A 561,802-nucleotide genomic window follows, 5' to 3' on the forward strand; every position below is an offset into this window, starting at 1 on the left:
ATTTTCCTGCTTTTCATTTCTCTGAAAGATTTATGATTGTGGAAAAAAAAAAAAAAAAAAAAAGGAAAAAAGGTCTATTTACAAGAGTAGCTGCAAAGTTAACCATTAATTTTCTGCTCAAATGCATGGACACAGTGCAAAATGATCCTTAAATGACAGAGCAGAAGTTAGGTTAAATCTGAAATTCCTATGCTTTTTGCTTTTGTAGGTTACCAATCCATGTATTGAGGTAATATCTGGATAGATCCTTGTCAGGAACTAGGCCTGGCCTGGCTGGATTTCAATAAGTTTGCAAAAACCGTTGGCCTGAAATTTGAGGCTAAGTAGGATCTTCTACCTGACTCATAAGCATTCCACATCAATATCTCTGATAAATGTCTCAAGCATTTGAACACAGAAATAATACCAAGGGTACTTCCCTCACAGCTGAATCAAACTGTGACAGCAGATCCTGAAAGTGGTTATTTTTGTAATATTTTATCTGGTGATTGTCCTTTTTAAAAATGTCTACTAGTGAAAGGAAGAAGAGCAAAGTCCTTTCATGCTGAACAGGTTTCAGGGCAGTTGGGTGTTCATTTCCCTGAAGCTATGTAGTGTTTCTGCATCAGGGTGGGACTGAGGCTTGTGTCAGGCAAATTCCATGATGATGTTATTTTTAAAATCATGTCTGCTGTTAGTTTACCCTGGCTGACAGAATTACCCCCTTTCCCATCTCTGCATTCTTACACAGTCTGGCCAGCAATAGCTGAAATTTGATAACACACACAGGTATAAATTTAGTCAACTGTTGGATTTTGGCAGTTTCTTGGCCACAACCTGTGGAGTCCACAGGCCTGAAATGAGAGTGATGGAGCAGCTTGCCATTCCTAGAGCTCTTATTTTAGAGTCTCTAAAATCAAGTGCACCTTTTTACCTTGTTGCTTCACACTTGGTTCAGGTTTGAGAGAGATCTTGACAACTCTGAGAGCCATGAAACATTTTAAAGTGATTAATAAGACTGCACACTTAGGGCAAAGGATGACTCCTGCAGGACTCTGCCTACATTTCATGTTAGCATCAGATAACAATTCATCCAAGTAAAGTAGATAACTAGCAGATTTTTCCTACGCGTCCATAACAAAGTCTAAACAGCAGGAATAACAACAAAGTGCTTAAACACACAATATCTTCAGAACAAAACAGATTAAAAGAAACATTCTCTTAAAGAAAACAAACCTATGAATATTATATATTTGGAGGCCTATGCTTAGGTCTCCAAACCACAATTTTACCTGTCTAAACACACGCAACATTAAACTGTCTTTTCATTTTCCCACGATCTGCTCAGCTGCCTGGGTGACACGTGCCCTTCCCACCTGCTGTCATCCTGGAGAGCCTGTCCCCTGCACATCTCAGTGCCATGACACAGGGGACTGTGCTTCTCCAGGCCCCTCCCAGGGCTCTGGGTATCAGGCCATGCCAGCCACGTCCCCCAGTGGCCCCTGTGCCATCACCCTGTGGCCCTGGGGCTGACTCTGTGCCAGCGCGTGTCCGGCGGGTCCCGGCACAGGAGGGGATCCTGCTCCTCACAGATGGTCCGTGCCTGCTGTGTGCAGCCAGGGGACGTGTACCACTAAAAGGCAGCATGTTTGGCTGCAGGCTGGCAGGCTGGCACACCCTGATCAGGCTGGGTAGGGCCACACATCCGTGTGCTGTTTCCGAGCATCGCTACAGTGGTCCTCAGAACCAGGCTGGGCTCGCTGCTGTGCCCTGTGCAGCTGTGCTGCCTCTTTCCATTTTATGTCCTCAAAATCTTTACTGAGAAAACACCACTGTTGCTTTCTGTGCCACCTGTGTTGTTTATAATTTTTTTTCTCTTCTAATGCATTTGTTTGCTGTAATTTTGGATGCATTTTCTCCCCTGCATGTCTGTTTTTCACCAGCAGCACACTAAGAAGACAGTCCTAGGCGCTTGATAATACTGGTGGCAAAGTTGTCCTTGTTTCCCTAGAGCACAAAGCTGCCTGTGATCACAGTGGAAAAGACTATATTGTCAGAAATCCATCGTTGCTTTTGTGCCCCATATAGCATTTCTCTTTCTTCCCTGTGGGAATAGCAGCCACAATCAACAGTTACTTGGCCACAAACCTGTGCAGCCCATGGGCCTGAAATGAGACTAATAGAGCAGCTTGGAATTCCTAGAGCTCCTATTTTAGACTCTCTCCAAACTCAAGTGGACTTTCTTACTTTGTTACTTCACACTCAGTTTTGAAAGAGATTTTGGCAAGAGATCCTGCATTCCCTTTACTGTGTGTTTGGAAGTGAAAGCACTTACTGTGATAGCAGCACTGCCTTACCCTAACAGGCCAAGAGACAGGGAACTCTGAGCTAGTCAAACTGCCGAGGTTGAAACAGATTTATGAAAAAAATCTATATTTATTTATTTGTATATACATTTTCCATTCTCATTTTTCCCCCATTTGGTAACCTGATATTCATGCAAGTCTATTCCTTTGTTGAATTTTTGCTTCACTTCCTGTCAAATTATTTCATTTTATTTAACTTCACCTGTCAAAATACATGAGCTAATTCTCTCTGTGATGACCTGCCACTGCTTCTTAGTCTCCAGTGACAGGATGCAGCAACTGCATGCCTGCAAAGCCTGTGCCATGGAAATCACCTGGGCATCTTTACAGATACACAAGCAGAGAAGACAAACCCAGCCTGAAATGCCTTGAACCAGCTTAGCTCTGCTCCCAGGTGCTGCCAAACCAAAAACCTTCTCTGCCCACAAACATGGTCCTTTCACACCTTTCACCTCTGGGCTGCCAAATGTTTAATGTGCAAAGTCTAACACAATGGACACCACCATCTCTCTGAGTTTATCCCTCACCTAAATCATCCTCTGGGGGCACTCATGGAGGGGTTTTTTGGGGGGTAAAACAACATTCTGGCATAATGCAATATGTTCTGAAATAATTTCTTATTCTATGAACTGACAGCGTATTGCCTAACAGCAGCTGCAAAGGAAGGCACTCTCTGTAGTGCCATGGTATTTATTTTTATAATTTTTACAGTTTTGATGCTGGCAGTTGTAATTTATCTGACTTCCCAGTCAACGTGCAGAGCTACCATGGCCTCATGCCACCTTGCAGCACAGAAAGCCCTTGCCTGGCCAGTCCAGTGGCTGTCCAGCAAGTCATTACTTGCACTGGAAGTGGTGAAACACAAAGCCAGAGCATCTTGAGTAAACAGATCCCTCTTTCATCTCCTCTACAGAAGTGGGTGAGTGAGAATTGGTGTTACACAAGGCTGCGTTGATGCTGTTCAAAGTGATGAGTTTTACCCTTAATGTTATACTGAGGGAGCCCATGTGGTGGCCAGTGATTGATTACCTTCACAAAGCTCATTTTCACTCAGCAGTGGTGAGTTTCAGAAGGGTGATAATAACAGATATCATTGCCTAAGTTCTCTCTCACAGGTTTTCCACTGTCCCATGGAAATCAAAAGGTGATTAATTCCTTTAACAGCTTTTGTGGAAGCTCAGGAAAAGTTGACATAAAGTGGAATATACTGCATATTTACCTGTGGGAGCCAAAGCCCATAATGGATCTTTAATAATGAAAACTGAGGATACTACATCAGCAAAGAACTGGAAGAATGTCTGTAAAGAAATAGGAACAAGGCTCTCAGCAGGGATTCAGGACATCCACAGGAGCAGGAATGAACAGGAAGTCTGTGTCTACCTGTGAGCTTGTGTGCCTGAAGAAACAGAATCTGAGCTAGAGGCTTTGCAAGGATGCTTGTCTGACCTTGGAGAGGCAGGTTACACAACCTGAATAAGAAAAAATAGATGGATGATGTTACCTGTTAAAATAGGGAAGTTCTCCTCTTTGGGAGTTTTAGCTGAGGTTCTTCCAAGCATCAACCTTCCCCAAAAAAGGACAAAACAAACAGATTGGCAGGCATCCCAAAGGGGTGAAGGAAACACCTGCTGGGGGCAGTTTGTCAGGAGTGCACCAAAGCCCTGTGGTGGCCTGGGCAGGTGCGTGCCCGTCTGAGGGTGTCACATTAGCACCTTGCTCCTTCTCACAGGCTGTGCCACCCACAGAGGCAGCAGGGCTGGGCGAGGGCATGTTATCCCTCATCCTCTCCCTCTTCCCCACGAGCAGCAGCAGCTGTTCCACCCCCTGCCCCTGGCTTGCCTCGCGGGGTGCGCGGTGTCAGTAGGAAATGGAAGTAATGAGCCTCAATTAAGCAGCTCCCCATACAGTCATGGATGAGCTTGTCCCAGCAAGAGTACCCAGGCCCAGGGGCTCTGCAGGGTGGTTTTGTGATGTGCAGCTGGTTCAAAGCCATTTGTGGAAGGCTGAATATTCCTCCTCCCTGGGGGACACACTTGCCCTTTTGAGTGCCACACACACAGGGTGTAGCCAGGTGCGGGGGGGCACAAAACACAGGATGTGAATGCCGTCCTTTTTATATAGGTCTGGTTTTATACATGCCTGTTTACCAAGGAGTAAGGATAGACAAAGGGAGAAACAGTCTCCACCTTCATAAAAATTCCAAAGGCTTTGGCTGACATAACAATGGTTTGCTCCTGAAACAGGATTTGGGCACCATTTTAGCTTTGCTGTCCTTACTGTTTATGTAGGACAACACTTACCTTCACTTACAGAGCCAGCACAACATTTTGTGTCTTTTCTTCTTCCCAAGTGAGTCTTCAGTGTGGGATTTACACGGTGGCCAGAATTTATGCAGCCTTTTTCCAGTGGGATATTTCTGCAGTAATACACAGATCTGAAAAGAGAAACCATTTCTTCCCATTAAGAGTACTTAAGGAGTAAAAAGGAAGAAAAAAAGTGTTGTTACATTCTGTATCATTACACTTGGTATGTTGTTTTGGGGGTTTTCTCCCACCAGGCATTTTTTTCTCCAGCAGTTTTCATATGAACTGTGCTCCTAAACTTCCAGCCATGATGGAAAGGGGACATCAGCCTCTGCTGTCTCTGAGGTTAGGCCACAAAAGCTTATTTCCTTCAGGGAAGCAATGCTGCTTTCAGTGGATTCCACACTTTTTGCAACACGTGAGTCACCAAGTTGACTTTTGCTAAAAGAGCATACAGAGTCTGCAGAGCTGTACATAGACAAACTTGTACTCAGTGATTAGAGGAGCAAGAGTGTTCACTGCAGAACAACATTCAGCTGGACAACTGCATGATAAAATGACCTGGGAGGGGAATTTTGGAGTGGGTTTGGGGAGGAGGTGAACCCTTTGCATGGTGGCATTCAGAGGGGATGGGAAGTTTAATTAATTCAAGGGTTCCAGGTATTTTAGGAAGGGTTTGTACTGACTGACAGGAGGACAGTGTTTGCATAATTGCCCAAGCACGCAGCCTTTGAATAATAATAATATTGCTGTTCTCTGAGATACACTTTGTTTTCAGAAGTGACCTAATATCAGCAGAAGCAAAAGACTCAATTTCACAGTTACTTCCAAACAAAAATAATTATGGGAATGCATGCAGAAATTAAATTTGTGCAATTTGTGCTAAGAAGCTAAACATCCCCTAAAGCTGCACAATTTCAACCATTTCAGATTGGTTATCCTCTCTGTATCACTATTTAGACCTGAGATCTCTTCTTCTTCTGCTCTAATCCCATTCTTTTGCTGTCTTCCATCATGCTAGAGATATTCTAGATCTTAGACAATGTGTATATTCAATAAATGTAATTAAAATGCAACTACAACTATCTTTTTCATTTTCCTTATCACAAAAAAAAATTACACATTGAACGCTAACTAACTTTATGGATGTGTTTCTCATTTTGAATCTTGTGCAGTATCCACTGAAGAAAAATAGGATAATTTCCCATGAATACAGCAAACACTGGTACAAATAATACAGCAACATTTAAAAAAAGCCCATTTAAAAATTGCAGGAATGTGAGAATCTCTCTGACTGAAGATGTGCAACCCCCAAATCACTGAGGAACCCACTCATCAGCTTTCAACCTAACACCACCCAAAGAAAGAGAAGCTTCTTTTCTCTGTTCTGGCTTTATTTTGAGCTGCCTGGAAAACAGTAATTACAACTTATCTTTTCATACATTTGTTCCTTCCAAAAAGAGCAAACCAGCAAATGGCCAGGCAAGCCATTGTTAAGCCATTTCTGGAGGATCACCTTCAGAGGCTCCTGAGATTTATTTGTTCATCTTATCTGGAAATAGTTCATCAGCAAAGTATTTCTGAAGGAGCAACAGAGCATCTTTTCCTGGTGCTGTAAGTGGGACAGCAAACCTGGGTACCAGAGCTCTGTGTCTGTCCCTCTTTCCTTTGTGAGTAGTAATGGCACCACAGGTCCTGGCAGGCTTGGAGAGTGCCACCATACTGTCCCTCAGCCGGTGGGGAAGGATCTGACAGTGACTTACAGCCAGAGGGAGTGGGAGAGACAGCCTTGACCTGGAGTGCTGAGCAGCCAGGGAAGGTGAGGGCTGTGATCTGTGTCTCTGCTCAGACCTTCCTGGCTCCGTTCAGTTCCCACTGACGCTTCCTGGGCTTCCAATGCTGTGACCAAGGGTGGGATGTGCACCTCCTCCACTCCTGTTCTATCCCTACAGAGAGCTGCAGATGATGCTGCCCTGTGCCTCAAGGCTGAGGGCCAGCCTGGTGATGCCTTTTATGCCACCCACACCATCAAGGAGGAAAATGGTGCAGCAGGTCTGACCAAGGGTTTAGTGTGAGGTACTCTGTCAGTCATCTACTCAGCTTGGTTCCATTCCAAATCAGCTGGTAGGAAATGAAGGACAAAAAGAAAGTACTTGGCAATGAATCCTAGTATTTTTTCCTTCTCCTCTGCGTTCCTCACCCACCTTCATTTTGTAGCCTTGATGAAAAGAGCTGAAGAGAAAAAGAAACAGTTTGAGTCTAAAGCCATTTTTGATAATGTAAAGGCACAACCATTTATGCTTCCAAGAATTCAAATCTGCAATTTCAAAATGGAATTAGGCCAATCACTTTTTTATCTGGTTAAATTAATTGTTAGGCAATCGTAAATAAGGATGACACGGGACCCCTTAATGGGAAGACACTGACCTTTCCTCCATGGTTTATTACTATCCTCTGGTCCAAACTGAAGTGAGCTTATGTTTTCAGCTTAGTTTGTCTCTTGCCATAAGAAGCAGTTTTGCTTTAGAAAAAGGCTCAGAAGTGGTATGAGGATCTCACTCACTTATTTCTCCTAGGAAATACATTCTCTTTTGGTCTCCTCAGAGGGATGTGTCTTTGTAGGCAGGTTCAGCACTGCCAGGGGAGGGGAAAACCAATAATTTCCAGCTTCATGATCATGGTTTCGAGAATCATCTTGGCTGGGCACTAGCATTAGTCTCTGTATATGTGTCTGAGGGAGGATAGGTTCTCAAAATAAGTAAAAGGCAAATTCAAAGAAGAGAGTAATCTCTTCTTTATCCTCAGAGCGTAGGACAAGAAACAGGCTTACCTGCAGCTAGAGGTGTTAAGAGACAGCAAAGTTCTGTTTGAATCTTCTCAGAATCCCTGAGAATTTTCTCAGAATCCCTGAGAAAAACTGCCTGATGAAGTGTGGAGTGCCTGTTGGCAGAGGGGCTTGACAAGGCTCTGTTCCTGGGGAGATGCAGATATTGTTAAGGCCGGAATAAATAACTTCTTGGTAGACATTCCACCCCTGTGAATGACAAAACTGTTTTATTCACACGAGGGTTTTTTTGTTTCTGAGATCTTCTAGCACCGAAAGCAGTGACAGAGTATCTCGGTTCTCCCTGCCACGTGTCACATGAGAGTACACCAAAGGCAGGAAGGAGAACAGACAGGGAAAACCTCAGAGCATGAAACATGGAAAATAAGGATGTGCTGGTGGCATGTGAGCCATCCTTCAGGCCCCAGGTGAAGTCCTGGTCCTTGGCAGGCAGATCCTGGGTGTGTGTGTCTGTCTGACACAGGAACAGCTGGTAGCACAACCAGCCCGCAGGTCATCCAGACAATCCAGGGCTCTCATAAACTTTATGAACTGTTATTCAGCAACACCCAACAATTAAAAACCAATATGTTGCAGGTAACATGGGGAACAGCTGACAAAGACCAGGAGTAAAGACACCAGCTAAAAACATGAACACAACAGGCTGAGAGAGGCTGGAATTCTGGAATAAGAAAGGCTCCACATGAACCTGCCAGAGTTGCATTTGTACGCCGAGAACTTTTCATTTTAGTGCCCTTTTAGAGAAGCTGAAAATATCCACTAACTCTGAGAACAAACATATCATTTTAAAGCAGAATAGGCCTGTAAGACTTTTTAACACTTGTTCGTTGATTATATTAATACCAGAATATATTAAAGAAGTGCAATATAAATTTGATTTTAATTGTTTTGTACACACGCCAGTGAAAAGGAACTGATTGGATACAGTTCACAGGCAGTATGTTAATACGTTATTTTCATATGATGATAGCTTTGCATAATCTTTCTTTTTCCAAGATTTAGAAGAACCTGTTGTTAACCAAAGCACAGGAGAGAGGAAGAATACAATTTACATAAAATCGGCTACCCTACACATTAATTAGTAATGTGGCTGAGCGGAAGGTGTGTTCACTTAGTAGAAAGTACACTTTATAATTTATACACCAGCTGTTTCAGTGCTTTCTAGTCCATTTTCCTCCCTGCCTGCCTCTAATGAAATCGTGTTACTGGAGAATTGACTGGGGTGAATTGAGATTTTAATCCCATTGACGCTTCTCTATGGAAAGGCACACTGGTGGGAACTTTTAATGGAAGGTCTGTAATCAGAAGACACTTGTATTCAGTCCCCCACTATAATGACTCTCATCAAATGTTAAAGCCCAGGCAGTGTGCAGAAGGCTAGAATTTCAAGGTTTTTGACCAACCCCATTTGAAGCATTCCTCTGGGAGTGTGTGATTACTCAAGTTTAGCAGTTTATTGCCTCATCTTTCAATATCCAGTGAAGCACAAAATTCTCATCTAGGTTGCTCTTTTTACTTAAAGAACAGGCCAAAATAGACTGCAGAGCTACTAGCACTGTCATTGAGGTTAATTCTTGCTTCTCATTTAACAGGAGATCAATGAAAAAGCTTTAAAATATTAGAGCACAAATGCTGCTTCTAAAATTTCTTAGCAGCCTTTGTGAAAAATCTGGTTCGCACCACACTTTCCCAAAACATGTTTGCATTTATTTATTACCAATTGCTTTTTTAAGGCTAAGAGTAACATTAATTGAGAGGTGGTGCTGTTCTGCAAAGAAGGATGTAAACATGTATTAAAATCCAGCAGAGCGAACAGTCTTCCTATTCCCCAAACTTTGCAGTCAGGAAAAGTACAGTCATTAAAAGAGAGGTGGTCAAAAAGCAAACTGAACTGGGAGTTAATGGGACTCATTATGCTGGCTGCATGTTAGTAATGTCTCCTTCTCTACCAGAAAAACAAGCAGAAATAGACACAGAAAAGCAAAACGCACTTAAACAAATGCCTGTTAAAATCCCTGTGAGGAGAATGCATTTGCTCCGAACAGACACAAACACATCAATTAATACAGTGGAAGCCACTTTCTACAAATACATGTTAAGAAATAAACTGGAAAAATGAAGGAACTTCTGACAAAAGATGTCAGATGCTGTTGAAAGGAATAAATCTATTTAAAAGACAACATATTTTTCAAATGCAGCAAGTCAAAATAGAAGGAATAATAGGAAGAATGCCTCTGAACCATTAATGTTAAATAATAAAAAAAAAAAACTTTCCCTTCCTTCTTCTTTTCCTCCTCCCCAAAAAAGGAATCAAGATGAGAGTTTCTTTAATAAGCATTTCTCTGCCAACTTAATGAATACATTTGAATGACTTTCCCTATTCCCTGTTCCTTTCTTATTGAATTGGTCAGACAAAGGTCTAATTTGGGAGGTTTTTTACTTAAAGGAGCTCTTTCTTTCTGATACTTCTTTCGGGCCAGCATGGGTTCAGGATTTTCCACTCCTTATGCAATTCACTCCCTCTGGTCCCTTTCTTATTTTAGTTATTTCAAAAAATGTTAGGATCCATTTGTTATTAGAGGTTCCTTTTTTATGGCCTCCAATCTGAATAGGTGCCTACATTCTCACATTTCCTGCAGAAGGCATGGCAGTTATTGTACATGTGCTATAATTCATACAGGAAGGATCACAATGTAGCTTTTCACCAGAATATGTTTGTGTGCATTTTTTCAAGGCTTGTTTAATGCTTATGTAATTTCAAAGTTTAAATTAATCTATATGTCTATAGATTTTTAGTGAGTACACTATGCAAATGGCTTTCAGGAGGTCTTTCTTTAGACTTTTAGACTCCCTACTCAAATTTGATGGATTAAAGCTTTCCAAGTGTCCAAATTTGAAGGGAACATCCAAACGTCAGATTCTTTTAGAGTTTCTGTAGCAAGTAATGAATGCCTTTTGTTATATCAGCCCAAATTTTTCTGGGCTCTCTCCTACTTCCTTTTACCAGCCTCCTGTCCACTTCTTTGAGAGTTTTCTCACTCTCCATCCTGGCAAGCCAGCCTGTGTTCCCAAGCAGCTTTCTGCTGGGGTCCCTCAGGGGTACCAATCTGTAAATCAGTGATCTGCACACTCCACAAGCATTCATTAATTGAGCTCCTCAGCACCTATATTAGGCATGGAATATTACATCAGCCTGGCAGAGAGAGAGCTGAAACAGAGACAAGCAACTGAGTCACCCAAGGGCACTCAGAAAATTTGCTTGAGGGCCAGAAATCTCATCCAGGCTCTCATTTCTTAAACGCAGATAGCACTGAATAAGTTTCCTCAGTGGTCCTAATCCGCCAAAAAAGGGCAAGATACAAATCCAGACATTCTGATGTTGTGCCTGACCACAAAATACCAGCACCTTACTATGTGGGCTATCTTTTCTAGCTCTGCAGAAGAAAACAGCTTAGCAACTAATAAGTAAGGCCATTAAAAGCGGATTAAGATTGAGGAAATGTGAGAGATTCTTTCTGTAAGGGGCAAGGAGGCTCCTGAGCACAGACTAGCACTCCACACTCACCTTTCTTATTGAAGCTGACCTAGTTATTAACTCTCCATTTTGAAAAGGACACACCAAAGAAAATGTGGAGACTGTTGTGAGATAAGAGCTGGTCAGAGGGGAAAGGAAAAGATGTATCAGCACAATAAAATAATTGGCCAGGCAGTAGCATTGCTGGAAAGGACTGAAAGGAGCCCTGGATCATGAATGGATCAATGAATCAGCAATACTGTTACCAAAACTAAAGAGTGAGAAGTTTGCAAGCTGTAAATAGAGTTGTCATGTAAGAAAGGAAGGGGAAAAGGAAAATATGTCCCAATTAAAAAAAAAAAAAAACAAAACCAAACCAACAAAAAACCACCCCAGGGATAGAAAGCATGTCCAATCTTTCAGGCTTCCCCAGCACTATCTCTGTAGGATGTTTATAGCATCTCTCTGCCCTTAGGTAGATGTTGGTTAGGGGCAATCTGGACCACCAGACTAGAACTACAGAAAGAGTGAAGAACTCTGTTTTCTGATTAGAATTCAATCATAGGCATCTATACATTCCACTCTTTCTGTAGTGCCTTCTAAATGTGTTTGTCACAGATTAATCTGGGCATGTACTTATTCTAAAAGATAAAAAGCTATAGATACAAATATTTTGTTTTGAAAATAAAAAACCCTCAATTTTTGTTTCAACCAGTTTACATTTGTTCACTTTGCTTGCTTCTGATGCTTTCTTTATGAACACGTGGAGTGTGGCAAATTTTCCCTGGAGTAAAGACAGCAAAACTCCAAATGTGGTGGAGACAGAAGATATAAAGAAGTACTCACATGATGGAAATGTGTCTGTCTTCAGTTGGTTCTTCTGACTGTTACTAAGGCATGACTGCCCATGTGCTACTTGAGCTGCAAAGTAGAGCAAAGAGAGTTATAGGAATAACAAGACCTGCTGCTTCTAACAAGAATATTGCTGTTTATAGCAGGGAAAGCCCTCTAAAATACATTTGCACAGCACTTAGCACAATGAGCCCTGGTCTTCAGTGATACAACAGTAATAACTGTCAATATCACTGTTTATGGACATTTTCTCTTTTCAACAGCATAAGGGTGCTTTTCTAATCCACAAAGGCTATAAACTTGAACTATTGCACCATTTCTAAGGGCAGAAGTGAGACCAGAGATCAGGCAGATGAAGCGTGTCTTTTGTGATTTATCTGCTCGCTGCCACCACCACCTTCTTTCTGCAGTGAAGCCATAAGGAGGGGATCATCAGTGCTTAACTCAAATGTAAATAAGTATAACATCTTCTGGAGGCCCAAGCAGTAATCCTATTCAGACAGACATAAAAATTGGTATGAGTGGGGAGTACAAGCCATCTACATTTCCTGTATAAGGCAGCTGTAGGGCAATTTAACAGGAAAAGTACAGCTTTTGTTCTGTAAAAAATCAAACTAAGATAAACTAAGAAGGAAACACAGACATCTAGGGTAGGAGACAATCCCACAAATCCCAGGGGACAGTGCAGCCAGCCGGATGTGGCACAGGTCTTCCCCTCCCTAGACTAGAGCTACACAGTCCATGGCATTAATGAATTTTTTGGCTTCTGTTAATCTCTAGTAGTTTAATGAACCATATGTTTTTTTCCCCAGGACAGGCTGCCTTCCTAGCATGGTCCTAAGGAAAGGATGAAAAAAATTGGAAAAAAATCTAAATCTAGTGGTGCAGTTCAGAGAAAAGGTAAGTCGACAGTCACAGAAGAAAGAAATGTCATTGAAATTTTGTTATGTTGAATCACTTAAATGAGATCATAAGCTACTATAATATATTGATTGTTTTTTGCATTTCCTGGGAGGATGCCATTTGAAGGAGACAAGGTGCTTTCTATTTGCTTTTAGGCATTATTTAACACCAAGTTTTACTCTCCCATGTAAAAATTGAGTTGTGTGCCAGTAACTTGATGAGCATACTTTTGCTATATCCACAGGGATACAAAATGGTCACACAGCTCAGAGCTCCATAATGTACAGTAAGTTTTCTAATAAATTTCTATGACCTATGAAAAACACTTTTGTATGTGAATATCTTCAATAGATTGATCTAGTTTCCCTTAATATTTTATGACCATGTATGTTTAACAGGGAAGGTGCTTATACTGACAGTATACCCTATATATATTTTATACCCTTTGATATATTTGAATTTGGAATATACACAGTAAATATTCCAGATGCAACTCCATGGTTTCTTCCAGGAAACAGCAATAGCAGTGGCAGTTACAAAAGTGAATGAAGCAAGGAATAGGTTATTTGTTCCCTGCACAGAACAGAAGATACAGCAGAGGAAGAAGCATTTTTTTTCTTTGAACTTTCAATAATGAAGATGCCCATGCAAGTCAAACACATAGCATAGAAAGTTTCAACTGCTCGGGCTATAGCTGGCTTTTCCCCAGGAGTTTTAGTACCAAAAACATCCCTTTTCTGCAAAATTGTTAGTCCAGACTTTCATGATTTGGTTTGCTTTCAGCAAAAGATGTCCTTTCACCTGAGCAACACAGCCAAAAGAGGATGAAGTGCACGTGGTGTTATTTTCCACATGAATCACTGACATGGTGACTTAATTTTAAAAGGGGATGGAAAAGCAACACTATGAAATCTAGCAAGATGGGCAAAGGAATAGAAATTTGCAAAGACCTAATGAATAACCCTTCTGCAGGTAGTGACTAGTGCAGGAAATATCTGATGGCTGATGTTTTGGACCAAATGACCTGCAATCATGAATTCACAATATTAAATGCACTGGACATTTTTACAGCGCCCAGCTGGTAGATAACTTCCAGATAAGGTGTATTTGTCCCACCATCAGTAGACTGACCACTTTGAGAACTTGAGCTAAACTGTAAGCAGATCAATGTGATCTAATAGGAACAGAAAAAAATAAAAATAAGCATCATCAGTTAGCCAAAAGGTAACATGTAACCTATTGAAGGAGGGTAATGTAGAATAGGCCTAATCATCCCCCACTGCTTTTGATATACCTGTCCCCAGCTGATCTGGAGGATGATCTGATTGCCAGAAGAGCCTTTTGGGTTTTGTCCCTGCAGCCTGGTCTGTGAGACTGCCAAAGTGAGACCAGACCCGCTGCAGGATGGCTGTGGCAGTTCTGATAGGAAATCTGTGCCCGTGTCTGTAAATGCTCTCTGTGCCTCTCCCATGGGCCCAGCTGCTGTGCCTGGGGAGTCACCTGGAGCTCACAGACCAGAAGCAAACCAGCATCACACTTCCACTGGAAGCTGTTCTGTGTGCCCAGACATTTTCCTTAGGAAGCTGTTCTTTGTGCCCAGACATTTTCCTTAGGAAGCTGTTCTTTGTGCCCAGACATTTTCCTTGGGAAGCTGTTCTTTGCGCCCAGACATTTTCCTTGGGAAGCTGTTCTTTGTGCCCAGACATTTTCCTTAGTAAGCTATTCTGTGTGCCCAGACATTTTCCTTGGGAAGCTGTTTGTGTGCCCATTTTCCTTGGGAAGCTGTTCTTTGCACCCAGAGAGCTTCCACTGACCTCAGCCCTCTTGCAGCCTGTCCCAGCAGGCTCTGGCTAATGGAACCAGCTCCTGGAAGTGAGGGACTGGGTGCAGAGTGCTCTGGCAGGAGAAGTGCCAGGTGCCAGGGCAGGAGTGGCTCCCAGCAGGCACCCCAGAGGCCCTGGGCTTGTTCAGCCACTCACGAGTGCGCGGTTACCGACAGGGCCGCGACCGCGGCGCAGGAGCCGAGCTACTGTTACGTGTTTACACTGGATGGAAAGTGGATCCACGAAGCAGCACATATGTTCCTCTGATAGTCGTTAAACAGGGATTTGACTGCAGATCTTCTGGGAGAAATCTAGCAGGAAAGAGCTGAGTATCTGCCTCAGTCTTGGCATGCAATAGTGCAGCTCCATTACCATTAGGGAATTCGCATATGTCTGGAATTAGGCACACTGGCAATCAAGCTACTTCTTTACAAACAACTAAGAAAAGGGAACAAACTGTTTGTTATCAAATTGATTCAGGCATCTGGGACACAGTGGGTGAATACTATTGATTATTTTCATTCAGGTTTTAAAGTGAATTTACTTTGGCCGACTGCTCTCCTTTCATATTTACTTGCCAAGAGCAGTCGGGTGATCAAGTTTTACTTACACAGATGTGACCTTGACCAAGTCCTTTTACCCTTTGTGCTTCCATTTCCTCCTTTTCTCTTACCTGTCTCAGTTTTAAACTCAAATAGATTGCATCTATCAAGGTCTACACCTTAATTGATTAAGCACATTGGGCCCTGTCTTCTCTGGGATCACTCCACACAACTCTAATACAAATCAGAATAACATTAAATTGCTCAAAATGCATTTCCAAGTCTCATATATGAATGATGTTAGTGGAAAAGGATTTTGAAATTCAGAGGTGACATTTGAGCCAGACACACTTGCCTTCTCACTCATCCAAACACATAACCCACCTGCCCAGTGGGGGTGAGTCCATGTTGCTCAGTGTGGGATACTTGCATCAAATTACTTCCCAGTGGGATTGAAAAAATAGGACAAAAAGCGTTCACAAAATATTTACAAACCTAAAGCCAGCAGAGAACCACACTCTGATCTCCTCAGAAAAATTTCAAGAGCAGGAAAAAACCTAACTACTTTTATCTGATATATTACATGTTCAGTTGCACCTCAGTGCTTTTTGAAACTGCTTAAGCAGGTATTTTATAAACAGGAGTAAAAACTATAATAAAAAGTTTTTTTCTTCATTCCTTTGTGATTAGACATGTATGTGGCCTCTAGGTCTCTTGGTTACAATGAGCTGAGTGTGTATGACTTTTGCCTCCTTTCTTCTTTGGCTCCGTATTTTTCCACACATTTGTAGGAATTAAATAGCTTGGAGACCTCTCCCTCAGCCAGCTTTGCTGAGGCTCTATGAGAGGTTCAAGAATGAGTAGAGAATAACCCACAGAGAACATACCTGTAGAATCCATATTTCCAAGGAGCTCTGGCTGTGGCCTTGCAGAAGCTGTTCTGGAACTGTGCCAGCCCCAGTGCCAGGCACAGTTCTGCTCCTATAGCTGTAGGATGTCAAGCACAGCTATCATTTCTTACAGCGAAGCTGCTATCAGCAGCATCCCTCTTCACCACAGGACAAGTGAGAGGGAGCAGAGATGCAGAGAAGAACAGTAGCTTATGCCTCTTATGGAACAACACCCAAAATGTGCTTTTGGGTAGCACAAAGGGTAAAAGCCCTTCTGCAAAGCAGCTGCTCTGCAGAGAAGTCTCTGAGCACCCATTCCTTGGCACTTACCACTTCCATGGACAGCCAGTTCAGCTTCCTAGACTGCAAATCCCAGGGTCAGAGAGAATACAAAGTCCTGAAGGGTGGCTGACGCAGTATTATTTAAACTTTTGACAAACAAGAGCCAGATTCTCAGCTACTGTAAACTGAGAACTCACTCACTGAACTCACTCAAGGCAGGTAAACTTAAACCAGCTGAGGATGGTTTAACCAATACAACTTCTGAGTGCATTTACTCAATAGTGAAAAAGAGGGAGAAATGTGCTTGGTTCTTGGGGCATATCTGGTTTGTTTTCCTGGGTTTTGTGTTAGCTTTTTCTTGGAGTTTTTCTTTTAGGAAAGAGGAGTGAAGTGAGAGGAATTGTGTTTGGCCTGCTTGGGAGTTGCAGAGCTGAAGCTGGGAAGCAATGCAAAAGAGCACTTTAATAAGTAGGGAGTGCCAAATGAAATGCTGGTTTTTCTACTGTGGATGAAGAAAGCTAAATACAATATTCACGTTACCTCAGTTTCTTCCATTGCTCCAGACAAAACCATTGCCAAGACAAAATAACCCCCTCTGTTATTGCATAAACTCTTCATGTGCAGTTATTTGTACTAGCCAAACAGAAAGAAATTAATCCCATTTTGAGTGCTGAATATGTGGCCAGAGATTTCATTATATTGTTACCATTTGGGACAAATATGCAGGAAGAAAAGAACTACTCTGCCAGGATTTCAAACTGAAATGTACATTTGAAATTTAGCTTGTGACTTTCCAGTGCCATTGTGAGGTTTTTTTTCCTGATGTTTCACCCTGGAGGCATCATGTTGTGAGTTCAGCAGGCAAGATGCTGCCATGACTTATACCCCATCAGATCAAAGGCATTGCATGGAGTGCCAGGGATGGATATGATTCCTTGGACTAATTCTATTATTATAACTCCACTGACTTCAGGGCGTTACACCAATGATGAATTTGGCTCATCACACGGCAAATGAAGCTTAGCATCTTTTGTTCCAAATCTTTCTTTCTATGCACCTCCTCTGCTACCACCTGCTATTACTCTTTGGGTATGTTTACACCACATATTGCAAACAGCCATGAGCAAGCTCTGCCCACGCTCCAATCTGACAGAAGCCATGTGATTGCACTGGCACCAAGCCTGAGCTAATAATCCCTCATGAGAAGGATTTTTTTCAGTGAATAGCACAAGCACGATGAGTGTACATCTATCCATACAGTATCAACATGCCCAAAGACTAATCTATGCTGGAAATCTCTTTACAGGTCTGGAATCTTCTCTTTCCCTCTTTCTTTTTCCCATGCCCTATAAAGAGATCTTGCACTCATAATCCCCACAGTCAGAAAAATGCTCCTGAGTGCTAGAGAGAATTGCTGCCTTCACTTGTTGGTGCAGGGCCCTTCCAGGACAGCTCAGTCCTAGATACTAAGCTTTCTTCTCTACCAGTTTAAACAGGTTTTTCACCCAAAGAGCTGACAAAAATCATACCACATCTGCCTCCATTTCTTTCTACTGCTGCACTACTTTCCTTTGCCTTCTGCGCCAACATCACTAAGGCTTGTTGATGGTGCCCTTCCTGCACATGGTTCATCCTCCTCTTTGCAGCAATACCTATTGAATTTCCTGGGTTATTTGGAAACTTCATCTTTTGTTTTCCAAGACCTGGGAGAGCATTCCTTGGGATCTCACTGCTCCACCATATCCCTGCCTTGCACTGTGGTGAGGATAACCCTGTAAACACCATGACTGGGCCTCCACAGCTGGAAGGGAACAGCCAGACCCAAGGCGTCGTGGTGTCTGTGAGGAAGTATCACATAATTTTCATCTCTTGAAACTCATTTCCTCTGATGTAGGGAGCAGCTGGATGCTACATATTTAAAAAAAAATTAAATCTGCCTAGATTTTTCACTTTACTTTTGTTATCAGTTTAAATGAACGACCACAGACCAAGAAATTTCAAGTCATTATCCCACTCCTTGATGGTTTCCTACACAACATTCAGTCACACTCTCCTGACTCAGACACTTTGGATTGCTTTGCAGGTACACAGAAACAGAATGACAGAACTCTCATGGCTTCACCACCTTATAAACTCAGGCTCTGCATGTACATTCCCATTTCTCTGCATTGCTCAGTAATATGAAATTCTTTCCTTTTTCCCAAGTACAGGGTGGAACCAGGAAACAGTTCCAGGCCAAGAGGCACTTATTTTTAAATCAATGATTTGCATTAGTTTTTGCACTAATGGAAGCCAAAAGAGAAGCCACCACTGGTTTTCCATAAGCTTTACATTCACTGATAGCTCTACAAAAATTCGGCCGGTAAAGAAAAGATCCCAAATGAAACAGAACCAGAAAAAGAATGTGGCTCAAGAAAGAAGAGCCAAGTGTCTAGAAGCACATCAAGAAGATAGAAATAAGATAAATATTTTTCTTTCCTCAAATCCAGCAATGAAAATATTCTGAAAATTAAGATATTTTTGGCATATTCATGGCCACATTTACTGTCCTTTCCACATCTTTGTCAATATGAAAATGTTTTAAGTCCAGAGGATGCAGTATCACTCCATCTTTTTTTCAAATCTGAGACTGCTAATAAAAGACCTCATAAAAGTTATGTGGAGTTTGTACTGGCAAAGGATTAGAGAGATACCTTTCCAGAGCTTAGCAGTAGCTCATGAATTGTCCATCGATGCAGGCAAAGGGAGCCAGAGAATCCAAATATCACTCTACACTCTACAACCTGCATTTTTTCCCATGGGCTGCTGTTTCCAGTGAACAGCTCCACTTCTCAGTGATGAAGAAAAATGATTTAAAAGCCACTTGATCTGTGTTGTCTCCATTCAAAAAGAATCTAACCTGATTTATTGTTCCTCAAATGGCTGAAACACTACTTTGCTTAATGTCATTAAAAACCTGATATCGGCACCCAGCCCTAATAAAAGCATCGGGAACATGGTGGTAACCTACCCAGAAAAGCAAAATGAAGCTGTCATTTTTCAATATAATTAAACCTGGTTTCAAAAATCCAAAGGTCTGTAATATGAATTACACTAATTACTTCTTGTGGTTTAAACATTGATTCCAATGTTAAATTTAATGGACTTAATGGATGTTGCTTTTCCCATCAGACTGGTGGCCGATGTTTGTCTTGTTTCTTGACCACTTATAGATTTCTGCTGACCCTTTAAACATATTACAATCGGCAGCCTGCTCATTCTTCTTGCATGAGAGTGCTGCTATTACTTTCCATGGATAATCCCAGCTTCCATGTAACCTGTCTCTCAGAGTTATTTTTGGCAGCCAAAAGCATACATACCCCAGGAAACAGAAAAAGAGATCATTGGACTAAATTTTCAGAAATGTGCAAGCAATTAATTTTGCCTGGGCAGTATGTGAAATCCAAACAAACATTAGGAAATAGCAAAACGTGCAGAAATTCACAGAGCTGAAGTGCTGCTCTTTGCTGCACACCAGTCCCTTCCCTGCATTTCTCCATTGCTGACCAGAGTCAAAACAGAGAAGCAGGGATGCTGAACATAGTCCTGAACTCCAACTGGTGTTGGAATCAGAAGCTGCTGGAATCTATGGAAAAAAAACTTTGGAACCTGGTTCCCTCTTGAACTTTCTGCTTACCCGGAAAACACCAAAAGGAGTGCTCGGGTTGAACAAATAAGAAATACATTACAAATAATAAACTCTGGGCTTTCTGTTGACTTAATGACAGAACCCCCACAGATTTCAAGGGGAGTCAGATGAGATACATTTCATGTGTGATCAATGGCAGAAAAGGACCAGCTCTGGTTTTGGGCTCACACCCAAGAGACATTACCCTGAGAGAGTAATGTTTGATGCTTTGATTCTCTTCAGGGGTTGGAATTAATCAATGTTATGTCCAGGCAAGATGATGTGGCTTGTTCTACTGTTGAGAACACAAACAAAGTCTGAGTTCTCAGATCACAGAGTGTGCCTTCATATGAATGTTTAAGGTTCCACTTGGAAGAGAAGGACTAATCCTGAAGATCCAGGTGAAAATAATGAAGAATACTGAATTCTTCATATGCTGGGAAACAAAGCCATTTTCAAATAAGTCCATAAAGAAAGAACTTAGGAGAGGATTTTCAAAGTACCTAGTGTTGAAAATCTTGTTTTCCTAATACATTACAGCTGCTGAAGTCATCCTAGGCTAAGGTTGAAACAACAGCAGAATGCCTGTTTTCCCACCAAACTGTTTTTACATCTGTTTTCCACAGACAAGGGAACATTGATACCCAAAAGGAATCAGTACTTTGAGATATTTGCACCATTTCTTTTTCTGTAGCAGGAACTCTAGATGCTACATGAGAGGTAGTTGGTAACAATGGAAGAGAAGTATACAAATATCTATAAATTCAGTCTATCAGGACACCTACAGCTGCAGTAAAGTCAAGTAGAAGAATTTGCTACAACCAAAGAACTGCCATTTGTGTCTCAGGACAACAAAATTACTACACACTTATCTATGGCAGTCTTGTTACAGTGGTGATGCCAGGGGGAATCATCGTTCAGGAAAATGATCTTCCTCTTTCTCTCTGTTTGTGGTACATTTCTGAGCAAAGTTGTGCTGCTGTATTTGTCACTGGCTGTGCCTGAAACTGTAAACTGACTTTTAAAAGAATAACATTAGCACTGAGGAATCCTGCCAGGACCCAAAAGACTATTTCTCTCCATGGCCTAAAACATCTGTGCATAAGTAAAATTATATATAATCCATATGTGGATTGAAAGATTTGACAGAGTCAAAACACACAGCTCTAGGAAAGCCTTGTGATGTTAAGGGCCAAGCAATCAGCATGTATAAACTTGCATGGTTTCATGACACCAGCGATGCTCTGCTGATTCACATCAGCTCAGGAGCCTCAGCTCATAAGTATGTTTTTCTTCCTGCATGGGAATTCACTCAGCCCAGAATTAAAGAGTATAACATAATCCTTAAAGAAAAGGGAGAGGATTTTTGGAGAGGTAATTTAATTCTTTCAATTTAGGAATTCAAGTCAAATTACAACACACTGAGGATTTCGTATGCAAATCCTGCTCAATAGGGAAAACTTTTCTAGATGTTCAGAAAGGCCTTTGGACTGAGCTGCCAGCACTGGCCTCCTGGCCAGGGTCTAATGAGAGGAGACAGAGCATGACCTATTATGTCTCAGAGTTTGACTGGATGGAGACTTTTGGCAGGTGTGTACTGGCATGTGAAGCCCCTATGTAAACTCTGCAATTTTATGATTGCATAAAACCTTTTTATAGCCAGAAGGTATTTGAGTTCATAACACGTGCCTTTGCAGACTAGATAGTAATGGAACTCTTGATTATTCTACCTCAATATCAAGATGCAAAGATGACAGGTTAACAAATCCTTGTCCTTTCTGAGGTAACTCTGTAAGAAAATAATTAAGCAATGGAAATAGCTGGAGAAAACGGTTCTCTAGTCATCATTACTGGTCACAGCCCAAAGACAAACATACCTAGCCATCAAAATTCCATTCTGTTTTGACCCTGGATGATGAAGACATGTTGGTCTCATTACTCACTGAACTTTCCTTCTTTCTAGCAAATATTGGCTCCTGCCACCACGTTGCTTTTCAGAGCTGCTCAGATAATTTTCTAAGTACATAATGCAGTTCCATGGGTTTAACCTTCCTTCTCCCCACCTCAGAGCTACATGTTTTAACTAGCCCATGGACTTGCCTGGAGTCTTTTCTCTGGGAAGACAGCAGCTCCTCATTCCTGCCAGGTCTCCTGCCCAGGGGAGCAGTGCAGGTGCTCATGACCACCTCTTCATGGCTGCATCCAATTTCCACATTGCTTCCTCCCATGCAAACTGCAGACAGGTGCCCTGGAAAAGGGATGCTTGAGCATTCACTTAAGCCCACCCCTGAGGTAAAATACATCACAATGGAATAATGCTTTGAGAGGACAGAAACTTGATGTGATCCCAGCTAATGAGTAGAGTGCAGGCAGCTGAGGCTGGCCCAGGAATTGCTGTGGCAGCCCTGCCCTTACCCCTGGAACTACTTGGAGTCAGAGCCCTGCCACTTTCTCACTTTTGCCTTACTCAAACAAAGTAACTAATTCCATGTTTTCTCATCTCCTCGGGCATGAGGGAGGACAGATTCTTTAAAATAATGATTCTAATTCACAGTACTTAAAAATAGGCTCTTAACTCTATATGCTGGCATCTAAATAAAAGCAGCCTGACTTTGAGAGGTGCTAAGCATTTGCACCTCCTAGCAATGTGTACATGAGCTGTTTTAAAGATCTCCAAAGATACATATTTTCTTCCCTGCCAATACCATTTCTCTCGCCTTCAATATAATTTTATAGGCCATCCATTTTGACATTACATCAAATTAACACTAAAAACACACCTACCACTTTGGATAGAGCTTTTGAGAACTCACTCTTCCCAGCACACAAGGCAGGGTGCCTACTTTGTGTTACAGACAAGTTCACATTTAACTTTGAACATTTGCACGAGTCACGGAGAATTCATTTTGACTTCTGTGTTGTCCTGAACAATGACATTTTCCTGAATCAGGGACAAAGAAAGTCATTGGAAAAGCAGTGACAGCCGAATAGATCATGTTTATGCAGTTTAGCAGGGGCATCTGTTTCTCTAAGTGAAACCCCAAAAGAAAAATAATAACCAAGAAAAAAATTTATTCAGTAAGATTTGAAAAAAAAAAAAAAAAACTAACCAAAACCAGAAAAATTTCTCCTGGCTCCTCCAGACAAATTAGCCTAAGGAGTCAGGAATGCTAAAGAAAAGGGAGAGTGCATTGCTGTGAACTTGTCTGAGCTTTTATATCTCTTCCATTAGGTAATTTTCAAGTAGTGTTGATTTAGCAGTTTCAATTTCATTCAGAAGAGGCTAAACAATGTTAGATGTTCAAGTCTTCCTTTCAGGTTTGCCTTACAATTCACTATTGCTCTTTCTACTCTTAAGCCTGTGCTCCGATATAGAACCAGTTATATATTCCTTATTAAAAATGTACAATGTTTCAGAAAATTGAAATAGTTTTCAAAATTGTCCCCCATTGGTAATTCTGCATTTGATTGTCAAAAATGTTAATCTTTTCTCAGGCCTGAAATTATGAGCCAGCTTTATTGGTCAAAGGCCATAATAATTTGAGCTCTTATTTTATAAACTCATTTCTGCCGAGTGATATCCTGATAGGAGCAAGAATAATAAATCACAAACATGTCCCCCAAGATTGCATTGTAAATGTCAAACTAGACAGGAAATTGTAATTAAAGAAAGGAAATTGCTACAAAGAAGCACTTGATTTTAAAATGAGCTAAGCGCAGAATTTTCTAAGCATTTAATTATAGACCAATTTCAACTGACTGCTTTGCTTTTGCAGTCATATTTCTTATTATAACTCTTCTACATAATAACCAAATCTCCGTGCTTATGCTGGTCAGGAGCATTACCACATAACACTGCATAAGCACAGGGATTACCAACTTTACAGGAACCATTAGCACGTTCTAGTGTGATGGACAGCACTATCAGGTTTTTAAATCAGTGACAATCTGATTTTAGCTCCACAACCAAGTGGATATCTTTTCATAACAGCAACTGCACCTTTTGGCACCTCGCTCTTAAACAAGCAGCAGGACCAGTTCTGAAACACCTGGACTGACAAACGCCTGGATGAGTGAATAATGTGGTCAGGGACAGACTCTGCCACCACAAAAAAGGCTGCTGTGGTTCCTGTCAATCCAGACAGGGCCTTCCAGTGCCATCAAGAAAAGGTGCTGTTCACTTCCTCTCCGACGCATATAAGCCAGAAAAGAAAGGATTTAGGGAAGAAAACAATATGTTCTAGCAACACCAGTCTAGCAAACCACTTAAATATATGGGTTGTTGTGCACTGAGCAACTCGGGGCAGCTTTTTTGAGCCCTAAATTCTGCTATTGACCCTTTCTTTTTTACTGATCTTCTGTTTCAAGAGAGTTAACAGGCCTTAAAGCCCCTTCTTTCCATCTTCTCAGCCAGACCCAGGAGCTAATCCTCATCTTCCCAACCATCTTTTTCTGTTTCTTGTCAATACCACAGTGGTGTAAGTGGTAAGACTGAAGTGCACAGTTCTCTTTTTCTTTAGCATAGCCTAAAACTTTATTGGAAGTAGAATATACTATATACCAGCACACTGTATCTTTTTTGATTTGAAAAGACAGATATGCAGAAAAACTTTTCTACAAGACTGAAGCTGGAAAAAATCCTGTTACATTGAATCCTCATTAGGACCTAGCAAAATTCACTGAAAACTTGACACTGCATATTTCCAACTAGTAAGGAATAAATCAAGATGCAGATGGGATCATTTGCACCCATAAGCTGACTGCAATGGAAATATTATGCTGCTGCAGGAGCAAGATGGAATTGGATAAAGCCTAGTCAACTGGCAAATACTTACCAACCACAGAATTTACTTGTTGCCTTGTGAATCAATATAATGACCTAGAATTTAACTACTCAAACATTTAGGAGAGCAAGGTTAATAGAAGCATTCTGATCTTTTACTTTCCTAGGGAATAAAACCCATTAGACTGGATGAAAACAGGGTCACAACAGAAACAGCATTTTCTTCCAAGTGTGGGTATGTAATTGTGGTGTAATGGAGCCATTATTTGGCACATGGTCTAAAGACCCCTCAAGAAGGTTACATTCTTAAGGATAAAATGCAAAGGAACACATTCTGTGTGTCTGATAAAATTAATGTCCTGCTGTCCAGCACAGCTTACTTTCAGATTTCATCAGCAACCAGAAGTCAGTTGGAATGAGAGAAAGAAACTGCTCTTCTCAAAGGGAAAATTATGCTAGTTTGGCTGGAAAGAGGTGCAAAGAAATTGAGCCCATCAAAAAGATGTGTCTTGGCAAGAGAACTTACAAAATAAAAAAAAAAATCAGTGTGAAAAAAGCAGTGAATGTTTTGAGGTTGCTTTTGTTGGGAAGAACTATTGAATTCAAACTAAATAAAGATGTTGTGGGTCAAGTAGCGTGCATCATCTGTGGGACAGGATTGTATGAAAAGGAGAAAATGAAGCATCAGTGAATAGACAGGTGCTAAAAATAGGGTAAAAATAAGAGAAACCAATAAATGAAGAGTAATTCATTGTGGGAATCTGTGTGGATGAGGATACAGATGGAGAAGACCAAAAGGTTCCATAAGGAAACAGAATCTTTGAAGAAAAGATTCCATGGAGAGAGAGAAAACCCAAAAGGAAGAATGAAAGAGTGGGTGTAAAGAAACAAGAAGAGAAGAGAGGTGCTGTCCTTTGGTAAGGTGTGCAGCAAAAAGGCCAGATTTGCCATGGTGCCAGCCAGCAGGGCACATGGAGGGGTCAGCAGGAGTGACAGGCTGTGCCTGACAAACGCACCCTTTGCTGGGGTCAGAACATTGCTCACCTGCTGACTCTGAATGTTGGCACAACACACCGAACAACAGAGAGTGGATACAGATGCCACAAAACTTATTTTTGGGTCGGGGTGAATAAATATGTGTCTGTTTCCATTGTGCATGATGTGAAGTGACAGTGACTTGCAGAGGAGCTGAGGGAAAGGAGGATGGAGATGATGCTGTGATTGAATAAACAGCACAGAACATAATCATGTCTAATAAAACATGCTCTTACCAGAGCACCTGGAGAATTCTCCTGCTTTACACAGAGTTTTCCTCATTATTTCCTGTTTCTGTTTTCCTTCATGGTTATGGCTTTTCCACAGCAGTGGCATTACTAACGCTATACTTAAATCCTCTCAAGTTAGTCTGAAACCCAAAAGAGAGTGGCAATTTCTGCAAAACCATAAATGGAGTGCCTTAGAATTACTGAATTACTTTGTAGAGCATTTTATTACCAGCAGAGAAAGGCTGCCCTGGCCAAGCTGTAGCCTGTGTTCAACAGGGCTCAGCCATATTATGGGATTTGAGCAGCATTAGGGTCTGGGTGTTGATGAGATTAGGGCCAACAGTTGGATGTTGCTTCAGATAAGGCTTCCTTAACTAAACCCAGCATTTTTGTCACTTTATCTAATTGCTATTACTTTTTTTCTTATGCATTTCTCATTTCCCCTCTACTTGCATTCATTTTTTTATATCTTCCTGTAGTAAATTCGACCTAAGTCTTCTTTTATACTTTTTTTTTTTTTTCCAGGATGTGATTACATGTGCTTAATTCAGGCAATACTGTGAACACAACAATTTCATTGCTTACTAGCAGTGACAGCAGGGCTTAAAACAGGCACCAGCAGTGCTGGGGATGGCAAGCAGAGGAATTTGGCTGGTACTGGGGGAGTGATGGCACAGTGACCAAAAAGGGGCTTTTCCAAAGGCAGGAGTTGCCGCTTGCCCACCCTCACCTCTTGTAATCCAGCCCCCCTATGCAGCCCTGCCACCTGATAAGCATCTTGTCTCTTTGGAAAGCAATATTTTCTGATTACTGGCAAGCTCCTAGTGGCACGGACAAATTTATTTTGGGGAAAAAGAAATACAGTCTGGCATCCCACTCTTGAAAGGCTACTCACCTCACGCAAGGTTTCCATAACAGTAAGGTCAGGAAAGCAACACATCTCTTTGACAGGAAGATAGCACAATAGATTTTCTGGCTCTATTACACCGTCCCCATGCAATCTGGACACGGCACTTCACGACTCGTTTGCCTCAGTTTCTCATTTATAAAAATGAAGACAGAAATCCTTCTCGCCTGTTTGGGCTCTGAGCTCCTGGGTACAGGCACGGGTTCAAAATGAGGTTTTACAGCACACAGCCCAGCAGGAGCTATGTCTTACTAAAGGCCTTCTTCCATTTTAATACAAACTGGAAACTTGTGTTACTGGAACGCTATTTACATTTGTCACAGCGCTCATTAAGTTGTTAGAAGTATCAGGCGAGACTATTAGTTACAAAATTTGCAACCAGCACCCTAATAGCAATATATATCAGAAGGGGGAGATGTTTGAAATGTCTCTCAAGCACTTCAGAAGGAACTCTCTTTCTGCTGCCCACGTGGAGCACTCTCACTCCCCCCCACTGCGAGTGTGCTGGCATGTGCTGGGATCACCACACAAACACATATTTATGTTTCAGCTTAAAAAAATGGCTTTTCTTTATAACCTGCAGTCTTAGGCACTTGCCATCAGGAAAGCATGCTTGCAGGGGAAGGATCCCAAATTACCTGGCAGGTATGGCTAACACAGTCCAGGGAATTATTGGTAGCAGCAGACTGCTGTGAATGTGCAGAACCAAGGCAGAGGCACAGTGACATATAAAATGTACACACACACACAAAATGAGGGCATTCAAAAAGCCAGAGCAACAGCAAAGCTTCTTCCAGTGCACAGGGAAGGGAATTGCTTTGTTTATTGCCATCTCTGCCCCTGTGAATCACAGCCCATAGCTTTGGAGCAGATGAAAGGCCACGGCTTTAATTCCTCAGCAAAGTCCCAGATCAGAACAGTCAAAATTTCAGACAAAGCAAAATTTCCAACAAATGAAAATATCTAACTATATCAAAGTAACTTCTTAGGATATAGTCCCAGTGCTTCCTTTCAACCAAACACTGTATATCCCATGAAAGTACCTCAGCCTTATAAAAATGAAACATAATGATCATTTTACAAACATTATGATCAAATCAGCTTGTTGCCACAATTTTTTGAGGCTGCTAAATCTCTATTTTCCATCATGAAGGCTGTAGTGCTCTGTCACTTGTCAAATCGTGTCACAAAAATATTTTAAAACCCATTTTGCCTTTCCTGCACTCCTTTTCTTTCTTAATCAGTAACAGAAAGAATCAAATTGGTGAGCAAGCTCTGGCTTTGTGTAATAGTTCCAGTATGTCCCTACCAGTGGTAAAAAAAAAAAAAAAAATAGGGTAAAGTTTTGTGTTAAAGCATCAGTTCAAACCATAGAGAGATAAGACCTGGGATAGACACTTGGGATAGACAGATCCATAGATTTTGTAGACTAAGTGCTGAAATCACACGGAAGGAAGCGCTGTCTTATGAGAAGCTTGTGGGATTTAGATATGAGGAGGAAATTCTTTACAGTGAGGGTGGTGAGGCACTGGCTCAGATTGCATTGAGAAGCTGTGGATGCCCCATCCCTGGCAGTGTCCAAGGCCAGGTGGGATGGGGCTCTGGGCAGCCTGGGACAGTGGAAGATGTCCTGCCCATGGCAGGGGGTTGGGATGAAATGATGTTTCAGGTCCTTTCAAACCCAAACCATGCTGCAATTCCATAATTTATCCAGGATCCCCTGGGAAGCAAGTGCATAACCAGCAGACTCATCAATGCCCTCATCAATGCCAACCTAAGTTACTGAATAGCCCTTGTTGTTTCCCTTCCATCACTCTTTTCCAGGACATGGCTTTATTCTTGAGTCAAGGTCTCCAGATCCACAGGTTGGAAAGTTCACATCACTGTGGTCAGGGGAACAGGGACATAATTATCATCTGGGCCATCACTGAGGTGGGGAAATGTGTCACATGTGTCCCTTTTCTTAGGGAGGTATAGTTGTTTCTGCTGTCCTATTTTGAACATGTCAAGAAATCCAGAGGACCCCAAACCTGTAAGGGAAATCACAGTCAGGGTACAGAGAAGCTAGCTAAAGTCTTGAGGGTTCTTTTTCACAAAGCTACTGAGCTCAACTAGACATGAAAAAAAAATCTTGGAGATGATGCTGCCTACATATGCCATAAACAGATGTAGAGTTGGATTTTGTCCACATAGCATGAACATTTAAAACTCAGTAGAGGCAGGATATGCAAACAAAGAGAGAAGCTTTGTGTATTCACTCATACATTGACTTATAAAACTCAAGCTGATGGGTCATAAAAATATTTGAAGATGTTTACATGAAAATTTCACTTTGCTTGCAGCAGTTTCAGCAGCATGTTCTCCCAATAGACTGCATTATTAAGACAACCTTTTTTCACAATGAGCTGCAAAATGACAGTGCCCAATTCTAGAAGATCTAGGCTGGTTACACAGTGTGAGAAGGCTTCATAATCCCTGCTCACTGCTTCTTTCCATGTAGAGTAAAGAAAAATTTGCATAGTCTCTAGCCATAGTAGCAAGTAGGATGGACAAGCCAGTGTTTCCCATCTATGTGTCCTCATCCTGTCCACAGCCAAACAACACAAGAAGAGTCCTTGGTCCTGGCACAGGCCTTCTCAGGAGTCCCTGCAAAGGCACTTCATTTTCCCAGAAAGGACAGAAGCTGTGCAGCTAAGCAGGAATCAAAATGACCATTTGGAGAAAAATCCCAATTCCCCATTTTCAGTTCATTCCGAACATGAATGAAGAATCAGAAATGTGACTCTTCCCTAGGACAGACATTTTAGAAAACTCCCCTTTGGAGAGCCCTATGGGGAGTGTGTCACACCCCATGTACCCCCGAGCTTGTGGGGATCATGGCAGAGTGTGGGTGGCAGCTCAGCCCTCCTGGGGCCATGGGCAGCTTGGGATGCATGCAACTCCACAACCCCAGCAGAGGGAAGGCAGCCTGGGGAGCTCAGCAAGCCTCCAGGCAGCCTTTCAGTGACCCCAGGAGTTTGCCAGGGGCTGCTCAGCCTGTAATACCTCAGCAAAGCGGGGTGGGCATGTTTGCAGACCAGGGATTGTCCCCCAGAGCCAGCCTTTCCTAAAAGAACCCCTCTGCCAGAGCCCTCCTCTGAGAGCCAGGCCCCCAAGGGCCCCACTGAAATCACCATTTTCACATCCTGCACCATGTTCTGAGCTTCTCCCCCTGCTGGGAAGGGGAGCTTTCCTCAGGGGCTCAGTGAGGGCACAGGAGCTGTCCTGTCCTTGTGCCACACCGAATGGCCCATGTTTCACCCGGGTTTCTTCCAGGTTTGCAAACCTTCCCCAAAATGCAGATTCCTCATCTACACAGAAAAATCTAAAATGAAACCTCCAGGATGGCAGCAGCATCCACATCTCTAGATACAATCCTGACTATTCCTGCAATTAATGGACTGGGAAAAATTACAGGTAAAATAAAAACGACTGTGTGAAAAAGACCTTGAAAGACATGAAACAGACAATGAGTTTTTTCTACTTTTTATTTCTCTTTCCCTCCCTTCCCTCACTACAGCTTTATGCATAATTGTTTGGTCAGTTTGTTCTTCCCTGAAACTTTTACTGAAATGGATTAGGTAAACCATGCTCTGAAACAGATTGAAAATGGAAAATATGTAAATATATAGCATATAACTTATAAAACTGTATATATATGTGTGTGGGTGGGTGCTGGAATAAAAAAGCGACTGTTACTTGCTGGTAGAACAACATATCAACAACTGTTGGAGCTGACTTGAAGGTTAAATATTAGGAAGGAATCCAATTTCTCTTGTCTATTCAGCTCAGCGGTGTGTTAGATTGCGGTTGGAGTGTGCTTATGGAGTGTGGGATATGAAGTAGGCTAATCAATCCCTGCTGCTTCATTCTCAGGTTCTTCTTATATCAGGTCCCTGCCCTCAGGCAGCCTTCAGCTTTCCAAAAGCCAATTCCATACAAATAAAAATTGCGACCTGCAGCTAGAGGGTGAAGCTGAGTTTCCCCCTTGTGATTAATCTCTTCTTGGGTGGCTTTCAGGGAAAAAAAAAAAAAAAAGGAAAAAAAGAAAAAAAAAGGAAAGGAGAAAAAAAAAAAAAAAAAGAAAGAGAAAAACCATGCATGCTGCAGCCCTGTGAAAGAGTTTTCCTATTGAATGAGCCCAGTGCTCTGGAGCCAGCTTATCAAATGAAAGAATTCATTTTTTTTAACAGTGCCTCGTGTTGACATTGAGAAAATGAGCTATCAAACACTATGATTAAACTTCAGCTGCCATAATTGTCGTCCGAACAACTGCATGGTGGAACTGAAAAGCATTTTTTTTTAACCAGCTCTATATGGTTCACCAGTAATACTCAGTTTAAAAGGTTGTTGCTGCTAGCAAGAGAAACAAGGCTTGAAATTAACTTTTTCCAATCCATAGACAAAATTAAACATAGGTATTTGAGTCACACAAACAACAGGTAAATCAGATGTGCTTTAAATTTCATTTTTAGCCATTTTATCTGCTGAGGGGTAGCTCCAGGGTATTAAAATATCTGAGCATTTTCTTGTTTCACTGCATCTGACTGGATAGGTCCTGCCTTTTTTTTTGAGAAATGCAGACAGACAGACAGAAAGAAGAGAAGGAAGGGTGCCTTAAATACACAATTTGGTGCAAGAGGGGGTAGATGGAAGGAAATCTAAGGTTTGTGGAATGTTTGCCCTCAAGATTCAATATGAGCAGGGGACAATCTAAGCCACAACTGCCCCACGGTGTGCAATTATTGCTCTGCCTCCTTTTGGGCCTGGATTTCAGGGCATTCCTTAGCTTGAGGCTTATGGGAATACTGAGTATTTCATAATGTATTATATATATATATATATATATATATATAATACTATTATATATACTATTATATATATAGTATTTCATAGAATACTACTATATAGTATTCTACACTAATTCTCAGCAATGTTTTTACATACACCCTCAAGAGACTGGCTCCTCAAGGAGGCTGCAGACGCCCTTCAGGGAGGGCTGTTAAAGGCAGGTCACCTCAGGAAGGTGACATTGCCGGTGACAATCGGAAATCCTTTACGAAATGAGCTGTTGCGCAATTAAAATATCTACTTAAATTTGTTTAAAAAAAAAAAATCAAACACTACAGTACAGTGAAGGAAATACAGTATATGAAGGAAATAACGATGAGGAGTATGAGGATATAAATGAAATTTCCTTGCCCATTTTCTGAGGAGGCTTGGCTCCCGACAGGAGGGTGCGCGGGATGGGGAGCGGGCAGTGAGCCGGGATGCGGCTGAGGATGCTGAGGATGCTGCCGGCGGCGGGCAGGAGGAGTTCGCATGCCCACAGCCCTGTAAGCAGCCTTGCCACCGCTAGATGTCCGCCCCGGCCCCGCGGGGACCAGCCTGCCTTCGGCATCACCATCGCCATCCTCATCCTCCTCCCAGCGCATTAACATCGCATCATCCTGGGAACAGAGAGGTTTTGGCTTCCCCCCCGCTTCCACCCCACTCTACCTACTCAAGCAGGTGTTTCTGCACAGCCAATTATACAACCTGATCTGCTTCCTGAACATATGGGGATAACATTTTGAAATAACAATAACATTTTCGTCATTTTTAGTCTCACACGCTCTGAGCTTTGCTTTATCCCTTTCCAGAGGTAAAACTGGTAACTTGTTGAGGATACTGAGGGGTTGTGGCTCCTGCTTGCAGACTGATTTCAGGATGTGAACAGAGCAGCTGGAGGAGCACTGAGGTGCAAGAGGACTTAGACATGGGTGTGAGTTGGGAGCTGAGCTGGAGAGATAGGAGGAACAGCTTCCAGAAAAACAAACAACAGACTGGATGCACCAGACTGGATGTTGTTGATGAAAAATAACACAAATCTGCAAAGCTAGGTAATGGAAACTGCTAATAATTAATAATAATGATAATAATAGAATTTTCAGGTGTAAACTTAAGAAAACTAAAGTCACTCAGATCTGCTACTTCCATAACACTTTCAGCAGCTCTTTTATCAGCCTAGTTCTGGATTGTTCCCACCTGCTGGACTGCACACACAAAGTTATTATTGTAGGGTTGCTTATGCATGCTGAGCTGCATTCCCATGTTTGCTATTTACAGGGTCACTCAGACATGCTGTCTGGATCATGACTATTTTCAAGCACCCTGGGCCACTGGAAAGGACTCATTTATCCAAAAGCAACAGCAAAGATATTTGTGTCAGAAACAAAGATATGAAAAAGGCACTTGAAGCCAAATTCTGGGCCAAGCTGCAGAAGCACTGGGCAACACATTATTCACTCATCATGAGCTTTGCAATATGAGTTATAAAAAAAAGTTATAATCAATTAAGAAAACAGAGTCTGACACTGCAATACTCTGAGCTTAAGGAAACCAAATAAAAGATCACAGCTTGCTCAAAAAGCTTATTTTGAAATCTCCGTGTAAATAAGAGGTAAAAACACACATCCTTTCAGCTAGGTTTTGGGTGAACTGTCAGATCTATTTGCTGCTGTGCAGAAAGCTAAATTACCTTTTAAGATGAGTCTTTCATGAAAGGCCTGCAATTCTCTCTTATCCCTCATTTCCTACATTTGAAATTTTTGATTTAAAGAATCCAGTCTGTTGTTCCTGTAATAAACTTAACAATTGCAAAGAGATGAACCTAATATGGTCACTTTTAGTTGAGGACACAATTTTTATCTTACTCTCAAGGCAATGTTATTGAGCACCACTGCAAGTGAATTCCAGGCAGTATTGGAGATGGGGTAAGCATAATGCACCTGCAGGTTGTTTTGGCTTTAGGTTGCTCTTTGACCAGAAAGAAAATGTGAAGTTTGGATTAGCTGGTGAAGAGAAAGGCAACCCTTGGCCCCTCTGCACTTGGGGGCTGTTCCTGAGGACATCAGCCTGCCAGGCTTTTCTCCAGGTGACAGAGGAGCTGGGCTTAGGCTCGCATGCACTGTGCTAAAACAGCAATAAAGTGTGACAAACTGACAAAAGCAGGTCAATTCACAGCTCAGGCTGACACCACTTTTGCAGCCCATATTGGTCGATTACCAATCAAATTTCAGGTACAGGGTTGAGAATGGAAGAAAAAGGCAGCGCTGAACACGCCAAGATACGGCAGTCGTGGCTCCCTTGTGGACCCGGGCAGCTCCACCTCTCCTCTCTGGTTTTGGCAGCCTCACCACGGCAGGTATGTGTGTGACAGCTGCTGGGAGAAAGCCCTGGAGACCCCCACAAACCAGGCCCCTTACAGACCCCCCCGTCCAGAGGAGATCCAGGCACCGGTCGTGAGTTTGAGAATGCCAGGACCAGGTTCCTGAGACAACAGGGCTGTGGAGGGCCCGGTGCTCACCGCTTCCCCAGGCACTGGCTGGAATCAGGGCTGTTAAAATATTCCCATGAATGTCAGTGCCTGAGGATATCTCACATGTGGGGCTGCTTTTCCTTGCCATCCTTTCCAGCAATCCCAAAGGAAAGCAACCACTCATGCCACATAGCATCTCTGCTTTTAAGCTGGCACATTCACCCACTGATAGTTCTTTCTTCACTGTGTTCAAACTTCAGTTAAATTAATACTTTACAGTAAAAAACAGAGCTAATCATCTCATTGCTGCACGAGAATAGCTGTGACTGACAACCTTTCTGAAAACACAAGCCCATGACTCAGTGCACACAACACAATTTGTGAAGGGTAGAATGAAAAGTGCCTGGAACACAACGTCAAAGTAGGAGAGGAAAAAATAATACACAGGATAAGATTATGGGAGGCAAAAACCCCTCTTAGCCCCCAGATATCATCTATTCTCCCACTACAGGTTGTTCAACGGAAAGAAAGATTCTACATCCTCCCATTCAGATTTAACTGCATTTCAATGTATTTTTACTTTTAATGCAAATATTTTTGCCTCACATTTGCTGTGTTGCCTACAGAGAAATTACTTGTATTCATAAAGTATCTTTTCTCCTTTTTCATTACTGTCATGGCCCTCAGAGCTCCTCTTTCTCAAAAGCGGGCCTTGGCATTCAGGAGCAGCCCTGAGCCCAGTCTGAGTATTGCAGGGTTAACATCACATAAATCCTTTCACAAATGTATTTTCTGAAACATGCCACACAATATGGCTGCTGCTATAAAGTAATAACAAATAAATACAAGGAGTCTTTTGCCTTTTTAAGGGAAAAATATAACAAAAGTTAAACAAGTCCCCTCAATTAAACAATGAATAAAACCCATAGCAGCTTCTTTCACCCAAGCCCAAAGCAACATTCAGAAAAGTAGCTTGCTTAATTCAAGGGACAAGATTTACTTTTCCTTCCTTCCTTCCCTGACTCATGCAACCAACTCGTCATCAAACCTCTTCCTTTCTGAATTTGTTTGGGGATGGTTGTGGGAAGTAAACCTTTATATTGCTTAACCTGATTTCTGTACCAAGTATCTGCACTGGGAGGAACAGTTGTGAAAAAACAGAGTTAACCTGTTTCCCACCAAGCTTTCAGTGGTGCTTATGCTGATGTTTCCGCCAAAATATCAAGCAAAACTCATCTCAGCTCACAATGAAAAGAGATAATTAGCACTTATATTTTCTTCTATTACTTTCAGAAAAGTTGAAGCACATGGAGTCACCATCCCTATAAGAGAGTCCAAGGTCTGGGAGAGGGAGCCTGGGAGATACCTCAATGGAAAGTTCTCAAAAAGGCAATTCAGGCTGCTTGCTGCCACCAGAGACCTCTGGAGCTCCAGAAGGTGGGCACAGAGTGAAAAGCCAACAGGTGAATCCTTCCAGAGAAAGCAGAGATATGGATGGAGAAATGGAGAGCCAGACATACAATTTGTTCAATGATATTTACTCTCCAAGTTCCAGGAATGAATTGTGATTACAAATAGCCCTTTCAATGCTACTTGGCACGTACAAATGTAAGGTGAGTCTGTTTTTATCTCATAGCTGAACAGATAGCCTAACCAGAAAAAAGTACTAAAGACAAGTGCTCTGAGACTGTATGTTATTGCATCTAGACTGGGTTTTATAGAATTCCACCTGGTTACATGAGCTGTGTGTAGATGTGCCTGTCCAAGGGGTTTTCCATGGTCAAGAGCTTATTAGGTTTTCATTATAATTGCAGCCGGTAGCATTGCCAACTACTGATGCTGCCTGTCATTTTCCAGCAATTCCAGTTGCTTTAAATTTTGCCAAATATTATTATTATGAGCAAATTATTGCCAAATTTTTCCAGTTCAGGCTGTAATTGTTATCCTGGATATGTGGCACTGTGGTGAAACTGTCACCAAACCCAGGTGTCCCTTCCAAGGATGAAATCAAAGGTAAATACACTGTTTGGCCTTTGTTCAATACAGGTTCACACTTCTCCCACTCAGTTTTATTTCTGTTTGGTTTCTACCACCCAAGTGCAGCGTTACACTCTTTCCACTACAGAAATTTTGCAATTTAGCAGAAGGGGAAGAGGAGGGGATGTCCCACTGCTGAGACGTGGGCCTTGCTGCCCACTGAAGGGGATTAGCTATTGATCTGCTCCTTATCAATTCTCCCCACACTGGAAGGAGTCTGCCCCTTATCTTTCCAGCCGGACTGGATTCCCTCTCATTTGATCACTGGAGGGAAACCTAGGCATGGCCAAGGGGTGGGACAAGAACATCTGGTCCTGGTTAGCTGGGGACTGTGCAGTACGGCACATCCCAACAGGAGCAGGGTGTCAGGGCCCTTAGCAAGCTGCTCGTCACCCAGATTCACTAAGCTGTGATAATTCACACAAATTACAACCTGGTAAAAAAGATCCTCCTGATTGGTTGTGCTATTAGGTAGGAGCAATCCCTTAGTTTTGCAAAAATGTTCTGCAGTTCTTACGTGTTCAACTTCATTTTCAAGGGGAGAGGATAAAAATAGACAGTCTGCTAAAACAGATTTTATAATGAACTATTATTCTATAAAGTAATTGCGGAGATTATTAGAGACAGTGATTACTTTGCAATTCTATCTAGAGAAATTATTATCAAGGCCTGTCAGCCTGCTTGATGGGGCTGCATTTATCCCCTTTTATGGGAACCATCCACTATAATGGCTCTTTCAAGTCCAGAGGAAGGTAGGCAGACGGTGTGACTTGTTAGCCACAAAACTCTGCCCACCTTTCTAATTTGGTGCAAATTGACATAGCTCCAGTGATGCAAAGTTTCAGGAACATTCAAAACAGTGCCAGCTCCTGTCCCTTCATCCCAGTGGGGCTGTGCTTACATCCACTGAAGATGTGGAGATTTACTTTAAAACATGCATGAAACATAATTTCCTGGAAATAGTTCCCTTTCACTTTGGGAACTTGAAAAAAAAAAAAAAAGTATCCAAAACACTCAAAAGGGAAAAGAAAATAGAAGGGGTGAAGAAAAATTACTTAGTTCAGTGATATTAGACATAGTGATAAAAGGAAACTTCAAAAATGCTACAGTGGAATTTATAAATAGATAAATCAAAGACAAATAGAGTGACTAAGGTACAGTTAACACAGTAATCTGAAATTTCCTGGAGACTTAATGAGTATGGAGCCACTAACACCGCGCCAAGCACAGGGGACTTAATCAGAATCAGAACTGACACAGAGCTCAAAATCATTTGAATTATCTCTTTCACTTACATTAGCTAGGAAAACAGTAAACAGTCAATGGCAAATCAGAAGTACAGTCAGGCAACATCAATGGGGAGCAGCCAAGGCTGGGTCATACAGTACACTGAGAAGAGAGCTTGACCTTTGGAATTGAAATATAGGCATTTTAAGCTCCAGTGGAATGTATCAAAATGGCCTTTTTCAACTTAAATGCATAAAAGGTCAAGGGGAGGTCACATTTGGCTTTGGGTTCATCAGCACAGAGCATATCCCAGCTCCTTCTTTATTCATTCTCATTTTTAAAAAAGGGTTTTTAAACCTCTCTGGCATGGCATAAATATTCATTCTCCAGGGCCAGATTTTCAGTTGGTGTAAAGCAGGATAACCACATTGAAATAACGAACCTCTGCCAATTTATACCCTCTCAGAATCTGGCCATCCTGTTCACATTCTTTTAAGATATAGAAATGGCAATTTTGAAACTTTTCCTGGAGCAAATGCTTCCAACAATAATGATGCATGTTGAAATTTGAGACTTTGACATTTAAATTGTCTGGGGTTTTCTTTGAAAGGCATGGCAGGAGGCATCCTCCAGAAGAGCCAAGGAGAGAGTAAATACCACAACAATCTACTTTGCTGCTTCTCTATGTGTTCACCCTTCAGTAGCAGATTTATGTCTTTTTCAATATTCCCACAATTCTCCTCAGATGGGAAAGAACTTTTCTGTTCCCTTATAAATTGCTTTGAAGACAAAAAAAAACAGCCAAAAGGGCCTCTCACAAGTGGCACTGAGCACAACCAGTAGATGCAGCAGGACTGCATCCAAAGCAGGGCACCATTCTCATTCTGCTACCAAACCAATTAATTACCCACAAACTGGATGAATGTGGGGAGATCATCCAAAGTCAAATGAGTGGCCATCTTAAAGAAACAAGCATCCACAGTTATCTAAGTATCAGTCTCCTTTCTAAAGGAGGCATTTCACATCCTACTTACTCTCTTAGTGCACTAAGATAATTTCTAATATATTGGTAAAGAAAACTTGCCTCTCATTTTTAGGATAGAGGATCCATTTGAAGAAACAAAATAATATCAAACTTCTGCAGCCCTGAATAATTATTTTGATTTTAAAATGGATAATAAATAGGAGTTTCTCTTTCTTTATTTGCTGAAGAGTTCAGATGACACTATTCAAAAATTTTCAGAGGCTCTTGGGAAAAACATGGCCCACCCCAGGTGGCATTGACTTTCATGTGGAATTTCTTAGTCTTTATCCAATTTCACTTCTGCCCCTCAGCGTGCAGGAAAATCAACTCAAAACAGTCAATATTGCTCCATATTGAGAGTCAATTCCAAGGGAGAGAATCTCATTTTATATTTTGTCTGTAATATGCTTATCCTTAAATGAACATTTTAGACACAGATTCCAAATTATGCATTCATTGGAAAGATTAACTCTGATTAACAAATTCATGCTAAACAACTGTGTTTAATTGGATTTTTGTAAGTAGCTAAATGTGAATGCTTCTCAGTTCTTCCATGTGGCAAACAAAACAAAAACTAATTTTAAAATATTTAATGAGGAGCAATCTCTGTGTTGCTGACCTATCTTCACTGGTGATGAACTCTTCCACCCTGCATTCCCCTGCATGCAAAGTTCTCCTAATCTAGTCCTAATAATGGTTAAAGTTATCTGTCTAATCAAACTAATTAGCACTGGTGAACAGAGACGTAATCATAATAGAAAGCAAATGCCAGTTTTACAAAATGAAAACGCCATATGTGCAGTAATTAGCGAACCACACGCACTTTTTATAAATCATATTTATTAGTTCGTAAACAAATCAAATCCTAAATGAAATGAACGTTACCATTACCAAACACCACTGAATAAACAGAGACAATGAGTGGCCCTGCTGGGTGTGTGTACAAGGGGTAGGAGAAGGGCACCTCCCTCCTCTCAAAGTTCCCTAGGAGGTGTTTATGGATTTTTACAGAGGTCTGTGTCCTCTTCTTTAAGTCACAGCATGGAAGTATGAGCTGACCTAGGGAAGCTGCTTTTTGGTCATATGGGCTGTTCTTGACTGGAGACCAGATGGTCATAAATTAGGATATTCAGGCTACATCCATGGTGAAAAATGTAGTACTAATAAGTACTCTAATAATGTTCTACAGCGGACCAGGTTTCACCAGAAATTTAATGTGGATTTTGTCACCTTGCATAAATGATGATCTAGTATAAACTATATTTAATGGCAACACCCAGCCAGCAGAGGCATGCTTTCAGCTGCCTTCAGACCCAACATACAAAGGGCTCTTTTACTCCTCATACACAGAGCTGGAGAGGCACACAGCCAGACACACAGCGCTCGGCCTGAACAGTCTGACTCAATACCCACAGGAAGCCTTACTTAAAATTAAGAAGGTTTGTAATAAATACCATGTATCATTGTGTATCCAATCACAATTATCACAATAAATACCACTATCATTGTGTATCCAATCACAATTATCACAGCTTTCCTCTCCCACAGGGAATACTGGCAGCAGAAAAAATTATTAACAGAGATATTTTTGGAGGTACTAAAACTACTTAATTCATCTAACTGTTAGAATAGTCTAATGGTTGAGACCTCTTCTCTGCATTAAGTGCTCTTCAGTTTGACAGATCCTGGATATTTCCAAATTTTGGGAAGAAATCAGCTTTGCTTTCTACAATAGGGCTGAAAACACTGCAGAACCCCATCTTTTTGGTTCTTGAGCCATTTTGCTCTTGACAAAATGAAGCCTTTGACTCCCACAACTTTTGCACACCTGATCAGATCATGAATGTTCCTGTGCCTGCAGATACCCCGATTTGAGTCTGAGCTTAGCTGCATCCTCCTTTCCAAGGTGATCCTATAATATGGTGAAGCAAGGTTTAAGAATGGGCTGTGCACATTCTGCTCGGAGGTCATGGCTCAATTTGTTCTCAAATCCTCACCTTTTGAGTGAGAACACAGCAGGAATTTGGAAAGCAGAAGTACAAACCAACTTTTCTGTCACTTGCAAGCCTTACTATTCCCTTTGGTGCTCCTTCTGAAAACATTAATTAGAGTGGGTATTTAATGTGACTCTCCTGTAGTTTGTACACGAAGAGCTCAAACTAATCTCAGCCCGCCCCAGCAATTCCAATGTACTCCGTTACAAAGCCTGAAACATTAACAGTGAATTAATTATAATTGTGCAGTGGCGCCTCGCCACTTTGCTTTCTGTCTAGTTTATCTTTATTTTAGACTAAAGGAAACAACAATGAAAGAGCAAACACGCAATAAAATCTGTGCAGGAGATAGAAGGCAGAGTATCCCTGTCTTGGTTCCCCTCTTGGCCATACCCCCCATCTGGGCAGGAATCATGCTTTTTACATTTAAAAGTACAATGCAGAGACAGCAGACCCAAAGCTGCAAGCATGCTGTGCATTTAAATTTGATCCCTTCTTTTGTTTGTTTATTTTCCTGTACTTCTTTGGATTGGACAGGAAGTTTAAGCATTTCAATAAAGAAACAAATGCCATTTTCATTGTATATTTGGCCTGGCCAAGAATAAGAGGTAATACCAATATTGTGAAAAAGCCTGAGCAGGAAGGGATTTTGCACATAGCAGCTGAAATGAATCCATGCAATCATCTGAACAGTTCTGGATTTTTCAAAACACAGTCTCACCAACCACACATGGTCCAAAATAGTCACTCAAGATTCTACAAAAAAACCCCATGAAACTGTCTTTAAAATTATTGTGTTTTGAAATAATAGCAACACAACAGCTTCCTCCCTTTAGCCTCTGTCTTCTGAGCTCCTTGGGCACTTTTATTTATTCACACTTTCAAGCAAATTCTTTAATGAAATCTCTTGTTTCCAAGACCTGGAGTTCTAAAACCTCTCCATTACAGCCCTGGGATAAAAATCACAAAAGGTTGACAAGTGTAAGGTGCATGGACATCTCCCAGCTTGACCCCAATGGTTGGCAGAAGAGCTGTATGGTATATAGTCTGAAGGCCCTCACATATCTTAGCAAGTCGGGGAATTTTACACTTTGATACCAGCAGGACCTGAGGATAATCCTTGCTCTATGGGAAGAGCACACTTTAAAAACACCACCATTTTTCTCCCTTAGATAGGGTGAGTTGAGTGTGTTTGTCATGGAGCAGAGGAGTAACAGAAGGGGAAGGGAGGAAATACCTATGACATGGCAGTGAAAATGAGGTGTGGGGAGCCTCTGTAAAGAAAGCAGAAACAAAATCATTCACGCAAACACCCGCGGGCTCCAGCCTGCCAAGCCTGCACAGTACTCAGATGCTACCAGCCCTCTATTACACTGCTTCAGGAGAGCAACCTTGGCCTCATCCCTGTGCAGAAGGCCTAAACTAAACCCTCTTTAGTTTAGTTGGACTCTCACTGGAAGTGCAATATCATAAAATATGACAGCACATCCAGCCAGTACTCTGCTGGTTCAGCAGGACCAATCCTGTTCCTGGTGAAGGCACATGGGGATTTTTTGGTGAGTAAAGGGAGATACCTGACTCTGCAGCAGCCTGATGAGCTACCACGAGAGGCGCTGAAAAGACTCTTGTAAATTTTAATAGACGTTAACTCTTGGATTAACTAAATGAGGTTCATGGCTGCCTCACTTTAATGCTGGTAGATATCAGTGATCTGACCCCAGCGTTGTAAACAGCAAGACGGAGCTTTAATTTGCTTATTCTTTGAAGACTGGCCTTTTAGCAGTCTAATAAAGCAGAAGACTAATCTACACGGGATAAACTACAGTACATTTTAAGTAATTATACTTAAACAGTCCTTACTGTAGGAGGACAAAGACCAAAAAGATTAGTTCATGCTAAATATTTCTCTTAAGTGATGTTGTTTTCCCCTCCTAATTTGGTTTTCTTACAACAAACTTCGCCTTCACAATTATTCCCTTGATTACTGTAAGAGTGCCAACATAATTTAGTATTTAGTATTTGGGGCTGGTACACAGAGCCTGGCAAAAACCTGACTCAAGCAAGTTTTGCTGCAGATTGGAGATTCAGCTTACTGCACAGAAAGCAGTTTTCTATATGAAAACTATTAAACTATATGAAGAGTAATTAAAAGCATCAATTAAGGATGTGAAATACAAATAATTTTATATTAGCCAGAAAACTTATTCTGACATACTAAAATGGGTGCTTAAAAGAAACTGCAGTGTGGGCTTCCACTTATTCAGAGCTCTAAGATACTGCCAAGTTGTGTCTAAATGTATCATTTGATGCAGCATTTATAGGAAAATAATTTATTCCTACAATTTAAATTAGTGTAATACACTGTCACTATGTTCATTTGTATGGAGATACCCACAAGTGCCACTGCTATGCTGGCAGTTATTTTTAATTCTGCAAACAGCCTTGTCTTTCTATGCATGGAAAGACACAACCTGACATTTTCTATTCTCCAGCCTTCCCATGCCAGAGAAAAGGGCAACAGTGCTGTGAGTTACCCCCATGCTTTGTCACATTTTCCTGAAATAATTAATTTTTGCTATGAAACAGTAACGACAACTACATTTAACAGCTCTGTGGCAGAATTTTCTTGGTTTATATATTGTTGTTTAGCTTTTTCCTATGAAGAGTCACTGTGGAAGGTTGGATTCCTTCCTTTCAGCAGAGCTACACACCAAGAACACCAGAGCCACATTGCACTGATCTTTGGCAGAATGCAGCAAAGCAGTTACCTATCATCTGGCATGCAAGCATTTAAGAAGGTTATAAATGAGATTTTTATGGAAAACAAGAGTTAGAACAAATTTTGGTTAAACCAACCTTGCTATTAATCCCTGCTATTCTTTAAAATCTGGTTTTGCATGTCAAGATGTTACCTACTCATATTGCTGGCACCTACACAATCCTAGGGAGAAGGATGCACAAAAGAAAATTCTGGATCACTTCATTCCAAAACAAGAGTAACCTCTCTTAGCAAGTGTGTACAGCACTGGGAGACAAAGAGCTGCTGTTGGAAAGAGCAGGACACCAGTTGTGTTCTGGCACTCCCCCTTTGCTAAGGTTCTACTGTACAAAATAAGCTGTCTTTAGCTTGCTTTGAAAACAAAAATCCTCACTAAAAAAAAGAATTCATGAAAACAAAGAATTCTTTATGGCAATGAAGCAGAACACTTTTTTTTTTTTTTATGACACCCTCTATCTGTACCAAAAGACAAAACAGCAGCAGCCTGATGCATGCACCAAAAGAGGAAGGTTACAATACAAAAACAATGAGTCCATTGAAGGATTGGTCCTGCAACATATAGCATCACATCCATGGAATGGTTTAAGGATTTGTGATCAATCCATGCAGAAAAGCTTTCCATAAAGTTCTTAACAGTTGGTGTGTCTCAAGGTAAGCTTTTTGGGGTCTTGTGAACTGAGAAATTACTCAAGGAGGAAATATATATGAATTATTCCCTCATCTTCATGAGGAAGAACAAACGCTGGGGACTGCATACCTCACCTATGGGTGTTTAATAACAGAGAAGAAAGGAAAAAGAAGTAGTAACATCCCCGCTTTTTACATAAATGCACAACTTTTCAAGTGCAAGGTTACACACAGGCCTGGGGTCCAAACTGCAGTTCCAGATGAGTTACAGCAAACAGGTGATGACAAGCCAGTTGGAGAGTTGCAATTCAAATATGCTGGAACCTGCTTCTTCACAGCTCACTTTCCCCTCACCTGCAGCTACTGGTGGGCACCAACTTATTCCTCATTTTTACTACATGAACACACTGCTTTGACCAGCCTTTTCCTCACGTGCTGAGTTTCACCCTTTACAAAACCAGCTGTAGCTGTGTACCACGATGTTGTTGTAAGAAAATGGAGCTATAAAAAGGATAAAATCCTAATTGTGAACCCAATCTATCTTTACTCAAATCAGCAGCAGGCAAAGTCCTTATGTACTTTCACTGCAAATCACAATTCATTGTATTAAAATGTATTTTAGAAACACACATGCTGGATCACCTGAAGAACAGCTCATTTGTATTTTTAAGCAGGATTTGATGGCACATCTCTCATCCAAGAAAACTAATATGTTAACCCAATCTGCCACCTAATCCCCAAGAGTCTCATTTTGATTGTACAAAAATAATTTAGGGAACCTAACAGTTTAAAACTGTCTTTTCTGTGCCTAAGTGCTTCATTTTAATAGATATTAGCTGTTAAAGATACTCATTTTAACAATGACATTTACAGCCTTAACCAGTCTATCATTGAGCACAGTGCATCACTTAGCAGGATAGCACTGTTTAAAAAATAATCTACTTGCTTTAATGTATATTGGAGTGTATTAGTTGATGTTGAATTAGGTCATTTTAACCCTTCAGCATTTTTCAGCTGCATGAATGCATTTCAGAGCCTTTTAGTTCAAAATTGCACTAAAAGATATTTCCCCTCAATCAAATTATTCACTTACGTCTCCCCTTCCATTTAAATTCCTTTCCATTAATTCCTTTCAATTAATTAAGCCTCGCAACATCACTGCAAAGTGTTTAAGAGCTACCATTGCCCAGTTTGAAGTTGCAGGCCATATCCATTTGAGATGGATGGAATAACTCCCACTGCTTTGAAGCAGGCCAAAGAGCTGGGCTTTTTCATATCACAGAGAGGACTCCCATCAATTTTTCAGGGCCTGGGTCAAGACACAGAGGACTGAACTGAAGCCACATACTGCCACATGACATCATAAACCTCCTGAGAGATCACAGATGAACAGATTCCTGCCTGTCTGTAACCACAGCCCTGCCCTGCTTTTGAAACAAAATCATGGGACAGCAGATGATGAAGAAAATGTCAACAGGCTGTATAAACATGCAGTGGAAATCTAAGAAGCTGATTCCTCCTTTGTTGCTAAAGGCAGAAGAACTGCCATGTTAGATCAAACAGCAAATCCAATTAACACAGTATCCTCTGTCTCATGGTGGCCAGCTCTTAGGAAATGATACCAGAATTATGTTATGCCATCCCAGTTACTTAAAACCAAAACCAAAACTTCAAACACCTTTCTGAGCCAGGTCTTAAATCCAGGTTAAGTATTTTTAAACCAACCTGCAGCCTGTTCAGGCCTATCTGCTCAAAATGGAGGGTTAGGATATGACATGAGGGAATGGGGCCCTGAGTGAGACAGTCTTGGCCCTACACAGAAGGAAGCACTGACAGGATGTCATCTCCTGACCCTATAGCAACTATAGGGATGGTCACTGTGTCTCTGGGAGCAACTGATGGAAGGTATGGCGCTCCTGTGCAAGGCTGTGCCTCTCCACTCCCCACTGAATTCTTGCCGGCTGCCAGAAGGAGCTGCTGCCATCTCCATGGGACACTCTTGGAAGCCTGCAGAGGCTGGTCCTGCACAAAAGCCCAAAGCCACCCCCACACTGCCATGGAGCTGCATCTCACAGGGTACCTGCAGGCCCTGCCGGGCAGCCATTTGGCATTCCTGTGTCCCTATGGGTGTGTGTGGAACAAGGGAGCAGCAGGATGCAGGGCTGCACATCCGCTGCCAGCTCCCGCTCATCCCTTTGAGACTAGTGAGGAAAACTACAGAACACCCCTGAAACATGGCCCTGTCTCTAATTTGTGCTGTGGAATAAATATTTTCTCCTCTGTTTTCTCTCTCTTTGCTTAATAATTCGGAAAATTCTCCTTGCTTTCCCAGCTGCTGCTGAGCAATAACTAGCTATTTTTAGAGAACTAATCACTGCAACTCCACAATATTTCTTCTGAGTAGTAAAAACTCATTTGCCCTTGCTTTATCTAAGGCAGTTTGCTGTGTGGATATTGTCAGGGCTCCCATTTTCCAAGGAGAATTTGACTATATTGCCACTGAATTTCTCTGCCATTTGAGTTTTCCAATAATGAGAGTGTCCCAGACATTAGGTAAGGGAATATTCTTCCACAGCTTCTGGGGGCTATTTTGTATTAGACTGTCTTTCTATACAGTCATATTCTATAGGTTTTAATGGCTGTGATGTTCAGATTTGACTGCATTGCTTGGGGCTTGGGATAAAGAAGGTCTCTGGGTGAGGGACATTCTCTGCACATCTAAAGTTTGACAAAGGTGCCCAAAAATTTTTAATATCTAAACAACCTTATGAGGAACACAACATAAACAGTTGTTTATATACAGGTGTCCACAAACTATTAGATGACTAGTTAAAACCAGACTTCTATTGTTCTGTCTAGCACATTGCATTTCTTCAAGGTGAGGATATCACACCTTTGCAGAAGAGCAACAGATCACGGAGTTATTATTCCTTACTAACTAGAGGTTAATAAAACAATTTTTCAGATACAGAATTAAAAAGAGATTAAAAAGAGACCTTCTTATGCTGAAAATGATGTTACACTATGTACAAAATTCAGGTTTTTCACATGGGTACAACAACATGGGAAAAGATGTTTTATCAGGCCCAGTTCAGGAAAGAATGTCCTATTTTAAGAGCACATGCTTCCTTTTATCATTTGGTAAATCATCTCTTCTTTCCTGAATAGCAACAGATTTAAGTGTCCGATGTAGTCTCCTGACTTAGAAGTTCTAATGCTAATTAAATTAAATTTATTTGGTCTAGAGCTACCTGAAACAAGATACTGATGCATCTGCATACAGCAAAGGACAGCGTGAGCATCTGCAGAATAAAATGCTAGCCAGTTGAAGGGATACAATTAAGACAAAAAGAACTTGGGGATACTTTTTCCTTCAGTGTGCCATGCAAAACTAAACAGGAAATGAGTTTAGATTTCCACCAGAAAACTGAGTATAGCACCAGCTAACACATCCACTAGTATTCACAGGGTATTAACAAGCTTAGAGCTCTCTGCAAGATGGGGCTGGATAAAAGAGGTAGGTGTCCTCCTAGGGAATGCTGAAGAGTTGCTCATAGGAGCTACATTTCTCTTTGTGAAGAGGAATAAATCACTTGAATGGGTCATGTAGGACAGCAGCAAAGGTGTGGACAAAAGAATATGCCAGCAACTGGAAAATTAAAACACTCTGTGCAGTGTAGTGTCATCAAGTTCTGTGCATGTTTCTTTGTGAAAACGTCATGTATGAAGTTCTGATTAAGAGATACAAAATTTACTGAGTAAATAAAATTGGGTGTGAATTATAAGAAGTTTGTACTACCAAAAAAAGCGTGTGCTAAAGAAGTGTCTGGGACATCACTCCAGGTGCATTAAACCATTGACAAATTGCCAGCTTTTGGGTTAATAACTTTGCATAGGCTTGTTTTAGACACAGGGTGTGGTGCTGGGCTGTTGTCCTAAGGGGCTGATATCAGACACTACATTCTGAAAGTCCCTGTACTTGATCAGGGCAATGTGTTAAACACAAAACATCCAAGACCAACATTCAGAGGGTTTCTGAAGTATTTGCATTCAGGCCATGCAGTTTCTACCCATGTGTGAGGGGGAATGTCCAGAGTGCACAGCTGACAAATGACACGCTCTTGACAGCCTGGAACATGTCACAGAACAGAAGACTTCAGGTTAGCATGACACTGTGCAACTTCGACTTTTGTTTCCCATTTGGGTTTTTTGCAAGAAAAAGAAAACCAAAAGGGCTGACAACTGACCACAAGGGGTGCCCATCTATCTCTCATAATGGGGCAGCATGGGGACAGGCCATTTATTTCATCCATCTAGTCAGCAAGCTTGAAACCTCAACCTCACTGACAGTGATTTGGGGTCAGTCACTCTGCCGTGTTTCTTCTCATCCCTGGCCTACTTAGGTAACAAGATATTAACACAAAAATTCTCCAAACTGATTATTTCTTTGAGGAACAGCATGAACAAAAGCAATCTGTGTGATTCCCTCCCAGAAATCACTAATGACTTAGTGACCCCCTTTCATGGGGGTTTCTTGCACACGAAGCAAGAGCCACTTGAGTCACTCAGCTACATGAATGTACTTCACTCTTGCTTGGATCATTTTCTACCAAAACCACACCAAAGCTCTTTCTTTTTGCATTACCTAACAGTGGGACCAGCACTGCCTTGCACCACAGTCCTTCATCTGAGAAACTTTTTGGTTCTGGGACCTTGTAACAAACTTCCCATGAGCAGAAGCCAGGTCTATGTGAAGCGGCAGCTCAGAGTTCCAAATTCCTCAACATTAGCACACACAGCCCTGTTGATTTGTGTCCCTCCAGTTATGACTCCAAGGTTGCTAATGTGGTCATTCCTGTAGAACTCACACCTGATTAGCCAAGAGAACAGATGTGCTGCTCCTAAAATTTGCCTTCCCCATTTCCACCTGTGAGAATAATGCCATCAGCTCGCCCATTACTCGTGGAGATTTGAGCTTGAACTCCAGACCCAAATCTTTTTACAAGAGCTACGTTTCACCAATCAGAAATGCACTCTGCAAGAATGCAGCTAAACTGGAGCTGGAGAAAGCATCTGTCTCTGATGCAGGCCATTGTGATGCTTTATGTCAGTTTGCATCAGTCAAGCTTGCAGTTTAACTCTGTTTCAGGGGGTTTTTTACAGGCATCAAAAGGTTTGTCATTTTTCTGTGATTTAGGTAAAGGTAGGTTAGGTAATACAATTCTGTGGGCTGGCAAGCACTGAAGCAAACCTCAGCTTTTAGCTTTCTGTTCCCAGATGCCTACATTTCCAGTGGGTAGTCTGTCATATGTCTAAAGAAAATGAATGCTAATGAAATAGAAAGTGTTGAAAAGCCGCTATAATGGTAGAAAGTTTCTCAGCTAATAGAACAGGTTCTGATAGAGGCAATGGATAAAGGCTTCCCAGAGCTCTGAAAAATAATTATTTAAACATTTATATGAGCAAAGAGAAGAGAACTGAGGGAGGAAAGGGTGCATCCATTTGCAAGTCTGCTGTGGAAGGGATCTCCTTGAGGCTACCGAATGCACACCCTCACTGCCCTGTGAGTTCCAGGGCAATTCCTCTATTCCCCAGCTCAGAAACCAGCCTGCTGCTGAGACACAGTTCTGTATTACATGAGGGACAGAGTCATGGATTTTGAACTATGTCTCTTCAATGGAAATCCTTCTTTCCCCCCAGCTGGAAGGAAAAGGTATTATATCTGCTTCAGTCCAGAACTGTCATCACATAGGAACTGACCCCAGACTTTTCAGAAAATTCATAGATTCCATCAGCTTTTTTTCTTAAAATGTCACATTCTTCCACTCTTAAACATTTCACTAAATGCAGGAGCCACAGGAGGCAATAAGTTGGCCTTGGCAAAGCCAAGACAGGATTAAAGCCCTAGAGCCCATTCAAATCAACAAAACTGTTTCCATTACACTAAGGGATGACAACGGGGAGAGAAAATCGCAGGTATTTTGCCAAAGCTTTTCCTAATGTTTTTTTATTTTTAATTGAAAACTTGAAAATCTGACTCATTTTCATAACTGACATACACATGAGCATATGGTTAACAGAGAGTCAACTTTCCAATCAACCCTGCAGGTCTCCAGAGGTCTGTCACCTTCAGCCAGTAGTTTTTGGAGGATGATGTTTCATTGGTGGATCAAATCCAGACTTGAGCATGAATCCAGCTGGCACACACAAGGCCCTCAAGCTGACAAGCTGTTCCTTGGAGCGTTAGCAATTCTTTCCTCGCCTGCCCTAGCTTTAAAGCCAGCCACTGGCAGTGGGATGGACTGGTTCACCATGGCATCCCACAACGATGCCATGACACCCACGTTTCTGAACAGGAGTGCATGGAGTTCCAGGGGATTCTGCACCAAATCTCAGCCTGAGCAGTTATTGATAAGCATTTTCTCGAGTGAGTCAGGCCCCCTTATCCTCTGGGAGCAGGGAGGTCAGATGTGCTGCCCTATCCTCCCCCATCTCGCCTGGAAGTCTGGCTGAATCCCTCTCCCTTCCTCTGCAAATGCCAGCTCTGACTCTTTTCCCAGCTCCTTGACTAGTTTCATTCTGAAATGCCACTGTGATCTGGTGCCAGAGTTCACATGCAGATACTGCCCCAGGCTGCTGATAGCTGTAAACCTCCCTCCCTCCCCAAGTGCTCCTTTATGACTAGGCAGATCTTATCACACAAACACAGAATATTCTAAGTTGGAAAGGACTCACAGGGATCATGGAGTCCAGCTCCTGGCCCTGCACAGGACACCCCAGGAGTCACACCCTGTGCCTGAGAGCATTGTCCAAACACTCCTGAGCTCTGTCAGGCTGGTGCTGTGAGCCCTGCCCTGGGGAGTGTTCAGTGCCCAACCACTCTCTGGGTGCAAAACCTTTATTATGTTCAGGAGATAGACTGGTCTTACTTCATTGCTTGTGAAGCTCCACACTACTCACTACCTTCAGTGAAGAATAAAATAGACTGAAGAAAAGAAAAATCTATTTTTCCCACATATTTGGTTTACAAACCACAGAAGTCCTTGCTTTTAAGTACGACAATATATAAATTGCTATATAAGGAAACAGGCAGCCATGGCCTGTCCTCAAGGTGCCACACTCTGTGTGCATCAATCACAAAGAAGAGCTTATTCTAACAGAAAGTGACCCCTTGAATGCTTGCAGGGTTTTTTTACCTTAAAATGATGGCACTTCCTTCACTCTCATAACTAAAATGCTGGACTAGAACTGAGATTCAGTTGCTGGTGATAATTGTCCAGTGCCAACTGCCTTCTAGGTCAGCATCTGCCTTCACACTCAGAAAGCAATTCACACAAACACTGGCTTGCTCACTGGTAGTGAAAAAGCATTTCATGAACTTTGAAAGTAAAGACAAGAGCTTCAGGGTTTCAGTCTGGCTTCAAAATTTATGATGTTTTCTGTGCATCACAGTGCAAGGGTGTGTAAGCCAGTCTTAATGGAAAAGCTTTGGTGGCATTCTAGTTAGCTTTGATTTAAAGCTTAATTTAGGCCCTGAAAAGGGTTAGTGCATCTTTACAGCCATCTTGTAATTCTCCAAGAGTCCTGCCATGAAGTTAGCCAAGCCCACATTTCAACACGGCAGGGTCACTTTCAGATCAAAGAGGCACTCAGACAACTACCAAAACCCACTGGGAAAAGTCTTACACCTTGTCCAAAAGCCCACCAAAAAAGGAGGTAGGTCATTCACAATACTGTTCAAGTGCATTCAAAGGAGATGTAATGAAATAACACGTCGTATATACATAAATATATATAGTCAGTCATGATGTTAAATGAAAAGCAAAATTCTAGGTTGGAAGTGGATCTAACTAAATATTTAAAACTCAATATTAGAGCTGAGAGAATAATTGGCAGCAAATAATTCACCCATGAATTCAGCTTCTTTTTCGGCTTGTGGAGTGTCTGCATACAGATTGCCATTTCCTCAGATTTGATCATTACTTTAAATGAGTCTCAGTTTTACAGTGTAATTCTTTCTCTGTGTAGGTCGATGCAGAGGAGTCTCCAGTGCTTTCCTGACACTTTGCATCTGAAGCCTGCTCTGCAGATGTATTGCTCTGACCCACAGCTTGATGTGCGTGTCCTGTTTGAAAATCTGAGCGTGCCTCTGCAGCACTTCATTTCTACAGGCAGCCGTGGGGGTGAAAGCTGACCACTAAAGTACCAGGAAAAAGCAAATAATAAGCAGAAAGTATGGCAGAAAGGTGCTCACTTTTAAATATTAGCAGATCCTCAGCACTGGCAGAAGGGGCTGAAGAGGGCTTTTACCTCTCCTTAGCGAAAGCACCTCCAACAACATCTCTCAGTTCAAAGTAGAAGATACAGTTTTCTGGAGTCAACACCAAACCCCAAGTATTCCTGCAGCTGGGATGCAAGAAGCCCATGCACCAGTGCAGGCTGGGGCCAAAGGGATAGAAATGAATACACTTTTCAGAGCAATTAGCTGAAGGCGTGGTGGGCAGCCTGCAGAGAGGAGTGAGCAGCGTCCCTTGCAGCCAGCACACCTGGGGGCCCACAGGGCTGCACAGAGCAGCCAGCTCTGGCCTGTGTCTGCAGGGATGGAGCCAGCAGCACCAGGGAGGTGATGGTTCCCCTCTCAGCCAGCACTGCCAAGGCTCTACCTGGGGCCTGCTGTCCAGGTCTACACCAAAAATAAACACCCTGACTTACTCGAGCAAGCAAAGCAGAGGCCACCAGGGTGACTGGAGAGCTGGGAAAAGGTGAGGAGCAACTGAAGCAATGGGGTTTGCTCAATTCAAAGAAGAGAAAGTGAAACAGATGTTATTTCTCTACAGCAGCAACCTAATGAGATGGTACCAAAAAATGGAGTCAGACTCTCCTTGGAACTGCACAGCAATGCCACAAAGGGCTATGGACATGAGCTACAGCTTGGGAAACCTGAACTGGATGCTCAGAAAAGCTTTGTCACTGTCAAGGTGGAAGCCACAGGAGCAGGTGGTGCAGAGGCACTGTGGAGTGCCTGTCCTTGGAGGCAGTGAAAACCCCACTGGACGCAGCCCCGAAGAACCTGCCCTGACCAGACATGCTCCATGTGAGAGGAGAGACTGTTCCACCTCTGGAGAACTCTTCCCACCTGTGTGCTTCTGTGATTCCCTGACACTCCAATAAATATTTTTCCAGTCCTTGGAGCAAGTCCAAAGTATTTTTACACCCCTGCTCTGTATTTCCTTGAGGACGTAAAGATTTTCTGTAGCGATTTCTGCCTATGAAGAGATCTGGAATATTAAAATCCACCCCTACAGAGACAGATTAGTAGTAAAATGAAGGCAACAAAACCAAAGGTGCAGAATTCCTTAATGGTGGGGCTCTCTGTGAGCATATCTCATCTCAGCACGACTGACTCATGGTCACCCTGATTTACACCAGCAGAGAGCTCCACGTTGAATCTCAAGGCTGCATAAATGAATGTGTTTCACAGTTAACATAACCTCATAGGTAGTGCTGCTGATTTAAAGACATCTAAAGAGTGCTGTCTTTCTCACTGTTGTACCATGGTAGGAACCTGTGTGCACCTCCTGTGCTCTCTGACTTGCGGTGTTACTGTGGCTGATGCAGAATTATTAGATACTGAAATAAAGCTCTGCTTTTAATGACTAAAAGTCATGCAAGAGGATGCTGGATTTGAAAGCCAGCAGAGAAGCCCTAGGCTGTTTGAGAATTCAGATTCAAATTATTTAGTTATCTCTAGTCCTCTTAGATATCTATAAATATCTGCACTCCACGGGGTGCTCATGCAATTTCTGATGGTTTACCAGACTGAAGCCACCTCCTCAACTGTAGGTTAGAGTTGTAACTCCTTGATATTGATGAAAAGGCAAGGGACTTAGTTATGAAGGTCATTTTTCAACTGAACAGTTAACTGGAGGGCACCACAGAATGAGTTTAGCTCTCTTTTGTCTCACAAATTTTGCAATCAAATAATATAAACTTGAACAAAGCCATTAAGGGGGCCTCTTTTTCCAAATGCTACGGGAAAAAAATTAACTAACTTCATAAGGTAAAAAATTAGAACATTTTCATTAACAGAAAATGTTCTTTTTAATTAGGATTTTGCAAGCTAAGTCTCCTAATGAATGAAGGAATGGAACTTCAAAAATGATTTGAATTGCTTATTTTTTTTTTCCTTCTCACTGAGAAGAACAAATGTAACTTTTTGCAAAAGATATTCAGTTTCTAATTGGAGACTATTTAATTAACTATTTAATGGCTGGGGTTTTCATCAGCCTATAGAAACACATTGCCATGAGATGACTGCTCTCCTAAATAATGCTCAAGAGCTCTGGGTGCTTTAAGAGCACAGTGAAAACCATACTGAGACACATGTGGTGGGCAGAGCTACAGACAAATTACTCCCACAGAAAATGGGTCCAAAACATCTCCAGGAGATATTTTTCCCTTTTTAAGGAAGCAGTTACAGGGCACAGAGGCTAATGAACACATTTACTGGGGAGACCCGTGTAAACATGGACGCTGCTGGCATGGCTGGATCCAGACTCTGGGAGGTGCCAGGAGAGGACAGAGAGCTTTTACAGGGATGAGAGGGAAGGCAGCAGCCATGGAACCAACACACACTGGCTGTGCCTCAGCACAGAGCCCTGCCTGGTGTCACACAGCCTGCAGCAACATGACAGACCACGGGCAAACACAAAGCAAATTAGCCCAGTTGAGCACTCCACATCTGGACACAGCTGGCAGGACCTGGCCAGAGCAGGGGAGGTGTGGAGGGCACCACCAGAGTTGGTGGCACCTCTCCAAACACACAGCACAGACTGGAGCCAGGCTGGGCAGACCAAGCCACCCTGCAGACACCAGAGGTGTCACCACCCACCAAGGTGAGGGCAGCACCTCCCCAGCGCTTCCAGCCCCAAAGACCTCAAGGAAGTCTCTCTGTCCATGACACATCCCTACCCAGCAGGCTGATTTCCAGGGAAACACGAGGCAGCACACAGTGATGGGCAAACTCCCCTGAAACACCAAGAGAAAGGCACAAACTAGGAGTCTTCAGCAAAAGGAAAGGTGTCTAAATCTGGCAGACTTGCTAGATCATGGTGCAATAGGGATGAGGTGCTGCTTTTGACCTACTGGCCTGGCTCCCTTGCTGGAGCAGCCTCAGAAACCTTTTACATGGGCTTATAGAACCACATTACTGCCTGCTGTGCCAGAAGAGGCCATAAAATCAGTTCCAGACAGCATCATTAATCAGAGAAGTGCACTTGATCCACAGAGATAGGAAGCTTGAGCAGATGGACTAAGACAGAACATTGTGATAGAAAAGACAGGTCAAAGCAAAGTTGTGGGAAAGGGCCTGAACATTTGCAGAATTACTAGAATCTGGGTTTTTTTCCAAAAGAGAACATTAGCAAGCAGTAAAAGAACAATGTGCAATCAATTATAAATGTAATACATGGGTAGCTGCTTGCTACTGCTCACTGCTCATGGACTTCAGCCTGACTACACTCTGGTGTTTGTAACACTGTGTTTTTTTCTATTCACTAAAATCTCAACAGTACCCCTCTAGCTCAAGATATGGAGAAACCTGGGGTTTTGAGACTAGGATGATACTTCTATTAATGCCCATCAAAACACAAATGAGGTCTGTTAATTCTTTTTTGTTCTTAGGTGAGAAATGACCAGGTCTGTTTGCACTAAGTGTGGAAACACACTTGTGTTCAGCAAAGAGGTGTGAGTGTTGAGAAGGCAGTGACCCTTCCTAAATGAATCATCCTGGGCTCAACATACAAGAGGGAGGGGAAAAAAAAACCCAAAAGTATTTTAATAAACAGAATACTGGAAACCAAAGGTAGAGTGAAGGCAAAGGTTAAGATAAAACAGAGGTTTTGGTCAGATGTCCTAATCTATTTACACAGCAGGAGACTTTCAACAAACTGCATTGCAAGATTAAAAAAGAATTAGCAGATTCTGAAAACCCACACTGACATTCAGGAACAGAGAGCAAACACCACACACACCATTTGTACCAAGTACCCAACACTAAAAACAAAATCTAAATGTTATAATTCAGCCAGAAAGGACCTAAACTGATCATCTGGTCCCTCTATCCCTCTATAGCACAGTAAGGTATGAAGGTGTGGGATGGGAAGGCCCATACAGGGTCTGTCTAAAACAGAAAACACAGATGTCTTAAGATTGTGTAAAAATTACTGAATAAGCCCAATGCAACAGATATTAAAGAACATCAGAATATGCTTTAACAGATTGGAAAGAGTTCAGGATATATAGCACATACTAGTTTTCAGGTATTATACATGCACACATAAAAGAGCTCATTAGACAATTAGGAAATATGTTAAATTTGGAAGATAAAGTCAGATCACAGTGAGTGTTTGCAGATATAATCTATTTAACTTAAGAGTTCAATCACTTAAATAAGTGACTGCAGATTCAGATCTGGAAGACAGTAATGCTGAGTGCAGTCCCAGAAAGAACAAGCACTCTAGTTTCATGCAGACTAAGATTGGGCAAATACTAATGCTAGAATTAAATTTAGAAAAAATTATCTGCAGGTACTTTTCAGCAGGTTTTTTTGGATACCCACTGTTTTACACGATCAGCTTCAGACCAGAAATACATGAGACACTATTTTGTGTGAGGCACTGTGGATGTGATCATGTTTATCCCAGATAAGACTTTTTTGTTCCTATTTGTCTCATGCCATCCTTGGGCCAGGAAGAGATACTCAAGACAGACTTGGGAGAGGTTTTGCCCCATTCTTTCTGCAACACAAAGATGTGTATTTATGAACAGCTGACCTGAAGTGGGGAGAATCTGCCCCACACACAGAACTTGGCAGCTCTGGGGTGCTGGAAAGGCAAGATGTAGGAAAAAAAGCTCCAGTCTTATACCATAGGTGCTCCTGGGTGTCAGGGGGTATTTATCTTTTTTTTTTCTTTCATTCTGTCTTTTGTTTACTTTTGTGCATGTGCTGAAGGCTGGGTGCTTTTCAAAAAATACAAACCCCTCTCCCCAGAGAGCACACAACCCATAGCACAGCGCAGCACAGTGCTGGCTGCAGAAACCTTTTTGTATTCCTTGTGCACTGGGCAGGGATTTTTTCATTTCATGCATCATCCATAACTTGCCGCAGCAATTCCAAAAATCTCTACCACGCTCACATGAATACGAATAATTTAAATTCACATTTTTGCTTTTGGAAATTTATCATCACAGAAGTCGGGCTCATAAAGCAACTGTATTTCTGAAATTTCTCACAGAATAATCAAGTGATGGCACTGCCCAACTAAACAGCCCCAACTCTTTGGCTCATACAGGCACTTTAAGCTATGACTCCCTCTCACAAGGTCAGCTAGTGACAGAAATCTGTCACCAGCATTAGTGTTCACTCTGCTAGTTTTTTCTTTTATCCTTCTTTATTTAGACTAATTTAATAAGCAATTAAAATAAAGAAGAGTACAGGTAGGTGTCTTTTCTCTGCCAATGGCCAATAGCAAATGTCTTGGACACGAAATGTTGCTGTGAACACCTACTGAAGAGTTGGCCTTGAGTGGATGTTACTCCTTAGCCCCCATTAGAATCCTCTGGGCTTTGGCCAAAGGACAAAACCTTGCATTTCTTAAGCATAATTGTGAATACAGGTGTTTAATCCTCCCTGATGTCAGAGAAATTATTGGCTTTCAGAAAAAGCAAAGCAAATTATAACTCTGTCATAAGCAACGAGTCCAACAGTTTCTCAATTTTAAATTAATTGGCCTTTGAGAACCAAACATTTCCTACCATGGGACCATATCAAGGCCCCACACCTGTCCCTGACCCTACAGCTGCCTTACAGCACAGGGGTTGTGCAAGGAGGTCTTGGGTTTGCACGATAAAATATTGTTTGTGACTAGGATGACTCCCTTTCTCATCACCTGTATCTGTATTACACTCAGCTGAATGCTTCCACACCCAACACTGCTTACAGGAGAAAAAAGGGAGAAGCCAGAAGAGAGGAGAAGGGAAGAAATGCATTGCGGTGCTTTTTCAGTTGAGCCCACCCCTGGCAGAGGGCCAGCTTGGGATTCCAGAAGCTGTGCACACAAGCTCCACAAAAGATGCTAAAGAAGTCTGTCCAAACAGTTAAAGCAATCTGATAATTACACACAGACTGTTTAGGACAACCAGCCTAAAGTTTTCATTCAAGCAACAAAGTCTTCATTAGAAACATAAGATATGAACTTCTAAGATTTTCAGGAAGACAGGTAACACTACTAGGACCTACCCAACTGAAAACTTAAATCAAGTTTGAACCCTTTTATTTCTTTCTTCGGTTCTAGAATGAAAAAAACTGATGTTTTTCCTGATACCAGCCTGCTGATGGAGGTGGTGGGGCATCCTTGGGTACAATTCCAGCTGCCACGTGGTGTGCCCTAAAGAGCTTTGTCACAAAGCACACTGCAGCTCCTGCCAGCCAGGTACCAAGGCTGCCTGCTGCCTCAAGGAGTTTTATCTAAAAATAGAAGCTGCTTAAGAAAAATGACCACCTCTTTAGAAGAATAGTCAGTTTCTCTCTGAATCAATTTAAGCCCAGGCACATCAATGAGATAGAGTTTGACCTAAAGAGCTCCACAGAAATCAAGACCTAAGGTAAAGGTGTGCCAGTAATATGGAAGAAGATAAGGAGGCTGTGGGCCTGATCCAAAGGCCACTAGGTCAGTGACAAGCTTTAATGTTGATGTAAATGGGCTTTGGAGCAGGCCACGCTTGAGAACAGAGCACTCCTTATTATAAAAATCAGCAGCCATTAGATATGGACTGAAGTTACAGGAAATTCTTTGCAGACAAAACTTCCCTCCATTTTTCCCATCACCTCAGCCAAGCATTGGACCATTTGGCTCCATAGATGAGGAGACACCAGGTTGCCACCTTATCCCAGGGTCAGAAGCACGTGGGTACCGTTTGCCCAAGCTGTTTCCGCAGCTAGAACGTGGTTGGACAGTGATCCATCTGTGCTTGCTGCATCTTTATGTGCTCCATCAGCACAGCTGGGCACCCAGGCAGCAGCACTGCCCACCCAAATTGCTGCACACATCCAATTTGCATGAACCACTGCAGGAATCCTTCCCCACTCATAGGGAGCGGTCATGGCTCAAATAACAAGACAGAGATAAGCAGTGGCAGAAAACCCTAAACCATCAGGCACCCCACCCCACAGCTGCTGCTTGCCAGTGGTTATAAAGTCATTTTTGACTCAGGTATAATCCTCACTAAGCAGGGAGAGAATGCAAATGTTTGGCAATAGGCAAAAACACACCCGTGGTTCTCACCCTCTCTGGCCCGTGCTGAATATTCCTCACCGAAGCTGTTAAACTGATAAGGTTATTCACTGACAAGATATGAAAGAGCAAATGCTCTGTAATTGAATACCATATGCCTTGCCACAAATAAAAATAACACAGTTCTCTCAGAGATAAAATAAAGAGTGTAGTAAGAGGGCATTGTTAAACTGTGCTAAAAAAATGAGGAGAGAGGGAATATGCAACTCACCCTGCTGGCTGCAGTATAATTGGCTCGTTAGGGGAAAGTGCACACATGGACACATGCAAGGAACAGGAGATCACAAAACACTGAGACCCACAGACCAGCGTGGACTTGGGCACAGCTCCCTGGCAGTGCTGCTGAAATGAGGGGGTTGATGATGGGACAGAAAGTACCTGAGAGACTTGGAAGTGAGAGCACATAAACATCTGGCTCCTCCTGACTTCCCTGTACCATCCAAGGGACCCTGTTCCCCTGTGCCCCTGGCAGGAGCCGTGTTGAGCTGCAAGGAATCTGCACTCAGGAGCTGCCAGCTTGCCTTCAAGCATTAGACAGGCATTATATTGATTACTGCCTGGTATTTGCAGGTCTACAAAACGTCCAAGGAGACACAGGAAAGTTTAGAGAGTTTTAATTTGCTGTACCAAAGCTTTTCTGATGGTCCCAGAAGATTACACATTTATGAACAAGGGCAGCAACTATAAAAGCTTATTGTTTGCACTCAGCCAAACTTCATGGATTTTTTAAGTATGACAAAAGAGAAAATGAGTAACACAGATTTTCAATAACTTGAACACCAATCTCTGCTGTCCAAAGGGAATTGCTCCAGTGTTCTTTCCTCGTCTACCTTGGCCTGGCTTTAAGGGTTTATCCTTGTAAACGACATCAGTAGTTACAGTTAACAGGCCCAGATGAAGCTGTGGGGCTGAGATCCCTCTTGCCCTGATGTGCCAGATGCTCCAGGGAGAAGACTAAAGATAGCAAGAGGAACTTTGTCAAGGTAGGCTCCGTGCAGAAGATGGGAGCAAGCAGTGTGCACAGCCCTTCCCTTCACTTCAATGACACATCAGAGGTACCAGGAGTATTCTCTCATCAGAGGGCAATGGCACAAAGTGAGATTAAGGCAGAAACCCATTTTGCTTTTATGTGCTCAGCTAAAGAACAAGGTCAAAGACATAAGGTATTAAAACTTTTAATTAAGTGACAGTGGAATTATTTGCTTGCTCCTGGATTACATTGATGCAATACAGCCTGAAAGCTGCTGTTTGACATTTCCCTTGATTTCCACTCCTCTTTGATGGGGTTACACAGTAAATTGTTTTCAGGTACTGACTTGCCATAGCTATTGAGAGGCATGATGCTCCTAAAATCTTCCCCACTTTCTGTTTAACTGAAATGGCACAAAGGCACCAAAGCCATAAAAAAAGAAAGTATTACTGTGATGTAAACTAATGTGGGTATAGAAAAGAAAAAGTTGCACACTGGGGTGGAGGGATAAGGCAAGTACAGATATCTTCTTTGGAAACAATGGATTGTGAAGGATCCTGAACAATCCCTATTCAATGGACAAGAAGTAGAACCTTTTTTGGCAATACTGGTACAGGCACAAGTACATCAGACGGCTCTGAATGTCTGGATTGGTCCACAGCATGCAGCCCTAGGAGCATCCAGCATTCAAATGTATGTGGTGGAGCAGAAGCAGACTCCACAGTGAGGAAACAGAGCATAAAATGCATGGCCATGGTAAGAATCAAACTAAGATGTGATTTAAAAATATAAATTAGGAGTAGTGCTTTGCTTTCTGAGCTCTCTACTTTATTTTTGTTTGTTTTTATGCTCCTGTAAGTAAAATCAACAACTTCTTTTTCCCCAATAAACTGAAATTTTGCAGACCATTAATCCATAATATGGACAAAAGGCTTCGGGTAAATGTGAAACAAAATGAAAAATGGTCAGTGTGGTTCTTCCAGGAAAAACTGATACTTCACATGAGCATAAAGATTTTCCAACAAGCAGCAGCACACACATTTCAGTGCAGGCCCACGGTGAGTAGAGGGTAATGGCTCTGAATATCATTTATGCACACTTAACTACCATTTAGTTACTGTTTATGCAGCATTTTGAAAATGTAAAGGGCTATAAAGATGCCAAATGTTATTATTATTATTAATCCAAGTGATAAATATGACTTCAAATTCTCTACTTTATCCTTGTCCTTCATGTCAAAGGGGTGTTTGCACGTATAATCAGCACAGCAATTCAGCAAGACACTCACAGTGTTTGTGTTGCTCAGAGTTCATGAGCTTCACACAGAAGGGAAAAAAGGCCCAACTGGTTTCTCCCAAAGTTTACTGAGTGTTACACCCCAGCCCCCCAAATTAAGATGGAAGATTATGTTAAAATCCTGCTTTTAAAAATACTGGCTCAGAGCTCTGCTGTAGCATCTAAAAGTCTATTTGGAAAGGGAAAGAGGTCAATATGTTTAAATAAAATGCATTTTCCTTTCAATTAATGTAAAAGAGGGCACAGGAAAGGACTTAAAGCCTTATATGTGGGCATCTGCTGTCTGCCATGGTACCACTGCACCTCCCAGTGTGGATCGCTGCTGGCTGCCCAGATTTGGAGCATCCAAGCCCCCTGATCTGTGCCTCCTTTCATCTTCACTTTGGCCCTCAGAGCAGGCCACCAGCCACCACAGAGCCCGATGTCACAGGAACAATTATCCCCTCAGTGGATTTCCCCTTTCCCTAAACCACTTCTCTATTCTTTGCACCTGCAGCACCATGACAAAAAGTCAGACAGGAGCCACTCCAAAGGCCACGGAGTTTCCAAGACCCAGGTCCACCAGGAGTGCTTGCCTCCACAGTGGATTGCTCTTATTGTACTAGACCTCAGCAGGGAAAATAATCCAGGAGCCAGGGCCTTTGGTCTCTCCCTTTATCCTCAGAAATGAACCTACTGGTGCTCTCAGAGAAGTGGCTGTTATTTCAAGGAGGTGATCAGTTTGTGAGGAAGCGATAAGGGAATTTTTTTGTTCCATATCTTTTCCCCAGGTTTGGAATGGCTTTGTGATTGCAACAGCTTCACCACTGAAGCTAAACATGAAGTTACTTTTCTGAGTGAATCATCTACCATTGCCCTTATTGAAAAACCAAAAGGACAAGACAGATTTCTAAAAGAATGTCTTTAAAATATCTTCATTCACTTCAACAAACTGGATTTTCCTGAGTTCAGCTCTCATTCTGGTGCTCTGTTATAGTGGTTGGATGCTGAACTCTTGGATGCTTGGCCCAGACTTTGTGACTGGGGACACAGGCAGAGAACATGTGGCTCAATACACCCTTTGAAGGCTTTCTCCAAGACTTTAAAAAAAAAATCTTAGTTTAAAAAAAGGAAAATGAGGGAAAAAAATCCCACAGAGACAGCCTGATCTTCTACTTTCTCACACTGGTATAAATCAAGAATAACCCCATGGACTTTGTAGGACTTGCACAAGTATAAAACTGCTAGAAATGAAAGGTTCACATTTCCTAACTGCAGCAGTTGGCTGGGTTTTCTTTAAATAGCTTCATTAATAAATACTTTGAAAAAGAGAAAAAAAAAAAGAGCTCTTCCTCCCCCAATACTAATTGCTAGTGCTCTGATTTAATCTTCAGCATTTATTGTGCTTCACCAAATCCCTAATAATCACCCCAGAAGACTCCTTAACATTGTTGTATAATGGGAAACAAGGGCAGGGTATTACTTTTTCATGTACAAAGATGTTTCATCAGGAGGCCAGATTTCTTCTATGCAGCTAAAGTACATAGAGCCTGACACTTTTAATTTCTTCCGTAATTGTGTCACAAGAGGGGTTTGTGTCACTGTGCCTCTTTGCTGAATTCCAAGAGGCTCAATGCTATTCCCATGGTCATTGCCTCCTGCCTCTACTTTAAAATAATGAAGATTTGGGCTGAAATAAATTTGAAGATATCAAATAAGGACCCCTTGAGTTCCAGGGAAAGAAAATAAAGCAGCTTTTATTAAACTTGTTATGAGACCTTTCATGACCACTATTCTCGCTGTTCTCTTTGCTCAAAGCCTTTAGAGAATGGTCTCACTTTAGCCTAAACTCAGCTCTTTCTCAGCTCTCTAAGCCTCTGTAAAATTGAAGGACATTCACTCCAACACATGCCTTTAATAACTCAGTATGATTTAAACTTTCAATCTGCATTCCTGATTTCTGTAATAATTGAAAGGAATGCATTAGCAGCAGAAAAAAACCCCACTTTTGCTTCATAAACTTTACCTTCATTGCCTCAGATTTTCAGTAGTTCTCAATATGTAAGTTTAATGGCGTGACCCTAACAAGAAACGATCAGCAAATGAAACGAACCAGTGTGTAGCTGCTCCACACGGCTACAAGTGTCAGCTGTGGCCTGCTTGCCATTAATTTTATTGTAACTCATTTCTTCAGGTTGAGTACAGCACGATTTAATGTTCCCATTCTCCCACTCCTGTTCTGCATGACAAATTGTTTTAATAAACATAAACCGGGTAATAATAAAGTAATAATAAGCCTAGCACTCACCTTATATCACTGCAGTTAAATTCTCCCACAAGCCAGCGCTGGTTACAGTGACAATTACAGTCGGGCCAATCCGCAGCCAGGCAAGCACAATGGACAGATTTAATATCGTTTGTAAATATGATTAGTGTGCTGTCATGTTATTGCAGCCTGGTATTTACATTTCTCTCTGGGGTTATTCACTACACCAAATCAACATTAAATAGTGCTCCCTTCTCTTTCCCTTAAATCAAATATACCTTTCTTTGTGCTCCACTCAGAAGTTAATGAAGAAAATGGCATTGATTGTTAATATTCAGGGATCAATCAGTGCTTTACATGCCTCTTTTTTTTTTTTTTAAACAGATATACGTCTGTCTATATAGCCCTAGAAGATTTCTTTCGAAATTCATAATCTCCCTGCTTCCTCCTCCCCCTCCATACACACCCTTTAACATCAACGCTCGTCTGCTGACTCTCTTATGAAAAATGTTCAAATAATGAATGGCTGTTGTTTACAGAAGTAATTTCATGCTACATTTCCATTATTGCCTGGATTTGTTTAGCTTCTCAAGCTTCCCCATTTCCCTGCAATGAACTTTTAAGGAAATATAACCAGCTTTCATTGTTTATGCCATTATGTTTATAATAGAAGCCGCTCTCATTTGTGACATATTGCAACACTTCGTAACTGTGTGCAAATAAGCATCCTTAAACTTGTTAAGGTCAATTAATCATTGTACAAAAGCTTTTTTAGCCAGGACTTCCACCAGCATAAATCCAGCCGTGTAGCAGGGTAATGAAAGGGCTCTAGCGTGGACTCGGGTCCTACATGGCACAATTGTGTGCTTCAGATGTTAATAAAACTGCCTGCAGACGACACAGGTCTTTTTCTCCAAAGTTATTTGGCTCCTGCGGTCAGGCAGCACAGGTTGAATGCCTGCAGCCCAAATCAAGAACAGACAAAAATTTATAATGACTTCAACCACCAATTCCCACCAACCTAAAAAAAAAAAAAGCTAAAGCCACTTTTTCCACGGAGAAAGCAAGGAATTGAGCCCTAGGACACCCTGCTGAGTTTGGCCCCGTGGCATTTCCCTGGACAGGATTTGACACATGAAACACACGGCAGCCAGCTCCTGATCTCAGACATCACAGAGGGCACCATCAAAGGAGAGCGCGCTGCTGTGGGCAGCGCCGAGCCCAGGCTGCTCGGGCACGTGGATCCTGTGCCAGTGAGGAGCCTCAGCCTCCTCCCACTGCTGGGCTAACTGCAAGGGGTCCCTGGGGGCCAGCACTGCCTGAAAACCGCCTGGCACAAACACTGAGCATGGAAAGGGCTCTTCCTAATTAGCAGCCACCTCCTCCATGCAGCAATGGCGCACACAGGCTTGCTCTTGCCCTTCGTGCGGTTAAGAAAGGGGAAATATTCATGTGGTTTGTATTTATGCTTCCATTTTCAACAGAGGTTCTCATCTCCTGCACTTTTGACTGAATTAAGACCTATGTCTGAAATTTAAGACATGCCTTAATCAGGCTCAATAGGTTTTCTGCATGCCCCAGGCTTACTGATGTCATGGTGCCTGGGTGCATGTAAAATAAGCCTGGTCTGTGTCACTGGGCTTGGATTGATGTGTAAAAACAATGAGAATAAACCCTCACAACCTCATTTAAACTGCAGTGGTAAAATTCAGTGAAATATTTAATACTAATGGAGAATTTTAAAAAATAGGATACCAGTTTATGAGGGTGGCCATGTGCAGGCACATCCTTTATGCATGCACTAGCATTTAACTCACACTTACTTTTCCATGCAAATTGAAGCATGAAGAGATGCCCCACATTAGAAACCTACCCCAAGGAAGTCCAAAATGCATGACAAAGACCAATACTCTGGTATCTGTAATAATTACAAAGCTGACTCACGCTTTGTTGTTTACTGCCAGCTTACTTTCCCATGCTACATGTTTAAGTTAGGAGAAGGGAAAAGAAAAAATTAAAGAAGCATTACCAGTCAGTCAGAGAGCATAGCTATTTTGTGGGGGATGTAGATAACCTAGAGACCAAAGCAGGACTTTTTAAACACCTATCTGTGGTTGCTGCTTTATTGAAAATGATAGATTTAAGAATATGGCTCCTATGGTCACCCAGAGGGCATGGATCCCACTTACTGTGACTCGCTGATATTCTTTATTTAGAAGAGTCAAATGTCACAGCAAAATATTTCTGCTAAAATGTGTATTTACTGCATTTTCCTTTCAAAGCTCTGCAAGGTGACAGCTGGAGAGGGGTGTCTGTGCATGTGTGGAAAAAAAAAAAAAGAGGGGGAAGAACTGGGGTGTTACTAAGCACAAGATCACAGTACTCGAAACATCCTACTGAGATCAGAAGAATTGTGAAGCATACCGAGGTGGTACTCCAGCTATTCATTAACTGCCTCTATCAGCTGGCCCGAAGATTAGAGCTTAATGCAATGGTGAAGTAAGTGTCCATATCACAGTAGCCATGGAGGAATAGCAAGATGTAATGAAACTGAATAGCTAGCCATTGAAAGTTGAAAAATATATTGATTTTTCAGTGCTTGATCACCCAGGAGGCTTTATCAGGTATGAATACTTGGGAACCATCTGCTAACTCTGTAATGGTATTTTAGGATTTGTGACAGACTCCAGCAAAAATAAAACTGCGTGTTAGAAAATAACACATAGTGAAGCCAGCTTCTCTGCAATACATTCCACTGCTCCACACACATCTGCTTTTCTCATTCCTGCCTTTTAATTGTTCTCGAATTAGCAATAGCTAATGTGTGAGTACAAATTAAAATTGGTACACGGATTGAATCTCTCCCCACCTTTCACACCAAAGACAGCTCAGACATTTATAGCTGCATTTATCTCTACATCAGCTTGCATTACACTCGTGGTAAAGATTCCTCTCCTCCCCAAAGGAAGTCAGCAGGACCCCGGTTATTGTATTTAGCTATTGAACCTCCTTGTCAACATTTCTTAGCATTCATTTGTGTAAGTCAAAGAACAAAACCGAACAGGAACAGGCTTGGAGGCACAATATCTACATATTGTCTGATGTAAATAACACTCCTAGACATGATTGGCATTCTCCAAACAACAATCATTGTTATTGAAATGTGCCTCTATTCCCCTTGTTTTAATACTGAGAATGATTATGAAATCTCTTTGGGTACGATAAATCAGCTGAAAGATGTAATAACATGTTTCAGCTGTTGGAATGGATGTTTGATTACAGCTCTGAGGGTTTTTTCCTCATCTTGTTGCTAGTTTAATTCTTAAACCATTCTCTGATTTAACAAAAAATATATTCTGTATATCAACCGCAAATGCACATTCTTGTTTACAGTGTGGGTAACTGAGCAGGAATTGAGTTGCATTTTAACAACACAGGGAAAGTATTTTTCTATTACGGTTTTGGTTCAAATAGTAAGCTAAGCTGTGGTTTGAAATGGTTTTAGTAAACACTTAACACCTAAATAAAAACAGAAAAGATAAAAGGGGGCGAGGAGGACAGAAAGAAAAGGAGGCTTTGGTCAGGCCATATTTGATTTCCATGCACAGAGAGAAAAAATTCCACCTCTCCTCTGCTGCCTCCCTCCACGATTCTGCAAGCATCTCTTTGAGTAAGTGGGAGCAGAATTAATTTGCCCCAAAATGGTGAAGTGTAAGTGGAGGAAAATTGTTTCCCCCTGATTTTACACTGTAGTGGCAAGACACAAAAGATGAAGGAAGTGAGACCGCACCACACAGCGGCAGCGAGAGCGAGGCAGCTGGACAGAGGCTTTTGAAGGATCTGAGAATCTGTGTGCAGCAAAGGCACCGCAGCTTCTCCAGCTCACTCTCCCAGAAAAGATTCTGGCAAATAATGCCTTTCCCTTGAGTTTATTTTGTGGAGGAGAAAAGGTGAAGAAAAAACCCAAAAAGCTATGGGAAACAAAAAGATTAGTGCGTGGGTGGTGGTTTCCCTTTCCAATCAGCTTTCCTCCCCGTCCTGTGGGGCTGCCCCTTTGCTGAAGAGCACACTGTGGAGCCTGCGAGGACATACCTTGATGTTCCCCCAAAGTTTGCAGAGCCAAAGAGACAACTACATTCAAGACTGGTGGTGGGAAAATGCAGACACATTTGGGGCTTCCCGAGGTCTTTAGAACTGCTCAGTGATGTCTTGCCAACATTTCAACAAGAGGCTCCTAAGAGAATTCCCCCCTTGGCCTGTGATAAACTCAGTGCCCCAATCGTGCCTTTGCCTGCCAAGAGGAGGACAAGGGACAAGAAAACCATTCAAGCATTTTCCTATTTAAATGAAAATGCTTTCTCATCATGGTAATCAAGAAAAGAGGCGATCCTACTGTGAGAGAAACCCTACACCACCCATTTGGGTGGAACTGCACATGCTCAATCCCCCTGCAGGACAGAGAATCACATTTGTAAGGAGAAATCATGGTCTGGATAGCAAGACATCCACCCAGGATGGAGTAAGCAAAGTCTCAGGCATTTCTCCCTGAACCTAGAAAACAGGGATAGCTGTTAAGGGCAACTCTAAGGTGACATTCACATGAGCAGAGGGTGGGCCACAATCAGACACAGGCTGGCAGCTTAGGTCCCACCCACAGGGAGGTTTCCTATTCCCTTTGCCTCCTTGGTTTATTGTGCAGCCTGCCCCTACTCTCAGAACAGGCAGGCTTTTAAATTAGGACACACAACTCACTCTTCCCTAAAGACACCAGCACAATGAAGAAAATATTTCTAATGTTCAATGGAGTTACAGAATACCTTTAAAAAGTTACTCATCGCTTAATTCACTCCCCTCTTTCTGACCTTGACTCAAGGGGAAAACTGCCAACTGCACAAAATCCTGCCAACTCCAAGGAGCTTAATTGTGCAGATTACAGTCTGTTTGTAACACAGATTATTGAAACACACTTGGACCCTTCACATCCCCATGTTTGATTCAGTAATAGGTTCTGCATTAGATAAAGGAGATTTGTTTTGATCCTCTCCTCGCAGATGCAGAGCGCCCTACACCTTTTGTATTCCAGACTCCATCATCCATGACCTCTTTGCATAAGTGAAGGAGCCACAATAGGCTGCTCCATACTGTAACTCCCAGATCCCCATTTTTGGGGGTGCAAGAAAGGCAGGCAGAGATTTTGTTCATGGCTTATATGGTAAAAAAAAAAAAAAATGCACATCTTATTCTATAATGAGCACATTTCTCTGAGAGATTCTGGCACTGTGTGGCACAAAGGCTAACCATGGCCATATTTGAGAGCTGAGCACACAGTATTTTTAAAATAGAAAAAAAGTGTAAATTGCCTTTTGAATTTTAGAGAATGAGGTGAAACACAGAGTCAGAGTGGAAAACTTACCCTCAAAATATATGAAGTGAAATAATTTCCTTAGGTTCAATTTTTTTTCTCTCTTTCCCAGGCTAAAAATTTAATGAGAAAGTAATCTCTTCACCTCCCAAAAAAAATCTGAAAGAAGTTAAAACATTTTATTTGCCACCTTCTACAAAAGCACAGAAATCACCCTGAATTTCCAGCTATCACATGGTAATTACAAATCAATCCTCCCTGCCTCAGAACCAAGGCCTGCTCCACAGCCAGCCATCATCAATGCAGGGTCTGGGTGGGAAAATTCAGGCTTTTACTTTGCATCTTCATTCTTCAGTTTCCTGTCCTTCAGCTCTTGGACTTGATGACCTTAAAGGTCTTTTCCAATTTTAAAGTTTCTATGATTCCCAATATTATTATAATTAACAAATGAGTTTTTCTTCAATCACTATCCAATAGGTGTTTTGTGAGGCTACTGCTTACACTCCACTGCCCTTAAAACAGGAGAGGGGTGAGTGGAGACACCAGAGCTGTGGCCATTAATGCCAGCCAAGTGTTCAGGATTGAGGGGAGTCACTCCAAGCACAACTTGCACACAGACTCTGCTGCGGCTCCTCTCCTCATTTACTGCCTTACAAAGAAGGTAGGAGGTGGAAACAGCTTTCCCTGGCATTAATGTGCTTTTAGTTGCCTGATAAAAGTATTTTCCTCCTGTAATCTCTGCACAGCACCAGACTAAATGTGCAGAGCACACTTTTAATTTGAGCACACACTCGTAGCTGTGTGCCAATTCCTTGCTTCTGTACTGTTGATGAGCAGTTGTATGTGGAACAAATTGAAAAAGCCACACACTAATTTCCTAAATGTACCTTTTTTTTTCTCCAGTGGTAAGGAAATGATGAGTTTTAGATGAGAAAGAACATCTATCTGCAGCTCAATGAACTGAAAATGCAGAAAGTAAACTCCTGCAGCCTTCAGAAGTACTCGAGAGTGACACAAAAGTACTAACCTCTTCAAATTTTGTGATGAAATTAAATGGAGTCAGCAAGTTGAGAGGATGACAAGGACAGAGGAAGACCAAAACACACCTGAGCTACTGTGATAAATGAAAATAACAACTTCTTGTTTTAACAAAATAGTGCTGTGATACATCCCATAAGCTGGCAGAGTACTTTTATTATACTTCAGCAAAAATTGTGCATAACTGGCATCTCCCTACTTGTCCAGATCTTGGTAGCAATGCTGCCTCTCATATTCAGCACAGCTGTGCTTCTCTTAGTGAAAAATCAAGGGGGCAGCAGAAGCAATTATTTCTCTTGCTGCATTGTACCTTTCTGCCATGAGACACCAACTCACACTGGGCATGCATTTAAGAAAATTAACTTCTGCAAATTTTATTTTCAGCCACAAAGAATGCTCCAGTCATCTGAAAGCCCATGAAACTCTGTTTAATAGGACCAAGATTGCCAACATTTCTAAATTAGCTCCAGTGGAAGAAGCTCAGAGCTGTGCAGATGGGTGGAGGAACTCCTAAGGTTATCTCACTTCTGGAGCTCTATAAAACAACTTGATGATGTTGGTTTAATGCTCAAGTTTTACTGCATACCTGTAAATGTAGATTTGGGGTAATAAAGTGTGTTTGCTGAATGCTCACAGTACCTGGGTAATTTTACAGCTGTGGAGCTGTGCATCCACATACCCTCAGTTAAACACAGATGTGGTTTTCCAGAGGAATTCTCACCTTAGTTCACTGCTTTTAAATTTCAGCAGAACCTCATCTTTGCTCCTTTAGTTCAGCAGGTTCCCCTAGAACACACTGCTTTGCCCATCAGGCTGTTAATAGCTTCCTTACAGAATTTTCTTGCTTTTAGCCACCCCTGCTGATGTACAGAACATTTAAGGGAGGTCTGTGCCCAGTGGTGCAGGACCTGGGGTTTTGGTTTCTCCTCACTCCTGCCTGATAAGTTACTTCTAAAAGCAGATGCAATTCTTCAGCTGTTTTACTGGGTAGGTAACTGCTGTCCTAGGGTTCCTTCACCCCTGTAACATGAAAAAAGGGGCTTCTGTGAATATAAATTAAGAGGTGAGGATGGGTAAGTTGCATGAAAGCAATGGGGTAATACTGTCCTTCCAAAACGATCCATTCAAGCTTCTCTGCTGAGCTGTCTCTGGACATCAGCAGTGTGCAGACAAAGCTGGTGCCTGTTCTCTCTCAGTGCTGTGTTGAGCCCACTGACAAACCAGCTGAGTCTAACCTCTACAAAATGTTATGTACCACCCCAATCAGAACCTGAAAGAGAAAAGAATGCCCTGGTAAAGGCTGAAGGACCCATCATCCCTACACTGCCATGGGAACCCTCTCTGGAGAGGCAATCAATCTGATTTGAAAGCACTGTGTGTCAAAAGAGCACCAGCTAGAGACCAGAACTATTAGGAAATTATTTATTTGTGATATTTGTGAACAGTGGAGCCTCATCAAGGTCCTGGAGCTCCAAACTTTGCTAAGCACATACTCCTACAAACTCACACTGCTGCAATGTGATTACCAGCACAATGAGCCACCATGGGGGGTGGAAAACATAATAATCATTACACTATGAAATCAGAATCAAGGATTGTAAGATAAAGTGCCTGGAATTCAAAATCATCATCTGCAATAGAATATTTTCCCCAAGTTTTCTTGCAAGGTATCCTAATTTGGTAGGACACTTCAAAAAGCATATTGCAAAGTGGAAGGAGTGAGTGTTAATCCCTGCCGATAGCAGAATAGTAATTTTCACTGTGTAGGTGATGTGCCAGCAGCAGAAAGGGCTCTCAGAGACAGACTTTCAAGTTGCCTTCATATTTCACATGTAAATAAACTTTTTCTTCAAATGTTCAATACTGATTATTTTGTGAAAATTCTGGCTTAATTGCCAGGTCATGAGAGCAGTCCAGATTTCCTCCTTTTCAAATGAGAATTTTAAGGATTCTGACATAAGAAAAAACTATTTCCTCTATGAAACTAAATGGTCATACAACTCTCAGTCTGATAAAACCAGAAGACTATAAAATGTTGGAAAATATATAAAAGCATTTGTTTCCTTTTCAGTTATTCCTATGATATCATTGGGTCCCAATTCTACAAGAGATTCTGCATTCTTATCCTTATTTATAAGGTGGTGTTTGCCTTGCTGCAATGTAAAGTGTAAAATACCACAAATTAGAATGGTAACATTCTAAAATAAAAATAATGATATAAATAATGAGAAATCAAACAGAAACAGTTTTTTCTCCTTCTGAATTTTTTTTGAGGTTCTATATTTTTCCAGTCCCAAATCTGCATTAAAACCACTTTAAAATCTTTAAAGTGTCCATAACTAAAAATTAGAAGGCTACTCAATTTGATCATTTTGATCAAATATATTGTTTCAGCAACTTTGAAACATTGCACTCCAACTTGACCACAATTTTACACATTTTCTAATCTGTTTTTGAACCTTAAATCAAAAGATTTTGTACCAAATTATATAAATATATATCTGATACTTTCAAGAGCTTGAAACCATTTAAGTAGAATAATTTCTCAAAAATTAATCTATTAATCTCTCTAAAAATTAATCTCCCCAAAAATCCCACTAGATTGGACAAACCACAGGAGCTGGGAAAGCTATAACAGATCACAGAGAGCAATTAAGAGCCAGGTTAGATTTCCTGAAGCAGTTTCTAAATAAACCTCCATGTGTTCAGTCTGGGCCCCTCCCTACAAGACAGACATTGAGGGGCTGGAGAGAGTCCAAAAAGGAGCAATGAGGCTGGGGAGGCTCTGGAGCACAGGTCCTGTGAGGAGCACCTGAGCAAGCTGGGAGTGTTTAGCCTGGAGAAAAGGAGGCTCAAAGAGAAACCAACCCATCCCAGCAATGATCACTTTTAAACTCTGTTTACAGCTGGCATAGCATCAAAACATTAATAATTTCTCAAGATCATACGATTTGGAAGTTATGCTATATTCCAAAACTTAATGCCTTCCCTCTTCTGATTATTGACATCCTATCATCACAGTCTTTGTATTTTATGCTAACAGAAAGAGACTGCTACTGAATAAAACAAGCAGACAGTACTCTTCATAAATACAAACTAAATAACAAGCTTCTTGCCGTACTGGTCACCTATGTGAAATTTACTATGCCTCAAAAGTTTTGCAGAATGTGAAAAAAGTTATTTGAAAATGAGCTCCCTAAAGTAAACAGCCTATGCAAAACTTGGAGCAGAGTATAAAAGAAATATGTATGTACAATTGTATATTCTGTGTGATTAGGTTTTCTTCTGACCAATGAGAGATATTCAGAAAAAAAAAAAAATCACAAAAATTATTCAGTGTTATTTTCTACCACTTTTGACCACTTTTAGTTACATGCAATTCAGAAACAGAAACAAATTTATGTTGACCCCTTTACTCTTGCACTGGTGTTTCTAACCTTCTTTATCTATGTTAAAATTACATCCAGGATTTTTTTTTCATAAAATGTGTTTCCTATTTGAATTGGAAAAGCCCATTTCCCCCAAGTATTTATGCTATTTAATCTGTGAACAAAGATTTAAATGTCTGAAAGTCTTCAAGAAAATCTATTAATTCACATTTAAAGGTTAGATTTTAAATGTTTCAGTATCTACCTCTTCTTTTGCATTTCTGTTGGAATTTCTGGATGTCTCTTGTAAGCCTGTTCAAACTGCTTGCCTACTACATTTTAAGAAACTGGCTTTCTGATTAATAAAGTGCTGTTTCACCAGTCTTGCCCATTCAACCAATGTTCTCCTTACTTATACCCATCATTTCCTGTACTTACAACTCAAATAGTTTTGCCCTACAGTTTGAGTCTCAGAATCCTCTGACAAAGATGGTTGCTGCTTCCAATTGTGTCTAAATAAAATGGACTTAATTTGGATAGAAAAAAACCCCAAATTTTATAATTAGAATCTATCTCAGGATGAGTGATGTGTGTTCTAGAAGCACTGGAAGATGGGGTTTGCTATGTGCATCCCCAGCACCTCTCTCTCTTATCCTGGCTTTGTAGTGAGGCACCACAGAAGTTGTTTCAGCTCATTTGGGAGAAGCCAGAGCTGTAGCACTGGATTTGATCTTCCTTGGATGGCCCAGACCAGCATCAATTCCCTTCCTGATCCTTGCTACACCTCACTCAATAAGGGTAAGGCCTTATGAAGGTCTTGTTTCTAAAGGTGACAGTGCCTAACCTAACAACAGAGAGAAAACCCAGAGATAATGCAAGTCACTGTGCTCACTGCAGAGGCCACAGAGGGAAAAGGGAGCAACACCCTCACCTGCCACGTCTACAGGTGCCCAAGGTACTGCTCATTTTGATCAGCCAATCCACACACAACTGAGAAAGCTGGAGTATCATTGCTCTAATTATTCTGCTCCCTTTCTTTGCCTTTTCCTGCCTCCCTCACCCCTGGGCTCCTGAAAGAAAGGCTCCCAGGAGCTCCCATTCAAGTGGACTGAAAACAGTGTCAGTGGGGGCTGACTTCTGCAGCACGGGTTGCTGTCACCAGTGACCTATTCATCAGCACCAGCACCAGCCTGGCTTTGTCTTCTGCCCCCTAAACAAACTGATGGCAGACTCAGTTCTGCTGCAGAAATATTGTGAATTAAACAAAGCACAAAGGGAGCAGGCAGCAGGGTTGAAACATTTGGTGGAAATAGGGGAGCTGGTCAATAAAAGGGGATGGAGACTGGATCAAAAGGGGATGACTTACAATGGGACATGGGCTAAAAAGGGGTGTGCACCATCCTGCAGGTCAAAAATGACAAAACATTGTGGTCCCGAGGCTGTCACCTTCTGCACAGTAGGGAGGGATCCAGGAGCAAGGAGAAATGCAGAGCTAGCAGCTCAATATATAGGAAATGTACAAAGGAAAAAAACCCATAAAGGGTCAAATTCTAGGGTGCTTGAAACAAGCTGAGACCACTGATCTCTATGAACAAAGCAGAATAAATGCTTAGAGGAGGTACTGGAAAGAAAGAGAAACAAAGGATGATAAGGGAGAGAGATTTTGGCTTAGGGGCTCATCTCAAACTTGGGACAGCTGGCTCCATTTCAAGACTCTGCCATGTGTTTGCTGTGGGACCCGAAGTGAAGCATTTAATCTCTGCAATTCAGTCCCCGTCAGTGAAGAAATACTTACGGAAAGGATATGACATGCATTTTATCTGTAGGGTACCCTGGGTTCAGCCATATTCATGTAAAAGTAAAATAGTTTGTTGAAATTGAAAGATATAAAAAAATTCCGTATTTTTGAATTTTTCTATTTTGGAGGCATTTAAATGGATCACATTTACTCTTAAATAAGTTTTCAAAGCATTGAACTTCCATTCACACCTTTCTATCATTTGCTACCTTTGAGGTTCTGAATACAAATATCTGACTGGTGTCCAGTGAATACAGATATCTGAATGCTAGCCAGAGATTTTCCTCTTCATTCTTTTTCTGGTTTTCCTACTTTGCCTTCTGCTCTTGTGTCAGGTTCCAAAATGCCTTCTCTTCTGGAGAAGGTTAGAGGAGATGAGAAAGATTAAAATTGTAATGCCTGTGGCTTTCAAAAAAATAAGTTAAAACATTAATGATATTTGAGAAAAGTAATTTCCTCAGTTTAAAGGGGCTTGGCACATTTTCAGTGAAAAGGAAGATTTTTTTTTCTTCCATTCTTCCTTTATATAATTTCACATAATTTAAATATATTTTCCTCCTTAATGTTTCACAGAATAAAGGAACTCCAGAAGAGCAAAATAGCTAGAGAAAACAGAATTTCTTTGGATATTGAAAGACCCATGTGGGTTTCAGCTATGCTTTTTATCCCCTTGGAAATCTGAAATAAAGCCCTGGTGCCATACACACATCATGAGAAAATGCATCTGTTTAAACACTGGTCTATGTGACCAACCTTGATAATCATAACAGAGAGTTCTGGATCCTGTAAATTCTTATGGAATTCCTATTCCAATGGATTTCTACATCCGTTGTTGGGGTTACTGCAGCCAGAGGGAACGCATCTTGGCTGCCTTGAAGTAGTAAAATACTTCACTTGGTAAAAATCAAGAGAGGTGGGTTCTTAAGGCGTGTACTACCTAATAGGTGTCCTGGATAATATGGAAAATCTGCCTGTGTCCTTAACATCTGTGCATGGATGGCACAAAATTCCCTGCCCCATGGATGAGCTGATATTTGTCAGACAGAGCTGCCCAAGGGTGCCTAGAAAATGCCTGAGCTGCCCAATCATCAGCTGCTCCTCACTATGGTAGCTCCACAAAAACCAATTCCCAGATCTATCCTCGGAGTTTAAACACTGGCCACCTGGCTGACAATCTCACAAGTAATGAAATAATTCAAACAGGTCAAGTTACCAACTCAGAAACAGTGAGGTTTTTTTTTGCTTCAAGCAAAAAAGAGGAAAATTTCCAGTCTTCGTTCAGAATTGGCCATCATTATTAAATGCACACATGGATGGGCTTTTTGGCCGTGATATAAATGACTTAAAGCTGTGATTCAATTAGGTCTATAAAGTGCTTCTATGATGTTCCTCTCCCTTCTTTTTTCTTTTTTTTTTTTAAACTATCTCTGCTCCACTGTTCTTTGTACAGATAAGCCCTTGAAAATCACCCTTCTTAAGGTGTAAACTTGGCGACTGTACATTATAGTAAAACATTTGATTTGTTATAGGCTAGAAAAATAGAGAAGTTGAAACCTCTTCATGGTGTATTAAAGGTCACACAATTATAATAAAATCTTGCTCCAGCAGCTCCAGTCACAGACAAAATCAGTCTCAAATTTCCAGCGAACAATGAAGTCCCCACAGAGTTTCAGCTTCCCCAGGAAATCAGGGTATCTCAGGCTGTGTTGATTTTAAGAGTGTCCTGAATGCCCATCATAAAAAAATGTGTTACTCAACACAGTCACAGCTCTTTCAGGGTCCCCTGATTGAAAAAAACCTTTTTCTTTGGGCAATGGCACTTTTTTGGTTCCAGGAACCCAAAGAGCAGCAAGCTCTACTCTGTTCGGGTAAGACACCACGAGCTTGAATGTAATTTCCTAGCATGCCACACATCAAAATAAAATAATGGTAATACAGAGCACAGAACGACACCCTCACAATACAAGCTAATCTTCCTGCTTCCCATCAAGCGAAACATATTGACAACTGACAATAGGCAATTAATAGATTAATGAGTATAGCTCTTATCTGTCTACATTATGAGTTTATCTGGTTGTAACAGGATGAACAGAACACGGGCCTGCGCTCGCAGGAGTGCTGTCCCAGTAGGAATGAGATCATTGCAGCAAGATATGAATGCAGTATTTTGATTACCAGGTATCACTCAATGGAACAGAACCCCCACACTCACACTTTATTCTATACATTTTAAAATTATTCAAGGGCAAAGAACAGAATATAATTTGCTAGAGAGAGAATTAGAGGGAAAGGTTTTACGGAAGCAGGAGAGATTAGGTTTTGATCCGGGGTTAAGACCACTGCCTCTGGCACACACAGAATCCATCAAGATAAGTGGTGGAATGTAAAAAAAAAACCCTTTTCACCTAAAACTGAGACTAAACTCAGTGATGTCTGCAAAGCTGAATAATAACATAAACTTTTAAATTCCTTTTATAACCCAAATAAAATAATAAAGCAGAAACTAGTTTTTTGATGGTTCTAACCTGAAAAAAAGGGGCTGTTTCTGGTAGTGGTAAGTTCACTCACACCATGGATAAATTGATAAATTTGGTCTGCAGAAGCACAGAGGTGCTCTGGAAGATGCTGTGCTTCACGAGAAACCTGCAGAAAAGCAGACTTTCCTGCTTTTACCAAAGGACCTGGGTAGGAAAGCAAACAAGGTATGAATCTGGGGGAGCCAGAGAACCATTACCTCAGTTGCATTGACATTTTCTCCCTGGAACTTGGCAGTTATGTATCTCCCCAGCTTTGTGCTTACTTGTTCCCATTTCCACCACAGAAGGAAGCCAGATTTACTTCTCTCATGCCCAGAGCCAAGTTCTGCCTGCCCTTCCTCGCATGTGTGATCTAAGTTTTCTCGAGGGGTCCGTTTGTACAGATAAAGTGAATTTGCCCTTGATAACACTGTGAAATTTCAAAGCAAATATTGTGATGGTTTTTGTGGGTTGGCAAACACAATCTGCAATTTGCTGTGTGGAAATTGCTGTCCTGCTCCAGAATTATGCAGCTTTCATAATGACTGACGGCATGAGGCAAACACAGCAGGACTGTTGCACGTTGATCATTCTCTACAATTTTGCTCACAGGCTGTTTATTTGGTTTCTTTCAGAGCCCAGGGCAGCCAAAAGAAAAACACCAGTGGAGTGAACTTTGGATCAAGCTTGGTGTTATTCCATTGCAAGACACCAGACAATAAGAAACGAGAGGTTTATTCTGATTTGAACAGGGTCTCTGTTTGGAAACAAAGCTGCAGTCCCAATGATGACAGTCCCCTGGGCACGTGGCTGAGCAGGTTCAAGGTACTGCTGTCCCAGCTACTCACCATCAGCCCTTGCAGAGCAGCCCCTGGCTTTGCCTCCCCACATCAGGCACAGCATCAGAGGTCCCTGCCTGGCTGCTGGCCAGTGATTCTAGCAGCAGAGCAGGGGAAGAGCTGCAGGCAGGGCCATTCAAACCACAAAAGCAAAAATCACCACAAGGCATGTCAAACCTTCTTTACATGTAGACCTCTGCTGTTTTAAACTACTGTCATGGGAAGGGGTTCAAAAGCTACTTCTGCATGTGTCTGTTTGGATGACAAAAAGGAGCTATATGAGCCCAGAGAAATATGGAATTGTTATATACTGCATTGAAGAGGGAATTCAGTTTGTATCTCATTTTTAAGAGCTAATATTCTTTTATCTGATCAAATGGTAAACAGCATTGCTAAATCAAGTTTTGATGGCATATGTATTTGCAAACAAAACTTTATATTCAACCTTTTCTAAGATGATCCCACAAATCTGTGTTGATATCCTCTGTGGTCACATTTTTTAAGAGCTTGAAAAATAGAACAGCCTCCCATGCACTGCTTTAAACCATGTACACGCACTTCTACATTTCCTAATTGAATGGGACCTTCTAGGCATGCAGTGAAAAGCAGCTCTGGAAAATCAGCGTAGAGAGGGACAGAATGTTTTCCAAATGCTGATTTAATTCTGTACTTGGGTATTCTATTCCACAGGAAAACAAACTAAAACTCCCCCACTGAGAACTGCAATGTGTCATTCAAACGCATCCCTCATGCTTCAGGGATGACATTTTCATGGATGCCTCCCAGAGCACCCTGCTGAAGCTCCTGGGCCCTCTGAAAGGAAATGTACACACAGGATGGCACAAAAGCTGTGAGATACCACCCCTCTCTTAAACACATTCCTTCCACAGGCACTGCCTCCCATCCTTTGGGCTGGATGCCTCAGGACCAATCTGGTATCTCAGCCTTGTCACCTTGCTTTGTCATTCCTCTTCCAGGGTTTGAGGAGCCCTGGAATGCTGGAAGGCACAAAACCACCTGAACTATCCCCTGGCAAAACCAAGCCACGGGTGTCTGACACAGCTTGCTACATTTTCTCCTCATCTTAGGGGATGAGAAGTCCCAGGTGTTTACCCCCAGCATTTCTGGAAAAACTCTTCAGTTTTATGGATCAATCTGGGAGCTATATTTTGTGGTTTCTGGGGAGAACTGCTGACAGAAATATTAAGAAACATCCCCATCCTGCGTTACTGAGAGATGCTTTGAGATTGGAGGGTAGGAAACCAGTTTGAGCAGAGTGGTTGTGACTCACTCGTTCTTTGATGCTGTGAAATGATGCTAAAGAGGTCACTGAGGAACTTTGCTGCCTAGGGAGAAAAAACTGGCACAGAGAAGAGCAGCCTTTGGTCACATACAGTCACTTCAGTTCTAGAGGCAGGTGATGCCTACTTGCAAGATTTTCCATACAGAGAACTAAAAACATAAATAAATAAATTCTCCTCAGCCTGTGTTTGAATGTGTGGACCAAAACTTCTTCAATAGGGAGCAAGGGAAAGAAAACAATGGTCAAGAGCCAACACTGCTGACTGCTAATAGACAACAGCTTCTCTTGACATAAAATGGTGCTGCTCCTCCAAGGTCAGGGGAAACAGCAATGTTTTATCTTAGCTAAAGGATACCAGGACACAACTGTTTCTCACTTTTATATTGTAATTAATACTTTAACATACTTAAACGTTTTCCGGTAAGGAGTTAATGAAGCCATGCTCAGATCTTTGGACACATTTACAGCCCATTATTTAAGATATAGGAAAAAGTAAGGTCCTTTAAGAAATTAAGCAACCAGAGCCATTAACCAAAACAAAGAGATCACAGGACATGTTAAGCAGCAATTGAACCAAAGGCTACCTTCCAAGCTGGCATTGCAAGGCTGAAACAGGCAGGACAGACACACTTAGAGTGGGGGGAAAACAAACCCAAAAATTACAGACAGGTGTGGACAAGAATGTTGGCTCAGGGATGCTTAAGTTCTGATTGCAAATACATTAACCATAGAATCTTTCCTATGCTCAGGAAAGGCAATTTTTTCTCTCCAAATAAAGAGGATTACACTGTGGGTAGAACCAAATTTGGTATTAATTCCTTCCTTTCACTACTGATCCCTGCTGCTTTCCCCAGTCTGGAAAACCCACTGGTGATTTGGCTCAAAAGGACAGCACAACACAAAAGAAGCAGAAGCCATTTCAAGACAGCACATTCTCCTCTCTCCCCATCAAAGCACAACTCTGTTCTCCCAACCCCTTTGGCCCTCTGTCTGTAAAACAGAAATAACTTGGCAGAAGAGAATGAGAGTCACAGATCATGAGCCCACTCAGTGAACTCTGGGAGAAGGAGCTCCCCTTCTGCCCTTCAGCATTTTCATGCCTCCAGTATCTCCCTTGTGGTAAAAGCTACCTACATGGAGAATATCTAGTTTAGTTCTATGCACAGAAGCTACTTCCACTAAAAATATTTGTGGAAAACCACCAGTTTCAGATGTGTGGCTGAGAAACCTCAAATAAAACAGAGGAGGTTTATAAAGCTCTTTACAAATATCAGACTTTGTGACATAACATCAGCTATGAATGTAAAACAACATAGGGATGTGTTTTCCTGCAACAACAAAAATTTAAAGATCAAATACCTTTTCCTTCAGATTCCCTATGCTGATTTCTGAGAATCTAATGAAACACAAAATATGTTTGCAAAGTAGAACGTTTGCATATGCTTCATTAATTAGTTTGGCAAGGCCTCCACCACCAAAGGTGCATGTATTTTTACACAGGCTTCAGCAATCTGCCTTGGAGCTTTCAATATTCATGTTTCTACACTATTTGTGCTCTCTATAATTTCATTATATCTATCTATATATATTTATTTTTTAAACAGATCTTGAAATTTGTCATTCTGCTAAGATTTCTAAAAATATCCTTTCAGAAAAACTTCAATTGAACTTGACAGGAATAGGAGAGGTGGTGCACACTTTTCCTTTTCTTGGAGCTCCTCAGTCCTACAGCAATGCTGTCCACGTAATCTTGGCATCATACTTCAAACTAAGCTCATGATGAGCCGAATTTTCAGTAGAACTGACTGTGAATTTTCTGATGGAACAACTTCTCATTGGAATACAACAGCTTGTTCAAGCAGAATGTTTTGGGCTTTGACAACCTCCCAGCTCAACACAGACGAGGATGTCTTATAAAACTGCTCCTGGGGCTTCTAAATCAACATTCTTTGGCAAGGGGGTGATGGACTTCCTAAGTTTACTGTGACACCTGAGGAGCTGCTTTCTCCCACTTAGAACAGAAACAGGAATAAGAAACAGTTGTTTTTCTGAAGTCAGTGAATTTCCTTTCCATCTCCAATTCCATTCTCTACATCTCACTCCTCACCGAAACATCGCAACAAAGGTCTTCTGGCAACACAGAAATGTTAGATACCACCTTCTCTGGCCTGGTTACTGACAGTGGTAAGGGGGCTACAAGGAGGAGATGGGAAGCACTGAGAAATGTGATGCAGCAGCAGGCTCTAGAGCCTTCACACTGATTTACCTGGCTGCTGAGGCACTGGATGGCTTGAGAGCTTTTTCCATCTAGGTCCAGCCCAGCTTTCACTTTGCTTTTTATTGCAGGAAAAAACTATCCAATGCCTGTCACTTGTGGCAATACTTAGTTCACAAAAATGCTGTAGAACATCCAAAAGTAATAGATGCAAAAACCCACATAAATTACTGTAATGCATTAAACTCCCAAAACAAAGGGCACATCTTCATACAGAAACTGTCCTGTTTCTCCACAGATAATGACACAACATGCTGAAAAATCTTCCTACACCTTAGAAAAATAAGAAGGAATGGAGAATATAAAGGAAGGGAAATGCAAAACATAAGAGGGTTGGGGAACTGCCTCCCTTATTTTTTTTTTTTACACAGTTATTTTCACCTTCTCACAAACAAAAGTGTACATTCATGTACCTGTGTGGCCCTTCAGCCCCTAGAAATCATCGAAAATTCATTGTTTCTGAATTTAGGAGCAACTTGCTCAAGGGTTATGTGCTCCCTCTAAGAGCTCCACAGCCATTCAGAGGCAGGGGCTGGACCACAAGCTAGAGCATAACAGGGTCTACACCTCATAAAATGCACTGCACCTCCTGAAAACCTGGCAGCCCTTGGCCTCAATCCTGCCTGCTGTGCACTGTGTGCAGCCATTAAATAGAGCCCCCAGCATTTTACTGAGCTTGGACAGTCACACTGGACAGGATAACAGGATCAATGTGGGAGATGAGGGTAAAGACCAAACACTCTGGAGATGTCCTGGCGAAGATGAGTAAACAACAGCCCTCCACAGAGAAGGGGGATAGAAAACTTAAATCACACTGAAATTTACCAAAGCTTAAAGCTGCTTGCAATAATGGCCAGGGGTGAACGATTCATTTCTAACCAGGCCAAATTGAGGAAAAGAACCTTAATGCACGCACCAATTTTGTTTCTCAAAGTCAAGAATTGCCTAATCAATAGCAGTGCTAAAAGGAGATGGGCACTCTCAGGGGTACCATTACAAAGAATTGCGCTGGATTTTAGCCACCTGGCTCCCAATTGCTTTAATAGCCATCACATGGCTAAAACCCAGGCTGAAGCTTTAAAAGTTTACCCCTTGGTCTTCCTGAGCATCCACTGCTGTCAGGTGGCAAATGCAGAGCACCAGGAGGGACTGCAGGGTTTACTCCTGCATTGACCAGGGCTAGAGCATGGCCAAGAATTTGCACTGCTGCTGCTGTTTCAAGTGTCACTTACTCGATGAGGAAAGGCAAAGCAGGAGAGGGCAAAAGGGGTGAGTGAAAGTGAAAGGAAGTGTACTTAACCCTTCCAGTGTTGATGTGTTGATAGCAGCCTGCACCAGGTGCTCGCATCACTGGCCTAATCCAATCTGCCCCCCTCTTCCATTAGCTAAAAATAAACTGGTACTTTTAAGGTAATGCTCTGACTGCTCCCCCACTCCAAACTGTGCTCCAAATCTTAATGGAAAACCTTCAAGGAGTTGAAGGTTTTAAATCAAATAAAGAAGCAGACACAAGGAGAAAAATCCAATCAGAGCAGAAAGGTTTGGATTAGCCAGGAACTGTTTTTCTCCAATTGTCACCAGCACTGAACTTCACAGGAGCAGTAGCTGGAAAGACAGAAGGAGGCAGACAAAAGATAAGAGGAAGGAGGGGTTTCTCTCATGCTCCTATTAGACATAATTTTACAGAAGGAAAGGTGGTGTCATGTCAACAACATCAGGGCTTGGCTTGGTTCCTGGGCCTGCTCATGGTCACCTATGGGATGGTGAGCATCCTAACTCCTTCCTCAGACATCTCCAGAGCCTTCCAGGGAAGGGGAGGGAAATTGTCATTGGCAGCAGCCCCCTCTCAAGAGGTCACCTTACGGTGGGGCTCTCATAAAACATAGAAATAACCAGCAAGATCCACCATCTTTTGAAAGTAAGTGGGGTAATACTCAGTGAATCACAGCTTGAGGTGGAAGGGACCTTAAAGTTCACTGGACCAGGTTACTCAGAGTCCTGTGCAACCATGGTCACCTCCAGGGATGGGGCATCCACAACTTCTCTGGGCAAATTGTTCCAGTGCTACACTGCTTCCATAGTAAAGAATTTCTTCCTAATGCCTCACCTAGACCTACTCTCCTCCAGTTTGAAGCCATTCCCCCCCTTGTCCTATCACTCCCTGCCACTGGGAAAAATCCCTGCTCACCCTTCTTGTAAGCACCTATTTAAGTACTGGAAGGACGCTATAAGCTCTCCCCAAATATTGTCATGAAGAACAATAAATCAAAATGTTTCCACGTTGAAGTTGATGGGCAAAGGGAATAGAGAAAATAAGTAAATGAAGGAATATAAAAACAAAACAAATTAACTGAAAATACCCTCAAAAACTGAGTTTGTAACTTAGAATGAGTAAAAAAAAGATTAAAAAATAGGATTTTTGTACTATCAACACTCCTGCTACCCATTTAGATGACTGAACATCTAAAGTTTAGAAGGCTAATGGTTAGATACTGGTTAGGAGAGAAGAAGGGGAATGACAAAAGATTTCCCAAAATACTAGACAATTGTTATGGGCACCCAAAAACTAGGAATTTTATACATACATACATACATACATACATACATATATATATACACATACATACATACACATATATATGAGTTTGAATATATTTCATAGTATGGTGCCTTTTCATTGACACCTATATAAATTATATGTACTTTAGAATAATTATTAAAAAAAAAAAAACCAAACCAAACATAATGTCCTGAGCCAAAGCAAAACTGGAAGAAATCAAGAGCACTGAGATTTCTATGGAAATAAAGGACAGAAATCTGATAGGGTGCTATTACTTGCAGGTCTGATCCAGAACCCATTAATTTGATAAGCTTTGATAAGAATCCAACTCCAAGAGCAGGGTGACGAGCCCAAGAGCATTGGTCAGTGCTACTGTTATGCTGGCTTTTGCAATATCTCTCTTCATAGATGTTAGAGCCAAACCACATAAGTTTCCCTTGGCTGAGCTGGTTTGACACTTTGGAAATCCTAGTGCACAGGAAATGTTTCAATCCTCACCATTTGAGGGGTAAGAGCAGCATAGAGCTCAGCTACTGGCTAAATGTGGCTCAAGAAAGGTAGTAGAACTGGCAGGAAAAGAAGGAACAATGGGTTTCAACAATCAAATGAAAAGATAAACAAAAAAGAAAAAAAGGTATAGCAAGGAAGGGAGGATGTGAAAGACTATGGGAAACTGGGGAGGGTGGGAACTAAATTAATCAAAACCAAGAAAGAATTGGGGAAATGAGAAATTGGGAGACATGAGAAACACGGGAGAGCACTCGAACTCGCAAAGTAAAAACAAGCAAGAGGTGTATTGGAGGCAACAGAAGAAATAGTGAGGCAATGAGAGAGAGAAAGAAAAGGAAGGGGAAAAGGTGTGAAAAGCTGAAAATGGCAAGATGTAGGAGAGAAAATGGGAGAGAGGAAAAGGGAGGGAAAGAGAAGGAATTGTACAGGCAAAGGACCAGAAAGAGGAGAACAATCCTAGGGAGCCTGCTGTGGTGGGTCGCAGAGGAGTTCACAAGCCCATGCACTCCAACTATTTCTTTTTGATTCTGTGTCATTGTCAGGCTTCAGACTGCAGCTGCAAATTGTTTGTCTGGCAGTTCTGGTAGGTTTGATTCAATAACTCCTGTAAGAGGGCAGGCAGGATATCAATGCTGCTTTATTGCCTTTTTCTCTGCCTACAATAGCAATCCTCCAGTTATACAGAATTATAAAGTGCCATCACTGGGGGTTGTATCTCAGCATAGTCACATCTCATCTTCCTGGGCTATAATAAGCTGGGAAAGGTAGAAGTCTGAAACTACATGAGCTTTGTGAAAGGATTAACATTGAGACCTAAAGATTGGCACTGAGCAAACAGAACCTCACCTCCCAAGGACCACAAGGGGAGCTGGGGACCTGCTGCTTTATCAGCTCCATCAAAATTCACTTGGTAACCTGGGTCAAGCCTCACTCCAGCCACTAGTGGACAAAGCATTGACACTGCAGAAAGTTGAAACCACAGCTGGGGAACAAATTAAATAACATGTGTGGTCCTGGCAGTTGGGTAACTTTTCATGCCTCTCTCCACATCCTTCAGATACGAGCTCTTTGAAAACAACCACGCAGCGACATTTGACATCAAATTGGACTTACTGATGTGGACCATTTTTCCTCCTGGAAGTTCATTCCTTCAGGCTGTGGGGGGTGTAACTCTGCAATCTGACACAGAGAAAATTCTCCAGCCTTGAGTTTTCATGACCTGTCAATAAAAAGAGGCTTTCAGTTACACAATGTCATCACATAGTACCTTTTACAAACACTAAATTCAGTTAAAAATGTCACAGCAAAACAGGAAAACCTTCACACAGAAAACTGCCTGTGAGGCATTTTATTTGTGTGTCTTATAAAAAAAAATCAGAAAAATTCCTGACACATTGTTCTGGCTAAAGTCACACAAATCAGAACACAACTTCTCATTCAGGCTTGGTCATTACAAATATTGGGAGTACTTGAAAAGAAAGAGACCAATTTAATCTGCTTAAACTTTGCCTCTCATATACACACATACAGAAATCCCTGTTTCGTGGTAAAAATAGTAGATGGATGTCTTTAAAACTGGGTCTAGAAATCATTGTGATTTTACATTGCAGTTTATTCCATATATTTCCATCCTTTTGAGTCACACTGTTCAGCCTCCTACTTATTCTTAATAGATTAATTTGCAGTTCCTCCCTCGACATTTCAGCCTTTCATGGTGGAGAGCAATTCCTCTCATTTCACTCATCAAGGCTCCATATAATAATGAAAGTTCCCATAGGTCACTTCTGCCATGCCTTATTTCCTTAACCCCTTTAGCCTTCCACCCTGATAAGCGTTCTTAAACCTACAGCTGTCTGCGTTAAGGCAAAAATAAAATTTCTCCTGCAAGTGATTCTGTACCACACCAGTTTTATAGAAAATGTGACTATAACCATGTGATTTCAATTCTCCAACTCCTTTACACTGTCATAATATCCTATTTGTTTTTTCTAAGCAGTTATACACACAAAACTGCTGAGATTCTTCTCTAACAACCCCCGGTCTCTTTTTTCCTTGGTACACTGGGTAATAAGAATTCTGCTGTGGTTCACTAGCTCTAGACCTACTGTTATAGCCACTAAAAGATCCAAATCATCCTCATCTGGGTGAGAATTGCTTCTTGCTTGTTTGCTTAATCTTTGCATTATGCAGAATAATCAATGACTGCTATTTCAGTTGTTATAATACTACAGACTAGAACTGATAGGCAAGATTCTGAGCTGCTATACTGTGGCATGTCCCTAATATCACTTCACTGGTCCAGCTTCACACACTAAATAGATGTTTCTAAAAACCTGGAGGGCAAACCACCAGTTTGAATTTTCTAGTTGCTCCTTATGACCACTGTCTGTTTTCCAAGTTGTGGCCCTACTCGGTGATTTACATGGATGTAGGGGAAAGACATGACACAGCCTTTGCAGGCTAACAAGCAGGCTCTGGGTGCAAGTGAGGAAGTAGCTGGAAGTGTCCAAAGGTAGCCCTGTCCTCCCAAGAAATCTACATTAAACCAACAAACCATGGCGTTATTTAAAGAAGGATTTTACACTGCATCATATTCCAAGTTGTCTCTTCTGCTGTGCAATCTGTCCTTTCCACGGGAGACAAAATATTTCTGACCAGCAACGTGGTGCTAAATAAAACAGCTGCCATTCCCACACACAGATTTGTGCATCTTTATGGGGAGGATACAACAGTCAGCTCAAAGCAATTCAGTGCTGATTGGGTTGGGGATAATTTTCTGGCAACTAAGGATGGGATTGAGACCACAAGATCATTTCAAATAACTGCGGAGGAGTCACAGGATAGGAACACCTTCCAGTCTCTAGAGACCTGGAATTGATTCGAACTGGTCTACCACTTAAGTGGAGAAAAGCTATTATCCCATCACTAATCTCTTGAGCCATTCAGTCCCACTTGAAGCAATTTTTTCTTCAATAAGCTATTTTGCATATGTCACTTAGTCCCCAGTCTATGGGAGAAGCTTATCACATGATTTGTTTAAAAAGATGAATACCTCTCCCCTTGGCATTTCTGTTTATTCTGGGGTTTGTTGCTAACATGACAGAACTATTAAACATGTTCCTCCTCTTCTCTCCTTATGGAGCCCTGCTTTTCTTCCTACCATTCCCAAAATAAGACAACTTCTTGTTAGTTTTTGGAAGAAGACCCAGCCTAGAAGCATTTGTTCTGATTTTTCTTCCACACAAATGTAAATTTACTGCCCTCAACCATCATAGCAGCCAGCAGTACAATGCTGATACCTACTCCATACTCAAGGAGGGTAAAATCCAGGATTTGTAGTGCAAAACCAGAGGATTGTTAAAGATACATTTTGCAGAAGCAATCTTAATTTTTTTGGTGCATTCATGGGAAAAAGGTGGATGCAGTGCCCACAACTAAGCAAAGATGCTGTAATTATTAAGAATGTTTTAAAAATTATTCCTTTGGTGCCTGAAACCAGGGAGGCCATATCTGCAGTTTTGCAGTAGGGCCACACTGGCCCAGCAGGGAAATTCTTTGTGATGAGAAATCAAACACACATTCACATCCAAACCTCTCCGCTTCTCCCACTGTTTTCCCTCTATTTTGTGCACTCAGAGGAGCCTGTTTTGTCAACTCCACGCTTTCCCTTCGTTAAGCATTTCCTCTGTAGTTTCTCCCAGCACCAAATTTGCTCAGCCCTCCTCCATCACTCCCAGAATTAGAACTGGTGCCTTTGAAGAACCTGGGCTTCCTTCATTTCCAGGCAGTTCCTTTCAGCTCCTGCTCACCCCACAGGTTACACTGCTGGAGCAGCACTGCTTTGATACTGCTCCTCTGGCAGCAATTAGAATCAAATCAGCACCAGGCTGTTTATAAAAAGGGATGTTGCTGTAATGACACTATCAATTCTTCCAAACATTGTAGCTATTTATCAAGTGATTATAGTGGAGTAACTTACTCCAGGTTTACTAGCCTATTTTCCATTGGAACTTAAAAGGTTTTACTGCCTCAAGTATGCCACTTGGACTGCTAATAATTTCAATTTTATTACATTATCATATTTTTTAGATTTATTTCTAGGTTTTGCATAAGATTCAAATTGTTACCCAGTTTATAAAATAATGTGAATTTATCTTGGTCAAAAATCACATTAGGATAATTACCTTGCCCTTTTGGCAGATAATTTTGTTTGTAGTATATTGAAAATGCTTATTTTTTGTCTTCCTAGCCCCTCATTCTTGTAGAATAGGCTATTTTTTTCCTGAAATAGGCAACTCCATCTCCCTCTCACTGTCAGGAGCTGTCAGGTCTCCTCCCATTTTCCCCTCTCCATTGGGGAGAAACCAAACAAAAGGTGCCTGGTCCTGTCTCCCACCTCCCCAAGGCAGCAGGATGCAGACTCCACTGTATCTGCCAAATTAAAGACTATTTAGTCAGACACTGAATACTTGCTAAAACTCCCAAATGATCAGAAAGATGCTACTTGTCCAGTATCAGAAGAAAGTTGAAGCAACTAAGGATGGATTAAGCAAATCACACCTGACACTCTGGCCTGGGTCTCTGACCCTGGAATGTCTGAAAAGCCACCTATGATCTCCCTCGTCAGCACATTGATTCATTGAAATTAGATTTTTTTCAATTTAGAGGACATTTTAATATTTAAAAAGCACAAATTCACAATTAGATGAAACATCTACAAATTTTGCGTTAGGTTTGGGATTTTGGTTTGGGTTTCTTTTTTTCTGAGGGGCGGGGTTGGGGATTTTTGTGAAGAATATTCAAAATACCACTTATTTAGGAGAAAAAAAAATCAACTTCAGGAAATACTAAATGCAAATTTATTTAGAATGCATGGGGTTTCCTTTGCACCTATACAGCATTACTATAAAATAAGAATTTATACTGACATGTTTTAAGTTGATGTAATAATTAGTAAAATAAAATAGCTCCTTCTACTTTATTAAGGACATATGCTCCCTAGTACTGATGGAAACAGCTCCTTTACAAAATCAAATAAGTGGCATTCTGATGTAGAACTAGGATAGCAATATCCTGAGTGCTGAATAAGTTAAAGGAGGGTTTTTCAATCTTCTAATATGCTTAACTATGATATTCTAATTCTAAATTTCAGTGATTCTATCAAGCACTCATGACAGAAGTACCAAAAAACAGATACTGGGTAATATTTAAAAGGTTTTGAGGCATGATGTTGAAATATGAGCAAAATATATTATGAAGCCTAGGAGCTTCGCAAAAGCAATTCTCTGCTTGTGTTTTTCCCTAGTTCTTGTTTAAGAGCCCAGGAAGCTACAGAGTGTACCCCATCTTTTTTTGCTTTAATGGAGGCAGAGGAAAAGGAGCAATCCAAAACTGGACAACACCTAATTCCCAAAACAGATTAAACAAATTTTGCTTAAAACATTTTGTCTGCAATTGGTATTTGGTCTAGTTTGGTATTAAAGTGAAGATTGGTTTACACATTTGTGTCATTTCTGATGACAGTACTAAGGAATGTGCACAGCCAGAAAATCATGCATTTCTGGGGAGAAAGGTCCATTTCTGGATCTACCTTTGTCCTTCACTGCTGCTCAGAAGCCAGGCAACATTGCATCCCATTGTGCCACTGCCCATGGCCAGGGAGCCAGCGTGGGGACAAGCACAAGCACCAGGGAAGCAGCTCAGGCTCCCTGCCCTGGGAACTGCTTCAGTTCTGTGCATTTCAGTGGAGCCACAGGGAAATTGCACCAACAGTTGGTACAAACCACAATCCAGACTGGTTGGCAAAAAAAGTTTGAGTGCTTTGCATACTCTGTATTTCTGAACATTTTTCCTCTTGTAATGACACAGTGAAGAAGCTGATGATCATAAATACGGAGTGTATCACCCTGTCCTTATTGCTTTTGCAACATAATACATGCATCTCAAATAAATTAAACATGTGACATATAAATTCAGTTCATGCTTTTTGGGGGTTATCAAAATCCTGAGAAACCAAAACTCTGAAAATCACTTGTCAAAACGTTCTGGGATGAAGTAGTTAAGCTGTCATCAACAGCTTAAACACTGTTTATTTGAATATGTAAAGCAACTTTTTGAAAAAAACAAAAGTACAGTCTGTTGATCAGAGTTCTTTCTCCACATGCCTTAATTCTGTTCCCCTGATCTCCTGGGGAAAAAAAATAACTTCAAATGAAGTGCAAGGGCATAGAGACCCTCAGTGAAGAAAGCACTCTGCTCCACTGACACAACTGATGTGACAAAGTATGGCAATGGTATTACCATGGCACTACAGGATTATTACTCTGCAGTGCCCATTATTTGAAATGGAATTGCTCAGTGCTTACCACAAAACAGCAAGCAGCATTTTGCAGTAACACAATAAATAACCCATGTCATCTCTGTATCTACACCTTTTGCAGGAGCAGATACAGAGCCAATCTAAAAACAAATCTAAAAGTGCTATAATAATGCTGGAATGACATGCCTCTTAAGCTGTTTACAGCTGACAGACTAAGTGAAATGGTTTGACAAGGAAGAACACAGTATGTGTTGACAGACCTGCTTAGCTCGTATTTGAAAGGCAAAATTAAAGTCATACTTTTACAAGGTGCAGGGTTCTGCTCACCTGAAGGACATTCTCTTAAGCAAGGCATGGTATTAAACCTCTGCCATCCTCCTCCTCCTGTCTCCCATTTTTATGTGCAGGCCACTAAGTGGCACACCTTACTGTCCTTACCAAACCAGTCCTGACTGCCTATCTCAGTAATTGCTTGTGAAAACGTATCATTTAGAAAAGTATGGAGAAAGCAACAGTGAGAACAGCCATAAATGCTCACCCTCCGTAATTTAGGGGAGCACAGCAACATATGGGCAGCATTTGGCTTTTCTTACAGCAGGCAGCACTGTCAGGAAAGAGCAAACAAAGGCTGAGTACAAATCCCCTCTGTCTGCAGAGACACCTTTCACTTGATTACAGGATATGAGAGAAAAACATAAAGACACAGTGAATCCTAAAAGAAAGGAAATAAGAGCTAAGAAGGTCAGAGGAAGGGGCTGGAGACAGGCACTGGGAGAAGCAGAACTGTTTGGCAGGACTTACACAGCTGTAAGGCAGAGAGAAGGCTCAAAGGACAAATGATGGCCAAAAAATGGGCTCTCACTTCCTACCTGGTCTTTGCTAAACCCATTGGCTGACAGTAACCAGAAGCTGTCAACAGCTCTTGAAGTGGTCAGTGAGAATAATTTGGTGGACTCAGGCCAGCTACTATTGAGGAGGCTTCTTCCCTGCAGAAGTCACTTGGCCCCTCACTGTCAGAGGCCATGGGAAGTCATGAGCATTTTCCTTCCCTCCCACTGAGGCTCTGCTGGCATAGGACAGGTGACCCCGAGGAGGGAAGAGCCAACACCTGCTCTTCCTTTCCTGTGGATATGCCCAGAGCCCAGCTGCTGCAATGCCAGCTGGGCCAGCTCTTTTAATGAGCCCTGTAATTGGTGAAAATGAGCCCAAAGTGGCCAAATGAAATCCTCTCGCTGCAGGGAACCATCAGGAGAGCTTTAGGAAAGTTGTGTGTTTGGAGGCATAGATGCCATTGCCTTTCCACTGGGCTGCCTCTAGCAGCTGAGCCAAGCAGCAGCAAGGAGCTGGCAGCACCTGCCCTACAGGTGAGTGCAGAACTGTACCCAGCTGCAGCCTCAGCCCTGACTTTGTCTGAGGTGCTTCCAACCAGTCTCCAGTTTGGAGCCCACTGGCAGGTCACAAACAGGGACTGCACAAAACTTGTGGTTGAAGCTGCAGTTCAGGAATTGGAATGGTGTAGAGTGGAAGTGGTTTTTCAAACTGATGGAAGTTTTGCCTACATATTTCTTCCCCCACATGAAGGTCATCAAATGTTCGTGTGCCAAATGTTAGAATTGATGCCATCCTAATGAACTCTGAAAACATTTTCCTGTCAAAGCAAATAGAACAAGTTGACATCACTGATCCCAGCATCGACCAAAGAGGAAAAACAAACAAACCATCAGTTAAAAAACCAGAGGAGTTTTTGTGCTTAAAGTTCAAGGATGTGAGTCCAGCAGTGCAATGACAAAGGGGAGCACAGTGCAGATGACAAAAGGGTTACACTCTCTGCAAAAGAAGTTGGTCCTGAGACAAAAAAATTGCCTCAGCATCAAGGTCAGGAATATCTGGGCTCCCCCTGCTCCTGGTGTGTGGCGCATGAGATCCCTTGTGTCTGAGCTGTGTTGGGTTATTACCTGTAACCTGTGCCACAGGCTAGGACCTGAGTGGGGATGAAACCTAGACCTAAGTCCTGTCAGAAGCTGCAGAGTGATTATTCTTAAAAGAAAGCCAGCAGCTTTCAACTCACCTACCAAGAAACTTTTTCTCTCCTACCTAAGCTACTTGAATTTGCAGCCTTCTTTTCCTCCATCTCCCAGGGGATCTCCCAAACCATCTAACCAAGCACAAACCATGGAATGGCAACCCTGCTACAACAGCATGCAAGTACAAAGGAAGCATATCTCACAGCTACATTGCTAAATTGGGGGTTGGGAAATCCAGAGACATTTCTTCCTTCTAACGCAGGATTCCTCCATGTCCCTTGGCAAGCTCGTGAAGTCATTGCACTTGGGAAATAACCAAACCTTCTCCTTTGCCTCCCCTGCTTGTTCGGAAATTTGGGACAGAGCTCATCTTGCTGGGCACCATTTCTAGCAGAGAAATGTCAGACCACAGCCTCTGTAGGTAGCTTGGTGTGGTCAGTATACAACCAATTAAAGCTAATTTTAACCTTCCCACAGCATAGACTTTCTGCAGAGTGCACAGTGGGCATGCAAGCCTGGTGAAAGCAGAAAGGTGCCAAGAACTGATGAAGTCCCAATATTAATGTTTCTCTTCAGCTTCTCTGGCCATTTTGTGAAGGGGATTTTTCACAGAAATTGCTATAGGATACAGGCTCTGTTGAAAAGTACAGCATCAAATTTGGGAATAATGACAGAGGAACCAGACCAGGATTGAAAGGATGATACATATTTTGTTGTCCCTACATCAGATACATTTCTATTTTATGTACTGTTTTAATTTCCAGCTCTCCCATGCTCACCCTGTGCCGTCACCCATGTTTTTTTTGAACTGAAAGGTATTATCTCAGCTCCCATTTCTCCAAAAGTCACTTCTCATCTCAGTCACTCTCCAGCCCTGCAGTTTTCCTTCTCCTTGTCAAGCCTGACCACTTAAATTTCTATCAGCTCAGACAACATTTGCCCACACCCTTTCTGTTCCTATCTCATTTCTTCCCCTTCCAGTTTTTGTGATGCCATCATACATCTATGCCAGCACACAGAGCATGCAGCAGCAGACATATAGATGGTGACTGCCTTCAGAAAAGGGGAAAGGTTGAAGTGAATAACATCCTGTGTATGAATGATTTCCTTGCTTGCTGTACTACAGTGAGCTGTGCTTTCATATACTGTGATGGATGTGAGTTATGGGTCACTCCTTCACTTGTGAAAATAAATGTCCAACACTTGCCAGTTGTTATACTGTATATTACAAAATTCTATCATTTAAGATTTATGCATTTATCAGACCAATCACACAAACAATGTAGGTACAGCACAACAGCTCTACTACCAGGGTTTGTTTCCCATTGAGACAGACAGACACGCAATCACCCTTAGCCATAAAGTGATGCTGCATTATCCAGAGGGGGACATTTTATGGACAAAGAGTTGATCATATTCAGAATTTGCCTTGGGTGCAGTAGACTTAGCATGTGTTAAGTAATGCTTAAGTGATTCACTGAAGTGGCCTAATAGCACAAAACACTCCTGGCTCTATTTGCTTATAGATACATTTCAAGGCACTGATTGAAGTCTGTAGTGCCCTAAATGGTCTGGGACCCAGTTATTTAAGAGATACCATCTCTCCTTATAAATTTTATGTGGTAATTGAGAACTACCAGTTGGTTTCTTTTCCTGGGTGGACAGTGGGATGTCTTAAATGGGAGATACACGAGCCTGGAACCTGTCCTCATCAGCCTTCAGACACAACAGTGCTCCAGAGGCTTGTTTCAAGGAGAAATATGAAGCTGGTCTCTTCAGTGTGACAAACATCAGTTCATCTCTTGAGTGATCTTTCACATCATATGTGTCAGAAAGAGAGCCTGGCTGGGACTGGCCTTGTGTTCAGAAAAGCTATTCTAGAAACCTTTTCCTCCTGTAAGCACAGAACCAGTTTAAAAGTGGAAAATTTGCACTCTTGCATGCACCACATGTGCCACGGGGTCTGAGCTGTCCTTGCATCCAGGTAACGTCAGCAGAGAGACTGGAAACCCTTGCTGAACCCACCTCCTGAAGGCTCCCTTAAAACCCTCACAGTGCCATGGCACACCTTAGCTAATGACAGCGTGTCCTGGCCACCTGTATTTCATTTACAGCCACGTAAAAGTTCCATTTCAGGTTCACTGTCACTGGCAGGAGCTGCTGAAGCACTGGATGCCCTTATCTGCTTTCTTCAGGGAAAGTGATACATAAAATACATAAGATAGCAGGGTTTTAAGATTAAATGCTACAAACACAGATTAAATTACATGCTCTTCATTCCTTTAAGGAACGCTTTTTTCATGGCATTCTATTCCAAGTTTCCAAAATTATTTCTACTTTAGAAACATTTAAAACACAGCACAGAGGGAATGCATTAGTGGACAGAACTGGCCATTCCCAGCCATTCCTGAACCTCAGCTGAGCCCACCCAGGGCAGGGCTCTCCAGGGGAGAACCAGAGGGGTCCCCAGCAGTGGGGAAAGGTGATCCTGGCCCAACCTCTTCTCCAAACCAAAATACTGACTCCTAGGATAATCAAGAATGAAAGCACTGCCTGCATCCCTGTTTCCATGATGCCAGCAGACACTGTCTGGTCATCTTCTTGAGAGGAAGCTTGATTCAGGAAGGTTGCCCTGATGAGAAGGAACCAAGAAAGACAAATTTCCACCCACAAACCTGGCAGCCTCAGTGGGTTGTTTTTCTGTTTGCTTTAGTTCACTGGCTTAAAAGGGCCAGCAACCCTCATCCTGTTAGTGAAGTAGCTTTGAGCAAAATGTATAATTAACCTTTGGAACTCACTGTAGCAGGATATCATTGAGGAAGCATGTGAGAAAGATTTTAGTTTTTTTTAAAAATGAGTGAATATAGGCAATTCTAAGGACAAAAATATCAGTGTTTTTACTACAGAGAATTCACTGGTTACAGCCACCAAACACTGTACTTCTGGGAATTAAGAATAAACAAAACCAGGGACTAATAATAAATTCTTCACTCACTAAATGGTAGGTGAATAAAATGGGCAAAACCAGTAAGAGGAATCCAGACTGCTCAGACTATTCAGAAAATGCCACTCACAGAGGCAGGATACTTGATCTCTCCATCATGTCAAATTTTGTCTCCAGATCTTTCCTTCACAGTTGCTCACTTTCTAGCTCCCATGTGATGGACTTTCACAACCTCAGAACAATTAACCAAATGTACATAAACTCAGGCTGGCCACAAAGATCTAACAGGCAAGTTGAAAGCAATATACATCCAGAGAAGATTTTAAAGGATCAGGAACCAACTGAAAACATTTTGTTTTACTGTGCAAGACACTCACAAAGCTTCTGCTAAGAAGGACCCAACTGCCAAACCTGCCTGTGAATGTCATCCTTTGAGTGACTTCTGTCACACTTAGAAAAACTGTAAAATCCCTGGGTTAGAGGGACAGGGCAGCAGGCAAGAGACATGAGGTACTTGGAATGCACTGACATTTGGAGCACTTTGAAGCAGTGAGACTCACAACTCTCCCTCAGCACAGGGAAGGTCTGAAATGTGCAGCGCATGCTGAACCGTTCTAGCAACTAGAGTGTATGGAAAGGATCTGTGCAGACAGGATGCCAAAAATTCCCCCATTTTGTTACCATTAGAATAAGAATAATCAAGAAAACCCAACTTTATCACTACTAAGTGAACTTATCAGAGAGGTAGAAATCATACATTGTTAGAAAATTACTGTCATGTAACTGACTACCGGGCATTCACAGGGCTGTGTCCTCATCCTGGATCCCTTCACATTTATCAATCCATTCCAGCTTTGAACAGGTAAGCCTTCAGATTTGATCCAAAGGATGTTCACAAGCTAAAAAATAAAATAAATTGTAGTTTTGACTTTAACTCTTCTCAATTCAAAGCCAAAATGTCATCGTGTGTAGCGGTGTGGAAAAAACCCAAACCCTAACAAAAGCCCCTACAGCCCCTTGAAACAGAGAAAGGGAAACTATGCTGTGAGTTCTGACATTAATAAAAAACCACAAATGGAGTGATTCTAGAGAATTTATTGAATAAAATTTATTTAGGGTCCTTTTGTTTTGTTTGAACGATTGCACACCACTTAATTTTTATGAGCTTGATTATGCCTTTAAGGCACATTCCAGCAGAGGGCTGAGGTGAAAAAGCCTCTCCAGGGAGGATGCAGCAGAAGGAAAAGCCTCTGGGATGTGCAGGAGTTCAGCTAATCCTTTCTAGGCATGTGTTCAGCATTACCTACTTGCAGCTTTTGCACTTCCCAGTGGAAAAGCAAATCTGTGGGCCAGTGGCTCGGAAGCTTCTGCCTCCTTCAGCCCACTGTGCTCAGGTATGAGAGGGAGCTGATCTAAATCCCCTGTCAAACCTAACATCTGCTGGCATTTTTGTGAACAAGGTATTCTGCTTAGGGACCCAGTCCCATCACCAAACCCTGGAAGTTCTCAGGAAGAATGGAGATGATGTACCTTCTGTATTGCATGGCAGTCAATGCTGGCAAGTCCATAAAAACTCCACATTTCGCACTCTAGAGAATGTATTAGGATTTAAAACATTGAAAATATTTAACTCAGACTTAAGAATGAACTGGTCCTCTCAGCTGCCCAAGAGACCAAGTTATAACTAACACTGTGGGTCTGAAGCTCTTTGACCCCAAGGCTACTGTACCTCAATCTCTTGATAAGCAGGCCCTGCTCCTTCCACTTCACTTTCCAAGACAACTGCTCACTTCCTCAGCACCACAAGCTTTTAGCAACTGGAAAGAAAATCCACTAGAAACGGCATAAAACATTGTTCACAGTGTTTGAGATCCTTGAAACAACTTCAAGGCAAATTCCACCAGGTGCTAAAACAATTCCAGCTCCTCAAATGCAGCTTCCTTCCCTTTAGTGCTCTTGCATATTGAAATGTACATGTGTGTTTCCAGCAATTCAAGTCCTTGCTTTAATCCATGAATGCAAAGTCATTTCCTTCAGACTCACTTTGAGAAAGAATTTTGTAGTCTTAAAATGCAGTGTGCACCACCTGGTCTTCCCAGGGTCTGCCATTATAGTCCCTGCAGCAAACAACCAGGCCTGTGCAGCCCTATCATGGCAGCCCTTCTGGGGAGAGGGGCTGGTCCTGCTTCCTGAGAGGGGCACAAACCACAGCCACTTTCTGGAGTGGCTCAGGTGTCAGCTCAGCTCCCTTCAGCTGCTGAAGACTGCCTGACTCTCCAGTCACGGCACAGTTCCCTGAGGTGACCATGCAGAGCCTGTGGTGTGAGGCCAGCAGAGGGACAGACCTGCTGCTTGTGCTCCTGGGCTGCTCCAGATGAGCTGCCCACATCCTCCCCTGCCTCTTGCCTGTGTCTGTTGGGCATCCAGTCCATGTTTTCCTTCCTTTTGCCCCCATCTTCCCTCTACTTTGGGTCCCAGCCACTGTATTACCGGGAGTATTTGGAAAGGTAAAAAAGTCAGCCTGGGCCGATCAGTGGGGAAATTCCAGCTGAATTTAGAAACAAATTCAGAATGCATGAGAAATGCCCACATTTACTGTTAATCCCTCCAAACCCTTTGCTGTCCTGCCCATGGGGATGGGCAGCCCCGTGTCCCAGCGCTCTGGTGGGATCCTGTCCCTGTGGTCCCCAGAGAGCCACGTGCATCTCACAGCGCTGCCACCCAGCAGGCTCCTCCAAGGTGAGGGATAAAGGAGCAGCAGGACCGACACTGTGGCTAATGTGGCACGAGGTTCCCTCGGCACAACGTGCCCCAGCTAATGAACGCGCTGCCCCAAGTGCAAACAAGCCAGGGAAGGTTCTGTTTTCAAAGCAAATGGATTGCACTTCAATGGAGATTTTTTTTTTCCCCCCTAAAAAGTTTTAATATACACACTAAATTAAGCTTGAGAAAAGGGGACATTTCATCTTTAATCTATTTACTTCTGAATATTTAACATACAATTCTGGCACCAATCACCAGATTTAACTGGAAAATTACTCACTAATCTGTTTGCTTATTTGGAATAATTGGGTAGGCTGCCAGGGAAGAGGATTTCCTACCCTGTTTAATATCTCAGTTAGTAGTCCAATTTCAGCTTGGCGGCATAATTACTCTGACAGAGCTGTAGCCACAGGGCCTGTGAGTGGGGCTGCTTTTTAAACCGTAAATTATGGAGGATTAGCATTTATGAATTTTAAATCAGGGCTGTGGTAGGAGACACTAAAGCTGCTTAGAGCTTGCAAACCACTGCATTCAATCACCAGTCATTAACACATTCCTTCCCAGGACTTTCTGCAATCACATTTAATAAAAAGGTATTTTCTAATTTGCTTTGAAATATTATGGCTCTGTGTCTCCAGTGCAGCACCAGGAATAAGGAGATGCACTTTCCAGGCAAAAAACCACCACAATTTAATTTGACCCTGGTTTACTCCCACATAAGATGTTGAAGGGGCTATCTCCTCTGCTCAAGCCCTGCCATTTCTTCTACCAGATGGATCACACGTGGTTTGATCCTCAGTAAAACAATAAAAAAAAATAAAAACTGCTGAAAATCAGAGCAGCAATGTGGCTGATTGGCAGAGATCTGAACTCTGCCGTCCCCATAGCTCAGGAGCTTTGGCTTGTGAGCTCTCACTGTTGTGTTTGCCTGTCAGGCTCACGATGAATCATTATGGGGTAAATCCTTCCTTTGATGTAGGCATGTAACTTCTTTTAAGGCCAATGAGAGTTATGTACATGCACTGAGGGCAGAATATTTCATGCCCTGAAGAAGTCTTAGGGAAAAAACCTGCCAAAAATCACACCGCTTTGAACTTCGAAGTTGCTCCACTTGGGAGTCTAAAGAGCTCTGAAGCCCTAAGACATGCATCCAAATGCAAATGCTGAGCCCTTCTTACTCCTAAACATGTTCTTCTCTCCCTCTGTGAGCCTGCAGTTTGAGTCAGTCCTTCACATGACCCTTTCCAAGGCCAAAGGCGAGCACAGGAAACCTGTGATTTTTACACAGAGAGTTTTCATACATTAAATTATATCTCTATATGTTACTTAAAAATAATAGATATGGAGAACCTCCCACCACAAAACAGGAGATGTAAGTGAAAGTTATATGCAACAAATTAAGAAAAGGGGGAAAAGGTCACAAATTGAACAGAGCAAAACTTGATTCAGCACCTGTCACTAAAACCTGATGAAACCACAGTTTAAAAGGGAGCCTAAGTGAACTCCTCCTACAGTATCCCCCTGCAATTAGCCCAGAAACTCAGAGGAGCTCTGTGCTCTCAAAGGCACCTCTGGGAAGGGGCTGGATTCCCTGGATTCTCAGCCATGGGGATTTGCACACCCTCCTGAGAGTCACTCAGCGCTGACCTCTGACACGAGCAGGATCCCAGCTGATGATGCATTACGCTGCAATCAACAGTGCTATTCACTGAAGCAACCAGATGATTTAAGATTCCCAAACCTCATTGAAAGTCGCTGGAAATTAGGCACTTTGAAAAGTCGACACTTTTGAAAATGCCTTTTAATCTCCTAAATTACTCACGCTTTTGAAAACTTTACTCATGCTAAGTACTTTGGGGGCCCCAGTCAGTGAAAGCTAAACTGAAAGACGCTAAGGAAGGGCCATTTACACAGAGCCCTGCTCAGACCTTATCTCTCCTCTATCCTCCTGGCAACAATAGACAGAAGGAAAACGGAGCTCTTGGCAACACCAGCCCAGTGCCAAGAATTAGTCTGACCGAGTGGCAGGTCCCCAGACCCTACTGAGTCCACTCAGACAGATGGATTTTTTTCCCTCCTGCACCCTGAGTAAACTTTTTCTAGCTGACCTCCTTCCTCTGAAGGCTGAGTGGTACCACTGCTTCTCCCCAAACTGCAAGAAAGGTGCAGCCTTTGCTGCCACAGGAAGAACAATTTGGCCACTCCTTGAATGGTGAAAACCGTCCCTGTCTCAGGAACCATCTCCTTGCATTGCTCCTCCTTCTAACCTCTCTTTGCCTCCACACCTGGAAAGCATTTCCTAGTTCTGCTTTGTGACTGCACCACAGCATCCTCACAGGTTATTTTGTGTGCTCTCTGTGTGTACACATACAACAGGGGGCAAATGTTCTGAGAGCAGGGGAGAAGCAGCAGCATCTGTTCAGCATTCTGAGTCTGACAGGGGCTTCTAAGAAGTTTTTGCCCCTTTGAGGAGCAGTTAAAGGGCAAGGAATGAGCACTCACAGGTGACCAGGATGAAGTTCTCCCCAGATTATATATATGAGACTTATTAAGTGCTGCTTGTCCAGATCATGAATTGAGGTTTCAGGAGGTGGCAAGGCCTTGATGTGGAGTTGTGTCAGGACTCACCTGGTCTCTAACAAGCCAGAGCAGTGCCAAGCCACTGAGGGCTATTCTTTGCCTGAGCCCAGAATTCAGTGACCCACCCACACCTCTAAAACACCTCTTCAGACACACTCATCTGCCACACTGTGGGAGGGGACAGAGGCACATAGCAAGGAACTGGGGAAAAAAGCCATTTCAGTCGCTGTGCATTGTCTGGAAAAGCACCAAACAGCAGGACACTCCCCAAAGGACTGTTTGAGAGGGTTTTGGGAGCATTGCTGTGATCTCTGCAGAGACAACATGAGGGCTACTACTGAGGCCAGATTCAAAACCCTGGCAATCAAAGTCTGAAAGGAAAAAACCCAAACGATCCAGACTCAACTCCTACTCAGCACCTCTAAGAAGCCTCAATCCCTCAGCATTTGGGCAAAGAGCTAAGGCACTTTCTTATTCCCCTCTGTACTATGCAATTGCCTCAGAATGTTGGCTGCAGCCAGAAGTTACATTTTAGTCCCTATAAATCAAAGGACGTGGAATATCCTCTGCATTTAATGTCTACATTTCTTATCCCACAAGTACCTGAAAGTACCTCGAAACTTTCAAAAGGAGAAAAACTTCTCCCAAGGCAAGGGACGGGGGGGGGAAGTTGCACCACATATACATATATAAATATGCACACACATACACAAGTGACTGATAAAACTTTGACTTGGAAATCTCTCTTCAGTAGGCTTAATATGCTTCCTCTGCCTGAGAAATGTATAAAGCAATCCTGGCTGCCTCCTTCTCAAAGCCACCTGAACAATCTCCTTTCATTGGCCATGGGGCTTTACAAGCAGCTCCTCTGTAGAACCAGGTGGCTCAGCATATGGCCTCACTTCTCTGCCACTGCAGATAGAAGCATTTTAGACCTTTCATAACTTTATGTCTAAAAGGCTGGTTGCTGGCAAACAGAGCCAGACCCATTTCCTCTGACACAGGAGGGGATCCACTCTTGTTCTTGGTTCCTTCCAATACTCTAAGAGGACTAGATCCTCCTCACCTAGATCAGGAAAATGGTCAGTGAGATGCTGTGGGCAAGAAAGCCCCTAAAATAGTTAAGAGCTGCATTTTCTCTTACCTGGTCATACTGAGTATGGCATCAGTAGCAAAACTGCAAAAATCGTCCAGCACGCATTGGTTATTGTGAAGTGAAATATGGACAGTAAATAATTTTGTGATTGCCACTAGAAATTCAACGTTCTTTTTCCTGAAAGAAAAATAAAAGGGTGCTGCAGGGAGACTGGTAGTATGAGGTACATGGAGTACAATACTCCACAGGCCCAAAACCTGTGTAATTTCTCAGTTTTGCAAATTGTAGCCTTTTGGCACTAGCAAGAAGGGAGATGAGTTCTCATGCTGCTGCTCTAAGGGAGGAAGAGTCATTTTAGCTCATGTCACCTATCCAGAGCAGCAGCCTTGGTGGCCATGGAAGGAAGATGCTTTTCCAATATCCTTCTGCAGGATTCCAGACACAGAATCATTCAGAGCACTTTATTGCCAGCAACTCTACAGACCACAGTGCACTGGCCCCTCAAGTCCTGCTTCATGATGCTGTAAAACCAAGTGTTTCCCATCGGTTTTTATCACACTCTTGGTCTCATGGCACATGGTAAAATTGCTGTCTCAAAATGATGCAGCATGCTCAATACTTCGCCGTAACCTTTCAGTTCACATGTGAATTTCCTTACTTCTGTGAAGCCATGAACCTGATGAAAGCCTGCTGAGACTCTTTTCATTATTGTTAAGGGGATAGCTAACAAGGCAAAGCACATAAGCCATCTCTCATGTATAGCTTGATATACCTGTATACTGTAGGAGAGCATAATCCCATAAAGCCCGGGTTTCAAAATAATTCTCTCATTGGAGAACACACGGGACTCATCACTGAAAAATATACTGGTCAAGATTGTAGCTCTGCAGAAATTCTGTGAGACAGGAGATCAATGAGCATGCCACCTAATCACACCCTGGGCAGCAAAACCCTCAGCACTGTCCTACAAGCATTGGAGTCACAGAGAAACTTTGCAATGATTTGGCTGTGCCTGTAGCATGACAGAAAAGGAAGGACAAAGTTGGTGTGAATCCTGGGAGGACAACCAAGCAAGGTTAGAAGGAGACAATCCAGGTACCACTGCACAGGGTCGCATCTCAGATGCGCCTTATTGAAATGTTAAAACTCTTCAGGACACCTTTGGATTGCTGTAAGTGGTGGAATGCCTCCCTCTGCTTCCTGGTGTAACCTGGGGAGAAGGGGCATCAGCTCAGAGGCTCTCACACAGAGAGATGCTGCAGTAAAAATCTTTGAGCTACGCTTTCTATAAAGGGCTTAGTGCATATATTTAGGACATTGGGCTCTGCAAGAAATTCACAGGTTTTTACCATGCTCAGATGGAAAAAACACTTCAGCTGCAAAAACAATATCTCCCTCATGTACCTCCTTGTCTGCAACAGACAATTTCTCCCACAGGCAAGCTGAGAGAACTATAAGGTCTTTTTTCCCTTGCCAAGGCCTGCCAGATGGTACCAACCCAGACACTCCTAGACTCTGGAAATACACTACTGAAGGAATGCTCCTATGGGAAGGGAAGTGCAGAGTATGTAAATACGGTGCTCTTGGGGGGGGTCCCACCCCAGCATCACTCCTTGAGCATCAGAAGAAGGCAGGACACTCTTTCTGCTCTTCCTAAATACTCTGCTGCTAGTAAGAGCATCTGCATTGTAAAACTCAAAAAATCCTCCCTTAGTCTTCCAACCTTCAAAACACAAAGTTTTAAGACTAAAACTTCTAGATTGCAGATTAAAACTGGTGTATCACACCAAAAAGATCCTGAGTCAGATCCACAACTGGCATGACTGACTTCAGTGCAGTAGACTGATTTCTACTGCCTGAGGATCTGCTCTTCCACAGTTAGTGACATCTCAATTTCCTTTTTAATAAGCAACAGGCCCTGTTATAATGGGATATATGGAAGGAGAGATGTAAAAGCTTATAATGTGAAAATTGATTATCATGTACTTCAGACTATTTCCTGCTGTGCCCTTTGTTTTGGTATGCGTGTTTCATTTCATTACCCTGAGCTCTTCACCGTCTCTGAACTACACTATGAAATACATTAATTATCTCATTATCTTTGGGGCAAAACCTTCAGTCCTTCTTAAAAACCATATTCACTCAAAACCTTCTTTGGGTTCATTAGGGATTCTGAGTGTGATGAGAGAGACCAGGACTGCAGATACATCACAGCACACACCAGATAAGAATTTGGTTCTGTTTGGCTTTTCCGTCACTTAAAATTAAAAAAAAAAAAAAAACCAAAACCACAGCTCAGTGTAGGTTTGCCTTTTGTTTAAAAGGTTCAAAATAAAATTGCTCTCTAGTTCCCAGCTTATATGGCAGTGTGAACCCGTAAGAACTTTTCAAGACTTAGTAATAAACTTCTAAAATAGAGGAGAAGAGAAGGGAAATGACAGGTAACTTTACTAATAGCCCTACCAGAAGGTGCCACAGAATTATGGCAATGTCAGCATCCTGAATTAGCCTCTATATCAGATAAAAATAATATAATATTTTTATTTTCATAAATAAATCTTAATTAAGAAAATGTCTTCTCCAAGCATAAAGTAGAGGACTGTAGAAAAAAAATCTCCACAAAAACCTGTGTCACACACTCTCACACTTTGAATTTAGGATCGGGTTGGGGTCATTTTGTAAAGAAAATAATGTTCCAGGCCCATCACAATTTGTGAAAGTCAGGTTAGAGTAAAAGCAAAATTCCCCATCGCCCTCTCAAGATTTCTGGCCCTGTTCTGCTGTGAATACGCTAGAATGGGTGATGGATGGGAGGCTGCCCCTTTCTAGAGTCCTTGCTGTGCTTTGTGATAACTCATTATATTTCTTTCTTTACAAATAGCCCCATTAACGCTCCAGAATTGAAGAGAATCATAAAGCTTGAAACATCCCACTCCCATTCCAGTGGAGCTAGAGGTATTGTTTCATGAATTACAGAGCTGCCAAAACCTGATTTATCCAAGCGAAGCCTTCAAAGCCGAGTCACAGATATTTATTTATTTATTTGGGATTGTAAAAGAAAATACTTTTTACTGAGATAAGGATGATATAACCTAGCTACAGCTTTATTTAAATTGAATTATGTCTCTTTTATATTTCCTCAACAATATGGTTGATGGAAATATTTTAGTCCTTGTTTTTTTGGGGCTGAACTAAAAACCTTATTAAACCATTTATAGAAAATTTACAAAACATAAGAGAGTCAAGCTTTTTCAAAGTCTCTGTGGCCTCAAACCTTATATATTCTGAGATTAGATGTCACTCTTAGCCAGATGATTCTAAACAAGACTACTATAATCCTCTCTGTTATGGAGATATTTATTTTTGTCTGAAAAACTTCAAAGCAGGCCGTGACAGATAATCAAAATCAAAATTTGCATTCCAATGAGAATTTCTTTTTAATAAAGAATAATAATTCTCACAGTTCCTCTGTGAAGGAGAACTGAGCTCACTTACTTCACGTTTGGGGGGTTTGGGGCCTGGGGTTTTTAAAGTTTTTTTTATATCTCCTATTCGTTATTATTCAGTAAAGTTTTTGCAACTTTTGGGAAGAAATGCTGAACCAAGTCAAGAAATACAGCCACGAAACCCAAGCATTGCATTTTTCTTCAGAATATTTCCTCAGAATGAACTAGCCAGGGATCATCATCAAGACAGTCCTACAACTGCCTTCCTGGGTGAATACTCTGCAAGGTTTTCCACAGGGAACTGAAGCCAGCTTCCACTGGAAGCTGAGAATGCCTGGGCAAGGAATGAACCTGCTTTTCCTTGTGCACACGCTTTCTTTAATATGTTTTTATGCTTCCTTTTCCCATTGGTGGTGGCAATGGGGAGCTCTGTGTGAGGAGCAGGACCTCAGCATGGCAAACCCTGCATTGCACCAAAATATCTGATTCAAATTTAAAGGCATTTGGAGCATCTCCTCAGGGCTATCCTTACAGACTGGATAGCCAGGGCTGGCAGCTCACCTGGGGGTGCTGCAACAGTGATATTGTCCTACCTACCCCATTCCCTCTGGTAAACTTTTGGGAAGGAGAGACATTTGGCAGCAAATGCAGTGCAATCCCTGAGAGCTGAGGCCACTGCTGGCTGGCTCTTTACAGGGGCTGTGCACTGTTAAGGGAAGGTGCTTTTCCATTTCCAAGTAAAGCACCAGCCTGGCATGAACCTTGCTGTAGCACAAATCTCTTTGTCCTCTCAAAGTACTGCTGTTTCCTTCCTTTTAATATTATTAACATAAAATGAAATACCCAGAGCCAACAATGCATTTAAATCTGTTCATAGAACTATACTGGAGCTTCCAGATTCCCAGCTTCTACCAATAATACTAAAATGGTGGTACCACTTCTGTTTCTGGTTCAAACCTCCTCTAATGCCTCTCTTCAGGAGTCCTTCTCCTCCCAGGCCCACATTCAGACAAAATGTCTCACAGGTAGGACTGCTGAGATTTTGTCTACCTGCAAATAGCTCGCAGAAACACACAATTTGCAGACCCCAAATCATCACTTTCTTCAGTTACTTATTTACAGCACAAGTTAGCTCCTCTTTACAAAGAGTTTGCTGTGTGGAAATCAAGGCCAGCTGCAGCAGGAAGGGTGAAAGGCAGCACAGTGAGCAAGGGTGGTCCAGCAAACCTACAACACTTCAGCCAAGAGCTCCGGAAGGGGCTGCACAGAAATAGAGAATTCAATAGAAATAACCTCAGGCTCCCACTCACTGTCACTGGGGCTTTGTGTCAGAGGAATCCACTTCATCCCCTGGGAAATGAAAGGCAGAGCAGGACAAGGTGCCAAGAAACTAGGTTCTGTCTGGTGGGACTTTCTGAAGAAGCAGAACAGCTATTTACATTTGTTTGGTGTTAGCCAAAGAGGCAACGACATCTGAGAGCAGTATCTCGCCAGCCCAAAGTGGGCCTGCAGCACCTCACCGAGATACAGCATTTTCTGACAGGGGCCTGGAGAGCAGTCTCTGCTCCCAACACCTCTCCCCATCAAAGGCTTGTGCAGTCCCCCGGATGCAAAGCTGATTTTGTACCGCCTTTGTTATGTAAATGAGACACCAAAAAACTTCCAGGATCCTCTAAGGCAAAAGGGCTGCCTGTAAACTATAAATCTCACTTCTGTGTGTTGGGCTGGTCAGCTGCTCCATCCAATCCCTTTCCAATTTGCTGGGAATTATTTTTAAATTTCCTTTTCAGGCAATGCATCCTGGCCCACATAGGTTTTCATTCACTGTTGCACAATTGCTTTGTTCTCACCTGTATTTCTTTATTAATTGCTTTAATAGTGGCCAGCACTGTGTTGAAACACATATGAAGGAAACCTCAAAAAAAAAAAAAAAAGTGACTGCACATTACATGGACTGCTTTGATATTCTGCTCTCACCCTGTGTAAGAACAGTTCTTGAAAATGAAGGACAGTGGTGAGAGTCTCTCTCAGTTAAATGCTAGCTTTGCTCGTTTAACTATGCGATGGGCACACTTGGCTGTATTCACTAAAATCTTGTTTGATACCAATTAAGCCTTAAAAAAATCCATTAATGGTCTGAATGTCTCTCAAACTCACTTTTCAATTTACTTTGAAAAGACTCAAAGTTGGATAAAACTGAAAAAATCTGCCAAAGATTCAGTGAAAAGGGGCTGATTTGGAAAAAATGGTAGTTTTAGTAATGATAAACCTCTGCATACCTTTAAACTACTGTTCTAAATCTGTTTCTATCCTCTTTACATCTTTAACTTTATCCTATCTAATGCACTAAGCGCAATTTTCTTCTTGGAACTATCTCTTATAATTGAAACTTTCTTCAAGGGCTACTGAGGAAGAATAGTCAAGACTCCAAAACGTGAATTTTTTCCTTGGATACACCATCTCCATTTCAGATCTTCCATCTGGGACCTATTCTGTGTCAGCCTTCATTTTGAGGGGAATGCATGGCCAAGATATTTGGAACAGCAGAAAAAGAATGAATATTTCCTCTTCCACCTTGCAACCACACTACCACATAGATCATCGAGCTTTTATTCCATGCCTTGCTGAGACATCATTTTTGAGGCCGTTTACCCCTTTGGTAGGAAGGCTTGCTTTCACTTTTGTCTTTTTATGACAAAAAAAAAAAGAGAGATTGCAATACCGAGACCCAACGCCTGCAGCCTGCCTTGGTTTATTTTAAGTTTTTTGGGTTTTGTTTCTGAAACTCCCACTGGCCCTAATTCCTGCTGAATAAGAGCATGCTTACATCTCACTTGCACAGTACACCACAAGATTGGCTCGAAAAAAACAACAAATAGGCTAAAGCAGGGAGTATTTTTGCTGAGGGCTGACAGAGCACACCCTTGGGACAGCAGGACCCTGGTGGCCAAGGTGACAGACGTCGAGCAGAACAACAACCACTTTTGGGGAGCTGCCCTGACAAAGCTTCAAGTGGCACCAGGATACCTATTATGGCTGCTCCTCTATTTCTAAGCAAAATTATATCAAACACACAGAAAAGACAGCCAATAATGAGAAACTTGCAGCTGTTCTCGAAGAAAGACTTTTTTTTATTGTACCCCAATCCAAAATACTTTAAACCAGTTTTATCAATAGCGATAAATCAGTACGGTGATATGATGTCTCTTTAATCTTTTCTAAAACAAAATTTTTTGAACTTTTGAGCATGGCCTTCCCAAATGGGTTAGGTCTTCTAAGACAGCATCAAACCTTCTTTTCCTTGCTTCCCATGTCAGCCCGAATCCCAATAGTTATGAAGCATAAAAAAAGTTCAAAGTAAAATATAAATTACCATCCCCTTCAAACACAAGTAGAAGTCTTATTAAGTCTCTAGTGCTTGAATCACGTCCCATGTCTGTTCTTTAGACCTTTCTTCCTTTGTGAGGCATAAATGGACACATCTTATTGATTTTCTTTCAACCTGGATCACCTCGATTGCTGTGAATATGGCAGACAAATCCAACTCATTCTCCCGCAGGGAACGAGGAAGAATGCAGACGAGAAGCTGGGGAAAGTCTTCTCACAGTGGGATACCAGGAGTCATTACGCAAAAAAACCAAGTCTAACTGCTTGTAATTCGAAGACCTTTTTCTTTTCAGCTCCTTCAAAAAAAAAATTTCTTTTTTTTTTCTTTTTTTTTAATGCTGAGAGCTCTTTCTTAAATTTTTTATGAATATCATTTTGGCTACCGTATCAATTTCTGAGGGTGTTTTTGTTTAAAAAGAGGAGTATCAAATAGGCCAGCAGTGGCTGCAAACCCTGATAAATACGTGTAGTTAATGATGAGTGACTGTAAACAGACACTGGTCAGAAAGAGAAAGTCAGAATCAGAGAAAGCATTGTTTGAAGCTTGACAAAAAAGCTAGTTAAAACTTTTTCCTTCTAACTTGGCTCCACTTTGTATTTTTTTTATCATTTATAGACTTACTTTTCTAAGGACAATTGTATGAAATGAAAGGAAGTGTAAAAGTAGAAAGATTTCTGTGCCTTACACCAAACCACTTACTGTACATGAAAAAGGGATTTACTGAATCAATTTAGTTGTGTAGGGTTTTTTAAATCAAGTGAATGATTTCAGTGAAGTGGAAAAAGGTGGCAAGAATGTGCAGCAACCCAAGCTTTGCTCCTAAAAGCAACAAAAAAGACACAATTGAAATGCAGTGGGACCTCTGTGGATGAATTAGACAGACTGCGTACAGACACATTGCAGTGACAATCTGCTTCTGAAAGGGATATATTAAGTGCTAACTGCACTGAGGACGTAAATTGAAGACACGATATCCAAGGACTAATTTCAAAGCACTTCTCCTTGTTAAATGAATTTCTGAAAGAGCAGGGTTTAAAAGACTTTGTTTTGTGTTAAAGGATTTGAGCTACACCTATCAGCAGAGCGCACCAGCAAACCAATGCTAGCATAATAAATCCACCACCATCTGATTACCATCCCCTCCTAATACCATCACAGCTGTAATGAGTCCAATTTCTGCAGTGGCTCTCAACACCCCATACAAAGCTCTCTGCCCCAGCCTTCAGCCTCCATCACATAGAATTCATGCCACTTTGATAGTGTCAGTGGAAAGTTCTAGGTCATTAGTTTAACCACATAAAATTTTAGAAAAGATTATCAGCAGCAGGCTGTCAATGTTTTTTAATTACACCTTCAGACATCAGTAACTATATTTTCAGTAATTTAAAATGAGTTTTGAACAACGTAAAATGGAAGATGCAGAAGAAATTGAAACTTTCTTGACAGACAGATTTTATATTGGCCTCAAATGACATAATTTCAGAAAGTAACTCTGATACCCATATGGATAGAGCTTGGAGGAGATCTCAGAATAATACTTCCCACAAATATCCACCCAAGCACGTGATGCTGCTGGTCAGAGCTCTCGCAGCAGGCTACTACTAAGCCCTGCATCACCTGTGTGCTCCCCCTTTCTGTGAAGGCTCAATGTAGTCACTGCTCAGAAGGTCCAAAGGAGCACTGAGGGCAGACAAAACACCCCAAACAGCACAAGCAAATATTTCTATGACAGGCACCACACTACTCATAGCACAGCGCTATGAGTAGGAGATAGGTATGAAAAACAGGAAAGGTGTAGTTAGGCAGGAGGCCACGTCTTTTGGATTCACAAAAATACCAAAAGAAACCTCAAGAACCAAAATTATGATTCCCTAAGAGCCAAATGACCAGAGTCTGAGGTCAAAATATTATTTTTAGCAGGAAGTTGGCATCCTTTCTAATAGCCCAATAGACAGTGCACTGCTCAGACATGTATATAGGCATAGTCAGGCTTTCTCTCACCTCAGACTTCTTGTATAACCTTGAACACATCCTTTATCTCCTCAGTACATCATTTCCTCTAAGTACACATGAATATTGTAGGGCGTTATTCAAATATCGCAGTAGTGGGAATTATACAATAATCTAATAGAGTAATTTCAAGATTGGCTCTTCAGAAGAATTTAGGCATATTCCCCCTGTTTTAATTTTTAATAGAGACAGTAAAAGCAATGCATACAACTTGTAAGATCCAGCTATAGCACCTGGTAAAAGAATCCAGATGTTCTCACTTCCAACAGCATCATTAAGCATGAGGCTGATGTGAAATATTTATAATGAAGGTGAATCATAGCCCACAGAGGAGGAATCTAGGGCTGTATCTTCTACTAGCATCAAGCACAAAAATGCAAATACACTGAACAAATACTGCATTAACTTTCAAATCACACATTCTATGTCTTACAAAGTAAGACACAATTTAGTCCTGATGCAGGTGACAGATGGTAGCAGGAGACCACTAGTTTGGAACTAAGTGTAAAAAATCAGATTTTGAAGGAAACACACCCAAAAGCCCTGGATGTAGAAGCTTATGACTGTGAGTGACTCCCTAGGCCAGGGAGTGTCCTTTTCCCTCTCACAACAATGGATATGATGAAAACCCTTTCTCAAATTTACCAGCTTCATCTTAAAATTGCTTCAGTTATTTGTGGCAGTCAATCTCACTAAAGCTGTTCTGAGGATTAAAAGTCATCTTATTTACAGGCCATATTATTTCATACCCATTCATTCCTGTGCCAGCACTGACCTCTAACTTAAACTGCTCTCATCAGCTCCCAGCTTTTGTCCTACAACAAAACAAGACAAGGCACATGGTCCCCTTTTAAAGATTAAGCTCTCCCTGCATTACTTCCAAACCCAATTAGTCCTTAAACATAGGAAGACAACTGTTTCATTGCTCCATGTCTTACAAGATTATTCAATACTTCCTTAATCTCTACTGGCAAGACTTCTCCTTATGCAACAAAGAGCCATTTCAACCACTTCCACTGCCCTATCATGTTGACAGTTCTTAACCATTGACATATCTGTCTCTCATTCCCAGCCCATGAGCTGACAGCAGAAGTATTATGAGCATAATGATAAAAAATCTTAGTGCAGGTAGCACAGCAAGGCAGGGAACATTCAGGTGCTGACTGCCTCCCAATGCTGCATTTGGCTAACTTATTTCACTTCCTAAACCATTCAACATGCTGAAATAAAATCACACATTATCCAAGTCTTTCACCTTCTCTTGAAGAGCAGTAATCCACAGTTTCTGCTGCCCCAGTGAAGCATAACACTCTCAGAAGCATCTTTGTGAGAAAGAAGTTAACACTGTACATGATTCATAAGCCTTCCATAAATTAGAAATAAGAGACCAATGTCTTCACTCGTCATAGGTAGATCAAAGAAGTACATATGTCCAAGAGTAGAAGTCCATATAAAAGACTGAGTTATTTATCATGGTTTCATCATCCATATTTAAAAGACAACACTAGTTTAAGAGATAGACCAATGACTTCTACAAACATATATCATAAACCATATGACAGGGAAGAAAATCCATAAAGCCACCCAAATACCCACCAGCACATTCATGAGAAGGAAACAAAAGTAGGTCACTTATAAGCTCTGAAAGATGTTTAAGACAGTCTTCATCCTAAAAAAAAATTGTAGGAACTGGGACTAGACTGCAGCATCAGGTCAAAGTTTGATATCCTCAATTTTACAAAGTCTCTACAACCAAGCACGATGGTAATCATGGAATCACAGTATCACTAAGGCTGGAAAAGACCTCTTAGACCATCAAGTCCAACCATTAGCCTAGCTCTGACAGGTCTACCACTAAACCATGCCCCTAAGCTCCACATCTACCTGGTTTTTTTCAAGACTTTCAGGGATGTATCACCTCCCTGGGTACCTGCTCCAACGCTTGAAGAAATTTCTTTTTAGTGAAGAAATTTCTTCTAATATCCAATCTAAGCCTTCCCTGGCACAACATGAGGCTCTTTCCTCTTGTTCTACTACTTGCTGTAAGGAGGAAAAGACCAAACCTACCTGTCTACAATCTCCTTTCAGGAAGTTGTAGAGAGTAATAATAAGGTCTCCCCTGACCCTCCTTTGCTCAAAACTAAATAACCCCAGGTACTTCAGCTGCTCCTTATAAAAATTATGCTTCAGATCCTTCAATTACTCTATTCATGGTAAATACATATTCAGCTGCTTTGTTAAATGAACTGTAAGTCTGAATAGAAGAGCAACTTCAGTTTTCTTTTTTAATGTTAACCATAATTTAAGAGCTTAAAATGGACGCTGGACTGAAAATCTAGAAACTGTTAAAATCATGATATCAGATATACTTGTTTGATTTCTTTAAACAATCCACATTTTAAAAATTTGTGCTCTTGGTCAGGTGCGAAGTAGAAGTGTTGTTTAGCATGGAGGCTGGTATTGAAGAAACCAAGGAGGCCAAGAAGATTGGATAGGCAGAGGTTCAGAATCCAGCTTTTTTTTGTCATAACAGAGATGCACTGTAAGCAAAAATACAGCTCTCCTCCTCTCTGGCATCACTTTTGATATCTCTTTTTGGACCTTTTCACAGCTATCTTCGCAGTGACTGTTCATTTAGTTTTATTGGTATGTCTGCTTCTTCTGCTCCCAAGTCTGAGTTTTTATCTCTGCTAATATTGTTTATTTTTCCTCTCATGCCTCACCTGAACCATGATCATTGAAACTGATGTAAAGACAACAGTCAGTTTCAGTTAGTACTGAATTACACTCCAGAAACTTGACCTTTGATAGGAAAGAGAATAACAGAACAGGATGGAAGCTGCCTCTAGAGACACTCTAGTCTGCTCCTGCTTTGCTCACAGCAGAATCAACCAGAGCACATTACTCAGGACTGGTTCCAGCTGGGGTTTGAGCATCTCCAAGGATGGAAACTCAGCAACCTATCTGGGCAACCTGTGCCAGAATTTGACCATCCTCACTGTAAGAGGTTCTCTTTTGATGTGAAAATGGATTTTATTGGATTTCTATTCATGCACAATTGTTTTTTGTCCTATGATTTGGCACCATGAGAAGGGTGTGTCTCTGTCACCTTTACATCCTCTCATCAGGTATTTATACACATTGGGAAGATCCTCTTGAGCCTTCTCTTCTTTAGTTTAGGCAATCCCAGCTCTCCCTCACATCAGATGCTCTGATCACTTAATCATCCATTTGGCCCTTCGATGTGCAAACTGCTGCATCTGTTGACTACTAATCACTGTCTGTACTTGAAGTTAATTTATTATAAAATAATTTGAGGTATAATCAAACCTAACATAATATCAGTGCCTTATACAAATGGATCTAAAACTGAAGGAGCAGCAACTGAAATTTGTCTCCATTCATTTCTTCATAAAGCTATCCTAGACTGGCTCAGCCTATGCTAATTCAGAAACTGAAGAATTTTATAAGTTGTCAGCTGGCCCAGTCATTAAAAACTAACAATTATCACCACACACATCTTCAGGATTTCAAGCACCTGCCTTGTCTCCAGAAACAAACTGCTTATCTGCTTGGCACAACAGCGGTCCTGAAGAGCTGATACCCACTGAAGTGGAGAAGTAAGTGGTGCATCAGACTGTACTCCAGCTCCTTTCTCCCTGGCACTGATAAAAGTTCTGCTGGGCATTATTACTTCCCACACCCCTCTGTGATACCCCATAGATTGAAGGGCAGGGAAGATCACAGTCAATAATAGCAATATACCATGGCCCAGCCCTCAACCCCACAAACATCCATTTAGGACTCTGCTGCCACTCCTCAGGCCCTGCTTAGTGCATCCCACTGACACGAAACACCAGTCAGTACTTTCTGCTTCCAGCAGGGAACTTGTGCTCACTTCAGAGCAGTACTGTCAGAATCCACCTAAGCTTACTTGGAGAACCTGGATAAACTTATTAATGTAAGAACAGCTCAAGCAGGACTTTTCCAACATGAAGAGAGATATGGTGTCTTGCTTATGTACTCTTGCAAACCCCAGACTAATCACTAAGCCTGTGAAGTAGATACTTATGTAGAAAATGGAGAAGAAAGGCAGGTTTTGGTTATTAGCTGAGTAACCATGAACTAAGCACTGCATTCTGTAAAGTTGCTCATGAGAGGGAGAGCAAATAAGAGCTGGCTGGAAAATATTGATAAAAAAATTGTCTGAATTTTCTGATTTGTCACCACAGTACTATTTCACAAAATGGCATCATTTCAACAAACTTCTTGCTACCATGTTTTTTCCCAGCTGGAAACCAGGTCTTTGGGATGCAGAGCACTGCAGGGATGCAGGAAAACCTTGCAGGTGGATAAAAAAACCTTGATATGGATGCTTTTAAGGGGTGCCATTGCTACTCATGCCTGTCAGGAAAGTGTTTTGTTCCAAAAGCATCAGCCTTCCATATTTCAAAAAGTAATCAAAGCATGGTTTATGCCAATCCTTCTGCTTAGTTTTGGGGGAGCTCTGTTTGGTTTGCTTTCTACTGAATCAGCATAAAAAATTATTTCTGGAAAATAAAACAACTCTTGCAGAAGTAAGGGTATACTTAGGGTGCAGCTGCTTGGCAAGCGCAGTTGAAGTAACCAATGCATCATTCCAAAACAGAATATGGATGATTGGGATTCTGTACACATTAAAGGAGGTGAAGCAGGTATAGCTACCCTTTTTGTCTCTACGTTTCTGGGTTTCTAAAAAATTTGTGGAAGCTCTAACATTCTTACTCTTGATTTTGAGATAATTTTACTTATTGTTTTACTTCTCTTCCATGTCTGCTCTTCAGATCCTCCTCAAACAAAGAACTGCTCTTTGAAAATCTACTTTTTATCCTATTGCCCATTCTCAAAACTGCTCTCTACTGCTTGGATAAGAGCAACCACTAATTACTGACCCCTTGTACAAAGCAAGGTATGATATTTTATCACAATGTCCAGTAAAGACCAGGTTGTTTTGCACCTACAGAACACCACAACCAATTTAGGCATGGACATCATGGGTAGTTAAAGGGAGAAAAAGGTGTATAATGTGGCTTTTCAGGCATGGAATCCGCCTCCTTTGAAGTCTGCTGCCTCTTTCCTTTGGCCTCCTGCTATCCCAAATTTTCCTGATTCCATGATGCAGCCCAGATATTTTATCTGCAAGTGCTCTTTCTAAAGAATTACATTACCAAAATACTGTATAAAAAGGTCCACCACTCTTCACCACTACTTCAGCGAAGTTAGCCAGCTCCCCACCTCAGCAGGAGCTGAATGGTATCCTTCAAATTTTTACAGGTGTTTATATGCATCCTCCTGCCCACAGATGGTGTTACAGTGAAGAGGGCAGTACCAATTGACTTCTGTTCCATTTTGGCTGAAAACCCCTGGCTGGAGTTTACTCTTGTGTCTGGATGGTTGTTGGATCTTAACTCTCCAGGAAGAGCAGATTGTGTTACTGACCTCAACATTAATTAGGTGTTCTGTGCACTGATAGAGTAGGAAAGGCAGCTTCTTACGTTTCACTAGATGGTGAAGGCAACCAGAATATAAAGGACAGAGTACCCAGCTAATTTCAGTCCTAATTTCTATTTAGTGTATGTCTTTCCCTACCTATAGCAAAACAGAAATACATTTTTAGTACAGTAAGAGCAATCATAATTACAATTATAAGTGTAATTACAACAGCATAAAATTTTTAAAATTAATTTTGTAGCAGTTTTTTTACGAGTTGCAAAATGAGATAAAATTTCCCCCATATGCTTTGTTATTTCCCCAGTTCTAAAAAAAATCTTTTTTAATTACATTGATTAGCTAATCAATACTCATTATATTCCTATTAGGAATAAAAGTCTTATATCCACAGGAGAAAACAAGTCAGAGTGACTTAGATCCTACTAGATAAAGAAACATCAATGCTCTTTGTGCTTGAGTCAAAGTGAGAGGTCCTGCTGCCAGCCTCATGCTCAGACTGCAAGGCCAGGCATGACTGTATCTCTGTGGAACATTTTATATCAGGAAACATCATTTTTCTTTATCCTTCTACATATCTCTTATTGACCAATTCCATCTTGGGTTTCTAGAACTTCATCTAATTGCTACATTTAATTACTTTTCTTTTATCCACTTAACTTCATATTATTTCTTCCTTGTAAATTAGGAATAGAAATCCCTAGATGCACACACACACACACATGCACAGAATAGAATCTGTAAAGTTTTAAACTGCAAAACATGTTCCAAACCTAAACCATAGGTTAAAAATAATTTTTAAAATAAGCTATCTTACAATGAGTGATAAAAATGTTTTCTACAGAATCTGAAAGAATGGACTGTATAAATTATTTGTGTGAAAACAGCGGCATTTCCAAATGTAAGGCTTAGAGCCCTGTGAAAGAATTCTAAAATTAAACAAAGGAAACCATTTTTTAAAAGAGATAGGGCTCAGTGGGATTTATTAATGCACATCTTTCAGAGATATTCTTACTTATACAATGCAAGCAGTAGGTTAGCATGGACTTCCAAATTATATTTAATTGGACAATTATTCAAAGTGAAAAACCCAACACAGTAAACTAAGGAGGTCTTTAATAAACACCTTGTCTGTTCAAGAAAAAACAGGGAAGTCATTTACTGACCCAAGAGGCACAATTTTGTCTTTGGTAAATTTATTTTAAAGTAATTGCCAACTTCAGGAGTAACAATTTTTTAAAGAGGAACACGGTGCTCTCAGGCAGAATAATAAATTGATCTGTGCCCTGTATGACGGCCTAATCACATTAGAAAGATGTACATGTGGTTGTCTGAGGCAAATAGAGGATGTACATCACCTGGTCTGTGAACCCACTAAGACTCCTTCAATGACATATTGCTCTCCCTCTCTCCAGATCAGGACTGAATCAGAGGGAAAAGACAAATGGTCATTTACACAGGGGCTTTACAGCGCTGCCTTTCGGTTCCCACCTTCCTGTCCAACAGAAGTGTTCCCCCATAGAAGTCCTCTGCAGTCTCCAGAAGATTTCCAATAACCTGCCTTCTGCCAACCAGTATTCCAACACCAGGAATGGGGTACGTGTTAATGGCATCACCTCTGAAGAGCCACAGCGTCCTCTTGAAACCCAAATGCTCTGAAACCCACTGTGACTAATAGCAAATTAAAAGCACAAGTCAATATTTAAAACCTAATGTTCCTTTGGCTCAGCTGGAGCCCAGCTCTGCTAGAACTAGAGCCCTGTCCTCCGTCTGGCAGGATACATTTTTCAGATCCAATTGTCTTTGATGCCTGGACTTAAAGGCTGAGCCATGTGCAGGTCAAGGGCAGACCACACCTCTGCAGGCACAGGCTGCACTCCTTCAGCGCTGCCAGGGAAATAGTCCTGATGAAACAGCTCCAAGAATCATCCCTGAAACTCCTCTGTGAAAGTAACACTTCCTTGCATGCGTTATTTCGCCAGGAAATTTCCACCTCCAAAGTCTTTTCTCTTTGTCAAGGTCATTCTGGGTGTTGGGACAGCATTGCTAAATAGTGTTCCTCCGTGAATTCCCCCCAGTTTCTGACTAAAAGGCTGGGACTCCTGCAGTGCAGATCCTGATAAAAGATTTATTTGTGGGGAGTGGAAGATGGTGCCTTTAGAGAAGTTAATAAGTTGTTTCCATTTTAGATGCTTTCATTACAAACACTGATAAATCTTAAGGCTAAGAGAGGATGTAAGAGTAATGAGTCGAAGGGCTTCGCAGCTCTTTGGTGATTATCTCTCTCTTTTAGTGCATTACCATGGGACATCTGGCTTCCAAATTTGTGCCTCTCCTTCACAGATCTGAGGACCAGCCTACCAATTATACATTCACATAGGTTGTAATAAATCAACAGCAGCCAAACTCTGACAAGGTGATGGCTGTTGACAGATAAAAACGATACATGTTGTCGTGCTGTTCTCCAAAAACAAACACATGCTTTTATCAGATTTTTTTTCTGTTAATCAAAAAATTGCCTCTTTCAACACAGAGTCACCTAATTTCACAGAGGACTTGCACTACACAAGGTTCCCCTGTCTAAACCTGAGCTGCATGTAAAGCCAGGTTTTCAAACAGGCCCTGAATTCACCTCCCGCTGCAGTCAAGGAAAAAAAACTGCTGCTCTGATCCTGGGTCAGTCCAGACCCAAAGATCATTAACCTTTTACTCTGAGAAACAGAGTTCTGTGCAGAATAAAGGACTGAGACAAAAAAAAAAAAAAAATCCAAGGATATATAAGTCTTGGATTTATTCATAAGCCAAGTAGAGTCTGGATAGTGAATTTTCTTCAATAAAGGAGAGATATATCAAGGTTATATCCAGCAAGTGCATCTGTGTGGTGGGTACTCCCTGGCCCCCATCCTCTGGGTCTCCAGGGAATTGCCTGGAAGCGACAGACTTTTCTTGCCTGACTCCAACATTCTGAAAGTGTCTAATTTAACCAAATTTCCTGAAGAGCACCAAAAATAATTCTCCTTGAAAGCAATACTTATACAGGCAATATGAATGCTGTTTTCCAAGTGTCTTGTGCTCTGCAGTGACACCAGGAGACCTCAAGTAGGTTCCTTGCACAAACACCCCAAATTCAGTGGGAAGAATTCCAGTTGTAAGACTAATCACCCTCTTACCCAATCCAGAACATTGTTGTACTCTCTAGACCTGAAAATGCTATCAGGTGATTGCAAAAATGTGACTTAAGTGGTGAACATTTTACAACAGGCCTTTTTGAATGCTCATAAGCTACATGAACTAGCAAAGACTTGATCACCCAAAAAAATGTGGGAAGCAAAGGGCTGTAATAATCCTTTTGGAACTCCTGTTAGCAATTCTCATTTGGGGAATAAGGCTTTATCCCAAAGCTTCTTAGCACATGGTGGCAATTTATCCACTGTTTTATCCTCCCTTAAAGAGACCAGGACTATTTTCACACCAAATGATGTGGAATCTCCAGAAAAGTCAAAGACAGAGGCATCAAATTCTGCAAAATTCCCCGTTACTAGACGAGAAGAATGCAACATAATCTAGCTAACTAAAAGTATTTTAATTCCTTCAGAATTTCTTGCACATCATGGAAAACAGCATCTCTCAGATGTCTCCACAGAGCTTTGAATCAAATATAGTCTTTTCTAGTGAAGTGACTGGACAGAAAGGTAGCATGTTACCCTGCAGCTCAGTTTTATTCCTTGGCAATGTTATCTGCGAGAAAGAACTCATCAGACATATGTTTTGAACCCTTTCTTATTGATTTCATCTCTTTCTTTTACCTTTTTACCTTCCTTTTCCATTCCATTCCCACTATTTAGGGCTCTGCTTTGACCCTAGAACTGGCAAGTCCCACAGCAATAAAACAGAGATATGCAAACTTACAGGTTAGGCATCTGTTCCCTTTCTGTTAAGGGAATATGATTCCCCTGACATACACACTTCTTATTCTCATTTGTAAGGTTGAAGAACCATTAATTGGGGAAAACACTGACAGAAATTTAGTCTGCTTTATGATAAATAGCATTCACCTTTATTTGACCAATTTACAGAATCAGGCTCTGAAACTTCAAAATATGTCCTTTGTCTGAGCTCTTGTCTTCTCCCATTTAAAGTTCAGTGCTATGTAAATCACAGCTGCTGTAGGATGTGTAGCTGTTATGTAAGCCAGTGTGTTCAGCTTCTTAATATTCAGTCTTACTTTTTAAAAAAATCATACAACCTAATCCAGGTATGAGTTGTGTTTACAAATGACTCTGTAAGTGAATATTCTTGTAATTAATGTGATCCCAGGAGCTTATTTATTGCAGAATTTTAGCTCTGGAAACACATGCAGCAGTACGAATAATATTAGAATAACAATCTTAGATTCTCAAACATGTCTGAGGAAATTATTCATCCAACTCACATTGTAATTCTGCAAGAATTAGGCAACTAATTCCCTCAGGTTTTATCAAATTTTGAAAAATGTAAGCTGAAAAACAAATAGCAGCTGAATTCAGCTAGGTGGGGTACAAGAGGTCCCTGTGGGGAGCTGCACCATCACTAAGTGCTCAGGCTGCCTTCACTGACTCTAGGACACAAATTAGTACTCCTGATGTAAGAAGTAGAGTAGAATATGAGACAAAACCAAATGGCTCATTCAGCAACTGCTGGTAAATTGGGGAACCTCAGAAGGGAGAAAAACTCTTGAAAACTCTTAAACTGGTGTTAGAATTCAAGATCATTATTCAATCCACTAAAAAAAAAACCCACCAGAAAATAAAAAGTGCTGAAATATGAATGCCTTAAATTAAGGTAAAATTGTTTATGGTACTAGAATGCAGAAATGAACGGCTTCTCTTGGGATGCTCAGTTGAGCTTCCAGTAGCAGAAGTAAATTCATATGAAACTTTGCAACTTTCAAAATCGGCTCATTGTTTGCCACTACCGTCTTACCAGGGAAAATCTTTGGGCAAGATATTCAAGAAACATGCTCATCTAATGGTTTTTTATCATTTGGGTCCACATTTACTTACAGCCACCTCTATTACTAATTATTTTTCTGCCTCCTTTATTTTAGTCATTAAAATCTGTATGGGTTTTATTTTCCTAAGCTAAGTAAATCAGATTATGTTATTTCCTCCAAGAAAACTTTTTCATTCTCCTGAGACAAAAAATCAGGTTCCTCATTGCATCTCTACATTTTGTTTTTAAACAAATGTCCAGAATTATACCTGGGACTCCTAAAATTACCCTTACACTTTCTTACCATCAGTCGATCAATTTAGTTTCTGCATGGCAATTTCACCAGGGTATGTCCTCTGAAATCTCTATGGGTTTCTTTTTTCTTTGGCAGTGACACTTAATGAGTCTAATAGGAAAAAAAAAATACATTTGTCCTTGTGTGCTTCATATAAATTAACACCAATTTCCAGTTCTCCAGTCCTAAAGATGGTCCAGCCCATTCTGTATGATATTTTTGTATGAAATCTATTTCCTGCAGCACAACTGAAGATGCATAGGCACATCCACAGGATCCACCTCACCCTCATGGCAAACCTGCTAATGACCAGCCATGGACTGTTCCCCTGGCTCTACTCAGGGACACATGACACTAAAATCCCATGAACACACATGGACATTACAAAGACTAAGAGTGGGACATGAACTCTACCATCCTGCCTTCCTACAGGGGGAAGCATAATTCCCAGTGGCCACTACTTTTCTTGTGCTCCTGGTGAGTTATTGGTGCCCCATAATCTTGTCCTAGAGCCCTCTCTGTAAAATGCTTTCAGTGCACTCTGGATGTCAGGCCCTAGGTAATTATGTACCAGTCACTGATTTACTGGCAATTAACTAACATCAGGAGAAAAAATGATACTAAACTAAGCATTCTGTGTCCTAGCCAGAGGAATACAGTGAATGCTCTGGTGACATTACTCTCTCACTGCAAAGGAAAAAAGTTAAGGTATCCATGGCAAGTACTGTGAGCTCTTTGCCGTTATCTCTGAACACAGTATTGTTTCTCTAAGGTAAGGTAAAAAAAATCTACAAAACCCCACTTCTACTAAAAAAAAATCCTTCAAAAACTCTTATGAAATATATAACCCATTCAGCAATATTTCTAGCCCATGGGTTAAAAGAAAGATCACCTCAAGGATCATGACAGCTATAAAAGGTAAATGTCAAGAATCCAAGGGTAGGGTAAAGCTTTTGCAACTACCTAAGGTATCTGTAGTTTCACCTAGAGGGTAATTGAAGCACTCCAGCCATGTATGTGTGATGCCTGGCAGAGCTGCAGCACCAAGAGAGTGCTCTTGTTTGGAGCCACCTCAGATATCCCTACACAGGAGATGTTCCCAGCACAGAAATCCCTCAGGAGGACAGCTCCTGTAAATGCCTTCTAGTCAGGATCACACATGTGGGCCTGGCCCTGTGCCCAAGGAAACTCTGCTAGTTGATTCCAAGTGAGTAAACAGGTTTAGAAAAAACCTGCAGGACCTCAGATGTTGAGCTCGCTTGGTAAAATAAGTGAATGATATAAACAGTGGTTACATTCTGAGGCAGATGAGAAGATGATGTTTAAAAAATGAACAGAAGACACAGTGGAAAGGGATCTGAGAGGAGATAAAACAAGTTCATTACACCAGTTACAAGGAAAAAGTGAGTATTACCAAAGCTGGTAAGGGAAGGAAGAAGGAAAAAGTGAGAATCTCAAGGATTATGGACTGAAGAAGTGGAAGAAATGAGGTGAGAAAGCTAAACACTGGAAATGGAAGGAGCTGAAAAAACCCTCAAAGACTATAGACCTAGATTTTCAACATGTGCTCAGGTGTCCAGAGAGTTTCACAAGACTGAGGAGATTGTACTACAGTTTTAGGACAGTGATGAATTGCTTGAGCTGGAATATAATAGTTCATGGGAATTCTAAAGAAAATAAAGCAACACAACAAGCTTGGGGACCCAAAGAGAAAAAAGGAGAGGAAGGAAAATACAGATGAGTGGGTCATGAGGCCATTATATTTGGCCTTTCCAAGAACCTGATCAACTCCTCGCTCTGTCACAGATCCTCAGCCTGACCTTCTTTGGTAATTTACTTATTCTTACCTCTGCATCACATCCATTTTCCATCTGCCTCTCTTTCTTTTCTTCTAAGGGCAAAAGCTTGTCCAAGGAAGACTCTGCCTCTAATTATGCGTGTGTACAACTCCCAAAACAATGGGGTGCTCATCTCAGAAACAAGCAATGAAGTCACTTGCCAAACCAAAGAAATATTGTGGTAAGAAACCTTTCCTTAGGGACAGAAGCTATTTAGGTGGCCTGTTATATACAAGTGAGTCAGGGGCATAATGATGGCGGCCAAAAGGAAGCAGCAACATGTTCTCTGTCAAGTATAACCTGTTAAAAAGTCATGCACAAGAGGGGAGAGCCAATGAGATGAGTCATGCCTGGCCTTGCCCACCTTGTTATCAAAGGCTGTGCTGCACTCAGTGTGAGGGGTGGAGGGAACCCTTCCACCTACAGCCAAATGGAAGAGCTCTGCCTCCTGCTGCGGGCTCCGAGGGCTCCTCTGTAGGTGTCACTCCAGCTGCTGATGGCCATAGATAATAACAAGTTAGGGTACAGACTAACCAGGAAATGATACCACCTGCTACCCAACATAAATTACCAACTCCTCTGGGTATAATTACTCTTGTCAACGTGTCACGTGGCTATTATAGTCACTCTTATGCAGCAATGCAGAGCGGCGGCAGATTCTGCAAGAAGAATGGGTTTTGTGCATTTCTATGCATTCACTGGGAAAAAAAACCCAAACAAACAAACCAAACCAACAAAAAACAACAAAAAATCCCACCCAATTAATTTGTTCCTGAGATGGAAAAGAAATGGGAAAAATCCTGTAACACACACAGCAGAATTAGTCCCTCTGCTGCACAACTGGTGATAGAGGGAAAACAGAGAGAAATGAAGGGCAGCCTCCAGCAGGTTTCTTTGCCAGCTGCCTCAAAGCATGGGCCTCTTCTCATTTTCACAGACAACAGGCTCCCAAGCTGCAATTCCCAAGAGACAAAATGTGCACATTATTACTTGACACTGCACCATTATATGAAAAGTCAGTAGACTTTTGCTCAGTCTGCAGGTGAAGTGACTTTCACAGCAGTTTTAGACACCTGTTTGTGAAACAAGCAGCTGTATCAGAAAGAGCTGAAGCATGAAAGTTCAGTGTTATTGCTGAAAGAGCTCAGGTGCCTCTGAACTACCCCACATTGCCTCTAGACTAACGCTACACTTCTTGAGCAAGACTGCATGCTATGCTGTCAGCAATTCAGTCACTGCCATTCTATTGTGAGTGCTTTAAAACACTGTCTGACCCTTGAGGTGCTCAGAGAGACTCAAACAGTGAAGAAACTGAGCCAGCCTTTTTATATGCTTCTGCTGAACGGGCTGTGGCTCAGCAACTGGCCACTGGTGACAGTGCCCTTCTGGGCACACTGACCATGAAACAATCAGATTTTCTCCAAGCCCTAAGACTCTGTGTGAGGCTAACCACTGTTTGCTTTGCTGAGAGAAGTCTTTCTCTTGAGCAGAGACTGCACCAGAACTGTTAGGCCATTTACCCACCAGGCTTGACTGCACAATAAGGGAAGCCCATGATCTTATTCAAATTCATATATGTACAATTGAGATAATTCGCCTTAAGTTTAAATTCACACTCTTTCTGTGTAGAGCAACACACAAGGCACAGAAACCACATCAGAACCAGAAAAAGGCTATTTACTGAATGATATGAAAAGTACAATATGCCTGCACCTGCCAAGGGTCTCTCTTGATGATTGCTTATGATTATAAAGGTAAATTATTTGCTTGTGTAAAATAATAATTAGAAAAAGTAAAGGTCATTCATCCAGCTATAAACCTGGCTGCAAAAAATCATCAGCATACAGAATTAGCAGGCATATTCATTGCTTTATAAACAGCAGGCCAGGATAACATTATATAGTTTGCAATCTGTATTTGTTCTATGTGAATCATAGCTTTGCATAATTTTATCACATTCCTGCCAGGCAAAAGCAAACATTAAAAGAAATATTAGAAGCCAAGCAGTTAAATATCCTAGAAGAAGAAAAAAAACCTCACAACTTCCTCCACAATGTAATGACCAATGAGTGTTATTTTCTCAGCTTTATTTGGCAGTTTGTGCGTAATTTTTTTTGCCATATCACTTTAAAATAATTTCTAGTATGCAATTGGCTTATTTTGATTGGTGTAATATTGTTACATTGTCCTAAAGCACTGCTACAACTGCTTGGACTTTCTATATGTGACATGATTGATTAGGTGAAGATAAGTAAGAAAATATTACTTCAAGAATCCTGACCTTCAGTGAATCATCTGAGATGAAGAGAATTTAAATACTGCATGACTTGCAGTCAGCACCAGAAAATGTTACAGAAAAAAAAAAAGAAGAAAAAAAAACACTTAATGAAAATTTCAGCTATGACTAAGAACATTTTCCATTAAGATTCCTCTTCTCCTTTTTCACTGCTGGAAACACTCCCCATCCCTAAACTCTCCAGAGACAGCAAACAGAAAGTCACACAAGATTCCACCAGGCCTGCAGAGATCTTTTCCACCTTTACATCCCTCCTGCAATTCATGTCAGCTCTTTCCTGACACTTCAGGACTCACAGCTATCAAAGGGGACATTTCCTCCTGTCCTAGTCTGGTAGTAAGTGTTCAGTGTGGGCACAGCAAGCACTGCCCCAGCCTTTGGCATCTGCCCTGATCCCAGGGACAATGCACAGAGCAGTGGCAGAGCAGGAGTGACCCTCTGGGGTGCTCTGTCCCTCTCCCTGCCTGTCCCCTGCCAGCTGCAGCCCACAGAGCCCAGCCCCAGGGGTGCCTCAGCCACTGGTCACTTGGACCACTCCATAGTCAAAGGAAGCCCCTACAAGGCCCCACCACAGCTGGGGTCTTCCCAGTCACACACTCTGCAGGGCTCATCTCCACCACCCCATCACCCAAAGCACAGCATGAGGGAGGAAATTAGAGATGCACTCATGTGGGGTTTACTCAGCTCCGCAGGTTTCTTTTGCCACTAGTTGTCTCCCACATACTGAAAAATCCCAAACTCCACCTCAAGCCTCTATAATATCCATGAGAGAAAAACTGGGCATGAAGAGGGGAGCAAGGAGCTTAGACTCATTTCTCACACCCACTCCTTTGCTCTAAATATACAGGAATTTAAGCCTGTCCCCAGTAAAAACATACTCATCCTAGGAAATGGCTCATCAACTCTCCCCCAGTTTAATTCCTGTTATATTTTCATTTTAAAAGAAAAAAGTAAGAGTCAAAAAAAGAACTATATAGAGCTAAACATTTGGCAAAAGTAGTTTGCTACTGTAAAGAATTTCCCTCTGAACTATTTATCTTAAAGCAAGTCAGAGCAGGCATCAAAGGCAGCCGTGGCATCAGCAGAGTGCACACTGTGCACACTGTCACTTACTGTGACTGAAAGGACAGCATGTTTTCAAACAACTGCACTTGTGTGAAGTGTCATCACATCTGACTGCTTAATCCCGATTAAAAAGGGGGAAAAAAACCAAAACAGAAAGAAAAAAGGGCTGGTCCGTTCAGAGGTGAGGCTGCACCGATGACATTGTCCAGGAGTAATTTTATAGGGAGTGGATAATCACAGCAGCCACAAGTGACTGGATTAGAGGCAGGGTGCATCTCAGACTCATCACCATACTGAATGTTCTGTGAGCAGAGCAGTGCAAGGCAAGGATGAAAACCAAGGAGAGACGGTTCAGAAGTTCCATCCAGCAACATGCGCTGGGAAAATTTGTACTTTGCAGCCTTCCCTTTCCCATGGGATGCTACAAAAATGCAAGATTCAGCACTGTCAGAGGAACCCGAATCAAAGAGGAGATGGACTTCCATGAAGCAGCTTTAAAAATTTCTCCTGTCCTTCAGAAGAACCCTAATAAATTTCAGTAATAAAAGCAAACTCCAAAGAAAAAAAACAGTAAAAGCAAACTCCAAAGAAAAAACTATGAAATCATGTGAAGTGTTGCTTAGGAAATTCAGAGCAATGCAGGAAAAAAGCTAGAATATGTACAGCAAGGAATAATTCCAGGTTGTCAGAGGGATGAATTAAAATATTAGATGACCTATTTTTCTGTTTATGATTTAAATCTAAGGCAGCAACTACTTTTACTAATTAGGACCCAAAGTACTGATCACTGCACAAAGTCACTTAAAAGTAACATCAGACTCTCAGTAGCACCACAAAAACAGCGTTCTGCCTATGTGTGATAAGCAGGCATTTAAATTTGCTCATTTACAGAAGTTCATCTGTTTGGGACCTAACCGGGAAGCGCTCGGCATCTTGATAATTCCTCACGTTAAGGAGAGTGTGACTCCAGCAGACTTTGTTCTATTCCACTGTGTGTTATCTCCCTGCCCATTCCCAGGGCTATGCTATGAGAGATTGCAAGGTGACAGAATATGTTCATACAGCCTCTAAGTGCTACTTTGCAGGATGCATTGTAGTCTGTTACCCCGAGGCACTAAAGTGTTTAATGATGTTGCTGTATGTCATTAGTTAGTATTCTCTAAGTGGATCTTATAGGAAAGCATTCTAAATTATAAATCGGGAAGTTAACTAAATATTAGCGAACAGAAAACGTTAAGAGATAGAGGTTGATTTTATGGTGGGTGGGTGGGTACAGTTTCAAAATCTGCCAGAACCCCTCGTGCCAGCAATCAAGCCTATAATGCCTAAAATGATCCAGCCCTGCCCAATATAAAGCAACAAAAGAGAATAAAGCAACTGGGAGAATATCTTGTTTGCTGGTGTTTGCCTTCTGCTTTTACCTGTAGAAGTATTGAAATGGGCAAAAGAAAGCTCAGCTATGTTTTTTTAACTCATTTTCTTTCCAGGACTTGATGTAAATGAGATGTCACGCATCGTAACTATTTGGTTAACCAGCATTTTTTATTAAATATCTATTAATTTGTATCAATGCCATGTTTTCTAATGATCACTGTAATTTCCTTGCTTCCAGCTATTTGTCAGAGACTTCTCTGCATGCATGTGTGTTACAGAGTGAGAGAGGGAGACATGGGAGAAACAGAGAGGAGGAAGAAGGCTGCAAAGTGGGGGTCACTGAATAAAAGTGGAAATGGAGCTGCAGAATTACAGGCATAGCTCACAGTGACACCTAGAGTCAATCCTAATACTTCCCCATTGTAAATCCTTGCTCTCAGGCTCTGTGTTCTTCCCCGTTCTCTAAAAACTTTGTTTACAGTCGCAACTGATGTTTCCGTGCTCCAGCTCTACCTCTGGCTTAATTAAAAAACAAAAAATCAAACACACAGAACCAAAGACATCCCACTTCAGCAAAAATGTCACAGCTGTTTTCAATAAAGCTAGAAAAATCTGGAGAGGTCGCCAGCACAAATTACTTTTTTAGAACAAAATGGAACATTTTTAAGATTGGGAGAAAAAATGTGGGAACTCAGCATAGAGATAACCCTGCAGCAGTTAGACATTTGCTAATTTCCTCATTAAAGAGCCTGTTAATTTAGCCATATGTGAAGTTTTTTACAAGTGCCATGTGCCTGTGGTAACCAGGAGTCCTTGAGAGTCAGGTTGGCAGCATCTGTATGAGCTGGGACACCCATGGGGCTGAGCTCTGAACAGCACACAAAGGGTGCAACGCCCCTCTCTGTGCCCAGAGGATACTCAGGGTCCTCAACCTCTGCCCTTCTTACTGCTGGTTCCTGTCTAGGTATGTTATAAATAGCTAAAAATTGGGTTGTGGAGAGCATCTTGGTTCGTGCTATTCACCCCTCTTTGAAGGTCAGATTGCAAACTAACCACTCCTTGAATGCATTTGTGTGCAGATGGCCATGATGCCAAGTTCTTGGATGGCAGCAAGCCTGGAAATACAGCTGTTAGGAATTATAGAATCATAAAAAGGTTTGCATTGGAAGGGACCTTAAAAGATAATCCAATTCCAGCTCCCTTGTCCTGGAAAGGAACACCTCCCATTAAATGAGGTTGCTCAAAGCCCCATCCAACCTGGCCTTGAGAAGGGATGGGGCATCCACAATTTCTCTGGGCAACTCTCCCAGTGCCTCACCACCCTCACAACAAAAAAGTTTCTTCCATAGATCTAACCTAAATTTCCATTCTTTCACTTTGAAACCATTATTCCTGGTCCTATCACTACAATTCCTGATGAAGGGTATTCTTGGTTCTGTCTTATAAAAAATGAAACATTGATTTCCAACTTAATAAAAAAAAAGAGTACAACCAAATATAAACATGAATGGCAGCAAGTAATTTTATCAACTCTTCTGACCACTAAGCCATTATTCAGGATTTAGTGACTAAAAAAGGCTGTGTCTTTTGTCCCTTTGACTTTGAATGTCTGATTAAGTGAAAGAAATTCATATAATTAAGACATCCAGAAGATCATATTCAGCTTTTTGTGATTTATTGCAGAATTTTAAAAGTTAACTTTGTTTTAGTGTGACTTTTATATATTAAAATTCAGGACCATCTGCACAGACTTTATCCATGCATATTTCAAACTCTGGAAGAGCTCGAGTTTGAATTAGTGCTGATGTGTGGACATTGCTCATCATTAACACACTGTACGTGTGCCCAAAAGAAAGGTCAGGGGATCTGAAATATAGAAAAACTCCCAACTGACACCTGCTAGAGAATAACGATATTGGGCCATGCCAGGTTTACAAACCTGTTTGTGAAATGGGCAGCCAGTGGGAAATGGGGGTTTACATAAGAGCACAACTTTGTACAGTGCAATTTCCATCCCACAGCTGGTTAGATTTTTGAAAGCTATGCCAAATACCACAGTTATAACTTGAAAACGACCAAATGTGTTGGGTACAAACATGAACAAGAAACGAGTAAAGAACTATCCAGCAGCTATTATTGTGTAACACCTCAGGTTTTGCATGGATAATCTGAACGAGGAGCAAAGGAGAAGAGACTATAAACCTGAGTAGAAAATCAGAATATTTTTAATTAATGTGTTTTTTTCTGTAAATAAGGAATATTTAAAATTTATTCCTGCGGCACATATTCATAAATGTACATTACTGCTTTTAGCATGAACAATGATTAACAGTACTAAGTATTCTATTTTCTACCATAACACTCATTTTCTGATTATCTAGCTGTATCTCCTTTGAGATTTTCCCAAAAGAAAAGCAAAAGGGTCCTATCTAAACACAAATGCTTTTAAAAGCAGGCATTTCCACATTACCAGTGTCACAAATACCAGCCCAAATCAGTCCCCTGGTGAAAGCAGAGTCTTTAAAAGTCCTTGCACCTTACCTTCCCAGTCAAGTTGAAAGGTATTGAACTATCAATCTCTGGTCAGATAAAGAGTGACAATGTTCTTATTACTTGCACATGACACTGAGGTCCCCAAACACTGCTATCTGTTGTGACACAGCCCCAGATATTGAGTTTGGCTCAAGGAAAAAAAAAAAAAAAAAAAAAAAAAAGAAAAATGTAAAAATGAATGGAGTTTTTGGGTGCCCATACAAATTTAATCTGTATGGCCATTATACACATCTCCAACAGCAACAGGGCACCTCCCTCTCTGTGAGCTGCACACCCTGTTTGCTGGCACAAATATTTCATGAGCTGAAATGAAGACAGGCCAATGCAGTCACACAGTACCGCCTCGTTAGATGTCACCACTGGCAAACATTCCTGCTGCATTCCCTCTCAGCTGGCAGGACCAGCAAAGGCTGCAGGACACTGGGGCAGAGCCCACTGTTCCTTCAAACCTCAGCAAGGACTGGTGATTTCCTTCTGCTCACTTTAGACCAGGCTGCCCAAGGGAGCAGGAAAGAAAGGAAAACACAGAGGAAAGAGCTTGGAGCCCTGTCCTCAGTTACACCAACTTCATTCCACCCAGGGATCCACAAATAGGATATACCCAAAAGATGCCTTTTTTTTTTTTTTTTTTTTTAAGATGTGACTTAAAGTGAACTTTCCAAAGCAATAAACTAGCAAAAAACCTTAATTTTCCATTCAGATTCATACCAACTCTGTTTTTGGTCTTCTATCAAACAGTTCCTGGCTTCTGTCTCCGAGCATTTCCATCAATAATCTCCACATAAACAAAAAAATCAGAGGAAGTACCCAGGGACTGCTGCCCACAGACATGGGGTGTTACAAGGAACATCACCAATCCTCAAGGACTGGCCATGAAAAAGATAATGTTGAGGGTCATGTAGATCCTACCACAGGAGTTTGAAATATTTTTATGCTTATTGTGGCAAAGTCTTACACACTGATGCCATTCACAGGAGCTGGATGAGGATCTGAGTACTTGGATCGATGTTACAGACTATGTAAAGGTAGAAATTAGTACATTATTTTCACTTATAAAATAGCAATACTGGGCCCACAAATAGGGCTATAAAACTGTCTCTCTTCCATATAAACTTCATGGTCACAGGCTCTGAACATTTGGGGTTAACATTTCCAGCCTGGGAAGTTCATTGAAACATCTTTCCCATTTTTGTGCAACAGCGAAATGTCAGGAAAGGTGGAGCATCAAACACTGCCCCCAGTCTCTGACCCTGTTATAAGGTCAAGTTCAACTGGACACCCTTTGATTTTTGACCAATTAAATTGTAAACCTGCAGGAATTCAGAATGCGTGCAACTGCCAGACACGGGATCTAGGGAGAGCATGCTGCTCAGGTGAATGCTCTGACCACAGGTTTACTTCTTTCCCTTTGAAGTAGGCTGTCATCCATTTGGATGGAAAATGAAGTGTGAAATATAGAGGCTTTACAACGTGTAATGACTGCGACAATTTAGTTAAAGCTGATTTTCAGAAGCCAAGAGCTGAGTTTCCAATTAAATTCCCTATCAGTGGGCACCATGACAGAGTGTATGTTTAGGAAATTATTTATTCCAACATGATATAATTAATTGTAATAATAAATGTTCTTTAAGTTCTGTGTGGCATTACAGGCACTGAACAAATAACAGCTGGAAGACAAACCCTATAGAAGCCTGTTATTCACACACATTGTTCTGGCTGTTCACTTAGCAGGTTCCTGAAGAGAGAAGACCAAATAGACTTGATCTAATGCTTTGAATTTTCTGAATTTTGGTAAAAAAAAAATTTTTTTTGTTCTTTGACTAGTTTAGAAAATAACAGAATTATCTTTTTTCTAAGTCTGTTTCCTCCCAAAATAAAACTATATTATTGCAATGCCTGACCAGTTCTGCTCCTTGGTTGCAGTGTTAGCTTTTTTACATCCTTGCTAAAGCTCTGTGCCCTTGCTAAAGAAACAATGAATTGTGTGCATATGTCTCTACACAGACACATTAATACTGCCCTCTGCTTCCTGCCCAGAGAGACTGAGAACTTACAAGAATTGACATGAAAAGGAAAATGTCTTTAGCTCCACTTATCGAGTATTGCACCTTTGAAGCTGAAAAGCAGGGCTGCAAAGATCCAATTCTGCATGAGATAGCCAGCAGGTAATTGCTCATGTGAGTTTCAAAGTGAAACCAGGATTTCTGTAGCAATTGTCATGACTGGTGGCACCAGAACAACGTGCCCCTGCTCTCCTCATCAGCCATGAGAAGCTGGGGAAGGACTGGAATCCTTCAGCACAAACACCAGCCCTTGTAGCTTTGTTAGACTGAGTGACGGCTGACTCACCAATCTGCTGCAGATCAGCATGGGAGGGTAAATGCCAGTTGCATGAGAGTTTCTCCAGCTCAGCTACAGCATACGTGTTCATCCAAAATTCCAGCTTATCTTGAGAATGATGAAATATAACCTGAAGCTTTTTGGCCACAAACCCTCCATTTGGGTTGAGGTGGAGAACCCTCTTGCAGCAAGGGGAACAGTGACAGCATGCCTGAGTGCCACACTGCTTTGCATTTCCCAAAGGATCCCACAGGACTCTGCTCCTGGGAGAGAATTGTAAAAAATGTTTCTATTACAGGCAGACAGAAAACTTTTCCTTTCTGACGCAGAGCACTCAATTCAGCTGGAATTGCCGAGTACAAGTCACCCGTGTCAGGATATTACAAGGACACCCAAGCTCAGCCTCTAAAAAGCAGTTATATAAATATCGAAATTCCGCATGGTGGAGAAGCTTCTTTCTCTCTCACCACCCATCTAAAAGATTAATCAGATCAATCATGGCACATTTCTTTACAGAATTCTATGACTTAAGTGCTACAGACATTAGCAACATTTCAATCTCCTGTCTCTGATCCTGAAAACATCATCTGTTAGGTTTTTGGCAACGCTATAGGAAAATTGAGCTGCTTAAAAAAACCAGGGAACATTTCAGGAGATACCAGTGTCAATCTTTCACTTGCTCTCTCTACCTCTCTGCAGAAATTTACATAGAGTGAAAAATATGAAAAACTGGCATGGTTGGTGGCACTTTATAAAACCTCATTCAATGCTAAAAAGCAAGCAGGGAAAGAAGGCTACTGAGCATGATACTGATAAACTTATCTCCTTCTTTCAGTAAAGATACATGAAGAAGCTACATGTTAAACTGCTGCTGTACTACCATGGAATATGCATATGGAAATGAAGGGGAGAAGAAAAGCCACAATTTTATTAAAAAGTGCAAAGACAGTGGCCTCATCCTACTTTGAGCCCTAGTGGTTCTGGAAAAAAGCCTCTTTAAATTCAGATTATTTCTCATTTGCATTTGCCATTACTGGGATTTTTCCTATAAGGTCCAATTAAGAAAAATATTTCTTTTCTACAAGGCAAATTTATCAAAAATTCAAATAAACTCTTTGATGCATTTTCTGCATAAACTAATCATGAATAAACATAACTCTCTTGCTCTAAGAACAGATGCCATCCTGTAACTCCCTGCCCCCGACGGCTCTGCTCTCCAATCATAAAGGAGAAGGAAATTGTTTGGCCAAGTTTACAGAATGAACCATAAATCATAAGCATCTTTGCCAAAGCAAACTCATGTTTCTTTTATGAAACAATTTCTCCTAAAAGAATTTATATTCATTTTTATATATGCATTTTTTATAAAATACATAAGGAAAGTAGAACATACTGTTCTGTTTCTCCTTTAGAAATGCTTAGTATTTTTCAGTTCTGGTTGAGAAAGCAAACATTTGCATTTTCACGTGGCTTTCTGAAGCTAGTTGCATGGACCTAGCTGCAGTACTTTGATGGATACAGGGAATATTAACATTGCTTTGGAACATTTGAGTCACCATTATTCACAGAAGTCCAATTTGTAACCAGAAAACCTTTGGGGACTTTTGTTGAAGTCAGATGCTGGAAACATGAAGGAAAACTTGCACATCTTCATAATCAGGGAAAATTTAAAAGCTGAATCCTTTCTTGGGATTTAAAAAAAAAAAACAAAAAAAAATCCCAACTCTACAAAGAGCATAAAGGGAGCCTAGCCATTCCTGTAATACACATGCAGCAATGAATGTGACAGGCTGGTGCATCTCCCTCTCTTCCCAGACAGCATTCCAGCTTCCAGAGAAAAACCTGACCAATCCAAGAGGATCATCAGGAGCCAGAGGTACCCAAAGAATGGTGCAAGGAGCATGGCAGAGCCCAGAGGAAGGTGAGCTTGGAGGGGACACTGCAGCTGACAGAGGCCCTGTCTGCACTGCTCCCCCTCATCTCCCACTCACCTTCTCTGAGCAGCAGCCCCAGGAAACTCTGCTCTGCCCTCAGGCTTTGAGTGGAGGGGAAAGAAGGCTTATGTGAAGAGGCAGCACATCATCCCTGCTGCATGTGACAGTCAGTCACTTCAGTGCAGCTTTCCAGCCTTCCACACGAGCTCAAGTGCTCTGGCTACATTACTCACATCTAGAACATGCCATTCAGACTGTCTCAGCTTGTAGAAGGCTGAGTGCCTAGTTATATCCATGGCTCTTGAGTGTGATCATCCCTCAAGGGCCCACTAGAGCACTCTTCCAGGCTACATTGAAAGGTTCAGGCCTGTCACAATGCTTTATTTCCTTGAGGGATGCCTTTGTGGCACAACGCCTCTGCTTTTACTCTGAAAGGACTTCTTGTCATCCCTGTCTGATCTGATCTGTGGCTCTGGTTACTGGGATGGACACTGAGATGTACTAAGCGGGACAAGACCCTGCTCCTTCATGTCCACCACTCTTACGTCGAAAGACCAGGCCTTTTGTAGCAGAATCATAGAATTTCCTGAATTGGAAGGGCCACACAAGGATTGTCAAAGCCCAGCTCCTGGCCCTGCACAGGACACCCCAAGAATCCCATCTGAGTGCACCCTCCAAACACTCTTGATCTCCATCAGGCTGGGGCTGTGACCACTGCCCTGGGGAGCTCTTCCAGTGCGCAACCATTCCCTGGGTGAAAAACATTTTCCTGACAAAACCCAAAACCTCCCATGACACAACTTCAGGCCATTCCCAGAGGACAGATCAATGCCTGCTCCTCACCTTTCCTTCACAAAGAAGCTGTAGATAGCAATAAGATCTCCCCTCTACTTCCTCCCTTTAGCAGAGTCAGAGCTGATCTCAAATTTCCACTCCCCACTTTCTGTCCCACACAATTTTGAAGGTTAAGGCTTTTTCCCAAGCACAAGAAGTTCAAAATTCATCCTCACATCATCTCTTTTCTGAGACTTGCTTCGTTTCCCCCGTCTGCACCTTATCTTTGTTTCCCTCTAATGGGATCCTTTGTTTTCCTACCTCATCACGCTTGTCAATTTTCCTTCCTTTTCTGTTTCTTTCGTTTTTATGTAACCAACACAGCCCAACCCAAAACAGGAGCTCCAGTGTGCTGAGTGCTTTGCCAACACTTCGAAAAGTCCTGTCTGTTGTGAAGTGTACTTGGCTTTTTCCTTGGTTATCCTTACCCTTTATACCCTATGCAGCAACACATCGTTACAGCTATCTGCCATTTCCCATCCATTGGGGTAAAACCTCTACAGCAAGAACACTTTTCAGTTTCAGCAGGTATTAAAACCAAGTGCCTTGTCATAGGCAGTGTCCTTTCTGCAAAAAAACTAAAATTCACAACAATGACAACACAAGACCCTAATGCCAGAGCCCCGAGGTTTCTCTATTTTGCCTTGCCCTTGTCTAGCATACCCCAAATAAAAGTCACTGTTTATTACATTGTTATGCTTAATTGATGTCTTCAGAAGAGACAATGACCACTGGAAATGACAGCTTTTGGCTGGAAAAAGTCCTATTATTTTCTGATAACACAGCATATAATATGAGTCATTCAAAGGATGAACATTTTCTTCCATCCAGAGTTTTCATCTGCTTGCTTGTCGCACCAAGCATATGCATTACCCGATTAAATAACTCATGGCCCCATAAATCGTTAACCATGTGTACAGTACATAATTCAGCCATGTGCAAACTGTGTTACAATGCACTATTTCAAAGCTTTTCTCAAGTTAAAAAAAAAAAAAACAAAAAAACAAAAAAAAAAAACCAGCAAAAACCCATCCAACAAACCCACAAACAACAAAAAAAACCTGCAAAGCTTTGTTCACCAAACACTGTGCTGGTGACCTTTCTCTCTAGTTTCCCTTGCATGTTTGTTCAGTTAACTGCTCAAAACATTTGAATGCTACATTCAACCCCTGCAAAGTCAAACCGACGCATGACAATCCATCAAAATCAGCCAGATAACAGAAAGCACATTCCAATTCCAGAATTATTGTTGTCTGATTCTAAATGACAGGGTATGAAACAAAAAGAGCACAGAGCCTGATTTGCCACAGCAAAACTAAGCCCAAAGAATGATAAGGAAAAAAATCCTTTCAATGAGATCCTACAGAAATGATATAAAATTGAAGAGGACTGGAATGCATGCAACAAGACAATTGCATTGTCACACATACAAACTTTGATCAAATAAAAAGGTTGCTAAATGTGCGTATAACTGAAGACTCACTAAAACAGACATTATGAAACTATTTTCTGACATTTAAAGCAAAAGATGTGTTCATGCCATTAGGTCTAGATGTAAACTCTTTCCCCAGGGTCCATCTCAAACCTAAGGATTAAATATGGAGTGATGAAATGTTTCAATTACCTTCATTCAAAACACTTATTAATAATTAAAATTTATAACTCAGAAGAAACAAAAATAACATTACAAGATAGCTTGCTTTATGTTAAAAGCTTTGTTACCATTCTTAACCAGCAGAGGAATTTGTAAAAGAAAAAACCTAAAACCGGTACTGGAGAATTAAAAAGCAGGAATCCCCCTCCAAATCCTTTAATATTGGTGAAATAGAAGTATTGCCATTTAGGAATATCTTTGTCACTGCATTTTGCTAACTCAGGTAGGTAGACACAATGAAAACACAGGCATGTTTGTCTCTCCCTTCCTTCCCCCAGCAAGGAGCAGATTGGCACTTTGCTGGGCCATCCTGTGGAGGGGTCAGTGCCAGCGCAGCCAAGTCTCACCAGGCCCCCCTGCAGCTTTTCTCTGCCTGAGTCACAAGGCTCCCAGCCTCATCCATGTCTCCTGGTGACAGTGCAGAATGAGAACCCCCTCACTGACCCAGGAAAAGATGTTCCCAGAGCCGCCAGCTTGTGTCAATGGAAAGGTTTAAAACCTTGGCAGAGAATTTGAGCCATATTCTGTCTTTAACAAGGCGTGAGTCAGTGGTGAGTAATGCAGAAAGAAATGTCCCAGCTGCTGGTTTCTGAACACCTGGGATCCTTTAAATTAATCCCCTACCCTGGACATAACGCTTTCTTCCTCAGAAAAATCCAGGATAGCACAGCCTGTGGGCAAACGTGATCAAGAATTTAACTGAGCAGGACTGGGCACAATATCTTTGACAAGCACAGAGTAAAAGAAGGGGTTTATCACAGTGTGACCCTTGGAGTGCCTGGACTCAGTAGGGATGGGATCAACTTTGAGATGGGGTGTTTTTGGGGAGTCAGATAAAGCAATTCTCTTGTGAGGCAAGGACTCACCAAAACAAAAGTTGAAAAAGCAGCAGGACAGGGGAGAAAATGTTCTTATAAAAAAGAACCAAACACGGTGAGAAATGGTGATTTCAGCAGCCAAGTCTTGATGGGTGAATGTTTCAAGATTAAAGACATTGAAAGGTACTTGATTCTGAACAATCTTGCCACAATCCTCATGAGGACTTGACACATACACAAATATTCTGGAGTTTAAGTTATATTGAAAATAGTACAACACAAGGACCTGTTCTCTGACTTTTTATGATTTAAGCTGGAAAAGGAGTTGCAGGAGATGCACTATTTTCCAAACCATTTCCCTGTAACTTCAGGATAAAAACAATTGGTTCCATCTAGCCTCAGTGATCAAAACACTAACTTAGCTGCTCACTTGTCACTTCAGACATGTCAACTCCCTGCCACCTGGACACATTCCTTCCTACTTGGCTTTTCCATTACCCCTACAACAAAGTTCAAGCAGCACTTCTTCAGCATAATGGAAATTTTAAACACTTCTCCTGTTTGTCTGACCTCTGCCTTACAGAAAATACCTGCGGCGTTTTCTCTCTGCCAACACTAGCAGTATTGAAGTCTCTCTATTTGTCTCATCTTCTCCTCACTCTCTTCAAGATCTTGTCCTGCCACAAGAGCTGCAAGGAATTGTCCATTTGTTGCTGGATAGACACACTGGGGAATGTGGAATGGTAAAACGCCTATCTAGCCAGAGATATGCAAGAGCCAACAATATGCAAAAGGAACTTGCATTGGCTTCAGCAGCAAGGTGAAAGCACTGAGTAAGTGTACCAGCAGCAGAACCCAGCCTTTGTGAAATACAAACAAATAATAATATAATTAACAAAATCCCTCAGAATTTGGAAGGGCTGCTCCATAAGGGCCTGTTTTAATGGTTAGACCCCAATGTACTCAGCATTGTAGCAAATTTCCTGCAGGCAGTGCTCTCTTGCCTGCTGAGCTAGACATCCTCTCCCTGCTGAAAAGGGCTAAAGCAGCACTCCTCCTGGCAATGGAATCAGCTAATGCCCAAAGCAGGGCTGGCACCCTCAGAGCTTTTGTCCAGTATTGAAATGCTAGTGTGTTTCTACCCATAGGAAAATCTGTTCTGTGCAGAAACTTTAACACATTTTGACTACAGAAGTCAGCATCTAAATCCAGAGCGTATTCTGTAAAGGGAAATAAAGGGGAATTGACATGAAATGCCCAATTCTCACATTTGTTCCTGAGGCTAAACAATAAATTTTGTTTTCAAAAATACCTACTCTCTCCTTTACATCAGAGTTATAGCACTTATCTAAAGTAATAAAGGCAAATACACCACAATAAAAAGTCTGCAAACTGCTCCTCCACAGATCTTATTCCACTGCCCATTTTTCAGGCTTTATACTTTTCTAAAATTATAGAAACTAAACGCTCTATTTTTAAACTAAATTATAAACCAGCCAAGCACCATCCTATATATACACACATAGATTTAAATCGTCGAGGGAAATTATCGCAGCACCTGGGCACGTTTTACAGAATGCACCTCTGATGGAAACCACCACAGAAACTGCTCCCTGCCCCTCCCAGCTATTGAAGCAGCTATAGAAGGATCCTGAAAAGGGTAGCCAGGATACCGATTGCCAAGCAAAATTCCTGTCAGTGGAAGCCTGGAACAAAGAGGTGCATTTAACGCTGCTTCCTCAACTTTGCCAGCTTGAGGCTCAGACAGACTGCTGGCAGGAGCGGGATGCGGAGCCAGGAGCCTGGCGCTGAGAATGACCTGCCCCCTGGTTCCCACGAGCTCCTCCCTTGGGACAGATGCAGGGGACATGAAAACCCAGGCACTGATGGGGAATCGGAGCGCGGGGCCAGCAACAGCCGGGCTCCTCGCACCGAGCAACAAACTGGGCGGAAAACCCTACAGGATGTAAAGAACGACACCACAAATTGGGCTCCACACAATGCAGTCAGCTCCTGCGGAACCACTTCCAGGACATGTGCACTTTAGTAAAGGAGGATGACTTTTTATAGAAATTATAGAAATTTGTTACCCTGCCCTGTGGAGCTCTAAGAGACACACAGCGCTGGTTTACATATTTTAGGACGATTTCAAAACCTTACACAGAAGCTATCACTGTTTTTCTCAACTCTCGGTGACTTTGCCAGGGAAATTGTGTTTCATTTTATGCAGGCAATACAATAAAAGAAAATGCTGTTGGAAAACAAATGTTGCCTATTCTCAGAAAGGATAAGGTAGAGCTGATCCTTAAAGTGGGTGGCCCACAGGTTGGAACTCTGGTGGCTCAAACCTGCTGGAACTCTGGTGGCTCAAACCTGATATTTTATATTTGCAGCTTTAGCTTACGAGTGTCAAACTTTCAACATGAATTAAAAACGAGAAAACACATGCTTTCCATATCTTCTTATCAAGTTAGTACCCTGTCTCAATGCACTTCCAGCTCTGAATCTGCACATCCAGCTCCCCGTGGATAACTTTCTGTCACCAGCTACATTGAAATACAGAAAAATCCAGTTTCATTCTGATCTCTCAGCAATATTTGAATTCCTGAAATTTCAGCCACAGATTGATATAAAATCATTGCAAGGCAAAAAGAAAACCCCAGACTGAAAAAAGCAATGCTTGATCCACAGAAGTCACATATCCTGTAGCAGATGGACACTGTGAGGCAGAGTACACTGTACACACCTTGTGTGAGCTATTTCATATTTACATACACTTAAAAATTAAAGGGATGATGCAATTCTAAATGACACTGAATGTGTGTGGTTCAAATATTACTCATACTGGTATTCCAGAACTTAGAGCCAGTGAAACTTCCACTGCCATTAAAACACCAAAAATTCTGGTGGTCATTGTCCAATGATGAATGTTTTAAAAGATCCATAAAGAAAAAATGATGGTATATTTTTAATTTTTTAATAAACATGCAAATTGTTTAGCTATAACACTGTTCTAATTTCTGAATAAAATTTCAAAATGTCAATGTTATACCTTGAGAGTTCAATACTAATGATTATACTGTGTGAAATTCTGATAACATATTTAGCAGTTTGGTTTTTTTCCTTTTAAACAAAAAAGAGCCTGAATGGGGACAGAAAAAAAAAAATCACTATAGTATTCTGAAACTTCTTGAAATAGAAATGTCTTTTCTGCAAACCTAACCAGAACTGACAAGTAATACAACAGATTTATACAGGAGGATATTCCTACCTGGCACTTTGACTCTACTTAGAGAGGAACAAAAATTAGAGTAAAATCTTCTAATCCACTGGACGACATGAGTAATATGTGCTGCAACTAAAATTTTACTAGGGGGTAAATAGTGATGCTGTAGCTTGTCTGTGCTCATCCTAACAGAGGAGGATGCCACATCATGGGTGTGAAGTGTCTGTGGCTGCAGATGGAACATTTTCTGTCCTGATGGGGCTGCAACAACACCACCAAACCTCCAGCCCCTGATGTGACTTTATTGCCATGGCTGTGACACTGCCACGGTGTCACACTCAGTGTCCTGCCTTGCTTTGGCATTTGTGGACACATGAACAGTGCCAAGGCAGAGTATAACTCATCCTAGTAAATTCTAGAGGCTTGGCAACCCTGCAAAACTATTACACCCCTTTCATTCTGTAAATATTTTACAAAGCACTTTCAAGGGTGTTGTAGGAAATTATTATGGCTAAATGGGCTGGGGTTTGTAATCCAGATTTTAGCAGGTATTTAAATGTGCAAAAATGCTTGTAAATGTGGCTGTCTTTTAAAATACAAAATAAACTCAAAAACCTGCAAACTGTGGATAGTAAAACACATTTACCCTCCTGTTTAGGGTGTGTTCTCCCAGAATGAAAGTTATCACAGTCACAGATTATGGGATTAGTATTACAAAAGGAGGTTAGATCACCTGAAAATTATGATATGTATTAAAACACCATATTTAAAAAAAATAACATTTAATTTAGCTCAGTTCTAGCATATGGAGGGGAGGGATGAAGTGGATCAAAACTTTAAGCAGTTAATAATAAAAGAGTCTTCATATTTCTGCATAACTATGTCATCTCTAGATGTTAAAATTTATTCTCGTGGTTTCTTCTGCAGGATTTTCAAGTTCCATAAGGTTTTCCATTTTTTACTGGCAAAATTCCATGAAACTAGAGGTCAAAAGTGACTTTACTGAATATAAACATTTGTGAGCTTAATCTTCAGGAAGCAATTATTCACTTTCACAAAATGGAAGACAGACTTCTTAGAAAAGAAACAAGTTTTGCCAATGAAAAAATTCCAACTGGCATAGCAGAAAACATGACAAGACATAAGCTAAACTAGCTGGTTTGTGTGTCTAGATAAACAAAAAGTGCACAAATTTCTCTTGTAGGAATTGTGATTCACAATCATGATGTAGCACAAGAAACATCCTGGTAATCGTCAATTTGAGAAGCTTCAGGACATTGCATATAAACATTCTGAGGTCACATTTATAGTTAATGCAAACTTGCACACACGTAAAACCACAATACATCTAACTCTATGCATACATAAAACATGAAATAAAATAAATCATGCCAATGTACAAAGCCTGAAATCTGTTCCTTGAACTTCATGCATATTCCATATAATACAGATTACATCCAATTTTTAAAGAAATTGTATTGTACTTTAGACCTTAGAAAGCAATGCAGAGAAAGCATTGGCAAGCTTAGATCTCCTTCAGCCTGCTGGACTCCTCCCAAGGCAGGTCTGAAGGACGCCCTCATCATGAAATGCCAAATCTGAGCTGGCTGCCATCAGCCCAGCTCTCAGCCCTTTGCTGAGAGCTTCATCCCAGACAGCCCCTAACAAAACCCTGTCATGCTCTCTTTCAATACTGAAATAATATGCTACTTCTTAAAAATTCCTTCATGCCTGCTATAAATGAGATTCTACAAAAAAAAAAAAAAAAAAAAAAAAAACCCACTACAACACCTCTCATTTCACAAGAATTAACTGTGAGAACTATTCTGCCATAATTTTGTAGTGAAATCCCAGTTCAAACCCCTCCATTCAGAAGTAGGGAGCTGTGAAAACACCGCCTCACTATACACAGAGCCTCTGCTTGGAGCTGTACATGGCAATCAGGTGTTTGGAAAGCAGTGTCCAGGGCAGCAGCAGGAGTCAGTCTCCTGGCAGAATCGGGAAGTTAAGGAATATGCAGAACCTGTCAAATACAGCACATGCATCTCTAGAAGCACATAGAAAATTTCTTATTTACTGCAATGAGGGACAATATTTCTGGGGCATTCGGCAGCTGTGTTTGTGGAGACCCACTGCCAATTCTTTGCTGCCTTTTTCTGAAAATGTCTGCTTGTTAAAACCCAAAATGAAGTGGCAGAAGCACCAGCACAGCAGGCTGGTGATGAGAGCATTCCACCTGCAGGTGTGTATCCCAGAGGAAAGGACCCTGCTTCAAACAATCCAGAGGGAGGGATTTGGGAAACCTCCCTTACAGGAGAGGCTTCCTCCCCCAAGGTAAACTCCCAGGCTGGCAGGTTTTTGGCTGCACAAGCACAGTTATCTTTGCTGTCCAGACAACAAGCAAACATTGTGAGAGTCTGGTTGTGCCACAACACAGGAAGGAAAAGGAGCTCAGTCTCTGAAAACTGCAGGCTTGGAAAAGGCTTCCCCCAGAAGCCATACAACTAAATGAAAAACTGCAGCTCCCTATACAGAAGGGAAAGGCAAGCTTGCCTCACCCTTTCGTTTGATATTATTATCCCACATCAAAGAAAATATTTTGGCATAACCAGTTTACATATTTACAATTCTGAAATAAAACATCTGCTCAGCACACTATTCAAACTCTATTGGGGACAAATTCTGCTTTCACAGATACCCACACAACTGTGGAGAACTTAGTGATTAGAAATGTTAGAAAAATTGGACACACTTCCCAGGATTATTTTTCTGAGCTGTTCTGTTTTCTTACTCCCTCAGATGCTTTCCTCTCTATCCCCTCCCCTTAAACTGTGTCCCAATTTAAAAATCCATTTCCTGCATTTATCAAGACATTTTTTCCTTTTGATGAAAGGTATCACCTGGCTTTGCTCAGAGATTTATTGGTCTGTATGAAAGCCTGGTCATTCACCTTTCTTTGCAGGCTTGTCTGGGTTTTGGGTGCAGTAGGCAGAAGTTTGTTGGAATTGCAATAAGTGAATCTTATCGCTGCACTCACAGTTCTGTGCCTATGACTGTATAATGGCACTTTTCCTTACCTGGGATAACAACTCTAACTAAATGTGTTTCATTTTTTATCAAACTCGGGCTTTTTTAATAAGAGATATAAAACTTTGATATTCCTATTACATCCCACAAGGGAAAAGAAACACCATTTGCTATAATCAGGGGAAATGTTTTATTGCCTAAGACATGCATTTATCTCCCTCACAAACAGAAGTCATAAAAAGAACATACAACTGGTTAAATGTTACTTGATGTACCTTAGGTCCCAACTGGTTTGCTTTAGGTCCTGCAGTGTCTTGTGGAATTAAATCCAGGCATGAACACAGGTTAATGCTTTTTCTTTCCTTTTAGCAGAACTCTGTCAGTCTGGCCCACACCCCAAGAGCTTTCACTTCAGACTAACCTGCAAGCAGCACTGTGGGTCTCTCCTTTACTTCTCCTTCCCAACGCTCCACCGATTCACCGCTGACTAATTAATTATAAACCTCTGTTCTTAAAGCTCTTATATAAATCTCTGTCCTTGTTGCCATCCTGCAGATCTATTCAGTGATCACACTCTTACTTAAATCACCTAAGAAAGACTGGTCTGTCTCTTTTATCTGAAAAGCTGTTAAGGAGGCCCAAATTCTAAAGCTTTTTGTAATGAACTGTTCTTTCTTGAAGACAGTTTACCATCAAGCATCCTTGCAGGTCTCATGAAGGGCTACACTGCACAAACTGAGATGACAGTTGTCAGAAGGGAAAGCCAGTCCTTTCCTGAATAGAAAGAAGAATAGTTGTCTTTTCACTTCTGTCCTTTCTCCATTGTACTTTCAAGGCACAACTGGAGCTCCTACAGCAACAGGTATTTTTCTTTGCTAAGATTCATTGTTGGAAGCTCACTGGTATTCTGAGTTCCTAATTCTAAACCCACTTCTCCCTTTTATAAACCTGCACGTTATTTGTATCTAAAGGACATTCTTTGTAAAGGCAGCAGTTTTCAGAAACTTGATTCCACTTTCTTCCAGGGCTTTCTATCTTCCTCTCCTCCTCCTCCTCCCTGCCACAATGGTCTCTTAAAGAAATGTCTTATGTGCACTGCTATTCAAAAATAAAATCAGGCATTTGATCTTTTCTGCCCAGACTTCCTTCTCATTCTCCATTTTCCTGGATTCTGTCACATGTTGCACTGTTAGCTTAACAGCCACTGTTTAACAGCATATATTGAAAATACCAGAACAAATAAACGCATCCAACGCTGTTTCATTTTTATGTTTGACATAGAATAATAAGCAATTGGAGAAAGAGAATAATTTCAAGTTTTTCTAGTCTAACTTTCTTGGAATTTCGTATTGAAAAATATGGATGGCAATCTGAATGACAAAATCTGCTAAAAAGCTCTGAATCTAAAATAAAAAAGGGCTCTTATAGAGCAGCCATTTTGTATCAGTCAGAAACTGTAGGGTTCCCAGTGTCAGATTTTAATTTTGTACCCTGTGCCACAGACTTTTTTAGATATTTAATCCTAGGTATTTATGCTTCTCCCTTTGAAGGTAAGGGTTCATGTCTTAGCTAACATCAGGCTGTCCAGAGTTTTCCATGCTCAGCCCTAGGACTCAAACTTTACTACAGCTCACCCCTAATATCCAGCCTTGAACAAGATCAGCCCTAGCTCATCCAGGGCTGTTCCAGTCAGTGTCATAGATGGAAACACAAAATAATCTTCATCTTGGTCACAAAATTCAAGGGAGCAAGTTTGCATTGTTTAGAATGTATGGTGTAATAAATCAATGTTTTCTTAGCTGATCGAAAAAAGAGACATGTATATCAATATTTTTTAAAAGACCTCCCAAAGATAGGGTGCTTTTATTTTTGGGATTGGGAGAATTGTTTTGAAGGAGAATTTTGCTGAAATTTTTGGGTGTCTCAGCTTCTGCTTAGATGCAGATAAGTGTTCTGGATTTCCAATTGCAAATCCATTCCATAGATTTATGAGCTCTCTAATGCACTTTCATCTTTACTGTATCCTTAGGCCTATGACATTTTGGATGAGTGGGAATGCCAATTCCACAAAAATTCGGACAAAAAATAACAGTTGACATTTTCAGTCATATGTGATCAGGTTTAACTATGACTTAAGGTTGAAATTCAGCAAATCATCACACTTCATTACTTTCTCCATTTTTTGATGTGAGGCTATTTATGGTGTGGTAGAATGTGTTTTTTGGGTATTTTTTTTTTTTTAATTATAGATCTGCATTTTAAGTTTAACTGAAAAATATCAAGATGAATCTTTGGGTAGCTGGACCTAAGGGCATCCAACATCAGCTCCATCATAGCTACAAAAAGCTTGAGCACAGCTTTTGGATCACATTTCTACTTCTCCAGTTCCAGAGAGAAGTCATGACAGAGACCATAATGTGGTAAAGAGACAGGTTAGCCAGTATAAAGAGACTGTTTGGAAAAAGAAATCATTTTTTTCTCTTCATTTTTAAGTGTTACTCATTTTTCTCCGACTGCAGGACATTGGCCTGCAGGGAGCTGCTGAGCAATGGCCTCTAAAAAGCACTTCTTGCCAGCCACCCTTTAGATTTGTAAAATCTGATCTCTATTCGTCTGTTACCATTTCATCAAGGTTTCTGTTATGGGGCAACAGTACAGACAGCATTTAAGTCACCTGCTAGAGTTGTGACACTTCAGCAGCATTTAACATGTCATTTGAACAACACTAAAATGTACTTGCACAAGCATACCAAAAGTTTAAGGCAAATGGAAAAGTTACCAAGTTATTTTCTACCTCTGCCTTTGAAAATTTTGTTTCTGGGAATGACACTTATTAAAAAATAGCTACAGCTTCTATCCCCTGCCCTCCCAATTAGAAGCATGAGCAAGATTCCACGCTCTGCAGCATGCTGTCTGTGCTTCCTGTGCACCAGATCCATTAGATGTTTGCTGGGGGAAGTGAAATTAGAAATGTTTTATTATGATTTCCAAATCACTGTGTAACAAATGCTCCAATAATCCTTATGGCGCAAAAAAAAAAAAAAAAAAAAAAAAAAGAAAAGACTTTTTTGCCCAACAAGCAACTGGCAGCTTTCTAATGCAGCTCCATTAGAGCTCTTTCCCAAGTGAGAGAGGCACTTTTTAACTAGCTCCTCAGGGCATTGTTAGATATCATTGCTTACAGCCACGGCACCATAGCAGCGCTTCCCACCTCCTCCTGATCACTCAGACACAAGAGGTGACTTCAAGCACCAGAAAAGTCTCAAGCAGCCAAGAGAGCAGCTGTAAGGATGTCTCTGTGTGTGCAAGAGCAGCCCAGAATGAAACCACAGCCTTCTGGAGAAAGACAGCACTTGGGGTGGTGGATGGGAATAAAGAACAGCTTCTGTGGGTGTCTTTTCATAGGTTGGTAAATTGCAGGTGTTTGGGGAGCCATTTTAAAGGTAATAGCTTCTCATTTTATGCTTTAAGCATTCAGTAGTTTACTAAATGAGTAAACTTGAAGTAAATCTCAAAGTCACCTTCTCTATAGGAGTTGATCCATTTAATCTAAACATGAAAAATTAGGAATTAGAGAGGCAACAGAATGCATATTTTTGAAGCAGAGATTACTAAAAATACTTGATTATGTATTTATTTAAGAAGATAACTGTCATGAATTTTACAGCTCTTACAAATCAGAATTTGCAGAGATCAGATTCAGAAGGTATTAATTTACCTTCAACAGTCAAAGGCACACAAACAGTTCTTGTGAATAAATCCTTGATAACTATCAAAAACTGCATCCAAAGTTCAGATGCTTATTTGCAACAAATCATCTCAAGACTGTCAGATGTTATTGCCCAGCTGTACTGGGAGCCTGTTAACAAAGCAAACATGAAATCTCAGCCAGTATCAGACTGTCTGCAGGACAGATGGGGGACATACAGCTTCCCAGACCCAGGTAAAACATGAAATGAATTAACCAAAACCATTCCAAAGCCACCAGTGCATAATTTCAGAAATGGAGTGAGGGGGTAGGTGTCCCTATTCCTCTTGAACAGTGCCTGGAGTTTCCTGTCCTGTGTGTCCCCTCCTGCTGGGGAAGGGACCAGCTGAGAAACTCTGGGCGTCCTCTCAGCAAGAGCTACTTGAGTCCTAAGTGTGAATGCCACTTTCTGCCACAGTGACACAAGGGGTTAATGCTGTTCATCCTGGTTCTGTCTGATGCATTTGGGTTTTTTTGGGTTTGTGACTTTAATTCCTCAAAGTCACCAAAAGTGATCTAAGGCAAAATTAAAAAGATTAATATGAACTCTTCCTCAACACTCATAAGAATACAGGACAAGAGAAGATATTGCAGATATCAACCAGAGCTAGAGGAGCACGTGGTAGCAGAAAAGTAAAATATCAGGCACTTCTGGAGAACAAGACTGATAAGGGTACAATGTGATTGAGTTCTCCACAATGGAGATAGATGACCATTTACTTTCTTCATTTATCTGCTCACATCTGCACTTTACATTTCAAGAAGCTGAAACTCTTGCATCATTCCATTTATCTAAGGGACTAAAGGCAGCACACAATCCACATGGAAAAAAAAATAAACATGGCCCTGGGATATACGTTGAGCAGTTTTTCAGTAAATCTTATTTATTTCCTCCGAGTCCTCAATATCTAAAGCTTTTATGTATTCATTATCAGCAACATGTCGAGTAATGTGATAACTTGACAAGGTTCTATTGAAGCAGCTTAGTGGGACATACAGTACTTATGCTGCCTGATAAGAAAACATTCAGAAAGGTCATATCCTCTGTTGTATTCCCTATCTCTCTGGGCAGCAGCAGTTTGAGTTTTTCTGAAAACTAAAGTTTGGAAATATTCCTGGTAAAAGTGAGTGAAAAACGATCTGGCTGCATTTGCACAATGACTATCAGCTGTTATTAATATTCATGTTACTTTCCAAAACTGGATATTAAAATAAAAAACCTCATCAAAAATTAAACCTGTTGACTGGGTGTGATTGTGACACGAGTAGCCCATAACAAAAGCAGAGCTGTTAGACATATCAGGGCCATATCCCACTGACTGGGACAGCAGCACAGATCCCATCCCACCTTGCCTGCTCCCCCACATCTCCTGCTAAGCAGTGTAGGAAGCCAAAGCAGATTGACAACACGACAGAGCAGAACATGCACCATGGCTGTGCCTGACTTGCACTTGTACAAGTAGCAAGGAGTAACTCTTATCTGGAAAGCCTTGTGATGCTGGAGACCTGCAGAGCTGGTTCTGTGCCACTGATGGGCAGGACAAGGACAGGAACGAGGAAGGAGTGTGGTCAGGTTTTCCCAAGATCCAGAACACATCCACTGCCTGAGCAGACAGTGCCTGGGGCCACATCAGGACACAGCAGATGAGCAGAAGTGCTCAAGCCCCTGATATGCCTCACAACTAGAGGTTCACAAAAGGATATTGTGGAGCTGTATTTGCCAGACATTCTCCTGAGCTGCAGTTTCTTTGACTCCAAGGCAAGCTTGGCCAAACAAAGAAATTCCTGCTATTCAGGTAAAAAAACCACACAATGACAGCCCAGTGACCTCTGTTATAACAACACCATCGGTTACAAATCACAGCTACTACTCTATTTTGGACAACACTGTCTATATGAGATGCTGCCTGGTATTATTTGGGATATGGAGACACACCCAGATGTGTAACACATATGTGTTTTGCCACAAAATCTTTATGTGCAGGCACACTACAAATATTACAAGTAATTTTGAAAGGCATTTTCTCTAAGCAGTAATTTATAGTGGTTAAAAGTCTTCTTTATTTTTCAACATGTCTTACGGGTTATTTCATACTCAGGTTATTTTTGCCAATACTTTCCTCTGTCACTGATTTCACTTGCTGCATATAGGCCAATTTCAAGCAGGTTTTACTTACAGAAAAATACAGACATCATTATTGGACTTCATTAGATACAAAGTTACTGAATTTTAGTAAAAACATTGTCTGGTTGTAAACCTGGATCACAGCTGGATGTCACAAGCAAAAGAGTGAAATGTGTAATGAGGCAGAAGGGAAAAAAACCAATACTATTAGACAAATTAAAGAATCATCATTTACATAAATACCTGCTCATACTTAAATCCTGTGAAAGATAATAATTCTAAATCCTGGTAAATACTGCAGCTCAGTTTGTCAAGGGTCAAACACACTTGTTTTTTTCCCCTTCACTCAGAATGCTGTTGGGATCAGAATCAGCAGATTACAGAGCTGCTGTCAGCTGTTCTGCCTGAGGGAGGGCTTTCCTCCCGATGAGATGAGGGGCTGCACTTGAAAACAAGAGGCAAGTGGACAGATGAACACCTGTAACAATCATTTCTCTAATTCTGACTGAAAGTCAGCCTCACCATCAGCTCTTGGTGCACTTTTTTAAGTCTCACTTGATGACAGAAGCCTAATTCTTCTTCCTATTGACAGCCCCTGTGAGCCAAACCAAAGTTAATTCCAGGATGCAATCAGCAAATAGCAGCAGATCCAAGATGGAGAGTGAAACACTGCCCTTTATTTGTGATGTCAAGCCCTTTATGGCCTCAGCTATGAGCCAGTTAATCAGAGGTATCATCTGGGGTAACCCAGCAGATTCTGCTTGCAATCAGAGCTGCTCTCAAGCCAAGGTGCAGCTCCACACGAGCTGTAGCTGAAGACAGAGTGCCTCTGTGCACAGCAGGGCTGGGGGGAGCAGGCAGCAGAATTGTCCCATGTTTTATTGGCAAATAATGATTTTATCAGATCAGAGGACAAATTTTAGCTCAAGGTGAAGCTGACATCATGCTACTTTTGAAGATGAAAGGAAATTAATCTGATTTTGACTTTGTGCCTGGACCTCTTTACAGCATCTCACCAGGATGCCTGGGACTCTAAGAATATGGAGATTCTCACTGGCCATAAATCTTGTGCTAGGGCTCACCATTGGTATTCAGACTTAAACTCTCTGGCTTTTCAATAACTTCATCTGTGGTCCTGTTGTGAGAGTTATCTACTGCCTTTTTTTTTAAGAGGTTAGTAACAATTAAGAGCCTCATAACAAGGGTCTTACAAGAATAGACACAGTTCTTATTCAATTAATAATCTCTGTATGTTCTAATGTCCACACTGGGAAAAAAAAAAAGACAAACTTTTCCATTGATAGCATAATTTTATCATTTGCTGAATCTTTACATGCAATACAAATAGAGCTTTTTCCTAACAAAAAAAGGAGGGGTCAGAGGCCAATGTCCAAATTTATAGTAGAAAAATATTAATTTGGGATCAAAACTGCTAATAAACCATATCAAAGACAGTTTTAATCACATGAGGACTTCTAATTAAATTAAATTTTCACAGGGAGTGTCTTTGACCCGTTTGTTCAAATTTAAGACCAGTGACTGAAATCTCACTGTGGGGACTCCAGGGTTGGAAAGCTTTGGGGTTCCCCTCTGACCACCTCTGATTCTAATTGGATTCCTCATGCAAAAACATCAGAGGAGGATCTCCAGGTACTTGTCCTGAACCCTACCCAGCTTGCATACACTTTGAGATTTAACAGTAGGGCACTGAAAGCCAGACTGGAGAGGAGATTCTGTGAAGGGAAGGTAAATGACTGTAACCTTAAATGTGCTACACATAGTAACTTCTTAGAGCAGAAGTGTGTACTTGGCTCCATTTCCCAAAAGGTTGTCAGAAAACCCAGTATTTCCTTATCCTATAAGTTTGCCCTCACCCCATGCCTCACAATGTTTTTAACATACAGCAAGCTTCAGCTATGTAGAAGAATCTTTTTGAATTTGTACAGGTCAGAAAAATATATTCATGTAAATGGATTTAATTTGGCTTCAAGAAATTTACAGTGTAAATACCGGCAAGATCCTTGAGGTTTTTATTGTTTTAAACAACTAAATCTAAATTTGACAGTCTCAAATTTAACAGGTCTTAAGCAGAGTCCTCAGCAGGTATAAACCAGCCTTGCTTCACCAATCTCAGCAAATGCTCCAAAACTTGGCTTCAGGGACAGAAACCCTAAAGCACAGCATCAGCTTAGGAGTTACAGCTCCTTCTCTGGAGAGTGACTGTCATAATATGTTTGTACAGCAGCCAGCATGCCCAGGCTGTGACCTTGGCTGGGATCCCTACCTCATTAGAAATAAAAATTATCTTAGGAGACGCTGGAAATAACATTATTCTGCTTCAGGTTAGGCATAATTTAACCTCCCAGAAATGAGTTCAGATATGCAATTCTTGAACAGAGGAGCAGGGAGAAGCCAGGCACAAGAGTCAGGCGTGCACTGCAAAAACTGCTGAAGGTAAAACCTGAGCCCTGAGCTCCAGCAGGAGAATCAAAAAAGAGAGGAGAATTTCTACACACAGAACTTGAGTTGTAAAGCAAAGCTCACTCAGCCATTCTCAGTGATAAGCTCAGACAGATGGGGTGCAAGCAGGGGGCCCTTGAATGTGCATTCCTGTGTGTATCTGAGGTTTTGTAGGGTGTACCTCAAGGAATACAAAACATAAAGTTTTCTGAGCATGTGAATTAAGAACCTCAGGGAGCAGAAGAAATATTGATTAGACACAGTATGCTGCTCAGTGCAGAAAAGTACAGGAGATAATCACCAAGGGTGATTTCAAACCTTTCCAACCTGAAACACCAGGGTAGGACCTGCAGCACCTATTGGCAACGCTTGCCAGGCTCAGACAATTATCTCATTCATTTCAAAATAGCTTTACAATGTATGTGACAAGAGTAGAAAGGGTTCACCTTCATCTAGACCAAGTGCAAGACAGGTCCTGCAAGATACTTTTTGATAGAATCACTTTATAAAAACACTAGAAGATCTACAAGATTTTCCCTTTATTTTGAAATGATCAAGGATTGTCTGGCTTCTAGTAAGGAGGAAAGCTATCTTTTATTTTTTTTTCTAAAGCAAGAACTAAATTCCAAACAAAAGTCTTAAATAGAATTTTAAAGAATTAGTCCTGCTCAAATTTTTGTAATATTATTAATTGATTTGTTCTTTCCCTCCAGAAACTCTGATGAGAAGATTTCTGATGACTAACCTCAAGTTTGACAGATTTTTAATAGCATGTGACTGTCAGGCTATTTCACATTTTTGTATTCCAATGCAGTTTTCCTGGATAGGAAAAGAAGAATGAGAGTGTCATGGAAACCTGAAGAAAGAGAGTAGAGGTTGATGACAGCCTGAACAGAGGAAATAAAGCAAATAATCTATTTTTATCTTTAAACTATTTTTCAACAGTATCAATCCAATATTTTCTAGGGCTTTTTCATTTTTGCATCATTCAGGAATAAGTAGACACAAAAACTAGTTGGTAGTTGTATATATAGAAAAATTCAATTTAAAATGGTTCAAAAGAAGTCACAAGTATGTGAAAACAGAAGCTTGGCAGAGTAGCCTAGAAAGCCTCAACAACTGTGATCATTTACCAGAAAAGCTGAAATAACAGACTTACTTCCATGCAGTCCATATAAACCCCACAAAAATCTGGATCTCTTTGAAAAAATAATCATCATAAATGTGAAAGTTTAACAAAAATGTTCCTTCTTGTCTCGGTAGTTACTGTAGAAGTCAGTGTAAAACTAAGGTTTCTAAATTAATTTTAAGAGCTTCAGGGAAAGAAAACATGAGGACAAGACAGCAACACAGCCACATGGCTCCCTGAGACCCACACCAATAGGAAATCAGAGTCCATTTTCAGGCAGAATCCTATAAGGATTTCTAACAATTACTAAGCAATCACTGAGTGCCAACCCACTCTTAATATTTGAATTAGATATGCCAAAAAGTGAGAGAGAATTCCAGGCCTCCATATCTCCTCACTTATGAATCAATAGAGCCTTCATGAATCCAACCCTGTGAGATGGCAAGGATCTGAGCATTCAACATTATTACTGTACTGTAGTTCATTTAATGCTGCAACTATAGTTCATTTAATGCTGTGCTGGCTTCTCTTGCATTTTCCTCATATAAAAGTTAAGTATCCACTACAAAAATGAATCATCTAAACTCCAGGTAAAAGCTATCACAGTATGAAAGTAGAGATCATGCTGTGAAAATGATATCAAATGTTATATAAAAAGAGCTATCCTATTGAAAGTGTTTGTGGTTTGTAGTTTACCTCCTGTTAGCAGCTCTCTCTGTATTGATTTCAAAAACCTGTTCAGAAAGCTAAATTCAGAATTTTTATAAAAGTATTTGAAGAGTGCAGCCTGTTAACATCTTTTCATAAGCAAGGAAGCAATATATATTAAGCACATGTACACTGAATTAAATTATAAGAACATTAGGGTTGCAAAGCAAAGCAAGTCAGAAGTTTCAGGTGCCATAATTAAGATCTGCAGTACCTTAATTCAGCCCCCACCCTACACGTGTCCATGATGACACTGTCTGACTGCACGGCCCTTCCCCAGATGGTCTCAAACCATCCATACCAAACCCACACTCTGAATTTGTCCTCATCAGTAAAAGAGACTCTCTGTATGTCCCATCTTCAATCAGAGATCAGGAGAAAAAGAGAGAAATAAGGCAAGGAACTAAAGTAATGAATGACCACTGGGTGAGTCTCTGCAGTTGTGCCCTAGCAGATTACAGCTGGTCTCCAGCACAGAAGGAAAGCTCACCTTCCCACAGCATTCACAGTTTGTGTTATCTTCCTTTTGTGTGTCCTGAGAAACAGATCCATGTCAGAGCAGACTCTGTGCCCATCAGCTGCATTCTGCAGTCAGGACCAGCCTGGTTTGGAGAGCCAAGAGAGCATCAGCCCTGCCCCACCACTCTCAGCCCCCCTGCATCCCCTTTTGCACAGGTGGGAGCAGACAGCCTTACCAGACATCTGGGAGCAAGCGCATTTGGAAAATAAATGTTATTGTTTTCAAAACAGACAGCAATGGAAGGCCCACAAGGAAATCAAATCAGTGATTCTGTGTTGGTCTTGGGCAGCCTGCAGTAAGGCAGGCCTGGGACTACCCGTGCAACAGAGATAATAAAACAACTTAAAGCTGCACTCATTCAGCAATCACCTTCTACTTAGTGCACAGAACAATGCAGGGGTCCATGGGAAAAGCAGTGTGTGACCATGTAATTAGAGACAGTATCAAAATGTATCCACACAAGGGGGCCCAATTAAGGCTTCATGGACAGCATTATTCTTTTTCCTTTTCCTTTTTTTATAGTGCTTGGGTTTTTTGCAGCATTCATGGTTTTGTACCCTTTTATCTATAATTTCATAGGTTGCTTAAAAAATACAGAAAGGGAGAGAAAAGAAAGCCTAAAAAAATCTATTGTATGGAATGGCAGTGATGCTGAAAAATACAGGGCTGGCACTTCATGGTCCACAGCAGAGGCTTTGGCCATGTGAGTGGAAGGAGCAATGGTAGAGTCTGCAGGTAGAGCAGAATGAAGGAGGGCTGGGCTGGGATGCATGCAGCTTTCCCAGGAATTCTGCAGCACAGGGCACCATGCATCTCAGGTCTGTCTTTGGTCGCCTTCTGCTGCTTCCCACTGCAAAGACTTTTCTCCCATGTTCTTCTCCCCACTCCCAGTCCCTGCCTCGTGCCAATATTTTTGCAAATACAGCCCCTAAATTCTTCCAGTCTGAGTTTCCCATTCTAAACTTCTGCTTGGTGCTGTATTCTGGCTTGTTCAGATTCACCCTAGGAGCACATATTACCCTTCTTATGCCTATTTCTTAGTCCCAGCCTCCCCCTACCCACTGGTTTCCAATCCTACCAATTTTCTTTTTGCCTCCTATCCCAACCTAAATCCATACTCCTCCAATTTTTCTGCCATCACTTATGCCAGTGGCAGCATCCCTACTTCCACATGAGTCCTTTCTTGCTCTCCCTTAAGGTCCCACCCTGGCCAAGTCCTTTCACAGCACCTCAGCTCAGGAGGTCTTCCTCCACTGAGCAGCTGTAGAAAGAGAACCTCAAAAGCCCAGGAGCATCTCCTCACTTTCAGCCTTGATGGTCTGCACTGTACTTGGAACCAGGAGCTGAATTCCCCACCCTCAGGATGCACTGCTCTGGGTCAACATATTCTTTAACTTCCAGTACTTGATACCACAACAACCTAAAATTTTAGGAAAAGTGATCCCTGACAAGATTTTGCTCAATGTCTGCTGTATCGTGCTTGGTGTGTGCTGTACAGACAGTAATTTCAGGGAATTCAGATACCAAATCTCTACTGATCAAGTGAAGGAACAGATTTTTCAGTGTTTTTCCTATTGGATTTTCACTGGAATGGCAAAAGATAATGATCCAACAAAACTTTTAGTTTGAGGCTGAAAAAGAGTGTGATGGAGCTGATCAAACGTATAAGAACAGGCAAAATTTACTTTGCCTTTTTTTTTCTGAAAAGAACAGGAATTTTTTTTCATTTCAAACAGACAGAAGTGGGCTGAGGCAGGCATCCAAAATAGAAAATTTCAGCACAGACAGTGCTGAAATAAGTGACTCTAAGTAATGTTTTAAAATAGGTCACTTGTGACATTAACTGTTATGCTATTAGCTTCTTTTATGGTACGTATAAAGTGGGAGAGAAGAGCTTGTACATGCATTTATAGACTTACAGAAGAAAAATATGTAGCACCCAAGGAAGAACTTATATTTGGCATGATTTAGTCCTGGTCTGAGATCCCATATGGTTCATCACATCACTCCAACAGGCTGCTCAATGCTCAGTATATCAACTTCGAGGAAGCTGAAGTACCACCTTTGGCTTGCATTGTGAAAAACATTATTTGACTTCTAAGCAGTAAAGGCCACTGGATGTGGATACTTGAAATAAATATGCATGAACTGTAACTAGTGAACTAAAAAGCAGGTTCCTTATCTAGATACAATGTGGTCTTTACCAAATAAGAAGGGGGAAATTTTTGTATATACCAAATGCATGCCCCAGAAACAGGCACCTCTTTGCTCCCAAGGTCAACCTACAAGGGCTGGATGCGTCTTTTCCCAGTGTATCAATCCTTTCTGCTTCTCCCCTACCCAGCAAGGTCCCATCATAGCTATGCAGGGAAGCTGTCTCCTGTGAGCCCTCTGCTCCTTTGAGGCTCTGTGATCCAGACAGCAGCTCCATGGTTACACAATTGGACCTGGGAATCACTACTCCTCCTTACCTCACTGCTTCAGCAGGCCACAAGAGAGACAATTTTTGCTTAATTACAAAGGAGAAAGTTATTAATTTTCACTGCAGTAACTTACAGAGCTGACATAATGCCCAAATACTGCATTATTACATAGCCAGTGTTCTGAATGTTACCTGGATTAGACAGAGTCATATGCAGAAATGTCTAGAGCACTGGCAGGGTACACACACAAATGCCAAATGCACGCCTACAACACTTACTCCATTCTCCAAAATAACCACTTTATAAAGACAGCTATTAGGAGTTTGCCTTGCTTGGAGACAACAGACATCACACCCTTGAAAGGCCAGTATTTATTTATGTTCACAGCTATGCACTGAAAATCACTTCTCTGCTCCTTCCACACCAAAATATCTCCACTACTTCAGCTATTTTTGCTTGTAACTTTTGGGCAGTACTTCAAGCTTTTGCAGGACAGCTGGTATCTCACCTTCCTGAAGCCAGATTTCTCTGCCCCCTGAAGAATTTTTCCTCCAAAGTATTCGTCAAGCACGTCTAATATCTCCTGGAAATCACATACTCTAGTAAATAGAGTACACGGGGAGATAAATTCATCCCCAAAGGCCAGAAATCAAATGAATGAGGATTGAGAGGGCAGAAAGCCTGCAGAGGAATCAGTCACTGATTCCAAGCAGGAGTGTCGTCCATGAAGGTGGAAGGCAGCGTGCTGAGCTGCTGTGATTCAGTGCTCCCTACGACCCACGAGTTTCCAAAGGAAATCACAGCTACACGAGAACTCGGTAGAGAAACATTCACAGACATAAGGTTTGCTACAAGGATAACTCAGCTGAGAATTAGCAGGTGTTGTTTCCCACTCTGCAATTAGTGCACTCGTTAGTCTCTGACATTCCTGCAGCAATCCTGTGTGCCTGAAGGATCCAGCAGGATGGAAGGAAGGAGGATGAGCACCACAGCACCAGGTAATGGTGCTGAGGGAAACCCTGTGTTATCCCAGGAGCCACTAAGTGGAGCTACTAAGTAAGCATGGTAAAGGAAACTTTTGGTTTGATTCTTAAAGCACATTTAATGCTATCAGAAAGGCTGTTGAAATTCCCACCAAAAAAAAAAAAAAAAAGGAAAACAGGAAGTATCAAAGTAATAGCTCTGGTTGTCCAATTCTACATTGGAATACCCTCAGTGTCTTGATCTACTTAATAAATGGTTGACTGATTTTTCTCTTACAAGGAGTCATTTTATTCCACTTGTTTCCCAATTCTATGTCCAGTAATTGAGTTGTGTTGTGCCTCACAATGTCTCTACAAGTGCATGGCCAGGACTATCCCTGTCACAAGACCCTGACTACAGCTGAACCTCTGGAGGAGAAGTCTCTGGAAAGCAGTGTGGATTGTTGGCTGGAATGTCAGGAGATGAAGTGTTAACTCAAACTGGGGAGTCACTGCTTAGCCACGAATTTCCTGAAAATGTCACAATGCTTTCTGATCAGAAGTAGGAACTGCTACATCCAGGGGATAGACTGTGTTTTTCCCTGGCTGTCACTGTGAAGTAATTGAATGGCGCTTCCAAGGAATCCCTTTTGTTCACCTAATTCATTTTGTTTCAAGATGATAAAAGGAGAGCTAGTGTCAATATACTACACACAGTGATATCACATAGACTTCTCTCTGTCACTCCTAATGCCAAAAACACTGTCATCCAGGCCCAGAGTCAAAGAGAGAGCTCTACCCATGGCTAAACATCAGTCCTGGTAATGCCAGGGTAAAACAAATTAATCCAGGTGCTGTGAGAGTGAGCTCTCACAGTTTCTCTAGCAGCAGCATGGAGGTGCTTCACCTTGCTCCCCACACAGCCAGGGAACTGCAATTACTGTGTACATGGCACATTGAACAGGGATTTTTTTGCCATGTCCTCTACAGGAGGTTACATTTTAGAGCTATCTTGAAAACGCCACTTTTGCAGAAAATGTTATCTATCCAGTGCCAATTCTCAGATTCAGCATGCCTCAGTAATCTATGGTCAAAGGTAGTGGTTCCACACTATTATGTTTGATGCTTTTGTCTGAACATCAAAGAGCTAGGAAACTTGGAGTTGTTGCCTCCATGCTCACAGCCATCACTGACATCATCCAAGTCACCGCTCTCTTAGCAAAACCACGAAGTCTGTGTGTAGAGCATTCTTAATGCTGCCCTCACCACCAGAGCAGACCCTATCTCTTGCACAGAACACAGCAAAATCCCCATAGGAAGCCACTGTATTGGTGCAATTGTAAATACAGGACATTGTATTCACAGAGAAGTAGGTTTTAAAGGAATTGCATTTATCTAATGTAGGGGATGCAGTGCATGGAGTGAGGCTGGAATTTGTGCATGGTGAGGACACTTAGAAACACCTCATTCAGATACATTGAAAGAAGCAGTCACACATGGGCCTAGTCCAAAGCACAAGGAAATCAGCAAGGGCTCAAAATTCATTGCACAGTTAAGACAACATCAGGGATAGTTGTCATGACCTCCTCAGGAATGAGCTGAAAAGATATCTCCTATCACAGTCAGTAGAAAGATGAGCCTGACTCAGCATTAAGGTAGCCTGATCAAATTAATTAGACAATTCCATCAGAAACTCAAATGGAATTTTTTGAGATTTCCATATGTACTAGCCCATGACAAAGGACTCAAGTCAGTTAGCCGAAGAACATCTACAGTGCATGTCAAAAGACAGAAATGCAGAATACATGACCTCTCCTTATTCCCATTTAGGGTGGGAACATGAAGGGAGTTCATTAAATACTTTGCTGAACATATTTCCAAAGTTTGGCAATGGACTTTACTGCACAAAATATGGACTTTAATGCACAAAAATACTTTCCTGCAATTATGCAGTGCTCCAATAATACCATAATATTTATAAAAGCCCTAACTAGAACCACTCAGTAGTTCCGTGAAACTATTGTTTCTTCAAAGGTATTGCAGCACAAACTTCCACTGATTAATTGCACAGATCAAGACTTTTGACTTTTAAGATCTTTCCCAAGCACTGCCCTGCAGTACCACCATCAGTTCCACGAGACATTAGCAATCTGGTTCCTGAAAGATGGTGAAGTTAAAAGCTTCTTTCATCAAGATCAGTTAAAATTAAGCCATGTGGTTCCCAAGCATTAAAAATAAATAAATAAAAAAGATATTTCTCAATAGAGCTTTGTAATCTTTTCAAATACTAGAAGGTCACTTGTGTTTTCAAGGCCGTTTAGCAAGGTCAGGTTGTAATGAGCTGCAACTACTTTATTTGTGATTTGTGGCTCTGAGGGATTAATTGTCCCCACTCTGTCTCATCCAGAATCTGAGGCCGAATTGTCAAAATGATCCATGGCTTTCGTCCCCAGGCCCATGGTTTCATTATTAAGGTGCGTTCTAATCGATAGTAGCATTTTTAACATTTTGCCCCTTACGTTTTATCAATCCTTATTATCTAATGACCAATACTGAACTGGCACAAGGTTTTTCAGAAAAACACTTGACAGATTACAACAGGCAGTCACATGCATTTGTAATTAGACTTCATTACCATTATAAGTGCTGGATGGGAGCAGAATAGAAAGGCAGGAGGAATGCACCCAGTTCACAGAGCTTGTCCCATTTCTTAGAGCCCAACAAGAGTCTGTCTTAATTTATTAATAAATAAAAAATAACCTCAACAACAAAGAACAAAATTTTGGGATCTTTTTCAGGTTAATGTGTTCAATTTATTCCACGCCACTGGCCTAAGTGGCATCAGAAGCTTGGAGAACTGGTCAGCCATCTAGAAAATTATGAAGTTCTCTTTTGACAGACAAAATACCCACTGCAAAACAAAGCAAGTCTGTTATATTTCACATTCTCAAATTTGATTATTTGAATTACTTTGATTCTTTGTCACAGTTTAATCTGTTCTCACACTGATGAAGCAAATAAGAATGTTAATTTTCATCTCCTCTGCTGGAAACCAGAACTATGACAGATAACACTGCAACTCCTTACCCAAAATCATGGCTGGTTTAGAAAGAAAGCTGAGGGGACAGATTCTCAGATGGCGTAAGCTGGCCTAGTTCCACTGAAGTCAATGGAAATACACTCATTTACGTGTCCTGAACATCTGGCCCAATAGCGATCATTAACAGAATATTGCCCAAGAGCAACATTTTCCAAGCTACAGAAAAGCTGAAATAGTTATTTTAAATTCCATAGCATTCATTCTCCCTCCTTTTCTATTAGAGAGTCCTGGGCTGACTAATGAAATGGCATGCTCTGGCCTCCTGGCTTTCTTATTCAAGGAATATGGCCTCCTTCCCAACCTGACCTTGTCAGAGCAAGCAGCTTCCATCTCTGGACAGAATGTAAAACTGCAGGCTACACACAAACACATACAAGAGTTCCATTAGGAACAAAATGGGGCACTTGGCATTTCGCTGACAAACACAGAGCATGCAGTGATTTAGAACTTCAGCTAAATATGGTATCACTTAAGGAAAAAAAATTTAAAAATTAATTTTCCAAACACAGCCTGAATGACATACTAGTTTGTAAAATCTGAAAATCTAAAAATTATTGCTGACTTCAGTAAGCCTGGAATATTATTTCTAAAGTCATCAGATTTGGGATTTTTGTGAGATTCTGGTCTGTTTGCTTTCTGATCCATATGCTTTCTAGCCCTTATGATAGTTTTGGAGTAGACTATTCTATTTTCTTTCTCCAAAGAACTTTTAGAGGTTGTTGGAAAGAAAAACTCCTAAGCAAACTGTCCACACACACAGAAAATAGACAAATGGCTGTCATGACTCCTTGACTTCACAAACTAGAAATATTCTTAACCACTTGTGTAACCTAAGGAAGTTTTTCTGCTTTGCAGAAAAGGCCATAGGGCCATTTCAGTGCTAAGATTATCTAAACCACACCACCTCAGCTGGGTGCTGAAGTACCAAGGCCTGTCCAAGGACACTGAAAGTTTTACAGCTCACACTGTGCTTATGGATGAGGGAATTGATCCTTCCTTATTACAAAGGATAGCAAAGGCGGTAAAGAACAGTACCCAGCCCTAGATTATATTTGTCAGTTAGACAGCAGTTAGAGGTCATTAAATGTCTAAAACTTCTATTTTGAAAGGATTTACTGCTCTTCCCAGCCAACACCTGGTTTCTGTTCTGTATTGACACTGTTTGCCCATTTCCATTTCTCTAATTATATTCCTATTATATTCCAGCTATTGAGTCCTTTCTTTTGGATCATGGCAATTTACAGCAAAATTTTGCAGTCCCTGCAGCAGCAAACTTAATCAGAAATTACACAATGGCATTCAAGAAAAATGTTTCAATAAATCGACATTGTATCCAAAATTTTTCCCATAAAATGAAAGACGAGTCCAATGAGATGGGGAGGATGATATAAAGAAAGTAAATCCAAGACAAGTCAAGTTTCAAGTACAACAAAACATGTTTGGTAAGTTTATAATACTAGAAACCCTTCACACTGCATTCCCTTAAAAAGCACACAAGGGATGGTTGTCCAGAAAACCTCAATCCATTAGAGCTGGCAAAGTGAATTTTGGAGACCACTTTGATTAAAGATAATCAAGTGTACTGACAAAAATATCTGTATTTCACAGAGGTTATTTGCTAAGCATGGAGATAATGATATATCTCAGTTAGTACCTATGCAGTAAGGTGGTATTTATTAGTTTCTGTACAGCATCTCAGCCTCCCAGGTTTGGACCCATGTGGATGTGTTAGACCTTGAATTTCCAAGACTTCCATGCTGCTACCAAAGCAGGGCAAGTGAGAACAAGCATTTTTTTCTCCTGAAGCAAAACACTTATGCAAGAAAATGATGAGACTTAGAAAGAAGGCTACTATCATTTGAATACTGCCTTGACTAGAACAACCAAAACAAACAGGTACATGTTCCCCCATTTCACTTCTTGTTTCTTCAACAAAATTTCCAGTGTTTGCTTGAGCCGCTGCCCATTACTCACAATGTTTGAACTCAAAGAGGAAAGGGTAATTAGGCCAGCAGCTATGCCATTTCACATTTTTTCACAGTAACCTTGTCAAGTCTGCAATTTCCATTTCTACACCCAGAATAATTTTACTTGTAAATAAGAAGGTATATCATTTGCCATAAGTGATAGAGATCAATCCACTTGAGCATTTCCTCATGGGAAATGTATAGGGGGAAAAAAATAACATTCAGTCACTGGATCAACATAGAAGTTTTCCAATTTTTCTATTACCAGAACATTGGGATAACACCCCAAAAAATGTGGGACTTTCTGGTAAATGCAGCAGTGATGAGTATTTTCTCAAAATGATGAATATTCTAACTCCTGGAGGATGCACAGCAAAGAAATACCTGCCTGGTGATACAGATTTTTAATGGACTAATCATGCCATCAGTCCTGTGAGGGCAAAACTTAACGTGCCCTTGCATTAACTGAGCTTCTGAAAGAGTTACTCAAACCATCCTTTCAACAACCTGAGAAACTTCACTGGATGTCAGGCCCTGAAACACCTCTTAAACCCCATGCAAATAGTTATTATTTTCAAAGTATAACAGCACTGCAATTATTCTGAAATTGAACTCGGGAAGATATTCTGTAAAACTAAAAATATAGACTATTTTGAGTGATTATGGCAGTCCTGGGAGAAGGGCATCAAGACTGCCACTGTGATGAAAATCAGCGTAGCTAAGATGCTCCACTACCTGTTTCCATATAAATATTTTTCAAGTAAATAAGTCACACTCCAAGTGAACCAAGTCAAAAACAGGTCTATAAAATTACTTTCCAGCCACCCCAATATAGGAAAGACAATCCCTGATTTTTAGTGAAGGTAAAATTATTTTCTTTACTTTGGAAAGAATTATTCCACTCCCTAAATTTCACTTGCATTCAAAGCAATGCTCCTATTTCAACAGTTTTACCTGCCTCCAGATTGAAAATGGTGGCAATTAGAGAAGTACAGGTGAATTTGTCCTTTCCCAGCATTAATGTACTCAGTTCCACTCTGTTTTCTTCATCCTTCTGAGGAAGGATTTCCCCAATTAATTAGGAAGGCCTTGCATGATAAGGAACAGATTTATTTCAGCTCATTTGCCATGTGGCCAAAAGGTGCCTTATAGCAGCAGTGTTATCACACACCTGTATTAAAGTCAAGCTTTTATCCATTCTCTTTTGCACAGAAGAGAATGAATCCTATTCTAGTTCTCTTTGTGGCTCCACTCATTTTCATTGAAGAGAGATTACAGGACTGAGGAACAGTCTTCAAAGATTTTTGAATGGGTAATTGAAAAGGGCTAAATGAAAATAAAATGTAGGTGAAGCAGCCCCTAAGTTGTACACACAAGATTGATTAGCAACACGCACACAGCTGCCAGCACGTGCTCAGAACTACCCCATCTCTGAGCTGTCTGAAGAGCAATACAGAGTATTATACAACATGCCTGGCTAAAATTAAATTTACAAAGGTTCACTGATGCCTGTTTAGAGATCCTACCACTATTAATGAAGGTGGTGCAGAATTTCAGTTCAAAGTATGCAGCCTGCTTTCTATGCACTGTTTCCTCTTGTTTTCCTGGTAAATTACAAACAGCCAAACTCATATAGAACCTTTAACATGGTAGGTTATATTGGGAAATACTTAAATAAGAAAGGGCTTTGTTTGCAGACATATGAGAAAGAAAAGATGTAAGAAGTTGTAAAAATTTAAGCTTCCTTCCTCTATCTCTCAGATTTTTATTTTAGTCACTTGGTACATTCAAGATTTGGAACAATCTATGTCCTATTTTTAGTATTTGTCAAGACATGAAAAAAACCAATAAAAACAAATAACAGCAGGTTACAAGTGTGTTGAACTATTGGACCACTTTATCCCATCTATGAGTGTCAGAACATTCAGAGCACTCTGTGACTGAAAACATCAGCTCAGGTACAAATTCACTGAACCAGCATGACCTCAAGAACAAAGTTCTAATTATTATGTGTTTGGCAGGTTCTCTGAACAACAGAAAATAAAAGTCATAAATACTATTGGGACTTTTTCCATCTTCCCACTTCTGGGGATTTCTGGAAGAAGCAAAAAAGCCCTTGTGCTCCTGTTATGTTCAAACTGGTTTGTATTTACAGGAGTTCAGCATGAAAAGTATCCTGTGACCTAAAAGGCTGAACATATTCTATCACAGTATTGCTCAGGGCAATTCCCTTTTAAGCAAGGGTCTTCTGAGCAATCTTGCTTTCCTAATTCATAAACTACACAAAACCACAAATTCTCTCTAAATATTTTAATATTATATCCTTCCTATTAACATTTCCTCTATTAACTCTGTTAATAGCAAATGTTGTATAAAACAACAGCACTATTCATTCCATCTCCTTCTCAATTTTTTAAAAATTATTTTAAGCAGGCAAGGATTATGATTACAAATCTATCTGGATCTTCAGTCTCACAGACATCCTCCAAACCCAGAAATCTTGCCAGCCCTTAAAAAAATGTCTACCCAGTTCCTCCATACTTGCTGGATTTACAGGGCAGCCACTATCTAACTACACTCTGCAACACTACAAATGGGGAAGGTAAATGGGACAAAAAATAATAGACAGCCATTGGCTTTTGAGAAAATCCCAGCAGCTTTTACTACCCAACAGAATAAAATATGCCTTCATTTTTAGGATTCCACAGGGGAAAAAAGATTAACAAACAGAAACCCCAGATTTCCCTTTCTTTTTACACAATTAAAATAAAACTACCTACTCCCAATGAAGCTAAGAAGTAAACAGGCCTCAAAAATCATCATTGTGATCATTCAGGGTTTTGAGGACCCTCAGAATTTCTCAGCCAGACCTTCTTCAATGCCCCCCAGAAGCAGAGCCACTGGAGCAGCCCAGGAAGGTGTTTTTCACACTAGCACAGCTGGCAGAGCCTGTCCTTGCTACCACAGGGTGAGCTTCATCCAGCCTAGCTTCAGACACTGAAAGGTTACACACTGAATTCTGAGTGTGCCACTGTAGGCATTCCTACAGTCAGTGGAGAGAAACAGGCATCTCCAGGGGGCAAGTTGCCTGACCTGCCTATTTTAGGCTGAGATGAATCACTCTCTGAAGGTGCCCATTTTTCCTCAACTGACTGTAAAGTGAATCTAGGGTGACTTCCCCAGCCTTTGATATCTACATTTCTGGTATCTTTGTGAAGACATCTGAATTTCACCCACAATTTCCAGACCTCAAAACCAGCATCACTGACAAATTAGCAGTGTTATGTATCTATTTCTTGAAATGAAAACTTTCACTCCAAACTCCTGTATTATATTTCAGTTGACTTTCATAATCCTGGCCCTTATAGAAACAACACCTCTGTTTTAATCAGTCAGTTTCCAGACGGTAAGTTCACACAATAAACACAATTAAAAGGCAAAAATGAGTTTGACTTTGCTGAAGTAGTAACTCTTGGGTTCCTTATGTCCTACTCAGAGCTGACTTACACCAAGGAGCTGTTCTGAATCCATCAGTAAAGCACTTTCAGCCCAAACACCTTTGTTGTTATAAACCAAAACTCTTTCACCAGTAACCACATTTTTCTGCTGAAGTTTGATATGAAATGTCAGCTTTTAGTTTTAAGACTTCATAACAACAAATAAAGCCATGGAAAATATTGAAAGAGAGAAAACCTGCTCCATCTATCTCCAGTTCATAATGGAACTCTTCCCATCTATGCATTTTTCCCATGGGATAAGGTCCTACAATTCAGGAAGGTCCTTTCAATTATTATTTTTGAGCAGATGATCCATCACAGCAATAATCACCATTGGCACTGTAGTCAAAGATATACTCCATACCTAAGGGCTAAAAGAACCCTCAGATAAAATCCAATCCATGATCCATCAGCATTTAATTTAGATGACAATCCTGTATGCTTTTCTTTTAGTGACAAATTCTTACCATGTCTTTCTCCACTGATGTACTCCCACATCCTTCTCACCAGACCTGAATGAGCAACATCATTTCTGCTACAGAAAAAACCAAAATTGTCCTATAAGTACTATATTACCATCTTGGTTTTGTATGTTTTTGGTATATTTTTCTTGTTTTTTGAAAAAACTGTAGCTAATAAACTGTTGAAATTATAGTTAAAATTATACATGAGAAAAACAAAAGGAAAAGTAAGATGAAATAGCCTTTTTACTACTAATGAAAACTCCCTTCTAATCTTGTTTATTCTTAATATATCACAAATATTATCACTGGATAAAAGAAAATAAGTTTTGGCAAACAACCAAATAAAACTATCCAAAAAATTAATCGGTTTCACTCAACTCTGTCCAGTGATTTCAGTGTCCCTAATCCACAAGATCACTCTGCCCCGTGTTGCTGCAGTGCAATCTGTTTGCTCCAGTGTGCCTGCAGCAGTCACTCAGGTTATCAGGGATCTGATTACTGATCTTCCTGCAGCTGCCCTGTGGCAGATTCTCCTCTCCTGCTCATGCAAAAGCAGAATCCCAGAGTGGCCAGACTGGGAGTAGTGCTGGCTCCAGATGCTCAACCCACACAGGAATTGTCATCTTCCAATTCCTACCCACTTCCCGAATTTTAGCAATTTTAAACCCTGTTGCTCTTAACTACCTGCAATCAGATGCTACACTCAGCAGTTCTTTTAGGGAAGCATTTTGCAACTTTTTTGCATGATTCACAACAGTTTCACAAATAAATAAAGCACAGGTTTAACTAAAGCCTGATCTCAAAAGGGAATAGCAGAGCGTCTCTCTCAACAACAAATACACTGAATATTCTATAGAAAGACCTAAACCATAAATCACTAAATTTATTTCCCATGCAAATGTTTTATTGAGCTGGCTGCAGAGGGGAATCACTGCCACTTGGAGGCCAGTCAGGATAAAAATAAACTCTTCATTTACCTGGGCAGCAAAACCATCACCTGTTACACAGAAGGCAGCACTGCCCCTCCCTGTGGGCCAGGCACAGCAGCAATTCATGCAGTGGTACCTGCACTAACTCTGAGCAGCAGGCTCCAGCCAGGCTCAAAAGAAATTAGGTGTTGTATTGTCTGTTTCGTGGATCCTGTCAAATCTGTGCTTCTTTAACAGACCTATGGGCCACATTGAACATATACAAAACTTCAAATGACCAAGCCTGAAAGGGCTCCTGGTCACAGCTGAAGAACCCACAAATGAAGTCTTAAAATGGCATGACACCTCATAGCTCTTGGAATGGCACTTAAACACAAAGTTTGACTCCTCACTGTATCTTAAAGAGCCATCCTGATCTGGGGGGTCCAAATCTGGAAGAAACACCAGGAATACAGGCAGAAGCTGACAGATTTTCCCAAGTGAGGAAAATGGACTAAGTCTGCCCGGGGTCAACACAAGCAGACAACAGTGACAAGGTTGGACCTGTACAGTCCACAACAATCTAGGTAAGAAAGGAAGTGTACACTCATTAATATTACCTAATTAAATCACCAAAGAAATTATTTGGATTGCATTATATGCAGAAAAAAAAAAAAAAAAAGACTTTCTAGAGGATGGGGAGAAGGTGCAAGAATTGCTTTTCAAATGCAGTAAAAATAGCAATAATTCTGCTATTATGCCAAGACCTTTCACTGCAGGACAAGTTTTTATTACCAAGATATAGACTCCCAAGAAAATAGATTTATAGGGGGCACGATGACACTAATCAGAAATCCTTATGAGTGTCCACAGAGCACAACCCACAGGCATTGAATGAGCTCATAAAATCAATCACAGGCCTTTGGAAATGTTTACCTACACACTACTGATTTTGTTAAAGTCGGTCAAATTTTAGGACCAGGTACCTAGATTTTAATATATCTCTTTAAGGCTCTTTGTTTTGGGTTATCGAGAAGAGAAAACATGAGGCAATATCTATCTAGGTATACATGTCCTATAAATCACACCACTTGGAACTCTGTCTCTCATAGTAAAATAAAACACCATGATATAAAACTAATAGTGACTCAGAGAAAATACATTTTCCGATAGGTGTTGGGAGGTAGTGGCAGAAATGAGCCAATGGTCTCTGTTAAATTTGTAAAAGAAAAAGGTCAAAAACAATTTGTCTCCTGTCTCCACCTTCTTTCTCAGTCTAAATTGCTTCCAAAGTTCACAATACCTTAACAAAAATAAAATTTGGCCCCACTGAGACCAATAACGAAGTTTCCACTGAGCTTTCTGGAGACAGAATTTCACTTTTGGGTAGCAGCATATCATCTTAAATCATGGCTTGGTCCCCCTTGCTCAAGTCTGAGATCAAGCACACTTATAAAGTGATGACTGCAGGATTCCTGGAACCAACATGTTCCATGCTAAGATTTTCCTCTGTGTGCTCAGGAAAACAAGGTGTCTGGTTCAGACAGTTGGTAATCTAAAACCAAGATCTGCTAAAATTTATGATCAAACTGCCCTATTAAAGAAAAAGGCACCTCTCTTAGGAACAAATATTCCCCTTGGTGGGTAAAAGCTAATCCCAGATGAAGAAAAAAAGACAAGCTATATTGCTCTGCTGTCAGGAGTTCAAAGAAACCCTGCAGTATAAAATATTTGTAATGTGTGTCGCTGAATCATTTTCAGCCCTGAAATGTTATTAAAGTAAGAATTTCACTTAATATGAATATATGCAAAATGCAACATTTTTTCATGCAAAATGTATTTACTTATATTCCTTAGGAGAATGACAAGATATTATTCTGGACTATCAATCCTAGAATTCTGCTCCACAGAGAATATGAAAAACTTAACAGCAGAGAAACAAACCCCCATACACTTCATACATCACCACTGTTAATTATACAATGTTATAAAATAAGGTTAAAAAAATATTCTGTCCCTAAATCTTTCAATTTGCTTTCTTAAGCATTAAGTATTTTGCCCTATTTTGTAGCGTGCACAACTAGAAATAATTTTGCAAGATTTTCATGTATGTTCAATAAAAATGCAAATATATAAATCCCTATCTCTGAACAATAACTCAGGTTGATGTGTATTAAATAATATTTCTAATAGATTGCAAAACAGGAAATATATGAAGCACATCCTTTAAAAACAGTTTCAAAAAATTACTACATTCTGCAGCTTTGAAGGGCAGTAGATGAGAGGCTGCCAGTTTTTGCTGTATATATGTAATTCTAACACCTGGCCAAAAGCTAGTTGAGATAACTGCTTCCCTTGTTCTTAATGAGCAAACCCAGCAACTTCAGGACCTGGCCAAAGACACATCAGTGACTATCAGCAGATGAAAAAAAGCACCACAGCCTTTTACAAAGTTCTGCTGTGAACCAGCTTCAATGACTTTCCAGGCAGCCTACCTGTTTTGTTTGCAGCTTTAATACACTGGTGGCTACTTATGCAAAAAAGGCAAAAACTAATTAAATTTGTTTATGTATGTTATCGTGTGGAGCACTCATTTCCAGACATCAAGCTATGAATCATTAAATAACTGCTAAATTGGTCTCCTGGGATGGATCATGGCTCAGAGTTGGGCAGGCCCCCATCCCACCAAAGCCAGGTGTGCTCTGCAGTGAGCAGGCATTAAAACTGTTTAAAGGCCATGATTTGGGTACCCAGCCAGGTCTCACACTGTGAGGTGAGTGGTAGGAAATCATGAAAACAGTGACAGCTCTCCTGTCAGACTTACTCCTCTGTTTGATTAATGAGGGCATTTGAAAGACAATTAGCCAGAGCAGGTTTGGCTGCAACTAGCTTATCAATCAGGCACCCTCTATTAAAAGCACTACTGCCTTCTTTGTTTTTGGTTGCAGGAGAATTGTATCAATGATGCACAAACAACAAGGGACCTTTACATGTCATGCAAAAAGAAGAGCACAATGTAGCAAATCGCAACTGAAATAGTTAAAAATAAAAAATGCTTTGCAAGCCACAAGCCACTGGTTGTTGGGAAATCATCACTGCAACTTCCACAGAGATTTTTGGCAGGATTTTGTTTCTGCATGGTGAATTCAAGGCTGCACAGGTACTTCCAAGCTTCTCAAGGACAGGTTTATGCTAAGTTTTCAACAACAGCAAAAATGAAACCAAACTGCAACTGATGCCATATGTAACAAAAAAAAAAAAAATCCTTCATTAGAAAACCTGCTATGAACCTACTCTGAGTTTCAACACATTTCAACTAAGAACTGTTTCAACTTTTTTTAAAAAAGAACTTGTTGCAATAATTCATCAGTTTGATTTATTTATCAGTAATGCAATCTCTTTGCTTTCCAACCACCAACACAGGTAGCATTTAATACTGTACTTTGCTTAGGCAGCTGCTCACCCAGGAACATGTTTCATTCTTTGGCTTAAATGAGAGCTTTGCTTCAAGTGGAGTAGTCCTTGAATTCAGTGATCAAAAATACGCAATGGACAATTTAAACCATGTCTGAACCTTTCCTGGAGATTTGCATTTCCATCAGAACAGTTTTTATCAAACTAAGGAAAAGATGATTTTTGCCTGTGAATGAGTAAAAACCAAATTACTGACTAATGTATTTATATTGCTCTTGATGTGAATAAATCCAAGACTGAAAGGGTAGGATTGAGACTGAAGTGCAATGCACCACTTTTCCTTTCAGTTTACAGTTAATTTTCCCTGGCAATAGCAGATCAGAGGTATTTTTAATGCATGACTAGTGTAGTACTAAGTGGGTATATATGCAGTGCAAGGAAGTTGGTTTTTTTAATTTTTTTTTTTAACCTTGCTAGAATCTATTTCAGAAGTAAGCTCACAAAATACTGCATTGTGTGTGTTTGAATACGGGGATAATAAAGCAAGCAACAAATTAATCTTTGATTAGATTAGTTAGAGTACAAAGACAGAGGGAGATTCAGCCTAACGCAAAAAACCCTCTCTGAAGCTTCCCTGTGTTGGCAGAATGTGACAGTCCAGCATTCATGGACAGAGAACTATAATTGTTTTTAAAAATTTGGAAGAGTTCCCACTGAGAACACACAGCTTGTTACCGGGTTAATCTGCAAAATCACTTTTGTTAGAGTGTTCAGCCACCTCAGTAAGCCCCAGCAGTGGCACCCACAAAGGGAGCACTGTTGTAAACTTGCCACTAGCAGTTTATACCCCCTGGCCCTGATCCAGGAGCCACTACAGAAAGCCAAAGGCTCTTTCAATGGATTTTAAATTGGTCCCTGCACTCCTCTAAGTTACAAAGGTGGTAATGAAGTATTGGGAGATGCAATAGAAAAATAAAATAAAGAGGATCTAAGTAGGTGGTGGATAACCAGTGATTCCCCATATTCTTACTGAGAAACTGTGAACAGTTTCTCATTTTTCCGTGGTTGTAATTGTAAACAAAAAGGGGACAAAGCCCTAAGTGCTGTGGCATGGGCCGCATTTGTCTGTGGGCCAAATTCTTCCCAGCCTCACCATGGGAGCAGCCCTCATTCACGCTGCTCATTAAAGGGCCTCAGCTCTGAGCAAACCCCTGCCCCACACCTGGGCAAGAGCCTTGCCATGGCTGTGGGGCACTGGAGAAGCACAGCAGGCCATGCCTGGGCTTCCTCAGCTCACCAGGTGCAGGCAGAGCTGCTCTGTTCTACTTTAATGGATTCAAATGGATTCAGGGTCCATTGGCTCTTTGCAAGGGTGTGGTAAATGCTGTGGCTGGGCTTCAACAAGAACGTGGCAGTGCTTCAGCAAGGGCTGGGTATAACCTGCCTGGCTGGCTTGTGGTCCTTTCAGGGGAGGGGAGGTCAAATGGACAGAAACAGGCCCACTATTTTTCACACAGATTAAAACAGACTGCCAGCTTCTTCCAAATAACAAAAGGTTAAAAGGACCCTGCACAAATGACAGAGACTTGGGGTCCTGTCATCACCTCTAGGAGAACAATTGTCTCTTCCTCCTCTTATTCCTCAGAGTCAGAAAGCATTCAGACACTTTGCTTTCTCAGCAGTTTGAGGAAAAAATGGCATAAACAAGAATAAATATCCTGCAACTCATCCCAGGTATTCAAAATTTGAGGTCAATAGAAAAAAAATTAAAAATATACATTTTGGTACTGCACAAAAGATAGATTCCTCTGTTTCTCATCAGTAACTCACAGCCATTTGCTGCAAAGAAGAGCTAGAAATGCCTTTTGCAGAAAGCAAGCAGAAATATTTATCAAGAAGCGATGACTGGTTGGACTGGTGCATGAACACAGATGTGCTATCTACTTTTATATGATGCCCAAGGAGGAATTTTGCAATGCCTGCTGCTTCAAAGGCTGAAACCTAAGGAAGACTTTGAAGGAAACACCAACACTTCCCATAGAGAAACTTGTCTTTCCCCTTATCTTCCAAAGGCACCAGATCACTTTCCAAACACTACTGCAGACATTCTTTTTCTCTTAGGAGCCTCTACATGTTTCCCTATTTGGCTTTTTTTTTTCTGAAAGCATGCTTAAGGAGACTTAAGCTTCAAATCCAGAGACATTGAAGCTTTTGGAGAAGAGCATCACATTTTGAAGTGTGCTCTGCTGCCTGGGTCAAAGAACCTGAGCAATCAGAAGCAGCAATGGAAATTTGCCCCTCCAAATGTCCAGAACAGGCTGCAAGTTCCACATGAATATATAGGCATTTCCCGAGGGAAAAAGTGAAGGCTTCTAGTAACCATGATTAAAGACATTTATTCTTTCACTGTCTATTTCTTTGAAACTATGGCTAAGGCCTAGTAGCTTAATTGACTTTCATAAAGTCAATCCTGATGACAAGGTGCATAAAAATGACCTTGTATCCTTCTTCCTTGTGAGAAGTTGGAGAAATGCTATCTATCTGGGACAGATGGTTCTCACCTGGGCTAGAATGACAGAATATGCATCTTTGTTGACATTCCATTAACTACAATTTAGAAATTCTTCCTTAGCCTTACGCATTTTTAAATGCAAGTAAAGTTTACATTGCTAATTGGTTCACTAAGTAACACATCATTGTTATTAAAAGGAGAAATGAAAACTTGCTGACCTAATATCCTCAGCTATGATTATTCTTGTCAATTATTTTATATTTGGAAAGGCAAACAAATGTTGTATATAACAGCTAAACACTGTATTTGGCATAACTTCAAATTAGCTGTCTCACCATGCTTATAGCATGCAAATTAAATGTCCTGAATAAGCATTAATCATCATAATAGGCTAATTATTGTCAGTTAGCTATTCAATAACTGAGCTACTACCCCTTGCAAAGAATTTGGAAAAAATGTTAATAAGATTCTGGTTACCTAAAAGCAAGAAAAACATTAAAATTTTTGTCAGTAAACAATTTTTGAGACAAACATGTAGCTTATTTTAACCAGTTTGAGCACTATTCTGGTCTTTCCACATATTTAGGCTTACTGTCTTCCAGTAAGTTATACTTAGTCCAAAAATACTTCTGTATGAGGATGTCTTTGTATCTATGTCATTTAAAATGACTTGCTGAGTTTTAAAACATTAATTAATATGTTAATAAACAGTTAATCTTTGTCTTCTCCAGCCACATGCATGGCTACCACAATACTTCCAGACAGCAAGGAACTTAAATGTTTTACACAGGACTAAATGTTTTAGAAGTGATAAAGAATACATGACTGTAGAACTGCTACTTGGAGACTGTGTTAGGGCCTTGGAGTATATATTTAATAAAGGAGTGATACATTCTTGAATGTAAATGGATATCCAGTGCTTAAATGGAACTGAAGCACCTTTACAAATACACAAATGCCAACATATTCAAAATTAAGTCTTAAACATTTAAAAATAGTTTTCAAACAAGCTTGCAGTCAGGTTTCATTAAGACTGGCTGATATTTCTGCAGAGCATTTGTGAGGAGGACATTTGCCTGAGCGGATTCCTTTATATCCCCCTGCACAAGGTGTTTGTCTCATTTGCTCCAAAACTCTCCCCAAGGGGCTCGCGGCTGGAATGTCCTCACACTGCCATCAACGTGCTCACCCTCAGATTGCCCCCAGGACTGGGGAGAGGCATTGGCCCTACTCTGCAGATGGGCATGACTTCAAATCATGAAATCAGAGCATGATTCCTATGATGTCCCAGAGAAAATATGTTGTCATCTTATTGCAGGGGTTCCATACTGTTGTCTCCTTATCACAAAAGTTCCATACCTTCTTGGTGTTTCTCACGAACATCTCCTCAGAGCACTGGCTCTTTCCCCTTCACAAAGCAGCCACTGACTCCATTTCCCCTTTCACCCAGCCAACCCACTCTATTATAGCATCTTCTTCTCACTGGTTACAGTTGTGGCCTGTTAAAGTCAGGCCTGTTCCTAATCCTTGCTAATTGGCCCAGCTGCAACTCCTTAGGGGTAAGATTACTTTCTACACTATCTTTATTTTCTTATATTCTATCCCCCTACAGAAATGCATTTCAAGAGCAAGGATCACAACTTTCTCTCCCACCACCACCACAAGTGGTGTCAAAACAACCTCCAAGTCACACAGAAAAGCTGCATGGAACCACTAACAGCTCCAGGAGTACAAGTCTTCCTTTTAGTGGCTTGACCACGGACCATCTCAGGTGAAAAAGTTCTGTACTCTGGGGCTTTTATCTGAGAAATTGCTTGTGTGCCTGTTCTTCTGCTTCATAACATACTGCCTATAACATTGAGCTGAAGAAGCATGAACAACAATGACAGGGACAAGCTGCCTCCCTTGATAACACAAAGGGTCTGTAAGAGAACAGTTAGCAGAGTATTGATTGGGAAAGAGTTACTCAGTTGCTGGAGATAAAAGTCACTTTCCGGCCCACTACTGCCACATCCAGGAATCCCACTGGCTTTTCTAAGCACACTTCCCTAAGAGCTCCAGTTCATCACTCTCGCCACTGTGACCTCAAAGTCTTTTAAGTCAGTGACTGTTTCACAGGATGCAGTTGTCATTCCTGTTGATATTTGTCTCCTCTGTACAGTCTTACACCTGAGTGTGTGAAAATACATTTTATTCCAAGAAGGTAGAGTCTATGTGACGCAAAGTGATAAAATCCTGAGGATGCCCTCCCTCATAATTTTCTGCTAATCTTAGTCCAAAAATGTTCTTGGCCAGGGTATTGTGGCTTGGTGTCCATCAGTGAAGATGACACCAAACATTGGCAGAATCAGTCCTAGCAGGATGCCATTGGAAACATCCCACAGAGTAAGCACTCTTCACTGAAAATTCCTCTTTGGCACCAGTCAGGGAGGCCACTCTCAGTTTGTTTGCTGGATACTGCTGTGACAGTGCTACTGCACCTCTTAATTCCAATGTGGCACCAGGAGTTTTTTGAAGCCTAAATACCCTCTTGTCTAGACAGTACATTCATTAGACTTACAACCACATGAAGAACCTGAAAGTTGGTTTTACAAGGTGTTCTCATCATAAAACTGTGTGACAGCCATGAACTTCACTTCCATTCTGTAATTCTTCATCGAATTCACGATCAACATTTCCATTCTTTTATCTGCAATCAATAGCAAGCTGACTAATTTATAGAAGTCTAAACCATTCTGCTGGCAGTTCTGTACACTAGCACAATTTTATGACTTAGGTTTTAAAATATGCAAAAAAATCACCTTTTAATAAAAAAATTAAGAAGTTGAACAGAAATCATCTCAGCAAAGTCTTTCAGGACTCTTGCACTGAGGTCACCTAAGCCTGCTTGAACTAAACCCAAAATGATTATTTTTTAAAGACCTCCTTTAGCTAAGCAACTAATGAATTTTAAAGTTGTACATTACACTTATATAGTATTGGACACATCACCATGTTTCTGTCCAAATGCAAGTATAGGGTTTATTTAATCATATCTGGGAGGTTTTTTCTGCACTAAGAAGAATTTGGAAGTTTCCATCTAGTAAATGATCTATACAATTCTTTGTGTTCATGGACATTTGGGGACTATTTTTTTTACCCTAAACATGGTGCAAAAGCCATAGTACTTGATTCTGTCAGCAGGAATCATCATTTCTTCTCTTTTGAATTTTTATATGCCATTACTTCTAGTCTGAAAGGACTTTACAGAGATGTCAACTGACATGTGAGTGTACAGAGAGCATAAAAGCCACTTATTACAAGTGTGGCTTCTATTTCCCTCTGACACAGTAGAGAACATTTGGGTTTTTAAATCTTGAATACTCTTAAAATATCTCTCAATTTTTATTCCCATTTTTCTGTCTGCATTTTTCAATTTCCACTGAATCTCCATGCAGCTTCACTGTTTCATCAGACTGAGAAATTCTGACAGGGAAGTCTAAGACACATCTATTTGGTCCCTTTGATGTCAAGGCAAAATGTCAACTTGCAGCTCTGCTGTGGCCCACCTGAGCAGCCCATACTTTGGTGATAACCACGAGATTTGGGACATTTCTGAGATATCCCATTTCTTTTGTGGCCTCCGTTACATTCCTAACTTCAGCCAGGGTGAGTGTGGAGAGGAGCAGCATTTGAACATCAAGTCTCATTGAACTGTGGCTGCTGAATTACCTAATTACTCAGAATGATAAGATCAATGAGATATTTTGCCTTAAAAATTTAACCCTTTCTTGTCTTGCAACTTGCTGCTAACAGGAAGAGATTGCCTAGTTCTAATGGACTAAAGGGGAAAGATTTGCTGCTGAAAATAATAAAATTTGTGTTTTTCAAGAAAAGGAAATTATTCTCTTTTGAACAAGTTAATGTCAAAAGAATTTAAGCCAAACACAGTGGAGGGCTAACCTTTCTCTTTCATTCACATACACGCAATTTTTGATAAAAAGTATTTTTAGTTCATTTTAGATCAAAAGTCAGTCGTTGCTGAATGTGTGTGCTAAAATACATATTGCAAAAGCCCTGTAGGAAATGAGCAGTTTTACAGTACTATTGCTGCCAAAATGAATGTGAAATTGAATGCAGTCTGAAGTTTCATAGACTTTCTGTAGTGAAAAGAAATAGGACCAAGATGATTGTGGAATATTTTTTCATATTTCATAAAGAAGTTGTCCTTTTGTCCTGTGTAGCTCTGTGTACTCATAAAATCCACTTGATTTTATGAAAGCAACAATTGAAAATATTAAGTACTTTTACTTAAAACCAGGGCTTTCCTATTGCAAATAAAATTGTTGAACAACATCAGATAGATAACAACAGTTAAAAGGATTCCAAGTCCATGCTGCTCACACAGTTCTGCATGATACTCATCACACAGATTAAAGCTCAAATCACCACATTAATCAAACCATCTATTTTGATGGGGGTCTTTTCGAAAAACTATTCTAAAAAAATCCATTCTAAATGCACAGAACTGGTTTGTTAAGGGCCAAGACTTATTTTGCAACAGCTGTTAAAGAATTACAATAAGGGCATAATCTTCTTGCAGTTCCAGCAGAACTTGGCATCAGTAGAAGGAATAACATGGTCAGAAAAGTATGAAAAAAAGCATCAACCATATACAGAATAATTTTCATCATCTTGAACACCAGAAATCTCAATAATTGTTACCCCACTTATTAAACTGGTTAGCTAGAATCATGCAAGCCCTGACTGCATTACTGAAATGTCAGTTCAAGGAGAGAATTATAGGCAGTACTTAGAATAGGACTACAACAACCAGCCATTTAATAAGAACTTCCCTATTTTTAAAAAAAAACCCTCCACCTCCATCTATTATGCAATGCACACCAGAAGAATTGCTACATACTTGGGCAGACAAAGTACTTTGATAAGATGGACACATCCACTGATCGACAATTTGTCGACTATTATATGTGTTCAAGTAGTGAAATAGACTCCAGCTGTACTTAGCACCTCCTGGGTGATATAAAATAGTAAGTATTCATTATGACCTTTAGTCAGCTGCTTAATGGTAATACTAATGGAACTGCAATAAAATTTAGCTGACATACTGCTTAAGAATATTCTTAGGCTATTTTGTGGCATTAAGTTGGCATATGTAACTACATTTAAACTCTAGATTAAATAACAAATTTCCAATTATTAATAAATCTTACAGTTGAAGGACTATTGGTAGGTCTTGATGTGATAAAATACCTGTTCACAAAGAATATTTTCTAGCTAAATTCTAGCATTTAAATGCTAGCAAAAATTTGCAGACATTGAAACTTAAAATGAATATCATGGTTTCTGTAAACAGCAGCCCAGGAAAAAGCTTGATTTACAGCCACAGTATGATACAAACAAGAACGTGAACACACCAACCATCCAAACAGAGGCAGGGTGGTCAGGCTGCTGTGTTCACTCTTAACCAGATTACCCTCCAGAAGAACCAAAACCTTTGAAAGGAAGAGATTTCTGCTTCGCAATTGCCCATGGCTGAGCTGCAATTCTGCAGAGACTTTATTATCCACAGACCTCACGGTCCTGTCCTGATCCATTCTTCTTTCCACTGGGATTCTACCAGATGACTGAGGGTCTTTACAAAATGTCTCGTTTATACTTCACAGACTGACAGAAAAACTCTCTAGAACTTTGCTAAGACTGCAAAAAAGTATTGTAGGCCTGGGTATCAATTGCTACCTTTCCTTGTCAGTATGATCTTTAAAAATGTTGGATTTTTTCATTATTTGTGCCCATCTCTTGCTCTCTCTCTTCAAATATGTTCTTCATGTGCCTTGGAAATTTATGTTACATATTCTTGGGCCTGGATCACCTCCAACTTTGTCTCCCTGCTTAGCCAAACAGTTAAATAAAATAAAATATCACAGAAAAAAATTTCTAAAGATGTTTAGTTCTCTGACCCAGCTCCTGGGTAGTGTATAAAAGAGCTTTCCTTCTGTTATATCAAACTTCAGAGATGAAGTATTCCAAGATAGGTATTTCTGTCAAATGACAAGAATGAACTGATCTGGTACAGACTCAGTACCCACCTAAAGACCAGACTAAGAGATTTTTTTTTTCACAGGCTGAGGACAGCTTTCTGCAGAGAAACCGAAAAATTTATTGAAATTTTAGTTTCCACGTAAACATAGATATGCAAGCAATGAAAACAACTTACTTTTAGAAGGTTGAGTGGAAAAATAAATTTTCTTCCAACTTCCTATTTGACCTTAGGTTTTTATGTGTATTAATTTGACACAAAACCCTATTAATTCTTTCAACATTTTCATACAGGCCCTTCTTCCAACATTTTATCTGCATAATAGTATGATAAGGACAAAAGTTCCTTTCAGAATAATGTTCAGTGTCCGTTATCCTTCTAGCAGCATCCTCTATTCTCCCTTTCAACATCCCACAGCCTGCATCCAGCCCTGTATTAAATCTAAATGAATATGAGAAGAGATGATGTTACTTTTCTTCATTCTTAAAATAAATGATACAAATTTCTCTTTTTCTCATCCAAAAAAACCACAAACAAACAAACAAACAAACAAACAAACCCTTTAAGAAACATTTGAAGAGACCTGTATAATCTAATCTGTATGCTACTTACAATTGTACACTCCTGCATTCCTGATCATTCAGCAGAATACCTGCCTTCTGTGGTTCTGGTTTCCCTTCTACATCAACTTGTGCCAATGAAATGTAATTTTCAAAGGGCTTATATTTACATAACTCCTGATGAAGGCACTGGTACAGGTTTTATGCTTTAAATTTCTAATCATACTGTCTGTTCATGTACAAGACAAATGTAATTGGGGGCACGAATCCATGTTATTTGCACATATTCAAATGCTAAAGCAGACCTTATCAGAGATGATTTAAAGAAAAGGGGAGTCACAGAAATATTGATTTTAGGTCTGCAGAGAACAATGATGAAAGACAATCTTTTTGCTACAGCTTTCTCTACGAAGCCATGACAAGCAAATATGTACATTTAATGAAAAGAATCAAATATTTTACATTAAACTTTTTGAAGTGCCAAAAACAGGCCCAACTTTGTTCCTTCACAAGTCTTACTACTGATTTCAACAGGAGGAAAACAAGAATTTTAAAATTCCATCTTGCATGTCTCCACTTTGACCACAAAAACCACATTAGAACCTACTGGTTATTGAAGCAATACCACAACTACTGGCATGTGTAGGTGGATATTACTTATCCTTGGAGACGGATGGATGTTGTAAAACTAGGCAAATTCCAAGAGAATTCAGGTGACAGATTAGAGACAACTGCAATCCCAATTTTTCTCTCCCTGGGACAAAAGACACCAAAGCAGTCCCATAAAAGTAACCCACTTTCTAATGGAGAATCAGGCTCTCATACAAACAAGTTTGCTCTTTGTGAGCACAAAGCATGCTGCACATGCTACTACAGGCAGAAACAGCTGAGAAATAACAACCTTATCCCATTCACTACTAGAACATAATCTATTTTGTGCCATGTGACAGACACAGACAGCGCCAGCACCAACACTGATTCCACAGCTGTCATAGGGAGTGATGACGGTGGTTCCAAAATCCCAGACTAAAAAATAACGATTACAGTTATCCTGTAGTTCTCAGAATCTGTGCTGTAGCACAAAAATACACAACCAAGCCACAGAAGTTGATCCCAGCAGTAAGAAACTCAATCAGCTTTACGGGAAATGACTGCATATACCTATCCAAAAAAGTCTTTGTGGAGTCTTTTGTGTTCCATTAAGTCTTTTGTGCTTCTATTAATGACACACAGGTCCATCTTACTCAGGTTACACACAGTGGGACTGTGCTAGGAAGAGTCACGCAAAAATTCAGTGATGCTGGAAAAAGCTTCACCTCCCATTAATGTCCCACAGCCTGAATCTCATGATCAGCACAATACATGAGTTTACTGCACTGTTCTTTAGCAATCTGCTGCAGATGACTGCCATTCTTCATTGCTTCCCCAAACAACAAATTTCAGAATGCAAATTGTTTTTACAGGCGATTGGTTAGCCAGAACACCTCAGAGAGACCAGAGCACAAGGCTGGCTGTAGCTTTGCTCTTCCCTGCATTCTTCCCAGCAGAAGCCAGCTTGGCCTTGCCTTCCTCAGAGGTGAGCAAAGCTGGAAGCAAACCATGAGCATCTCTGCCTGTGCTAAGCACCTGCAATAACACAGATGCATGCCAGAGGAAACAAGGCTACATACAGGGTCTCTATCAAACACAAGAGTGCCTACTGTCTCTGCTAAGAGCAAACTACTCAGATCACACACTTCCCACCGCAGCCTCTTTTGAGAAACACCCACGTACAGTATTGCTTTGAATTGTTTTCTCCTTTTCCAGATCAGCAGCTAGAAACTCACCCATTTTCCATGCTTTCAAAGTTTTCTTTTTCTGCAAAGAGAAGGCATTACCACCTATTCTTTAAACTAATTAACTATCCCTTTTAGCTATAATTTCTCTTCATATAAAAACATTTGTAAAAGGTCTGTTTTTCCCCATGCCCCCTTTTCTCTCGTCTGGCTCTTCATTATGACCATGCCTAATTGTGATGAGCTGTCCACCATTTACTCCACAGGATTGTATAGAGCTTTGTAATGTGCCTGTCACTGATGCATTTACAATTGGAAGCAGTTAACTCTTTAGTCCTGCCTCCTTGTTCTAAACAATGGGCTGCATGACGAACTAGCACTTAGCCCCAATTAAAGATTTTTAAAAGTCTCCATTTTAAGCCTGAGTACTCCAAATTGAGCATTTGTCAAAGGCCCAGCCACAGCTTCAAATGGAGAGAGGGAAATCCTACTGAGGAGAAGAATAGGACTATCCCATCGGTTAGGGTGAAAGTTCTTCTCAATCAGCATCTTAACCGTGTAATCAGTATGGGATCTATTAGGTCTGCCTTATCCATACAAACCTGCTGATCTCCCCCCAGTGCTGCCATCCAACAATGGCTTTGCTGATATTCCTAATTTCAACTTTTTTTTTCCTGAGAGGAGTCTAACTCTTAACTGCTGAAAGACAGGGGAAAGGCTTATTTTATTTTCTTTAGGTAAGGATATGAATATGAAAGCACCTCTTCTGCCTATATTAAGAATTCCAATATTTTTGCACCATAAAAGTTTCTCAGAGCTTCTCTTGACATAAACCTATCAAAATACATTATCAGTAGAAATCTCTCTCTCTTCTATTTCCCTTTCTAGATAAGAAACCACACTCAAGAGCCATTTGCAGTTTCTGCAGTTCCAAGATTATTTTCCTCAAGTACCAACTCTGAAGTCAAGCTCCTTCACATTCCCATTACAGGGTAAAATCCCCCCAAAGGACATGAGGGTGGTTCTAAAGACTTTTGTATTCAACTACTTGAATATTTTTTTTTTTATTATTTTCATACAAACTGCATACATCTTAAGAGTTGACACCTGTGGACAGATATGAATTAATGGTTAGGCCTCTTGATCAGCTTTGCACTGGACAGTGATGGTAACATGATGAATGATTCTTTTTCCAATAGAAAACAGAACATAACAGTTGACAAATGTGCATAGACAGCTATCTTTCTGTGCAAAAATGTTCACATTTTGGGATCTTGATACTGACAATCTGTCCAAAATGGGCCTACTTAAAACTTTGGTGCGGTGCTGATAAAACTTCTTTGTTGTCTTTTTGTCTTACACATTTTCTTTGTGCTCAGGATCTCTGTCCAAGTTGAAATAGCATAGTTTCAGAACACACAAAATGGGCTATTAATGTCTACAATCAAAAACCACAGAAGAAAAAGACACAGTTTACTCTTACAAAAAAAAAGAGATTGCAATGAAGTCTGTCATGTGAAAGAACTGCTGAAAAACTGGAGCTTTATTTTTCATCTGAATAATAACAGCTAAGCTGATGCAGCAGGGCCACACACTTTTTTCACAAATTATATTTCCTTAAAAAAAAAAGCAACATAACTGAGAAACCTTGCTTGATAAAATTTTTAAGAGTAAAATATTAAAATAACATCAATAACAGTATTTATAAATAAAAGTAGATTAAATATATTTTTATGCAAAAAAATTACTTTCAGCTATGTTCTTGGACTCTGGGCCTTAAAAAGTTTTGGTTTAGGCTTGGGGTTTTTGGTTTAAATCAGTGCAAACTGGTGATATTACTGTTGTTGTGCTGCATATCCAAGGCCAGATGTGCAAGTGCGTAAGGCAACAGCCAGAAAAACAGAGCAGCACATGAAATGAGCATCAAACTGCACTATTTCCAGTCCCCCAAAGGATCCAGGGAGAGAATTGCAGCACAGTGTACCTGAAGCTTAAGTGCTTTTCAAAATTACAAAAGGATTGTTTTAAAAGAAGTTACTATATGGGACTTTTCTCTCCCCATCTCCTGTTCACATTTTCTCTCCCATCTATTTGTTTATTCTGCTCTTACTGCTGTCAGAAATATTAGGATCTAAGGTGACAGAATTACTCCTGCATGTCAGCTTAACCTGCTCTCCTGGGAAGTAAAAGAAAACCAAAAAGCAAGAATGAAAAGCAAAAGCTCTTCTGTCAGTAGTACATTTTGTTAGTCTAGCTGCTCTCACAAATGGCTGAGAGACCACAGTGGGCAGAATGACTTCCTAATGGAACGGCTCAGCTCCATGATCACTGCACTCAGACCTCTGCTTATTCATTGGGGAAAGTCCACACAAACTGAAAGCCTGTCCATAGCCGCAGATTATACTGGTTTTCCTTCAGCAGTGCCTTTCTTCTGCAGTGGATAAAACATGCAGCAAACTCAATAGCAAACACAAGCAGAATATTTGTTCAAGCTTCAAAACTGATAGTGAAGTTTTAAATCAGACCAATTCTCTGTGCAGATATATCTTTTTTTTCCTTTCTTCAATTTATTTCTGCAACTCTGAACACCAGTCCATCACTTATTCACTGAGAACACTTAGCCCTCAATTATCACAGCTTACATTTTCACCTGTCTCTTTACCCATGTTCAACTGACATATTCAAGCTCATCTCCCCAGCAGCACTGAGCAGTGTCTTAGATAACTTGTTCTTAGATACTCAAGTTTCCATTAGCATTTAACATTTGAGTAATCCTTGTATGTATGTTTTGCACTAAATCTACTGGAAAGCAACCCTTTGCTTAGAACAGAGTTTTCTTAAAATGTATATAAACACATTTTTAAAGTTATCAAGCTTTCCCCTTGTCAGAGAGTAGCCCCAGACAAGTAAGCATCCCTTCATAAAAAATGAATAATACTCAATATGTATCTTCACAGAAGATTTCTAATCTACACAGGTGTACCAGAAGGTGGTTCCCCCTACCCTGACTGCAAAACTGTCCAAGACTAGAGACAGCAAATATCTCCTTTCCTCTCTGCCCTATCACCCCAAATATCGTACAGGAAAATCAGCTTCTCATCCAGCACACAGGCAGGATGTGCCCCTTGTGCTCAATTAAACAAAGCTTGCTAAGGTTTCTCAGCAGCAATAACAAGAGTAGCACATCAGCTGTTTTCCACTTTCCTAGGGCAAGAGAACTGTGTATTTTCTATATGTTATTCTTAACTTGTAGGAGAGCACAATTTCTAATTTGGATCCCTCAAACTTCTGCATCTTCCTTTTTCTGTCTCTTTTTCTTATACCACCTAGGAGAAAGGGATCCTGGAAATTGTTTAAGCCTGAACTGTGTGCTGGGAGAAACCATACAATCCAGCCATGTTATTTATGCACTTACAAAACAAGCAAAAAACCCCAACCCCATAATTTTCAGCCAGTGAAATGAATTTTCTTCTAGCCTACAAGAAAGCAACACATTTCCAGTTGTTAGGTTTGGGAGAAAGTCTGGTGCACTGAATAAAAAAAGGGGATTTTGTTTTGAAAATAGGCATTGTTCATTATTTGTGTAAAAGTATCCACCTCTAGAGCTACCCCAGCGTTTTAAGGTGTAGGACACAGTGCAAGACTCCCTGAGAAAGCAGAAAAGAAGAGCATAGGAAATCTTCTGCATCAAATCCAACTCACAATAAAGTTTATTATTAATACCCTCAGTTTCCAATACGCTCCAATCACAGCTGTGACAGCCCAAGAAGATTGAACTTTTCCCCACAATTCTCACTAATATGGCCTGCTACTTGGTCTTATTGTTATTAGAATAATTTGCTCCCAAGTTCTGAAATGAACTCTGTGCCCAAGTAATTAAAGCTCTTAAAGTTTCTAGTCCTTTGTTTAAAGAATTCGTCCTTGTGCTCTCTATGCCCCATCAGCTACCTAATTAGCAGAGCCTTTGCGTGATTAAAAATTCTCACAGAGATTCTGCTGGATATTTGCCTCTCTTAATGAGTGTTTGTGGACAGCTGGGAGCGGGAGCTGGTTCCCTCCTCCCAGGACCTCCAATGAATTCTGCAGACCTCTGTCAGGGCCCAGGAGTGAAAGCTGTCATTTTAGTAATGTGGATGAAAATTGGTCAAAAGCACTGTGGTCCTTGAGGAATGAAAGGCCTTGAAATATAAATGAAGATGAATATTCATATTTGGTTCAATAAGTGCCAACTATTAATATACATGTCTGTCAGTAAGAAAAGTCAGAACTTATTCAATTGTGCCTGGCATAATTTGGCTCCTAATTCACAATTACCTTCCTATTCTTTGCATTGCTCTTCAGTTAATTTTTTAAGTTAAAAACTTGCTAAAAAACTGAAAGCATTTCTATTACCATAAAAATGGCAACATCTATCCTTCTGCTAATTTATTGCCTATTAAAAATCACCTGTGGCTTTTACATACTGGATTCTAACTATCTTGCTCTGACTTTCCACATCTTATTCTCTTTGTCAACATCAGATTTTAAATCAGCCCCCTTATATTCCTCTGAAAGTATACTCCCTTTCTTTATGGAAATTCTCATACAATTCCCTACCCTCTTGACCCTGCACTTGATTTCCAAACAAATTCTAATTTCATATCTGCTATGATTTTCTAAGGGTATTTCAATTTTTAAGGACTGAAATATTGCAGGGGGCAGTTTTGTGGGGGTTTAAGGCTTCCTTTTTTTTCTGGGGAGAGGGTAATGGAGGGAATGAGAAAAGGGGGTAGGGTTGTCTGGTTATGTTTGTTTGTTTTTCAAGAACTGCATATTCAATTTTGAGAAGGAAACCTAAAGACATTGAACAGATTCTGCCCTGTTCTTTTATTAGCAAGTCACTAATAATTTCTGAAACAGAAGGCTGGGATTCCAGAAGAATCCTAGAAGTATTCAAACTAGACAATCCTGCTTCACATGAGAGTGATCTCTTATTCAGTGACATTTGAGAAATTAGAGCTGAGTTTCCTAATCAATATATTCCCATTTATCACTTTGTTTCAAGCACCTGTGCACTGGGGCCAATATGCATACTGGACACTGAGTTCTTAGGAGAATAAAATGCATTGGAGAAACAAGTGCAAAGTGGGATTAATACTTGGTGTACAAAGGTAAGGTGATCAGAGAAAACAAACATTGAACAGAGAACTAGTTAGATCATATGCAAAAGAACTGAAAGTATTTTGAATTTCTGGTTCCAGTATCCAGGGGAAGAAGCAGTCAGCAAAATATTTGTTTGTTCCCTTTAACCACAATATTACAGACCATGTTGAGAACAAAAACCAGAGATATGACTACTGCAAAACCTGCTGCATCTCCAAAAGGCTACCCAGTGATTTAATTCAGCTTTACAGGACACCTAACAGGACCATATCCTGCAGAAATATGCCTTGCTACATGACAGAGGAGCATTTATTGTTTCAAGTTCCACTTGGCCAGGTGCCTGCTGACTGATAATGTCAGCTTGTCCCAGTCAGACACAGGCAGGGATCCGAGAGGCTGCAGCTGAGTGGGACAGTGTGATGGAGAGGAGGAGAAGCACTGGGGCCACAGGGGAATGAGCCCAGAACCCAAGAGAAAAGAGGTCCTGGGTATTTTGGCACAAATGACCAGATTCTCCTCTCATTTATACTGGTCCCAGCCCATTAGCCTCAAGGTGGTACATCTGTGAAGCCTGTGGGTTCAACAGCTTTCTGGTCAAAGCTTTTAGGTTAAACCACTTTTTATTTTTAGCTATTTCTAGCCACATGTCATCAGGCACCTTTTTTAATGTGTGTCAGTAGGATATTGTTCTTCACTCTTCACAGTAGATGTAGATTTATTTAAGTAGAGGGTGGTGATCAGCTGCTTTCATTGTCAGCTTGAAAAATGGAAGTAGCAAGTTAGGACAGGTGTGGGTGCACATTAGTGAGGCAATTAGGTTTGCAAATATTAATTTATCACTTGTATTAAGGTCATGGATTATAGATCTATATCCATGATACACCTATTATCTCAGAGGTTCCAGTTCAAAGGATCCAAAACAAATGCAGGGGGAAGGGGTATCATCCTTTTTGAAAAACTGTTTTGGTTTGCATGTTTTCAGCCCACCTTCCAAAAGCTAACTTCTCTTGGACTGAAATTAAAAAGCCATAACTCCACCTTTAAAGCACATTAAACCAAGCAGAAGAGACATGACTCAAAAATGCAACCAGAGTGGACTGAAATACTGCAAGCATTTTAGGCTTATGATTAAAAATTACCACAATTCCACAAAGTCTATTTTTATTAGTGCTTGCTGGTTCATACTTGCACAGTGGTCATAAGTCATGAAATCCCTTACAACAATGTGTCATTTTACAGAACTCCTTAGAGTTTATTTGGCTCCTGGGGATTTAATATCCCTGCAGTCTCTGTTAGGGGAAAAAGCCATTTGCATCACAACTATTATTGGTCAATTTTTCCCCTACAAAAGTAATAAACATTTAAAAAAACCCCATCAACAACAACAACAAAACCCCAAAACAACAAAAAAATCACCAAACCACAAGTCCATTTAGAAACTACCGAATAAAAACATTTCCAAATATTTTCCCCACCTCATTTTCTGTGACTTCATGTAGACCATTACCAGAAAGTTCCTTGAATGTAGAAATTGTCATACCAGAGCAGACCAAAGGTCAGCTAATTCTGTCTAATTTGTAGAGATTAGCAGCACACAGGTGCTTTAGAAGGCTATTTAATACAGTCATGTGGGCAACTACCACACAATACAGCCCTTATTTTCACAACTCATTGTGCATCCATTGTCCACATAAAGGAATCAGCCCATATTGTTTTGATTTTTAAAACAAAGCATTTGTGATAAAGCAGAAGTCAGTAGAGGAGGGAAAGAAGAAGTAAGGGAGAAAATATTTTACTTTAATGTTTGTGCAATGCTCAGCTGCAGTGGTAGAACTGGCACCACTCTACACAGTAATAAACTCTAGATTTAAAAAACTGAATATAAGAACCTCCCTGGTTGGAAACCTCTCACAAGGGTCAGATTCCCTCTGCTCTCCATAATGGAGACACTGGCTGCAATAGCACCCCACTCCATGCTCAGCTCACACACAGGAAAGGAAAGCACAGAAAGGCTGCAGGAGTCTGCACCAAAGTGCAAAATTTACAGACCCATTCACTTTCATTGGAGCTCTACATGCACTTGGATGTGGATTAATATCACTACAGGATTTTAACAAAGCTGCTTGTGTTTAAACTCTATGTGAACTAATTAACATATATTCTTTATATTTAGAATCTGATCTGTTTGTTTACCTGGCTTTTAAAATTAGCTTTTTTTTTTTTTTTCTTACAGAGGCATGGTGAAAAAAAAAAAAAAAAAAAAAGACAAGTGAACAAAAAAAAAAAGGAGTGATTTTTTTTTTTCTTAAAGATTTTCTCAAAACTGTTCTGAGCAGAGAAGTGTGAGGTTCAGAAATTGTGTCATCAACCACACGTGCCACAATAGATGAAAGTCCTGTCTCAAATCAGTATGGATATCTTGGGGGAATCATTATAGGAAATCTGCACAGAAGTCATCTCTTAAGGAGGGATTTGAATTGAGACAGAGAGATCGTTTGACATACAAAGCATTGGGGGAACTTGGGAGCCTGTGAGGATGAGAGCAAGGGAAGGATAAACAGCAGGTAGACTTCTTTCACATAATAAAACCATCACACGTAGCAAAGAGACTATCTGGGACTAGATACTGTCACAAAAATGCACTGAAATTGGCCATAACTGCAAAGTCAATAAAATGCCCTTAATCTTTCAATAAACAATTTATTTTTAAAAGTTATTTTGGAGGTATTGAAGCTCCTGGGGTGGGGAAGTAAATGCATTTTAAATGTGCTGTATGGTATGCAGTATCACAGGTTTAAGTTTCATTTTATCAGATATATGGTTTTGTCATTTGAACTCTGGATTAGAAGCCAAAATTCCTCCTCTCTAACACTGACTGCTTTTCTGGCTTTCAACAAATCATTTAAGGTCAGACTCAAATAGCTCTCCTCATGAAGGAGGGCAGGTACTATGCAGTACAAGACAGGAAAGCAGAATTTGCCCTTCAAATCAGTCAGCTTCTGTGAAACTGGTACAAAATATTCACCTGTTTTCTTGCAAGGTGGTTTGACAAAATGAATTATTGTGGTTAACATTTGGAAAGAATGAATACTAACTGGTAGAGCTGGACAAAGGTTTTGTCTTCAAAAAAATAAACGGTTACTTCTCTAATTTTTCCTGTTGTTTTTTCAATTTTATCCATATAGAAAAAACATACTGACAAATGTGAGAGGGTAAAAATAATGGCAAAACTGTAAGTATTTATAGGTGAAAAAGCCCACTAGACACTTATGGCATTTAAATTCAGTTTTTCAGTAGGCATTTGCTTTCAAAACTCTTGCACAATATTCTGGGCGCCAAATAGTTGTAATGACTGGAAATCATCCAGAGAAGACAGCAATGCACGTTCCCATTTGCTAGCTTGATCCCATCTCTGTCACTTAAATGTCTCAGTAACTGCTGGGAGGGTGTGGGGAGGTCATTCCAGCAATTGACTCTTTCATCAATTATTGCTTACCCATTTAAAAGCTGCTAGGACACTTGCACATCTTTTCATTACACAGCAGGCCTAAAACAAATCTCACTGCACAAGCTGAAGGTAGCAGGTAGAAACCTGTGCTCAAGATTCAAGATCAGTCTCTTGCTTTGGAAGTGACTTCAGCCTAATTTAGTACAGACTACACAACCCTTTAGGAGAATTTTACTCCTTCTCATTGCATTCTCTACTAACTCCTTTCACAGGCCTAGCACAGGACCATGTAAGGTGTATGCCAATTCAAAAGACATCCCAGCAAGAGGCCTTAAGACAAGTAAAGATACATTTTCAGGATTACCTTTTCCAGGAGAGACATGAAAGAATCTAGATTTGTATTCATTTACCACATATTCAGTAGCCACCCCTACTGCTAAAATATGTTCTGCAACTATTTGATTGAAAGCTGTGAAGTTGCATAAGTCCTGAGGAGGTACTAAAATCCACCAATCTATTAAGGAAGTCTCTTCCCCGGGTGAAAAGAAATCACCACTGCACAAAAAAAAAAAAAAATTGAAAAAAACCCAAAACACCAACAAAAAAAATGAAACTAAAAACAGATTTACATATTAAGAGATCAAAATAGCAGATGCAGTATTGCTATCCCAAACCAAGACTCCTGCTACTGGAGCACCTCTCCTATGAGGAAAGGCTGAGAGAACTGGGTTTGTCCAGCCTGGAAAACAAAAGGTTTGAAGGTGACCTAACTGTGGCCTTCCAGTACCTGAAGGGAGCTTACTAGAAAGGTGGAGAGGGAAGTTTTACAGAACATGTAGTGACAGGACAAGGGGAATGGCTTCAGAATGACAGAGCAGGTTTGGATTAGATATACAGAAGAAATTCTTTACTGTGGGGGTGGTGAGGCATTGAAAAAAAGTTGCCTTGAGAATTTGTGTATGTCACATACCTGGCAGTGTTCAAGGCCAGGTTGGATGGAGCTCTGAGCAGCCTGGTCCAGTGAAAGCTGTGCCTGCCCATGGCAGTGGGGTTGGAATGAGAGGTTCCCTAAGGTCCCTTCCAGCCCAAAGCATTCTATGATTCCATGATATTTACTCTGAAGCAGCTGGGAGAAGTGTCTGGAAAAAAGCCTGCATGGCACCAGTGGAACATATTAGAGAGCTTATCCTTCATTGCACTTTGAAACAGAATGCTTGGCAGCTTCCAAGAGAGCCAAGAGCAAACCTGCCATCTATGTCCTGAAATTACAAATTCATTCCATTTATGCAATGATTGAAAATAAAGGCTGAATCATAAATGTGCTTAGAAAGTATTCCTCCAGCAGCATAGCTCAATCACCTTTGGAAATATATCCACAGTTTGTGGACTTGTCTGTGTAAACTGTCTGAAAAGTACCTGCAGGGACCTTAGATGACTTCATAACTTGCAGAAACAAATATGGTACTGAAGGAATATAGTCAAAGGTAACATTGGAAACCCTACAGAAGATTAATGCTCCAACCCTCATTGGCATTACCAGGGAGCTCTTCAAGTACCTCTTTCTGCCTTGTAACACAGTTTCTGCCCTTCACCATGCAAAAAGGAAACAAGTGATGACCTTATTACTAGGAATTCTTCCAGAGCAGCTCTGCTACTGTCCCAAACCATGCAAAGAAGAGATTATGCTTCTTATCGGACCCCTTCACATGCTCCACTTGATGATCTCCGAAGCATTTCTCTCTGAAAGTGACAATAATTTATTGTGGTGGGGTAATAGACATTATTTTAGAGTTTAATAGATATCTTCAAAGTTGCCATCTGACTGACAGACTAGAAAAGCTGTGTGGAAGACCCTGTTTCCCCCCTCATACCTCCATGGAAACTGAGATACTTCTGTAGCCTGTGTCAGTCTGGAATCCTGTATGTAAACACACTCATGTATGCACCAAAAGCATTTCCCAGCACAACCCGGGTTTTCTCAGCAGATCTCCAGAAACCTTAGAGAAAGAGTAGGATCCACCTTTATGCTTGACCTATGCTATTTCTGCATCTCCATCCCTCAGTTTTTTATTTCCTTAGTAACTTTTTGATATGCAGTTAGGAGATTGGAATACATGGCACCATTTTTCTCTATTCCTTGGGTAGCCAGGGCAACATCTCATTGCTTCATTTTTCAATTAACTTGTCTCTGAACAATCTCAATACTTTGCCCTATTTCTTTGGTTGCAGTGGTAGAGAAAGAAACTCTTTATCACCTAGGCCACAATATTTACTCACAGAATTCACAGAATCACAAAGTTGGAAGAGATTTTCAAGATCAAGTCCAAGCCACCCCTAACGCCTCAACTAAACCATGGCACAGAGTGCCACATCCAGTCTTCTTTTAAACACATCCAGGGGTGGTGACTCCACCGCCTCCCTGGGCAAAACATTCCAATACGTTATCACCCTTTCTGTAAAAAACTTTTTCCTAATATCCAACCTACATTTCCATTGGTGCAGCTTGAGATTGGGTCCTCTGGTTCTTCCAGTTGCTGCCTAGAGAAAGAGACCAACCCCCACCTGACCACAACCACCCTTCAGGGAGTTGTAGAGAGTGATAAGGTCACTCCTTTTCTCCAGGCTGAACATCCCCAGCTCCCTCAGTTGTTCCTCACAGGGTTTGTGTTCCAAGCCCCTAACCAGCCCTGTTGCCCTCCTCTGGATGTGCTCAATTTAAGTACAGAACAGCCTACTTAAATCTTACAAAAAAAGATGATGCACGAACCCTCCTTCATTCCTGCAGCCCTGGAATGGAGTTCAAACTCCACAAGCTGTTTTCTTCCACTCTTCTCCGTGGAATGCCAAGATGAGGCAGTCTGAATGTGCCTTTAAAACTCTGCAGTAACCTTATCCTCAGCTGCAGGTCAGTGCACTACTGTGCTCCCAAGATATAGGAATGGTTCCCTGTCAGAAACCAATCCTGGGTATCCCAAAAAATTCTAGAAGTTTGCCTTGAACCCAAGATTTGCAGCTTGACCAAACACTTTGGTGAGGATGAGGAGATGAAGTAAAGAGGAACAGCTACAAAAAGCATATAAAATTATCAGATTCATGTCTTTTACATGCCAAAAGCTCCTATCCTTCCAGCTTCCATAAACAGGCAGGCAGCTCCCCAGAAGTACTTTTCCAGTATCAGCCACAAAAATGATTTGTGTTTAAATGTATCAGACCTATTTCATTGCATCTTTCTATAAATATTTTTACAATTGAAATCAGATTAAACATCCTGTCCTCCTTAGAAACATGCTGTGAAACAAGAAATGTAAATGGTTAGAAGAAAACTGGCTCCTGGTATTTTTTTCTTTTTTTTTTAAGAACAAGGTCACATCTCAGCAACTGAAAAGTAGCAGAGCTCCTTTCATCAAGTTTTTAACTAGAAAAATAGTATGCCCATTTCTTTGTAATACACCTCTGGGCTTTTTTATTATGACTTCATTTCCCCTTGTAATATTGGAACGTCTCTATAATTGTAAAAGTGTAATAGAATCTAATAGAATTTCATTTGGAACTCTGAATGGTCTATGCCATCTCTGCTCATTTTGAGTAAAATAATGATTTTTAATGTCCACACATGGCTTCCCATGACCTTATTCAATCTTTGGGTTGATCAGGAAATATATTGATTCAATTACATACTGATGACAAATGAACTAAAAGAAAGAGGAAAAAAAGGTCAGCATATATTTGAAAATGTAAATCTTAGCAATGTCTTTTGGGTTTGCCCAAAAAAAAAAAAAAAAAGTCATTTCAAAATGCCATTTGTGGCTAATAGTGTGGAGTTCCAGTTCCTATCTATGAGAAGCAAAAAAATCATTAAAGTGTAAGAAACAGACTCCCCCCTTCTTTCATTGTTCAAAATCCTCTTTCCTTTAGAGGGTTGCATGGAATGACCTCCTTTGGCTAAAAGATCCTTTCCCCCCTCATTTTATGGAAAGAAGGCTTTGGTTCATAAATACACATATCTTCTCCTGACACACTAATTTTTCTTTTCTTCCCTCTCCCTTCTCCCTCCTTTTCATTTTATTTTCTTCATAAAACAACTACCAGTACAAACATTCCATCACCACCACTTCCCTCCCCCGGTTCTTTCATTATGATCACACCTTTATCCTCTGATCTTCAATCTCAGCCATGTAAAATGCCAGTTGGGATTGTGGGCATCAGTGGAGTTGTTCCCTGTTTAGTAAGCTCTAAGTGTCCATTTGTACTGTTGCAGTACTTGACAGCACCTTACAGCAAAAGCCTTCTTAATCTAGGCTGAAATTCCATCTCTGCTCTGTGAAGCTAGGCACTGAGCCTTAAAACCAAAACATTTAATTGCTAAGAAGAAGATATGAACAGAAATAAAGAGCAGCCCATAACTAAACCAGTCACTGTGCATTAGATTATCTGGCAATGTGGATTTCACAGGGCACCAACCATCCCTGGCTTTTAGTTAACAATTCAGCTAGTTTCACTGCCTTCTTGGGATTTTTCTTTTTAGGATGAACTGTGGGACTGGAAAAGCATCCAGCTGATAGCTACCCAGTCCAAAATCTGGATATTCACCATGGCAAGCCTTATCAGATCCATTTTTCCCCAAAAAGGCCTGAAAAGGGGGACACAAACAGATCCCAGAGCCAAGTCTGCGAGTCCCCTCCACATCTGACAATAATTTGCAGGGACTTGAGTTTTTGCTATGAAAATATAGCAACAGCAATTGGACCATCACTTATCTTTCTGCCTTTGCCCAAAGATTTTTTGGGGAGGACTTATGGAACTTTCAAACTATCCTAAGACTGGCACAAGGCTATGCCACTTCCATCCCTTGTGAGCCCTTTGGATCAGACCCAAGCCTTTAATGAAGGAATGGCAAATTTGGGAATTGACCTGTCACCTCAGCCATGGAGGCTTTAGCCACACACACTTTCTGCAGACAGATCTTGGTTTTTAAATATTCATATTTTAAATATGACTATATCATCAGGACACACAGGAACACCTTCAGACACAAAGGCAGATAGCTGAGTATCCCAAAACCAGGATTTGGGCACTCCACTAAGATCACAACATCAGAAACAAGGTTTTGTCCAAAGCAGCACATTTTGTAAATGCAAATTTTGTAGAAAACTGCATGTTCTGGAGAAGTCCCATCAGGGATTGATTTTGCAAAACAAACAACATACATGGGGAAAGCATCTAGACATACACGTAGCAAAATTAATTCAAATGTGTAATGACACAATTTCTCAGTAATTTTTTTCATATTTAGTAAAAGATAAAAAGAGGTACCACATAATTTCAAATAAATTTCACTTTAGGAATTTAAACCACAAACATTATTTTTTCTCAAAACAGCTTTTGTTTGCATACTCAAAGGGAGAAAGGCTAAAACAAAAAAAATTGCTTGTTTCCCAATCTTTGCTCATTTAGGGCAAAATTATAATGGGAAACATTTAGATGGGTAGGTTGTTTTGCTGTTACTATTCAGTGGAAAATACAGTTCATTCACAATAATCTCTTGAAAACACAGGCATGCAATAACACCTCCAATCTGCAGCATTTTTTTGATTGAATGAAACATTGTTGGAGGATTAGTTTGTCTGCAGTGGAGTGCTGCTTTATGTTACTAGTCTTTGGAGTGCTGACTCTGGAGTATTAAAGTCCCTACAGGCTTTTAGGACAAAATTGTCAATCATCTGGGAAATGAACATAAATTATACATCTTATTTTCAGCGAGCAACAAGGATGGCTCAGTAAAAGAAAAATAATTTAAAAGTGCCTGTTTTTCAGTGTTACACAGTGACACAATGGATAGTTCCATGTAAGACCTGAAGAAATACAGTTAAGGATCTTATCCCACATCTCTAAGTTGACTGAAATTCAGAATAAGTCCATCTTTCTGAGCTAGGTGTGGCAAAAGAATGGTGAAATTCCTGCTGCTACTCCGGGAAATTATGAGAAGGAAAAGCAACATGACTATACATGCTTTTCTTTTAGTCTACCACTTCTTCTGGTTTCCAAGACAGTTTCAACGCTGCTACTAACCTAAGCATAATAATCTGCAAAAAATGTAAACATTCAAATCATGACAAAGAAAAGTCAGATTTCAACATTTTGTACATAACTGCAGTATTCAACTTGAGGGAGCAAATATCCACTTACACTGAAGGATAATGCAGATTCCTAGTAGAATAACCAGACTTCTTCACAAGTCAGCCACCAGAAAGAATTGCGCCCTGTCCTACTTTTCAGCAAACATTTAATGGCAAAGTGTGGTAGTGAGATCTCATATTACCACAACCTCATTAATTTCACAATACATACTGCAGAACATTTGCTAGCATACTCTGAAGTATTATTCTACATTATTTAAGCTAAACTACACTTGTCAAACAAATTACTAAATTACATTTTGTGATGCAGAACCCTAGATTTTTCACTCTGGTACTGTTTCTCAGTCTCCTAATTGCCCAAACCAAAAATTAGCCTGGACTTTTATTAGTATTTACCACACTCAGAGCAGTACAGCCTGGAGATGATACCTGGTTGCTTTGCATATCTACAAGGTTGAGGTGAACACTGAACCAAACCATGGGTTTTTCAGCCTAACTAACGCCCAGTCAGACACAAGGAGAAGATCAGCTCCTTGTCCTACTGTACCAATACATCTGATGAAAATAATAATATTTACAGGAGATGTCTTGGTTTCATTAGTGAACCTCCAGAGCTGCACCTCACCAGCTCTTTAAGGTCTTGCTGTTGTGGCACTAAAGGTAAGACTGTGCTGTCCTTTCTTGGCAAGGTGGCGAGGCTTTCAGTGAAAGCAGCCCCTTTGTGTTGAGAAAAGCTTGCTCCACAACACTTTGCTGTTGGGGTGCTAAAATACAACCACAGGAGACAGGCAAGACAGCTGAGCTGCCAGGATCATAATTTCCAAAAGATCACCACAACTAAAGCATTCACCACAGCCACATCCTTAACCTGCTGTTTTAAATCATAACAAAAATATTTACATTAAGCTTCACTGGTCTCAAATTATCTTTAATAACTTAATCATTCAGTTGAGGCACAGAGTAACCCACACCTACACTACAGATATATCTTCTAATGAAGGGGGAATGAAAGAACTTGTTTGCTATGTCACTCGGGGTACAGATTGAAAATGTTTTAAATTAACATCATTTAGAAGAATTGAGGCCATAGGTTATTAAATATCAGCTTTGTGCCAGCAAAATTAAATACACTAATTTATTTTATATCACTTTGAAGTATTATATGGCATTTTATTCCTGATAACCTTTCAGTGCCTAACCCCATTTAATTTACATACATAGTTAGCAGCTCATTAACAGCTCATTAGAAACACCAGGAAAAACATGCAACAATAACAAATCCAGTGCAGCAGAGGGGACCAAAATTCTATTTGGGAAATTATACAGAAATTTCTGCTTCCAAATGACAAATCTGTGGTATTTTGCCAACACTAGGCCTGCAGGGCTCACAGTTATTACATGAAAATAGTAAAAATAACTCAATTTCTATAGCTGACTCGTCTTGTATTTATTTAGACAATACTAGAGGGCAATGTGCTGAGAGGATCACATGGCACTAGGCAGGGAAGATGCAATATAATGTAAATACTGCCACAGGTAAGTGCTGCATTAAACACTGTGACCTAGTAGTGCATTTAGGATGATACAGTGTTTTCTGAAATTATGGTTTTTTGAATTTCTTTTTTTTTTTTTTTAATTTTCCAATCAAAGCAAATATGCATAATCTGAATCCACAGACATGCCAAAGATGGGTGTGCCAGGCCAGGTCCCAGCCGCACAGCCCAGCGAGCTGTCTCCATCAGGGAAGGGGAGCACAGCCTGGGGAGAGCATGGACATCTTTCCTTGGGTGCTCCTTGTGGCAAACACCGAGCCAGAAATTTTCCAAGAGGGATTTCTGCGCATGCAGACCATCATGCTGCAGAGTGACCAAATGGACCTGTCTTTCATGTCTCCTTCTAATCCTTGGCTCAGAATCTCTGTTTACACGGGGAGAATCAGGATGCTGACGGCTCTCATAAAGCACTGTTGGATCCATGGAGGGAAACTTGTGAAATATTGGCATCAACTCCTCATAGGACTTTGGAGGGATCATAGAAATGAGTACTGCCAGGGAACACAGTGCACACTGGAACCAGAGTACGGCAGCACAGCACAAATCTCACCAATAAATCTCAGATACAATATCAAACCTGTGACACCCAAAGAGTTGATTTAAGGGAAATTGGAGGTAAATGGGTCACAGAGCCCCAAGTTTCCACATTAGAAAATAATACGCACATATTTCCAACTAGGAACTTAATTTCCAAATGCCAGACTCTGCCAGGTTCTCCAAGTTCTCAGCAATTCATCTGCTAATGTACTGGTGAGGATGGAATATACTTTAAATATGAGGGTGGCCCTCTCAAATTCTTTCTGCTGCTTTTCCAGCTTTCCTGAAAGATATTTCAGCTGTCTCTTGGCCCTTTTTCATTCTCAGCATAATTCTTCAACTCTCTTTTCCATATAATCTTCCTTTCCATTACATTAAAGTTTTTACCATTCCATAAACACTGAAGCTTTTACCATTCCATAAAGTTTTGCTCGTGCCTCACAGCCCTCTTCCCTCTTCCTCCCACTGCTCCCAAATCTTGGATAAGAATACAGGTTTTACTCATCCATTGAGTTTTTCCTGAATCCTTCCTTCCTTCATGACTTTCGACAGTCATTTCCTCATATCTAAATTGTCTATCTATTGATAAGGTGCTTGAACAGAAGCTCACTCATATAGCCTCCCCAGGATCATTCCTCCATTTTCCACTTGGTGGTATTCAAAGTTTAAGACAATTTCCTGCTATCACTGCCTTCTCTGGTGAGCAGCCAACCACAGTGACCCCTTCACATTTTGGCAAATAAATACATCTCTTCTTTCTTTCCCCTCCTTCCTGATATCTCTATTCTCTAGGATATTTTCCAGTTAATTCAACCGTTTTCTGAAAATGAAACCCAGTTCATTCAGAAAATGAACACATCTCTACTCTACAGTAAGTTCATGGTGCCAGGATGTTAAGCTAACCAAACTGAGGTACCACCATCACATGCAAGTAAATGTGTGTACGTACATGTTTATATCTGTAGCCTATGGCCAAATCCCATCCTCCTGTGCTCCAGCCAATTTGCCATCTCCCTCCGAGATACCTCCTAGGGGACTTCCTTCTTTTAGTAACCCACCATGTAGCTATTAGAAGCTTAATAAAGCTATAAGACTCGGACACTTCTAAGTTGAGACATCAGTATATTACTTTGCCTTCCCTTCCTGCGCCACTTCCCACACAACCAACGCCACTCCAACCACGCTCTAAGGGCATTGCTCCGAGGGGAAGCTTTCCATCCAAGACCCAACTTCCCCACGGGGGCCCGCGCCCAGTTCGCTGCTTCCTCCAAGGGCAGTCCCGCATCCCCGGAGCGCTGCTGCCACCTGGTGCCGCGCTGCCACCGCACGGCCCCGGAGCCGCTGGGAATCGCCCGCTCGCCCTCGGGTGCAGCTCCGCAGCTCTTTGGGTGCAGCTCCGGCAGCCCGAGGGGCTGGGAGCCCTCCCCGCGCATGCCGAGGGAGCGGGATCCATCCCTGCCCGCACATCCCCAGGGAGCGGGGTCCATCCCTGCCCGCGCATCCCGAGGGAGCGGGGTCCATCCCTGCCCGCGCATGCCGAGGGAGCGGGGTCCATCCCTGCCCGCGCATGCCGAGGGAGCGGGGTCCATCCCTGCCCGCGCATGCCGAGGGAGCGGGGTCCATCCCTGCCCGCACATCCCCAGGGAGCGGGGTCCATCCCTGCCCGCACATCCCCAGGGAGCGGGGTCCATCCCTGCCCGCGCATCCCGAGGGAGCGGGGTCCATCCCTGCCCGCGCATCCCGAGGGAGCGGGGTCCATCCCTGCCCGCGCATCCCGAGGGAGCGGGGTCCATCCCTGCCCGCGCATCCCGAGGGAGCGGGGTCCATCCCTGCCCTGCTCGCAGCCGCACCGCGGCCGTGCCCTCTCTTGCCGCACGCTCCCTGCAGTAATTCAAGCTCCGAGCCGCAGCCGCAAAATGATGGTGAAAATAAGAGCCACGAAATCTTGCTGGAGCTACTCGCCAAATGGGGTAGTGTGGGCTTAAAAGTACCGGGAGGAAGTTCCAAAGGAAAATGTAGTTAAGAACCCCCGCGTTTGGTAGGTTTAGCACTTTATGAACCATGGGTGGTTCTTTCAGAGTATCAGGTAGGTATCCCTGGCCAGTAAAATCACATTTATTAAAAACAGCTGTTCGTTCATTCACTGATGACTTCTAATTTTCAATAAGTATAAAAGTCTACACATGCATTTAAAACTATTGTAGCTCCAAATTTAAATCTGCAAGGAAACTTCTCCAGAGAATGGGAGGGTTTAATATTAGGTCACTTATTTTTAAGCAATAGATAACAGATTAAAGTAGATGATAACCACCTCTCTGTGGATTCTCCCACTACATTAGCAATTAAGGATATATTTCTTACAAATTTGTGTAATTAAGTAGCATCTTAAACAAGCTGCAAATGCTGAAAACTAAAGTTGTAATAGAAATTATGCTTTGTTATTTAACCAGTTGCTATGTTACTGCTCAGTGTTTACCACTCTAAATCCTCCTCTTCTACATGTCAAGATCCTTCTCATCCTAAAAACCTAATAGCATCTAAGTGTAACTGCTTTTTAATCAGCTCCCAGTGGATCATACAGACGGCCTTTATGACATCTGTACCCCTGTTTTGCTCTAGTCTGTCAAATGATCAACTTTTAGGAATCTAACAGTTGTAAGTTTTCTACTTCAACGTTATGTTGACAGCATTTCTTCACTACAGCAGATAAAAAAAGAGAGGTTCTCATAGACAACATACAAAAGAAGAATTAAAACTGAATACATCTATGCTGTATCAGAGGAAGACAACTAGTGGTGATTGAAAGGAAGAAACTGAGTAACTGAACTTCAAGCACATCCTGTAATATAATAAAGTAAATTGATTGCTATGATGGCCTTGCAATTTCCTCACAGTGGAAATCCTGAGAGTGGAAGGCTCCAAGATCCCTCTGTGTGTCACACTGCACTGTGGTGTGCTCACACACAGCATTTTGTGCATGTCCATGAGCAAACACACAATACAAATGTAACTCTTGGAATGAAGTTTTCCCCAGGACTTTTCTTAGCTAACCTCATTTGTGCACTTAAATACACTTGACATTCTTGAAAGCCCCTACATATCACAAGTTCAGCCAAGAATACAGAGGCTTTGATCCATTTATTCCATCAACCTATATTTTCCTTCCATTTCAGCAACTGCTTTGAGTGTTTAAATCAGCTGTTTAAACGAAACACCCTTTCAGCTGGTGAGAAGGACACTTCAGACACCCTGAAACATGACATCAGGGAGAAGCCTAAGCCACAGCTCTTGGATCAGAATGGCCCCACACTATTACTGTGGAGCTTTTCTAGAATTGCACTGACTTAAATCACACCTGAACTCAAAAGAGACTGGAAAAAAAGCAACTGACAGTGAGTTAGATCTCCAAAATTACAACATACCCATGAGAGTCAGAATGTGATGTTCTCCAAGAGAGTTTGGGATCATTTCTATAGCCTGTCACTTTATAGTACAATGAAAGGGGGGGGGGGAATGCAACCATGATTTTGGACATAATAGAGAGGGGAACCATTTAAATTGGGCTGGGCACAGATTCACTCTCACTGTGTGCCCATCAGAAGTGACACTGGGTGATTGCATTCCCATTACAAAATATACACAGCGACCATTGCTCACAGGTATGGAGTAAAGTGCAGCTAAAACCATGCCATGCCACAGGAGAAAAGTACAGCACAGAGGTGGCTGGGATAAGACATCAAAATTCCTGAGGAATCGAGAGATTTAGCACAACAGAGATAAGAAAGGACTAAAATAATCATCCAGGCATATAAGATCATCATAATTTTAATCTTCTGTACAAAAGCACTTGAAAAAAAATGAAGCATGCAGATGTCAGTGCTTGGAAAATAAGAGCCTCCCTTTAAAAACTATTGATCTGAAGTGCACACAGAAATGAGATATACAGTGGGGATCAGATACGCTCTGAATTTGGTCCTCGCTCCCTGTTGCATATTTGTTGAGAGATTTCTTTTTATTACTTTTTAATTCATTCTTGCAAGTGTAATCTCAGTCAAGTCAAATCACTTCATTAATTAAAAGGGATTGAAAAGGTCCTTAGCTCCCGGATCCCACAAAGGCCCAGCAGCTCAGGCCCGTTTACAGGAGGTCGTATTTCATTTGCTGCCTGTGTCAGAGCAGAGCCCTGGGGCCCCAGAGAGAAGCCAATCAATGCCTGCTGGCTAAAGCCCCTCGCACCAATCCATTTAGGCAACTTGGATGCTTCCTGTCGAAAAAAGAAATGGTCTCTTGGTATCTCTGATAGAAATTAGCCATGAATTAAGAGAAGCACAGTTGTTTTGGAAGAAAGCCAGGAGCAGAATTAATAGGCCATCTGAGCCTCTTGAGTGTTGAATCCCATTTGTTAGCAATTCTTTATGAAAAGCTTCCCCTCCCCTACACTACTTCTGACCAAACTCCGTACGCTGTCTCCTGAAACTAGTTAAATTTTAACCAGCTGGGAAAATATCAAAGAACACTGTCTTTTGTCAAACTCAATTTTAGAAACTTGCTTCAAATTTGTACTACAATTACCCATTTACCCTCTCTTTTCCTTGAAAATACACTTTTCCTTATGACTCATCATCTCTCCGTGCTTAGATGTAGCGGGAACACTGACACAGATGGAGTTGCACTAGTCACGAGTTTGGCTCAATATAATTTCAGTAATTTTGGCAGAATCTTGTAAAGGCTTTCTCTGTACATTTAATTGCTATTATACTATGTGAATGGAATAATCCATCTTGTTGCCAGTCGTCCTAGCCTGAAAAACTTTGCATATAAGTTTAGTAGCAATAAAATGAAAGAGCTTTTTAGAAGTCTCATTTTAAAATGTTCTAGCCTCCCATTTTTACAATAGACAATTCAGTTCAAGTCTGGTTTTCTGAAGTTAGTTCAATCTTCTCCAATTTCTGGTCTCTAGGCATAAGAATTGCAGGGCAAGGGGTGGTAGGCTCATTGTTTGTTCTCTTTCAAGAACCTGAGTTCAGATTCTGGACTAATTACTAAAACCTGTAGGTTTTACAGGAACCTGAGGGTCTCTTTTTCTCAGAAGAGCTTGTGAGGACATCTCAAAAGCTGATTACTGACAGCTAGTCCTATCAGCTGGCTGCTCAGTCCTTAAGTGAAGCTGTGCGACCTGGAAGCAGGGAATGATGTGCCAGTGGAACCCTCAGGCTCAGTATTCAATCACACAGGAAAACAAACCAAGCAAACACCAACCCAAATCTAACAGCTCATCCCTGTTCTCTTCAGCCACCTGGTTTCTTTCAGAGTTTTGCTCTACTTACCCTTTTACAGACTGTAATATTTACTGGGATCTGCCTTTTTCATTCGACTCATCCCATCCCCAGAACAATAAGACATTAATCCAGGTTGATGCTTTGTGTGCTCAGGCTATGCAAATCAATAATTTGATAATAATATTTATAAGCATATAATTGGGTCTGTGATTAGTTTTAGAATCATCAACTAGCTCTGAGGATCTCACTTGGTGATAGCAAATAGTTAGAGCAGTAAATAGGTTTTTAATAGTTTTTTCAGAGCATGTTGATTTTGGTTACAGGGAAGGTTAAACCTGACCTTTATTGGCTTCTCTCCTGCAGAGAAGTAGGCAGTTTTACAGGTATTTCTCTCTTTCAGACACATCCACCCCATGAACTTGCAGGACAGAGGACGTAATTTGTGTAATTTAATTTTTAATTGTGACTGGGAAGAATTTTCCGGTTTCTCTAAACAGAGCCAGCCAAGTGATTACTTGGCTACTTCCTGACTTCTCATTTGTTCTTATTATTTTCAAAGGCCTTTTTTTAATTGATTATGTTTTGGAGAAGAAATAGCAGAATTTTAACAAATGTCCCTGCCAGTCTTAAATCTAATTGCAGTATCATTTCATCATTTAGTAAGTCTTGGCAAAAATACTCCACGCATTAGAGCACACAGAAGAATCTTGTAAACAACTAGCCTGCCAGGCATCAGCTCTAATTCTTTTTCGCTTGATTCACATTGTCTAATTTCATTATCAGTCAGAAGATATCCATTGCTAAACCAGTCCACTATATTAATGTTCTTTTTCTCTGAAGCAGATCTTAGTATTTTACCATCTCTGATCTGGTCACATATTTGTTATAAAAAGAAAAATGCACAATAGTTTACTAAACACTTAAGGAGAAAATAAATTATATATTGCCTGTTGGCATTGTTTTTTAAGCTATTTAAAGCTATTTAACTGCCACTGTAAAACAAGGTAATGGGCACAATCACTTGGAAACTTTGAATAAACTTCTACATTTCAAAGCACCTTTTGCTACTGGACACTGACCACCATGAAGCCAACTGTCCCACACACCTTTAGCTAATGGAGCAGAGTAACAGCTTCATTACATGACCAAATATTTATAAAGTCCTAAATTTTGCCATAACTGCCCGAACTCATTTTGTACCACCTAAGGTGCAAACAAACCTAAGCCTTCTTAAAATCTCTACTTCAGGCCAGTGAAACCTCTTCAAAGATGCAGTGACTACTCTTGCTCTGAGGAGGGAGGACGAGGTCTGAGATCATTTTAAACATGAGGCTGACACAGGACAGGTAACAAATGTGTAGGAGTGGGAGGGGAATCCTGTGCAGCAGCAGGAATCCCACCAAGGGCTGGAGCAGCTCAGCCAAATTCCCATTCTCACCTTCACTCATCAGAACGGAGGAAAGGAAAAATGCACTCAGTCCAGCTGCACTTTTGGAAGACAAGTGCAAAGAGGAGATCTTAGAGATAAATGGAGACAGAGGTTCACTGTAGAAGTGATTTAATGAGAATTATTTCCCAGAGCCCAACTGAAGACAAATAAAAGAATCTACATCATACAGTCAACCGTGAAGGTTTCATGACTGCTATTGCAATTTAAGGCCACAGAACAAGAGTAGAAGGAAGGATTTCCCTGGTTAAAATCTATGAGGGAGCTAGAAGAGAGATCAGCTTTTAGGTCTCCCAAATGCTGCTTCTCCTGCATGTTTGTCTCCATTGCAATGCCTGCTACTTCCTCATTCAGCTTTGCAGCTCAGTGAAATAAATGTTCACAGACTACAAACATGTGCAATTTCTCTGAAACACCTTGTTCTTCCAACTGCCTTGATTTGCTTCTGTCAGCTCCATGCCTGGACACAGGAAACCCTCTATTTTGTCTCTTAAATGTCCACTCACAATCCCAGGTTCTGCCCCATAAGCACCATGTCCCAGCCTGACACCCCTCTAGAGGCTGCAAAATACTCCATATTTGGACAATTTGTCAGGTTTCTCTCACTTGATGGTCTCAAGCTAATTCTTTTCAAAGGTCTATTTTTGAGTTTGCCGCTCTTCCCCTCCTTTTTGCCTCCTCCCAAGAGAATTCAAGGGGATTCATTGATTTAGAAAAGTGTTAAATGCCATTAATATGGCTATTATTTCTAGAGTGACTCTGATGACAACACAGATAAGTGTTGCAGGAATAAATAGGAGGCAATTGTTTTAGAGACATCAAAAGTACCAAAATGGCTTAGAAGCCCCACTTCCAGCCCCGCCTTCAGAATATTTACTACATGCTTCCAACATTAACGATAAAGCAGAAGGCATGCCAGAAAAAAAAGTCACTTGTCAGTGGTCAAAAGCGTTACAGAAAGTAAAGACACAACCCAGCAGAAACTCCAGCCTGCCTTCATGTGGCCATAATCCTGTGGAAGGGAAGTTTCACACAACACATACACAGCAAGTTACTGAGGCACAGTATTTAAAGTATTTTGATTTTAAGCCACCTTTATTTTTGAGCCAAATACAAAGCAAGTCGGAAAACGAATAAGAGGCTAAGCTGGTAAATGGACTGAAGAATATTCCTGAAGCCTATAGAGACTCCCTAGATTTTAGTTTTGTGTCTGTTACAGGTACAAAGGGTAGATATATTTCATTTCATCTTTTTCAGAAGTAGAATTCAGGTAGATACAGAGCAGTCTCCACTTCCTTAGCCGTATCAAAGGCATCCCCAGAAAAGGTTTTTTAGCTTTTTGTACTTTCCCTTTCAACAAAGCTGAAACATTAGAGCCTTCAGTTGGATCCCATCTTTCTGACAATTTATGCTGTGCTGAGGACAAAGCAGAAGAGCCCCTTGAGCAACTGAATTTTTGCATACATGCTTTAGAACCTGTAAATCTTGCTTTCAGTCAGATCCTTCTTAAACCATAAGTGCAGACAAAACTTTAGAACTTGTATTACCATCACTCAAGGACACAGTGTGATAGCAAACATCATAGCTGTAGCTGTGAAGGACCTTTACAACACAGGAAAGCCAGAAAATGAATTTATTCTTCCTGCAAGAAGCAGCACAACACTTCCACTGTCTGCAGACAAGCAGTTCTGGAAATTGGAGGTCAAACAATGTTCCCAAACATTTGTATCCTGCCTACATGACATTTATGTCATGCACCAAACAAGTTTCTCCTAGTGGTCATAAAGGCTCTTCATTATGGGATTAGGAGTGCATGGCAGACTGGTCTTGGGCTGTGGCAGGGCACCAGCAATGCTTGTTTTCATCAAATATCTAACTTAATATTTTGAGACCACTGTGCCTCTAACTTCTTAATTCAAAATTTATTGGTAGAACATGAAGTGTGAGAGAACAAGTGTGTAGAGAAAGCTGTAACTACATTAAAAAACAAAAAAAAACCTCACAGGGATGGCTTCCTTTGGAAAAAGGGAATGGCAGTGTGGCTGCCACCCATGTCCTGCTGCTCAGTGACTTTCTGAACCTCCCAGCTTTACATCTTCAAAAGGTGTGACACACACACACACACCTTGGCATCTTTCTGAGGATTGGAGTTTAACACCTTGGCTTCAGCAGAATTTCTGTCAGCCCCAGCAAACCAGGGAGAGCCTTGTCAGCTGCAAAGGAGAGGGGAGCTCTTTGGAGGAAGAGCTGCCTGCTCTTCTAAATGACTCAGTGAAAGCAATTATCACAAGAAGGCCAACCCAAGCAGGAGTCTTCTCAAATTTCCTTTGAACATCTCTCTCAAGCAGCTACACTTCATGTTGTCCAGTGCTAAAAGACCCCACCAAATTATACAAACAGAATTACTTTTTGTTTGACTGCCATTTAAGGAGAAGGTCTTGTACCATGTGACACTTGCAGCCACTTCAAGGTGTTTTATACGCCCAGATAAACAGATTTTTATGCACATATGAAGTGTGAACCCTTCATTGATACGGGAGCGTGGTCCAGTCCAAGGTGAAAACTCACAATTTTGGGGGGCATTTTCACCACTGGAGTCAGACTGAGGTCCCAATTCAGCAAGACATTTGGAAAGTCCAGAAACTCCATTCTGTCACTGTTCAGCAAATACTTAAACTAGTTCTTTCCAGAGTGCCCAAACTGCAAATGTGTCCTGTTCAGGTGCCAAAAATGCTAGCTTCCCCACATTATCACCTAAGATGCTGTTCAGGTTCACTGGGAAACCAAAATAGTTGCAATGAACAGCTAAAAAGCAATTTTTCTTCTCATTAGCTTCCTTTCCCCCCCTTTCTCCTTATGTTTCTTTGTTTCTTTCTCCTTCATGCTGTAGCAAACTTTGGCAGTGCTGCAGAATGCTGATGAGACACATGCTTACTGTGTGAAATCCCAACAGCTATTTTTGGCCAATACCTGGCATGAACTGCCTCCTCTCTGAGGACTAAAGGAGTTTGCTTATCAGGCTCTCTTGAAAAGTGTAATGCTTCCTTATGACTTGCCAAAAGGGCTTGCAAGTTTTACAAAACCAACATCACACTATTGACAAACTCCAGCAGCCCTTTGAGCTTTGCAAACATAGGGTGACTTTTCTTTTGAGAGCACAAAAACCATAACAAAGCACATTTTTATTCCCTCCCTAAAAACAAGACCTACACTGTATATGTAAAATTTTTGCTCATTTACTCTGTCACCATTTTCTTCTCTGTTGGTCAAGTGTAGCCTTATCACAAAAGACAGTGATACAGCCTTCCCAATGTAGTATTTTCCAAGATCTCTCAGTGCTGACTTGTCACAGTTCTCAGTCTGCATTGAGGAATGCCTGTCACTGATGGCCTCCTGTCCCCTGTGAAAAGATATCCATCAACATCCAAACTGAAGATCTGACATGCATTTCTTAGAATCATACAGGGTGGAAAAAACCCTTAAGATCATGAAGCTCATCCATAAAAGCATGACAATCTCTTCTGGCAAAGAACTAATTCCATGACATTTCAGGCCTCCTTATGTCTGAAGGTTTACAAACCATCATTTCAAACGCGCTCCTGCTCCTTCTGAGCACAAAGGCTCAAAGATTTTTCTTTTTAATTCCATCATTCATGCAAATAGATGATTCAGGAAGTGTTTGACTTAAGCAGTGACTGCATTTTTATGCTTCCCAATCCCCAACTCATGTTCATAAGAGGAAAGAAATGGAACCACTGGCAAATAAGAAGTGTTAAAGGTATTGTTTGCCACAAAGTTGAAGGCTGGAGTGTGGAAACACTGGCAGCTCCTATCTAACCTTTTGTAGTCCCTAAACCACCCAGTCTAAATAAAACTTCAGAAAGAAAAAAGAAATTGAGGAACAATTCAAAGGTGGTTTCTAGAGACGGAGAAAGAAGTCAGATTCCATTCACTCATCTAAAAAAGGCTTGTATCTGTTTCCTCCTGGCCTTGAAAAGCTTCTTGATATCCCATTCACTTCTTTGACATCTGAACCAAGTCCCCCAGAACACACCCACCACGGGAAGAGGTTTCACTGCTGCAAGCTCAGATCAGGATGGATCAAAACAGTTTCTCTGTTTTGCTTTGTTAACATGATAAAACACAGTGTTTTAACAGAGGGAACAGTCAGCAGGAGGATGTGCTTCATCCTCCAGCCACCTGACTACATGAAGTTTAGTCAGCAGCTGTATCAGAGCCATTTTAATTAAGTAGGTCACTAAAGGATCTTCCTTTTACCTTGAAAAAGATGTGGTCAGGACTTTACCTGAGCTGTAAGGTTTGAATTTCATTAGGACTTTAAAGTGGGTTGTATTTTTTTTTCCATCCAAATACAACTAGCACCCGTTTTTCAGCACATCAATACAGTTATTTGCATAAAGTATTGATTAGAAGTCATTACAGTTACAAAACGTTAATTACACCAATTAATTCCCAATCTGTTTGTACCTTAAGCTGTTTTGCACTCAGCACAGAAGGTTAAAGCAAGAGTGAATCACTCTTAGCTTTTCTCTGGGGACAACTTTTTATACATGCTGTAATTACCATTTTTTCTGTAGGAACAGCCTCTTTCTCCTGATTGATTCATAATTCTCCATACTATTTCAAAATCTTAGTTACTCATCATGAAATAGGTTCCTTGCAGTCATCATCACTAGTCTGTGGGTTTGTAAATAACAGCAGGAAAATGTTCTGAGGTGCCCCATCTACCAGACAAAGGACATGATTTCTGTGGGACTGGTACAAACTCAGAATGCTGAGCAGCTCTGAAAATGTTCAGAGATCTTGACAATGCTCAGATCTTAGAGTTATTGATCTGATTCCATTCCCCACCTCTCCTTCTATAGAAAATTTTATGTAATCAATTTGTGGAGACACCTTGCTTCCTGCAACATCATTTGTCCTGCTCCCAAGGATGGATGTATCAAGTTCACTCTGAATACTTCAACCCAGTCCCATCACATCATTTTTGAGGGTGTAACAAAGCCTCTTACTGTCCAAGAAAGACAAAGCAACTGCCATCTCTGTATTTTCACCTGCTCCTTCTCATCTCCATCTAACAAACCAAGCAATTTGGTTTCCCCCTTAACCTATTAAAAACCTCTAAAAACAAAACAAACAAAAAAACCCAAAACAACAAAGGCAAAAGAAATCCATTTCTCTACTGACTGGCACACCTACTTCACTTAAACTGCCTTTGGCTTGAGACCTTTGAAAGGAAATACAGTCTAGGTTGTTTGCATATAACTCAGCCATTGCTCTCAGTTTGACCATATTGATGAGGATAAGTGGGAAGTTAATTCTGCATTTTCTTTGCTCCATTAGGTACAACAATGTTTGCATTAATGTAATAATGTCAGATCCACAAAGTATGTGCAATGGAGGAAATTATATATATATATAGACAAACCTATTCAAAGCCTAAAAAATAATTACTTTGCACTATACAACCATATCCAGGAGCAGCCTGCAAAGAATGTGCATTCACCAGAGACAGATTTTAAGTTACAATAGTACTTCTTATGACATGAAAGTTGGTGCCATGTGAGCACAGACAATGAGTCCACTTTCCCATCCCTTTGCTTAAGCTGCCAGTAAAGAATTATTACATTTTTACAAAAGATTTCTTGGATCGAAACACCTGGCGTGCAGTATGTAAAGCAGTGTGATAAAGCTCTGTTTTAACTGAGGATATTGTCTCCAATTAAAACAATGAGCTGACTGCTGAATCATTCAGTCCTGCAGTGCACAGTTTCAAACAGAGATTATGTCCAGGCGTTCAAAAACTTGGCCACTACCAGAACAGAAAATCATTTCAGTGTAATATGATAGCCACCTCTAAGTTCTGTTATTAAATGCACCCAGAGCTCAACTCATGGAGGGTAACATTGCTGTATTAAGATTGCAGAACTCAGAATAAAAAACTTTAGAGTTTTGCTGAGCAATCTATTTCTCCACCAAAAACGAAGTTATTTTTCATCTCTGTGCAGCATATCCACCATTTTAGCAAGACTCATTGCTGATCCCTCAAGCCTTTTTCACATTTAGCCCAGACATTCAGTGCCTGTACAGGTAATTCTCCTCTTTTAGCCAGCATAAGAAACTGCAAAGTTCAGGAAAAATCACTGAAGATTTCCAAGACACACAGATAATTTACCTAAACTCAGATCGAGCACCTCTGATTTCCCACTTATTGGTCAATTAGAGAAAATGCCAACATTAGAGATTTCTGGAGCTTCATATAACCTTCTGAGATAATCAGAACATTGCAAAATTAACTCTACTGAGGAATTGTTTAGAATCTGTGCTTGTGTAACCCAAAGAAATCATAGGTCAAATACCTTACAAAGTTATGTAATAACAGAAAACATGAAAAAGTTCATGCAACAAAGATAGATTTAGAATACAGACAAGTCATCAGTAGAAAACCATCCTGTCTATATGGCTGATACAACAGGAAAAAACAGTTTCTATGGGTTTCAAGTTCAAAGAGCTTTTTGGGGTTGTTTTTAAACCCAGAAAGAGATTAACAATGTCTTTGGTATAAAATCACTGGGTCCTGTCCTAAGCTTTGGAAAGCTGGCTCCACACTGAGCTAACCAGCATTTCCAAGTAAAATAATCTACTGTAAGCTGTGCATGGTAAAGGCCAGTTAAAAACAGGGCAGGCAAACTGCATAATGCTGGAACTCAGAACTTCCCAACTATTGTAGCTTTTGTAGTAGACCACAGAATTTTAATAGCTAGAAAAGTAGAAGTATGGTTTTCGGTTTTGTTAGTTCGGGGTTTTTCTAAGGTAAAAATCTCTTTGGAGACCACTGTATTAATAATTACAGATATAGAGCAATTTGATATTAAAAGATGTGTTAAAAAACACCATACCCACCTTTCCCTCCCTCCTTTTGGAAGGGATTTTGTGGTTCACAGAAACCATCTGGCTACAAGTAATTGAGTGCATAATCCTTTACACTTGCATCCATGCCCTTCCAGCACCATCTCTTTAGAGATGAAAGTCTGGGGATCTGGCTCCAGGCCCAGTCAAAAGGGAAAAAGCAAGTGAACAGAGCTGACAAGCACACAGCCTAAGCCTGAGGCTGCATTAACCACTCTGTATCTTCTTTTTTATGCTCTCAAAGACCAATGGCAACAGCTGATGAGAATCTCAGAGCCACAGCTCCAATGGCACTAGGAAGAACAGTGAGAACTCAGGCTTAAAAGGCCTCTCTGGCCTCCCACACATCCCCAGGGGCAGAAAGGTTTGGGCAGGAATCAAACCCGTTCACTGAAGAGTTTTGTCGTGTTTCACTCCCTTGATTCCGTGGGAAGAGATTATCTGCATGAGGAGCACCCAAAACACCAGACTGTAAATATCTTCTCATCACTGGGAATCATCACCATCCATCAGAGGATTATCAGAGACTGGTTTATGAATGAGTCAGGCTGCAGACCTAATATCATTTATGAGTTAGGGCAGACATGGATATTTCATACAGGTCAGACAAAAAGAGCATACGATTTTCTGTCATGATCATTTATGAGGTCCTGACCTTAATGCAACCTCTCTTCACAGTGCCTATGACTTGTTTTCTTTGGTAATTCCTGTGAATTAGCTTTTTTGCTTAGCTGTCTAAAGTAATTTTATCACATCTAAAAGCCTTTACACGAAGCAACAGAACAGCTTTGCTTCTTACCTTTAAAAATATCTCCTTTTTTCCTGCGTATTGATACAATTTCATAGTCAGGACAATTTTACATAAACTATTTTCCACTCCACTGAATGTTATGTCGCTCTACATGAATATATTTCTTGGTTGATGCTAAGGCAAAATATTGCTGTAAGTGCTGTATTTTCATAAATGCTATTCTTTGACTTTTTAATAGACTCATTCCATGCATGCTATCAATACCAAGTCTTACTGATGGATCTGTATTAAGCTGCCAGCATAATTTCCTCTGTTGTCCCCAGAGCCTCCACATACAAGTCAAAGGGAAAAAAGATCACTGGCTCTTCTGTATTTCAAGGCAACAAAATGATGAAGACAGAGAGGAGAAGGATTTGAAAAACTCCAGTCAGTAACACAGAAAGGGAACTTGAGACTTAAAAGTGCTAAGTGGAAAACTGGGACTTTTATTTTACACTCCATTAAAAAAAAAAAGAAAATAAAAACAGCTACTGAAGTAAAAACAATACAGAATGGCCAAATCCAGAGCCACCTGTAGATATGGGTAAGTTAAAAATAAATTAAAGCCAGATCCAGCTGTAAATTTCCAATGGCATATAATATATGAGAAAACCCTATGACTGTAATGCTAATAATGCAGGAGATGAAAGACAGCATGGTTTTACCAAACTTAGGCTATTTTTAAGTGTCATTTGGCTCACATTGGGCGACACATTTTGTTCTATTCTGCATTAGTTTAAATTTTGAGTAATTGACTCCAGGGTTATATTTCTCTAAAGGAAACTAAAGATCAGTGCTGCCTAGGCTTGTGTCTGGAAAAGGCCCAAGAATGCTAGCAATAGTACTCTTGTTTTATTCTAGCTTTTCAGCATGTTGGGAGCAATTAAACAAAATGCTATAAATCCAGATGCATTCACATCTACCTAAACCAAATTTTTCATTGGCTTTTTAGAATTTATGATTACAAATATGTTCTCTTTGACTTCGTTCATTTTGTAACTGCCTAGTTATATACTTATGAGCACACCCTCTATGCCTTATCAGTCCCCTTGGCCTTTTTGGAGGTTCTGAAACATCATACAAAGATCTCCCTGTTTCTGAAAAGGCATCCATTAATACAGAGGCTGAACTCCTGAGATGCAAGTTTTGTCACTTTCTGAAAATAACAAACCCATAAAACTGTATTTTCAAGTTTTGCTATATTTTTTTCTGAGCCACTGCCAAATATGAAACAGCAAATAACACACACTGCCTTTAATCATGTAGCTTAGATTATATAATAAAATAACACAAACTGAAAGTAATTTCATAGACAGTTCTGTCCAGCTTTCTATTTACTCATTAAAATTGTCCCATTTTAAAAGCAGCCCCACAGTGCTGTAAATGCAACCTCATATCAGGAATAAAGACCTTGGAAAATGAGTCTGGCCATTTCCTGCTCTATTTTCTTTGAAAGATTATCCCTTCCAGCATAACTCAGGACAAGAAGGGTGTAAGGTAATTCTGCAACAAGACTTCGTATCCAGAGACAACAAAGGCAGTAGACTTGCATTCTTTATTGGAGTTACTATTAAAGTCAAATCTCACAAAAGGCAGGAGCTAAGTATCAAGGAGCTCAGATCTCCAACTGCTTTTAGTGCAGGCTACTCAGTGTTTTACACAGTCCAGCTGAGCACATGGCCCTCTGTGGGGCTGGGACACTGTCACACACAGGCAGGAAATGAGATGAAGTTGCCACAAAGCAGTCCAAATGCATTTGATCACGCAAATCCATGAACCTGCAGTCTTCTGCAGTTTATTTTTGCAGTCCATCACTGCAGAAAACACCTGATCTTTTGAGAAAGTCTTTAGGCTCTCTCTTTAAGGACTTAATGCAGGAGGTACAGGAGACAAGTTCCAGTAACAACAGCAGTATGAGACATTCCATAGGAGCCAATAAGAATCTTACTAAAGCCTCTCATTCATATGAAGTTTGGGACACAATTTATCATCCTAATTTTGCATTTTGAAGCAAAGGCTCCCCCCTCAAAATCCAAGGAAGGGAAATACATTGACAAGAAGCATCTGCTTCAGTCTTGGAAGACAAACCAGGAAATGCTTGGGGCTGCACACAGCTAAAATCAATTTGCATAACATTACCTACAATGTTGCATTAATTATTCCTTAAACAACCTCTGCTTCCTTCACTTGTAGCAGAAATGGCAGCTCAGGGGTGTTTGCTGGTGGGATGTTGTTTGAAAGTTCCCTGGTGGTGTTTTGAGGCACTGCTAGGCCACCAAATTGGCCTGAAATGGAGCAGAAGGGGAGTCATTTACAGTAACTATGCATGTTAATTAGGCAGTCACTGGCACACAGGCAATGTATCATCACCTTGGCTTCATGCACAGAAAACTTTCAGCTTTTAAAGCTTAAGGTCTCCATCACCATACTATTTAGAGCTGAAATCTTTACCCCTCCAAAACCTTTACCCCCCAAAACTCTTTCCCCTACTCCTCCTGGAGCTGCAGAGAATCTGAAGAGGCTTCTTCCCAGTGAGCACACTTATGTCACCATTAAAGCAATTTATCTGGGAACAGTGTGTAGATGTGCAGACTGTAGGGCACAAGTCGTGACTAGACCTTCAGTGTCATTGTCATATCCAGCCAAGTATGGATCCTCAACAATGCTGCTGCCAAGAATCTGGTCCTAAAATGCTTGAAAGCAGCAAACAGCAAGATGGAATCAAAGTTTTATTTCCCTTAGTTTGGCATTAAGGTAATTAGTATTGGAATACAGGCTTTAGTTTTAATATCCACAATAGTCCAGAAGTCCTATTAATAAATTTGAAAGGAGAAGAGCCTCAAGAACAAGGAAAATTTGGAAGATACTACATGATCCCTGATGTACAGCTGAATCTGCATCTGAACAAGAGGTTAAGATGTAAACTGTGATTGCAGTCTGCACATAAATGAGTAACAGATTTGGATAAGAAAAGCCTTCAAGGCCGAAAGAGAAGTCCCAGTGTCAGGACACCAAAATTAAACAAAAGTATACAAATACTAGAAATAACCTTATTTGAGAAAATATTTGTTAATAATATTGCTAATGGTAAGCATCTGTGAGGGGTTTTTTTCACCATTTTAAGCATTTCTTCTAATAGTTTACCTGCACAGTAGGATTCTAGATTAGTTCCAAACCAAGTCTTACATACAAACCTCTTTGAATCTTTCTCTTTCCCTACTCATGTAATGCCTGCCTGCATCCATTTGCCTTAGGTTCTGCAGCCATACAGCACACTCCGATGTTTTCAAGGCTTTTTTTTTCCTTCTCTAGACAGGACTGCTGAAAAAAATGCTGTAGCACATGTTTCCAGCCTTGGTTTATCACTCCAAAACATTTTCATCCTGATTGTTTTTAACACATTTAACACATCTATATACAGGTAAACACATTTACTTTGAATTCTATTTTGCATTGAGTAGTCTCCTCACTGACACTCTTTCCTCTTTCTCCCTCACTTCACTATTTTATAGTTCTTCAACAATCAAGTTCTTAAGCAAAGCTGAGATTTTTTTTTCAAGTAATTGTTGGCATGTATTTTAATTTACTACTATAGAAAAATATAAAACAGAAATGGAATCTTACTGCAGAATAAGATACAGCTTGATTTTCAAATATTGGCTTTCATTTTTTTGCACATGCTAGCACAAGTCTATCACATACAGATGGCTAAATATATGACTGTACCTCAGTATTATGGTGGCGTATTAGAGGCTAGGCTGAAATTGTACTCCTAAAGGTCTAAACCAAGGCTCAAAGAATCCATGATATTTTATAATTACTGCATTTATTTCAGCATGAAAAACAATATGTAATAGTATCAGAATTCATGCTTCCCAAGCCTTACAAGGTGAGTACTCAATCAGAGAAAGTCAGGAGATTATATATATAGATATATGCCTGAATGTTTTCTCCTTCACACACAGCACACACACAACTTCAGAGATGCAAACTTCATTTGTCTTTTCATCCAGTTTGCTTCCTGGTAATTTTATTTGCTCCCTCTTAATTTTTGCACTGGAAGAGAGAGAGAGATGGGAAAGACTCATAAAGGAGATCTTTATAATCCAATCGTTGTTATTAGGTTCTGTCACTCTCTCCCCTTTTAATTATTAACAAAAGGAACAGGGTCAAACTATGCATCTTGTAAATGAGTAAGCACAAAATATCTCCAAGCCTTTCCTAGGCATGAGAAACTGCTGCATGAAAAGACAACCTATGGGGGGCAAAAGGTTGCTCCTAGGGTCCAGGTTTGGTTCTTGGCATTTTTAAAATCAAAAAATACATCTTAAATATTATGGATACATTCAAATAACTCCCCTTGTCACATCTGCCCTAAGCAGTATTACCTACAGTATTTGTCTGCTTTGTGAGGATGTCTGCAATGTAAGTAATTGTACAGCAAGCTGGAAACATGACCTCCATCAATCTACAGTACATGCAAATGCTTAATTTAATTTTTCCATCAACTTCCAAATGAATGAGGTTCATTGTATTGAAAAATAAAAACAGTTTGGCCTTTGACTTTGCTGGAGATTACTCTTTCCACATTAATGTCTTCAACAATGGAGTTTCAGGCTTTGCAGGAATTAGATGAAAAATGTTCAGATGACACCCGTTTGATCTCTACACTTTTCCACTCACGCTTTAGGCCAACGGTGCAGAGATGCATTTAAAGTAAGCACACATTCCAACATCAGCACAGCATACCTCAAGGAGACGCGAAGGCATTGGTGGCAAAAACTTATTGACATGCATTGTCAAACAAAAAGAGACTGTACACAAAGATCAGAACCTTGCTCGCGGTGTGCACAGCCTACAAAATACATCGGGAGCCTCGTCTCCTGTGCTAACAAGTTTTTCATATTTAGTGTTCCTGAGAAGAACCATTTAATTAAGCACAGAGATTGAGAGAGGCTGCTCACTGCAATCTGAATTTCATTCTGTTTTGCATCCGTTGTCAATGAACATAAATTGCAGAGCTATTAAAGATAGAACTCAGTCAAAGTTTCACACTGCTTAAGTAAAGCAAAAGGGAATTTAGCTACACACATATTGGCATTGCAATCAGCCAGGATGTACGACTGCAGTGTACAGTCATATGTGCCAGGCTTAATCAAACTAATTTAATCAACACAAGGGAAGACACAGTAGAGCAGGCTGAATGCAGGCTGAGGGTGAGCAGTGAGCCCGCAGAGCTCATCCTTACCTCCCCAATGGTGCTTGTCAGAGATGGCTGCAACACCTCATCCCTAGGGAGGTTCTGTGCCCTACACAGAGTGGGGAGGGGGCAGGCAGCAGCAGAGGCTAATTGATATCAGCTGGCAAGATGTGTTTGCTGGCCAGGTTGGGAAGCCCATGTCCCACACTCACCTGCTAACATATGCCTTCCATCAGAGCAAACAGGAGGTGATGCAAGAATCAGGGGCTTGGCTCAGGGCTAGAGCTTCTCACACTGGGAATTTCCACCCAGCCAGGTGACAGATTTCATTCCTTTGTGTTCATCAGCTTGTGCAAAGCATGTCATTACATCCAATTTTTATTCCATGCAACAAAATGCACCACATTTACTCAACACGGGAGAAAAAAGCCCTCATGTTAAAGGGCTGATAAATTGAATGGATGCATCTCTGACAGTGCCAGCATCTGGAGGCATTACTATTTTAATATCTACTTTCATATGAAGTGTTTTATTTTAAAAATATAATTCTTTCTCACCTCCATAAAAAAGCAACATAGTGTAGCAAAGCACTTTTACAGCCTCACTCTTAATCATGCATTTCAGAATAGTAAATGACATTCAGGAATGAGTCTGGCCCCAGTGGTGGTCAGCAGCAGATGGGATGGTAACAGATCCTACCCACAATGTCACATCAGGAAGTGGGAAAGTGAATACATGTGAAAAGCTAAAAGGTAATGGCAATGGTGGAAGACTCTGAATGCTATGTGGTGAAAGGAACATTATGGGCCACAAATCTCTGGAAGTTTTTGTTCCAAATTTAAACACAAAGTTTCTTTAAGAATTTAGAGAGCATAACAAATCTTTCCTCTCATGGGAAGTGAACCAAATTCAAACACAAGGAAAGAATGTTATGTCAGCTTTCCCAAATGAACACATCTTGCTTGGCCTTAGGTATTTGGCAGGCAAAACTTCAGGTATAATCAATTTATGCAGCTCTGGCCTTTACTCATTACCAGACTATTATTCTCCTTCCTTGCCCACAATATCTTTGTTTTAATGTCAGAATTCCCTACAGAAAGCACCAAACTGAGGACAATGCCTATGGGCCACATTTTTCTAACCTTTCCAGGACACATTAGGCAGCTGCCCAGCAAGTTTTGACCACAGAGAACAAATATAAAAGGCACTCCACACAAAGCCTTTCCATCAAAATTATTTCTTTAAGGGCATAAGCAGAGCTAGGAATTGCCTCAGATTGCATCAAGAAACAGAGGCATTTCCCAATATTTTTAAGGAACAACAACAAAAATAATTGAGAACATTCATTTCCTTTCTTTTTAACGAACCATTGTTTTATTTCCCTGCCTAGCTCCAAGTAAAACCATCCTATTCCATATATTCTCCAATTAAGCATAATGCTGCATACCTTCACCCAACTTTGCGACTCAGACTTTCCTCCACTGTTTCTCACTGTCCTCAGTAAAATTTAACTTTCTGATGGGGAGTTCAAACCTACCCAGCACCAAGGCAGGATAACATGGTTTTCACATGTAACATGTTTCTACTGGGAAATGTATTATCTGAAACTCAAACAGCACCAGGACAAAAAGCAAAACTCACTTCAAGTCAATTTAATCAATTTAAGCCCCTCAAAGCAAAAGCTTTAAAATCCTTTTAACAATCCCTCTCTGCCTTTGTGGTCTGTAGTTGTTCTAGACTCTATAAAGATGCTCAAGTGAGCCCTCCTGAACTTGCTGGCTGCTTTGTTCTAATCATGCTTAGCTGGCTTGTCTCACAGTGTTGCTCTCACTGCTTCCACCAAGAACTTTTCAGATCTGTTACCAACATTATAGGTTAATAACTCATATCAGGGTGGCCAGCAAGAAACCAAAGAGGCGTTGCAATATGAAGGTGATTGATCTCTAATTTTCACTACACTGCTCCACTGGCAGTGACTCAACACTAAATACATGATAGCAACAAGGGGGGTGGAGATTAGTTACAGCTTCTTTACCAAAAATATTATTCCCTCTCTACTTCATGTAACCTTTTATTCCATTAAGATATCACCATTCCTTAATAAGGATTACTTCATATTGTCTCAATAAACTTATTTTCAAGTTACAGCTGAATTGATGGGTGTAGAGTGATAAAAAACGAATTCATCATTCCGGCTCTTTTCTCTCTTCTGGGAATCAAAAATATTTAAAACATATTTTTGTTCCCAAGACAGATAAAACCTGCAAATTCCTCTCTTTTTATTCAAAGAATCTCTGAAACAACTTCTGAGTACATTTTGTTTTCTGCACTGAAAGTAATTGGTGTTCTCACGTTAGACAGTTTTGAAATAATGTAGTTCATTAAAAAAAAAAACAGCAGAAAGGGCTGAAACAATGTTTCCCACCATTTTGCCAAAAATAGCAACCATTTTATTTGTCACTGCAAAATTCTTCAGTTAGAAATGTAAAACAGAAATTACAGAGCCCTGAATCAAATGAAACAAGTTCTAAATAGTCTTTTTCTAATATTTAATAAGACTGGATTTGTAATATCATTTTACCAAATGCAATTCATTTCTTAATAAGGCAAACTGAAGCCTCCTACCATAAAAGCACCCAGTTAATGTCAGCCCTATTTGCTTTTATTTAGTGTCTTTTATCTGTACTTTTGCTTTGGCTAGGTAAACTCCAAAGGCTTCATATTGGTGTTTTTTCCTCATTTTTTCACTCCCACTAAAGTAAAAGATGACAGGTAATAATATAATGTGTGGTAGAAGGAGAAACGCTGACAGACATCGTGTTACTTTGCTTCAATTAGGCTCTAATTACTTCTTCTCTTCAATTAGAAAATCACATGAACCAATTATGCCAGATAATATGTGCTTATCCTATTCAAACTGCACAATGAGTAAGGTCTATTCACATTGATTATCTTCAATTTATGCTTTTAGCCTTTTTTTCTCTTCTGTCTGCATGGCCCATTACAGTTTTAAAGTGGAAGCTCTTAAGCAGTTCTCAGTATTATGATATCATTCATTACAATTGTTATGTTTTGATGGAAGAAAAATTTTGATGCCTTGAATGCAGAGAGGAAAATCTCTTTGGATTGAATGTATTCCAATTTTGCTAGTTTGGATAACAATATTCCCATGGTCTTTTAAATAAATATGATACAATGTGGTCTACTGTTAATGGACAGAGCTGAGGGAAGCTTTTGGTTCTCTGGGAACAAAGATTTCAAAACCAAACACAGGGTATTGAACACAAGAATTTCAGCACAGAGGTATCAGCCCTCATTTGTGAATGATCTGAGAGTGGAAAGCAAACAGGAAAAGCAAAGGGACAACCTTAAAAACCTAGAAGCTGAGAAGACACAACAATATTTTCCTGCTAAATTAATGGAGGAGAAACATTATGTGAATCCTTGCCAGTTATAGAACAGTTCAACAGATCTGGATGAGCAGAAAATGCTGGGAAACAACAGTGAATACTCGAGGGAACTGGCATTATTTCACTTCTCCTTTTACAAAGATTTAAGGGATCCTGCTCATACAGGGCTTAATCTATCCTTGTGCTCAGCTGGGGAATGAAATACTTTTAATGCTCAAAGGACTAAACACAGAACAGAAATTTTGCTGCCCAGCCCTCTCCACAGATGGGCAAACACCAGGTTAAGCTTCAGCTGATTCCACATCACACCTATCTCAATCAGCGGGACTCTCCTGCTTAGAACACACAAACTCCACTCACACCAGTTTGCTTGAATAGAATTGATATGCAAAAGTTCTGATCATAGAATCATTTAGGTTGGAAAATACCTCTGAGATTAGCAAGTCTAATCAATACCCCCATTACAAGTCTATAAAAATTGTAATTGGATATAAACTTAAACTATTATTTGGTACAATTGCACTGATTCATGCTTTTCCTGACTATTTTAATGAAACCACAAAGAATGATCTGTGTATATGACAAATATGAACATATAAGTTACAAAACTGCACTCTTTTTTACATATATTCCATAAAAAGAAAGCTGCTCAGGAATAGTAAAATCCTACTGCAGTGAAATAAAAACAAGGCAGAAACAGAAGAGTTAAAGGCAAGTTATTTTGTATAATGTCATGAACATGAAATGTGTATTTATCAAAATGTAATTACCAAGAACTCTCTATATTACATGATGTAATGAGTGTCATAATGGAAGTTCAAACATCACAGGGAAAATTGTTACCTGTGACAGGCAGAATCATTTTTCACTGAATTGTAACTAAAAGATGTAAAAATTGAAATATTTGTGAGAGTGCACTATTCTAAGATTTTACTACAGAATTATATACATTTTTGGTAAGACAAGCCCGTATAAACAACAACAACAAAAAAGATTTGGCTAGCAATATTCTCAGCAATCAAAATGCTCTGGAAAGCTCAGCTTTGAAATCTCCCCTCCCTCTATCCCACATGTTTTTGAAGTCCAGATCTAGGTCCTAACTAAAGGCAAGGTCTCACAATAACCTCCTCTGTCCAGCAGCAGAAGGGAAAGCAGCCAAGTAAGATAGTTTTCACAGAAAATTTTTGGCACAGTGGCAGAAAATAAAAAAAGGTTAATATCAGATGCCAAGAGGCTTCCAGTCCGTCTGCCAGATCAAAGACTGGAGCAGGTTTAAATGAAGACCAAAGCTTTTTGAAAGCTGATGGAAGCAGAAGTATTTCAGATCAGAATCTTCTTTCCATCACCCAGAATTCAGTAACATTCACAGAGTTTCACTAAAGTTCAAGAACACTTGTCTAGCATTTTGGAGCTATAAAAGTGACAAAGAAACAGAAGTTAAATCTTTTAAGATGCTTTTTGCACTCAAGGCAAAAAAAAAAAAATGGAACAGATTTGTTTCAAAGATGAGACTCATTTCTCAATGGCTCACACCTCTTCTTTTGATAGACATCCAATGTGCCAGCTTGACTGGAGTGACTACAAAACCTTTGGAACCTTTTGCACAAACTAACACTGAATCAATTTCATTGCCCCATCTCCTTTTAATGATTAGTTGATGGAATTATCCTTAAAAGTGTCAGCTGGACAGGCCAAATTGGTTTTTGTCTGGGTTTAAACACACTGTCTGGGAGAAACATAAGGTTATTACTTGTTTTGAATATGAAGGTTGCTAGGTTGCATGAAACTGGTAAAGTTTTTTTTCACCCAATACAAAGAAAACCACCTAAAAGAAACGCCTTACACTTTCTGTCATTATTCTGGCTTCTCTCCAGAAGTAGAAATAGCAGTACCAACAGTTTTGTGAGTAGGTTGCTTAATTGCCAAGGAGAAGAAATCCTCTCAAATCCAAAGGGCTGCATTAGTGGGGAGGTCACACAAAAAGGGCTTCTATTGAATTCACACATGCTCATGCCTTAACAGAACCAAAATTTCTGTTTATGTCTCTTCAGCAGTATTACAGGCTCTCCAATGGGTAAGAAAGAGGAGGGATAAAATTAGATCCTGCCCATACTTACAATTGTTTTGTGGCAGGTTTGCTACAGCAATAAAAATGAGGCCAGAGACATGAGGCAGCAATTCAGCAAGGAAAAAGTCACCATGCACACGCACACAAAAAAAAGGGAAAGAAAATACAGGGTTTAAAATGAATGTATGCAAATTCATGGTCTCTTGGGTATTTGTAACAGTTTCAAGTGAAATGCAGTTTATGAGCATGAAGCATTCTTATGGTTGGTTTAAACTACTGTAAATTGCACTGCATTTTCCCCTTATAAATTCCACTTAAAAACAATTATGACCCATAAGTAAATGCTTTTACTTGAAATATTACTCATTATGGAAGGCACTATACCTTTATCATTTGCCTCAAAGTTCCAGGAATAGATTGCAAGAAAGGCGGAACTGAAATGTTTTTCCCATGAAGGGAATTCAAGTATGTCAGGTCCCTTCCCAGATATTAAATGTATGGCATCAGAAAAACTTACATACAAATGGAAACAAACACACAGAAGTCAAAAGGGATCCAAGCAGCATAGCAGGGAAGCAGATCCAAAAGGAGCAGAAGACAAGACCCATAAGTTTATAGCCTATAGTACTTCCTAGTTTTAGGTACGAAAAAGTTTTGAAAGACTTGGGCTTTAAATTTCAAACTTAAATGAAAACTTAGTTATGCTAAGAAGTCAGCTTTGAAGTGGAGTACTTGAAACTAGTTTTAGCACTAAAAGGAAAATAGGTTGATGCAATTCACTGGAGAAAAATAGGATTTTTCTCTGTAGACAAATTTTGCAGTGATCAATCACTCTAATAAAGTATCAGATCTGGTACAGAGGACTTATGTTTAACAATTATAATTATGGAACCATATCAGTGATGAATACTCTGTGTTGTGAATACAATAGTATTGTATTTTTAGACCGCTGTATAATTTCCGCGCACACTTTGATGATTTTGCTGGCTACTCACCTATTTTATAAATCAGCAGGAGACCTGACAAGATTAGAAAAAACGGTTTCCTTCTCCCTAGATTTATATATGCTCAGCTATATTCATTGTTGTGCTGTTCTGAACAACTTACTCATTGATTTATGGTATGTGCTCTGTAAAATCTTTTTAATGTTTCTATGTGCCCTGCATGTATCTCTCACTTAAAAAAAAAGTAAAAATTCGAGAACATTTTCAAAACTTAAACTCAGCACCACAAAAAAAAGTAATATAAATTGCCTCTTTTTTGATAAATTTATACACGTACGCTTATTTCTTATTCTTCATTGTTAGGGAAGTAAAGGAAACATCAAGGGCTTACATGATGTGTCAACAGGAAAACAAGCAAAACAAAAAATTAAAAGAAAAAGAAGAGGCTCACGCCTTCATCAGCACAAAAATTTTCAGTGTCTCCATTCTTCAGGTTTCCCCTCAATCTTTTTCACTGAAAACATCAGATGTTGTCCATAACCTCTGCTCTCATAGGGAGAAATTACCAAAAATTAGGTAGGCCCAACTTTTCAAAAAGGATGAGGGTATTAAGCCAAATTGAATATATATCCATATGTTCTACAACTTTTGGATCTCTGGCCTTCCTTTCTGGAAAGGTCAAGGGCTTCCCCCCTCTTCTAGCCCCTTTGTTTGAGAAGGGGACACTGGAAATGATCCAGTATAATCCTCCCTCCCTCTCTCCCAGGATTAGGTCAGATTTTTCCCTCTGTCTCACTGTACTGCCCTTTATCTTGCAGTTGTTTTCCTTTCTTACCCCTGAAAGGCATCTGGAAGTTGAGTACTGAGAAGAAGAAATGCACTGCTAGTAAATTGGAAAGGAAATAACACTCATGTTCTTTCATGATTGTACTCACTCTAATGGCTTACAGCAGGTGCCACTGCCATACACCACTCATTCCCACTTCCATCCAAAGCACTATGAGTGCTTTTGAAAAAAAAATACACTTAATTCATTAAATAACTTTCTATATTTCTGGGCATTTAGCCTAACCAGCCTTTAGTGCTATTGCAATACAAGTAATAAATAATAATTCCCTCTCCGCTGACTAAAATAATAATTGTTCCCATTTCATAGCTAAAAAAAAATATTTCCCAGATTCCCCAGAAAGTCTCCTTGAGCCTGTCAAGTGCCACAGCCACAAGATCTCCCTTTACTTCTTTTTAAGGCATCAGGTGACTTCCCCAATTCCATTAGAAATAGGGCATGCTGCAGAATGGAGCCTCAGGAAACAGAACTAGGCAGATTTCCAGAAGATTCTGTTCCTAGGTGCTCTTTGACTGGACCAGCAATTGCAGGGAATGCTTCTATGATTGCACATCTGATACTTGGAGCAGAAGGTCAGAATCTCCCTTGTAGGTCAGAATCTCCTCCATCTTTGGGAATTTAAAAGATGTGGAAGTAGGAGCACTGGGGGACACCCATAATACTCAAGTTATTATGTTGAAATAATAGTTTGGGGACCAAATTTGACCTTCTCCACTGCAGAGGCAGTGACCTTCACCAGAAGGCTGATGACCTTCACCAGCAGAGGCAGGTTTGGAGCAACCCAACCCTTTTCCCTGTAAAAATGTACTCTAATTCAATGGAGATTCAGAGTATCTTGGATATCAGAGCAGCTGGGAGCCAGCATGAGGGTGCCAGTAAACCACAGCCAGAGCACTGCGCTGAGGCAGCTGTTAGTATGGAAGAGGGTTACAATACCCTTAAATAACACCTTTAAAAGGCACTTAGCATGCAGAAATTCAAAGTCATGCTGGAAAAAATTGAAATGCATCAGATTTAGCACATAATGAAGTGCATTTTGAGTTCACCTCATCAGTGCAAAAAAAGAGCCCAGCAATAGTGCCAGAGTGACATATCCCTCAGAGACAGAACAGAACATGCTGGGAACATCTTGTCTCAGCTATACATCCCAGCCACAGCTTTGGCCACATCCCCAGCACTTTGCACAGGCTCTGTACTTCTCTATTCTGCATTCACCATCCCTCACCTGTTTCAGCCTGGTGCTTGAGATGCAAGCAGCAACACTGTCTCTTTGAAATGGCTCTGCCAGGCTCATGATGGCAGAAAGCAACTGCACCCTTCCAACCTGCTCCCAGCCACCTGTGCCTGCTGTGCTGTGTCCCAAAGCAGTGCTGTTCCCAGCAGGATCCCCAAACAAAGCAAGCAGAGCATGGTCCAACACAACCCTGGTCTGCATGCCCACCTCTCTCATGAACCAGAGCTGAGGAATACAAAACTGCAAACAGTATTTTGAGAAAATGCCTAATGGAAGTTACCCAGGGAGGTGGCTCTGACTTTATAACAAAGAGGCATGTACCAATTTGAGTTTGAGTCCAATTCCCAGAATGGCATTATCCGTGTAGTGTTAATTCTTTATTATTCAAAAGATTGCTAACTGTTCATATCTGCACAAATGTGTTCATGCTTCATTCATTCCAAGTCAATAATAATGGATTCTTACTATTGATTATACATGAGCCTTTTTGTCCCATCATAATGAAATTTTAATGTTGATGGTCCCAAAACTATTATTTCAACCTAATAACAGTGAGGCTTGACAATTACCTCGCTCTGTGAATTGCAGATAGAACTAATAAGGTCATTCTTAATAACTTTTTGTTTACCTGACATTTGGTAATTTTATAGTTATTATGTATTATTTTAAAGTCAGAGGAGTGTTTTGCAAAGAAATGTTGTCTCCCCATGGAACAAAATACAATTCTGCCAGGAGAAAGCCTTTCCCTTGCCTGCTCCCTGACCTACAGTGTGGCACTTGCTGCCATTTACCTTGGGCCCAAGATAGAGAAGTAGTTCCATGTTCAAAAAGCAGTAAAGCAGTTCAAAAACATGATAGTAAAAGAGAAAAAGAAAAGGCAAGAAAGCTTAACATTTTAGAAAAATCAGTAAGGAAAAAGTTAATCTAAGAAATGGCAAGGATAGGCCATCTAGTGACAAAGTATCAGCCAGACTTAGTGAGCTGGAGGGCCTTTCAATCACAGCACTGGTGCAGGACTGTCCTCAGGAGATTTCTCCCATTTCCTGGGATAACCCAGCACCCCTTATCACAGGCATACCATAGCCAGGGAGCAGAGATTTGTGGTCCCAAACAGATCTCTTCTCCTCCTGGCACAGCTCAGTGCCCAGCCTGGCCCCTCACCCCATCCCTGCCCTGCTAGCAGGCAGCCCCACTGTCATCACACCCTGCTCCTACAGCAGCACAAGGGCCTCAAAACCAAATCCCTGCCCCCTCAGAGCACACCTTTCCCTCCCAAACCAGGCTGTTTCCAGCACCTGTCACCTTTTGAGTGGCTGCAGAAGTGCTGTCACCCACATGGTGTGCCCAAGGTGCCCTCCCCAGGGCACCAACAGCTCATGTGTCTCCACAGAGCCTTCCAGAGCAGGGCAGACCCCTCAGACAGTCCAGGAAGCAGCTGCCAGGCCCTCAAAACAGGGTTTTCCAACCAAAATGTAAAAATATTGGCCCTGGGGGTACATTGGTGATGGAATGGGGGAGTAACTAGCAGAAAGGAGACCACTCAAAGGTTTCAGCAGCAACTCCATCCTGGGCAAATGACCTCCAGCCTGTGGGGGAAAGAGTGGGGAGAGAAACAGCAGCTGCAGGAGGGCTCCAGTCCAGCCAGGCACAGAAAAAGCAAACAAGGGAGAGGGATTTTCTCCAGTAACATCCCTTCAATGGGAGTTGAAGGGATGTTACTGGAGAAAATCCTTGTGTAAGCATTCTCAATTTTAGTAGTTTAACTATGTGTTCAAGCACAGTAACAACCTAAGCTGAGGTACCCTCCCAGGACTGGGTTTCCACACACCACACCCCCTCTGGTCAGAGACATCCACAACTTGGAATTTTTCTACCAAAAAATCCCCAACATTCATAGGTGCAGACCTGCCTGTGAAGCAAGGACAAAGTCCTTAAAGATACTTCAGTTTACAAAGATTATATAAAATGGAACAGCCTTTCCTACTTGTTTTGGTCCCTCTGCTGATGGCAGGTTGGCTAAATGAAGGAATAGGGCGATAAAATCATTTGGGGAATGGTGAAGAATTCTGGTGAGAAAGCTGGCAGACATAATTCCCCAATTCCCTGCATTTTCCAAGGAAATGGCCACACCTGCTTGAAGGAAGCAGCTGTCCCTGCCCTCTTCACCATGGCAGTGGCACAATTGCCTGGCCTTACCCTGGTGCCCAAGATCAACAGAGGAGAAGGAGCTCTAACACTTTGAATAAATACAATTTCCACAGCAGGAGAAAGAAGGAAAGAATAAGCAATGGTAATCATCAAAAAGATATATCAAGGCTAAGACCACTTTTTGTTGTCCAGTCTCTTGCATGCCATTTCTTCATTAACTAGCTTTTTTAGTACTATGAAGATCCAAATACAACAGGGATGCAAATGCTGAGAATAGCTATTGGTAGTCATTACATTCTGCTTCTAGTTACTACATTCCCCAGGCATACTGAAATAGTCAGTTTGGTTTAAAGTAACATTCAAGTCCAAGGCAGACAATTTTACATGGTTAAAGAATGAATTTCAGAAGGGAAAAAATCAAGTATTCAGTCTGTCCTTGGGCTTACTGGGCAGTTGCATCCTCTTCCACTGCTTCAACATGTGGCACTGGTTATTAAAATGACAAGGCACGGTTCACTTTTCCCCAGACTCTGTTTTCTTCATTGCTTTATTTTCCAGTACCTCTTTCACACTTCTTTCATTGACATGTTGGAAACCCAGGCAGTAACCACTGTGCACCCACCATTACATTCTGAAATTCCTACCAAAGAATTCTTAGGTTCCTCAGATAAAAATTTGCAGGAAATACTTAGAGCTGAGAATAAACATCCACCCAGATTAATATGTCTAGTGTAAATCTAATTTGTCTGTTAATTAAAATGTTCCTGACTTCAAAAACACTTATTTTCCACTCCCTGAAGAACAAAACAAATGTGTTTATCTTTCTGCAACAGAAACTTAAAGGCTTTTTCAGAAGAACAACCCTGATTCTATGATCAGCCTTGATTTTGCAGGAAGCCTCAGTTCTGCTACAGCAGTTGCAAGGTACCTTCCCAGGACAGAAATCTACAGGTGTCTTGCAAATAAAGGATTGAAAAGGAAGCAGTTTACATTTCAAGCCTCCCCTTTATTTTCTAATTTAGAGAAAGCTGCCCAAAGCTCCTATTTCCAGGTTTTGAAGAGCCTTTTTGCTGTTGCTGTCTACAAATGTTCCCAAGTTCTAGCATTGCTAAGACTATCAACAAGAATTTAAGGACACCCTACTGTTCAAAATGACCCAGACTTGTCTCAAAACTGAGGTGAGGGTTCTTAAAGACAAGAGACATAGTGTAATTTTCTGATGTTGATGCTGCAGATCAGTACAAGGAAGGAGAAATAAGTTTCCTACATATGGAAATTAGTGTTGAATTTCTGATTTCCCCACCTCTCCAACTCATTTCTTCTCATGCTTATGAATAACACAGGTTTTGCCATTGCTGTTCTTTCAGTGCCCAGGGCAAGAAGAGAAAGGAAGCAGGAGTCTCCCATAAATGAACTCAAGAGTCCCTGGTTTCCAAAGCGAACAATGCAAACTTTATCTCTAAAAAAACAAAAAACTGAAAACAAACAACAAAAACCCAAACAAAAGCAAAAAAAACAAAAACAAACAAAAAAAAAAAACCAAAGAAACCCAAGCTAACACAAACAAAGGCAAAAAGGAAAAAAAAGCAATAGAAAAAAAAAAGGTAAATAGAAAAAACAAAGCAAGCCCTCATACTACACAGCTAAAACATTCAGTTTGTTAAGAAGCAGCAAATCAGTGTTTGACATACAGGAAATACTTCATTGTTCATGAAAAAAAAAGTTTATTTCACATTTCTCAAAAACATAAATAAAATTTTAAGAAGACAGATTGTTGAACAGTACTCTCACTACAATCTGTAACACACACAAATTGTAGATAGGCCTTTATATATGTGCCACATCCCAGACAAAAGAATTACAAAAGTCCCTCAAGTCATGGATTCATGTCCAGATATCTCAATCCTTTCTTCCTAAATGTTTCTGGAAGGTCTGTGCTGAAAGATTTTTTTTTCTTGTTTAAAAGCTGTTTACAATAAATTTCAGATCTTCCAGGAGCATCATTTCATGCAGATACTGAGACTCCATTTATGATACATGAGAGATCAATATTAAATAAAAGTCAAATCAGAGCTGGCTAATTATTACCATTGGCAGAACAGATGGAAAGGAAGAGGAAGCACCACCATTCAACCAATACCAATGCCATGCAAAAGCAATAATCACTTCCAACAGCAACCATTAAACATGCAGTGGACAAGATATGCACACATAGCACAGTGCTTGTAGAAACAGAGTCCACCACATCAAATCTGCTCCCACTGTAATGACAGTAAAGTGCCTCAGACACTGTCTAATCAATAGCTCTGCTCTCCTACAAGCACACTCTCTGCTACTCTCTTCTAAGCAGACTTCTTAGAAATAAATAGATGCTTAATGCATTGCATTAAGGGTAAATACAACCACCTTAATAAACACACTTATTCCCTCTTTAAAGGCAAAATGTAATAAGGAAAAAAAAGGGCACTCATCAAACTCAGAACAAGTTCCCTTCACAGCATTTACATTGGGGGAAGTCTGCTGCTGCTCTTATTAGAGACTCCCTAATTAAAGGCTCACACATTCCTATGTCAAATTAACAAGGTACATTTTGGTTCCCTTAAAAGCTGTCCAAAGTTTCAACTATGTGAAAAACTCTCACTTTACTGATTACATGGGCTTTGCAAAAATTAGAAAATTGTCTTAGGCTTGGGTAAAAGCCCAATCTGCCAGAGAGATGTGCACCACCTCTGCCTGCCCTGTGTCTGCTCATGCTCCATCCTCTCCTCACTTTGCAACCTCTGCTCTAACAACCTTCAGACACTGGGAAAATGTCATTGGAATACCCATAGCTCCTTTAAGGACACAAGATTCATGCCACCTCCTGCATTTTTAGGGAATAGACATGCTCGTATGCAACAATGTAAAGAAAAAATATTGGGGATTAACACTAAGAAATTCTGATAGCCGTGGTGCTAAGAGAAACCAGAGCTCAAATTTCAGCTGCCTTCTGCAGCACAGTTCTTGAGGAGCCCAGGTTTTGGCCTCACAGCAAGATTGTCCATTAATTTACTTTACAGTTGGCCCATAACACTATATTTTAGTCATTTATATAGCACTTTGAGCAAAATATCGGGAAAGGATAATAGAAGGACAGAGCAATAAAATGAAGTATAACAATTAGCAATGTCAAAAATGGTGAGCCAGGACTGGTGGCCCTGAGGGACAACAAAATATTAAACTGACATGAAAAGCCATCAAACCTATGGATGAAATACTGTTAGGAAGCTGGGATAAGAGTCATTAAAACAAAAAAAAAATTAAGGCACAAAGAGTAACAAATTAAGGAAAAGAGAAAGATCCAAGTGATTGGGTTAAAAATAAGATAAGCAATTTGCAAGTAGCTGTTAAAGAAATTTGAAAAAAATGAAAGAATAAAATAAAAGATCCCAGGGTGAAGAATAAGAAAATCTGTTACAGTTGTTTAGAAACAAAATCAGAAATTGTCATTAAGATACAAAGATTTTGTTTTAGAAGAACGTCTTCGGGCTCAGACAACACATTGGATGTTCAGCTTCAAGGCCTGCCACAGACCTGCATGACCATGGTCACACCACACTCTTGAAATGCTAATGCTTCCATTCCAATTGACATTTAGATCACAAGACAGTTCTGGATACTACCACAGCAGCAGCTGTTGCACAAGCCTCATTTTAGGTGGGACAGTTTTGGAGCAAATACCTAGAAACTCCCTAAAAAGTGAGAGGGATTTGAAATGTGCGAAGGAAGAGGGAACACTAAATAAATAGATTAAAGATGGTTGAGGAAACGTGTGGTAGAATTACAATGGAAATAACACTGATTTCAGATAAAAAAATCAGGCACTGACCTTCCAAAAGCGAGCAACAGACCTATGTGAACTAATAAAGAGAGTTGCTGTATGGCATTCCCTCCAAGTGAAATTCTACCAGACTTTTGTATCCTTGGAAGCTACTTTCAGATGAGACAAAGTTTTAAACTTGACTGTGGTGTTTTATTTATGGAGACATACTCTTAACAAGAGCTGACATGTTACAAAGATGCACCATCTCATCCCTTGACTCCTACCTGAGCATCAGCTCCACCAGCCTGCCAAGCTTAAAGAATCCTCCTTCCCTTCTCACAGGGCTATCCCTCAGTTCAGCAACAAGCAGGTTTGCCATTTTAATACATTTTATGAACTTTAGCAAGCACATTCTTTAAATCTGGACAAATCCACCTCCACTCAGCACACCAACTACCATAGCCCCTGCTTGCTGTTAAAGCTTTGCTAGCTATTAAGGAAGATACTAAGAAAAAGAAATCACTAAGATGGCTCAGGAAGAACAGGTATCAAGCTGCCTGTATTACTTCCAAACTGGCTGACAGTGTTATTTGCCAGCACAAATTATCTCTAAGTAGTTCTGCACATCTGCAATTTTTAGTACCCACTTCTCCCCCCGCCCCTTCATCCTTATTCCCATTAGGAATAGCCCAGATTCTTTAATTGACAAGAGACTGCCCACAGTTTGACATTTTTATGTTAAACTAACAGTCACATTACTTTTTCATTTTTAAAAGGTACTATTCTTGATCAGCGCCAACACACATATTATTGAGTGCCTTTCAAGGATGGCATTTAAATATTGCTAATGGAATTTCTTTGTAATCAGTCCCAGAGAGTTTAACTCTATCACAAAGCAAAGCCTTCCTAGCATCTGCCATCGACTCAAATAACAGAAGATTCATAGCTAACTCTCACTTCAGTTTTTTGTAAACATGATAAAACAAGAAAGTGACTTTTCAAAGGAAAGCTTGTGAGTGGTGCTCTGGTAAATCTCATCTGGATACGAGCAGTGTTTGAGGAACCTCTGAAGCCTTTCCTGACCATGGTAATTAAAATAACAATTATGCAAAGAACTCAAACCCATTTAGAATTCTCATCTGTTGTCAGACTCTTTCCTTTGTTGACAGTGACAACTCTATTATTAACCTTGCAACAAATTCACACTGCAGCACTAACAAAAGTGGGTTTGAGGCTTATATTCTTTTCCTCTCACTTTTCAAAAATAATCTTCTTATTACCCTCTCTTGAAGACAGCATTTTGTTGAAATAAATTCTGGACAAGGACAGGTTGGTGGGTTTATTGTAGAAAAGAGCCAACCCTCTTCTCTTAATCTGCTTTAACCCAAGAAGAGATGAATAGTGTTTTAACACTTCAAGAATCTGTTGGCCTAGTTTGCAAAAAGTAGGAAACCACTGGCTTCATTTGGGGTAACATTACTCCAGGGGTCACAGAGCAGTGTGACAAGGTTGGCTGTAGCCTCCTAAAAGAAGGAATTCAACGTTTCCCAGCTTAATTCCTTCATACATTTCTTAGCCTACCACCCTCAATGAATACATGACGAATTGGACCCTCTCTCCATCTGTGCAACAGAGAGAAGATCTGCTGCCAGTGCAAAATGCAAGTTTTAAATCCAGGGAAAATTTATACATTAATTTTTTTCTTTCCCCCCAATAATTTTTACGTGAAAGCCAAACTGCCTTATAAAGAAATCTCCATGCTGTGATTATGAGACCTATCTTCTCATAGCTGAAGTGTGAACTCACCCTCCACAGAGCATATCCTGACAAGGCAGATGAGCTCAGTCCATGGCCCACATCAACTACACTAGGAAAAGGAGAGAAAACTGTAGAAATCTTCTTACAATGTCTTACAAGCTGTGCTGGCCTGACAACATCCAGCCCTCAGCAAAAGGTGGCTCATCCAACCCAAGCATGGAGTTTGATTTTGGTGGGTTTTTTTCCATCTATACTGAGGTCTAATCCTCTTTTTCTTACTAACATTATGGACTCAGTAGTGTGATATGGCAGGGGGGTCTACAGGCCAAAATATCCCTTAAGAGTCCATTGCCTCTTGCTTTCATCAAAAATGGTAATCAGAGAAGGATTTAGTTCAAAAAGGACCTTAGAAAATCATCTGGTGCAAATCCTCCCACTTCCCAAATTTGATGTTCATTCAATAATCAGTACAAAAGTAAATAAGTATGTATGATTTTCTCTACCTGCCTCATGATCCCTTAAGAAAATTAAGACTTATTTTTTACTTTCATGTGATTAAAATATCTATCCCCTACACTTTTTTTAATGCCTCTAAGTACTTTTAGTTTTTGAATTATCTGACAGAGTGGGAACTGGTCACTAGGAATAATCCCTTCCTAAGCACACCTATGACAGCCCTGATGAGCCAGACTGCCTCTGTGATGCTTTTACAGCTGTCACTTTTCTCCTCATCACTGCAGCTACATCTCACTGCTCTCAATATTGTTGCCTTTTTTCTACAGGATCTTGCAGGTTTTGCTTCTCCCAGATAACATGAGCCACTGGCAGCACTGCCTATCATGTCCTTGTGGGTGACAGCAGCACTTATCAAGGCACAGTCCCAGAGAGCCAGACAGGTCAGACTCCACGGGCAGGGGAGGCAGGAGAGCAGGAGGTGCAGAACACTGGATCGCACAAAGGCTCTTTTACCTCTGCAGCACCTGCACCTCAAAGGCACTGCAGTCCTGTTCTCGTCTATCAGTGACTCAGCCCACCGACCATGTCTTCTAAACATTTCACAAGAACCAACTTAAGTCACTCTCTTCCTTTAGCCAGTGGCTTCTGATGTTCCACAGCCCAGATGCAAAAAATTTCAGGAGCATCAATAAACCAAGCCATTTTAAGCAAACCATATCAATCATCCCAAACCCATTCTCCAGGTGAACAAGGCTCTTCTCCCTGGGATTACTCCATGCTGGACATCTCAAACATCCACACTTCTTAAGGCTTAAAGGATATTCTGTCCTTAACCAAGTTTCTTCTGCAATAATATTACCCATTTTGTTTCATTTTTATTCTATGTCCCTTCATTTTATTGTGCGTCCCTCTGCAGAAGTGGGTTTAAAGTAGAGTAAGAGTTATGAAAAACTAAAAGAAAGAAAGAGCACTTAAGTAATTGAATATCAAACAGCATCAGTCTGGATATATCAGTTTATCCAAAAACATTGTAGGAGAAGCAGAAATCATGCAATCAATTCTGTGAGAAAGTGGCAGAGGAATTCAGACACACATCAAGTTAATAATGGGTGAAAACTGCACAGTAAGTTAAAAAAAATTAAATTGTTTTTCACCATAAATTACTATTTTCAAATTCCTAAACTTTTCATAGTGACCCGAGCTAAATGACTTTGATTACTCAGAGTCTCTGACTCTTATAATTTCTCTATTTCAATTTCTCTATCAGGTTATTGCTCAGATAAAAATAAATTTCTTTCGTGGATTTTCAAACATCTGGATATTTTTGGTCAGCTTTAAACACCACCATATTCAGGCCTACAGGTCACCCATGGGATAAAAAGGAATTATCAAACAAAATCCCATCTCAGATGTACTCAGATGTACACAAACACAACCCTTGTTAAATACAGGCAATCTCAGTTGAAGAATGGCAAAAAAATTTTGCCAGTAGCCTGAAGACCGAACCTGACTGAAAGCCCACAGAATTTTCTGTCACCACACAAGTATTAAGGACCTATAGCTAAGCTGCTCCCTGGCTAAGACTGTCACATTAGTTCCAGAAATACTGCCAATATTGTGTAATTCCCACAGGAAAACGAATGGAAAGCTATTCAAAAAGAGAATCCTTCCTGCAGATGGGAAGGTATTTCTTCAATCTTTAGGGTTAATTGCATCTCAGCTGTGACCTGGAGCACCCTTATTATTTAGTGTATGGCCTCCCAGGAGCACAGAAACCATGCTAAGTTAGGGTGCATTTATACTGTGGGAAATGACTGCTAGATGCTAGAGCTGAAACTATTGTCCTCTTATTTGTGACATAAAGAGCACCTGGAAACAAGTTTCTCTCTTTTTCAAGCACAAAACGCTTCCTCAGTGACTCAGTCCTGCTCTTTTCCTTCCTACACAATTTTCTCTGAGTTATGTGGTATTTCAACCACTTAAAATCAGAAGTTTTACTGTATCTGACAATATCTTAAAAGAATATCTCTCCTGGAGCCAGGGGCCACATCCAGCTCTCAGTTACATCCAGAGATCACAGTGGTTGCATCAAGTAACTCCAGGGGCACTTGCACAGCTGAGGGCAGAATTTATACTTGGAGGGACCAAGCTCACCCAGTATAATGGGCCACTCATGCTTTAATTATTACTAATAAATCTTGATTGATTTTTTTACTGATATTAACAGCTGGGGAAGACACATCATGAACAGAAAATGGGAAAAATAATGGAAATTGAATGGTAGCCTTTAGCCAGGCACAGAGATACCTGTGCTGAGATGCTTCGGAGACCAGGAAAGCTTGTGGTCAAAGACAAGCAGTGTCTTCCAACAAAGCAATATATAAATTGCAGCAGCCACCACTGAAAGGCATGGGGTCTCCTGCAGGTCCTGGGGAGTCAGCAGGTTCCTGCTGTGCCAAGCCCCACGTTGGAATGGCCCTTCCCTGCTGTGCCAACCGCACACAGGGCCTGTAACGATGAGCCCACACACTCCACAAGGATTTCTACTTTACACATAACACCATCTAAACAGCAGATTGGGAGGGAAACTCTGGTCTGGGTTCTAACTCCAGCCACCCTCTAGAAAGGCAATTTAGGTGAGAACAAAAAGACACGATACTATAAACCTTGCTGGTTGCCAGCTCAGTGAACCACAGCAAATCTATGTCATAGTAATTATACTTACACTGTAAATCTGGGCAATAGCTCTTCAGGAGGTATAAATTGGCATTAGCTCATTACAATCAAGGAAGCCTTATTGATTTATGTGAGGTAAGGCTCTTGCATGAATTTTCTATCAGTTACCAAACTAAGCCTATCTCCAAACCTGAATCGACCCATAAACAGTGCACTTCTGGAATGTCTATAATTCCTCTTCACTGTGTAATTTTTATTGCTAAGAGCTGAAAGTTTGGCCAATGACATTCATTTTCTGATGACTAAAATCCATGCAAGGTACAGATGACCATAAGTTCAGGTGTCTTCACAACACCAGTCTGAACTGTAACAACAAATTACATTATTTCAGGCAAGGCTGTATCAACATTTCTGATTTAAATGTTGATTTTTCAGGAGTCTGAAATACATCCATAAGTTTCCTTGATGCTGGAGCTCTAACCCAAAGCTGGCATTTTCCTTAGTTGTTTTGAGAAAGCAATAGCTTTCACATGCTTCCACCCAAGTAGGCAGTAACCCATCAGAAACCCTTCTTTGCTCCTCTACAAATTAGGAACAGTTATTCCATAGTCCAAATCTGAGCTATTAAGCTCCTGGGAGATGCCAGTGGCATCTGAACATTAAGTCCTCTTAGTCAAAATTTCACCAGGCTGATGTCATGAGCCAGAGGTAGCTTTCCAATACTTTCAGTAGCATGTTAGGTACGAAACTTGCCTGGGTAGCTCTTTTACTGCACACACAGAACTTTTGCATATACCAACAGATTATTTTCTCTCCTAAAAATACATCTTGAAATATTCACTTTAAATATGTACACCACCAGACTGTGTACATGTACCCAGGGCAGAAGACATCTTTCTACTTTAGTGTACCCTGCTAATCACATACCATCTGGTAATATATTATGTATTCAAAGATACACATAATATATCAAAACACATACTGTAGGCATATTATGGTGTGAGGAAAGAGGGAATCTATCAGATGTAGTCACACAAGTGTAAATAACTTCTCATCCAAGAGAGCAGAACAGCTTTAAAGTACAATGACATTTTGAAAGATCTGCATTCTATCTAAAAACGAGAAATTTTTAAATGAGCCTGAGCACTCAGTGGTGCATTAATTAAAGACTTCATCTGATATCCATAAAAGTAATTGGAAAGACCTGCTGACTTTACCCATCTCTGAATTGGGCCCAGTAGCGCATTAATTGAGGGCAAGTTTACAACTGCAGCAAACTGAAATTAGTTCTCAGGACAGTAAATCGTGGTTTCATGCATTAAATAGTGATGTGCAGTTAACTTTACTTCTAGAAAGACCTCAGTTAAAAAACTTGCATTTCAAAGCTACTCAGTGTTTGATGTTTTAACGCTCAGAAACAGAAAAGCTTTGTTATATTGGTAGACTTCCACTACACCAATGAGCAGCCAGTAGTCTTTTGACAGACAAATGTATGTGCTAAATTATTTCTGTCCACAGCTAAAAAATGAAAAGTAGTATCTGTTGCTTTATTTCTTTTAAAAACATCTATGATTTTTTTTTAAATCTGTGGGGTTTAAACTCTGTTCTGCAGTGCCTTAACTCCAATTCACCTTTGATTCTCACGTGAGGGCTGGACAGACCCACTCAAACACTTCACCACCACTGCACCTTCTGCTGATGCCGCCAGAACTTCATTAATATGCAAAGGACAGAAATAAATTCAAAGGACAGAATAAATTCAGCTGTGTAGGATTTTGTTTTCAGCTACATTTTCATTGCCAGTTGATCATCTCTTATTCAAAGAGAAGAATGTTTGATGCTTATATGTAAATACAGTATAACAACTTATCCAAGTCACACAGAGCTCCAGTAGCACAAAGCAGAAACCAAGCAATTTAAAGGTTTAAGAGAAATAGAGCAACTGATATTGGGATGAGCAACTCCAAGGGCACCTGCAGAAGAAGAGGGAATAGGCAATTTCTCACTGAAATCTCAGCCTTTGGATTTGTTTTTCCCCTGACACTGCAGATGGCTCTGGATCTCATTGGCACAGATAATAACAAAAGCACCCTACAGAAACTACATTTATTTCTGTAGGAGAGATAGAAGTATGGGCCAGGGCAGATACACATCAGTAAGTTCTAGCCTCTGAAATCATTATAGAAGACGTGCCACACCTGTACAAAACTTTATTTTCCAGCCATTCCCTTTTAACTGTCTTGCTGGGAGATAGCTTTTTGCCTAACCTAGCTTTTAAGTGACCTCCTTGAGATAGCATAGAGAGGGCTGATCTTTAGAGGTGTCTGAAGAGTCCCAAGAGCTCAGTTTCTTTTCAGATTTCTCACTGAAGCGGAGCTTCAAGCATCTTAAATCACTTAACTCACTTCAAACAGTGTATGTCTTTTTGATTCCTTTTAAATTGCAGCTTATTACTTCTAGCAGAGTTTCATTTCATCTTCACACCAACAACCCATGCAAATGCTCTTTGCAATTCTAACATGAAGGGTTAAAAATCACTAGCTAAACCAGCATAATATTTTTGTAGAGCAGCTGGGAGAACAACAGAGAAGATAAAAAGCACAGTCACACTGTTTTATTTTAGTGATATAGGGGACTGAGACAAGTGTACCCATTAATACTTGGACTATTCCTTTTTATGGGTTCAGTTTTAGATAAAATTTGGGTTAGAGAGATGCAGTTGCATTAACTGATGAAACTTTAAAGAATATAATTAATGAGTGTTAGCTCTTTGAGGAAGTCACTTTATCCCAGTGCTCATTTCCTTCTCCTTCCCCATTCCATTTGCCTTCTCACCTGTCACCCTCGTAGATTCATTTGTTCAGAGACCAAATTTTTATTCCTATATATTCCGGACTTCAGCATCCCTAACTGCAAACAAGACACTCCTGCACTCTGCAGGTTGCTGGCTTTCCTGGTAATTACTGTTCCATTGTCATCCCTGAGGGGGAAAAATATCTGCTGTAGCCCCATCACCAGATGTCTTCTGATATTACTGCAACTCTCATCTCCCCCGAGGTGTTCTTGCTACAGTTGACCCTGAATTTTCTGATATAATTTGTGATCTTTTTCCTATCAAAAAAGATCACAGAAATGTATTTGTACATACAGCTCACTCATCTCTAGCCCAGGTCTCTTAACTTGTGCTCAAGCTACCAGAGTCTGAAGTCTGCTTCTACTCTCCAGACTTCTCAGACTTATCTTTCATTTTTCCATAAACCTTTGCCAAAATAAATTTTTTCTGCGACTTTTGACTCCCTGTCACAGCTTAGAATATTGTGTACAATGTGTTCAGAGCATACAACAGCATCCCTGGAGCACAGGGGAGCTCATATTTTCTTTTAACTCTATTTCTTCCCCCAGCAACATTCCAGATTCTCCACCCTTAGGAAATAAAAAAGCCCCCAAAAAACAAAACAAAACACCACAAACAAACAAAAAATTTGCTACCTTTGATTTGAAGTAAAAAATACAATTAATTTTTTTTAAGTGCTGTTTTCCTTACTTCCATCTTTCCATTATCCTCACAACTCATTCTTAGAAGATTGCCACAATGTGGGACAGGGAGGGTAGAGTGTGAAACCTGAAAATAGGCCTGCCTTGGGAGCACTGCAAAGCAGCAGCCATCAGAGCAGGAATGCCAATCATACAGCCTGTTTAAAGGGGCATTTTAGGGAGCTAGATGTTTGTGTTTTCTACTTGCCAACCAAATTAGACACAGGTATATTCAATATTCTAAATGAAATACATCTTTAACTAAGGTCATTCTTTCAAACTCTTGTCTATACCAAGAATCCACACAGGCATCAAGTCCAATTATTCACAACAAACAAAAGATTCCCAAATCTTGCTGGGGAATACAGTACTTTTATTCATAATTATATTCTAAAGTACATTATTTAAAGCTCACCCATATCCTACAGAGTGGAAAGACTGCAGCCCAATAGGTCAGTATTCAAAACTGCTTAAATAAAAGATTTACAATAGTACATTGTTTCAATACTGAAGGTAAATACACTACAGGGATGAAGCTAAACATGGGAAGAAAAAATGGGAAAGAACAAAGCTGGTGAAATTCCCAGCTGTTGGAAGAGGCTGCAAATATCTCCATATGTGAGAAATTCACTGAGAGAGGTGCACCCCCTGTGCCTGCTGAACAGGTTTCCCAAGGAAGTTGTGGATACTCCATACCCGGATGTGTTCAGGGCCAGGCTGGATGGAGCCCTAAGGAACCTGCTCTGGTGAAAGGCCGGTGGGAACAAGATGAGCCTTAAGGTCCCTTCCAGCCCTGGAAACTGCTTTAGGACTGCAGAATGTCCAATGCCAGACAGCAGGGAAGTGGCAGCCATGGTGGTAGGAGGATTATGTCAAATTCTGATGCAGTAAGTTTAAGACACAAGTAAGCCAAATTTTTCAGCTGCAGGATACATTCCCTGCATATAAATTCCTCACTGAGTGCTGGCAGTATGTATTTAGTCCAGTTCTTTGAGAACTCAGTCCCTAATCTGTATGCAGTTTGCTTTTGTTCTGAGCCTTTCTTCATGTTCTCCCTCTCTTCTTAATTAACAGAAAACACTTATGAATATTAAAGAAGAAATTAACAACAGTGTAAATAATTTCTGGATGTTCGTAGATTCCAAATTTAGTTTTTAATTAACCCCCACTGATTTCACAAATCTGTTTAAGAAAAAGATATCATTTCAAAATTTCCCTTGTGCTTAAAGAAGGAAAAAGAAATAAGGTAAGACCACAAAGCAGCAGTTTGGCATTGCAGGCACCAGCCTCAAATGTTACTCTGAGGCATCTGGTTTCAGCAGAACAATCCACATGCTGCCTCCTTCCTTCCACAAGCAAAATGCAGGGAATTTGGCCAATCACTGCACAGCTGTGATAACACAAGTCCATCTTCTGCAGAGTTCAAAGGAGCCAGGCTCTTTGAATTGTACTGGATAAAACCAGAAGGTGAGCACTGGTCAGCTGAACCCCACTTTGCAATCACTGACCACACCCAATACCAGGTGCCTCTGAGGAAGGTGCTAAAAGCCCTGACACAGCTGCTACAGACTCCACCTTTTTATGGGCACACCTCTTTGTCACCCAAGTCCTGTGGCTGTGGGGATTTTCGTTTAGTTTGTATAATTCTCTCACAGGAAATCTATATGTTCTTGCTAGCCATTTTAAACATCCAGTCTTGATAGTTCCTCTGACCAATCTACCTTCCTTCAACTCCTGTCAGCAGGCAAGGGTACTCCTAAAAAGGAGCTCTTCTGGATTGAAGGAAATTCCTGACCACTTTTTTTTTTATTGGCTTATTTTTCAGTATTTTGTCATTCACATAACCCAAAAGTGCCCACCTCATAGTGAATCCCTACCAGACACACAGGCTAGCACCCGTGAATCATGCCAATAAGAGTGATTTACCTCTCTTTTACATCTTTTGGAAAGATACAACAAAAGAGAAATCTCCCACCACTGATCTGTGTGCAGCAAGGCCTGTTGAGTCAGTGGGAGCTCTGCATGTAAGACAACTCAAAGACAGATTCTCCAAGAAATTTAATTTAAAGATGCCTTGGGAAAGCTTTAAATTGCACTTCACAGAGCATGCAATGGGGTGGATCCTCTCCCTTATGCATAACACCCATTAGCATTGAGTTATCAGTGTCCAGTGGGAGAGGAGAACATGTCCTGGTGCTGCTGAAGGAATTCCTGGCTTTCTCACCAACACCACTCATCCCCTCTGCCTCCTCACACAGCCACTGGGCAGACATGTGTTTAAGAAATATTCCATTCAGCACTCCAGACTGAAAGCTGCAAAAGAGGCAGGAATCTCTAAAATGGCAATCAGAGAGTCACCTCCAGACTGATGGGTGTTGTTACCTCTGCAACAGCTGAGTGGTAGCGTATTCATGAAAAGATGACACATAAAAAAGATACAGCTGAAATACTCTTCCTAGGTGCAAATGCTGATATCTTATTTAGAAAAAAAAATGAAGGAAAAACCCAATATAAGACTGCTGAGCACTTCCACCCACATTTAACATGTTTTATAAAAAGAGCAAAAGCTATTTATTTTACCCCATCTCTTGCTTTTAATTTTAATTCCCTTTTATCCTCAGAGGGCAGTTACGTACCAGTATTAAAACATCATGCACTTTAACAAGAAAGTGGATTGACTGCACAACTGCCAATACAGAGATACAAATCAACAGAACCTACTGCAGCTAGGATCCATAAAGGTGCTCTGCCTCTCCACCAGGAGAAGCAAAACACTGGAGGTGAGAAAGCAGCCAGAAGCTGCAGAAATAACAATGTGCCCTCAGCACAGCAGAGCACACTGAAGTAGTTTTCCAGAGAAGGAGCTGGGAGCAGAGTAAGGGCTCGGTAGCACATTTGAGGAAGATATGCATAAAAAAATACTAATCCCTACAAAGAGATCATCCAATGAGAAGCACAAAGCCCCATGGCAAGTGTCCCCAGAGAACTTCTACCCACACAAAGTCTACCTTGCTCTGTGTGTGAGCAATGCTGTGAGCCAATTTCCTCACATCCAAACTGGAAAGGGGCACAGGGGAATAGATTCCCATGGAAATTTACCTCCATCCAATGCTTGGGGCATATCAGAGGGACCTCAGCCACCCCTCCACAACAGAGGAGCAATGCAAGATCTAGGATTAGGCCTGGAAGAAGACAGCATGTTATTATCTCTATGCTTCACAGCATTTATCAACCTGACAAATGCCCTCCATCAATGGAAGAAACAGCTTCTCTCATGCTGAAAAGGTGATCAAAAGGTGACCAAAGCAGATCACCAAAACACAAGCATCAAATTCCCAGAGTGTGCAAATTTGCCATTTTCTTTGGGATTCACTCACTGGCAGCAGCTACAAGTCTGGTCCAGGGAAGCAGCATAAGCTCTTTTGTGCCATCAGAGCAGCCCAAGAAGAGATGAGGAAAGCAGTCACTCATACACCTTGATTTGTTCTCATGCACAAATGGCCTCACCAATGGCTCGGCCCTGCCTTGGATTTGGCAACAACTTTAGTGCCCCCTCAGGAGTTGGGCAGACAGTAAAACTCAGGGCCAGGTGCTCAGTAAAACCAATCAAGCTACAGCCAGATAGGAGAAGCAAGTACAGTAAGCCACCTTCCCAGGCAAGCTGGCTTTCATGCTAGCTAGGCCATTAGCAATCTTCAATCCCCAAACATCAGAAGTTAATCCTGCCTCAGGCAGCATTAACTTACACATTAGCTCTTTAATGTAACAGCCGCAGTGCTGGAAAAGAGTCATCTGCTACAAATATTTTCCCACATGACTCCACTCACTTCCCCAATTACTGCATTTCCTATTCTCTTTTGAAGGGATCTTTTAGATGTAGCTTTACCTTGCTAGGCTGGGATTATCACAGCAATATCCCACGAAGGTGTTTTCATCCTGTGCACGGTAACTTCAAGCCTGGTTTTGTGGCATCTCCAACACCCGCTCAGCGTGCACAGGGAAAGGGTGATGTGGCACACAGCCAAGGCTGCTGCCCTCCAAACTGCAAAAACTTGGGATATTCCTGTGAAAAGCCCTCCCGTGCAGTTTGCTGCTAGCACTGGGGTCATCCTAGAGGTGCTACATATTTGTGAAAACATGCACAGATCAAAGCATCCTGAATTTCAGGACCAGTAATGATTTATTAAAAAACGCATACTAAATGCCTAATACATAAACTATTTATAAAACAGCAAGGGAGCAGAAGCTTTACTGTTTTACTTGCAAACTCTTCATGCCAAAACTGCAAAACAAGTACTTTAAGAACAACATGGATTGATTTCAATTTGTGTGTATCGAGCCAAGTTCAATGGCTCTGGTTTTATATGCACAAATTCTTCTGTTTATGAATAATAAATACTTTCCCCCCTATATAATGAGAAAGAGATTCTACATATTTTGCTGTCCTAAAAAAAGTCTATTTCATAAAGACACTATCCTAAAATAGTTAAGCCAACAGTCCTTTTAAATGATATATTTAGATAACACTTACAGAAATATCACAGGGAAAAAAGAGCATTTATACAAATTAATGCAAGAGAGTCAGTTGAATAAGAAAACCAAAATTGTTGTAAATAGGCTCCTGAAACTGTTTCACAGGAAAGCTGCTAATGAAATCCTTGGAGAGGCCAGGCAATCTTTGGTTCAACAATTCAACTTCAGGTTCTTTTTCTTTTTTCTGTTCACATTTTCAGATGTTCCCCCAAGGTGCCTTGCTCTAAAAATACTTTTATGGTAAGACAGTTCAAACAGAACTTTAAAAAAAATGTATTTTATGTAATTTTGACAGGGTTAGGTTGTCACCTTATTGTTCAGCAATGTTCCTGGCAGATCAACTCTAAAGAGCCAAGTGGGTGTTGAGCTGAAACAAAGCTATCTAAGTGAAGGTGATAAAACCTCCTTGGGTTGAAGCACCGGTTGCTGCATTTTTTAGGTCTCCTGAACTGCCCTCCAGTTGTTAGAGGCTTGTAAAATCCTTTTTCCATGCAATCTAACCCCCACCTAAACAGGGTTCCTCCACCCAAGGCAGAATCCTGTAAAAAACTCAGGTCCCCTTGCCCCAAAGCCTTTTCACGGGCTGCTCCCTTTACTTCAAAGCACACAAACCCAAACTGCGGGTACCAGAGGAGCACACACCACTGGAACACAGAGCCAGGCCAGTACCCTTCCCACATGTCCAACTGATCCATCAACAAGGGTATGAGTTACTGCACCAGCAAGGCTCCACCTCACCCTCAGCAGATCCCTGCACACCCTGATCATCCTAAAGGACGCGATTTCCCCACAGCCTCTGTAATTATGGTTTTTTTAAACGGTCTCATTATGAGCAGATAGGTTGATATTTCAACAGAGGATAACAGAATTAAGCACCTAGCATAACTCCAAACTGTGATCTATGCACTGCTGAAAGGTAACTCCAGCTCAGCACCACGAGAACAGTCCATCCATCCCACAGAGTGCTCATGGCCTCCATTATCACTGGGATAATCTACTGCACTTTTAATTTAAGAGTAATGTCCTTGTGTTGATGCCTTGCAATTTGATGGGATTTCCGTTCATTAGTAGCAGTAAAAGAACCACTTTTTATTCATTAAATTATTCTAAGTGACAGGAAAAAACCCTTTCTTAAGACAAGCATATGCACAGCTGCGTTTTTTCTCATGCAGTTGGGATCACCCCTCTCAGCACATTAATATTGTATTAGAGAATGTAGATCACTTTTTCATTCTTAATTGGTACTTAAAAATTTCTCTCTAGTGAAAATACTGATTGATTTGGTGTTTAAATGAACTTGTTCATTGCAACTGCAAATATCCTGAATACTAAGTAGTTTAAAATAACTTCTCATAGTAAAAAGATAGATGGACCATGCTTGAAAAAAAAAAAAAAAAAAGGCAATTAAAATTAAAATTCTAACTACATAGCTACTAAACAAATAACATTATGAAGGAAATCAGGAATAAGCCTGCCACAGTCATGTTCTATTTTTGTGTTCCCTGCCTTGAGAAGTAAAAAAAATACAAAACTGCTAGAGAAAGTGACCAGGGTATTAATGATAATGAAGTTTTCATTATATTTGCCCTTTCATTCCAGAGTCTCTTCAGTTTTCATAGCTGAAGTATTTTCTCTACATCCACAAGACCTACTATTTTAGGTGTTCTCCAAAAAATACAAAGTTCAAGAAATTCTGACCTAATCATGTTACCTAGCGCAATTAAAAATAAAAACCAACAAAAATAAGGAAAGTTTGGTATGGGCAATGAGTGAAGAGCTGGTTGCATAAACCTGCAGAGAAACTGGAAAATTCCACATTCTGCATTCATTTTGGATGAAGTACACTGAGAAACAGACACCCTCAGGGGGTGGGCATTAGAAGAAACAGTCACAAAAATTACCTGTGGTAGATCTTCCCTGGCTGGTAGGAGACTGAGCGCTCTGCAGATGCTGGGGACTGCAGGCAGGCAGGGGTAGAGTTGAAGCCAAGCAGGAAAGTGCAGGCAGCTCCAGGGTTGCAGCCTGCCAGACTCTGGCCCATCTCCTGGGCTCTTCATCTCTGCTTCCACCACCCTGCTTAGCCCTTAGCTGAGAAGGTCTGAAGCCAAAGGTTTGACTGCCCAAAGAAGCTGGAAACTCTCTAACACCTCTTTATAGGCTGGGCAAGGAGCCCAGGGTAACTACCTGCACCTGCTGCAGGCTGTGGGGAAAATGGGCTTCAGCTGGGTCCTGCACTCAGCTGTGTCCTATTACACCCCTCAGCACTGGGCTCTGGAGATGGAGTAATGCATCCTCACCTAAATATTATGTATTGGCTTAAAAGACAAAGCTTCTGGTTTAATGGAGGCTCTCTGAAGACCCAAGTGAAAATGTAAAAAGCAAGCTCATTATTGCACTACAAGCTTATGGCCTTTTTACTTTTGTTCAATGTAGTCTAATCCAATTTATCTTCTGCATCCAGATTTATCACAGTATTTGTCCAACAGAAGAATATATAGTCTTTATTTAACAGCCCTCGCAGGTTTCTTAAAACATTTTGTGCCTTATTCAAAGTCTACTAAACCAGAAATAAATGTGTAGCAGTCAATAATTTGTATATTACTGGTTTTGTTTTCTCAGTGTAAAGTGCCTTTTAAAAGTCTCAAACTTTCAGGCCATTCTGAAACCCCTGCTTTTTAAAAAAAAAAATCTTGTTGAGCTTTACACAAAATTTTACCTTTGAAAGTCTAGGTTATATGTCAGTATTAAATTTTTATCATCCCTTTGCAGAAATGAATTTATTCTTAATGTGGTTCTGTGCTTTATGTTGTTTTTTTCATTCCCTGCTCTGCTCAGGAGCATTGTTGATTGTTTCATCAGCAGTGGTCACAACTCAGGAGAAGAGGGTTTGGGCAAGTCAATTAACATTGCTGTAGAGCAGAGCCCAGGAGAGGAGCGGACATATGGCCTGCAATGATGTGCAATTTGCTATTTTTTAATTTCTTAGTAAATAGAGTGAGCTAGAGGACATTCTTGGTCACATTAAGATGAAAGACCAACTACAGAGCCTTACTAATCTGGCCTCACTTAAAATTCATAGATGCTTTACATGTCAAGTAACCTAACCTCTTAAAAATATACAGGAATGGGATTTTAAAAATGGGATTCTTTTGCTATACCAAATATTTGCTTTCATTATACATTCATTAGACTGGGAGAAGTGCTAGAGGGCAGAATTTGGCCGAAGTGTTTAATGTTTATTAAAAATATCCTTTGCTAGACACAGAAGTGTCCTAATAGGTCATCAAATTCATATCATTGTGCTGCTACAGACTGACCCATGTTTATTTCCTCATATGCATCTAATCAATTTTTATAGCTGCTCTCAAATAGTCAATTAAGAGTGCTATTAATAGTAATGAATCCACAGCTCCAGCAGGCAGGAAATATCTGCCAGCATTTCCTTGTTGGTTTTTTTTTTTACACAGTGAAAAAGACAAGTGCTTTTGAAGAGAGGGGCATTCACAAACACAGGACTTACAGGACACCAGCACAGGTCAGCAACCCACTCTGCAAACCCACAGGCTGCCCTTCTGCCCATCCCCTGTTACAGGTCTCCAGCACTTCCATCTGGCCTTGAGGAATCAAAAGGAAGCACACAGACACTCACAAATTCCCCGTAAGTCCTGGAGGGAGAAAAGAGGATAAACAGTCAGAGCAGTGAATCAACACCTTTTTTGTTCTATTTCAGTCACCAATAAAAGCAGAATCCAAGAAGGGAATTAGTACAGACAAAACCAAACACATGCCTGTTCAGCTCAGAGCGGTCTGAGGATCTTCCACATTTTACAGACCACAGTAAACAAGTTTCCACATTTTATTTACCAGCTGCACACAGTGGATAAAGTAGAGCACAGAGCAAGCAGGGCCTATCCACAGTGGGTGCCCTGCAGGTATAAAGCAATGCTGTTGGCAGTATGGAATATTTCTTTTCCATTTCTCCATGAAAGCAAACTCCCCTAATCTGGGCTGCATTAATTCCACACAGTGTCTCTTAAATCCATGCAGGCAGTATTGTGCTTTTTCCTCACTGTGAGGTTGGTGAGGCACTGCCACAGGTTGTCCAGAGAAGTTGTGGATGCCCCATCCCTGGGGGAGCTCAAGGCCAGGTTGGATGGGCCTTGGAGCATCCTGGTTTAGTGAAAGGTGTCCCTACCCATGGCAGGAAGAACTGGATGATCTTTAAGGTCCTTTCCAGCCTAATCCATTCTATGATTCTTTGAGTAAAGCTTTTTTAACCAGCCAGCCAATCTCAGTGTTTACATATGCACCCCCTTCCTCACAGTGCTACTAAAGACAGAAAAAATGAATCCAGGTTTTGACCTTTTTGGGTTTCTTGTGCTCTCTTTCTTTTTGTGAAATTGCTCCTTCTCATGAGCTAGCAAGGGAGGCCATTGATCAAAAAGCCACAACAGCAAGATAGGACATGACAGTGGTTCTGGCAGCTGGAATGTAAAATGAATCTGTCTGTCTCTAGCTGGCCAATTCAAAACCAGGTTAACAGTACCTGAAATTCATCACTATCTAATGTCTTTGTGAGATGAGACTGATGTCAGTTTAATTTAATAGGCCAGGCTGAAAAATGCGACAGTTCAATAATTGATTCATGAGTGGATTAGACATCACTGCCTCAGGGGTGGCAACATCCACCAAAGGGTGGGGATGATGGCTGGAGCACTAACAGCATGAGCTGCCTCATTTAACCTGGTCTCCAAGCTCTGCACACCCCCAGTCTGTGCCCACCCTGCTGCAGAGGAGGGCAGACAGGCCCATGGTGGGACACACCTTGGAAATAAAAGCACAGCCCACGTTTCCTGTCAGGAGAGCAAAGGGGAATCTGCTGCTGTAGATGTCTGTGGTGTACACCCTGCTGGGAATACACCGAGGACTGCAAGGTACAGAGCTGTCAGCCAGGTGCTTTCTGCAAGGGCTGAAGTTCACTGAATAAATAAAGGGAGAAAAGGGGGATGAGAGTCCTTTTATCTCTTTCAAAGATGTTCTTGCTGCCTTTCCTCATTTCAGATAGGTACAGTCTCCCTTCTTTATCAGAGACCTGGAATGGCAGTCACCCTTGTGCTTCTGGTTCCACTTCCCTCTCTTTCACCCCACAGTCACCTTTTCTTTGACAGTAGAAAATATTAATGTGCCATCTATTCCAAAATATTTCCTAGTTAATGCTAAGAAGCTCCAACAACTCCTTAAAATAGTCTTGAACAGTCCCATCTATGGCTGCCCTATTCCTGTATCTTTATAGATAATTAGCAAACCACCTACTTATGGAAACAGTAATTTTTTTAAGCACCATCTTTAATTTGCAGGCTCTGATATGGATATGGTAATATTTGCACAATAGTCTTCTATATTTGTTGGAAATTGTAAGCATAATCATGAAAACCTATGCTGCACAACTTCACAGTATCAACATGAAAAATAAATTCACCTTTATCACTTTTTTTTTAAATATTAATTCAAATTTTGCCATAAAACAGTAGCTAATCAAATAAACACTGCCATTTATAGCGTTCCTTAATGTGTTTAACTTGGGCAGAAAAAACAAGAAGTTCCAACAGTTAAAAAATCCTCATTAAACATAGGAGAGGGGTACAAGGTAAGTGTTGTAGAGATCTTGACAGTCGAGGAGTTAGCAAAACAAACATCCACCTTTGAAAAGCAGACATTTTACATGGAAAATGGGCAGAAGCTTCAGGAACCTTACAGTTTAAAAATGCTCATTAAACATGGCAGAGTGGTACAGGAAAGTGCTGTAGAGCTCTTGGCAGTCTAGAAGTTAGCAAAAGAAACATCCACCTTTGAAAAGCAGATATTTTACATGGAAAATGGGTAGAAACTTCAGGAACCTTACAATATTATCTGTTCTTAAAAAGACATTTCCAAGGTCTCCATTACAGAAACATGGAATCTTTTATGCTGGAAAAGACCTCCAAGATCACCGAGTTCCACCTCTGACCCAACACTACTGGGTCAACCAGACCATGGCACTGAGGGCCACCTCCAGTCGTTCCTTGAACAGCTCCAGGGATGGTGATCCCATCACCCCCCTGTGCAGCCCATTCCAGTGTCTGACAACACTTTCCAGGCACTCCTAACAACAGCCGCCCACGCAGGTTTGGTTACAAGCATTCTGCCTTTTCCAGAGGCCTTGGAGAATCTTGTTTGGATGTCAAGGCTCCCACCTTAACATTGCTATTGCAATCAAAAGAAGTGAAATGGCATTTTTAAAATTCACTCTTCAGAGGATATTAGTGTTTCTTATATGAAAATAAACCTTCTATAAGTGGATAAGAGACATGGGGAAAAAGTGGAAGAAATTAATGAGCTTATTCTGCTTTTTATTAAAGTAAGAGGAAAAAAAGTAATCAGACTTGGCCAATCCTGAAGCATACAGGTCCAACGTATTCAAGATAACCCAAGTATAAAAATGATCCATAACTATTATAAAAACCATATTCTCTTTTAAAATATGCCTAGCCATTATCTCAGTTCTTTCTTCCTGGAAACAAAGCTGGCATCAGACTCAAATATGGATTAAGCTTTAACATCAGACAATGTATAAACAATAGTCATTCATTAACCCCTGTGGCTGTAATGAACCAGAACGTACCAGGTATTGATTACTGAAACTTCTAAATATACAAACCAGAACCTGTGTTGGAAACAGCACAGAAACCACACAATAGGTATAAATGAAAAAAAAAAAAAATCACTGGTTTACTCCACAAAGCAGGAGGTAAAGTGTTGCCATTTTAATTTCCATCATACTTTATTACAGACAATTATGACATACCTGTGTGCCCATAAATGAAGAGCTGCTATATCTAGACTTGGATTTACTGCCATAATTGAGCCAGAGCATTTTAAAGCCACCACAACTGTGACTATGATTTTACTGACCTCAGTGCTTGCATTGTATCAGTGCCTTAGGCTCAAGCCAGCTCAGGTTGCAACAAGTGCTCTGCAAACCCTTTGAAAATGACAATTGCTGCTCCTCAGAGCCCATAGTGCTAAGCCTAGCTAGGCAACACCATGAGGTTTAATGGGTTTTAGGCTCCAGTTCCTTTTAAGCTTGCTGGCCAATGCCTTGATCTTTCTGTCCTTGCACATTTGAGTACTTTTTTACAGGAACACATTACATTTTTCCTGTTGTCCAAAGGAAAACAGTCTGTTGCCTAAAACGTGCAAGAGCAAACCTAGGAGCCCTGGGGTTAGTTAGAGAAGTAAACCCTGAAATTAATCTCATATGGTGATCCACCCTATCTTTAAACTGTGGAGAACAGATACTCAGATCCTCACCTCTTGTAAACTGTGAGCATTTCACAGGAGTCCTTGGTGTAACTGAGAGCTCATCCAGGCCAGGGTTTGCCTTGAGACATTTTTAAATGGTTTAAATGGTCTTAGGTTAAAATAGAGACTGAACAGAGCTCAGGTAAAGGCATTTTATATCTGTAATGGTACAGAAAAATATTCATGCTTGACAATACTTTGTCAAGTGAAGTGAGAAGTTACTCTGCCCTCTTACATGTACACACTGCTTATCCTCTCAGCAAAGTAACAATCCAGACATTGTTTGTGGTTACAGAAGTTCTCCAGTTTAAATAGTGCTGTGCAGAAAGTGCAGATTAAAAAGGTTTTCAGGGCACTTCTCTCCCTCCTTCACTTGTATGTGTAGACCCCTGGGCACAGCTCAGGACTAAGAAAATCAAACACTTGTAGAGACCTCTAAATTTCAGCTTACCTGTGAGGCAAATTCTTTCTCAACAACTGAGTATTTATTACATTGTACTACACACAGAGGTCTAGTCAGGCAGCAAGGACCTTTCTGGTGTATATGATGTCACATATTTCCACTTTCTCTCATATGAATTTATACACTAAAATTAATTTCTACTTCTGTTGAAACTGAGGATGCAGGAAATACACTTCTGACAAGTGGAGAACTAAAAAGAAAATAAAATGAAAAATGCTGCAGAAAAGTTTTTAAAAATCAGAATTAGTTTACAAAATCAGAGGAATAAAATATGGTCAGTATAATCACAACACAGCCATTCCATAAAGGAAATCTTTCCTGGTGCTTTGGCCTCATGTCAATGGCCCCATCTTCTGTCCCAGTTATTTTTAAAGCTGACTTTACACAGTAAATAAGGATGGAGGTGGGGAAGAGAAAGAGGAAAAAAAAACCCCATTAGGCTCCTCTTAGGAAAATAAGACTTAATTAAAAAGTCTGCCATTGCTTTGCACTTAATTAGGACTAACACAGCTGTTAATAAGCTTCTGATTGATAGTAAACTTGATGTCTGCACAGAAAACTACTTACTTGGTTCAAAGAGGCTGATAGTTTCATACAGTAAAAAGATTCTGTTTTCTAATTGTGCATAATGTTAATATTTGAAACATCCTTAAGGGTGATTGTACCTATTAAAATTTCATATGTGAAATGAGAAATAAATGAATTGGTGTTGCATTTTTAAAGGATCAGATTACTGTTGATTAAAGCTTTGTCTACACTTGAAATTTCCCAGTAGAACAGCTCTACTGGTGGTTGTAATAATAGGAGAACAAGCAGAGATAGGCTGCCAGCGACTGCTATTAAAATTACAATGTCATACAGACCTGATCTTTAATGGGTTATACAAGGCTGTGGTTATAATGGGGCTGTAGCACTTAATACTGCCAACCTCGCTGCTGCTACTGGGGCTGAAATGGGGAAAAAAGGGAACAAAAATCCAGTATAAACACAGTTGGGAAGTCAGTGTTTGTCGGCAGGGCTGAAGCACAGACTGGAGTGTTTATCCAGAATGCTTCCACAAAGACTCACCCTGCCTGAGAAATTAAATATCAAGCAATAATAAGTGAAGGGGAAGGTGAAGTAGAAGGACAGAGCAAGAGAGCAAAAGATGAGTAAAATAATTTGGAAGAAAAGGAAAGAAGCATTTGGGAATGGTAAACTTCATAGAAATAGCAGGGAAGAGAAACAGGCCTCTAGAGGAAAAAGCGAAATAAGAAAATCCCATGCAATCTACTTTTAATTTTTCAATAGCACTCCTCCATGTAACAAATACAGAGAAGAGACTAAAATAAGCTCTGAGGGTTGAAAGGGAAACACAGAGAAAAGCCACATCAAAAGGAGAAACAAGAAAGGGATTTGTGGAAGAAAAAAAGAAATCTTTTGACAAATGAAAAAAAAAAAGTCAACTGAGGAAATGAAGGTATTGAAAAGGAGTGGAAAAAAAAGAGGATAAAGGGGAAAAGGGGGATAAGGAAGAAAAAGGAAAAATACACGGAGCTTACTGTAAGAGCTCTATGTTGTCTAACGAGGTTTAATGCTAGGAGTCACTGACAGAATAAAAGTTTCTTCTCAAGCATTTGGGAAGGTGATGTTCTACTCTTCTGCAGTTCCTGCACAAGTTCAAGCATTTAGCACCTCCCAGCTGCTCCCATCCTGGCAAGGTCGCCTTTGAGACATTTCCAGCCTGTGTGCTAATTCCTCATTCCCTTCTTGGCCTGACAGAAATCACCTCTGGGCAGGAGACAGGGCACAGCCATGGATCTGACAGGCTGCTGCCTGCTCTCCTGTGAGCCCCAGAGAGCTCCAGTACACCTCACCAAAGCACGCTGATATGCCAGGAAAACACCGGGAATGCGCAAGTCTTACACAGGGCGATGCTGGGTGTACATCCAGTCTGGGGCAAGAAATGTGAGGAGTTGTGGGAACAGAATTGGACTGGACCAAAATAGGACAGCACACAAAATAAACCCTGGAGTGTGGAGGAAATGAGAAGTCACAACAAGATCAAGTGAAATCAAAGTTAATTCTGTTCTGGAGCCAGTCAGAAAAGCTGTGCTCTAAACCAAGACATCTTAAAATTGTCAGAGATGAGAAATGATTTAACACTTCAGGATAGGAGAATGGACCCATGAAAAGTAAATACCTCACTCTCTAAATGCAAATTACACTTACTGTGTTCTGCTAGTGCTGTGAAAAGACATAACCCTTTGATGTGAAGCAGTGCATTTCCAAGCTCCCTTGGTTTGGAAGAGCAGGGGTGGTGCAAAATGTCAGCATGTCTCCTGGGATTCTGAACATTTCATCTCTCTTCCAAAAAAGTGCCCTTGACATTAGAATGCCAGCACTGGGCAGCACTGTGCCCCAAGTTTGCTGCTGTGCAAGTGCAGTGATTGGGTAGGACTGTGAGGCCAGAGGTGCCCTCCAAGTGACTCTCAGTAAATGAAAGGAACGAGCAGTGTCACCTGCCAGCTGACAAGGCAGTTATCCAGGCCACACTCTGACCTACCATCTTGGTGTCATGAGGACCAGAAAGCAGCTGGGACTTTGTAAAGGGTTTGAAGCACATCAAATAAAAACAGTGTGACGATTAGAACTCATAAGTGAAGTTGACTTTACTGCTGATTAAGTGCACAACAAAAAGAGGGGGGAAAAAAGGACAACTTTCAGCTTAAAGTGAAAATCTTACTGAATTCTGTCAGGAAAATATAGAAATCTGTGGCTTAGACTCACTGCATTTTGTAGAACATACCTATTTTCTCCTCAACAAGCTTGACTTTGTACTGATCTGAAAAACAGAAACTAGATCAATCCTCCCAAAAGGTGCCTGATTATACGTATAGCTATGTTCTACAGTGAGAATGACAGGGATACATTACCCTTTCATTATTATATGATGTCAAAAAGCTCTTTCGTAGTTTACTGTAAATAAAACCTCTCTAAGTGTTCGCATATGTACAGTAAAGATTTTGGCCCTGTAATAGAAATACTTCACAAGTAAATAAAATCAAGGCTGTAATGACTGTAAGAGGAATTTCAATATTAGTTTGGAGATTAGAAGGTATTTAAATAGGTGGTATTTCCTCAAACTGATATTCTCTGCACAATCTCCTGAATAAGCAATAAAACAGATTGTATATATATTTAAGGAAATGTTTTCAACCAAAAGTGTGCATAATTTGCTCACACCATGTGCCACAATGCCAGTTTACTGGCAAGACCTGTCCTTAGAGAGTGGCTTTTTCTTTAGAACAGTAAATCACATTGTAATTTACACTTACGTATAACAAACCTAAGCCAAATGGTAGCTCATCCTTTGAAAATGAAGATTAATTAACTTGTAAAGGCCATTGCTCTAACACCTGTTTTATTTGGAGTTTAATCAACACAACAGAATTTCAGTAGCAAGAACCCCAGAATTCTATTGTGCTTCAAAGAACATCTCTTATTTGTGCAGTTGAATATAAGTTCTGTTCAAAAATAAGCAATTGAAAGCAACCTAAAATAGCAGTAACAAATTCCATAGACTGAAGCACTTGTGTTAAAATGCCTCAAGCAAATTTATAAGCAATTTCCTAGAATATTCTCTGAGTGTGCAGTTATCAGCAATCCTTATTGCAGATTCTGGCCTCATCACACAGAGGTCCCCCCACCCCCAATGTCTGTAACAAAAGTAAAGAAAGTAAAAGCAAGTAAAATACAAAAAAATGGATTTGTGAAAGAAAATTGCCTACCTGGCATGGTGTCTATTAGTGTAGAACAAATAAATTACATATATTTTAGACAATTCCATAATTTGTACTCTGACAAAAATACAATCAGTGGCTGTCCTCTTACAGGTTAGGAGTTCACACTGCTGTAAGATTTTCTTCAGTGCTAAAGGAAAGTTAAAGCTTTCTGATTAAAGGGTTCAGGGAAGTAAAGAGACAAAACACTTCAGGATATATTTGTCCATCTTTATATAGTTTGCTCATTTTTGCAGAAGTAATAGTTGTTTACTCTTGCGTTGTTCAAAGTCAATGGATGTCCTATGATTTCTGTCTGACTGTGAGTGAGACAGCAGACTTCAGGAGGCTTTTATTTCCCAGTTTCTGGGCAGAAGACACCAAGAACATGTCACATTCTCCCTTCTTTCCTTGGAAATACTGATTCTGTTCTGAACTTTATGCAAGAAATACTGATCTAACTTTAGGGGAATGCAATTAAAAAAAAAAAATGAAGACTACAACATTATACACTAAACAGGTGGGAAGAATAGAGATATATGAATGAAGAATCATAACAGAGAACAATTACAAAATAATATTCTAATGTAGTTCTACTCTAATATATATATCATAAAATATGCAAAACTAAGATCATGAGGAAATAAAAGAATTATAACAGATAACTTTAAATCTCTCCTACAGTACACAGAGACAAGCTTCTTCTCTTTAAATTTTAAATCCAATCTTTGAGACAAGACTTTTTTTGCTTTAACAAATGTAAACGACCTTTTTCTTGATTTTAATCTTCACTAACTAGGTTTCTTAATCAAAATGACAGATATTACTTCATCACAATATTCAAAGACACTAGAAAATGGTATCTTCATATTATAAAAACAAGAGATGAAGACTTGTATCTTCATCTCTCACAAAAAAAATATATTCTTTGGTATCTCTGGTCTCTTTTGTGGTCAAAATTCAACCAAGACAAGATCAGTGGTCTCCATGGGATGAAGTTTAACTTTTTGCCATTAGATTTATCTCTTCAGAGAACAAGACAAAGCTAGCAAAACAGCTGAATATTCCTTGTTACAGATCTTTAATTAATAAGAATCAGTGATTTAAGTAATAGTCATAATAATGATTTATACCTGCTGAGAAGATGAGACTTTTTCCTCAGTACAATGACAATTTCTTGACTTTCCAAAGTGTCATTCTCTGAACACTCCTGCTAACTCAAATAATATTCAGTGCTAAGAAGGAAAGCAGTCTGATATTTTTAAAGGTGAAAATCCCACTCCTGAATACACAATTAGAAACTCAAGTTTCGGAATGCCCTGGACACCTCCAATGAAAACACTGGTTCAAACAAGAGAGGGAAAAGAAATAAAAGGGTGCACTTAGGGAAAAGTAATCCAAAGCAGGTGTTCTTGATTTTCAGAATGATCCAACTGGCAGTTAGAGTCACCAGCCAGAAAAGCAATCTTGGAGTCACCACTTTGTTGAAAAGGTGGCTGAGGAGGGACATGACTGAGATTTTACTTAGTACTGAATGGGAGCTTTTTTGCCACATCCTGTACTCCTAGAAATAAGGGCCATCTGATTAATAGAGTGGGAGAGAATTTTAAAACAGAAAAGACAAAAATATTTATTTACTCATTAAAGAGTGCATTTCTGGATCTTACAGCCATGGGCAGCTGCAGAGGCAGATGGCATCAGCATATTCAACAAGGAACCAGAGATATTCATTGACAGCAGGGCCATGATGAATGCTAACAGGATTACGTTGGAATGTGTCTTCTCACAACCTTAAGGATAATTCTGAATACTGGGGTACTAAATGAAAGGAAATATACAGGCTTGGTGTTACATGGGAGGAAATAGCCAGGCTTGAATATCCTCCCTAAACAGGATTTCCTGTCATCATTGTCAGAGAGAGCACTGACATAGATGATCTCACCCCATCAGTAATTTCTTACCTTCTAGGGCTTTTTTCTATTTTGATATGACTTCCTACTTAAAAGAGCCATAACCATCTCTACTTCCTCAGGGACTGTTTCTGAGAAAGAGTTCTTTTCAGTGCTTTTGGGAACGGAATTTTAGCTCTTTCTGTAAAAATAAAAAGAAAACCCAAAGAGTCAGAGGATGACCGAGATTTTCCACTATCCCTGTTTCTCCCTCTTTCCGTACCTATCCATGTTTCTTTAGGTTACTGAGCAAATAAACATGCCTAGAAAACACTCCTATTTTATTGAGCCTCATCCGTAATGGGTAGGGCAACAATCCATGGATTCTGAAGGAACAATTATTTTTAAACTGATCAGACATCTGTCCTTTTAGATCACACTGAGTGATCTAAAATAATTTTGGTTTTATTACCTTGGCTATTCAGTAAAGCTGGCAATAAGATTTCTGAAAGTTTGGAAAGAAAGGCAAGCACATGCTCTATGCAAAGTTTATACACAACTCTGAAAACTAGAGCTGTCTTGTTACTTATTTTTAAGAGATAATATTTGGCATTAATATTATTAATCTTCTGGCACTCTTTGAGCACTTCACTAACAGCTGGGATATATTTTTCTAATATTAATTAACAACATATAGTTACTAGGTAGTTTATCTAGACTGTACAGACTAGTAAACTGCAACACAGGAAAAATAGTTCTTTTTCTGAGGTCACACAGTGGATCAAGCAGAGGAAAGAGGTCACAGATGAGACAGTTTCTAAGGCTCTTTCATCCACCTCATTAAACTGACAATTCTCATTTCAAACTATTTGTATTCTTTTACATGAGGACTGGTATTCAGAAAGCATTTCTTTTGTTGGAAACAGAAAGCAAAGTCACTTATGTAGCAAATGACCAAGGCATAAATACTCCCAGCCATTAGAAAGGTGGGTTTGGATTGTGCAAAACAGCCTCATTTGCTGCACAAGCTGATTTACATCTGCAATTATGACAACTGTGGGCATGGCTGATGACACACATTTTAACCACTTCCTTTGCATGAACAATTATGTAGTTAAATGTGCAGCGTGCAGTGAATTGCACCCACAAAATCAGAGGCTGAGATTAGGCCTTTTTAAAAGAGCTAGGCCTTACAAAGTGCCAGATAATTGTATACCCCATGAAAGAGAAGAGGGGCTTTATTTCATGACAGTTTTTAAGAAAATGGGACCATTTAAGTTAATTATCTGTGTTGGCTCATTTGAACACCTGTTGGGTTTAATTCACCAGCACCTGGTGCCAACTGTGGGTAACAGGCCTGGGGGTCACTAATTGACAGATTATGTTGTTTACATTTCTTTTTTTTTTTTTATTTTCAACTTCTTTTTTTTTCCTACTCAATTTTTAGTAAGCAAACTTCAGCAGGATTCAAGATAAAAATGCAGAGATAACCAGCTACTCTTGGAGAAGGCAATAAAGTATTTTTTCCATGAACACATGTAACATACAAAGGTTGAAGCCTGATGAGCGTCCATATTCTGTCTGACTGACATATACACCAATTTTAAAACACCAAGGAGAAGGACTGGTTGAAGAGATCATTTGCAAGAGTCATTCAATGCTTAGTCTGGAATATTTTAAATAGGTATCTTAGGGAACAATAATTCAGTTATCAATTCAGGGGGAAAAAAATTAGCTAACACCAAGAGCAAGAAACAGAACTGGGAAATTCTTGATTTATGATAATTGTACTTTGAGAATACATTAGTCATTCCACTGACTAAAATGCTGTAGAGGTAAACAGAAGAACCTGCAAATTAGTTATGATACTCAGTAAATGGAAGAAAATATGCCTGAAAATAATAAAAATCCCTCTGATACTATTGGAAAGACAAGAGAGACAGAGAAAAGTCTTGATGCATAGAGAAGTCTTAGAGTCTAAAAGCAAGCCCAATGTAACCATGGAAATAAAAACAATAAATTGACTCTGCTCCAAACTGCCCAGAACTGTCAGGGTATAGAGATGCAAGTGCACAAAAAGATCCAAATCCAGAGAGCTGAGAAAATTTAAGATGGGGATGTGAGATCTCTAAGCAGATTTCTTCTCAGAATTGTCAGGCATCCTTAGGGATCTCAGTACTTCATTGAGTCAAATTTTTCAAGTCCTCACATACTTTTAGAAATGTGTTTAAATAATTTGCAGAACAGATACACAGGCATTTTGCTGAACTGGAGTTGCAATTTAGACACAAGAAGCTCTGAGCTTTAGGCATTTGGTTTCCTTGTTAAAATCAATCTGAAAAGAAACAAGAAATCTCACATGGTGTACACATAAGTTTTGTATTTTAGGGTCTTGATTTTCCTCTTCAGTCAAGCATACTCACATACCTGTAAATTTCACCCAAAATCACAGCAATAATACAGAATTCTAAATCAGAACTCACAATCAATATGTTCAAAAATTCTTTTGATAGAAATAAAAATCAACACAGGAGAAGAAAAAAAGCTAAACCACCCCACTATCTGAAAGGAAACAGCATCTTCCATTAAACCACAGCTAAGAAAAAGTCAAATTCTCAGGGTGAGAAGTGAACAAAATGAGGTAGATTATCATAGTTAAAATACATCACAATCCATACAATATATAGGTAGGAAATGGAATCAAGATTATTTTTGAATGTAGCTTAAAATAATTGGAAATTCTAGTATCAAACCAAAGCATATGTATCCATAAAGATATTTATTGCAAAATTAGATTTACTCTATGTTTCACTAATATTATACTCGTTGTATATATAATGCTCTGTGCAGACAATGCAGAAATTCCATTTAGTGGTAACACAGTCTTCATGTTTCTTAGAAACTTAAAAATATTCTGCTATCCTGTCATCTATTTGGCTCTTACTTTTCAGCAGATGTAAGAAGTTAAACGTGTCTGGAAAAGTTTTAACTGGTACAGAGATCAGCATAATCAAAACTACTAGCAGGACTGCATTAATTACTATTTCTGGTAAATAATTAATCATCAACCCTTTGCATAGCCCCCGGCCAAAACTCTATATGGTCTCAAACTAACAACACATAAACCTCCAGAGGTATCCACTAACTTGAATTGAGCTTGAGGTGATTTGTTTAGCTGCAAGAACATGTCAACTTTTAAATTAAAATTTTTTTTGTTAAAGTATTGTTCTGGAATATAAAATTTCTGCACCTATGTTTGAAATGCCAGTTTTAATCATAGAGAATGACTTGTGACTTCATAAATTTTTGGTACAGATGGTAGGGATTTCCTGGTGGGAGACTGTGGTGCCAAATGCATTTTTCTCCTGTGCAGAAGCTCATGCGTCACATGGCTCCAAGGGGTTAATTTTGTTACACACAGAATTCTCTACATGATAATGCACTTTCATGTTCCCCATCTGGCTATTGTAAAGTCACAGAGGCTGTGAAGGCACAAGCTTGAAGTAGAAACTGGTGTCCTGGTTTTCAATGGTCCTGAGTATCTGCAACTCCTGCTGAAGTAAGGAGGGAGCCCCAGGTGTTCCATAACTCTGAAACCAAGGTCCTTATAGAATAATTTCAGGAGCATTTCTTTAACAATTTGGTATAGTGAGACTTTTCACTTAAGTGTCACTTGAAGTCCCCATTTCTTATTTTTATGCTCCTCTAAAAGCCTAGAGTTTTCACTAGAAACAGAAAAACATTTAGGGCTGCAATATGTAATATATGTGAAAACCAGAATGCCAGTAAAGCAGTTGGGGGCTTTGGATGGAACATGCAGATGGAACGTAGAAGGTATGGAGCAGAAGACATTTTCACCACCTGCCTACTGAAGCTGAGGAGTAAATTTTTATAGGAGTGAGTTGGGTGCATGGTGCTTAGGTGCCAGTTGGGGTTAAACCATGAAGTCCTTTTTGGTGCCTGGTGTGAGGCACAGAGGGTTGAGTCATAGAGAACACCGGGTGATCACCTACAGGAAAGGCCAAAGCATGAAGCCAAAATCATTGTCTGAAGCACTGTCTCATCCAGAAAATTTTCCCTTTAGGAAGTAGTTGAAACTGTTAGAAGTAGATAAGCTGGAGGTACAAATGGCTTCAGTGTATTTCCAGAGATCATTTCTGATGGTTTCTGGCCCAAGGATATCTGTAGACCTCAGAGTGCATTCCCGGGCATGAGGGAATTCCGTCATCAGCCTATGATGACCACACCTCAACATTTAAAAACAATTCAAACTTGATGAAAAAATCTAAAATATAGTTCTGCTTTGAAACCAATGCCTAAAGTTGCACATTTACTGTGGAAGCGCAAATGGAAACCAACCAAACAAATTTCAGTGCAAATGGAAACCAAACAATACAGGGTTGCATTTGTAGGTATTTGTAGGTAGATAAGATAGCCAGTCTACTACCTACCTCATAAAAGAAGAAAATTATTGCAAATTAAAATCTACTGTGTCTGAAATGTTGTGTCGTACAGAGAGAAGGAATTGTTTACTATGAACTATAAGAAAGTCTTGTTACATGCAATGATGTTCATATGGAAATTATTCTCAAGCTCCATGAATGTACATGGTGAGAAGTCATGAAATCACATGGGTGGCAGTTTTCCATATCTTCATTTTCATGAAGCAAAGACAGTGTGGTACTCACAGTAAGGCAGGGCAGAGCTGGATGAAAATTGCCTCATTTTCCAGCCCATTGTAGAGTTACACATTTGGTTTTGGCTATTCTCCCACACATAAGAATGCAATGAAACCTTGGAAAAAAGCTTCCTGTTCAGCTCTACTTAATTAGCAGGAAGGAAGAAAGCTGCAGGCTAGTCCAGAATGGCTCTTTTGTAGAGGAAGGTGTGAAGCAAAACCAGTGCTCCATCTTGAGTAGAGAGAGGTATTTATCCTCCCACACAGCAGAACACTTTGCAGTGATTCACAGGCATTGCTGCTTCTAAATAGTAGAGAATCCAGCTAGAGAGGAAATTAGGGTATGCTATCATGGATTATCTTTAAGTAGCAGCTATGTCCATTTCCTCTCCTTAATTTCAACTACAAAGTAGCACAAGTGCTCCATGAGACAGCTGAAAGTTCAGTATTGTCACAATGACAAGATCTGCAGCCCAACCAGCAAGCTGGGAGCTCCCATCTTCCCTTCCAGCACTACATTTCACTTGCCTTCAGAATGGCCCTGTAGCTCCAAGTTCTTTTTTTTTAATCAAAAAAGAAAAGAAAAAAAAAGTTTTAGAGTTGAATTAATCAAACTTGACCCAAATCCATACTTCCATATTATGTCAAAACCTATGGGAAACCAGGTAAAGTTGATTTGGGCGAGGAATACAGTGTAAAGATTCCCTTAGTTAACAGGTTTATCAGAAGCCCATGAGATACAAGCAAAACATGCTAATGGATTTGGGAGCTTTGGATCAGACCCCTAACAAGTGGTATGATGTTTAGACAGCATTTTTTTAAATTTTTCAACCTACTGGATTCCACTGAGGCAATACAGCAACTTTACATACCATAAAAGTGAGAAGTACAATACAAGGGAAAGAAATTGCATCTCTTCAAAATTCAGCTATCCACTGGTTATCAAGCAATTCATTAGCTGTGATTTCATGAACAGCATCAACTTTCAGAAGTAGTTTCAAAACTCATTCTTCTAGGAATGAAAACCACAACTTTAAACCTCTCATTTCTACTAACAACAAGACACATTTTAAATTGAGTGCTTTAATACAGCAGAGACCTTTCTTCTTACAGTGCTATGAAATTCGTTCACAATATCATTTATGTCCATTTATTTTTAACATCAATTTTTCTTTTCAGAAAACATGCACTACTTAAAAGCTAAGAAAAATATCACAACTACAGTAATTGTGGAATTCATTGCAATGTAGTCAACACTTATTCTGTGAGAGCATTGTGTACTTACCAGCCTTGGTAACTATTTCCCAGACCAAATTTTTCAAAGCAGAGGTCTTCCCTTCTTATTATTTTAAAAGCTTGTATTTCGAGCCTTCTATAAAAGGTACAAGAAAATTAGGGTCAATAAATGAATACCTACTATTTTTCTGAAAAAACTGTGTATTATGGGATCACTCCGAAATCAAAGAGTTGGCAGGACTGGGAAAACTTCAGAGAAGTCTACAAAAGTAACTCAAGTTCTAAAAATATGTCTCTCAGAGAGATTTAAAGGAAAAAGGTTATGAGGTTAAGAGGTGATTTAATCTTTGTAACTAGGTATCCACAGAGATAAAAGGTAATTGCTGTTGTATGGATTTTTTAAGCAGTAGCCAAAGGTTTACTAAGAGACAATTGAATTACCAGCTAGGAAATATTAAACTGAACTTACAGAGTATTTTACTCCCTAATTCACCCACCCAAACCCCTTGGCTAACTTGCTGCCACTGTGTGCAGTATTTCTATCTCAGAAATAAAGTTTACTGCACACACTGGGTACTTATCATTTCTTTCCATTCCATGTCCAAGTAATATCTTCCATCAAACAATTCAACAATCCTGTACTAACAACCACTACATTGCAGTGATAAGAACCATCAGTAATTCATGGGCCAATGTTTTTAGGCTAGTGGGTTAATAGTAGTCACAAGAACTGAAAGAACAGCCACAAGACAAAACAGACCACTCTCAATTTGGGCATTGGAGTCCCAGTGAGCTGTCTTTCTAAAAACAGGGTTTAGCTCAAACAAATCATGGATGCATTACAAGAGTTACTAGATACTTTTATTCTGTAGGATTTTATTTTGTAGATTTTCTTATATAAGTCAAATTAGTCATATATAGTAGGCACTTGTATCCCTAAAGTCAACTGTACTGATGTTGAGAATTCAGCTCTAAATTCTTAAAATCTATGAAACGTGTTCAATTCTCAGTCTAGGATGCTATTCTTCATAGAGTAAGAGTAAATTAAAGCAACTCTGTTTCACAGAAAAATTACAGAAATCTAGAATATAATTTTACTGTTCCAAAAGACATATTTTTCAGAACAAAAAAATAAAGCAGAAATACTGGGAGAAACAAAGCATAATTTTCAATTCTTCACTCTTTGTTCTGCTATTTAGATGTATCTCCTTTACCTATGTAGTGTGACTGTTGACTTGTTTGGCCTCATGTTATTTATCAGTAGAAATATGGTAATAAAATGACATGTCAGAAAAATGTGAAGACTTACCATAAGTGTCTATATTAAGAGTATACATGTTCATAAAAATATACCTAAGCTGCATTCTTGTTTTGTGTCTATTTTCTGTTATTTTGAGTTAAAATATTTGAATAAATGCAGTATCTGCATCTTCAATTTAATCTTTCTGTGTCATCTGCCTCCTTTACACTGACTGTATTCTTAACAATGTGGAAACAATTAAATAAGAAAAAAGGAAACTTATTAAACTAAGAACAAATGTATTCCTACAAAAAAAGAAGTTTCAATATCAGACACTTGGTATTGGGTTTCTGTGACTATGTACCAGCACGAGTATTAACCAGAAAGATCAACTTTAAATGATTATTAGAGAATATACTTTGAAAGTAAGTATTGATCTGTGTTTTAATAATCACATGGAATGGAAAACCATATCATGTGGTCTGTGTTTTCAATCAAAACTAACAAAGATTAAACTCCTGATAGATTTTACATCATACTATCCGTGCACAACTGACTTGCAAGAATTATACAGCAAATACTTTTGAGAAACTAATACTCCTTTTTGTGACCATTTAAAACAAACAAAAAACAAAAAAAAAAGCTAACTTCATCAAATAAATTATTTGCAACAAATATTTTTTTTAGTTCAATTCCCAAAATGCAGAAGTCAGTACTGAAAAAATTTAGTTTTCACATCCTGGTGAAGGATGCCTGCTACTTTATATCAAAGCAAAACTCTGTGTTGTTTCATTCATATGGTTTTAATTTTTAAGGTAAAACATAAAATTAATATTTTGGTGCATTTTCCCCAAAACTTTTAATCTCAAAATATCTTTGACAAAAGTTGAGGTTTTCTTTTATCCTGCAGTTCTCCTTCCCAATCTCCCTCAGGACTTAAATCCACATGGAACTCAATTTAAGGAACAGAAAAGGGGCAGAATGCATTCATTTCAGGACATGGTACCCTAAGTATTGGCTGGTGACAATGCCCATTATTCTACTATGCACAGATAGGGCTAAATTCTCTCCAGACTAAGGCAGTGACAGACAACAGATAACTTCAGCTGAAGAAATCAAGTTAAGTAGGTGAAACATATCACATGGCACCTCGAAAATCTGTGAAGAAATTTTCTGTGCCTTTAGAAAGGAGCAAGAATTACCACACTTTCTTAATAGGTTTCTTATTGCTGTAATGCAGGAAGTAATTTATTAGGCATCCAGGTTTCTTCAGCTGCACAAAGGTTTTTGAGAACTACTGTGGGGGCCAGAGCACACCTGGAAGAATGAGGAAGAAATCCAATAGTGCAGATGGCCCAGGAAAAAGAATCCCCTGACCCTTTCCTATTAGACAGCAGCACACAGGCCACACTCTGGCAGCGTGACAGACAGCAGGACTCTTGCTGCACTAATCCTTCAATGTGCTGGCACACTTTTGTATTTTAATGGATTTTCTTTTTGCTGGTTACTATTGTGGATGCTTCTGTGAATATGTGTTAAGACAGAAATTAAATGGGAAGCATAGAGTACACCTTTGACTGCACATAAAAACCCACCAGGCTGGCCTTACCCCACTGTGCAGAGAAAACTCTGCATTAACAGAGTTCTGGAGTCACCTTGGGGCTTGTGTCCCCATCTAGGTGCAGACCCAGCCTGTGGTGGCAATAACAGCCAGGGCACCAAGATGGAATATTCCATTTGCATGGACAAGGGAGCCAGGGCAGCCAGGGATTTAGCAGGGAAGCATTGGCTGGAGCCAGGAAGGGTCAAAGTGGCACTAGTGGCAATAATGCCACTAACAGTATCCTTAAGCCCATTAGAGGAGCACCAGGAGCATGAGTCATTATTCAGGGTGGGAAGAAAAGCAATTTGCAAAGGCAGAATTAAAATCAGAAGATGATCTTGTGGCTCTTGTATTACTGTTTTCAAATTAAGCAATAAAAAGGAGTGTGAATTGCATTCTATTAATTTATACACGGTGTTTTCATTCTTGGGTAGTCAACACAACAAGGGGTGAATTAATGCTACTTTGTTCTGACACTGTTGTGATTACAAAATGCTAATTTTAAGAAATATTTATATTGCTAATTAAGGAAGAAGGTCAGAAGTTCTAAGCTCCAGCTGCAATCAACACAGTTCACTGCTCTGAATTTTACAAGTTCTGAGCTGTGAATTGTGCTGATTGCAGGCGCAGCTCTGGATTCTTATTAGCCAGTCAAATCACCCCAGTCCTGCCAAACATTTTGTAATATACTCTACTATGTTTTACATATCCTAGTGCTATGATGCAGACACTAATATCATTAAGTACAATAAAACTCAGTCTGTATCAGCATAAATTCTGCACATGGATTTTAGAAACAAAAAAAAGAATAAAAATAAAGGTAATAAAGCTATGAGCAGTTCATTGCGCTGTCACAAGAAGAAAAGTGAGCTAATTGTACAGAAAAGAAGCTGAGGTACCAAAATAAAGTGAAAAGAAAAATCAAACTAAGAAAATCCAGAAAAGAGGAGGTTGTGAAACTGTGTTTGTATCCACATGTCCATGTACAAAGTCTTAGGTTGTAAAGGAGCCTAGATGTATGCAACAGAAGCAAAACAATCACAAAACAGAAATAATAACCAATGTAATCATGGTTGTGGTGCTCTAAAACATTGGCATCAAAGCATTATCGGTGGCAGCTGAAAGAAGAAAAACACAAAGTGGAGAGAAAAAGCATGTAAATGCACTATGACAGGAAAACATCCCTGAAAAAAAAATGTGACTTTTTGGTTGCATCATATGCACAGTAATGTACATCCTTTACAAGAATTCATTTTCAATTAGTGGAGTACCTTTTCATATTTTTTAGCTAGTGTAGGTGGGTTAAGATTTTTCAGAGAGGAATAATTACTTTGTAGCCAAAAGAAATGCTCTAAATTATGAAAGACTTCAATATAAATATCCGTGTAGTCTTACAAATGTAGTTTCATTACTTCCTCTTACACCAGCAAACTAATAAACTTCCAAGACACACAGTTTACCTGTACAAGGAGACCTGGCAGCCCTGGAACATCTCAGTTCCAGAATTAGCACAGTCAGAGGTGGACAAGAAAAGCCTTTACCCTAATTGCACATTTTGTGCAATCCACGTCAGAATTTTACCAGTAATCTGTAAATCAACTACTCAGTCCTCATTTATAGAGCCACACAACAATGAAAAAGAGAGGTTAAACTCTCAGTTTGATTATATGGTGTTCCACTGCAATATTCTGTTATTTCCAGACTGTTTAGTGGTCCATAAATCAAATACTCAGTTTTTAATCCTGAACTCTATCTTTTACCTTATTTTGCATAGAAATTTTTATTGCTTACATACAAGAAATTATAAAAGTTCACTCTTTTTGAAGATTTAGCACATAGGCTTATTTTTTATTTCAGTGCAAAATTGTAAGTACTTGTATTATAAATGGGTCTGTACATTTTATATTACTTTTACAAGCTACTTACAGCATGTACATAATGACACCTGTGCTTCAAATGTCACACTGTTGGCTGTAGTCACAGGCACTGATAACTTCATGGGCTGCCAACCAAGCAGAAAAAATAGTATTAATAATAGAAAAAAAAAACTTTTAAATGCTTAAACACAAAGCACGAAGAATGTGCTGATGTGGTATAATTTATTCCCATATGTAAAGAGGAACCAACAGCAGATGTTTAAATGAATAATGTACAGGCCTTAACAATTCATGCTGATGTGTCCTCACTTTTATCATTTAGCTGTTAAGGGGGTGGTGACATTGTGACATTAGCAGTGTGATTAAACTTAGTACTCTTCTTCTCCACAGTAAGTTATTAAAGCAGCATTCATAACACACTGACTTTAAGTACTGCAAGACACCTCATGAACTTGGTTTTCTACCAGACATAAGGGTAGCACATAAAAACACAGGGTTTTTGCAAAACATGAAGTCTCTGTTTTCTTGATCATATCAGATGATTAACAAAATCTGTGCCAAAATACTCTCAAATAAAAATTTTCAAACCTTCTACTTCAGTCCTTGATTAAAATTCACAAATTAGAACCCATTCACTACTCACTTTATATGATTTCAGTCCATGTCAGTAAGACCTTGGTTTGGGGCCATCTCAGTGAGATTTTATCTGCTGCATCATGGGTTGAGTTCACAGCAAGATGTATGGGTTTTAATTCCAGAATCAAAAGAAGTGATACTTAGTCCCAGTAAGGAAGAAAATATAAGAACCTTCACACAATGGAAGGGGAGATCGACAGTGAATATTTTTCTTGGTGTTGTCCCACCAAATCAAGAAAGCCTGTTGAACTGTGATCTCAGATTTTTTATGTCTTATGTCACCAAGCTTCAAATATCTATTTATTATGACAAGGACCTTGAAATTGTTAACTTCATAGTTTGATAATACTACAAATGGTAAATATGATTTTACAGGAAATTCTAACCAATAATATTGCCAAACCTGCTGTGGGGACTCATTTTTAATCAATCATTTCGATAACTTTTTAAACTATCAATAATTCATGCCACTAACATACTGGGAAAACTTAAAGTTTATATACATTTACATCCTTAATATATGTCCTACACAAAATAAAATTACCAACTCAGGAAATTAGTAATTTCCTGAAAATAAAGTGAATAGAAAAATCAGTCTAAGAAAATCCAGAAAGGAGGAGGGTGTGAAACTGTGTCTGTATCCACACGTCCATGTACAAAATTTTAGGTTAGAAAAGAACTCAGATGTATGCAACAAAAGCAAAACCACAAACAGAAATAATAACCTTTTCTTTACTACTAAACCAGTCTGATTAAATTTTGAATTTCTGTGAGTCTTACACACAAAAGGGGATGATACAAAAAATGCAAATAAGACCAAAAGGAAAACATAAGCATAGAGGGGCAAAATCAGAAAGAAAAAATGAGAAGCAGCTAGGCAAGGGATGTAACTCAAAATGAAATCATCTACAAGAATATGAGGGGTGGGAAGACAGTGAATAAAGACATTGGCGCTGTATTCAACCAAGAACGCAACTGATTGATGATGCTTAGAAGGCAAATGTATTTAATGTCTTCTTGCATCAATTTTAACCAAAATGTCAAGTGCAAGCAGTGGATAGTCCAATCAATATCAATGACAAAGGGGCAAGACCTCAGTCTTTTACAGAGCAGAGAAAGGTTAGCATGTACTTGAGTTGGAAATTTTAAAATCAGCCATAACCGATAAAATTCATTCTGGAGTGCTTTAAAAGTGACAAGACTTTTCAGAGCTATTAGCTCTTCAAGAACCATTAGTGGAAGGCAGATAAAATACTTGAAAACTGTATTTTCAGGTATCTATCTGTAAGAGAGTAAAAAAGCTGGCATCAAAGAATTATAGAAGTATCCCATTAACTCCCAGGAAAATACTGGAATTAAAAGGCACCTAGAAGAGAACAAAGAAGTGAATAACAGATATTATGAACCTGTCAGGAGCAAATCTCCATGAGCACAGGCTGACAGGCTTTGGGGTTACAAGAGGAACATAAAATGTCACATATTTTTATTTTAGTAAGGATTTTGATACTGTTTCCCTTAAATTATTTTGCAATCCAAATTATTGTGTTTAATGTAATAATTTAATACATGAAAATATCACAGGAGCATTGCACACGTCCTCAAAAAATGCTTCTCAGAAAACAAGTGTAACTTGTTTGTTGTCAAAGTGGGAGGCTGTGTCAAGGCATGTTTTGCAGTTGTCTGTCCTCTTTAAGGAACAAGAGACTGAGAGAGAAGTGAAATAACAGATGCTGGCAATAGGAGGATGCCTACCTGTTCTTGATATCTGTGCTGGATGGGGGAGGAAATAATAGTCTGAAAATGTGAATTGCAGTTGCACCCTTTTCCTTTTCCCATGCACAGGATTCCACCACCTCCCTTAGGTCAGCGAGAGCAATTACGTGGCTGCAGGTGAGTTAACTGGAACTTTATAATGAAAAAAGTGATTAGATCATGGCCTGCAGGTATAAGTTTAAGCTGATTGTCAAATTGAAGGTTCAGGGCAGACAGCAGGAAAAATTTCTAGGAGGATAATGAAGCATCAGAATAGAGTGCCGGGGAAGATTATGGAGTCTCCATTACTGGAGGTCTTTAGGTACACTTTGCCCAAATATTCATCAGAAATGACCTCAGTACAGCTGCTTCTTCCTTTGGACAGAGAAATAAATCAAACAACTCAAGGCCCCTTGCAGTGATGAGACTCTATGTTTCTGTCATGATTGTAAATTGGAAACTATCCTGTACAGCCTCCTCACTTAAAGAATATTTAATGCTACTAGTATTTAATAAATCAGAATGTTGGAAGTACTAATTATCTTCCCCAAAAAAGGATTTCTTTTTTGCTTCCATTTGTAATGAGCAAGCTGTGAAATTTGCTGGTATAAACTGTTGAGGAAACGACTCCACAGAATTTTAAAAATGAATGCTATGTTGAATAAGGAGTGAAGTATGCTATAGCATGCAGTATAAATCAGAAAAGGTTACAAATCTTTATGTTATGGACTGCAAAGTTTTCATTGCCTAAACAGACAAGGGAAAAGCCCTGAAAGGCATGTAAATTGGGCAGGCTACATCATCATTACCTGCTTTTGTGGTGTTGGGGGTTTTTCAACTTTCATTTCACCATCAAATATTAATCAGTCCCATACTCTGGGGTAGTCACATTTTTGGGATGGAAATTGTCTAAAAAAAATGGTTATTATTTATTCCCACTGTTTAGCTGGAGATTCTTATATTTTTCTTCATCACATCAGAAGTCACAAATTAGCTCTATGTCACCAGAGAGAGGTTACCACCAGAGTGACACAGAGTTAAAAGAAGTCTTAACCAAAAAGGTACTACTCATCAACTGTCCATGAAGAGGCTATTTCAAAAGGTGAGAAAAAATGCTTTTTTTTAAAAAACAAGGTAGGGTTTTATCCTGTTTGTAAAGCCTTATTCAAGTGTAATACATGGAGAAGTCAAATTCTTCAGCATACTTTTATATGTTATACTTTTCATATCAAAGTCTGAGAGACAATACGTACATATATCTGAAGACATCAGTGAGTTCAGGAAGGAATGTCCTGATACTGAGAGGTAGCTAGAAAAAGAAAGTATTTCTATACATATTAATTAGCAAAATTTCATCTCAGCCCCATGCCAGTATGCACCTGTGCCATGTACTTGTGGGCCATATGGAAGAACCTCTCAACAGGAACCACGTCTGGATTTGTCCCATCTTTCTGTCTGCATATCCTGCCCAAAACCAGAAAATCATAAAAATCCAGGAAGACTCTCACAGCCAAAAACAGGAGGGTGTGAACCTTAGCCTGACATGTAACATTAGCTGCCTCAAGCCTGAAAGTCTAAAGCACTTAAATGTTGGTTTTAGCTGGGTTTTTTTTTAATCTCACATTATGTGATGGACCTTTCCTTTCCTGTAGTCACTTTAATTGCTGCTGGCCACACCAGCTTTGGGACTTGGTTCTGTGTTTTCCACTTCTCCCAATAAAGTCACTCAGGAGTTATTCTCCTCTAAAATGAGAGGAACAGGCAAAGTGAGGAAAGATCTGACCTCATTCACAGGATGGAACACAGAAAAAGTACTTGCACCTTGCAGGAGAGATGACAGAATGTGCTAGTTGCTGTTCCAAATGGGTACATAAAGCAAGGCCATGAAAAAGAACAGCTGGCCATGGTGGTTTCTATTGATGGAAAAGGTGAGTTGACTGAAAGGATGGAAAACCTGTGGAAAAGACAGAATTTTATCAATGCCTTACCTACCTTCTTTCAGGAAAAAAGGCACACACTGCCCCAAACTGAACGGTACAGAGAAATACACAAGGATGTTTCTTAAAATGACCATGAGATTATATAAAAACACACATATCTAAGAAACAAAAAACAGTTTTGCAGTCTGGATTTATCCATTATAAATTACTGAGTTGTCCACTTCAGTGTCTAAAATGCTTCTCATCCGGGAGTCTTCTATCCCAGACAGTAAATTCCTGATTCAACAATTCAGTTGTACAAAATGATGCATACATTTCAACAGTAACCACTACTAAAATAGGAAATTAGTGATGCACAATTAACACATGACGTATAAAACATCAAAGACTATTTTCTTCAATACAAAAGAATATGTAAGCATATGGAACATTGTGTTTAGGTAGCAAATATTTATTAATATCAAAAGAATCCCATAATATACTTGTATTTCAATCAAGACATGGTCGAAATAGTTTTTTTTTCTGTATTACTAACAGATTTACTCTAAATTGAAAACATTCCTAATTTAAATATTAATTACATCTCACAGCATCTGCTGGCTTCCTGTAACTAATGGCTTGGGACTATGCAAATGTAGATCTGCATGAACAAGGTATGGTTACTTAAAGGATTTTTTTTTTAATTGACCAAGAATTGTGCTTACCATTTAAAAAAATACTCTTTTCAACTCTTTTCAGTGGCTCTTAGCTTCCAAATGATTTTTTTCCATAATAACACCATTTAGTAACTCATTTCAAAACCTACTAATAGGTATCAAAGTCAGGTCTCCCAGTAATACCTGGATATTAAAAATGGTTCTTGAAGCTGAACTGCTACAATTTTCATCTTACCTTTATGTTTAATTCCACTTCATTTACTTCATTGATGTCACTGCTTTTAACAAAAATGTTTTCCACTTTTAGATCTCTGCAAAAAAATACCTGCCAAGAGAGAGTAAGAAATAAAATACTATCAGTTACAGTTAACATATTCTGACAGAAACATTTTAAAATCTTTTGATTAATTCCTATGAACAATTCCCATGCATTTTATTCTAAACTAGTGGCAGGCTAACAAAAAACATCTTCCTCACTTCTTCCAGGAAGTCATATAAGAATTTCAAATTTTGAAATATCATTCCTCACCACAATTCTGTAAGAAAGGCAAAAGTACATAATGGTTTGGTCTGTTAAAATCAGATCATCCAGCAAAAAAATTAGAGTCTATCTTGTGTATTTACCAAATTTGCCCATATTTTCATACCTGAAATTCATTTTTACATACCAAACCAGTCAAGGCTTTTTGCTGTTTTGATGAGGGCCCAGAAGAAACAAGGCCTTATAAAAGGCATCGTTCCATAATGCCATATAAATTCTGGAAGAAGAGGTAAAGGAAGGGTTCCTAAAAGCACTACATTGTAACAAAGAATTTAATCATTTCTTTGCAAAAAACTTCAAGAATTCCACGTCCTTCACCATCTACAAAATCTAAAGTTTTGACTGGATAGGTTAATTCTGTTGTGGACTGTTCAGAATTGCAATGGCTCTGTGTGGTGGATGAAAATGCTGATGTTCACTGAACCTTAAATGTAACGTGCTGTGAGGAAGTATCAGGAGCAATCCACTTCTGCTTTTTTACCTCCTGTAATACACTGTGCATATAACAACTGAACTAAGTTAAAGTTATAATGCAAAGCAGTTGCAAGCTAAGAAATAATAACACAGTTATTACCACAGCTGGTGCAGAAAGAGAAGTAAAAGAAAATGGCAGCACATATTGCATCTGTAAGAAAAATAAAGTTATAAAAATGCATTCATGTAGTATATTTTACTTCTTCTTTACTGGATTATTTTTATCCTATGAAATAAATAATAGATAAAATATCAATCAGTAACTGTTTTTAAATGTATGAACACTCAAAATCAATGAGCATATGAGAGAAACAGAGGAATGTAATTATAGTTTTTGTGCAAAAAGCAAGGCTTTGAATGATGTGTCCTGTCTCATTTTCTGCAAAATGCCCTTTACCACAAAGCATTTTTTGAAGTTCTCCATCCTCACACAGATCCATTACAAGCTATGTCTGCTAATATTAATAAAAGGGAGAATGTAATGATTTTGTTCTCTCTGAGTTTAGTTTCTTCTAATGTAATAACAATATATAATTAATTGCAATGCTGCAGCTGTAGTGATGACCTAGAACCCCAATGCACTTAGTGTTTTATGGACAGAGGGCAAAGGATAATTGACCAGCCACAAATATTGTCAGTATTGTGTTTACTACAACAAACCCTCAAGCTTTCAAAACATATGCATTTTTACAATGCACAAAAATACAGTGATTTGAAATCAAGGGCTAAGTATGGATTTAGCTTAAAGCCTCTTCCATTTAATGCTTTAAAAATGGCTTTTAGAAAGCCTGATTACCAACCCTTGAAACAAAGTAAAATGTAACTTTTCAGCAACTAGGAATTAAAACTGTAATACTTCAATCAAATAAAACTTCCAAACAATTCAATATCCCAAGAAAAAAATTCTACACATGCAGCTAACAGCAAATATTGTTTTACACATCCTACTGCAGTATTTGTAATACCTGCTACCATTATAAAGTCCTGAAATCTTATCTGTCAGGTCAGCCACAAAATTTTAGGCAAAAATTTTCACTGTGGTGTTCATACTGATTTGTGAATGGAACACTTTTTTGTTCCTTCTTTTTACCTTACTTTATTGATAAAAACTCAAATAAATACCTAAGAAAAAATTGCTTATATCCTTCGAAGATATTTTGTTACTTTACAACCTAACATACAAATATATTCTCAATTATTCTTTCATGAAAGAATAAGAGCCCTGAATTTCACAGATTGGCAGAAGAGTTTGAATATTTTCAAAACTTATACTGCTTTAGGTTTCTGCCACAGGGGCAATGAATGAGACACAAAGAACTACCTGAAAATTCAAAATAAACATCTCCATAACCGAAAAGAGAAATTGTGTATCAAATATGACGTGGTGCTCAAGCAGATATTGGAAGAGAAGAATCATCAGATAGTAAGAAAGCTAGAAATAATTTAAAGAATATCACATATCTACTTACTCTTTTCCTGAAGTTTTTTAATGGCTTATTTCTTGACAGTCTTGTGTTTCACTTCAGTTATCACCCCAAGGCTGCCACCTTCTAGTTTCCTTCCAAATGGATTAATTCCATCAAAAAACAGACAATCATAAAAATTACTATTAAAAAACTTACTATATTGATTATCCATTAATATAAACTAATCTGAACTCTGCAATCATATGTTCAAAAAACGTTTTCACTATCAGAGAGGAAATCTGATTTTTCCAACAAAAATATTTGCAGTATTTTTTACTCAAAATGTTTTAGCCTTCATGCATATTTGCTGTAAGGCTTGGGATCAGCAGCTTGCAGAGTTTGGTACAAGATTTCTGCTTCACTTTGAAAAGTATCATGAGCTGCCACCTGTCATTGCCTGGAATTCCTCTCTGTTTTCCATCAAATTCCCACATGATTGCTGGAAAATTCCCCTTCTGCTTTCTAGGAGTGCCCATCCACACCCCAAACCATAGGAATTTACCTCATTCTTTGCAGGAGATCATTCCACTGTCTTCAAGGAATATCTCCAGCTTTCTGGGAAATTTTCCACATATTCCACACTTGCCACAATTTTTCTCATGGCCATAACTTTGCACAAGATTTTTGGGAATTCCCCCTTTGCTTTATAAGACTTCCTTGCGTGCTTTTGGGGAATCCACAGCCAGCTTCCTAGAAATCTTAAGCGTGTTGTTGAAAGTATTCACTTTGGCTGCTCTCCTCCTTTTTCTACCTTTCACTTTCTAGGCTGTATCACTTGGTTTTTCAGAAAATTTCCCCTTTCTCCACAGGTAACTTCCTCCATGTGTTTTTTTTTTTTTTTTTTAATCTCCCTCTGTTTTCTAGGAATTCTGTCCCAACTTTCAGGAATTTACTAAGTTCTTCCTAGAAAATTTCCCAGTGTCTTCCCAGTTTCCCAGCTGCTTTCCATGCATTTTCTTCCTGATTTCCAGAAATTCCACAGATGCTCTCTAGGAAACTAGACAGAGTGGGTAGTCACTGTGTAAATGTTATTGGTAAATAAAACAAAAAACAAGATAAAAAGCCACCTTCCACCATGCCTGTGGCTTGGGAATTTCAAAAACTGCCCATAACTTAGAATGTACATATTAAAAACCGTTCTTAATGAAGTGGCTGTTCCTGAATGTAATACTGAAAAAACCCCACAGCTTCCCAAGCATATTTTCTTTGAAAAGAGTGCCATTTAAGGAAACTTTCTCATGCATTTTCATAAAACTTCTGGGAGATCTAAAAGTGGATAGTGTTTAGATGCTAGTAACACATCTAGAGAGATGTGACATTTTCAATTGCTAGGGCTGAATATCCAATATAATTTGATACTGCTTTTGCAGTAGTGACCAACATCTATGGTTACACATCTTCCCTTTCCTTCCTGAGACTTCACATATCCTCCTCCTACTCACATTTTCCACATAAGACACAAAGGCAAATAATTGGTTGCATATTCAGATATTCTAAGTTAAGGTGGCAGTTACTTTAACCATATATATGAATATAAAGAAATGCAAATGTAGAAGTCTGCTGGATAGTGGAACCATTTATGTTGCTTTCCAAGATGATGCATTTAATTCTGAAATTTCAGTTTCAGTGCTTTTTTCAATTTTCTTTTCAGATGCACATGTAACGAACTCCTCCAACAAAAGCTTTTAAAGTCTTCAACTGAACAATTTTAAAGTCTTCAGCATGAAAGAGAAGATTATGATACAGGATAAATATGTCTCCATCAATATTAACTACTGCAGGAATGATAAGAAAATAGACTGTACATCAATGACAGTGAACTACTGAGGAATTTAAGACAATCAACTTCAAATCCAGCTTCAGTCTCAATTTTTTCACCTACCACCTTCATAATGGTATTACCGTTTTCACACTTTTCTACATCTAAAGGGTACCACAATCAAAAGACATCAAGGTGCAAGTGGGTGGGAGGAAAACCGGAGAATTGTCCATCACGTGCAAAGTCTGACTCCTAAAACAAAACCTTTATTTTCAAAACAGAACACCTTTAAAGCCTGTAAACTTAATCTAATGTTTGTTAGGTCATTTTTAGGATTAATAAGTCTTTTAGAGCATGAATTTCTTCATCAGTTTAGACAGGGGTAAGAAAATACATCTACTGAAGACATTTATGCAGACAAACCTTCTGCAAAAAAATTGGCTCAATCTTAAGGCATGATATCACATATGAATATCACTGTCATGTCACAACCATGACAACTTTTCAAAAAATTATGTAATTGATCTTATTTTTTACATTACCTTAAGGTTAAAAAATACTGTTAAATATATTCAAAAATAAAACACTTTTTAAAGGTCATTATTTCACTTTAATTTGTTCAATTTATCTTCTGATTAATAGATTATTTTAGGCAGTGAAATTTTATGCTATGGAATTTCTGGCTTGCCTACTGGATGGAACTACCACCCTGCGTTTCCAGGAATTTCTTGGAAACCAGCACTTTGCATGCCCATTGAAAATAAAGTCAAGTTATCTTTTAGGGGAAGGAGTTGAAAAATATTTTTGTGGAAGAGATTTTACTGGGTTTTTTTTTCATATTTTTTTTTAATTTCTTGGGAAATATAATCTTTACTTTAGAGAAATGAGTGCTGCTAACTGTAGAAGATGAAGAAACACCCAGTCTTGAAAACACACCTCAAAAATACATAGGAAAGAAAATTAGGTCCAATTCCAGTCTCCTTACCTCTTCTTCCCATGTTCGACCCTCTTGTCACACACCTCCAAGTCATGTGTGACTTTTGTGGCTATGAGGACAAAAAAAAATACAGCATTGCTTGGTTCAAATGGAGCTGAGCACGTGTTTCATTTTATGGTCTTCTCTCCACTGCTTTCAGACATCTGTTCAATTTTATATAGTCTGTGCCCAAATTAAATTAAAACACTGAGACTGGCAGGAATGTGTCCACTGTTCAAAGAAGTGGAATAAAACCTGAGAGATGAGGGGGTGGGTGGAACATAAAAGCCTTGTATTCTAACTGCAGCTGTCTGCCACGCTGACAAGGCACTGGATTGGCATAACACAGCATGCTGGTTTGGACAGCAGATCTGCAAAAACAAAAAACACACAGTCAAAAATGATACTTCAGCTTTTTTAGCTACAGAATCTCTGGGTGCATTCAGAAATGGAAAATGCAAACATTTTTTTCCACCAGACAGTACAAAACTATAATAGATTCTTCCTTCAAAGCAAATGGTATACAACATATTTTCGGAGGATTTCAAAATACTTCAATAAACCTGAAAAGCTGTTGATCTGGAGCATCCAATAAAAATGAACTTTTGCTTCTAACTGGCATCATGTGAAGAACATCCTTCAGCAGTGCTGCCAAAACAGGGATAACAAAAGCAAGGATATTTGGGTACTCTTGCAATTCCCCTGGAGAGCTGATTTTCAGGTGATTCCTCGTGTAAAGTCTACTTTTCTCAAATAAGAAGCTGTACAAAAAGGCTCAGAAGGAGTTAAAATGCACCAAAGGAGGAAAGTTTAGCTAAACATTTCCAGGCAAGAAAGCCAGAGCTCAGTTCCTCCACAGCAGACAACAGAGAAGAAGCAACCCCTGCAAGTTTTGGGGGATTTACAAGCCTTTAACTCTTGGAATACCATCAAGCTGCCCACCTATATAAAAGAGACTCATTCTACCATTGCGAATGGCTACTGCAAGTGAGGCACAGGAAACTGCCTCCATCTGGCTGCAGGACAGGGATCAGAGTGCTGAAATTTGGGACCATTCCTCAGTAAGCACCTGCTCCCCACACTGAGGAGCTGCTGCCCCAAGCAGTGATAAGAGCAGCACTGCTCACCTCTGGCAAGGGGGGCCTCAGTCTCTGGAGACACGAGGGTGTTGGCGTTGCAGACACAGGGGGACATCAGTGAGCTCAAAGAAGGATCCAAGCTGCAAGAAAATGGAGAGCGTTGGCTTGAGCTGAGAGCGCACAGCCTGCATTCCCTCAGAAAACAAGGAGCAGGTTTTCAGCTGGCATCCTGCAAAATCTCCTCTGCTCCATTGCCTCTGATGCACCTCAGAGATAATCTCAGATGTCATTTGAACATCCTTAAGCCCTTTGGTTCCATCCTAGCCCCTCATTTCCCAGACCTAGGACTTTTCTATTTGAATGACAGATGACTTATTAGAAAACAATAGTACAAAATACTTACATGGAGACAAAAACTACTTAAGAGAATGTTCTTTTCTGATAGAGTGCTTTTATCATGAGATAACTTCTAATCTCACTCAATAGCCTACGTTTTGCAATTTACATGAAACGTGATTAATACCCTATTTCCATATTTAAGTCTCTGACAATATTAATACTCTTACTATCCTCCTATCTAAGAAATTTTTAACTGTAATATGATAAAGTTATTACAGTTCTTGATTCTCTGAAATGTACCAGGGAAAAAATGTGATAACTAACACAAAAAAGAGATAAGCATAATGATATGTAGAAATCTTTTTGTCCTCTTGAAGATGTTCTGAAAACATTAGGAAGCGGCTAAAATCCTGAATTTATCTTGCATTTTGCTCTGAACAAAATTTTTGTATTAAAAAATTCTGTCTGGAGTAAAGTCTTCTGTTGATAAATCAATAAAGAATATGGGTTTTTCTCTTCAATATTATCAATATGAAAATTCAAGAAAAAGGAGAAATAACTTTTTCACAAGCACCTTCGTAAATCTTTTGTCTAGGCACAAGAAAATGGTATGAGTTCAGAATAAATAAATCAACAAAGCAATAAGTTAGGGAGGGGCCTACAACTCTTTTAATCCAGATTACTGCCAATATTAAAAAAATTTAAAAAGAAAAAAGAAAAATACCAATTTTACATTAGCTTTTGATTAAGATTTTCTATTCATGATGTTTTAATCCCCTCATGAGAGTCATATGGTCTTTCTCAGACCCTTGTGGGTGTCAGAACCATAGGGCAAGACACCAAAGCCTACCCCATCTCTGTGTATTTACCAGATTATTTTGCAAGCTTTTATTAATCTCTGAAGCTAGAAGCTATAACATGTTTAATTAACCAATTAAAGAATGAACAAATGGTGTGGCAGACTGCCCCATGGATAGATAAAAATCTCAAACACTCCAGTAGTGAATTATCTGCCTTAACCACTCTAGGTAACTATGATAAAAGCACATTTTATACAACTTCAAGTTGTACAGGAGGAGCAGATTAATACCTGTCTCTTTTTAATACCATGTTACACAAACAGAGAAAGAGAGAAGGAATTGTTATGTGACAGCTTTCAGCATCTAGAGGCATTTCCCTATTACATGTACACTCTACTTTCTTTTCCTATGTGAATTGACAATGTCACCAAAGAGCAATTTGAAGTTATTTTTTTCCCCTACCCACAGGTATTTGTCGGTGCTTTTGACCAAAATTAAAGCTGTGAGCGATCCAAGAAACTGTATGTAGTTGTTGCTGGTCAAGGCAGACATGCCAAGAGACATAGCATCCATCAGGGATAAAAATTGGGAACGGGGAGCTCCCACTTTAAACTTTCTGGTGTTGGAAGGTGGGAGCTATGTAGCCAATATATTAGAAACTAAGATTCTAGATCTTATTTTGTTTCAACTCCTCCATGATTTTTAGCATCTGCAATATCTGAACTTGATTAAAAAACCAAAGAAAACCAGAAAGCTGGGGTTCAACCCTTACTGATTCTTCTCTTCTACTCTTAGTATATCTGCTTCTAAATTGAGCTAGGAATTAAATCTTCTCTAAGCTCCTTTGGGAGCTGAGAAGTACACCACCCTCCTGCTACAATTTTCCTTATCTGTTAAATTAAGATAACGTCAGTTATCACAATTAACATTCTAAAATATTATTACATGGCAAATGATTGGTACAGGAAGACAAGTACTGCAAGAGCTGTGAATGCACACTGAGGCTTCATCCTACAATTTTACTTACAAAAGAGCAGCACCTAGAAAAGAAAAAACAGGGCCAGGACCTCAATCCAGATTGCATAAGGTAAAGGGTCAACACAAAAAGCCTGAGATATAAACCATATAAATGGTTGATTCTACTAGTTAATAAATTAATAAATAACCATTTGTGAGTAGTATGTTTGTACCCTCAGTTTAAATGAACAGGATGTAATTGCCAGAAATTGAAAGGTGAAATTCAAGGAAACCTGTGAGAAATTCTTAGAAAGAAAAGGGTTTATTCCTCAAAATCCTGTGTAAAATTTCTACAAAACTCATATAGAATGTCTTAGAAAGCATAGGGGAAATTACTTGAATTTGCAGGAGAAAAATTTAGGCAGCACAGAGAAAATTTCTAGAAGGCAGAGAGAAATTCCTTGAATGCACAAGGAAAATTTTCTAGAACATGCAAAGTAAATTCTTACAAAGCACAGAGCAAAAATCTGTGGTGGCTACCTGCCTAGAGGGGAGACTCCTCAGAGAGCACAAAGAAAATTCACAAAATATGGGATGTTAAATTCATAGCCAGCAGACACGGAGAATTACTGAAAACCAGAGATAAATTGCTAGAAATGAAAGAGGAAATTTCCAGAAGGCACATAAGCAATTCCTGTAAGTTGAGGGTAAATTATCATGATGCAGTAAAGGGGAAAAAAAAAACAAAACCACAAAAGAACACGAGGAAATAATGGAAAATGATGAGGAAATGTAAGTAGAAAGCAGAAGCTGGCATTTCCTAGAAAACACAGTGCAAATGCCTGGAAAGCTGAGAGGTAAATTCCTAGAAAGCAGGCTAGGAATTCCTCGAAAGCACATGAACTCTTTCCTAGAGATTCCCAGAGCCTGGTGTGTCCTATGCAGCACCACAGCCCTTTAACAGCTGCATCAGATTTTACCTGAGCAGGGAACAGAATCACTGGAGTACTGGGCCAGCCCTGCCCTCAGTGACAAAACCAGCACAAGACCTTGGCATTCCAAGCCAAGAGAAAGCCATGGCTTAGGTCAGACACTTCTGGAGACCTTCTCTCCTAGACCAACACATTTGCTTTCTTCTGTGGCCACTGAGATCAGAATCACAAAGGAGAGGAGGCAGAAGACAAGGGTGACCCTCCTCTCTGTGTGTTGCAGGTCCTCCAAGCCTGGACACACCTAAAATCCTGCTTTCACACGTGTCCCCAGACAGCCCCCCTTGTACCAGAAAAAAACAGCTCAAAAACCTCTTTCATTCTCCTTCCCTTTTTTCTCCTCCTGATTTTGTTTAGCATTTCTGTGTTATCCCTAAATTACCCCAAGGATGCATAAAAGATGTAGTGAACCAGTTTATTATCAGGGATTATAATAATAAACTGGTTACTACTTAATCACCAGTTATGAGTAGCAGTCAGTAGTTATTAACACAGATATCTCTAACACCTTCATCCATTTGCATCTTTTACTTGGAGTTTTAAAATACTGAAAGGGGAGATTTTGAGAACCACAAGAAACAAAGGGACACAAGACTCTCATTAAATTTCTTTGGTCAGTAAAATAAAGGAGGAAAAAAGTACATGAGGCTCAGCATTAAACTACCCTTATTATATTATAAGTGAAAAACCTGAAGGGTCTGCTGTGGAGAGTTTGGTTTGTCAGTCTGAAAAGCCTCCAGAGTTAAGAAAAAGCCTTCACTAAATAGGAAACATTCACGTCTGTGCCACTGAAGACATCTGTGCTATAAAATCTGCTGTGAACACGTTAAAATTTCTGTTCTGTACAATCCTGATGACTTAGTCCCTGTTACAAAGACAGATCTCCCATTGACAGCATCAGAGGGGGAAAAATGACTGTGGGATTAGATCCTACATTTCACTAGTTTTTATTTATGGCCACCTACCAATGCCAACCACTTACCACTTCTAGAACATGTCAAATTACTGCATCCAACCACAGACACTCAAATATATTCATATCAAACTGCCTGTAAAGTCAGTGAGAAGGTTCATGAATAAAGAGAAATTCTAGTGACAAGGCACGGGAATTTTAAAGCAACTCAAACTGGCTGTAAGACAAGGGAAAGTCACCCAGTGTGTGCATTTAGCAGAGAGACCTTGAGTCATCAGTACAAAGACACAGACAGATACATGACAATTCTAACAACTGGTCAGCAGCAAACACTCTTTGAATTAAGAAAGCTGTCACAAAGAGATGAGAAAAGTCACCTGTGCCTTTCTTTAGTGACTTCTGAAAAGCCCACAGCAGAACTACAAGTGTGATTAAATAAATGTGGTTTTCAGTTACCCCAAAATCTGTATGGTAATTCCAGTGAAGTCAGAGTAATCACACTGCATTTACACTCAGGTCAGTGGGCTCAGGATGAAACCCCTAAGTGACTAAAATCAACAGAGCACAGCATCTGCTAATACCACTGCCCAAAAAATCACAACAAGCCTCAGGCATGCTATTATCAGATTACACAATTTCACTGTCAGGCTGAGGAGTTTTAAAAGCAACTACAAACTGTGGAGGATTTAATTTTCACAGGCAAAGGATCTCTTCTTTCTATTAAAAGGACAAGATCATGTTATTTCTTCAAAGATAAAGCTTAGTTTTGTTCTTCTCTTGTAAAGTGATAGATAGAAACACTCTTGCCCAATATTTTATGAGATAAAACATTTTTATCTGTGATTGGAATGTGGAGAACAGGAAAACTGGATTTTGTTTGAGAAGGCCAGAGAGTGTTTGCCATGCAGAACCACAGAGATTACAAGATTACAATTACAAGTGACATAACACTGTGAAGAGATTCTGCAAATGACAGAAACAGAGGCCACAAGTTTATTTAGTTCTTTTTAAGAGCAAGATATAAATTGAAAGATATAAATTGATTCATCCTTCCAGCACCAGATTGAAGCTTGTTCTCTCAATAAGGACTAATGGGATTACAAAAATTATGACTCAAGAAAACTCTAAGTAGTAAGTGGATGTGTTATGGTGTATACTTGGTACTTCTAGAAATCTGACAAAGATCTTTATTTAACCCCACCAACACTGGAAATTTTTATAAGTTTTTAACCTTTTCATATTCTGATGGCATTTTCCTTTCCACAGTCTTCCTAAATTCCTCCCTTCGCTCTGTGCATTTCAGAGTGCTGGGCTAATTACTCGTAGTAAAGTAGACACAAAACTTCACAGCTTTCTAGATGAAACAAAAAAAATCAACAAATATACAATCTTGAATCATTTGAAACAGCCTTTTTTAAACTGCTTGCAGTTGCTAGTTAGTAAAATTTAGCAAATCAGAGGTCAAGTTTGCAGTTTTTGGCAAAATAAAACCCACAAGCACAGACTAAAGGGGACATCATTTTTCACAGCTCCGATTCAAGATTCCTGGCTGCCTTTCTGCACTCACAGTTGTCCTACTCCTTGTTTGGCAGAAATACAGGGTGAATGTTCACACTCACCAAGCGCCAAGGCAGCCTGCAACGCTTAAAAACCAGAGCTGGCAGTCTTGTCAGCCAAAGGAATTTATTCTGACTTCACCAAAAGTGGACCAGCCACTGAGACCCAATTTAGTAGCCAGCACCAACCACTGCACTTGCAGCTCTCAGAGAAGAATCCCAGATATGCAGCAAACCCCCAGGACTGGGCAACAGCTAATGAAATCCGTGGGAAAAGCTCGGTGTTTGGCAGCCTGGAGCAGGCAAACAGCAGCTCAGACAAGCAAAATGCAATTAATGGTTGCCTGCTGGGTTATGTTTTACATTCCTTCCTGTGCTCAGGAGCTAGAATGCCCAACCTGAAGCTGTGACTGAGAAAGGTCTCAGTGCTGACACCCACATTGTGACACTGTAGAATCTGCTAGGCAGCCATCAGCACACAGGCCTGTCAAAAGGATGGTCCATTCAACAACATTTTGGGCAAATTAATGAAAATCTTTAGGTAAGACAACCTACGCTAAGTTGTTACAGAATATAATAACAACCAGTGTTGTACACAGTCACAGAAAACCCTGCCATTAACACTTTCTTGGTGTATATGAATAAAACATGATTTTTAGACCAGAAAAAAAACCCAAACCACCAAAACTTAGGATAACCATTGAGATACACACTTACAAAACATACAAATATACACATGAATAATATATAACTTCACACCCAGAATAAGCGTCCTTATGGGTCAATTACATACTCCTTCCTTTTTCCAGGTTTTCGGCATTGATGTGTTTTGTCTCTCTCATACTGCTTAGCCATGGGAGCACTCAAGGATTATGGTAGAGGGGATAAAATATCAGAAGCTATTGCTGTCATTTATTAGGTACACTTCTAACATCTCATGGAGCTGGGCATAACACCAGCTGCTGATAATTTTCATTTCCTTTTATTTAATATTGCTGAAAGAAAACATTGCATTTATTAATAGCAAAACAAATTTATCCCCTAACTTTTTCTGTAGGACATTTTTTAAATCTATTTCTTCTTTTTTTTCCACACAAAGTAAGTTTGGTTCTGAAATTCTCTTTCATCTCCTGAGATGTGATCCTACATCTGCTCTGCAGGTAGAATTTTATGTGAAGTACACCACAACATAAAAGACAAATCCCTAGGTTCGTATCACTGGAAATACCTCTGCCTAAAATAGTCAAATGCAAAGAAAGACCTTCATACAAGAAATAGGGTTGATTGCATGCACACATAATTTCACTGGAAAATGCACCCAAAAAATGCAAATTTTATCACCTATTTCAATGTGTCATTTTATGCATATCTTTATGTTGCTACACATTTTAAAAAATACAAAATCCTAAATTACTTTTTTATCTCTTATTTTGCTCAAATGTTTCACAACTTAAGCCTATCATATTACAAGGCTCTTCAGGAGACTTAAATAGTATTAAAATACTATCTTGAACTTGAAGGGCAAAATACCTGGAAAATTAAGGTCACATAATATTTCAGAACCTAATGGAGTATGGATTTCTACTTGGAGTACTTCAACCAGAAACTCAGTAATCTTAAATCTGTCTCTGCTAGACATAATAAGTTTTAAATGTTTGAATGAATTTCAGGGTATAATTTTTTTTCAGGGTATAGTTTTTTGTATACCCTATAATTTCTGAGCAGGGCACAAAGCATTAAGTTTAGAATATTCAGCTGCCATAGAAGAGAAAAATCATTCAAATCAAAAGCACTCTTTTATAGGACATTAGAAATAGATAGGAATAGATTTTGAACCAGCAAACATGATGCTAATTTCTTGCACTAGTGTTTAAATATACATAAACACCACTGAAATAATGGGGCATGGGGTTATTAAAAGCTTGGCATGCTTAAAAGTTGTGTACAACCATACACTAAAATTAATCTGCATCTGGCATTTATTGCTTGACTTCTTGGGTGATTCTGATGTCATTGTTTATTTCCTAAGGGTGCCCAATGCAGATAACTCAGAGCATAACACAGAACATCCTAAAAGAACTTCAGGCTAGGAATACTTTACACTGTGCTATGACAGATTTTTTTTTTTTTTTAACACTTGACCTCTTGTGGTCAACATCAGCCAAGAAAAGCCACCACACTACTGTTCAGCCCCCAGGAGAGCCCTGAGACAGCAGAGCTCACTCTGTGCTACCTCAGCCTCCCACAGCCTTCTCAGCAGCTCATGGGGGCAGCACAGCAGCAAGAAGCAGATTTCAGAGCTGTGGCCAGGTGTCAGGAATTCCTCTACCATTCCAGCTACCAAACAAAATCTCTATCTCTTGGCTAATAGTAAAACCATACCTTTATAAATTAATCTGAGATGCCACATGTGGAGAAATTAACTGCCAGCAATGACTTGCTCAGCTGCACAGCAGAACCCCCACCTGCATTAATCCAATTGGCCATGAAAAAGGGAGAGGACAGGAGTTGCCTTTGCCTAATCTGAACCAAATTTTCAGGGAAAAGAAGAATCCTACGAAGGTATTTACATCAGTTACCTTGACAATCATCCTAAGACCTGCAGACAAACCAGGAAGAAATAAATCCAAAGCCAAAGGAACACAATGGTGCTCATAGTAACTTAAAAAAGCAGAAAGTGTTTCTTACACCAGTGTCACGACAAAGATTCAGAATGCCACAAACAAGCTTAAGTGATCCTGAAGAGTTTATAAGGTTCTTATGCAAGAAACACGGATGCACAGCAAACATGTATCTTCCAAAGCAAAATCCAAAATTAGTGAATCTCCAAAAATCTGTACAAGAATAGAGGTATCAGTACCATTTCTCTCAATTGTGTTTCCCATATAGAGCAGCTGTGAGAGGCCATTACCACTGAATGAGTCAAAAAACACCAAAATAAAGCCCTAAAAATCCAGATCATTCTATATAAACCTGCCCAAGGCAAAGGTGATTCAAAACCAAGGTCTGTAGATACCTGGTATTTCATTGAATGCTGCAAGAAATCCCATGGCATGCAGTTAAGAATGACAAATTAACCCATATAACGTGTTAATCTTGGCATCTATTGAGAATTCCAGCACAGAAACCTGAATGCATCACCATTTTGTTTTAATACAGGGAATATCTGCAAAATCTTCCCTTTCTTGTCAGGTTGTTTTGGGGGGTTTTTTTGATGTTGGTTTTTTGATTTGTTTGCTTTTGGTTTTTGAGGTTTTTTTGTCAATCAGGTCAGGAAGACATCATTAAAATTGTGCTTCAAAACATTAGGAACAATGCATTGAATTTGATGACAAAATAATCTGTTGACTACAAGCATGATTTTTAGCAGCCATTTAACACCTATTCCAGAATGGTCCAACTGTTGTTACTTAGATACTTCATAAAAAATTCACAAACATAAACTCAAAAAATAAATCTAAATGTTAAAAAAAACAACTTCAATTTCTAGCAGCCAGTTACAAATACATAGAATCTATTTGTTAAACTTTTTGAACAATCTACTGCATCATTTAGTTCACCCACAAGGTGGCATCTCTATTCTACATTTCCTTTGTTATTAGCTTAGAGAGAGGATCAAGCTGTCCTTCACAAAAGGTGCTGTGACCTCAGATGAAAAGTGGAGGCCACTGTACCAAGACTTTTAGAATTTCTGTTCAGAAATCATCAATATTTCTTCCTTTCACATCAAATGTTTACTGATTTTACCATTGAGATGGGGATAAATTTGCAAGTCATGGCATCCAGTTCAACATTTTTCCCAGAAAAAATATAAAAGAGAAAGTGTTTTAGACATGATTGCAGAAAAATCTCTTGGTATTCTGTGTACTGATACTTGGTATTCTCAGTATTAAATCTTTCATAACGAAAACTCTATAACTTGTATAAAGTTAGCTTTAAATGTAAAGCCAGCCTCAAACCTGTCTGATACCAATCAAAACAGTCCAGTCACTCAGTACCTACACACAAAAATCTCAATTTTAAAAGCTATCTAAGGTTTATCATTAAAAAAATTAAATCAAACATCAGCTAAACATAGGTCTGCAAAAATAAAAAAGCATTCTATGCTGCATGAAGTCACATACCAGTACACAGACTACATAGGTAAACAGCTATGTCATTATGTACTTAAAATGAATTATAAAATTGCAAGTAATTACAGATTTCAACGGGCCTCTGAAATGCACTAAAGGTAACACTAATTAAAAATTATTTTTCTACATGACAGTAAGGCAGAATTTAATGCAAAGTCACAAATGAGGTAATTCTATTAAGCAGAAGGAAAAGGTAAGCAACCAATCATGCCTTTCTCCCTAAAAGTTATGTTAACCCTGCTGTCATGTTTTCAGTGCTGTTCTTTTGTGTTTGCTTTTCTGCCACAATCAAATATACGTATTTCTTAATTCCATACTTTGTTATCATGAACTGGGAAGGTACCAATTTCTCTTTTACATTAAATATAAGAGTTCCCAGGAACACACACGTTTGAGTGCACACAAACACATGCTCACCTATCTACTTTATGCAAAAATCTCAAAATAACATCTATAATCTCAAAGACTGGCTCTCAAGGATTGGAAAGGGGGAAAAGGCTACAGAAAACGGTTCCTAGGATCTTCCAGACTATACCACATTGGTACATTTTACTTAAGGTATTCCTTGAAAATGAAAACTCAGTGGTACTAAATCAAACATCATTCATTTCCACTGCAATCAACATGCAGTTTGAACAGTCATAAAATGCAGAAATCTATCAAAATTTAAGAATACAAACAGAGGCATGTGAATCCTCTGCACTGCTGTAAAATAGTTATTTACTGAAGAGAAATAATACTTAATTCCTACTGTTACTTTACTTTTCCTATCCAATACAATTGTCTATATTCCTCCTTAAAGTTTGCCTGCCATCAAATTTAATGTATTTCTTCCAAACTTCTTCAGCTGGAAGGCCCCTAAAAGTTTTTCAGTTACACACAAACTATTGCAGAATTTTTGTACAGACTGCTGTACAAAGAATATGGAGTGGTTTCCATTGTTAAAAAATTAATGTAAGTGAAATAAGATATTCAGGTAAAAACCACCCTCTTACATAATATTTATCTTAGTAGGCATTGGGCTGTGGCAGTGGAACAGCCTCCAATACCATTTATGTACCTGTTGTGATGGCTTATTAAAGACTTGTTCTGATATAATTCCCTACCTTCAATCTAAACTTCTGGTTTGCAGACAATACATGAAAAGAGAAATCATCTAAAAAATCCAACCCTGTTACCTTTCTATGCCTACTTGCTAAAAACATGAGAAATTAGACAAGCTCAAATCAAGACTTTTCTGCCTTGGCTAAGGAAGCAGAGGAAAACATTGTTTCAGTGCAAAGCAGCCAACAAACATGGAAACACCAAAATGAAAACATCTCACAAATAAAATGTCCATGTAGTTGGTTTCCTGGTATGCTCAGGAGCATGAAAAAATTAGCAGCTGTGCTGTAACCTCATAAATAATAACTTTAGCTTGATTTTATAATTGATTATTTTAGGAAAATTTAGGGGGAAAATCAATATCTGGCAAATGTCTGAGCTGGACTAAAATGAGAAGAGAAGAAAGAGAGTTTTGTTATGTGTGCATGTGCCCCATATGTCCTACCATGGTCTACAGAGAGGAGGTTATTTGAAAGAAGGACCTTATTGGATTTATTTTTCTTAGCTGCACACACGAGTTCAACTCCTGAAGTATTTTAAGGCGGACTTGAAGCCCTTCTGCTACCATAAATGAAGGTGAGGGTGGTTGCAATGTGATGCATGTAGCTACCACAAATTAAGGAAAGTAATGAAGACCCTTTAAAGCTGAAGGAAATATCCTTTTGCCATAGAGATAAACAAGTGTAGTAAGGAATTAATCAGGGCAATTATCTGGCTTGAAAACTGATCTATGTTAAATAGGAGTGTAACAAAATATTCTATATTTTAATGACACCAAACAGGATAGAGACAATACTCCTCCCACCCTTCCACTGTAGCTTCTACCTGGCACAATCTGAACAATCAAGTCCAATTCCAAGCAGTACAAGCAACCACACAAAGGATGCTTACTTCAAAAAAATCCACAAAACCTCTATTTAAAACTATATTAAATACTCAATATATTCTGTTTCAATATAATTTCTGCAGTTGGCATCTTGCCCAGAGCTCTGAGAGCAGGTGTCCCCAATTTCAGTGATGGGTCCAATGTGGATCCATCCATCCTGCATGCACTTCTGAGTATTAATGCATAACAGCATCATTTGTTATGTGTTGCTAATTAGTACCTCTAATGAAAAATGCTAGACACAAAATAGGCTGCTTCTCCAGGTGAAGACATTTCAATGTCTAGAGAAATTAAGTGGTGTACAAAACCTACAGTTTTCCTCCCAACTGTATTAAATATTAGGCTATGAGGAATACTTTTCCCACACCAAAGAAAAAAGGGAAAAAAAATTAATTGTTTCCCTTCCTAGCAAATTGAAAGCACATACAAATTCCCATTTCTGTTTTGCTGAAGTATTCAAAAGAAAACCACTTCTCTTTGACAATTATTTCACATGCAAGGAATGGAGATCAGAAGATTCCATACACCTTGTGCACCAAAGCTAACATAGCAAAAATTGCTTTGGAAGTCTTACAGCTCATGTAAAAAATGTAAAATGTATTATCAAGGTAACAATTACCATCTACTGTAAAAATTATAGAATGATAGGACTTTTCTGTCCCCTTAATATTGCCAAACATATGAAGCATATTCCTTGAGAAGAACTATATTCAAGAATCATAAAAACCATTAGTTCTAAATTCACCTATCTGCTCTTGTCTAGAGAGATCACAGTCATTCTCAGCAGCACTTTTAATAAACAACCACCTTATTTTTATAAAGATATATGACATTTTTCCTGATTAGGATGGCCTTGCTAAGTAGATACAAAAATAATTATTTAGAGGATGTGTTCACTCTGAAGGAGCAGCAAATGTTCTTTCAAAAACTGTTCTACGTGCAGAGAGTTTAAATTTCATGCCATGTGATGTTCTAAAAAAGCATATCTGCAAAATACAGAAATGCTCTTCCATTGCTGAGAAAAACTCTTTGAATCCTCAGTTAAATTTCTAGAGGATAGAAGAAACAAGATATGCAGGTGTGCATATTAAATGTCACACTATGTTACTCCAGTTTTATAAGAGTATTAATTCATTACATATTTAATTTATATATTTTTCTTTTTGCTTTAATATTAATTGCCAGTAATTAACACCTGACCAGTGTCAGGCACTGCTTCAACAATCTTCTTATGAGTTAAGAAGTTAAGAGCATTTGGTACATGGCAACCTAATGGACAGACAATTGAAATGAACCTGGTTTTACTTCACCAAATTTAGGGGGTTTATTATAATGACTTCAAGTAAAATCGTTCTCCAATACAAACAGGACAACTCTACCACCACTACAGGCATCGCAATCATAGAGGACAAGATTAAATTTCAAGCACCCTTTCACAGAAATCTATGATCCTCTCCAAAATACAGTGATGTGGATGAACACATTTCAAATCCAACATGACAGAACTTAGAGACAACTTACAAATAATAAAAATCTCTTGGATATGAGAGATCATGTTTTCTCAGGCATTCCAATAAAGATAATTTATACCTTGTGATGGTTCAGGAAAAAAAAAAAAAAAAAAAAAAAGCCCAAGCAAAAAGTATCTGACCTGATCTGTCTGCTAGACCAAATGACCAAGATTTATTTACTTGAATATGACTTAAAATACAAAATTATCAAATATTAAATTCCTAAAGTTATTAATATTTAGTGTGCTTGTGTTGCAGCTCAGTTTCTATGTTTAGCACAATAAAACCTCAGTTTAGGTTGGCATGTGAGCACACTGACAATTTTTAATGTTAAAATAGGTGCAATTGTTAAAGAAGACACTTTGCACAAGACAAAAGTATTCTTGTCCAGCATTCAAGGCTGCTCTACAGTGTGCTTGGCACAGCAGGTTGGAATTACACTAACACAAGATCCAACATTGGGAATCTCAGGAACCTGCAACTTCAGCAACTTCTCATTCATCTACTGACACCCCAGAATGTTTGGGATTTACTTTAAATTAAGAAATGCCATTCCAAAAGTTCAAATAAACAATTCTCCACTGAGCAGCCAGCGATAGTTATGGAAATATGAACTATGAAAAAGTGGCATAACACAAATTATCTGGAAGCAATTAGCATTTGCTAGTTTTAAACAGAACTGAGTGCTCTAAAACCAAAAGACAAAGTACAGGAAACACCAGAGGAGCCTATCCTTTAAAAGATATTTGCATAAGAAATGGCAGTGGGAAAAACTTTACACTCCATCTCCCTCCTGCCTTAAGTATCTTATTCCACCAAGTGTATCAGCAAAGCTGCCATGAGCAGATGCTAACACTGTAATTAATTCTCAGGACCCTTTTGTTTTACTACAGGGAACAAACGTGGAATAGTTGGGTGAACTAAATTGAGCATCAAGTACATTCAGTTGCTGATGGCAAATTGATTTTTTCACAGCAGGCTATCAGTTCAATTTCAGACAAGCATTTCATTAAGACACAGCATACATAACTCCTTATAACTTTGAACTACCTTCAGCACAGCACTAGGATCAAAGAACAATCAAGTCTTTGAGACTATGCTTAAAATAAAAAATGGATGCTTGACACCATGTTCTCCGGACAGAGGAAAGCAAAAATCAAACTCCAAAAGCTTGCTTGTGCAGCATTTAAGCTGGCTAACAACACAACTGGCATGAACTCTTGCATGGTAATTTCTATATGAATCTCTCAGCTTTTTTCTTAAAACCCCTGATGTCAGCTCCAGATGAAAACCCACACAATACCTGTTTTTTCCAAGTGGCTTTGTCACAGCAGTGCTCATCTGACAATCAGGCAGTGAGGACAGCTGACTTTGCAGCACAGCACCACATGGAGAGAGAGAGAATCTCCCTAGTGAATGGCAGGAGGCAGGCCATTCCTCTGCACCCTTCCTGAAGCTTCTTGTGGGGATGGAAGCAGCAATTGAGCAGTATCAAAAAAAAAAAAAAAAAAAAAAGAAGACTTTGAAGAATGCTATTTACATGGTCTAAACCCCAACATTAATTCTGTCCAACTCATCCCACCAGAAGGTCTTCTCCAACCTACAGCATCACCTGACTCAAAGCAGGAGCCTGGAAGAAATCTGGGCAGGATAATTGAATAGTGGGATCAAAACAAAAAATGCAGAAAACAGAATTGCTACAAACTGATCCTGAATTTTTACATCTGCTTAGACAGTTAAATATGTTACTTATTCAGTTTGGTTCTCATTTGGGTTCAGCAGTGACTAAAGTTGTTCCAAATTTTAAAACTTCAAACTAACAAACAGCTCATGCTGAGTTCCTGTTCAAGGAAAGAAAATAAAAAAATTCAAATTAGTATTTCCTCCAAGTTCAGTTCAATTAGCTGTACTTACATAAAAAACAGTGGAGGAAATGCTGCCTTGTTTGGTGTTTTTGCTTTAACCTTTTAGACAGGGTTACTGGGCCTCTACTTAATGAGAATTTTTAGTTGAAAGCTCAGCCTTTAAATGCTTTCCAGCTTGCTGCCAGAAATGATGCTGAACTCTGTACAGCAACAGAAGCTGCCAAAACATCTTTCTTTTCTATTCACATCCTGTCCTACCCATCCCACAGAGCCTTATCTCACACTTATGCCAAAACTTCCTATTCCCTGTTCCATTCCCACTCTGCCCTTCCATCACCTCATCTGGCGCTCAGCTGCATCTTTATGGGCTCCACACACTCATTCCAGGGATGCTTTTTCTCCCCAGCTCCTCCCTTAGCTCTGTCTCTGATCCAGTATTTCCCAGAGCCTCATTCCTATTTGTTCTCCTTCACCTTCTTGGTATTCTCTCTAAAATCATCCAAGTTCCAAACCCAGGAGGGGATATCAGAGATATTGGTCATCTTAGTTGTGCCAGTTTAAACCTGAACCTGCAAAGATTTAGCAGATCCCACAGTCCCACACCAAAATGAGTGACAGGGAGTAGGTACATTTAAAGTGATCAGCTGTAAAATAAATATTTGAAACAGTCCTGTAAGCAAAACATAAGTATTTAGTTTAAAAGGCCCAAAGTAGGACCTGCTGGCAGATCACTGTTGATTTTTTATAATTGCAGGCGAGTTTAATTTTTAAGAGTTGGCATAAAAAAATATCTAAAATTTTTAACAAAGAGTTTCAGATGGTTTGTTTTGCTCATTTTAACCCAAGCTAATTATTCTGTGTACTTGACTGTTTTTTAAAAATGCAAATCTGATGCACAAAAATATGGCAATATGGGGAAATTCATTACTTTTTCCATATGAAGCAGTTCATACAAATATCTAACAAATAAAAACCTCAAAAAATGCAACTAATAAATCACAACCACAGTTTCCTCAGTTCTGTTACAGTTGCTTAAGATGATGAAACAAAACACTTACTTTAATTGGTTGTTCCTTGTTCTTTCTACACAGTGCTGTTTTCCCTGGGAGATTTCAAATGATAAGTAACTGGAAATTAGGAAGAGAATTAGTCCATTATTCTGCAGCAATGACACAATGATTAATTATATTAACTTACTGCCCCTTCTGCTTTCAAACCCTACAGTCATAAAATTAGTTTTGTTCAATATTCCAGAAGGGATATGAAAATTAAATTTACACAATTTAACAAAGTCCTGCAGGAAAGCCATGCTCATCTAAGATAGTAGATGGATGGATCCTCTAATTTACAATAATATGCAGATGGCACACCTACCCCTTACAGAGCAATGTGCAGATAAGGAAGCTTCCCAAATGGCTCAGAAAAAGTGACTGTGAAAGGACAGAGGTAGAAATAAATCAGGCAAGCCTGAGCTTGTGCATCCTCCTGGAAAGCACTCAAAAACTTTTCACTGTAATTCCCCCTATAGTTAGTAGTTATAATGTCTTTTATCTGGTTCTTTTTAAACCACATAATATTTTAGACACCCTGAGCATTTTCTATGCCCTAGTGAATATGAAATAAATGAAAGGCTATTAGGGTCTAGGGAGGCAGATGGTGAATTAAAATCACCACCACACCAACCCAAATCCCCAAACTCCCATGTTTCTGGTAAATAATGCATTTCAGGAAGAGCATATTACTTTTGAGGAACAATGCATCTGCCACATTTTCAATGCTGGGAAACACTCAGATGCAATCCTACCTTCTCACGGCATATCTTTTGCATGATGTAATGGTACATAATTCAAAAATTTTTGCTTTTCATTAATTGACTCTTTTTTTCCTCAAGGATTATGAAAAATATCAGAGATCTGGAATACTAAGTATATATCTTAACCCCAGAACAGCTATGCAAGAGAGCCAGACTCAGCAGCTAACCCTTGTGCCTTAGCCCTGACATGGACACTGTTTACTGGTTTCAGAATATCAAAATAAACTGACTGCAAACCATCTTTAAATGAATAATACAGAACAAAACAAAGCTTCTGTGTGAAGAATGCAAGGGCCTTGTAGGATCAAGGTCTGCACAATTATGGAGAAGATTTGATCAAGGAATCTGAATGTTTGTAGTGCCATATAATCAGGACATAGCTACATTATTGGGAAAGAGGGGGGAAAGTAGCAGTAAAGTTAAAGGACTTATTTATGTCTTGATTTAAGAAGGTGTCATTTCATATTGCTAACATGCTGTGCTTCAGTCAAGTAACTCTTAGATGACCTCTTCTGAAATATCTGGATAAACTGGATTATTATGGGCAAACAGAGAAAGTTAGCAACGCACCTTACCCAATAATAATTTTATCAAAATTAAACCCTGTACTTTATTGCAAATTCAATTCATAATGAAAACAGACAGACAGTTAAATATGAGAGAATACCAAAATCTTCAGCTGGTAAGCCAGAAAAATCTAGATACTTACAATTTAATAATTGTAAGATAAATTAACTCTCTACTTGTTAACTCTTTTAAAACAAACACCATGACCAATAAATCACATTTGACATGTAAATAAACTCAGAACCATCCAGGAAAGCCACCCATGGTTCACAAGGCATGGAGGCACAAGGTTGTCCCTGCACACAGGACACACCCTGCAGGTGAATCCATGCCTAGTGTCATGTATTTGTTCATCCTGTTTATTCACAAAATTCTGCAGGACAAGAGGAACAGTAAGAGATACTGCATAATTCTTGGCATTGGAATTATTAAGACCCAGATAAATTTATTTTAGGAAAAAACCCAACAAAACAATACTCTTAAAGAGGTGCTTCTAATAAATTTAAGTACTATTCTTAAATTACAACATTCATTAGGAGCATGACATATAAGGTACTTCAACTAATTGCATTTATTTCCCCCAAGTTAATCAGCACTGGAGAGGCAGCAAACATTACATCAGTGCTTGTGCCTGCAGGCAGCTCCCAGCCCAAGGGGCAGCACCTCTGGGGATCAGCACATTAGAAGCTGCATCCATGGAGTGGCTATCCATTTTCTCTTCTAAATCTTCCAATATTCTTTCCATGCCAAAAATAATGTCATTTTTCTTTCATAGGTGCCAATGCCTGAAGTATTTGACTGAAATAGATTTGATTTTTCAGTTTAAAAAAAAAAAAAAAAAAAAAAAAAAAACAACCAAAAAAAAACAGGAAAGAAAAAATCTAAAGGTTCTATTTTTAAAAAGTATTTTTATTCTGCTTATTAAACATTATGAAATAGGAATCTGAAGGTGCTGCAATATCCCCCAGTTACCTCAGGGCACTGAGTTCCAGCACTTGCTGACTGGAATTGGCTCACCCCAGTGGCCTCTCCCACTGTGTTTTTAAGAACTTGGCATCTCTTACCAAAGCCACCACTTACTCCCCAGATTTGCCTCAGAAAAAATTAGTCCTAAAGAGCAGAAGTTTAAAAAGCCAGGCTTAAAGACATTCTCCCAAACTCTTCATATCATATTACACAGAGCTTTGAAACCACTGTAATTCAAACAGATAGGCCACCTTGCCAAAATTTCCTGTTAGATGTCAGATATTCACCCATTTAGGAGCTGAGCTTTTAGGGGCTCAGGCAACAGATGTTTCCATTTCTCTAGGTAGGTTATTGTGCATTCCTTGTGTGCCAGGGTAGTTGACACTATTTTTTCCTGAAGAAGGGTTATGAAATTCCTAGACATAAAGACATGGGGATGTGTTTGTCAGCCCCAGAATAACCTGAAAACAGGTGAAAATGGCTCCTGTGGTGATTTAGGAAGAAAATGGGGTTTTCCCTGATTTGCATACTATTTCATGGCATTCCCACTAAAATTTGACCACTTCTGCTCTTGTTTCTTTAGGGATATTGACTTTTTCCTTGCTTGGATTGAGCTTTAGGGAGGAGTCCCCATTAACAATTCTACAATGATTTGGGCACAGCACCTCCAATTCTGTTCCTGGCTTGTGACCACAAGTACCAATGCTAAGAGAGCTTTTGCAAAGACTTATTTAATAAAAAGCAATGCCTTTCAGGCAAAAAGGCAACTTAAAAAAAAAAAAAAAGAGAAAAAAGGAATGTTATAAGTATACTTCAATTCCTCAGCGTTTGCTGTGCCTGAGAGTTTGGGGAGAGCCCTACTACTTAAGCCATCTCTCTCTTGTCCTTCCAGGCATCCTTTCTAAATTACTTCAGTTTAAGTCTGAGAAAAAAAATACATCACAGCAAGTGTAGCCTGAGGTGACAGTGAGTGACTCAGGTACCTCTGAGAAAAGGCCACTTCCAGTAGAAGAGGTCACACATAACATGCCAGCTACATCAAAAAAAATTGCTTGTTTGACCACTGTGGCTTGTGAATCGAGAGCAACACGGGCTCCTCAAAGAGCCCCACATTGCAGATTCATGTTCCAATCCACAGTTGCCAAACAAGTGCATTATTCCTGGCATGCTGTCCCAGCCCAGGAAAGCAGGAGAAGAGCCAGCTCCCACAGCCACCCAGGGCAGGAGTGGAAGGACTTCATGCAGAGGGGTGATGACAAGGATGTGTAATCTCACCCAAGCAGGGCTGTTCCCAGGGGAATTTGCCCCAGCTGTCTGCTGGCTAACAGCCTCTGGGGCTCAGTTGCACATGTACAATCTGCAGGCTCCTTTCACAAGCTCTATTCAGACCTGAGAATATCACCACTCTGATATAACCTTTTCCACCCTCCTGATGGTTGCTCCCAACCTGCCTGTGCTGTAATTCACCTTCATTTTGTCTGGGTTGAGCTGACCTGGCTCGTACAGGTCTGTTCTTTGTTTGTTCCATTGGTAGCCTGCACAGAGGAGACACATTGCATTGTCTCTGTGTCCTTCCACTGAAAGGTTCAAGTCAAAATTGTCTGTGTATCTTGCCAGAAACATAAGACCAACAAAAGTAAACAGTCCTGTCAAATAAAGGGCATCAGTTAGGAGAATAAGAATTCAGTATTATGACAACACGACAACAATAGTGAGGCTAAAAGACAAAACACATCAAAACCTCACACAGAAAATGATACTTGCCCATTCTCTTCATTTTCTAGTTCAAAATGTTAAGCACAAGTAAAAGCCACATATGAAGAAAGGAACCACTGTGAAAGCTGCTGTGCTTCTGTCAGTCAGTACAAGACAATCTTGACCTTCATGCCACAATATTAAGCCAAAGTTCTTGAAAGGAGGCATTGTTTCAAAAGCCAGGCATTTTCTCAAGGGTGAGAAATGCCTGTTAAAGACTAGGTTGAAAACCCTGAGGTCAGATTACGTTTGACATGTGACATCTAAACTTCTTTATCTAAAAGGGAAATTTAGAAAGCTCTGACTGCTCTGTGCTACTTATCTGTGCTTTGAACAGAATCCAGCATAAGTGTGTACTAACAGAAAGTCCATGGGAAAGCTTCAGATAGGGCTTTAGATATCCTTGATATTTATCTAAATATTTATCCTGTAAAGTGTGAGTACACCTGCTTCTCTCCTTTGGGCCTAAAGAGAGTTATTTCTGTTTTGGAAAGGTCTGGCATGAAATACGCAGAAGATAAAGTGCCACCAGCCACCCCGCCCCAGCAACACCTGAGGAAACTGGTTCCCTGAGATGGAAAATTATGCATTTTATCATTCAGTAGTGTGATTCTAGTAAAAGCCTAAATATGGATGCACAGAAGCTATTACTTCAATAGACACAATATGCAGAATAGGCTTAATGAGTGCCAGTATCTTCAATAGCCCTGACAGTGATAATTTGGTATTAAGAGCTGCAGTGTCACTAGCAAAAGGTGAAATTTGGGAAGCATGGTTTGGGCAGAGACACCAAGCAATAAACAGTGGATTAAACAGACGTGACCCAGCAGAGTGAGCTCTCAGCTCAAAAACCCAACCCTGTTCTGGGCAGCATCCAGAGCACTGTGGGCAGCAGGTGAGGGAGGGGATCTGCCCCTCTGCTCTGGTGAGACCCCCCTGCACTGCTGCACCCAGCCCTGGCTCCCCAGCACAGCAAGGACATGGAGCTGTGGGAGAAGGAGGCCACCAAATTTACCTGAGGGATGGAGCACCTCTCCTATGAGGAAAGGCTGAGAGAGTTGGGTTTGCTCAGCCTGGGAAAGAGGAAGCTCCAGGGTTGCTCTAACTGCGGCCTACTCGTACCTGAAGGGAGCTACAAGGGAAGAGCTGATCATGTGAATGTGTAGTGGCAGGACAAGGGGGAATGATTTCAAACTGAGAGTAGGTTTAGATTGGATATCAGGAAGAAATTCTTACCTCTGAGGGTGGTGATGCCCTGGCACAGGTTGCCTGAGAAGATGTGGATGCCCCATCCTTCAAGGCCAGGCTGGATGGGGCATGAGCAGCCTGGTCTGGTGGAAGGTGTCCCTGCGCCTGGTAGGGGGATGGAAACTCGGTGATCTTTAAGGTCCCTCCCAAACCAAATCGTTCTATCATTCTATTAAATGCTTAACATAGTTTGGGGTTTTGTTTTCTTTTAGCCAACCTGACTTCTCAGATCCTGAGAAGCGCTCGTATTCATTTCTCAGTTCAAGTTCATCGGCGCAGCAAAGGGCGAAGGGCAGCACCGCAGGAGAGCGCCGAGGTGTCCCCTGCCCGTTCCACAGCGATTCCACGGCCATCCCTTCATCCCTTCAGCAATCGGCATCCTGGAGCTCCATCTGCTGGTGCCGCGGGACCGGCCGGCGAGGGAGGAGGGGCAGCCGGCATGGGGACACACTCGGGATGAGGGGAGCCTGGCCCGGGACACACTCGGGATGAGGAGACCCGCTCGGGGTGAGGAGACACCATGCCCGGGACACACTCGGGATGAGGAAACACGCTCGGGATGAGGGAACCCTGCCCGGGACACGCTCGGGATGAGGGGAGCCTGACCCAGGACACGCTCGGGATGAGGGGAGCCTGGCCCGGGACACGCTCGGGATGAGGGGAGCCTGCTCGGGATGAGGAGAGCCTGGCCCGGGACATGGCCGGGATGAGGAGAGCCTGGCCCGGGCATTGCCAGGTTGGCAGGACCGTCCCTGGGGAGTTGCAGGGTCACACCAGGCCCTGCGGACCCACAGCACCGCCCGGTCCCCAGCTCATCCCGCTCCAGCTGGAGTGCCCCAGGATGGCTGTGGAAGGTTCCTGTATTCCTTCAAATGAGCTCAAAAGTCATTGAGAGTCCTCAGTGACTTCCAAGTGCTATGGTACACGGGGACATTTCACAAAAGAAACAAGGAGCTCACCTTTAGGGAACGTGGTTGTAGCCAGATCAGCAAATCCTTGTGAGTGACCATATTTTAAAGTGTGCAGTAACAAATGTCCTAACTCTAATGTCCCCCAAAATGGTTATCAGTAAGTGGTAAAATCCCACAAGCAGACAGCTTCTTGTAGTCCATTTTTTCCCCTTCCCAATAGTGTTGCAAATCAGTTATTTTCTCTTTTTTTTTTTTTTTTTTTTTGCTTTATAAAATGTATCAGTTTCAGAGTCAGTTTATCAGCCCCGAAACCCCTCTTCCACTGAGGTGTTCACTGATTTATCCCAGGTGAAGATAATTTGGTCAAATAATTACAGAACAGCCCAGCCATAAGGGCAGGGCTAGTTTGTGCACCTTCTCAACGAGAATTCAGTTTACACCTAGTTGCCCAGCACTTTGCATATCCAAAAGTTTTGATGAAATCGCTCATATTTTTAAGAAATATTATGTGGGAGTTTTTATTGTTAATATCTATGCATATGGCCACAGTTTTATTAGAATTGTGCCTTTTCTGTCTTTTCCATAATTGATGCATAAGGGTTAGAGATACTTGAGAAAAACTATTGCGTTGACACTCTCCATCTACAAATCAACCTCCTTTGACAAACACTTTCAGCTTGCTTTTCTCACAAATTTAAATTTAAGCACCATCTTTTTCTAGAAAGAAAATAAAGGGGGAAATTAACTTCCCTCTTTCCCCATAACACCAGATTGAGAGAGAGCTATCAAGAGATATATAAGTGCTAACTGTTTTCTACCGGGTACTTTAGGGAAACAGATGGGTGTAATTATGGTTTTATGGAGGTCTTACCCAAAATGCTTACACTCAGCTGCCACATTACAGCTTGATTCTCGCTTATAAATACATATATTAATCTTTGTAAAGGTCTGCACAGATTTTAAACTAAGGGGGAGCACACAGCCCCGTAGCTACCTCCCGTGGAAGGAGACCATATTAAAACCAGAAGGTGCAATGATATAGGAACCCGCAGGACTTGGGGGAGGCAAATTCTCCTTGCTTAAAACGACTCAGAGCGTGCTGAAAGCAGCAGAGGGAGCCAGCTGCCTTGCTTTGGAGGTACCAGTACTGCCGATGCCCTGCAGCCAGCTCAGCACCGAACCTCCCCCCGCTTTACCCCGGGCAGTGACTCTCCTGCTCCCAGAGGCTGTGTCGTGGTACAGGAAATATCGGGAAAAGCTGAGCTTTGCTGCCTCATTAAAGTTTACCGACCCTTTCAGGCTGGACCACCACCTCTGGCAGTGAGCAGCACCTAAATCCTTCCCAAGAACCTGAGAAATACCCATTCAGTTGCAAAATACAACTGAGAGAAAAATAAAAAACATCTCCACCCCTTTACATCTGTGTAAAAATTTCATCTTTTCATAAGAGCTGCAGAAACACCTTTGCTCAAATCAGTGAGGAAAGTTATACACAGAACTTGATTTCTCTGACAAAACCAGCAAAAAGACTGCAGTGCCACTCCTCCCCAGCATCACCATTAGGGTTTACTCACCTTCAATTCCATTCAAAGAATTCTCATTTTCTTCCCATATGATGAGACAATGAAAAAAAAAAGGGGGGGGGGAAACAAACCCCTTTGCTGTCACAAGTATTAAAATCTGAATCTCAGCTTTGGCAGGTAAAGCAATATCACAAATTTCCATGTAATTTTTGGATCTCTAGCTCAAGAACTGGGTTTTTTTTCTCCCCACTGGAACTATAAGAAAACATCAACAAGGCTAAAAGTCGAGTCCTCCTATTCCCTCCTTAGAAAGCCTCCTCCTCTTTGTTGCTCACACTTAATAATGTTAAGGCTCAATTTATCTCTGAGTGACCCCAGTTAAATCAATCAGCCTTCAATGCGTTTGCACAGGTACTCAGGAGGAAAAAATTTGATTAGTTAATCATTTAATTACAAACTATTGAATTAATAATGGAGAACTTGGCTCAAAAAGGAGAAGGGCATTATGGTACTGACATCTGGGAAGAGGTGAGGCAACCAGTGTAAATTTATTTGTAAATTGTGCATTATTTGGAAGCAGTAAAAGCCAATAAACACAGAATCAGGCTAATTCTGCAGGTTTCTCACAGAAAGAGTAAAAGGTTGAGTTCTGTGGCTATAAATATACTCATATATTTACAGTATGCCCTAATTAGGACCAGTGAAAGGAAGAAATTGCATATTCCCATTCCATTTAATATCCTTTCACTGTATGAGTCATCTAGACAGCAGATGAAGGGTGTGCTGCAGTAGCACTTTTCCCAGCTGAGGGGCAGAATGTCTCCAGGGTGTTCCCACCTCTCCAACACGTGTCCAGAGCAGGCTGTCTCTCCCTGCCCCAGGGATTCCCGGCCCCATGGCACCGGGCTGGGGCTGGCATGATGCAACACAGCACAGCACACTGGAAAGAGCTCTGAACATGATGCAAGAGCTAGGAAGTGAGACTGTCACCTCAAATGTCATTGTTGGGAACTCCTTGTCCAGCAGGCTCGCTCCAATTAAGAGATTTTTGTGGTATTTAAAAGATCAAAAATAAAGATTAAGACTTTCTGCTTCCTTGAATGGTTTGGGATGTTACTTCTGGGGAGCCTTTATGTGGTGAAAATCCCACTGTTTGTATCATACCTGAGATAACCTGGCTCAGCCAGAGGTTATGGCTGCAGTACCTGCATTGCTCAGGGCACTGCAGCTGCTCTGGAGCTGTGAGGCACTGGTGAGTCTGCAGCACTGGACTGGGCATTACCCCATTGCCCTCCCTGAACAGAACTGCCCTGCAGGTAAAACAAGCTCTGTGTGCTCCTGACTCTGCTCCAGGACTGCAGGTGCTAAGCTCAAGCATCATTTGCAACATGCTGCCAGAGCCAAATCCCCTCTTCCATAATGAAAGGTCTCAGTATCCCAAAGCTGAGATGTCTCACAGTGCTTTCATTTAACACTGCTCCCTGATAATCCTGCAGCCAGGGCTGAGGGCTGTATTCAATTTCCATCTCTGCTGCTCGCTCATTCCGTTAGCTTCTCATGCTGCTTTCCACAGCTGAAAGTGGGAAATATTTATAAGTACATCACAAACATGGATGAAAGCCAGTTAACCAGTGTTTCTAAAGCCCTCAGAGGCCACAGGGAAAAAGAAACAGAGGGGTGTCCAGTGTTTGCTTAAACCACTGAATTCTTTAGTGTTATTTTTCATAAGCCAAAGCCCACCTGTATATGTTAATAATAGCCTGCACTGCGAATGCCTGAGGTATTCAAAATTATGTGTAAGATGCAGGACAGAGTTTGGGTAGGATTTAAATATTAATTCTGAATTGATTTTCACTTTATCTAAGCTCTATATTGTTCCTTAATTTATACCACAGAGTAAAATATCCTATAAAGTTCTGGTTTAATTTCTGTGATATACAGAACACTTGTTCTATAGTGATCATCCTATTCTATTAATACTCTCAGTATTAGAAACTAAGGGTGTTTTCCATTTGCTGTTCTGTCACAGGAAAGGACTGTTTAGCTTGGCCCAGTGGGCTGTAAATTCAGAAGTGTTGCACTGCACCACAGGCTACACACTGTGGTATAGACATGTGCATAAACTATTTCCTTGACTTAAATCTAGGCCTGATTTAATGCTGTTGCAAAAAAACATTAAAAGTGTAGTAAATAACAAAAATGTGATTATTTACAGAATGAACACTAACTTATAAATCACCATACAATCCAGGAATGACTGTATAAAACATCCTGGCACAACAGTCTCTTTTAGTGTCATTAACCAAAGAGATCACATCAAATTTTGATGTTTTTTAATGATCTTTAAACACTTGCATTTGCTAGGCCCAGTATAAAACCAGATTAAGTTCTGAGAGTTTCTGTGAGCAGAGTTCAACATCTGAAGCCCTGTTAGGGTGCTGTGTTTGTTCCTTCAGCCAGGAGAAATTATCATTCTGGTGCAGGCACTCAGCACAAGACTTGGCAATGAGCTACTTCTGCCATGTGCAAATCTCACAATTTTAAAGGTACAACCCAAACATTAGCTCTGATTTGAAATTTACAGGGATTCTGTTACAAATTCCACTCTAAACAGGAACAAGTAATCCAAAAATTATCTTTCAAGAACCTCTTTTAGAACACTTGGAATGAAAAGGGAACAACTGGACCTGGATATGTGACAGCAAATTTGAGCATCGCAATTTTTCATTTCCACAGTAATATTCACCATAGCAAACACTTTTACCAGAAAAACTCATCCAAATACTATCTTCCTAGTTTTACTTATCCTAATAGAAACTTCTACAAAAGTCCCCTTAATCTAAATGCTACCAGTTTACTAAATGCTCTCATGAGAACACACATAACTACACACTAAAACATACTTTCAAAAACATTTACTAACAGACAGGAACAGACAGTGGGGCAGCATTTCTCAAAAAAACACTTCTCTTTTTTCTTGCTCCTGGTCTACAAATATAGCTTCAAAAGATGGGCATACTCCTCAGCCTATGACTACTGCTTATCTTTATTTCCCCCAGATTATCTCATTTGACAGCTAAATAAAATCAGAGAAACTCAGCTGATATTTAGCTTTTTTTCTAGAACAGAGTTTACTGCCTGTATTTAACACTTGAAGGAATTGTGAGCCCAGAAGATTTTCTATGCTTTCTTACTTATACAATAAAAAGTAGCCTCTAACTATAAATTATCTCTTAATTATGTCTTAAGATCAGCATGGCTGTAACCCTGAGAGAAGGATTACTTACCCTTCAAGCCAATAGGTCTCCAGGTCAGAAAGTTGGTGCTGGTAGTTTTATTTTCCCAAAAACCAAACAGAGAGGAACCAATAATAATATAAAAACACTTGCAGTGTCTGCTTGACTTCTTGCCAATAGAGAATTTTTGTTCTTTTTGGTAAATTATTCCAATTTTTGGCATTTCCAGTTTTAGAATATCTCTTCTGATTCCCCCAGACTAATACATTACAATATGTTTTTCCTCTCACTAATATGTAGCATGTTTCTTGGCACTTTATGTGTACGGACATTTAAACAACAAACATTTTTTGCTACTTGTTCTTGTCAGGTTTGTTTCTCAATAACTTAGAGCAACTGAAAAACAAAAAGGCAAAATATCTACTTGGTATTGAAAATATTAGCACAAACAGCAAGCTGTCTCCTGTGTTAGCATAGCTGCTTTCATAACTGCTTTGTTCTGCTATCAGAAGTTATGAGCAATTTAGCTGATGATTGTTAAATTTTATTATACAATCCATACGTGAATTGAAAGCAGATGTACTGAGAGCAAAAATTTCAGATTGATGTGCAAAAAGACATTTCACATGTTTTATTGTTCAGCAATGCACATTACACATACAAACATGCAGTCATTGGTTAATGTGTATGGTTAAACACCTGTTTGTATGAACTGTGATGCCATCCTCCTGTCACCATGCTGGAACACTCAGGTCTTTGAAATTGTCTGGGGGATAATCAAAGCTAAATCTGTAGCTGTCATTTCTTCTTTGACAGACCTATTATGAAATTGCAATTAATCTCTTTTCCAACTGTTTAAACACAGAAAGGATTTTCCCTTTATACATGTAACCCATTACATGTAAAAAATTATATTGTTCCCATAACCTGCACTGTACTGGGAATTTGCTGACCTATGGACTCATGCTTGAAAATATATTAAGTCATACTTAGGACTTCAGTTTTTGTTCTGCTTACCAACATTACACGAGGTTTATGAAGTTGGTTTTTTTTGTTTGTTTTTTTTTTTTTTTTTCAATTGTTACTAGTCTTAGAGTATTAATCAGAATCTAAGTTAGCCTTAAGAGTGCTCAGGTCATTCAGTCCTGCCAGAACACACCCAAAAAGGTGTTTTATTTACAAAAACAAGCTTGGAAACTTCTATTTTTAATAAAAGCATAATACACCCTAGATAAACTTTATTTAAATAGGTGTTCTCCAAAACTAATGGTACAGTTAATAACCTTACAGCCTTTAAGAAACAGAAGGATGCTCTCATTGACTCTGCTCTTCCAGGAAAAGAGGAAGCCATCACTAATCTCTCACATTTTTACCACTGCCCCTAGATGAAGTCTAAAAAGCATACCATTTTTGCATTATGGTAATAATTACCAATAATGGTAAAAGACAGTTCTTTGGTGGAGGAACAGAGAAGAAATGATACCTGCAGCACAGATAAGGGTGATTAATTCAGTGACAAACCTGCACTCATTGTCCTGTGCCAAGACTCTCACTGTTTTGAGGAATTTGACAGAAAGCAAACATATATGAATTCACAATTAGAAAATGTAAAGGCTGTCCCTTCATCTCACAGTTTGCCAGTCAGTTTCTAATATCCAGATTTTCATTTCTCCAAAGAAAAGGAAAGATTAGCACCCTACCAGGTAAAGGGCAAACATTAAGTCACACACAGTAGAATATAACTTTCATATCTTATTACTATTTCATATATAAACCTTTAAAGTGCTATCTAAAATAACATACATGGTTACCAGACAAAACAGCCCATATAAACTATGCTGAAAATATCATGTTTATTTACAGGAACCTAATTAAAATGAACTTTAATTGTGTTTGAGGTCTGCAACTACCTCCTGTGTCAGAGCTAGGCCCCAGTCTGGATTGTTCTGCTGGGCAGAGCTCTAAGGAGGAAGATGCCTCTCACACACATGAGGAAAGCACTGGCCATGCAGAGATGTGGCTGCCTCACCTGCTGCTGGAAGGGGTGGGAAGCAGCTTACAAACTTTCACTCTTTGCTCAGGTGTGATGTCCTGTTACCCACCCCACCCTTCAGACTCTACAGTGACACACAACCTTTGTTCAAGTGAACTCTAAATCTGTTCTTGGTTGTGTTCTGCCTATACATTGTGAAATTTAGAAAAAAAAAGGAAATCTTAGCCTTTCTGTTTGCGCTTCTGCATTATCATCATATTCTAGCACTGCTGATAATCACAGCTACAGGTAATAAGCAAAAAGAAAATCAGAAATAAACGACATTATTTTATAGGCACTTCTAGAACCATGTAATTCGCTCCATAGTTAATTTGCTGAATTCCAATATCTACTTTATAGAAAAACAACTGCCTTGAGTTGTATAAAAATGCTGCCTTCGAGAGCTACAAAATCCCACACTGCTTTACCAAGCATGAATTAGATTCCAGAAGAAGGAGGCCTTGCAAACAGAGCATCCAGTATACACTAAGAACCAGCCCTCAAAGAGCCCCTGTGTTACCACTACTATCACTTGTTCTTTCCTGATTTAATGACAACGCTGTGCTTCAAAAGAAACAGCTAATCAGATAATCACATTATCTCACAGGTTTTGGAGCAGCCAAGTTCCCAGAAAAATCATTGAATAAGATAACAGGACTACAGCTTTAATGGCTACACATTGTATTTGTCACAAAGCATGGCCAACATTCACACTGAGGCTGCAAGATTATTACACGGTTACCTGTGCTCTATAAAATAGCAATGCCACATTGAACAGATTATGAAACAGTACTGCAGTATGAGGTATTACCAGGATGTTATTTTTATTATTGTTTATCATTACCTATGACCAAGACATTAGTACTTCAGTGTAAACACTGCGAAACATACATGTGATTTAACAGATGGGATATTGACAGATTTAAACAAACATTTTGATCTGTTGTCTATCCACAAGATCTAGAAATAAGGCATATGGTCAGCAGAATAGGAGAGTTTCAATAAACAGCCCGAGCGCTTTGCTTTCCTCCCACACACCTTAACTCTGCCAGTCATGCTGCTGGATTCCTCAAATCTCATATCTTGAGGAGGTCATACCTGAGGAAGGCTGTTAGCTGGCTGAAACATCATTCTTTTAGTTTTTTCGCTGTCCTGTGTACAAAGGAAACAAACAATGAATAGCTAAAGGGCTCAATCTTTTTACAAACCTTGACAGAGTTTTCTGCTAGGAAGATAACTGCGCAGCCTGAGAGGCTTCATTTGCTCCCGCTCGCACATTTATACACATCTGACACTTTATTCCACTCAAGGGACTGCGACATAACATGTAGAACTGATCACACATCCGTGATAGAAGCTTGACAGTTTTCCCAGACAGCCCTGCCAAAACTTCCCATCAGTAGCAGTAAACAGAGCTAGCAGGGAGGCCACTTGGCAACCAAGTGCTTTTGCTTTTGCAATCTTACAGCGTGGCGCCGTTTCCTTTTGGGCTGCACACACTCCTGCCCGTACGATGGCCACTGGAAATTCTGGGATGCCACGGGGCTGCTCTGGCTCTCCAAGTCTTCAGAATCAGAGTCATCCTGCTGCATTGAAGGGAAATGCCTGTCTGGATAGATCTCTCTCAGTTTGTCCTCAAAGAACTCATCCAGGCATCGTCCAGCCTCAGCAACCTCGGAATCCGGCTGTGAGGGAATGAATAACCATTCAGTGCTACCACACACAGAAATCATCTAAGATCAAATCCAAATAACTACCCCATCCCAACACCTCTCCTTGGCTTTGTCTGCTACATCTCCATTAGTCTCTGCACACTTCCTACAGCCCATTAGTCTCTCTGCATTTCCAGTGTAAGTAAAAACCAGATGCTGCTGTTAAGGAGCACATTTGTGCACCTCTAAGAAGTAGAAATTCACAGTGAACTAGAAAGAACAGCAGCGATCACTGCTTAGGAATTTCTGTGCATTTTATTTTCCCTAGGTATTTTGCTGGCTGTGATTGGCTTCTCACAGCAAACACAGCAACATTCCATAGAGCTGTCTGTGAAGATGTCCCTCTTTAGATCCCTCTTTTTAGATCTCAAGTTCTCAAATACATATATAACTTCATACAAACTTCATTCCTGTCATTAAAAAAGCCCTGATACAATTTCCAAAGAATAAAATTAATCAATACTTTTGTTTATCCCAGTCCTACATCTGACTTCCATGGAAGCAGTAATTGCACCAGTGGGACAGCCACTGAAAGAGCCAACCCCTGCTTTGTGTCCCCCCCACACAAGCATTTTAGAAACATACATAATTGAACTTTGCACAGTTCCAAAACATGAGACGCACGTCAGTCACAAGTTCCTCGGGTGCAGAGTAGTGGGACTTGTCCTTTTTTTGCAGCTTCCTTCGTATGGTGGACAAATCCATTGGCCTTTTGATGATCTGATAATAATGCCGAGCCTGCAATAAGAATAAAAGGCAGGTATGTGACATTTTTCATTAAAACATTTCCTCTCCAGTGACTTCTATGCAATTTTGGACAGAAGTCATTGCAGAGGAATCCTTGCATAAGGATGGAGAGCTCTAATCTTTTAGTGTCTACACTTCCACATTGTCTTCCTGGGTGCTTTTGGATTTGATTAAAACATACTTGTTTTCAAGATGATCCTAAAAATAGCACACTTCAGTGACTACTCTGCTGCTTGCACTTTGTAAAGTTTATCCCCAGAAAACCATAACCCAAATTTAACCATGATCAATAATATATGTAACATTGATAACTAGCTGACATTTTCCCCTAGCAATTACGAAAAGAATATGCTGTGATACTTTCAGCTGATAATGTGGAAAGTAGTCTGTCAAGAGTGACTCAAAATAGGACACTGTGCACTCTTTAAAAAGTTCAACAAAAGCTTTTGTCAATGGGCATCAGGTACCAGGATATCCCACTTCTTAAATCTTTCAGGGTCTAAACCTACTTGTTAGGTAATTTGCTCCATAAGTCCATTGCAAGATTTATTAGGTGGAATGGGTTTTAATCATTATTTGAACTACTCCTTCACATAAAACCTTCATTTTTCCCCTCTTCAATTTTTAGCACATAGCGCTCTACTGTTACAATAGTGTAAGTAAGTCTCCACCTCCCTTACAGCAGACAGTTAATATTGCAAATGTGGAGTAGATGGATGTCTACATCTTCCCTGCACAGTCACATTTACCTTCTGTGTGCAGAGCACAAGGAAAGAGGGAGTTCAGGGTTGCTTCTAGAGAAAACTTCTCTTATGGCTATACAATATTCTCCGTGTACATAGCAAGTCAACTCTTTTAATCACAGGAACCCCTCATACACCTTTGCCATTCTACCAGCTTCTTAAATTGGCACTCAGACATGGCCTGAGCACTGGCCAAATGTTTCCCTGCCTCTGGCCTGATGCCTTCAAGGCACTTGGAAGAGGAAACACCCACCCTTCCCTTGGAAGCAATACTGTTCAGAAAAAAGCCCTCATGAATATCTTTCAAGAAAACAAAGGAGAAGCTTGTGAGGCTCTCTGGATTCTCTCTGATCCCTGCACATGCAGTACTTACCAGGGGGCTGACAGGTTCATGGAATGGGAGGCTCATACTGCTGCAGAACAGGGAGAGCACCAACTTTTCACACTTCTGTGGAAGCCGAAATTGTAATAAATTTTAGTTCAAAACAAGGGAGTTTCATTCTTGCCCTTAGTTAATCAATCATACTTCAAAAAAGATAATTCTCAAATTAATCTCTGATGCAAAATGGCACACTTCACTCTAGTCAGGGGGACATTTTGCCTCATAGTATTGTTAGACCTTGGAAAATAAGGATAATCAAGAAATGCAGGAAAGGCAACATTCTCCTGGAAATTCTTGGGAATTAATGACTATCATTATTTACTTTGTGTGCTCCAGATCTATTCCTTGGCTCTCAACTGGGAGAACAGCAGCAACAATGTGGAAAGAGTTAAACGGGCAATGTTTCCCACTGCTCACATTGGTTTCCATGAATGGATATAAGTTGGTAGTACTGCATGAAAACTATTCCCTTTAATCATCATTAACTTGTAAAACACTTCTACTAGTGTTTGGCTTGTTTATTAGTGAAAAAAATGCACTATATAAGCATTATAAACCATATTTTCTCACAAAAATGGAATTCTTAATCAATTCAATTTTCCAAATAGGATTTCACTACTTGAGAACCAAATCCCAATAACTTTTGCCCAGTTGTACAAATCCAGTAGAAACAGGGTCAGCTCATCATCTGCACTCAGTTGTGTGGACGCTTCCTCTCTGTCCAGTTATCGCCAACATACACATGACATCTATATTGAATTTGTGCTTTCCAAATACTATGGACTTTAGGAAAAGGCCATTATTTAATGGAAGATTTGGTAGAGAAAACTAGTAATAAGTGTGTCAAGTGATAAGCTTTCCTCTAGACTGAGTTAAAAGCTTAAATATCTTCAAGGGAACTAATGGGACATAAGAAGACGACAGTTTGATGATTTCAATCCAACTCAAAAGTGCCCAAAAAGTGTCTTCATCACAAAAATGTCATTGCACTGACCCAAGTAGAAGTCTGAGAAGGTGCCAAGTTTTAAAGCAAAAAGATTCAGAGTCACAAACCAGGCAAAACTGACTCGTGAAAGCTCTGCTCTTCAGTGTGACTTCCTGTTCAATGTAGAAAAGAACTTCCACATCTGCCTGCTTCTATAACATTTTTAGAATGTTATAGAAACATTTCCTGTTTCTATAACATTTTTTAATTGAAGAGCAATGTCTAGAAAGAAGACCAAATAATATACAAAATAATATATAACCAAACAACAATGCTTTTGTTATATTTACTACTGTGCGTAACATTTGAGTAGCAGCCAAGTGAAAACCATCTCATGAAAAAGCAAAGCCTCATGCTGAGGTCATATGTCCTGCTCTAAATAGAGCACTATATAATGATTCCCACCTTCTGATCACAGTCAGCCAGGCCATACTGTGCATTGTGGCTGTGGCTGTAGCGAGTGTTCTCACAGTCATACTCCACCTCTGGCTTCGCAGGGTTACGGCAAAGCGAGCACACCCATTCCCCCCTGCAAAACAGGAAACAAAAAAATTTGTGGGGAATTTTCTCCATAACCTTGTCAAACAGCAAATCTCAGAACCACTGAAAGCCTCATCCTTAACTAGCATTATGATATCAGGCAACCTGAAGCCCATTGTATTTGATATTTTGCATTGCATCTGAATCCACTTAGAAGTATAATCATTTCAGATTCTATTCACAACTCTTTTCCTGTCACAGAGGAAAAGAAAACAAAAATGTGTTTGAAATAATCTACCAGCAGTGTATGCAGCTGCACTGATTCAAGTTCTGCTTTGGAAAAAAACAAAACACTAAGGAAAAACAGGCAGCAACTGTTCATAAGACAAACCCAAATCCTTTTGATAACTGAGATATTAATTATCAATTGATACAATAATTGACATATTTATCTAAGAAATCAACATTATCAGAAAAGGTGTGATGATAACACAGGTCCCCAAATCAAACAGACATAAACCAGCAAGGGCATGTGTGTCCATGCTAGTAGATGCATTTTCAGAAACCTCTTGAGGAATTTAGTGAAGGCAGTGATGCAACTTCTACAACATCAGGGTCTGAATAGCTACAGATGAAGATATATTCAAGAATTATGAACATATAACTTTAGTTAAGGAATTAATTTACTTCATTAGAGTTTAACTTGGCCTTTAAAGTTTATTCTAACAGGAAAATTTGGTTTTCAGTGCTTTGAAACTAGAAGGTAATAACTCCACTACTACAGAAAAGAATGAAACCCAAGAGAAGAAAAGTCCGGGTTTTTAAACAGAAAGGAGAAACCAGAATATCCAAGTTAATACCTTACAACATATTTTTCTCAGTTGAGACAATGATTTGAGCTTGGCTCAAATTAAGTAGACTTTAGTTCCACTTAGTAATGATTTGTAACAAATTCAGAATTTACATACAACAGTAATGCACATTATTCAGTCTCACTTTTAAGGTTGGTATGTAGACATGTGTCTATTTCTGGTTCATTGCAGACAATCTATCTTTGACAAGTTGCAAAAGATTGTTTCTTAGGCAAAGCAATGACTAAAATATTTCCACAAAAGCCCTGATAATCTTATATTTCCCATAAAATTTGCTAACAAACTGAATAAAACCTCACTGATTGCCCTTCCCTTGTGCTAGTCTCTGTTGTGCCAAGAAGAGCTGATGTCTACGCTCCAGATGCTATGTGAGAGTTAGGTTTTTATTTTTCTCCAGTGAGTCACATGAACATTTTTTAATCTGGTCTGCCACCTCCGTGGCTGTACAGGCCAGTTAACTGCAGAAAGGACAAAGTGACAGGACACAGTTCTTTTTCATAATTCATCTAGTTCCTTGCATGTAAGACAAAAAAGTAACAAAAAAGGCAAGTGAGAGATGCAGCCCTTGCATAAGCCTGTAACATCAATCCCTGAGGATATCTTCTGCCCCCAGGCAGTGAGCAGGAACAGCACAGTAGTGAAATGTCATCCATACTCACACTGGAAAGCTGAGCAGGGCTGGAACATGGCAGGAGAGATGGAAGACCTTGGGGCAGTGATCACAGCACAACAGCTCTCCTCCATTAAGACACACAGCACAGAAATCCTCATTTTCAATTGGACTGACTTCCTGAGTAACCGGGGATTTTTTCATGCTGGAGATGCCATTGCTGAGCTTCTGATCAACTGATGGGGATTGTGTCTGTCCTGCAGCCTGGGAGATGAGAAATCTCCCATCCTCTGAGTTCTCCTCTTTGGACTTCTGTCCTTCAGCTGGATTATCTTTATTTATCTTGAAGGAAGAAAAATCTGGGATCACACAATCATCATTTTCACACACCAGCATAAAGCATCATTGGTTATCTGCAGATAACCAAGTACTTATTGTACTTGGAAGGCACAACTACCAACAGTTTTCCAACAAGTGCTTCAAAGTGCTTCTCTGCAATGAACTCTACTGGAGTTCAGGAGGTCCACACTCTTGGCATTTGCCACTGGCTGGCCAGGTCACTTTGGTCAGGTCATTTCCTCCACATAGCATGGTGAGAGAGCTGTGCAGATTCTACACAACAGGCGATAGAAATAGGATATTCTACAATCTCACCTGCAAATTTTAAGGTAAACAGCTCAACCTCCCCACCAATCCCCCCAAAAAAAACCCAGACATAGAAAAGGTTTAGATCTTTTTCCCACCAGAAATTCCTGTTCGCTTTTGTGGAAAGTCTTCACAGCCAAGACTCCACTGAAGCAATAGACTACAAAGATTTTTAAAATCTATTGCACTGTGATTTCTGGGATAGGTTCCTACCACTCAAATACATATTCAGGCCAGTTTTAAGCTACTTATCCTGTATTTGTAACCCGACAGGTGAGCCAAGTTGCTCCTTAGAACATGAAAACACTACAAACCTTCAGAAATGGAAGATGCAGGGAGCTCCACTTGAGCTTGGCAGGAGCAAGCTCAAAGCTGTACTGTCTTTACCACAACCCATCACAGAAGTACCCGAGAGTCAAACAAATCAACAGACTTTTTACTGTACAGTATTCCAGAAACTGTGCCTGCAAACCAGTGGGATAAAAGGGCAGAAGGCAGGTAAATCCTGAAGAAAATCCCTTCACCTTTATGGACATGCTTGAGGAGCGTGTGCCACACTCGATGACCAGGAGGAAGTTGCCCTCCTGCCCGTTGTGCTGTGGCTGGAGCTTGAACACGGGCAGCTCGCCCATCTCCAAGGCAGAGATCTGCAGCCGCTCCAGCCGCACATAGGGGATCCTCTGCTCCTGGGGGGCACCTCTGCAGCCAAAAGGACACGGGATTAAATCCATCCACACTCCACAGAATTCTCCTCCCTACTCAGTTTGATGCACCATTTTTATGCTCCTTTTCCTCAGTGACTCTGGTGGCCAAACACTGAAAGTGTTGATACTTTTTCACAAACCAATTCTTTAAGAAATGTGAATGCAATCACTTTAAATTAATCATATGTGTAAATACATTACTAACTCCTGTGCTAAAGCTTTGCCCTGCTCTCTGTATTCTTAATTACCACAATTAAAGTAATATTTTATACTTTTCAGTGTGGCTGTTTTCAACAGGAGCACAGCACATCATCAAGTTGACCATATTATCACAGCAGTGGCTGAAAATCAAATTTTATAAAATTGTTGAGGTAATGTTAGTCCTGTTCCCATTATATCATTTAGCTTTCATTGAGGCTTAACATTTTCTAATTGTTCAAGTGAGATAGGTTTGCAAGTGTTTATTCATTCTGGAAAATTACACAGAAATACATGAATTCACTACTTCTTTTCCATTGCTGTTTTCAAGTTGGAGAGCACTTTACAACTTTCAGAACTAATACCTATAAGGAATCTAGAAATCTTTTTAAGTTCTCCATCATCATTAAGTATGACAAATTTTCTAAATACATGCATAAAATTTCACAGCCAGTGCTTTTGTATATAAAAAAAAAGACTCTGCTACCTGACATTCTGATTGCTTTTCATATCCATTTCAAAATGTTCCTTTTCACAGTTATTGGAATCTGGAACAGAAGATAAGAAAATGAATAAAATATTTATAATATCACAGGCAGATTAGGGTAGAAAGTATTTCAATATTCATGTACTTCTGACTGGTGTTTAATATGATATCATAAGTGAAATATGGAATAATTTCATCTATATGTATAGAAAATGTGCATGCTATTTTCTGTTCTAGTGCAGAGCCTTTGTCTTTTATACTTTTAAATACAGCTTCTGCTCCAAATATAAGGAGCATATATGAAATATTTTGTAGAAATTTGTTTTTTTCCAGGGAATTACTTATGTACACAGCCATATTACACACATCCATATACATGGAAACAACATAAGTAATCCTCTTTGCCATACAGCCTTCACTTGAGAAAAACAGACCCAATGAGGTCTGAACCCCCAGGGCTCAGGAAATCTTTGTTGTCTCCAGCTCCATGCAAAGAAGCTTCTGGATAATTCCGGTTACTTGAAAACAGGAAGTAAATTGTGTCTCCCATCTGACACCACAGGACAAAAGTTACACTATAATTCCTTTCTTTCCTCCAGTGTCTGGAACACATAAACACATCAACTCAAAACTGTCTATTTATTTAGCTGTACCTTTTTGTAGCTGTATCAGCATTTGGCTGTAGTTTTTACTGACATTAAACACAAGTAATAGCACAGTTCTGGGGAGATGGGATAGGATAGAGACAAATGCCTCAGTGGATGTCCTCAGAAATGCAAATCAACTGAAAAATTTTGTAATCTCACCTTTTGTTACGAATTAGTTTGACACAGTCAATACAAACAAGAAGCAAACAAAATATCATGGTTATCTCGAGATAAGAGAGGGCCAAAAAAGATGATTTTTAAAAGAAAATCAAGCTCAGGTGAACAGTACCTACCACAAGGAACAATAAAATGAAGACTAACAAGGAAAGGTGCATTTCACATCACACCTAAGGCATTATTCACTTGTGATTGTTGCTCTGGTGAAGGGTGGGCAGCCCTGTCATGGACAGAATTCCTAAAGGAGACTGCACACCCAGCTGAAGGAGCAGCTCTCACTGCACACTCTCAAAGCAGAGGGTGTTCCAGTGGTGCTGGCTTCCTACATTAACCAACATTTCCATCAGCAACTGAGCCCATCAAAAAATAGTGCCTGTAAAATTTGTGGGAAACACCAAACTAGAAGGGTTGCACTGTGGAGAATGTTTTCAGTTAAAAATAGACCTTAGGGCATCAGAGGAAAAATCTCCTTAATCAGTAGGACTGAATTGAGGTAACTGTGCTCACAAAGGGTCAGATGAATGTAATCCCAAAGGAAAACAACTGCCTAGGAAAATGTTCTTGGAAGGAATTAAGGTTAAAAGTGAGCTGTTCTCTACACAGTCAGCCACCTAATGCTGCTGCTGCAGAAGGGAGGAATGCCATCCTGCTGGGTATCACCAGCAGCAAGGAATGTAAAACACAAGGAGCTGATACCCTGATTCTGCATGGCATCCCAGAGGACTCAGCTGAGCACTGCATTTGGCTGTGGGCAGCACTCCTTAATTGCAGAGAACCCAAAATAGCACAGAGGAATGAGGTGGTTTTGAAAAAAATCAAACCCCTGACCCATGAGGAGAGGCTGAAACCATCAGATTTGTTTAGTCTAGGAAAGAGAAGAGGAGGGAGGGGTGTTTATGCAAGTCATAAGAAAGAAAAGTGGCTCTAAGAGGGAAAATTATCACAGCACAATTTTTACCACATCCTGTATGCCTAGGATAAGAATAATTTTGTTTTAAATTAGGCTGAAATGTTTAGGTTTGCTATTAGAAAAGGATGAGTCACTGGAGACATTTACCAGAAGGAATGAGGCTTGGCAGCACAGCGCTGCTGAAGCCAGCAAGTCTTACCCAGAGCCACCAGCAGAGTTAGCATTGCCTCTGCAGCAGAATTCATGTTTTATGGCACACTGGTGACTGTATCTCCTCACTGGATGATCCTAAACACTGTCAGAATGAGACTTGCTCGCTCCTGATCCTTCCTTGTGAAAAGGGAGCAGCACTGAATTCAGCACTCAAGGCTTTCCAGCCCCTTGCACAACAGGGCCTGCATTTTATACCCAGCAGGTATAAATCTGCAGCATCCTCTACTGACAGTGAGGTTCTGAATGCTGGGGCTGCCCCTCTGCATGGTGTCACACAAGCCACCCCAGATACCACATTGCTGCTCCTCCCCAAGACACTTCAGCCTGCCTGAGGCACAGCTTTTTAGGGGTGCCCCTGATTCTTACAGCTCACACAAATGATTGTGCCATAATTGCCACGGTTTGGCATGGGACATTGAAGAGAAGACAAATACTTTTCCTTGGCTCACTGGGCTAGGCCTCCTTTGTACTAATTAGAATTCTCTGAATAAAAATACAGCACAGAGAGAGAAATATTAATTCATCTTCTATAGAGAAATGCAGCCAAATATTGGCATAAGTCATGGGATAACAGCTTGATCCTGCAATCCCTTGCTTGCATGAATAGTCCCATTGACTTTCAGAGTTTGCAGGAATGAGCCTTTAGAGTGTAGCACGATGTTGGCAATTTGCCCATGAAAAGAGTTAAGTAAAGCCTAATTCTCCATTAGGGCTGAAGAAATAGGCCTTGGCTGAAGGGAATGTTCCACAGTAGACAGAGCCAAGCAAAGGCACATGCTGAGCAATGTGTTAACAAAAATTTGGTATGCTACTGATGTGGAGGACTTAGCAGAAGGCACATTACACTTTGGAAGTAATGTGGGGTTTTTTAATTGAATTTGGACTCTTCAAACCAGCTCTTCAGTAGTCATAACTGCAGGTCTCATTAACAGGAGTGCTTCTAAAAGAACTAATACTCCAGGTACTTCACACAGTCACACTCGTTTCTGGTTCGCAGATGAGGGATGTTACAAATTCAAAGCATATCATTTCCATGTTTTTCCTCCACAAATGAGATCAAACACACTTTTCCATTGGATTAAGCACTCTGATAACATTTGAAGCTTGCTGGAAAAGCACATTTACATGTAAGTATATTAATAAGCATACTGCTTTGCCATGCTTGCAATGCACAGTGCTAAGAAAAAAAAAAAACCCAAACCTAAAGGAAGTAATTAAAAGCCTGGTACCTTCTTTGCTTCTAGGTTGTCTCATTCTGGCATTCACAGGCAGGAAAGAAGTGTTGCTGAGCAGTTCAGAAGGAGAAGTGCAATGCTGAGACTTTTTGATTGAAAGATTAATAGGTTCTTCCATCACTTTTTGCATAGAAAGAGTTAATTCATTAACTACCTCTTGCCCAGCAGTAGCCAAGCTGTTTTCTAGAAGACAATCCACAGCACTGAAGTCTTCATTTTCTAGCTGCAGGAGGAAGGGGAGAAAGAAATGCAAAACTCAATTATGAGTTTTCTTTCTTTTCATGTTAAGAACATAATTTGTAATCAGTCTTCAAATACCAGGAAAACTGTAATTGAAACAGCATTTTGACTGTTGACCAACAATAACGTGCTGTAAAGGGAAGTGGACTCCCTCTGAGCAGAGGAGTCTGAGGCATCCCTACCTTGCATTTGGTGCCTCCCTGGAGCGCATCACTGGGTACAAGGGCAGCAGGAGCCCCAGGGCTGGGGTCCCTGGGAGCCCTGCCCAGGGCCAGGCTGTAGCTGGGCAGGGGCTCTGCTGCAGTGTCACACTCACAGAGGGCGTTTGGGGACAGGCCAGGTGTCACAGCAGCTGCACCTTTCGCCTCTGGGTCGGCTGAGCTGGGTAACCTCGTGGGAGATAATTCCATTTCTGCACTGCTTGGAAAGCCCACAAAGCTCAGAGATGCTGAACGCTGGGAAAAGCAAAAAGAAGAAAAAAATGCAATATATTAATCAGCTTTCCAGCAGCAAAATGCTGCTGTTCTTTCTATAATAGATGAGATGCTCAGTTTCAGCTTGACATAGTCAAACAGTTGTGTCACAAGGGCTGTAAGAATCTATTGTAATCCTCTGCTGCTTATAAAAGCTTTAGATTCTCCACCATTAAATCTGAAAACTGGAAAAGGAGACAACTGGGTTACTCTTCTGGTGCTTACAAAAAAATTGTCTTCCTTAGATGAATTCAAAGGATTCTGATTTTTAACTCCGACAATGATTGGGAAATCTATGTAGAACACTGTACCAAATTAATCCTTGACATAAACCCTATTATTTTCCATTAAATTTTCCCAGAAGAAATAAGATTCCAATCAGAAATTTTGTCATTTTATTAAAAGAACATACAATCATTCAGAAAGAAGATTCAGAAGAAATAAAATCTAACTCTGACTTAAGTACATGAAGTTATTTCTCCTGTTAATGATACTAAAAACTTTATGATAGTTAGTGAGTTGGTCTCATTAAAACCTAAAGCACTTCCTCCCCTTTAAATAACACAGATTAAATGCAGAAATATCCTACCTGTACTAATGAGGAAACATGCCCAGTTTCCAAAGAAAGGGAATATTTACCAAAGTATCAACATACATTTTTGACTGTCTCATGATTTGTCACTACCAAACCCACAGAGTCGCTGTTACACAAACCAAAGCAAACCCACTCATCTAGGTGACCTCCTTAAGCTGCCTCACACCCTGGAATGGGGGACTCTATTGAAAACAAGATTGTTCTAGCGTCCATGTGAAGAAAAGAGAAGGAATTTTGGAAGTGTACAGATCTGTGTCACTTGAATACACAACTTTGCCTTGATTTCATCATAGTTTATTGGTGTTTTATCCTTTACATTAGACTGACTATATCCTTTTCATTTGACTGCAATACAGTAGGTAGCCCTCATTTTAATACAAATCAAGACAATAGAAACACATCCATTGCATCTGAATTAGAGTTTAAATTTATTGTTGTACTTATTTCTCCACTAGAGGCCTGTGATTCAGAAGTGAATCTGAGAGAGGATCCATTTCCTAAATTTAATTAGTAGTTTTCTCAACATATACTCCATTTGGGATTTTGATACTTTTGTCCATCTTAACCCCACAGTGGCAAAGACTGCAGCCTAGCCTGAGCTGCCAGATGTGCCTGTGTAAATCCTTCCTCCTGCCAGCCTTGAATTCTTCTGCTTGCAATGCACAGCAACTCTGGGCCAGGACAATACTGCCTACAGAATCTAATTCCCACCTAACCATAGATGCAATTTAATTTCCTCTTTGTCAATTTGCAATAGATGCTATGATGGGAGCTTTGTCTGAAGAGTGACCACTTAATCTGATGAGGCAAAATACACCTGCATTTGAGACAGAAAGAGGTCAGCTCTTGTGCAGGACCAGGGGAAGTTTGTGCCATTCCAGCACACAGAGCTGCAGTGAGCCTGCTCTAAGCAGTCCCTCCATGCAGAAGGCACCCCAAGGAGCACTGGGTTCCTGCAGCCAGGGAATTGGTCATTCTCCCCCTCGTAAGTCCAATGGACACCCCTGAATCCAAGCTGTCTGAGCTAGAACAACTTTTTGGAAGCAGCTGGAACTGGCCACACATGTTCTTCCCACCTCACATTTGAGCAGAAAACTAGACGACAGCCAGTAAGGAAATGCACCAGAGGAGACCCAAATTTGCCATTTAGACTATCTGACAGAGCATTCCTAAAAATGCTGAGGTTTCAAACCGAAGTTATCTCCACAGGTCAGCAAGGAATTCACTTTTCAAGGCCACATGTCCAAAAGTCTGTAAAGATCAAAAATGTTTCTTTGCCACCCCAATTTGCTTGTAACAGGTTCCTGCAATTGCAGTGACAAATGGGACCTACAAAGTACACATTGACCTTTTCATTCCATCACTCCTTTTATCACAAGCCTTTTTCAGATGACAGAATTAACATGTGAATTGTTCCCATACCACTCACAAAAGACTAAAATAAACAAGCAGAATTCATGCTCGAGCTGAAGATGAACTGTAATCTGCCCTTGCCTTTTCCCCTTGCTTCAGAGTCTACTGTGAGCATTAATTAAGCCCCTGTGAGGTAGCTAAACATTTATTTAGTCAGGTTCTCCAAAGCATGGAGCATCCACAAATCCCTGAGTCCATAGAGGTACCCTACAGCTGTGCTCCATTGGAAATGGCCATGCTGAGGCACACACATGGCAGGCACACCATCCAAAATTGCTCCCAAGTTAACTGGAAACCTTCTGGCCATTCAGCTCCTCCAATCACTACCCACACCTTCCCTGACTCGTTTACAAGCACATGCCATCATCTCATGTGGTGAGACCTGACCCACTGTGTGCAGCTCAGGTGAAATATTCCCCCTCCTAAGGCAATTTAGGATTTCTCCTGGCTCCAGTGACACAAGTTTACTTACTGGGAGTAGTCACTGGGATGACTCCTACTGAAGGGAAAAAAAAATGGAGACACACATGTAAGATTTTCAGGAAGGTGAAATTCAGTTGCATGGTGTGGCTATGTCCTTTTTACTCTTCTATCTAGCATCAGTTTCTTCAGAGATCTTTTTAGATTATATAAGCCAATGGAAAACCTTACTCTTGTTAAAAAGAATAATGAGGCCATCAAACTGCCATCTGTCTTTCCCTTGGGGCAAAAGTTAATTTTGTGGTTATTTTAATGATGAAGCAACATTATGATCTTTCAGTGCAAAATATTAAAACTCACAGTTAAGAACAGACACATTCCATCCTGATCCATGGAGCTGCTGTCAAGTGTGAAGTGAACAATGCACTGGGAGCAAGGCTCATTAATAGACTATTAATTCACTCCCTAAAATAATCATTTCTTTTGCCATTAGCAAAAATTTCTCTTTTCCCTTGACAGTTCAGCTAGATTTTGCAAATGGGACGCCTTTAAAGGATTTATCTGTTTTATAAAAGCTCTATTGCTTTTACATTGCAACATTTGAACAACAACAAGCACTAATTATGCTCTTGGGCAGAGGGTGGCTTCAGCTGTTGGTTAATTTTGAACTTTTTGACATTTTAATGTACAGCCTGGCACATTGAACTACATCTGTGTCACTATAAATGGAATTCTCATTGTCTCATAATTAATTTTGGTCTGATGATCCTTATACTATAATGGCAGCAGCATCACCACCCCAAAATGCCTTCTACCACAATTTTCTTAGCTATGGTAGTGAAAAGTAAGAAAAAAAGAACATGCAAAGTGCCTGCAGAGAATAAAAAATAAACACATGGTTCAGTTCAAATATTTCTTTGATCACTGTCGCATTCCAAAAAGGTCCAGCGTAAACATGCAGCACCAATACAGAAGAATTCTGAGAAGCAAATACTTACCTTGAAACAGTGGGATTAGGATTTGTTAGGATTGTTTTGGCAAAGCCTTGGGGCTGTTGACATTAAGTGTCACTGATAAAGGAAGCTAAAACTGGGAAGCGCCAATTCTCTTTGCTATGGGAGAGAAACACCACGCTGCAAATGGATGCAGAGTAATGAACGGCTGCTATTAAGTGGAGCAATCCCCCTGGCAGCTCATTATGCTGGAAGGTTAAACAAATGTACTACTCCAATCCAGTTGCTTAACACAGCAGCACTGATAGCACGGGCTGCACATGCTTCCCATTCCCAGTTTCAGAACAGAATCCGAAGGATTTCCTTCCCGCTTTCACGAGACAGAAAGAACCCAAATCTTCCTTAGCAATTTGTCTGAATAAACTGGAGCGGGCTTAAAGCGGAAGGAGGAAGAGATTGCATGGAGCAAGCAGCATCATGTTTTATTTATCTTCTTTTTTTCAGGTCAAAGGAAAAGGGTTTTGTAAAATTAACATTCTGGGAAATGTACCTAATTGCATTAAGCATGATGGCATTTGTGCCGTGAGCAGCTCAATTCTGTATGGTAAAAAACATACTCGGTTACTTAAATTTATAGCACCCCAAACTCCAGGCTATTATTTCCTTCATCGCTAATTCTTCTAAAAGTAATAGTAATTAAGTGGAAAAAAATAGCAGCAAGAAATCCATTTTGGTCCCAAGGTCAGATTTAAAGTTCTAGGGTTGGATATTAAATTATTATTACTTTCAGTCACTAAGTAATCACAACATGATTTGTGCAATACTACTATCAAATAAAATCTGTACTCTGTTCTTCAGCACTCTTCAATTTCTCTTGAAAAACTCATGAAAACAAATTTCATGAGTTTTTCAAGAAAAAAAGAGAAGTTCCACCATGAACTGTCACCATATTAGTCTTTCATGAAATGCTGCCACAGCATATACTTGAAATAAAAGAGAAGCCTGTCAGAGTGCTCTGAAGAGTGCACCCTGGATAGCATGGAATATTTCCTGGGATTTCCCCATTTCAGGTAATTTATGGTGCCTGAGACAAACAGAGCTCTTGAACTAAGAAGCTGGAACTTGTTGTGAATCAAAAAGAACACAACAAATATAATGCACTAAACACCATTTCCAAGTGTTTACACTTTCTTTGCCAATTTTGGTCTCAAAAATTATTTATCAAAACCACAAAATATGGGGGAAATAGTCAAACACACAAAGGACCAAAGAACAGAATGGCTTTCACCCAACTCTAGAGAGGCAAGAAGTCCCTTTTAAGCTTCAAAAACAAACTCTCAAGAGTAAATTCATTGTATTCCTACAAAATACATATATTATGAATGGGGTGAATATAGAATGATTATTCACTGGTTTTCCTAACACAAAAATCAGAAGGTATCAGGCAAGAGACTTAAGGCAAGCAAACAGATGATCTCATGAAGTGCAAAACTCAACTGGTGTAGAATGCTGAGGAGTATTCTACACTAGTATTAAAATGGACTCAAAATAGTGGTTTAGAGCTCTTTATAGACTCCTTTCCACTGATTTTTTCTAATTCACTGGAAGAGGGGGGGTCTTTGAAAGTCCTCTAAACCACAATTGTCTGGGTACAACCTTCAGGTCAGAAAATCCTTGAAGTGCTGGCTTCCAGAATCTGGGATAGTGGACCATCAGTTTATATTTGTCTGTTTCTGATGCCCTTCCCCCTAAGGATCTGCTGTTGACTATATTTATATAGGATCAGGTGCAGCTGCTCAGTGATCACTCACTAAGGCAGTGCACAACATATTCAGAGATGCACTTTAAGCAGAAGATTAGCTAACAGAGGTAAGGGTCTTGCTCCAAAGTGGGGAGAAGGGGCTGCACTTTATGGAGTGTGAGGAGGAGAGATGTTCAGCTCTGCATCAACACCAGTGGCTGTTGCAGTGGTGCCTGAGGCTCAAATTACAAATCTGTGCTCTAGATGTACAGTAATCATGACATTTCTTCACATGCTAGATGCCGCCTATAGACCTCTTGCTCATCACAGCCAGAAATGACAGTTAGGTACATGCAAACAAAACAGACTGTATTCCTGTTATTACTCCTGAAAACACAATTAGGCTCAAAATATCTTATTATTCTTACCTTTATTCCAGAATAGGTGACCTCTCTAGTCCTGTGCACAAATTAATAACTTGATATCATACTATGTAAAAGCAGCAAGATCATATTGTTGCAGAAGGTTGGTAACCCTCTCCACAAAACTGTTAAAACTGAGTTCTAACAGTTAATTGAGCACCCATTCCTTCACACTGCAAATTAGCAATTCCACAGCTTGTGTAAAATCTGTTTGCTAGAGCTTGGCACAACTCCCTGGAAATGCAGTGCAGGTAACACAAAAGTTATTCAGAAATTTGTTCTCTGCTGGAGAGGTTGGGTATTTAACAGGCATGGAGACAGAACAACTCCACAATCCAAACCAGAGGTCCTGGCTATGTGAGTGAAGTATTCTGACAAAGGAATATGAAATATATCCATTTTCCATATCAACAGAAAGATTTCATTCCTAGTGTGGCATTCTTAAAAAGTGCTAATCAAGCCCAGAATTATGAAAGTGCAGCATTTAACTTATATCAAACAATCAATGGTCTAAGTATAGAAACATTTATTCTGCACAAAAAGTTAATTCACAGAAAAAGATCAGTTAGAGGAATATACAGAAAGACAGACTGACAAAATATCACCATGAATATTCCAAAATGAGTAAAACAAATTAAAACAATCCCAAACTAATTAAATCATGAACTATTAAGAGCATCTTCTCTGTACTGCTTTATGAATAAATATAATCCTGTATCCAGACAATTCATCTAGTTATCAGTTAATAATATCAAATTCATATCATAAAAACATTTCAAAATTAATGCACAGAGGCTTAATAATTACAGGACGAATCAAGTCTTGCCCACTCCAAAAAAAAAAAAGAAAACACTGAGCTAAAGAAAGCTTTTATTTCTGACCTTTTTGGACAGATCTTTGCAACCACACCACTAAACAGTTAATCCAGATGCACACTGCTTTCTCTTTAATGAAAGAATCTCAGCAGACGGGGAATTCTGTACTCCACTAGGAATACTGTGCCTAGCTGAAGGCTGCCAGAGTTCAGCAGAAACGCAACACAAGGCCAAGAAGTCCAACAGCAATTTTTCTCCAAAAGGCAGAACAGTTCTTCAACAGGCAGCAGGTTTATCCAGCTATTTTCCCCACCATATTTTTCAGGTATTTCAGACTTGTCCACATTCACTTTCTCTATGTCTTCCAGGATGATCTTGAGTGAGATGAAACGCTCTGAGCATAATCCATGTGAGAGCACATGGACAAACATCTATGCAGAAACTTTTGTCTGGAGGTGAGTGTGAAAACATTTAATCAGGAGGATCAGATGAGAGTGAACAGACACATCCCCTTGATCTTAAACAGGAACCAATATCCAATTTAAACTCAGATTTAATCCAATTGTAAAGCAAAAGCACTCAGACATCTTTAGGGAGCATTCATGAAGATATTTCAAGGGTTTACTTGCTGTGCTTTTTCCCTTCATCATTTCTAATATGCCATTGCCAGAGCTGTCAGTATCTTCATCCCACCCAGGTGTCTTCATTACAAACAGCTCATTAGAAGAGAGGAATACAAGCACAGATGGGGTTCTGTAGCTGTTGAACATTCTCCCTTCTTGAAGAGGTAGCAGGCACCTCAAAAAACAGACACCCCTATGCTTTCTGCACAAGAGCATACACTCCTCAACACCATTACAAAAAACCCTTTTTTCTTTTCCTTAGAAGTATTCTCCTTTTACCACTTTCTCAGCTTCTACAGCAACAAATCAGCCTTTTCTCCTTTATCATTCCCATTTTTCCCATCAGACTACGCTAGTGTATCCCTCTTCCATATCTGCTTCCATTTTCTTTCCTCTTTCTGATGCTTCTTGCTTAAGCTGTTGGGAATAACCTTCCATTATAGGTCCATAAAACGGATTTCTTTGTGGCTTTCAAATCTGATTTGCACTCTGCTTCCAGGCCCACATCTCTGCAACTCCCAAAGGGATCTCCAACAATTCTCTGGATGGGTATTGCATCATAAACATGTTGCATCAACAAAGTCACATACAAAAGAAGGAAAAATAACTTGCTTTTTGAGGATAGAAAGGAAAAACAAGTTCTTCCAAAATATTCCACTGACAAATTCCAAGGAAAAGCACTATGAAAGTCTTCTACATGGTACACAAAATGAGTCATGCACTCATGACTCATGCAAAACCAGAATATGATGTGTTGCTTGGAGTGCTTTAAACGAGCTGTACAGAGAAGTAAAAGGCAGATTTCTCTGCTTCAAAAGCACAGGTGATATCCAGAGGCAGCAATGGTCTACTGATAACTATTGGCCTTCCTGTTTGTGTTCAGGCTGCTTCTTCCATGGTCAGAGCCTCACAGCAGGTGGGAAGACCAAAGCCTGGCTCTATTTTGTAAGAAAATATTCTAGATATAGAGAAATTGTGATTTTTCTGCTTAGACATGAGGAATGAGAAGAAGTATAACAGAATTTCAGGCGCTCCACCTCCAGCAGTAATAAGTGGTGCTGTTCCTGAGGCAACTATTTTGAAGATTGCTTCTCAGGCCTGATTTCATCAGCACTTCTGACTCCTGCTTTATTTATTTCTTTCAAATTAACTGCTTCTAGTATGGTAGTTAGTGACTCCTAATAATTAAATCCCTAGACACAGACACTAGGCAGAATTTAAGCAGTGAAGAAATAGAGCATCTATTTATTTGCCAGTTCATGCCTAACAATCATGCCAGCCAGACCTAAACACGATCAGCCTCTAGAAGAGCTGCTCATCCTGGCACCTTACTGCGACATACACACATGGTCAGGCTGTGACTGTCTTCCAAAACTTACAAGCCATTTGGCTGCATTTTAATTTTTTCCACCTGATTGCAAACATTCAATATTATTCAATCATTATTAAATCATCGTTTTTCCTTTAATTTTTTTTTTTTTTTAAGAAGTTCTTTATACCTTTCTCACTGGATGGAAAGTTGATTGCTGCAGCGTGCTCTCAGGGGAGTGGGTCCTGCCACTGGCTTCTTCTTCTAAGGGTTGTGACAGGGAGGGACTGTCACTTTTGTCAAGAGGAATGACAGGCTTCTGGGCATCAGCTTCTGTGGAGCTCTCACAGACCTACAAACCACAAATGAGAATTTGTCTTTTCAACATCTCAGGAAGAAAAATAGTAACCAATGTGCATCAACTCACAGCATACACATGATGACAAGCCCAAAAAGACTCTAAAACAACAGAGATGTTCAAGCCAACCTTAAGCAGGGAGATAAATGGAGAAAGTTTTCTCTCAAATATTTATGAATTCTTAAAGAAAAAAGACTCAATAAACCTGCTGAAATGTACAGCTACACCAAAAGGCTGCAGTCTGCCCTTGCAGGTAATCTACTTTGAGAACTATCCATGGTGGCAGCTCCACAGAATTTACACAATGGCAAGTCTGAGCCACCTTTCCACCATTTTAAATTAATTTCCAAGCCACTTTATTCTACAGCTCATCTGTCTTGTAGTTTGGATGCTCACCACCAAGAACTGTCCCTCTTTCAAAAGCAGGCTCCTCACTAACAGAGGAAAAGGGAAGACATTGGCCTTGCTAAAAAACTGTAGCACAACGGCGTGCGTGGATAATGATGATAATTTTAAATGACATGATGCAGCAGCAAGAGAATGGGAAATAACCCTCAGACCAAGAAATTGTCTTCACTCTCTTCAATAATAATTCAGAATCTAATGCTTTTTAAGGACTCAGGTCTTAATGTTTCCAATAAATAAGAGTTGAAATGCAGAGTGCAACTACCGCAGTCCTCCTGTCATCTATTCACAAAGGAGGAGTGATGGTCCTTTTATTCTCCCACATTACTGCTCACCTTGCCTATTGAGAGATATAGATCTTTGGGATCCAGGGTGGTTATGCAGAAAAAAAAATTGAAAAAAAATAAAGAAAAACTTGGCAGAAAATTTTGGCCCAATCTGCATGAGGCATGAAGCCTCTCTGCTGCATGCATAGACAAGACACCAATAAAAAAGTTCAGAGAAACACATGAAATCTCAAAGGCGTGTCCAGTTGCTGAGCTTACACTGACTAAATGCAGTAGGAAATAACTTTGAGAGAAATACCTGTGCTTCATCTTGGACTTGCTGCTGTGCTGGGGCGGGCTGCCTCACTATGTAGTTGATCTGACCAACTATAGTCTGCTGAACGTGCTGAGGCGGCTTGGCTTGGTTCAGCTGCAAGCTGGGCTGTCCCTGGGCCTGGAGGAGAAGCTCCAGATCCTTCTTCATCTCCTCCAGCTCCAGCTGGTGGTGCATGATGTCCAGGCTCTGCTGGATGACCTGCTTGTGGGTGCTCTCGTCGTGCCCTGCCAGGGGGGACACCAGGGGCTGCTGCTGCTGTGGGGGTGGCTGCGGCACGTGGCTGGGTTTTATCTTCTGGACGTGGCCCAGCTGCACTCCCACAGCTGATGTCTGCAGAGGAGCCTGTGAGTGGCTCGAGGGAACCTGCTGAGCCTCGTGGGACACCCCAGCACAGCCCTGGTGCAGCTGCTGGGCTGGGAAGGCCTTTGCCACCCTCCCGGACACCGCGCTCTCCAGCTCCGAGCGTGGCTGCTGCTCCAGCCCAGCCTGCGGCAGCTTCATGGGCTGGGGGGCAGCCCCTGGCTCCCTGTCCTGGGGCTGCAGGCTGTACTGCAGAGGGAAGTGCTGCTGATGAAGGGCAGGAGGCTGGTGGAAGCCCTTGTGGTGGCTCATGTCTTGGTAGGAAGGCTGGGCTTTGCTGGGGTGAGGAACGCTGAGGCAGTGGGAGCAGCACAGGGGCGCAGAGCACGGCAGCGCAGTGGGGAACTGGTGAGGTTGGCTGGTCTCCAGCTGGGGGGCTGGGGAGGGGTGCCCACGGTACAGAGAGGGCTGTAACCCTTGCATATTTCCACAGAGCAGCACATCTGGGTGAGTAAGGTGTCCACCTTCCATTGTGAAACCCCCTGGAAAAAAAACCAGCAAATTTACTCCCTCCTATAGTCTTAACAAATGTATACAATAAAATTTGTACTCAAGGAAACGGCCATCATGCACATTTCAAATGTAAAAGATATTCAAATATTGTATCCCAACAGTCTGTCAACATCCATTCAAGATAAATTTTCCAATATTTATCTAGTATTTCAATTCACACCCAACTCCCACTGATGTCAGTTGAACTCACAGTTGAATTACCCAGCAAACACTTTGAAACATTGACCTTATTTTATCTTAACTGATGGATATGGCTTATACTTTCATTTTTTACAGAAGTATGAGCTTATCTTCTCATCCATAAGGACAGGTACAAAAAACAGTTTCCAAGGGGCAAGTGACAAAAATAAAAGAGATCATGTTATGTAGGTGAGACTTGTAAAAGCTGGAAATAGAAGTGACCTATGAAATGATCTTGTCCATCAAGAGATTACTCCCTGCTTTTAAAATACCTTTGATAGCATTTTACCCCTTTTATGTTTTAATACCTTAAAATGGGAAGAGAACTGATCTCTTAGATCAGTGATCAGCCCACTGAGCTGAATTTACAGTAAAAAGCCATTGCAGAAAACCTGTGGCTGCTGAGAAACAAAGTCACAGTATGGACATGAGCTATATAGGTATCACTGTAGTTATTGTACAGACAGTGTCTTAAAGCCATCTTTGTGCCTAGCAATTGCAAGTGTCTCAGCTGTGCTCAGCTCATTTGGCCACTAAGAGACTGAAAGCACCAGACATCTCAATGGTCTTTTGGTGAGTGGATATAAATGGAGAGAGAAAAACAGGAGAGTTCAGCCACACTCGCTTTTCTTCAGAACATAGCAAGAGTTTCAAAAGTGGATGTCAAAACAAGAAAGGAGGGCCCTTTATGGGAGGCACTGTATTGTCTGGATCTGTCTAGCTGAGCTTTGGGCATTTGCATATTATAATTTTCTTACCCAGATTGGAGAGCTGCTTAGTCCAGTAGGAGGGATCCCAAGCAAACCTGATCTTCAGAGGAGGGCCCGTGTCCATGTTGCAGTTTGTCTCCAGCAAGCGCTGGATCTGAAACACAATCTGGGGGCACATTAAAGGACAATGATCTTACTCACAATTCTAAGGTGGTGAAAAATGTTTCATGTGATCAAGATCAGAACCTTAAAGCAGTTCTCACAATTACTGCACAACAAGCATTCTCTTACCAGTTCCTTACTGAAGAGAAATGGGATGGTTTTTTTGCTACACACAGCCCAGCTGATGAAGTTCTGGACATGTTCCACCTGTCTGCCTAAAACCACAACACTTTGCAGCTGCTGCTCCAGCCTCTGCCTCCTCTCACTGGTGATTTTCTGTTGACAACATGAATCAGTAGAAAAGGGCTGTCATTCTTCAGACACATATAACAGATGCAATTATTGGCACGGTATTATGCAGTATTTGCAGCAATACTGTTCTTCACGAGGTCTTTAAACCACCCATCACAGAAACAAAGTAAATCCAACTCAGGAGAGGACTCTGAATTCAGGAAAAGCAATGACATCCCCAGGAGCAAAAATCTGCATCATTCTAGCCCTGGTATAACAGAATAACATAACCCCCAAGAAAGATGTAGAACTTGGATCAAATTCGCATGTGGGCCACTTTCTCATCTGGAAATTCTGATCAGCAATTTTTTCTCAGCACATTTCAAAATAAAATCTCATATGCTTCAACTGGACATCCAAAAATTTGAAGAGTCAAAACTCACAAGTTCTGTTACAGAAATTAGACCAAAAAATTAATTTTTGAAACAGGGGATTAATTGTGCTGTTAGTGGGATCCAACAAATGAAACATTAAAATCAGAATCAGGTTTGTTTTCTAAGTGCTCAAAAGGTGCACACATTCTCTGTAAATGCGCTAGAAAATGTGGTTAACTCATGATAAAGAAATACTTTACCACTTTGCCCTGAATCTTTGTCAACCATTGATTCCATAAAGTCTGCAGAAAAAAACCCCAAATATTTGAAAATACAAGGAATGGCACAATAGATCCCACAGTCTATATTCGTTCTACTGGCACTGGGATTAAATGTAATTTAGTTTGATTTCCCAAGGTATCAAATGCAACTAGCCCTACTTACTTCCAGTTGTTCAAGGAGGATATTTGTTCGTTTATCAATTTCATTCATCAGAACCATCTTGGCCATTTTTATTTGGTTTTCCACCTTTTTGTACAGATGTTTTACTTCAAGCAACCTGTGGGTAAGAGGTACATATCCCTGATGTGTCATTTATTCACTGCTCAGCAATTTGCTACAAGAACTGACCTGTCTACTGACAGAACAGCAGTAAGAGTTGTATCATCATTCCCCGTCAGTTCTCCCCCACTTCTCTGAACCCTGACCACCCCTCTCTGGATGTGACATGCTAATGCTGATGGATTCTCTCAAATATCATGCCAAGACAGTCTTTAGTTCTTTTTCAACAAATACACACATAATATATCTAAAACTTCCAGTTTATACTAGATTATAACCAGTATAAATAGATTTGTACTCTTGGTTTTATTAATGCAGAAGAGAGATCCAACAGCCACTAAATGCATAATCAGTAGCTAAAATCCAGTTCAAATAATTAAATATTTTCATTTTATATTCATCTTGACTGAAATTGTACCCTGTTTTGAGGTTTCTTGTAGATATAAAATATCTTAAAATTATAGTTAGTTGTAATATTGTCAAATTATAGGTCAGAAGCCAATTATACAAAGAAATCTCAACTCTGAACTCAGCTGTCACGTGCCTTACAAAGAGCATGGAATCATGTATTACAATGCCATGACTTGTCAGCGCCACTTAAACATGAATTTGACATTTTTAATCTTCCTATTCTTTTCTACTCTCCAAGAAAAAAAAAAAAGTGGCATTTAATTCTGTTGACCTAAATTTAGTGAAAATATTATTTTTACAGATCACCTACTTGCATTAAAAAAAAAAGAAACATAGCAATTACCTATCTTCAATCTGTTTAGCTGAAACCTGAATCCCATTTTTTTTCTCCTCCACCTTAGTTATGACATTCTCCAGGATAATTCTCTGATTTTGCAGTGCTTCATCGAGATGCCTGCACCTGTGAAAGAAGGGGAAACTGTCACAAAGTGGTTTTCTGTGCTCATGGAAACAGGTGAGAGTAGGGAGGGTTTCTGCCAGGGCAGTGAGACAGATGTGAGTTAAATCACCTGTGAGACAGCTGAGCTGAGGTTGCTGTGGCTTTTAAATTCAGAGCAGCCTGCAGCTTCAGCTAGCAAGCACCGGTGGAAAAGGGGCAAAGGCCCAGGTGGAAAAAGGGGCAAAGGCCCAGGTGGAAAAAGGGGCAAAGGCCCAGGTGAGCACCATTGCAGTGAGGTACCTGTGCTCCTTGTGCTCGGCCAAGAGGCAGCTGCGGCAGGTGAGGGTGTCACAGGTCTCACAAAACACCTTCAGGGCCTCTTGAGGGTGCACTGGGCAGAACAAGGAAAACTCCCTCGCTTCATCTTCAGCTGCTGAGGAATGCAAAGCAAGGCTGTCATTCACAAGGGGAGCTCAGAAAAAGAGTAACCAACCTCACAGTTTCATGGAAAGTCTCCGTGGCATTTTTTAAAAGCACAGAATCTGGAACTATCTGATTATCTGAGGCTGGGTTTGTTTGCTTTTTTTGCCTTACACATCCAACAAACTGAGCACACCAGGAACAAGCCATCAGACAAATCATACTAAACACTCATGAGTTTAAAGTATCATGATTTGGAGCACCTGTCTCACAACTTTAAATGCCCTGGTCTGGTCAACCACTCAACAAAACTATTGAAAAATGTAGAATAATAAATAAATTAAATAAACCTGCAGTCACAGCAGAAGCAAGGAAACCCTTTGTTCTTAAAAAGTCACATGAGCAACTGTTTTCCAAATTTGTGTTTGTTGCAATGCAGTTCACAAATTTCAGCAGCTGAGGCTGACATTAGGGCCTAGAATCTGTTCTTAAATTATTTTCTAAAGAGTAATGTGATAAAGAGTTAGAATGGACAGCAGGCATGCAAAGTGGAAGCATTATTTCTGTACAATCTCTTCTTGCCTTTTTTCTGAATGGTAGAACTGTTTTAGAAAGAAGGAACACTGTCAACAAAAGATGCCATAAAAAGAAAGATAAACCATGGCAAAGCCAACCCTCTACCACCAAAGAAGGGCTTGGGTGCTTCCTCAGAGCATCCAACAAAGACATTGTCCCATTACTCTTTACCAACACATGAGAAGTTAAACAAGCATTCTTAGATAACATGTACTGATAAAAATTTAAATTATATAAAGGCATTAATAATTTATACATCATTATTTGCTCACATGAAGTAAAAAGAAATATCTCCATTTTCCCACACCAAACCTCTTACTTACCGATATACTTTTTAAAAAACCAACCTAGGACAGAGACCATACTCTCATCCTGTAGCAAAATGAAGCCTTTTGTAGATTCAGAAGTGATAACTATTGCAATTACACAGACCCACAGAGTGCAGCAAGCTATACTGGCTCAGCCACTTCATTTTCAAATTGTAAAATTCACAACAGAGAAGTACAATGGCTAAGAAAATGTCATGGCTAATAATGACAGTGCAAATATGGAGAAAATCCATGCCACTCTCTAAAAAACACATGTCAAATGGCCCAGTTTTTAGATTGCTATCTACTCTAAATGTTTCTGAGGAGTTTGATTTATTTCCTCCAGTTCCATTGACTTTCATTCCACCTTCTTAACAATGTGCAAGAAGATAATTTGTGACAGATTAGGCCAAGAGTTTATGTAACAACCTTACACAGCTCACATTGTTATGAATTATTTACTGCAGCACCCTGCTTTTCTCTTCAGGAAATTCTATTGGTTTATGTCATTATTGAATCAAATGCTAATAGGTAGCATTAATAAAGGAGGAAATTCGATTAGGGCTTTTTTAACCCACTCCAATATTTTCTACTAGAAAGGATCAAACTGAATTCACCTTGACAACAAATTTTTTTTCTGATTACATTGCAAATATGTACTTCTTATTAAAACCTGCAGATGACAAGCACATAACGAGGTTGTACAACCAATATACATCCAAGGAGGATGTCAAAGATCATCCCCTATGTGATCAGATTTTACATCTTAAAAGGGAATAAAAAAGACCATAATAACTTTCTGACAGTTTATGGGCTGGAAAAGCCTTTCAAAGTGTTCAGTATCTGCAGAGCATACAAACTATTTTTCTGTAAACTCAAGATCAAGTTTTCTATATTAAGCTCAAACTGATAATGAGATATGGTCTTTAATGTCCATGTAGTTGATATCATGAAGTTACAATCCTATATAATGATTCTCCCTTTTCTCTCTCTGAAGAGTTCTTTAGCCTTTGGGTGATTGCAATCATCGCAGAGAATTCATTGGGGTTTTTAATACCATGTCAGATTTAAGAGACAGGCAGATTTCAAATGCAAACTAAGAATAAAATCAGTATTATCTAATTGCAACACAGACCCACAGCCTCTGCCACCAGTAATCCCCTGGATCAATTGACAGATCAGTGAGAACTGCCACTGAGCCATGGCATTCTTAACCTACTTTTTACTCAGCTCAGAGCAACATTTCTCAGTTTTGAAATAGGTTTAATACTTAGAAATCAGGCACTAAACAAGGGCACAACCTTGTTTTTTTCTAGAAGCAAACACCTAACCACAACTACCAATTTTAGCTTCTTAAAAAGAACCTTCCTTGGTGAGCAGGGAAAGCTCAGCTGCCCTAAATTCTGATAATTCACCATTTCCTCCAGCCCATATTTATCTCAGGTGGATCTCTTGAATAATTAACAAAGTTTTAAATCTCTGCTCGTCTGATCAGATGATGTCAATTTTGGAAAAGCAATCTCAGCTAACACAGTTCTGCCTCCATTTCCATAATTCTCAATGACTCAGACTGCTCTCAAGAAAAGCTCAAGAAATAGTTTATCAAAATTACTAGAAATGGGAAGGGTTTAATGTGTTTGGTGAGGGTGTTTTGCTACTTTACTTCATTTCTGAGCCAAGGAATCTACCACTGCCAGAAGGTCTGGCCCTTACAAGGGAAATGGCAAAAGATGGAACAGTTTAAAAGTGTAAGACCTCTGAATAGTTTCAAGAGCTCACAAAGAAGGTGCTGTTTTCAGAACATTCCACACCAAACACATTAAATCCTTCCTGACTGACAATGCTGTGTGTTTATTTCCAGAAGGGAAAAATACAAACAGTCTGAGTTCTGGTATATCCAAGGATTTGCTTTCTTTGATCTGTTCTGAAGGCATATCTGTCATAAATAAATAAAACATACATTAATAATAATAAAAATAATATAAAAGCACCAATTACATTCCAAATAATTTCTCTATTAACTAGTCTATATATGAACTACCAAGTTCCTTGCTCATGTTTGGTTCAACACAGGGAATTTAGTGCTAATCTAAAATTCTCTCTCAGGTTTTTATAGGTCTGCATCTTTTTATTTATAGAGCACACACAGACCCACAGCTAAGCCACACATATAATTTCTTACCAGTATTTGTCAACAATGTGAGATGGTAATCTCAGCTAAAGTGACATGAAATTATAAACAATTGGAGCCTCAAAACCACAGCCCTTATCTTGTCATCAGCTCTAGAGGAAAAACATATTGGCCATCCAATCAGGACATGTGAGGGGAAACTGGGGGACTCCAGTTTATATAATTCTCTAGAAAAGACCCAAAAATCATTTAAATGTAATTTGTGGTTTTTATTATTACCATTCTTATGGACTTCTTTTGTTTACACTCTATTTAGGAATTCATATTTTTGTCTCAAGTGCCTCAAAATCTGCTTGATATGACTGCCCAGTACTTAAAAAAACTTCTATAGCAAGTCTTCTACAAGAAAAATCCTAAAGGAAAATAAAAATAATCAGTGGGCTTTTTAAATTCCTTTTTCTGCTCTTAATCTTCCTTATGAAGAAGGATAAATGCACAGCACAAATTCTTATTTTTAGTTTAAAAATGCTTATATAAGTTTAGGTTAGCATACTCTGCTACAGATTTCTGACCTATTAGTAAAGAAAATAATGACTAATATGGTAATACTTTCTGTAGATCACCATTGTAGAGGGGTGAGACATATTTGCCAGTGGGCTTAATTTGTGTTTGCTCAAGCACAAATTGAAAGGAACATCCTGTAGTGATCACAGCCTTTTGCTGTCTGTGGCTCCCTCACACACCTTGTCCATATGCACAGGAATTGCTTTGTCATGGTTTCCTCAATGAAATTCCCCAAATTGGGACAGAAATACTGAAAAGGCAAGGCCTATTGCTGTTGTAGCTCTCCAAACCCTGCCCCATCATTGGAAAAGCACATAGAGAAGATCTTATCTGTCAAACACAAATATTCAAACTTTTTCCCTATACCATGGAATGCTGATTGTGGCAATGGCCCTAAAGTTGGAGAAAAATCACCTCATCTCTTGTTGACACATACATATCCTTCTGAGTCATACAGAGCCTGCAACTGCTCCCTTTGCAGCTGAATAACTGATATAAGAACCAAGAAAACTCCAGTGTGCCCCCAGTACCTGTGCAGCCCTTCAGGGACAACGACAGAAAGTGGTCTCCAAGGTCCTGGCCATGTCTGTGCTCCTCTGTGCATGTGCTGCACAACCACTTATTGCATCTGGTGCAGAGGCTGTGGGCTGGTCTCTTCTCTTTGCACATGGAGCAGCTCTAAGAACAAAAAGTGCAATTACAAACACACACGTGACAAATCAGCTGTACAAACTGCTGTCCTTAACAGACTATCATGCACATTGGTGACCTTAATATTTTTTTTATATTTTTTGTCCACAGACTAAAGCAATTCAAGTTACTTTAAGAGTCTGGTTGTAACTGTGCAACATTCAGAGAAATACATAAAACATCCTACAGGTGAGACAATCTAGAAAGCAACGTGGGGACACCCACATACTATTAAAAAACTTAGTTCCTGTCCTCAAAAGAACTGGCCAAAAATGAGCTCAGTTTATAGCTTGATATCACATGTGGTGAACTGGAAACAAAAGGCACAGGTAGATGAGAAGACCTGGAAACCTTAATAAGTATTTTCTTGATTCAACATGTTATTGATTCAACAATTTAGGGAATGTCCTTTGCTGTACAGGCCCTGCTGCCTGGACATGTCACTGGAAATGAACAGAGGGAAATGAACAGAGCAGCACAGAAATGAAGGGGGTAGTTCAACATCTTGTATCCACAATGAACTCAAGAGTAATTTCAAGACAGCTACAATGATAATTCCTTTAAAAAGGATTTGCTTTAGGTATAAAACGCCTTGTTTCAAAAACTCCCAATATTCATGTATTTGGCTCACCACAGCCACAAAAACTCATGGGCAGAGTGAGCAGAGTGATATAAATTTACCTTTATCAAAGCATAAAAAGCAAGGCTTTACCACCACTTGATTAAAATGAAGCATTTCCCTCAAGATCACAGTATTTCTACTACAGCTATGTACACACACAAATCTCCTCAATATTGCTTCTGCTCAGGGCTACTCAAGCAAATAGGAATAGAGGGGAAAATAACTTCCTATGGGGTCCTTTCTGCTGGGCATCAGCTGATCTTCAATTCAGCTGGGAGTTGAAATATTTGCATCCCAGCTATCTGATGTGAACGTGAAGAGAAGGACACAGCAGCCTGTGCCCAGCTCATAACCCCTGATGCAAATTCTGGTGAACTTGGGAAGGGTTTCTGCTCATGGTGGCTCAGGAATTACACTGTCTGAAGGAAGAACTACTGCAGCTCTGAGCTGGTTGTCTCAGTTTTAAATCACAGCTTTAACACTTCGCGGAAAATCCATATCCACCTAAATTCCGTGACACAAGTGAGTCAAGCTCTAACTCACTTCAGCACAAGATGAAAAATTTTTGTTTTGCTAAAGTTAATTTAAATTTTATCATTCCCTTCCATGGGTCTGGCATTTCACAACAGGTCTCTTATCAAACCATTACTGAAGAGTTTCTAAATACTCATTCACAAACAGATTGGGGAATTCTTGACAATAAGACAACGAAGCAAAGTTTTAAAAGTGTTTAATTGTCTAGAGAGGGAATTGTTTGTGCAAGCCAATGTTATTTTAGCCGTTTGCTTATCAGCAATGTTTTCCAAAAGGTACATATAGTAATTTAAATCAAAAAGCTTAATAAAACATATATAAACAAAACGCAAGGATATTTAATTTGGGAAATAAAGATTATTATATGAAAAGAAGTGACTTGTCTCAAATGTACCCACCTAGGTCCTGCTCAGGAAAAAGCTGAGGATGTTCTGCCTTCTGTGCCATCACCAGAACTGCTTAAGCACAGGTTCACCTGCAGCAGTTCAGCTGCCAGCCTGACTGGAATGTGTATTGACACTGCACTGTGTTAACATCACTTTTAAGGTGCAGAGTGTTCCCAGAGCTGCATTATTTACGATGTGGAAATGGGATTTTGGGCAGGAGACTCTGAACTGTGTATTTCTGAAAGTGCTGCTGCTGGCACGTAGCACATCCTATCATTCATGCTCCACTCTCTCACACACTCAGAGACACCTTGCAGCTTCCAAACACTTTGTTACAAGCCTTGACAGACTCCCACTTGAACACAAAAGACAAATTAAGACGATGATGGCAGCTCAGATGTGCCTCAGGTGGATGATCAGGTGCTTCTCCTTTTGGTGTCACTGGTGGTGAAATTGTGGCTTTCATTTGGAGCGTGGTGGTGGTGGTTAAAGACAGAAAGCAAGCAAAGCTACATGATTTGACTTAATGAAAAGGAAGCTGAAAACTGTGAAGGTTCACATTTGCTCTAGGGTACTCCTGTGCCCCAGTGAGAAATCTGCATTACTGAACTGCTCTTAGGACTCCTGAGGGATTACAGAGTAGAAAATCCTTCTTTTAAGGATGGCTTGAAAAAATAATCTAATGCTTTTGAAGACATTAGATATTCTCATCTGATTTCCTTTTTACACACATTCTCATTGAAAAGTAAATTATGCAAGTCACAGTAATTAAGAAATCCCAGTATAATAAGTGCATTTTAAAAAGTCAGCAGTATCTTCTGAATTTTCCTCCTCTCTTTGGAGAGTGCATGTTAATACACCCCTTCTGTTTTAAATCAACTTCAGTTGCACTCTGCAAGCAATGTACACCTGAAGATGTCAATACAGTTTGCTTGTTTTAATTGCTTTTATGTCCCCAGAACACTGTGGATCAGATTACACATTCTTTACTCTTTAAGAATACCCAACTTTCTCTGTTCCTCCTCTCCACCCAAACTAGTGGCAACTGCAAAGCTGTGGGAATAGCCCTGCCTGTTCACTGGGTATTTAATTGAAGTTAAATCCATCTATATACAATGCCAAAGTTGTAACCCAATACCTCCCTTTGAATCCATTCCCCAGTGGGAAACTGCAATATGATGTGACTTTTGTATCATTAAAACAGACAATCAGAAAATTGTAACTGCTCACATGACCTTAGGGGTAATGCTGGTGTAACAATTTAGCCAAGACTCAGCTGCTCTGGTTAGCAGGTAGAGAGGGGGATTGTCCCTCTGGAGCTGTCCAGAGAGGCCACATCCAGAGCATTCTCCTCAGTTCTGGTCTCCACAACTCAAGAGAGACAAGGAGATACTGGAGAGGATCCAACAGAGGCCTCAAAGGGAATGTGAGGGGTCTGGAACATCTCTCCAGTGAGGAGAGGCTGCAGGAACTGGGCCTGGTTAGCTGAGAGAAGGCTGAGAGGGATCTCATTAATGCTTATAAATATCTCAAAGGAGGGCTAAGAGCATGGTGCCTGACACTTTTCAGTGGTGCCCAGTGACAGGATGAGGAGCAATGGCCATAAACTGAAACACAGGGAGTTCCATCTCAACTGAAGGTGTGTCACCCTTTACACTGAGGGTGTCAGAGCACTGGAACAGCTGTTCCAGGGAGTTCATGGAGTCTCCCTCTCTGGAGACATTGAATCCCACCTGAATGTGTTCCCGTGTCACTGCTCCTGTGACCCTGCCTTGGTGAGGAGCTGGACTGGATGACCTCCAAAGATCCCTTCTAATCCCAACAATTCTATGATTGCTTACTTTGAGAGCTAAGAGGACAATGAGGAATCCAAGACATTCAGTACCTTCCTAATATGTTGATTATCACAGATAGATTAGTATCAATACTTATAGTGGACTATTTAAAATACAAAGAGTAAAACTCATTCTTCAACTAAAGATTTAAAATTACTATGAAGGCAGTGTGTCCATCTCTGGTAATGAAGTAATTACCGTGCTGCATAAGCAAACTATCAGAGAATCTTCATTGTTTAAAACAAGGTTTTCTCTGCTTTCAGTGCTCATCTGGCAGTGTTTCAACAAGCCACAACTTGGTGGCTTTCACTTACCTTTGCCATAGCTGAATCACCAACTGGAAAGTCCTTGAGGAAGAAATTCTCAACTACATCCCTTGCAAAGCAGGTCTGCTTGCACACAGGGCAGGAAAGGATACCTGAAGGTAAAAAAAAAAAAAAGAAAAAAGAAAACCACCAGAAATAAAGCAATGCACACCAGCCATGCGAACCAGGAAATGCTATAAACCACACTTCAGTATTGTGGCTTTTTTGGATCACATGGGCAGTTCCAGGAAACTGAGGCATCCTTCAAGCCCTAAGTGGCTAGACCTGGTTCAACATACAGAAAATAAAAACAAGGCAACAAAACTCTTAGAAAAACACCATATTTCAGTTGACTCATTTCCGTGCTTATTGATGATATCTGCATGTCCAAATTCTCACTGGGCTTGGAGATGATTAAAACTGAGCTGCACTTTAGACTGTACCCTCTTGTTACAGATCTACTTGTGCTTTCTGAGATTTTCTGTGATTCTGGAGCAACTTTACCCACCCAGAGGTGTACCCAAGGACAGAACAGAAACTCCTTAATACCAGTTTTACAGCGCAGGATGCAATCCAGGTGAAGTGATGGAGGAGTAATGTGCTGCTGGCAGAAGCAGCTAGTCAGAAAAAAGAAAAATCATTTTATAAAGTTCATAAGGCAAATTATTATAGTAAATCCAGAGGTGGCAAAACATGATCTCCCTCAAAGCAAAGTGAGCAGCAGAACTTGGCTCCACCCTCATTTATAACTGAGCACAACTGGGGCGAATCTCAGAGTCTGCCTGGGCTGGGAAGCAAGAGTTCAAGCAGGTGTCCATAACTGCACACCTGCATTGTTGCACCTCTGATATTCATTCCTTGACTTCTTGGCCTAGGAGCTCTACTGTATTTGGCTCTGTTGGTTTGGGGTTTTTTGTCAAAGGACACTGCATTTTCCTGGCCACACTCCTGCAAACTACCATATGTGTGAAAACAGTCCTTTAGAGAGGGTGGTGGTGTGTCAGTCTATTTCACCTTAACAAGGTGCATCTTTTTTTTAATCCCATTTTTTTACATTCTTTTAAAAACAGAATTTTCATGCCTTGCTCACTTTGCCAAGTCATCTCTTTATGATAACTAACAACAGTATTTTCAATTACTAGATGGTTTAAACTTACATAAAATAAGGTTTTAAAGCAAGATCAGTAACATTCTACTGTTCCATGTGCTTTTTTTCCTTGACTCAAAATTGTCTGTGCACATGGAGAGTGGCCTGTAAGTTAATTAAACCTTAAGCTCTCTATTACTCCTCACATTACACCATTATCAGAGCCTCTCCTGTTTTCCAGGTGCTTGGCATTGCCTGTCCCTTGGGAATGGCTCCTGCAGTCCCTGCCCATGGGCAGGATGCTAATTCTGAATGTCCTCAGTTTCAGAGCTGGGCTGCTGGAGCTTTAACAGCAGCATTCCACATTGACAGGGACACACAGACCCCAAAGCATCCCAACATTTCTGCTTCTGGCAAAAGCACTACTCAGATGTCAGAACACGTTCACCTCCATTCACAAATGCTTTGAGGAAACTCTGAGTTCTGGAACATCTTTTATGAGTATCCCTAAGAACCACTTCCATGAGGTTTAGGTCTTTTTTAGCCTAAATCTTGTACAAAACTAAAATCATAATTGCTTTGCATTTTCCAAGGTTGCATTTACAGCAGCGCTGTGGTTTGGGGGCCCAAGCAGCAGACCACAATCCACCCAAACTGTTCATTCTGCTGTGCATTTCACACAGCCCTGGGAGGTCATGCAGGCATGAGAAGGAGCAGGCTGTGCCCACAGGTGGCTGTGCCACTCAGCCACAAGTCACCCCAGGGGAAAGGGCAGCACAGGCAATTTCCAGTGCTCTGCTCATCAGGCATGTAAACTGAGCCTTGTTAAAGGCTGTTTGCTGGCAGGAGTTACAAAGGTGCTAAAAAATTATCTGATAAAGATGCCCACGGTGGCAGAAAGCTGAAGAGCTCTTTTTAGCAGTTCCTCTACTTTGCATCCTTCCTATAAGGGACTGAAGCTGAAAAAATATCTGGATTACCTACAATTTTGTAGCTAATCACATTTTCACACGTTACACCCTAGCACAACACAATTCTCATATATTGGTGGCACTGAAACCTCTCCATGCTTTCCCAAATGACAGAGCAGGAGCCTGTCAGGTGCCTGCTAGCAGCTCTGCTCTCTGGAGACATGCAAAAGCAGGAGGAGGCCAGGCAAGCTGTGTTGCACTGACACTGCCTCCTCCTCCTCCTCGTAAATGATGCTTACAACATGCACTGGTGAATTGCAGCACCAATTCCTGGGAGCTGAAACACTCGTCAAGCTTCCTTGCCAGCCCTGTAGAAGTGGCACAGCTGGAACAGCAGCAGGAACAAAAAGACAGACACATTATCTGATAGATAAGCCAGGAAGCAAGACACCCACTCTGCAAGCAGCTTCCCAAGTAAGTCTCATGGGATGTGCTCTAAATTCTCAGAGCAGTCAAGAGAAACCAGCTCCTGACTTCACAGAGCCACCTGGAGCCCTTGGGGATTGGAACAAATTTCTTTCTCCCCAAACAGCATTGCCAGCTCTTGATCTGGCTAACAGTGAGAGAAAATCTCCATGAAGAGGCTACAGAACACCCTGCAAATGCAGCAAGAGGGAAATGGCCAACAGGTCATTTCCTGGAGTAGGAAAGGCAGGACTCTCAGTTTCTCTCTCATTTATGGGTGAGCATGCACAGAACACTTCTGGGAGCAGCTGCTGACTGGCAAAAAAGGCACAAGGCTTTGCCCCAGCAAGGACAGCTTCTATCACACAGTACACAAGGTAAAAAAAGGTTACTATTGAAGTCACTATTTGTTGTAGTAAAGTGGAAAAATTATAAGAAAAAGGCCTCAAAAATCTGTTAGCCTGTCATTTCTTCTAAGTCAAGCTAGCACTTTGCAAGTTCCCATGTGAAAGCAATCCTGGTGTGAGCAGTTTGTTAGCACCACAATCTACTCCTGGGCAAAAAACAACCAGCACCTCTATAAACTGTTTTTACACTGTTAGATAGTTTTCCTTTTTCTATCTATCACAAACAACCTTTCCTGCACATACACCCTGGGGATTGAGTGACCAATCAATACAGGATAATAACTTGTTAATAACCAATAAAGAAACTGGCAAGAAAGCTACTGACCAATTGGAGTCCCACACCAGGTCTGTAAAACTTATAAAAAGGAGTTCTGTGAATAAAGAATTGCCTTTTTCCACCGTGAAGAAAATGGAGTCCCATGTGATTTATTCCCTTAACTATTTCATTATGTTCCAACACTATTCTTTTAGTGCAGAATGTTAAATCAAATTAAACCAATTGAATGATACTTCATGGAATGCTCATGGCCTCAGGCATGTTCATGTGAGCTTTAAATTCTGCTAATTTGTTACAAACCAGTGAAGGGTAGAATACAGCATTATTAGAATGCATTTAGTTTGATAATGAGCAAGACAATCTTTATAGTGTTTTTAAATTAAAAAAAAACAACTTCAATAATTTTCATGCTTAGAAAACACAAATCATGCATGGATTTCAGTTCTGCACAAAAGCCTCCCTTATATATGTGCTGAGAAACACAATCAACAATTTGAAGGTAAATAACATTACTAGTGAGTAAAAAGTGATACCCTGGATGCACAGCACAATTTTATCCCAGGTTTTAGATCCAAGTTTTGCTGCTAAAATCAGTGTTGTTCCAGAGATACACATGGAGCAATTTGTGCAGGTCAGAGCTTTGTTTTAGACCACCAAATACAGCTTAGATTGAGTAAATGTCAGAGTGTGTCTCAAATATCCATTATAATGATTTCAAATCTAAAATTCCCTTGGGATGAACAGGAGGCATGCAGAGCCATCAACCTAATTTAAAAAAAATTAACATTTGTAAAAAGAGTAGTTATGAGGAAAAATAATGGGGACAGCACAGCAATAGAGTATTGGAAGTCATTTCCTACTAACAGGTGGGCTAATCAAAACCACCTAATACTGAATCCTATAGCTAAAACTTTAATAAAAGCACAGGAGACAAATTTGCATCCTGTTAGAAGAGGGATTGGCTGAGCATGGTGGCTTTGGAGATCACACTTATTCAGCTAATTGGGTTTATTTGATACCTTTTGCCCTTAATGAAAACCTGTGCTCTATGGAAATGCCCCATCTTTTTCAATATGAATTCCCCAAAGAATCAAAAGTTGGCTTGGCATAATAAACACAATCCAAAATTAACTGTGGAGCAATTAAGCTGAAATTAAGCAAGTAATCCCATCCACATTTACAAGCAGCATCCTGCTGTGCTCGTGCTCAGAGTGCAAACCACCAAGGCACAATTTCCTGGGAATTTCCCTTACCTGTGCTCTGGATAAAGAGGCACCCACAGAGTCACCTGTTTTTGGGGATGGTTGGGTGGTGGGAACTGCACACACAGGAATTCCCTGGGATCAGGCAGTGCACACTGAAGTCAGTGCTCCTCTCTGGAGCTGCTCCCTCTCCTTTGGCCAGGAATTCTGGCCAGCCAGCAGGGAAGAAAGGTGCACTGAGTCACTGCAGGGTGCAGAGGTTTTTCCCCTCTTGCCTTCTTCCTTGCCCTTTCCTCTAGCATTCATTCAGGCCTCTGAAAGTTGTCTTGGTTGCATTTTTCCCAAATAAAAATCCCACAGTCAAAATGAACAGCAAGAACTTCCCTCCTTGCCTGGGTCTTCGCTCAGTCCTCAGACTGGAGCAGAAGGGAAGAGAGGAGCTTTTCCCAGTCCAGCCAGCAGCAGGTCTCAGTGCCAATCACTCCCACTGCACCTTTTGCAGACCATAACCTCAATATTTTCCTTGCCTTCCTACCTTGCCAGTGCCTCCAAACAACTCTGCTCATCTGTTTTAAGAACCTGCACTTTGCAGACAGCTCATTTAAATATATCATTATTAGAGCTCTGTGGGTGAAGGGAAGGGTGCTCAGAAGCCCTGGAGACTCAGTGTTTGTAAGTAGGAGAATGATGCAATTTCTGGCTCTGAAAGGCAACTCAGCAAGGAATTGCAGGACTCCAACAACAGTTTACATGTTAGCAGATCAGGTACAATTGTGATGCCTAAAGGGAGGCCAGTGTTGATGCCAAAACCTCCAGAAGTAGCAAAAAGCTGACAGAGATGTTGACACATTCTATTTTTGCATGGAAATAAATTGGTAGGAAGGAGGTAGGAGCATTTGCATAAATTATCTTTTAGAAGTTCAGTGCCTCCTGCTGTGTTCAGCACTTGAAATTGTTATTTATGACATCCCATTTTGCTGCTAAAGAGATGGCCATGAGTTTAGAAAGGCTAGCAAGGATCCTAATGCTGGATTTAAGCCCTGTTTCATTGTGATACACAGAATAAAGCCCTACTTCAGAGTTATATGCAGGTTAAACCACATAGAAGATATTCTCAGTGTATTTGAGCTATCAGCTACTGAAGAATCTCTGGAGACCACACTGTACTGAAGAGACTCCTACAAAGTGTCAGCACAAGGGGATGTGGAGGAACAGCCCTAAATCTGAATCCTTCCAGGGCCCACTGCTGCTTTCAGCCCCATCCCCTGCAGCCCTGGGCACCTGAGCATCACCACAAAAGGCACCAGCACCAGAGAGATGTGTAACTCTGGCTGTGTTTATGTGCAGGCATCACCACAAAAGGCACCAGCACCAGAGAGATGTGTAACTCTGGCTGTGTTTATGCACAGGCACCTCTGAGCCCTGGAAAGCTTTAGCAGCAGGTGTTTTCCTGGCTGAATCAGTTTGCAGCCCTTCTCCAGCAGCCACCAGGTTTATTTCCACTCTCACACTCCCTTCAGCCAGAGTAACTCAACAGAGGACTGGGGAGAAATGGCATTTCAGAGGCAGTGGATCCATTAGTCAGGCACAGATGCCCAGTCTGGACACTCCAACTCCACACCTGGGATATCCAAAATCAGCTTCAGGAAAAGAACAAGGTTTTGCCTTATCCTGCCCAAGCCCCAGCTCGGATCTCTCACATCCCACAGCGCTTTGTAAATGGAAGCTCCACAATGCATTGGGCCCAGCAATAATAACACTTAGTGTCCCTTTGTAAAAGTACAAATAAAGAAAGAACTAGAAGTTCTGAATAGTTTCAAGGTTTTTACTCCACCTATACAGCAGTAATCTAATTTCTAAGGGACAGAGCTGCGGATCATTTACAGAAATCATCTCTGAAGTGCCAACTATAATCTCTCCACCACCCATTGACACCAAGTACATCAAAAGCCACAGCTCAATTTTGTTTCACAGTCTTCCAGCCTGCTCAGGGTTAAATAGAAAGACCCCTCAAGCTGGCTGCCTCAGAAATAAATCAATGCAGATAATTTACTTATGATTATCATGAGGATCGATTAGCATAAAGGAACAAACAGTGGAGCTGCTACACACACCACATTTGTACTTGCTGTCCACATGTTGCACCTATTCCTCTGCTCTTTTTCCTCCAACAACCATCAGAATAATTATTCTCAGCAAGCATTAACTACACCTCAAGCTGCAGGCATTATTTACATTTCCTTGGAGACCCAATTATAGGTTATAGGAAACAGCTCTGAAGACAACCTCCCACTCCACAGTTCCATATTTATATAGATAAACCCCTCAAAGTTTCATTGGCCTTTTGGGTCTGGCAGCCAAACAGCGCAGTGCAAACAGCTGATCAACTTTAAACCCACTTTAAGTTACTAAATATATACATTATGAACAGTTTCTCTCTTCAAAATAATCTTTCTACTCCCCCTCTAGAGGTAAAACATGCCCTTGGTTCTGAGTGGCTCTAATTAAAGCAAAAAGCTGCTCTCCTTCAGGATGAACAGATCATTGCATTGCATCACCTGCCTTCAATGAGTGCATCAAAACAAGGCCATTGGATATCCTGAGCCACAGCTCCACCAAGGCAGCTAAACTGCATCACTGTGAACTAAATTGTGGCTTACAGAACTCTTTAGATGGCCTTTTGTTCATCTGTTTATTTTTTTATTATTTAAATACAGGCTGAATACAAGCTAAGGCACTGTGTTGACACCTGGAGTCTCCTGAAGCCAGTGCGTCACAATTCCTGTGCCAAAACTTCATACTGAAAATGAGCCCAGAGCCAAAGCAGTCATAGAACTCAGTAATTTTCCTTAAATAAATGCCCTGAAGATCTCTCTGACCAATTCTGACCAACACCTTGCTAAGTTTTGGATGTGCCTCACTAACAAGTGTTCACAGTTAAGGATCCACAGTTTTAGATATATAATCATATCTCCTACCTCACAAGCTGAAAAAAAACTGGTTACTTTCGGCAGGAAATAACAAAATGCAGCAGGTGGACATCTGTCAATACTTGAATCCACATTGTCTCTCTTCAAAACTTTGGTTTTCTCTTGGTTTTCCCCAATCTGTTTGCATTTCTCTAATACATGACCCTATCACATTTCTTGGCATTAAGTGAACACAAGCATGGACAGTTTTTGAGTTATGCAGAGAATATGGGCAGAAATTATGCAGCCATTTTCCAGGATTTTTGTCATCCAACTTCGAGAAGTACAACAGGGCAAAGAACATTTTTAAATGAAATTGCAGAAAGTAATAGCTCAACACACAAGTTCAATACAAAAACATCATACAATTAAATCCACCACATCACAAAGCTGAAAAATTACTAATACCCTTTAACTTTACAGGTTAGGCTAATTACCCAATTTGGTTACAAAATGTTAAGAATTCCAGGGCTTGTATCAGCTAGCAGAATTCCATAAGGTGTTTCAGTACATCTTTTTTGATCTGCCTTGTTCTCAGGGGTTCTAACTGTAATTGAGCAGCAATTACCTGTGATTTTTCTTTTCCTTAAGGAAAAAAAATCCCAATAAACCCTTTAGCTGAGACAATCTGGAAAAAACATAAACTTCTCCCAACAATGCACCACCACTGGGCCTCATTTGACTACTTCTGGAATTAACATGTTGGTGATATTTAAAGCACTAAATGAACTTGTATCACTGACCATCTTACAGAGAGGAAGATTTGCAGATGTGGGGTAATTTATTTTGGCATCCACCTCCAGTTCGGAGAGAAGGGATGAACACAGGAACCTGCATGAATCTGGTTTGGAATGTATTTAGAACTTCATGGGAAAGAGGCAGACCCAAGGAAGCAAGAACCAACGTTGTACCAAGAGTGGCAACGCACACAGGTGGTGCTGGGAAAGTCCTAATCTGAGACACTTCCCTCTCAAGAGATGTGAGAACGTTCTCTTTTCCTTACTCAAGCCCTCTCTTGAAAATTACTATTTTACCCATGCAGTAAACAGACTGGAAATACATAACATGGAAATCTGTAGAGGAGGAGGATGTGGATCCTCTGTTACAGGAAGACAAGGAATAAAAATAGGAAAGCAACATTGGCCTGCAAAAAACAAAACAAAACAACCCAAACAAAAAATCCGCCAAAAAAAAAAAAAAAAAACAAAAAAGAAAAGACAAACAAAAATAAGAACTATAAAAGAAAGACTGAGAAGGTCAAAGTTCCCTTCACAGAAAAAGCCTGTGTAGGAGCCAAACTCACAAAGATAACATCCTTTTTTCCACTCAAATTACTCCCAAACTCTCAGTTCTCACAGTTTGGATAAATTCTGGTGGCTATGCAGCTTTTCCATAGGAGCTCTGGCTGCTACCTCAGGGCTCTTATTCAGGAGTCACCTCAAACACACACAGGAATAAAAGTTTTAACACTAAGCCCCATCAAATGTCAAGACCATTTACTCCCAACTTCATTACAAAACAACAAACTAGAGAAGTGTTCTATGTTAGCAGAGCCCTACTTGTAGTAAAGCCTACAGAAACCTGCACATTCAAATATTCTTTTTGTGACAAACGCCAGAATAACTTCACTTGCAAATACATTCATTTTTTCCACTCTTACGTTTTGCTTGAGGAATTCATAGTGAACAAGGAACGCATTTTATTACAGGCAATGTTTTACATTTACTCAGCTACAATGGTTTAGCACTTGCACTTACCCTTTACCACTGGCACCTGCATAGGATCAAACTCAAAGATGACACTGGAAACTGGACTTGTACTATCCATAACTCAGCAATCAGTGCAGGTAAGCAACATTTAACATCATGCCATCAGAAGAGTTCACAAATTTATCCTGCCTGACCTGGGGGGGGCTGCAGTTTCAGTCATTGGCTTAATTAAGAGACACAGGTGTTTTGGGTTTGCTGCTTTCCTTGCTCATAGATTAACTGAGTCTCTGCACCTGGTGTCTCATTTCATTACTGGGTCATCACTGTTAATTATTTCTTGTCTCCAGTCTTGCTTTTTCCCACAGAAGTTCCCTATCTACACAAGAATGAAGAAGTAAACAGAGAAACTTCAGGAATACAGAAATAAACTAGTATTTATTTCATGTTGCTATACACAAACAATTCATGATCCACCTTAAAGAAATATCCAACATTTTAACAACTCACTAGAACCTGTAGCTGCACTTCATCCAAGATAAGCAAGTGGCAGAAATTCACCTTTCCACTTGGTGAGCAGAAAGGAGGAGGAGAGAAATGGCTGAGATGTCAAATGAGGATACATAAAAATTAATGGAGTGCTTTTTTCAACAGTATTTTATTACAGAGAGGTCCCTCAGACTTTAGGCCTACTATGACCAAGCATTAAAACTTTTAAGGAGGCATTACTTGCAATGACTGCCTTGTTCTCTTTCTATCCTTCTCCCACTTTCACATCTTTTCCCCTGTACCCTACACATGAACAGCCTTTTTCCTTTGCCTTTTCCTTTAGGTTTTGTGTTGTGCCAGCCTTCCAACAGTGACCTCTGAACACTGATTCCATTTGTTCTCAAACCTGAACTAGTCTGGTTTATGTCATCTCATCAGTTCTGATCACCCTCACCTCAGGGAAGGTGTCTTCTCTTCCTACATGTTTCTAAAATCTGCTACAGAAGAGACAACAAATGATGCCTCCTACTCAACTAAAGTTCAAAGCCTGTGAAAACACAAGTTATCTACATGCCTTTGCTCATCTTATAAATTAGTAATGAGTCTGGAATGCTTCCCCACAGCAATTAAGACACTTTCAGTAAAATTCCTATCGAGGTTTTATTCCAAAAAAAAGTTACGCATCTTCTATTAACATCACGACTGAGATCTGTCCAAGATTTCAAAAGGCACAGCCAAAAAATGCTTCTTGTCCTCACTAGTTTACTCAGCTTGTTAGGGTGAGTTACAGCCACACAGGCTAAGGTAAACAACACTCACAACAAGAGTTTCAGTGCACCAGAATACACACATGTAATAAAAATTATTATTACCTCTCATAGAAACAAGAACTGGGTGGTTTTGCGTTGTTGGTGGGGAGGCACTGAAGGAAGAGCAAAACTATCACCGCAACCAGAACCACAGAAAGGTCCAGCATGTCAAAATGATTGCAAAAAAAATTTGCTCTAGAAGCTATCTTGTAGCATTTATTCATTTTATTAGGCTAAGAAAATCAAATATTGATAATGTCAGCTTAGTAAGTGAAACATTCAGCCCATTCTGAAAAAAATGTTAAAATGCTGCCTAACTATGTTATTTCTTTTCAAAACACTGCTGTTGGATGAAAAACATGACAAAGGTGGCTTGCTCCCTATCCACTTTCTGCTCACACAAATATCTACTCTCCCAATTTATCAATTTAAAGTAGTGCTGTAGAAGAATAGGCTTCAAAAAGTGCTTCTCAGTGCATCTCTTTTTATAACACTGCATTGCAAAGAGCATAAGCCAGAGGTTTTTAAGCATTACCTTCATAGAGAACTTCATACTCAGTGGGAACACAGCTGTATCCTTGGATCAAGCCTGGCAGGCATTCCTTGCAGAAGGAGTGCAGGCAGGGCAGCATCCTGGGCTCCCTCCTCCGCAGCTCCCATTTGCACACCAAACAATTCCACAACAGATCCAGGGCCTCCATCCCTGCTGGCTCAAGTGTGGCCCTGAAAACATGGAGAGTCACAAAATGGCTCATGGCAAGCCCTGCACCTCACAAAACACTCGATCTGTCAAGTGCAAAGCAGAGGGCAACACGGGATGCACGATCAAATAAACATTCATGTGGCCCTGTGGAAAAAAAAAAGCTCCTTGCAGCTGAAAATCACATACCTGCTTTACAGAGGAGAATATCTTTGCAGATTGTTGTGCAGGAAAGAGTGGTTTAAGGCTTACAAACCATGATCCCACTATCTCTCTAGTATTTGCAACTTCTGTAGAAACTGAACTAATCTGTTCTATTGATCTCCTTACAAAGCTGAATTGTCACACGCTGTTCACTTCCTGCTAGAAGCACTGAAACTGTGCAATTAAAATTATGAGATTCTCTGGCTGCTTTTACAATTTCTCTCAAATATTTTACAGTTTCCATGTAAAGAAAATAGTACCCACAAGTCCATCATTTCAGCAATGCATCTTAGAAAGCTGCTTTGAAAAATGTACAGCATCTTCTGACAATCTTCTTTATAGAAAAAGCACTTTGCAGTAATCAAATTTTAGCTATTAGGACAACCACAGATCAGATTATAGACCAAACCTGAGCTTCCCAGTGCTCCTCCCAGCAGCCTAAGCTCCCCAGGGTCAACTGAGAGTTTTGCAGTTCATGTTTCATCCTCAGCTCTGAGATTGTCAGAGATGTTGATCAGATACAGACTGCAAAGAGCAACTCCTGCAAGTTGTATCAGAGGAGAGAAAGCAGATGAAGCCTCATTTCCTCTGGAGCCACCCTTCCAGCTGATCCAGCCCCCTGGCACCAGAGTCCCATGGAGCTGCTGATGGCCCTGGCATGGTGGCCCTGCTACCAGCAGGATGGAACTGAAGCTACAGGAATGAGATTCAATCTCCAGATTTCCCTAGCACAGAAGAGCAGCAGCTCTAATCTTAGGGCTATCTCTTCTCCTGGGGGATTCTATCTTCTGGTAGATTCCAGTGGAAATGGTTAGTAAGCAGATCTGAATTTGGGATTTCATTCTGCAATGCAAAAAAAAATTATGTCTCAGAAATTAACAACTAGTAGTTTTTTAAAGCATTTTATCCTGAAGTCTTCAGTATTTAAAATATTTAGAAGAAAAATGGACCCTATGTTAAAGTCTGCATCCTATTTCATACCCAAGACCCATTCAACTAGGTAGATACCCACCAACTTGACCAACAAATTCCTTAGATAAATTCAAACCTACCACTAAAACTTCAGACTCCAGTTCCAAAAACCTGAGGGCCCTTTGGAGATGAGCTGTACCTGTGGTTTAATTAACATTTTATCAGTGCCTATTACACAAACTCACTTTTTACAGTGCATCTTTATCAACCATCTATCAGGGGCAAGTGTCACCGAAGCAGCACAGCCTCTCACCTCATCTCATCTCTGTCATTTCTTGCAGCTCCTGTTGCTAAGACAAAGCTGCACCTACAAAAACATGTCATGTCTGCAGTAGGAAGCTGAGGTCTGAAACTACCACAATGTTGACACAGAGAAACCACAGCCCAAAGCATCCATGCACAGAGAACCAGTGCAAACAAAGCCTGATACTGGGAAATGCTCTGTCACCTCACAAGCCAAAGCTGGGGCAGGATGAGCAGAAGCAGGCTACTGTAAATCTCAATTTAGGCCTTTTGAACAACATGCAAAACTGAGTAGAAGCTTTTTCATAGGAAGGGGAAGAGTAAAAGTGAAAAAAATGTGTTTCAAATTTAGTTCTGAGGCAGGGATGCATAGCAGTAGGCAGTTGGAGGAGAGGGCTGATGAATGCAATGAGCTACAAAGCCCAGAAAGAGAATCCAGGGAATTACAAACCTGACCTTGGTGCTAGGGAAGGTCATGATGCATGATTGACACTTGTGCAACAGCCAGGGCATCAGACCCAGTCAGTGTGGGCTCATGGAAGGGGGGTTCTGCCTAACCCACCCAATCTCTTCTGCTGACAAGGCAACCCCCTTGGTAGTGAGGGAAAGGCTGTAGCTGTCTGTCTGTCTATCTGTCTGCAGGAAAGCCTTGGACACCACTTCCCACACATTCTCCTGGAAAAACTGGCTGCCCACAGCCTGGAGAGGTCACTGGGCACTGGATGAAGAACTGGCTGGATGGCTGGGGGCAGAGTGGGAGATTGAGCTACATCCACCATTACAAATTAGCAAACAGCAGTCCCAGCAGCCACTGAGACACAGCTCCCAAACTCCTCTGTATTCTGGAACAAACTGCCCACTCATGCCATAGCCATTCACAAGCAGCAGGACCACTGGCTAAGATTAACTATTTTATAAATGGAATTCACATCAACCTCACCCTAAAAGCCCTCTAAATTTAATGGCTGCCAAACACTGGGTTAGAAGTTGATTAACCAGGATTCTACCATACACATACTTCAAGACATTTGCAGCAACTTCAGCAGCAAGCTTAAAATAAGTGACAGCTTTTATAGGCTCTTGGTCTGACACTTGAGAACCAGCCCACTGGCTTTGGTTATTTGTTATTATTTATTAGTTATTTTTTCCTTTAAATCCTGCTTTGGCACACAGGGCCAAGCCTTGCAGACACCACAAGTCCTGCTTTGATGTTACAACCAAGCAAGGACTATTTCAGGTTATCATTTTAAACCAATATATCAGCACTGCACACAGAGCAGTTCCAGAGCTGTGCCACTGTTTTGCCAGCTGTAAGGAAGGCTAAGGATGGCTGGCACCAACTGTCCCACAGCTGGGAACAGCAGGAATTGCACACCCAGCCTGGCGAGGGCAGGGATTGCAAATGTCAATTTACAGCTACTGCTGCACTGCTGTCACTTGGCATTTCCTTGTCCACACTCCTGCTGTTCCATTCCCACAGGCCAGGGCACCATCCCCACAAATTCCCCTTGATGTCACTTCAGTTTTCAAGAATCCCCATCAAAATTACATCAAGTCCTCTTTTCAGACAGCTCTAGAAAGGATTACTAACAAAAGAGCAGCACAAATTCAGAACTTAATTTTGCCACCCACAAAACAATGAGACATCTGCACATGGCAGGTACTGAAAACTGTAATCAGGCAATTTCAAAATGAAGTGAGAAGCAGTCAAACCACTGATCAAGTATTATGCAGGTAAGATTAAGTGTGAACTGTGTCTGGAGAAGTCAGGAAAGAAAAATCAGAACAACCCAAACTTCTGTAAACCAGCTCATTTTATGCATTGTTTATTCAAAAAATTTGAATAAAACAAAAACTTTTATGCCACAAGCACACAGGCACCACCAACTTCTTTGATCTTTTCCTCTGCTCTTCTGCTGAAGAACTTGGCTTTCACAATGACAGGCTGCTTGGGCAGCTTCCCCTTGCCCAGCACTTTGTAGTAGCCCTAGAAGGATTTAAAAAAGAAGTTCAGTGTTTGTAATCAGCTCACAGGCTCCTGCATTCAGACCTGTTAGCACACACCGGTTAAAACAGAACCACGATCACCATGACCTTATCCAGTCAATTCATTACATTAAATGAACATGAAGACAACTAACAAAACAGCTGCTGGAGTCACAGGAGGTGGGAAGTGGCCCTAAGTGGCCAGCAGAGGCAGAGCAGTGTCCCTGATTCGGTGGCTGGCTGAGACACAGGACATCAGAGCCAGTGAATATGGATCAGGTGTTCCTGTCCGAGAACTGTAGCACACCAAGACAACCAGACATGTGGAGATGTGACTCTAGTCTCGAGGGTGACATGGTGGGAGACCGGCTCCACCACGGCTTTGTTCCCTCAGGAACATTCCAAACCAGCCATCCTTCACCACCTCCCCAAAGGAGGGCAGTGCCTGCCCACACACACACACCAGCAGGACAAGAGGTTCTTACAGGGAAAAATGCAACACCCAAAGTGCCCAGGGATCTGTGTGGTGAGGCTCTGAGCATGAAGCACTGGAGCTGACGTGCAGCTCAGCACCTCCCCAGCAGGACAGGCCCCGTGCAGGGCCCGGCCCAGCAGCACCCACCGAGCGCACGACGTCGATGACCGGGGCCAGGCCCGCCTCGTTCTTGGCGTAGTTGAGCCTGGTCTGCTCGCTGACCAGCGTCCACAGCTTGTCCAGGTTCACCGTGGGACAGAACTTCTGGTTCCTCTTCAGGTGGTAGTGCCTCATGCCCACCTTCCCAAAGTAACCAGGGTGGCTGTGGCACAAACACATTCCACATTAGGTCCCATTTCTAACTCATCCTGAACAAGCACAACTCTAAACTAACACTGAATCAAGCATCTTACAACATCAGAGCATCCACAATGTCACATTACACCTTTTTTCATATTAATATGTGTAGAATTTAGGTGCAATAATGATTAGTACCCAAACCAAGGAGCAATTACACTCTCTCTAAGTGTCCCTTCTCCCCACAACTCACACCTCAATCCCCCTCCCTGCCAAGGCTGCATTTCCAGGGACCCGGGGAGGGCTGTCCTGCCTGGGAAGCTGTGGCACTGCTGTCACTGACCCGGTGACTGACTGAGCCAGGCAGGCACAGCCAGTGAATAGAGATCAGTGGTTCCTGTCCGAGCACTCCAGCACACCAGGGCCACGGGCAGGGCCCAGGTGTGACTCTATAGCCTCGGGAATCACAACACCCCTCCCCTGTACCTGCTGCAGCCAACAGGATTTAACACCAAATTCACATTCTGAATTTGCTCTGTGGTCACTGCTAAGCAGGGACCACACTGTAACAGGGAAATTTGGTCAGCTTTACCTAATGCTACAATGAATTCTCCAAAATGCCAAGTGAAAAGGTTTTTGATTTAAGGGTAAGTGGGGACATGAGCAGCTATAATGCTACACCTCCCATTAAAGGAAAAAACACAGAGGATTGCAGAAAACTTTGCTTATTCACATATAAAACTCAGTTGCTTCTACTTCATGAGCATGCATGTTCCTAGTAGACATTTAAAACGTTAGCTTACTATTTATCAAAGTTAATCCTGTGATGGTGCAAACCACCGGCATTACCACGTCCTCCAGGATGCTTCCTGTGTTTGCCTGACAAGAAACATTTTAAGCTTGTTACATTAATATTACACACAATACTTAGAGATACTTTCAATGTCAACTTAAACTAATTCTTTTATCTTGTGGTGCGACACGGTTGGAACGGTAGAGTTGAAAGGGAGACTGCACCGCCCTGGAAGTTTAAGATGTCGCATAGCCAGTACTGATGGGCTGAGCAGCGCTGGAGTTACAAACCCAGGGAGTCTAAATCGTGCAGGACATGATCAGCCCATCACGGCGGCACCGCTCGATATTCCCCCGGTGCCCTGCACGCACAGCCCCGTTTTTATGGATTGGGGAAGGGCAGAGCAGCAGCAGCAGCATTCCCTCAGCGCCGCGGAGGCCCCGGCGCCCCCGCGGCCGCCCCTGCACTCACCCACGCGGCCGTGGCCGTGGCTGACGTGTCCTCTCAGCTTTCGCGTCTTCCTGAGGCGGGAAGGCTGCGGGGAAGGGGGAGAGCGGCCGTGAGCGAGGCGGGCAGCGAGCGCCACCAGAACCCCGCGCCCGCCCGGGAACCGCGCAGCCGGCCGCCATGGCGGACCGGCCTCCCCGCACCGCTCCCGCCCGCCGCGGGCTCGGAGCCGCGCCTCCCCACCACCCTCCGCTACTCGGCAGTCCCGTCTCGCCGCGGGAGCGAAGACGGCGGCCGCGGGGTCCCGGTCCCATCCCGATCCCGATCCCGTCCCATCCCCTCTGGCCCGGACGCAGCTCCCACCATCTTGCCGGCGTGCGCGAGGGAGAGAAAGGGCGCGGCTCTCGCGAGAGCGGGCAAAGGCGCGCGGGACGGGGCGGGGCCGAGATCTCGCGAGGCTTCGCTGAGGCGGGAGCGGCAGGCGGAGCCGTGAGGGGCCGGGCTTCGCCCACAGCTGGCACCGCTCCCCGTCTGCTCCCGGCGCGGGAAGCGGAGCTTTAAACAGAATTTAGCAATTTTTGGAAATTTGGTCACTTTATTAAACATCCATAATAGTGGGAAAATGAACACTACGTCCTTGAACACAATTACTTGCCACACTGGAGTGGGAATTCCTGGAGTGTCACTGTTTCTTAAGTTTGGTTTCTACGGGTTTTTTAAATGGATTTTATACTGTTAAGATTTTAAACAAAACTTTACCAATTGTAAACACAGGCCTCAGGATTAAAATTTACCAATTTTAAACACAGGCCTGGATTTATTTTTCTTTAGAATTTTCCTGGTGCATTTACAATGTTCCATGCTGAGGAACACCATTAGTTTTAACAACCAATTTAGTATGGAAAATAATGCACTCCTTAGTTTTTGTTCGTCTGATCCCTTCAAGCACAGACCACCCCATACCACAAGGATTGTTTTACACAGCTCCAGTCTGAGGATTCAAAAGGCACCCATAGATTTTTTGGGCCATGATCTCACCTTGCCCAGTGGTATCCTCTGATTCACATTACAAAAATGGGAACACGTTGACAGATGACACAACGTTTAAAAGCTTTCTCCTTTAATTTTTAAAGTGCAAATGGAGCAAAACAGCTTTGGCACAGGAGATGGGTTTTACAGCACATTCTTGTACATCAGCTTTGTCTTGCCTTTGCAGTAACTCCACAGCATGTCCTGGTACAGTTTTATCCATCATTTTCTGCAGAGGAATTATGTACTTCCCCCTACATTTACTAGCAGCTGTTGTTTATAAAAAGGCCAGAAGCCACCTGTACAAGTGACGTTACTCCTTCCACTCTCAAGAATTACATCTAGCAATCATTCTGGAACTTGGAGCGTATCACAGAGTGAAACTAATGGAAGTTACCAGTTGTGGTGACATTTCCTCTGTAGCAAAAGCACCTGGTATTTCACTGACATTTCACGTACACTTAAGAAGCTTTTGTGGATTTTGGAGTGTGAGGGAGGTAACTGAAAAAGGAAACGACTTCACCTTTTCAGTGAACAGCCCCTCAAGTTTGCTCTATGAGGCGGATAGCAAACCAGAACCACTGTCAGGTTAGGAACTGCGCAAGCCTCAAAGCCCATCTAACTACAGCAGTCACGCTGAGAATGACGAAAACCAGAGCGTGGGGGTTTCCTTTGAAGGTAAGAGGCTTCAGCTAATTTTCATTATCTGAAGCATTTTATATTTTTTTAATCTTTTCTTCTTCAGACTAAGGGAAAACTTATAGAATCTTGACAGGAGTTTTTTCTAGATCAAGGAAGAACGTGACACTTGAGCACCACGCACAGCACAAAGCGAACTGAAAATTCCATAGGTCAGGAGCAGTATGTGTGATACAAAGATAAAATCATTTGCTGCTAACCCATGAAAAAATGTTTTAACAGATGCTTTTGTTAGGATAAAATTTTTTAAAAAGGGGTAAAAAATGTCTTGTCTTAGCCCTGGTGAAAAACACTGGAGAAACCCCAAAGTGAAAACAAAACCAGCAAACCTACCGAAAGAGAGGTTTGTAATATCCACTTTACATTTTAATTACAAATTCATTTAGAAATCACAGGTGAGTTGCTGTGTTTGTACCTGCTCCACATGAGGAAGTGCAGAGGTTTGCAATGAATATAAACAAACAGGTCTATTTACAGAGTTTATTAGGATCCATACATACATACACTAGGAAAGGCTGTACTGTACCTACTCGCTGCAGCTTGCATGTCAGAGAGCCGGGATCTCCCCAGGCTTAGCATCTTAGTGCACAGTGGGTTATAAGGAGTTTACTGACCAGAGTTCAAACCAAGTGGAGGTTCTGCAATGTGAACCAAGTACCTTATTATTAAGTTACTTTGTTATTTCTCCTTTAAAATCAGTTTGAAGGAAACAGACAGATAGACAGCCAAGTGCCTGTGCCGCACGAGAGCAGCCCCGTGCGTACAACCTCTCCCACGTACCCGAGCTCATTCACCCCGCAGTGTTCAGGCATCAAACATCCCTTGGAGTCAGTGGTTCTGCTGAGACAGTCAGCTGCACATAAATCAGCTACTCGTTTCTGCACCAAGCATAACTCAACTCATACTAAAGAAAAAAAACAAGCACCTGGTATTCTCAGGAATATACAAATATTTACCACAGTTTTCTCGCTCATTACAAAATCAGTTACAAAAGCTTACAGCACATTATGTACAATCTCTGCCCAAAACCACGGAGGAGCCTTCACGTGGCACCCTGACAGCATCCGTGGATCTTCTCCTGGAGCTGCCTCAGCTCGCTCCGCTCTCCTCCCGCTCCGCACTCCAGCGCCGCAGGTGTCTCACACGGTGCCATAAATAGGATTTGGGTTGGTGTTTCAGCAGGAAGGAGCTGAGCTAGTTCTTCTTGTGAAGGAACTTCATTTTGTTACCTAAAGGAAGCACACCGTCAGTCTGCAGCAGATAGCAAAGTCAATCCAAAGTGACAGCAAACGGGTGTAACTTGTAATCAGCATCAGCAGGGAGAAGAGCTGAGTTACAGAGCACTGACTGCCCCAACCCTTTCCTGTTCCACTCCTCGATCATGGTTTGTGTGAAAAATGCATGTATTTTATGATTGGCTTTTTGCAAATATTAAAATGAACATTATATGTGTTGTGTTAGAAAGTAATGCTGTATTAATTCTCTTAAGTACTGTGTTAAATATAGTTTTAGGTTATAGAAACTGTTAAAATAGAAACTATGCTATGTAAGATGCTTTGTTTAAAAGAAAGGACTCGCAGCTAGATAACAGTCACAGGACACCTAAATCTTTCAGAGAAAAAGAATTTTTTGCCCTCTTATCAGAAGAAACGAACTTCTTCCCGCCTCGAAGGCGCTGTTAGGATTCGGAGGAAGAAGCTGAAGATGACCAGACAGAATCCTGTGTTTGAATGGGATTTATGCATCATGTGTCAAGTGTGACTATGCAGGAGGCTATTGCTTTTAAGGGTTAATCCTCTGTTAACGGGGGTCCTTTTTCGGGCTCATGATGCCCAGAAAAAGGTACCCGGACGTCCGTAACTCTTTGTCTCTGTTGTCTCATATTGTCCTAAACATTTTATTACTATTAGACTTTTAAAAGTTTTAAAAACAAGTGATTGGCGTTTTTCACAGCTTGGTTCCCCCATCCCCAAGTGAAAATGAAAGTGTTAACAAGGACCGTCATTAAATCTGGTTTTATACCTTTAACTATGTTTTCATTGCTTTCTTTTTTGTAGTTCCTATCACGCTGAAACCACTCTACTACCTCACTTCACCTCGGGTACGGCTTTTTCAAATTAAAAGCAAAAAAACCACCACAACCAAAACCCACCATCACACTGAAAATTTCAGAAATACTTCTAAAGCTTTTCCTCACCGAGGCCTCGCAGGAACTTGTTTACTCCGCTTTGTTCCGTGTCCGGGAGCTCCTCCAAATACTGTTCCACCCTCTGCTCGAAGAGCCCTGCGGCAGAGGGAGACAGGCCTGGCTGAGCCGTGTGCGGCTGATCCCGGTCCCCGCGCAGCCCCGGCTCCCGCCCCGGCAGCCTCCGCTCGCAGCGCCCTTCCGGTTAACCGGGCGGGAGTTCAGGGATGGTTTCCGCCTTCCCGGTGAGCACGGGGGATGGAGGGGCGCTGCCGCCATCCGCGGGACCCCAGCAGCGCAGGGCAGACACCCACCCGTACCTTTAGCCCTGCATTTCCTCAGCTCCCTGTCCTGGATGAAACCGGCGAACATTTGGGATTCCATGAAAACTTCCAAGAAGCGGCGGATACTCTTGGAGGCCACAGATTTACGGAAAGCCTCCCTTTGGAAGACACGCTCTCCTTTTTCATTCTGGGTTAGGAACAGGGAATAATGGCCAACTGTCTCCACAAAGAATCGGATAAAAACCTCAGACACTAATCCATTCAGGGTGTTACATTCTGCAAAATAAGGCAGCAATAAGACACCAAAATCAGCTGCTACCAGAGCTGTCAGCATTATCCCCGCAGGGCCAGGCCGTGCGTCTCCCGGTTCCCTGACGCCGCGCTAACAACTGGCAGGAGTGGCAGCGGCTCCCTGCACACCTGGATGCACACGGAGAGGGTGACAGCGCCATAGCCACGGTGCCGGTCTGCAGAATTGGTGTTCTGTGACCAAGAGTCAGCGAGAATTACAAATCCTCAGCAAACTAAACATTTGATGGGTGTTTCATCAAAATTAAACCTGCTGTTTTCACTCTTGAGCAAATTCTCTTCAAAAACTTCTGAATGATTCAGCATTAAAATGTTTTTCTCTGAGGATAATAAGTCTCTACCAAAAACTGATCAAAAATGGTCTGTTGTAGAATTTGGGCTTTCATCGTTTTGGAGATGTTTAAACAGTCTTATATATGTAATGCAGATGATTAGAAATAAATTCCAAAAACTGAATAGGGGCCTGTTTCATACCTTTAAACCACAGGCATCTCAATTCACCCTGGGCTGTTTTTATCACTGCTGAAGAGAAATATGAACCTTCAGAGACAGCCCAACCCATCTTGGACTAAAATTCTTTTCTGGTGGTACCTGCTTCTCCCCTGAAAATACCAAGTGCCAAGAGCAATTCCAAACTCAGACACACCCCTAAGCCTGGAGAATTATCTGGATTGAGTTAGGGCCAAGTTAACTGCAAACCTCTGTTTGAGCAAAGGTTCAGAGGGACCCATAGGAATCCTTGTCATTTGCAAAGAAATTAAAATAAACCACAGGTGAGGTATCACTGTCTGTTGATGCCATCAGTCTCATTCTCCTGTGTGCTCAGAGACAGCCTTTGATGTCACCAGAGGTATTTGAGACCTCAAGTCCCATCTTTGTTTCTCCTGCATGGAAAATCACAATTCTACCTACATTTGTTTATTACACAAGTCCCTGTTTCCAAAGGAACTTACCATCATCTGAATCACTATCTGAATCCTGATTTATCAGTTCATTCTTTCTCTCTAGAGCCTGCTCCAGAGCAGCTTGCAATTTTCTAGGCAATAGTGTGTCTTCATCATCCATCTGATGGAGGGAAAAAAAATCTTTAAGCCACAATAATATATTCAGGAACTCCAGCAAATACTTTCAGCAGGTTTAGAATTCAGATGAAAAATATTTGCATCTGCTACTGTCATGGCCACATATATAAAAGAATGAGAATCTATGCGCAACTAACAAATACTTCTAAAAATTTCTTGTCACTCTGAATAAGATTAAAGTCAGGAATGATAATCCAAAGAGCAGGTAAACACAAAAATGTGAAATCAGCTCTTCACATGACAAAGAGTCCAAATAGTCCTGTTTAACTAAATACACATCGTGTGAAATCTTGCTAGGGGTACACACAGCTGCTGTAGTTGGTTGTAGGCAGCTCCTTTGGTCCTTGACAGTGGTTTTTACTGTTTTCTAGTCTGTCTTGTTTTCTGGGTCTTGCCCCTGTTGCTCTCTTCATTTTATTTTATGCTTGTTCAGCAGAAGCCAGGTAAGCACAGGAGCCTTAGCTGTGCCACTGTTCACCAGCGAGGGAATTGAACACAAAGTTTCCCCATGCAACCTGCAGACTGTTGGTTTGAAATTATTTAGTGCCACATGACTGTCAGGAGATGGTGATCCCTCATCTCCTTGTTTACAAGGTTTCTGCTTTTCCTGTCACATTAAACTATTCTCCACCTCTGTGCTCTCGGGAACTTTCTTTGCTATTTTTGTCCTTTTCACCTCCAACAGTGTGTGTTTTCTTGCTAAGGCGATGTTATTGTCCTTGGATGTTTTCTTTCCACTGTGAATACAGTTCTTGATTCCTTGTGACAGCCACAGCCTCACTCCCTTCTGCCTACTGAGAATTTCTTGTTTGCAGGTGGAACAGAAAATGAGAACTTTTTTTTTCCCTCATCGCTTTCCCTTTGCACACACAATTCCTGCCAAATCCCTCTGATCAAAGAAACCCAATCAGACCATAGGGGTAAACAGCTTGCCAGACTGCATGGCAGCATTCTGAGCTGTACTTTTACCTGTCTGATGAATCGATCAGATCCCAGGTTAACCATCAAAGCCTACAGAAAAGAAAACACTGCTGTGAAATGTATCTGAAGACACAGAAAACATTCATTTGTTCATTGGTTTTTAATAGCAGAAGATCATCTGCTGAACAAGCCTCAACATGAATCAAATTCCTACTGTGAAACAAGAGGTTGTGTGCTTTATGAAACAACATGAAGGTTTTCTTTAGAGCTACAAGTCTAATTTAACATAGATACAACAGATCTCATACTAGATTAATATATTAAAAAAGCTAAAAGGTTTTTTTTTTCTTAAATCTACCCAAGTTATAACTAATAATTTTGTTAACATGAAAAGTGTTTCAAGGGGTTTAAAGAAAACAATGTGGAGGCAGCGGGGATTCCAAAGGGCAAGGGTGTGAAATACTCATGATAAAGCAGCAAAGCTGAGAGATGGAGCTGGGAAGATGTGGAAGAGCAATGTTAGGAAAGCAGAAGGGAAATGGAGCAGAGATTTACCTGGGCCAGAGGCACACAGGGCCTTGGAAGCGAGCACAAGAAAATTCCTTAGAAAAAGGACAGGAAACTAATAGGAGCAAGAGAGAAAAGAGTGTGTCCTTGAGTATTCTTGTGTTTTTTTTACTGGAAGGGCTGATGAAGTGCAACTCTCATTTGATTTCCAATATAGTAACAACAAAGTCTTAGAAGTTAAAACTGTTAAAGGTTTTGTCTCCTGTGTGGGCTATGGCTTCATGCACCACTTCCATAAGGATTAAGAGATGTCATAGCAGATGGCTTCCTCTTGTTCCAGAACAAATCAGCATATTTACACCCTAAGTACTGGTGACTAGGTAAACATTCACTTGTCTCTGACAAGGTGCCAGGTGTGGAAGAGAGGCAGAATAAAAGAGAAGAATAAAGCTACTGCTGCAGCTTTGCCAAGAGGCAGTTGCCGATGAGAACCAGGCAGAGAAGAAACAAAGAGGCAGATTAAAAATTAAACATGTGAGGATTTATGTCCCAGTGGCAGCCCTCTCCTAGGAGAGGCCAGCTTTACTCCAGGCAAACAATTGTGGTGCCAGCTCCTACCTCCTCTACGGGCAGGTCCTTGAGTTTGGGCAGGGAGCTGGAGAGCAGTCCCACCAGGAAGGGGGTAGGGCAGCACACGATGTCAATCATGGACGAGGGCAGGACAGGAATGAAGGTGTGCTGCCAGGAGAAGGGGTACAGCAGGGCCACTACAGCGTGGGAGCAGCTCGACAGGGTGCTGGGGAGAGAGCAACAACCAGGTCAGCAAAGGCTGTTCTTGGCTCACAACACCTTCCACCCGCTGAGAGACTGTTGAAATACAAGTGCCCAAGGTGCTGCCTCTGGCACTCGTGTCTTCAGACAGGCCTTGGTCTCCTTCCAGTCCCTACCCTCTCTGTGCTGTGCAGTGTGGCAGCTCACAGCACACCTCAAACCAAAGGTACAAAACTAGAACCTGTCTGTTTCAAAATACAATCCATTTGTTTCATAGCAGATGGTTTGATCTAGAAGTCAAGATTCCATGTTCCCAAAAGCACTCAAAAGCAGCCACTTTGAACAATTCTTAAAACCCAAAAGCAACTTCAGATCTTGGCTGTTACGATGATATGAGTAGTAAAACAACATAATAGTAATGTTCTTAACTACAGGGACAAAGGGCGAATGAAAAGTAAAATAAAATTGGGAAAAAAATCCTCACAAAAAACTCTACCAAATCAGATATTAAAAGCCCCCAACAATCAATACCTGTTCCAAAGGAAAGCTGGTAAAAGCAACACATTTTTCAAAGATAGTGTATTTTTTGACAATAGCATCTTTTTATTATAATACATTTTAAAGGATTTATTAACCAACTTCAGTGATAAAGGTATTGATCCTGCTCAGCAGAGTACTCTAAAATATAGGTTGGTAGCTCCTAAACCTTAAGGCTTGATATTATCATGGCAAATGTCCTTCCATCTACTGAATCCAATTTCCTTTTTGCAGTCACATGGTTTCCAAATGTTAAAAATTAAGGAACATCATGACCAAGTGGGTTTTAACATCAGGGGAATAAAAACAAGCTCTCCATATCACAGCTACATTGTCTGCCTCTCACAGGCTGAGATGACAGAAATTTGGATCGAACGTGACTGAACTAATTTTCTTGCATTGCAAACTTCTGCTGTGCTTAATGCAGCTACAAAGAAGTATAAATAATAACTGCAGAGCTGTTACTGCTTTAAAATGCTGGGGAAAGATGCTCATTTCTTCTACTGCAAGACTTGGTGGAGACTTTAGGTGGCATCAGACCTCCACCAGAATAACCTTCATCAGCATTTTTACTTCAGTTGTGAATTGTTCCAGAGCCAGAGGAAAGGTTTCACCTGTTTGTTCCCATCAGTGATTTACCTTCAAAGTTTGCTGCATGAGAAAAATGAGAATTAGGGGACAAAGAGAAAAAATGTTGGGGAAGAGCAAATCCTCGTGCTTTACTTTACTTTAAAATTGTTTTACTGCAAATAATCTGCTGGCTTGGTTTTAATTGACACTTCCTTTAAGATCTGACAATCACAGCATGGATTTATAACAAATGTTGCCTGACACAAGGTTGTTGTAAAATGATGCATTTCTCTAATTTTTATATATATATTTTTTTATAAGAAGCAATGGTGCTGCCATGGCCTCGTATTTTGGTCTCAAGCATTTAGCACAGCAAGCACACTGGTGTGCTTTGGAAGAGCTGTGGAACATGGTACAGACTCCCAGCACTTCCTCAAGATCACTTCAACGACTCCCTGGCATTTTCACCTACAACAAATTCATCTTAGCTGAGCAACTAAAAAAAGAGCCACGTTAAGCTAAAAGCAGGAAGACAAACATTCTTCTGCTCTTCAGTGAGTATTTGTTTCCTCTCTGTAAAATGCCCTTTTGTAACATGTTGTGTTACACGCAGTGCTGTGACGTAAATCAGCCCCTGCAGCCTCTTGTGCCTGCTATTCCCACGCTGGGGAGGCTTTCAGCCTCCAGCACAGGCCACTGGAATCTCTTCCTGAGCTTTCCTGGGAGCCAGCTGGGGCAGGGCAGGGAGCAGAGTGCTGGGGGTGTCCTGTGGCAGCACCCAGCTCTAGTAGGGGTGCCCTCTGCCAGCACCCCAGCACGAGTAACACCGCCCTGGCAGCGCCTTGGCCTCTGCACTTCAGCACTCCACACACAGCTCTTAAATCCAGCCTCAGAAAATCTTTCCTTCTGGAACATCTCATCCCCATGAAACATCCCCTCCAAGCTTCCAGCCCCCAGAATCTCCTGCTGCCATCCCTGCTGGACTCCTGCAGGACTCCTACAGCTGTCACCAAACTCCTGCTTGTACAAAGTGCCTGCCCTAGCTGGAAAGTTTCATATTTAGAATGAATACACATCTTTCACTTCAGTGAAATTTTACAGTTTGTAAGATAAAATTCAGAGGTGATATGTATAAAGGAGCCCCCAGCCTAAATCTCCAAAATACAGTTCAGAATCTTTTAAAGGGATATTACTGATGAGAAGCATGTTCAGTAAAGTAAAAAAAGAAAGGCCTACCCTGGGAAACCAAGCGTGCTCCAGTTTTTCCTTTCAAAATGTGCAACCCACACATTATCCCAACTGTTCTTGTTTATGAGAATTAAGCAGTAAGGTCAGATGGTTTATTTTCTTTAAGGTGTGTGAAGCACACAAAGTAAAGCAACAGAATCATCAAAATTAGATTTTCAAAATATTTTCACTTTTAATACTCTATGGCAGTTCAGAGAGCTGGTTTGGAGAGTGGGCTTTTCCATTTGGCCTGTGCATTTTTACAGGAATGCTGCATAATGTTCTAGCTGTTGTTGACACTTCTTGATTTCCATGGGTTTTTTCATCTTGTAAAGAAATTATTTGGAATTTGCCAACATTTTGGCTTTCTCTGTGCCTTTTTATTCACTAGATTAAAAAAACCTTCAGTGTTTGATCTTCTCCCCGTGAAGGCAGTAATACAAGATTATACAAGTATATTGAGACAGTTCTTAAAGACAAATTTCTCTTGAAGAGATCCTTTATCATGTTACAGGCAAAATATGACATTGCTTCTTTCCCACTCAGAGTTGATTTATGTTCCTCTGGGCTATTTTGTTTCCCAAATCATTTTCTCATGATAGCACACAGAACCTTTTCCTTGTTGTGTCGCTGGCTGGGGAGGTGCAAGCTCAGACTAAGAGCTGAGGCACCAGGATTTCAGACACAGCTGTGACTCAGCTGAATTTTGGAGATGGCTTATGAACACCGTTCAAGTCTACATCAAAAAGCAAATCACTGTGACTTAACAAGAACCTTTTCTGTCCTTTAGATAGGGAGAATGTCTTGTAGCAATTTCTGGGTTGGCAACCAACAAATAACCCCAAGCTTAGGCTGTATCCATATCTTAGCACAGTTAGCACGCTCTGAGAAGGACAAGCTGCTGCAGGGGATGGACACTGCCCTGGCTGGGATGTCAGTGCTGGCTGTGCTTTTTCAAGGACTGTGCCTTGTTGCACACTGCAAGTCACCAACTCTCTCAAACTGCTGAAGTCATATTCAGTTACAATTTCTACTCCCAATGGAAATATTCCACAAATACCCTTGATAAGTCTCTTTCTGACAACAGCCATTCCTTCCTGCTTCTCCCTCCACACCTAGAACTTCTCACAGGCCCAAGGAAGCTTCACACCCTGAGCATCTCCCAAATCCAGGACTGAGCCTCTAGCACAAACAACCACTCCCTGATCCTAGCTTACTATTGACATGCACCTCCACAGTCAGTTTGGCATTTGCATTGAAGGAGAAAGCAGGAATATCCCTTTCATTCCTCCACCTCCCCTGAGGGACAGACAAGGTTCCTCAGCCAGGAGAAGAGGGAGGCACCCCTCACATGCAGGGCCAAGCCACCCAGCAGCTCTGTCACCCCAGGCTGGTGCCAGCTCTGAGCTGTGCCAGTGCTCTGGACCGTGCCCTGGACTGGGACCAACTCACCCAGTCTGGGCTCCCTGCTCCCTCACATTGAGAAACACAGCCAAAAACGTAAATTCACAAAAAAAGTGTTTCCACTGTTTACTTTTCCACAACCTTTTATGTTCCTCATCTCTCCCTGCTGATTAAATGATGTTGCTCTGCCCACATTTGCTGAAGTCTTTCATCTGCCCTGTTGACACATTCATGCTGAGCCCACAAGCACTTTGAGTTACCTCCCTGACACACATCCCTTGTCTGCTCAGGAGAGCTTCCTCCCACCTGAGGCTGGAGTCTGGAGGCTCTGTCCTTCCCATCCCTTGACTCACATGGGTATTACACACCAGGATGTCTCCTCATCACAGGCCATGGCCCTGCTTTTCTGGGACAGCTCCTACACTTGGGCCACTGATGAGCTGTGTAGCCAAAACAAATCCCTGACACTTCCCTTCTAGATCCTTCCATGCCTCTCCTGATCCTGGATTAACTCCAGTCTCTCACAGAGGTCTGTGACAAATCTGCAAGATAAAACAGTCTGAGAGGTTTGCAGAGGACTCTGGGGAGAGGCTACAGGCCAAGGGCTCAGCCCAGCTCCCCTCCAGCACAAACAGGCTGCAGAGGTGGAAAGGACAAAGTAGAAAACTTGAAAAGCATCAATTAAAGGGCAAGTGGAAGCAAAATCCGTGGCAGCCTGATAGACTTTGGGTGGAGTTGGAGAGCAGGCAGCACTGCTGTTGCTGTGCTGGCAGAAATTCAGGGCAGTACTGTGCTGTGCCAGATACAGTGCACTCCAAGGCCCTGACAAAATAAAGGTTTCTCTGGGTTCATAAGAATAAATAAGAGCAGCATTATTAATCAGGTTGATAAGACTAAGTAATAGCATCAGGGACAAGACATAAATGAAAACTTCTAAGTGTCAGAAGTGACAGTCTTCCAACTCCAGCTGGCTGCAGTGAGCTCCTGCAGCATTCCTGCAGGTCAGCTCTTGAAGTGAGCCCTTGGGGATCCCTGGCCCTGGAAAAGCTGCCTGACAATGGGGACATGTTACTGCTTTCTCCAGAGTGTGGGTGCTCAGCTCCAGGACTCCCCCTGACCCCCAGGTGCTCTGCTCCTGAGGCCCCCTGAGCCCCCACATTAATGGTTTGTCTTTCATTCCAGGTTCTGTGTGGTGAGGATACAGTTTTTGTTAACCCACATACCACCAACTACTCACCAAAAAGGGCAGAGAGGAATAAAATAAGAATCCAAGACTTCATTTGCTGTAATGGTGCAGGACATCTCCAGTTTTCCAGCCAGTATAAAATTATCAGACAAGACAAATACAAATTCTTCCTATACAAAATCATCGCTGTTTCTCTGTTACCACTGCTACGATGTTTAATTGGGGAAAAAAATCTTCAATTCCTGTCTTTTGACTTAAATCAAAGAAATGGCATGTTTTTGCAGCTTTTTGAACAAGAACTAACCCTTAAGGGCTGCCATTCCTGATGGCTGTGGGATACCTCCCTATTTGTAGGATTGCTTGCATTTGTAAGGCTCAATTTCACATGATATGGATTCAAAATTTGACTTGTTTTCAGTGATGTTTTTGAGCTTGTGTGTCTGCCTCTGGATAACCATTTTGGTTTCCAATTGAAAGCAAAGATATATAGAATCAAAATAATTCAGGTAGGAAGAAACGTCAGGAGATCAACTGATCCAATTCTCCCTTGCTTGACACCAGATCAGTTTGTTTCCAAAACCAAATAAAATTATACATTATTTTGTTTTATTAAACATCTTTGCTGCACATTTTTGGTGAAGAAGGTAATGCCCTGTGTGCCAAGGACTCCTACCTAGTGATGTCTAAACTCACTCTGATTTGGCTATGTTAGAAGCCATCTTAAAAAAATCTTTGTTATGCATACTAAAAAGAGCCTTACTTAGCTGCTAATTTCTTCAGAATAAATTGTTAGCACTAAGCAAAACCTCCTTCTGTAGCCTTGGGCTACACTGAGAAATGAAAGCTCCTCTGGGAGAAAGAGATCATCTTCTTCCTGCAGAGAACCTGAGGGGAGGGAAGAGAAGGAAAGGAAAGGAAAAGGAAAAGGAAAAGGAAAAGGAAAAGGAAAAGGAAAAGGAAAAGGAAAAGGAAAAGGAAAAGGAAAAGGAAAAGGAAAAGGAAAAGGAAAAGGAAAAGGAAAAGGAAAAGGAAAGGAAGGCAAGGAAGAAGCTGAATTAAATGCAAGGAGGTAAAATTAAGATCTGGGAGGTAGACCTGGGAGGGGAGGGAGACAAAATGAGCCTGATGAGCAGGTAAAAAGGAAACTGAGGGCAAAGGGGCTGGGATGGAAAATTAAGAGACAAGACAGTGACTGGCTGGGCTGAACAATGCAAGGACCAGGGAAAACCATTTAATATGAACATGACTGAAGCTATCACACACATATGATGCCAAGGTGAAACTGGTCCCTCCCTGTTGCTATAGGCAGAGGGAAGGAGGTGGGGCTGTCTGATGCCACTTGCCTCTCCTCTGTCAGTACCAGAGAGGCTGAGAGGGGCAGAAACTGCAGGAGGGAAGGTCACACACCAGGACAGCTGAAGGTGACAGAAGCTCAAAGCCCACTGGTGGCACAGATGGAAATCAAATACAACCAGTGCTCTACACCTCAGCCACTGCTGCTAAGCAGACAGACACAAACCCACAGTTTTATCAGGAAAAATTCTCAAACTGAAAAGTTTCTTCCACAACAAATATATTTACCTGTCCCTGAGAGGAAAAAGATTATGACCAATATAAACACCAGAATTTGGTCTTAACATATTTTTGTTTGACCCAAATTAATTGTAATCCAGTAAATTATCTGGGCACTAATAAAATAATTCTTTCCAATGACTACAGAGCAGCAGGAGTTGCAATCAGGTCATGCCTCACCTCACCAATTAAAGCATGAGGGGACAGGCAAATTACTGTTTTAGGCTTTGATTCAACACAGTATTTCAGCAGAAGCTTCAGCTTTAATTTACTTTCACTGTGCTGAAATACTTTGCTGAAATAAAGCCTCAAAGACCTTTATTTTCCCACTTCTGTTTTAATCAGACCAGCCCTCAAGACATAATAAACACCTTGTGAACCACAAGTTCCCTCACTGCTGTGGGAGAGGCTGCTGCAAAGGCAGCAGCAAGGCATGTTGAAGCTTTGGAAATTTGAATAATTTTTACTTTTCTAGAAGCCCTTCAGGGGCTGGGCAAACTACAGAGGTTCCTTCAAGCCTTTTTAAGGTGGTTTGGAATTAGAGACTGTAATTTTGAAGCTAATAAATATTGTAGTTTCATGTTAATGTATTATTAATACATTTTTTAATTTTAAGAATATAATTTATTTTTAAAGTCAAGTAATTAGATTTTAACGTCCTGGATTATGAATTCCCTGTGGCAGAATCTCCTGTAAAGGGTCCAGCTCTGTGTAGGGGTACACAGGGAGGAGGACTCCCCTGCTGCTGCCAAACACTTCTCCTCACCTGACCTTCAAGTGAATCTGTGAAAATCTGGGTATCTGCAGGAAGTTTAGGATGGAGTGGTTGCATGTGTGACCTAAAAGAGAGCTCTGAAGCTGCTGAATTTCCTGTTACTAAATCTGATTTCTCTACACTAACCAATAAGATGTTCAAAATCAAAATAGTGTGTTCATACTCCATCGAAAATTGCATGAGTTTGGACTGTAAAAGCCAGAGTAATATTTTGCATTTATTTTATACAGCAAATATTTAATAAGAGGTGAACTAAGAGTCACCACCTGAGGTCTTTAGTAGCTGGCCCAAAGTATGCAGCTAATTTGTATCTCTGATCAGTACCCAATATCTTTCTTTTCAGGAAACACAGACAAATCTGTGCATATTTTAGCTTGCTTTTTCTCTTGATGGCACAGGAGACCCACCAATGGAAGGCTGTGTTTGAATAAAATTGGGAATTCTCTAGTGTAAATGTGATGATGGATGGGAACACATACAATCCATATGAGGGTCATGGGTCCATTTGGCCCATCTCAAATTCAGCAGCCAGTTCTGAACAATTCACAACTCAATCATCACACACACTACAAGAATTACTGCTACAGTGAACCTCTGGCACAGGGCAAGGAGCTCCCCAAAGCACAAAGAGCAGATCTCCCTGTCTGTTATGGGCTGGAACATCTCTCACCCAGACCTGACAAATATCCACATGTTCTACCAGCAGTGAGGCCACAGCTCAGACCAGAAGCAGGTGAAAATCCCTCACTCTGCACAGGAGCTGGACAAAGCAGGAACCTTGCTCAACAAGTGAACACTTGCTAGGGTGGGTGACTGCTTTGCCAAGCCAGCAGTGCTGCCCTGGCACCTGTGCCCTCAGCCTCCAGGTCCATCCACACTCCCCCCTCCTGGCAAGCAGCAGCCTGGTGCAGAAGGGACAGCCAAACTTTGCTGGTGCCAGAGTGAAGGGCAGAGTCCAACCACAGTGGCTTCCCTAGTTTGAATGCTGACATATTTGCTGCAAGTGACCTCTGTGATATCTCATGGAATGCAAACAAGTGATAACACTGGCAGGGAGAGAGGGGCACTGAGACTGAGGAGGAAATGCATATTTTCCACATCACATCAGGCCAATTATCAGTTATTGTCCTTTCCAAAATCCTTTAACTATGCTCACAGCTCCAAGAGTGAAGCTGTTTAACCTTCACACCACTCAAATGGCAGTTTTGGCCCATGCAAAGGAGCTAAACTCAAACCCAAGCCTTCTCTTACAAGTAACAAGTCACACACTTCAGGTTTTATGTGGTGCTTCCTACAGGGCAGCAGGAGAACAGCCAAGCTTATAAACCTCTCAGAAAGGAATCCCAGGATGTCCTCACCTGTCTGGCAAAAGCAGGGCTGCAGTTCCTTATCAGTGGCACCAGTGACGCACTTAACTTTGGGACAGGTCCAGTGACTACTGAAGGTGAGTTATGGAGAGCAGAGGCAGCAATGCTTTTGTGCTATTGATGATTCTTAGGAGGAGATTTTTTTGTGATGAACTAAAGGTTACAACCCTGTTTCTGCAATTGTTTTCCCTGACTTGGATTCACAGAGCCATGGTTTGCCTCACTGCAGTGCCAAGGAGCACAGCTCATGGAGCAGACTTGCCCAACATTTTGTGTCATCATCTGGTCTCCTTTTCTGGTCCTTCCTTCTTGTACTTGACAGAAAACTGAGTGGGCAGCATCTTCACTGATAAACTCTTGTCTGGCCACATCCCCTTCAGCTTTAGTGTGCAACATCCTCTCCTGGTTTGGGCTGTTTTACCCTCCCAGCATGGATCCATCACTGACACTGAACATGTTCCCACAGCTTCACAGAGACGGACACCATGGAAGATGATGTGCCCTCAGAGGTTCTTTTTTTAAAGCCAGTGGATTTTTCAGTCACATAAAGTAATTCAGATTTTCAATGTTTGATAATCAAACAGCTCATTAGTACATATAAAAGGAGTAAGTGTAGGTTCATTCTGACTATACAAGAGGCTTTCTTTTTGGTTTTCATCCAAATTTTGCAAAAATCTCCAAAATTTACATAATCTGCCAGATTTTAGTTCAGTAAGAGCTGCATTTTCAGAACCAGCTCTCCATCCCTTTTGGGAACACTTGAGTGACAGAGTGGGGTCCCACAGATAACCTGCAGAGCACAGCCCTGGCTCAGGCCAAGACCAAGGCTGCATCCCATGGAGCTGAGAGCTGCAGAGCAGAGAACACTGCTAGGAGAGCTCTCCCTGTCTCAGAGAGTAGCTTTGAAGTACTTAATTTAAAAGAAAGCAGAGAAGAGTTGATTAAAGGGGATTGTGGTATTAACAAAGACTTTATTTTTTGCTGCTGTAATACCTGTGTGTAAGCAAGGCACATGAAAGCCCCTGGAGAAAGAGACATGCAAAGTGCCCGACAGAATGAGGACTTGCCTTTTCAAGAAAATGGGATTTGGGGAAAAAAGTCATTGCTTTGACACATCAGCTACCTGCCCAAGCTTTGTCAGGTGGTTGCAAGAAAAAACAAACATTTCCAAGTGTGAAGTTATCCTTTGTATCCACAGAGTTCTCCAATCGTTTTCCTGCAGGACAATTTGTTAGCATGAATCCAGAACTAAAGTGTCTCAGAGCAGGTGCTCCAGAGCAGAGTTAACTCCTTGTTCTTTCCACACTGGGACCTTTGCTCCCACCACCCCTTGCTCACACTGAGGGTTTCAGATTCCCAGGCCATTGCTCCACTGTTAACAGTGGACAGCTGTAAAGCAGGGTGAAGTATTTTTCTAGGTAGTAACCAGTGAGGAGAGGAACAATCTCCCCCTAATCTATCTCATTTAAAAGCTGAAAAGAGGGAATCTAAATCCTCTTGCAAGGAGCAAAAAGTCAAGTTGGGAAGATGCTGCAATTTACTGCCACATTGTGCCAATAAGCAATCCAGAAGGGAATTACCAAGCACCAGGGCTGTCTTTGTATCCCATTTCCTTTCATGGGGAAGGAAGAGAAATTTTTTTGCACAAATTGAAAGTGGAAAAATTATGTTTTCCCACTGTAGAGCATTGGCCAAAGCCTGGAGTGACATAAATAAATACCACTGGAAAGCAGGGGAGGAGGGAAGGAAGAAAAGGAAAATTATACAAGCTGTACCCTTCTTGGGACATGGCATATTAAAAATGTCACTATTAGGTTGTTTTCTCTAGGACTGTGGAATATTAAACAAGCCAGAGACTTTGAATGTTCATTTTGTTTCTTGGTCTGTCCCTTTTGCCTGACACACATTTTCCTACTGTCCATGTACAGCTGCTTTGTTGGCATCAGCCATCACCAATCTAAGTGCTGGACAAAGTAATCCAAGTGGTAGAAAATGTAATTTACCTCTTGAGAAGAGGGAGAAAAGTGCAAAATTTCTCTCAAGAATCTTGGAGACAGCTCTGCTAGCCCCCTGAACAGAGGCTGGTCTGGCTCTCACTGGAGGAAACAGAAACTCTCTGGTTACACACAGGACAAATGGATGTTTTTGCTGTGGAATAAATTCTGTCTACACTGGATAATTATACAAGGGCTCCTTCCTTCCACTGCAGAAATTAGTGAACGAAATTCTCTAGCTTATCTTCAGCATATCAGACCAGACAAGCACAATAATCCTGACAGTATTAAGATAACACTTCAAGTTCTTTGGATAAAAATACACCAGAAGAAATGTCAGCCATCCATACTTCTCCTGGGTTTAGAGTGAAGATCTGTGAGCTATTACACATTCCACAGGTGCAGTAGTCTGCATCTCCAAACATCATCTTTAATGCACAGTTGATAATTAAAAGACTACCAAGACCCTGTAGCCTGTGCTCAGAAATGGTACAGCCCAGTCAGAGACTGGCAGCAGTAAATTCTCCCTCACAAGCTGGTTTCTGGCATTTATTTTTTGTCAAATTTCTCTCACCTTTCTTTTACTGGTGATGGAGAATGTAAAGGAAGTCTTGATTGCTGGCCAAAGCTCACATCTATTTACCTCTCCATTAGCACATCTCTCTGTGCTAATACACGTGTTTTTACCTTTTAAGCTGCAGGTTGGCAGACTTTACAAGTGCTACAAGATGACAGCTACTGGAAAGGAGCTTTCCCAGGCAGTTGGTGAAGCTGTTCAGACCTGACATGACCATGATTGGTTTGTAAGAATTAAATCCCACTTTTGTTAATAAAAAAGGAACAATAAGGAAATACAAAATGAGCTTGCACTTTAGTAATCTGCCCCAGAAATTAGCTATTCTTGCTTTTCCACTTGACCTTGCTACTGGACTGAGGAGGAATGATTTACTACTAAAACACTGCCATTTATCTCTTATTTAAATTTGCATATTTTATCCTGAGCTACGAGATAATGCTATGATTTTGGCTGCTAGGTTAAAGGATGTTTTTTAGGTAAGCACCAGGAAATAAGGACCGGGCTACCTCTCAGCTCTTGCTGCCAGCTTCTAGCCTGCCCCAAAACAACAGATTCAAACATGAGGAGAGGCATCACCACTCCCTGAACACGCTGGGCACAGCAGAGCCAGCCCTGACTGTGTCTGTGCGTGAGAATGGGGAAACACTGCTGTGTTCTGAGAGCCTTTGCCCTTGAACACAAGAACACTCTGCTCCTCCTGTGCTCCAGAGTGAACAGAGACATGCCTGTGGGATGACTTCCCCACTATTTACATTTTTCTGCTCTGTCCTGGGTTAGTCAGTGTTTCTGTCTCCAGCCTGTAACCTTTGGTCAGGTCTGGGATCTGGCTGGACTTTCTACAATGGTGCTGGAAGAGAGATTCCTCCTGCAGTTCCAAATGCTGTGGGGAGGAGCAGGGTTAGGGTTTTCTCCCTGAGGCCCATGCTGCTACTTCACTGAGAAGTAGCTGAAATACCTCATATAAAACCAAAATTCACAACAATGAGAAGCTGTTTTGTCTTTTACAAGAGCAAGATCTCTATAGAAGCATTTCACAGCCCCAAAAGTTTTCAAAAGAACAATATTGGAGGACTTGGATCCATAGCAAGAAAACAAACTTCATCCAAACACTCCCACTGACTGTGGCTGGCATTAGACTGGACCCGTATGTGAAATGTAAGCAAAATATCCTAAGAGTCCTTCCCAATATAATGGATTACAGCAAGAGTGGTTTATATATATAAAAAATGGGCTTATAACAAAAGGGCATTGCTATGCACAGGGCCTTCCCTTCCCCTCTCCAAACATTCAGGGGAAAAGGCAAAGACACTGTTTTCCCACACATGGATACATCACCTCCTCAACAAACACATCCACAAATTTGTTTCCCCAGCATAAAACTAAAACAAGCAGAGAAATGTTTTTCTTCCAATGTTTGCCTTCTATTTATGTTCTGTTGCTACCTTTGTGCCTGCAGCAAGGCCAATGTCCCAGAGCCCCAGGCCCCACTGGTTTTGCATCTACTGCCTCTCAAACCCCAGAGGATGGCACAGGAGCAGCCCCCCTTTGCAGCTGACAGGCACAGGACTATTCCAGAGCTGGGGTGAACAGGCAGAATGTGGGGAACATAAACAGGGGGTCCCAGTGGGACAGGGATTAGAGATGGCATGAGGCATATCACATCAGCTGTGCTTTCAGCAGATTTTTAAGGAATTGGAGCCTTAAGTTTCCTTTTTAAGAGTTGTGATATTATTATTATTACTTTTATTCCAAGTTTCTTTATCATTATTTTTGTTTCCCTATGGTCTGCTCCACTGTTCACAGAAAGCAAAATTCTGAAAGGTTGCTGGCAGATTCATTTTTCAAGATGAGCAAATAGCTGCAGGGATTTATTCACCCAAATTCAAGCAGAAAAAATACATAATGAACTTATTGGGGGGAAAAATACCCAAACCTAACTGCACATATCTATCCAGGGCAGCCTCACAGTGCTGTCATTCAGCACTTTGCTGTTGTTTCCTCAGTACTTGGGAGCATCACTCTCTGTGTTAACAAACAATCTCTTCCTGCAAAGATCAAGGACTTTAAATTTTGGCACATTCTGGGCACTGTAAGAACCATAAATAACAACTTACTGAATGAATCTCACTTCACCAGGCATGACTTTCCCAGACTTGTGTAATGTGTGAAATCATTTATTGCTGGAAACAGGCAGCCACAAAAGCCCACTGCATCTTATTGTTTGAAGCCTAAACCCGAACATCATTTATTTCTAAGCTAGTTTTTTGGTACACACAGAAATCAAACCCTTGTAAAATCATTTTAATTTCCTGCTCTCATTCTTTGGGCACAGAGTGGGCCTCTGAGATATTTAGCTTCTCTTTTTTTCCCACATTACTGGTAAACTCCAGTTTCAGCTAGGATGCCCATAAACAAAACTCATGTCAGACAAGACAAAGGTTCCAAGAAGACAGTTACTAGCTCAAAGCCAGAGTGTTTCATTTTAGACTTCATCCCTATTTAAACCATGCAAATCTCAGTAAGTATTGAATTTAAATCCACTGTCACTTTCTCCAGGCTCTTGTCAAAGAACTCATTATTAGTTTCTGATTTACAGTACCTCCTAGATCCCTGTGCTGAGAGGGACCACAGTGCACAAAGCAGAGCTGCTGCACACACAGAGCAGGAAGTGGTCTCCATCCCAGAGTGTTTGGGATCCCAGACAGAGCAGACAAAGGATAAGGAAGAGGTGCTATGTTTCCAGCATGTGACACTCAGCAGGTCAGAGGGTCAGAAGGATAGCTCAGGATCCACAACATGCAGAACCTTATCTACCACATCAGATTTTGCCACCCTCTTACCAAATGAAACCAAGTATATACATACAATAAAGGGTACATGTGGATATAGTAAAGGACATGAACATAAGCCCTTCTTGTAAGGAAAGTTTTGTCCCTTCTTACAGGAGCAAGCACAAAACCTCCCAAGCCTCTCAGATCCATGTGAATCCTCTCTTTTCTCCTGTGTTATGGCCTTTATCCCATGGCCCTCTCTGACACAGAAAAAACAGCTCACTGGAGAACAGTTTCTGCAGGAGAGCACAGTGTAGGGATATGTGTTTACCAAAAGGGATCTTTATAATTCCTGGTTCCTGTTGCTCCTGGTGCCCTATTTCTGTGTGCCAAAAGAGTATAAGTTCTGTGATATACTCTTCTATAAGAGTTCTGTGAGCAGAACTCTTATTCCATGCTCCAAGGCCTGTGGGACTAGGCAGCTACCAAGAGCAAGGTAATTGCACAGGCAAGCCTGAACTCCCAGCCAGGGCTGCAATGTATAAAACCCTGGCTGCCTGATAAAGTCCTGGGTTACCACAAGCCCTCACTATCAGCAACAACTGTTTTCCATGCCAAGCTACCTTGAGCCTGTCAAAGTATTTTTAATTGTTGATTTTCCCTGGACAGTGCCCAGGGCACCATACGACATTGGCTAGGCCAGCTGTCCCAGGGAAATGTTCCAGGGAATGGCTGCTGTCTGTCTCATCCCTCATGGCTGAGGATCTTTCCCACAGCAAGGCCTCCCTGCAGGACTGTGCTGTGATCCACAGAACACTACAGAGAAGCAGCTGGGAGCTCCAGAGCAGAGCAGCAGTTGGCAGCTGCACAGCAGAGCCCTCACTTTTGCTGTACCACTTCTGTGAGTTCCCACTCTCATCACTGTGCCATTGGAAGGAATGCAGACCTGTGTCAATCTGAATTACAGTCAGACTTGTGGGTGCTGAAAGAATGGCAAAACAGAAACAGAGAGAATAAGGTGAATAAACATGCTGTAGGAAAAGTCAGAAGGAACACACCAACAGTATTTCTAAAGCTACCTGCTCCAATATTCATGGTGTGGTTCATATATCTACTAAAGTACTGCAGAAACCCTGTTCTAGTTACACAGTTCTCATCACCGGTTTATGTGAAATTAAGGCACCCCAAATGGTGATTTAAACCAAGGGTTACTGACAAGAGAAGGGACGAAAATAAAATGTTCCTGTTGTTCTAGACACAAAAAAGACTGCTAAGGAAGTAACTTTATAACCTGAGAAGGGTCTGCAGCTTTAAAAAATTCTCCCCTAAAGGTTGTAAAGCTTTTACTATGCAAAGTATTTTTGCTATTATATACACTGGCGGCCACTAAGTGCAGCTATTGTTTCTGGCGGTCATTCAGAGGAGGTCGGGACTGATAAAATGTTTAGCAGAGTTTGTTTGGGTAGATCCATCTGTGTTTTTAACCTCCCATACAGCCTCTGGTGTCCTTTTAAAAGATGCTGGATGTTCCTGAGTCTAATAAATTACAGGCTTTACTTTTATTTGCCTTTTTTTATTATGTATCATGCCACAGAAAAGAATGTCTTCTTTACATTACCCACACTTTTCTGTATGGATTACAGAAGCATCTAAAACATAAGATGTTTCTTTGCTGTGGGGTAGGGGTGCAGCTTACACAGAGCTCCCATTTCCTTGGGAAAGGCCATGTGGAGATGTGGCTCTCACTCCTTACACCTAGGGATGAGTTCGAGCTTCAGAGGAACAAAGAGGGGAGATTGCAATCAAAGGGCAGGGAAGCAAAAGGTGTGTTCAGAGGTCCTTGCAAGGAGCCCAAGATGGAGCTTCCAAAAGGAAATGTTTTCAGGTCACATGAGCACCAGGAAAAATATCCTAAATAGTTGGGAAGCACTGAGATAGCAGTTTAACACTCCTACTGGCTGGGTTTTGTAGGGCAGGGATTGAAACAGCCCCAACATAAAGTCTCATATTGCACAGAGCAAATCAGGGGAGCTCTCACTTCCCTGCCTGCACTGCATAAGCACAAGGTAAAGCACCTCAGTGACAATTCCTGCTACTCTTTATGAGTACTCTGCATCCCAAACCTGACAGAAACATTGCTGGCACTACACTGTGTCAAAATGCTGTGCAAACATTTGCTGACTGTGAAGAAGGTGAGAAATTGTATCTCCATTTTACAGGTGGGAAAGACAGAACACCCATGGATGTAAAAAGACTTTTAAATCCTGCAGTGAAAGGATCCTGACATCTGAAGACCATTCAGTACATTCCCTACAGCCTCGTGCATCCAGAGACAGCACTGCCCTGCACGTGTGCCTCAGGTGCCCGCAGCACTCACCTGAGCTTGTCGGCCACGAAGATGACGCGGCGCTCGAGCAGCAGCGAGGCGAAGATGCGGATGATCTGCCGCACGCTCAGGCACCGGAACAGGCACTCGAAGTCCACGTGCTCCAGGCGCGAGTCCATGGGCCTCCGCAGCTCGATGACCTGCACACAGCCAGCAACAGCAACAGGGGTCAGCACTGCCTGCCAGGGGCCTGCAGCCAGCCCGGCCCTGCAGGGCGGCCACAACTCACAGAGAAAAGCAAGGCACAGTTCTTCCCAAGAATATTTCTGACATTCAAGTTCTCCAAAGCTCAGAGGAAGAAAAAACCATTCTTAACTTATTTACTGCTCCTGTGTTGTTCACAAGGGAAATGCATCGTGGAAGATTGTTTACCTGAAGGGAATTGATAACTGGATTGTTTTGTTCCCTGACCACGAAAATCCAGGGGTGCGTGTGGGGACTGTCAGTTGACAGTGACAAGATTCTGTGCAGTACAGTGCAGTTGAGTGCTTGGCAGATTCAGTTTGGATGTAACATAATATAGTGTAATATAATATAGAATAATATAGTATAATAAATTAATTAGCCTTCTGATAAGATGGGGTCCTCCTCATCATTCCTCTCCTTAGTCGGGGGTGAAAATATCTGCTATACTGAGCACTGCCCCGTGCCTGAGGGGACACACAGTGACGCAGCCCCTCGTGTGCAGGCACAGAAAAACGGTGTATTGCACAATTCCTGGCATGCCATTCTTCCCAGAATACAGCTGTGTGCACTGTCTGCTGTCATCTCCAAGGGAAGCATAATTCCCCCTTCTAAACATTCTGTAAGGGATGTAAAGCTTGGCTGAGTTGAGAGTATGAAGCAAGTAAACAATCAAACACTGGAGATGGAAGCTTACAGGGTTGAAAGAGCCATAAAGTCAAGGTAAATTGGGTTCTGAACTTGGCTAACAATTCATATTAACATCTACATAGGAGCCTGGGACTCAACTAAAAGGCCAGGAAGACTTTGAACCCAATTTACTTCATTTCCACTCTTCTGTAATGTGCAATTCACTAGATAATGTTTAAATCTTTCTCTTTTCATATAAAGATACATACATATATATACTTAACTGGGGAGTCAGGACAAGGTCTTAGAAGGTGAGTTGTGACATCCCTTTACAGTCTAATTTTCATACTTCATCCATGACCTCTGGCCCTCTCCTTCCTTTTCTCAAATGCCTTTTCCTTGATTCCTTTATTACATCTTCCTTTACTCTGCAATTGACATGTTCAGATGTGGAACTTGAAGACAGAGGACAGAAAAAAGAAGAGGGAAAAATAACATGAAGAAGAGAGTAACAGAAGGAGAAAAATATGAAGTACAAGAGAGCAAATGATTGACTATTGAGGAAATTGAGGAAACAGAAGGGAAAGGGAAGAAGTTGGCCAACTCGAAGCCATGTTGAAATATCTGAATATATATCAACAGGAACATGCATGCATCTTCTTTCCATATGTCCAAAAATCACCATCACTTTATTGCTTTAGACTAGTTTTATGTTTTCATGCACGTGACAGTAAATTCCACAAGCAGACTGGACCAGGTTTTAACTGGAGTAGCCCTTACAGAATTCCCCACAAACACTGTTTTAAGAATATGCCCAAGATCACAGGATACTGTAAACAAAATAAGTTCATATCAGTTTAGTTGTGATATTGTTTGTGGTCACCAACACAACAACTGTAAAAAGAAACCCAATCTTAGAACAGTATGTATCAAATCAAATAGATTTGGTTTTTTTAAGCCTGAAATACAGGAACAGTGTGATGTATAGACACCCATCACTCAGCTGCTGCCCCAAACAATAGCAAGAAACAAATTGTGGAGTGACTGCACCAGGAATGGCTCCTTGGAAATGCTGCCTAACTCTTTCTCACAATCAGCAAATGTGCCCACTTCCATTCCTTAGCACTGGGATTGCAAGATCAAATCAAGTGCATGTGCCAAATCAGGAGGGGCTGATTCTACTGCAAACCTGCCAACATGAAAATCTTGCTGCGGGGTAGGATGCAATGCAAGTTATGGCAGCTTTTACAAATACCAGGGATGTTTTCTGCTGCCTGGCAAAGCCTGCTGCCTCAGTCTGCTCATCACAAAGAAATACACTGTCTGCTTCCCAATTAATCACCATCTTTGTTTAGGCAAGAGGAGCCACAATGGAAGGATAAGATTCTGTTCCTAATTAAGCCAGTGCATTCCATTTAAATAACGAGTTTGTACTAGCACAACAGAGAGCAAAGCTCAGCCAGAAGAGAATTGTTTGTTTGTTGGAATTATCTCAATATTTTTCTCTGGGAGAGTTCAGAAGCTTGAGCAGAGGATAGAGAAGCTGCAGATCATGTCTCCCAGTTACATTCACACAGAAAAAGTATTGTCAGCTCTTTTCTCTGTTATGCCAATCACCCTTTCAGATGTTCCCTCTCCAGAAAAAAATGCATGTGTCTTTAAAATGCCTTGCAAGTCACTTATACAAGGAACCCTGGACATTTCATACCATACATTACAGCCCCACTCCATTGAAGTCAGTGGTGTTACATTTAGAGAAAATACAATTTAATGCAAAAATAACAAAGGCACTGTAAAAAACCCTAAGGAGGGTGAAATAACCCTAAAGGGGAGTTTCTTCTCTCTGTTTTTAATAACTGGGACAAATTATATTCCTGTCTTGTGTAATGAATCCCCTGTATGTGCTTGACCATCTGAGTGGAGCTACTCTATCCTTACATAGGGGCATTCAGAGAACAGAATTTGACATGATAAATGGCTGGCCAGCCCCAAGTTGAAAAAACCTTTTAATCAATACTGCCATTTTCCAATAAGGCACATGTTGTCTAATGTTAGGCTTCTAGCTACTTGAGTCAGGAGTAAAAAGAAGTGGCATCTATTATATGTGTGCGCACGCACACAAAAGAGTTTTGCATGACATAGTTTCCTTTGAGAGCCAGTTTAAAGGTATTTATTACCAGGGAGAGCCATTTAAATGCTGCTGGTCACTCCCACCATGGCCAGGACCAGCAGTAACAAGGTTTGAAATAACAAGCAGCTGCTGAAGTGCTCAGGTACAGACAGCATGGGAAGCTCACACTGGCCTGTTATCACTGTGGTAAAGCCCAGCAAGGCTGCAGTCTCTGAGCTGCACTAGGCCTGGCACACGGGGACATTTGTGTTGCGTTTCTTACACACAACTTAATAAAAAACATAAAATAATAAATACCTAACCATAAATTGGCCTATAATCATCAATGGGAACTAGCATTAGCATGTCCACAGTGGTGCAGCTCATACTCTGCTTATTTTGAGGGTTAGCCAGGCAACAGCTCTGCAGGATTTGTTTGTCTCCTCCTGCTTTTCTTTTACTGTTTTGATCCTGGAGTGGTAAAGAGTAACGCTTTGACTTTTAATGTTTGCAGTTGCTTCTTACCTCATTTCCAGCTCCAGGCAGGAAGGTTTTGACTTTGATTGTCTTTCCAGGTGCAGGAAAAGGAGATTCCATCAGACTTCTCATAAATGGATATACCAGGGCAGCAGATATTCCCCTTCTCCTTTCAACCTCATCCAGGATCTGGTCCATTAGTAAGACATAAGTGAGAGAGAGACAGAACATGTCAGCATCACATAGACTTTTGAAGCATCCTTTGACCCATGTGTGCCTAAACATATGGCAGGTCTACGTTTATGTGTCCTCTGCCATGTATTTCTTCATTACCATCAATCCATGTTTTTTGTTACAAAATGAAGCCTGTTTGTGAATGTTATTAACACAGAGGCAAGGAAGAATTAACAAGTCTGGAAAAGAGGAAGAAGACTCAAAGAAGACTCAACATGACTAAAGGGATGTATATATTGCTGGGATTAAGCCTGAACAACAGGGTGAGCCGAAGGAGAGAAAGATGAAGACAAATGCCATCATCACAGCCCAGGTCAGCATCACATCTCAGTGGTACATCTTGAAATTTATATAATGGAAAAACTTTCTTGTGCACTGAGCATCTCTTCCATTTCAACTGAGAGGGCAGGAAAAAGTCAGAAAGCAATGCTGCCACCATGGCAGCAGGACAGGGCTCCGGAAAGGGTCCCAGCAGTGGCTGTCAGGTCAGACTCTGTGCTGAGCTGGAGACCCTGAGCTGCCCCTGAAGCACACCCAGCTGTTCACACTGGTGCCTGCCTTTTCTCTTGATGAAACAGCAGGCAATCTAGTCTTGAAATAAGCAGATGGAACTTCTTAAATATAGAGGAGACTATAATGTTCTTCTCTCTTTGGTCACATGGAGCAACATAGATTAGATCACAGCTAAGTTTTCCCACATTAGACTGAGCATATAGATGATAAAGCTAAAGAAGACAGAAAGCAAGGTTCAAAGCAGCTGGTGGTTTGACCTGCAATGGTGATCCTTTAACCACCACTCCAGAGCAAAAGGCCATACTAGAGTTAGTGGGCCTGAGCCAGACATTTTCTCTTGTTTCTCTTGGAAATGATTTTCACTGAAGCAGAACATTAAAAGACACTTAAGGCCAAGCTGGTGACCTGTAAGGAGAGCTGGTGACACCAAATGCCAGCAGAGGCATTCACTGGTGCATAGTTTCCCCTTCCTCTCTGTGACATAATGAAGACCTAACTAAAGCAAAGCTGGCCCTGTGTACATAACTTGCATTCCAGCCCTTGGAAGTGGCAGATAACCGTAAATGAGGCCATGGATTTCACTCTGGATGTCATTTGCAGCACAGCCATCCTCAGCAAACAAAACCAGTGGGAAGCAGCAATGAAGCAGGGCTGTGCCCAGGTCCCTTGCTGCTCCTGCACGCTGCCAGCACTCAGTTGTGTTCCTGCAGCCACAGGACTGGCTATTTGATGATTTTGTTGCTGGACTTGGGGTCATGTGTGTGTCATATGCCTGGCTCCAAAGACCTTCACAACGCAAATAAAAGGAGCATATAAACCAAATAAAAGTTGAACAGAGATCCCAAGAGATATAATGGTCAGAAACAGCTGCTGAAACCATGACCAAATGTACTGGCTGGAAGTTAAAATATCTGTGGTTCTCAAGTCTGTCTCAGCAATAGGTATTACAACAATGAGTGAGCAGGAAAGGCTTTGTGGAAGACAATGATAATAAAGTTATCAGAAATAGGAAAAGAAACATTTTAAACCAGAGGAATCTTTTTGCTTTTGTGATAAATAATATCCAAGATTTAATATCCCACGCTCTTTCATCATTCACAGTGTAAGGCAGAGACAGCTATTCATTGTATTGAGGGCCAGCTGTCTGACCTTATACCTCAGCTGCAGTCATACTTGGTTCTAAGGAAGATACTTAATTTTTTTTTTCCTTCTCTCAAATCTTCCTTTGTCAAATAGAGCACTATCTAAATTAGATAAAAATGTAATAGCAAACAAAAAGCCTTATGAGTTCTGTGCACACCACAAGTCTGGTGAGCTGGGTGATCCTCCCAGAACAATGCATTCCATTTCCCTCACAGATATCTGGGTTTAGATACATATTACATCTAAGAGACACTGTCATAAACCCTTGATTTCAGAGCTTTATGAAAGACATCAGAAGCAAAATTGCAATTAACTATTTGCAACCGAACTGTTGTTCTGCACGAAATGCTGTGTTAAAGTTTTATCTAGAAAAACTCAAAACCTGCTTTAAAGATAATATTCTGTATGAATATTAGATCATGTGAAAAATAGAAATGTTATGCTTTTATTTAACATCAATTATTTACATGCTCTTTTCCACTTTATTCCTAGGAAAATTAGCAAGTAAAATCTGTGAAAGTTCTGAGAGATTTCCCATATCTGAAGTGAAAATCTGGCAAATTAAAACACAATCAATTAAAATTGGGCCAATCAAAAGATCATCTGTGCTTTCTCCTAAACTCCTCGAGTGAAAAAAATAAAATTGTCCCTAGCTTTAAGTGTATAGAATTCACATATCAAATAATCTTTTTTCTCAAGCTCATCATTCCACAGGGTGTTGGAGCAAAAGTGGTACTGGCCCATCATCCAAACTGTGGATGCCAAGAATTACAGCTCAGCACAGAACGGCTGTAGAAAACAATGGAAAAAATTTTGGTCAGCCAGATCACACAGACACCCAGATGTTTTCTGAATCAATTTCTGCCTCAGTCACAGAAGTAATAAGACATTCTTTGATTTACCAAATAATAGGGATGGAATATCCAAAACAGCAACTGTAAAATAGTTATCTCCCATCAAAGGAAGGAATTCTTCCAGCCTGGTTCATCACTGCAGATGTGTCTCAGTAAACAATCAAATTAAAAAGCAATATTAAAAACTATCTCCTTACCTTAGAAAATAAGTCAAAGCACCCCAGGCGGCTGATGACACAGTAAACTTCAGGTAGGCGTGGGCCTTTTCCATTGGGCTGATAACAGCAAAGAGGAGATGGGAATTACACATTCATGTGGAGCCATGAGGAAATACACTTCTCTCCCTCACCACACAGTTGGCCATCATGTGGCATCTCTCACTATTTGCTTCTCCAACAAATAGCTGCTCTTGGAAAAGCATCATATTTCTTCCATAAGGCAGGAGACTGAAAGGCACAGATAGAGCTTATCCCCTTTGGAAATCACAGCCTGTTGGAGCTGCATCCCAGCCTCATTCCAGCTTGCAGCCATAAAAGCACATGGAACCAGGGCTGTAACTCATGCCTCTGCTCTCTCTGTGCCCTGCTGCAGCACAAGGAGTGGGGCCACCCTGGGGCCGTGTGCTGCAAGAGGAGAACTGCAACACCAAGGGAGGCCACTACGGCTTTAGGTCCCCACTCCCTCACTCCATGGTGCTCAAAGAGAGCTAAACCTACAGAAAGGGAGCTCACAACCTAAACAAAGCAGGCTGCATTAGTAAACCATTAACTTCCTCAGACCAACTCCTGATAAACATGAAACTCACATAACTTAAACTGTGGCAAGTATGAATCAATGATACACATCCCTCTTACCCCCTCCCCAAGAGAAACTGTGGAGACCATCCTCTATAACCATCCCACATAAGATTAATCCTGGAGAATCAAATGATACTTCCTCAGCATGCTGGACTCTGCTACCCTGCCTATTCCACTTTGTCTCTTGTTGGACTCTACTGGTACTCAACTTCCCTGTGGAGTGTTTGAAATTCACATGCCACAGAGATGACAATCAAGAGAAACTGAGGGCTAGCTGTGCTTTTTAAACCTGAATATTGCACTCTAGACTTGGACACTCAGCAGGTGCCTGCCTGTTATAGTAAAGATCACAAAAAAATACCAAAGCTAAGTGAATACAGATGAGTCTATTTCTGGATCCAAACCTGCTCACTACACGTCACATCTCTGAAAAAGCAGAGCCCTTTTTTGTCCATATTAGGTATAAAATCCTTTCTAAAGGCACTGAGTGATTATATCAAGCATGTGGGATTTTGGTTAAAATCATTGTGTCAAATCTGCAGGAATGCCGAAGCCATGCCAGGAGCCTTGGACAGCTCCCAGCCAAGAGCTGTCTCACTGAGTGCCAGTAAAAACATCACATTCCTGGGTCATCTATAAGACCAGAAACAATAACTGCTTAGCACTTACTCCAAGTTTCTCCTTTATGAAATATCATTGCTTTCAAATGTCTTAAAGGCTACATGTCTGTGGGAGCTGGGATTCTTCCCTCCCTGCTCTCACTGTGCAGGACATCCTTTTTTATTATTTCAGAGAGCTTTTCCTGCAAACAGCACAGCCTCACAGATGCACACACATCAGCTCTAAGAGCAGCAAGCAAAAACCTTGAGCAGAGCCATTCTGAGGGGCAGAACTTCTCAAATTTATAGCACTGGCAACCCTTCACATAACCTCCCCTCTCAGCCATCAGTTTACACCTCACTTTAGACTGACCCAAAACACCCACTGTGCTATAGTTTGCTTCTTTCCTGGGCAAGATCATCCTGTGGGACATGAATGACACTCCTGCCTGGAATCCTCCCTTGTCACTAGGGGACACTGGGGTCTGCCTGTCAGGACCAGTGTAACCTCCTCTCTTCCCAAAAGGGAGCTCTCCCAAGTGGCAGGCTGTGCTCTACAAGGTGGCTACACAGTCTTGGAGTCATGCTGTCCATCCAGGACTCACTCCTGCACACAAAGAACGGGTCCAGATCAGGAGAGCAAAATGCTGAAGTAGCCCAGCTGAGAGGCACCCAAGTGACTCTGCCCCTGTGCACTGCACTGCTCCTGAAAGAAGAGAGATGGAGGGGATGATGGTTTGGGCTTGATTTCATTTCAATTTGTTTTTGTGGAGCCCAGGATATTTTCAGCCTTAGTCCAGTATCACAGAATGAAAATGCTAATGAGTTTTGATGATAACAAGACAGTTTCCCAAAATTACGAACATAAACTAACAAGAACTTGGCTGAGGTGGAGAAGCCAAGCTCTGCATCAGGGCTGGTCCACACGTGGCTCAGGACAACCTTTTTTTATAGTGAGTTTAATCTGAATATTACTGACTAAAGCCCACTCCAAAATCTTTGGCAGGAAAAACAAGAGGCTTTTGCTCCAAAAACTAAGCTAAGCCTCCCATTTTTCTCTTTCAAATCTCACCTCCCTGTCCATGTGCTTGGATTCTATGGAGCCTTCAGAGATCTCCTCCCAGTCTGCCATGGCACTGAGCTGTGCTGTGAGGGAAGTGGCCTTTGCAAAGCACATGCACTATCCAGTACATCCAGAAACAGATATATTCCTTAGTGGTGCCAGGAATCAGAACAATTCTAACACTGGGAGGCTACAATCAGTTTCTATGGAGGCTCTTGATTCCTAGTTAGGGCCAATCCAAATTGTGACCATGAGAAAACTGTGGGTGTTATAAATCCAAAAGCACTTGTTAAAGATGTCTGGTTCTGTAAAACATGAACTTTGGGTGCCAGAGCACTCGGTGTACACAGGGCTGTCAAACTGCTTGGGCAAGGGCAGGATGGGAGGGAGCAAGGAGAAAATGGGTTTTCCAATGAGCTTTTTGCAGCTCCATAAACAGTCTGCACCCCACAAAAGTTGCTTAAACACTGTAATGAGTGCCCTTCTCCTGTCCCCAGCAAATGCAGGTTAGTCCCACCTAACAAATGCTTTCCATGTTTTCAGGTACACACCACATTCAGGCAGCTGCTTCTCCATGGACTCCTGGGGCTGGCTTGTCTTAGCCTAGAAAAGTGCTGGAGGATCAAATTTTATGGGAGAGGGAAGGGAGGTGTAGGATGAAACAGCCCCTGCAAGGGTGCCCAAATCATCTCTGCTGCTGACATGTGCACTCACTAGAAAAGCTGTTGCAGAATTGCCTTGGAGGTATCAAGATGTAACTGGAAAATTTCATGCTATCTATGGAAATGCAGATTGTCTGCTGTGGGACAATAGGTTACATTCCATCCTAATCCTGTTCCAAAATGAAACAAAACAATATAAATACATTTAAAGAGGATACTGTACAGGATTTGTAGAACAAACAAAACATAATTGTCACTGTATCCCTTGAGGTAGTTTTGGCACACAGACCCCAGAAAAGGTCTAGAAGAATCTGAGATCTGAAGGAAAAAAAGTGGAACAGTTTGTTCATATCACAACACGCCAAAGGAGAGCAAGGCTGACAAAACACAATTGTTTCCTAAATGCAGGAATCTGCACAGCAGACCCTGCAGAAGAGCAGCCAGGCATCCTCACAGGATCAGCCAGCCATGGAGCTTTTGCCAATGAGGCTGCCAAATGCACCAGAAGGTGTGAGACACCTCTTGCTGGGTATTACAAGAGCATCCCCCACCAGGACAGCTGAGGAACATTTTCTAAGGAATTAGCCTCACAGCAGTTGGCCTTAAGTGGAGCAGTTTATAAGAATTTTAGGGGGTTTCATGGTACACACTAGTGAGGCTGTCCCACCATGCACCAACCTTTGCAGGGGACATGAAATTATTACACTTCCAAACCCTATAGAAAAGGCATTTCAGGTAAATACCCAGATTCCACATTTCTCCCAGCAGGACAGGAGGAGGTTGCAGCACCAAAATAAAAGATTTGTGCTACTCTTGCCTTTTCCACTACTTTCTTCTACTCCTCCAGGTAGAAGAAATGCTGAGGTGTTTCTCTGCAGCTCCCAAAATGCCCTCTCTTTCTGAGCCCCAGTTTTGCTCTCAGAAGGGCATGGCTGGATTTGCCCCACGAGGGGCACAGCTGGTCAAGTGCACTGGCATCACACCTTCCTTTCCTTGGCTGAGGAGGCTCTACCAGTAGGATGAGACATGTCAGCTTCTCTGTGCCAGAATCTTCTGGCTTCCCTGTTTGGAATCCAGATTAAGCAACCTGAATTAAGTGATCACCCAAGGTGGCAGCAGCAGATCTGCTTTATAACTGGCTTTATAATTATTAGATAGATTTAGCAAAGCACTACCTATTTTCCCTTTTTCTTTTTGCTATTTGATTGAGTTTTGCCCTATCCAGTGGAGGATAAAAATCTCCAATGCTGTCTCAAAACACCATTATATAAAAGCATGCACTATTGATTTAATTCTGTTCCTGGTATTTCCTAATATACTCAGCCATCTTTTGCATCAGCTGAAAGTCAGTGTTCTATTTTTATGTTGTCCTTAATGTAGGGTGAATTTCACTGAGCTTTAAATGAGTAAAAAAACCCCATGTTAATGTTTCATTGAAAAACTGATTCAACATTCCTGTGTATAAATCTCTTTTACTGTCACTGGTTATTTCAGTCTCAGCATGGTTCAGGATCAACCATTTGGCATTTCACACAGGCAAGCTCTGTGCATGATTACAAATGTACTGACATTCTCAAAGATAAAAGTCTCAAACCACCTTCATCTGGTAGAGGGAAAACAATCCATTATTTTATTCTAACCAATATCCTCTGAGTTTTTGTTATTATTTTTCCCAAATAAGACCTTATTATCCTTTTAAATGATAACTCATTAAAAAATTGATTTGTACTGCTGCCCTACATATTGTTCTGCTTATTTACAGCAGCAAGGATGAATTCTAGGTGCTTTCCTTGCTCATCCCTGAGTTACCCCCTGACCAGCCCTAGATTTACTGCAGCACAAGCCTTCAGTGACATTTCCTGCCCACACATCAACCTTGTGGTGGCCCACTGTGACACTGTTTTATACAGAGTGAGTCCCTGTGATGCTACCTATGGCAAACACCGCCCCCAGAACTGATAAACAAGTTTTCTGTTTAATGAAACTTCTTACAAATAGAGGAACCACACACAGCAAACCTCCCAGAGAGCATCTGCAGTCTGCACACCAGGGGCTGTGCCCCCAACAGAGAGCAGGGGAGCAGCAGGGTCAGCACAAGCAGCAGTGCAGGACAGAGGGTGCTGTGCCACTGACAGGGAGTGCTCTGCTGGAAGCTACTGAAGGCAGGTGATCCCTGCCTGAAAAGGTGGGAAATCATGCCCAAAAGGGAAGGGAGGGGAAAGTGCCAGTGTGAGTCACTCTTAGAGAGGGGACACCTATTTACAAACTGCTGCAGACATTCATTTGGCACAGAGAGTCAGCCAAAGACTCCTGCAGCATCCAATATCCATATAAGCTCCCCAGCCCAGTGTGGGCAACAGCCATAAGAACAGGACAGGAGCCATGGCCTCCCACCCAGTCACTCACAAACAGCTCCAAACCTATCCAGGAGGTGCAAGGGCAGTGCAGGGACAACCAACTGCTTTCTGCTTTGCTGCCAAACCATCAGGTGTGCAGGATGGACACCAGAATTGCATTGTACTCCACCTCCCTTAACACACTCTGCAGATTCCTCCCCCTCAATACACACACTGCTGTGCTCTCAGTTTATCAAGTGTCCAGGGATTTTCCAGGTGATGGGACAACACTGTTTGTAGGCTCCCCACCTCACCTATTGACCACCCCTGGTCATGGGGACTGAAAGTTGTGTGAGAAACCAGACTTCCCACTGCTGGCACCAGCCTGTTGCAAGGCTCTGAGCCTGCAGACTGATGACACAGTGCTGGCAGAGTCATTTGAGATGTAAGCAGCTGCCTAAGAGATAAACACTACTCACAAATGTTTAGAAATACCAGCTTTGCCTTTGTTTCCAGTGTTGTAGTATTTCTGATTGTGCTTGAAAGTACATAGCATAAAGAATTTATGAAGTAAGTGCTCACACAAGAAACTTTCCACATTCTCAGGAATTCGCTACAAACCTTGGGATCTATCTGATTAAAATGGCCATTACAAATTCTTATTTCAACTTGATCTCCTTACATTTCCAAATTTCAGAGTGAGAAAACCCTGCTTCCTTTCTAAACCATGAGAGACACCTTCAGTTCAGCCTGTAGTTTGGAGATCCTTCTCAAGACGATTCTGCCCTCTGAAGTGAGGGTGATGTACTCACCAAGAGCCTCCTGCAGTAGCCAAAGCGCCGGCTCCCGTCCTCCCCAGTCAGCATGAAAGAGAAGGTCTCACTAGGAGAAAGGGAATTGCCCATTGCAGAGATTATAGCAGAACTTCAGCATGGCTACAAGGTGGAGCACTTAGCAAGGGACATTCATCAAGTGAGAGATGCTACCCACTGCATGGCCTTCATCATTAGGACATACTCTGTGGAAAAATTCTGGCAGTGATATGGTTAGGGACAACCAGCTCTTATCAGATGAGATGGGTGCTGAGTGTCAGGGACTGCAGAAGAAATATGAGAATCAGACTTTGAGGACAGTATTCCAATGCTCCTTTACCTTTAGTTCAATCCTGTTTTTGGACTGAGATTTGTTCGTAAAACAAGAACCTTAGATATTGTCTGACAGTAATCATTTTCTAATCCAGAAACAACACGGGTTTCCAAAATCCAACTCATTTTATGTCTCTGCCTAGGGCAAATACCATTTGTGACAGAGCAGTAAAACAACAGTTTTGCAGTAAAACAACACTTTTACAGTAAAACAACAGCACAAGTAAAGGCATGGATGAATTCGTGAATTCACAGGTAAAGGGATGGGTGAATTTGTGAATTCACAGGTAAAGGGATGGGTGATCTGTGAATTTGTGCCTGGGCTGTGAAACATTCCTGACTGCTTTGCAAGTTTCAAATGGTATTATATAAAACAATTCCTGGTGCTGAAATGCCAGGGTTTGTATAATTACAGATGTCTCTGGGGAGACCTTATTGAGGCCTTTCAATACATAAAAGGGGCTTCTAAGAAAGGTGGGAATAGACTTTTTAATAGGGTCTGTAGCAATAGGACAAGGGGTAATGGTTTTAAATTGAAACTGGGTAGATTTGGGCTAGATAAAAGGAAGAAATGTTTTACAATGAGGGTGGTAAAACACTGGGACAGGTTGTCCAGAGAGGTGGTGAATGCCCTGTCCCTGGAAGCATTCAAGGTCAAGCTCAACAGGGCTCTGATCAAGTTGAAGATGTCCCTGCTCATGGCAGAAAGGTTGGACTGGATGACCTTTAAAGGTCCCTTCAACCCCAATCATTCCAAAATTCCATCCCTTCTGCCTATCCTGTTACTCTAAACCTTTGGATCAACCAGTTCTCACATATCAGTGCAGGGGGAAAAAAATTATACATTTTTGAGGTCACTTTGAAGGAAAAAGAAAATGCAAGCCTGGCTCCCTTTTTCCTTGCCCTTCTCCTACAGTCATTCATTCCAATGGAAGGAAGAGAGGGCTTCTCTGCTAGGACAGAGCACAGCTCCAAGGAAGTCTCACTCAGCAACATTTTGAGCCAAATGAAGGGGTAACCTGCAATGTTAGACAAGCACTCTGAGGTGAATTACTGGGGCAGGGGGTGGGCAGGGCCCCATCCTTTTAAAGATCTATTTTAAATACTTCCATTTATTCTTTTGAGTTTAGCACTCAGAAGAACCTTCAAGCCTCTTCCCCTCAGCCACACAGGCCTGTGAGGCAGGCAGAATAGGGAAGAAAAAGAACACAGAACTTCAAAAGAAAGAAAGAAAAATTAAATACAGCTGCTTGATCACAAAGTGGCCAAGACTCAAACTGCTGCTTCCTTAATTGGGCATTGATGAGGCTGAGGCTGTTCCAGTGCACTGCAGCACCACTCCAGGGTGCAGAGCAGCTCTGGAGCACTCACCTGTTGTACTCAGAGACAGGGAGCCAGTCCTTGGCATCAGGGAAGCAGAACTGTGGGATGGCCTTGAGGCGCTCCTCCGCTTCCCGCATCTGCTTGGTGGGCCTCTCCAGCTGCCGGGAGAACAGCGAGGGTCAGCCAGCCCTGGGTGTCCCCTGCAGCTCTGCTCAGGGCCACAGTTACTGAGCAGCTCTGAGAGCCATCAGATTATCCTGTGGTTGTGCTTGGCAGAGCGAGGCATGACTCCAGGACAGGCTTTACATTTTTTTAATTGTCTGAAACTCCCTTGTTGTACTTAAAACACAGCCCTGACTCAAATACCTTTCTGCTGCAAAAGTACAAGAGAAATGCCAGAGATCAGCAAAAGTCTTTCCATTGACTTCAGCGAGTTTTGGAACAAATCCTAATATAGCCAAAAAGTGAAATATTTAGAAACTGAATTTAAACACAGTGTTTAAAGCATCCACCATCAGGCCAAGTTCTCCAGCTCCGGAAAAGATACATTTGAAAACAGGGAAAGCTTTCAGTTACCTTCTCCATGTCCTTTGCTTTGGAACAGATTGCTTTGGAAAAATTCTGAAAGCTCAGTTTAAGAACTGGATTTCTATTCATTTTTCCATTTATTCACCTTACTGATCTTAAAATGAGCTGTACATAGGAATTTTTCTTTTACCTTGGGAAACTGGTATGTCACTTCTGGGAGGTAAGTGTTTTTAGAGGGCTTCTTTTTCAGGGACACTACCACAAAATACTCAAATAACTCCCGCTCCTGCCACTCAATCAGCTCCAGCTCCAGGGTTCGATAGCTTGGAGCCCTCTTCAGCATTGACTGGATGTGCATAAGGCGCTGGGTGTGAGCTGCCATTTAAAAAGAAAAGGGAATAAAAAAAGAGACAGATCATTACCTGAGACTGCAATGTGTTTGTGTAAGCCACAGCCATTCAAAAAGCACTTGCAATTTGCCAGAGTATTATTCCAAGCATGTTCTCCTTTCAAAAGCAAACCTTCTAGTTATCAAACCTGTAATCTCCCTCACTAATTGCACCCATAAATCAAAACTCTCTCCAAGTACTGAAGTTATGCAACACTCAGTCACTGAATTAATTTGCAGTTCATAACTGGTACCCTGGCAAAGGTCTGGCTTTTCTTCACACATAAGACTGGATGATAAACCCTTATGTGGTTGTGCAAATGCACTGGGGCCTCCAGAGTGACACATCTGAGGCCTGGTTTACCCCAGTGAAAAACAGTTCTGTGCCCTGTCCCTACACAGCACAGCTTTTTGCTACACACCATGTAAGGCAAGCCATGGAATAAACTCCAGGGAAGAGGGACAGGGAGGAAAGGAAAGATGTGCCAATTGCCTCCTGTGGGTTGCTTTGTTAGTGCTAATTCAGCTAGGGGATGATCTTAAATTCATGGTCATTCATGAAGGCAAAGATGTGCCTTGATCCAGTGACTTGTTCCTTGATACCTATGGAGGACTGGTCATTAACATCACTACCTGTTCTGATATGCCAAAAAAAACCCCTCTATTTTCTGACACAAAGAGAAACAGAACTGCAAGTGCTTTGGGGTTGGTACAGGTAGACAAAGGAGCAAGGAGGCATTTTCCCCACATCACTGTACAATGTTGCATACAGCCTGTTTTGGATGGTCATACCACCACTTATCTGCCACAAATCTGCTACCCTAAGACAATGTTTTCCAGAAAGTTTTGCTGCATGTACAGCAAGCAGGTGTCATCTGCAGTAGGTAGACATGGATGATTACCCCATATCTTATAATAGCTCCACACCCTAGTCTTTTTTACCCCTTGCCTACTGACAGCATGATGGGTTTGTAGTAATGAAATCCATTGCTGCTGTCTTCAACTTTTTTATAGACTTCTTTCTGTATGAGGACTTAGGAACAGGAGAGACTAATTTAGTGGCCTGGCTCAGGCAGAGTTTGTGCAGGTGCTGATAAAGGAATTTCTACAATTTGGAGACTGCAGCCTTATAAAAGAGTCTCAGAACCACAATGTTGGATCAGACCCAGACCCTTGCCTCCAACAGCAGTGAGCAGTAAATACTGAAAGCAGCATATGAATAAGAAAGGAGCACCTTTATCCAGTCCCATCCCTCTAAGCCTGCACCCAGCAGTCAGTCTGGAATAGATCAGCATCTCTGAAGTGGCTGACAAAACCAATCTATCAAAGGTTCTGTTCTTCATTAAGTGACACAGTTGCCAAATCCTTGTTAGATCTTCATAGCCCATTTTGTCCTTGCTTTCCACCTTCATGCTCCTGTGTTGGAACTTTGGGAGCTCTGCAGCAATGGAGTTAGGAAACTATAGAGAATATAGGCCATGGACAGGAACAATGTGCAGCAGCAGCAGAACACACATTGATAGGGTCAGGGACAGGGGCTAACTAGAAGTCAATGAAGGCTGATCCCTTACCTTTAAACCTGTCATCTGAGTCACTCTCACTCTCACTGTTCTCATCTGCAGAGGACACAGAGGCATCAGTTAATGCAAAACCAGAGCAAACAAACTCAGCTCACTCTGCTGCAACTGGGAAAAATCCTATCTCACATCTCTGAGCCTTTTGATACACACATGCACTTCTCCTAAAGCTTAAAATATCTTGAAATAAACAGTTTGAATGACTCCTTGGATTGTGTTTTCCTTGGATTCAGTTTCAATATTGCTTGAGAGTAAGAACTTCATTTTGATGAAAGGGCAAAATTCATTCTCCATTACAGCAACTGTTTGCACTGAATCCCCATCTATGCTGAGCTGCAAAAGTGACATTTGGAAAATAGGTCTTAACCCTTTCCCTTCTTGTTTTCAGGTTTCAATTTTATTTTTTTTTTTTTTAAGTTATGCAGCACTTGAGAAGTCAAAGTAAGCTTTATGAACTTTATCTGCCTGGGCAACATTCCCAATCACCAGAAGTCACCAAACTGAGTTAGAGTTAAGAGGCAAGATGTGTTACTGAGGGGTTCTTGATTAAAGCCCTATTGTATTCTTACTACAAACAGGGCCTGAATTTTCCTTTCCAGAAGAATTCTGAAGCACAGGGTGAGTTACACACTGTGAGTACCAGGAAAAAGCATGAGAGAACTCCAGGGTCAAAACTGCAAATTTTGGTCAAAACTTACAGTAAATGTGGACTAAAGAAGAAGCTGGGTAAGTCAGTAAGAGCTGACCATGAGATTAACAGGATACACAATACTGAGAATCTCATTTCTTTTTAGCTCATCCCCATTTTCTCCTCTTGTAGAGAGAAAATTATCATTGTTCACAGAAAAAAGTTCTAAACTAGGTGGAGTCCAGGGTAGATGAGGAGGAAAGAAGGAAATTGATTAATCCTGCAGCATCCAAATGATTCACTTAACCTGACACTGGCACCATACCTCGTAGGGATGCTGTCTCAATATTGGACATAGAAAGTTTCTTCAGTCGTTTTTTCCCTCTTTTTGCACTGTAGATGGAATTGATTCTTTGGACAAGCTGCAAAATAAGAAAATGAGGAATCAGTAAGGATAAACATTTTTCTGCCAGGAGACTTTTATTAATGTATTCAAACAAAACATGGATGATAGACCAGCTAATGCAGATAATAACTGTCTGCCCCAAAAATATCTGAGATTATGGGAAATATTAATGAGATTACTTGTGTTTATTGTCTTCAGCAAGAGGCTGGGATTACTAAGAATTCAACATTAAACAGGATATTATAACTATGGGAGAGTCACAAATATATAGCAATTAATCTTCATGATGTTTTATAGGTCAGGAATAGTATATTTAATTCCACAGCAGATTTCTTCATAGAATTATAATATAGTTTGCAAAAGCTGTTTCACCTCAGCTTCCAGAGAGAAATAAACTGAGAGAAAGGATGCAATTTGCTATAGACACAGCAGAAGGGCAGTAACAGAGCACAGACTGAAACAAAATCTTTTTAGGTTTTCCCTCTAATACCTAACACTATGTCAATTTAAAAAAATTATATTCTCCAGGAATACGTGATCCTGAAAGGTAAAGTAGTAAGACAACAGAAATTATCACAAGAATTGCAATAAATTTGTGAACATTCATATGATGAAATCAGAATTTCACATAGGGAGAATATCTGTCCCTTCAATTAAAAAAAAATGGGTGCAAAATTAATAGGCAAACTTTCCAAGTTTTACTCAAAATCAGGTAGTAAGTTACTCTGTTAGGGTTACTACCCTATGATTTCCTCCAGAGATGTGTGCCCATTGATGAAGTATAACAATATACTCCAAGAAAGTAAAAATACAGTAAATATTAAGGATGTAGGATTAATTACGTCCTTAAACAGAATTTCCAACAAATTCACAGAAACATAAAAATCTCCCTCTACTCGCAGTATTTATAGCCATGCACTTTAAAATATGCTCTTTAATAAGAACAGGAAAGAGTTGAATACACAGTAAAAATCAACTTTGTTCACAAGCCAAAATGAAGCACATTGGCAGTTCTCCCCCTCTCTGTTGCTATTGTATTGTTGGTTTTTTGGTTGTTGTCTTGTGGCTTTTTTCACATTCCATTTTGAATCAAAAAACTCCTTAAAAATGAAAAATTAAGTTTTACTTCAAATCAATCAAGACAGCATGATTATCAGGATGGGGTCAGCTGTGAGTAAATGAAGGGAAACTTATTAGGCCAATTAGTTATTTTCCTGGAAACAAATGATGGGGAAATAAACCACTTCAGATGTTGCTTCATATTATAAATAATAATTGCTTGGCCATCACCCATTCAAAATCTTAAAGTTATATGCACAGCAATGCTCTGGTCCACAGATCTTAAAGAAGAGTGTGGAAAGCAGAACTGCTTTAAAATCAATTCTGTGCAAAGATGGCCATCAGATGTTTGCTCCTCTTGGAGCGTTGGGAAGTTATCCCTTCTAGGGAAGGGACTTTGATCTAAATGTTCCTTTAGGGTACAAAATGAGCTTTCAGTGGTGGCTGTTGTTAAGGTTGGCTGTTAGAACCCTGGTTACTGGAGAACCCTGGAGAACTTTGGATTTTTTGTGCTGACAGGCACTGACCCCCAAGAGAACACTGCAATTGACCTGAGGCTATAGAGAATGCTTCCAAAATTGATTGATAGAACTGGGATTATGGATGTGTAGTTTAAATAGAAGTTTGTAATATCACATGGAAGAAAAGTTAGAGTTTAAAGTTTTAGAATATATTAATATATGTAAAGAAAATGGAGGTTTTAGGGCAGAGACTGGTCCTTCTTTCACCTTCCTCTTCATGGGTTTGGGTGGTTTTGTGCAATTGGATAAAAAAATCCTTGTTACAGGCCGTGGGTAGTTGGTTATTGGGTTAAAAGTAAAAATAATTTAGGTGTCCTTTCTTAATTGGGCAGTTTGTCCTTAAAAAAGCCTTGTAGAGCGAGATATACAGCTCCATATTTTAGTTTGTTAGAGTGAAGTGCTGTAGAACTCACGCTCTGTGAGACTGTGATATAGATAAGAACTAATAAACACCTGAGTCCCAACAAGAAATACCACTTTGAGCACTTAATCCTGACCGTGGCACAGAGAAGATCAGCCTCAGCAGGTGCCCAGCAATGCCCCACTCTCACAGCCAGGTGCCCTCTGCTGAGCACAGGCTGAGCCCCCCGTGGGTACCTTTGGGATCCTCCTGGCGCGGCGCGAGGACAGCAGCTCGCTGGCGGTGCTCAGGCTGTCCTCGGTGAGGCTGGAGGGTGACGAGGGGATGCCCAGCTGGGCCAGCAGCAGCATGTCATCGTGGCTGTGCCGCTTGGGCAGCCGCGGCAGGCGGTGGCTCTTCCGCTCCGACCAGTTCCCCACGCGCATGGAGTGGCTGCTGACCTTCGAGGGCAGCTGCAGGGACAAGCGCAGCTTGAGCTCTGCCCTGATATTCCAGCAACCTGGGGCACCTGGTGGCACGCTCTCTGTCCAACCACACCAGGGACCCCACACATCCCACACTCCACGGGATGTGTGCCACAGTCACAGTGAAGGGACAGGGGTCAGCCTCCAAGACTTGACAGTTCAAAGAGAACAACACAATTTGTGACCTGCTATATTTCCAGGCATCCACATCCCCTCAGTTCTGTGAGCCCTAAAATCTAACTCGAAGGCTTGGCTGACAGCAGAGCACTGACCCAACAGGCTTGGTCCGTTCCTCTAACTTGCAGCGGTGAAAATAATGAGTAATTACACAAATCATTGTAATATTAATTCAGAGCAAAAGTAATAACTAAAACAGCAAATTCATGCTATTTTAGCCAAGAAAAAATAATGTAGAAAAATAAAGCTTGTTCTATTTTCATGGTATTAAGAAGTTTTAAGACCTGACCATGAGCAAAGGTGCAGCTAAAACTCTCCCTACATTGCCAAAAAATTCCCTTTAAAACAATAAATTGTTATCGCTACAGGGCAAAGGGAAAATCTCACAGAAGGATTAAGCACCAGGAAACATCTGTCTTTTAAAAACTGGGGGTCTTTTAGAGCAGTCCTAGGAGCAGCTCTGCCCAGCTCCAGGTCTCTCCTTCTCCTCTCAAACCTAAACACTGTAAAGAAGCTTCCCCAGCACATCCAGGAAAAAGTATTATTGTGTCAAGTATCTGTCATTTACTGACATTCTATCAGCTCTGTTAAAAGCTATAAACCTGCAGCAATAAATGTCCCATTTATTGGCTGACTGATTGCAGTGCCATCGCACCTGGAATTAAGCACAGGTGTTTCTGTGGAGAGGGGTTGCAACACAAATACAATGTCACCATAAAACATTCATACCTGATGACTTCAAAAACTGAAAATAATCAGTGGGAAAAGAGACAGGGTTTCAAAATGACCACAACACCAGTGTCTCAGAGGTCACTGCATACCACAGGTTAGCACTCCAGGAAAACTGATGGCAGTCTATCCTTTATTGAAAGGAATTCCTTTTGGAGATGATTGTTGGAAGCTTGCTGACCTTCTGATCTCTTCCATCTTGTTTATCTTCATCCATGACTGAAAAGTCATGTTGCTAACCCAGCTTTGTTGCTATGATGGAAAAACTGGGTGATAAACCATTGCCAAAGCTACAATTCTTCAGGAAATTCACTTTTCTATTTCTGGTCATTGGAGAATTACCCAGCCCAAAGCTGACCTGCCCTTAGTGTCTCTTCATTTTAAATATCAGCACAATGACAGTGCAATTATGGCGGGACTGACCCCTGTCAGGGCACTCCCAGCAGCATTTCAAAAAGAAGCTGCCAGAACAAAGCCAGTCCTGCTGCAAAGGGTACCAGAAAACTCTTATTTACTGAAAAACTTTACAGAAGGCACTTAAATCTGTAAATTGTTTGGTAACCCTCTCTTAGAGAACACTGGCCAGTATCTTCCTATGGATGTGTTCCCTATTATCCTCATGACTGCAGTACCTGTTTCTCCTTTCTCTGGCTGATTACTACCCTCCACTTGTTCCTTTTGCAGCAGCTTTGCAGAGGTCACTCATGGTTTACAGGGGATGTGCTAGGAGCACACCAAGAATCCTGGTGATGCTTCTTTTGGATTGTGATGCTTGCATGCACACAAAGCAAGTGAAAGAAAATGCATTCAGTTTTCTTTCTAGGTCTCTTTACAGGACAAAAATGTACATTGTTGTGACCTTTTGTTCAACTGTGAGTTTTCTGTTGAGTGTACAGTGAAGTTCCTTTAAAAGGGTGCTCTGAATCTCAAAATTATGTGTTGAGATTTATATTTTTCCTTATGAACATAGTGATCCCATAAACAACAAAGAAACCTGGTATTTCATGGTGTTCACAAAAAAACAGGCTTACTTTGGAAAATTCATCACAAATTGAAAGTCTGCGCAGAGTTCCTCATCTTTCTTTTTATGCTATAAACACAATTTATACACACTTGTTAACTGCAGACACTCAGGTTTTTCTGACTATTTTATTATTCATGTATTTAGTCAGGGCTTTTACCTGGAATTCTTACACTAAATATGCCACACTACTGTGAAAAATGCATGCATTTTATGATTGGCTTTTCGCAAACATTAAAATTAATATTCTATGTTTTGTGTTAGAAAGTAATGCTGTATTAATTCTCTTAATACTGTGTTAAATATAGTTTTAGGTTATAAAAATGTTAAAATAGAAACTATGCTATGTAGTATACTTTTTTTTTTGTGAAGAAAGGACTTGCAGGGAGATGGCAGCCACAGGACACCTAAATCTTTCAGGGAAAAAGAATTTATTGCCCTCTTATCAGAAGAAATTAACTTCTTCCCGCCTCGAAGGCGCTGTTAGGATTCAGAGAACAAAGCTGGCGATGACCAGACAGAATCCTGTATTTGAATGGAATTTATGCATCATGTATGAAGTGTATGAATATGCAACAGGCTGTTGCTTTCAAGGGTTAATCCTTTGTTAATGGGTGTCCTTTTTCGGGCTCCTGCTGCCCAGAAAAGATACCTGGACTGTCCGTAACTCTTTGTCTCTATTGTCTCATATTGTCCTAATTCAAATTGTCCAAATTATTATTACTCTAATTTTTACGACCATTTTATTACTATTAAACTTTTAAAATATTAAAACCAAGTGATTGGCGTTTTTCACGCTACCAACTCCCCACGAGCAGGGGCCTCGTGTAACAGCACAGGGACAAAGCCAGCAGCTGCCCTCTCCCCTGCTGTCCCTGCCCGGCAGCGCAGGCCCTTCCCAAGAGGCGCAGCCGCACCAGGAGTTAACGTGGGTGCGGGCTCGGCTGCAAACCAGCAGAGCTGGGGCTGTGCAGGGCGCAGCGAGGCCGGGGCAGCCCGGGAGCGGAGCGGCGCTGCCGGAGGCTGCCCCGGCTCCAGAGCCGCCCTCGCTGCGCCGCTGCCCGGGGCCGTGCGGGAGCGGCTCGGAGCGCAGCAGCCCGGCTTTACCTGCGGAGGTGCCGTGTATTTCCTGCTCTGCGGCGTCCACATCCTGTGCAGGGAGTCTAGCGAGTTCTCCGACAGCTGATGCGACTTTCGCCCCCCGTGACGGCCTTTCAGCTCCACATCCTCGTACGGGTTTTCCTTGGGTGACTCGCCTGCACGTTTGGGTTTGGGTTTTTTGGTTTTTTTTTTTTTTTTTTTTTTTTTTGTTTTTTTTTTTGTTTTTTTTTTTAAGGAAAGAAAAACAGACAGGAATGTAAAATTAGAAAAAAAAAAATAAAAATCATGTGAACCAAGGCTTTTAGAAAAGCTCCTCAGCTTTCAGCATGACTCATCCCTCTAGCTGCAGCTGGAAGTATTTGGAGAAGAACTCGGCTATGAGCTCGACAAGTTTCTTTGGATTTTTTTACTGTCCCCCTTTTTTTTTTTTTTAACTAAAATGTGAAGATTTCACAAGATGTGCTTCTGAGCATCCACAGCTGTGGAAAATTTATTGATGTATAAAAGCTAAGGCACTTAACTTCTTAAAAGTGTATCGTAGATTTTATAAATCCCTAACAGCCACTCACAGGGGGTGAAATGAAGACCAATAAATAACTGTGCTCAACACACCACCCTTACACACAATAAGACAATTCTTATTTGATGCAACCTTCATTTTTGTCTTCTCCTGAGAGATGGCAAAGAAAGAATGAATGCTCCAGCTCAGCAGTGCTAAGAGACAAGATTGAAAAGGCAAAACGAGAATTTCTGTCCCAGCCATCCTGCATCCTCAGTGTTCTTTAAAATATATCCTGTCTTCAAATTAGGCAGCTATTCATTTAAAGTTATGTCAAATTCCTGTCTCCCAGAAGGAAAATCATCCTGCTAGTTATAATAGAGGCTTAACTAATTAACCACTAAATAATACTTAAATGAAAAATTAAAAAGCATACCCCATTAAATTTTACCATTTGAAAACCAGAACCAAAATTTATAGTCCATATTTAAATGAGATCCTATACCCACCAGGTTCTCAAAACTCCTGAACTTAGCAGACCTCTCACTGAACAAAGTAGTTTGAAGATGAATGAGTGCCATCAATAACACGAACATTTTGCATGTATTTTTTCAGACAGTTATAATCAGCAACTGATCTAGAACTCCAGGTTTTTTCAAACACAGTCATTCCAGTTTTCCAACCATCTTGAAAAGAAAATCATCTCAATTAAATATTGACCTACTCAAATTCAAGATTTGAATTGTCAAGAAACAAGCAGGAAGTTAAAAGCTTTTAAAGCGACTTACTTTTGGTTTTATACCTAAAGATGGCTTAAAAACCTATGGGTTTAGTACTATATGTGTATTGCAATACAAGCTATCTAATATAAGAAATTCAATTGAGAACTGAAGACAGAAAGCTGCAGCATGGTTCATTATTCCAGTGTTACAGAAAATATTCACAGTGTGAATATTCAGAGTGTTGAAGGAGATGACAGCTGGGCATAGGTGTTTTCAGGGAGAGCAAGGCCTGGGTTAACACAGTCTGTGTGACTACCAGCTATGTTGTTCTAGGCAGACTAAATTTCCTTATTGTACAAAAGAAAACAAAAGCAGTTTGTGCTTTCTACTTGATTGTTGAGCCTGGAAGCTTGAGACTGCTTGGTTCATCAATTACAGACACAAGAAGTTTTGCTGAGCAAGTTCACATATTCACAATACAAATAAAAATACACTTTTGCTTTGGTAGTGCATCATAGTAAGATTTCTAGTTAAACATAAGCCCAAGAGTGAATGTTTTAGCTTTGTTCTAATTAGAAGCCTGAATCACTGCTGGCTCTTGAAGAATGTTTGACTTGGCAATCACAGCTTATTATTTCATCCAGAGGGAATCTGATTCTAGAGGCTGCACTATCCTTGTAGCCAATGCTTATGCCACATGGAAAGAACACCCTCAGGTGTGTGGGGTACATGAAAAAAGCCCTTTTGATTAATGCAACGAGCAGGGTAAATATTAAGCAACATGTATTCCTAAAAAAAGGTAATGGTATGGAGGACTATAGAAGTGGTTGATTCTTCCTGTGGGAAGAAAAAATAGATCTTACGCCCTGATTCTGTTACTTGCAGACTCTACAGCTCTAGAAATGGTAACCACAGCAATGATAAAGAGTAAAATTTGCAAAATGCTGTTACTTCCAGCTGATTAGGCTCTAGTAGTGTCATAAAATTTCTTGTAAGCCCAAGTCAAGTATAGGTCAAGCAAGCATTTTGGAATGGATAAATAGATTTCAAAATACCCAGCTACATGAGACACGGCTCAAACATGCACTTCCTTGTGAAAACAAATGTTACTGTATTGGTCTACAGAGTATCCAAACTCCCAGGAAGAAACAAGCCCATCAGTGAAAAAAACCCCTTTTACAATGTAAAGCGTTTATAAATGTTGGAGGGATTCTGTTTCCAAAACAGAATGTAAAACAGAATTGGTTGAACCCAGTTAAACTCAGCATAAATAACATTGACCTGACATATTGAGTATAGAAAGAGCCCAAGAGAAGTCTTGGATGAGAGAAGAGGGAGGAGCAAGGAACCATGAGCAGAGGCTTTTTTTCCGAGTCAGAGTCTCTACCAAAAGAGAGCTTGGGCCAAATTCCTCTTCAGTGTAATGAGAAGGTCAGAGGAGACACCACAGGGATTTTAACCCTTTCCCCTAAAGCTGTGAGAGCTTCTGCAGATTACTGGTTTGCTGTTCAAGAATTCCTGTGTCTATTCTTTCTCTCATTTGCTTAAAAGAAACCAAATTATTTCAGAATTTGTGGTTTTTTTCACTTTGAAATAATGCCTTGAGATCAATTACACCTCAACACTTTTTTTTTAAGAATCTCCCTCTACACCAAATCTCTGATAATGAAATAGTCTGATCCATCAGAAACCACCTGGTTTTGCTGACATGAGTTTTAAATTAAGTATTTGGTTCAAGTTGTGAACTAGAAGAGACAGAAAAATAAACAATCTCCTCAGCAATTTTCAGCCACCCTTTCTTAGTATCTGCTGTCCCTGGGAGACACACAAAAGACCAGATATGCAAAAAAGAGGCAGGCCACACTGGTTTCTGTAGAAGTGACAAGGAATCAAAGGTGTCAAGTAACCTAAAAATGCTGAAAAATACCCTGAACTGCCTTAAAGCAGCATTTAACTGCATCTGACTGCACAATGACCCCCTTCCATGGGAGAAACACCTTGGAAGTGGTGGCCACCAGCAGGTGCACATCCCGCATGGGAGTGAGGTCTTGGGGAGACCTGTGGTGGTGGCTCCTCCTGCTGTGTTGCAGCACAAAAGGAAAAGTTTCCATATAATTGGCTGGCACAGAGGTTCACAGCTTTCTCCTCAGCAGCACCACTTCTCCAGTCCCAAGTTGCAGGCAAGGAATGTTTGCAAGCTGCACTGCTGGGATTTGCTGCAAAAGGGAAACATATTGACAATGAAAGAGCAGGGAAACGTCCTTGTTCCTGCCATATGGATGTCTCTATTGGAAGCCAAAAGGAGAAACATTATGTGGTATAGAGGCCAGGCTTGTCTTAATGAGGCTGATCCAACAGCCACACAAGACAACAGCAGATTATCACAGACTTCAAAGGAAGCTGAATCATACCCCCAGAATGCATATGATCACAAACAGTAAGTCTTTGGCAAATACTGTCTCTAATCACCATCCCTACTCCCAGATCAGTTCCCTCTATAAGCATTTTTTCCAAGTTTCCCATTTTCTCAGATTCTACGTACCAAAGTGCTGAGTTAACACAGGGCATTTATCTACACGACATTTATCTCCAGAAGCTCTCACAGACAATGTAATGAATGTTCCATCAGGGAGAGAAAAGAAAAGCAACAACAGAAAAAAGATGAAATAACCACGGATATTTAGAAGAGTCCTGAGGGATGCAGAGCCTTGAGCTTAGGCATGGATGAGTTTCCTGCAGGGGCTGCAGTTCCTCACGCCCGGTGCGAGTCAGCCCCACTGGGTCCTGAGGCAGCACACAGTGTTCCTCTGCTCAGCCTCTCACACGTGGCAAATGGGAAGCAGAGACAGACTCAGCAAGCCTGTCTCATGCTGAGAAAGGAGTGAAAAGTAAGGCTGAGAGGAAAAAAAAAGAAGCAGGCAGACGCTTCTCTATAAATGGCAGAAAGCAGGGAAATGCATCATTTCTTTCTAGATGGGAGAAGCTATTATCAGAGGAATTAAGTGATTCACAGAGTGCTGGTTATAGCTCCAACCTTTTGCACTGCCAGGAAGAGAGGAAGAATGGAACAGCAAGTATAGAGTAAAGAAAAGGGCTCCTAAACTTGTGTGAAGTTGAGTGTCTGAACTGGGAGTTGCATGGTCAGGACAGTTATCACCTCACTAATGAAGTGCAAGTGCACTGCTCATTCATTTCAGTCATAAAATTACACCAGCACAGATCCACACCACCAGTGCTGGAGGAAAACTGGGCCATTGGGATGGTTATGAGCATGTTCAGATCAAATGGATCAAAACCAGTAAATCTCCACACTCCCATAAAGTGTCCAAACTTAGCTCTTTGGTGCATAGATGAGCTTTTTCAATATCAGAGATGCTGCAACTGTGCATCTCAGCTGGGGAATTTAACCCAGGAATCTGCACAAAGAGGAACTATTTCCATCTCAAGTTACAGCTAACACACATTTACAGCTGCTTGGAAAAGCTCTGGCTGAGCAGCACCAAGTTACAGACCATTACTTGTCAGTCAGTGCATCCACTCAGTGCCACGAGCTCAGGAAAGCAGTACAGCATCCACAACAAGCAGAGTGGCAAGTCTAAAATGCAATCAGCCTTTTGGGCCCTGCTCCATGGAGTCTATAGGCAACAACCTGTGCTTCCTGAACTCCTCCAGCCCTTGCAATCAGCAGAAGAAACATTGCAGATGCTTCCAGCTCCCTGCTGTCTCTGCAGGGATTGCTGAGAGTGCAACCATAATGAAGCACAAGGGAAAAGAATTAACATGGCTGATAAATGAACAAGAAATTCCACCCCTAGAAATCACCTGTTTACCACTCAGTCCAAAATCACGTGCATGAAAATGTCTGATAAGCAACTGATAAGCACAGTACAGCAGCAGCTTGCCTGAACTGCCTGCACTTCAGGGGTGTCACCCTGCTGCTGCCTTCAGCACAGTCTCTGAATTTGTGAGAGCAGTCTCATGGTCTTTTATTCTGTTATACTAACTGCAGCATTGACTAGAAAGCCAGGCAGTAAAGCTGACAGAGACTGTCACGAGAAGCTGTAGTGGATGCTATAGTGATGAGATAGACTCCACAGAGAAAAGCTGAGTTCTAAATAGGACACAAGATGATTATTAAAAATAACTGAAATCCATGTAACAACAATGCAGCAGGCTGATTGTCAACAGGATCAGCTGAAGTATTTGGCCTTTCTTTGACAGGCCCATATGAACACTGATTTAATGTGCTCTGGCTGCCATTACCCTACAGTGTCTATTATTAAACTTGACACTATTACACTTTCCAAAATCTCACATTCTCTTTAGGCTGTCACTGGCAGACTGTGGGTGCAGAATAAGACAGGAATATATTATTCTGTGATCACTGCCTGTACCATCATTTTGCATCAATTCTAGCTCCAGAGATCTGCTAGTGTCTGACTTAAAGCCCAAAATGTCTTTAGGGAAGCAGCTAGCACAGCACTGCTGGCAGAGTTGCAATCTCTCCAAGTTTGCTTCAGCTTCACAGCAGCCCAGCAATTCCAGTTTCTCCCTGATTTGTCACAGGATGATAATATGACAGACTAAAATGTGCTACAGAAGTGTGACAGGCAATAATATGGTGTATGAGGATGGGATTTTACTCGAAAGATCAGCTTGCTCTCTTTCTAACCTTTTCCCACATTTACTGGAAGAACTTTGAAAATGTTCTAATTTGAAAGCAATGTCAAGTTGGAACATTTTCCAGCTTGACCTCAGTCATCATTGCTGCAGCTCTGCTCACACACAGCAGACAGTTCAGTAGAACAGCTAAATCATCCCATCTTGTTACATGACATGCACTGTGTCAACTTTACACAAGAAATCAAACCAACTCATTGATTTAGGAGAGATCAGTTACCTAACCAGCAGGGATAAAGGGAGTGACTTGTCCTGTTTTAATGCAGAGGTAAACAAGAAGCTGGTTATCCCAAACTGAAGCAATATTATCTCAAACTGACAGAGAAAAAGAGCCAAGCAATTGTGTATGACTCCACTGTTGCTCTTCTCAGTCACCTTTGGTGTCAGCTGTAAAAAGGTTCAATTATATTATATGCCCCTACAGGAAGCAGTGATTAAGTTGTCCTCTTAAGGTGCAAAAAATGTCTGTCAATAGAAGTGTCCAGCTACTGAAAGGACTCAAAGTCTTCTAAACATGGCACTGAACAGGCCCAGGGAGCAGAAGGGTGCATAAGAAACCCTCCCCAAGAGGGCCAGCTGCCCCTGGGACAGTGAATTGCAGGGCACTCCCAATGGGAACCCACCAGCAAGATCCCATTTAGAAATGCATCCTGGATTTAGAGATTCCACTGCAACGTTTTTGAGGCATTGCCTTTCTGTCTAGACTGCTTCAGCTCCAGCTGCCAAAGCAGACATGGAATCATGCAATGTTCTGTTAAACATTCTCAGCCTAAGAGGCAACACACAGAGCCCAGTTGAGCAATGGGTTTCCTGCACATCTGCAATGTCCTTTCAGAGGAAATCTCCACCTGTTCTGCTGTGTACAGCACTCTGGGGAGTTACAGGGTAAGAAGCCTTGTCTTGTCAGAGGCTTCCTCTACTACATTTAATTTCTAAATGCAGCACTATTTCTTTCACCTAGTTTTACTAGATTTTCTCAATTCAAACTTAATACTATGCCCTTGACCTTCACCTTATTTATTCAACTTTTTTTGATTATGATAACGAGTGCTTTGTCCTAGATGTCAGGTCAACAATGTTTCAGAGACACAGGACCTTAAATAACAATATTCCAACATCTCAGCTGCACTTAGGGGAGCAGACTGGAAAACTGGAACCTTATGGTCCATATGACAGGAAATACTGTTGTGCACAAACACAGCAGAAGCAACAATCTCAGCCATCTCTTAATACTATGATAGTTTTTTGAATTCACACAAAGCCAAGCGTGGTTTCCCCAACCGGATTCAGAAAGCCACATCAATTTTGGTCTGATTAAAGGCTCATTCAAAACCACAAGAAGCAAAACAATGTTAAGTTTACTATGACTGCCACATTTCTGGGAGTGCTAGTACAGAAGATGAATGAAGTCCACATGGTTCCTTGCTACATGGAGTACAGCTCTGATTTATATTAGGAATGTGCACCCCTTTATACAATGCCTGCTTGATTGATGCAGAATGGATCGTTATGTTCCAATACAAAACCCGTCCTGAACTTACCATGCAGGTATTTCATCTCTTAAAGTCTACAGAAATATTGCAAAATTGAACAAAGTGTCTGGTTCATTATGCCACTGGCTTTCAAAGCACAATCCTTTTCAACTTCAATATACCTTAAAACTTACTATTTTTTTAAAGTGAGCTCTCAAAATAAGATAAAATACACACAGCAGTTCATTGCTGCCCTGCTTATTAAAGAAGAAGCAATGCAAAGGCACCAGGAGGAAGACAAAGCTTTAGTGTGCATATGCCCCGCAAGAAGAGGCCATATGGGGCATGACTCAAGGAAAAAAACCAAAAACTAATGACTGCAGACCTAGCACTTGCATGCCCAGAAGCTGTTTAGCCTGGGAAAGGCTGGGGGATAACCCAGCTGCTGCCTGCCACTGCCCAGAAAGGCAAATGGAAAAGGCAGCACCAGGCACTTCCTGGAGGTGAAAGGATGGAGGACAACAGTCACAAATAGCAACAAGGAGAATTCACACTGGATGGAAAGAAGAATTTGTTCACTGTGCCATCAAGAAAACATTCTTCACAATGGAGGCTAAGCAATGGAGAAGGCTGCACAGGGAGGCAGTGAAGCCATCCTCCCGTGGTATTTAGAAAACTCAATCAGATGAAGCCCTAAGCAACCTCATCTCAAGTGGAAATTAACCCTGCTTTGAGCAGAGTTTGAACCAGCTGACTCCACAGTCCCTCCCAACCCAATTTTTTATGTTTCTGTCTCACACTAGACTGCTTAGAGCATTGCTCAAGATTCACAGCTTTCTTCTCTTGTATTTTAACATTTCCTTACATTCCAAATATTAATTCTAAGGGATGGGGGGGACATGACACACTTAATTAAGTTTATTACTACAGCAACAATGTTTAATTGCCTACAAGTTTTAGGGAGGCAAGAGATTCAATAACGTACAGGAAAAAAAGACCCACCAGCACTCTAGGGGAACTGTTTGCAAAGAAAGCTCAAAGCACAGGGACAGAGCCCTTTATAGCTTTGGAGCAGATGTAGATCTGGAAAACAAACTCCCTCTTGCAGACACCTGGTTTGCATGAGCACAAAAGTGCTACTTGGAGACTGGGGTCTAGCACCACTGGTATAAATTATGCAGATGTGATACACAAAGCTACGATCGTTTCTTTAAAGCTGGAGATCAAACCACTTTGGCTTGTCTTTAATCATGCCGGACAGTTTATAAGAATTACACTGATTTGGTATTCCCCCTGCACTGCTGTATTGAATGAAGCGCTTGGAAAGAGGTTGTTAAAAAGCAGTATAAAACAATGAAGTTCTGTGTTTGTCCACAGATCTGAAATTTTGCATTCTCTTCCCACTGCCCTGCCAAAATGCCCAAATTATAGTCTTGAAGGAGCTGGTTTATAGTACCTGTGAGTTGGAAAAGCCCATTATGATTTCGTTTTACTGAACCCAAGGTTTCTTCTCATTTGAAGAAAGCTTCTTACCAGTCCTGCACATTTTATTTTGATATTTAACAAACCAGACAAGGAAAAGAATCATTACCACCTAAAATCTGGTGCCACATTGACAAGTCCTGAGCAAAGATGAGCACTGTAACTAACACACAATACATTTTCAAGTGTGAATAGCATGGTGGTCAGTCATAGAAAGGAATGATGATCATGTAAGTATGCCCCATACAGAAAAAGACTATTCAGTATCTACCAAGTTTTCATTTTAACTAACAGACACTGAGCAGGAGCTGAAAGCTTCAGTTCTGAAAGCATTTTCTTAATGGCACAGAGGAAGTAAATGGAAAGAGTAAATTCCTGTTTTCACTGAGGCTGACAAGCCAGAGGCAGAATTTGGGCCTGACAAAGAGTTCCAGGCTCCAATTTGTGGCCACTGTTCTTTGCTATATCAACTGATAGGGCCAAGAATAGTTTTGTTCTATTGTCTTTGTTTGCCTCCCAAACATTTGTAAGCACAATTAGAGTGCCTTTTTTACCAGACTAAATAGGCCCAGCTTGTTAGTGTCTCTTCAGAGGATGTGTGCTCTAGGGTCCCAGACTGTCTTGGTAGCCCTCCAGCTTTCATTATGTAAAGATTCATTCTCCAAAGTAAAATGAAGTCCCCTTTGTATCTGCTGTAATAATCTAACACTGAAAGAGTTAAAAACGATGCAGATATTCATCACTTGTGTGGAAAATTTGTGCTCTGAAGGGCTGCCCAATTTTCAGTAATTATAACAACTTTTTTTAGATGTTAAAAGAATGTATGCATAGGCCATACATTTCCTTCTAAGACCAAAAGAAACATGTTTTTCTTATGAAGCTTAATGAAAACAGTGTTTTTTGTTGTGCATGCCTGATGGTGTATAGCTAAAGGAAATTAATTCCTCTTTAACCAGGAACTGGGACTTGGAGGAGACCAGGAATTGTGCTGCAAACAACTGCTTTGGGGCAGAACACACCAGAGTCCTGAGAAGCTCAGCTGACCACACAAGGCCTCTGAGGTTAATCTTGCTCTTGGATAGTTCTGTAAACACTGTCTTGAGTCCTGTTCTTTACATTTTTACACCACTCAAGGCTTCAAGCCAAGGCCTTGATAAAAAGAATGATTTGGTTCTTGAAAAGCATTGGCAGAAAGCTGACCAAACAGTCTGTTTCCAATCCTACCCAGTGAAGACTGAAAGAATCAAGACTTCCTGCAGGCAGCCCGAGAGCTACATTTGCACTGAGGGATCAAACCCATTTAGCCTCCATTTAATCTCTCTCTACTGACAGCACTGAGCGTTCCCGCACAGGGCATGTGTTCAGCAGTACTGTGGCCTGCCCACAGCCACTCAGCATCCTGCTGTGAGCCCATGTGCTGCAGCAGCTTCTTACCTACAATGTCTTCATAGGCATTTTCTTCTAAAGTGCTCTTGGATCCAAATTTATGCTGGCTCTCGGTTCCATTTTCAGTCGGGGAGGGAGGGTACAGGGAGTGCAGGCTTGAGGCATCCTCAAACTCAAAGGATTTTCTAAAGTTTAAAACAATAATAATTAGTAACAAGAATGAAAATGTATTCAAACATTTAGATGATTATTTGCATGTTAAGAAATATAAATAAAACTAACCATAATTTTAAAAAAATCTCACGTCATGCTTTAAGAGCTAGCTTTTAGCAGACACTAAGTCCTGTGCTCACAGCAGTCTCTAGTAGAGCCATCTATGACAACTTAATTAAGTTGGAAGTTTTGTTATCTCCATTATGCAGACAGGAAGAAAAGATCAAGAAAACATGTTCTATTTTTCCAAGTTTACAGAATAAGTTAGCAGCACAGTCCTCAGATTAGAAATTACTTTGCTCTTTCCAGAGGCCCCAGAAACACGTGGCCCTCTGTTCCAAAGAAAGACACAGTCTCTGAAAAGCATTCCTGCACTGGTTGCTCTGGGAGATGTAGCCCTTAGTCTGACACCACTCACATGTGTTGAACCTTTGGATGTGTTCCTGTGCAGAGCTCAGAGCACAAATGCCAAAGGGAGACCCATATGCCAGTCATCCACATCCCTTGCATGCCCCATGCCAACCATGGGCAGCAAAGAGAAAGCCCTGAGGAAATTGGTGCTCTCTGGGGTGTGTGAGCAGCTTGGGCTGATGGCCCAGGGGCTGAAGGTTTGGCTTTTCTGGCAGGAAGGTGAGGACCAGCTGGGTCAGATGAACCCACACAATTTGTCTCCCACCCACCCCTGCCCCAGTGCTGCTGAGCAGTTCCTGAGAGTTCTTGGGCTTTTCTCCCAAGGCCTTCCCACTCTCAGCTCACCCAGCCCTTGTTCTCTGGGGCAGTAACTACACTCCAGGTGGGAGGCCCATGATTTGCAGTGGCAGCAGCACAGGGCTGGCATTCATGGGATGGATTTACTGCTGAGGATGAAGCAGTGAGAAAAACAGGCTCAGGCCAGAGCACAAATAATCCCACGGTGCTACAAGGCTTGTGTGGACTGTGCTGGTGCCCATACTCCACTCCCTGAGCCCCAGGCTAGATTAACAATAAATCATCCTGCCATCAACCCCCCTTGTTTTTCTTCTTCCCAGCTGGAGTGCAGCATATGTTACAGCATGTCCATGTGGCAGTGACAGAGCCTCATGAGACACTTTGGCCTGTGAATTGGCTTGAGCATCCCTACAGGTAACACAGAACACTGCATTTAAGAGTATTTCCTGTTTGCCTGCTGGAACAGGCTTACACCTGGGATCAGGCTTCAGAGCCTGCTCTCTCTCCTTTCCCTAATCTTCAGAATAGCCAGATCCAAGTTATTCACATTAAGATTGTGGCAGAAACAATCTAAGCAAGTCAGATGCAGACACCTGCTCCTCCACAGCTACATACAGTACAAAGGATGCTGACACACTGAAGGCACAGCTGTGTGTGAAATGAGACTTTCTAAAGTAGCTAAATACCCAGCTCCTATAGATTTCAAGGCACCCCTCTGATGTGGTGACACTGTGTAGGATGACAGGAATGGCTTTGTGGACCAGCACTCTGCTGTGGTCCATGTGTCCCAAGTCTATCCTGTGACACTCCTCTAGTGCACTGTGTGTGTGCCAGAGGATTTCCAGCTGTGGGGGAACACCCAGCTCACACCACTCTGAAATGTTAAAGCTACTCTTGGCACCAGGTTCTCCAGATCCAGCCTGGCTTTCTGCTAGGAGGCAAACATGAGAGACTTCCCCCCCTATAATTAGAGTGTTGAATTAGCCACCAAAAATAAAAGCAGTGCTTTCAACCCAAGTATTTGGAAAATAAATACCCTCAGTACATTCTCATGACATTGCAGGGAGTGCAAATCATGTGTATGTTCAGTCTGAAACACACAGCTACAAGCTGCAGGCACAATGAGTTATGTCTACTCTCAAAATGAGAACAGCTTAGGTACTGAGATTTCAGTAATTACTATCAACCAAATACTGTCATTCTTAAATGACTTGTATGGTCTTTAGGGCTTTGTAAATCTTGTAAATCTTTCTGTAACTGAAGGAAGAACAGTAGCAAAAACAATAAAATTAAATTTTTTATAAAGGATTTCCACTCAGCATTGAATTGAAGTCAGCCAGTGAACCTGAGATTTTTGGGAGGTTGATTTGAACTTATTTAGATCATGATTAACAAGAGATGTGTCCAGAGAAATCATTACAGTACAGTGAGTAAAGCTGTTACAAATGAACGGATACCTACCCAGTAAAATGTCAAACTGATTTGCAAGAATTATCAGATACGCATGACGATCCTGTTAATCCTACAATTTATATTCTCTAACTTAAATTGATAAATAATGTTTTTTTAAAAGGCGTGTTTCCCCTAGTCCTAACCCAGGCTTGAAGCTCCTTGGCTGAACTGTGCTGTTGTCTAACTCTGCTCTGACAAGAGACTTTATCTGCAGAAAAGGAGGTGCAAGCAGAATTATACCTCTTGTGGAAAGGAGCTTCAAAACTTCTTCTCAAAAACTCACTGTGATAATAGACTGTGGTTCTTAGATGACTTGTTCATTTTCTGATAATAAAGGCTATCATTTACACCAGAACATTTAAAAATTCTGTTTGTCTTTTGCATGTTGCAAATGCTGTACTGAAGAAACTGAGGGCAGCTTTACTTCACAAATGTTCCTTAAAAACTAGATTTACTTTCTCTGAGATTATTACCAGGACTAAAAGATAAGCACTGCTGATCAGAGCTTGACTTTCCACATCCCCCCATGCCTTTCTGGAAGAAAAAACCTGCCTCAGCAGAGCTGTTTGATCTTTCAGGAGCACGTGTCTCCTGAGAGAAAAGGACAGAAGCTGAAGGCTCCTCTTCTCTTCTTGTCCTAGGTTGTGCTAAAAAACTGTGGATCATGCACAGGCAGGTGAACTCATTAAAAATGCTGCAATTTGAATGCTCAGCAACAACTGTGCCTACAATTTTCCAAGCAATGAGCAGAATGAGTTTTACCATGTCTAAAACTCAAGAGGAATCACGTGATTAAAACAAGCCAAGCTCCACAAATTGCTGGGGAGATGCAGCCATACACTCTCCCCATCATTAACTCAGGAAGACATAGAGGACTTTCTATGATAAAACAGTTCTCTCAGCATTAATTCTCTATAGCTGTTGATAATAATTTAGGATAATATTCCTAAGGACTGAATTAAATAAAATCACCTACATTGCATAAAAAATGACACAACTGCTATAGTAATGAACTTTGGAAATAGAAAACCTTGGCAGGTACGTTTTACAGGAAGAAAAAGCTCTGAGGGAGCAGCTACGGTCTCATACCAGACAATAATGAAATTATGGTCCATTAAAAATCACAAATAAGGGCATTTGTGCCAGAATTAATTAGATAACCTTTAGCACAGCTAACCTAGAGCTTTTTGGGGGATCGAGGGATGCAGATTTTAGAACTCCAAAAGTGAAGGCATTCCAAGGTAATGTACCAGTGCATTCCATCAGTGCAGACCAGCACAGGAAAAAAACACTTTTCTTGCATGCAATCCCTAGACATTCTTACATCAAAAGCACTGCATTAGAGGGAGAATATTAGAATTTAGAATATTGCTACTGCAAAAATATCGCCCACTTATTTATCCATTTGGAGAACCGAGCACATTTCTGTGGCATTCATGTTCTCTGAAAAAATCCCTTTGCCCAGGATTTTTCTCCTGGGAAGCTGAGAAGCCTCAGAGAAAAAAGAAAACAATGCTTATCTCATTTGCTTCTCCTCTGTTTTGTTTATGGGGAATGTGTTTGGAGATTGTTTACCCACAGGTGATTGTTTCATTGGATTCTGGTGTGAGTTATTTTGACTCATTGGCAATCAGGGCCAAGCTGTGTCGAGACTCTGGGAAGAGTCACGAGTTTTCATTACTATCTTTTTGGCATTCAGTAAGTATCCTTTCTGTATTCTTTAGTTAGTTTAGTATAGTATTCTTTAATATAATATAGTATTATAAAGTAATAAATTAGCCTTCTGAGAGCATGGAGTCAGATGCATCATTCCTACCTTTGTTGAGGCATTCCTTGCAAATACAACACATTTCCTTGGCTTTTACCTGTTCTGGGATTTTCGGTGAAAGCGCGACTCCTTCTTCTGCCTTCTGGTCACGGGGGGCGCGGGCGTGGACGGGAGGGGAGGAGGAGCAGCAGCTGTGGGAGATGGAGGTAGGCCATTGCTTGGTTTGCTCTTGTGGGACTTGTCAGCCTCGTACTCAAAGGTGCGTTTGGGCTTGGGGACGGGATTCACGGCGCTGTTGGGTGCGCTGTCCAGGAGCACTCTGGGGCCCGCTGAGCTCGCAGCAACGCCCTGTTTTGTTTTACTGCTTTTCTCAGCCTCAGGAGGGCTTTCTGGTTCACTCCCCAAAGTAACACCCCCGCCTTTGCTATCGCTCGGGGTTTCGCTCAGTCCCTCCACAGCAGCCAGAGTCACAGACTTTTTCCTCCCTTTGTCAACACTGTAGCAGCTACTCGGTAACTGGGGGAGGCCTCTGCCTGACTGCTCCTTCAGTGCCTGCTCGATCTTCTGGATTCTGTTGAGCACAGCAGAGGACTCTTTCCTCACATGGCTCTTAAGGAAAGTGGCAGAAGGAGGTTCGCTCCTTCCCAGTCTCTTTTCAAACCGATGGCAGGAATCCCTGTCCAGCAGTTCCTCCTCCTCCGTTTCTGGGTAAGAGCACTCGGAAAATGTTCGGCTCATTCTTCTGAACCCTTTGAAATCAAATGTCTTGTCGCTGCAGGGAGAGGTCAGCACGCTGGGGCAGCTCTCACTGCCCGACCTCTCCCCAGCATCCCTCTTGTCCATGCACACGCTGGCCCTGGGGGACAGCTCCCGGCGGCACTCCCATTCTGTGATCTTCTGCCTGATGTCCAGCGTCTGCGAGCGCACGCACACCCTGCTGGTAGAGAGGGTCCTCAGTTTGGTGGCAGTGCTCAAGGACAGAGTGCTCCGGGTGAGCGGATGGCTCCCTACTGCTTCCCCATCTTGGCCCTCAGTTGGACTCTCCTTTGGGTCAGCCTTGAACACGGAGAGCCTTTTATCCAGAGCGCCCACGCTGACGGCTTTGAGGGGGCGGCTCGGCGAGTCGGTGTCCAAGGGGCAGGTGGAGGCGCTGCGCAGCGCACACGCGCGGCTGTTCCAGTCCTTGAGGCACAGCCTGGAGCTGGAGACTCTGGAGAGCCCAGCAGAGCGGGAGGAGTCCTCACTGTCACTGAGGGGGTAGGCTGGGCTCCTTTGAGGGGACAGCAGGGGTGGCGGACTGGCTGACTGGCACCTGGAAACAGAAAGAAAGAAAAAAATCAAGGCCTTGGGGAAACTGGAGTTATTTGCCAGCTTTCTTCTGGCTGCAGGTCTCCACACTGCAAGACCACCCAAAGCATCATTGAGACACCAGTGACCATTCAGCCACAGAGTCAGGGGTGGGAGGTGGCAGCCTTTAACTGGACATGAGCAGGACACTTGGCACATCCAAAACAAGTTTTCCCACCTCTGTTTGACTCCCTGCTTTTCCAAGTTTCCTCAACTCAAAGCCAGCTGAAATTCTCATAGCAAACTTCTGCCTTGAAAGTATCTACCACCTGCAGATGAGTAGACCTGGTTCTTCTTTGATCTGGTGCTGTGGCCAACAGATTAAATTCCCCTTATCAAACAGAAGTCATTTCTTATCAAAAGAATATTACACACTGAGAAAACACATTAATCTGCTCACAGTATGTGTTGAAGAGTATAAACTACATAGAAAGATCTCAGTGTTACCCTGGAAAAAACCCTTCGAACAAATTCTAGCCATGGTTTGCAAAATCAGCTATTGTTACTGGGGGTTTGTACATTGTTGCAAGGACTTTTAAGAACAAAAAGACACAAGGACATTAAATAACACATTAATCATTTGGCTCATCAGTGATGAGCCAGCAGTAAGGAAATTAAGCCAAAACTGTGTCAAAAAAGGGGGTTTGCCACGCTGCCAAAATCCATACATACAAATCATAGGAGAAGTAATCACAACTACTTGAATGTTAACTCCTTTCTGTTTCAGACAGTACAGGAAAAAGAGGAAGGACCCATAAGTAATGCCTTGCATATGCTATTAAGTTTATACTGTGTGAAGACTGTGGACAAGCTGTTTTTTATCAACTGTCCTGTACTCAGGCAAGATCCAAATGAAAGAACTGCTTGCCCAAAAGAAATCAGAGGAGCAAACGTCTGCACTATAGCAAAGGGAGAAGAGATTCAGAAGATCTCTGCTGCTATATTGCTTTCTTCCCAACAGCCAGCCAATACCTACAGCAGAAGTTCCAATTTCTGTGCATTAATCCAAAAAATGTAGAGCACTGGGGTGGTTTCTGAAAAATTTACTTTGACACAGGAAATATTTTCTTTTCTTTCAAATGCAGCCCCAAACCAATTATCAGATTTCATCCCAGTTTCCTACAGCAGATATTCACAATCAAAGCTCAAGATATCACACAAAAAAAAGGTCAGAAAAATAAAATAATCAAATTATCACAAAAGGGAACTGTTCTCTTTTTTCAGAGGCCTGAGAACAAGCAAGTCTGTTTGTCACCGAAGTTACACTGCTTGGTGACTTTTATTTTGTTACTGTTTTGAAAGATAATCATGCCTGTAGGAGAAGAGATCTCATGTCAAAGATGATGGCAAACACTCCTACAACAACTGCCTAAAGCAGGACAAGAAAGGATGCATGCCAGAATATGCTCTTTGCATCCTACAAGTTGAATTTCCTGCCATTCTGTACAGCTGCAGACAGGTGTCTTAAGAGATCTGAGAAAATCAAAAGCAGGTGACAGATGATGAGTGGTTTTGGCTGGCTGCTGCTGCTCAGTTTGTAGTGGATTACCTGGAATTACCTTGGCCAACATACCCTTAGAGTGCCTGAAGATGAAAGCTCAAGCATCCTCCTCAGGCTTAGTGGGACACTCTGATCCTTCATTCTTTCAGCCCGTCTCATCTCAGTTTCTTCAGGTTGATACCGAAAAGCCAAATTTTTATATTATTCATAACACTGCCTTAACTTAGATTTGAGATTATGTTCTCCTAATTCTGTCACGTCATGCAGACCCATCCCAGAGCTGCAGTGACATTTCTCTCAAGGAAACAGGCATTACCCAGTGATATGTATTTTCCAGTATTTCATGTCAAAAGACTACAGCCTCCATCACAGCCTTAGAAGCTGCATGTTGGCTAAATCCACTGTCAGGATTCAGCTACAGGATAGGGACAGAAGAGGCCCTGTGGAATGGTTTAGCATGTTACAACTTGCTTATTAGACTCTGTCTGTGCTGGCAATAGCAAGAATAAAATATAAAATGACAAGGATAAGGTCAGTAAAATTGAACAGCAGAGGTGAAGAACATGCAGACAATCAGTTAATCAGACACCTCTCTCTGCCTTTGACACACTGCACAGAAAATACCATAGGCATAGTCCTTCACCTCCTTACAATCTGAGAAATATCTTTTCAGCTCTTTCCACTATCGGGAAAAGGTTTGGTGATTCATCAGGGAAAGAGGAAAAGGGGAAAATTATGGTTTGCACAACCTGAAGAAGTTGTAAAACATTCCTTCTTAAGAGGTATGAGCCATTCTTTTAAACCCCATGCTCCCAGTAAGGTAACTGCAATTAAGGCTTCATCTTGAAACCCCCCAATTCAGTTATAAAACTCCCAATCACTTCCACTGTGCTAGACTGGGGCTGCAGAGCCCCAGGCCTTCTGCAGGAGTGTGCCCTCAAAAACTCAGGTTACTTCAGTTAAGAAATAGATTCTGGTTTTACACTGTATTACACTCTAAATTTGAGTAATTCAGAGAGAATCTATAGGACTTATCCAACAACAAAGAGGAACAGAGCTTTGACCCAAAGGTTTCAGCATGCATTCTCTAAAGGATGCTGGTAAGTAACAGAATGAAGGAGAAAAACAAGTCCAAAAGCTGATTAGTAGATAATAAAATGGTTCTTCACCAAGAAACTTAGTTCCACTAGAAGGATGTTCTCTTGAAGGCACAATAGTTCCACACACTTTAAAACCAGTATTACTGGGCAGAGATGAATAATTAGGAAACTTGCAATCTTCCACAAAAAGATTGTAAAGCAAAATGCTTTTAACTGAAGTTTTGTACACACAAAATGATATGGTGCAGCACCTCACAATGCATATCATTACATACACTTTCCAAATATCATCTATAAATAGAGATGATGGAATCAAGTTTAGCTTTCTTAACAAGTTCCCTTGACCTTCATTCTGGGCAAGGGTTATTTCTTTGAGGATATCAGCATTTCACAAAAGACACTGTTATAAGTTGCTCTGATTCCCTAAGGGCATTCTTCCAACACACAGCTCTAGGTGTGCAGTGCCCAAACCCCTGGCAAGTCCGGTGTGCCAAGCAGCCCACAATGTCCTCTAAACAGGTGGCAGATCCTGGAAGCACCTTTCTACTGGGACTCTATGCTGCTCACCAGGGAGAGCAGAGAGAATCCAAGAGGTGCTTTCCAGCTCTCTAGATCATGCTCAGCTTTGCTGTTGTGATTTGTTCCTTGAGAAATCAGCAGTTACCCACAGTAAGAGGAAACTGATAATATCAGTCATCCTCTGTAGGATTTTGAACGGTAGCTACAACTGATCTTCACATTCTGATTCAGTCTCTTCAGTTTCTCTTTTTCTCACCCAAACAGAAAAAGCTTGTAATTTACAACTACTGTAATTCTTGAGGGCAGCTCTCAGATATACATATATTCTATTGTTGTCTCTGGTAAAGCCATCTCCTTTCACCAGGTCCAGTGACCACATGTGGGTAACAGTGGAGCTGCATCGAGAAGAGAACAGACACACTTCCTTTAAGATAATTTGCAACCTACTCATCACAAGGCAAAAGATGAAAAAACTGAGTTCCTGCCTTTTAGCAAGGCTAACTTGTACAGAAAATCTGTGGGGATGGAAAAGGGCTCATTCTTGGTGCCAAAAGTGCCTGAGTTCTCACCCTCTATCTGACCCAAAAGTCAAAAAATCTTTAATTTTTGGAAGATACCAATCTTCTTCCTGCAAAATGCAGTGCTAACATTTGTCTGTTTGAAAAAGAGGAAAATTTTAATTCCTGGAAACCACTCTAAAAGTGAGCAATACAAAATTAGTATTTAAAACTGGGGGGAGGGGGGCTTGGCCTTTTGATCCAGTTGAGCAGAGGCACAGCTCCTTCCTGCTTCCAATGCCAAACATCAACTCCAGGAAAGAGGAGCAGTGGGTGCAGAAAATTCCCACAACTTCATGAGTAACTTTTAACAATGGGAGGCAGCCAGAAGGGTGGCTCTAGAGCTGGGTTTGTGTCTTGGGAATCAGAGTATGGGGGGATAATCAGAATGTGCATTTATTGAGGCATTTGCATCCAAGATCCAGCATACACTTTATCCAATATATACACTTTATATACACGCTAAGAAAAATCTTAGGTTGCATTTCAGGCTTTAACAGTGACTGGAGGGTGCTTAATTGACTTGCCTTGAAAGAGTTACAGGACTCCCAGCTCTCACTGCCCTGTTCTGACCTCTGAGCTAAGCAGCTCAGACTCTGCAGTACTGTTTTAGCTTTCCTCAAGTGTCAGGAGTGATCCCACAGATCATTCTGTCCTGAGGAAAGGCAAGCTGGAAGAAACCACTCAGCAATTTTTAAGGTTTGTAAATCCCATTTGCTCTTCTTAAACTGACATGTACAGAATAGTAGGAGAGATTTTGCCTCTCTGATCCAGGGAATTTCCCACTCCAACATGCTCATGCATGGGAGCCCATTTACTGAAAGAAGAACAAGGAACATGATGACAAAAAGGGTTTTCCAGGCTCCTGTTGATGAGGTCCCATCATTTCCCAGTGACACTGATATTGGGTGCAAAGAACCCCAGGAGTGACTTTATTCCTCAGGACTTTCTCCCCACTTTTATTAGAAAAAAATATTGCTTTCTAAATATTTTATTTAGGGGTTTTTTTTCTCATTCCTGGTTCTTCTCAGGGCATTGTGCCATTTCATCAGGACAACCTAACCTGTTTGAGGGTAGCAGTAACATGAGAATCAGCTGTGACCGTAGGATTGTGAGTTTGGGAATGAGTAGATTTGGCCAGCACTAGAGACTTCTTGTTGCTCTAGCCAATATTTAAGGAGATCTGAAGCAGAAGCAACATAAATTTCTCTTTGCAAGGGCAGCAAAACTCATGTTTAATACATTCACTAAAGCTGCCCTGATAAGTAAATGAGGAGGTAACTTTGAAATTTTCTGGAAATTCGTAAGAGAGAATGCTAAGGAATATTCAGCTACCAACTGCCAGCCCCTCTGAGTGCAGAACCTGGAATCCATCCTTCCCAGAGCCAGGCAAAGTGAGAGAGAAGCACACCCTGCTACCTGCTAGTTGGAACCATTCACTATACCATGCACATTTTGGTGTGCTACTGCTGAGAGATGTAAGGGCTCACTATGATTCTCATTTACATCAAACTTCCACTTGATTTGACAAAGCAGGCAGAGGAGAGAAAACACGTACAGACCAACAGAGGCCCAAATTAGAACCGGTGGTTTTGTCCCCTTGCTTTTGTGACCCGCACAGAACAAGCCCTTTGCAGAGGTTCAGTAACCACAGCTCCTTGAAACCAGTAGTTTCACACCCCAGCAAGGGCAGTGCTACCAGAAAATCACAGAGCAAACAAACAGAGCACATAAACTCTTCTGCCTTTGTCACACATTCTTGGGAAAGCTCCCGGTACAAATCAATACTTTTGCACAAACAGAAACTGAACACTCCACTGCAGTACAACAATCTCCCAGGCCTCTTCAGGTGTAAAAAGGCAGAGTAATTTAAGACCAAAAAAACAAAGACTTTGATAGAAGCAATGATGAGGGAACTTCTCCAAAAATTTCCTCTTCTTCTCTCTGTTACAAGAACTAGTAATAAATTTCCTCTGTGCTTTCCTCTAAAGGACTGAGAGAAGTCCACTTTTAGCTGTCCAACAGCAGCAGTCAGTGGTGGGGTTGCACTTTGGGGAGTTACAGAATGAGTCATTTCACAGAGCAGCGTGGATTCAGCGTTATCTCCTTGTGACAATGTGCCCTTTCCTCACCAGAGGGGACAGACAGAGGCAGTGACTGCTGCAAAGACTCAGCCAGGCATTGCTGGGGTAAGCAGGGGACAAATGCAGGGGGAGTCAGGCTGCTCTAACTGGGTTAGCATGAGGGTAAAATGTACAACCATCACCAGAACAGGTGATCTGAAACCTAAGAACCTAAGCTTTGCTGCTTAGTTGAGGTGGCCCATGAGAATCCCATGTATTGATTATCCTTTGAGTTCTGACTTTTTCTTTCCAAGTATAAATGATCATCTAGGCTTGGACTGCTGCCTTGTGTATGGCACCAAAGAATATAAATTGAGTCTTAAAGTGTATTAATTGTTCCAGGAGCAGAAAAGGACTTTAAAACCTGCTATTTTTACTTCTTGTAACTAAGGGTTATGGGAACATTAAGACCAGAGGGATCTCCTGCACTACTGAATTTAAATCCACTCTCATTTGGCAGTAAACCATTCTATTATAATATCTTCTGCACTCTCACAGCACACAGCATTTTCATTTTCTGCATAACTCAAGTAGATAATTACAGATTGTATTTAATTATCTTAAATCTAAATAAGAGTTTATGGTGAATAGAGGAGGTGAACTTTTCACACTCAAGTGCTGGGCACACAGTAAGGTGATTTTTGAGCTGACTCAGCTTGGTGCTGGAACAAGTGGTGCAACTTGTCATATCTTGCCTCTCTCTTGGAAAAGAAAGTGAGGTACACAGTAGCAGAACAATCCCTCTTGCACCAGACCCTTTATAATCTTTGAGCTCTCACTGGGAGTCTGGCTAAAAATCTCCAAAAATCTACATTCCAGATAACATCCCCCTGTTATTGCTGACTTTGGGATTGTGACAAAAACAAGACAAAAACTTGAGCTTTGTAAACTGAGCAGTGAGTCTGCATTATAACATTGTTTGAAATAGGCTCACTCTCATGAACTTGTGCTGGGATGGAAAAGTCCCAGCATTTGGAGAGAATGAGCAGTAAAATCAAAGTGGACAACAAATCACAAAATGTTTAAAGATACAATAAAAATAGAAACACCAATTATTTTCCTATTTGTACTTCTGAATTTTTTTCCCCAAGGAGTTTTGATACTTCCCATTTAAATAAAACTGAAACCATATCAGAACTAGCTACAGAATGATAGGACTGTGAAACAGAGAAAAAAACAGATCAAGCCCTCTGTGTGGTTTTTAAAAGCCCCAATGTCTGCATCCCCAAGAGTCAATGATTACAGTTGTGGGGTGGATTTGCAGGGGCGCTGTGGAGAATTCCTGTGTTTAACATCCCCCCACCCCAGAGCTCTGGGCCTTTGCAGTTGGTTCATGAAGAAAAGTACACACAACCACAGCTGACTGCAGCTCAACTGTGCTTTTATGGCTCAGAAGCAAAAAGATCTGATTTACATCAGGGAAAAGCAAGAGTCATTCCACCAAAGTAAATTACATGAAGTGGCAACTATGCTCTACCACTTTACAAAACAAGGGCAAAGCAATCAAAGTTGATGAGTCAGATCCTAAATACTTGAATTAGCCTGGATCCATAAAGCCAAGACAGCAAGACTAATCTGACCATGAGGAATGACTGTAAAATAAAATGCCATCAATCAGCATGCACTAGGTGTCTTTGCCAAGTGAGGGGGAAGAAGACAACAGGAAATTGTGAAATTATCTCTACTCAGAGGGTTAGACTCCCTGCCACTCCAGATTTATGGCTATCTTTTGTCCTCTTACAAGGCAAGGGCAGGATGGTCTTTAAACAGTTCTCCCCTTAAGCCTTTTTCACCTCCTCTGTCCAGACATAAATAACTACCCAAGGCAAGGAATATCAACAAGCCTGGGGTGTACTTTCCATCACAGGCATCAGAAGCTGACTGTGGTAAAATCAAAAAGCAAGAACAGAAGTATCAGAGTAAGCCATTCTCTCTTTTCCACCAAAGTAAACTGCACTGATTTCATGGGACATCTCTCACATTCTCCTCAAAAAATATGATTCAAAGTTGAAAAAGGGAAGACTCGCTATGAGTTACTCTTTTCCCATAACATGTTCTGAATAATAATTTATGCAAGACCTATTTCCATTGTTACAGCTCCACTATAGTTATTGTTCTGGAATTGGCTCAGTATGTTTTAGTCTTACCTGATATCTTTAGATCTTGGGAGTTTTGCAGGAGAGGAGTGGCAATGCAGCAAGAGATGGCATTAGTTTCTTAAACCAGGCAGAAAGCACAAACCTTCATTTGTTCTATTTAAGAACTGCCTTTCCTTGAAACTTGTTCTTTAGCAGCATGTCTGAACATGCTGACTGTTAAAAGTCCCAGTGCACATAGAGGCTCACAACTTTGCTTTTTCAAAGCACAGGTGATTTTTCAACAGGCTTGCTCATTTGTCCTGCACTATCAAAGCAACAAACTCCATCAAACTAATTCTGACAAAGCTTTCCAAGTTTTCTGTGCTCATGCAAATGCAATTTGGGAAGCATAGAAAATTATTTTTATTAATTGTGACGCTCAATTTTCAAGATATCTGAGGGCATTCTGGGTTTGGCAACCTCCAAATCTGAAGTTTGAGTTTGGAAATTGTTGGGAAATAGGCTCATCCCTCTTCTGCCCTGACAAGTCAGAAAACCTCACAAGGTCACTCTATACTTTTCTGAAATACTCTATATCCACAGAGAAAATATCTGAACAGGAACTCAAAAAGTCCTAAATCCCAGCAACTCACTAATCCAGAATAGAGACAAATCTGCTTTTCCTGCCTCACATATAAATCAGCTTCTAGGTCATGCAAAACCTCATCAAATAGACTCAAGTATAACAGGGACAGAAAAATAATAAGCACTCAGAACTCCCATATTCTACAAACTTTCTTAATCTCATGTACTCAGAGGAGTTTTTTTCAGAATAAATATAAAATATTTTATTTGCCTTTCCTACAAGTATCCACATTTTCCTTCCAGTTTCACCAGGTTAGCTGTGGTCCCCAACGTGCTGCCAGTGTCCAGTGAGATTTTTCTGTAGAGGTTTCTTTTGTTCAGTTTTGCAAATTAGATTATTTAACACAGTGAGAAAGCATCCCAGAAGAGCAGATTATAAAACCAAAAGCCATTGTCCATCTGTCTGCTATGGAACAGGATTCTTAATTCGTGTCATCATTTCAACTACCAGTATCATGGTCCATCAAGTCTGAAGCCTGAGATATCTGGAGAAAATACAATATGTCACATAGGATAATACTAAAGGGATTGACAAGATCTGAGAATATCTGTGTTGCTTCTGGAGTTACTGAACTGCAGAGGAAATAAAAAGCAAAGCAAAGCAAAACAAAATCAAATTTAAAATACCATCAGACTAGAATGTCCTGCACTATCTCTTTGAATGCAGAAGAATCTCAGCATCAACCTGTCTAAACACAGCCTGTCAGCCCCAGCCTGTCTCACTGCACTGTGCACTTGGAGCTCATGCACTGGGCAGGGAGGTCACAAGCCATATGGACCATCTGAGGCAGGGGAAAACAAGAGCTGATTCTGATCTCAAGCTCTGCCCAGAGAGTGCTCAGGCCTCTGAGGGGCTGACTCATCTCTTACCAGCAGCTGAGCGCCATCCTGTCGGCAAGACACCTCTAACAACTCAGTTCAGCTTGCTGCAACCTTCCTCTGTAAGCAAAAGGCTGAAGCACCGGCCTAAAACCAGCACACTCCACGTCAGGAAAACTTATCTGCTCCCTGAAGGACACTTTTTGTACAAAGAGTAACACAGCTGGGAAATGTGCCCTTGTTCTTCATCTTTAACTTCTTTTTGTAAGTTTTGCCCTCTCTCTTTTGTCCCTTAAAAGAGTGGATTTCCACTTGCTTCAATCACCAAAGATGTCTGTGTCTCCAACTTGGACTATTTTCCCAACATAATAAATGCTATTACCATCCTCTGTGAACTTTCCAGTCACTGAGTTATACAATTGCACCTCTAAACGCATCTGTCACTCACACATACACAGACATTAATTGCAACCTTTGAGGGCAGGCAAAACAGTTTTCCTACCAAAAGTTACACTTTTTTTTTATTTTCTAAGTAGCCCAACATTAATAACAGACTTTGGTCAGGAGCAGTAGTAATACCTCTCACCATACACAGTATCTCTCTCTTATATAAATAACTGAAAGAAAGAAAGCAGATGCAGTATTTTTTTTTGGCACCTGGAGAAACAAAAAGGCAAGGGAGCAGCTGATAAGTGAAGGATGACTCATAGAGGTGCCAAAGCAAGGAAGAGAGAAGGAAGCCTATTAATTGAGTACACAACACATCTCATCTGCACAGGTTGCATCCTGTATCTGAAGGAGGAAAGATTTCAAAGTTTATACCCTTGGCCTCTCTTATCATAATTTTTTTCAGTCACTCTGACCTTATGGAATGCAAAATACATTCCAGCTATGATGACAAACATGACCCTTGGTACACTTGCCAGTGTTCATAAATGTGGCTGGATGCCAGGTGCCCACCAAAGCTGCTCTGTCACTCGCTCTCCAGAGCTGGACAGAAAATGCAACAAAAGCTCATGGGTTGAGATAAGGACAGGAAGATATTTCTTACCAATTACCATCACACCACTTGGGGAAAAAAATTATCAATTATCAATCAAATCTGAGTATCATCATGAGAAATATACCCAAATCTTAAAAACACCTTTCCCCCACCCCCCTCCCTTTTCTTCCTGAGCTGAACTTTACTCCCGATTTTCTCTACCTCTTTTGCTGCAGCAGCACAGAGCTACGGGGAACGGGGGCTGGGGTCGGCTCATCGCACAGCGCTTCTGCTGCTCCTTCTTCCTCCTGGAGAGGACTCTTCACACCCTTCTCCTGCTCTGGAATGGGGTCACTCTCACTGCAGACAGTTGTTACACTCTTCCCTTGCTCTGGAATGGGGTCGATCCCACTGGACACAGTCCCACTCTTCCCCTGCTCTGGAATGGGATCACCCCCACTGGAGACAGTTATTACACTCTTTCCTTGTTCTGGCATGGGGTCTCTCCCACTGGAGACATTCAGACTCTCCCCCTGCACCAGAATGGGGTCATTCCCACTGGAGACAGTCACGCTTTTCCCATGCTCCACAATGGGATCACTCTCACTGGAGACACTTATTGCACTCTTCCCTTGCTCCAGGCTGGGGTTGCTCCCACTGGAGACACTCACACCTTTCCCCTGCTCCGGAATGGGGTTGCTCCCACTGGAGACCGTTATAATCTCCCCTTGCTCTGGCATGGGATCACACCCAATGGAGACAGTTACACTTCTCCCTTGCTCTGGAATAGTGTCTCTCTCATTGGAGACAGGAGAATTTTTTCCCTGCTCCAGAATAAGGTTGCTCCCGCTGGAGACAGAAGCATTTTTCCCCTGCTCCAGAATGGGGTTGCTCCCAATGCAGACAGGAACATTTTTTACCTGTTCCAGAATGGGACTGCTCCCACTAGAGACAGGAGAATTTTTTACCTGTTCCAGAATGGGGCTGCTCCCAATGCAGACAGGAGCATTTTCTCCCTGCTCCGGAATGGGATTGCTCCCACTGGAGACAGGAACATTTTTCCCCTGCTCCATAATGGGATTGCTCCCACTGGAGACAGGAGAATTTTTCCCCTGCTCCAGAATGGGATTGCTCCCACCAGAGACAGGAACATTTTTCCCCTGCTCTGGACTGGGGTTGCTCCCACTGGAGACAGTCACACTTCTCCCCGGCTCCGGCACGGGGTCTGTCCCATGGGAGACAGTTACAGTCTTCCTTTGCTCCGGCACTTGGTGTCTCCCACGGGAGACAGTTCTCCAGAAAATTCTCCAAGGTGGGTCCTTCCCATGGCTGCAGCTCTTCATTAACTGCTCTGGGTGGGTCCCTTCCACAGGATGCAGTCCTTCAGGAACAGGCTGGTCCAGTGTGGGTCCACCCCAAGATCACAGGTCCTGCCAACAATCCTTCTCCAGAGTGGGCTCCTCTTTCCACGGGTCCACAGGTCCTGCCAGGAGTCTGCTCCAGAACAGGCTTCCCATGGGGTCACAGCCTCCTTCAGGCATCCACCTGCTCTGGCACGGGCTCCTCCACAGGCTGCAGGCAGATCTCTGCATCCCCGTAGTCCTCCATGGGCTGCAGGGCCACAGCTGCCTCACCATGGGCTGCAGGGGTGTCTCAGCTCCAGTGCCTGGAGCACCTCCTGCCCCGCCTTCTGCGCTGACCTTGGTGCACACAGGGCTGTTCCTCTCACATATTTTCACTCCTCTCTTCTTTGGCTGCAATAGCTCCTGCACAGTAACTTTTTTCACTTCTTAAATACGTCATCCCGGAGCTCTGCCATTGTCGCCAATGGGCTCGGCCTTGGCCAATACAATGACTTTGTACTGATTAAGAAGTTATATACTTGATTTGGATTTATGAGGGAATTTCTTTTCATTCACTTCCTTTAAAAATCTATTTACCAGTGTTTGATTTTCTTCTGCCTTATGCTAGCACAAATCAAGTGTTGCTAAGGAGAAGTTGCTAAATATCCAAACTGATGCAAAAGTTAGCGCAGGAAGATTTAAAGCATTTGATCTGGTGCAAGTGCACACTTATGAAAAATAAAGTTTCAGTTTAAATATGCTTAAAAGTTTGAATAACATTACTGAAAAGTAAATCAGGTTACTACATCTGACTGGTTACAGTGTGCTTCACTCTACTTTTATCTAAACAAACCAGGAAAATGAGGAAATGTGTGGGGCATATCCACAACTGAGCATCATATGATAAAATTGGCCAGCCAATAGTTGTTGGGGTTCTTCCTTAGTTGAACAGAGCTTTAAAAAACTCTAAAAAACTCTTTGATCTATTTATTTCCCAATCTGTTGGCATATACACATAAACTTTAAGATAAATTTGAAAAAAGAAGGAAAAAAGGGGAAGAAAGGCAAAAGAAAAAAGCCAAGCTCTGATTTGCAATACTTGTTGCTATCATACTTATTTACCTAAGTGTCCAGACAAGGCCAAATTTAACTTGACTGAGGGCTACATCTGCCCTAATTCAGTTTCACTGCATATTAACAAATGAACAATCAGCCAGTGCTGGAGCACTGCGCACACCAACATTCAGAAACATGATCTAAAGGAAACTTTCCAAAAGATTCAGACATTGGCTTGTCTCTGCCTTTTGCTGCCCATAACTGTAACAGGAGCAGAGTTAGGTCAGGGAAAGACACTCCCCACGACTTTGTTCACTGTGATCAAGGGTAACTTAAACGTGTCCATTACTCATCCAGCTGAAATGAGCCTCCCAGACCAGATTTCAGCACCACACCTACAAGAGCTGTGGGATCTCAAGCCTAAATTTGGAATCAGAATAATAGCTGGGGGATTTATATATCCTTTATAAGCTTTTGATTCTCACAAGACCTTGGCTTCTTATAAAACTGTGGATTTAGTTTTACACTAGGTTCTATAAGGAGCAGGCCAACATGTATTAACATTTCACTTCACTTTTTACTTCCTATGAGAGAATTTGTATGTAGTATAACCATAAGGATGAAAATATTTTGTGGCCACTGCCCTGCAACATAAATGCTGCACAGTCAACTGAAAGTTTTGCTCAGTTTAAGGCAACTAAACATTAACTAAGAGCAAGTAAAAGCAAGAAGACATTTTTCCTGTCACACATCCTTTCACTTCCAGGACAAAATTAAGTTTCATATCCCTACAGGAAGCCACATAGGTAGCACCAGGCAAAGCACCCAGAAAATAAAAATGCTATGGTGCAAGTGAGACAATACCAACATCTGTGTATAAAGCAGCAAGAAAAACCAACAGGCAACATTTACAAGCTCATCAGCTCTGAAAGTATTTGCTCCCTACAGACTACAACACAAACAACAAACTCCTTCCAGCTACCCATGGGGTCTCAGATAATGAATATCTGAAGTAGTAAATTGAAGTCCAGATTCTGACCCTAAATTACATCCCTCAGAACCTCACAGAGTTGGACCCATAATACTGATTTTTTTCCTGAAAAGCACAAGCCTGTGACTTATGCTCTTTATTCAATGGGGGAAAAAATGCAAGTTGTCTCATAGCCAAGAAAGCACATTTCACAGAAAGTATCTTGAAAAAAAAAGATGCCACAAAAACCCAAGACCTGAAACCAGGCATCAAAACCAGTACAACACACAAAAGCGTGCCAGCAGCACCTCCAGCACCTCATTTAATGCTGTGTTTTCATCTCTGCAGTTAGAAAAGTACAGTCCTTGTAAGGCATATTCAGCCTAAGTATAAATAACTATGATCTTGCTCTAATGGACCAGCACTTTCTATACAATAAAAACAAGTTTAGCTTAGCATGGGTATGAACAGTGCTGCATAACTTAATAATAACCTTTAAGAATTAAGGAGGATCAAAGGGAATCTCAAGACAAGAAAAAGGCATTTAGCCTTAGAGATTAGGTTCTTCCTGAGAGCAAGAGAGTTAGAGGGAGGAAGGGAAGAGAAGGGCTTTAAAAATGAGTTTTAGTCCTACAAAGTCACTTCTCCTACACCAGAACTGCAAACTCCGGAAATTAAAGCTACTGCTCTAGCTGCTTTTAGTAAGCAGAAGGTTGCTGTTGAATTCCTGCCTGTCAGTAGACAGTTCATCTCCTGCAAAATTGGTTGTGGGAAAGGACACTAAGGAATTCAGTGCTATGGCACTTCATGCTCTTCCCTTCTGCTGTGTTGTTTCCTCCCTTCATGCCTCTGACAAGCACACAGCTGCCCACCACTGCCATCACTTCAGCACACCCAGACTTACTCAGGAGCTCTTCCCTCCTGGGGAGATGCAGAATGGAGGTGCAGGAATTCTCAGTCCGTGCTTTGCCATAGCCTCTGTGCTGCCTGAGTGCTGCCTGCTTTACTTGTCAAGCAGCAAATGACACACTGAGAGAGTTTGTCAAACCTCTGTCCCTTTGTGAGCTTAAGGGGAGGAAACTGCTGTTAATCTTTAACAAAACAGGAGCAAAGCCTTTCTCTGCAGACACACGTGTTGGCTTTGAAGGCACCGGTGTGTGGGAAATCTGGCAAGCCAGAAGTTTGCTCTTGGTAGCCCACAAAAATTGAGTTTGTATTTTAAAGTTACAGGAAGCAACAGTTTGCAATTCATTCCTGAAGCTCTGAAGTGAGGCAATCCAGCTGCCTGATGCTAAAGAAATCATAGAAGCTGTGTCAGGGACCAAACCACACACACAGACACAGCAAGCCTGCCAGGCTCAACCCCTATCTTGAAGCTCACATGGGTGACAGTGCTGTTTGACAGGAAAAGGAGAGGTTAAAAATCCACATTCAAACCCTTTCAGGTCCCTGCCAACAAAGGGCCACAGGCTGCCTGCCATCTCCCCTCTGCCTGTGTTGACATAAAGTGGCTTCCCACCCCAGCACAAACCGAGGGGGCAGAGGTCTGGTGTGGGAGCAGTCTCATTACTGGGTGTTTGTTAGGTTATGTGCACTGACAGCTCCTCTTCAGGCCCCAGCTGCCAGGGTGAGTCAGGGTGAGTGTCCCATTGCAGAATAAAACACGTGAGTCAGCTGGAGACATCCTCACTGTGACAACAGGAGGATTAACCCACACCTGAGTGTCACCAACACTGCCCATCCCAGCACTGAAGCCCCCTGTACCAGCAGCCCACCTGCCTGCCTGCACTGGCTGTTAAAAGGACCTTCTGAGCTTCTAGCTAGCAGAATTTGAATCACAAAGCCTTTCTGTGCTGCTGCCACTGCAATGTATTCTGCTTTTACAGCCAAATAGTTATGTTGTTACCTGGAAAAAGCTTGCTTTTAGGAAATTGTGATGCATGATGGGTTTATCCTAGGAATCCAAAATGAAAAAATACCATTGCCATCTATTAGCTGCTGTTGTTTGCCAAAAACTGTACTTGTCCTACAGCCACAGTGTTGTGGATCATCTATGTTGAAGTGAGCCTGTTTTACAGACCTAACATTTTCTTTCAATAGCTAAGGAGAGAGACGAAAACAAATTAATACTTCTCATACACTTCAGTAATTCCCTACAGCTCCCTCACAATAAAATACTAACACATATTGGCAATAAAGTTCATCATTAATATGGTAATCATAAAATATTTCCATTATAAAAATAGTGCTTTAACAAATAGCTTCAGGAACAACATATGGATGCTCTGGGCAAAATTTTCCTCTCTGGTTAATAACAAACAGGAACTCTCAAAAAAAGCAGTCAGGCTCATACAGGAACTGACATTCCCATTGACTACAATAGAATTTTATAGATTGATTCAATCAATTTTTTTCAGTGTTATTTAGTTATTAGGAACATCCTATCTGTTAAAATGGTTATATTTAGTTTTGCTTTCAGCACTGAAGCCCATCCTACCAGATGCCTGCTGCTCAACAGCTCCAGGGTTCCCTGGTGCCAAGGGAATGTGACACATTGCCTTGTGACACACTGCCCGTTCTATACACAGGACCTGGCCAGAATGGAAATAACTTTAGAGTGCATGATGGGAATTGTGACAAAACCACAATTCAAAAAAGTCTCCCAGGAACACTGGGCATTTTTGCAGGTATATATTTTTATAATATGGATGCCACCTGTGTATTTCCATTAGCCCCTGTTTTCCTGCTTGAAGAAAAAAGCTTACAGCTTTTTTTGCTTTTAAAAACCATTTGCTGTCAAGTGTGAGGACTGAAGGTGATGCTCGGTGTGGAGACTGAATCAAGCACTGAGCTAATTCCCAGCTTCATCACTGAGCTAATTCCCAGTTTCATCACACAATACTGCCTGGTGAATAGTGGCTAGGTTATTTACAGGATGAAGCCTGTGAGGGTGCTATGTCTGTGCACTTCTTGCTTTGTTTTCCCAGGCAAATGTTGTTTGTTTGGTTTTTTTTCCAGTCGGGAGAAACATATTATCTATCTTATTACATTCAGATCTTCCTTTCAAATTCAATCTTGAAAAACTCTGCTATGTCTTCTTTTAATGTTGTGCTCTGCACAAGTGGAAAATATCTTTTTAGGATAACCAAACAGTGCAAGAAACTGATTAAGACAACACAGACCCTTTCATTTCTAAGCCACTGATTCAAATGCAGACTGATTAGGGCACAGAATGGAAATTGTTCCCCCACATTGGTGGCTTTTCAAGAGCTCAAGTGTAAAGAGATGTGTCTTAGCTCCTAAATGGACAGATATTCACAGAACATGAAAAATCATTTGCAATGCTCATCACTTGCCTCTTTGATGGGCTTTTCAGTGAGATTGTCAGCAGCTCCCTGGTCCAGAAAGCAATAGAGTTTCATTCCCCAGAAAAATTGAAATATTGGCATTATAATATAAGAAGGTTGTGCACATGACTACTATGCCCTATTCCCTGAGGACTTCAGTCCCACTTCTTATGGTTGCCCAAAAACCAAATTCACATAAAACTTGTACTCTGATTCTCTGATACTGCAGAGGTGGGAACTCCTGTGAGTGTTTTAACATGTGTCTTCCTCATTGCTTCTATTCACTACAGTTCAGTGCAGTAAAAGCACTAGAAAGATATCAGAAACATTTCCAAAATCAAGCTCTTGTAATAATTTCCTGTAAAAATATCTAAGTTTATTTCAGATCTTAGCACCCCTGAGCACCTTATTGTAAATATAGTGATTAAACAAATAAGGACTGCAGTGTTAGTCTAAGTAGTGCAATATTGCACAGTATTGCAATATTGCAATCTTGATACTGCAATAGTTGCATTGAAAATGTCTCTTTAGTGTAAACTCTCATCTAGAACTCTGGTTTTTTTAAGACTTCTCAGTTTCTCTTTTTAATTTTTTAGTTTCCAGTGGTTTTGGCAAATATAAGCCTTAATAGAAGAGAAAAGGTAATTTTAATAATAAGCTATGATTTGCTTAATATAAAAACATAAAGCATTCAAAGTGTCATGAGAATTAAATTACAATGGGAAGGAATTCACTACATTCCTGTAGCCTTTAAGTAATAATAAAATCAACTTGATCTGAAGCTTTATGAAGCAAAATCCAATCAAAATTTTAGGGTTTGTTGGGTTGTTTTCCTAGGAACCTATGCAAATGGGAGAGAGATATTGATAAAATTTCCAGCTAAGAAAAAGTTGTTTGACTGACAAGTGCATTCTTGCTGAATGGACTTTTAAAATTAAAGTGAAACAAAGCAGCCAGCCATAGAAATGGAATAGCAAAATTCCCCACTGTTTGAGGAAGCCCAAAGGATGCATCCAGAAGTGGATCCACTTCTCCAGTTCTCTCTTGGTCTAACTAGAAGCTGTCACCTTGTCTCACAATCCATTCCTCTCGAGTCTGTAGAGCACTGTGCTCACCAGAGTGTTTCTGCAGCCCTGCTGAGGGACTTGCAGAGGCTGCAGCAGGCTCAGCTCTGCCAGGCCGGGGTCAGTGCCCAGCAGTGCCCAGCGAGGGAGGGGAACATCGCGGCCCGACCATCGGAAATCAGCAGGACTGTCAAAGCCTGCATTCAAACCCTTCCCAGCCTCAGGGTCATCTGAACCAGCACTGTGACTCCTTCCCACTGCAAATGTTTCTGTTCCTTGTGGCCCTCCCACCTCCCATGGCCCAGTTCAGAGCTGAGCTGCCAGAGCTTCATGTCCCAAATGCACCTCCAGTCTCACAGAGTAACCCATAGCTCTTATTCCCTGCTGAACCAAATGAAACTCTGCACTGCTGGGAGCTGAGCTGCTGAAAATTTGTCAGCTGCATGTTTCAGGCTGTTTCTGCTGGTAAAGGAAAGGGTACAGTATTTGCTAATAGATGTCATATCAGTTATTCAGTTTTCATCATTATTTGGCTGAAGTTTATTTGTATGGTTTTCTAAATCTCAGTGGTTTAAACAAATTTTTTAAAGCTGTGTTTCATCACAGCTCCAATAACAGAGCATATTGCTTAGTCTTAGAATTTTATTAAATCACTACTCTTCCTGTTTTCAAGCTCACTGTAAAAATATTAAAACTTAATTCTCTTCTGAATTAACAAACATTTTCTACAGGGGATTTGTTTTTTTCCTTCTCACAAATTCATAAAGAGCTCATAAATGTTCTCACTATTACTTCTGAGCAGTAGGCAAATGCTTTTGGCAGGAAAATCTATCTCAGCAGTTCAGTGTGGAGTGCCTCATTGCCTTGAGCCCTCCTTGAGCCAGGACGTGCCCCACAGCTGAGGGAGAGGTCCCAGCCCAGGCAGTGGGAAGAGGCTGGGACGTGCTGAAACCGTGTGAGCTTAACTCACACCACTGGCCTCTTGCTCTAACAAAGACCCTGATGGCTGCTCTGGCTAGAAAAACTGGGGCATGTTTTAGCCCAGGCCACCACACAACTGATGGGGCAACAGAATTTTTATTTTAAAGTAAAAAGGAAAAAAAAGCCTTGGCTTCCTGCTTTAGGCATACATAACTGACTCTCCTTTTCAAGCTGCTCTCACTCCTTCCTCCTCAGGGCCCTCAGATAAAACCTGCATGCCCAAATATGCACAAAACAGTATCCACTAACCTTCCAAACCATGCACAAATGTCAAAAGTTGTAAACAGCCAGCAGCTACTTCTAGACCTGCTGTCTTCCCTGTTCCTGTGTACTAAGTGTAAGCCCAGGCAGAGAGCACCCTTCACCTTTAATTAGAATGGAGCCTTTCACCTGTAATTGAAATGCAGCCATCCACAAGGGAAACAAGCAGCCTTTCTATCACTTACAGCAATACTTCCACATCCTAAGTAAGGAAAGAGTAAGAGATGAGAAAATACTTTACCATAAATGTGCTAAGACAATGGCAACCACGCAAAAATTAGTGGGAAAATTGCATACATTAGAATTACAAATAAGATCAAAACCTAATTGCTTTAGAGCAACACAGAGCTGAAGATGCATCTTTTGATTTTTAAGTTATTGCATTCTTCTCAATGCTCTCCAATCTGAAAACTCAGGGTATGTAAAAAAAATAATCTCACAGTCTTTAAATTTATATTCACATGAAGTACATGAATGCAATTAATTACATTTTGTTTATCTTACTGGCAATAATTTTTTTACAGTAGGACCAGGGCTCCACTGTGGTGGATGCAGAGTTATCTCCCTCCCAAGGCTCTGTAACAAATGGTGAGGGAGTTGTTCAGTGCTGTCCTCCCCTTTCTGCCCCTGGAGTCATCCACCCTGGATGCGAACACAGCTCTTCTACATTAGTCACAGGAAAATTCATTGTCAGTGCAGGCAGACTGGATCACATCTGCATGAATGACCTGACAATAAATTTGTGCAGTCCCTACAGTTCAACATAGAGCTGAGGAGCACTTGATAATTTGCATTTTTTTTTTCTTGTATTAGGAGTAGCAGAAGGATTGAATGAATAAGAATTGTTACACATCTGATAACACAAACAAGAGGCCCCACATTTGCATCCATGAAGGGATGTCTCTAAATGAGAGACACGTCCTGCACCCTCTCTGAAGATGAATCTTCTCCCTAAGCAGATGAGTTTTCCTCAAGAAATGAGATTATCTTTGAAATGAAAAATTTACTATAGAAAGGGAAGAGAATAAAGCACTCTAAGGACAAGCCAGCAGAGCAAAAAAACTGCCAGCCCTACTCAAGCCCTGACACCAGAGCACTGCTTAACTCCAGCACTGGATGTATCTACACATTCTTTTATTTAAGAATTCTGGAGGTGTCAATTCCTAAGGCAAAATATTTCTAGACTTCTGCCCAGCCCATAACTACATAATCCTTTCAAGGGAAACAAAGTATTTTAGTTGGATTTAGTAATGTGGACCAAGAATTAATTTCACTTTAAAATAAATAAATACATTTGATATAAAACTGAATGAGCTTGGCTTAAGTATGACTGATTTTGGAAACGATCACACATCTCAGGGTTTTAAGGCTGAAGCACAGGCACAAACTCTTCCTTCAACTAAGATTTTTCTAGAAGTTTGCTTAGTTTCTATGACTTTTCTAAGATTGTTTCTGCCTTGAGAGAAACACAGTAATAAATCACAGGACCTTGGCATGCATGTGAAACAGCTGAGCATGGACCTGTGTACATGATGGAGAGAGGAAACCAACCCAAAACAGTATTTCTAGTAACCAACCCATGGGCTTACTTTGTTAAGAAATGTAAGTCATTCTTTTATTTGATACTTAGAGAACTATAAACAATCCACCTGAAACATTCCTGGGGTGTCTCTAGTTGCATTAGTCCAGACTCTGTGGTGCTTCTCTATTGCCTTCATTGGAGGTAAGGTAGCTCCACCAATTAAATGTCTGTCCTATTAACTTAAATTCTGGAGAAGGAAAAGTTCTGGGCCACAAAGTCAGCGCAAACTTATCTCAGCAGGTTATGCTAATGGAGGTGACAAAGTCTCAGTGACATCATGAATGCTCTCACACGCTGCTGAGAGATAAAAACCAAAGCCTGTATTTAGCAGTTTGTGGGTACTCAGCTCAGTTCTTCCCAAACAAAAAGAAAGATCCAACTCATGATAGCAGATTTCAGTTTTAACTCATTAAGAGTGTATTTGGTTCAAAGATTCAACTAAAAGTATTTAGAAAGAAGTTTTATGAGCCTTCTTTGAATAGACACTTTGTAACTTGGTGCTCATGGCAAATTGCAGATGTAATCCTTCTTTTGCACAAATCTCTGGCGTCTTGCTATGGCACTCCCTGACTTCAGCCCCCCCAGCTTATTGTGCCAATAAATCATGATTGCTCAGCTGGAGAACATCCTCCACCAACATCCTCTGGTGAGGACACCACCTTTCCTGTGCAGCTTGGGTGGAAAGACAACAATCCACATCACAAAATCCAGACTGTGACAAAACACCTGTGATTGCAGTGGCACAGCTTTCCTTGGGCACAAAGCCTCTGAGAACAGTTTTCCTCAGACACAGTCCTTTTCCACAACTGGATTCAGGGCTGTTTTCTGCCTTAGATATCTTCCCAAATCAAACTCAGGGACACTACATTTGAAAGTTTGAGTGTTTGTTCTTGCTCATCACAACAGTCTCTCTATATATTCTACCAAAATCACCACTCTAGTAAAACATTTACCTGCAGCAAACTTAATTTTTGTTCATTGTAATTATTTTTCTAAAATGTTTTTGAGCTTTTCAAAGCCCTCTTCTGTTCTCCAAGTTGGGACCCATACATAAGGCACACCCTGCACATTTTACAGGCAAAGAGAAATTCTGACGCTTACAAATACACTGGAAGAAGTCTGTATCTTGAAAACCTGATGTTATTTATGCCTCAGGCAATAAACTCTGATAAAAAATTGAACAACGGGGTCATCTAAAACAAACCCTTCCTGTGCTTCAGTTTCTGCAGCATTTGAGAAGGCTTAAGTGTATAAAATGCCTTGAGATGCAGAGTTAAGAGATGGCATACTAGCCAGAGGCAAAGACTTTAAGAATAATTTACACAGGTTATGTAGTCACACAACTCTAAATATTTTTCATCTCTGGACTGGTTCTTGTTGCATTTAGCATCTCAAACTAAGCTGCAATTTTAAGATATAATGATATATTAATATGTAAATCTTTTGTTCAGGATTTTTTTTTACTCCTTGTATCTGTTATATTACACAGCCTACAAGTGTGAAAGCTGCATTTTGCTAACTAGACCATGACTTCATAGACATAGTTATTGCCCTGTTTTAATACAGTACAGTGTAGAGGCGATTTTTAAGTCAAAGACGGTAGTGCCATTTCTACTTTTATCTTTGTTTGCACTGGAGAAAACACAAGTTTTGGACAAATACCTAATAACAAATAGAGTTTCTGATAAAACCAAAATACTCCAGCTAAACATGAAATCATTTGCTGAGGGAAAGCAAGCCACATTGTAAGGAGAGAGACCTACAAACACCACTATGCCTTTCTGTGACTTCTGTTCTCCTAAGGTTTCCTCAGAGTTACACTGATCCTCATAACTATAGTGAAATCAAACTCATTTGATGCTACAGGGATGTGGTTATGCACTAGCTGCAATCATACTATGGGCTCCTTTGTCCTCTGCTGAAGGATTAAGAAGATTTCACAGAGCTGCTTCCTGCCAAAATTGCTAAGAAGTCACTTCCAGCTACACACAAGGTGCTTTCCTATCCCTCCATTCCTTGGCATTCACCTCAGTGACTCACAAGGAAGGATTAAAGTTGTACTCTGGAAGCTCACTGAAAGCCAGAGTCTCCTTTTGTAAGCATAACAACCCTTCTGCTATTTCTCCAATTTGCTTCCTGTAACTGACTCTTGTTCCAAACAACATCAGAATGTTCCCTCTGGCTTGGACCAAAAAAGCATTCCTGGTCCAAGGTTCAGTCACTGACCATGAGAGTTAGCAGGTGCCTGGAGAAGAGAATAAGAACGTGCAGCACAACTTAACCAGCTTAAGTCTGTTGACTCAGAGATTTTATTTCTGTGACTAAAAGGCTTTGGAAGATTTTTTGTTCCATGGATTTGTCTGATTGCAGCATAACATAAGAGTAAGTTTAATGGTTTAAAAACACGCTGCTGAAAAATGCCTTCTTTTCAACTGACTCTCAGCCTGTTGTCTTCTGGTTTCATCGGATTTGCATTAGTTCTTAAATGGAAAGAGTATTGTTTCCCTATTTATCATCTCTGTTCTAGATCTCATTTCAGATACTCCTCTTCCCCCCTTCAATCTCCTTTCTAGGATGAAGAGTCACAATAAATCTACTCTCGTCTTGTAGTGAAAATGTTTCCTACCTTCAACCACCCTTGTCATTCTACAATTTTCCCATTCAGAACACAGTCAAGTTTTCTCTCCTAACACACACAAAAATCTCAGATTTTAACAAGTGGTGAATGAACTTCAAGTACCTTTAAAAATGCATTAGTGTGCTTTTGTTTAAAACACTTCACTTGCTTCAGATCCAAGAGTTCTTTTTCCCCTCCTGTGCTCACAGCTGAAACCCATGAACCCCACAACCAGATTCTCAGGTGAAACTCAGTTATCCTCCCAAATAATGTCCTTGCTCTGTTCTCTGTCTTTCCCTCATTTCCTGATGTGCCATTCAAACAACTCTGGTGATTCATGACAGTTAATTCCGACTGTGGTGAGGACCAAGGGAATTTTAGTTACTGCAAGCATCTTAATGCCTGCAAAGCATGCAGCTGTATGGATGTTTACTTGGAGGCACCTTCTTTCCACTGAGGATTTTTATTATTAAAATTTCAATTTGTGATCTATAGAGATCTGAATCACAGACAAAGTAATTAGAAAGACTTTTAGAGACTTTACTGACCTTTGCTTCTGACCTATAAGGAATCACAAAATGTTGAATCAGCTGATGTCACCATATCCCTCAATCACACATTGCATCTTAAAATCACAGAATCACTGATGTTGGAAAATACCTTTAAGACTATCAACTGAACAATCTTGAAACAATAAACCCCACCAAAGCTAAGACTGACAAGAAAATAACTCTTAAAAATATATCTTAGCAACCAGGAGACTGCTACACCTGTTACACCAGTATCAGCACTAACTGAAACCACTGTCACATTATAAAGTACATTTGCAGGTTTCCAAATGCCCAGACAAGACCCACAATAAATAGAGACAGAGACTGTTCAGTTTAAGTGAATCTTTGAACATGTTTACAATAAGTTTTGCAAGCTTGAAACTTTTATAATGCCAGCACTTACAACACTGATTTACTGTCTGACTCAAAGGAAGAATGCTCATGGTTGGCTCAGATAACATCCTCTAGCAGGCTTTCTCAGAGACAGGTGAAGATTACATAAGGCAAAATAATGGATGGAGAAATGGAGCATGACCACCTATTCATCTCATCCCTTGTTGAGCAAGTGCACCTAAAGATAGTCCTTAGCTTCAGGCTCTTACTTGTACTTAGAAAAATCTCTTCCTGAAAAATTCTAATTGAAACAGATGATGATGATAAGGAAAGACAGTTTATTTGACAGTTACTATCCAATAACTTAGTATCCCACAGTACTCTCTAAGCTATTCAAAATGGAAATTATTTTGAAATAAGAGACTTGTCCAAAGTTTGCCAAAGTCTAGACCCAAGTTCCCAGCACCGATCTGTCTGCACTGGTGGAAGGACAATAAACAACTTGAGAGCTCCAGAGATCATTAGGGAACTGTTATTAATGTCTATATATTAATATCTCTCTAGAAATTCCTCAAGTCCCCCTGGCCCTCATTATTTTATCTTTTTACTATTTTGTAAAAAGATAGCAAAAAGATAAAATACTTCCCAGTGTTTTATCCATTGATAAAATGGAGATGGCAAACACACAAACTGGGAAGTGTACAAGGATATGGAGCCCACCTCTGCTGAGCTCTACCACAGCATAATATACCTAATAAAAAAACAGAATTAATTTTGGTTCTCTGCATCTTTCTTTGACTGCACATTTTAAAATAAGTTTCGTTTTTCCCCTAACTGTGAATTAAAAATAATCTACTTTGTAAATTATTTTCATGCTACAGAAAGGACAAATAAGCAAAGCAGCAGATGAACCCTGTACTTGACATTCAGCCCTTTCCCACCCATTGCCTAACCTGCAACAGGAGATGGTCTGACCATGGTCTGTGAAGGCAGAACAGCAGAGGAAATGTGACACAAACCAACACAAAACACCAACTGGACATTGGCAGTGCAGGAGAGCTGGCATGCAATCACATGGCTGAGGAATTCAGCCCAAAATTTCTGAGATCTATACAGCACCTTCCACACAGGTGCTTCCTTGCAATCACTCCCATCATAACCAGCCCATGAGCAGCAATTGTTCAATAAGAAATCTTTCTTCATACCTTGGGTCCTCCACTCCCTACAAAAAACTTCCCTCAGCCCAGCAAAGCTCTCCTTCTGTCAGAATAGAGGTTGCTTACCCTGGAACAGACACCTTGTTCCAAACACAGATAAACTTTACTCAAAATCTGCAAATCCTGCAGTTCTCCACTTACCTATCCAGAGTGTCCTGAGGCACTTTACTCCCTCCAGCTCTGCTGTTGACACTGCTGTTCTTGTTGGCAGTCATGGTCATTTCTGCTTTCTAGAAATGTGGATATCTGTGAGAAGAAAAGTCAATTAAGCCTCAGAAAGCCCAAAAGACAATTAACTCCTTGAACTACTATTCTGTGTAAAGGTAGAACTCCAGGTTGCTTTTCATTCTATGAAATTCAGTCAGGGTAGTGATGATCCTGAAAAACAAAACCGTCTACTGCTGCTATTGCACATCCACAGCCAAGTTTATCACAGCCCAGTGCTATAAATGGAAATAACTTATGAGAAGTAGGTGTGTGCTTCAGGTGCTGGCCTGTCTGATGAACTGAGCTTGATATCAAGTTCACAAAGGATCACAGGTTTGGTGTGGTTCTTCCATCCACCAGGGTATGTGGAAATCCCAGTAACAGCACTGTGTGATACTTGCAAACACTGTAGCTGTGACTGGAAATTTGACCACACCAGAGATATCCCAAGGAGTAAAAAAAGCTCTCTCATCTTTAAAGTGCAACTCTATTTTGGAAATATATTCTAATAGTGAAATTTATTCAATGATGAAATTTTGAATACCATTTTCAAATCTGATTGTGATCTAAAAATATCACACAAGCAGTTTTCTCTATTGGCCTCAAGATTCTTTACGTAAAGCTGTCTTAGGACACTTTTAAAACCTCAGGCAATATAAAGATTCTTTACCAATTCCTAGCTGTTTTTTAACTATTTGGTAATCCCAAAAGCAGTGAACTTATTTTCAGCCCTGTGTATAAAGTTGTGTGCCCAAAAGATGGGTCTCACTTCTGTGACATTGCTGCACACTGGCAAAGGAACAGCCCAGTACCATGATTTGTTTTACCTTCATTCTGCTCTCTTAACAGCAATGTCATGCTGTGACTGAAGGGAGAACATGATGATATGAGTAAAGGCCAGGATGTCACCCAAGGGATGCAAAAGCAGGAATCCCTAATTTAATTGGGATAACATTAGCCCCTCCATTGACTGTATCCCATGGTTGTCCAGTGTAAAGCATAGCTCTTAGTGGCCATTTCTTCTGTCATTGTAATCCCCTGAGAAATATTTTGCAAAATGAGGGAGGAATGTATTTTTGTGTCGTGATAAGATTCCTAAAATGCCAGAAGAGTCCCTTGAGAAAGAAAGGGAACAGTATTTACTCCACCTGATGCTACAGGAGTCATTTTTGAAGGATTCTGTGGCTCTGCTGGCACCAGTCTGGGTGGTTTCTAAGATGCTGCTTAGTTTATAAACTAAAGTATCTACCATGGTTTACAGCACTGCCACCCAGGGTCTGACCAGAACTACCAATTTTTACAACCATTAACAGCACAGCTAATGCAAAAATAAGGAGTGTTACGAAACTTCTTGTTTACTCAAACCCACAGGAAGTCCAGCGCTTGAGAAGCCACTGTAATGTGATGCTGCAAAACAAGCTGGGAGCTAACAACACACAAAAATCCCTGCACTAACAGAGCTATCACAGTCAAAGGACATTCTCTAAACCACCTAATTCCAAGCAGTTCTGCCACAAACACAGTCAGAAAATCTGCAGACTGCAGCTCAGCAAATCCTGCTGAGCACAGACTCCAGGTCTACTTGTCCTTCTCTACCGCTTTGTATCCATTTTCCCAGATTAAGCAGATAATTTTTTTCCCCCTGGTTGGTAACATTTTTTCTACACTGAAGCTCCCTAAATTCCTCCAGTGTCTCATTGTTATTGTTAGCGTTACATTATCAAGATTACAGGACTGTTACAGAACTGCCTGTTCCGACTGGAAAAGGGATTGCTTGGGACAAAAAAGGCAGCCTGCTAATGCTGGCCAAGCTTTCTAGGACTGTACATTCCACAGAGAGTAAGCAGTTTTTTTAATGTTTTCCACACACCAGTTCAATGCTTTTACTGTGTTAAATCTAAATCACTTATTAACGCTTAATGTGAGAAAAATAAGAGAGATAAACACAGAGTAAGGAGAACAATAGCTGTTAGCATGCATGTGTAACATAAATTTTCCAAGATTTGCTTTTTGCTCAAGACAAAAATAAGCTCAAGAGACCCTCAAAAAGATGGGAGACTGAACTGACACATTAAAAAAAATAGTGTGCTTTTGTGCTGCTGGTTTTGAGAGTCCACTTTTCCCAAACCCAAAAAACAGAAAGGGAGGAGGGAAGAAAAGTATGTCAAAGCTTGGTAAAAATCATCATCCTCAACATTTAAAAGGAGTGATTATTTAAATGTTACATTTCAAAGCCTCCTTAAATGTCAAGTAGAATGAAGTGGTTTGCTTTCAACTGATGATAAATTGAGTTCCTAAAGACAATTTCTCAAGATATGTCAAATTTACTGATTTGTAAGTGTGCTCATTCCCATGCAGCTGAGACTATGATATATATGGTGATATCAACTGACTTTTCTATTTTCCTTTAAAGCTTATTTTGGATGAATATTTTAATGCAGGTGATGCTGGTATCATCCCAGCATATGTAGAAAAAATGCAAACAATATGAACGTGGCAGAAAAGTGTTCAGTCATTTACAGAGGTGCCTGTAAGGAAAGACTTATATCATCCCAAAAACCTCACCCCCCCCATCCACCACTGCATCCCAAAAATAAAGAGAAAAAAATAAAAAGAGACAAAGAAACAAGAGAGAAAACCTAAACTAGGGAGAGAAAACCTAAATTAAATGTTATGGTCATGTAGAAAGTTATTTTATAGCCTTCAAATGAGTCTGACAGCCTGCAAGTTTATTGAACCTTTGTAGGGTCAAGATCACATCCCTTGGGCTTGGGTGAGAACATTCTACATTACACTATTTGCAAATTATTTTTCACAAAGCAATGAAAACCAAAATCTCTTAAGTATTGTGACATACTGTTAAAAACAAATCCAAAAATAATCATGTCACACAAATTCTGCATTGCCTCATAAACCATCTAACAAACCTGGTCTAAAAATGCAGAATTCTGTTTTATTTGTAAATGTAAAAAATTCCTCTGAAACCCTTACTTAGCCATAATTTGTGCTTTGCTCCAGACCTAATTTCGCTAGGATAGCTCTCAAATTGGCAATTTAATGAGCCCAAATGGTAGAATCATTATATCAATTTTGCCTGAAACCTCCACAAACCATTTATCAGGATCAAAAACTAAAGATGACAGGCAAATATGAGAAATTAGGTGATGGCAACATGGGATCTGCTGCTCATGCCAGGCAAGGCTCAGCATCCTGACTAAAAAGGGCTGCTGCAAAGTGGATGTTTCCTAAGAGATCTTTATCATTGCAAGAAGATACAATGACAGAATATTCCTTATGGACCATCTTCCCCCCTGTTTATGGTACACTTACACTTTTTTAATTAAACTGTAGCTTGGAGATTTTAATGGGGCACTGAAAGTGATCACACTTTGGGCTAACGAACAGTACAACACCACTGAATGTCTAATTCCATTAACAGGTGTTCGCAGGGGAGGGGGTAAACCCTCTTCTCCTCCCCTCTGCAGTTTAAAATTATTCTTAATTTCCTAAAGCATCCCAACACTTAGGAAGCACCCAATCTCAATTCTACTACTGAAAAAGCCGAAGTTGGTTTTTTCACTAAAAGCTGTGAATGGGAGTGGGTTGGGAAGTGAGGCTTGGAGCAAGCACCTGAAAATCAAGGCAACACAGAATGCTTAAATTGCTTTAAAGCTTCAAGAAAACCTCCTGCTTTCTAATACAGAGTGTCCATCAGTTAGCACATTCCAAGAACAGATGCCTTCCTCTCCTTCTGTGGAAGGTAAATATCATTCAACCTAGAAAAAGAGTTTACATGTTGTATCTGATGACTTGAGAGGGGAGCCTTTGAATGTAGGTTCCAAAGCCCTCTCCTGGCATTAACATTATGCCTTGTAATCTACTTGAGGTCTGATTGAGTTTTTCATGCAGATTGCCTTCCCCTTGAAATTCCACTAATCTAGAATCTGGAAAATATGGGAAAATACTACTCCTTTGGTCAGCCCCACAGGGCAGAGACCTGGAGGCATAACAGGAAGTCATAACAGGGAAGAACCACAGGCTGCTAAAACAAACTCATGTTTTTGAAAAACTACAATAAATACAAACTTCCATAAATATATTTATAATAATTGATGTGTCTACTTATTTTTCTCTTAACAGTAGCTGCAACAGAATGGCTTTAGCCATTAATAAGTTAGCTTAACACATTAATTTGCTTTTCTCAGTGCTTTGAGGGAGCTTGCCCACATGTCAAGAGGTGTAGTACAGCTGAACTTTTGTTTAGGAGTTACAGCCTGCTTTGTGGCAATTTGCCTACTCCCTTCCAGTAAAACAGGTAATTGTGTCCTTCCAGAACCACATCAGTTCTGATGAACTGGAAAGCCCAACAAAATATTCAAAGACTCCTGCCTTGAGAGGACACCTGCAGAGACTCCTGAGAACATGGTTACCAGGCTCCATCAGGAATATCTGTTCTCTGGACTGGGATTAACTCCACTTCTCATCCAAAATTTCCCTCCCTATAATCCACAGCCTGTTTTCAACCAAGTCAGTGACCAGTCTCTCTGCTAAGCTTTCACAGCTAGGTGGCAACTTTAATTATAGCACAAACTTCCTACTATGACCAGCAGGAGTGGTGAACTTGGCTGCCATTGACACTTGCAATGCCCAAATCACCCTCTCAGCACTTCAGTCCCCACTGAACTGAACTGCCCAAATCACCCTGAACTGAACTGGTACTACTGGGAAACTGATGTTACAGCACCTACTGGAGGGGAAAGAAGTTACCTCCCCCAGGCACTCTGACTAAAGCAAAAACAGCTCTCCATGCACCCTTCACCCTCCTTTCCTGTTTTTCTGCTGCCTAAAATGCTTTTCCCTTTTCTGATGTTCTTGTTCTTTCCTATTCTGTGCCTTTATTCTGTCTTCCTCACCCTACTTTATCTTCTTATTACTTCATTTATTTTCTCCCCCTCCTTAATTGAAGGTGGGCAATATCTGATGGAGAGAACAGACCTCACTTGAAATACTCTGCAGTCCAAACCTAATGCCTGAACTAGGTGAGAACTTAGGGCTAAGCTCCTCCATTACCCTTAGCAATTCTAGGGCGACCACAGCTTTCAAACTGGAAGGAAAACAACATGAAAATCAAGGAAGAAGACATTTAGAGAAGGAGGCATGAACAGAAAACATGTCTGTTACTGAATCAGAAATCAGTCTTTCCCTGTGTAGGCTAAAGAAAAGGTTTGGGTTTTAAAAAATACATTGACTATTTCAAGCTTAAATATCTTGATTTGAGATACCAGGGTAGAAAGAGTCTACTTAGAAACTATGCCCAACATATATCACAATTCTTTTGTGTTATTCTTCTTTTGTTCGCTCCCTTCATCCTCAAGATTTTTGCATATAAACAACTCCATTTAAGTCTCAGGAGCTCACCTGTTCCTGCTGCTTACTCCTCAGTGAAGTCATAATGCTCTAATAGTGACATCAACTCCATTTGCACAATAATGAATTGCTTCTTGTGACACAAAAACCAAATTATAAATTTGCTAAGGAATGAGAGTTGGGTAGCTTTGAGGAACAAAGATTCTTTTTCATTAATATCTCTTGTGTCACAAAGGATACAATAAATGAGAAAATGTCCTTTGGTATTTCCCACAGGGTGTGGCCAGTCTCTAAAAACATCCCAGTGCAATTCACAGAGTGAACAAACAAAGACTAAAGTCTTACTAAATCTTAGCAGCAACTTCCCAGTTGAGCTGACACCCATGACTGAGCCCTCCTTGCACCAAGGATGACTGACAAAGTCTGCCAGATAGCTGAGAAGCATCCTGGCTTTGCAACTGCTGTAGGTTTTGATTTGTTAGAGTATCACCTGAGGCAAAACACGGGTCACAGCCATCCTACAGAGCAAGCTGCTGTGCCCGGAGTTGTCAGCACACCTCCCTTCCTGTCAGGCACATGTGGCTCCCTCTCAGAGCCCTGATAGAGTAAGAATTGTAAAATTGTTAGCAGATATAGGCCTTGCAAAGTATTTTAATGACACATGATGGGAGGAAGGGCAATCATCATTGGAAACCTCAGTAAGGTCAAGAGCTGACCTGTGAAGATACCACGAATCTCCTTCTGGTTAGATCACTGTGTGTTAGTGACTGTTCTGAGCCAGTGTCTCCCAGAAGCAGGTCCTGTCCATGATACCCAAGCTGGAAGTGCTAATGCTTCCAGTGAAGAAACCCTCCATTTGCATGGACTGTCTCAGTATGATGATATAAAGGCACCCTGGGAGGATGAGGTATGGGCTAGAGACCTCATGGATGTAAGCGGAAAACACTGGCCAAAGTTGTCTTGGCTTGTACAAAGCTATGAGAACAACACTGGGTCTGTCTCTTTAGCTCTTGGCAGTTACCCAGGGAATCTGTAGAAAGGCACACAAAAGATTTTAATTCCCCTAGAGAAGATCTTAATTCTCCTGTATCCAAAGTACATCCAGAAATGAACCTGGACACAGGCATTAGCAGCAACAAATGGGATGGCAACTAAATCCATTGTTTGTATTAGGGATTTGTGCAGGAACCTATCTGTTTACATTTAGAAATTATGTTCTTGCACTTAAAGCAACATCTGCAGGATGCAGAAGCTCCAAGCTGTGTTGGAGCTCTGACATGGATTTCAGCCACAGTCTTAAGAAACCTGTTTAGAGGCAAGATCTGCAAATTCAGTGCCAGAGATTAAAGCCCACCACCCACATTCTGGCATCTGGCTCAATGGCCCATTTTCTCAAAGGTGCTCCTATTTTTCCTGCTACCTCACAAATCTCTCCAAATCTCCAAATACCACTGCTGTACCATAGATGGAGGCTTAAACCTGGCCTGATTTGAGGCAATGATCAGCTCTCTCATCTCTCATGCACAGTGGCTTTCTGATTCCGGTTCCCTTCATGTCTATGAACACCTTGGCTACCACCTCCCTCTCCTTCACACTCTACATGTCCCAAGCCAAAAGAAGCAAACCCAAGTCCCTTGTGCTCCTAGGATGATAAACTGCAATGAGGTGTAAGCAGCCTGACTGAAAGGCGTCTCCATGCCCTGCCTAAGTTCCCACCTCAGACAACTAAGTAAAGAATTATCAGAGAGAAACATGGAGCCAGAAAAATGAGTGAATTCCAACCTCCCTCCTAGCTGCTGAAACAGAGGATGTAAGCAAAAGAAGCAGCAGAGAGGGAGGTCCAGACAAACATCAGAAGAGTTCAAGACTGGTAGAGCAAAGGTGAGGTGAAGGATAGCTAACATACTATGAGAAAAACATAAATGGGAAACAAGAAAGTGAATGGATTTTTTAGAAATATGAAAGGGCAATAAGAAACCCCAGGTGGGAAGAGAAATACAGCCTCCTTCTTCCCCTCCACACTGGGAACACACTCTGTGTCCCCCAGAGAAAGTAGCCCAACTTTACTCATGCTCCAGGATATTTTCATTCCATGGCTAAAATCTTCCTCATGGAATAAACTTGGCATTTTTCTGAAGATACTTCAAGAAAGATGGATCTGCAATACTGACATGAGACTTCATCAAAAGAGACAGAAATTGCTGCAGTCCTACAAAGCAGGTGCAAGTCCATAAGAGTGAGAAGTGCTCGAGGTATGCATAGCTGCTCATTCAATACACAAACTCAAATCTAAATTCACGTTTTTGAGTCCCTGATTCATGGGTAGAAGCCTCACCCCCCCTCACAAACATCCCTGCAGTGATTGCAGGAGAGTTGCAACTCCCAGGTTCCTGCAGTTTTTTTACAAAATTGGTTCTAAGGGAGATTGGAGGAAAAAGAAATCACTGAGAGAATATTTGCAGAATGTCAATATAGCAGAATGACAGTAACAAACTACACACAGCAAACTACTTATTCTCTTTGTTAATGAAAATTATAGTAGCTATAGCAACAAAAATGGGGCATGGAGGAAAAAAGTCCAAGACACTTCAATATCTCCAAAGAACACAGCTTTCTAATACAGAAAAAATGAGATTCATGGCACCAGCAGCTCCTACAAGACAGGGCTGCAGTAGTGCACCATGGTTTCAGTTAAAGGCACCAATCATTAACCAGTACAACTGGGCTCAGCAGTTGACAGGCAACACCATCTCTTCCAGTGAGCCACAATTCCTACAGGCACTGAAGTAGCCTCTTGCTGTAGGACAGGCCCTGCAGCCTCATTTCTGGTGGATATACCTCACATTGTCTGTCAAGCCCTGTGACAGGGTGACTAATGTCACTGCTCAACAGAGATATCTCCTGTGCCCAAGCCTTTGTGCCTGCATCCCTTCACCAGCCATCACACCCTGATATCCCTGTGGGTGCTGCCCACAGCACACTCAGCAGGCATCTCAGGGAGAAAAGCACTTCAGTTCCCCGCTGCATGGGTGTATTTTCCTCCTCAAACACACACACTTGCAAGCTCAGAGAGGGGAGGAATGTCTGGCACTTCTGCAGTGACCATCTGGCAGAAGCACTGCTCCATTTTCTGGCAACTTGACCAGAATCTTAGAACAATTATTTCAGTTCCTGATTCAAGCACTGGAGACAGAAGATCAAGTTACATTTCTCTCCAGCCATCAACACTAATTCAGTTTTCACTAAGTCAGCCTTGCTGGAATTTCACTCTTCCACACTAAAACCAAAAAGAAGAAAAAGGAAAGTATGAATCTACACTGAAAAGCCAGTAGAAGAAACATAAGGAATTTCAAGAGTTGCCCTTCACAAATGTAAAAAATGCAGTAAGATCCAAGAGAGAGGGAACTGTTTCTTCCTAGAAATGACATTTTTATAAGATAAAATGATGAAGAACTGGATGTATTGAAAATTGCATGATATCGTGGTCCTCAGTGATATCTCCTGGCTTTATAGCAACCATGTAAATAAGCTTTCTTCCCTTACTATCTCAAGCTGATTGTGAGTTGAAGAGAATGCCTTCCCACCTATGGCTCAGCCACAGGTATCCACAGCCATCAGTAGAGGCACTTTTCCCAAGGAAAGGGTTCAGCTCCCACAGCACTGACCTTTGCCATCTACATGAAAGGAAAGTTTCAACAAACTACCACAAGCAAAAGTGTTATAAATCACCTTTCATCAGGCCTCCAACCACCAGCCAGAGAAACAACTGGAAACACTTAAACCTGTTTTAACATTCCTTGTAGGAGGAGGCAGGGAAACACCTCCCCATCCACCCACTGGAGCTGATTGCAGCCACCAAACCACTCTGGACAGTGGCTTCTGCCAGTGAAGTTTCTGTTGAGGATTTCTGCAGCAGCAGCCCTTCCCAGCAGAGATAGAAAACCCAGCAGCAGCCACAGAAACTCTAGCTCTGTTCCCATGCGCGCTGCATCCAGAGTGGCAGGAGGGAACCGCAGGGGTTTAGAAGGAGGCAAACAGAAACAAATCCACAAACAAACTGTGAATGTATCACATATCTTTTAAACCTTCACATGCTGGGAGATGGTATTTGATGATTTGAAAGAGCTTCTTTTCTTTCCTTTTATGAAAATGATTTACATGCAGCTGTGTACATGACATGTTGGAGCCTTCTCAAGAGACCAGCCGCTGTTGCAAAGAACTCACACTTCTATGATAGGAATTTCACAAATGAAGGCACTAACTATCTTCCCAGATGCAGGCTTGAATAGATCCACTGTGCTGGAGAGTTCTGCTCAGGGAACAATCTTTCTTCACAGCCCACAGAGCAGGAGTAAACCTGACACAGAGGAGCATTACAGCCTGAGCTGCTTTATTCTCAGATTGGAGAGAGAGACCCACAGGGGCTGTCAGACAAGCGCTGCCCTCATCACACAGGCCTGTGAAGAATGCTCCCAAGCTTCCCAAATCCCACTTCTCTCCTTGCAATCCAAGTCTGAACATCTGTAATGCCAGAGAGGGCACGGGAGAGCACAGCCTCAGAAACGTGTCAGGTAGAAAATGTGATCCCACGCCCTTACAGTGAGCTGGATGTGTCCAGGAATAACAAGTAGCCAGTGTGTGCAGGAATAGGGTCCCATTTCTTGTTTGGAGGTTGGCTGCAGAGCCATAATGTGCTACTACTTATGTTTAACAATATTGAAACATGTAACCTCAACTTGAAATATTCGTGTGAAATCATTAATTTTATCCAGACAGCATTTGCAATGTTGCTCCAGCACCAGCATTCCTACTCAAAGTTTTAATGCTGGGGCTCCTACTTTAGCTCAGTTCAAAACTGTGAGCAAAATATAATTTAATAGCAATTTGATTTTGCAATGATCTCATTGAAAAGGCATATGCAGCATTGCCCTTGCAACACAGAAACAGCCACAAGATAAGCCTAAGTGACACAGATTAACACTCTGATCAGATAAAATTTCAGCCCCTTCTCCCTTGCAGGCAATGTTTTGGCCTTTTGCCAAGCAGAAAGCATTCCACACACAGTAGGGTAAATTTGGTATATCACCCATATGGAAATATCTTCTTCACAACAAGGCCAGGGTATAATATCTATTATCTGAACACACGTGCTCTCTTACTTGGAACATGAGTGAGCCCACAGCAGAGTTTGAGTCAAACTTTCCCCATCTCATGGGAGTCCACATTTGAGCAAGCTTTAGAGTGGCACTGGCACTAAAGCTGGAATTCATCTTTCTTTTCTTCTTTCCTATGGTTTTAAGCTGAATGCAGCAAAAGTCCAATTTGGATCTGCTCCCTAAATAAAAATACTTTTATTGTTTCTTTTGAAGTGTGGTTGCTGTAGACAATAACTCTGCATCAACCAGACCTCCAGAAAAGGACCCATCTACTCACAACAAAAATGTCAAAGCAGATTTTGCTATGATCAACCATAGAACAGCCTGAAGTTGTGTCAGGGGAAGTTTAGGCTTGATATTAGGAAAAGGTTCTTCACTCAAGAGATCTTTGGGCACTAGAACAGGCTCCCCAGGGCAGTGGTCACAGCAGCAAGCCCAACAGAGCTCAAGAAGAATTTGGGCAATGCCCTCAAGCACCTGGTGTGACTTTTGTGATGTCCTGTGCAGGGCCAGGAGTTGGACTCCATGCTCCTCATGGGACCCTTCCAACTCAGCTTATTCTCTGATAACATACATTTCATTTAGTGAAAGGGAACACTACAACTCTATTCTGCTTTCATAGAGTTTATGCTTATGCAGTTTTCACTTTAACTCTAGTTTCAGACACTCCTTTGCTACTGTTCATAGAGTATACCAGCAAGGAAATTACAGCTCAGACTTCTCTTCTGTTTCATACTCCTGTCACTGTTCCTCCTTCAATTCAGGTGCACGCACACTTATCTTCCCACTACCAGGTAACAGAACTTAAAAATGTGCATCTACAAGTAGACATTGTTACAGATAGATGTACCGCACAATCTGATATAAAACTTCACAAATAAAACTTCTTCTCCAGTAAGTAAATTGAGCAGAATAAAGTAAACACAGGATATATAAACAACACTTTCCTGCTAAAAATTCCATCATCACAAAAGAAATAAGTCTTTTAAGGTAAAAAAAATAAATCTATTACACAGAAACTCTTCAGTATCAACTTCCTGTGAATGTATTTTCACTTGTGTTTGATTAATGAACAAATCAAAATATGCAAGAGAGATATTAAACAGTTTTGTCTGGCATGAAGCCTGCATTGCCAGATTCCCTGTGGTTTCCAGTTGGTACCACAAACTTGGCCACAGTTCACTCAAAATTCAGTCCTAGTGTTTCAAAAGGTAGATAAATATCTATGGACATTTTTGTGGTCCCAGGAAGGTGATTTGTATTATAGAGGCAAATAAAATTGTACCTGTGCACAGTGGACAAAAGCTGACTGACAGCAGATTCCACCCTGCTACAACAAAAAAATACCTTTTATAACTCCAAAAGGTAAAGATTTATAAGATTATGAATCCAGTTCAAATACCTTTTGTGAATAGCTACTCATCTGACCATTTAGGGATGAGATGTTCTAACTGATAATTTGTGTTGCAATTTGTAGGTGTTATAAATCCACCAGGATTCACAGGTTGCTACAAAGCATAAATTCCTGAAGCTTCCTGTGGAAAAACTGCCTCTCTCTTCTAGTGTGTGCCTATTACTTAATATCCAAACTCCTACCTCATTTTCCCCAGACAAATGTTCTCCTATTTAACCTAAAGAAGGATGCATGGTGGGACATCCATGTGTAACAAGTTTTCTTTATCCTATGTTTTAGATGCAAAATGATGTTAAGAAGCTTTTTTCTGATCCTAGGGAATATGAAGGTGTGAAAAACATGAAATTCACTGTGGCTGATTCTTCACAGTAGCTGCATTCTAGGTGAGGTGCTAAAGAAAACACATGTGAGAAAATGGTTTGAAGTTTGAGGGCTTTTTTTCAAACTGAAGTTTAATTTTATGGCAGCTTCAAGGAATTATCTCTACTCTTTCAGACAACTGCATTCTCTCAGCTCTTTGACCAGATTTTTCATCAAAAAGCCAATGAGGTTGGAGTCTCTGCGTGTGATAAATTCACCTCATACTGTAGCAAAACATCAAGCAACTAGTCCATTCAGTTCTCACAGAAGGGAGTTTTGGCCCTTCCAGTTTTAATGGGAAAGCTGGAGCCACAACACAAAACATGAGAGCTCTTTGGAAATGCAACCACACCCCACTCATTTTCTTCTCTGTGCCCCATGTCCCCACCCACAGATATGCAACAGAGGAATACCAGCTGTTGAAACTTTGCAGATGGCAAATCCAATATTGTGCCATTTTAGACTTTCTCCTCAAAGGATCATTCCACATGCCTTCTTTTATAGGGCCAGGATTTCTTTTCTTGGGAGGATGGATAGTTGGGCATGGAAAATATCTGTGGGCATGAACACTAGGGAAATGGCATTTATAAACTGAAATAAAGCCTTTCCAATTTGTGGAAACAGCTGGAGGGAGGAAAGAATCATATGAATAACATATTTGAAACTCAACAGGCTGCTGACAGTGAGTCCTTTCAGATCCCACTCTGGCCATACTCTTACATGACAGTACCACATTTAAATCTGTGACTAAAGGTGAGTCAATGCACAGTGATGTACCCAGCATTTTGTTTCACTGCACTGAGTTTAATCAATCCATCCTTCCCCTACACATAATTTGTGGAGAAGGAAGAGTTGTTTCTTCTGCATCTTGTGTATTTCATGGTGCTGCACAAGTGCTAGAATGAGCATTAATTTTCAGTGCTGCTTGAAGCAGACAATTCATTCAACACAAAAGTATTAAACTCCGCAGTCAGTCCAGGGGATGGCTGCACAGGCACCTTCAAGAGAGCATCTACTGAGCTTCATGTTTCTCAGAAGGTATTTCACTCCTGCCACACACAAAGAGGCTTTCAGGTTGCAAAAGGAATCTCTTTTTTCTTACAAGAAAAGAGGGAGACTTTCAGTGCATGTCATTCAATACAGCACATTTTCAGAGTAATTCCTCAAGTGAATGCCCAATGAAAATAGACAAAAAAAACACAGCCAAAAGTCCACATGAGGAAGCACTATAACAATATCATTTAAAGTATTACAGAAGTCTTTCAAAACACTGTCAGCAAGGTACTTTACCCATGTTAAGGAGAAGCAAATACATTTTAAGAAACAATTTTCTTTTTCTATTGGAAGAAGTAAAATCTATTTGCCAGCTAAATATTTTCCTTCAAAGCTACCCTGCTTCAGCCAAACCCCATTAATCATTGTGCTGTTAGACAAGATTGCTTTGATGTCCACAGATCATACAGAAGGCTTAAGACAGCAAGCCGTCTGAAAAATTCAGTGCAGTGATAAGGTCAAGGTAAACCAAGGTAAAAAGTGTTTAATCAGTTCTAATTTAGTCAAGAGTTCTACTTGTTTCACATAAAGTTTATCTACTTTTGATTGTTATTTTATTTTATCTAGCACCACATACTGCAAAGCCTCTATTATCACTACTGCCTGACTTACCCAGTCACCTGGAAACTCAACCATCTAAGGAGAAACAAAGACTAAATTAGAAATACTCTTCTCTGTAAGGAACTGGGAAGGGGAAAAGGAATGTTGACTTTGATTGAAGGGGTCCAACAACCCTGTTCAGATTAGCCAAGCAATTTGAGTATTCTGAGAGCCTGGGCAAAACATTGGACTTTGGTGTTTATTAGAGGCTGTTGTGGGGGTGAAAATTAAAGTTCTCTTTGGGCACTATAAACAACAAAGAAAACCCACACTTCCTCTACCAAACAGCACATGGATCCCCCAATAACTAATTTCAACAGAAACTATTACTAAAAATTCTTTTGGAAAGTATTCAAGGTATGGTTTATGGGCAGAAAAGCATTTTAAAAATACACATTAATGCTTCCATTAAGAACCAAAAAATAGAAACATGCAGACAAATAACTCTTTAAACTAACACTTTGGCAACAACAACAAAAAATATTTAGTACATCACTTAACAAATGGATTTGACCCAGATTGCTACCCTCTGTTTTAAGAGAACATTCTTGAGAAGAGTTCACAGGCTGCTGGTACTGCTAATTTATCTCAATTGTGTTACAGCTTTCAAAGAGTCAGTAAAAGACTTGCAACATCCGTTCCCACTTTGTTGCCTACACATATTCTTACCAGTAAGGGTTATGAAAAGAAGCTGAACTAAAACTGAAAACAGGAAAAATTTTAAATCATAATCAGCGGTTGAAGGGAAGGGTGTTTCTTCTTCTAAACAAGAGACTTGAAGGCTCTGCCCCAATAGCAATCTTGGCTTGCTCTTCACTTCATATAGTCCCTAGTTCTTGTGACAAGATTGGTTTTAGTTAAAATTTGTGTTTGCTTGCCTTCAGCCCACCTGGGCTGTCTTCATCTTCGAGTGATGACACTGTCATGCCATTTCCTTTATTTCCGTCTGAAAAATCAACAACTCAGGTGTGTAGAGGGAGAAAATCTAACTGCATATTCCTTTTAATGAACATTTTTATGGAGATAGTGGATGAAAGTAGTCTCAAGATAGTAGTCCATTAATAAGCTCTACAACATGATATTTTTCTCTCATCAGTAGTCTTATCTTAACACCCTTATCAAGTCACTCTCCAGTGGCTCTACTGATTCTAAATTTCTCCCTGTGGTTCTCCTACTGAGCGAAAGTCCAAAAAGAACAAACATGCCACTTCTCTGAGTCTACAATAGAGCATTCAGAGTTATCAGACTGCTCAGCACCATCTATCTTTTACTTTTAAACTCCAAGACTCCACAAGTCCTTTCCCTCCAAGCTGGTTTATCATGATCAGAATCACTGACCTGAATTTTCCTCTTCTGGAAAATATAGTATATTTGCAATTTCCAAGCACGCTAGAAAAGTCACTGAATCACAGAATAACCGGAGCTGGAAAGGACCCCTGAAAACCATCCTGTCCAAAACCCCTGCTGCAGGTTCACCCAGAGCAGGTTCCAAAGGATCTCATCCAGGTGGGGTTTGAATATCTCCAGAGTTTTTTTTGCTGGAAGAGTTGTTTTCATGTGTCCTTGGGTACCTGAACAACTCAGTCCATCTAATGCTACAAACAAGCTGCTGTAGCTCTATCACAATTTTCTGCTTGAAATAAGAAGCCTTGTTATAATCCCCCTTCTAATTCTTTCAAATTATAAAAAAGTAACTAATGTTTTGATAGACTGAATAAACTTCCTATTTGAACAATAGTCTTTCACCTCCTTATTAATCAGTAAAACCAAGACTAACACTCTCTCTTGCCAGCTGAGATGAAGAAGTTGCTAGACATCAATAAACATTTCTCAGCCAAAATTATAGGAGCTCTGCATCTTTAAATATCCCAGTGAGAAGGAATACATTTTAAAAAAATTAAGTTTCCAGTTAACATACGTAAAGTCACACCTCAAGCTTGTTTTCCCCAAGCTTTTCTTTTTGCATCTCATTTTTGTTTCTGTCAACATTGTAACATAAACCATCTGAAAGGTTTAAAACTAAACAGTTCTAGGCAGTGGGTGAAACCACAGCATGTTAACTGACAGGAGGTTTTGGCTTGGTCTTGATCTTTAAGCATCTATTACTCAGCTGCTGTTTCTCTGCAGCAGGGGCTGGAACATTCACAGACTTCAGGCCAAGACTCCTAGTTTCCTATTAGGTGCTGCTTGAGCATGGTTTTTCTTGATTTGGTTGTTTCTTTAATAACTACACCATCCTTGTAGTCCATCTTGCCCATCTGAACACAACCAATACTAATTGACACTTAGTGCAGCTTCATTGAACACTGATTGCTCAAATGACAGCACACAGGGCTGTGATGCCACTTGACAGGGTTGTCCCCATCTGACAGACATCAAAGCAGGGACAGAGGTGATGAACAGAAGACAAGGCTAGTAAGAAATTAAGGTAAAGCAGAAGAAATACAAGTGTGATATCTCTTAAGTATTAGCCAGTTCTCCTTCAGCCAAATGCAAAGCTATTTTCAAAAAACTAAAATATTTTTCCTATGGCATATAATCCACTGCCAACTCCAGCACAAGAGATTTTGTCCTCGAACAATCTGAAGAGTGGAAGAATGAAAGCTTATAAAATATATATCCTTGTCTGTGTTGGAAACAGCACAATTCCAAACCAGAGACTAACGCTGAAATACAATCCAGGGACTGTGCTTCCATTCATAAACTGTTCCATTTGAACACAGGGTCTGGAATGAATTTTATCTTCATGTTCAACCAGAGAGCCACAATTTATTACAGTGCTGCACTTTTCAGTTTCAAAATCATATCCCTAACATTTTTTCTGTCAAGTCCAATGGAGATTAGCAGACTTTTCAACCAGGATCATCCATAAAGAGAAAATACAGCAGAATCCAACTGCCCAGAGACATGAAGAAGCAAGTCCAGTTATGTACTACACAGCTAAAAGAAAAGAAAACCTATTGTGCACACACAGCTTCAACAGTCTGAGCTGGAAAGGCATCAGAAAGGCACTTTCCTTAGTAACAGCATAAGTGGTATCTCAAATTTTTAGCTCAGTAACAGCATAAGTGGGGTCTCAGACTTTGGCTCTGTCTTTAAGTTACCATTAGACTGTCTGTGCAGCAGCCGAGCTCCATTACTCCTGTGTAAAATCACAGTAATGCTCTCTGACAACTTCAAACCCCCAAAAAATAACCACTGCTTCCCAGTCATTGCATATTCTGCAGCTAAGATGTGCCACAAAGGTACAGGCTTATTTACATCTGTTAAAATTTGAGCTGTTTCAGGAGCCTCCTTAGGGTTCTTTAGGTAATGATTACCTCTGATATCCAAATTAAAAGGAATTTAGGATTCAGCAACACTGGTATGACCAATTTCATCTATAGGGTCACTGCTTTTTGCAGCAGTTGTCTACAGTTTTCCATTGTCTTAAAATATTTCTCTGGCAAAAAGAGAAAACTCCAAAAATTGCAGCAGAGCTGAATACATTTTCATTGATGCTTCTCCACATAGAGCAAGATGAAAGAAGCATCTGCTGCCAGTATACAATCAGGTAAAAGTAATTTAAATAATTAAAAAAAAAACATTCCATCAACTTCTGGACTAGAACAATTTCCTCTTCTGGAAAAAGGGAAGGGAAATTGGTGACATGGTCCTTCAGCCCAAGGATGTGATCCAGCAATTCAATCTGTGATTTAACATGTCATTTTTAAATACTAGTTTTTTTCACAGATCCTATTGCACAGAAATCTCTAGGTTGATCATTATACACTCATACCACACAACAAATCAGATTTTCATAGTATGCAGAGAAGTAAAAACTAGACTTCAGTTAACATAAACCTTTAAATGAAGACAAAGGAAATTATCACAACCATCAGGTAGAGAATTCTTGTACAGTAAAATTTATTAATCTGTTAACTAGTAACCAAATTTTTTCATTCCGGTAAAAAGCTTTCCATTTGATAAGTCAGAGCCACTACCACATGTCCTTTGCATTGCATTCACATATTTTATTCACCTGGTCACCTAATAAAACAGTCTAGATCACTTCAAACTTCCACCTCTCTTTGACTAACACTGAGCAGTCATTTGACAGCATGGATGACAATTTCGAATGAACCCTGCTTTGACTAGAGCTGCTGCAGAACAGCTCTTTAAAACTCATCTCTGGGTAGCTCTGTTTGTGACTAAGAAACATTTTTAACACAGCAGCTAACAGCCCCAGTGAGATGCTTCACAATCTATTTTGGAAGGCAATATGCCAAGAGAGCTGTGGTGCATTTTCAATCATCTCTTGGCTACTGCTTCATCCAAAGTCTCTGTCCAAAGACAGCCAAAACCAAGTTCTATGAATCACTGCTTGAATGAGATCTAATTATTCAATTAGTTTTAATGCCTTTCTTTTCCTTGTTTCTTGACAGCCTTACACACCTCTTGCCCTTCAGGGCATTTGTCCTCAGGTCTTTCCCACAATTGGAAATACAGGCAATTTCCTTCCCACCCATAACAGCTTTCAGTGAATATAGTATCCTGCACATCCCCTTTGGATATAGTCCTTTTTACCTAGGGAGAGAGGAAGAATAAAAATCTGTATAATCACCTATTCACAAACACACTTTGCTGAGACCTGATCTGCTGCTTTGTGTACACCACAGATTTATTGCAAGTAAACTTCCTCACAAAGATATTTGTCATGTTTATTCAGCTGAATGCATAAGATTATTAATAAAGCCTCAGGTATGAAACTGCAAATAGATGATCCACCTAGCTAGTATAAGTGGGGGAGAAACTTAACACTTAGCTGTGAAATATGAACTGCTTCAAAAAGTGTATTGGTTGGAAGGCTTTGATCATGAGAAAAGAGGGAAAAAAAGAGAAAAATCTCTTAATTCTCCACCTTACTCCTTATGAGTCACACTATTTTTCATTTTGCCTGCTACTACATTAATACAAAAAAAAACCCACACAAAAAACCCTGTTTCAGAGCAATGCTGTCTTTCTTCCTGTATAACTACACAGAAAAGAAACAATAATTAATGGTGTAATATAGATTTACAGCAAATTCATAGCTATCTGTTCATCTCAGTCACTAAAGCAGTTACTTGACAGTTGCAATGACTCAGTTGCTTTTACAGGAATACTGTCTAGGGCTCAGACTCATTTTTCTGGGAGAAGATTTTCAAGGTAGAATGAAAACTGCAAGCTAGGGTGCAGCCAGCTGAGAAACAAAGCACTTTTTCACAATTCTGGTTTTCCATTTCCCCACCAGAACTGCCAACAGGAATAGTTGTACAAAAACAACAGAAATGCAAACTTCCCACTGAGATACAGGATGGAGAGATTTTGTAAGTGTTGCATTTTTAGCCACAGATTTGTAACAGGACTGGGATAAAGTGGTGAGCAAATTGATGTGCATTGACTCATTCACCTTTCCTTTTAACCAAAAGATAGTTAACGGCTCTTGAAAATCAAAATGTGCGTATCTCTAGAATAGCCACGGCTAGAAAAAGGCAATATTCTACTCAGTTTAACAGTGGTGATTATCAGGCCTGAACTTTACTAACCCAGTTATTATTACACCCACTACCTCAGAAACACAGAAAGGCTTAACATGGTGAACACTATACAAACAAAACTCCAAATGTTGGTCTCACTTGAGTAGTTTCTCTTCAAACACTGTGGCAATTGCAGTTTGCTGTGATGTCACCCCCACAATTTCTTACACCATCCCTGCAAAGGTGCAATGGAAGAGGCTCATTGCAGACTGGCTGTTACCAGGAGAAAAAGAAAACTTTGCAGTAAACTTCATGAGTCACCTAATGCTTCATTTTGCTGTACTTTTGCAAAAGAATATACAACATGATTGGTAACGCTGCACACCACTGCTGCCAGCAGAGCCTACATAAGAGGTCATGCCTTATAAAATGGTTGTCAGCTCCTTTTGATTGACTGTCCTCAAATGTTGCCTTTTCTACTTTCAATGCCAAAAAACACAACAGAATTTCAATCTTGCATAGAAATACTTCATTCATTAAGCAACACCTTGTCCTTAAGAAGTCTTTTTCCTCTTTCTCAAAATGGACATTTGAACTTATTAAACATGTAAAACAAAGGTGTTACCTCCCGAGATATCCATCTGTGCTGAGGTGTATAGCATCCTCTGAAAACAAACCCATTTGCATCCCTGGTCTTTCATCTTGCCACTGACTGTGCTTGGTGTGTCAAAAAGTTTATAGAATTATCAAATTGTATGGATTAGAAGGGACCTTTAAAGATTGTTTAGTTCCAACTCCCCTGCAATGGATAGTGACAGCTTCCACTGTCCCAGGTTCCTCAAAGTCCCATCCAACCTGGCCTGCAACACTTCCAGGGATGGGGCATCCACATCTTCTCTGGGCAACCTGCTCCAGCGTCTCACCACTCTCTCAGAAACTAGAATTTGCTATTTGTACATGACAAAACTTTGTCTGAGAGACATCCTGCTTCCTTTTTTTTGGCATCCTGAGTGTAGCACCTGGATTCAAATCATGATCTGATAGAGAGACCTAGGTTCTACCACTTCAGTTAAAAAAAGCTCCGATACCTGCCAATATTAGCAAAGCTGCATCCTGTCTGCAATTCCCCTCAGAGATGGGCTGAATGCTTCTAAGCAGATCTGATTCTGTTCAGGAAAGGGCAATTATGTGTCACAGCAAACACCACAGCATAGGTTGCAGTTGAGAGGGCCACCATAAACAGAGTGTAATCATACAATACCAGAAGGCTTCAACTCACACGGAGTAACACCTTACCATATCAGAAGGCTTCAGGTGTCTGCCCATACAGAGCAACATCATCTCACCTCAGAAGGCTGCAAGTATCTGCCCTTCTCCTTCATTTAGCCCAACCTTTCATACCCCTTATTGCTGATGCACTGCACCTGTGAGCCCTCTGCTCCCTTTGGTGATTGGTCAGTAACCCCTCAGCACTCCCTGGCTCATCACCTCCAACACTGCTCACCTGCCTTTCACAGCTGTATCCCATTGGGGATGGGGCTCAGCCACAGCCCCACACCCAATTCCCACAAACTGTGTGCCTACAATTATGTTTTACTTCAAAAAGCCCTCCTCCTTTTTATAAGTTATGACATATTATCTTATTTATACAACTATTATTTCCCTTCTTTTGTCTTCCCTGCATAGGAAGGGCAAATACTGGTATTACAGATCCTTCTAGGAACCAGGATTGATATGTACATTACAGAAACAGAGCTCTCCATGTCTATAATTTAATCTTTTTGTGTTCTCCATGTTTTATGCACGAGGGTGATTTGTCATACAACATATTAATAGATAACCTACAGATAACAAGTGGTTGCAGACTGCTGCATCTTGTAGTGTTCGCTGAGTAATTTCAAAGGGAGATATTAGCTGAATATAAATTACATGCTCTTGCTATTTTTTTAAAGTAACTGCAAGAGAACAAGTCTAACTGCTCTCCCCCAGGTTCAACCCTGGCCAACATAGCTATCTGAATTTCTGTAACTGTTCTGCAAAAAAGTCAGTTTGATTCAAGGTACCCAAGACTCTCTGTAGCACCTCCACTGGTACCTCGATCTCCAGAACTTTAATCTGACCTTTAGAGCTTACTTGGTCCCCAAAACAACAAATAAAACTTCTTAACAAATGGAAAATGTATTGAGTCAGCACAGGCTCAGCCCCACACAGGAGGTACTGCAAATCACAGAGAAATGTAGCCAGTCATGGCTGGCTGCTTCACACACAAAGAGCAGTTGGTCAGTAACAAAGAGCAGGAAGAATAACTTTCTCTCCTTATCCATATGCTTTCCTGACTAGGGCCCACAGGGGATTTGCTGATAAAACACAACTTTGTCACATTTGCCAGACCTGAGGCTGTCATGGAAACATAACTGATGGGACAATCTTTAATGAGCCACTGTCACAAGGGCAATCTGTCCAAGGCAAGAGCTGCTGCTCCAGTTCAGCAGTGAAACAGCCCAGCAGGTCCCAGTATCACCCCACTGCCACAAGTGTCCTGGACTGTTTTGTTTTGGGAACACCAAAATGTCCATGATAGTGAAAAAAATTTTTACAGGGTTCCCCATCTACAAAGTTTGCTTTTAAATCAGATCATAAGCAAATCTTGAAATGATAAGTGTTGAAATGATAAGCTGAGCCAGAAGCCTGGGTTTTGACTTTGCCCACCTCACAGAAAAGCCAGAAGAATAATTATGTTTTAACAATGTTCTCTCAACTCCTTCACAATATCAGCTGGCTTTTTTTTCCTGCCCTGTTCCTCTAGCTATTTCCCAGAACTTCCCTTTTCCACTCAGACTCAGGAGCAGGTGACTGTTCCCTCACTGCAGGCAACAGGTTTCTCCTTTTCTCATGACAAATAATTTTTTAATAGTAAACACTTCAATGCTTCCAGAAGCCAGCATATCATTTGGCACCAATACAGGTAGTAAAAACTCACCCTTCTCAAGAACCAGTGGCAGTTCACTTTGCAGTCTGTCCTGTCACTGTGACCTTGAGGCACTCGTGATAACAAATCTTGGAAGACAAGTCAGCCCGGGGGCACTGCTGCTGTTGCCAAGATCTCACCAGAAATGCAGCTGCCAAAATGACATTACACACCTGATACTGCTCAGCAAGAGGCTGGTACACAGGAGAATTCACCTAATGCAGCCTGGTTTTGTACATGGAAATACTGAGGTGGAGAAAGAGGAATTTGTTCAGGATTTCAGGGCATCTCACAGCCTGACTGGAGCAGCCACTCCCTGACTCCTGAACTCTCTGGGTAGATGGCCTCTTTTCAATCAGCCTAGAACAAGAACTGCACAGATTTTCCAAAAAATCATGGAAACCTTTAGCATAACTCCACTGCCTTCCTCTTCCTGAGGATCTCACCACACATTTAGAACAGGTAGCACACCCACTATCAGAGTCACAAGCCCAGGAGCTGCACTGGGAGTTGCTGATACGGTGCTGCAGGCTGATGACCTCGGGCTGCTTTTTGAATGCCCAGCTCTTGCAGATGGCTATTGACCCCAGGAGGCATCCTGTGCTACTGCAGTACAAGTCAGGTTGACATTTGTTTACTGAGTCATGCCTACATTTGTTTTCTGCTGTCCATATACATCAGCCAATAGTAAATAAATCACATCAGGGACCTCAGCTCGTGATGTGTTTCAGCAGAAACCTGGATAACATGTTCATAGGAAAGGAGAGCATGTAAAATCTGACAGCACATTCTACTGTGCACTGAGATTGGAGCAGAAAAGGGTATAACTGGTTGAGGGTTCTCTGCTCACCAGCTTGGATAGCAGCCCCTCACCATGAAAAGAGCTCCAAACATGTGGGAACAAAGTCAGTGTTTCTAAATGCAGTTAGTTCAACCTCTGCCTTCATCCAACCTATACATGAAACAAATCTCATGACTAGGGCACGATTTTGCCTTTTTGTGCAGTGCCTCTCTTCACTCTGACCTTTTGTGACTCCTGCCTTACTGGAGTCTCCCACAGGAAGATCAGAGGGAACAGGCCCATGAAAGGAAGTGATATTTCAACATTATAGCAGAGGCTTGATGCTGAAGGAGGTAGAAGGCCTAAATGGATCATTTCCAGGGACAGACTGGCTCTCCTTCTCCACTGAAGCCTAAGGTCAGGGCCAGAGTACAGTGCCTCAGCTGGCCATGCTGTGAGCAGTGCCTTGCTTACAAGTGGCACACAAGGGCAGTGCTTTCCACAGGAAATGAAAGGGGTGACCAGACACACTGAAAAACCAAAGTCTGCTCTTAGATCTTCATTCCCTTCCAAAAGCCCATCTGCTGCCTGAGTGCAGCAGGGTCAGTACAACAGTGAAACCCAGTCTAATGCACGGAGAGCAGCTCTAATCCAGAGCATCAGCTGATTACACAGAGCATATCCATTGTCCAAAATAGTTTTATTTTCACTCTTCCCCTCTGAAACCAACTTGACTCTTCTCCAAAACCCAACATCAGAATGAGTCACTTGAAATTATTTTTTAGGTGGGTTTTTAAAGGCAGAGTTGCAATGCAGCCCCTGCCTTGTGACAGCATGCCAGGAAACCCCTGGGAACTCTCCCAGAAAACTGTGAGGGAATGAATGCAAAACAGGCTCAGCTGCTCAGTTTCTCACCTCCCCCAGCATGGGCTTGAACATGTTGACAGCAGGGTGGTATGACGATGGCTTTGTCAACCTACAAATCTTTTGGATAAACAAGATTGTGCTCTACATCAGAAATCTCTTTTTAACTTCAGTCAATATTTTCTTGGCTTGCTACTCTTGACAGTCATAAAACAGCTCTCTCTGGAATATGCCATTCAAATTAATCAGCTGTCAGCTATTCTTTTAAAACTAATAATAGAAGGTCTGCAGGAGCCTGTGAGAGACTGAAACACAGGAATGTGAGTTGTGCAGCTGCAAATGTTTCTATACTGCTGCAGCTCAAATTGCTTTTTGCTCTCTACCAAGAAGGCATGAAACAGCATTGCAGGGAACAGGTTCTGGACTGTCAAAATTGCCCAGCTGTCCTCAGCATGCCCCATAAACGTGGTAAATGTTCAGTGACACCTTTTAATTTCAAGGAAGCTTTAAAGACAGGAGGGATGTTCTGGTCATAAACCAACAGGCTCAGCCGGCCCAGGAGCACAGATAATTTGATGGCTTGTATCCTTTGGATGCCAGCTGCACAGAGGATGCCAGACTATGCTCTTGCCATTGGCAGAAGTTTTAGCCTCCAATTCATCTTCTTGTCATCAAACTGCAAGAGGATGAGCAAAAAGGGTTCCAGGAGCAAGCACTGCCTCTGAGAGTGTTGGGAAACAGGACTCCTTTGAACAGCCCCTTAACTACAACAGTTTGGCTCCAAGTGGGCAGAGAAGATTGTTACCTGAGGCTTGAACTCAGAATAAGAGCTGGCACTGGAGGAAAGCCAACTGTGCAACACTCCTGTAACTGCTTAGGGGACTCTGTTGTCACAAGAAACTGAGGAACAACTGGGATGCTCTGTTCAAAAAGCACTCAGGTTTGCAAAGCCTGATGAAGGAACAAGAGCAGCACCTGCTTCTTCCAGGTCTGCCTAAAGCTAGTACCACCTGGGGACCTGCTTCTACCAGCAGTGAGTCCATTTTCAACCTGAAAAAATACTTTTAAAAGCCTCCTAGGCTTTTAAGAGAAAGAAACAGTTTAAATCCCAGACCGGAAGCCTTAATTATAATGGATTTGTGTGAAAGTTGCCAGATCTTGCCCTGCTCTGTGATCAGGGCTGTGCCAAGTGTCTGCTTTGTGTCACACTAGCAACTGTGCTAAGTTCAGCAAAGTAACTGGGTCAAAGATGCACAGCCAGAAGAGAGATCACTGATTAGCACTAATGAGAGCCTGCACTGCAGAGCAGAGTGACAGTGCCATCCTGTCGAGGCTCTTGCTGTAATTAAAGGCAGCCATACCCATCTCCAGTGTGAGCTGCACAGAACAGATCTTTTTATGTGTCACATTTTACACCTTGGGAAGTCACTCATGACCAGAAAACAGAATGTGAGAGGAAACAACTGAGAACTCATTGTTCATACTGCTGGAATTGAAATTAACTTATAGAAAATCAGGAAAGATTTGAGCATCACCAAGAGCAGCTCTACTAAACATGCAGCATCATTGTTTTCAATCAATTAATTCTACCTATAATGGGTATAAAGTTACAGATGAAGAATACGTGATGAACACAAGATGATCTTGTGTTCAAGAATTTAATGGAACATCTGTCCACAACACCAGGTGCTCGGAAGATCAACCTTGAACAGAAACAGCAGAAAAAAAAGAAAACTACAAAGTTTTTCCAATGTCTCACAGACTTCCCCTAAGAAGAAAAATAGAAAGGACTTTGTAGTAATCTAGAGAAAGGACTAAGAGCAGAAACTAATATTGAATTGTACAAAGTCAGTCCTATGCTTCTAGGTAGCCTCAGCTGATTTGACAAGCAGTGTATTTCTAAGTAAAAAAGACAAATGCATCATGTTAGCAGTTAACTTGGAATTGACCTCAATAGACAACACAAACATCTGCTGTCAGCCTATGGATAGAGGGTGTGCAAGGAGTTACAGAAGACAGAAGCCATGCAAGATGAAACAAGCAATTAAAACACTTACCTCAGAATATAAAAATCACTCTGTGGACAGTCAAGAACAGAGAACAAAAAAATTCCTACTGTGTCCCTTCACTTTCCTTCTAAGTACAGTGAGGCAGAAAGCAATTAATCCCACCAAAGAACCTCACCAATGTCTCTGGAAAACTCAGAGCCACTGACTATCCAGACAGAATATGGACATTCAGCCACTGGCAGAACCATGGTGAACACCTGGGACCAGTGAGGACATTTATATCAGGACAACACAAAGCAACCGTCTTTGAAATGCAGACATGAATGCACTTATAAGTGACAACTACAGAAAGCTGTAAATGCTGAGCTAAGGACCTGTCCCAGAGATGCTGTGTTGAACACAGAGCTGTTGCACCTGCACAGACCCCTGCAAGGACTCCACCTGCCTTACCAGCTATACCAGCAGCCTTCCTGAATTGCTCACTCCCTCAATAGATGAAAACACAAAGGGTCAATCTTGTTACAATTGTAGTTACAAATATATTATAATTTTTATTATTATCTCCTACTTATAAGGTACACATGGCATAACATATGAAAACTTCATTTGAAACCATTCAGAATGCTAGAACATATGGAAATTATCTTAAAGGACCAAGGGAACAGTGCCTTGTATCACTTTTCAAAGTAACTTGCAAATGCTACAGCACAGACCATTAAGGGAAATGCCACTCAGCCAGAACCCCTAGGAGAGAATTCACCAGGCTTCCTGCTGCATCACAGCAAACAGAGACACACCAAAATCCCACTGCTGCCTTTGGAATACCTGGTTTGGAACACCTTGCAGAGACCTCTCAGGATTCCTAGGATGATCTGTAAAATGTAAGCACTTAAAAGCAGCAGTTCTAACACTGAAAATCATTAGATTTGCCTTTCTTAGAAATTTCAGGGACTAATAGCATTTTTGCCTCAAATTAACCTTAAAATTGGGAAATAATCACAGTGTTCCTTCTTGAGGGGGATAGTTCAAATTAGCACACCAGCTCCACAGATATTTAATTTCTAGTCAAAAATAGCACAAGGATTTCTTATTAAACTGGTCGCAACCATCAAAGAGATTATTTTTTTTTCCCAAACCAGGCTATTGAAATTTGCTAACAATAGAATTTATGGAATCAAGCTGGTGGGCAAGAGGTGGACACAAAGTGTTAGGCAGTGCTGATGAGCCCTCAGTTTGCAGATGACAGCTGTCAGTTCTGCTCCAACACAGCCTGCTTCTCCTGCATGAGTGCTCTGGGGTAGGTCACAGCAATGACAGCTTTTTTTCCCTAAAGTCTTCCTGGAACTCTCCTCTGAAGCAGAGCCCTTTAATCAAGGAACAATTTGCACACACACACATACTTGTAAACAACAGCCATTTGTGGGGAGAGAGGTAGGACACAAGGATCTGATTTCCATTCTTTCCCCTCTAGGAAGGTTTGAGGAGAAAGTGGAGATCAGCATCACCATCATCTCCAGCAAGTGTTATTAGCAGCCACTCTGAGGCCAGTCAGCAGCGTCTGGCATTGTTTGGAGAAACACAAAAGACCTTCTGTTGGGAAAGTTCAAGAAAGAAAAGGCAGAGCCTGTGGCCTGGTCCTGCAGTCAAAAGACTGACACAGAGGCTGGGAAGTTCTCAGGCAGAGGCTGATCCCAAACCCTTTGAAGTTGACGGGAAAACTCCCATGGACTCCATGGAGTTTTGGATCGTGCCTGAAATGCACTGAAGGCAACAAAACAGCATAAAAGTAGAAATTAGAATCTCCAAAGGGGAATTTAAACAGCACAATGGTGACCTAATATATTCATCATGATTGCTGATACAATGTGGTTTTGTGATGTTTGGCAAAGTAGGATTATATTAAGTTTTTAAGTCTTTTCATTAGGATACAACAGTTGTACACCCATTAGGTATTTTTCTGCTTAAAATTTAAAATTTTAATTTAAAATGCTATGCATGATGCCCTAGCATTGAGCATTTAATACAGCATTTAGCAAAAGGAAAGGTGGGAAGAAAAGTCCCTTTCAAATTGCGGAAATTATGTTTTCTGCTTTCTTTCCCCCCTGTCTTCTCCCTAAAAGGCTGGGCTATAGCTATGAAATACACAGTCTAGGACTGAAAACCTTATTAAGAACAATGCTGCCAGCATCATCTATTCATGAGCAGCCGCTTGAGAGAGGGCCCAACCCAGAAGAAACTCTATAGCAGCACATTCTCCAAACAATTACTAAAGGATCTCAAGTTCAGGGAGGCTCCAAATCCTCTGCTTAATTATGGTTTAATTAATTTTAATTAATTTTCTCATTAAATATGAATATAGGAGCATTCAAGATGTAATAAAAATCCTCTGATTTCTGTAACATTTCCATAATAATATTCTTGCATATAGGAGTAATCATTGCAGTAGGTTTAAGCTTTGGTGCTGTCTGGATCCTAAATGGTATTTTCTGGGAATTAATTTGTTACAAACTTTTTAAAACACTTCTTGTAGCCTTTGCACAAGATTCAACAAAGAGCCAAAGTAACTCCCTTCCCCCCCCCCCACCCCAAAAAACAAAAAATGCAGGATGTTTCCTCTTTCCCTGGCTAATAGAATCCAACTGTTGCTGCATGACATCATTCCCCAGAGTTAGAGAATCCAAGCTCACTCCGGCACTCTCGGCTGGGAGTAAACACCACCACCAATTTAAAAAATAAATTAAAAATCAGCAAACTTTACAATGGGAGGACATAACATTAAAAAGGCAATTTTTGTTACCTGAAATTTGGAGCATTTCCCTTTCCACTCCATTCTCAGATTTGTATTTCCCAGACAAAACTCTGTGTTATTATCTGAGGCAATCAGAAAACCAGTCGTTTAGTGTCTAATACCTGCTGTGCTTCCCATAACTCCTTCATATGACCTCTCTCAGCACTGATTCCAGCCACAATGATTGCAGAGAACACAGACTGGCCAGGCCAGTTGTCATGGAGATCTCTCTCCCCCCCCTTTCATAAGCGCGCGCACACACACAGATTTAAACAATTCTGGGAGGCATCCACAAAACAGCATGCCTTTTCATCAGCTAAGTTTTGAAACATTCCACCCCTCCTCCAGCCCCTCCCCAGAGTCAGCCCAGGAAGCTGAGATTTGGGCAGGAATTGATTGTGGAAATTAGAGATACTGCCTTCTAAAAAAGAGAAAATGACCACAAAACTTGTACTTTTTTTCCCAGAAGGAAAAAAAGAGATATTTATTCACCAAAGCTTTGAACTAAAAGTAAATCTATCACATTCAGACCTGCAGGCTATTTCTCTTTGCCTGACTACTTATGAATTTGATATGTGAAAGCACTGAAGCTTTGTTGAAATACAATCATGCAGATTACAAGAAATTCTGCTGGCATGGCCTGACTGCTTACCTTGCTGTTCTCCCAGTACCAAGCCAGTGACTTAATTAGCACAGGTATTCATAAGGTCATGCAGGACTTCCTGTATTCTTTCATGTTTCTGTAATTAAGAAGAAAATTGGGCAGATCAGAAGCATGCAGCTCAAACAAACAAACAGAAAAAAAATCCCCCAGCTAAACAAGAACACAGACATACATCTGGAAGTTTTCTCATACTGACTATAAGTTTAATTGCTGCTTACCCAAAGCTTGCTATCTCCCAGTTAAAGGAGAACCCCATTTCACTGACATTTGAGAATTCAAGAACTGATTAGTTTACCATATTCACTGGCACCATGGTTGCAAAACAAAACTTACACCAAACATAAATAAAGACATCCAACATTTTTTCCTTGACAAAAAGAATCCAAATTAATCCCCACCAACGTCATATAGGAAAGTCTGGAGTGATAAATCAAGAGAACAGAAAATACTTTATTAAAAAGAAAGAACATTTATTAAGAAAATTCAGTTTAAAAATATTTGGACTCAGAATAAGAATACTGTGCCCAAAGTTTTTACACATTGAGAGATACCTTGGAGACTTACTCTTGAGAGGATTTAATCGGAGTCAGTCATTCAAAGTTTTAAAACTTTGTAAAAGATACTGAAGGGACTTCATGAATGTGTGTTCTGCAATGAGCAGCATAAGCAGCAGTCCCTCTAGCGGACAGAAAATTGCAAAGCTGCCTATGCTAAGCTAAATAGGAAATCAATTTCTTCTGTATCTATTTACCACTTCATTGTGCTGCTATGATGCTCAACCCCTGCATTTAATACTCAACTAAAAATTCAACATATGAAATCCTTTATTTTGGGAGTTGAACCCAAGAAAATGTACATGATAAGATCAACATAACTGTGTTTCTACATGAGGAGATTAAAGAGGTCCAATATATTACTCTTCTGGTTGTGTGAGATAGCCAAGATGTTTCAGGGAATACTTGTCCCCCATATAGCCATTCTTACACATAACTACACCAGAGCATATTATTGCCTGTACTTTGGAAAAGTTTGAATTTTGTGAGTGACAGGGCTCCCAGCAGAATGCACACTGAAACCACCTCTCTCTCTAACAAGAATATCACACAAAAGCATACACATGAGGCATATTTTACACTGCCACCAAAAACTGTGTGCAGACTACTCACAGGTAGATAAACACAACAAAACAGCTACTTAAGCTGTTAGGGGTCCAGAAGATGCTGAAATGACATCGCAACAAACAGGTCCTAGATATGAAAGCACCGTATGCTAAGTTTGCAATTTCACACTAAGTTCCACTAATAATGCATCAGTGATGCCCAGCCAGAGCCATGAGAGCCAAATATTAAGAAATTAATGCTTGATTTAGTCCTGAAAAGTTCCTTTGGTGTAGGACTAAGGTAAATTTATCACATGCTGCAAGTGGGCACAATTTCAGCAGCGTGACTGGGGAAAGAGGGAAACTGCTAACTCCTCACAGGAAAGTACCATTTTACACTGCATCACTGCAGGGGGAGTGTTCAAAGACACAGAAGTAATAAAAAAACACCCTAGGAATGTGAGTGACCCAAGTGAAATGGCTGATCATGCTCAGCCCTTCTAGAGAGCCCATTACTGGTAACATGGGAGTATGTACCAACCATCTGCACCACATCCCACTCCAGTGTTCATGGCAAGGCTCTGTGGCACTTCATTCTGTGACCACATCTGCATATATGGCAAGGATCTGGGGCAGCAGATCCTTTATGAATGCAAGCTGGCATTCGTAAATCATGGAAAATGCTGTGTGCATTACATACACACTCTGTTACAGTTTAAAATTCCAGGCAAAGCAAGTAAAGTTAAAATATATCATGCCTACACAAATGTGTAGGAACAAGGCACAGTAGTAAAGCTATGACCCAGGCTTTGGCCTTGGGCAGCTGACTGCCACAGAAGCCTTCAGACAAGCACATGTCTATTCTAAGGCCCATGAATACACCCCAAATCAGTTCCTTGCCAAAAGGGGACATATGTAGCTCAGATTAATCCCAGTGAAACAAGAACCATTCCCACATCTTACTTTTTTCTCACTGAGACTTCCTTTGAGCACATCAATACCTCAGAACACAATTTAGGTTCCAGAATCATAAAGAGAGGACATGGTGAACAGCTGATTTTGCATAAATTACAACATCACAGCTACCCTGCCATCAAAAGGCATCAGAGTGTGTACCCCCAGCTCCCTGCAGGAGACAGGCAGGCCATTACTCACAAGCAGCTGAGTGAGTAGTTCCTTATTTCAGATACACTTCCCCTTTCTGACTGGCTGAGCACACTCCTTCCTACACGCCTGGCCCCGGGCTGGAGCAGCCACGTGAGGCACAGGAGCAGACATGCACTGAGCACGGTGAGTGCACAGCAGGAGCCCTCACCAGGCACACCTGGAGGCTCTGCCTGAAAGGGAAACAAGAGATGCCCGGTCTGAGATCCTTTACTGAGTGCTTTCCAAGCAGCCATCAGCAGCAACAGGAGAGGAAACGAAAATCAGACTTGCTCCTCATGAAATTTTATCACTGTCAGTAGGTGAAAACACAACATGAGGTGAGCTCCAGACTAAGCCAGACACAACAGCAGCACAAATCTATGGTAGGCATAAATTCAATTATTCACTGCTTCAACTTCAGTAACATTTTCCTTTGCATTTTTTAGATACAAACACTCCTGCAAAGTTACTAAAGATTTTTCTCCTCCTCAAATAAGTTTCTGCCCTTCACGAGGGCTTTTGCCCCTTTCCCATTGAAGATGGCCACCTTAGTGCTCTTCCTTGTGTCATCCCCACACATTTATTGACCATCTTCCCAGTGACTTCAACAAATATGTATTTGTTTGAAATTCTATCATTTCAGACTCAACAGCAAAAGTGAAACCTAATTAGTCTGTTCCAGTATGGCTTTAACCCAATACTGCTGAAAGTGCTCGCAACTCCTGCTGACCTCGCCCTGGGAGAGGCAGGGAGCTCAGGAGCAGCACTTCCTCATCACCAGGCAGTGACTTGCAGAGGTATGGAAATAAGGGGAAAAGCCCAAGCCAGCTCTTAATGTAAAGCACACATGCACTACAAAAAGTGTGTTCTTTGCTCTTTTTATAGAGAGCCAGCACTCAATACTTTTGCATAGGGAATTCTGTGTACTACCAGGTGGGGCAAAGTGATGACAGGCCAGGCAGCAGCCACCACACACTCTGAAGCAGTCCCATAGCACTACTGAGTTCTCTAAATTAACAGTGCACAGCACTGGCCCTTATTGGAAACACTCCAACGTGACGGTGTAAGAACATGAAACAACAACAAAGCCAGTGGCACAAGACAACACCTCTGACCCCAAAAGTATCATTCTACCAAAGTGATTAAACCTTCCACTGCCTTCAGTGAGTGGCATGTTAACTTCCATTTTGCCCCACTGCATGTTTTGCTAGGATTGTGGTATCCAAGTAAGTAGCACAAAAGCAGATTGTAGCCTTGCAAACAATAGCAAAGGCGCTGACTCAATATAGGAGCTCCCCAGCTGCAAGGGGGGATGCAGAGGTGAAAAACTAAGATCATTCAGCTACAGACTTGTTTTCTTCCCCCACTGCAGATCCATTACTTGTATCAGATCCATTATCTTCTAACAGGAGAATTAATTTTCCATTACCTCCTCAATGATCTAGCACAGTACTGGTTTCACTAACCCAGAAAAGAAAAAAATTGTGTGTATATATCCCCAGTATTTATATAGTGTGTATATAGGAAATGACTAATGATAGCTGTGCTCTCTTTGAGATGCTGCCAATCCCTTTATGGCCCTATATCCCATTTCAGTTTGATCTCATTCTGCAAATGAGAGCCTGTCATACTTGGGTCTGACCCTGACACCACAACTGCATGCAAGACAGCAATTTGAAAAAGTTTCTAATTCACTGAAACTAAGGGGAGAGCTGCACCTGGGGGTCATGACAAGAAGCTGACATGCACTCAGTTGCTGTGCAAACACTCATTCAAAAATAAAGTGGCTTAACTTTGTGGCTGTTATTATTTTAGGACCTGATTCAGCAAAGCACTTAAACATTGACTTCAAAAGAACTTAAAAATACACTTAAATATATGTGCTACAATATTTTACTGAAGTGGAGGTTTAGTAATGTCGTATATTTTAGAAAAGAGAGGGGAAAGAGTTTTTATTTGGCAATTAAAGCTTTAAGACACTGTTTGGCCATACTGAGACACAACCCTCATTCTAAACCTACTAATGATGCTGAAAATTTGCTGAGCAATAAGCTGAATAATTCCTTAATAAAACAACTTTAAATGTGAACAGCATGGAATTAACTCATGTGAATGCCTGGTTTGAGAATTATCCATACCTATGCTCTGATTCATGACAGGAGACACATATTACAGCTCACCCTGCTAGAAAAGCAGTTCAAAGCCAAACAAGCCATACAAACTGGCTCTGGGCCCAGGCAGCCAATGCAGCCAGCCCTCAACATCCCAGCACTGCAAACTGTGTCAGATGGCACCAGGCCAAGGCACAAGCCAAGCCAGAGGGATAACCAAAGGTGGGAATCTCATGTAAATAAGTCCTTCTGCTCCTTATCTCTCCAGAGCCAGCCCTGTCTGCAACCCATCTTCCCTCCAGTCAACACCTTCCTTGCATGGCTCTGCTGCATCCCAGTCATGCCCAAAAGGGAGAGACAGGAAGCTGTAGGTCCAAAACTGATGGGGGGAGAGAAGCCCCCCAGGAGAGGTTATTTGTCCTGTCTGTATATCCCCATCAAGGGCGGATTTATGCCCCAAGCAGAAGGGAAACGAGACAAGCAGGCTTCCTCTGGGAACCAGCCATATCAGGAGAGATGTCAATGAGTTGTTTGAAACTCCACAGGATTTCTGATTTGACCCCACATGAATGCAAGGTCTCCATTTGTCTCATTTCACCACTGTTTCTTTCAAGTAGAAGTGAAAGGACAAGTTTTTGTTGCCTCTGTTCACAGCACACATCCTGTGACACAAGATTCTCCTCATGGGACTAGAAGACAATTCAAAAAACAGATCCCCTCACACCTGGAATTGCACTGAAGCAGAACACACAAGAATATAACTTTGGGAGGACTAAATCTTGTGTGAATCAGAGCAAGTACTGCAAAGCTTGGACTTTATGGGAACAGAGGGGCAGAATCCTTCTTAGAGCACATGAATTATGGTATTACAGGTCATATAAGCCAAATCCCCAGCTGAAGGGGAACTTTTCAAATTCTTGTCAAAGTATCCCACTACTACCTGTACTTTGTCCCAGGCAGTGGGACAAAGAAAAAGATGCTGTTGGGAACCATCTCTATTGTTACACTGGCCATATGAAGCTAACAAAGGGAAGAGAATCTTTTAGCAAAGCAAGGGACACAAGGACAGAAAACATTGCAGAATATGGGTGGTGGTTGCATTTTTCACATTTTTTCCCCCTGCAAAGATGCTTTCCAGAGCAAAACAGCTCTTAAGTTAAACTCAAAATGGAAAATGTGGGCCCAATGCTGTGCATCCAGTATGATATCACCTTGTTTACATGAGGGGAAAAAAAATCACAAGCAATAGCACTGTACAGTCTTTGAACTTCTAAATAGATAAATAAATAGATAAATAATGACAACATGTTTTGTGATTCCTTTTGATCATCAACTATGAAAGTTCACAGGAAGTTTATACAGCCCCCTCTGACTGGACAGATCTTATCTTCCAAATGCTAGGAGCCAAGAGACTCCAAGAAGAAAGTGTCAGCCTGATGTTCCTTTGGACAAAAGGCAATGACTTCTCTGTGTGCTATCACAGTTGGTTTCCTTTCTTTTAGTCATGACTTGAACTTCCAAGCTGGCCTGGAGACCCTGTGAACTGCTGCTAACATGATATGGGGAGGCCTGTGAGCCCCACTTCTCATCTCTGGGGAGGATGGAGAGTGCAAGCACTGGCCCAGCACTGCTCCCACCACCTTCACCCCATGGAAATCAAAGCCATTGGCAGCGCGCGTTTTCTCAGGGACACAGAGTTTGTCTTTTGTACTCTCATAAACATCATAGCAGGGAGATCTCAAGCCACAGACAATAAAGCATTTTCTTCTCTACTTTGGATAGAGCAGATAAACATAATATTGCTTTGAATATGCAGAGATCCTTTCATTCAAGGCCCTCAGGGTGCTTTGCAAAGCCACATAAATGTGGCTGCTCAGAAAAATTAGTTCAATGGCTTTGTGTGCAAGTCTGCACGGTGGCCCTCTGGAAACTCTGAGTGACCAACAGTGCTCTAAACACCAGGCTCTGCTGCTGGCCCCAAGGCCAGAGCTAGAACCTGGAAGGCAGTTGGGGTCAGTCAAAATTGGAGTTTTCTGGAAAACTGTTTGGGCATGGGAAACAGCCAAAATGAGGCCTTTGTCCTAGCTGGTTTCCAGTGCCACAGAGGGAATGAAAGTCAGTGACATTGGAGTGACTAGGATGAGCTTGTGCGAAACAAAAGAAATCCAAAACCAGACCATGCAGACAGTTCAAAAACATTTTATGAACTCTGTGTTTGTTTCTCAGTACCTAAGTGCTTCCTGGGTTTACAATGGGAGTGTGGTACAGAGATGTCCAAATGAGCCATAACCACTTGAATGCCAGAACTGGAAGAGCACAGCTCCAACAGCACAAAGCAGGGCTTGAACTGGTGCAGCTGCCTTTTCTGGGGAGGGAGCTCTGGCACCAGGCAGTGCCCCACTGCAGTGCAGGGTGCTGCAGACCTCCTGGAGTCAGCTCCAGGGCTCTTTGTGCTGACATCCATTGTGTGGCACACACATTCCCAGAGCAACACACTGCAGACCACAGAGGAAGCCAGTCCCAGTGCTGCAAATTCAGCTCCCAGCACCCAAGGTCCAGATGAATGCTTTAAAAGCAAGGTCATCCTTCCTCCTTCAATTCTGTGCATTCTTCCAAACAAAGCTGGGAGATATCTCTGAAAATAGCCCCAATATCCGGGGTGGACTGTCCCAACATCTACATTTAGGCTGCTGGAGAATCACACACCTACACATCTTTTCTTCACCACTAAGAGTAGAGGTTATTACTTAAGGAAAAAAAAAGTACACATTCTGCTTCATTCTCATCAAAACAGATGATTCACAGATAAGATTTTGCCTCTTGACATGAAAAAACATAATTTCTTATTTTCATTAAATTACTTCCCATTTTAGAGACAGAAAGAAAGCAAGAATCAACCCTTTTTTTTTTTTTTTCACATCAAGCTGAAAAGGGCGGAACTTGGGAAAGTACCAGTGCTTTTCTTCCAAGTCTGGGAAAACTATACAGTTTACATAGGCCAGGACACTGTTAGAGATATTTTCCCTTTACAACACTGGATAAGGTCCATGCAGTCACATGATGTTCCCCATTGCTATGTACATTGTTTTAAGGGACAAAACTCCCTCTCTGGAACTGCTGCTGCTTGCTGTTCATCCTATGGAAGTGGTGAAATCCCACAACACAGGCTCAGTGTCAGCCATTCAGTGTGCACAGACCACACACCAGAAAGTTTGCAAAAGATCTTGCTGCTAGTGAAGAAGGGCAAGCAAAAGCTCTCCTAAAAGCCTCAGTTTCTAGCTGACCTCTAACCTGGGGTAGCACTGACTGCTGCACTGACATCTCCACCTAAACCCCACAGCTGGGCCAGGCTGCCAAAGGAACTGGACATCCCCACTCAAAATTATGTCAGGATCTGAACATGGGAGCTCTGGCTGTCACCCTTGCAGCTGGGTGGGTGTGTGTGCACTCAAACACAAGTTAGTGCCTACAGTGCTGGAAGCAGCTCATGGAAAGTCTGAACTGTAAGATGCAAATCATTAAGAGCACACATCACAGCTCGCTCTGGGGAAAATTCCTCATTCAAGAACAGACACGCTGGCTACGTCTCCAGTTTTCTGATTTCCTGACATGTGAAAGTCCCATCAGTAAACATGAGAGCTCTGTGCTTACTGAAAGCATAAAGCAACGCTCTCAGTTTGCCAGAAAGAGCTGGTTTTGCACATATGCATGGTGCTGAAAACCTCTGTGCTTCCTCCTGCACTGTGTGGAGAGGCCTAACAAGGAGTCATAAGAGTCAAATGTTCTTGCTCTTGACACCGTGCAGGTATATGACCTTGGATAGCTTTCTTTGCCTAGTAACACAAGGCCTGTTTGGCTTTCTGAAGGTGTTGGAACAATGCAGTAAATTGTAATTCCACTATGAACTTCAAACAATATCTATTTTTGGTCACACTATGTAATTCTGTACATTAAACAGCCTCTAAGCTGTGCCAAACTGATTCCTGCAGTAAATCAGTTTCCAATTTCTTAACCTGCTTCACATCTATGCATTTTTGATACTCTCTCCAGCCTGAAAAAGGTCAAGCATGAACAGGGTTTCCTCATCATCCTTACCACTGAAAAAAGAATTGTCCCTCACCATTTACATGGTTCCAGAGAGCAAGTAATGCAAATGTTGTCCTGAGCCACTGAAAGAATTAGAACCTGATTTTTACTGCCAACTGTTTATTCTGGCAAAGTGAGAATTTTGCATATTTTTTCTTAGATTTTTGTAGTTACATTGTGAGATTCAAAACAAACAAACAAACAAAAAACCTATGCTGTGGGTCATTTTTAAAATCCCCTCCATCCGGCTGCATTTAAAACAAGCTGCAATACACCTGTCTTGTAAAAGCCTCCACAATGGTTAAATATTCCTCACAAAGTCTTGTCTTATCACTAGTTTTATCTGTAGTTTACCTTGTGTGACCTGGAGCAAGTCTTAGTAGTTTTAATTCCTCACGTCCTCTAGTGTGGCTCCCAAGTATAATTCACAGGGCTGGTGAACCAGCTGTAAAATAAAACAAGAGCTTGCAGCCCCCCTTCCCAGATGTCTCAGACACTCACAGAGAGCCAGCAGGCCAGCACAATGTAGAAGATGTTTGTAAAACACTTTGTGTCATTTTACATCCTTTTGGATTGGCAGCTCAATACTTTAGAAAATACAACCATCCTTTGCAATTCTGCATGAGACACAGGCAACTGAAACAACTTTCTGGTTTTTGCCTGTTTCCTTATCTCTAAAGAGCTGATAATAACTGAATCTATTGGAAATAATCTTACAATAAACTTATCAACCTCTATAAGATGGCCACAGACTGCTGGAAGAAAAGCATTACTATATTAAGAAGAGACTGGTTATATCTCTTTTAATTTAACTGGACTCCCACTGTTAAGCCCATTTAGGAGGCTGTATTAATACATTCCTCAGAAACATTTTCCTTATACAATTTTAAAGTCACACAGTGAGCTAGGGAATGGAAAAGAAACATCATGCACTGTCATGCAGAAACAGAGAATAAGAGTCAACTGCTTGGAGGCTGTCTCCTGGATGAAAGAGCAAGCCCATTAACAGGAGAAGGTGATAAAAAATCCATACGCAGCACAGAGCACCCCTAAAAGCCAAAACAACAACAGGCAATTGAGGTGGAGAGTGGAGCAGGCTGCAATGACTCATAGGCTATAAGTCTAGTCAGTGAAAAATCTGGCAGAAATTTGCTGTTGGACTATGTCTGTACATTCCCAAGAGATTTATAGCTGCTTATTAAATCATCTGTTCCTCTTAAAACTAAAGAAACTGTATATGTTTCACTGGATTTCACATCTGCTAGAAAGACCCATTAACCATTAGTACAGAGTAGAGTTTTTTCCTACTGAGTGAGTCATTCAAAAGATTTTAAGACCTTACTTGAGAGAGGAAGGGAAACCTACACAAGTGATGGGTTGCAGTGTGATCCAAAACCTGCTGCTTCAGGATGGGTCTCCCTCACTGGCTTCTCTGGTGTGCCTGGCTAATCCTCAGAACCTTTTGAGTAACAAATATTTTCTGCAGAGGAAAGGACAGGAAGCAAGAACTTACTACAGAGGAAAGCTCTATTGAGGAAAGAGTCATGCCTTCAAGAAAGAGCACTGTGGCTTGAGACAGGGTTTGTGGAGCAGGTTCATGGAGTGTGGTGACACACAGGCACACACTGGTGCCAGAAGACCTGTCCAAACACGAGGAGCTGGCAGAATCATCAGCCTCCAGACAGAAGCTGCTACGCTCAGGAGCTGGAGGGAAAACCCCACTAGCTCTGCAGTGTCATCTCAAAACCCAAAGGAACAGAAAAGGAGCTGTGCACAGTCCTGCCCCAAGCATGATGATGCTGCCTGAGCACTGGTTAGTTCACAGGAGAGCAAGACAGAAGGATGGGTTGTCATTTCCATCCTGGTTAGCTAAAAAAGCTATTTTGTTATCTCAGAGTGCTCTTGAGCATCTCTGCCCCTATTCATCCCATACATTATCCATTAAAAAAACCTGCACAAAGAATGCTCCTTTCTCCCATCTCCCCTCCTCTCAGTCTTACTTTTTTGCTCTTTTTTCACCCTTGGGCACATCCAAGGGTGAAAAAGAGATTAGGTCTCCAAGATAGCCATCTCTCAATGGTAATATACAAAGATGTTATTAAATAGAAGCCATTTGCTGAGGCATAGATGGAGCTGAACATCCCAAATTCCCAGAAGGTAGGAAAGTTTTACAGATTTTAAGTTAACAGCTTAAAAATAAACACAATCCATGCATGTTTACCAATCATAACAGAATGCAGAAATACTGTGTCTACAGCTACTTCAGTGTTAAGACTAGAATAAAGAGGTGCTTTAAAAACACCAAAAAAGCCCTTCAGGGTCAGACCAGCAGTGCCTCCAGCTCAACACTCTGTCTTCAGAGGAAGTGAAAGGCAGTGCTAGTCAGGACAAGCCCGGGAACCTCGCTGCTTTCTGCCCATTTCCCTCTGTCCGTGGGAGACTGCAAGCTGTGGGTGAGCAGAGCCGAAAAGCAACGAGATTTGCAAAATGTTGCTAACGGTGCTTTTGTTACTCCTGCTGTACCACTAAAATCCTATTTAGTGTAAAGCAAAGCACAACAGAGAGCCATGTGTGAACTGTTGCACTTAGCTGAAAAGTCAGCAACTTGGGAGCCTGAGAACACAATAATCAAATCAAGACCCACACCAGCTCACACACACAGAACACCCAAAGCCTGCGAGCGAGTGAGGAGCCGAGCATCATCGCGCCCCTGGGCACAACTGTGGCAGATTTGCCAGCACACACTGGATGAGGGGGACAAGAAGGGATGGGTTGTTCAGCACATTTCTCTTTCATGTTTTTGAATTGCTGCCTTGTAAAAGTCAATTTGCTAAAAAACATGACAAGATAATGGCAGGTCCTGCTGAATCGGCACAGCTATGCTGTGCCAAACTGATTCCTGCAGTAAATCATGTGCACTCTCCAAACACAAAGGCAGGGCTGCACAGCTCTGCAAACTCGTTATTTACTTTTGCCAAAAATGACAAAATGTCTGTCAGACTTGTTTTCTCTTTATTATCTCTGTATTGAACTATCGTCACTTTAGAACTCTGAATCAATACAGAAGGAATAAACGAGCATGGTGAATTTGGTCTCCCAAATCTGTACAAAAACTGAGCCAGGATATGCTCAAGAGGCTACAGCCCGTCTCCTACCCTACAACTGCACATGACCAGCTGCTTACCTGATACACTAACTTTCTGATACATCAACTCATCATCAATATCCTGAGACTGAATTAGTGTTTTCTGTCTTAAAAAAAAAAAAAAGAAAACTATAAAACAATATTCTGAAGGGAAAAAAATAACATCATTATGGGAATATCCACAACAATCACAGTAATACCACATCTCATCCTATTCAGGGTGAGACATCATGACTAAGGCTACATGCTACAGAAGTCAGGATGGTGGCAAAGAAAACCAAGAGCATTAGTCAACCCTGAGCAATCATCTTTAATCCTGACCAATCAAATGTTTTTATTTGGCTTTCCTTCCTTAATGGAGGCAGCTACACCAATTAACATGAGTTGCTTGCTCCATGTCAACTTTCCTCCCTGTGTCATGCAACTCCATATCTCACAACAGGTGAGCTTTGAGCAACTCACAGCCCAACACACCCCAGATAAACACCACTCCAGTGATCCAGGCAGGTAATAAACTTTGCAAAAGAAGGAGTGATCATTGTACTTCACTAGACAGGAAGAACACAAATATTACTGTCCACTCTCACCAGAGGAAACGCCACATGATTGCTGTTGTGAGAATTCCATCAGCCTTCCAGACCAGCACAGAACCTGAGTCAGCCCTTAGGCAAGCTGCTGAAGTCGAGGCTCAACTTACAAGCACATGCTCAAGTGGAATCATTGGCTAAGTTGGGACCATTTTCAAGTGTGGGATGCAGAATCCCACTCAACGGTTGCTTCAATGACAGACTACAAAAGTATTCTTGATATATAATAATGCAGTGACTTATGGGGGTGCATTCTCCCTTAACCATAATCTCAGACTCATCTGTTCTTTGCAAGCAATTGTTTCTTAAGAAGCGTTGCTGTGCCCATCATCTGAAACACAGAACAGCTGCCAACCACAATAGGAAATGGTTTGCACTGGTTGAATGTATTTCTGAAACCCCACCAACTCTTCTTTGTGAAAGAAAAAAAAAGCCAAAAAAGCACAAGTAACAACAAGAAAACCCAAGATAATTTGATAGTCTTTATTCTGTTCATTGTTGAGAAGTAAGGATCTTTGTTTTCTCTTTCAGACCATCCTGTTATTCACACAGTGAATTACAGACCTAACCAAGTCTATAAATGGCAGTTCCCCGAACTCATGGTTTAAGTTTAGGTCAAAAGAAGATCATTCACATGTGAAGTATGACTCTCCTCTGGCAAAGTAAAGCCATTCTGGTTCCTGACAATGCTATATTTAACTTATTTTTAACTGTCCTGATTTTGTGCCTCTTTTCCTCAAAATAAAAACTGGTAGAAGTCAGAAATACAAGATTCTGCAATCCCCGGTTAGAAAGGTCACCTGGAGGCAAGCTCAGAGCCAGGGGTCAGCCAGTGACAGCATGGAGAGATTAAGACCTTCCAAACCCCAAGTTTCATTTTATTATGGTACCACTGACTTATCCAAAGTCACAGGAACATCTCAATGCCTCAGTGCAGGGTTACAACACTTGTTTACCTAATACATGGGTTATCATAAAAGTGCAGTTTAGAATAATCAGATTGTTACCATTTGCAGATGGTTAACGCTCCTCTGATGCCTTATAGAGTTGTAACAACTACCTTCACACTGAGATCATCAAGGAAACAAATTATGCCCTGTAAAACTTATTTAAAACAAAGCAGACACATATTAAGCAATATAGATTTAAGCTTGTAAATTTAAGGTAGTACAAGGTAAATTGGACTAGTCCTCTACAAAAAACACAGCATCTACCCAACAGAGGCTGCTTCATTAAGTGGGGTATGCAGCTTTCGAGGCATAGTTCATTTAGCCAGAGTTTTAGATGAACAAGTACCTGCTTGCACCTGCTAGTCAGGAGCTGAAATAACTGATAAGAAACTCCATCCACAACCACTTGAAGGTGAATGATTGCTCCTGTCCTTGATGTGCCCACAAAAACACAGACACCACACCAGCCACTGGGCTCCCAAGCTGACCAGGAGGACACAGCTCTTTATATATACACAGGAGCCTGGGAATCTGCCCAGTTTTAAAGCTGCAACAGTGCAGTCAAATCACAGGACACCCCAAAAATGTACAGCAGAGTGGCTAGCTGCTCCCCAATCAATTTGGTTATCATTGCTGCTAAGGAGACCTTCCTCCCACATGCCATGCTGTCAGAATCAACAGGTGAGTTTCTATGGAACTTCAGATCCTGGAAGGGTTTTGGAGGCAGGGGGCTGGTGGAGGATTGGATCCATTTATTTTTTTAATGGTTCAGTGTTTTCAACCTGTTTGCATTTTGCCTAATAGAACTGGATAGGCAGTGAAAGGTGCCAAGGACAATCAAACCTCAAAATGCTTTCTTCCCAATTAAAAACTTTGGAAGCAAATTGGCCTCATCTGTGTGGCTGGCAGGAAGATAAAAGGTCTTAATGCACAATCACATCTGATTTCCTGCAAAGCTCTGCTCTGAAAACAGATGTTACAGGAGAAGAGTGCCTGGGTTGAAAAAAAGCCCTGCTCACCTTCAGTGCAGCTCTTGAAATGGGAGCAAAGCAGAGAGCATGGCCATAAGGCTGTAGTATCCTGATGCAGGAGAAAGCTAACTTATGAGTCAGCATCTCTTTTTAAATGAAAGACAAAAGCAGTAGGAGAATGCCTCTAAAATGTTACTCCTTTCTTCCTCTTCCCTTTCCCCCAGCTTTCTCTAGAAAGTCCTTTTCAGACAAATTGCATACAGTATGTGCAATCCTCCTGCTTGAAAAATTCAGTCTGCTAATAAAACCAAGTACAAGACAAACAACAAGAAGCATATTTTTGATGGGTTTGCTTGTTGTGTCATGGCCCCCAGCTTCCATTCTCAGGGATTTACCAAAATATTTGTTTATTTACAGAAAGCTGGAATTCTGGAGTCCCAGACTCTCTTCTCATTGACCTCTGGCCATGCTTGGAGATTACAGCAATAAAGATATTTCCAGAGACATCAGTAGGGAAGTAACAGTGCTGTAAATAATAAGTAAGAAAAAAGTGGTTTTGTCCATCCCTTACCAATACTCTGCAGTGTGAAAGATAATAATGGAAGTGCTCTCTTCACCTCAGTCCTGAGCAAAGTGCCAGTTCCTTTCCCTTCAGGGAACAAAATCTCTGACCACTCCAGGTAGACACAATTTTCTCCTGTCACACCTCTCAGCTGGCCGGGAGAGGGACTGAGTCACAGACCCACCTCCTGCTCTCCCTCCAACACTTTACTGGGTTTAAGTACTTTATGCCTTGAAATAAATCACTTAGAGGCTGTGAGATGACAAACAAATCTCAGAATTTTAGGAATAAATAAAGGTGGTACTCCTTCTATTAGGTTTACAGATCTCAAGCCTCTGGGACTCATGTTTTAAAGCTTTCCTGTATAGCTATAAAAGCCAGAGAAGGTAAAGATCTCTGATAGTCACTTAGCTCCAGACACTCTGGCCTTAAAAGAAGTTAGGAAAAAAATAACCCTACATTAAAATTGGCAGAGTTGACAAGAGTAAGGAAGAAAAGCAGTTGATTTTTTTCTTTTGCATTTGCCACCCACTGTCTCCCACACAAGAACATTGGGTAAGAGCACATTGTGACAACATTTCTAGGTCTTACTTTAAAATTCCTTAGTCACTGTAACTGTATACAGAACAAACAAGATCTGCTTCACCTGCCAGCAAAACACAGCAGCACCTGGACCACAGCATGGCAGCCTTACAGGATGTGTAAAGATGAAGAGGAGAGAAATAAACCAAATTGAGTAACTGGAGGGTCAGATCAGCACACCCTGGCCCAATGTGAGCAATGCTACCTCTGATGACACAAACAAGAGATATTTGATAACCATCAGGTGTTCCAATTATAGCTTTGTCTCTCTGTGTGAAAGCTGATTGTTACTTCTGGCAGGATGCAGCCACCATGTTTGACACAGTTCTAGTGTCCCTACAGAGATTCAAGGATGTGCCAAACCCACCACATCCTACCTAATGAAGGTCAACTCTTCCCTGCTCCACCAGAGGGATTCATACCCAAAAAAATGGCACTTCTGGAGGTGGAAAACAAGAACAATTTAGATGAGATCCACCAACCCAGGGTAGGAGGTTTCACACCATCAAACTTACCAGTATTTTCCTGGAGCAAATATCAGCATAGTCATGCGCACATTATCAGCATATTCATCTGCACATCAGGCTTATCTCAAGAGGCCATGATAGTTAAGAACATCTCCTTCTCATTCACTAGCTCTTCTTGTAACCCCCACCACAGCAACTGCTGCAATTACTGTTTTCACATGAATCATTAAGTGCTGCCTACACTTCAGCCTCACTCCCCAAAAATATCTGTGTTGACTGCAAAAACACATGCTAGCACAGACCTTTCTTACAGATCAAACTACAAGCAAGCTGCAGGACTTTGCTGCATGTTTGTTTTGTGAACCTCACCTGCAGTAACTTCATCTCCCAGAGAGCACATGCACACCTCAGCCCTGGGGGACAGGGTGAGTCTGATATTCCCTCCTGTGGGGAGGCCCCTTGCTATGGATGGCTGCTGTGTGGAAGTGCATTGCTGAGGCACAGATCAGCCTGTGAATGTTTCTCCTTGGGTGCAGAGCTCCCTTTGAACTGTCTCCTAATTGCAGTGACCTTGTGCACACATGTTCATGGCTGGAGCTGTGGGTGGGAGGCGCATCTGGCGCCAGCTCTGTGCAAACCTTGCACAGCTTCATTCTTGAGACCACTGAAGTCAACATGGGCCTTTCCACAGGCTTCTCAAGCTTCAGGCCAGACTCACATTCCTTCATTTTAAAGGACATCAGAACTGCACTAAGTATTTTCAGGCAAGTGTTGAGTCACCACCCTACTGCAGCAAGGCCAGGACAGTGACCTGCTCAGCCAGCTTTTTCCACAAGCCCTCAAGGCAGACCTTATTTGCTGCACTCACTGTGCTCGTTTTCTTCTCCCCAACACAGAGAAAAATTACACACAAACTGGCCATGAGAGTCTTATAGAAATATGGAGAAATTTACATTCACCCAAATTCATGAACACAAAAATGTCCCTCTCTTCAGCACACAGCTGTCCACCTCAGCTTTACCCTGGGACATCAACAAGCAGGAGGCCCGGCCCATCAAGATTGAACCAGTTTCTCATTCTGCTCTTCAGGAAGTGAAATGTTAGACCCTTCCTTGCTTTGCCCTGGGGTACACTCATAACTCACCATTTGGCCTCCAGAAAGGAAACCCTACTGATCCTTACTCATGCTCAGTAGCACTTTAGTCACTGAGCTGTCTCACAGAGCCCAGAAGAAATTCCTACATAGTAAATAACATGTGCCATTAATTATGTCAGTGCTTGGCCCACATCAGAGCAGCTGTTAGGGCATCAACAACCCTTAAATGCCTTGTCCAGCCAGACCTGGGACTTGCACCCCCAAAGCCAGTGCCCAAGAGACCAGAAGCCTGGGATAAGCTCAGGCTCAGCCATGCTGCAGGTTTGACCATCCCCAGCCCTGTTCTTGCTGGGCCTGACTTGCTGCATGGATTTAGCTTGGTCCCAGCTCTGCCCTCTGCATCTACCAGCAACATCTGTCACTGTCACCAAGCTGGTTGGGCACCATGGGACTTTGCCAAGGTCAGTGAGAGAATTGTCCTACCTGTGCAGGGGTCACCCTCAGCTCCTGGCTCATCCTTTCTCATGGCTCAGCCTTTGCTCTCTGCTCCCTGACAGTGCCATGCACCCCTTGGCACATGTTATTTACCATTTCCCTTTGCTGGTCACCCTCTCTGGCTTGACAGATCCTGGAGCATGATTAGGATAGGCATCACATGGTAGCCAGGGGCTGGCATTAAAGGGGAATTTTGGAGGAAGGAGAAATATCAGAACACCTTTTCAGAGGGATTCAACACATTGGTTTTGACCCATGGAAAATCTGAAGAAGTAGCAGCTAACCTGTATCAAAGCATGTTTGGGAAACTGGGTCACTGGTTTTCCTGGTGATTAATTCCAGGGTAAGATACTGATCTGGTTCAGACAGAGTTCAAAACATCCCTGCTTATACAATCAGATGCATGAACAGGAAAGGCGCCTTTACAAGCAATCATCTCTCTTCAAATAGAAATAATGCATCACAGAAACACACTATTTCCTGCTCACAAAAAGGGCTGATGGATAAATTCAATTATTCACACACAGCAAGGTTCTCAGCTATCCAGACTTTCCTAGCTAGCCTGAGGTAAAAACAAAACCTTAAAATAAGTTTTTTATTCCGACAGAAACAATTTATTTTTTGAAAACAAAATTTCAAAAGCTTCTGCAATTTGTATTAAATGCAATGCAGCAGGAAGCATCCTTACAGCCCCACAGCAAAACTAGAACTGCACAAGAGCGTTTTCCTCAGGATATGCAGCAATCCTTGTGAGCACTCTGGCCTCACCTTACTCTCTGCCTCTTGGGAGCACAGGCTGGAGGCACTGGAAGAAAACTGGAGTCCAGTTTGGTGCTGTTTTATTTTTGGTCTTGGAGAGTCACTCCTCCTCTTTGCATATCATCCTTTCAAACAAAACAAATAAACAAATCTTTTTCTCTCTTTCCTGTTCCTAGGTAGAGACAGAAATCAAGAGAGCAGATTTCCACTAACAACAGACACCAAGAACAGCTGCACTGTATGAACTTTAGAAGTTATTGCAGGTTATGCAAAGTGGCACAGTGATGTGCAAAACTAATACAGCCAAAAATGAAGTATATGATCAACAGAGAAATTACACAGGCAGGTTTCAAATCTGGGCTTTTTTTCAAAATAATAACAAATCTATAGGCATCTGCATAAGTGACATCCTACACTATATGCTACCAGCAAATCAAGATAGAATTTCTAGAGACATATTATTTTGTTCTGGGAGAGATGCCATTTTACATACAGCTGTCTACTTTCTAAATCATCTACCTGCATTGTTTGATTCCACCCACACCCCACCCCTAAAGAGTGTTGTCTTTAAATAATCAACCAAAAGCTCTTGCAGTATCACTGCCTATATATTCTGGAAATATTTTTTTTTTGCAGGGAGGACTAAGGATTTGGCAGGGAGAGATTGTGTTTGGGGTTTTTATTCCCCTAAAGTTAAGAAAGGGGCTTTGCCCTTTAGCCTTCAGTGGTTATTCAGGTACAGATGCCTACCAAAGTCACACTCATTTTCTGAGAACATGTGCAGGGACAGTATGAGAAAATAAAGAGCAAAAGTGGGCTGCAATGTGTGTCCTGGGAGTCCCACAGGTAGTCCAGGTTTCCTGTATGTTCTCTCCCTAAGGACAACTTTAGGGCTCTAACATAGTCTACATTGCTCTGTTTCAATACTGCATGCTTGCTCAAAAAACCAAAATTCAGTTTCCTCAAAAGACATTCAGTTCTGCAGGTACTTGTACATAACAGTAAGCAAATACAATTTTAATATAATAAAGAAAATACATAAAACAATGCTCAGCAATGAGCACAAGCCTTATGGGAACATAGGTCATTTGGAACTGAATCCAGAAGTTTAAATCATTAGGTTTCTGGATGTGGCAAAATTAGCCTGGCCCCATCGTGAGAGCTAACCTTCTCACAAGGGTCACAAAACAGGAAAGGCTGGGACTAAGAACAACAATAATGGCAAGAAAATAAACTTTATCTGAAACTAATCAGTTACTAATGATTTGAGGAAGATTATGTCAACTCCCCGTGTATGGGCTCTTTATCAGAAAGGGCAAAGCACTGCACTGTCAAATAACAGATGTGACTTGCACATTGATCTGCATTTAAGGTGCATGTTCTTCAATTACTCGTGTTCCTCAGAGGGACAATGGGAAAGGATTCCCAGCACCACAGGAATATCTTCTGAAGGCTCAGTTTATAAACAGTCAGGGTATTCCACTTTCCACAGGATCAAGTGACCTTTCCTAATGAAGACATAAAGGTCCACTCCTCTACAGTCACCTGAAAGGAGGCTGTAGCAAGGTGGGGGTGGGTTTCTTCTCCCAGGTAAGAACAGACAGAATGAGAGAAAACAGCCTCAACTTGCACCAGGAGAGGTTAAATTTGGGTACAAGGAAAAACTTCTCCACCAAAAGGGTGTCAAGCACTAGACCAGGCTGCCAGGGAAGTGGTTGAATCACCATTCCTGGAGGTATTTTAAAAGCCATGAGGATGTGGCACTTAGGGACTTGGCAGTGCTGTGTTAACAGTTGGAGTCACTGATCTTAGAGGCCTTTTCCAACCTAAAGGATTCTATGGTCTATTCAGAGTATTTGATTATATTCAGATATATAGAAACAATTGTCAGTACTGCAAGAAAAATATAGAATATTCCACAATATTTTTGTATTGCTTCCTACAGAATTCCAATTTGCTGGCTGGATCTCAAGATCCTAGAATTTGCCTCTTGCTTCTCCTTGCTCAGGTACTACCATTCCTCCTGATGCCAGCCTGACAACGTTTCCAGCGTTTTTCATAAGCATTTTCTCAGACAACACTGCTCAGATCCATTTGTGCTGCAAGGCTGCAGGCAGCTCCAGTTCAGAGAAAGCTTTCTGGAGGCATGAAAGCTGTGCTGAAAGACACAGCAGCAGAAAGCTGTGATGATTGCTCCTCTGTGGAAAAAAAATGCAAATGCCTCATGTCCATGCACATAGATTTGTTGGAAGCAGTTTTCTTCCAAATTTGTGATACAATCAGTTCAGTGTTAATTACACACCAATTATGAATTGATGCCCAGATCCTTCTAAGAGCTGAATTTCTGCAGCTGGAGAGGCCAACAGGCCCTCTGTTACTGGGATTTTGATGAGAAGTGTCCTGAAGTTTTACAAAAACATGGACACACGAGGAATGCCTCTCTGTACTGTCTGCAGGCATTCTCCTTGCATGAAATGAGGCATAAAGGTTTTCACCAGACACACACTTACCAAGAGTTACAGCAGGTTTTGATCTATCCCCTTCAGCACCCTCAGGCCTCATCCACAGCAGCTGAGACACTCCAGCTAAAGTCTCAGTGAAACCATTGCCATTGATGACATTTCCTCTGACCAGGGAGGTCAGGGATATGTTTTGGCCAAGAACCTTAATGACCCAACAGCACTAAGACAAACCTTTTCCAGCTATTTGTCTGCATTCCTTAGGCATGAGGACATGAAGAAGGGGAAGCACTGAACTATGTAAAGCTGTGAAGGAAAGAGAGGCATTCCACACTACAAAGCTGTTCCAGTTAGCATCTCATTTATATTCTGGGATATAAACATAACTTCTCTCCCATATGTGATGAAGATTCCCATACATAATTTTTCAAGACCAATGCTGCATAAATCTACTTATATCCCAGTTGCCCCACAACCTCTGAGAATTTTTAGTGGGTGATATCTTTGACCTCTTTTTAGTATACTACCAATAAATGAATCAAAGCTAACATGTTATTTCTCTGCTTCCTGTCCACTTCTTATATCTGCCTTTTTTACATCAAAAAGGGATCTTTGATACTGCTTACAGACGCGGTTCATGCGTGTAGAAAGACTGAAAAATCTGGCTTCAATCACCAACTGGTGGTTGTAGACTACACTGGAATATGAATAAAGGTAATAAAGGCCAGTTAATGGAAAAAAAAATCTGAGGAGAACTAAGACTTGTTAACAAACAGCATAGCATGAACTATAAAGGTATGTATAGAGAAAAATTAGAAGATGAAGTAGGAGGGTACTGTGCCACCCAGATTCTTGCCAAAGCCAATAGGAGCAAGAGATGTGTTTAAATAGACAAGCCTGTCTGCAAGCTAAAATTCCCAAAAGAAACTAAGAGTTCATTTCTCTCTCTTATTCATGCATATTTTAGAAACCTCTGGAGACTGCTCTGCAAACTGGAACAATAAAACAAAATGTCAAGACAATAAATGGGGCATTGAATCTCTCCCTTCTGCTGGAGGAAGGCCTTTTCTGACTCGAGGGCATACCTTCTTTCCACTTCCCAACAGCAAAGCACTGCAGAGTAAGCACTGTCTTCAGGATGACCTCAAAGAGTGAGGCAGCACAGCAGTGCTTATCTGGTCTATTACCTTCAAAAATTTCTAGCTGAAATCCACCTTGCCACAGGTATATCTCACTATTCTTTTGTCATCTGTTCTATGATGTCATAACAGGTATGTTGTTAGAGACACTGATAAACAGCAGGGATTCATTTTATTTTTCTGTAATCCTGAGGAAATCAATTCCAGTTCCATTTCTGTTCCCAAACTCCAAGAAGCTCCATGCACACTGCAATATATCAGCAGTGAAACACTGAATGCTTTGTTCTCATTTGCAGCATAAGCACTTAACACTATAGGTAGACCTAGCTTCCCTTTTCTTTGACCAGGAGAAATTCACTGTTACTATTTCTCTACACATTTCACTTTGCTTGGAATTTTAATTTCTGGAAATAATGGGTTTTATGCAAAAGTGGTAAAGCAAGTGCCTTGTTAAACTATGGTGAAGCATCAGAGGCAGCTTTGTGGCCTGAAGACTCAAAGCCCCAGCTCCATCTTTGGCATATTGGGCAATTCAAGTCATGCAAGTAATTTTATTTTCCTACACTTTGATTTCTTAATCTGCAAAATGGAGATATTGCCTAAAATTATTCAAGGACATTACAATATCCACAGTGTCATTCCTTGCTTTTATTTCATGTTTGAATGAAACCAAAAAAATTGATGTTGCACAACGAGCCAGTTGTGCTGATATGTCCGTTCTCCCATAGAAAGCAGTTGCAGGGTTTGTTTCTGTTTCGAGTCTTTAGCCCACTCTGGCTCCTCAGGAAGTTCTCCTAGCATCAAATGAATTCCAGAAAGTGTTCAGCACAAGCAAAACAGCATATTTTCATCATGTTTCATTGAAGCAAAACCTTTTAATTAGCCCTAGTAATGGCTTCCTCCAACTTGGCAAAGCACTTTGGAGAAATGCACTGAAAGTGCTGTATCAGAGCTAGGTATTATTACCAACACAAATATGAGCTAAAGACTTCAAAATACATATAGGCAATATCTTTCTGCCTTCACTGACTTAACCATTGCTTCAAGTCCTAGGCTATTCCTCAAGGAAGAATTTCAAGTCATTAAACAATTAGTAACCTTGCAACACCTTTGAAAAATAAATAGTGAAAATTGGGTACTCACACAAATTGCTTAATCTGGAATACAGCTGTTTCTGGAGCAAAACATAACACTCATTTAACAGTGCAAAGCCACAGAAGCATAGAGGGCACAAAGGACAAAATATTGTTGTATCCATTTAGAGCTAGAGGGGAAGTTTGTGGAGGCAGAAGTACAGTAAAGCAAAATAAAATAAAAGTACTTAAATAGCACCCTATTCTTGATGCCAAACTGGTCAGAAATAGCTCACATTTCCAAATTTGGTAATCTTCCAAGGAGTAGTCAAAAGCAACAAATCTTTGTAGGGGTTGGTAAGGTTTGATTTAGTGGCTAACTTAATTTGTTCTGTTTGTGATTGTTTAACAGGGTTGGTAGGCTGGTCTTGTGTTATCTTTGGATGACACTTTAATGTTGCAGGGCAATCATTATTACATTTTGGTGAGCTCAGGGTGCCTTAAACAACTGCTTAGATCCAAGAGATGCAATAACTCCTCAGGCAGAGAGGCACAAGTGTTCAGCCCAGCACCTGATCCAGATCTCATTTGAAAACCATGGTGTCCAAGAGGATTGTGCCCTCAGCTCCTTGCTGGACCATTGGCACACATCTTCTCTGGTCAGGGGACAGATACCATGAGCTGAATCACAGAACCAAGCAGGCTCTGGGGAGGTCTCCTGCCCACAGACTGAGCCTTTCCCAGTCTGTCTAGCCCAGGAGAAACTGTTTAGTCAGAATGTTTTAGAGGACTTTAGAGACAAAAACCAGTCTCATATCACACACTTTGCTTTGCCAAAGCCACAGTCCTATTCAAAGGCAGATTCCACTCTGCTTCCAAGGCTGCTGGAAAATGTCATTCTGCTCCTCCAAGCAAGGGTAACACACTATCATACAGGGATATTTTCATCCTTTTACATTAGGTGGAGTAGGAAATACCCTGAGAAGCAGGGTACAGGCTACTTTCCTTCACTGGTCTTTCAAACAACATTTCAGAGAAGACTGACATTCAATCTAAGAGTAAGGAAGGGCACTGTGGGTGGGCATGGCAAATTCCAGCCAGGAGCACAATCCTCTCTGTGCAGCAAGCCCCCAGGAGCAGCTTTCTAAACAAATGCAGCAGAAATCCAGTGTAATAAAGGCATTGATTTCCTTACAACTACAGTCCCAGGTGGCAAAACTGGGCATCACTCAGCCTTACAGAAGGATACAGAATCTGATCTTGTTAAGTATCAGCTAGGGAAAAACAGATACTTGCCCCTGCTTTCAATTCACTTGCTGTTGCACTAAGGACAGCAGAGAAAACAATCAATAGATCAGGTTTCCAAATGGGAAACAAAACCACTGGAAAGGCCTAAGCCCACTTTCACCTTGTTGGTAGTTTTTATCATTACTCATGATCCTCTTATAAGAAACAGTATCATGCTGTTTGCATGCACTCAAATACTTGAGTTACCTCAGCAAAATGCAAGCGTGTTAATGCAGTTCGAGGTTTAGACTCCCATTGCCCTTACTGTGAACAACACCCTTTGCAAAATAAAAAAACAGACACATTTTCATGATTCCTTTTTCTGGCTTTAAAAAAAAAAAAAAAAAAAAAAAAAAAAAGAAGAAAAAAAGAAACCCACATGGGGTTTCAGTCCCAAATATGCAATTGGCATTTGGCCCACTGTAAAGACATGCCCAAACTGCCTGAGGATGGAGCAGCTGTGGGGCCAGGGGTAGGTCACAAACTGCCTAAACCAAGGAGACTCTGCAGGAGGGACTCCCTCAGGACAGAGGAGAGCTCTGAGGAAAACAAGCAGCCAGTATACTAAATCACCTCCATTCACTCTCATACAAGTTGAAAGCACTTTATGTCCCTTTAATGTTCCTTCTTCCTCCATCTGAGCCAGAAATTGCCAGCCAGCCTGGTCTCCTGATGAAACTATTTCCCACCATCAGTTTACAAGGAAAGAAGAGTTTCCAGAGTAGTAACAAATCTAATATGATACTGAAATAAACTTTTGGTAAATAAAATAAAGCACTGTCATGAAAGATCAGCTAACCCAGCTTGTGATCCAAGCTCTGGAAATGTCTATGTGAATGTAGAAAAAGACCAGAAAAAATACTGAGGGAGGAAAAGAGAGCAGTTCACTTCTCCAGCTTGCATCCCCTCCACAAGAGAGGGTACAGGAGAAAAACTACAGCTGTGGTACCAAACATCTGTAAAAAGATACAGCAAAACAAAAGCACAGCTAAGGATGCAAACAAATCTCCTTACCTGCTTATTCTTCCCCCTTTTGTACTTTATGTATGTAACTTAAAAATATTTGACCAAATGCAATCCATTTGCACAAAAGTGAAATTTGAAAAACTTGCAAGGTTTGCTTCAGGGGACTCAAGTCAATTCAAACAGGCAGCACATATAAAAAACGAGCAGAGTTCCTACAGGATCCAGAGGACTGAGAAAGAAATAAGGTTATTTGAAAAGTTTTTGCAAAGAAAGAGATATCCAAAACCCAATTTAACCTGAAAACTTTAGAGCTCAGTAAATGTGCAAGAGAGACCTATACACCACTTCCTATTAGGTGGCTGCCAAACAGATTTGTTACACATTTAATAAAGCAGTAAAATAAGGTATTTATGTAGCATGTTGAAGTGTAAGCATATTGGTAGCATTTTGTTTAAATGAAAGTGTAACTTGATAGATGCTACAGTTCCTGGACAATGGGAAATATGAGGAGAAAAAGAAAAGTCAGAAATCCTGCTGCATCACAGAAAAAGAGCATCTTGCACAGGGCTGCTTTAACAGGCCTATAAAACCTGGGTGCTTTGAGCCTCTGACAAGAGTGCCTGGCTGGCAGATGGTGAATCCTCACGTGCCTCAGAGGGTCCAGCTACTCGGAGGGAGAAGTCTTGAACACCCTTTGCTGGGTCACACATCATTGCTATTCCTTCCTTCAGGGCTTCACCCCGTACTTGGCAAGGGAGCAGGGCTGCAGCTCCTTCCAACATCAACACCTTCTCCTTGCTCACCAGAGGTGCCGGCGCAGAACAAACACGAGTTTCAGCCTTCCCAGCTTCACAGCTCCCCAAGCCATGTTCTCTGCTCAGGCTCACTGAAACTGCAACCACCCTTCAGAGGGCAATTTCAGCCCATCACAACCTTCCCAGGTTCCAAAAGAAATGCAGCAAACTGCAAAGGTATGGGTCATGAAAAACAGCAAATACAAGCATCTAGTTGCTTTTGCTTCTCTCATGTGCAGATCTCAGAAATAGAAGGGGAGATATCAGTTATTATTGTTAAATTGTGCCTTACTATTGAACACACAGGGAAACTGAGGTTCCAGGTAATGGAATGACTTAGAGGACTTCTGAATGAGTGAGCAAAAAAGCAGCAACTGGACAAGAGATTTGATGAGTAGTAACTCTTCACCCAGATTAATTTATTTATTTCCACAGACATTGTACTTAGTTGTTATGAAAAATAAATTATTCTCTTTTGGAAAAAGATCAACATGTTCTTCCTCATGGGTGATTATTCCCAGAGTGGTTAAAAACCAAAGGAAGAAAAGTACAGAAATACCAACGTTACAGAGCAAACCTGTGTTCTTCCAAGTGTGGGAATAGAAGAAAAGCAGGTATTTTGGGGCTAAATTGTTTTAAGAAAGAGGTATTTTTGTTACAACACATAGAAGTATCTTTAATACAAGGAAAACACTGAAACAATATGTTGCTGCCTTTTGCTTACGCATTCCTAATGTGAAGGCCCAAGTTCCCCCTAAGAGGAGCATGTGGATGTTTTATTGTTAAACAATTAGGCCAAAGCCACACTAAGGATTTTTGTACTTGGTTCAAACTGACTTTAATGGAAAATGAGCCTCTAATTATCATAAGTGACTTAGAAAATCTCAGCAGGGTTGTATAAAAAGGTAGAGCATTAACCTAATCAAGGCTGCACAGAGAGCTGAGGACTTACTAATAAAGATCAGAAACTGAAGGTAGAAGGGGTCTTTATACCTCCATTCCCTGGTCAAAATGAAGTTCAGCAATAAATGAAACATCTGCTGTGATAACTTGTGTGTCAAAGCAAATATCTGTTTTCATCCCTTTAAAAGGGCTAATTAATCCACACACAGAAAGCCCTGTTTGAAATATTTGTGAAAAGAAATGGGTAAATTAATATATTTTGAATATCCATGATAAATATACTCTACATAAGATGTAAACCTGAGCTGCACACTGATGTACCAGAAAATATCTTTGCCTCATGGCAGAGGTTTATAATGAGGGGGAGGATGGGGATAGCAGACACAAAATAACTGCCTCCTTGTAACCAGATATAATGGTTATGACTAAGACTCAAAAATCAGACATAAGTAGAGAAAGAACTCATCCTTTTCAAGAAAAAAAAAAGTATTAACATCATATCTCTAAATATGGTAGATTATAAATATTTGAGATTACACAGAGAAGAAATGGTATTAAAAGCCTAAATTTTTCTGATAGTCTTACCACCTGATCATACCCCTCTTGAAGAAAAGTAACTCCACTTAGAGTCCCATTTTAGAGTTTATCTGTTTCCAGAATTATCTTCTCTATCTTCTCATGTGCACTGATGTTTCCCTCATCTACCAAAGTCAGATGCAGTCCTTTATTCATTTGTTCCCATTTTGTTCAGAGCTTTTAAAATTACAAATGAAAGATGCTACTCTGTTGCTATAGCTCATCATCTTTCTGCTACTATCTGAATTTAGCTCCTGCTTTTTATTGACCTTTGTCCTACTCCTAAAAAACCACCAATCTTAGTTTGATTCAGGTTTTTTAAAACCTGATAAAGTCTAGAGATGAAAATAACCTTTTTCCATTAGACCCAGTACAGGAATACTCCATTCAGTCTGTAGAAGTTATGGAGGTAAGTATTCATTGTGCATTGAAAACAAAAAACTTAGATATATATAATTATAAAATCTCATTTATGTCAGTGAATCCTGGATCAAAACATCTCTCACTGACTATCCAATACTTAGGGTTATCCCAAGTCTCCACAAAAAAAAAGTTAAGGTGTACTTGCCCCTAACTCTTTGCCTAACTAGGAGGTGAAAGTTAATTTAAAAAAAGGTAGAATCAGAAACAATTTGAAAAGTTGCAGCCAGAAGTACAGTGCCAGGTGAGGAAGAGGTGAGCAGACGCTGCTGGGATAACTCATGTGGCCCAAAGTAGCTGCTCTGTGTGGTCTCCACCCCAGCTGACCTTCCCACTACATGTTTGTCTGGGCTGGACAGGCAGATGTGCTTGCCAGCCTGCCCTGCTGCAAAGCACATGGGAAAGGGAAAAGGAAGTTTTTAGTCCAAGACAAAGCACTTGGCTATGCAGGGCTGGATTCCTGCTGTTTTAGCCATTATCCATAGGCTCATGAATATACATCACATATTTGAATTTATCACATGAGCATGCCATTCACCTTAATTATCCTGCTTCCAGAGCACACCTCCAAGGCCAGTGGCTCAGCTGCACTTCTACAGAGCAAAACATTCTACTGTCTCTCCAGATTTAAGAATAGGTCAGATTCTTTCCTCTATCACATCAGTCTACTCGCAGTAGTTCTGGATCAACACTAGTATGCCAAAAATCAGACTCATCTCATGCTCTCTGTACATAATAATGGTCTCTACTACAAAAAATGATAATGGATTGAATGTGAACCATTAACCTTCAAAAGAGAAGCTGGCTTCACTCAGAGCAGCAAGAAACTTCTCCCATCTTTTTCACAGACTGCTTTTAAGCTGGGTATTCTCTCCTGTCATTTTTCAGTTGCCAGAAATGTCACAATATACAATGATCTACACAACTGAAAAGATAAGACACACAGGTCCCCTCAGCCAGATATCCCACAGTGTTCCCCCCTCCAGCTGCAATCTCTTGGAGGTGAATAGGCAGACAGTGTACTTGTCCCAACTTTACCTTCCACTGTTATTCTCTCTGGAGCGTGTGCCTGTCACTGCAAACTCCATGGCTGTCTCACTGCTTTGTCAGGGAGCCTTAGCTGAACTTTCACCAACTTCTCTGCTGGTTTCTCCAGCTCACAGTAACTGTCTCACAGGGAGACAACTCAATGGCAAACACTGCCAGAATTAAAGCTGAAATCACAATTAAATCTTATGTGATACTCTTTAACAGTACAAAGCAGTGTGATACCTCTCTTGGCATTCCACTAAGTACAAATATCAATATCAGAACAGACAAACAAAGGAATATGTCACAAGTAGCTGCTATCACAGATTGTCTGTGACAGACAAGCAGCCTCAATGCTCACAAGTGGATGAAGAATTTGTCACCATTTATCCCCTTTCTAGGGTTTAACAAATCCCAAGCCACAGTGGAAGTGGCCTCAACAAAATGTAGGTCTCACATCAATCTACAGCTTGGAAGCAGCAGCACAAGCAGAGATTATGGCACACACAGAGTTCATTACAGCCCAGCTGCTGGGCTTGGAGTGCTTTCAGAGGGAAAGGGCTAAAAGGAGAAAGAAGAAAAGCAGAACACTAAGGAAGAGAAAAGACAACATTTCCCTGGGACCTAACAGACAACCTTCCCCAAAGTACAAGGATTCAGATGAAGCCTTACAGGTAAAATGGCAAGAATCTGGGAGCGCTTGCCTCTCCTGAATTTATTTTTCCTAGAGAGTTACCTGTGTTATCCAAGTTATGCAGCCACAGGAAAAGTAGAGCAGGCAAAGGAAGATTTTCCCCAGCTCACCTTGGAACTAGATGAGAAGAAGGCAGCTCTGCCACCTGGCAACATCCCCCTTTGCTTGCCAGGCCCGAGGACACCTCTGGAGAGAAAGAGCAGCTCCTCTGCCAGCTGCTCTGCAGCTACAGCAGCAAGGACAGTGCTGCTTCAGAGGCTGATAACCACTGGGCCAATCAGCAGCAAACAACTCTGCACCAGTCCTTAGCACTGGGAAGGGAAGAGCTGAAGCACAGCACCTGTGGAAGCAGGGAGGGAGGCTTGCATGATACCCTGAGGCTGAGTAATGACAAAGCCAGGCCGTCAGGATTGTGCCATTAAAACTTGCAAGTACCCCCAGTGTCCCAAGGGTTTCAAACAGGTGACAAGAAGGAGACAGCATGAGCTCCCTGTGCTTGTCCTTGTTTTTCCCTTTAGTACAATTAAATGATTCCAGATATTTACCCATTTCCACAGGAGAAATGGTGATGGATATATCCAAAAAACAACAACAGAAATATGCACACTAACCTAAAGCTCTGTGAATTGTATTGATGAGAACTGAATGCTACGTTATGGTTTTGGAGATTGTTAAGTAAGTAATCTTTACAAACAGACTTCAGGGAGGTGCAGACGATTTTATGGCTCTTCCTTATGATCTCTTTTTTTTCCTTTCCTATTCTGATCTCAACTTTCTTTCAAGTCAGTAATTTCTTATACAGTTTGAGTGGCACAGGTGATGTTCTGCTCAAAGATTAAGTTAACAATATGACAGGCAGTAAAAACACAAGCTATGGTATGGAACTGCAGCCTGATTTGCAACTTCACAGTGGAAACAATCAGAGCTTGCTGATTATTTGGTAAGGTTTTGCACTTTCCTCATTTGCCTTGTCTTCAAAACAATATTCCTGGCTCATAAAGCTCATTTGAACACTGGATAACAGGATTTTGTAGGCCTGGAGCCAGGATTAAGATATGAGGCAAACTGGAAACTTCAGCCATTACAATCCTAGTAGCCCAAATGAGAAGCACTTTCACACACAGTGAGCCAATCAATATGTCCCATTTCTTTGTGGCCATATAGAAAGAAACATGACTTTAGGCCCTTCCCCACGACTTCAAGTGATAGGAGTTTTCATCAGGACAAAGGATCAAAATCATTAGAACTCCTCATTAATTTCACCCCATATTGCAAAAACTATTTGTACTCCCTCAAGTTGAAAGGAAAAAAATGTCAAGAGACAGATTCATCTCCCAACTTGAAGGACTTCCCAGAACAATGAGCAGAGTCAGTGTCTGAAACATCTGCTCCTTGCTGAAGAAGGGTTGCAAGATCTTCCAGGCCAGCCCTCCCAAAATTTTTGGTCTCTGCCCTAGTGCTTGGAACAGCAGGCTGAGCAGAGTGCTCTGCTCAGTGCTAGTCAGTTAACATCTGTCCCCTGTGATTGTGACTGGGTGTCCCACGAAGACTACTAATCTTTTTCCTAAGGGGAAAATTGCAAACCAGTAATTCAGTGTGACAACCTCATCAAAATGATAAAATGAATTATGGCTTTAAAACTTTATGCAGCGACTGTTTTTAATAACGTGGGAGTTAGAGAATAATGTTAAAAGTTTCAACTCAAAGACCTGGTTTCCTGTGCTGGCACCAGTCCTAACACTAAATGTTAACACATTAAGCATTCTTACATCTTCATTTTAAAGAGCAATTAGGAGACAGATACACTCACAATGGAATAACATCCCATTCCTGAGTGTGTGAACATACACAGGGTGCAGTTCCAACAGAAACCCACTGTGCTCTCCCTGAGTCCTTCAGGACTTCTCCACTTGCACAAGTTCATTGAATTCTCAACTGCACTGCAGCAGCTGACAGCTCTGCAGCCCACAGACACAGCTCCACCAAACATGTCTTCAAGAAAGGGGTGAAGGTGGCATTGAAAGTGAACACCTACTCCTGTCCTGTGTTCCTCAATCTCCCAAGCACATCTCCAAGGTCAGAAGCTCACAGCAGAATGTAGCAAAGCACTGACTGTAGGAATTAGACCATTCATTTCCCCAAACAGTTTTAACTACCTGAGAATACACTCTGAGTTACATTGCTCTAAACATGTTCACTGTGGATTAAGCTAAGGCAAGCCAGACTCGGCTGGCTGAGAACCAAAGCTCCAGACCTCAGCTGATGAGTAAGAATCTTACTGTAACTCACTGCAGTCACCTCTAGCCCAGAATGGTCTCCAGTACCCTGCAACTAAACTATCATAACTGCAAACTCTGATTATCAGCAACCGCCCCAATAGGAACACACAATCCCCACACAAGAGGGTGGGTTGGCCAAGAAGTGTTAATGTAGTAGCTATCCCTCTCCCTACAGTTTGTAGTAGTGTTGACTTCAGAAAGTTCAACTGCTAATGGAGAACATATCTTTTAGACTCAGTCCTCAGTGAATAAAAAGTTTCAAGTAAAATCTGAGAGCTGCTCAAAGCCTACAAGAATTAAAAGAGGATTTAAATCTGAAACTCCATAAGCAAGCATCCCCATTGCTCAAATCAGTCTTAAAATCATCTGCACAATGCAACAACAAGGACCAGGAAAAAGGCAGCTACAGAGAGAGGGGAATCTCCACCATGGCCCCTCTCTAGCAGGACAGAGCTCTAGAGCAGCAAAGGAGACCATGATTTATGGAATCTGGACAGGAATTATGGAATCTACACAGGACCTCATAAGCAGGCAGGATTTCTCCTCCATGACACTTAAACTGACACAGCTCACCAGCATGAGGCATTTCTACATGAAAAAAAAACCAACAAACAGGAGAAGATTTTGCAGTCGAATAAGGGATAAAAATGATGAGTACTAACTCTCAGATGATGGATGTACACCCAAAAAACATCCAAAACTCTTCCCAAAAGGGGGAATTTCAGGTCTTGTAGGGTGTGACTCTCCAAAGCTTGGCAAAGCCACTTATAACCTCACCAAAGTTCAATTTGACTAAAAATGTTTACAAGCACGAAAACTAGGCCAAATTGAGAATGTAAATATTTGGATTCAGTTCCCCAAACTTGTCTCTGTCTGCACTGCCAACTAAATCCCAACTGCAGACCAAAAAATCTGAAAAGCAACAGTTGCACACACTTTACAGCACACAGACAAAACTAACACACATGGCACTCAGCAACAGGAAAAAAAAAAAAAAAAGAAAAATAAGGAAAACCCCCCAATTCGTAATCTAAACTAAACTTATTCTAAACAAGACATCAATGAAGTCTGGACCAAAAATCAACTCTGCTATCATTTCATACATTTTGAAAGTCTGATCAGTCCAGATGTTGGTCCTCTGCCCTGCAGGAGCCTGGGTAACATTAAACATAGCTAGATTACTCAAGAGCTCATAGACAACATGATGTTTGTAGCACACAGTGGTAACTTTGACCTAAACCACATTCTTTTAAGCCATCCAAAGCAAGGACTTCCATTTCTCAGGCAGACAAACTGAGGAAAGACTTCTCTGGAATCACAGTAATTTATTTGGCAACCTCAGTCCCATATTCAGAAGTGATTTAGGAGCCCAGATCACCTGGAGTTCTCAAGATCTCTTCTTCCCTAATTTTACCCCTGCTCTTTTAGGTATAGATAAGAATGGCAACCATGGATTCATGCAAGGAACTTTTGACCTCCTACAAACACAGATCCCTAGAGATACACCATATTCCCAGCTGCCAGTTCCCAGCCCCTCTTCAAGTGTCAAATGCCTTTCAGTCCTACATCTCCACTGCACATACTCACTGGAAGAAATCAGAGGGGTGAGGGTGTCATTAAGACCAGCATTTTTGTTGTTGTTGTTGTATGATATGAATTTGAGCATCCTTACTTCCACTACAGTAGACTAACAAAAAACCCCATCCTTTCCCTCTTCAGTTAAGCAGGAAAAGCATGAATCTGGTTATTTTGCTTTACTCAGCTGTGGGAAACTTGGGTTTACTTTCCAGTTAAAAGCAGGCTCTTCAGTGTACTTCACAGTGACCTCTTCACAAGGGGCTTGTATCATTTCTTTAAATGCCCTTACACTAAAAATAGTCCTGCTTCCTAAACATGAGTGTTTGGCAGTTCCAGGCATTCTGAGATCCTGCATACCACTTTAATTTTTTTTAAACTGGCAACATTTATTTAACCAGCAATTTAAAAAAGGAGGCCCAGCCGCCCCAGTGATTCTTCCAAGAGGGTCTTAGATGTTTATGAAACACAATGAAAACAATAAAGTGGACAAAACCATGCTATTCCATCAAGTCCTTGGCAAGACTTCCCAACCAAGAATAAATTGGCATGGTATGTTACAGTCAACAGATTACACAACAGTTTACAGGGTCACCAATAATAAGGGGTCACACACTCCTTAAAGAGATACACTGTACAAGAAGGCACTTGCTTAAAGGAAAAGAGCAATGCTTGATCCTGAGCTTCTTGGAGCACATCCTGACAGTCACAGCACAGACCTGCTGCAGGGGTAGGAGAGGACAGAAGGCACCTCTCCCCCAAGCCAGGAAGGGCAGTGACTATGCCACCCAAGCTGGCTGGGGGAGTTCAGCACCCTGAAGGGAGCAGCAGAAAGCCAGGCCAGGCAGGGCTCTCTTATTTCTGCACACAAGAGGAGAACACATGCTACATCCTTCCAGGAGCAGGACAGTCTCCATGCCCCAGGGAAGCCCAGCACCATCATCCCTGCCAACCTTTCCAAAAGCCCCTTTCCTCACTCCATACTCTTGAGGAAACTGGTTTCACCCCAGAAGCAAGATTTCAGTTCCATGTCAGTCTTGTCACCCTTAACAGTGCAGACAGTAGTTAATTTTAAAAGGTGCTTGACTATGCTCCTGGGTAACTTGATACAGACATCATCATTGCTATAAATGTGTTGCAGTTTTATTTTAAATAACTGATCTTAAAGAAAGAGGGAAATGAATGGTCAAACCCATAAATATTACTCTTTCATGTCAACTTGGGACAGATTTCCACTATGTCACCTGCATAACCTGATCACTACAATGAAAGTTAAATTTTGGTGCTCCTAAAACATAAATTATTTTCTCAAACCTCACCTCAAATGCATCATACTCCTACCTTTGCCCCGTTTACTTACCCTTCCACTATATGGAAATTTTCATCCACCAACTATAAATTAATCATGTATAAAAAAAAAATCATTCTTAAGTCTTAAAGGCAAATCAGCCTCACTTCAATTCATCCTATCATCAAAAACTGGACTACGACTAGCAGTTTCATCCTCCCTTCCAAGGATTTTGATCAGTCCAATTTTATTGGATTATTTAACATATGCCTGAAGTGAAGTCTGACTGGCCAGCATAAAAATGAAAGGAATCCTATTCCCCAAGTCAGCAGAAGGTGTAGAAAACACTACTACTGACATACTCCATGCAGTAATACTATGCACCCAGCTTCATTCAGCTTGACTACTAAATTCGAAGTACATTTGAGTGATAAAACTGGAGTAACACAAGAAGGCTCTCTCATATGCAACCGCTATTCTTTGATTGCAGTGACCTTAGTAACGCAAACTTTTGGTATCAAGCCAAGAGCAGGACATCTGATTTTCCCACCAAGTGAACTGCGGCACAACTCCCTTAGCTCTTCAGCCAAATCTGTCCTGGGATCCTAAAGTCTTCCGCCGGAGTCCAGGTGGCTCCTCTACGCTTTTCAGCACGCACGCAAACATCGCAGCCAGCCGGCCGGACGATGCGAGCGGGCATTGGAAGGGAAGCGCCGCAGCTCTCGTCTCCCCGGCTCAGAGCCCCACGCCGGGCGCGCTGGCTCCCCGGCCGGATCCGAGTTACCCCGCTCCGCCCGAAGTGGTCCTGCGGGCTCTGTCCCTCCGCGGGCTCTGCCCTCGCCACCCCCGCCAAAAGCAGCGTCCCGCGAGGCGCGGCGGTGGCACCGGCGCGGGAGCCCCGAGTCCCCGCTCCGCCCGTGCGCAGGGACCCCCGCCCGTGTGCGCTCCCCCGGGGCAGGGCAGGGAAGGGCAGGGTCCCGCAGGGATCGCGGGGCCGGCCCGCACCCGCACGGCCTCCGGCGGCTCCGCTGGCCCGGGGGCTCCGCGCTCCGGGTGCCGCAGCTCCCGGCGAGCCCCCGCCGCCGCCGCGCATCCCCGGTGCTCCCGGCGCGCAGGGACGGCCACCCGGAGCACGAGCAATCGTTTCTCCCCCCGGTCCCGCTCCCCTGCCCGGGTCCCCGCAGGCGACCACCGCCCGGCAGCGCGCCGCCCCGGCCCTTACCGAGGTGCGCAGGGATGCGCTCCCTCCGCCGGCCGCCTGCAGCCCCCGTCCCGCAGCCCGGGCGGTTGTAGCTTTTTTGCAGAAGCTGGGAAGAGGGAAAGAAAGGGGGGAGGGAGGGAGGGGGGTGGGAAGGGACTGAGATCGAGGGAGAGAAAAGTATGCAAAGGCAGGAAGTGGAGACGGCCACGACCAGTGCGGGAGATTAATGGGAACCAGTCACCCGGCAGCCAACAAAGAAACCTGCTCCCCCAGCGCAGCGCAGCCCGGGCCGGGCTGCCGAGCCACCGCTCCCGCCGGCCCCGCGGAGGGGTGGGCACCGCCTCCCCCAGCCCCAAAGCCGGGTCCCGGACAGGGGGAGGGAGGGGAGCAGCCGGGCAGGGCCGGCTGGTCCGCGGGGAGATGCGATGGGCACAGGAGGAGGAGAGGACCGAGCCCCCCCGACTGACAGCCTTGCCCCTCGCTCTAGCCCGGAGGGGCGATAGCGCTCGGTTTTATTTCAAAGCCCCCGAGGTCTGCGCTCCTCTCGGGCAGCGGCGCTTGCGGGGCAGAGCGGAAGGAAGGAGGAGTGCGGGGGGCGCGCTTCCTGCGCCGGGCGCGGGGCTGATGGCTCCCAGCCGGGAGCTGCGGGCCGGGGAGCTCTCGGAGCGCGTTCCGAGCACTCACAGCACCTGTGGAGGAGCGCCGTGACTCCGAACTATTCGTGCAGGGTGCCCGGGTTCCGATGCAGCCCCCGGAGCAGCTCCTGGCAGCAATGTGGAACGCTCAGCTCCCGGGGCACCGCAGCCCGAGGTGTCCCGCTCGCTGGCCAGGGCTCCCCAGGGCATCGCGTACCTGGGGGGAAAAATGCCCCTGCATGGCATTGTCTGTGCGGGCCACCTCCCTGGCACACGTGCCCACGGCTTCTGATGGTTTGGCAGATGTGAAACCAACCAAAAACTGTTGATTTAAAATAATACAGAAGAGGCAGGATGCTAGCTATTAGCAGGACCATGAATATTGCAAAATACAGAGGCTACTCCTAGATCTTCAAGCGTTATGTAGGCATTGATAAGACAAGTGACTTCACAACAGATTTACCAAATGATACTAGGTACAGAAGAAAAATAAAAAGCAGCATGTATTCTGCAATTTGAAAGACAAATTCCAGCACTACACATTTCTGGAACTTTTAAGCACTTTCTGACTTTCTTTCCTTTGACTTAAATGGCAGCAAAATAGCATCAGGCAAATGCTTATGAGCTTTCCTACTCAAGGATGCTTCCCTGAGCCCAGAACCAAGTGCTCAAGATAAACTATTCCTGGCTTTTGCCACCTCACCAGCAAAATGAAATACATTGTCTTCAGATATTCTGATCCATCAACCCACGCAACAGGGAATCTGGTGGAAATGCCCAGCATTTCACAAACTTCCATTATATTTCAAAAGAATGAATGTACAGGAAATAAGGGTAACTCTCATCTGGATTCTGATGTGAATGTGTGTTTCAAAGCAAAAGCTATTTCAGCTGTCAGCCTTCTTGGGACAGATATATTTACTCAGCTGCAAAGGAGTACTGTGTCACCAAACATCAAAAAATAGTGGGAGTTTAAATTTCAACACAACAGGAATAATTTACCTCCTGAACAACAAGCTACTGCTGCAAGTACCTGGCAGGAAGAAAAAATTATCAGTTTTCTCTGCATGTTATGAAAACGACATAGGAGGGCCTTTCCAAGTCTATTTCACAAGAGCAGCAACATAGCAAACCCACTCACCTCTCCAGGAGACCATTGCTAACAAGGCATGATGCAAGGACGTTCAACTTCCAATTAAGCAGGAAGCAGGCTGTTCTGGCTGCTTCTTCACCACATCAAACACACTAACATTGCTTTTATCAAATATTATTCCTTCCCCCCCCCCCCCCTCCTTTATGTTGCATTCAGTTCCCCAGACCTCAAGCACTCCAGCAGCTTGCCTAAATTTTCTTTTGAGTACAGGAGACCAAACTTAAAATTAAGCTGGATTTGAGCACTGAATGGGGGCTTTCTATGTCTTAATGAGCAAGCAGCCTGTGAAGGGTTTGTTTACTGCGGGGGCTGGCTGCTGCTCTGCTTAAGCAACTGGGAGATGACAATAAAATGTAAACTAGGAGGGGATTATTTTTCTTGCTTGTCAGAGAGATTACAGCTAGCAAAGCTCTCTACAAGAGTGAAGGACTTGAAGGATCGGGGCCTCACATTAACCTGGGCCATATGGGACTTAAAGAAAGATTTATGCTTATTTTGTTTATGCTTATTTTTCCTTACTACTGTCACCACGGTGCACACGAGGATAACAAAGGCTCCAAGTGGCTCTGCTCCCACGCAGCCACAGCCACTTCCCGAGCCGCTGCGGTAACTCCGAGCGGTGACCGGAGCCTGGCGCTGCCCTGCTGGGACAGACCGGGACAGGGCCGGTTTGCTCGGCAGTGCTGCTCCGGGGACAGGGCCGGTTTGCTCGGCAGTGCTGCTGGCGGGGCCCAGCGCTGCGGTTCCCTCACCGCCCCGGCCAGCGGGCTTTGCCTCGGCAGCGGTGCCGGCGCTGTGCGGTGCGGCCCGGCCGTGACCCGCACCGCGTCCCTCGGCCGGCCATCGCCCCCTACCGGCACCGGGAGCTCACAACGCGCAACTTTAACCAAAAACCATCGGGGAGCGCCGCTTCCCCGTAGAGACCAGGGGCCACGGCGGGGCTCCGGCTTTTGTGGGCTCTGCCCCGCTGTCGCACAGCGGCGACATCCGGGGGGCAGCATCCGGAGGCACCTGACTGACCCTTTCCGGGAAAGCCTACCCGGGCGCGCTTCTCCTGCGTTACGGCAGGGCAGGGAGCGAGCGTGAGGGACAAACAAAGCGCCCCAAGGCACAAACAAAGCGCCCCGAGCCCGCCGAGGGGCCACTTCCCGGCGGGGCCGCTCCGGTGCCCCCCGGGCGGGGCTGAGGGCGGGGCCGGGCTGAGGGCGGGGCGGCGCGTGCGCAGTGCGGCGGCGGCGCTGGGCGGGATGGCGGTGGCGCGCGAGGTGCTGGAGCGGGCGCGGCGGCGCGCGGCGGGCGCGGCCCCGCGCCCGGGCCCGGTCCTGGTCAGTGCCGTGCGCGCACTCGGGACACGCACACACACAGATACAGACAGAGACCGGGAGATCACGGAGATACAGCTCCGAACGGGCCGCCCGGTGCCCCCGAGGGCTCTGCGGTTCCGTGCCCGCCACCCGGTGGCTCTAAGCGACCGGCGGCACGCTGGGTGACCGGGAATGTCTCTCGTTGCAGGACCAGGACCGGGAACGCCTCAATGCAGCGTTCGCTTCGATTGTGAATTTGATGAGAGGAGTCTCAAAGGAATGCGAGGTGAGGGCCAGCCCCGGAGCCGCCCGAAGGGGAACGCTCAGGATGTGCCTGCCAGAGGCCTCGCTGCCTGTACTGCAGAAATCGGGCTTCAGGTTTGCTCGTGGTATGGCAGGGGCTCAGCAGCGAGCCCGGGGTGCCGGCCGAGATGAGGAAATTGGGGCATTGAGCATCATGGCAGGGCACAGCTCAGCGGCCTTGTCCTGGTTCCACCCTGGCTAATAAACACCACTATTGCATTTTCTATAGACAGTACCAGTAGCCCGGTATAGATTTTAGCAGAAGGTTTCTCCATTTCTTGGTGGAAACGCGGTATGGTTAGAGAGACAGAAATGTCAGGTGGCATCACAAAATACATTGTGTCACAAGGTATGGAATGTTTCCAGTGCTCCAAAGTATCTCTGCTGGGAAATGGCCTTGTGACATAGTGACCTGGTGTTGTTATCAGGGGAACGTGAGCCACTCCTGCTGGCTGATAGATACCCTGTTCTGGGTGCTGGAAATAAGGGAGAGTTGGAATCTCGAGTGCAGAGATGCTTTGTGTCCTGTGTTTGTTTTGAATTTAGTGTTGCTGTTGTGATTTGATTCCACCAGCAACTAAGTACAATACAGCTCACTCCCTCCCTACTCCCCTCCCCTGGCAGGATGGGGAGGAGACTGGAGAAAACAAAACTCGTGGGTTGAGATAAGAACAGTTTATTCATTGAAACAAAGTAAAATATGATAATACCAATGGTAATGACAATAATAATTGATGAAAAGGGGAGAGGGAAATAAACCCCAGGAAGAACAAGTAGTGCACAATAGAGTTGATCACCACTCACTGACCAGTGCCCAGGCAGCAGTCAGACAGCTCTCCCTGTTTATATACATGACATTCTATGGTATGGAATTTCCTTTTGGCTAGCTTGGCTCAGCTGTCACAGCCCAGCTGCCTCCCAGCTTTTTGTGCAGCTCCCCACTGGCAGAGCATGAGAGCAGCCCTTGGCTTAGGGTGAGCACTGCTCAGCAATAACCAAAACACCACTTTGTTATCAACACTGTACTCTGCTAACTCCAAAACACAGCACTCTGCCAACTGCTAGGAGGAAAACTTGCTCTATGCCAGACAAAACCAGGCCAAACTAGATTTGGGATGGAGCGTGGGCTCAGCTCTCTGTGTGTGCTGAGCAGAAATGGAGAGGTTTGGTGTGCAGGTGCTCAGCTCCACTGTGCTCTGGCTGGCAGGTGTCCCTGCTCTGCTGGGTGACAGGGGCAGACTGGAGCCACCCTCTGCCAGCCCCCACTGTGAGCACAGCCCTGCAGCCCAGCTCCTGCACTGAACTCTGAGGATTCCATTCAGTTTGTGCCCCTAGGGATCTGTAATCCCAACTCAGCAGGGAGCTCACTGCCTGCAGGGCTAATACAGAGCCCAAGTCTGCAATTAAATTAGAGAAAACAGTACTCCAGCACACCAAGCAATTAGCTCTTAAGCAACTCCTTTATAATTTCAAAACACTACACACACAGTAAGCAGTTAATCCTAGAACAACTGGGGCAGAATAGATTTTACACAAGACAAAACAGTGTAGTGAGGCTCATCCTTACCAGTGACTTGGCAGTGCTAGGTTTGCAGTTGGACTCTGTGATCCTAAGGGTGTCTTCCAACCTAAATTATTCTTTGGGTCTATCTTGGGCCCTGTTAAGAGTATTAAAATTGGAACAAGCAATGGATGACTTCCACATTTATGCATCAGCCAAGAGGGTACTGCTTCAGTCATCGCTGTAGAGAAGAAGAGTCATAAAAGGGGGGAAATGTCAGGCCATAAGTTCATGGGTAAATTTTACAAAGTGCAAATAAAAATCCACAGCTGAACACAACCATTTAGGCACTTGAATGCAAGCAATTAAATCTGTAGTTTAAGATGAGATGTTCGGGGTTGCTAAGGGATCAAAATTTACCCATTTCTCACCAAAAGTGGGATTTCATTTCTTTGCTCTATGCCATCATGTAAGAGAAGCTTTGTGAAGCATTATGCACTAGCTCAGAGCATCTGATATATTTTGTAGCTTCACAAAAACTGCAATACAAGCAACGAGATCTGTTGATTTGTGCACAAGCTCAAGGAATAAAGGACGGCAGTAGATATGGAAATAAGAATTTCTATTTGCCATTAATTTTGTTACATTTAGTCTTGACAGTCAGGGACAAGAGAAAAACCTGTGAAATAAGAGATATTTTGGATCTTTTTGGTCCCTGTGATCAGAAAGGTAACCTTGGGAGGAGTTCTGTGCTGACAACAGATGGCAGCAGAACTGTACTCAAGAGTTTAACTTGCCATGGAGAAGATGCCAGCACATCTGCAGTGCAACCACAAGAAGGCTGCTGTGTGCTTAATGCACTTGCCAAAACTGCTGTGGAAATGCTACCAGCCTTGAAGACACTTCAGCTTCTTTACTGACTCATTTTTCAGTATTAACATATTCTGCTTTAGAGCACTGCTGCTGCACATGGTCTGCAGAACCCACCTTCACTGACTGGCTTGCAGAGCACTTGGCTTGCATACATGCCCTCTTAAGGACCCATAAACTGTGCAGGGCTTTTCTTGATTAGGCAGGCATTTCCAGAGTATTTATTCCTTCTGCCATTTTCATTAATTCAGTTCTGGGGTGTCAGAGTCCCTGCCCTACATATTGTTGGTATTTAATTCCAATAACATATGGTGTTAGGAACACAAAGTCAGGCCTGCCTGAGAGAGTCCTGCAACAGAGGCAGGTGGCCTTTGGAGGTTCAGGCCTTGTTTTCACCCCACAGAGAACAAACCAGCCAATTAGTACACAGCATCAGTACTTGTGTAGTTCTACTTTCAATTGTAAATCTGCAGGGGCTGCAAGTATGGTTTGACACCTCCCACATGATATTTTCTGTTTCTCTTGCTGTCCAGAAGTGCTATAGGTCCATGGCAACCAACAAGTGCAAAGAGAATGAAATCAGACACTTCTGCAAATACCATGGCAAGTTAGTAGAAAGAAAGATGGATCCCACAGAAGAAGAGGTAAGTAGGAACTTCTGGTTTTGCTGAAAAGTGACATAAAAACACCTGGACTGATCCAAGCCTGTGTTGGGCTGGGGGAAGACACAGTCACTTCTCGTGGCACCTATCAGTGTCCTATCCATCCTTCTGTGCACCTAAAGCTTCCCCTCTCTTGGCCTGGGTTTGCACTGTGTGCTGCATTATTAAAAAATAATTCTCTTTTTCTTTCCAGGAGACTGAAGGTACTGTAGAACTCAGCCAAGCTCAAACTTGCCAGCAAAGGGTAAGTGTGTAGAATACTTTGGTTTTAAGTGGAGGCATTTGCTAGCATTTCTTTTATCATTTTGAATAAAGCTGGTTACAAATTGTGACAGATCTGGAGACCTTGATGGCACAGCAGATTCACAATCATAATATATGTATAGGCAGTCAAATGGCCATACAGAGACTTGCACAATTAGTTAGAAACCAGATTGTTTATTGTACTTGGCCCTCCCACAGGCTCTGAAGACCCCTGCTTATCAAGGAGAAGAAAACTGGTTTTATTTTTCAAAGCCTAACACCTCAGAAATCAATTTCAGGAACTTCCAAGCCAGAAAAGATGAGAAACATTGAATCTGTACCACACTATTAATTAGTGAGAGCACCTTTGGCATAGGGAACAGGAATTCCCAGGTTTATGTTCAGAACTGTCTAGGTTGGTAAATTTCAGTTTTGTAAGATGTAAATTACAGCACAGTGATTATTTCCACCAATTGAAACATTAGCTGGAATACTTTGAGTATGGCACTTGCTAATTTTTATACTGACAGAGACGTTTTAAAGTTTTGTTTGCACTGCCTTCCATATATTTAGAAAAATCTTAGTATATTTATATAGCAGCTGAAATGTAATTTTTTTACCCAAACACAAATTAGTTTTTTTTTTGGGGGGGGGAATCTAAGATAACTAACCAATAACTTTTTTGTTTTGGGTTGGTTTTTTTTTTTTTTTTCTTAAAGCCCAGAAGACATTCCAAAGATTTCTACATTGAAGTTTCTCCTGGCATCTATTCTGTCACAGCAATCTCAGAAGACATGGTGGAACAAACCCACGTAGTAGATGTCAATGCAGGACAAAGTGTTGATTTAACTTTTGTCCTGTGATATTTGTTGTTTCCTGGCAATAGCAGGAATAAAACATGAGGCTCTTTTTAATGTGTGTAATGAGCTATAAATATCTTTTTCTTGTTAGCACTTTAACAGTAGCTTCCTCTCTGGGACTCCATTTTTATGGCCTGTATATTTGTTTTCTAGTTAATGCAATTATATGCAGCCCACTTTGTACATTGATTTTTATAAATATTTGTACATTGTGTGCCTTTTAAATCCAATTATGTGACTGTGTAATTCCAGATTTTTCTGCTCTAAACAATTAAAGACACAATCAGTGAAATAAAATCTATGATCAAGCCTTTGTGATGACAGCTTCTTTTGTATTATCCTCAGAGAGAGCCCCCATGTCACAGTGTTGACCAGAGAGCATGATCCATGTGGTGTGAATATGGCTGGCACTGATTTTGGAGCAGCTGGCTCACAAGCCACTCTCCTGTCTGTACTGTTGCTAGTCTGGTAAAGAAATGAAATGCAAATGAAATTCCCTACCTAGAACCCCAGAACCCAGAAATGTGCTGAAATATATGTGTCAGGTGCTCAGTCTAGGCACATGAGCTATTGATTCAGGTCCTGTCTCTTTGCAGGCTACACTAAACCTCTTTTCTGAGGGTAGTGGGGTAACCTAAATTATCCAATTTACTGCTGAGCAACTGCACACTGCAGCTTATGGCCAAGTTCATATGCTTTAAACACAAGCAGTCCCACTAACAAAACTCCCTGGATGTTTAACTTTGCCAAAGGACCAGATTCCATGTTTAGAATTAGTGATGTGATCTGTCATCTTTCTGTAGCTGATACTATTAAGGTTTCCATTCATTTTCATCAGAATACAAAAATCAGTGGCTTGAATGCTAATCATTTTGTTGTTTGTATCTACAGTAGCGGGTCCTTTAGCCTCTGGCTACTTTTGCTTGTGCTTTAATCCCAAAAAAATCTTTCATCTGTCAGGTTGTATTGTTTTCCATTCCTCCTGGCTTTCTACAAACAGAAACTGCTTTGATGAATTTCTGTGGCTCACTCCAGAGAGCTGTAGACAAATGAGAGGTTTATTGGACTCTTGCTGTGCATCTGTTCAGGCTTTTAGTGCTCCTACTAGCTCATCTGATCTCTCCAGAGTTGTAAAGTCAAGTCCAAATAGTTAGGAATTTACTGTAGCACTCTGGAACAAAGAATGAGGATGCTCAAGTTTAATGTGGGTGAAAGCAGAGTTTCTCACTTATTAAAATTATATAGTCATCCATAAAGATATTCTACTGAGACAGTACCTGAAGCAGAACTTAATTTGTTTAAAAAATATAACACTGATAGAGTAGAAGCAGTTTACCTGAAATTTCAGCCCCTGAACTTGATCAGTTGTACATGTACTGAATTCTGGTTGATGATGTGTCTCTCTGCTTTGCTGCAAGTGAGCTCTGACAGGGTCTGTAACATCAGGTTTGTCATCTCCAACACAAGTGCCTTCACATTTATCATCAGATGCTGCTTTGTATCTTTGTTCTGATGCTGCAAAGCCTTCCTGGAAGACAGAAAATAAATCCTTCAGAAGTCTGGTCTAAAAAAAGCATCAGTGTCTTTGTTAACTGCTGCTTTGCTGGCTGTACCTGTGCCTCACACAGCTTCAATACTGGTCTATTTTCTGGGCTGGCACAAACTTTACTGCTGAAACACACAATAGGACAGCAAGACCTAAGGATTTTCAGAAGCTGCTAGGCTTTGATTAAAAACTTTCTTACTTCAGAAGTCAGGAGGATTTTGTTGACTGCAGTGAGGGGACATCAGCCCCCCAGAGAGTACCTCTGGGAAGCCTGTCCTCCCACTCCACTTGTGTACTGCAAGCCACTTCTGATGCAGCCTGCAGCATGTGATAAAACTGCCTCAACTATCTCAGAGTAGCAATGGATCTTGTGGGTTTAAATCACCAAGGGGTTGTTTTACAGGAATGAAATTCTGTCATTATACCCTGTATTGCCACGTTGCATCCACTGCGGTGATTCATGCTGCTGCTTTGGGGCTGGAATGAAACAATTCTGCTTTCTTATTAGTTTTACCAAAAGGCAACTCATGTCACTTCAGTGCACATCTCTGACACTGCTTACATAGAGCATGCCTGCCTGGAGCTCCACACTGGCCTGAAAATTCCTAGGAAAACAATTATAAAGGTGTGTGGTTATGTAACTATGATTATTTAACCAATAAAGTAGAATAGAAATAGAAAGTAGGAACCATACAGTTGATAAGCTGGCATCTCCTTAAAATGAATGAGTACAGTTGTGAGAATACAAGATGTATTCCTGTATATTCTCTGTTCACCAAGACATGTTATTAAAGGATTTATCTCTAACCATGCAAGTTTAGAACATTTGAAGTTTTACTTTGCAGTCAGCTCACAGTAGCAAGAGAATGAAGGTACAGAGAAGCTAATATTTGATTTCATGAATATAATATATTTATTCTACCCTGATGCTCTTGTGCAGAGCACTGTTTCTGTTCATCCTGACATTCTCTTTCATCTTCCCCTTCTTCCTGTAAGTTTTTTCTTCCTCATTTCTGTTTGCTTTTTTTAGCATTCATGTTCTTATTTTTTTCAAGTTTTTCTAAAGCATGAGGGAAACCAGGCCTAAAAACCAGGGTAGTGGTGCTGTTCCTAGCTGTGACACAGTTTGCTTACTCTGAATCCCCCAGCTTCACAGCAGGAATCTGCTGTTTAAACTGCTTGCCTCCACTGAGGGAGAGAAGAAACTCAGCAAAGACTGTTTACCAAAGAATATGCTTTTATCTCTCAGAGACAGAAATTGTGACTATCACAATTTGATAGGCAGAGCTCAGCACCTTTCCATGAATTTAACACAGGACTTCTTTGGGTAGTGTCAATGAGCATTTGGCAGATTTCTGAATTGAAATCTGCATTATTGAATGCTCACACTGACAATTGTTTCCACTTTACCACGTAGCTCCAGCCCTTCCTAAAGGCTTGGGGATTTTTGGTTTGGTTTCATTAGTGGAGAACTTTCCTCCCTATCAGTTTCCTCCCAAACTGGTGGATGGCCTCAGGAAGCAGTTACAATGTCTTTTTCTTGCCAGGTTCCAAACCATTTACAAGAATGTTTCTTCCATTCAAACAAACCTCCTGCTTACATAAATACAGAATTAATACAGACTATCTTACCCTCAATGATGGCTTGAAATCTTGGTCTCTTAGGATTGTTTTCAGTGTGAGTTGCCCTCTGGGAGTCTGCTCGGTGGTTTCAAACATTGCACTCTGCTGAGCTGGGGCCACACTGGGCATGTCCCCAGTGGAGATGGCTTTGGATTCCAGCTGGCCCTTTGTACAACTTCCAGGTCCTGGGAAGGAGTAAAATTGTGTCTAAGAGTGAAACCAGAACTGAAATGGAGAAACATTCATTTCAGGAGAGAGAAAAATGTACTTTAGCTATGCAGGTTAATGAAGATGTTAGCATCATAAAAGGCATAGGAAAATGACAGGAAACAGAGAGGAATATCTGTGCTTCCAAATGAAATTAATTGTTCTGGTAGTTTTCCATGGGAAGAGTGACCAAAAAAAGAGCCAGATAAGGCAGCAGAAACACTGGGGAGGGGGAAGAATCGTACCAGAGTCTGATATGCAAATTTACAGTATTAATACCAATAACCTGCAGGCAAAGTGACTGCCCTGCCCAGAAGATTTTTGGTTTTGGTCCCTCTGGCAGCTGGTTCCCTGTGGGGTTGTTTGAAGGTACCTGAATTACTGGAATGGGATTTGTGGTGGCTTCCCTTCCAGTATTCCCCTTCAGGTCTTGCAGAATTCCTCAGCCTGGGCTTTTCAAGACAGGTGGAGCCTGTGTTAACAGCACTGTCCCCCACAGTACCCTTAGTGGGGGATGGCTTCAGGTCCCTCTCTGAACCAGAAGAGGAAGAAGACGTTGCCACAGCTGCAGCTTCTCCTTGTTTTGTGCCTTTCAGTTCTAGAAGGCCTGGAGAGGGCTCACTGCTGGACTCTGCCTCTTCAGCTTTGTCCTGAAAGACCAGAGACCTGGAGGGAAGAGGCCACCAGGCAGCAGCACAGGGATGGCAGCAGCACATGCACCTTGCCCAGGCTGGTGAGCAGCAGATTCCACCAGCACAGTGGTGGCAGAAATGTGGCCAGCAGGGAGAGCAGAGCAAGCAGTGCTTGGCAAGGCTACACAGAGCACAAACAGGAATCAGGGCTGCTTTAGGACTGCAGGGAAAAATGCAAGAGTCAGAGTCCTGGCTTGGTCTGGGCTTCACCCTGCTGGTGAAGGGCATGTTCATCATCTCCACAATCCTCTCCCACAGGCTGGGAGGGATCCACAGAGCCACACCACGGGGGACTTTCACTTGCTTGTCATTCCAGAACTGGACTGTAATTTCCTCATCTTCTGAGGCTGTTAAGAGAAACAGCAAGCAGCCTTAAGCAGCTGGGCAGTGCACAAATACAGATCAGCCTTTGCAGCTTTATGCACTTTCTACTCCTGTCAAGAGGCAGGATCAACTCTTGCCCTTCTCCAACACCTCACCACAGTGTCACAGAGGTGAGTGGGCAGCCTGGACATCATCACTAAACCAACAGGCCTGGCAGCATCTTTCCTCCCAATCTGTCATCAGAGGAACAAGAAAACAGTACAGTTTTACATGAACAAGAAAACAGAACAAGATGACAGTAATTTCTGTTGTTGCTGCCAAATTTAGCAGTACTGCTCTGAGAATAGTATTTTGGTAAGTCAGTGGAGCTTGACTGTCAGACACAGGAAAAATGAATGAGCTGCTGAAATCTCCTACGTCTGGCTGATAAAATCACCCCCAGATGTACCATTTGGTACAAAAGTGAGCATTTAAGCTCAGATGAATGCTTCCTGGAAGTTGTCTCACTTGTATCTGTCATGAAAAGGCCACAGTCCTGCATATGGCAGCCACAGCCTTGTCCCAGCTACGCCCATGGACACAGATGATGACATTTTTATGGGTCACAACTTCCTTAGGGTCACATTGGTGAGGTCACACACAGATATCCATCAGCTCCTGCAAGCTTGGAGCAACACTGGGCTGCAGTCTGTGCTCTGTTGTTTATCTGGCAGCAGCACCCTGACAGGAGTTTATCCTCACTGGTGTGCCAGAGGAACAAGAGGAGGAGGAGAGCAGCACTTACCTCGTAAGGGATCCCTTGTCTCAATGCCTCTGAGGACAGTTCCTGGGCCATACCTGGCCCTATCTGGCTCCCAGGGTGCCAGCACTCTGTCTCCAGGGAGCAAGGAGTGCTTCATCCCATTCACATATTCCAGGATGTCACCCTGTGCTGTTTTTTGCACACACACTGGATGCCTTCCACGTGACACAAGTGGTTTGGCAAACTCTACCAGGAACATGCCTCTTTCACTCTGTTAGCAGGAACAAAATAACAATTGCACTGAAAAACAGCCAATAATGCAACTTTTGCTGGGAGACCATCCTGTGCCTATATGACTAGGGCAAAAAGAGCCTGAACAGCAGCTAGGGTGTGTGGTGTTAGTTCAGCACTGAGACAGCCCCAAAAAATTCCATGAGGCTCACCTGAAAGCAAGATGAGTGAAGCATATGCTCAGATTCACTGCCACTAGCATCTGTATTTTCTTTCCCAAGAGAAAAAGCTATAGACAAGTATATTTCACAAACCATGCTGTGTGTGCAACTGAAACCATTCAGACCTGTTCATCACTCATGCCCAAGTCCTTCCTCATTACATACAACACTAGCTCTGCTTCTTGGGGGGTTTTTGGGAATTTTTATTTTCTTTTATATTAAGGCCTGTCAAGAGGGTTTCTATCAACAATGAGATGAGGTACTTCCCTGTCCTTGAGAAAGAACAGGCTCCTTTTTGTGTTAAGTTTGAAGTGCTAACAAACCAATAAATTAAAGCTTTCACTACCCTTTCTGGAAAGACCCTGAGCCTGGTCTGGGGCTGACTCAAGCTGGACGTGTGTACATAAAACACAAACCCTTTTCCTGTGCTGTTGATGGTTCTGTGTCTACACACAACAGCAGCCTCTACACTGCTGCTGGCAGCAGCACTGGGACCTCAGCACCAGCACAAGGCTGCTCAAGCACCTGCTGTCCTGGTGATCTGTTCTCTAATCTCATCAACCAAAAACTACTACACTAAAAAACAAAAAACTGCTACACTGAACTCAGGTGGTGTGTGAGGACTGCTCCCTGTTACACATGTCCCCAGCTACCACACAGCAGCCATCACTCACCTCTATCTCCTCTTTTACTGCACCAGGGTAATAAAATCCATCTTGCTCCCCTCTAGCCAGCACAGGCACGTTGCTGTCTGTCCCTCCTGATTCCCCAAGGCTCTTCCATGCTGGGCCAGGGGAGGGGAGGCAGTGGCTGATCCATTGGCACCTTGAAGAAAAGAAAATGGGTCAGCCCTGAAAGAAACAGATTCTGCAGGCCATGAAAAAATCATCTTGTAAGATTTAAGAACTGGAACACTCCACCTCATTTTGTAGCACTCCCACAAACCAAATAGTGTGGGAACAAACAGAAAACTTGCTTGTGCTGGGATAATTCCTTGATCTTGGGGAGAACACATCAGTGCCAAATTTTACTCAGATTTCTTTGCTTTGGGGCTTACAGGAAGTGATCCAGGAGCATGTTGGAATCGTGGGCCAGCATTACTTGCACCAGCCCCTTTGCTGTTTACCTGGCAAGACAATGCAACCCTTATATCAGGAGAGAAGATCCACTGCAGCACAGAGCACAGCGTAGGTGCACTCCAGAGTGCTGGAACTGATGGTTTACACTGCAGCACTCAGGGAACAGCAAAGCAGAGAAGGAAACAACAAAGCTGCTGCTTGATGACAGCTTCTAGTTCAAAACTGGGAAAATAATCCCCTGTCACAAAGCATTAGCAACATTTCATGGAAGATGACTGCTAAGGCAAGATGCTTTTATTTATCCCAATAATATTAAAGGCATGTTTCTTTGATAGGAGGCTTACTCAAGCTTTGCTCTTCATAATCTCCAAGGTAGCAAATAACTTTAGTTAATACATCTAAAAAACTGCCAGTGCAGGGGTGGGAAAGCTCAAATGATGTTCAAACAGCTAATTTATTAATCTGACACACCAGCCTGGTTTATCCCTTTAGATAAACAAAAAACAAATCCCAGACTTAAACAGGAACTTGATTTTACCTCTGGGGGGTGAGATGCTCAGCGATCCAGGCAGGGTACACAACAAAAGAGCTCCTGCAGCAGGGATTAACTGTGGACATGACAGTGGAACATGAAACCTTGTCCAAAGCTGGCCTCACACTGCAATACCTGAGACCCCTGGGCAGGGACCCTTCCAAATGAGCCATACTTGGAAAAGCTGCTGTCTGCAGGACTCAGCTGTGACCTGTTGGAAGAAAAGAGACAATAAGTAAGTGCTGGCCAGTGTACCTCAAGAACCCTGTAATTTTGGTTAATCATTTATTTTTGTTTAAAAACACTGCATTCAAAATATTCAGACTGGCAGTTTGCCAGATGAGCCCACATGACTGGCTTCAGTGATCTTCACTCACAAAAATCCTACCTGGACAAAAAGCAGAAACACTCAAGGAAACTGCAAATGCTGTGAAAATCCCAGGAAAATAATAACTTTCACCTGCCTCCAATATTTGCTTCCAGCTCTCCTTTCTTACACATACATTCTTTCTTTAAAGCTGTCTTGTTCAGAGCCAGCCAAACCTTCCCTGTTTTACAAGCTGGGACAGAAATTACAGCTGAAGTTGACAACCTGAGTAAACGTGACAGGTTTTGAACTTGATGTTAGATTACATTTCCCTGTTATTTATTTCTAATGATGTATTAAGAGAAAATATTTTGATCTTTCAGCTGCCCTGTCATGTTTTATTAACAGTAGGATTATGGCTTGCAACAAGAAAGAATGAGATGCTCAGATGTGACAAGTGATAACTATTCAGAGGCTGTCACAGTAAGATCAATGATGTGATACTATCTCTGGTAATTTCAAAAGATGTAGCAGACAAGCTTCCATTAATCTTTTTCTTTTTAAATATTGCTTAGAAACACTTACGATAACATTTGCATGGAAACTCAACAACCTATAAAATTTAAATGCTTAATTTATTTTACAAAATGCAGTTTAACCACTCATGTTTAGATGATATCTTGTGTCTTATCTAAGAAATATGAACTGGAAATCTTTTTTATGGAGACTCCCAGACAGATACATAATTTCAGATAACTAGCACAGTAAACCCAGCAAGAAGAGTGGATTAACTCTGCAAAATTCATATTTAAGTCAGGAAATCAGCACAATATATCAATTTATTTCGTGACTGCACAAACTGCTGTTATAAACCAAAACAAGATGGAATAATCAGTAATGCTTTGCAAAGAAAGGTAACTATCACTTCTACATTAAAGCACATTTTAACACCCCTGTTTGTACACACAACAGTGCATTGACAAAGGCAATTATGCTGCTTTTTCTGGATAGCTCCAAGTACTTCGGCACAGCTGTATTTCAGACTTACCTGCTATTGGTAACAACACACCATTTGGATTTAGTCTGGATGCAGAAATGCCACCCTTTTTCCTGTTGGACACAGGGAGCCTTTTGCTGCCAGTGTTTCCCAGTTGCTATGGAGGTTGCCACAGCTGTTACTGCCAGGATTGGGCACCCAGACTGGTTAAAACCCAGCAGAATGTGACTTCAGAGAGGACCATTTGACTGCCACGCATTTGCTCAATGTTCAATTCCCCATGGATCTCCTGCACCACAGGGAAGGAATTTTAAGAGAGCTCAGTGTCCTCAGTGATTGCAGGGTAAAACCCAGTATCAAAGTTACAGTTCAGGTTAAGGAAAATTTTAAAAAAAGCTCACCACCACAGGGTGTGATAAATCAACATGTTTGAAATGTGCACAGAAAGGTTGAAGCTGAGACAAACCAAGGTCAAATCACTTTACAACTTTCTCCTTTCACAGTAAGGGGGAAGGATTAATGAATTCTACCTCTCTCTTACAAAGTGCCTATCAAAAATATGTCATATTATAATGCAGAAACCTACCTGTTAATCTCTGCTGAGATCCCTAATTTTCACATCCTCCTTAAAAGAACAAAGAGTTGACATTTACTGATTTTTTGTTCGGTTAGTTTTGTTTGTGGTTTTTGGGGGGAAGGAGGTGCTTGGAATTCTTAATTGCCTTTTATTAGGCATGTTTCAATTCACTGCTATAAAACCTATGTAACAGGGTGGGATAAGGGCAGTTAGGGAGGATACATCACTTGGGAAGTCTGTAACCAATTTTTTTTATACATTCTGCTGCACAGACAGCCTACAAGCTCTCATGCTGTCAGCAGAATTATTTAGTATCAATGAGTCCCTTACACAGAGGAAATGTTAAGACATTTTATTGGTTCTGAGCTAAACTCTCTTCATCTTCATACAGTTCTATGTTGTAACACTTTACTGAAACCATCAGCAGTACAGAGGAATAGACTGGGAGGTTGGGGAAGACCACTCCAGACCTCAACCATTATCAGTCAAAGTCAAAAAAAATTTTTACTGCAGTTTATTTTTATGCTGATGGCCAACACCTTGCCAGCCCTCTTTATACTGTGTATTTTATAAGCAGTCCTAGTAATTTTTAAGGGCACTGACATCAGTACAAGAATCCAATTTTCAATAGAAATTACACAATGTCAAAAAGTTTTCAATGTGATTAAAATGTTCACTAATCAGAAAATGATGGAGCAGCACTCACAAAACTTTATGCTCTTCCTATATTCAGTAACTGTGCTTCAGAGAGCTCCTACCCTACTCTATTTTTCTCCATTTTAAACTAAATGATCCTTTCTTTTAGCATCTAACGAACTCTCCTTGGAACATTTAAAAAGGCACTTGAAAAGAATCACTGGCAATTAGAGTGAATATTTTAAGAAAGTGCATGTGAGATTAAACCAATAACATGACAGAAAATGAGAATCTCAGTCCCATAAGTAGAGAGATTTTATTTTAAAGCATGCAGGTTGTGATGATACATACAGTTATTTCACACATATAGGTGTCGCATTTTTAGCTCGGTGACAAATTTAGAAACCCGTTCTGATTTTCATGAATTAACTTAAGTCATTCAGCTGAGATGCTCCCAGTTGTCCCTCTCATATCTAAGTGTAGTAACTATGTGCAACATTCAAGCTCTTGTGTGGGCTGACAGTGACGTGTGCCACGATCTGCTCCCAAGGAGTGCCAGGACACACACGTCATGGACACAGCGACTACTACATTCCTGCCAGGATACCTTGGGCTGGCTTTGGAACTCTTCAGATCGTCTCCAAAAACTGGGCTGGTTTGTTAATGCCTTTAGGTGCCTGGTTTGGCTCTGTGACACCTTTTCCTGCCACCCCAGAGTCAGTGCACAGCACAGACTGGAGGTCCCTGATGTATTTTATGGCAGCACGCAGGGTCTCCACTTTGCTGAGCCGTTTCTCCAAGTATTCCTTGGGCAGGTGGTGCCTCAGCTTGGCATAGCCTTCATTGACACACTTAACACGCTGCCTTTCCCTCTCATTCCGCTTCCTGATGAAAGCTGAGCCATAGGAGTACTCACTTTTGTGGAGACTGGAATGGGGCACTTGGTAGGGAAAGGGGCAGGGCTCGCTGTAGAAGGTCTCTGTGACGAGATGCTCTGACATGAAAGGCAGGAATGCCAAATCTTCAGCCAAAGAGACCTGGCTTGGTGCTTCTGGGTACACGTGAAACGTGACCAGTGGGTCTGCACAGAAAGGCCTTGCCAGCTGGATGTGCTGAGCCTCAGCACAGATGAGGTTACAGTAGCTTTTGCCATCCATCAGGTTCTGCATTTAGCCTGGAAACACATAATTACAGAGTACTTTAACTCACTGAACAGTATAAAAAACTCACCTGGACTTACCAACTCTAGGCCTTGCTAACATTTTCCAGAAGAGACTTTTTTAATGCATTAGTGACATTTCAGAACACTGTTGGAAGATCAGGTAGAACAAGACAACATCCCATTTGAAAAGTACAAGAAAGTGCAAGTCAGTCACACTGATTAAATTAATACACAACAGATATTAATATAAAGCCACTAAAGTTTCCTAAAGGAAAGAGAAAGCAGCTTCCTTTCACCTCAGCTTTAGAAATGAAGAGACTCTACCTATATGCACTCCACATAGGTCTAGCTTGCTCCAAATCCACCAAAACTTACAGACAACAAATAAAGCAGGCCAACATGAGGCATTTTCCCCGCTCCCTTCCCCTCCCTGAGAAAAACTGATTCTACAATTCCAGTAAAAGACTCCCTAGTCATACCAAAGAGCCTTCAAAGACAAATTACTTTTCTGTCTATTCATGGGATGCTACATTCAATATATCATTTTAACAAAATGGAAAACCTGTGCAGAGAATGGATTTCAATCTTAATTCCATGTCTGTCAGGTATGACATCCACTCATACAAAGATTTACCAGAAGTTTAGAGACGAGAGAATTCCCACTAAATCTAACTCCTCCTTAGGTCCTCACATTCCTTCTCCACCTACCTGCAGATTAAACACAGACATGAAATACTAAAAACAATCCTACTGCTTGAAATTAAATATTAAATGTCATATTTATGAAATGAACACTTTATTAAAGGAAAAATGCATGTCCTAGTAATACAAAGAAGGGATGGCACACAGCTGTTGGGGCCCTGCTGGAAGCCTCTAAGTCAGACTGGCCTAGCCTCACTCCCTCTCTTCAGAGCAGCATTACAGCAGCTCTAACCACTCACATCACCCTGACACATTTATCACAAAGACACTCTTGCAGTGGGTTATAAGAAGCTGCATTATGGTGCCTTCCCAATATCATTATTCCAACAGCTAAACATCAGCCTAACTGCTGAGGATGTAATGACTGTTACCTAACAGCTTCTTTAAATACATTTTAAATAACCAGGTAATTTTTAAAGAGTCACCATGAGCCACCCTCACAGATTGCAACCAATACTTGCCTACACAGAATTGATCCAAAAAGCTCTTACTCACCATCCATTTGCACATCCATACATTGTTGTCCAAAGCTCTTAGACTCTATTGCATCCTCTAAAATGGAAACCACACCTGAACATTAAAACTGGATTACCAGAATCTGCTGGATTCCATCCTCACAGAAATCTGGCAAAGCTTCACATGTTCCAATCACAACTCCATAACACAAATCCACCACAAGGATATAGGGATAATGTAATATTATCTACTGACTTCATACCTGCCACATTTACACAGAGAATATAAGGACCTGTCCTCAAAATATTCTATGAAAATGCCTCAGTATGCAGAGTTTTCTCTTTTTCTAATGCACACAGATTTCACAACAGACATCCTGTGAGTGAAGAATTCATTTATAGCTGCTAGGCATGAGTGGGAGTCCCATGCATCTTAAACAGGTACTTCTGTAGGTAGGCTAAAAGCATGAACACATCCATTTCACATTATTATGCATGCAAAAAACTCACATATTTTTACATATGTGAATATACACTCCTCATAAAATGGAAATAGTTGCCAGTCAACTTTCCCTTTTCTACTTATAAGACTGGCTTATTGCCTAAAATCTTTCTGCTGCTAACAACTTTAAAACACTGAGGAAGTCTGCTACATAGCAAAAAAAATTATGGCACAACATCACTCCAGAGAAGAAACCAAAACCAACACAACCCCTCAAGAAGAGATATTTGCAGTATTTGTTGCTTAGTAGTGACACTTCTGCTGTGTAACAAGGTTACATAAAACAGTTACCTGCTGCCTCCACACCTGCACAAAGTGTTAGGAACATTTTCCCCTTAGACTAGAGACTCACCAATCTTCAGGTGAAAGTAAAATCCAGGGAAACAAGATGTGCTGTTTAAAGAGAGATGAAAACCTGAAAATATCTGAATGATATTAAAAAAAAAGATGTTAATGTTCCATTTTTCTCACATCTTATTTAATAAGAGATCACATTAAACAGGATTAATTAAAAAGCTATGAAAACACTGTTAGCAAATGGAACACTGATATTCAGTGAAGATCTGTGGCTAGATACAGCAACATGCAAGTCTCTTACCTGAATTATGTAGCTTGTTCCACTGAGTCAATGACTGCAGCAATTTATAGTCAATTGACAACATGCAAAGTAGCTTACAGTTAGATCTGCTCATTTCTGGTTGGGCTTTTCCACCCACACCACAGCTATGATGGCAACAAAACTTGGCATCAAGGGCTAGAAATTTTGAAACTGCTATTGAGCACATCCAGACTACCTGAAAAAGTAATCAGGAATGTGGTTTGTTCACTTCCTGCTTGCCTTCTGCTGCAGACTACTACAGTATAGTAATGAAAATACAAAGCAGTATTTTCACTTATTGGCATTTTGTACTCTAATATCTAAATAGAACAATTGGCTAGAATTTAGGTAAATATGCACCGTCAAGGCATAAGCAAACTAATTTCCATAGCTTCATTTTAAACACAGAAAAGCAGCATTTATTTAGAAATTTGTAATGGATTTCTCTCCACTACAGGTAAGGACACATATTATTAGCCAGCTTAATGCCTTTAAATTTAATCATTATACCTGTAATTTTGGGAAATTCTTTTAGTGCTGAGTAACACCATATAAAAGGTGAATACATATGAGAAGATTTGAGTGAGCCAACAGCAGCAACACAAGTTTTGCTTAAAAAGAGAAACAGTACAGAATCTATAATGCAACGTATACATGTACTTAGGTGCTACATATATCAGTATATATGCCCAATTGTACAGGTGCAACAAAATAGGACACCAATCTTCAAAATTCCACATTTTACAGGATTGACACTTAGGACTATCTCATGGTTTGGCCCTTCTATCAATCAAAGCATAACCACGCACAAAAATCCAAACCCAAACCACTTTAGCTTAAAATTGTAAGATCAGAAATACTTTTACTAGCTAAAGATGGACATACACTCAGTCCTGCTTCTTGTGACTGTCACCCATCAAGGAAAGAGAGCTTCACCTTCTGCTGCCCCTGTGTGAGCCACAGTGCTGTATCCAATTTCCCCCTTCCCACACCGGCTTCAGGCCTCACAGGAAAGGCAGCCAAGAGGTAGAACAACTCCCAGGACTGGGAGACAGGGAGATATTCAACAATTAAGGCATGTATTCCACAAACAAGTTGCCTTCTTTTTCTTTAGTAGATCCAAAGTGTCATAACCAGCAACCACACAGCACCAACTGAACAAGCTCTCACTCACTGGGACCATGTTCAACATGAAAACTGAACCTAAGCATGAAATTTTTTTGACCTGTCAGTCCTTGTGCAATTTTTTTTCCAATTTAAAGCAAGAATCCTGTAAATCCACCAATTCACCACCTGCTTTAAATGACTCCAGGTTAACTCAGTTTTGGAAGTCTACAGGACTGGCATTAAAACAAAGCTGCGTACCTGGCAGTCCCCCAGGCATGGAGTAAGCAAGCCAAAACTGCCCCCAGAAACAGAGTATTCTTCCAAGGACCACCTCCTTCCACACTGAACTGAAAACTGTCACACAATAATGCAACAACACATGCACAGCTACATCTGAGTCAGGGATTAAAATTTTCTTTCAATTAACAATTTGATGAGCCTTTCTTTACCTAATCACTGAACAAGTGCACATTTCTACTCTGAAGCGTGTTCAGAGGAGCACTTTTATAGATGGAGTTTACATGCAGCATAATGAGGGAGAAAAATGATGACAAACTGATAATGCAGATCCATTTTTCAAAAATCAGTTTTATCTTTAATTGTTACATTCCAAAGGGGATATATGAAAGTTAGTCATCCAGCAACTGTATAACCTCTGAAGAGAGATGAATACAGAGTCACAGATAAAAAAATACACCTAACTCCCAAGATGACAGGTGCTAGAGAAAGTATGTGCCTTACACCATCAATCCAGACAAATGCAGGAAGATTTTTATAATAAATATTTCATCATATACTAACTCCTGAGACTTTATCCATGAAAAGAAAGGGAAAAGATTTTATAAGAGCTATCATACACCTACAATATATTAAGCTGTTAAAGCAAAATAGAACAAAACGTCAACACTGTCTTGAATGTGCACTGCATTTGAATTTATCTACATCACAGTACTTGAAATATGCAGCTCCAGGTGTCAGTGTCCACTTATGTTTTGCTTTAAGTCTGCAGACATCACTTGCCATACAAGCATCTTGAAAGTACGAGTGCAAGAAACCAAATGAACACAGCCAGCAGGGGTTCATTCTCTGAGGCCAAAACTACACTGCAAGACTTTGATTTCCAGTACCTAGCATCAATCAGCAGAAAATCCAAATATATTTACAAAAGGTCTTTACATAAAGTGATTAGTGAGTTGTAAGTTATTACTGTGTTCCCAGGTACTTTTTAACCACATAAATAGTAAAGAGAAATATATAGTTAAAAACCACCATAAAGTCACAACTGTAAAGAATGTACCACAGTGGCAACCCAAGGTATCTCAGGGTTTGTTTTCTTTTTTTTGTTAGTAAAAGCCATTTGAAACCAAAGATTTAAGCTTTTGGTTAACTAATCTGCTTAAACTCCTTCCATTCCAGTACATCCCTTCATAGCTCAAATACTTCTTTAATTTGTTTTGTTTTTAAATCAATAACAAATCATTCAAGAAAACCCTTCTGAATTGGCAGGATCAGGAAGACTTCTGTCAGCTCTTTGCACCAGTCCACACGCCTGGAGCTCCTCCCTGAGCTCCCTTAGCTGAGCACCACGTGCCGGTCGAAGACGGACTTGCGCTGCTCCTGCACCTGCAGCTTCCAGCGCTGCTGCGCGTACTCCACCTTGTTGAGCACGTTGGCGCGGCTGCGCGAGCGCGCCAGCACGTCGTGCGCGTTGGCGAAGGGCTGCTGGTCCTGCGAGGGCAAAGAGAGAGCCACCGTCACTGCTACTGCTGCCAGCTCTGCTGGGCTGCTACACTCCACAGCACCTGGGGGCTGGCTGGGTTTGGTCTGCCTAAGGTAAAGGAGATGTCCCAACAAGCTGGCCAGTAACGATGACCAAGCAGGTTTTTGAATTGTTGGAACCGTACTTCGATTTCTCATTGGCAGGAACTTGCACAGATTTCCCACACTTCACTGTACTGTCAATCACCTGCTGCCCAGGATCACAGCAGTCTTGCACCCATGTGCAGCCCAGAGCAGACCCAGGCACCCCCATGGCTGTGGTGAATCCACAACTGAATTGGGGTCGGTCCCCTGCCAGCTCCTGGCCATCTCCAGCCAGGCAGTTCAGGATGTTCACACACAGCTTCTATATCAAACCAACACACTCTGGTGTTTACCAAACTAAGCCTATTGTGCTGAGCTGTCTGAAAGCACAGTGTCAATACAGCTGATTAAGTGACACAGCTAAATGAGGACGAAGTGCTTGTTTAATGTTGACTCTCTCTGTTTTCTAACAGTACCTGCAAGGCTTTATTTTCTGGTAGCAAATACAGCCAAGTTATAAACGGTAAGAGTTGGAACTGAACTTCTCATTTGGCTATTAAATTGCTTGGACAAAGTCATGCTGCTAAAGCTACATCAAAAAGCATCATACAAATAATGAAAAATAACAAATAACTATGTTAAATAACTGTCCTATATTAAATAACTGTCTTTTTGTATCCCTACATTTCACATCCTTTTTTTCCAGAACACTTTTGAAGACATTCCTATTAATGGATACTTTTTGATATGATGTGCAGAGCAGCTTAATGACAACTGTAAGCTGTACACAGATTATTATTAATGACACCTATTGAAATGATTACTCTGAATCCCAAAGCCACAATGAGCATTAAAAACTATTCCCACAGAGAACAACAGACAAGCCCTGACCAAAAAAATCTGCCTATACTTAGAATGGCATTTAACAGGAGAAAGATCACTTCATTCACAGGGGGAAAAAAGTCATAATAGCAACATATGGTTTGCTGCTGTAAAACACATGGTGGGGAACACAGGACAGTCTAGATACTGATACTGGCCTTCCTGGTAAACAATATTCCCAGCTCCAAGGCTAGATGCTGTCAATTTCTATGTAGACAATAAGGGGGGGGAAAAGAATTTAAGAGGAAAGAGGACTGCAGAAGTGGCTTACACTCATCATTTGCGACTGCCACCAATGGGCAAGAACAAAGAGTGAACACACTGCCTTGAAATTCAGCCACAAAATCCATGGATATGGTATTTTTGAAGTGTCACAAGAATATCTCAAGAGCTTGCAAGAGGGAAGGCAAGAATGGGGATAATTCAGAAGGGACCTTAAACTATGTTATGTTCACAGAACAGCTACAGCAAAACATAACACAGACCCAGACTTTGAGGTAAATTCATTCTGCAGTTAACCTGAACGCTGCATGGGACTTATTTCACTTCTTCCACCTACAGTCAAAAGACTAACTCACACATGGAGGTATTAAGATAATATCTAAGCAAAAAATTTGTTTGAGATCTAGCATACAGCACAAGCTTACTTAATTCAAGAAGGAGCTGCCCAATTTGCTATAAGAATGCACACAGAGGAAGAGTCATTCAAATACTTCCTTTCAAAAAAAAATATCCAACACTCAACCCAAAATCCTCCTAGAGTTGACTGGGAAAATCTTATTTTGTCATTATAAAGACAGTTGAAACATATCTACGTGTAATACACAGGGAAGTTCAGAAACAGGGGGACAATCATCAGCCATCTTCACTTAAAAAGGTGTTTCTATTTGCTAAGGGGATAATCAAGTATTCAAAATTAAGCATTTTCCTAGATAATACCTTTTATCAGCTATGCTTTATGTACCCTGATTTCATAACAAAAATATGTGATTATTACCCAGTGCTAGAGAATGGAAAGGCCATTAATGACAGAAAATCCTGTCACTACTGGACTGCTCCCCTTCTCTGAAAAAAAAAACCTCCTCTGACCTGTTGGAATATACTGTCAGATTCTGATTTCTGGCTGTAATGCTAAGAAATTATTTCATCATCTATTAGTATTTTGCTTCATTATAGCAACTTCTTTATGAAGTTTTAGAATCAAGAAACTCAAACTGGAACAACAGAAGATGCAACCCCCACACTTTCTTTTTGTAGAGAGCAATCTAAGCAGTAAACACTTCCCATAAACATGATGCCTGGCAAGACTGGATTATTAACTCTTAAAAAGCTGTACTGCTGTATATTCTTACCTCTATTCTTACACTGTCTCTTCTCTGTGAAAACAACCTGTGCCTAGAGCTGGCATAACTGCAGCAGCTCTCACTGCTTCCAGCCCAGTGAAAAATGAAAGACTGGCTTCACAGGAGTCACCACACAACTTTCTTTTCCTCTCCCAGCAGGAAAAGCATTTACACTGCCTGGCAAAAAAAGCTGCTCACCCCAAATAATTAATTATCAACCAACCACCCCAATTTTCACGCTAACCAAGTGCACAAAGACTCTGGTGGACTCACCCCAATGTCTTCATCACTTTGTATGAGCTGTGAGTGTCCAAAGAGGCGCCTCTTCAGGATGGGCTCCACCAGGGTAAGGTACACCATGTACAGAAGAAGCAGGCCCAAAATGGACAGGTATATGATGATTGTCACCTACATAATGCAAGCACAGTTTATGCCAAGATTGTGACTTTTCCCCCCACTCTCACAACAGGCAGCAAGGACCAAAAGATGAGTACAGGCAAAGTTTGATCTTTGGTAGAGTCACCAGAAGATTTAAAACCCAGAAAGAAAAGACTACAACATGGTATTAGAAGGGTTTAGGGCAGCTTGAAACTGTGAGACCTTGCAAAGAATCTTAGGCTATGCCTCTGTAAACAATCCAGTGTTATAACTCTCACTTCCACCAGGACAACTGTCCAGCCTGGCCATTAAACCGGTGACAAATCTGGGGCATCCCCCACTGATCTCCCTTTGTCTAGCATAGACCTGAATTCAGTCACCAAGCAAAACAAAACACCAAACTTCTAAAATCCCAAAATAAAGACATCTGTGTTGTCAAAAACCAAAAGACATTCTGCAGTCTATTCACAGCAGTCCAGGCCTCAAGGGCTCTAATGGGGCAAGAATGTGAAGAGCACAGAAAACATCTGTTAGTATAAATACAGATAAAGAAAATTTATAGTAAGAAAGTAAAGCAGCTGTGTAATGAGAGGTCCTCTGGAATAATAAGGAAAACAAAGCACAAAGCTTGACCAAATGTCTTAAAATACTCAGAATTTCAGCAAGATGTAAAGTCTGATCTCAAAAGTGGAGATTTCAATAAAGGCCCTCTTCTTCAGCTAAAGTTTGATGCTATTGTTACTGCTAAAGATTGTAAACAGCTACTACAAAAAAGTTACATTTTAGGCTGCCTTAGAACAGTTTTCCCTTTAAAAACAGCATTTCTCTAAAAGACAATAGACATATTTACTAAACAGCTGAAGTCGTTGATACATGCCAACAGAGTTACACTGCTTACCTTAATTGTGACTGAGCTTCTCTCCTCATATTTGCACTCACAACGTAAACAATAAGCTTCTACATCAGGTCCAGGGACAGGCATGGGCTCCACCACATGGAGACAGTCACTGAGGAAACACAGAAACTGCCCAGTCAGTTTGGAGCTGGCTTTGACTGAGCTGTTCCACTCTGCTGCAGGGGCTGAGGAGCTCAGCTTGCTTAAGTTCAGCTGTTCTAAAGTGCAGGTACAAATAAATCACTACAGCATAGTTATGCCATTTAAATGAGAAATTCAGCTACTGACAAGCTGCTAAACAAGTTTTAAGATTTTTCTAACTCAATACCATGTCTTCCTTTTTCAGAGAAAGTATTAAAGCTGTTAGCAGAACAAGTCCAAGGATATGAATCCAGCACAAGGCATCATTTGACATTGACATCATGGATAAAAGTAAATTTCAGCTACTAATTCCCCTTCTTTCTTCACCATACTCAAAAGAGCCTTATTCCATCCTTTCACTGTCTGAAGGGAGATTAGCCTCTCTTTGACATTCATGAACTGAATTTCTTGTCATCACAAGGTACAGACATTGGGGAAATAAAAAAGGAAGTCAGATGGTTTGTTTCTGTAAGCACCAAGACAGTGAATAAAGAGCATTCGGCTTTCAGCAATAGCATTTGACTAAAAGATTACCAAATGTAAGTCAGTCCTCTGTGGAAAAGTGTGGTTGACAATATTATGGGCTCTCTATAGCATTAAAACCCAGCTGCCATGAGACAACTGCTTCCAACAACAGCTTCCATAATGCTGGCCTTCCTGCTGACTGAGGCTGTTACTCAGAGCTCAGACCCCAGGTCCCTGCAAGCACTGACACAACCAGGATCCTCTTTCACCCTTCTCCTGGTTACCCCAGTGCTGGCACAGGCAGCAGCAGGGAGTGAAACACGAGGCCTCAAGTGACAGCAGCAGCCTGGCACTCAACGCTTTACTGGTAAACTACAGTGCTGCAAACACTCAGCCAGGCACCAGCCCCTCTCTTCTGTCTTGTTTGTACTACTACTTCATAGCTGCAACTGCTGAGTGCCACCTCTCAGCCTCTGGAGAGGAGTGGAAGGTTTATTTGTCTCATTTATGTGAAAGCAGAGCAACATTTTCCTCTGTGGAAGAAAGCAGCATTCAAGCTACAAAAATGAAAAATACATGCCAGGCACAATCTGTGCAATTGCTGTTCCTGTGGCTGAAAGCTTGTGTCAATACACCGCCCAAGTTCTGCAGAAATCTTGTATGTTGATTAAGTACAGTAGAAGGTCTCTTAATGAGAATATAAGAAATACTAGTATCAGAATTTTTTCTTCTCCAAGTTGCTAGAAAGTGCAAAATCTACTAGAACCTCACAAAACTCCAGAAACAACAGTTCCTAAATGATGAAATGGTTTTTAAGAGTAGAGCAAGCAAAGAAAATACTCCCAAGCCCCAGTTCCAGGTTTGTAAAGGCTCCCTTGCCTTTATACCATTCCAAGTCACTGGATTCAAAACACATCATCTTCTTCCCATCTACTACTTCCAAGTCTAAATAAACAAACATGCAAGCAAGCAAGCCTAAAGAGAAAACAGAGCAAAAGCTAGAGGGTTGAAGCCTCGTCCCTTGCTAGAGCTGAATTCTGGAGCACTTCTGAAAGAAAAGCCCCAGTAAGTTATGGAAATGCTCTGCTCTGTCCTGGCACCACCACAGGAGATACATATGTAATCTCTACAGAGCAAGTAGAGATTACATTACTTACTTTAACCAGTAAGATTTATTATCATTTTGTATGTGCCACACACACTCACCAGTCTTTCTGTGAAACATTTTTGTTGTAAATATGGCCCGAGTGGTCCTTGTAAGGAGGGCAGATGCATTTACACCGGACATCCTCAGAGTTCTAGAAGTGAAGCAAACAACACACATAGAACAAATTATCTTATTATGTAATTTATATAATCAGGCATTCTTTACATATGACTTGAAATATTTAACACAAATTACTTGCAAGTATCTCTGAAGAGTCTTACTCAGGACTTCCTGCAAGTTTAAGAACAAGAATTACTTCAGAATTACTAAGTGAGTAAAGCAATTTGTCAAGTAACACTACTTTTGAGATAGAAACACAATTCTTGAGGGGGGAAAAAAGGAGTTTAAGCTCATTCCTCTTTCCAAGAAAAATCACACATGCAGAAGTTGCTGATGTTGATTACTCAACTACTCAGCTTACAAGGACAGCTGCTTGTCAGATACAGTGATGAGCTTTAAAGAATAGTAAGCTTATTTTAGCAAATAACAAGAGAGAGGATAAACATGGCTTATCTAAAGTTCAGGACAATTTATAGTGGCATTACAAAAGAATGTGTGAACAAGTATTGGCAATGAACTCCTGTACTGAGCAGCCAAGTCAGAGTAACACTGAGCACAGGTCACTTGGGAAACCCTGAGTGCACTAGCACAGAATTATAGAAAGCTTTGGATTGGAAGGGATCATCCAGTTCCAACTCCCCTGCCACAGGCAGGGACAGCTTCCACTAGGCCAGGCTGCTCAAAGCCCTGTCCAAGCTGTCCTGGAACCCTGCCAGGCTGTGCCAGTGCCTCATCACCCTCACAGAGAAGACTTTCTTCCTGATATCCAACCTAACCCTACCCACTTTCAGTGTAAAACTTTGTCCTGACACTACCTGCCCATGTAACCAACTCTTCTTCATCTCTCTTACAGATTTCAGGTACTGCAATTAGGGCACCTCTTCTCCAGACTAAACAATCCCAATTCCCTCAGTCTTTCCTCACAGCAGAGGTGCCCCAGCCCTTTGATCCTTTCCATGGCCTCCTCTGGACTGGCTCCACGTACTTGCAGTGCTGGGGAGCCAGAGCCGGGTGCAGCAGGGCAGGGGGTCTCAGGAGAGGAATGTAAATCCACACCCCATGTACCATATCCTACACCGGACCTGCTCCCCCCGCGGAGGGGTCAAATCGCTGATTACCATTGAAAAGGAGAAAACGCACAGGTGTTAGGGGACAATTCAAACGCGGGTGCTGTGACCGTAGAGGGCCCGGTGTCGCTGCCCGCCGCCGAGAGCCGCGGGACAGTCCCGGCTACGAGGGCAGGGCCAGAGCGGAGCGCCCGCACCCAGCGCGGCTGAGCCGGGCACCGAGCGGAGCTCAGCACCCCCAGCCCCGGCAGCTCCATCTCCACTCGTAGCTCTGTGTGACGGTGTCCCCGGGCACCACGGCAAAGCGACAACAATGGCTACGAGCTTACCGGGAGCGCAGGAACCGGAGCCGGCGCCGAGGCCGCGCCGGCGGGCCCTGCTGCTCCACCGAGCGGGACAGGGCAGCGCCCGCACGAAACCGCCGGCTCCGGCCTTCCCCTACAGCCGCCCGGGGCAGCAGTGGGGCCGGAAAGGCGGGACCACCCGCGGGAACCGAGTGCCCGGCGGGGGCGGCGGACGGAGGGAGGGCCCGGAACCGGGAGCACCACCGTGACCCGCCCCCCCGCCCCGCTCACCTTGGCCTCGGCGCCCAGCCCCGCCAGTGCGGCCAGCAGCAGCAGCAAGCAGAGGCGCGCCCCGCGGGCCGCCATGTCGGGCCCGGCGCTCTGTGGCCGCCTCACCGCCTCTTGTGGCCGCCGCGCCGCCGCCCGGGCCCCGCCGCCATCACTTCCGCCTGCCGCCGCCTCACGTGGGGCGTCGGCCGCGCCTGGCGGCGTCCCCGCGGGAACGGCGGCGCCGCACCGTGGTTCCGAGCGCGGGCCGGCCGGCAGAAAAATATTCCTGGAATCATGCAATCGTCAAGGATGGAACTTCCAAAATCACCCAGCCCAAGTACCAAAACAGCACTGTAACCACTAAACCGTGTCACCCAGCGCCAGATCCAGAAACGCCTTGAACACCTCCAGGGATGGCGACTCCACCGCCTCCCTGGGCAGCCTGTTCCAGTGCCTGACCACGCTGAGAGTGAAAGAATTTCTCCTAGTGTGTAATCTGAATATCCCCTGGCTCAGCTCAAAGCCATTTCTTCGAGTCCTCTCCCTGCAGGAGAGAGCAGCCCCCAGCTCACGGCAGCCTCCCCTCAGGCAGGTGTAGGGAGCCATGAGCTCTCCCCTGAGCCTCCTCCAGGCTAAACAAACCTAGCTCCCTCAGCCACTCCTCATAAAACACATTTTCAAAGCCTTTCAGGAGCCTTGTTATCCTTCTCTGGACACACTTTAGTATCAAGATGCCCTTTTTTAAAGAGAGGTGGGGCAGGCTGGCAGGCCTGTAGTTCCCACAATCTTGGCCCTATTGGAATGGGTTTAATCCAAGGACCGATCAGTAGTACCACTCAAAACGAGGTGTATGAGCAGCATGTAACCCAGTTTTTACACATCTGGACACACAGTTACATAAATCTTCATGCCTTTCATAGACAGCTATTGTCATTATGGTGCAAGAGTTGTATTGTCATTACATTGCAAGGGTTCCTTATTGCTAGAGGTTCATACCTCCTTGAAATTTCTTGTAGCCAGCTCCTCTAAACACTGACTCGTCCTTGCAGCAGTCATCTAACTCCAGATCCCGCCAATCCACTCTTTTATAACACTCTTCTTATTGGCTACAGGTGTGGCCTGTTAACATCAGGCCTGCTCCTAATCTTTAGTAATTGGTTCAGCTGCAACTCTTTAGGGGATAAGATTACATTCTATACCACCTTCATTCACCCATACTGTATCCCCATACAGACAGCTGTTTCTCTAAGACATCACTAAAATCCAGCAATGTTCCTTATTTGTCAGTGATTAATTATTTCCACTCAAGAGCTGTGATCTCCCTCTTGCAGGGGGCAGGCAGCCTTGGTGAGAAGCAGCATTTCCAGCTGTGCTCCCCAGGAGCTGGCAGGTGAAGCCATCTACAAGCCTCCCTCCTTTTGTAGGGACCCCAAACCGCCCTGGCACTGCCAGGGCTGGACCCAGCCTGTCCCTGACACTGCTGCATAAGGGCCTGAGCCCAGCCTGTGAAACAGCTTGGGCTCATCTCAGCTCCTCTGAGAGCTCCACAGAGGAACAGCAGGCAGTGTGACTCAGCCTGTTTATTCCTTCTCCTCCCTTCCATTCCTCCTGTTTTTCTTGCAGCCATTCCTGAGCCAGAAGGGAGCCTACACAATAAGTGGAGAGGGACTCTTTACAGGATAAAGGAATGGCTTCAGACTGAGAGCAGGTTTAGATGAGATATCAGGAAGGAATTCTTTACTGTGGAGGTGTTGAGAGGCTGGCACAGGTTGTTCAGAGAAGCTGTGGATGCCCCATCCCTGGCAGTGTTCAAGGCCAGGTTGGATAGAGCTCTGAGCAGTCTGCTCTGGTGGAAGTTGTTCCTTCCCATGGCAGGGGAATTGGAACTAAGAGGATCTTTAAGGTCCCTCCAACCAAAACCATTCTACAATTCCATGGTTCTCTATCTAAACTCCCAAGGAGCAAAACTGTACATGGCCAAAAGCTGCTGTGTCTGCCCTTTCCCTCCCCAGCCCCCACTCAGTGGCTGTAATTTCATAATCCTTAAATTCAGTAGTCTTGTCAATGCTGCTCCTCACTCCCTCCTCACACAATAGGTTGTGTAATACCAGCAGTGCATCAGACAGCTCAGGAAAGGAGCTGGAGTTACTATGGAAACACAAAACACCTTTCTTTAAAATTCAGGGAAAATTGCCAGCAGACTTTAATGAGCGTACATCAGGTTTCAGCCTGAGCCAAACAATTTGTCTGTTTAATGCCTGGATCTGCAATGGAAGTGTTTTGAAGTGTGAAGGTGGCTCTGTGTCTTCCCCACCACCCACAGCCATAGTCTACAATGGGCAGATTGACTGCTGAGTTGAAAAACATGCTGAATCTTTAGAAAAACACAGATCACATTTTGAGCTGAAGTAAATAATACGCAGTTTCGGAGGCATCACTGCCTTTGGAAGAGTTTGGTGCAGGAAAAGAGAGCCTGATAAACTAACTTTTTTTTACCCATTCAGAGAGATCTGATACACAGGTAATAAATGTGCTTTTATTTCGGTGGCTGGAATAGCTTTTGGGAGCTTCAAGCCCAGTCCTGGAGCGTCCTCAAAGCCAGGAACATGAAAAAAACTAAACAGGATCTTGTGAGCCCCAGGCTCTTGGTGCTGCAGGAGGTAAAGGTTACTTCTTCCAGAAGATGAGTCCATTTTTCCCCTAGAAAACAATAATAAGTGGTTAGGTAAGCAAAGCTCCTGGAAGAATTGTTAAGAAAACAACACTTAGGAGTTTCTGTATTAACATGTAGATTTTTTTTCCATTTTTTTCAATTATTTTTAATGCATTTGTCATCATACCAATATCAGAAGCAATACTATTAAACTACAGTTTTTAAAAAGTGGAAAGACAGCTAAAAATTTATACAAATTTGATTTTAAGGAAATTATTAAATGATTGCCATGACTATAATTGCTTTTCAGCTTGCTAATCTTCCAGAAGGGCTGAAGATGTGTTTCATCTTCAAGAGAGCTCTCACTGGATTATCAGAGTCTGAGCTTCAGCGGCAGCAGGCTGCTCCGTGCATGGCTAACTCTCTCCTTACTGGACCAATCCTCTTCAAGTTAATGGAGATGAGCTCTCTCATCCAGTTTGCTTTTTAAAACACACACCCTCTGCTTTAATAACAAGATTTGTTTGAGGGTTGTAGTTCTACACTGACCTCTCTGAGCTAAACACTGCACTTTGCTGTCAGTGTGCTGTGTTCGACAGTTTTGTACTCGCTCTCATGTTTGTCTCCATTAGCAAAACACATGCCAAGTGCCCCCAAGAGCTGCTGGAGGTGTTTTTGGTTATTCAAGGGCTCTGTCTCTGAGGCTCTGGGGTGGAGGCAGCCCTGGTCCCCCCAGCCATGGAAGGGGTGCATCCCCCTGAGCTGCTGGGCACAGCCCGAGCCGGGATTTTGGGAACAAGAACCGAGGCTATGCAACAAAGACACAGCACAGGCTGTGCATCTCTAGGCAGGGCAGCTGCTCCAGAGCCACATCTTTCCTGTTCAGTCATCTCACAAGAATAGCTTATCAAGAGCTCTATATTTCCAGCACTGTATGTGCAGGGTGAGCTCCTGCATTTCCTTCCTTGTGGCAGGAGCCTTCCCAAAACCACACAGTCTCTGCAGCCAACAGTGCCCTAAGCTGTGCCTCTGCTCCTCCTTACTGTACTGCACATTATTAAAATGTGAATATGAGTATTTTAAAAGTGTTCTCTGCAAAGTTCCTCCATGCTCTGTGGTAATTACGCTGCGCTGTGCTGTGCTGTGCCAAGCAATTGGTGTAGGGCTGCTCCACATGCTGCAGCTGAACTGTCACGGGGTGGATGCTCCTCAGGGCAGGTAGGGATAGATGCTATTTACCATCATTTCAGTCATCCACATTCTGATTATTTTTACTAATGCAAATTACCATCTTTTTATGTCACTTCAGCCTATTCACATTCAGAACTTGCCCGCTTCCCTTTGTTTTCCCAGCTGAGAAAATCTTTTCATTATCAACAATGATATAAAAGAAAAATCTGAGGGGATTATGTAAATAAGTGATTGAATCAGCACTTCTGCACTTATTGCCAACATGAAAGTGGTATGACATTTGCACAGGAGAAACACAAAGTAAATACAAATTCTTTTTTTTTGTCTATTCCCTACATTCAGTTAAAAAATTTAAATGATGGCAGCACTTGTCACAGCAGCCTTTACTTAGCAAAGAAACATAGGAAGAGATTAATTACAATGTCATTTCTCTAGGCTAATAAGAAATTCACTTTTCAGCAGATTGGTCATCAGCATCCATCTGAAGAAGTTCTGTCACTGGTATTGCATCCCTTCAAATAAACAGCACAGTTTTGACTCATGAGTTTCTGTTTGGGGCCAAACCCCAGTGGCTCAGTTCCTGTCTAGCTGCTATTCTGGCCTTGTGGTCTTTGATCTCTGGGGAAAACAAAGAGAAATCAATGCCAGTGGGCTGGATGGGGTACAAGGTTTACAATAAAAGCAAGCTCTCCAAATCTGGCTCATCTCAGAGACCCATTACATTACAGTAATGCAATGTAATGGCTTGTGGCTTCCTTCCATAACCCAGGCATTATTTTGCAATCTGCTGTCAGGAGTTACATAAAGCCTTTCACAGCAGAAATGCATGCATATGAAAAGGGCAGGCTGGGCAAACTGTTTACCTCTGTATTTCTATATTTGTATTGATATTTATGATATGAAGCAAATGGAGGGAAGTGCTGAAAGAGCTGTGCATTTATTTTATCTTTCTGTCTCAGTGAATCCACTCCTGACTTTTCTGCAGGCTGTGAGAGTTCAAGGTCCCTCTCTGCTAATGCAAGGTCAGTCAGGGCTCTCACACACTGCAGCAGCTGAGTCCCCACATCACATACACGGGGAGAATGCCCTATTCTGTGTGTGGTTTCAATTAGCGACATATGTCATGCTCTTGTCAGTGCAATCCCTGCTGCATGCCCCTTCCTTCGCCAAAGGACATGCTGCAAATACAAGGAACAGCAGCTTGTGGCTGAGGCAGGGGCTTCAGCTCTTTAACCACGGTCTCCAAGTCCACAACTCTGGCTTCATCCCTTGCAGCACAAAGAACAGCTTCAGCATTTGTTTGTTTAATGCAAAACTTATAAATAGCCTCTGCCAGCCCGGACCCAGCAAGGCCTCAGATGCCCTGCATGAATTGCTCATGGGGGAGACAAGGTCACTGCTGCTTCACACACTTTGCTGCTCCTTGTTCTACCCCAGAGAGCTTTTGCTGGAGGCACGGAGGCAAACATGCCCAAAAAGGAACCACAGTTCCTTCCTCATACAGAGTAATCCACAAGGATTGCTCTAATACATTCATGCTTCCTGTTTTATGTTCAAAGGGATCAGCACTAGAATGAAGTCACTATGAATCCAGAATGTGCTCTACCCAGTGCCAGCCATTTCATTCCAGCCTTTGCTGCAGCCTGCCTGGAAACACCAGAGCCAGGGAGAAAGGTTAAAGGCAAGGTAAGATTGTGTTTATGATACAACTCCAAGCATTTTTGTGGCAAAGTTCATCATTACTTGCCTCTGCCATTGTTGCTAAGCAGAGAGGGCTTTCAATGACCTCAACAAACAAACTGGGAACCCCTCCATGCTTTGGCTCCATTTTCTTCCCTGCCTGCTATTTTTGGTCACTTTTCCAAAGCACAAATCAAGCAAGCCCTGGATGGCTGCGGGCCCCTCATTCACACTTCACTGTGGATAGGAAATGAGGAGTGTTCACTCAGCACCTTGCTGGTCTGGGTCAGTGGCAGCAATGCAGTCACTCTGCAGATGCCTGCTTTAATTAGGAGATCTTTTATTTGCCAGCAGACCTGGGCAAAGAAAATGGGCAAAATGAAACCTTGGAGGCAACAAATTGCATTTTGCTCTTTTTTCTGTTAGCATTTTCAGCCTTTGTCAGATCTTTTCTTACCTATTGCATTTAATTCTACTTCCACTGGTCTCTGTCATGCCACATTAACAGAATTCTTTTCCTTTTAGATACATATTCCTAATAATTGAAAGAGCAGGAATCTCTGTATTCTTCTGTATCCAGGAAGCCATTCACTACCATTGTTTGTCCCTAGCAACCAGAGTATCACAAAAAATATTTCTCATAAAGAAAATTCCAACAATTCCACATACACAGAGAAGGTAAGGTGCATTCAAATCCAGCATTTTGCAAGGTGAGTCTGATACTTCAGATGACCACAAACACTGACATTATGGCAATATTTTATATTCTGAGCTTGCCCACCATGCTGATGCACTGAAGTGACCAAGATCAAATGCGACCAAGATGAAGTGTGTGCTGCCACTGACCATTATGGGTGACAGATTCACAGGCAGCTAAAATGTGCACCAAAGTCTTCCACTCAAATCAGGAGTGACAGCCCTTTCCCACAAAGGGAGATTCTGCCCTGTGCCAGAGATTTCATTCAGGTTTGGTCTCTGCTGGAGACAATGGGAGAGCTGGCTCTGCCCGCGCTGCAATCAGCATCGATTTTGTGCCGCCGCGCTCGGAGGAGGATGCGGAGCCGCTCCTGCCCTACTTGCTCTGTTCCCATGACAACTCCCTGCAAAGCAGCTCCTGCCGGCTTCCCCTGACTGCCTCATGCGCCCGACAGCGTGCCCAGGCTCCGGCTTTCAGCCCTGACAACGCCTCTCCCCTCGATTGCCAAAAGCTTTTTCCGAGGAGGAAAGATCTGTTCGAAATAGCGAATGGTGTTTTGATGGGCAGAGCAGAGGTATTAAGCTCCCCGGCACCCAGACACGGGAGAAAGGCTGAGTTTGGTTTGCCATTCATGCTTGTGGGTTGGCTCCAGGACTATATTCTTTTCCTCATTAGTGCTGCTTCTCTTTGCGTGCTGAAGTGAATTAATACCTAACGGCACTTCAAGTAACTCCTGATTTCATGTAGTAGATGGCAAATAGTTGCTTGGACTAATGTTCTGGACAAAACAATCTGCTTTTCTTGGGGGTAAGCCTTGTCCTGCCAGTCCTCCAAAAGCTGTGTGCCTCCTGGCATTCCATGAACAAAGCCTTGAGACTGATCAAGACAATGAGCAGGAGCAGATGAGAAATATGGAGCATAAAGATGAGTTCAGAGTATTGAAGCTGGGTGGAGGAAAGTAGGATAAGTTTTCCTGCCTTCCTGTCCAGTGTAATGCTATAGTGAGGTAGAGGATGGTATTCTTTTTTTTCTTTTCTTTTTTTTTTAACTTTTTTTCTGTACAGATTCTAAGCTTTTCATATGTAGACTGAGAGCTCAGACTGTGGTTTTGGCTGTACCACTCCCTATTGCTCAGTATTTGCCTCAACAGTGCATGTTGTTATCTGGCTAGGAGGGAATCAAAATCAGGTTTGATAACCAAAAAATGGCTGAGATCCTTGCTCACCAAAGGACCCACAAAAGGGCTCCTTCAGGACTGCCTGACTGACAGGGGCTTGCAGCTGATGAGGTTATCTATCCCCTTTCTGCCACGTGAACAGCTCTGTAACTGTGATGTTCTCTGGCCTGGCATGGCCATGGCTGTACCTAGGACAGGTTTTGTGAGGTATGTGACAGGGGCTCCCTGCACTGCACCTGAGGATGGTGACAGGCCCGTAGATGACAGCATACATCTCATCCTGGGCACTGAACAGCAGCACCTGAACTCACTGGGCCCTGGCTGAAGGGCTTTGCAACACAGCAAAGACTCAGAAAAAAATCCACTGCAAAAGCCAGTTACCTTGTTAGACAGAAAGCATTCTGTGAGTTATTGAGTTCAGGATATCCACTGGAAGGCTGATCATCCTGCTGCTGAGAGGCCACAACACATGTATTTTGATTTTTTCCATTGCCAGTGTTGTCCAGCCCAAGCATTTCTGTGACCCCAGCATCAGCCTGCACAGAACCTTCCACTTAACTCAATTACTGCCTCATTTGCTATTCTATTTTATTTGATCTGAGCCTTAAAGACCAAATCACGTGTACTGCAAATTACACAATGTCCACCCTTAACTTGGATGGCTTCAAGCAGGTGCTGAGGAACAATTAGATCACTGTCTGTAGAAGCTGCTATTAAACTAAGAAAGAAAAGACAACTCTAAATAAAACAGATGCAGAGAGAGCTCAAAGCTTGCTCACACTGATAATGAAAATTAATCAAACATCATTAGCAGTCTCCAGAGAGTTCAGTACATCATGTGCTTCTGAGATGTGCTTCTGGTTGTTCTCTGCCTGACAAGAGCACCCACTTCTTTCAGCTCAAGGGCAGAAAAGAGATTTGCTGCATCAATTAAAAAATTAAAATTTGGGGCCTTATTCAGAGAGAGTTGGGTGGCTTTCTTTGCAAGCCATTTGTGCCAGCCTGTGGCTTAGTGCTGGTGAGCAGCCAGGATCTCTGGGGAGGTCAATAAGTGCATGCAGATGATTCTACCAAATACACAGCCTTGCTTTTCCTCCATAGAGTGGGACTTAGAGACTTACCTCCATTCTGAGCAGTGCTCCCTGGCAGGCTGCTTCTACATAAATGCAGCTGTGATGGGTGGGCAGCATATTCCATGCAAAGGAGCTGTCAGGAGAGCTGGTCACTAATACCAGTCCCCTAAGGATTATTTTAGCACACAGTTAATTCTGCTAAAACCCCGTCTCCTTCCTTTTGCTATCCTGCCTCTCTTTTTGATTGTCCAAGTTGCCCTAATTTTAACTCATCAGCCTCAAAAGCTGGACACAAGTCCATTCCATTTGTATTGTGTTTAACAATACAAACGGTATTGTTAAATACAATTTAACTGGTTAGAGCTTCTGAGCTTTACAACAGCTGAGTGTTTTGTTTGGGACTTGTATTGGTGTCCTTTGGATCTGGTTGTTTACCCACCACCACTACTTATGTTTATAGTTTTGTATTGTAGGAATTATAGGGAAGATTAATAACTCACCTTGCTGGTCAGATTTGTTAGTTCAGGCTTAAAAAATCAAGAGAAAAGAATCTAAAAGAGCTCTATCAATCTAACCTTGAGAGAAACTCAAAGTTTGTGTTTTCACATGAGCACGTAGTGATGTAGACATGCAGCCCTCCCACAAACCAGTCTTAAGGCTGGTGCACGTTATCCCTTCATCCTGTCCCGCAGAGCCCTGGGAGCTTCTCCCTGAAGCTGGGCCTTGGGGATTGGCCCTTGGGATTCACCACTGACCTCCCTGAAATGTGGCAGTTCACAGTGCCAGGGATGGGGCTGTGCCTTTGCTGTGCCTGGCCTGTGCTGTGGTTACCTGTGACCCCCAGGAGCAAGCAGGACACATTTTTCCCCTGAAGCAATAAGAGATCACCTTAACTTGATTTGGGATGGCAGAGAGCGGAAGTGCAGGGTGAGCAGCTGATGTGAGCTCATTGTCATCAGTGTCTTCTAACACAATTTGTGAATGAGAGCATCCTATTAACTCCCTTTGTACAGACTGCAGGGATTCATTGTGCTGGAGCTTTCTCCAAGCAGCTTTTCTGCAGCTGCCACTGTGCCCAGATGCTCTCTGGATAGGTACAGGTGAACCCAGTAGGCACTTTCTTGCTGTGAGAACATTGACCAGGACCATGAGAGAGATGTTCCCACTGAGATATGTCTCAGCCCTCACAGCTAAACCTGAAATCTTCACTCAATCTTCACTGGAAGTCACTGAGCAAGACATTGGAGGGTGGCTCATGACCTTCATGTCACAGCATACAAAGCAGCAGGAGGAAGGAAGGAAATGCCAGGCAGAAGTTTTCTTGCAACAAAACGTGGTCTCAGTTGGAGCAGATTTAACCAGGAGAATGCTAAGCTGTAAATGCCAAGTTAATTAGCCCTCATGCATAATTTCTCTTTAAAAATACACTGTCATCTCCTGAAGGAACAAGAGCCCATTTCCCCTTCTGTTAGCCTTAAAAGTCAATGTGAAAAATGCCGTTGAAGTCTAAACCAAGAAGCATCACGATGCTTTCAGTAGAGAAGGTCTCTGTGAGTAGGAGCTTAAAATCCACAGATTTCGTCTCTAAGCCTGCCAAACCAGAAGGTTGAACAGCCTACTCCAGGGCACCTTTCACAGCAGACCCATTTCACTGGATTCTCATATGACTGCACTGTTGAGGCCCAGTTTCTTTGTTATTCCAACTCCAAGCCACATTTTACCCAGTTGTGGGTTTTCTACTTCCCCACCAGCAATCAAAAAACCTAGTGGCAAAGTCCTGAACATTTTCATGTGTCCTGATCTCTACTGGCCCGGATAAAACCAGGTCACTGAGATGCAGCTCACTCATCCTAGGCTTTGTCTTCCACGCAGGGATCTTGAAATGGGTTTTTGATTTGTGATCTAGGAAAGACCAATGATTAACTCCCAATTACATTTTTATTTTCAAATTATTAGCCAGTGCCGTCTGGTGTGGCACAGTTTCTCTTTGCCCCTGTTCTCCATGACTCAGTATGTTTTGCATCTGTCAAGTGCCTGATCACTCTCCTGATCTCTCCATGTGATTTTGTTTGTGGAGGAACACAGCACTGAGATTTATAGCAACACTTTAAAATATATTGGCTTTCTCACTGAGGTCACAGATCTCAGTATTGTTCTTTCCTTACAGAGTATTTTTCAATGCTGCCTTTGCCAGCATTGCCATCGAGATGCTTGCTAACCAAAGCACAGGGACAGCTCTGCCCCCAGCACGGTCCCTGTGCCCTGGCTGGGTACCACAGCACAGGGGCTGGGCCAGCCCCACTGGCAATGAAACCCCAGAGGCAGCTCGAGGTGTCAGGCAGTGATTTTCTCACCTGCAGCAGCTCCACTGAAGGGAGGAGGTTGTTTCTCCCGGTCTCTGAGAGAGAGGTGAGAGGTGCTGAGCAGTAAATCCGAGCTGGCCCTGGCACTGTCTAGGGAGAGGAGATGGAGACATAAGGGGCTGATATCGGTGTTATGATGCCCAGCAGGCAGGAAGAATGATGCACAGAACCCCATGATATCAGAAGGTTAATTAATTACTTTATTATACTATATTATACTATAACTATATTACACTAACAAGAACTATCACTAACTGACTAACTAGCAAACCCGTAACTCTCTGCCTGAAAGTCCTGACACACACATGGATCTAATTGGTCAATGAATCCAAACAACCATCACCAGAATCCAATCAAGCAATCACCTCAGGTAAACAATCTCCAGAACACATTCCACATGGGCACAAACACAGGAGCAGCAAATGAGATAAGGATTGTTCTGATCATTCTTTTCTCTGCTTCTCTCACAGCTTCTCTCAGGAGAAATCTGAGAAAGCCAAATCTCTCTCTGTTCAGAGGGCATGTGAGTACCACAGGCTGAAAGAGCATTAAGAGCCGCCCACCTTCTGCAGACCCCCACCTGTGTCTGTGTTCTGGGCAGGTTTAGGTTTAAAGAGCACATAACTTTACATCAGCTCTCCTTGAGCGAGCCCAGGCGCCTTTCTGGAGGATCCAGCCGTGTCTCCCTGCGGGGGCAGCCACGAGCTCCGCGCATCCATCGATCCCACTGCAGCCAAAACGAGGAGAGAAAGTCCCTGCAGCTTTCCCCCCAGCTAGTTCTCCCGCTGCCGTGCCTTCCTGTTGTTCCTAAACTCCCGATATTTTTAGGTTGGCGACTGTCTTCTCACCCACTTGGGGAGTGATGAGATCTCATCCTGGGGAAGTGGTTGCAGCAGCGCTCTAGTAACAAAATCATTAAATCAATTGCCTTTGCAGCAAAGCCATCTCTGGTGAAATGTCACTGATACCTGCAGTGTCATCTCCAGAGCCTGCAGCCCCTCATCAGCCATGTGCTTGTTAACAGAGGAGGAGGAGGAGACCAGCACATGGCTGAGCTACTGCCAGCAGTGCAGGGCCCATGGAAAAGAGAAAAAAAGAGGAATCTCAGCTTAGGAAAAGGAGCAGACTTTGAGTTAATGGAAACCCGATACTTCACCTCCATCTATTAAGCAGCAGGTGACAAAGCAATACAGGCCTCAGCTGATGTTTGCCCCATAAAATAAACCCAACAATATACAGCCCCAAGGCACATGTTTATGTAGAAATAAGTCATCAAGTTATTTGCTTCTGAGACATAAGAATTAGATTTGTTTTCACAACATGTTGAGCATCACTTCATCATCAGTAATAGAAAAGCCTGTAAAAAGGACCTCCCTGGAGAGCTATTAGATAACAGATTACCCTGGAGATAACTGTGAAGAGACACCCCAGCAGCTCTCATCTAATCAGCTGCTCTGCTGGTGATGAACAAATGTTGGTGGATCCCAGCAGGACCCCAAGTGCAAGTGAGTGATGGCTGTAGGGCTGCTCCTGGCAGTGGCCTCTGACTTTCCACTGCACAGTGGCCAGCCCAGAAGGAGTTAAGTAGCAAATGTGGTGGAAGGAGGTTGGGTTGTGGGGTGAGCCCCTCTCTGCAGCCCCACGGTGCTCCTCCTCTGCTGCCTGCCCATATGCCCTGGGGTGCATCACTTGCAGTGAGGTACAGACATGGGTTTGGGAGCTGACAGCCATTCTCCACCAGATCTCCAGGTCTCTAAAATTTTCAGCAAGTGTTGATGCCTTGCTCACATGGGCCATCTTAATTGCAAGGGCCCAAGAATCAAGATCCTGTATGTTCCACTTTTGAAGCTCTGCAATGGGCTCACCAGAGTTAATGTCTTCTTCTGTTTAATGTCTTCTTCTTTGAGTGATTTTGCTTGGCTCTAAGCATGACCAAAACAAAGACAAGATGTGGTCTTGGAGGGAGCAAAGGCATTCTGTCCCACCACATTCTGCTGACCACGTGAGCACAAGGGACAGTGCCTTGGCCAAGGAGCAGCTGGCTCACTTTCCCTGAGGCTGCTTGGGAAGAGGATTGTGCTTGCCCTCACCTGTGAGATGTTTGCATGGTGACATTAACCAGCTGAATAAAACATGCAACAAAACCCTCTTCCACCCCAGAGGCTTCTCATAATATCCTCTCACAGCTGTTTCTTTACCTCCTGAGTCCTCCTCACCCCACATGGCTGCAGGTATTGTCCTCTTCTCTGCCCCTACCTCCTGCTAATCTCCTTTGGGTACAAGGCCTTCCTGCACACCCATGCCAGGGAGAGGTTCCCAAAGGGGCACAGGCACACACCTGTGCTGGAGAGGAGCAGGAGCACACCCAGGGCTTGTGGAGCTGGTCTGCAACGCTCAGCTGCTGTTCAATTTTGCCCTGTGGCCATGCAAGTGCTTGACACAGAGATCTGATATTACCTCCCCTGTTCTGTAATCCCTCTAGACTGAGGTGAACGTCTCCCATAGCAGCTGTCCTGTCTTATCCTGTTCACAGGAGCCACCTCTGGAGGGCCCCCACCTCCAGGGCTAGTCCCACTGTGCAGAAGGGATGGAATTTTGCCCATTGATTTTCTCTTTGCCTGTGCTGGGACTCTGCTCTTTAGCACCACGAATAAATCTAGAATCCTGTAGCAGCTCCCAGAAGCATGACATTATTTTTGCCTGTACATTGATTCTTCTCATTTTTTTCTCCATTTTATTGCTGGAACCTGGTTTCTTTCCATGCTCAGAGAAAATGCCAGCCCTGGTTTCTTTCCACATTCAGAGAAAATTCCATTGAGGAGAACCAGTTTCATTGGGCATGCAGTATTGCTGCTCTATCAAAGGTTGTTGCTATGGGACTTGGAGTGGGTGAAAGGATAATTTCTCATCAGTAAGACAGAGCTCAACTACTGCTGAAGCATCCTAAAGCCATCCTGGCAGAGCTAGAAGTCCCTAAATCCAGACTCAAAGCTTTGGGGAGACCCTGACCTCTGCCTGTGGTCACAAAGCTGTGGCACTCACGCCTCACCTCTCATGTACTGGCCACTTTCTTTTCCCAGCTTTCCAGAGTTCACAAAGGACTCTCATATCCATCCTGCAAGCTAACTGAACACAACATAAACACCTAAACAGCTGTCCAGAGGGTAAACCTGGAAACAGCAGGATCTCA

General features: G+C 41.3%; 7 protein-coding genes, 1 long non-coding RNA gene and 2 other non-coding genes across 12 annotated transcripts; 1 reads left to right on the plus strand and 9 right to left on the minus strand.

The window, feature by feature from the left end:
* Positions 1-6,761: 6,761 nt before the first annotated feature.
* On the minus strand, positions 6,762-297,818 carry LOC131085232 (uncharacterized). Its single transcript, XR_009114613.1, has 13 exons — positions 297,707-297,818; positions 283,264-283,355; positions 282,146-282,507; positions 279,405-279,493; positions 278,036-278,086; positions 277,156-277,245; positions 274,325-276,278; positions 271,986-272,061; positions 267,266-267,352; positions 168,770-168,834; positions 86,495-86,600; positions 7,479-7,621; positions 6,762-6,880 (listed from the first exon to the last, which is right to left on the minus strand). It is a non-coding gene; the product is annotated as an uncharacterized LOC131085232 (long non-coding RNA).
* A 15,593-nt stretch (positions 297,819-313,411) lies between these two features.
* TRIM66 (tripartite motif containing 66) lies at positions 313,412-358,203 on the minus strand. The gene is made up of 20 exons (XM_058026532.1): positions 357,606-358,203; positions 346,758-346,861; positions 342,907-343,054; positions 338,678-338,810; positions 338,282-338,398; positions 337,411-337,525; positions 336,491-336,637; positions 336,248-336,365; positions 334,419-335,278; positions 333,261-333,422; positions 324,489-324,761; positions 324,061-324,289; positions 320,885-320,945; positions 320,020-320,194; positions 318,900-319,192; positions 317,294-317,417; positions 315,895-315,969; positions 314,617-314,769; positions 313,786-314,004; positions 313,412-313,471 (listed from the first exon to the last, which is right to left on the minus strand). Exons 1-20 carry the CDS (start codon positions 357,823-357,825, stop codon positions 313,412-313,414), a joined length of 3,786 nt encoding a protein of 1,261 aa, XP_057882515.1. The 5' UTR covers positions 357,826-358,203.
* A 2,782-nt stretch (positions 358,204-360,985) lies between these two features.
* Positions 360,986-363,624, minus strand: RPL27A (ribosomal protein L27a). Its single transcript, XM_058026685.1, has 5 exons — positions 363,551-363,624; positions 363,212-363,275; positions 362,751-362,826; positions 361,798-361,972; positions 360,986-361,176 (listed from the first exon to the last, which is right to left on the minus strand). Exons 1-5 carry the CDS (start codon positions 363,551-363,553, stop codon positions 361,048-361,050), a joined length of 447 nt encoding a protein of 148 aa, XP_057882668.1. The 5' UTR covers positions 363,554-363,624; the 3' UTR covers positions 360,986-361,047.
* Positions 361,392-361,523, minus strand: LOC131085370 (small nucleolar RNA SNORA3/SNORA45 family). Its single transcript, XR_009114633.1, has one exon. It is a non-coding gene; the product is annotated as a small nucleolar RNA SNORA3/SNORA45 family (small nucleolar RNA).
* LOC131085369 (small nucleolar RNA SNORA3/SNORA45 family) lies at positions 362,278-362,409 on the minus strand. The gene has a single exon (XR_009114632.1). It is a non-coding gene; the product is annotated as a small nucleolar RNA SNORA3/SNORA45 family (small nucleolar RNA).
* A 665-nt stretch (positions 363,625-364,289) lies between the features above and the next one.
* On the minus strand, positions 364,290-517,318 carry DENND2B (DENN domain containing 2B). Of its 2 annotated transcripts, XM_058026282.1 has the most exons (22): positions 517,234-517,318; positions 481,462-481,549; positions 480,819-480,892; positions 451,886-451,990; positions 424,849-426,063; positions 420,659-420,795; positions 410,376-410,524; positions 407,114-407,329; positions 404,856-404,952; positions 403,897-403,941; positions 402,128-402,312; positions 401,458-401,567; positions 399,754-399,823; positions 393,682-393,759; positions 390,789-390,929; positions 387,332-387,480; positions 370,822-370,999; positions 369,745-369,786; positions 368,647-368,758; positions 367,421-367,660; positions 367,113-367,199; positions 364,290-366,144 (listed from the first exon to the last, which is right to left on the minus strand). In XM_058026282.1, exons 4-22 carry the CDS (start codon positions 451,963-451,965, stop codon positions 366,110-366,112), a joined length of 3,366 nt encoding a protein of 1,121 aa, XP_057882265.1. In that variant the 5' UTR covers positions 451,966-451,990; positions 480,819-480,892; positions 481,462-481,549; positions 517,234-517,318; the 3' UTR covers positions 364,290-366,109. The 2 variants fall into 2 exon arrangements, with proteins under 2 accessions (XP_057882265.1, XP_057882266.1); XM_058026283.1 differs by lacking the exon at positions 480,819-480,892.
* Positions 517,319-520,343: 3,025 nt separating this feature from the next.
* On the plus strand, positions 520,344-525,115 carry AKIP1 (A-kinase interacting protein 1). The gene is made up of 4 exons (XM_058027281.1): positions 520,344-520,590; positions 523,512-523,622; positions 523,834-523,884; positions 524,603-525,115. The coding sequence occupies exons 1-4, from the start codon at positions 520,564-520,566 to the stop codon at positions 524,744-524,746; spliced, it is 333 nt and encodes a 110-aa protein (XP_057883264.1). The 5' UTR covers positions 520,344-520,563; the 3' UTR covers positions 524,747-525,115.
* On the minus strand, positions 521,253-533,392 carry C6H11orf16 (chromosome 6 C11orf16 homolog). Its single transcript, XM_058027280.1, has 8 exons — positions 533,296-533,392; positions 531,947-532,151; positions 531,004-531,154; positions 529,920-530,148; positions 528,493-529,158; positions 527,922-528,097; positions 526,080-526,271; positions 521,253-522,349 (listed from the first exon to the last, which is right to left on the minus strand). Exons 2-8 carry the CDS (start codon positions 532,111-532,113, stop codon positions 522,344-522,346), a joined length of 1,587 nt encoding a protein of 528 aa, XP_057883263.1. The 5' UTR covers positions 532,114-532,151; positions 533,296-533,392; the 3' UTR covers positions 521,253-522,343.
* A 1,164-nt stretch (positions 533,393-534,556) lies between these two features.
* Positions 534,557-539,454, minus strand: ASCL3 (achaete-scute family bHLH transcription factor 3). The gene has a single exon (XM_058026854.1). The coding sequence runs from the start codon at positions 535,624-535,626 to the stop codon at positions 535,087-535,089; it is 540 nt and encodes a 179-aa protein (XP_057882837.1). The 5' UTR covers positions 535,627-539,454; the 3' UTR covers positions 534,557-535,086.
* A 97-nt stretch (positions 539,455-539,551) lies between these two features.
* Positions 539,552-547,924, minus strand: TMEM9B (TMEM9 domain family member B). Of its 2 annotated transcripts, none has more exons than XM_058026852.1 (5): positions 547,800-547,924; positions 546,097-546,188; positions 544,288-544,396; positions 543,285-543,419; positions 539,552-540,711 (listed from the first exon to the last, which is right to left on the minus strand). In XM_058026852.1, exons 1-5 carry the CDS (start codon positions 547,872-547,874, stop codon positions 540,556-540,558), a joined length of 567 nt encoding a protein of 188 aa, XP_057882835.1. In that variant the 5' UTR covers positions 547,875-547,924; the 3' UTR covers positions 539,552-540,555. The 2 variants fall into 2 exon arrangements, with proteins under 2 accessions (XP_057882835.1, XP_057882836.1); XM_058026853.1 differs by lacking the exon at positions 547,800-547,924 and adding an exon at positions 547,554-547,574.
* Between the last annotated feature and the right edge of the window lie 13,878 nt (positions 547,925-561,802).

Source organism: Melospiza georgiana, chromosome 6 (genome assembly GCF_028018845.1).
Source record: "Melospiza georgiana isolate bMelGeo1 chromosome 6, bMelGeo1.pri, whole genome shotgun sequence".
In the NCBI taxonomy this organism is placed as follows: domain Eukaryota; kingdom Metazoa; phylum Chordata; class Aves; order Passeriformes; family Passerellidae; genus Melospiza; species Melospiza georgiana.

What these genes read in the sequence shown, in the direction of transcription:
- TRIM66 (XM_058026532.1), bottom strand. Translation starts at nt 357,825, where the DNA reads ATGAGCCATTTTGTGACTCTCCATGTTTTCAGGGCCACACTTGAGCCA. An exon ending in GCTAAACAGATTGAAGATAG is followed by an intron (nt 337,526 to 338,281) that starts GTAATTGCTATG and finishes TCTTACCCACAG; the next exon opens with GTTGCTTGAAGTAAAACATC. An exon ending in CCTCAAGCATGTCCATAAAG is followed by an intron (nt 319,193 to 320,019) that starts GTGAAGGGATTT and finishes TCTTCCTTCAAG; the next exon opens with ATAAATAAAGATAATCCAGC.
- RPL27A (XM_058026685.1), bottom strand. An exon ending in AGGATTAACTTTGATAAATA is followed by an intron (nt 361,973 to 362,750) that starts GTAAGCTAACGT and finishes TTTGTGCCACAG; the next exon opens with CCACCCTGGTTACTTTGGGA. An exon ending in TCATCGACGTCGTGCGCTCG is followed by an intron (nt 361,177 to 361,797) that starts GTGGGTGCTGCT and finishes AAATCCTTCTAG; the next exon opens with GGCTACTACAAAGTGCTGGG.
- DENND2B (XM_058026283.1), bottom strand. Translation starts at nt 451,965, where the DNA reads ATGACCATGACTGCCAACAAGAACAGCAGTGTCAACAGCAGAGCTGGA. An exon ending in CCTCAGGACACTCTGGATAG is followed by an intron (nt 426,064 to 451,885) that starts GTAAGTGGAGAA and finishes TTCTGTTTCCAG; the next exon opens with GTGCCAGTCAGCCAGTCCGC. An exon ending in CTGATCGATTCATCAGACAG is followed by an intron (nt 368,759 to 369,744) that starts GTAAAAGTACAG and finishes TCCCTCCATCAG; the next exon opens with ATGGATGATGAAGACACACT.
- AKIP1 (XM_058027281.1), top strand. Translation starts at nt 520,564, where the DNA reads ATGAGAGGAGTCTCAAAGGAATGCGAG. An exon ending in GAGTCTCAAAGGAATGCGAG is followed by an intron (nt 520,591 to 523,511) that starts GTGAGGGCCAGC and finishes CTTGCTGTCCAG; the next exon opens with AAGTGCTATAGGTCCATGGC. An exon ending in TGGATCCCACAGAAGAAGAG is followed by an intron (nt 523,623 to 523,833) that starts GTAAGTAGGAAC and finishes TTTTCTTTCCAG; the next exon opens with GAGACTGAAGGTACTGTAGA.
- C6H11orf16 (XM_058027280.1), bottom strand. Translation starts at nt 532,113, where the DNA reads ATGGCTCATTTGGAAGGGTCCCTGCCCAGGGGTCTCAGGTATTGCAGT. An exon ending in GACAAGGGATCCCTTACGAG is followed by an intron (nt 529,159 to 529,919) that starts GTAAGTGCTGCT and finishes TTCTCTTAACAG; the next exon opens with CCTCAGAAGATGAGGAAATT. An exon ending in ATCCCATTCCAGTAATTCAG is followed by an intron (nt 528,098 to 528,492) that starts GTACCTTCAAAC and finishes ACTCCTTCCCAG; the next exon opens with GACCTGGAAGTTGTACAAAG.
- ASCL3 (XM_058026854.1), bottom strand. Translation starts at nt 535,626, where the DNA reads ATGCAGAACCTGATGGATGGCAAAAGCTACTGTAACCTCATCTGTGCT.
- TMEM9B (XM_058026852.1), bottom strand. Translation starts at nt 547,874, where the DNA reads ATGGCGGCCCGCGGGGCGCGCCTCTGCTTGCTGCTGCTGCTGGCCGCA. An exon ending in AATGTTTCACAGAAAGACTG is followed by an intron (nt 544,397 to 546,096) that starts GTGAGTGTGTGT and finishes GTGTTTCCTCAG; the next exon opens with TGACTGTCTCCATGTGGTGG. An exon ending in AAAGTGATGAAGACATTGGG is followed by an intron (nt 540,712 to 543,284) that starts GTGAGTCCACCA and finishes TTGCCCTCGCAG; the next exon opens with GACCAGCAGCCCTTCGCCAA.